Source organism: Bos taurus, chromosome 22 (genome assembly GCF_002263795.3).
Source record: "Bos taurus isolate L1 Dominette 01449 registration number 42190680 breed Hereford chromosome 22, ARS-UCD2.0, whole genome shotgun sequence".
Taxonomy (NCBI): Eukaryota; Metazoa; Chordata; class Mammalia; order Artiodactyla; family Bovidae; genus Bos; species Bos taurus.
Genome location: NC_037349.1, coordinates 6,031,611 through 6,592,886, shown reverse-complemented (window position 1 = coordinate 6,592,886; position 561,276 = coordinate 6,031,611). Strand labels below are relative to the sequence as shown.

The window sequence follows — 561,276 nt, the reverse complement described above, 5'->3', positions numbered from 1 at the left end:
GTAATTATGTCTACATTATATAAAAATTTTACTTCTATTACTTATGGTACTAACTGAAGAAACTCCCTAGAGAGAGAGTGGGTGAGACAAAGCATGCTTTCCACTCCTCACTGGTGGCTTGCTCTCAATTCTTTGCCAGGAAAGATACCAAAGCAGGAATAACTCCAAAGGTGGACTATCTAAACTTTATTCATTTTTATCCCCTTGCATTTGGGTTTGCCTAACTCAATGATGAACTCGTGCTTGAGGAGGCAGCATACATTGCCAAGTTTATGCCAAGTGATCAGTTCATGTTTAACTTTTGCCTAAAAGATTTATACCTCATGTGGACACTCGGTTTCCCTGATGTTGCAACTGCATCTGCTTGAAAATGAGTGATCTGGCTGTTCTGTGAACTCATCTTGCACAGCATCATCATAGAGGGTTTATCGGCCACCCAAGATACACATTGTGCCAGGATGGACATAGTGAGTAGCCATTTATTATATAGACCGGTTGCAAAGATCAAAACCAAAACCACAGAGGTGAAACCCATGGGTAGAACGTTGAGAGAATAAAGCAAACTGCAAGAGATTGCACACGGTAGAATTCTAGTTCTGTCAGTTCAGAAACAAGCAAAAGTACATGTATCACTGTAGATATACACATACATAGCATAACTGTAAAGGAAAAGAAGGGAAACAAACACAAAATGCAGGGTTGTGGTTATAGTGCAGAGGAGGGTTGGCTATTCTTTATATTAGTGTGTATATGTTAGAAACACTTTTGTATATCGACCTAACGAAGAGCATGGGGAAGAGGAGAAGGTTTAGCGCTGAGATCTCTGGTTCTCTGCCAGTCCCCTCCTGGTCTGCTAAGATGGCAGTGCTGCCAGTTGGCCTTCTGTGGGTCTGCTTCCCCAGGAGGATTGAACAACCCAGACGACAACACGCTAGCCAGTCTCATTGGACAGGCCGAGTCTTGAGGGACCTGGAGAAGTCCCAGGGTGTCTACGACTCAGTGCATGGTGCATGGAGACAGCGTGACTGGGTTATGCATGTATCTTGATGAAAACTCATCAGGCAGCTAGGAGAAGCCAGGAAGCCCTTTAGAAACAGCCCAGTGGTCTCCTTCACCAGGTCACTGAGTTCCTGAAGCACAGTTCTGACTTTCTACCTACAGGAGACAATGGCAACAGTATTGCCAAACTCTCCTCTGTAACTGGAGACTCCATTCCTTTCTTACACCCCCACCTTCAGCCTTCTACCCTGTCTCTGACATGCTCCCTGGGGCTTTGGACACCTGCCTGCTGCCGGGTCCCAAAGCCAATGGTGCATGTCAGGCAGAAACACTCCACTTCCAGGGCTCAACAACCCCCTGGTTATTTCTTGTTGCTTAACAGAGCATCCCGAGGTTAGGTCTCCAGGCAACCACATTCATTTAGCTCTAGAATCAGAGGCAATGGCACCCCACTCCAGTACTCTTGCCTGGAAAATCCCATGGACGGAGGAGCCTGGAAGACTGCAGTCCATGGGGTGGCTGAGGGTCAGACACGACTTCACTTTCACTTTTCATTTTCATGCATTGGAGAAGGAAATGGCAACCCACTCCAGTGTTTTTGCCTGGAGAATCCCAGGGATGGGGGAGCCTGGTGGGCTGCCATCTATGGGGTCACACAGAGTCGGACACGACTGAAGTGACTTAGCAGCAGAATCAGAGGGGACAGCTCTCTCCATATGGGGTACATGATCAAAGAGAGTTGGAGGCTTCACTTCCAAGATGCTTCAATGGCTGCTAAGACCAGGTGTAGCCAAATAATTTTTTTTTTTTTTTTTAAGAAAAAAGGTGCAGTCAGCAAGGTGATGGGCTGGGAGGGGACCCAAAGGAGCTCTTCCAGGCAGGGGGACTAGCATTGGCTAAGATTCAGAGATTACAAACAGATGACATGTTCAGGAACTAAACGGAGCTCTGTAAGGATGGAAGGGAGAACAAATAAGGGGAAGAGTATTGAAAGAGTCAGTTCCTAGGCAGGTTGATAGGGAGTCTAGGGGTCTCCAAGGAGAGAGGGGTCTAGAATTCTCAAGGAGGAAGAAAGGACAAACTTTTTTCTTTCTCCACATTTCTTAGGATTATATAACAATAATGTATCCTGCCTAAGGACAGTCTTTGGATTCAACCTTCTGTTATCTTAAAATGTAAATTATGGGAGTAGACCTGGTCTTTACAATAATGTATCTTGCCTAAGGACAGTCTTTGGATTAAACCTTCTGGCTAATTCTGTTATCTTAAAATGTAAATTATGGGAGGAGGTCTGATGAAGTCTTTACAACCTCCAGATATTCTTTGGATTCATTGGAGAGTATATAACCTCATTATTAACACTAGCAAGCGGGTACTCTTTTTGCCCCCTTCTGATGCCTATGTCAGAAGCTTTCTCTATCTCCTTTATACTTTAATAAAACTTTATTACACAAAAGCTCTGAGCAATCAAGCCTCGTCTCTGGCCCCGGATTGAATTCTCCTCCGGGGGCCAAGAATCCCGGTGTCTTGGAAAGGTTCAACAACAACCTTTCAGTGTGAAGGGCAGGGGAAATGAAGAGAAATGAAAGTTGGGAGGTGGAGGAGGTGTCTGGTCATGATTGGCCTTGTAAACCATATCAGAGAATTAAAACTGAAATCCTAAGGGCAGAAGAAGCCATTGTAGACTTTCTGGAAGGAGCTTGACATCCTCAGGGCCAGGAGACAGAGGCCAGGTGGGAGCCTGTTTGTTTTTAATTAATGTTTATTGGAGTATAGTTGATTTACATTGTTGTGTTAGTTTCAGGTGTATAGCAAAGTGATTCAGTTGTACATGTGCATATTTTCATTCTTTTTTAGATTCCATTCCCATATAGATCATTACAGAGTACTGAGTAGAGTTCTCTGTACGATAATATTTTCATTCTTTTTTAGATCCCATTCCCATATAGATCATCACAGAGTATTGAGTAGAGTTCTTTGTACTATACAGTAGGTTCTTATTAGTTATTTTTTATTTTATTTATTTTATTTTTTTGCCATATCACGTGGCATGTGGCAACCTTAGTTTCCCAACTGGGGATTGAACCTGGGCCCTAGGCAGTGAAAGCACAGAATCTTGTGAAGTACAAATTGGCACTTGCCATCTGCCTCTACAAGGATTAAATCTCTTGCTGCTATAGCTGCTGACTTTCAACATCCACTGAAAGGAATTCAGGGTGGAAAGCAGAAATGCACTCTGTGCTTTGGGAAAAACTGGCAGAACAGGGCTTCAGATAGTTAAATATTTTCAGGAGCTGATTTTATGAGCCCAATTCTTGTATCTCCTCATTATCTAGAAAAGCACTAAAATCCTTCACGATGACCACTTCTCCTCGTGACTAGTAGAAACCTGCAAAAAACACATGCTTCACTTCATGTACCCCTCTTCACCAAAATCATGTGAATACTGACCTTGCGTCCTACCTCTCTGAAGCAGGTTCTCAGAGCTGTCTCCCAGGCTACAGTATATTTTATGCATCTGTGCTAAGTTGCATCAGTCGTGTCCAACTCTTTGCGACCCTGTGGACTGTGCCCCACAGGCTCCTCTGTCCGTGGGATTCTCCAGGCAGGAATACTGGAGTGGGTTGCCAGGCCCTTCTCCAGGGGATTGTCCCAATCCAGGAATTGAACCTGCATCTCCGGTGTCTCCTGCATTGACAGGCGGGTTCTTTACCACTGGTGCCACCTGGGAAGCTCCCATAGTATTCCTCATTTTGCCCCAAATAAAACTTAACTCTCAACTTTCATGTTGTTCATTTTTCTTTTTAAGTTGGCAGTCCTCACCTCTGGACTGCCAGGGAAGACCCTAGTTATCTATTCTTTATATAGTAGTACGTATATATGTATATGTCAGTCCCAGTCTTCCAATTATCTTTCCCCCATCGTGTCCCTTGGTAACCATAAGTTTTTCTACATCTGTGATGCCATGTTTATTCTACATGGGAAGTGATGCTGGATACATAGGATGAAGGTCAGTGTGGTGGTGACAGCGATGGGGATATGTGGGTGAAACTGAGACATGCCTAGGAAGTAGAAAAATAAGACTTACTGCTTTTTAGGGGCAGAGAAATGAAAGAGTCTAGGATGTCTCCAGCTTTCAGGCTTGGGCAATTGAATGAGCATCATTTGCTAAAACAGGAAGAGTAATCGATATGAAGAGAGGGGTGATGAGCTCAGATCTGGAGAAGTTAAGTCTGAGGAGTCCATTTGGTTTCCACGTATAGATTTCAGGAAGGCAGTTAGGGAGACATGTTTGTAGATCATCAGTATGAACTCAAGGGCTCAGTGCTTAGAACTCTGCCAGTCATAGAGTGGACACTCTGTAAGTGTTGAGTGAAAGGGATTGGGATCACTCACACAGATGAGTCAGGTAACAAAGGAAGACAAAGCAGGACAGGACTCTGAAATGGATTTAACATTTAAGAGCCCAGGAGAACGAGGAAGGAGCAGAAGGAATACAGAGTGTCGTGTTGTGGTCATCAAGGAAGACCACATTTCCAGCAGGAGGGATGGTCACGGGGGAATTTGAGGGTGGTCAGATAGGATGAGGCCAGAGTACACCTTTCAGGCTAGCAGAAGGCTGCTGGCAAAGTACGGTTGTGCAGGTAACACACTGCACAAGGCCAGTGGGCACCATGCCTATTGTGTACATTGTAGATATGTGTCTTTGAGAGTACCTTTTTCTGACAGATGGAAGCAAGTGCCCTGACGGAGGGATACTTTTTTGGTACAGGTAGCCACCTCCCTGGTTGTTGGTGGGCCTGGTCAGAAGATTTCAGTTTTGGTTCTGGGCAGAGCTTGAAGTAGGTGGAGGCTTAAATGGAAAACAAAGAAATGGCACTTGAGAGAGTGTAGAAACTGTTTTCCAAAAGTTTGGCTGTCAGCAGAAGATGAGGGCTGGGGCCATGTGGGGAGGGACAACAAAACCCAGGGGAAAGGGAAGAATTTGAAGGGGTTTTTCCCCCTCTTTAAATCATGTGGAAAAGGCTAGAACATGCTGGATTATTCCTAGGAAGGAACCAGTGGAGAAGGAGAGGGAGAAAACACAGGAGAATGAGAGGGAGAGGAGGAGAGGGAGAGAGAGGCTAGCCTTAAATTAGATGAGACAGAGAAGTACTCTGAGGAGAGACACCTCAGAGAATCAAAGGAGCCAACCCTCCAGGAAGGGGAAGTAGCCAGTGCAAAGGCCCTGTGGCAGAAAATAAATAGCCTCTGTGTTTAAGGAACAGAAAGAGCTATAGAATGGTGAACAAATGTGAGAGAGGGGAGAATTGTGGTCAGAGAGGCAGAATTTAGGCAGACTAAATTGTAGGGCCTTGTGCTCTATGGTTTAAAAGGAAAAAAGAAAAAAAGGATTTCCCAGTAGCCAAATCTGGGTCAACACAATTATTAAAGTAAATAATGATAAACAATGAGGATTTTACTCTATAGCACTGGGAACTACATTCAATATCTTATAATATCCTAAAAAGGGAAAAGAATCTGAAGAAGAATAAACATTTACGTGTGTAACTGGGCTTTCCAGTTGGCACAACTGGTAAAGAACCTGCCTGCCAGTGCAGGAGACACAGGAGATGAGGGTTCGATCCCTGGGTCGGGAAGATCCCCTGGAGAAGGAAATGGCAACCCACTGCCATATTCTTGCCTGGAGAATCCCACGGGCAGAGGAGACTGACAGGCTACAGTCCATTGAGTTGCAAAGAGTTGAACATGGCTGAGCACGCAGACATGTGTAACTGAATCCGTTTGCTGTATAACTGAAACTAACAAAATGTTGTAAATCAGCATACTGTAACTAAAAAAAAGTAAGTAAATAATAAATAGCTTAAAAATAAAGTAAATAATGATAGTAACAGGCTTTGAATGAACTGAAAAGTCATGGGTCCATGGTGATTTAGAGAAACAAGTAAGCAAAGCAACAGAAGGGACAGTCTTGCTTACAATAGCATGCCAGCAAATAAACATTAAGTTCCACAGTCAACAGTGGTTGCCAAAATAGTGGGGGAAGTTTGATGAGGGACAGGATACTTGGCCTCAGAATCTCCACGTAAAGTTCTTACAAGAGATAAAAGAGTAACCTCACAGTAGAGAAAACTGGCTGTCACCAACTTCCTGTTGGGCACCACAGACATTACCCGAGATGGGACACACATACCTTCTTTGGCTGGCGTGAGAAGGCATTTAGTTTATATAGGCTTGTCAGAAAAATATTTTGAAATAGTTCCTAGGTCTTGGGATTTTATAGATTAAACACATTTTTCTTGTCTGGTCATCTGATGTAGAATTAACTATTTTTTTTCCAAATAAGGACAGAAACCATTTGCCGTGTGTGCTCAGCTGCTCAGTCATGTCTGACTCTTTGCAACCCCGTGGACTGCAGCCTGCCAGGATCCTCTGTCCGTGGGATTCTCCAGGCAAGAATACTGGAGTGGGTCGCCATTTCCTTCTCCAGGGGATCTTCCCCACTCAGGGAACCAACCCTCATCTCCTGTACTGCAGGCAGATTCTTTACTGTTGAGTTATGGGGGAAGCCATGGAAAGGCTGTAGAATGAAATTCTCTCTCCCTCCCTTTTCTTTTTCTTTTTTTGATAGTTGACTATTTTTTCAGTCTTTATTGAATTTGTTAAACCATATTCCTTCTGTTTCATATTTTTGTTTTTTGGGGTCATGAGGCATGTAGGATCTTAGCTGCCCAACCAGGGATGGAACCCGCACCCCTTGCATTGGAAGCCGGAGTCTTAACCACTGATCCACCAGGGAAGTTCCTCTCCCTCCTTTTTCCAGCCCCCATCTCCCTCTCTTGATGAAACCTTGTTACCAGTTTCTTGTGTGGACACCTTGTCCTGTTATTTGTGTCCCCACTTAACATTATTTCATATCTCAAACATCAGTCATTCTCAAAAAAATGAATTCACATAATGAAAACTTAAAATGAAGAGTGAAAAGAATAAAGGACACTCCTTAGAAAACTTTCTCTCACAAAATCTTTCTTTTTCTCATTTTTCTGTGGCACTGAAAATATTTTCACAGGCTGATATTGGTTAAATTCATTCCTCTAATTCTAGGGAAGACATAAACTTGGGCCACGCTCAAGAAACATTTATCTACTCCGTCCCCCAGTACACGTGTCACCTCTCTGCTTCCTAATTACACGCCGTACAGCCCCCGGTGGTAACATTTATTCCTGGTACGACAAGCTTCAGATGAAATTGCCCATCTTCAATATTGCTACTGACAGTCTAATGAGAAAGTACAGATTTTTGGCTAAAGAAAACAATGCCTCATTCTGGAAACTTATATGGGCTTTTATCTCACTTCCTTGGGGAAAAGAAACAAGAGTAGATAAAAGGCAGATTTCACTGCTTGAAAGAACCAAATAGAGTTCCAGACACTTAACAGTAGCCACTGTCAATTGTAATCTGTTCATATTAAAGTTTATTAAATTATCAAGCCAGGTTTGTACATCAGGTTGTATCCACCAGCTGTACTTCAGCACCAGCCCCTTAGATTGGGGATCTGTTGGTTCTTCTAAAGATCACACTACTGAAAAAAAAAAAAAATTAAAAAGTCACACTACTAAAACCTAGCTTTATTTAGAAACCAGCTCTTAGCCAAGCACTGGGTATTATTATTGATTACATCTGGGTTGCAGCCACCTTGGATGACTTGGAGAACTTGGGAGTTTTAAAGATGAAATGATCAGATTCAGCATTGTACCCAACCTGAGAGAGGCAGAGAGATTTATTCAGTTTCTACTTGATTGAAAATCAAATGTTAACCTAGTCTTGGCTCTAGATGAGTCTTGTTCATCTCCTTATTCAACACTGGACTCCTGCCTTGTGCCAGGAACTGAGGATACAATGTTGAAAAATAGAGACAAAGTTTACAGTCTGGAAAGGAGGTCAAATAAAAACAAGTATCTTTCACAGAGGGGCTTCCCTGATGGCCCAGTGGGTAAAGAATCTACCTGCAATGCAGGAGACCTGGGTTTGATCCCGAGGTCAGGAAGTTTCCCTGGAGGAGAAATTGGCAAAACACTCCAATATTAGCAACACATGTGAGTATTCTTGCCTGCAAAATCCAATGGACAGAGGAGCCTGGCGGGCCTGGCAGGTTACAGTCCATGGGATCGTAAGAGTCGCACCGTCTTCCATAGAGTCCAGCCTGATGTTGCTCTGATAGGAAACAGGTCAATCTGGGGACAGATGGGAGCAGTACCCAGGGGGCCAGGTAAGCCTTTCTGGTAGGAGGATGTCTGAACTGGAGGATGTCTGAACTGGAGGATGTGTAGGAATTAAATGGAAGAAGAGTGTTTGTGACAGAGAGAACAACCTGTCTGAAGGCTTGAAGGCAAAAGAGAAGTAGTCCTTGGTTCCTTTGAGATCTGGATCTCAAAGTTGAGCAAGTTGGAGGATTGATCAAGAGGTAAAGACGGATGAGGCAGACAGGTGGATGGGGACCAGACAACAGAGGGTTCTCTTGTAGGGGTTTGGTTTTATTTTGAAGGTAGAGGGGGAGTATTGAAGTATTTAGGCTGCTAAGTGATGTGCTCATATTTATCTTTTAGATGATCTCTCTGGCTGCATTTGAACGGATGGGAGGAGGGGAAAAGTTAAGGATGACTTGCAGATTTTTGACTTGGGCCACCAGCTGGGTGACTGGTGGACGGGAGAGTTGCTCCTAATAATTGCCTTGGCTTTTTTGGCTCACGTGTTTTTTTTTTTTCCTGCTGTTCCTTAAGGTTTTATCATTTGCTCTGTTGGATCAAGTGTATTCCTATCAGTAATTTTCCCCAAATGACCAAATGTGTTGACTCTTTTGCTGATTCCATTTTTTTCCCTGGAGATTTCTTTCCCGCTGTCATTGGTCTCTTTCACCATCCTGACCTACTTGTTCTCCAAGCCTGCTTCTTGGATCCCATGTCTTTCTTCTTGGACTACTCCTTAGTTAAGTACAGCACATCAATCAAGAAATTTGTTAACATTCTGTTTCTAGGTCTTTAATGGCTTTGTTCTGACCTCACCTTGATACTGGACTAATATGACATCCTAGAGTAAAGATCATTTTCTCTCAAATTATGGAGACATTATTCACTGGCCACTAGTATCCAGTGATGTGTGAAGTAATACAGTCCAGAGCTGATTCTTTTTGTCCTCCAGAATCCATTCTTCCTTTTTCTAGGAGATCACATTTGCTAGCCTTTCTTGCAGTGCACTCTGGACAGATGACTAAGCTCTGGCCAGAAGTTCCAGGTTGTAACCTGGAAGGAATCAGTGTCCAAAGTCCTTGCACTTTGCCCTTTTCCCTGAGGAGGGATGCAGACGTGATGGAGGGACCTAGGCTCATGCCCTAAACTAAGAACTAGCAGCTGGACTGTGAGGATTCCTGACATGCCCTTCCAGCTCTGGGCTCCTCCGCTGAGCTAAGGCAGGAGCTGGGAATAAATTTCTATTTTGATTACCATGCTCCATTTTCTGTATCTCTGTTTTAAAGCCGCCTAGTCTATTCCCTCGGAGAAGGCAATGGCACCCCACTCTAGTGTTCTTGCCTGGAGAATCCCAGGGACGGTGGAGCCTGATCGGCTGCCGTCTATGGGGTTGCACAGAGTCGGACACGACTGAAGCGACTTAGCAGCAGCAGCAGCAGCAGCAGCAGTCTATTCCCTACTACACTGTTCCTTTCTATATGACCTGTTTTTCTTTCTTTGAAAGTTTTAGGATCCTCTTTTTATCCTCAGGGTCCGGAAATTTCATGATGATAGTCCTGTCCTGGGTCTGTCTAAATTCAGTGATGAACTTTCCATTGGTATTACTATGTTTTTCCATGCTGTGAAGATTTCTTGTCTCATTTCTTCAGGAACTAGCTCTTACCATTTTCTCTGGGGCTTCTGTCTGAAACTTTTATCATTTAGCACTTGTCGTCTTCTCCAAAGTCTTTTCTTTCCTCATTTCTGTTTGCCTGCGCCCATTCTACGCCCCACCCCCCAATTTTCTGGATCCTATATTTCAACTCTTTCTGTGCGTCTTTTATAAAAGGCTTTGTTAGTGGTTTCAGTTTCCAAGAGTTCTTTCTCATTAGTATTTTTTTTATCTCTTTGAATTTATTAAGTCTAGGTTTTCCCTGTTCGTTTTCTTTTGTTTTTGCATTATCCTGTGAGTGTTATCTGTCAGGGCAGAGGCTTTTTCAGATGTTTGGTCTTGTGAGCTGTTCATAGTTAAGAGTGAGGCACCACCAGGCACGTTGGGCAGGCTTGTCAACAGAGAGGGGCTGTGTGAGTAGCAGTAGGTCCCAAATGTCGTTATCCTAACCACTGTTCTCCAGAGCAGGTTAATTTCTCAAAGGGAGAGTTCTGTGGTTTCCTGGAGGGGTGAAGGCTGAATGCCTTACTGTCAAAGGTGAAGGGAGAAGAGATCACACGTATACTCCAAACTCACTTTCATATATAAAGATATTATTGATTTTTTAAATTAATTTTTTTATTTGGCTGCATTGGGTCTTAGTTGCAGCACGCAGGCTCCACAATTCTTGGGCTCAGTAGTTGTGGGGGCCACGGAATCTTAGTTCCCTGACCAGGGATGTAATACACGTCCCCTGCATTGGAAGGTGGATTCTCAAACCGCGGGACTGCCGGGGAAGTTCCTGCTTTTTTTTTTGAATGATTTTTTTTTTTTTTAATTGGGGGTGGGCTGGGCAGGGAACAGTTTTTTGTTTTTATTTCTGGGCTGTGTTGGGTCTTTACTGCTGTGTGTCTGTGTGTGGACTTCTCTTGTGGCACAGGCTCTAGAGGATGTGGGCTCAGTACTGAGGTGTGTGGGCCTCTCTAGTTGCCACATGTGGGATCTTTGTTCCCTGACCAGGGATCAAACCCACGTCCCCTGCATTGGAAGGCAGAACCTTAACCGGTGGACCACCAAGGAAGTCCCAAAGATATTATTGTTTCACTTTAGCGAGCCGGGGATGATTACACAGGCATATTAGAGCACATGTGTTTATTCACTTAACAGATATTTGTAATGACTCCCTCCTCGGTGTGTGTGTTTATGGAACTGGGAAGGCAAAACTGAGAGAAACGCTGTCTCTGCTTTGGTTGGTAGCAGCTGTGATCAAAGTACATGTTCAGACAGTGACTGCTGTTTGAGGGTGGTGTATTTCGGCATATTTTTCACCTGTATTTTGTGGGGAAGCGTGGAGAGTGGGTGTAGGAGGGACTGGATTCCTTTCTGCGCATTTGATAGATATGGAGTTTCCCTTCCTGCTTGTCCTCTCTCCTGCCCCCTCCCCCACAAAAACCCAGGTCTACAAATTATGTCAGTCGCTCAGTCGTGTCCCTGCCGGGAAACCACAGAACTCTCCCTTTGAGAAATGAACCTGCTCTGGAAAACAGTCGTTAGGATAATGACATTTGGGAGTGCTTCATGTAAAGGAGAGCTGTGCCATCCAGTCCAAGTTCCCCTCTTGATGGATGTTGAGCCAAAAAACACAACTGAGCTAAAGATCCAAAGAAAGAAGGATTTACTGTTTGTAGCAAGTAAGGAGAATACTCAGAGAAGGCCATGGCACCCCACTCCAGTACTCTTGCCTGGAAAATCCCATGGGCAGAGGAGCCTGGTAGGCTGCAGTCCATGGGGTTGTGAAGAGTCGGACATGACTGAAGTGACTTAGCAGCAGCAGCAGCAAGGAGAATACTGGGAATCTTCCCCAAAGCAGTCTTCCGGAAAAGCAAAATGGGGAAGTTTTAAGCTAAGAGAACAGACATACTCATAAAGGGGCTTGAGCAGAGGAGTCAGCATAGAATGGGGGCAAAGGTTGACAGAGTCCGAGTTTCAGTTGATTGAAGCCACAGTGTCTGTCAGAAAAGGTCAACGTCATCATCCTTTTGGTTCCAGTTGACCAGTGGTTGAGTTCCCAGCGGAAGTTTAAATTCTGAGAAACAGTGCAAGAAATTTCTTCAGGCAAATCTTTACCCTGGGCTAGAACTGGGAGTTTATAACTAATTTGTTATCTTTGCTACTGTTACTTTTCTTTCTTTGACCATGCTGGGAGACAGGTGGGATTAGTTCCCCAACCAGGAATCAAACCTGCGCCCCCTGCACTGGAAGCACAGAGTCTTAACCCCTGAACCACCAAGGAAGTCCCTACTGTTACTTTTCTTGCCTGATGACAGTTGTTGGTTCTTTTGTTCCCTTAAGATACTGTTGAGACCCATTTAAGGGCAAGGATTGTGACCAGGCTTAGATAACAAAATTGTTGTCTTGTGGCTAAGTTGTTTCTGACTCTTTTGCAACCCCATGGACTTTAGCCCACCAGGCTCCTCTCTCCATGGGTTTTCCCAGGCAAGGATACTGAAGTGGGTTGCCATTTCCTTCTCCAGGGGATCTTCCTGACCTAGGGATCTAATCCAACAAGTCTCCTGCATTGGTAGGCAAATTCTTTACCACTGAGCCACCAGGGAAGCCCACTAGATGACAAATAGCTTAGGCCAAAAATGGCTTCTCTTCTCTCAAGAAAGACATCAGGGGACCCCCTCACCTTACCTGGTTACAAGAGCAGAAATTGAAATGGCTAGATGGGACTTCCCTGGTGGTCCACTGGTTCCTTCCTCCATGCCTCCATTGCAGAAGGCACAGTTTCAATCCCAGGTCAGGGAACTAAGATCTCCCATGCTACGCTGCACCCCCCTCCCCACCCCCCACCCCCCCAAAAGAAAGAAAGAAAGGGCTGGATACAGAGCAAGAAGGGAAAAGGGAGCAAGTCAAAACCAGGCAGCCTTCAGAGCTCAGGTCTCACTGTTAGGCATAGGGAAGATTGTAAACTCTTCTTTGTAAACCGTCACTTTCCTTCCAAGTGTCCCATCAGTGAATCCGAGAAGCTTAAATTCAAACAGATTCAGGACAGAATTCAATAGACAGGATTGTCTGAAGATAATTGAAACTCAGCAAGGTGTTTTTGTGGTTTTGTTTTTTAAAAAAGAGACTAAGTGGTTCCATCACAGAGGGTGGAATGAGCTTACAGGAAGCTTGGAGGCCTTCCAGGTGGGACACTCCTGGGGTAGCTTTAAGGGGTCTGAAAAGAAGAAGGAAGCCTTTGACAGTGTGGGAGGGATGTAGAGAGCATGCTTGTGTCTGTTTGGAAGGGGAACTTCTGCTGCTTTAGCTGAGATCTTTGGGATTTCCCCCTTTCCTACTGCAAACCATCCCGGGTGGTCTTGGCTCCCCTCCATGCAGTACTGAGCAAGTTGAAAAGTTAATTACATGTAGCTGAATCGAAAGGAACTCCACCCAGTCCTTTGGGACGCGTTTATCCATTTAGAAACCCTCTTGCACTGTCCATGATCTCTTTATTTTGCCTTCTGTGACTTGAGTCTTTGTTCTCAGCTTTTCCTTTTTGATGTCTTTTCTCCCTACTTGCCCCTAGGTTTTAAAGGTTTTAATTCCCCCATGCTCCCAAGATCCACCTTTGTGGACATTTCCTGAGCTGTATACCTTCCTTTATTTCAATAGGATCCAGACCCTTCACCTCTCTTGCCGATTAAACTTCAGGAAATTGTATAAAATATGGAACAGATTAATGATATATAAAGAGCTCTTATAACTTACTAGAGAGAAAACTGAATATCCTAGTAGAAAAAATGAGCACAAGGCACGCAAAGAGAACGTGTAGCAGCAGAAACACAGATGACCAGTAAAAATATAAAAAGATTCAGGATCAGAGGTAATATTCAGATGATGAAGACAGCAGGTAACCTTTCTAAAATTTATCTATCTCTTCTAAATTGTCTATAACAGATATGCATTACCTCTATATGAAAGGACAACAATAAAATATTTTCAAAGCAACTGGGATTCAAGTCCTGCTTTGTTCGTCTTGGCTGAGAAGTTTGTAAAGGATAGAACAGGTTTTATGTATTCCCCATTCAAAAAACATTTACTGGGCTTCCCTGGTGGCTCAGCTGGTAAAGAACCCGTCTACAGTGCAGGAGACCTGGGTTCAATCCCTGGGTTGGGAAGCTCCATTAGGAGAAGGGAATGGCTACCTGCTCCAGTATTCTGGCCTGGAGAATTCCATGGACTGTATAGTCCATAGGGTTGCAAAGAGTCCGACATGACTGAGCAGCTCTCACTTTCACTTCCTGATGGTCCAGTGGTTAGCACTCTGTGCTCTCACTGCTGAGGGTGTGGGCTCGATACCTGGTCAGAGATCGAAGATCCCACTTGCCATGTGACCCAAAAATAAATTTAAAAAAAATTTAAGGAATCTGCCTGCAATGCAGGAGACCCAGGTTTAGTCTCTGGGTGGGGAAGATCCCCTGGAGAAGGGAATCCTCTGAAGGATGGCATGGCAACCCCACTCCAGTATTCTTGCCTGGAGAATCCTATGGACAGAGGAGTCTGGTGAGCTACAGTCCATGAGGGTTGCAAAGAGTCGGACATGACTGAGTAACTAAACACTTTCACTTTTTATCTTTGAAGAAAGTGCTGTGTCACTCAGTCGTGTCCGACTCCTTGAGACCCTGTGGACTGTAGCCCACCAGGCTCCTTGTCCATGGGGATTCTCCAGGCAAGAATACTGGAGTGGGTGGGTTGCCATGCCATCCTTCAGAGGATCTTCCCAACTCAGGAATTGAACCAGGGTCTCCTGCATTGCAGGCCCAGCTAAGCTACCAAGGAAGCCCCCTTCTCTGCATCCTGTACAGCTATTTCCATTCCCGGACAGACAAAACGGAGGGAATAATTATATTATCTTTTTTTCTGGTTTTGTCAGATACAGAATCTCTATTCCCAAATGGGAATGGTAGGAATTTCTGATCCTGCTTGAGAGAGGAGATAAGAGATTTTTGAGCAGGCTTCTAATATTTTAGATCCTGCTTTGAGGGGCAGCTGCCTTCAGAGGGAGCTGATAAGGACTCAGCACTGATGGTTTCCTTGTCAGTTGGTTCTTTGAAGAGAAGCCAGTCTTGGGGTGAATATGATTTGTGGGAGACATGGGGAGAGGACCAGGAAGAGACAGAATAGGCCCCGTGGGAAGGGGGGGATCTTAGCACAGGGGTCTCAGAGCAGAGCTCTGATGACTCTTCGGAGGAGAAGAAAATCTGCTAGCGGGGCCCATCCTTGGTGGACCAGGCTCCTTAAGGCTGTTTTGTACTCTTGACTTTCTGTGACTCTATTTATCAATGCAACTGTGCCTAAAGACCCACTGAAAAGACCAAGCTGAGTTTATTGTGCCCACTTTTAAAAAAAAATGCACAATGTGAGAGTCCCAAGTTAAGCTTTATCAGGCACACATTGAGGATTGTAGCCCGGGAGAAAGCACCTGAGATAGGTCTGCGAGACTGCTCCAAAGAGGCGGGGGAGGTGGGGGGAGGTCAGTATAGATGTAATTTTGGTGAAGGGGGAGTACACGCAGTCAAGCATACTTTTTACAGAAGGTTTCTGCTAGTCACAAGGAGCGGTCGTCATCATAAAGGATTTTAGTGCTTTTCTAGGTATGAGGACAGACAAGAATTGGGCTCATAAAGTTGGCTACTGAAAGTATCTAACTACCCTAAGACCTGTTTTCCCCAGAGCACAGAGTGCCTCATTTCTTTCAGGGAGGGTGGGGGGGTTGGAAATCAGCAGCTACAGCAGCACGTGATCTAGTCCTTGTCGAGGCAGATGCCAGTGCCCATCTGTAGTTGACAGCCACTTGCTGCACACTGCCTGCACGGAGCCTGGGCAAGGCCCCAAGGAGAAGGCAAGGTGGAAAGGGATTAGAATGGGGAGTTCAGTTTATGCCTTTCCTCGGAACTGGATAAGGATCAGGAGGCAACTATCCAGGACTAGCCAGGAATTTGAGGGATTTGAAGAATCTTAAGGGACAAAGTATCTATTGATGGGTTCCACTGAAGGGCATGAATCTTTCAGGAAGTTCTTGTTCTGAACAATCTAGCCTTTTGCCTGGGCAGAGTCTTTTGGAATGGCAAAGTCATGCTAATGAGGGCCGTGGAATTATAAAGTGAAACCAACACAGCCTCTAAAGGAGATGTGGGGGTCAGGTGGCTTCAGTCCTCAGGGCCCCAGCTGGGTGTTGGGGGAAATGGTTTCTGTTCTCCTGTAATTCCCAGATGGTGCTAGTGGTAAGAACCCACCTGCCAATGTAGGAGACATAGAGACGGTGGGTTCGATCCCTGGGTCGGGGAGATCCCCTGGAGGAGGGCATGGCAACCCACTCCAGTATTCTTGCCTGGAGGATCCCATGGACAGAGGAGCCTGGCAGACTATAGTTCATGGAGTTGCAAAGAATCAGACATGACTGAAGTGACTTAGCACACACACACACACACACACACACACACACACACACACACACCCCCAATGTTGAATCTAACAGAAGAGTGCCCTTTTTGTACATTTTTACTCACCTAGCTTTCCCAGGCTGGCTCCTTTACTGAGAAGAGGACACAGTAACTGTCAGTCAGTTCACTTGCATTTAGATTTCTTCTTCTGGGTGAGGCCTTGTACAAATCAGCCCCATTTTGTTCTGTGGCCCAAACTCTTTGTGTAAACCTTTCAGTTCACGTGTCTTCTTTCAGTATTTACCATGAGGCAGGCTCTTTGTTAAGCATTTCACATTCATCCTTCGTGTATTTATTCATTCAACAGTTTTGCAGTGAGCACTTATTTGGAGTCAACTAGAGAACTAGGTGCCAAATACACAATTGTGACCAGCTTCTGTCTATCCTCTAGGAATCTCATCTCCAAAGCAGTTCTAAGGGAAACTGTGTTTATGTCCTTTATGGAGGAGGGTTCGGGGGTGCAGAGTGCTCACATGAGTTGTCCGTGTCTTCCGGGTAGCACATGGTGAGTGTGCTGGTTAATCTAACTCTGACCACCCCGCCCTTAACCTCTGGCATTGGTGTGCTTACCTGGGGCCTGGTCGCTGTGATGGTAAGGCCCAAAGATCCCAGGCTGTGGAGCTGTTAGGGAAACCCCACTGACTGGAAGTGGCCAGGCACCACCGTAACCATTTTCATGAGTTACTTTAGGACAGGAGGTGCTGGTAAGGAACACAGAACTAACACGCCATCACCAACCGGAAGAGTTCGGGAAAGGTCAAAAGGAGATGCCACATGTCCTTCCACTTGCAAGAATCCTTCTTGCTGGCATCCATCCTGGCTGGGTGTCACCAGGAAGGACCCAGAGTCAGAATGGTTAGCCAAAGACAACCTGGAAACTAATCCCATCACCATAAAACCTGAGACTGTGAGCCACGTGGCAGAGCAGTTCCCCTGGTTCCCTTACTCTCCTGCCCTCCGCCAGGGCTCCCTTTTCCAATGAAGTCTCTTGCTTTGTCAGCTTGTGTGTCTCCTTGCATAGTTCATTTCTGAGTGTTAGACAAGAGTCCCTTCTCGGGCCCTGGAAGGCGTCCCCCTTCCTGCAACAGAGCTGAGACCCTAAACTTCTCCTTGGGTCCTTGTCTTCACATGGCTCTAAACCCTTTGCTGCCTCGGCAGCCTCCAGCCCACTACAAGATTAAATGGGGAACTAACTGGTCACTCTGGTGCTAAAAATAGTCAGCAGCCACCTCATGAGAGATATTTCAGATCAATATCACGCCTCACTTCCTCCAGAGGGAATGCAGTCCTCTGCTGTTCTACCCTTGAAACCTACCCAAGTTGACTCAGCAACCAAGAAACAGAATTGAACTAGAAATGGGGACTTCCCTGGCAGTCCAGTGTGCTAGGCCCTTTCACTGCTGAGGGTCAGGCTCCCTCCCTGGTTGGGAAACTAAGATTCCCACAAGCCACATGACATGGCCAAAAAATAAAAAAAGAAAGAAACCTAGAAATGATTTAGGGCTACAGTCCAAGTTTTATGACATCCCACTGCATGGTTTTTTGAAAGACTGCTATTGTGCCCATTAAGACTAGGGAATACATAAATATTTTTAGTACATAAACTGCTGTGAATCGAGGTTATCCAAGATCTGTGACTAACTTTAGGATCTGTGTTCTGGCAGGATATTCAAGGTAAGATATACTGGAAAAAGACAGACTTTATTTGAAATGCTGAAGAATCGATGCTTTTGAACTGTGGTGTTGGAGAAGACTCTTGAGAATCCCTTGGACTGCAAGATCAAACCAATCATTCCTAAAGGAAGTCAACCCTGAATATTCATTGGAAGGACTGATACTGAAGCTGAAGCTCCAATACTTTGGCCACCTGATACAAAGAGCCGACTCATTGGAAAAGACCCTGATGCTGGGAAAGATTGAGGGCAGGAGGAGAAGGGGACGACAGAGGATGAGATGGTTGGATGGCATCACTGACTCAATTAACATGAGTCTGAGCAAACTCTGGGCGATGGTGAAGAACAGGGAACCCTGGCATGCTGCCATCTATGGGGTCGCAAAGAGTCGGACATGACTAAGTATGCAAGATGAAGCTCATCATAGCAAGTCTTGGGACTTCCCTGGTGGTCCAGTGGTTAAGACTTCCACTGCAGGAGACATGGGTTCGATCCCTGGTCGGAGAACTAAGATCCCACATGCTATGTGGCAAAAAACAAAATATAAGTAATAGCAAGTCTTTTGCTGTGTCAACTGGAAAAAACAAAAAAAAACGCACAACCTAAAAGTTGAGAATTCTGTTTTATTTGGTGGATAAACCTGAGGACTAAGCTGAGGATACAGTTTCTCGGATGCTCTGAGGGACTGTTCTAAAGGGCCAAGGGAGCCAGGATATAGCGGGGTTTTCTTTTTTTCTTTGAAACAGAAACCAGGTAGGCAGAACATCAAAAGATTGCTGTTAACTAAAGAAAACCAGGCATCTCAAGTTAATAAATGTAGCAGTTTTCTCTGTGTGGAAAGATGCACAAATCTGAGATAACTGAAATCACCCCTTTGATATGCACCTTAGCTGTCTAGGACCAGGTTCCTGTTTTGGTCCGTCCTGAATCCCATCAGGGCCCACAGCAAGTGGTGACTTCAGTGGCAGCCCTCTGGTTCCACCGAGTTCCCTCAGGGCCCTTGTGGGAGGATGGAGGTGGCTGTCCAAGATGGTGGCTGCGGCATCTTCTGTTTACTGATGCTGCGGGTGACATTGTTCATTCACAGCTGGGAGTTAAGTGCAGGTCCTTCAGGCAGCCCCTACCCCAGCCTTTCTTTCCCGTTTGCAGTCCTGCATCCTGGGACGAGTTTCCCTATCTGTACTCAAGAATGTTTGTCTGGGCCAACCTGAAAGAACTTTCTAGATCCTTCAGTCAGTTCAGTTCAGTTGCTCAGTCGTGTCCGACTCTTTGCGACCCCATGAATCATAGCGCACCAGGCCTCCCTGTCCATCACCAACTCCCAGAGTTCACTCAGACTCACGTCCATCGAGTCGGTGATGCCATCCAGCCATCTCATCCTCTTTTGTCCCCTTTTCCTCCTTCCCCCAATCCCTCCCAGCATCGGAGTCTTTTCCAATGAGTCAACTCTTGGTGTGAGGTGGCCAAAGTACTGGAGTTTCAGCTTTAGCATCATTCCTTCCAAAGAAAACCAGGGCTGATCTTCAGAATGGACTGGTTGGATCTCCTTGTAGTCCAAGGGACTCTCAAGAGTCTTCTCCAACACCACAGTTCAAAAGCATCACTTCTTCGGCGCTCAGCCTTCTTCACAGTCCAACTCTCACATCCATACGTGACCACAGGAAAAACCATAGCCTTGACTAGACGGACCTTTGTTGGCAAAGTAATGTCTCTGCTTTTGAATATGCTATCTAGGTTGGTCATAACTTTCCTTCCAAGGAGTGTCTTTTAATTTCATGGCTGCAGTCACCATGTGCAGTGATTTTGGAGCCCAAAAAAATAACGTCTGACACTGTTTCCACTGTTTCCCCATCTATTTCCCATGAAGTGATGGGACCGGATGCCATGATCTTCATTTTCTGAATGTTGAGCTTTAAGCCAACTTTTTCACTCTCCACTTTCACTTTCATCAAGAGGCTTTTGAGTTCCTCTTCACTTTCTGCCATAAGGGTGGTGTCATCTGCATATCTGAGGTTATTGCTATTTCTCCCTGGCAATCTTGATTCCAGCTTGTGTTTCTTCCAGTCCAGCGTTTCTCATGATGTACTCTGCATAGAAGTTAAATAAGCAGGGTGACAATATACAGCCTTGATGTACTCTTTTTCCTATTTGGAACCAGTCTGTTGTTCCATGTCCAGTTCTAACCGTTGCTTCCTGACCTGCATATAGGTTTCTCAAGAGGCAGATCAGGTGGTCTGGTATGCCCATCTCTTTCAGAATTTTCCACAGTTTATTGTGATCCACACAGTCAAAGGCTTTGGCATAGTCAATAACGCAGAAATAGATGTTTTTCTGGGACTTTCTTGCTTTTTCCATGATCCAGCGGATGTTGGGAATATGATCTCTGGTCCCTCTGCCTTTTCTAAAACCAGCTTGAACATCAGGAAGTTCACGGTTCACATATTGCTGAAGCCTGGCTTGGAGAATTTTGAGCATTACTTTACTAGCATGTGAGATGAGTGCAATTGTGCGGTAGTTAAAGACAATGTATATCCTACAAACATCAGCTATTGTGATTGAAAACAGCTGAAGTCTTACAGAACAATTAGAACCAGATTAAACCATAGATTAGGTTAGAGAGCCTAGTAAAATAAGTGCTTAGCCAAAGTGAGCACAGTTACATGGATCTAGCCGAGATCCTTAAGGTTGTTGTTGTCCTTCAGTTGCTCAGTCGTGTCCGACTCTGTGATCCCATGGACATTATTAGCACATCAGGCTTCCCTGGCCTTCACCATCTCCCAGAGTCTGCTCAAATTCATGTTCATTGAATCGGTGATGTCATCCAACCATCTCATCCTCTATCCTCCCCTTCTCTTCCTGCCTTCAATCTTTCCCAGCATCAGGGTCTTTTCCAATGAGTCGGCTCTTCACATCAGGTGACCAAAGTATTGGAGCTTCAGCTTCAGCATCAGTCCTTCCAATGAATGTTCAGGGTTGATTTCCTTTAGTGTTGACTGGTTTGTTCTCCTTGCAGTCCAAGGGACTCTCCAGAGTCTTCTCTAACACCACAGTTCAAAAGCATCAATTCTTTGGCACTCAGCCTTCTTTACGGTCCAGCTCTCACATCCATACATGATTACTGGAAAAATCATAGGTTTGACTATACAGATCTTTGTAGGTAAAGTAATTAATGTCTCTGTTTTTTTAATATACTGTTTAGGTTTATCATAGCTTTTCTTCCAAGGAGCAAGCATCTTTTGATTTCATGGCTGCAGTCATGGTCCACAGTGATTTTGGAGCACAAGAAAATAAAGTCTATCACTGTTTCCATTGTTTCCCCATCTATTTGCCATGGAGTGATGGGCCTGGATGCCATAAATTTAGTTTTTTGACTGTTGAGTTTTAAGCCAGCTTTTTCATTCTCCTTTCACCTTCATCAGGAGGCTCTTAAGTTCATTTTCACTCTCTGCCATAAGGGTGTTGTCATCTGCATATCTGAGGTTATTGATATTTCTCCCAGCAATCTTGATTCCAGCTTGTGCTTCATGCAGCCTGGCATTTCGCATGATGTACTCTGCATATAAGTTAAATAAGCGGGTGACAATATGCAGTCTTGATGTACTCCTTTCCCAATTTGGAACTAGTCCTTAAGGTGAAAAGGGTTTAATTTGTCCAAGTTCTTCTTTCGTTTTGTCTTTTGAGGAGAGTGTTGTCATTGAACATCGGCATTTACAAAAGTTATGAACTATTAGTAAATGTTGTCTTTGTGAAACCATTCATTTGGTACGCAGGCAACCTGTGGCCCAGGGAGACTGGGTGGTCTGATGAAGGCTACACAGCAGGTTAGGGTCAAGCTGGTCAAAAATCAATGCCCCCAGCACAGCCAGTGATCCTTGTGTAGCTCCTTTGTCTGCATTGTCTCCCTCCTCATTTTTTAAAAAATATTTTGTTATAATTAATTAGTTGTTTGCTGCATCCAGGTCTTCGTTTCCTCACATAGGTCTTGTGTTGAGGCACACAGACTCTCTAGCTGTGGCGTGAGGGCTCAGTATTGCAGCAGTCAGGCATAGTTGTTCCCTGACATGTGGGATCTTAGTTTCCTGACCAGGAATCGAACCCGAGCACCCTGTATTATAAGGCCGATTCTTAACACTGGATCACCAGGGAAGTCCCCCCTCCTTGCTTCTGGTTCGGGGTGTCAGGAGCACCCCAGATTTCTGCTCTGGTTTCCTTTGGTGATGCATTTCCTCCAGGGTCACTCCTGCTCACGCCCCCTGTTCCTTCCCAAGCTCTGTTCTCTGGCGCCCAGCCAGACTGAATCTCACTTATTGAATCTGAAGCCTCAGACCAGCTGCCTCCTTTCTCCCTAAGTAGGCTTAGTTGCTCTCCAGCTGTACAAGTCCAGCAACTCGTACAAGACCTGCCCCCTCTATTGGCCTGGGACGAGATCTGAGACTGGGTGAAGGGAGAATGGATTCCTGAAAGGGTTTTAGTCTGTAAGGACCTCAGGTTTTCCCCCCACAAGTGACTTTGCCTCAGATAGTGATAGCTAAGTCCGTTTAATTTTTCTGCGGTTATTTAAAGAGCATTTCTTCAGTACTCATTTATGATTTCAGTTACCTAACAAATATTTACAGACTCCTACTCTGTGCCAGGCCTGGGGCTAAGTCCTGGAAATAGAGTGGTTCAGGGGCAGACACCATCGTTGTGCCCACAGTACGTATAGTTTGTCTGGAAAAGAGATACTAAACACACACTCGGGACTTCCCTGACGATTCAGTGGTTAGGACCCAGCACCCACTACTGTGGCTGCGTGCGTGCTCAGCTGTGTCTCGCTGTTTTCGACCCCGTGGACTGTAGCCCATGGGATTCTCCAGGCGAGAATACCGGAGTGGGTTGCCATGCCCTCCTCCAGGGGATCTTCCCGACCCAGGGATGGAACCAGCATCTCCTGCACTGGAGGCAGGTTCTTTACCACTAGTGCCGCCTCATGGGCCTTCTCCCACTATGCTCGCTTCTAGAACCTTAGATTAATTTTACCTGTTTTTAAAATTTGTGTAAATGGAATCATACAGCATATCATCTTTTGTGTTGCCTTATCTTTTTAAATGACTGTTTTATTCCATGTATCATGGAGTGGATGTGTGTATCCATGTATTTGGATATATCATAATTTATTTAACCAGTTGCCTTCAAATGGTACTTCAGTCAGTTCAGTTCAGTTCAGTTGATCAGTCGTGTCCAACTCTTTGCGACCCCATGAATTGCAGCACGCCAGGCCTCCCTGTCCATCATCAACTCCCGGAGTTCACTCAGACTCACGTCCATCGAGTCAGTGATGCCATCCAGCCATCTCATCCTCTTTTGTCCCCTTTTCCTCCTTCCCCCAATCCCTCCCAGCATCGGAGTCTTTTCCAATGAGTCAACTCTTGGCATGAGGTGGCCAAAGTACTGGAGTTTCAGCTTTAGCATCATTCCTTCCAAAGAAAACCAGGGCTGATCTGCTTCAGAATGGACTGGTTGGATCTCCTTGTCGTCCAAGGGACTCTCAAGGGTCTTCTCCAACACCACAGTTCAAAAGCATCAATTCTTCGGTGCTCAGCTTTCTTCACAGTCCAACTCTCACATCCATACATGACCACTGGAAAAACCATAGCCTTGACTGGACGGACCTTTGTTGGCAAAGTAATGTCTCTGCTTTTGAATATGCTATCTAGGTTGGTCATAACTTTTCTTCCAAGGAGTAAGCATCTTTTAATTTCACGGCTACAGTCACCATCTGCGGTGATTTTGGAGCCCCCAAAAAGATAAAGTCTGAAACTGTTTCCACTGTTTCCCCATCTATTTCCCATGAAGTGATGGGACCGGATGCCATGATCTTCATTTTCTGAATGTTGAGCTTTAAGCCAACTTTTTCACTCTCCTCTTTCACTCTCATCAAGAGGCTTTTTAGTTCCACTTCACTTTCTGCCGTAAGGGTGGTGTCGTCTGCATATCTGAGGTTATTGCTATTTCTCCCAGCAATCTTGATTCCAGCTTGTGCTTCTTCCAGTCCAGCGTTTCGCATTATGTACTCTGCATATAAGTTAATAAGCAGGGTGACAATATACAGCCTTGACGTACTCCTTTTCCTATTTGGGACCAGTCTGTTGTTCCATGTCCAGTTCTAACTGTTGCTTCCCGACCTGCATATAGGTTTCTCAAGAGGCAGGTCAGGTGGTCTGGTATTCCCATCTCTTTCAGAATTTTCCACAGTTTATTGTGATCCACACAGTCAAAGGCTTTGGCATAGTCAATAAAGCAGAAATAGATGTTTTTCTGGAACTCTCTTGCTTTTTCCATGATCCAGCGGATGTTGGCAATTTGATCTCTGGTTCCTCTGCCTTTTCTAAAACCAGCTTGAACATCAGGAAGTTCACGGTTCACGTATTGCTGAAGCCTGGCTTGGAGAATTTTGAGCATTAGTACATACTTATCCAGTTAACCATCATCAATTTATTTGATTTTTAATGCATTTCAAAGTTGTAAACAGTGGGACAATTCCATGCATATCATTAATTAGAGTTCAAGGTTTGTTTACAGATTTTTTTGAGGTAAAATTTATGTGCAGTGAAATGCACAGATCTTGAGAGTACTATTAGATAACTTTTGAATGTCAGTGGTTTCCTGAAAACACCGTGGATTATCAATCCTTTGAATGATTCCTATCATCATACCCACAGAAGTGAAAGTGAAAGTCGCTCAGTCGTATCCGACTCTTTGCAATCCCATGGACTATAGTCCTTGGAATTCTCTAGGCCAGAATACTGGAGTGGGTACCCTTTCGTTTCTCCAGGGGGATTCTTCCCAAACCAGGGATCGACCCAAGGTCTCCAGCATTGCAGGTGGATTCTTTACCAGCTAAGCCACAAGGGAAGCCCAAAACCTGGAGTAATGGCATTTATTCTTAGACTTTATCTGCTCACTCCTAGCTGATACTCTTACAAGTCCTGTCTGAGATTTTGTTTCATGCTGCTGAGTCAGCCCCATGGGGGAGGGACAGAGGAGGATGCTGAATCACCGCCACCCCCACCCACCCCCCCAGTTTCACTGTGGGAAGACGGTGTGGGAAATCTGAGAGACTGATGGAGTTTTCAATGTGCAGAGCCAATACCACCTTAAAAATACTTGTCAGGACTTCCCTGGTGGTTCAGATGCTAAGACTGTGCTCCCCAAGCAGAGGGCCAGGGTTTGATCCCCAGTCAGCAAACTAGATCCCACATACAGCAATTAAGACCCAGCTCAGCAGGGGAAAAAAAAAAGCTTGTCTCCTCTGACTGCAAGCTAAATGCTGTCAGTTTTCGACATCTGCCCCACCCCGCCTCCTCTAGGTGGAAAGCCAAGCTGGCAGCCCTTCCCTTGTTGACCTTGCCTCCATTGCCCAAGGACTCTGCTGTGTACACAGAGCTTCACCTTCTGCACCCTCACTCAGGCTCTTTCACAGCTGTCTCTGCCGGCTCTTTGCAGATGGATCTGTTAGCATTAACTCAATTATCAGTTCACTCTTATCGCAGTCACCACAACAGCTCTTACTGAAATTTACTTTTATGATAGACATAAATGGAATCTGGCTCCTAAGTGACTCACAAGTGTTTCCCTGCCTCCTGGAAAAAGCCCAGCTGAGGCTGTGCGCAGGGGGAGTTGGAATGTTCACTGGCAGAAACCACACTCTGAAATGCCTTTAGGAAACCACTCAGGACTCCACCTAGACTTTCTTACTCACGTGAGCTCCAGGCTCCTACCCTGTGTCATCTCAAAAGGCAAGGCCTCTTTTATTTTGTAAACTTGTAACGATGATCAAAAAAAAAAAAAGCAGATTAAGGGAAATTAAATACTGTAGGTTATCTCAGACTGCAAATTAATTAATTAATTATTTTTTAGATTGGAGATTAATTGCTTTACAATGTTGTGTTGGTCTCCTACAACAATGTGAATCAGTCATAATTATATATATATCCCATCTCTCAAGAGCCTCTCTCCCCTCCCCTACCCCTCTAGGTCATCACAGAGCAACCGAGCTGAGCTCCCTCCTGCTATACAGCAGCTTCCCACTAGCTGTCTATTTTACACATGGTACTGCTTACATATGGGCTTCCCTGGTCATTCAGCTGGTAAACAATCTGCCTGCAAGGCAGGAGACCCCGGTTCAATTCCTGGATTGCTAAGATCTCCTGAAGAAGGGATAGGCTACCCACTCCAGTATTCTTGGACTTCCCTCGTGGCTCAGTCAGTAAAGAATCCGCCTACGGGGCAAGAGACCTGGGTTCGATCCCTGGGTTGGGAAGATCCCCTGGAGGAAGGCGTGGCAACCCACTTCACTGTGCTTGCCTGGAGAATCCCATGGACAGAGGAGCCTGGCAGGCTACAGCCCATGAAGTTGAAAAGAGTCAGACATGACTGAGTGACTAACAACGACAACCATGTTCCAGTTACGACTGCTGTACAATCAGCTGCCCTAAAAGTTAGTAGCCAAAAACGATCATTTTGCTACGCTCATGGACACTCTGTATCAGGAATTCAATAAGAGTGCAACGGATTCCCTAGGTAGAAACGCTTTAAGGCTGCCGGGGACCCCACTGCTGGGGCTGGAAGTATCTGGAAGCGTCTTCACTCCCATGTCCAGCGGTTGGTGTTGGCTACTGGATGTGACCTTTGTGGGGGTTGTCAGCAGGATACCTGATCTAGGCTTCTGTGTGCTGGGGTCTTCCTCACAGCATGGCGGCTGGACTCAGGATGTGAAGCTGATAGGTGTGTCTCCAGGGCTCCAAAGAACTCTGGTGCTGTGATCCTTTATGTCTCAGAGCAGAAAGGAGTTCAGTGAGAGGCCCTGAGACAGATCAGAAGTGATTTACTAGAATAGGATGCTTGTGCCCTCAAGTGCTCAGTGGGTTACACTTTTATGCTCAAAGAAAGAAGGGGAGGGTAAGAGGATCTTTTTAGTCTTTCTTGAGTAGACATCACGTTTCCAGCATCAGTTCCTCTCCCAGGTTGGGCAGGGAGGTTTTCTTGTCCCTGTGTGGTCAGGCCAGGACTGCCGTAGCACTTTGGGAAAGTGTTTTCAGGTCTCAGTACAGTGAAGGTCTTTCATTTTGAAAAATCGCCTTTCCATAAATGATTGTTTTTTTGTGTGTGCACATAGCATGTTTTGGGGGTCATTAACTTGATGACACTGCTGGGCAGGTTGTAGGCCTTATTCTCTACTGTTGTTTTATCGTTTGGGGGCACTGTGCAAAGAACATGTCTTAAGGGCCAAAGAGCGTGATTTGAGAGTTATTAACTCACTGAGCTCACTGGGCAGGATGTAGGTCTTATGACACCATTATTTTATTGTTTGGGGGCATGTCTTGTAGTTCTGTTGCGTGGTTTTGTTGCTAAGCAGGCTAGCTTGATTTCATTGTTAAGCCAGCCAATTCGGCTTTGATGCTTAATGACTTGTTTTTGCTTTGTGAGTCAAGCAAGCCCACATTGTTTCAGAATTTTTCCATTACTTTCTTGAGGGATCATTAGTCTTATTGTGGTCTCCCAAAGCCCCCATGAAGTTTCTTGTCTATCTATAATTTCCTAATAGGGTTTCTAAGCTAATAATTTGATTATCCTGCTCTATCCCTGTCAGATGTTCCTAACTTGGTGGCTCAGGGCTTCAAAATGAGTGCTTCTGGAGAACCAGGCAGAAGCCGCATGGAGTTTTCCAACCTAGCTTTGCAAGTCACAGGGTATCGCTTCCATTTCATCCTGTGGGTTACAGAAGAGCCACGAAGGTGTAAAAGCCATAGACCCTCGCCCCTTTGTGGGAGGCATATGGCCGTTTAAATACTTGTTACCAGTGAGCTGAGGAAGTAGGAGGGCTTGTAGAATGATCTATGTGCTAGAGTTTCTGGTGTGGAGCAGAAACAGGCAGGAAATGGGGCTGTGGATGTGGACGGGGGCCCTGGTGTGAATACCCTTTACAGCCTCTGTGACAGGCACCATCTCTGAAGCTGTGTATTGCAGGAGAAAGAGAACTTCGTTTTTCTGTGAGTCAGTCTGCTGCTTCTTTTGAGAAATTCCATCAGGGCGTGGACACTTAATCTTGGTTCTGGAAGATCTCCGCTGCTCTGGATCACTGCAGCTCAGTCCCCCTCCTCCCTTCTCTGGGGCATATGCAGTGTGGAGGGAGCCGGGTCAGCGTGAACTTTGGTCCCACTTGGCATCTGCCCAGATGTGAATGCCCCACTTTGTCCAGGAAAGTGATTCACCGTGTTGTCCCTTCCTGCTGCTCTTCGGCTTTTGGATATTTATTTCTTTATTACTTTTGCCTGCACTGAGCCTTACTTGCTGCGTGTGGCTTTTCTCTAGTTGTGGCAAGTAGGGGCTACTCTCTAGTTTCAGTGCATGGACTTCTCATTGGGGTGGCTTCTCTTGTTGCAGAGCCTGGGCTCTAGAATGCACAGACTGAGTTACCCCTCAGCATGTGGAATCTTCTGGGACCAGGGCTTGAGTCTTCTGTATTGGCACGTGGATTCTTAACCACTGGACCACCAGAGAGGCCCTGCTGTGCTTCTTGAGATCGATTCTAGTTCACCTAGAACCGCTTGTTCACTGGACATGGGGGTGGGGGTGGTAGAAAGGGGATTTGGCTGCTCTCCTGCACCACCCTGGGGCTGCAGGGAACTCTGGAGGTGCTTTGCTATCTTCTTCTCTGTCTCTGACTGCCATTCACTCCTGTGCCAGGCCAGTTGCACAGAGACACAGAGGTGACAATCAGGCTCCTTCCTTGCTGTTGTTCAGTTGCTCAGTTGTGTCTGATTCTGCTACCTCATGAACTGTAGTGTGCCAGGCTTCCCTGTCCTTCACCGTCTCCCAGAGTTTGCTCAGACTCATGTCATTGAATCGGTGATGCCATCCAACCATCTCATCCTCTGTCATCCCTTTCTCCTCCTGCCCTCAATCTTTCCCAGCATCAGGGTCTTTTCCAATGAGTTGGCTCTTCACATCAGGTGACCGAAGTATTGGAGCTTCAGCTTCGGCATCAGTCTTTCCAGTGAATGTTCAGGATTGATTTCCTTTAGGATTGACTGGTTTGGTATCCTTGCTGTCCAAGGGACTCTCAAGAGTCTTCTCCAGCACCACAGTTCGAAAGCATCAATTCTTCAGCACTCAGCCTTCTTTATGGCCAGCCCTCACATCCTTACATGACTACTGGAAAAACCATAGCTTTGACTAGACGATCTTTGTTGGCAAAGTGATGTCTCTGCTTTTTAATATGCTGTCTAGGTTTGTCATAGCTTTTCTTCCAAGGAGCAGGCGTCTTTTAATTTCATGGCTGCAGTCACCATCCACAGTGATTTTGGAGCCCAAGAAAATAAAGTCTGTCACTGTTTTTATTGTTTCCCCATCTATTTGCCATGAGGTGATGAAACCAGATGCCATGATCTTCATTTTTTGGATGTTGAGTTTTAAGCCAGCTATAGAAGCCAGACTTCCCCTCTAGACCCTCCAAATCTATCTGGCATCTCTCCCTCACTCCCTTGCCTCTCAAAAATCCAAGTTCCCTCCCCTGCCAGTTTCAAGTAGAAGCTGCATTGAATTGCTATTTCAAATAAAATTGAGAGATATCATTCTTTGAGTAAATAATTTTACCATTTTCCCTTATCTTTTTTCCACCCCAAGCAAGGATTCCTTAAATTCTAACCCAACGTTAAACCCCTGAGGCTGGAAATTTGACCACATCCTTCCAAAATCTTTTCTATTTATGCCCAGAGGATCTCACTTTTCCAAACTCAAATGTAAAGATAGGACTCAGGTCCTGGAGTCACCCCGTCCCTGAGGCAGGGCAGAGGGAAGGACAGCTTCTCCCGAAAGAGAAGGTCCAGGGAGTGGGAGTGAAGAGAGAGAGCGGTGATCATCTCATAAAAAAACTCCCATGACTAACCTGGCGAGGAAGACACAGAGGCCCCACTCAGAGCCCTTCAAGGAAGGACTGGCCACCCAGCTCTGCAAAGTATATTTGTCTGGCAGCTTCCAGCTTCTACAGGATCTGCCTCAGCTTTTTTTTAAATTGTGGTAAAATATACATAACATAAAATTTATCATCAGTATATTTAGTACATTCACAATATTAGGCAGCCATCACCCCTAACTGGGCCCAGAACATCTCTGCCCCCAAGGAAACCCCAAATGCATTGAGGCAATCAGTCTTTTGCTCCCTCCCCCCAGCTCCTGTCAACTTCTGATCTCCTTTCTGTCTCTGTGGATTTGTCTTTTCTGGACATTTCATATACATGGAAGATAAGGCCTTTGTAGCTGGTTTCCTTCACCTAACACTTTTATAGGGTTCCTCCATTGGCCATTGTGAGCAATACTGCTGTGAGTATTTGTGGGTAAGTTTTCATTTGAACACCTGTTTGAGTTATTTTGGGTATGTTAACTTAGGAATGGCACTTCAGGGTCATATGGTAGTTTTATGTTTAACTAACTGAGGAACCACCAAACTGTCTTCCACACTGGCTACACCGTTTTATATTTCCATGAGCAATGTTTAAGGCTTCCAATATTTTCACATCCTCATCCGCACTTGTTCTGTTGTTTTGATCATAGCCATCTTAGTGGATGGGCAGTGGTATCTCATTGTGTGTGTTCTTAAAGAAAAAAAAAGTATGTATTTGGCTGAGTCATGGCACATGGGATCTTTCGTTGTGGCACATGGATTCTCTCGTTGTGGTGCTCAGGCTCAGAAGTTCCGGTGCGAGGACTTCCTTACTCCATCGTGTATGGGATCCCAGTTCTCCTACCAGGGATCTAACCTACGTACCTTGCATTGCAAGGTGGATTCTTAACCACTGGACCACTAGGGAAGTCCCGCATTGTGGTTTTGATTTGCATTTCTCCAATGATTAATAACAGTGAAGACCTTGTCATTTGTCCTTTAGCCATTTGTATATCTTTGGGAAAATGTCTATTCAAATTCTTTGCCCTTTTTTTTTTTTATGTTTTTTTGGGGGGATGGTGGTGAGAGGGGCCACACCTGGTGGCTGGTGGGATCTTAGTTCTTCCACCAGGGATTGAACCCTGGGCCCTGGCAGTGAAAGTGCTGAGTCCTAACCACTGGACCACCAGGAAATTCCCGTTATTTTCTTTAAATTGAAGTATAGTTGATTTGCAGTGTGGTGTTAGTTTCAAGTGTACAGCAAAGTGATTAAGTTTTGTATATTATATATTCTTTTTCAGATTTTTTTCCTTTATAGGTTATTACAAAATAGTGAATGTCATTCACTCCCTGTCCTGTACGCTAGATCCTTGCTGGTTATTAAGAGACCTTGTTTCTTCTTAAAGCAATCTGGGTAATTTTTCTAGGAGGAGCCACACACCACAGTTTGAGAAATTTCCCCAACCAGGGATCTAACCCAATCCCCCTTCAGTGGAAGCTTGGAGTCTTAACCACTGGACCACCTGTAAAGTCCTGGGTAATTTATATTTTCTGCAAGTTCACCAATTTCACTTAAATTTTCAAATTCATTACTTATAAACATGCTCACAGATAATCGAATTTTATAATCAAAATTGTGTCGTATAGGAAATTTAGAAAAGAAAAGAGAAAATAAAAACCACTTATAATTAATTTAAAGAGAGAATATCACTCTTAACATTTAGGGGTATTTCCTCTGTTTTCTTTTAAGTTAAAAACAAATCCTACATCTTCATTTTTATACCTCTGTTAAAATACAATGTAACAGGGCCAAAATGGAATCAGTTATGCTACACCTCATAAATACCAAAGAGTCTTAATTACAATTTCATCCTCTCCCAGAAATGGAATCAACATTTTTTGTTTTTTTAAGCTGCACTGTGTGGCTTGTGGGATCTTTGTTCTCTGACCAGGGATTGAACCCCAGGCCCTCCACAGTGCAAGGGCAGAGTCCTGACCATTGGACCACCAGGGAACTCCAGGAATCTTAAACCAGTCAATCTGAAAGGACCTGAAACACTGTCAGGCAATCTGCCTGATAGACCACTGTAGTCCCCTAAAGGAAAGAGACTTTACAATCACCAACCCACTTTTTTGCCTAGTACAGCTTCCTTATTCCTGCTTCCCTCTGGCTACAAAAATCTTTCATTTTATCGCTCTGCCGTAATAAAGAATGGAATCTTGCTATTTGAAACAACATGGATGGCATTGTTGCAAAGTGAAATAAGTCAGATAAAGACAAATACTGTATGATTTCACTTATAGGTAGAATCTAAAAATCAAAGCAAATGAACAAAGATAATAAAACAGAAGAATATTCATAGATACAGAAAACAAACTGGTGATTGCCAAGGGAAGGCTTGAGGGATGCGTGAAGAAAGTGAGGGAGATTAAGAAATACAAGCTTCCAGTTATAAAATAAGCAAGTCACAGGTATGTAATGTATAGAATGGGGAATATGGTCAATAATATGGTAATTATATTGCAAATGTATGGGTAACAGATGGTAGCTGGACTTATCTTGGTGATCATTTTATAGGGTATAAAAATATTGAATGACTGTGTTGTACATCTAAAACTAATATTGTAATTCAATTGTTCTTCATTAAAAAAAAAAGTCTTCCATTCTGTGTAGCACCTCAGAGCTCCTTTCCATCTGCTAGGTTAGATGCTGCCTGGTTTGAATACATTTTTGCTCAAGCTCAAAAATTTCAATAAGCCTCAGTTTATTTTTATACATCTCCTTTGGAATTTCTATTTTCTTTTCCTTTTTTAAATAAATTTTTAATGAAAGCTCTTTTTATTAATTCTTTAATAGCTCCTAAAATTTTTATATTAATCTTATTCTTTTCTAGTTAATTAATAATCATTTTATTTTAATTTACCTTTGTAGTTTACTTGGAGTAGTCTTTCAGTTTATCTTCACTTCTAGATAAGACTTTTTGTCCATTTATTTTATTCTTCTGGTCTAGGGTGCGGTTTTGTTTTGCTTTTAACAGCTTTGTGTGTGTGTGTGTGAGTATGCATAGTTGCTCAGTTGTGGTTAACTCTTTGTGACTCCGTGGACTGTAGCGTGCCAGGCTCCTCTGTCCATGAGAGTTCCCAGGCAAGAATCCTGAAGTGGATTGTCATTTTTTTCTTCCAGGGAATCTTCACAACCCGTATCTCCTGCATTGACAGGTGAATTCTTTACCACTGTGCCATCTGGGAATCTTGAACAGCTTTATTGAATTATGAATTTAAGTATCATAAAATTCACCCATGGTTAGGTGGACAATTCAGTGATTTTTAGTAAAGGTACTGAGTTGTGCAGCCATCACCACAATCTACTTTAACACATTTCTATCATGCCGTCTCATACCTCATGGCTGCTTTTTGTTTCTAATATTTATTTGGCTGCATGGGGTCTTAGTTGCGGCACATGGGATCTTCACTGCGTCATGTGGGATCTTTTCGTCGGGGTGCATGGGCTCTCTCATTGTGGCACGAGGACTCCAGGCTACCCAGGCTTAGTAGTTGTGGCATATGGGGTCTTTGACCAGGGATCAAACTTGTGTTCCCTGCATTGGTGGGTGGATTCTCAACCACTGGACCACCAGGGATGTCCCAGTAACTCATAGCTGTTTGCAGTCAGCCCTCCTCCCCACCTCCAGCCCCAGGCAACCCTCCATCTGCTTTCTGTGTCTGTAGCTTTGCTCTTTCTGGACACTTCATGGAATGGAATCATATAATATCCAGTCTTTCCTGCCTGGCTTCTTTCACTAACCATAATGTTTTTGAGGCCCACCCATGGATCAGTTGTGGCACTTGATCCCAGGTGGCACTTGAGGTAAAAACCTGCCTGCTAATACAGGAGACATAAGAGATGTGGGTTTGATCCCTGGGCCTGGAAGATCATCCTCTGGAGAAGGAAATGGCAACCCACTCCAGTATTCTTGCCTAGAAAATCCCATGGACAAAGGAGCCTGGAAGTCTACAGTCCATGGGGTTTCAAAGAGTCAGACACGACTGAAGGGACTTAGCACATTACATGTATCAGTACTTCTGATATTTTAGGTTTGTTCACCTGCTCTTTTCTGGTGGTTTTCCCCTAGATTCAGGCAGAAATCAGCACTTTGCCAAGGTCTCCAGAGGACCTTTGGCAACTCCCTGACTCCTGGTTCATTACTCCAGATTTTTTTGGGAATAATTTTATTTATTCATTTATTTGTGACCGTGCTGGGTCTTCATTGCTGTGTGGGCTTTTCTCTAGTTGCTGCAAGGAGGAACTATTCTCTAGTTTCGGTGAGCAGGCTTCTCACGGCAGTGGCTTCTCTTGTGGAGCACTGCTTCTCCACAACAAGAGCTGCAGTTCCCCGGCTCTCCCTCCACAGTAGTTGTGGTACATGGGCTTATTTGCTCTGCTGCTCCCCTCCATGTGGATCTTCCTGGGCCAGGGATTGAGCCTTTGTCTCCTGCATTGGCAGGCAGCTTCCTAACCACTGAACCACCAGGGAAGCCCCAGATCCTTCAGCTATTTTATAAACTGTTTTGCTCTTAAATTTTGGCAACAGTGTGTTTTTTTTCCCCCCAGAGTCCTCAGAACGATCCTCTTTTTCCTTTAAAAGCTGCAAAATCTCTTCTAGGATGTACAGATTCTGCCCTCTGTGAAGGAGGAGATGGTCAGCAGGCAGGTGACTGGACTCTCCTTACCCCCTTCACTGAGGCAGGTGTCAGATTTCTGATGGAGAACCGAACTGCACTGTCTTCCGAAACAGTTTCTGGGGCCTATGCAGCTTTCTTCTGGCAGAAGGAAAACTTTTCCGGCTGCTGAACCAGTCCAGGAAGCTGCCCACAGTGCAGGGAGAAGGCTGTCTGCCTCCTGCTTGCTGGGCCCAGCCCTCCTAGTGAGCCGGGAGGCACAGTCCCTGTTGGCTGGGGTGCTCGGGGAGCCCTTTCCTCCAGCACTTACTGTTGGGGGTGCTGCCTGAGACGATGCTCACTGCCCGAGATGCAGTGGGTGCATCAGTAATGGTAGTTGTTGTCATCGAATGGGGGCGGCCCCCAAAGTGAGGCCCAACTGTGGTTTAGACTAGCTTAGATCAAACTAGCTTGCCAAAACTAGTCAGACTTCCACATAACTTTGGTCAGAATGGGGATACAGTCGCTTACTTTTTGGCTTTCCACGGTGCCGAGAGCCGAGCGGATACTGCTACCGGTATGTTTTACAATCAAAGGCTGCATTTAGCAGAAAGGTCTCTTTAGGCTTTGCTGTGTGACCTCTGTGTTTTTCTTGTCTCTCTGTGTCTTTCTGAGGAGCAGCATCTTAGCAAGTTGGGAAGCTGGTGGTTCACCCTCTGTTAGCCTTGAGGCAGTCTAAGGATTTTGTATTTGATTGTATGCGTGCACCCACTCAGTCGTGTCCAACTCTTTGTGACCCCAGGAGACCCCATGGACTGCAACCCTCCAGGTTTCTTTATCCATGGAATTTTCCAGGCGAGAATACTGGAGTGGGTTGCCATTTCCTCCTACTAGGGATCTTCCTGGCCCAAGAATTGAACCTGTATCTCCTCGTCCCCTGCATTGGCAGGCAGATTCTTTACTACTGAGCCACCTGCCCATTTGATTGTGTGGAAATTAATTTGAAAATCCTTGACAGTTTCAGAATGGAAATGGAGAGGTGAGTGGGTCCCAGGTCAGATTCATGACAGGGATGCAGACTAGTCATGGAGTTCCTGCTATTATCTACATAAGACAAGACTTTGGCCTGGCCAGGACAGGGCAATTGATATGGAAAGGAGGGGAAAGCTTCTTATATTTTCCTTAAAACTTTTTTTTTATTGTGGTAAAATATGTGTAACATAATGAGGTACGTGGAGTAGTCGGATATGTAGACAGAAAGTAGAATGATGGTTAGTTAGCAGAGGTGTGGGGAGGGAGAATGAGAAAGTGTTTAATGGGCGCAGAGTTTCAGTTTTACAAGATGAGGAACCTCCCTGGCAGTCCAGTGCTAACACTCCAAGCTTCCAATGCAGGGAGCCCCAGATCCATCCCTGGTCAGGGAACTAGATCCCACACGCTGCAGCTAAAAGTTCACATGCCACCATGAAGATCGAAGACCCCCAAACTAATTATCCCAGCACAGCCAAAGAAATAAGTAATAAATTAAAAAATCTTTGCAACTTCAGGGAACTGGAGCCCACCAGGCTCCTCTGTCCATGGAATTCTTCAGGCAAAAATACTGGAGTGGGTAACTGTTCCCTTCTCCAGCGTAACTTCTCAACCCAGGGATTGAACCCAGGTCTCCTGCATTATGGGCAGATTCTTTACCATCTGAGCCACCAGGGGAGCCTAATAAATAAAATGAATATTAAATGAAAAAGTTACAAGGTGAAGAGTTCTGGAGACGGATGGTGGCGAGGGCTACACAGCACTGTGAATGTACTTGACGCCACTGGACTGTACGCTTAGAAAGGCTCGAGGTGGTACATTTTATAACACAGGCTTTCATCCTCTGTTTTCTGTCTATGGATTTGCCTCTTTTTTTGTTGTTGTTGTTGTTAAATCTGAGAACATAGCTTTAGTTCTTTTCCTGCTAGAAGGTTGAGGGATGAATGGATATTCTCTTACGGGCTCTTACAAGCATTCTTTCTCTCAATATTTTTATTCATTAAAAAAGAACATCAGTATCTGTTCCTTTTATATAGATGATGCATCTGTTGTGAGTTTTTGTTGTACCATATTTTTTCCTTTTCTTAAATTGATCTATAATTAATTTACATGGGCTTCCCAGGTGGTGCCGTGGTAAAGAGTCCGCCTGCCAATGCAGGAGATGCAAGAGATGCAGGTTTGATCCCTGGGTCAGGAAGATCCCCTGGAGGAGGGCATGAAAACCCACACCAGTGTTCTTGCCTAGAGAATCCCATGGACAGAGGAGCCTGGAGGGCTGTGGTCCATGGGGTCGCAAAGAGTCAGTCACGGACTGAGCCACTCAACACATATACATACAAACTTGATTTACGATACTGTGTTAATTTCAGGTATTCAGCTGAAAGTGATTCAGATACACACACACACACACATATAAATATAACATCTTTTTCAGATTCTTTACCATTATAAGTTATTACAAGATACTGAATGGAAGTTCCCTGTGCTGTATACTAGGTTCTTGTTGTTAATCTAGTTCATGTATAATGGTTTGTATCTGTTAGTCCCACATTCCTAATTTATCTCTCCCCTTCTCGCCCCTTTGGTAACCATATGTTTGTTTTCTATGACTGTGGGTCTATTCCTGTTTTGTTTATAGACTTATTTATATTATTTTTTATATCCCACATATAAGTGATATCATATAATACTTGTTTTTAACTTACTTCACTTAGTATGATACTTAACATATTTTTTCTATAAAATAGCCTCCATGGTATATCCTGCCTCCTCATTTTCCATCTCAAGGTTCTCTCTGGGTGGGGGGATGGGGTGGGGGGCCGTGATTGTGTACTTGGTGCAACTGAGTGTAGACACTGCTGTTTCTGTAAAACAACCTCAGTGATAGGAGGGGACCTGTCGGTCACGTATTAAAATACTTCACAGGACTTCCCTGATGGTCCAGTGGCCAAGACTCTGTGTTCCCAAAGCAGGGGCCCCAGGTTTGATCCCCGGCCAGGGAGCTAGATATCACTCGCCACGACTAAGACCTGGTGCAGCCAAATAAATAAATATTAAAAAAAATACTTCATATTTACCAGCATCATCACTCTGTAAGTTTATATATATATGTATATGTCGGCTTCTTTTTCTTAGACTGTGGAATAGTTGTATGCACTATACTTATTTTGATGTGTTTTATGGATTTTTGTAGTTTGAAATTGACTTACCATGCATTGATGAATACTGATTCTCATAACACCTGTCTGATGTAGTATGAATAGATGTGAGCTCGAGGACACTGAAGCCGTGGACTGAGCCTGGAATTGTTGCCTCTTGGCAAGCAGTGTCTTGACCAAGGTTGAATGCATGCAGCATAGTAGGTGTTGCCCTGAAGACCAATGCAAGTCTCCCACTCTGTGGACTAGGAGCAGTACAGGTATTTGTTTTCCCTGAAATAACTACAATAAGCTCCATAGTTGTGTGTTTTTTTTTTTTTAATTATTTATTTGGCTGTGCCAGGTCTTAGTTGCGGCACTCAGGATCTTCCATCTTCATTGCGGCATGTGGGATCTTTAGTTGAGGGATGTGGGATCTTTAGTTGAGGCATGTGGGATCTTTAGTTGAGGCATGTGAGATCTTTAGTTGAGGCATGTGGGATCTTTAGTTGAGGCATGTGGGATCTTTAGTTGAGGCATGTGGGATCTTTAGTTGAGGCATGTGGGATCTTCAGTTGAGGCATGTGGGATCTTCAGTTGAGGCATGTGGGATCTTCAGTTGAGGCATGTGGGATCTTCAGTTGAGGCATGTGGGATCTTCAGTTGAGGCATGTGGGATCTTCAGTTGAGGCATGTGGGATCTTCAGTTGAGGCATGTGGGATCTTCAGTTGAGGCATGTGGGATCTTCAGTTGAGGCATGTGGGATCTTCAGTTGAGGCATGTGGGATCTTCAGTTGAGGCATGTGGGATCTTCAGTTGAGGCATGTGGGATCTTCAGTTGAGGCATGTGGGATCTTCAGTTGAGGCATGTGGGATCTTCAGTTGAGGCATGTGGGATCTTCAGTTGAGGCATGTGGGATCTTTAGTTGAGGCATGTGGGATCTAGTTCCCTGACCAAGGATCGAACTTGGGACCCCTTGATTGGGAGTGCAGAGTCTTAGCCTCTGGACCACCAGGGAAGTCCCAAGCTTTGTTTTCTTTACTGAGGGGAATCTTGGTGTTGAGTTTTCATCAGTCTCAGAGCTTGTGATTGACTGGACTCTTAACTTGATTAGTTTTCTTTGAGGAAGCCTCAGAGCTTTTGGAGAGGAGGACATTTGTGTTTGATATGAAGCCTTATTTCTCACCTTGCTGCTCCTCTTTCTTGGCGCTAGACACAGAGTAAGAAAGTCTTATAATAACAAGGGCTCTTATTGCCTTCCCATCTTGAGGGCAGCTCATCTCACTCTGGGCTAAATGCCCTGTAACCCCCATCATAAAGGGTATGAATAACTTTACTGGAATCTTGTCTGTTTTTTTTTTTTTTTGGCCTTCTGTGGAAGTTGCTGTCACTTGTAGCTGACAATGAAATGTGAATCTGAAGATTCTTAGGTATTTTCTTCTACAGCATTCTTCGGCTGCAGTTCAGACCTTGTCACGCTTTGACCAGCAGGGAGGTATTCCTTGGCCTCATTCACTGCATCTACAGACATGCCTTGAGTGCCTTTCAGATGCTAGGCATTTTATAATCAGGCTTCCCTGCTGGCTCAGTGGTAAAGAACCCTCCTGCGAAGCAGGAGACGTGGGTTGGATCCCTGTGTTGGGAAGATCCCCTGGAGAAGGAAATGGCAACCCACTCCAGTACTCTTGCCTGGGAAATCCCATGGACTGAAGAACCTGGAGAGCCACAGACCATGGGATTGAAAAGATTTGGATATGACTTAGCAACCGAGCACATTTTATCATTAAATTTCTAGCCTGAGGACAGGTGTTCATGGTTTGCCAGATTTTAAATTCTACTGGATAACTAGGTTTCAAGTTAATTAACTCTAGCTAAAAAATAAGAATTCCTATTAAGATGAAAATTAATCGTATAAGATTAATACAGATAATTGAAAGCCTTCCTATATCTGAAACAGCTCTTAAGATCCTCAAATTTTGACAAGTTGAGCCAAAATTATTCTACCAAAAGAAACAAACAAAACCCCAACCAACTCCTATGAGCTTTAATACACATTGCAAATTGTTTTATGGTATTGGAAATTACAGATGTGTTCACACAACTTGTAAAATCTAAGTGCACTTTTTAGGAAATCCATCAAATTGTAGTTTGACAAGCCCTTAAATATTACTACTGACTACAGGCATTAATAATTCAGAAGACTGTTTTTTTTTTTTCATGTTATCACTAGAAGTAAATGGGATATTCTTGAGTAAAGACATGAATTTTTATTCAATGAAACTCCACAAACAACAAATCTTATTTTTTGCAATTCTGTGCTAATGGTGAGTTCATTTGGGACTGTGCCAGAGGTTAACTTTGCCTATTGTTTTTCCTGGGCTTCCCTGATAGCTCAGTTGGTAAAGAATCCGCCTGCAATGCAGGAGACTCCGGTTCGATTCCTGGGTTGGGAAGATCCCCTGGAGAAGGGATAGGCTACCCACTCCAGTATTCTTGGGCTTCCTTGTGGCTCAGCTTGTAAAGAATCTGCCTGCAATGTGGGAGAACTGGGTTTGATCCCTGGGTTGGGAAGATTCCCTGGAGAAGGGAAAGGCTACCCACTGCAGTATTCTGGCCTGGAGAATTCCATGGATTGTTTCTCCTGTTCTAATTAACAGGAATCTGAAACATAGTTCCATTGGGTTGAAGGTTAGCATGCAATTCTATGTTGCACTGGATTCTGAAATACGCTAAGATTTCCAGCTCACTTTCCCATTGTATTCCTATTTCCTATTTTTCATTGTTTGCTTTTACATATATGCTTTTCCTATATCAGTTTTTTTCTCTCTTGAGTCCATCTCCAAATAGTCATTTAAGAGGCATTTAAATATCATTAAATCAGCTATACTTCAATTAAAAAATTTTTTTTAAATAATTAAATTAATAAACAATTTGTAAAAGCTACTAACATTAGAATTTTATGGATTCTTTCAGTGTATTCAAAGCTCTTCGGATTAAATAATGGAAGACAATCTAAAAAACTTGTTTATTTCAAGAAGTTAGCTTCTGGTCCAAATCACATCTTTTAAAAAAGTTATGTTCATTATATGAAAAATTAAAAGTTCTAAATACCAATGACCTTGGCTTCATCTGTGAGCTTATGGTATATTCAGACAGGACAAACCCTGCTGCTCTCCCTGAAATTCTATAATTGTGAAGTGTTTGTTATTTTTTGGTAGGTGAAGTTCACTTTAGTTCTCCTCGATTATTTTCAATCTTTCCCTTGTTAAAATATTTCATATTATCTTATCACCCCCTTGAGATAAAGAAGTACTTTTGGACAAAATGTGATTCCAGCCAGAGAATATTTTATGTAACTTAAGGGTTAGTAAAATTTTATTACTTGCTTCCTCAAGAAAATCTAGATACTATCAATTTAGCCTCTAACCTTCTTTGACATAATCCTCACTCTCACTTTATGACAGTCTGTTCTGTTTTATTTAATGGTTTAATAGAATCATGTTTGGAACTGGCTGGAAAGCAATTGCAAGAAATGGTTTACAGGCTACTTTTAATGGGCAGTGCTAGAGGATTTATGGCTCTCAGCTCTAACGTCATTATTGTTATTAAAAATTATTTGTTGATTGCTGGTGGTTGTGCTTGGAGTCACATGAGACATAAAGAAGCTGTAATCATCGCCCTATGCTCCATTATCCAGCAAATAAAAGCGATGTGTCTCCATATGGTCTCTCTGACTCTATCTGAGCTATATCCCCGGTAGGGAATGGATATTGCTTAGTGTGAGATGATGCCTTTTCACCTTATTTTCACTGACCTTCTTCCCACAAGTATTAGATTCCATGGCAGTCCAGTTGAACTCCCTAAGAGAAAGCACTGCAGTGTCAAGGTGTACCAGTGACCTCTGCCTGCAGATCACGTTGCTTCCTGATGCCAAGATGAGCCTTATGCTGCCTTGCCCATGTCAGCGAGTGAGTGTTGGAGATAACCATAGAGGTCAGAGTCACTAAAAACTGACTGGAAGAGACATTTCCCCACAGGGATGAGATAAAGGGATTTCTTCCCTCACATTGGCAAGGACACTTGACAAACTCTGCTTGTGCCCAGGTTGATAAGAGTTGTCTCTCTTATTTTATTTTTTAAATTTTTTGGCCATGTCACACAGCATGTGGGATCTTAGTTCCTGGACCAGGGACTGAACCTTCTCCTGTTACGCTGGAAGAGTGGAGTCTTGACCACGGCATCACCTGGGAGGTCCCACTGTCTCTCTTAGGCTTGTTTGTGCTTGCCGTACACTTTATTTTCTGCAGGCCCGTTTACTGGACAGACAAGGGCAGGTGCCATGGAGGGGGTGCTCTTGGCACCAAGGGCCCTGCCCCTTCTGATTCCAGCTGAAAACGGAGTTTCTAAAGCACAGTTTTCCAGCTCGCTAAGGAAGAAAGGAAGAAGGAAAGGAGAAAGGGACAGAAGCACAGAAAGAAGGAAGGACCAGAGGAAGGAAGGAAGGCAGTTAGAATTAGGCAGTCACTCATGGAGAAGGCGATGGCACCCCACTCCAGTACTCTTGCCTGGAAAATCCCATGGACGGAGGAGCCTGCTAGGCTGCGGTCCATGGGGTGGCTGAGAGTCGGACACGACTGAGCAACTTCACTTTCACTTTTCACTTTCATGCATTGGAGAAAGAAATGGCAACCCACTCCAGTGTTCCTGCCTGGAGAATCCCAGGGACAGAAAACCTGGTGGGCTTCCGTCTATGGGGTCGCACAGAGTCAGATACGACTGACGCGACTTAGCAGCAGCAGTAGCAGCAAAAAGATTTATTGTTTATTTAGCAAAGAAGAAAAGGAAAGATATAAGCATCTGAATGCAAAGTTCCAAAGAATAGCAAGAAGAGATAAGAAAGCCTTCTTCAGCGATCAATGCAAAGAAATAGAGGAAAACAACAGAATGGGAAAGACTAGAGATCTCTTCAAGAAAATTAGAGATACCAAGGGAACATTTCATGCAAAGACGGGCTCGATAAAGGACAGAAATGGCATGGACCTAACAGAAGCAGAAGATATTATGAAGAGATGGCAAGAATACACAGAAGAACTGTACAAAAAAGATCTTCACGACCCAGATAATCATGATGGTGTGCTCACTGAACTAGAGCCAGACATCCTGGAATGTGAAGTCAAGTGGGCCTTAGAAAGCATCACTACGAACAAAGCTAGTGGAGGTGATGGAATTCCAGTTGAGTTCTTTCAAATCCTGAAAGATGATGCTGTGAAAGTGCTACACTCAATATGCCAGCAAATTTGGAAAACTCAGCAGTGGCCACAGGACTGGAAAAGGTCAGTTTTCATTCCAATTCCAAAGAAAGGCAATGCCAAAGAATGCTCAAACTACCGCACAATTGCACTCATCTCTCATGATAGTAAAGTAATGCTCAAAATTCTCCAAGCCAGGCTTCAGCAATATGTGAACTGTGAACTTGCTGATGTTCAAGCTGGTTTTAGAAAAGGCAGAGGAACCAGAGATCAAATTGCCAACATCCGCTGGATCATGGAAAAAGCAAGAGAGTTCCAGAAAAACATCTATTTCTGCTTTATTGACTATGCCAAAGCCTTTGACTGCATGGATCACAATAAACTGTGGAAAATTCTGAAAGAGATGGGAATACCAGACCACCTGATCTGCCTCTTGAGAAATTTGTATACAGGTCAGGAAGCAACAGTTAGAACTGGACATGGAACAACAGACTGGTTCCAAATAGGAAAAGGAGTTCGTCAAGGCTGTATATTGTCACCCTGCTTATTTAACTTCTATGCAGAGTACATCATGAGAAACGCTGGACTGGAAGAAACACAAGCTGGAATCAAGATTGCCGGGAGAAATATCAATAACCTCGGATATGCAGATGACACCACCCTTATGACAGAAAGTGAAGAGGAACTCAAAGCCTCTTGATGAAAGTGAAAGTGGAGAGTGAAAAAGTTGGCTTAAAGCTCAACTTAATTCAGAAAACGAAGATCATGGCATCCGGTCCCATCACTTCATGGGAAATAGATGGGGAAACAGTAGAAACAGTGTCAGATTTTATTTTTGGGGGCTCCAAAATCACTGCAGATGGTGACTGCAGCCATGAAATTAAAAGATGCCTACTCCTTGGAAGGAAAGTTATGACCAACCTAGATAGCATATTCAAAAGCAGAGACCTTACTTTGCCAACAAAGGTTCGTCTAGTCAAGGCTATGGTTTTTCCAGTGGTCATGTATGGATGTGAGAGTTGGACTGTGAAGAAAGCTGAGTGCCGAAGAATTGAGGCTTTTGAACTGTGGTGTTGGAGAAGACTCTTGAGAGTCCCTTGTACTGCAAGGAGATCCAACCAGTCCATTCTGAAGGAGATCAGCCCTGGAATTTCTTTGGAAGGAATGATGCTAAAGCTGAAACTCCAGTACTTTGGCCACCTCATGCGAAGAGTTGACTCATTGGAAAAGACTCTGATGCTGGGAGGGATTGGGGGCAGGAGGAGAAGGGGACGACAGAGGATGAGATGTGGCTGGATGGCATCACTGACTCGATGGACGTGAGTCTGAGTGAACTCTGGGAGTTGGTGATGGACAGGGAAGCCTGGCGTGCTGCGATTCATGGGGTCACAAAGAGTTGGACACTACTGAGCAACTGAACTGAACTGACTGATAGTTGATTTACAATGCTGTGTTAATTTCTACTGTATAGCAAATGATTCAGTTATACGTACATACATATACATTTTAAAATATTTTTTTCCATTATGATTTATCATAGGACATTGACTATATGGCTCCCTGTGCTATACAGTAGGACCTTGTTGGTTATCCATTCTGTATATAGGCGCTTACATCGGCTAACCCTAAATTCCCACTCCATCTCTCCCCCAACCTGCTCCCCCTTGGCAACCACTAGTCAGTTCTCTATGTCCATGATTCTATTTCTGTTTCATAGACAGGTTTATTTTTCATTTTGTGTCATATTTTAGATTCCATATATAAGTGAAAGCATATGGTATTTGTCTTTCTCTTTCTGACTTACTTCACTTAATATGGTAATCTCTAATTGCATCCATGTTTCTGTCAGTGACTTTATTTCACTTTTTATGGCTGAGTAATATTCCGTTATCTGTATGTACCACATCTTCTTTATCCATTCATCTGTCCATGGGCATTGAAGTTGCTTCCACGTCTTGGCTAATGTAAGTAGTGATGCCATGAACATAGGGGTGCGTGTATCTTTTTGACTTACAGTTTCATCAGGGTATATTGCAGGACCACATGGCAACTTTATTTTTAGTTTTCTAAGGAACTCCATATCTCCACAGCAGCTGCACCAACTTACATTTCCACCAAATGGTGTAGGAGAGTTCCCTAGGCTCTCTGGTGGCGAGGCAGGGTTGGGGGGAAAACAGGTAAAATATAGAAGGAACCTTCCCCAACCAGAGTATAGATAATTAGAGAGGATAAAACATGTGTTCCATACGCACAGCACAAGGTCAAAAGTGGGAAGTGGCACAGAGGGTCTAGATGGAGTGCTGGGGAATCCAGAGGACGGAGGAGACTTCTAGCTGGTCTTCACACTATCAACAGGGACACAGCAGACTACAGATGCATCGTTGCTGTTGTTTGGTCGCTAAGTCATGTCCAATTCTTTGCCACCCTATGGACTGTAGCCTGCCAGACTCTTCTGTCCATGGAATTCTCCAGGCAAGAATACTGGAGTGGGTTGCCATTCCCTTCTCCAGGGGATCTTCCCGACCCAGGATTGAACCTGAGTCTCCTGCACTGGCGGGCGGATTCTTTGCCACTGAGCCACCGGGGAAGCCCACAAACGCACCCTATTCTCCGCAGTCTCTCTTTGCTCCTACTTTCCATCAGTTCTTTCTTACAAAAAGAGCATATTTCTTAGCAGTGGAAAAGGAAAGGCAACAGATGAAGAGGATACCAAACATTTAGCAATACAAAAGAGGAGAGGAGGCATCTTGGAGCGCTGAATGTTTGCTTCCAACCACCTTAAAGAGGATTAAAATATAAAAACTGCATCTTTGTAACAGTCCTTCCTTTTCAAGAGAAAGGAAGAAACACATTTTATATTGCAGTGCAGTGTGCATATTATGTGTGTGGACGTGCATGTCTGTGTCCAAAACACAAGTTTTACAAACCAGTACTTGGAGTGCAAATATTACGTATCATCTATTCTGTAGCCGGTGGCTGGCATGTAGAAGGGTCTTTGGATGAAGCACTTGGATTGGATGCTGGTATCATTTACCGAGATGGAGACAGTCGGGGAGGGAGTTTTTCAGACATTTAGAGAGAAGAAAATGAATGAGAGGAAGATTTCTGACTTGGTCATGTGATGTTTGCGTTGCTTAGGATAGCAGCACTCACACGTTTTGGCCGTGACCCACAGTTAGACAGATATTTGAAGTCAAGACCAAGCTGACCCCCCACATCTACCTGTGTGAGCATGTGTGCATGTGAGAGGCCGTCTGTATTTCTCCCTTCCTGAGCAGGACCATGTGAGCTCTAGGCTGAGAGGTGGGTTGAAAGATACTAGCTAAAGAGATGACTGGGTGAAGCAGTGGGGCCGTCATGAACAGGGAGGAAGATTCTCAAGTGTTTTCCCTCATCCCAGGCTGAGCCTGCATCCACATTCAGGACCCACTTCCAGAACCCAGTGACTAGGTATTTTCTGACGGCCAAGGTGGCTGAAGGATGGAAGATGGCTCTCCATTCTTCCCTTTGCTACACCGGGAGCAGAATAGGAAGGACGAAACTCTAGGTCTTGTCTTGCTGTGTTATTGCTGTTGTTCAGGCGCTCAGTCGTGTCTAACTCTTTGTGACCCCATAGACTGCAGCATGCCAGGCTTCCCTGTCCTTCACCATCTCCCAGAGCTTGCTCAAATGCATGTCTGTTGAGTCGGTGATGCCATCCAACCATCTCGTCCTCTGTTGTCCCCTTCTCCTCCTGCCTTCTATCTTTCCCAGCATCAGGTGGCCAAAGCTTCAGCTTCAGCTTCAGCATTAGTCCTTCCAGTGAATATTCAGGGTTGATTTCCATTTGGATTGACTGGTTTGACCTCCTTGCAGTCCAAGGGACTCTCAAGAGTCTTCTCCAGCACCATAGTTTGAAAGCATCAATTCTTCAGCGCTCAGCCTTCTTAATTGTTCAGCTCTTACATCCATACATGACTACTGGAGTCTTGCTGTGAAAAGAAGCTAAATTATGATGCCTGAAGGAGCGTTTCCATTTTTTGCAGGATTCTGCACAACATCCTCTTGGTTAAAATCTGAACACATTCCAAAAAGAGCTTAAAAAAAGGAGGGAGGGGTGGGAATCCCCTGGAGGTCCAGTGGTTAGGACTTCAGGGTTTCACTGCCTTGGGCCCAGGTTTGATCCCTGATGGTTCAGCCAAAAAAAAAAAACCCAAAAACCAAAAACCAAAATCTGAACACATTCAATTTTCTATTAGTTTTTTGAGCTAAGCGTATTGAAAAATATAGAGAAAAATTTAGCAAATATTCCCATTTACAACACCAAGTTGTTGGTTGGTTGGTTGCTTGCTTTTTTGACCTTGAAGCCCGGCTTGCAGGATTTTAGTTCACTAATTCAGGCTCTCATCAGTGAGAGAGCTGAGTCCCAACCACTGGACCACCAGGGAAGTTCCCCAGCATCAGGAATTAATAACTTACCTGTTTTGTCTGATATGCATATCATCTTCTTATTAACAAATATGAAGCATTATAGATGAAGCTGGAGTCCCACCCCTATTCCTCTCCTCTCTTTGCCCTGACTTCAGTCAGCCCTGATGAGTTTTATCTGTGTTTTCCAATCCATATTTTATAATTTTCATACATAATAGCCAATGTAGGGTATTAATTCACATACTGTTTTATTAACAAAGTATGGCTCCGCAAGCCATGGCTATTCTCACTCAAGTTTGTATCCCAGAACTCCAGAGCTTGTCCTCTCTGGGCATGACAGTAGCCTGTCTGGGGTCTGAGGCAGATCTGTGGATGCAGTTGCAGTGTCTCTGGCCCAGGAGTGAGGGTGTCACTGAGGAAGTGAGGGGGACCTCTGGGGAATTTCAGTCCTGCCTGCTTCCTCCGCTTAGCACGCTTGGCTAAATATAGCAGAAGCTGAGCGCCACCTGCAAAGTTCAGCTGTGAGGGCTCCTATTTGGAAAGGAGAGAACGTTAGCAGCATCGCTGGCCGTTTTCCAAGAACAATCTTTTGTTCAAGATGCCAAACGTGCTGCAGATACCAGTTGATGCAGGGTTTTCTTTAATGACCAGTGCCGTGTGTGGTAGGAAGCCCCCGGGGGTAATAGTCATTAAGGGACCTTTGAGACACACACACTTCCCTCAGCTGTCCCTTTAGGCATTCCTATAATCACATTGTTCACTTAAAAAGAATGCAAAACGTGAGAGTTGTGAGTTAAGCTTTACTGGGGGCAAAATGAGGACTGCAGCCCGGGAGACAGCACCTCAGGTCGCTCTGAGAGGCTGCTCCAAAGAGGTGGGGGGTGAGAAGAAAGTCGATGTATGTATGATTTGGTGAAGGGGGAGTTCATGCAACAAATATTTATCTTTGCAAAAGTCTTCTGCTAGTCAGGAGGAGCTGATGTCATCATGCAGGGATTAACTGCTTTTCTAGATATGAGGAGATACAAGAACTGGGCTGATAAAATCAGCTCCTGAAAATATCTAACTGTCTAAAGACCTGTTCTCTCAGTTTTTCCCAGAGCACAGAGTGCCTCGTTCCTTCTCTCCAGCCTCACCTACTATGGGGCGGGGGGAGGGAAGGGGCTGAAAATCAGCAACTGCTGCATTACCTGATTTAATCTTTGTAGAGGTACATGGTGAGTGCCCGTGACAAGTACCAATTTGTAGCTGACAACATCAATCTGGGTTCTACGTTGAAGTTATATTAAGCAGAATAGAAACCCCTTACGGACTTCACTGGTGATCCAGTGGCTATGACTCCAGCCTATCAGTGCGGGAGGCATGCGTTCTATTCCTGGTCGGGAAACTAGATCTTGCATGCCGCAACAAAGACTTGGTGCATCCAAGTAAATAAATAAAAATAAATATTAAAAAAGAAAAAGAATTCCTTAAAGAATATTAAAGTTCTTACAGAATCTTAGTGAGGACCAACTCCTTGAGCTTAAAGGCCATGGAGCCAGGAACAATGCCCGACTCCCAGCATTTCTTCCAACACAAAGCTTGTTTCTGTGACTCTCAGCTTGTTTGTGACTATGTTTCCTTATGATACAAGCATTTTTATAAAATAAAAGTATGTGCATGTGCGTGTGTATAGGAATACTTACTTGTACATGGTACAAAATTCAAAAGGTATGAAAGGATAAACAGGAAAAAGAAGTCTCCTTTTTCTTGATGAAAGTGAAAAAGGAGAGTGAAAAAGTTGACTTAAAGCTCAACATTCAGAAAATGAAGATCATGGCATCCGGTCCCATCATTTCATGGCAAATAGATGGGGAAACAGTGGACACAGTGGCTGACTTTGTTTTTCTGGGCTCCAAAATCACTGCAGATGGTGACTGCAGCCATGAAATTAAAAGACACTTGCTCCTTGGAAGGAAAGTTATGACCAACCTAGACAGTGTATTAAAAAGCAGCAACATTATTTTGCCAACAAAGGTCTGTCTAGTCAAGGCTATGGTTTTTCCTGTGGTCATGTATGGATGTGAGAGTTGGACTGTGAAGAAGGCTGAGCACTGAAGAATTGATGCTTTTGAACTGTGGTGTTGGAGAAGACTCTTGAGAGTCCCTTGAACTGCAAGGAGACCCAACCAGTCCATCCTGGAGGAGATCAGTCCTGGGTGTTCATTGGAGGGACTGATGTTGAAGCTGAAACTCCAATACTTTGGCCACCTGATGAGAAGAGCTGACTCATTTGAAAAGACCCTGATGCTGGGAAAGATTGAGGGCAGGAAGAGAAGGAGATGACAGAGGATGAGATGGCTGGATGGCATCACTGACTCGATGGACATGGGTTTGGGTGGACTTTGGGAGTTGGTGATGGACAGGGAGGCCTGGTGTGCTGTGGTTCATGGGATCGCAAAGAGTCGGACACGACTGATCGACTGAACTGAACTGAACTGACTGCCAGATATATACACTGAGAACAACAAAATATTGCTGAGGGAAATGAAAGAAGATTTAAATAAATACACATCAAAGTTCATGGGCTGGAAGACTTGTTATTGTTAAGATGGCAATTTCCCCAAAACTGACTTAATTCAATACAATTCTTATCAAAATCTCAACAGACTGTTTTTTGTAGAAATTGATAAGCTGATCGGAAAATGTATATGGAAATACAAATAACCTTGCAGAACCAAACAGTTTTGAAAAGGAAAATCAAAATTGGAGGATTTATGTTGTTCAATCTCAAAACTTATTAAAGCTCCAATATGCAAAAGGTATTATTATGCCAGTTAGGATACCAGTATCCTGAGATGTGCTACAGAATTGATGAATCTTGACAACATTATGCTAGGTGAAAAAAGCCAAATGCAAGAAACTATACATAGCATGATTCCATTTATATAAAGTGTTGAGAAAAGGCAAACTTGGGACATATGGTACCTATGGCTGATTCATGTGGATGTATGTCAGAAACCAACATGATATTGTAAAGCAATTATCCTTTGATTAAAAATAAATAAAAAAAAAAGTAGATCAGTGGCTGCCTGGGGCCAGATATGGATAATGGGATTGTCTGCAAAAGGGCTCTAGGGAATTGGCTGAAGGGGTGTTCTAAAAATCAAATGTTAAGACTCTACACTTTCAATGCAGGAAGTGTGGTTTGGGGAAATAAGGTTCCATATGCCACTCATAAGTAAATAAAGTGAGTAAGAAACACTCTTAAAAAAAAAAATTTGAATGTGATGATCATTCAACTTTGTAAGTCTACTGGAAATCATTGGGTGAATGAATTTACAATGGGTGAATTTTGTGATATATAAATTGTACATCAATAACGGAGAAGGCAATGGCAACCCACTCCAGCACTCTTGCCTGGAAAATCCCATGGACGGAGGAGCCTGGTAGGCTGAAGTCCATTGGGTCGCAAAGAGTCGGGAACGACTGAGTGACTTCACTTTCACTTTTCACTTTCATGCATTGGAGAAGGAAATGGCAACCCATTCCAGTGTTCTTGCCTGGAGAATCCCAGGGACGGGGGAGCCTGGTGGGTTGCTGTCTATGGGGTCACACAGAGTCGGACACGACGGAAGCGACTTAGCAGCAGCAGCAGCATATATTTATCTGGGTGCTCCAGCTTTTTGTTCCAGCACATGGAGTCTCCCATCTTTGAATCTTTTATCTTCGTTGCGGCATGTGGGATCTTTATTTTATTTTTACTGGAATATAATTGCTTTACAATGTTGTGGTAGTTTCTTCTGTACAACATCATGAATTAACCATATGTATGCATGTATCCCCTCCTCTTCAGCCCCCTTCACACCCTCCTACTCCACCCGTCTAGGTTATCACAGAGCACCGAGCTGAGCTCCCTGAGCTATAGTTGTGGCATGTGGGATCTAGTTCCCTGACCAGGAATCGACCCCAGGCCCCCTGCATTGATAGCGCAGAGTCTTAGCCACCGGACCACCAGAGAAGTCCCTGAATAATTTTGTATAACTCACTTCTCTTCAGTTATTAACATATAGGGCTGATCCCCATTAAGTGGTCTGCAGATATTCAATGTACGAAAACATCAAGGTAAGAAAATGCTTTCTATTCCTACTATATAATCGAAGCTTGCATGATCTTTGTCATCAGTGTTTCTTTGCAAGTGTTTTCCTTTCTTACAACTTTTCCTCCTACCACACATATCTGCTTATTTTGAATTTTCGCCTCTTCTTAAAGACCTAACTCAAATACTACTCCATAGCTTATTTCATCCTAGAGCTATGATTATTTGTGTAAATAGATGATCAAGCATGCTTGTGCACAAAGAAGGGTGCCTTACTGGTCCTGCCTCTGACGCTGCTGCTGCTGCTAAGTCGCTTCAGTCGTGTCCGACTCTGTGCGACTCCATAGACGGCAGCCCACCAGGCTCCCCGGTCCCTGGGCTTCTCCAGGCAAGAACACTGGAGTGGGTTGCCATTTCCTAGGGCACCTCTAAGTGCTTGTTGCATTGAATGGAATGTACCACCCCCTAGTGGCCAAATAGAAAAACAACCTCAACTTTTCAGAAGGCTGGCCCATTTCTTCCAACTCCTGTGGACTTTGGAAGGCTCAAAATTTGTGGGAATCAATTCAAGAGTTTTGAGGGCGATGTTCTAAAATTGGAATGTGGTGATGTTTGCATGACCCCCTCAAATCAAGAGCGGCTTGGACTCTTTCTTGGTGGAAATGACCTTTTTTGCATTTCTCCCCCGCTCGCTACTCCTTCTGTCACTTTTCCCTTTTCTCCCTTATGGACGTTCCCCCACCCTTGTCACCAATTTTGATGTCTTGAACCCTGCTCTTCTTGTTATCAACATTTCACTACTCAGTTATTTGAAATTGTGATTTCCTTTTGATTTCTGCTTGTTTATTATATTCAGCTGTTCCCAGTGTGAACACACAGGAAGCATTATTTTCTTTTTGTTTTGTTTACAGGACTTCCCAGGTGGCACTAGTGGTAAAGAAGTCGCCCGCCAATGCAGGAGACATAAGAGATATTGGTTTGATCCCTGGGTCGGGATGATCCCCTGGAGGAGGGCGTGGCAACCCACTCCAGTATTCTTGCCTGCAGAATCTCATGGACAGAGGAGCCTGGCGGGCTGTGGCCCACAGGGTCGTGCACTGAAGTGACTTAGCACGCAGAGGACACCGTGGGGACTTCCCTCGTGGTACAGTGGATGAGAACCCACCCGCTAGTGCAGGGCACACGAGCTTGATCCCTGGTCCTGGAGGATAATTGCTTTACAATATTGTGTTGGTTTCTGCCGTATATCAACGTGAATTGGCCATAGGTATGCATATGGCCCTCTCTCTTGAACTCCCCCGCTCGACCTCCCTCCCCATCCCACCGCTTCTAGGTTGTCACAGAGCACCAGATCTGAGCTCCCTGCGTCATACAGAAACTCTCCACTGACTATTTAATTTAACATATAAACATATGTTTCCATGCTACTCAGGCTTTGTGATGATAGCTGTTCTGACTGGTGTGAGAATAGTCACACTGAGAACTGCCTTATTGTCGTTCTGATTCGGCATTTCTCTAATAATTAGCGATGTTGAGCATCTTTTCATATGCGCATTGTCCATCTGTATGTTATCTATGGAGAAATGTCTGTTCAGGTCTTCTGCCCATTTTTTTTTGATTGGGTTTTTTTTTTCTTTAATATTGAGCCTCAGTCTGATCTTTGTTCCCACTGCCCATCTACTGGTGCACAAACCCATGTAAAAAGCTGATTTCCAAAGTGCCGGGATCAAACTTCTTTATCATAAAGTTTTAACAACTCTTTTAAGAGTCTGTAATCACTTATTTCTTTAAGTTTAGAGATACAGTTAATGTAATTGCTCAGAATTCCCCTGACATAATAGAATGTTAAAGACAAGAGCATTAGAGGTGGTCAGATGATTTAAAATCTTTATTAACAGGTACTTCGCTGGTGGTCCGGTCGATGAGAATAGTGGCACCTACAGGGGTCGGGGATGACAGTGAGGGATGGGATGAAGGGGCTGCTTTTTCTTGATCTGGTTGTGCATGAAAGTGAAAGTTGCTCAGTCGTGTCTGATTCTTTGTGACCCCATGGGCTATACAGTCCATGGAATTCTCCAGGCCAGAATACTGGAGTGGGTAGCCTTCCCCTTCTCCGGGGGATCTTCCCAACCCAGGGATCGAACCCAGGTCTCCCGCATCGCAGGCAGGTTCTTTACCGTCTGAGCCACCAGGGAAGTGCGATTTCATTCTTTTGCCTGTGGATTCCGTTTTCTCAACACCGTCTGTTGGAGAGACTGTCCTTTTCCCATTGTGTATTTGGCACCCTTACTCTTGGACTCTTTATTCAATAGGAATTGGTAAGAGACCAGAAGGGAATTTAGGCAAGGCTTTATGGGACTCATGCTGTAGCAGGAGGCAGCAAAAAGAAGTAAGTGGTGCCCTTGCTTGCTCCCCTAGGTGGGGTGAGCTGGTTCCTTACATGGGTGAGGGTGGGAGCAGCTTGGTAGATCAAGCGGGAGGGGTGGCTGAGGAGGTCTGCCCACCCCCCTGGTGGTACTGCGTGTCAGGATCATGCACAAGACCCTGCTTTTCCTTCTGGCTCTTCAGAAGCGGCAGCTGGGTTTTTGGTCTTCTTGTATCTTGTTCATAATTTACCCTAAAGGTGCATGCACGCAGTTATTTTTAATCCCTTATGGTTTCCCAGAGAAACCATATTCTGTTGCTCGAGGAGACATTTGTCCAGGTGTAAGCACTGCAGTGAAGCGTCCCAGGTCCCAGCCCATCTGGGCCTTCTATTCTGTCCCTTGGTCAATATGTTTGTTTTTCTGTCAGTACCATACTTTTAACTTCTGTAGATTTGTATTATATTTTGAAATCAGAAAATGTGATACCTCCAGCTTCGTTCTTCTTTCTTGCTATTGCTTTGGCTATTTAGGATCTTTTGTGGTTCCACATGAATTTTAGGATTATGTTTAATATTTCCCTTAAAAATGTCATTGGGGATAATATTGAATCTATAGATAGTTTTGGATAGTATGGACATTTTAACAGAATTAAAATTTTATTTTATTTATTTATTTTATTTTAATTGGAGGCTAATTACTTTACAATATTGTATTGGTTTTGCCACACATCAACATGAATCCACCACGGGTGTACACGTGTTCCCCATCCTGAACCCCCCTCCCACTACCCTCCCCATACCATCCCTCTGGGTCATCCCAGTGCACCAGCTCCAAGCATCCTGTATCCTGCATCGAACCTGGACTGGCGATTTATTTCTTATATGATATTATACATGTTTCAATGCCATTCTCCCAAATCATCCCACCCTCTCCCTCTCCCTCTCCCACAGAGTCCAAAAGACTGTTCTATACATCTGTGTCTCTTTTGCTGTCTCGCATACAGGGTTATCGTTACCATCTTTCTAAATTCCATATATATGCGTTAGTATACTGTATTGGTGTTTTTCCTTCTGGCTTACTTCACTCTGTATAATCAGCTCCAGTTTTGTCCACCTCATTAGAACTGATTCAAATGTATTCTTTTTAATGGCTGAGTAATACTCCATTGTGTATATGTACCACAGCTTACAAGCCATGAGCATGGGCTGTCTTTCCATTTATTTGTGTCTTCTTTAATTTCTTTCATCAATGTTTTGTAGTTTTCAGTAGGCCAGTCTTTCATCTCCTTCATTAAATTTATCTCTAAGCATTATAATTGGGAGTGTTTTCTTAATTTCTCTTTTGGATACAGTAATGAAATGAAATGAAAACACAAGTAATTTTTGTATACTGATTTGGTGTTTTGTCACTTTATTAAATTCCTTTATTAGTTCTAAGAGTATTTGGTGGAATTTTTGGGATTTTCTATATATAAGATTATGTCATGTGTGAACAGAGGTCATTTTACTTCTTCCTTTCTGATTTGAATGACTCACATTTCCTTTTCTTGCTTAATTGCTCTGATGAGCACTTCCAATACTATGTTGAATAGAAGTGATGAGACTGGGCATCTTTGCCTTGGTCTTGATCTTAGAGGACAAGCTTTCAGTCTTTCAGTGTTGAGTATGATGTTAGCTATGGGCTTTTCATATCTGGCCTTTGTTAGGTTAAGGTAAATTCTTTCTATAATTAGTTTTTGAGTTTTCAGTCATGAAAGATTTATGTGTGTGGCAGGGGGTGGGGAGAATGAGGGCTGGGACTCCGGTTCCATCATCTTACTGATGCCACTCCTCTTCATCTTCTTATAAGAACACCAATCCTATTGCATTCAGGCCCCACCCTTTTGGCCTCATTTAACTTTAATTACCTCTTCATAGGCCATATCACCAAATATAATCACTTTACGGGGGTCAGGACTTCAACGTATGAAAATTTGGGGAGAGGGGGACAATTCAGCTTATTTAAAAAATCCCAATTTTTATCCTTAAAGTAATAAGAGTGTTTTCTATAAATACTTGCAGAAACACTTTGACAAGCACAGTCATGAATTTTGTGTCCAAGTCCGCAAAATCATAGAATGTGAGTGCCAGAGGGGACCTTACAGATCATACTTTGGTGCCTTCAGTTTTTAGTTGATGAAACTTGGAGCCCGGGTGGGGATGAGTCTTGTGTGTAGGTCACACAGCTGGGACTCACTGGCGCCCATACTGGAACCCCGAATTCCCATGTGGAATTGGGCTCACTCGATTGCAGTGCACCAGGCTATTTCAAATCTGATTTTGTATGTGGTATCGTTCTTGCTGTTTACCATGTTGAATTTCACCAACGCTTTCTTTATGCCTAGGCAGATAGCAACTTGCTCCTGCCAAGCATTTTACTTGGAAATATAGTGTCTCATTTAGTCTTCTCCGTAGAGAGACCGTAACATTTCCTCATTTTATAGATAAGGATGTCCGAAAGATTAAGTCCCTTGCTCAAGGTTCTCCAGCGAATATGAGACATAGCCTGAGGTGGATGTGGAGTTCAGGGTTTATGTGCTGGTGAACTGAATAGCTCATGTGTTTGCCAGCTCTGAAAGCTGAGTCATCAGCTTCTTTCTCCGATCCTATTTGACTTATCTCTTCAGGTTCAACAACAGGCAGCGAAAGAGGGCAACTGCAGACCTTCACAGGGCACTGGAAAATGATTATTTGTTTTGCTTCTCATGTAGAAAAGGATTGAGGGGGGAAAACAAATAATTTCTGCATGACAGGGCCAGGGCCCAATAAGCTGATGGGCTAGAGAATACTTTGTAACCAAAACTACAGTGATGGTAAAAATAACCTGTCCATGATTTTTAAAAATCCAAACAATGTAGAAAAGTATAAAGGAAGAATGCATTTTCTCATCTTCCTGTTCCATCCTCAGCTGCATTCTCCAGAGGTGATTATTACTACTTTCATGCATGTAGTCAGAAATATATTTTAAGCACACATAAGCAGATATTTAATATATGTAAATTATAGTGTAGGAGAAGACTACAATTGTTCAGTAATATACATTTTTAATCCTTAACAGTACATCTTTGACATCATTTCATATTAATATATGTAGTTTCATTTCATTCTTCTTAGTAATGGCAAAATATTTCACTGTAGGTATATACCATGATTTATTTAATTATTCCTGTAATAGACTGAGGGCTTTCCAGGTGGCGCAGTGGTAAAGAATCTGCCTGCTATTGCAGGAGATGGGGATTTGATCCCTGGCTCAGGAAGATCCCCTGGAGAAGGAAATGACAACCTACTCCAGTATTACTGCCTGGGAAATCCCATGGACAGAGGAGCCTGGTGGGCTACAGGCCATGGGGTCACAAAAGGGTCAGACATGACTGAGCAACTAAACAACAATAATAGACTGAACAGTGTCTCCCCTCAGTGTCCATATCCTAATCCGTGGAACCTGTAAACATTACCTTATTTGGGAAAAAAAAAAAAAAAGTCTTTGCAGATGTGATTCAGTTAAGCATCTTGAGATGGGGAGATTATCCTGAAAGATATGAGTGGGCCCTACGTGAATCACAAGTGTCCTTTTAAAAGAGAGGCAAACAGGGACTCGCTGGTGGTCCAGGAGTTAAGACTCTGCACTTCCATGGCAGGGGTCGCAGGTTCGATCCCTAGTCAGGGAACTGAGATCCTGTATGCCATGTGGTGCAGCCAAAGGAAGGAGTGAAAGGCAGACAGAGATTTGACTCACAGAGAAGAGGGTGATGTGAAGACAGAGGCAGAAATTAGAGTGTTGCGGCCACAACCAAGGAATGCCAGCAGCGAGCCCACCAGTCCTGCCAAACCTAGAAAACAAAATGCAACCCTTTCCCGCTCCCTTGCTGCTGGAGTTCCGGGTGTGGCAGCCGCACTTGAATCAAAGGTGGATGTGCCGACCATGGAGCATGCTTCCCAACGCTCTTACTGCCACCTTCCTCATTGGAGCAGCGTTGTGGAGCCCAGCCACAGGCTGGGAGTGCTCTTTTTTTAATATTTATTTACTTGTGTCAGGTCTTGGTTTCCGCACTCGGGATGGTTGCCTCACGCTCTCTAGTTGAAGTGAGCAGGCTTAGTTGCTCGGCGGCATGTGGGATCTTACTGTAGTTCCCCAACCAGGGACTGAACCCCCATGCCCTTCATTGCAGACAGATTCTTAACCGCTGGACCATCAGGGAAGTCCCTGGCTGTGAGTGCTGAGAAACCACTTGGGAAGCATGAGGGCCTGGCGTTTGCATTTTTGGGTCCCATCACTAGCTCTGGGGTGTAAGAGGCAGTTCTGGTGACAGTGCGGTAGCCCCCTGCTCTGTGGGTCATGGCTCCAGGTGGGTGCTGCCAGCTGCTTCTCCGTGGCAGCTCTCAGTTCTTCCTCTGCAACTGAGACCGTGAAAACAGTGCCCCAGGTCTGCTCTGAGAGGCATCCCTGCAGACCCACCCTAGCGCCTGCTTCTCCATCCCTTTTATGATTTTGTTGTTGCTGTTCAGTCACCTCGTCAAGTCCGACTCTTTGAGACCCCATGGACTGTAGCACACCAGGCCTCCCTGTCCGTCACTGTCTCCCAGAGTTTGCCCAAGTTCATGTCCATTGCATCAGTGAAACCATCCAGCCATCTTATCCTCTGTCGCCCTTTTCTCCTTCTGCCATCAATCTTTCCCAGCATCAGGGTCTTTTCCAATGAGTCAGCTGTTTATGACTTTATAAGCACCCAATTCCCTATATTTATTTAGTTATTTTATTTTTTAAATGTTTTAAAAAATGTATTTATTTATTTGGCTGCACTGGGTCTTAGTCGCAGCATGCGGGATCTAGTTCCCCGATCCAGGGATTGAACCTGGGCCCCCTGCATTAGGGGCATGGAGTCTTAGCCACTGCACAACCAGGGAAGTCTTCCCAATTGCCTGTATTTAAATACTTCCTGCTTGTGTGACCTCGTTGTTGTTGTTGTTGTTTAGTCACTAAGTCGTGTCTGACTCTTTGTGACCCCGTGGACTGCAGCCCACCAGGCTCCTCTGTCCATGGGATTTCCCAGGCAAGAATACTGGAGCAGGCTGCCATTTCCTTCTCCAGGGGATCTTCCCGACCCAGGGACTGAACCCACGTCTCTTGCACTGGCAGGCAGGTTCTTTACCACTGGGCCACCAGGGAAGCCCTCTGTGACCTGTCGTAAGCAATTAAACCCTGACTAGTTTCAAGTCTACCTCACAACTACAGATACAAAAATTCTGAATTAAATATTAGTTAAACCTACTGGTAATTATGCATAGATATGGATGTGTGTATTATACACACACTTACACAGACGTATACATACATAATGCAAGGACCTTAGAAAATCTCTATGCAACTGACCCTGCTAATAGATTAAAGGAGTAAAATCACAAAATTATCATAATATAGAAAAAGCATTTAATCAAATTAAACAATTCATGATAAAAACTCAGAAACTTAGGAATAGACTGTGGTCATTTTGTTTTCTTGATAAAGGCTATTACATTAGGGTACAGTGACCTGCTAAAACAAAAAGGTGTGAACAGTGGCTCAAACAACACGTTATTTCTTTCTCACTTAACCCTCTCACTGTGAGCAGTCCTGGTCTAGGGGATGGATGGCCCTCTTCATGTCATCGTTCAAGATTCCAAGTTTCTCCTGTGTCGTAGTTCCAGCATCCCCTGGGCGTGTCATTGTCTCTAGTGAAAGCTAGGTGGCTGCCATGACCAGGTTCCAGCTGTGAAAAGACATCACGAAGGAGGCATGCCCAGTGTCTTAAGTTCCAGACGCAGAATGACTCATATCATTTTACATTCCAATAATGACAGTTTAGACACGTGGCCTCGTCCGGCTGCAGACACGTCTAGGAAGCGTGCCAGGGTCTAGCTCTGCCGCCTTGTGTACACAGCTCCAGCTTTGTGTGGCTGTGCCTACCTTTAGTCGTTTGCGAGGGTGCCCCTGGTGGCAGCTCATGCCATTCCTGGGACCTTAGAGACCTAGAGGTCGGGGGAGAAGACCTGAGTGGGTCATGATGAGTCACCGTCTGGTGTTTCTAGGATGCATACATGGTGGCAGCACTGCTTCCACGGTCCAGGGAGTCCCTCCCTGCACCACCCAGAATGGACCTGCGGAGGCTCTAATCATCTCGAAGCTATCAACGGGGATGAGGGATGAATCCAAACGTGAAGGAGGTTAAAGCTGTGAGGGGCTGACATCCAGCCCTGGGAGACAGGGCAGGCAGGATCCAGCAGAAACCATTCTCCCTTTACCACCTCCTCAGACGGTTCTATGACTCAGTCATCTCACGCAGCCTCGCTGGAGCCATACTGCAAGGTCCTGGCATCACTGTGTGATGCTCTTGCCAGCCTGGGAACATACTCCCTGTTTGCTTCCCCCCGATTTCCTGCTTTACTTCCGTGACTTTGCTTCCTTGGGTTTGCTCTTTTCCCCAGTAGAGTGTCATCACATAAACTTTTACCTTAGAGTCCATTTTCTAGGGAAGCTGGGCTGATACGTCAATGAAGAAAGGAAGGATGGATTACGGTAAACAGCCAGAGTCTTTACATCTAAGATCCATAGAAAACATCTTACTCTAAGGAAGAATTTTAGATGCATTCCATTAATATTAGAAATAAGGGAGAGATAGGACTTCCCTGGTGGTCCAGGGGTTAAGACTCCATGCTCCCAATGCAGGGGGCCTGGGTCTGATCCCTGGTTGGGGAACTAAACCAAGAAGGGAATGGCAAACCCCTTCAGTATTCTTGCCTTGAGAACCCCATGAACAGTATGAAAAGGCAAAAAGATAAGACACTGAAAGATGAACTCCCCAGGTCGGTAGGTGCCCAATATGCTACTGGAGATCAGTGGAGGAAAAACTCCAGAAAGAATGAAAACATGGAGCCAAAACAAAAACAACACTCATTTGTGGATGTGACTGGTGATGGAAGCAAAGTCTGATGCTGTGAAGAGAAACATTGCATAGGAACCTAGAATGCTAGGTCCGTGAATCAAGGCAAATTGTAAGTGGTCAAACAGGAGATGGCAAGATTGAACGTCAACATTTTAGGAATCAATGAACTAAAATGGACTGGAATGGGTGGATTTAACTCAGATGACCATTATATCTACTACTGTGGGCAAGAATCCCTTAGAAGAAATGGAGTAGCCATTATAGTCAACAAAAGAGTCCAAAATGCAGTGCTGCTGCTGCTGCTAAGTCGCTTCAGTCATGTCCGACTCTGTCTGACCCCATGGACTGCAGCCCACCAGGCCTGTCTGTCCATGGGATTCTCCAGGCAAGAACACTGGAGTGGGTTGCCATTTCCTTCTCCAAAATGCAGTACTTGGATGCAATCTCAAAAACCACAGAATGATCTCTGTTCATTTCCAAGGCAAACCATTCAGTATCACAGTAATCCAAATCTATGCCCTGACCAGTAATGCTGAAGAAGCTGAAGTTCAATGGTTCTATGAAGACCTACAAGACCTTCTAAAACTAACACCCACAAAAGATGTCCTTTTCATTATAGGGGACTGGAATGCAAAAGTAGGAATTCAAGAAATACCTAGAGTAACAGGCGAATTTGGCCTTGGAGTACAGAATGAAGCAGGACAGAGGCTAATAGAGTTTTGCCTAGAGAACAGACTGGTCATAGCAAATACCCTCTTCCAACAACACAAGAGAAGACTCTACACATGGACATCACCAGATGGTCGACACTGAAATCAGATTGATTATATTCTTTGCGGCCAAAGATGGAGAAGCTCTATATAGTCAGCAAAAACAAGACCGGGAGCTGACTGTGGCTCAGATCATGAATTTCTTATTGCCAAATTCAGACTTAAATTGAAGAAAGTGGAGAAAACCACTAGACCATTCAGGTATGAGCTAAATCAAATCCCTTATGATTATATAGTAGAAGTGAGAAATAGATTTAAGTGACTAGATCTGATAGAAAGAGTTCATCCTGATGAACTATGGATGGAGGTTTGTGACATTGTACAGGAGACAGGGATCAAGACCATCCCCATGAAAAAGAAATGCAAAAAGCAAAATGGCTGTCTGAGGAGGCCTTACAAATAGCTGTGAAAAGAAGAGAAGCCAAAAGCAAAGGAAAAAAGGAAAGATATACCCATTTGAATGCAGAGTTCCAAAGAATAGCAAGGAGAGATAGGAAAGCCTTCCTCAGTGATCATTGTGAGGAAATAAAGGAAAACCATAGAATGGGAAAGACTAGAGATCTCTTCAAGAAAATTAGAGATACCAAGGGAACATTTCATGCAAAGATGGTCTCAATAGAGGACAGAAATGGTATGGACCTAACAGAAGCAGAAGATATTAAGAAGAGGTGGCAAGAATACACAGAAGAACTGTACAAAAAAGATCTTCATGACTCAGGTAATCATGATGGTGTGCTCACTGACCTAGAGCCAGACATCCTGGAATGTGAAGTCAAGTGGGCCTTAGAAAGCATCACTACGAATAAAGCTAGTGGAGGTGATGGAATTCCAGTTGAGCTATTTCAAATCCTAAAAGATGATGCTGTGAAAGTGCTGCACTCAATATGCCAGCAAATTTGGAAAACTCAGCAGAGGCCATATGACTGGAAAAGGTCAGTTTTCATTCCAATCCCAAAGAAAGGCAATGCCAAAGAATGCTCAGACTACCACACAATTGCACTCATCTCACACGCTAGTAAAGTAATGTTTAAAATCCTCCAAGCCAGGCTTCAACAGTACATGAACCGTGAACTTCCAGATGTTCAAGCTGGATTTAGAAAAGGCAGAGGAACCAGAGATCAAATTGCCAACATCCGCTGGATCATGGAAAAAGGAAGAGAGTTCCAGAAAAACGTATATTTCTGCTTTATCGACTATGCCAAAGCCTAGTTTGTTTGTGGATCACAACAAACTGTGGAAAATTCTGAAAGAGATGGGAATACCAGATCACCTGACCTGCCTCTTGAGAAATCTGTATGCAGGTCAAGAAGGAACAGTTAGAACTGGACATGGAACAACAGACTGGTCCCAAATAGGAAAAGGAGTACGTCAATGCTGTATATTGTCACCCTGCTTATTTAACTTCTATGCAGGGTACATCATGAGAAACACTGGGCTGGATGAAGCACAAGCTGGAATCAAGATTGCTGGGAGAAATATCAATAACCTCAGATATGCAGATGACACCACCCTTATGGCAGAAAGTGAAGAGGAACTAAAGAGACCCTTGATGAAAGCAAAACAAGAGAGTGAAAAAGTTGGCTTAAAGCTCAACATTCAGAAAACGAAGATCATGGCATCTGGTCCCATCACTTCATGGGAAATAGATGGGGAAACAGTGGAAACAGTGTCAGACTTTATTTTTTTGGGCTCTAAAATCACTGCAAATGGTGACTACAGCCATGAAATTAAAAGACACTTGCTCCTTGGAAGGCTCCCCTGGTGGCTCAGAGGATAAAGCGTCTGCCTGCAGTGCAGAAGACCCGGGTTCAATCCCTGGGTTGGGAAGATCCCCTGGAGAAGGAAATGGCAACCCACTCCAGTATTCTTACCTGGAGAATCCCATGGCAGAGGAGCCTGGTGGGCTACAGTCCCTGGGGTCGCAAAGAGTTGGATATGACTGAGCAACTTCAAATACATACATACATACACCTTGAAAGGAAAACTATGACCAATCTAGACAGCATATTAAAAAGCAGAGACATTACTTTGGCAACAAAGGTGCATCTAGTCAAGGCTATGGTTTTTCCAGTAGTCGTGTATGGATGTGAGAGTTGGACTATAAAGAAAGCTGAGCACCAAAGAATTGGTGCTTTTTAACTGTGGTGTTGGAGAAGACTCTTGAAAATCTTTTGGACTGCAAGGAGATCCAACCAGTCCATCCTAAAAGAGATCAGTTTTGAGTGTTCATTTGAAGGACTGATGTTGAGGCTGAAACTCCAATACTTCGGCCACCTGATGGGAAGAGCTGATTCATTGGAGAAGACCCTGATGCTGGAAAAGATTGAAAGTGGGAGGAGAAGGGGACGACAGAGGATGAGATGGTTGGATGGCATCACCGACTCAATGGATATGAGTTTGGGTAAACTCTGGGAGTTGGTGATGGACAGGGAGGCCTGGTGCGCTGCAGTCCATGGGGTCACAAAGAGTCGGACATGACTGAGCTACTGAGTTCACGTATTGAAATGAACTGAACTGGGGAACTAAGATCCAGCATGTCACATGGCTTCACCAAAATCAATCAATCAATCAATAAAAATTTTTTAAAAAGAAAAAAGAAATAAGGTAGAGATACTTGATATCACCTCTACTGTTCAACACAGTACTGCTAGCTCTAGTCAATGCAAAAAGACATAAAAAAGAACTAAAGGTAAAAGATAACAAGGGAAGAGGTAAAATTGTCATTACTTGCTCAACTTTAGAAAACCTAACCATCAATAACAAAAACCATAAAAATATAAGGGTTTAACAAGGTCTCTGCAAAAGTGACTACCTTACAAGACTCAATTGCATTCATTTCTTATACCAGCAATAAACATGTATAAGATATAACAGAAAACATATTTTTCATAAGAAAAAGAAAGTATCTGGGAAGTAAGATATCAAGAAGGTATTCAAAACCTCTTTGGAGAAAATTTGAAAAACTTAAGAAAAAAAGAAATAGAAAATGATCTGAATCAATGAAGAGACAGTCCACAAATAATGGACTAGATGATTTAATATTATAGAGATAAAATTCCCTTCTGATTAGTAGTCTATATATTCAATGCAGTCCACACAATATTTCAGTTGGATTGTTTTTTAAAAAGAAATCATATCATCTTCCTTTAAAGGGTCTAAGGAAAGATACACGTCAATAAGTTGCTAAGTTTATTTTGAAATAGAAAAATCAAGAATGAAGAGGTATCTTCCCAGATATTAAGACACACTACAAAGCCACTGTAACAAAAACAGTATGGTAATTGTGGATGAACAGGCTAGCCCAATAGAACAGAACCGAGAGCTCAGAAACAAACCTTTGAGTATAGGAGAACTTGAAAGATGATGAAGTTGGCACAAATCAATAGAGAAAGGAAATAGTGCCTTCTGCTGCTAAGTCGCTTCAGTTGTGTCCGACTCTGTGAGACCCTATAGATGGCAGGCCACCAGGCTCCCCCGTCCCTGGGATTCTCCAGGCAAGAACACTGGGGTGGGTTGCCATTTCCTTCTCCAATGCGTGAAAGTGAAAAGTGAAAGTGAAGTTGCTCAGTCGTGTTTGACCCTTAGCGACTCTGTGGACTGCAGCCTACCAGGCTCCTCCATCCATGGGAGTTTCCAGGCAAGAGTACCGGAGTGGGGTGCCATTGCCTTAGCACTGGAGAAAAATTAAATTGGGTCCTTACCTCACTTCATTTATAAAGTTGGACTACAGATGAACTAAGGTGCCCTGGAAAGATGAAAGTATAAAGTTACAGGAAAAAAATGTAGGAGACTGACTTTGTCATGTGAGTAGGGTTGAAGGATTTCATAAGCAAGACACAGAATGCAGACTCCAAAAGGTGAAAAAGTTAAAAGTGGGTAACAGAGGTGTTAACAGGTACATAACAATTACAAATTTATTTTAGGGACTTCCCTCGAGGTCCAGTGGCTAAGACTATATGCTCCCAATGCACGGGTCCTTGGTTCCATCCCTGGTCAGGGAACTAGATCCCATATGCCATAAGTACGACCCTGTACAGCCAAATAAATAAATAGAATTTATTTAAAATATGATACAAGTGACAAAGTTGACAGGTGGCTCACAGGGAGATTTTTACACCCTCAAAAAGTCACACACAAACACTATCTAGATTATAAAGCAAATCTAATGAAAAATGTGCACAGGGACTATCCAAATGGCCCGCAGTGCTCAACGTGGTTAGGTAACCGAGAAATGCAAAACAGGATGGGGTATCACTTTATAGCTTCTGGGGTAGCACACATTAGAGTCAGACAATTCCAAGTGTGGGCCTCTGGAGAGCAGTGTGCCCACACTTAAGGATGCCACGTATATGCCAGGATCTAGCCATCATGCTTGTGGCTAAGCATTCAAGAGAAAACTTGCTCATAGCCCACGAATGGGTGGGTTCATGGGTGTTCATCTCAGCATTCTTGAGGTATTGAGTAGGTGGAAGCAACCAGAATTTAACAAGAGGGTGATGGAGTAGGGCTATGGGATAGATCTGCCTATGGGGTGCTTTTCAGCAGTTAGGTGATATAAACTCGATATGCAAGTGCATCCTGGGCAGATCTTATTTATTTACTTATTTAAACCAAAGTGTGAAGCTGAAACGCCAATACTTTGGCCACCTCATGCGAAGAGTTGACTCATTGGAAAAGACTCTGATGCTGGGAGGGATTGTGGGCAGGAGGAGAAGGGGACGACAGAGGATGAGATGGCTGGATGGCATCACTGACTCGATAGACATGAGTTTGGGTGAACTCTGGGAGTTGATGATGGACAGGGAGGCCTGGCATGCTGCGATTCATGGGGTCGCAAAGAGTCGGACAGGACTGAGCGACTGAACTGAACTGATAGTTATTTACAATGTTATTTAGTTTTAGGTGTGTGGCAAAGTGATTCAGTTATATACACATATGTATCTATTTTTTTCCAGATTTTTTTCTCTTACAGGTTGTTAAAAAATCGAGTAGAGTTCCCTGTGCTGTACAGTAGGTCCTTGTTGATTATCTATTTTATATATATTAGTGTGCATATGTTAAGCCCAACCCTCTAATTCGTCTCTCCCCACTTTGCCTTTCCCCTTTGGTAACCATAAGTTTGTTTTCTAAGTCTGTGAGTCCATCTCTGTTTTGTGTATAAGTTCATTTGTATCACTTTTTAAAGTGATACAAATGAACTTATTACTTTTTCCACCTATAAGTGATATCATATGATATTTGTCTTTCTCTGTCTTACTTCACTTAGTATAATAATTTTTAGGTCTATCCATGTTGCTGAAAATAATATTATTTCATTCTTTTTTAAGGCTTAGTAGCATTTCTTTGTATATTGTTTAGTGGCTCAGTCATGTCCGACTCTTTGCAGCCCCATGGACCGCAGCACTTCAGGCTGCTTCCCTGTCCTCCCTTGTATATACATACCGTATTTTCTTTATCCGTGTGTCTGTTGATGGACATTTAGATTGCTTCCATGTCTCAGCTATTGTTCTGGGCAGATCTTAAAATCAGAGTGTTGACTGAAAGAACCAGATTCAGATATCTGGCATGATATGACTCTTGTATATTTTAACATATTTTAACCAACATATGCAAGAATACTTACCAAGTCCATTAAATCCCAGGAGGAGGGGAGGGAATAGGAGAAAATAAGGGAGAAAATAAAATAGGAGACTGATGTAGATGCTATGAGCTGAGGAGTATGATTAACTCAATTTCTGCATCTGTTTTAAAAAACCAATTAAAAATTGTAGCTCTCCTTTTTTTTTTTTTGATGTTGTTTTGTCTACAACATGCCCTGCATTGCTCTCAGGCCTTGGCACAGTTTGAAGCAGTGGTTCCTGCATCTGTCGCTGCTCGAAGCTGGGAGGGTCTGGGGAGCACCCGTGTCAGACACCCTCTGCCATTCTCTGGGTACCCGGCACAAGCTGGTGATAAATAGTTTTGTTGACTGAAAACTCAGAACACTCTGGAAACCAACTTATAGATCCCTCAAAAGTTTAGAAACATAGTCAAACCAAAGAATGTGGCACTTTGAACTAAGCTTTTCTAAATCTCCTCCCGCATATTTTCAAGGCTCAGGGCTGGGAAGCAGGTCCTCGCCTCCATCCCTGTGTGTTGTCTCCCTGACTGGCTTCCCCCTGCTCCTCTGGGTCCCCACCTCTCTCCAGCCGTGCTCTTTCTCTAGGAGGGAAAGTCAGCTGATGGTGGCATTGTTGTCCGTCCTTCCTGGTGATGGAAGCTAGGAGGCAGAAGTTTGTCTATCTCGGCGATCATCCAGCCAAGGTGGGCCAGGGAACTGTGCTCTCCTGCTTCCCACCCCGACCCCTTCGTTGGCCTTCCAGGGACCCACTCTGTCCTGGGGGTAAAGTCTCTACCTGTCATTCAAGTCCTTCCAGATCTGCTCAGCCATCCCGGCCTCAGCTTTTGCTACTTGAATTGGCATGATTTGCTTCTTTAACCAAGGGTACAGCCATAGTTACTCTTATTTATTTATTGGGCTGTACTGGGTGTTTGTTGCTGCTCTGGCTGCTGTGAGTGGGCTTCTTACTGCCACGGCTTCTCTTGTTGTAGGCTCTAGAGCATTCAGGCTTCAGTAATTGCGGCAGGTGGGCTCCGTGGTTGCAGCCCCCAGACTCTAGGGTGAAGGCTCAGGAGCTGTGGCGCACGGGCTTAATTGCGATTGTGACTTGTGGGATCTTCCCTGATCGGTGGTCGAGTCCATACCTCCTGCATTGGCAGGCATATTGTTTACCAGTGAGCCACCAGGGAAGACCATGGTCACTCTTTTTTAGATTTTAAAATTCAATAATAAGTGACTTTAAATAAAACAGTTACAATTCAAACTAAATAAACTTTTCTTGGGCCTGGTGCTTGAGGAGGCAGTTGATTACTCCACCGACCTTGGGTCTGCCCCTTTCTGCTCTGCAGTAAGTAACAACTCACTTATCTCACTTTCTCAAACTCAGCTGTTTGGCAGGGTCAGCAGGTTAGAAAAGCCCTTTCAGCATTAACCCCTGCACTAGGAGTTCCCACCACGTCTCTCCAGACCCACGATTCTCCCTTCTCCACCCTCTCTGGGCCCTGGGAGGCCCACCTCTGCAGACAGCCTCCACAGGCCCTTCACATCCGCAGTGAAGAGACCAGCAGGAGGACTGGCCTGTTTCAGGGGGCAGTCTGTGCCCTCTAGGAATGATGCCACCCACAGCGAAACCCAGGACTCTCCTGCAGGCCGCCCTACTCCCTGTATCACTTCGTCTGCAGTCTCATTGTGCTCCCCTACAACTCAGCACTGGTTGAAGGCCAGCCCGGCTCCCCCGTTACTGAATCCAGGCCGGCTGTGCTTACCATGCCGATAATCGGGAGACGAGGTGTTGAGGCAAGGAATAGCGGCTTTATTCGGAAAGCCATATAGGGGACTAAAGTCCTACAGTGCCATCTTGTTGGGTCTGGATGCCCGTTTCTTTTACAGATCAGAGATGGGGAGGAGGGGAGGAAGTAAAGTAAAATGGCCGTAAGTCTTGCAAAACATCTGGTTTGGCCAGCCTCGGTTAGAGGATGTGGGGATGTGTTCATTTCTTCCTTCCCGCGGCCATTCACAGGTGGGCAGGGTCAGGAGGTCTCCCTGTGAGCTGAACAAAGACACTTTAGTTTAACCTTCAGGCAGAGGGGCAGGGTTCCCTGAGGCAGAGGGGCAGGGTTCCCTGAGGCAGGCCACTATGCATGCTTACAGCTACAGACAGCAACCTTTTAGAGAGTGTGGTAGGAAAAGCAACAGCGAGCAAAGGTCAGAGTGAAAGAAACAGACCCGACACAGAGTCAGGTTTTGCTCTTCCCTCTTATACCTTGAATGTTCTCAGGAAGTAGGATAGGATGCTTCAAGGCCAAGTCAACAAAAAGGCTTTACTTGCTCTGCAAGGATGAGCTGTGCCCCTAACCAGGGGCCTCAGGAAAGGGCAGCCTGAGGGGTCCCCTCAGCAGCCCCATGAGGGCCCCCTGCCCTTCACTTGTGCATACATAGGAAGACCATGTGAAGAACTCCTCTCTGAACCAAGAACACACAACTCCAAGGTGACTGCGCCTTCCACCTCTCAAAGGCACGAGTCGGGTGTAAATTTTAATGAACTGTGTTATATGCCACCTGCCTCCTTCCTCCCCCCATACTAGGTGTACTCTGTGTGTGTGTGTTTTGGCTGCACCATGTGGCCTGTGGAACTTCCCCGACCAGGGATCAAACCCACATCACCCGCAGTGGAAGCATGAAGTCCTAACCCCTGGATCGCCAAGGAACTCCCTTGGTGTATTGTTGATTCACCTCCTCCAGCTGGCCACCCTCTCTCTCTTACACCTTTGGCCAAGTCCTGACCCTCCTTCCCACCTTCATTTGGCCAACTCCCACTTTCCCCGGATGGAAGTCTACCTCCTGCAGGCATTCTTCCTTAACCTACATATACATGAAACCCCTTACTAGAACACCTTTCTGCACTGTGCTGTGATGACCCGATTGTCTGTGGCCCTCAGCAAGACATGAGAAAGTAAAAGTTAGCACAGACTTTTAAAATCTTCCCGGCCACTCATCAGGCCAGGGTAAAAGACACAGATAAAACCCATTCCAGAGTTAACAAAAATTAATATTTCTCTCAAGGACACTGTAGCTATCAGTTTGCCATACATAAATGTATCAGAGCAACACACCGTGTACCTTAAACTTACACAATGTTACATATTAGTTATAAAGAAAGATGTTTAAAAAAGTGAAACATCCCACTGGGGTGTGTGTCTAAGTCATGACAGAGAGGAGAGTCTCAATACAAACCAGGTATACAGTTTACAACCCAGGTGCTGAGCTTCAGATAAGAGGTTTTTGGACATGACATTCCAAGGCTATCATAACTTTGTTTTTTTATTTTTAATTTAATTTATTTATTTGGCCACACCAGATCTTTGTGGCGGCATGGGGGTATTTGGTCATTATTGCTACATATAGGGGAGTGAAAAAGTTGGCTTAAAGCTCAACATTCAGAAAATGAAGATCATGGCATCCGGTCCCACCACTTCATGGGAAATAGATGGGGAAACAGTGGAAACAGTGTCAGACTTTATTTTTCTGGGCTCCAAAATCACTACAGATGGGGACTGCAGCCATGAAATTAAAAGACGCTTACTCCTTGGAAGGAAAGTTATGACCAACCTAGATAGCATATTAAAAAGCAGAGACATTACTTTGCCAACAAAGGTGCGTCTAGTCAAGGCTATGGTTTTTCCTGTGGTCATGTATGGATGTGAGAGTTGGACTGTGAAGAAGGCTGAGTGCCGAAGAATTGATGCTTTTGAACTGTGGTGTTGGAAAAGACTCTTGAGAGTCCCTTGGACTGCAAGGAGATCCAACCAGTCCATTCTAAAGGAGATCAGCCCTGGGATTTCTTTGGAAGGAATGATGCTAAAGCTGAAACTCCAGTACTTTGGCCACCTCATGCGAAGAGTTGACTCATTGGAAAAGACTCTGATGCTGGGAGGGATTGGGGGCAGGAGGAGAAGGGGATGACAGAGGATGAGATGGCTGGATGGCATCACTGACTCAATGGACGTGAGTCTGAGTGAACTCCTGGAGTTGGTGGTGGACAGGGAGGCCTGGCATGCTGCAATTCATGGGGTCGCAAAGCATCGGACACGACTGAGCGACTGATCTGATCTGATCTGATAGGATCTTTAGTTATGGCATGTAGGATCTAGTTCCCTGACCAAGGATTGCACCTGGGCCCCCTACATTGGGAGCATGGAGTCCTAGCCACTGGCCCACCAGCAAAGTTTTTATGTATTTTATGTATAGTAATGTATATATGTTGATCCCAACCTCCTAATTGGAAGGGATAATTCTCTTGGGACACATCCTGGCCGGATGGTTAGACTTGCCCCTTATCTTGGGTGCTCCTTGGTTTCAAGCACAGAATCCCACCTGGAACGACCTGGGTAGCTCATGCCTGGAAGCATGAGAAGGAGAGCCAGGCTTCAGGAAGAACAGACACCTACTTGGATCTGAAGGTGTCTGTACTCAAGGGCCCCAGTGCTACAAGATGCCTTCTCCCTGCCCTTCAACTCTTCCTGTTTGTTGCCTTGGTTCTCTGTTCCTGCCACTGGCCTTGTCCACACCGTCAGCACCATAGTTGCCAAGACTCCCCTCCCCAAGGCCACCCCCCAGGAAAGAAGGATGGTCTGTCCGAAATCTCAGTTCCAAGGATTTCCAGGGATGACTTTGAGTGGTCTGCTTTAGGAAGTTGTCCACCTCAGAGTATTCATGTGTGACCGTGTAAGAAAAGTGTCTTTGTCATGTAAACCCCTTGGCTGGAGTCGGGAAGGGAGCAGTTCCAGGAAGAAGGGAGAGATGCTGAGCAGAGAAGCAGAATGTTGGAAACTGAAGTGTAACCTACCTGGCAGTGATCAGACTGCATGACCCATTGAGTAGAGTTCCCTGAGCTATATAATTGGTTCTCATTAGTTATCTCTTTTATACATAGGATCAATAGTGCCAACAAAGGTCCGTCTAGTCACAGCTATGGGTTTTCCAGTGGTCATGTTTGGATGTGAGAGTTGGACTATGAAGAAAGCTGAGCGCTGAAGAATTGATGCTTTTGAACTGTGGTGTTGGAGAAGACTCTTGAGAGTCCCTTGCACAGCAAGGAGATCCAACCAGTCCATTCTGAAGGAAATCAGTCCTGAATATTCACTGGAAGGACTGATGCTGAACCTGAAACTCCAATCCTTTGGCCACCTGGTGCAAAGAACTGACTCATTTGAAAAAACCTTGATGCTGGGAAAGATTGAAGGCAGGAGTAGGGGATGACTGAGGATGAGATGGTTGGATGGCATCACTAACTCCATGGACATGGGTTTGAATAAGCTCCAGGAGTTGGTGATGGACAGGGAGGCCTGGCATGTTGCAGTCCATGAGGTCACAAAGGGTCGGACACGACTGAGTGACTGAACTGAACTGAACAGATCAGTAGTGTATATATGTCAATCCCAGTCTCTCAATGCATCCCAACCCCGCCTGCCCCCTTGTGGCCATATGTTTGTTCTTTACGTCTGCATCTCTCTTTCTGCTTTGCAAATAGGTTCATCTGTACCATTTTTCTAGATTCCACATAATGCGTTAATATACAATATTTGTTTAATTTACTTCACTCTATATGACAGTGTCTAGGTCCATCCATGCCTCTGAAAATGGCACAATTTCATTCCTTTTTATGACGAGTAACATTCCGTTGTATATATGTACCACATTTTCTTTATCCGTTCCTCCGTTGATGGGCATTTAGGTTGCTTCCATGTCCTGGCTATCGTAAATAGTTCTGCAATGAGCATTGGGGTGCATATGTCTTTTCGAATTATGGTTTTCTCTGGTTATATGCTCAGGAATAGTACTGCTGGATCATATGGAGTTCTATTTAGTCTTTTAAGGAACCGCCATACTGTTCTCCATAGTGGCTGTATTAATTTACATTCCCACCAACAGTGTAAGAGGATTTTCTTTTCTCACACCCTCTCTAGCATTTATTGTGTGCAGATTTCTTCATGATGGCCATTCTGACCAGTGTGAGGTGATACCTCATTGTAGTTTTGATTTGCATTTCTCGAATAATTAGTGATGTTGAGCATCTTTTCTTGTGCTTCTAGGCCATCTGTATGTCTTCTTTGGAGAAATGTCTGTTTAGGTCTTCTGCCCATTTTTTGATGGGGTTGTTTGTTTTGATGATTTTAAGCCTCATGTGAAAGTGAAAGTGCTCAGTCGTGGCCGACTCTTTGTGACCCCATGGACTATACAGTCCATGGAATTCACCAGGCCAGAATACTGGAGTAGGTAGCCTTTCCCTTCTTCAGGGGATCTTCCCAACCCAAGAATTGAACCCAGGTCTCCCGCATTGCAGGTGGATTCTTTACCAGCTGAGCCACAAGGGAAGCCCAAGAATACTGGAGTGGGTAGTCTACCCCTTCTCCAGCAGATCTTCCTGACCCAAGAATTGAACTGGGATCTTCTGCATTGCAGGCAGATTCTCTATCAACTGAGCTATCAGGGAAACCCTGAGCCTTGTGAGCTATTTGCAAATTTGGGGGCTTAATCCCTTGTCGGTCACATCATTTGCAAATATTTCTCTCAATACGTGGGTTATCTTTTTGTTTTTGTTTATTGTTTTTCCTTTGTTATGCAAAAGCTTTTGAGTTTAAGTAGTCCTATTTGTTTATTTTTGTTATTTTCATTACTCCAGGAGATGGGTCAAAAAAGATCTTGGTGTGATTTATGTCAAGGAGTGTTCTGTGTTTTCCTCTGAGAATTTTATAGTGTCTGGCCTTACATTTATATTAAAGAATCCATTTTGAGTTTATTTTTGTGTATGCTGTTAGGATGTGTTCTGATTTCATTCTTTTACATGTAGTTTCCCATCACCACTTATTGAAGAGACTGTCTTTTCTCCATTGTGTATCATTTCCTCCTTTGTCATAGATCAGGTGACCGCAGGCGCCCTGGGTTTTCTCTGGGTTTTCTATCCTGCTCTGTTGATCTATAGTTCTGTTTTTGTGCCATACTGTCTTGATGACTATAGCTTTGTAGTATAGCTTGAAGTCCATAGCCTGATTCTTCCAGCTGTTTTTCTTTCTCAAGATTGCTTTGGCTATTTGGGGTCTTTTGTGTTTCCACATAAATTATAAAATTTCTTGTTCTAATTCTGTGAAAAATGCCATTGGTAATTTGATAAGGATTGCATTGAATCTGTGGATCGCTTTGGGTAGTATAATTATTTTCACAATATTGATTCTTCTGATCCAAGAACATGGTATATCTCTCCATCTGTTTGTGTCATCTTTGATTTCTTTCATCAGTATCTTATAGTTTTCCAAGTACAGGTCTTTTGCCTCTTTAGGTACATTCATTCCTAGTTACTTTATTCTTTTTGTTGCGATGGTAAATGGGGTTGTTTCCTTAATTTCTCTTTCTAATCTTTCATTGTTAGTATATAGGAATGCAACAGATTTCTCTGTGTTACTTTTGTATCCTGCAACTTTGCCAAAATCATTGATTAGTTCTAGTAGTTTTCTCGGTCATCTTTAGGATTATCTATGTATTGTATCACGACCTTTGGTTTTGTAAGCACACTTTATAATGGAAGTTTGTAAATAACTCTGATCTTAATTTTCCTCCTGTATCTTGAGTGATAAGTCATCTGACCAGAACGACCATGGCACAGTGAAAAGGGAGAGGGTGGAGAGGGAGGCCGATGCTTGAATAAGACCCAGGAAAATGAACACCACTCACCAGGAACAGGAAGAAAGCCTCAAGTAGAATAACGTGGTACAATTAGGGAAGGCAGAATGAAGGCTGAAATTTCTGATAGGGACATAATCTCTCCCACAAAGATAATCATTAGACCATGTGACTCAGACCTTGAGAAACAGCTGAGGCCACAGCTTATCTGTTTAAAGGGAAAGAGAATTAGTCTTGAAGAGGCCTCTCAAGAGTATTTCAGCACTGATCTCCAGTGAGGGAATCGAACGATCCCTTTGATGCCCTGTCTTTAGGGCCAGCCTTTGTGACAGCAGTAAAATTAAAGAGTCAAATTGGCGAGTTCCCTTATAAAATAGCCTGCTGTGTGGGTCTTATTTCCCTGGCAAGTGGGTGTGCCCTGGGAAGTGCAAAGCTGTCAGGGTAGTGAACCTATTCCTGACACTGGGACATAGTTGAGAGAGCCGGGTTTTCTGAAATCCACAGCAAGATAGATGAACGGCTTATGATTTTTAAAAAGGATTTTGTACCCTTTTTTGGGGGAAAAAAACCCAAAAACCGCTTAGAGCATACTTAGATAATCACATTTATTGAAAAGAAAGAAAACAGTGGGGGTCACGTCATCACCACTGATGTGGAACGCAGTGAGGGGGAGGCCAGCAAGGCAGAGAAAAGGAGACTTTTGCAGGTGCCACACCCAGGTAGCTACTGAAGCCTAGACACAGACCGTTGCTGGAGTTAAAATAATATCATCCAGAGAACAGAGGAGAGAGAGCTGATCAAGGCTGTAAGACCCAGAGCAACGCTGAGAGCAGAGCAGAGACTAAGTGAAAAGTAAAAATTAGATCTTCTCCAGGAGATTATCATCCACATCTGACTGATTTGAATTTTGCAAATTATGCCCTATTTTCTCTTTCATGCACCTTCCTCGACCTTGTGTTTTCTTATGAATGCAAATAAGCTACATAGATATTAAAAGTTCATTTATACTAAAGTGCGAATGACTATCCAAAGCTGATAGGTACCCTCATTTGGAAAAATAAATTTTATTTATCCAAAACAGTAGAAAAAGAACTGAGATAGTTGGAAACTCTCCAATAATGGTGCATATCTAACCAAAGGGGGAAGAACTCTAAGAGCAGAAAAAGTGAGAGAGTTGGGTCATTAAAGAACAATCAGAGAAAGGAGACTAGAGCCAGAGAGGGAACAGGCAGAGTTCCCAATATGGACTGAATTAATGGGTAGCCAATTAGAAATAACAGCTGTAAAATAGGAAATCCAAATTGCCACATTTGTCATTTCTGTATCAAAATTCTTGGAAAATACCCAGTGAATCAGATAAGGTGACTGAAAATCGCCATGGGCTCTTTAAAAAAAAACCTATTTATCTATTTGGCTGTGCAAGGTTTGTTGTGCACACGGGGTCTTGGATCTTTGTTGTGGCATGTGGGTCTTTTGTTGCAGCATGTGAGATCTAGTTCCCTGACCAGGATCAAACCCTGGCCCTGTGCATGGTGAGCACAGAGTCTTAGCCCCTGGACCACCAGGGAAGTCCCAGACTCCTTATGGGTTCTGCTGGTGAGAATGAAGTATCTCAATGCATGCAATCCCAAATTCATATACTTGTGGAGTTCTCTTTCTGAGTTGTAAACAGACAACTCTGCTCCGGTTCTGACTGTTAACCGTTCTCTCTTGGCAGCAAGACATCAACTGCCTCAGCATTAATGTGGAATATTTTGTGAGTAGTTTTCATTTGCTGGGCTGAACCACCAGTGGAGAGGTGTGCTGATGGGGGTGTCACTTGATTCCATCTTCCTTTTCATTGCGGGGGAGATGCTGAAAGGAAAACAAAAACCCAAACATGTCCTCTTATTTTTTTCAATACTCTACAGTTCACAAAGCATAACATAAAATACCTTATTTGAACCTTAAAACAGCATCCATATTTTTCCAATGAAAACACTGGGGCTCCGAGAGAGAGGGTTGGTTCCTTCCGTGGCAAGGAAGAGGTAAAGCTGCACGCACACGCAAGTCCTCTGGACCCCAGGTGCCACTAAGCCACAGCCCTTTGAGCTCCCATCCCAAGATGTTTGTCCAATGAATCTGTTATAAGCAGACTATTTGATATGGGAAGCAAAATACAGAATTCTCCTTCTGTCTGACATCTGCCAATTCACTAACTCCTGTCTCTAAAAATGAGTGATGTTCATAAGTGATTATGAAGAGACTATTAGGACTTAAACACTGTCTATTGCCACTGTAATAGTCATACTTACGGGGCTGTGCTAGGCACATAAATCAGGCTTGCTTTTATGGCCGGAAATAATTTACTGCATAATGTCTGCCAGTAAATTCAAGCATATGATGATCCTAAATGTGTCTCATCAGGAAGTAAACCATTCAGCTGTAGAAAGGGCATGATATCTATAAATAAAAGCACCTACCTTTGCATCAAGATGACTCTCCATGATCACTTCTTTGCTTTGGGCTCCTGTCCCATTGTAAATGGTGAGTCTTGTGGGGAGAGGGGAAGAAGCCCTTGGTTTTGCTTCAGTTCTCCCAGATTCACACGTTCTTGGTTATCTGGAATGAAGTTTTCACAGTGAGCTTTCTACCTGTCCAGAGATACTTATCAAGTTTCTGTTTGTTGTTGTTTTAGCATGTTGAATGTAACTCCCTGTGCTGTACAGTTGGAACCTGCTGTTTATCCATCCTGTATGTATTTGTTTACATCTGCTAATCGCCGACTCCCTCTGCCACCCCCACCCCAGAACCACAGTTCTGTTCTCTATGTCTGTGGGTCTGTTTCTGTTTTCCAGGTAGGTTCACTGGTGTCATATTTTAGATTCCACACGTAACTGGTATCTTACAGTGTTTGTCTTTCTCCTGATTGACTTTGCTTAGTGTGGTAATCTCTAGGTTCATGTTTGTTGGTTTTTATTTTCAGAGTTCTGCACCCTCTGGAGTGGCGTGCAGGGGTTTCGGTTTATTGCTTTTTGGTCTTCTGCTTCAGGCACATTTGTGTTCTTTCTTCGGTAGTTTCAACCTACTGAGATCCACTCGAAGTCCAAAAAGAAACATGAATACATGGCAGTACTCCTGTCTAGAATGCCTCTCTTTCCCATGACTGGGGAGTACAAAGATACGTTACAGATTTCCTGGACAGTGGTCTTCTCTCTCTTTGAAACTTTGTGGAAACCAATCCTTAGATTTGTGTATAAAAGCTTTAATGTCCACCGACCCCCTTTCTTCCTCAGAAATTTGTATCTTGAAAAAATTCTTCAGATCAGAACATAGGTTGGCTTATATTTAGAGGCAGAGAAGGGCTCAAGTTAGGAGGTTGAGAAACTCTCCAAGGATTAATAAAATAGCCCACAATCGTGTCATTGTTCTCTTACATGGGAGCGCAGAGAGAAACCACATCCTCCCGGACAGATTGTAGCAAAAAGAAAGTCACAATTTTCAGTTAGAAGGTTTCCTGGGATAGATGTTTTCTTTATACGAATGCTACATTGTTTGATCTTATTTTACATCTCTGGCATATTTTGCCTGTTTCAGTGATCTGCCAGTCTGGTTATAAAGGCTCAGCCCCTGGGAAGTTGGATTTTGCATACCACTTATTAATAAAACTGAATTGAAATGACTCCAGTGAAGAACATTCAGCAGGAGACTGGGGCTCCGATTCTATCACCATCTCACAGTGTGAGCCTGGGAAAGTCTCCTCCTCTTTCTGGGTTTCATTTTCCTTTTCAAGAAAATGCTAAGATGGGCTTCATCCTCTGTTTCCAAGGCTCCATAGAGCATTTTGTCAGGTGGCAGGTTGAAGGGGATGTCGTGGATTGTCGTTAATGGTGGCTTTCTACTGCAGGTGCCTTCAGCATTCATCGCACCCCTTTCATATCACTGCATCTTTCTATGGATTTTTTAAAATTTTATTTTATTTTTAAACTTTACAATATTGTATTGGTTTTGCCAAATATCAAAATGAATCCACCACAGGTATACATGTGTTCCCCATCCTGAACCATCCTCCCTCCTCCCTCCCCATACCATCCCTCTGGGTCGTCCCAGTGCACCAGCCCCAAGCATCCAGTATTGTACATCGAACCTGGACTGGCGACTCATTCCATATATGATATTATACGTATTTCAATGCCATTCTCCCAAATCATCCCACCCTCTCCCTCTCCCACAGAGTCCAAAAGACTGTTCTATACATCAGTGTCTCTTTTGCTGTCTCGTATACAGGGTTATTGTTACCGTCTTTCTAAATTCGATATATATGCGTTAGTATACTGTATTGGTGTTTTTCTTTCTGGCTTACTTCACTCTGTATAATCGGCTCCAGTTTCATCCACTTCATTAGAACTGATTCAAATGTATTCTTTTTAATGGCTGAGTAATACTCCATTGTGTATATGTACCACAGCTTTCTTATCCATTCATCTGCTGATGGACATCTAGGTTGCTTCCATGTCCTGGCTATTATAAACAGTGCTGCGATGAACATTGGGGTACACGTGTCTCTTTCAATTCTGGTTTCCTCAGTATGTATGCCCAGTAGTGGGATTGCTGGGTCATAAGGCAGTTCTATTTCCAGTTTTTTGAGGAATCTCCACACTGTTCTCCATAGTGGCTGTACTAGTTTGCATTCCCACCAACAGTGTAAGAGGGTTCCCTTTTCTGCACACCCTCTCCAGCATTTATTGCTTGTAGACTTTTGGATCGCAGCCATTCTGACTGGCGTGAAATGGTACCTCATAGTGGTTTTGATTTGCATTTCTCTGATAATGAGTGATGTTGAGCATCTTTTCATGTGTTTGTTAGCCATCTGTATGTCTTCTTTGGAGAAATGTCTGTTTAGTTCTTTGGCCCATTTTTTGATTGGGTCATTTATTTTTCTGGAATTGAGCTGTAGGAGTTGCTTGTATATTTTTGAGATTAGTTGTTTGTCAGTTGCTTCATTTGCTATTATTCTCTCCCATTCTGAAGGCTGTCTTTTCACCTTGCTTAGAGTTTCCTTTGTTGTGCAGAAGCTTTTAAGTTTAATTAGGTCCCATTTGTTTATTTTTGCTTTTATTTCCAATATTCTGGGAGGTGGGTCATAGAGGATCCTGCTGTGATGTATGTCAGAGAGTGTTTTGCCTATGTTCTCCTCTAGGAGTTTTATAGTTTCTGGTCTTACGTTTAGATCTTTAATCCATTTTGAGTTTATTTTTGTGTATGGTCTATGGATTTTTTTAACCTGGGGTATTTGTTTCGTGGCCCTACAGGAGCCTCAATATTGTTGCAGAAAAAATGAATATCTAGATTGTTTCTTTCTCTAGCAGTAACACAGTAGGCATTTGTATTGAAATTCAATTTATAAAGGATTTTCACATTTGGTATCTCATTTATCCTCAGACACTCACTGTACTGTAAACTGAGGATAGTGTGTAGAAAAGACACTGGCCCTCCTTCCTAAAAGGCCTGGGAAACCTAACAATTTGAGCAGTGAATAAATATGCCCGTAGATAGACATCCATCCATCCATCCACCCATCCTTCCTTCCTTCATTTCATCCATCCATCATCTGTCCTTCCTTCCATCCATTTGTCCTTCTATTCTCTGACATAGGGAACATATTCCCTGACATGAGGGTGACCCTTGACCTCATATATCTTTTTTCCTTCTTTTAAAAAATTTGCTTAAAACTTTTACATTGAATAAAATTCACTCTTTTTTGGTGGACAGTCTATGAGCTTTGACAAGTGCATAGAGTTCTTGTGTCCACCACCAATCCTCATAAAGAGCAGTCCCATCACCCCACTTCCCTCAAGAAAATTTCTCTCCAGCTACCTCTTTGTAGCCAGGCCCTGGCTCCACCCCTACCTCTTGGCAACCACTGATCTGTTTCTTGTCCCTATAATTTAGACTTTTCCAGAATGTCCTACAAATGGGATCACAGTATGTGAGTCTGGTTTCTTTCTCTTAGCAGAATGCATTTGAGATTCACTTGTGCGGTTGCAGGGATCAATAATTGCTCTCCCTTATTGCTGAGTAGTTAGTTGTTCCTTGTATGAAAGTATCAGTTTTGGTTTGTTTTGAGTTCATTCCCCAGTTGAGGGACAGTTGGGTTGTTTCCATGTTTTGATGTTTATGAATCAAGCAGCAGTAAACATTCATCTAGAGGTTTTATTGTGAACATAGAGTTTTGTTACACCGAGATAAATATCCGAAGTGGGATAACTAGGTTGTATGTTGTTTTTGTTGTTCTTTTACTTGCTTATTTATGTATGTGTTTATTTTTTAAATAACATCAATTTATAATATTATATGTTTCATGTGGGCAACGTTGTATTTCTACTTCTGAATGCCCCACAATGTGCTCCCCACCAAAAATTTGGTTTCCATCCTGTTTACCCATTTCACTCTCCCTTCCAGCCCCCGCTTCCCACCATGGTAGCCATCACTCTGTTCTCTGTATGCATTTGTTTGTTTTTGTTTGGTTTGATTTATTCATGTATTTTGTTTTGTTAGTTTTTTAAACCAATTCTTTTATTGAAGTGTAGTTGATTTAAAGGGTTGTGTTAATTTCTGCTGTACAGCAAAGTGATTCAGTTATACATAGATATGCATTCTTTTTAAAAAGATTCTTTTCTATTATGGTTTATCATAGGATATTGAATACAGTTTTCTGTGCTGTATAGTAGAACCCTGCTGTTTGTTAGGTTTTTTTTTTTTTTTAATATTACACATGTTGTTGACAGTAACCAATAAACAATCTGTAATAGGAATAGAAAAGAGTTTTATTTAGCCAAACTGAGGACTATAGCCCAGAAAACAGACTCTGAGGTAACTCTGAGAAACTTCTCTGGAGAAGCTGGGTTTTCAGCACAGTTTTATATCTTGTCAGAACGAAGAACATCAAACAAGTCAGGGATACATTCCTTCAAGGTTCCAGAACAACAGGTCAGCATGCGCACAGGGAGTCAGCATGGCCTTGGTGCCTGGGAAACGAGTCTTATCACCAAAGGAGAACCAGCATTTGCGTCCAAGCAAAGCAGGCATTTAATCTTTATTTTTAACATGGACATTCTTTACTTCTAGTCTATGTGCCCTTTCCTTTAGTAATTAAAGAAAATGTACAATGTATGTTTAGTATTCCAAAACAGGTTATTTCAGTCAGCATGACATTTAAGTGAACTCATGTTTTATTTTTATGTTCGCATGACATCCCTATAACTCAATATGTGAAAATTTCTTTTATTATACACACGAGTGAAACCATACAGTCTTTGTCTTTCTCTGTCTTATTTCACTTGATAAGTGTAACTTTAGAAAAAACTGCCAAAATATTTTCCAAAGTGGCGGTCCTATTCTTACCAGCAATGTACAAGCATTCCAATTACTCTAATTCTTCACTAGCACTTGGAATCATTAGTTTTTTTGTGGTGTGAGTGTGTATGCGTGTGTGTGCCATGCTAATAGGCATGTAGTATATCATTGTAGTTTTAATTTGCATTCTCTAATGACTAATGGGCTTCCCTGGTGGTTCAGACAGTAAAGAATCTGCCTGCAGTGGGGGAGACTGGGATTTGATCCTTGGGTCGGGAAGATCCTCTGGAGAAGGAAATGGCTACCCACTCCAGTATTCTTGCCTGAAGAATTCCATGGACAGGGAAGAGTTGGGCGTTACTGAGCAACTAATGATGACTAATGATGTTGAGCATCTCTTAATGTGCTTATTTGCTATCTGTGTGCCTTATTTGATGATTATTAAAATCTTCACCATTTAAAAAATAAGGCTGTTTATTTTCTTAGTTCTATATTTTGAGAATTCTTTACATATTCTGGAGACAAGTCCTTTCGTGGATATGTGACTTGCAAATATTTTTCCCAGCCTGTGGCTTGTCCTTTGATTCTCTTAGTAGTGCCTTTTTAAAAATGTATTTATTTATTTGGCTGTGCCAGGTCTTAGTTGCCGCATGTGGGATCTTTTAGTTGCAGCACGCAAACTCCTAGTTGCGGCATCTGGGATCTAGTTCCCTGACCAGGGATCGAACCTGTGTCCCCTGCATTGGGAGTGAGGAGTCTTAGCCACTGGGCCACCAGGGAAGTTCCCTTATCAGTGTCTTTGCAGAGCAGACTTTTTTCTGATAAAGTCAAGTTTTCCATTTTTAACTACAGATCGTGCTTTCAATGTGGTGTCTAAGAACTATTTTCCTAATCCAGGTTCACAAAGATTTCTCCTATATTTTCTTTCTAAAGTTTAAAAGTTTAACCTTCCACACTTTGGTTTATGATCCATGTTGAGTTAACTTTTGTATAAGATGTAGGTAAGTTTCATATGTATTGTTTTGCGTATGAATGTTCAGTTGTTCCAACAAATGTTTCAATCATTTGTTGAAAAGATCACCCAGGTAGGCTCAGTTTAATCACAAGGATCCTTCTAAGAGGGACGCAGGAGAGTCAGAATCAGAAGGAAGTGAGATGCTGGAGGCAGAGGTTGGTGTGAGGCCATTGCTGGAAGGGGCCACGAGCCAAGGAATACAGGGACCCCTAGAAGCTGGAGAAGGCAGGGAACTGATTCTCTCCTGGAGCCTTCATAAAAAAACATGCTCCTGTCTGCCAACACCTTAATTATAGCCAGTGAGACCCATTTTTTGATTTCTGATTGCCATAATAATTTTGTGTTGTTTTAAAGCCACTAAGTTTGTGGTGATATTTTATGGCAGAAACAGGAGACTAATACAGAAGGCACCACTGAATTGTGCTTGCACTTCTATCAAAAGTCAATTGGCTATTCTGTAGTATTATTTCTAGATTTTCTATTTGGTTGCATTTTTCTATGTGTCTATGCCTTTGCCACGGATATATCTTTTTATTTTCTTTTAGTCTGCCCTGAATTCTGTTATTTTCCCTGCTTCATAGCTTCAGAATATGGAAAATTTGGTCAACAGTAGCAAGAAGGAAACCGAGATAAACATCAGAAAATGACAAGTTTCAAGGTATCCATCTGTCTTAGTTATCTACTGCTGGGTAACAAATTATTCCAAATTTAGTGGCTTAAAGTAAAAAGTCTTATTGTCTTTCAGTGTCTGAAGGTCAGGAATCTGGAAGTGGCTTAGCTGGGTAGTTCTGGCTCAGGGTCTCTCATGAGGTTGCCGCCAAGCTGCCTGTCAGGGCTATACTCGTCCTGAGGCTTGGCCAGGGAGGACCTACTTCCAAGGTCACTCATGTGGCGGTCAGCTGGCCTCCAAAGACTTGCTTCCAAGATGACTCACATAGTGGCTGGCATGCTTTAATTCCTCTCTGTAGGCTTCCTGGGTGTCCTTATGACATGGCAGCTGGCTTCTCTAGTGTGAGTGATGAGAGAGACAGAGAGAACATTCACCTAAGACAAGAACCACTGCCTTTTTATAACATAACCTTGGGTTTGATGGCTCATCACTTCTGCCAATGTTTTCTGCACTAGAAGTGGGTCACTAAGTCCATTCCACACCCAAGGGGAGAGGAATTAAGCTCCACCTCTTGAGAGAATTTAAAAAAAAATGTTATTTAGCTGTGCTGGGTCTTAGTTGTGGCATGTGGGATCTAGTTCCATGACCAGGGATTGAACCTGGGCCCCATGTATTGGGAGTGGCAGAGTCTTAGCCACTGGACCACCAGGAAGTCCTATTGTTACAGAATTTGTAGACGTATCTTTGAAACCACTATAGTCTGGCCACAAGTTATTTATATTCCTCCCACATGCAGAATACACTCATCCACTCAAGGACCTCCAAGACTCTCCTCCCATTGCTGCACCGGCTTGAAGTCCAGAATCGTGTCCTCTGAGTTGGGTCTAGGAAAGGAGAGGGTGATTAGGGTAGCTCCCTAATAAGATGAGCTCCTTGAGTTCATTGCTGCAACCTGTGCACCTGGAGAAAGGTTGTCTGCCCTCTCCCTCCTCCACAGCGGTCAAAAGACACCAGACACAGGATAACTCCCCTGATACTCCTGTTCAAAAACGGCGAATGGGAGGCAGGAAGGAACCAGTGGTCCACGGCGATTCTAGAATCCAGTCAGCAAGTTGTAAGCCCATTTCAAGTTCCTTGATTGCTTCTCTAGACCTGGGAATAATCTTCTTTGGTCCCCGACTCCTCCTCCAAACCCTTGGTTCTGCCTCCCCATAGACCTTCACTCTTCATAAAAGGTAACGCGACTTTCTTTGTTCTGTTTTCCTAACCCCAGTTCATAAAGATTTCTTCCATACTTTTCCTTTTTAAAAATTCTATTTATTTGCTTTTGGCTGCACTGGGTCTTCATGGTGTTGCGTGGGCTTTCTCTAGTTGCCCCGAGCTACTCTTCATTGCGATGTGCTGGCTTCTCGCTGCAGTGGCTTCTCTTGGGGAGCACCAGCTTCTCTTGGGGAGCACCAGCTCTAGGTGCCTGGGCTTCCGCAGTTGTGGTGTGTGGGCTCAGTGGTTGCGCTGCATGTAGCTGCTCTCCAGCATGTGGAATCATCTCAGACGAGGGATTGAACCCAAGTCTCCTGCATTAACAGCTGGATTGTTACCCACTGGACTGCCAGGGAAGTCCATCCTATGATTTCTTTTAAAAGTTAACATTTTTATGTTTCACCTTTTAGTTTTTGATTACTTTTGAGGTCATTTTTGAATAAAGTGTGAAGTATGGGTTTCTTGATTTTTTTGGCATCAGATCAGATCAGTCGCTCAGTCGTGTCCGACTCTTTGCGACCCCATGAATGGCAGCACGCCAGGCATCCCTGTCCATCACCAACTCCCGGAGTTTCACTCAGACTCACGTCCATCGAGTCACTGATGCCATCCAGCCATCTCATCCTCTGTCATCCCCTTCTCCTCCTGCCCCCAATCCCTCCCAGCATCAGAGTCTTTTCCAATGAGTCAACTCTTCGCATGAGGTGGCCAAAGTACTGGAGTTTCAGCTTTAGCATCATTCCTTCCAAAGAACACCCAGGGCTGATCTCTTTTAGAATGGACTGGTTGGATCTCCTTGCAGTCCAAGGGACTCTCAAGAGTCTTCTCCAACACCACAGTTCAAAAGCATCAATTCTTCGACGCTCAGCCTTCTTCACAGTCCAACTCTCACATCCATACATGACCACAGGAAAAACCATAGCCTTGACTAGACGGACCTTTGTTGGCAAAGTAATGTCTCTGCTTTTGAATATGCTATCTAGGTTGGTCATAACTTTCCTTCCAAGGAGTAAGCGTCTTTTAATTTCATGGCTGCAGTCACCATCTGTAGTGATTTTGGAGCCCAGAAAAATAAAGTCTGACACTGTTTCCACTGTTTCCCCATCTATTTCCCATGAAGTGGTGGGACCGGATGCCATGATCTTCGTTTTCTGAATGCTGAGCTTTAAGCCAACTTTTTCACTCTCCACTTTCACTTTCATCAAGAGGCTTTTGAGTTCCTCTTCACTTTCTGCCATAAGGGTGGTGTCATCTGTATATCTGAGATTATTGATATTTCTCCCAGCAATCTTGTTTCCAGCTTGTGTTTCTTCCAGTCCAGCGTTTCTCATGATACTCTGTATATAAGTTAAATAAGCAGGGTGACAATATACAGCCTTGATGTACTCCTTTTCCTATTTGGAACCAGTCTGTTGTTCCATGTCCAGTTCTGACTTTTTGGCATACAAATGTCCAATTGTTCAGCACTGTTTTTTGTTTTTAAAGAAACTGTTTATTTTCCATGGACCTTTTTTTATTTTCTAAGAGTCTGAGGAAGAACAGCTTTCTTTGGGTTCCTGCTACAAGGAATATGAAGATATCTTCCTCTTTTACTTGTAGGACCTGAAGGGATGTGGACAAGGTGGAAGTTTTCCTTTAAGTTACCATGGGAACCTGGAACATTGCCATGTGGACCCCTCCCTGGATGTCTCGGAAAGTCAGCTCCTTTGTGGAAATTCGACAGAAGTGACCCTGTGCCAGTCCCCAGACCAGGCTTCCAGAGGCTCTGCACGCTTCCTGTCTCTGGAACCCTCTCCGTACCCCGAGAACAAGCCCAGGTGAGGTTCCCAGGGAATGAAAGACCCTGGTGAAGACAGAGAAGCCAGCTGTCCCAGCCACGGCCAACCTAGACCATTCAGCCATTGCTCAAACACTCGAGGAGATCCAGACATGAGCAGCAGAATGAAAACTGATTCAGACTTTCTGGGAGAATTTTGTCATACATGAGCCATGTTTATAATAGGCAGTTTGACCCAGTCATTACAATTCCAGTATCTTACTCTAAGGAAATAATTTAACTAATGTACAAGGTTATTTTAGGAACTTTTTTTTTTATAATAGCAAAAGTTTGAAACACTACAGAGTGCCTCACTAATGGGATGATTAAATGAGGGTGCACATATACAGAATAATACTCTGAAACTTTTACAAATATACAGCTGATATGTAGATGATAATATAGATGATAGAGCTCTAACAGGACCTCTTTATATCATATACTTTAGTCAACGAAGCACGTTAGAAAGCATGTATTTTACAGCATGAGTCTTTATTTATTTATTTGGCCACACTGTGTGGCTTGCAAGATCTTAGTTCCCCAACCAGGGATTGAACCCAGTTCCCCTGCAGTGGAAGCTCAGAGTCCTAACCATCAGACCGCCGGGGAATTCCCAGTATGACCGTGTTTTTGAGTAAGACAGTCTGTAGCTATATTTCTGCATAGAAAAGTGTCTGGAAGAATATACATATAAATTATTAACAGTGGTTTCCTCTGGGAAGGTGTTACAGGTATATTTCACTTTCCACAATGTCTCTTTGTGTATATGAATCTTTACAAATGAACGTCCATTTTAATAAATCAATCATCAAAACGACATAATTTCCATTTTGGAAGAATGTCCATAAAATGACATGCTAAGCTGCATGTGACCCTTGTAGTGATCTGATTTTCCTGGATGTAACCCTCAGGGTGGTCCTCAGGGAGCTGCTGATTTACAGGGTGGCGGGCTGTCCCTGCTCTCACTGGGGTGTTTTCATCTTCCCACCAGATGGTAATGTTGTGTGGACACGCCAGAGCTGAAGCCCAGGCAGCAGGCTGTATTTGCAAGAACAGTGGACTTGGCGTCAGAAGACCTGGGTTCAGGGTTAGTACTGGCTCCTCCTTTTCTGTTTTGGTTGTGCCCTGCAGCTCGTGCCATCTTAGCTCCCCACAGGATCGAACCTGTGCCCCTGCAGCACGCCAGGCCTGTCTCCACCCCTGCACTGCCAGGCAAGTCCCTTGGCTCCTCCTTTTTGTTTCTTCCGCAGTAAAATCAGGCTGCATTCATCAAACAATATGCATTTATTGAGGATTACTGCATGCAGGCCTTGTGGCTAGGTGCTAGGGGCCCAAGCTCCTGCCCTGCTTTTCTTCCCAGTGGTGACAGGAGAGGCAATTCCTACATGAACAAAAGTACATAACAGGAAATGGAATTCCAGGCACTGAGCTGTGCTTTCAGTGGCTTCATTAAGCAGAAGAAGGGAGACTGGATCCATTATGAAGCAAGCGGAACAGTTCAGTGGTAAAGAACTCAGGCTCACTAGCCAAACAGTCTGGGCTCAAATTCTGGCTCCAGCAAAGTGGAGGGAAGCTTTTTATTTTTTTAAAGTGGTTTAATCCAGATATTGTAAACATATTTTAGTAACATTTTAAGTTTGTTCCTATGTATCTTTCTTATTTTTTAATAGCCTTATTTATTCATTTTTGGCCGCACTGGGTCTTAGTTGCAGCAATCAGGACCTGCGTTGTGGTGAGAAGCCTTAGTTGTGGTGCAGGGCTTAGTTGCTCCTGGGCAAGTGGGAGCTTAGTTTCTGGGCCAGGGATTGAATCCATGTCCCCTACATTGGAAGGTGAATTCTTAACCACCGGACCACCAGGTAAGTCCCTAAGTTTTTTGTTAAAATTTTTAATTGAAATATATTAATAGTTGACTTACACTGTTGTGTTACTTTCAGGCGTACAGCAAAACGACCAAGTTTTACTATGTATGCATTATATATATTATTAGATTCTTTTCCATTATAGGGGGGTGTTGCTTAACATTTCTTTGATTCAGTTTTTCTCCACCTGTAACACAGGAGCAGTAACTGTATGCAACTCTTGTGGTTGTTGTAAAGATTAAACAAGTTACTGTGTACTACACATTTGGCACAGTGCCTGACACATAGTAACTGCTCAATAAATAGTAGCTGTTACTGTTATTACTCGGTACAGAGAACACATTAGATCAGTTGCTGCTAACACAAATGTGAGCAAGTTGAAACAGAGGGTTACCTGGTTACGACAAATTTCTCTCCATTTGTGGCTTCATTTATGTCATCTGACCGACTACGTCAGTGACCACCTACTCTTTATTTTTTCAAATTTATTTTATTGAAGTATAGTTGATTTCCAGTGTTGTGTTAACTTCTAGTGACTACCTACTCTTGCTGGTCCACGAACATTCTCCCAAGACTTTATGTGCCACTGGCAAGAATGGTAGTCCCAGCTAGAGGAGGGGCTCTGAAAACAACTACTGGAAACTCCAGACCAGCTCGCTGGGTCCATGTGGAGAAGCTAGAGTAGTCGGTTCCCTCCTGGTGGTGACTGTTTCTGCTTGTTATTTGAAGAGGTGTGGTGTTTGTCTTTTTGTTCCCATCATGTATGGCTTTCATTCCCAAATTCTTCACATGGCCCAAGATGGCTGTTAGATTTCCAGATGTTCTATTTACATTTGTATTTTTCTTAATGATTTATGCAGTCTGGGTAAGTTAAGGAAATAAATTCCTTGTTTTGGGTGTGTAAGCTTTACAGATATGTTTGCCAATTTATTGTCTTTTGTTCTCAAGCTGTTTTTCTCATGTGAAAAGAATTCTGCAGGTATCTTTTTTCAATTTGTTACACTATAGTGGGTCAAGAAAACTTTCTGGAAGAAGTGACTTTTTGTTTAAAACTCCAATGATCCAAGAATCCTACTCCTGGGCACATATCTGGAGAAAACTCTAATTTGAAAAGTTACATGTACTCGAATGTTAATAGCAGCACTATTCACAATAGCCAAGACATGGAAGCAACTTAAATGTCCATCAACAGGTGAATGGAGAAAAAGGCATGGTATATATATATACATACATACATACACACACATACACAATAGAATATTACTCAGCCATAAGTGTACTCTTGCCTGGAAAATCCCATGGATGGAGGAGCCTGGTGGGCTACAGTCCATGGGGTCGCAAAGAATCGGACAGGACTGAGCGACTTCACTTTCACTTTTCACTTTCATGCACTGGAGAAGGAAATGGAAACCCACGCCAGTGTTCTTGCCTGGAGAATCCCAGGGACGGGGTAGCCTGGTGGGCTGCCATCTATGGGGTCTCATGGAATTGGACACGACTGAAGCGACTTAGCGGCAGCAGCAGCAGCCATAAATGAAACAATGCCATTTGCAGCAACATCGATTGACCTAGAGGTGATCATACTCAGTGAAATAAGTCAGACAAAGACAAATATCATATGATATCACTTATATGTGGAATCTAAATATGATACAAATGAACCTATCTATGAAATAGAAACAGATTCAAAGACATAAAACATTTATGGTAACCAAAGGGAAAACGGGGTGGGAAAGGAATAAATTAGGAGTTCAGGGTTAGTGGATACAAACTACTATATATAAAATAGACAAACATCCTATACAGAGGAAACTAACACAACATTATAAAGCAACCACATGCCAATAAAAATTAATACAATAATAAATTAATAAATTTATTAATAAATAACAAAAATCAATAAAATAGATAAACAGCTAGGCCCTACTGTGTAGCACAGGGAACAATATTCAATATACTGTAATAAACCATAATGGAAAGGATGCAAAAAAGAATATGTTTATATATGTAAAACTGAATCACCTGAAACTAACCCAGCATTGTACATCGACTATGGTGGTTTAGTCGCTAAGTTGTGTCCGACTCTTGCGATCCCATGGACTGTAGCCCGCCAGGCCTCTCTGTCCATGGGGTTTTCCAGGCAAGAATACTGGAGTGGTTTGCCATTTCCTTCACCAATGGATCTTCCCAACCCAGGGATCGAACCCGGGTCTCCTGCACTGCAGGCAGATTCTTTACTGACTGAGCTACCAGGGAAGCCCTCCAAATAGACTATACTTCAGTTAAAAAAAAACAATAATAACAAAACCCCCAATTCCATGGGCGAGAAGCTCAAGCCTGGTGAAGAGGCAGAGAGGAGTGGGGACATGTGTGCTCCCATCTTGGTCACGGTCTTGCTTCTTCTTGCAGCACATCTGTTCCATTCACCTCTTGCCACTAACTTACCTCCTTGGCCATGTCTGATCCCACACAGCTGGCCTGCTCTCGGTGCATCCTGGTTGCTATGGTTTGATATCTGTGTCCCCTCAAATGCCTAGGCTGAAATCCCAATGCCCAATGTGATGATATGAGGAGGTGGGGCCTTTGGGGGGGTGGTGCTTAGTTCATGAGGGTGGGGTCAGCGCTCTTATAAAAGAGAGCACAGACCTCCCCAGCCCCGTCTGCCACTTGAGGACACAATGAGAAATCTGAAGCCTGCAAGAGGGTTCTCAGCAGAACCTGACTGTGCTAGCTCTTTGATCTTGGACTTCCAGACTCCACAACTGTTAGAGATACATTTCCGTCATTTCTAAGCTCCCAGTCTGTAGTATTCTGTTCTAGCAGCCTGCACAGACTAGGACACAGGCCTGGACTACTTCTTTCAGCAGTAGCTCCTCTCTCCTGCAACTGGGCTGTCTCAAGGGTCTTCATTTTTTAGTCTAAAGTGAAACTTGGCTGCAGTGGCTCATCCAGTCACAGGTGGACTGGGTAGGATGAAGTGGTAGTGGCTGAGGTTCAGTGATATGAAATAAGATGATGGCACCTCCCTGCTTGTAGCCTGCATGTGGCAGGCCCCCATGAGGGGTGCTGTTTAGGGGTGTAATGACTGACATGTGGCTCAGTATGTGCCCACTTCCCTGTCCTCATATCAATGAAGGGCTTCACACACACTCATACACAGACCAGCTGGCTCAGGCAATGTTATGCTGTGGTAACAAAATGGTTCCTGAAATCTCAGCAGCTGATAGCAAAGATTTTGTGCATGTGGCCAGCTCTGTCACACATTTCCTTAATCCAGGACCCAATTTGAAGGACAGCCTTGAACTGAGACACACTGCTCCCCTAGTAGGAGGGGGAGAAAGATGGTGGAACCACACGATGGCTCTTAGACTTATGTTTGGATGTAGCATCTATTACATCTGTTCTGTCCACTGGCCAAAAGAATTCCGTGGCCAAGCCTGAGGTTCATATGGAGGGAACATATTCCTCCCATGGGAAGAGATGATATTTTGAACCAAATAAACATTCTCATCCCAGCCACTAGTAACATTAGTTCCATTTTTGCAGGTGAGAAGACTAAGGCTTAAAGAGGTCACTTGATCAAGGTCATAGATTTGAATTCAGCCCAGTCTGGCTTCAAAGTTTGGTCCTTTCTACCATGCAGTCTCATGGCGGGTGGGGCGCGGCTATCTCTTTTTATACTGTGTGGACACTTGGGATTGTAATTTATTTGGGGGCACAACCATGTCTCACCAGTTCCAGAAGCTTCTCCATGAAAATTTCTAGAACTGAACCACCTTTGAAAGCTTCCTGGAAGGATATGGGGCTAGAAAAGGGTCAGGCTTGGAGAACTGGCCCCATGAGAGCTGACTCTATTCCATTTAGTAATTTTTTAACTGTTGAATTATTTACCTGTGTTATGAGTTCCTACATAGGGACCACCTATCAATCTTTTTGTTTTCGTGTGTGTGTGTTTATGTGTGTGTGTGTGTGTGTGTGTGTGTTGGGGGAGGGTAAGATCCTCAAAGCTCTTTTCTAGGTAATTTTTAGAAACTTCCAGATTGCACTGGATATTTATATGCACAAAAATGATGAGTGCAGTGGAGAGTGTAACCCATCTAATTTTGCAGAAGAGCATCAACTCAACTTTAGATTTAGAAACCCAGCTGCAGCTCCGTGTGCCTCCATTGGGGGTGGGGGCAGAAGTTACAGTCAATACACAGAATACTTTGCTCTGTTTGTAGGTATCTGTGATCTCTCCTGCTTTCCGTGCAGTCTTACCCATTTCGGAGCCTCTGATTCCCAAGTGCATCGTGCTGTCTTGATAACACCAGATATGGTTGGATTGGCTAGGTTGACGTGTGTCCATCAGTGTAGGGATTAGGGTGAGACCAGAGCTGCGTCCAGGACACTCAACTGAAGGAGGCGCTTGCAGGAATCCGAGTACTCTTGCCCCACTCAAATCCTGGCCCGGGTGTCCACTGTGCATTTGTCATAACTCCAATGGGTGAAAACGCCCCGGGCGAGTTTACCTGGCTTCTTCTCCCCTCCCCTCCCAGACGCGCAGGAGAGCCCGGAGGACCTCCTAGCCCTGTTCCTCCTCTCGGCCAGCGAGGTCGATGTCCAGGTGACCGTGTACGTGTGTCCGGCCCAGGCTCGGTGCGGAAGACGGAGAGGAGTTGCGTGTGACCGGTGTTAGGCCGGGCGGGTCCATATCCGGGTGGACCCAGTGGGTGGGGCCGCTCCTCCCGCCAGGTCCCGAGGTGGGTGCGGGGGTGGGGAGTAACGCGCGGAGATTCCCTTTCGCACCTTCCCATCGAGAGGGGGCGGCAGGGTGTGGATTCCGGGCGTGCCCACCCTGCGGATCGGCTTCAAGAGCGCCCCGAGCCCCGGGCCTGAGCGGCCCCGGGGACTGGAAAGCAGAGAAGGAAGACCTGGAGGAGGGCTGGCCGAACCGGCCACCCGCTCCGAACTTGCCAGGCAAACTAGTGCGGAGGGAGGGGCCGGGGCCGCGACGGGGGAGGGGCGGCCGCAGCTGCATCCAGCCCCTTTGGCTTCCTTCCCAGCGCTCCTCGCCTCCTCCTCCTCTTCCTCCTGTATGAGTCAGGCGTTTCCCGGGGATTTGGAGCAGCCACGCGCGGCCCGGGCTCCCGGAGCTGTAGCCGCCGCCGCCGCGCCAGGAGCCCCAGCGCCGGGGCCGCCACCGCGGCGGGCCCCCGCGTCCCGGGCGCGCACGGACCATGGAGAGGGCAGCCCAGGGCGCGGAAAGCGGCGGGGGCAGCAACAGCAGCAGCCGCAGCAGCAGCCGCGCCACCTCGGCGGGCTCCTCACCCTCCTGCTCTCTGGCTGGCCGGGGGGTCTCTGGCAGGTCGGCGGCCGCCGGGCTCGGAGGCGGGGGCAGCCGCAGCAGCCCGGGCTCGGTAGCCGCTAGCCCGTGCGGGGGCAGCGGCCGGCGGAGGGAGCCGGCGCTCGAGGGCGTGCTCAGCAAATACACCAACCTCCTCCAGGGCTGGCAGAACAGGTAACGCGCCCGCCGTCCGCCCCTCCCTGCGCGCTGCTCTGTGTGAGTGTGTGCGCGCGCGATCGCGCCGCCGGCAAGCTGGGGCGGCCTCGGCACCCGGGCCCACCACGCGTCCCCGCTACCCTAGGTGCGCCGCGACCCCACCCCGGGCCCACATCGCAGTAGTGGGGAAGGAAGGAGAGCCTTGGCACCTGCAGGGACTGGAGCGACAGGCGAGCGCGCTGGTCCCCGGGCCCTGCAGGCTAGCGGCTTCCGGCACCCTTGGAGAAGGACTGAGAGTAGGGGGCAGAGGGGCGTGCGCGATGCCTGTACGTAAGAGCTGGCCCCATCACAGCAATTCTGTCTACATCCTAGTTCATTTAAAACTTTGTTGTTTAAAGACGCCACCACCCCCATAAATCAGCCAGTTATCCTCGGCAGTTTCCGGGGCGCGCGCTAGCCCCCCGCCCAGTTGGTGGCCGAGAGACACTGCGACGGAAGTTTAGTGTGGTTTTTTCTTTGACACTCTCTCCCCTTTCGAAATGGGCAGTTCGCTGTTTAAGTTATTTTCTCCCTTAAGGTGTTTCCTGAAGTTGCCTGCTCACTCTACTCTCCCAGTTGGGACATGTGGAAGGAGGGGTGCCAGGGCAAGGGGTCGCGGTGCGTGTGGACCGAGGTAGTAAGGAACACTTGAAAGGAGCAGACGGGGCACAGCATTTATGTGTAGGTGTGTGTGTGTGTGTGTGTATAGTTTTTCAAAAACAAGTCAAAAATACCAATATTCATGCAAGGAGAATGGGACTTTTTGGAGAGTTTGTTGATGAGATCTGTGTCAGGTCCTTAATAGCCCTTGAATACGAGGTCTTGTGGTTCTTAAGGATGCTTGCGAGATTTTCATCACATCCCGGGAGCTATTGCTTATCTCTGCTAGTTACTAGAGTACTTGGCGGTCTCTCCCTGTGTAAGTTTCAGATTGTTTCCAGCTGAAACTGCAGGCAGTTATTTACGTGAAGCTCTACTAGGAGAAAGTGTTAGTGGATCAGTTTTGTCTGGACTCTTTGCTACCCCACGGACTGTAGCCCGCCACGCTTCTTTTTCCATGAACTTCTTCAGACAAGAATACTGGAGTGGGTAGCCATTTCCTTCTCCAGAGGATCTTCCCGACCCAGGGGTTGTACCAGGGTCTCCTGCGTTGCAGGTGGAGAAGGGTGACTTCCTAAGTAAGGAAACTGAGTTGATATTTTAGGCAGAGAACTTTCCCCAGAGTTTCCTTGGGGATCTACTACTGTGTTAGTGGAAGCTGCACCTTAACTTTTGAATCCTTTTATTTCCCAAAATAGCCCCAGTGTCAATTCTTGAAAGCTGAAAAGGGAATAGGTAGAGTGCCAAAGAGAAGACAGATGAGAGGACTGAATCTGATTTCAGGTCCTGGTAATTGCCTTGTTAATGGTACCTGGCTGTGCCTTGCTTGTGTAGCATTTGATTTGTGTGTTGGACAATCACCTTTAATTCCTTTTTTTTCCCCCCTGAAGTGATTTATGAGGCCAACAGAGCTTTTACCCTGGATTAGTTACTTCACTTGGGGATGGCATTTTACCTGCAATGTATATTAAAGGATTTGTTCTTTGGAGTGGATTTAGGGGAAATTGGAGTAACTCATGCTTTTGTGTAATTAAATCCTCTGGAGTATTTAGGTTGAAGGCCAGATTGCGAAGAGGCAAAATTTATAACAATAATAATACTAATAACAGCACCAACAACACATACTTGATTGCAGGCTACACAGGTGAAATGTACTGTGTATACTGCTGAAGTCTCATCTTTATCGAATTTGTTTACTGTGGGTTATAGCTGGCTGCCACTGTTTGTTCTTACCACAGTAGACGCATTGGTCTCAAAGCCTACCATTGCCTTCAAAAGCATCGTCTCTTCCTAGTGGTCAGGGTCTCAGCGTTGGGGTTTGTTTCCAGCTGTGGCTGAGGGTGCATCAGTGATCCGGAGAACGTCTGTGATGGCTGTGCCTGCATGCTTCTCCCTCCTCAAGGGGTCTTAGAAAGGAGGATCTGGACCAGTGAAAAGGAACAGGGAAGAGAACAAAGATGGAAACTTTGAAAAGTATTCACTTATCAGTCATTTATTCAGGAACTATTTTATGGAGGCCCTACTATGTGCCAGGCATTGGGTCAGCTACTTTGGAGCTCCTGCTGTGTGCAAAACACATAGGCATCTTTTCATCACATAGTGGAGGGGGACACAGGATTCAAAAGTGGAAGGAAACCTTACCACCCACCCCCCAGGGGAAACACCTTGGTGTGAGTAGTTGGGCTGAGTCAAGCTCCCTGCATTTGGGGGCCTCATGGCATGTTCCTTTGCGTTTTTTTTTTTTTTTTTTCCAAATTGTCTGCAGCTAGTGATGGATCTCCAGCCATGAAGTCCTTGGTGAGGCTGCTGTCTGTTGATAACACACCAGCCACCCACCAACAGTTTTTACTCTGGTGTCTGCTTGCACATCCCCAAGTAAAGCTTATATTTTAATATTCAGTATCATATTCTGCCTTAATTTATTTGTAGTGCTCTTACCCTCATCTGCACGTCCCGAGGAAGGCATTGTGGCCAGAACACAAGACCGGTGACATAAAGAGGGATGGCAGGAGGGAAAGCTACATGTGTGGGACTCGCCTAGGAGCACACGTCCAGGACACTTGGTGCTCTCATTGGCTGAGAGGGTGCCACGTAATCGGAGTGGGGTGGGGAAATCCTCAGGAAGGAGTTTCTTTTTTTTTTAATTTAAATTTATTTACTTTATTTATTTTAATTAATTTATTTTAATTGGAGGCTAATTACTTTACAATATTGTATTGATTCTACCACACATCAACATGGATCCGCCACGGGCATACACGTGTTCCCCATTCTGAACCCCCCCCCCCCACCTCCCTCCCCGGACCATCCTTCTGAGTCATCCCAGTGCACCAGCCCCAAGCATCCTGGCGATTCATTTCTTATATGATGTTATACATGTTTCAATGCCATTCCTCCAAATCATCCCACCCTCTCCCTCTCCCACAGAGTCCAAAAGACTGTTCTATACATCTGTGTCTCTTTTGCTGTCTCACATACAGGGTTATCGTTACCACCTTTCTAAATTCCATATATGTTAGTATACTGTATTGGTGTTTTTCTTTCTGGCTTACTTCATTCTGTATAATTGGCTCCAGTTTTGTCCACTTCATTAGAACTCATTCAAATGTATTCTTTTTAATGGCTGAGTAATACTCCATTGTGTATATGTACCACAGCTTTCTTATCCATTCATCTGCTGATGGACATCTAGGTTGTTTCCATGTCCTGGCTATTATAAACAGTGCTGCGATGAACATTGGGGTACACGTGTCTCTTTCCCTTCTGGTTTCCTCAGTGTGTATGCCCAGCAGTGGGATTGCTGGGTCATATGGCAGTTCTATTTCCAGTTTTTTTGAGGAATCTCCACACTGTTCTCCATAGTGGCTGTACTACTTTGCATTCCCACCAACAGTATAAGAAGGTTCCCTTTTCTGCACACCCTTTTCAGCATTTATTGTTTGTAGGCTTTTTGATAGCAGCCATTCTGACTGGCATGAAATGGTACCTCTTTGTGGTTTTGATTTGCATTTCTCTGATAATGAGTGATGTTGAGCGTCTTTTCATGTGTTTGTTAGCCATCTGTATGTCTTCTTTGGAGAAATGTCTGTTTAGTATTGAAAGCATTTCCCCTAAAGTCAGGAACAAGACAAGGGTGCCCACTTTCACCACTACTATTCAACATAGTTTTGGAAGTTTTGGCCACAGCAATCAGAGCAGAAAAAGAAATAAAAGGAATCCGCATTGGAAAAGAAGAAGTAAAACTCTCACTGTTTGCAGATGACATGATCCTCTACATAGAAAACCCTAAAGACTCCACCAGAAAATTACTAGAGCTAATCAAGGAACGTAGTAAAGTTGAAGGATATAAAATCAACACACAGAAATCCCTTGCATTCCTATACACTAATAATGAAAAAATAGAGAAATTAAGGAAACAATTCCATTCACCATTGCAACGAGAAGAATAAAATACTTAGGAATATATCTACCTAAAGAAACTAAAGACCTATATATAGAAAACTATAAAACACTGGTGAAAGAAATCAAAGAGGACATTAATAGATGGAGAAATATACCATGTTCATGGATTGGAAGAATAAATATAGTGAAAATTAGTATATTACCCAAAGCAATCTATAGATTCAATGCAATCCCTATCAAGCTACCAACAGTATTTTTCACAGAGCTAGAACAGATAATTTCACAATTTGTATGGAAATACAAAAAACCTCGAATAGCCAAAGCAATCTTGAGAAAGAAGAATGGAACTGGAGGAATCAACCTGCCTGACTTTAGGCTCTACTACAAAGCCACAGTCATTAAGACAGTATGGTACTGGCACAAAGACAGAAATATAGATCAATGGAACAAAATAGAAAGCCCAGAGATAAATCCATGCACGTATGGACACCTTATCTTTGACAAAGGAGGAAAGAATATACAATGGAGAAAAGACAATCTCTTTAACAAGTGCTGCTTGGAAAACTGGTCAACCACTTGTAAAAGAATGAAACTAGAACACTTTCTAACACCATACACAAAAATAAACTCAAAATGGATTAAGGATCTAAATGTAAGACCAGAAACTGTAAAACTCTTAGAGGAGAACATAGGCAAAACACTCTCCGACATAAATCACAGCAGGATTCTCTACGACTCACCTCCCAGAATATTGGAAATAAAAACAAAAATAAACAAATGGGACGTAATTAAAATTAAAAGCTTTTGCACAACAAAGGAAACTCTAAGCAAGATGAAAAGACAGCCTTCAGAATGGGAGAAAATAATAACAAATGAAGCAACTGACAAAGAACTAACCTCAAAAATACACAAGCAACTCCTGCAGCTCAGTTCCAGAAAAATAAACGACCCAATCAAAAAATGGGCCAAAGGAAGGAGTTTCTATAATGCATTAGTATAGTTCTTTGAAGAAAATATTTCAGACATTATAGCATGGTAGAGATTTGTAGGATGGCATTAAAAAGTGCATGTATTCTAACTTGCTTCAGTCATGTCCGACTCTGTGCAACCCCATGGACTGTAGCCCCACTAGGCTCCTCTGTCCATGGGATTCTCCAGGCAAGAATACTGGAGTGGGTTGCCATGCCCTGCTCCAGGGGATCTTCCTGACTCAGAGATCAAATCCTTGTCTCACACTGCCTGCATTGGCAGGTGGGTTCCTTACCATGAGCACCACCTGGGAAGCCCCATTAAAGTGTAAATACCTCTAACAAATGAACACAGTTTCAGAAGGAGGTAGGTGCTCATAGATTAAAAATATATTTAGGGAATTTGCTGGTGGTCCAGTGGTTTGGATTCCATGCTTCCACTGCTGTGGGCCTGGGTTCGATTCCGGTTTGGGAAATTAGGATCCCACGAGCAACAGGGCATGGCACATATACATTTATGAAAGTGTGAAAGTGTTCGTCATATCCAACTCTTTGTGATCCCACGCGCTCCTTTGCCCGCCAGGCTTCTCTGTCCATGGGATTTCCCAGGCAAGAATACTACGGTGGGTTGCCATTTCCTTCTCACATATATATGATGCATATATCATATATATATATATACATATATACATATATATGTATATATAAAAGATGGTGAAATAAAGGCATGTATTTGTGGAAATTTGTGTGGATCTAATGTCTTTGCTGATATTCACATTTTAATCTAGTGCACAATCTTTTCACCCACTTTTTGAGTTTCATATGGAATGAGTGTACCACGGGGAGAGTAAACCCCAGAGACTGGGGAGAGTCAGGCAGATGCCATATCATACGTGGCCTTGTAGGCAGGGGAAAGATTGAAGACTGTTGCAGTTTGACAGAAGGATTTTAGGCAGGGAGGTGACCCGGTCTGCAACTTTCAAGAGCTCACTCTGGCTCCTGTGTGGAGATGAGATTTTCAGGAGCAGGTCAGGAAGCAGACAGGAGCGCAGCATGGCGGTCCAGGCAAGAGATGCTGGGGGCCTGGACGGTGGGGACAAGGGAAATGCAGAAAGGGACACATTTGGAGTGGGGAGGAGGGACATTGCTGAGGGGTTGGATGCTGAGGTGAGAAAGCAAGAGGGGCCAAGGATAGCTTAAACTTTTTAAAAATTGAAATATAGTTGATTTACAGTGTTGTGTTAGTTTCAGGTGTACAGCAAAGTGATTCAGTTTTACTTTTTTTTTTTTTAATGTTCTCTTCTTGAGTATGTAGGCTGGGAGGCTGAGGCATCCTTCATGGATCCCAGGGTCACAGGGGACGCACCTGCCTGTGCGTAGGATAGGGGACACTCAGGAGTTCTGTTTGCTTGTGTTCAGTTTGAGAAGGGTAGATCTAGCAAGGATACAGTATGGACTCTCATTTGCCCTAAGGCTGAGTTTAGTCTTTGGCCAGAACGGAACTGCTCTGGGGTTGGTTTTAGCTTCTAGTGTTTTAGGGGAAATAATTTCTCATTAGATCTGGGAAGTGATGTTTAAATATTTGAGGGCTTTCATCGCCATTCAGTTTTTGATATTTGGAGGAAAAAAGACTGCAAATGTGGCGTCAGCCTCTAATTCTTTCTTGGGTGATTGGTGAGGTTGTAAGAACTCAGGAAAACACTGAAAGGCAAATCTTGAATAGGATGAAGTGGACGAGTGCGGGCATATGAAAACCTCAGGCCAGTGGACATGCATTTGGACAGTTAGAGCAGTGCGGACTCTGGGTCAAGTCCTGACCTCAGTACTGAGCACACCTGTTGCCTTGGGCCAGTTCCGTAATTGCCCTGGGCTTCCGCTTTCCTGCTTGCTTAAATGTTGAAGATGGTGTAACCTCTGCTCTTTTCCTTAGTTCAGTGTGGGGATTAAATGAAGACCTGATGTGTAAGGGGCTGAGAATAGTTCAGGATCTCAAGAAGGAGCTGTTTTTGGATCTTCAGTTTGCCCCTACTTTAGCGGACCCTTTCCGGTCCATAAAACTCTTGGTCTCTTTTTTGAATGCTGTGATGGCTCTGGGGTCCCATTCGCATAATTATCACAGAGTTCTTTGCAGAGAAGATGATGGGTTCTTTGAGGGGCAAGAGGTCATTTAAAACTTGGAACCAGGCATTTACGTTTCTGTCGGAAGTGACTTCCTTCCTCCTCCAGCCTCTAAACCCCATCTCCCTTTCACGCTTTTTCTCCTCCTCAACCCTTACCACCAGCTGACATGCTCTGTATTTTACTCTTTTGTCTTTCTGCACTTGGTATTAACTCCCTGAGGACAGAGAGTAATTTTGCCTGTCTTGTTCACTGCTGTATCCCTAGAGTCTAGAATAGGACGTGGCATATAATAAGGGTTCAGTAAGTATTACCAAATGAGTTAGCAAGTAAATGAATGACAGAAAAGACAAGCCAGGATTTAGTTCTATTTTGGCCAGCGTTTACCACTGTTCTTGCAATTCTTAATGCTCTACCAGCTTAAAGCCTCGTCCTTGAGTTAGTATGTTTATCGTTTGCCCTCTTCTCTGCAACATGTCATCAGCAGACATGCCCATCCTGACCTCAGACCCATGACCACCCACCCAAGGTGGACCTTTAGGAACCAGATATCCAGGGCTTGCTTTTCACTCGATCTGTATTAACAGACTTTGAGAAGACAGTGTGTAGCCTCTGGCATGATTTCCCAGGGTTTTGGGGTCACTTGGTCCATTTAGCAAAGTCAGTAGGGGCATATATTGACCTCAAAAGTAATACTGCATTAAAATGAATGCTTTTCGAGAATTCCAGTAGTTTTAGAGACAGTTGGTGGTGATACCAGGGTTGAAAATCACTGTTCTGGTTTAATGGTCTCGTCTCCTTGTGCTCCGAAGGATTTGCACGTCTTGCTGTCTGGGTTGTCAGATTGTTCTGAGGCCCCACTCACATTGTTTAGGGACCTTAGATGGCTTCATTGACAATAATTATAAAAGATGATTGCTCAGATCACAAAGCTGCTGATTATATCTATGTATTATATTGTAATATATACAACTATATATGTATAAAATATATAATAATATATGCATAGCATATTATCCTATATAATGTATACAAGGGGAAGAGGGCATGAGAGGATGAGATGGCTGGATGGCATCACTAATGTAGTGGACATGAACTTGGGCAAACTCCACGAGATGGTGAGGGACAGGGAGGCCTGGCATGCTGCAGTCCATGGGGCTGCAAAGAGTCTGACACAACTGGTGATGACAACATTATATTGTATATGATTTGTACTATACACATACATGTATATAATACATTATATATGATATATGTAATGTATGCCATATGTTAATCACCCTCTGTGGGATTGGCTGTCCTCTCACCCCTGCCTTATTTAAAGTGAACATGTATTTGATATTTATACCCAGTGGGCTTCCCTGGTGGCTCAGATGGTAAATAATTTGCCTGCAGTGCAGGAGACCCAGGTTCGATCTCTGGCTCAGAAAGAGCCCCTGGAGGAAGATGTGGCAGCCCACTCCAGTATTCTTGCCTGAAAAATTCCATGGCAAGAGGAGCCTGGCATAGCTACAGTCTATGGGGTCGCAGAGTCGAACGCAACTGAGTGACTAACACACACACACATGCACATGCGTGTGCATGCTTGCACACACACCCTGAATGGTGAGCATGATTTTCCTTCTCTTTTTTCCCATTATTTTTTCCCCCTAAGGTGAACGTGCATCCATTTTGCAGTTTGAAAGTATTATCGAGAAAAGGAAAGCTGCGCATACCTTTCCACATAATCTCTGAATAACTGAATTTTTGAGGGTAAATTTGAAGTCTTATATATTCGTTCAGAAAAATACACAACTCATAAAAATACGTAGTTCAGTGAATTTTCACACACAACCAGATCAAGAAAAAGCAGCCCCTTCATCCCATCCCTTACTGTCATCCCCGGCCCCTGTAGGTGCCACTATTCTGACTCCCAATACCATATATTATTAGGCCTATTTTTTAATTTCATATTGTAATGTGATCTTTTATGTCTGGCTTCTTAGCCCCATTCATGTTGTGGTCTCTTTATTTCCACTGCTGTTTGGTATTCCGTTGTATGAATGTACAAAATATATTTGTACCTATTATAGATTGACATTTGAGTTCCTCCCAGTTTTGGGGCTCATATGAATAGTTTTGGGAAATACACGCATACCTGTCTGTGGGTGAGTACCTAGGTGTGGAGGTGTTACAGATGTCCCACTCACGAGAGGCATCCAGAGAGTTTTCCAGAGTGGTTGTGTCTGTTAGTATGCCACCAGAAATGTGAGCGAGTTCTAGGTGCTCCACAGACTCATCCATACTTGACATTGTCTGTTCTCGTCGTAGCCAATCTGGTGGGTGTGTGTCGGTATCTCCTTGTGGTTTTAATTTGCCCTTTCTGATGGCTAATGAAGTTATTAGCTTTCTAAGATCTGCTTTTTTTCTTATTAAATTGTGGAATTTCCTGTGTATTCTGGGTCTGAGTTCACTGATAGGTTTCTGCACACGTGGGCACAGGTGTTCTATATACAGAGAAAGCAGCTTCTTTCATGCCATGGTTTGCGAGTTCCTCTCTTACTAGTGTCTTGATAAACACAAATTCTAAATTTTAACATAGTCACATTGTCAATGTTTTCCCTTTTTGTTGGGTTCTTTTTGAGCCCTGTTAAGGAAATCTTTACCTGTCCCATGGTCATGAGATGGTCTGTGATGTTTTCCTTTTTTAAAATATTTATTTTTATCTGTGTATTTGGCAGTGCTGGGTCTCAGTTGCAGCACGTGGGGTCTTCTGTCTTCACTGTGGCGTGCAGACTCTCTAGTTGCTGCGTGTAAACTCTTCAGTGGCAGCTTGCAGGGTCTAGTTCCTTGGCCAGGGATTGAACCCTGGCCCCCCTGTGTTGGGAGCATGGAGTCTTATCCACTGGACCACTAGGGAAGTCTCTATGACATTTTGTCTTAAGAAACAAGCTTTCATTAATTTTAAAATAATAAATTAATTTCTCAGACATTGGAGTTGATACTGGGGGAATGTGGACTGCTGGCAGAAGCAATATGACTTTAAGGCTTCCAGTCTGTGTTAGTTTTCTTATGGCTCTTATAAAAAATGACCACAAACTTGGTGACTTGAAACAATAGAAATGTATTTTTTTCATGGTTCTGGAGGCCAGAAGTCTGAGATTAGTTTCACTGGATGTAAGTCAGGGTGTTGGCAAGGCCGTGCTCCCGCCGGATACTCTCAGGGAAAGTTCTTCTTGCTTCTTCCAGCTTCTGGTGACTGCCAGCATTCCTTGGCTCGTAACTGCATCACTCCCATTTCTGCCTCTGTCTTCGTGTTTCCTTCTCCTCTCTGTGTGTCACATCTCCCTCTGCCTCCCTGTTAGAAGGACTCCTATGAATGTGTTTGGGGTCTGCTTAAAGAATCCCTTCATCTCAAGATCCTTAAGTTAATCAGTCTGCCATTAGGATTTCCCAGGTGGCTCTAGTGGGAAAGAACCTGCCTGCCAGTGCAGGAGACATAAGAGACAAGGGTTTGATCCCTGGGTCAGAAAGATCCCCTGGAGGAGTGCATGGCAACCTACTCCAGTATTCTTGCCTGGAGAATCCCATGGACAGAGGAGCCTTCCAGGCTAGGGTCGTTAGGGTTGCAAAGAGTCAGACACGACTGAAGCGAGTTAGCCTGTGCCAAAAACTTTGCCATATAAATTAACAGTCACAGGTTCCAGGAATTAGGATGTGAACATCTTGGGGGTAGGGAATGGCATTCCCGCAGTCATGAGTCCAAAGTGGTTCTTAAGCTCTTTGGCTCCCTTCTCTGTCCACCGTGCCTACCTTCCACTGGTTGCCATAGAGACAGCCATCTCTTTCAGGGAAGGACACAGGCTGCTGTCATGAGTGTAAGTGGGCTTGTTAGGCCAGATTGGTGGGCTCATTCATCTCTGTCTGCCTGGACAGAGCTCTCGGGCAAGTATTAAGTAGGTAATATTGTGTGGAAAATTGTTTCTAATACCCATGAGTAAACCTAATTTCCTTTGACAGGCCAATCAGAGTTTCTTTGGGGTTTCTTTAAGTACTAATTGAGCAGTTAGTTTTGGAAGAATACAGGTAATAATCTGTGCTTTCCATTTTATCATCAGAATGACTCATTAGTCCAAAGGCTTCTTTTTCAAGTCCTAATAAACATACAATACGATTATCTTAGATGTTCTATTTGAATTTTGATACTTGTTTATAGCATATAACCACTGCTTCAAAAGGTACAGAACATTTCCATCCCCTCAGGAAGGTTCCTTGTGCTTCTTTCCAGTCCATTCCCCTTCCCTTGCAATCTATTTCTGATTTTTATCACCATGAATTCGTTTTGTCTCTTTGGGCTTTATGTATCAGTGGGTGGAACCATTAGAGCTTATCCTTTTCAGAGTCTGGTCTGTTTAACTCAGAAAGATCTGAGTTTGGTCCTCTTTGCCGCCGCATCAGTCATTTATACTGGATTTCTTTCTGTTGTTGAGTCGTAGTGTACTTGTGAATATACCACAGTTTGCTTATCTGTATACTCATAGGTGGATGTTTGGGTGGTTTCCAGTTTTTGGCTGTTACAAACCAAGCTGCTGTTCGTGTACAAGTCTGTGTGTGGACGTGAGCTTCATTTCTCTTGGGTCAGTACTGGGATTGGAATCGCAGGATCCTAGGAGAGGTACGTGTAGAAACTTAGAATGGCTGGACCGTTCTCCACCCCCACTATCAGTGTATAAGTGAGTGGGTCACTCCCCGTCCCGGACACCTTCTGTGATGCCTCTTGGGAACTTTTGGAACCTGAGACTGCCTCCTTCTCCTGGAGTCACCTTGCTTCTGAGGGCACAGCCTGCAGGACCACAGGCTGGTGACATGCTTAGACCCCCTTGCCAGTCCAGCTTTTCCTCGTTTTTGCTGCATGACCTTGGCAATTCGCTTACCTCTGTGGAGCCTGGTTTCCTCCTCTGTGCGTGATGCCAGCCTTGTAGCGTTGCTGTGAGCTCCTGCAGGCATCGGGCCCAGCATCAGGCCTGGCATACAATAGTTTATTTTCTAGGAGTCCAGTATTGTAGGGGGCTTCCCTGGTGGCTCAGAGAGTAAAGAATCTGCCTGCAACATGGGAGAGCCAGGTTCAATCTCTGGGTTGGGAAGATTCCCTGAAGAAGGGAATGGTTACCCACTCCAGTATCCTTGTCTGGGAAATTCCATGGACAGAGGAGCCTGATGGGCTACAGTCCATGGGATCGCAAAGAGTCAGACATGACTGAATGACTAACACACACACATACATACACATACACACACATACACACGCACACACACACAGGAGCCTGGTGGGCTATAATCCATGGGATTGCAAAGAGTTGGACACAACTGAACGACTTAACAGACACACGTGCTTTAGACCAGTGGGTGACTTGGTGGAACCTGGGGCTGAGTTGGTGGCCACTTTAGACCCAGTATACAGGTATTTCTCAGACCTTCCTCCCCCTGCGCTGGGGCAGGTGACAAGCGGTTTTATCTGTGTAGTGGATGCTGGTCTCCACTGGCTGTCCATCACATGGCCTGGCAGGGTGTGTCCCATCAGACAGCAGTTTGAGAACCCTGGGAGGAGAGGAGAGACGGCCTTTGTGTCCTGAAAGCAGGATTGAGATGGTTGTGCTGGAAACATGGGAGGCTCTCTGCATGTTTCCTCTGGGTGGCTCCTGATGAGTTTCGGGGCTGGCCAAGACAGAATTAGAAAGAAAGCCGTCCAGAATTTGCTGGTTGATAACCCAGACTTGATGGGATTTGGTCACAACCCAATGCTGTATTTGTGCCTTGTACAATGATACCAAGAACAGCACTGCAATCAGGAAATGTGCACGATTCTGTTCTTTGAAGGCATTTGAGTCATGAATAACTTGTTCACGTTGGGCGGTAGTTTTCAGAGGAATGTGTTTGTATGTGGTTTGGTCCCTTTCTAGAAATCTTTTGATGAAAATATAACAAGTTGAAAGGCCCCGACATCAGTTTTTTGTTTTTTGTTTTTTTCGGCTGCACTGGGTCTTCGTTGCTGTGCACAGGTCTCCTCTAGATTCAGTAAGTGGGGGCTACTCTCTAGCTGTGGTACGTGAGCTTCTCTTTGTGGTGGCTTCTCTTGATGGCGGAGCACAGGCTCTAGGGCGTGTGGGCTTCAATAGTCAGGGCACCTGGGCTCAGTAGTTGTGGCTTGCAGGCTCTAGAGCGCAGGGGCACAGGCTTAGTTGCCCTGAGGCAGGTGGAGTCTTTTTAGAGCAGGAGTCAATCCTATGTCCCCTGCGTTGGCAGGCAGCTTCTTGACTGCTGAACCGCCAGGGAAGTCCCCAGCATCGGTTTTTAGTACCTCTTTCCCAGGATGTGTTAAGTGTTTAGGCAGTGCTGGTCACGTGGCCGGTGAACCACGAGCAGGGACTGGGAACCGCCCAGGACGCCATGGGATTCAGGTTCTCCCAAGTGCAGGTGGGACTCGGTGCTCTGTGTGAGTCCCTTGTTCCAGAGGAGTTAGGTGGATTAGGTGATAGGTGCATCCCGGTGATGGTCACGTCATCAGAACCGTGGTGGGCTGTGAACCGTGCAGGGAATGCCACCACGAAGGTTTTCCTGGGCCCTTTGTTGCTAACTAGAGTCTACACAGAAGTGGGAGACTTTCCAAGTCCTGCGTGAGCTGGGGGCTGCAGCCCCCAGACATGCACACACCTCTCTGTGTGTAGTTAGGCCTGACGGAAGGTTCACACCCACGTACTTACTGAGGGCCTTGAGTGTATATGCCAAATGCCGTGCAGTATAGCCAGAGAAAACTCTAATTCAAAAAGATGCGTGCACCCCACTGCTCATGGCAGCACTGTTCAGAAGAGCCAAGACATGGAAACAACCTAAATGTCTGTCAGCAGTTGAATGGATAAAGATTTGGTACATATACATGATGGAATCTTTGCCATCAAACAGAATGAAATAATGCCATTCGCAACAACAGGGATGGACCTCAAGATGAAGTAAGTCAGACAGGGAAAGACAAATACCGTATGATACCCTTATATGTGGCATCTAAAATATGACACAAATGAACAAATTTACAAAACCGAAACAGGTTCACAGACATGGACTTGTGGTTGCCAGCGGGAGACGAGGGGAGCGACTGGGAGCCTGGGATCAGCAGATGCAAACTCTTACATGCAGGATGGATGCACAACAAGGTCCTACTGGATAGCACAGGGAACTAGATTCAGTATCCTGCAATAAACCATAATGCAAAAGACCATGCAAAAGAATATATGTATGTTTAACTGAATCACTTTACTGTACACAGAAATTAACACGCATTGTACATTAACCATGCTTCAGTTAAAAATAAATAAATAAATGCCATGTGAGATGTGAGAGACGAAAGAAAACAGCACAGGTCCTGCCTTACAGGGCTGGCAGCCTGTATCAGGGGTGGCAGACTTTTCCCGTAAAGGGTCAGACAGTTAATATCTGGCTTTGTGGGCTCCACAGTCTCCATGGCAACTCCTCTACTCTTCCATTGTAAACAAGCGGGTGTGTCTATGTTCCAATAAAACTTTGTTTACAAAAACAGGTGGTGGGCTGGATTTAGCCTATAGGCTGTGGTTTGACCATCCTTGGTCTGAGATGACGTGCGGACCCCTTACTCAGGTAGTCGGGGCAGCTGAGTGTTGTGGCTAAGGGTAAGGATTCTGCGGTCCAGCAGCCTGGGCTTGCGTCCCAACCTTGCTGTTGACGATTAATACCTGTGTGGCCTTGACCAGCTATTTAACCTCTCTGTGCCTTGATTTCTTCATCTGTAAAATGGGGATGTTACAGTGAGTGTGTCATAGGGTTGTTGGGATCAGCGGCCAAACTTCATGTAAAGGGCTTAGAATAGGGCATGGCACATGGAAAAGGAATGGCTACCCACTCCAGTACTCTTGCCTGGAGAATCTCATGGACAGAGGAGCCTGGTGGGCTACAGTTCATGGGCTTGCTAAGAGTTGGACACGACTGAGCAACTAACACTTTTTTATGATATGGGGTGGTGGGTGGTGGTGATGCTACCCGAGAAGAAGCTCCAGGGGAGAGCCCCATCTCCACCTGGGGATAGCAGACAAGCAGGTGAGGGGAGACCTAGGGTATTGAACAGAGGGGTTCATTGTGCAGCCTGGGGCTTGGGGAGGGCTTCCCTGGTAGAAGCTCTGTGGGTACAAAGGTTGGGAAGTGTGGAGTGAGGGAGATGGTTTGGTACGGCTGGAACTCAGGTGGTATGTAGGCTGTGGCCAAAGACCAAATGGTAAAAGTAGATTGTGTTGGAAAAACCTGCTTCCTGAAGGACTCTCAAGCCACCGACACCACAGGTCATAAAATGTCAGTGCTACCAGAATCAGAAGGGATACCTTTGTGGGCCCAGGGGCCCTTGGATGCTTTAGATTTACAATTTAATCCTTAACATGAGATAAGAGGTGCTACAGATCTATCCGGCCTTCCCTTCTATAGTCATAGATCCCTAGTTTTTAGCTGTATACGTGCTTTATCCTTGAGAAAACTATCTTTGCACCGCACAGTCCCCCTTACCGGGGAACAGAGTTGTCACATAATAGTTTCCTGGAACTTCCTTTGTACCTTTCCCCCTTTTTCCCCTTTCTTCTTAAAATAAAGACATGTGGCCAAAACTGGAATATAGACGTGATGTCTGGAATTGTAGCAGTCATCTTGAGTCTTTAGGCAACTTGAATGAAGGCCATAAAGACAGAAGACACCTCTGAGGACTTTGTTGATCAGAAAAGTGAAAGTGTTGGTTGATCAGTTGTGTCTGACTCTGTGTGACCCTATGGACTGTAGCCTGCCAGGCTTCTCTGTCCATGGAATTCTCTAGGCAAGAATACCGGAGTGGGTTGCCATTCCCTTCTCCAGGGGATCTTCCTGACCCGGGGATTGAACCAAGGTCTCCTGCGTTGCAGGCAGATTCTTTACCATCTGAGTCACCTGGGAAGCCTCAGTTGATCACCTCACAAATCCTGGGCTACTATCTTCTGGAATTTTTTATAATGGGCATAATAAGCCTCATTTTTAAGCCACTGTTCACAGCCAAATCTATCCCTGACTGTTGCAGGTGGGATCTCTATTTTGCAGGTGTAGAAACTGAGGCACAGAGTGACCTACATGGCCTTGCTGGTAAGTTGGGGAGTCAGGATTGGTCTGACTCTGGGGCTTGCTTTCTTTTCACCGCCCTGGAAGGAACTTGGAGACCTTCTCCCCCCTCATTTTATAGATGAGATCACTGAGGGCTTTGCCTCAGGGTAAAGCAGCCACGCATTCCACTGCAAGGCAGTCATTGCTCAGCATTATTCCTGTTCGCTCTCTCTAGCCCTGGCCTTCCCTGGGAAGGGCCCCTGTGCTGTCGTTAGCGATTTTCTCGCCCAGTGTTGGGTGGCATCTCTTTCTGTGAGTAGATGATGTTTGGTGGGTTTTTCCCGGTCAGAAGCAGGCACTTTTTCGGGCTGTGTGTTCAGAGCTCTCACAGCCTCGTCTCTTGCCTCCTGCAGTCCTTCGGAAGATCTTTCCATGTCTGTCCTGTCCTGTCTTCATTCAGGCTTCCAGGACAGGCTGAGGGGGCTCTTGGACCCTGTGAGTCTTAGGAAGCTCTGGCCGGAGTCTTAATTGCCAGGGAGGCCTCCCAAATCCACACTCCCAAATCAGAGTGTGGACTTTGGGTGAAGTGGGATCGCATGTTTTGAATGCATTTTGCTTCTGGGATTCTTATGTAGCTGAGTTCCACCCTATTACTAATACCTTAAAAATGGGCCTCCCGACCCCTTTGGTGAACTTGGGCGAACTTTACAGAGCTTTACTGTGTACATGTTCCAGCTGACTCATTTCTTGAGCCCTAAAAAATGGAGCAGAACGAAAGCCAGTGTGTGCTGAGAATGCTGTTGGGAGAGTATTGTTGCACACTTATTTATCTGTATCTGTATCATATTGCGTTTTGTCACTTTTTACACTAGCAGTTTTGTCACTTTTGTACTAGCAATATTCTTGTGGTCATTTTTATTCTCCCAGCTAATCTGCGCCTTTTTCCTTTTTGTGAGAAGTCTGCCCTTGAAACCTTGGCCCAAAGTGCATTGTAACACTGTTTTAGTCATTTAATTAATTTGGAGTTTCCTGTAACTGAACTTTTTGTTAAACATCAGTTTCTGTGATACCCTTGCAGTGAGCTGAAATTCAGGAAAAGAGTGTTGAAAGCCAAAACTCTACATTTTTTTTTTCTCACATTTTTCTCACAAGATAGGATTGACATAAAAGTGCTTTAGAAAATCTCTGTGTCAGAGAAACAGGACTAAACTTATGGAGTCAAGCTTAAGCCTGGGGGGCGTCATCTTTTGGAACATAAGCAAAGCATAACCTATCTAGAAAGAGACTAAATCGCAGTTGCTTATGTCATGAAATTGAATTTCTGCTTATCTAGAACTGGCTTCCTTTTCCTTTCCAGCAATGTAGCAGTTATTGGTATTCTTAGTGTTTTTTGTTTTGTTTCCATCTTTAGTTTTGCTTTTTTAGTTTGAAGCTGTAAATTGCTTTTGAAAACTACAAAGTGTACATTTTGTACTAACTAAATATAACTTGTGATCTGATTCTTTGTGTGTGTGTAAATGACATTATTATGACAGAAAATTTGTGTGCAGTCTATAGCTAACAGTACAGTATCCATGTTAATTGTTTGATTTTAATATTTGTACCCTGAAGGATTTAGGGGTCAAAGGGCATTATTTTGGCAACTTACTCTCATGTGGTTCTGGAAAAATATATTTTTAGAGAGAAAAGATAACCTTGTGTCATTGTTGGAACTGTGTTAAAAAGTTAGCAAGCCTTTGTTTTGCCCGTTTCCACTTCTTTGGGCTGCACTGGGTCTTCCCTGCTGTGGTCAGGCTTTCTCCGCTTGCAGCATGTGGAGGCGGCTCCAGTTGCAGAGCGTGGGTTCTAGACTGCGTGCGCTCAGCGGTTGCCCTGCGTGGACTGTGTTTCTGTGGCATGTGGGATGTTAGTTCCCTGAATCAGGCATCAGTCTGCATCCCAGGCAGTACAAGGCAGATTCTTAACCACTGGACCACCAGGGAGGTTCCTGGCCTATGTTTAAAAAAAGACTATGGGGCATGCAGCATATACTTCTTGGGTGAATGTAGCATGTAGCTAATAAAAATTACCCAGTTTGCCTTAACTTTAATCTTCTCAAGTGGCCACTCAGGCAGCCATTCTGTGGTCTTCATCCACTACTTTTGGAAGCTGCTTCAGGTGTGGTAAGATACACAATTCCAGATATTAACCGGTGGAAATTGTTCCTGCCTGTGAGCAGCTGTCCATGAAACTAGGTAAAGCTGCAGTATTTGCGGCTTATGGAAAGAACGTTCAACCAAAGGCTTGGACAATTTGTGTTTTTATCCCTTTCCTGTTTAGTTGTTAATTTTCTTGGAATGTCAACCAATTTGTTTTCCATCCGTAAACAAGACAAAGTGGGAGATATATTGCTTGTTCCCTCTGTGACATAGAAAGAATGAACGATCATTTATAACCACTTTAAACCTACAACTTTATTTAAGAAATACATTCTATTACCTAGAGTTATGGTGATCTTTGTTGTAAAATTACCTGTAAGCATTGACTAAAGAGGACAAAGGCACTGTGTCCCGGGAGTTTTGTGTGATGATGGACTTGCTTCTGGGAGCAGCAGCTCTGGGCTCGTTGATGGCCGTGACTCCGGGGCTGTAGATGAAGGCTTTGGGACTGGGCGTGGGCTCAGCGCGTTTCTCCTCTCCCGCTGGTTACCTTTCCACGCTGTTGATTGTGTCCTTTGAGGCCCGAGGGTTTTAAAGTTGGCTGTCGTCCCGTTTGTCAGTTTTTGCTTTTGCTGCCTTTGCTCTTGGTGTCATAGTCAAGAAATCATTGCCAAGTCCAATGTCATGAAGCTTTTCTACTGTGTTTTCTTTTGGTGTTTTATAGTTTTAGGTCTTATATTTAGATATTTAATCTGTTTTGAGTTAATTTTTGCATACAGTGTAAAATAAGGGCCCAGCTTCATTCTTTTGCATGTGGATATCCAGTTTTCCCAGTACCACTTGTTGAAGAGACTCTCTTTTTCCTGCTGAGTATTTTTCAGAGATCTTATGACCACATAGAGAACCACATGCTGTATGGGCTCTCTATTCTATTTCACTGGTCCACTTGTCTGTCTTTATGTCAGCACCACAGTAAGGTGATCACTGTAGCTTTGTAATGTGTTTTGATATTAGAACTGTGACTCCTTCAGCCTTCTTCTTTTTTAAAATTATTTTGGTTCTTCAGGGTCCCTTGAGATTCTGTATGAATTTTAGAATTAATTTTCTATTTCTGCAAAAAAAAAAGTGTCACTGGGATTTTGCTAGGGTTTGCACTGAATCTGTAGATCACTTTGGCTGGTATGAGCCTCTTTAAGATGTTGTCTTAAAAAAATATTAAGTCTTTCAATCCAAGACATGTGGGTTAGCTTTCCATATATTTATATCTTCTCTAATTTCTTTCAGAAATGTATTGTAGTTTTTAGTGCATAAGGTTCTCACCTTTTTGGTTAGGTTTATTCTTCTAAAAATTTTTTTTTGAAGTTTAGTGGATTTACAATATTGTGTTAGTTTCAGGTGTACAGCAAAGTAATTCAGTTATATATATATGTGTGTGTGTGTATATATATGTGTGTGTGTGTGTATGTGTATATGTATGTTTGTATTTTCAGCTTTTCCATTATAGGTTGTTGAGTGAAAGGTACTGAATATAATAGTTTAGATTTATTATTAAGTATTCGTTTTGATGCTATTGTAAACAAAAACTGGTTTTTTTCTGTTGATTTTTTAAAAAATTATTTATATATTTTTCCTCCCTTCCCCCTAAAATTTATTTTTAATTAGAGTATATTGTTTTGCAGTGCTTTGTTGATTTTTGCCATACATCAGCATGAATCAGCCGTAAGTATATACACGTACGTCCCCTTCTTCCTGAGCCTCCCTCCTGCCTCCCTTGCTCTGTTGATTTTTTTATCTTGCAACTTTGCTGAATTCTTTTATTACTTCTGACAGGTTTTTAAAATTGTTGTGGAGTCTTTAGTAGTTTTTATACATGACATTTGCAAAGCTAGTTTTACTTCTTCCTTTCCGGTTTGGATTTCTTTTTCCTGTCTAGTTACTCTGGCCAGAACTTCCTATATTCTGTTGAATAGAGATGGTGAGAGTGGGTGTCCTTGCCTTGTTCCTGATATTAGAGGAAAGAGTTTCAGTCTTTTGCCATCGATTATGATGTTAGCTGTGGAGTTTTCATAAATGGCCTTTATTATGCTGAGGTAGCTTCCTTCTATTCCTAGTTTGTTGAGTGTCTTTATTATGGAAGGGTCTGCCCCCTGCTTTTGTAAAGTGCTGCTGAAACACACTCATGCCCACTTGTTTGCACATTGCCCATGTCTGTTTTCACTCTACAATGACAAAGTTAAGTAGTTGCAGCAGAGACTTTGAGGCCAGCAAAGACTGAAATGGTTACTGTCCGGCCCTTTTCTAATCGCTGCTTTCAGCTATTAATGTGGTAAATTACATCGGCTGCTTTTTGAATTTTGAACCAGCCTTGCTATTCTGGGATAAACCTCACTTGGTTATGGTGTGTTATACTTTTTTATGTTGCTGGATGCAATCTGCTAATATTTTGTTAAGGACTTCTGCATCTTTGTTTATGAAAAGTATTTGTTTGCAGTTTTCTTATACTGTCTTTGGTTTTGGTATCAGGGTAATGTTGGCCTTAAAATGAGTTGGGAAGTATCCTTCTTGTTATATTTTCTGGAAGAAATTGTGTAGAGTTGGTGTTATTTCTTCCTTAAATATTTGGTAGAAATCACCAGGGAAACCATCTGGCCTGAAGATTTCTTATTTTGGAAGGGTTTTAACTACAGATTCGTTTTAAAAATAGTCATAAAGCTATTCAGATTATCTGTTTCATCTTGGGTGTGTTTTGGTAGTAAATGCTTTTTGAGGAATTGGTGCATTTCTTATAAATTGTTGAATTTATAGGATGTATAAAGTTACTTCTATTATTCCCAGTTATCCTTTCAATATCTTTGAAGCCTATAGTGATATTCCCTTTTTCCTTTTCCTGATATTGATAATTTTATGTCTTTGACAGTCTTGCTAGAGATTTATTTATTGATCTTACTAAGAACCAGCTTTTTGTTTCATTGGTAGTTTTTATTATTTTATTTTTTAAAAAATATTTATTTATTTGTCTGAGCTTGTCTTAGTTGCAGCACACAGGATCTCAATGTTTTTTGTGGCATGGGACGGGGGAGCCTGGTGGGCTGCCATCTATGGGGTCACACAGAGTCGGACACGACTGAAGTGACTTAGCAGCAGTGGAATCTTCAGTTGCAGCCTGTGGGATCTAATTCCCTGACCAAGAATCGAAGCCAGGCTCCCTGCATGGGGAGAATGGAGTCTTAGCCACTGGACCCCCTAGGAAATTCCTATTGTTTTCTATTTTTAAGTTTTTTACTCCTGTGCTAATCTTTTAAATTCCTTCCTTCTGCGATTTATGTTTAGTTTCTTCTTTTCCTAGTTTCTTAAAGCAGAAGCTTACAGTATTGAATTCTTTCATCTTTTCTAGTGTAAATATTTAATGCTCTAAGTTTCCCTCAAACACGGCTTTAGTTGCCTTCACATGTTCTAATATGTCGAATCTTCATTTTAGTTTGGTTCAAAGTATTTTCTCGTTTCCCTTGAGTCTTTCTCTTTGACTCATGAGTTATTTAGAAATGTGTTAATTTCCAAGTGTTTGAAGATTTTTCTGTTATCTTTCTGTTACTCATTAATTTCATTATGGTCAGAGAACATACTTTGAATTAATTCAGTTGTTTAATGTTTATATGGGTTGTTTTATGACCTTGGTTATGTTCTATCTTGGTGAATATTCCATGTATACTTGAAAGTAATAGGCATTCTTTCGTCATTGGGAGAATTGTTCTGTAAATGTCAATTAGATCCAGTTCATTGTTATTTTTTCAGTTCTTCTATGTCCTGATTGACTTTAAAAAAAGTCTTTATTTTATGATTTTAGAGCTGTGGTCTAGAAAGAAAGCATAACTCCTGCTTGAATATTGACATTGAATATTGACATTGAAATATGACAATATTGAATATTGACATTGAATACAATGTCATATGTATTCAAAATTTCCCCTTAATTTATGTTCCTTCACAGACTGCCTTATTTGTATATTTAATTTTCTTGAATATAAGCTGCATAAAGTCATAGGAGCTTGATATTTGTCCATTTTTGGGGAAAGCACATAAAACATTATGGGGCAGGGTGTTCTTCACTTTATTTTATGAGGTCTTCTCCCTGACTGTCTGGCACCTGCCGTTATTTTAGGTAAATTCCTGAAAAAACAGTTTTAGAGCTACTTGGAAATGTTTTTGGACAGTTTAGCTCAGTCCAATTGGGAATTAATGTAAATATATTGGTTACCAATCGCAGATTGATATACAGAATTATGCATTGGTTCTGGGAATTCCCTGGCAGTCGTGGTTAGCGTTTGGTGCTCTCACTGCCATGGGCTCGGCTTCCATTCTGTAAGCTGTGTGGCACAGCCAGAAGACAAAATATGTGCGTTGATTCTACTGAGTGGGTGAATGGCCACTGAAGATATTCTCAGGCCAGAACTCCCCCGTTAAGAGTGCCAAGTAGACTGAGTCCTGGGGAGACATCTGTGCAAGGAGCCTTTAGATAAGCCAGGCTCATCCATCCCGCCTTAACAAGGGGGCATTTACCTGTATCCGCTAAGGCTTCGACTCCAGCTTTGAATATGCAAAATCTTCAAAATATTTTGAGCCTCTTTTGGGGCCGAGGTGAACCTCAGACCACATCTGTAGAAAAGGGGTCATTAGATCTCTGAGCCTTCCGTTAGACCCCCCATCTGAGGACCCTAGGCTGGACTGGGGTCTGGTCTCACACGGGCAACACCTTGATCTCTCTCCTTTTCTCCCCATCCCAGCTTGTGAATGATGTCAGACCATGCATTCTAAATGGGGGTGATAGAAAATGGTTCCTGGGGTGATGGTCATAAAAATGTGTTAGTTTTTAATGTATAAAATGCAGATATAGATAAGAGTTCATAAATAGATGTACAGTCTGTCTTTTGTATTAATTTCATTGCAGGGGGAGAATACTGAAGGAAATTTGTCTGAAAAGGTGCCCTAGGAAACTGACGATGATAACAGAGGTTGAGAAATATTGCTTTAAATTGAAGATGCTGAGAGAGGCACTGAGCAGAAGGGCTACTGGGATTTGAACAATTTCTAATTGAGCGGGGTGGAGAGTGATGCTTCAGAATTTTATGACAAGAAATATTTTTATCCAGAGACTTTCAGCGACTGAAACAAAAGGAAAATAGGCCTAAGTTACATCATGAATTCAGGTTAAATGTGAGGTGATTGTTAAGAGCTTTATTAAATAACACAAGGAGAATTTCCTTCTGCCTGGAGTCCTTTAGGAAAGGTCCTATGGGAAGTAAACCAGGTCTCCTGGGAGGCTGTTAGTCCACTGGGTGGCTGAGGAAGGAGCCTTCAAATCAGTATTTTAAGACCTGGTATCCGTATTTTACCACCCATTCTCCCAGCGGTTCAGACGATTGGCAACATTAGAGTATGGAGTGTGTATTAGGTAGTTCTATTGAATCACTGTTAACTGTCAGAAATTAATAATTGCACTGTGGTTATATAAGAGAATGTTCTTAGGAAATACATAATAAAGTATTTCAGAATAAAAGGCGATGTCTGTGCTTCACAGTGGTTCCAGAAAACCAGTCTGTAAGGAGAGAGGGAGAGGGAAGGGGAGGAGGAAGGAGCTGGTTAGCTGTGGATGGAGGGGCAGAAAGGCAGGGGCAAGGGAGGAGAGGAGAGGGAGAGAGCCAGAATTAGGCAAAAGCAGGTGCCAGAGCATCAGTGACTGTTGAATATGGGTGAAGATGTTGGGCTATGCAGATGGCGCTCATGGTAAAGAACCCACCTGCCAGTGCTGGAGACGTGGACCAGATCCCTGGGTCACGAAGATCCCCTGGAGGAGTGCTTGGCAACCCACTCCAGCATTCTCGCCTGGAGAATCCCTTGGACAGAGGAGCTTGGCGGCCTACAGTCCTTGGGGTTGCAAAGAGTTGACACAAATGAGCGACTTGGCACACACCCAGTACACAGTAGTTCTCTGTAAAGTTTTTCAACTCTCTGTAAGTTTGAATCGTTTCAGAGTACAAAGAAAAGAAGTTGAAAAGTAAACAAGAATGCACTTGCCTTCTTTGAGAAACATGAGTCACATGTGTCCTGTGATGTTATTTAATTTGATGGTTTACTGATTAATATTTTTTAATTGAATATAGTTGATTTACAATGTAGTGTTAATTTCTGGTGTGCAGCAAAATTATTGTTATATGTGTATATTCTTTCTCGTATGTTTTTTCATTATGGTTTACCATAAAATATGGAGTATAGTTTCCTGTGCTATATCGTAGGACCTCGTTGTTTATCCATTCATATGTAATAGTTGACATCTGCTCATCCCAAACTCCCAGTCCATTCCCCCCGCCCCATAATATTATTTGAAATTGTCAAGTCAACGAGTAGTTTGAGTAAAGTGTCACTATATCGCATGATCCTGGGGAGCAGATGTTGCTCCAAGTCCTGGCACAACGCAGGGCTGTAGTGGGCTCTCAGTAAGTATTTGTTAGGATGAATGGAGTCACAGCAGCAATGGCATGATTTTGGAGTTCGCCTTGCCCTGGTTTGCATGTGTTTCCCTGGACACACATCTCCGTGCCTCTGTGAATTCTGTGAAAATCACCAAATGGACAGGCTTTGTCTCAGGAACGTTGCATTACAGCGAGTGATACGGAAGAGACTGAAACCCTGATTTTAGGCTTCTTGCTGGGAGAGGCACCCAAGGCACCTGGCAGAGCGCTTGTGACATTCCTGCCGTATTGGTTCCCATTACAGGGTGACGTCTCCAAAAAACTGTTTAGGGAGACGCTGAAGTTACTTTTTTATGGTAAAATATATATGACATAAACTGTACCATTAAAAAAAGTATTTGTTTTGTTGTTCATTTTTGACTGTCCCGGGTCTTGGCTGCTGCGTGCAGGCTCTCTCGAGGTGCGGGGCATGGGCTTCTCGTTGCGGGGGCTTCTCTTGTTGCAGAGCACGGGCCTACAGCGTGGGCTCAGTGGTGTGGCACACGGGCTTAGTTGCCCTGCAGCATGTGTAACCTTCCCAGACAGGGGACTGAAACTGTGTCCCCTGCATTGGCAGGCAGATTCTTAACCACTGGACCACCAGGGAAGTCCCCATTTTAACCTTTTTTAAATGGACAGTTCAGTGGCATCACACTCAAACTGTTGTGAAACTATGGCCATTCTTTATCTCTAGAAGGTTTCCATCCCCCTAAACTGAAACTCTGTGTTCATTACACAATAACTTATTATTTGCTTAACAAGCCATTTATTCTCCAGAATTATAATTGTTAGTGATGGTAGGCTCCAGGACCCCAAGTCTCAAATTGATGGCACCGAGAATAGAGAATTTACTTTAATTAATTATCTTGCAGGAGGACACTAACAAGTTTAACAGGAACATCTACTGCTGGTTTACAGAAATTAACTTTCCCTGAAGATTATAACATACATGGGAGGAGGGGCAAGAGAGGGTAGGGAATTAAGAAGTACAAACTATTATGTAGAAAATATGCCACAAACTAACACAACACTATAAAGCAACTATATTCCACTAAAATTATTTTTAAAATAGCTACAAGAATATATTTAAATTAAAAGATGCTTATTCCTTAGAAGGAAAGTTATGACCAACCTAGACAGCATATTAAAAATCAGAGACATTACTTTGCCAACAAAGGTTCATCTAGTTAAGGCTATGGTTTTTCTAGTAGTCGTGTATGGATGTGAGAGTTGGACTATGAAGAAAGCTGAGTGCAGAAGACTTGATGCTTTTGAACTGTGATGCTTTTGGAGAAGACTCTTGAGAGTCCCTTGGATTGCAAGGAGATCCAACCAGTCCATCCTAAAGGAAATCAGTCCTGAGTGTTCATTGGAAGGACTGATGGTGAAGCTGAAACTCCAATCCTTTGGCCACTGGATGCAAAGAACTGACTCATTTGAAAAGACCCTGATGCTGGGAAAGATTGAAGGCTGGAGGAGAAGGGGGTAACAGAGGATTAGATGGTTGGGTGGCATCACCGACTCAATGGACATGAGTTTGAGTAAACTCTGCGAGTTGGTGATGGACTGGGAGGCCTGGTGTACTGCGGTCCATGGGATCTCAAAAAGTCGGACACGACTGAGCGACTGAACTGAACTGAACAAGAATATATTTTCAGCACAGAGAATGCAGCCAATATTTTATAATAACTAAATGGAATATAACCATTACAAATCATGAATCACTATACTGTACACCTGTAACTTATGTAATATTATACATCAACTATATGTCAATAAAATTTTTAAAAAGATTATAACATACACTATAATATATACTGTTTAAAGTGAAACATAAGAGCTCTAAGGCTTTTTAAAATACTTCTTAAAATTAACCTAATGGAGGCATAATTAGCAGACAGATGTACCTGTTTTCATTGTATAGTTTGATGACTTTTGTGTCTTTTTTTGTTTTCTTAATACAGATACTATTGCATCCTTGTTTTTTGGCAGTGCTGAGGTCTTAGTTCCCTTACCAGGGATTGAACCTAGGCTCTTGGCAAAGAAAATGCTGAGTCCTGACCACTGGACTACCAGGGAATTCCCTCATTTTCTACTTTAATGACTTTTCTGTCCAGTTATAAAAGTATTATTTTATGTTCTTTATACAAAACTTAGAAAATTCAGAAAAGAGTGAAGAGGAAATTCAAGACCATCAAGAATGATCTCCTCTCTTTCTTTAAAAATAAGCTCTTTTTTAAAAGCAGCTTTAGGTTATCATGCAAAATTGAGTGGAACTGCAGAGTTCCCGTATACTCTCTGCACGTCCCCCCAGCCTCTCTTATTACATTTTAAATTATAAAGAGACATCTGCCTGCTAAGATACAGTTCAGAGCTACCAGCCTCCCAAGCTTCCTGCGGGTGGGGGGGTCCACTTTTCTCCCAGAGCCTTGCTGGCACTTGGGTTCTTCCTTACCTTTTGGTGGTTCGTGACAATGTCCTGCCAGGAAGGCAGCCACGGGGTTTGTGTTTGCCTGGTTTGTATTTGATGGTTGAGCCAACAGGTGATTGGAACAGCTTGAGAATTCTGTTTGTTATAGACTTGCTTAGAAGTATTCTTTTTGCACTGAGTTCTACATGGAGACTTTTAAGACAGCTCTGGACAATAAAAAAATAAAGCTCTGGTTTCCTGATGAAAGATTAACCGAGAGAGGCACCTGGGTATTTTTGAGCTATGAGGTGGTTTATGCTAATTTTCAAACAGCTTTTGTGTACAAGCAGGTTGTGTTCCAACTCTTTGTGGGTGAGTTTTTTTGGGACTTTGGAGTGTATTTTCCTTTCAAAATGAGGAAGAAGGATTAAAGAGGATGGTTTGTGGTTAATTTCTCCCAAGTGGTGAGCAACATGTGTGTGTGTGTATGTGTGTGTGTGTGTGTGAGTGAATGTGGGTTATACCCTTGAGAGGGAGAGAGGTGGTCACACAGTCTCTTGTAGCCGTTTCCAGAAGTCAGGAAGGTTCAGAGACACTTGGTTTCTGAGCCAATGAAGGGGAAACAGAGCGGCAAAACTCCCAGTCTTACTGGGAACTGAGTAGTTACAAGCTGCGGGGTAGGGGATGCAGTGCTGTATTTTGTAAACTAACTTGCAACCTTCTGGTGTCCATTGTAGCCTTGCTTTCTCATTTAGGTCAATTGGATCTGAGTTAGAAATTTGGCCAGACAACAGAATATTTAAACTGTTTTCCCCTATTGCATCTCATTTCCATAGTCTGTTTAGGATCCTAATTGATGCAAATGCTCTTGTTATCCTGAATGTGAATTGAATGCAGGGTTCTAATTTAATTTTATATCATGTTAATAGACCCACAGACATAGAAAACAAACTTATGGCTACCAAAGAGGATAGGGTAGGGAGGGACAAATTAGGAGTTTGGGATTAACAGATACACACTAGTATATATAAAAGAGATAACCAACAAGGACCTACTATATAGCACAGGGAACTATATTCAGTATCTTGTAATAACCTATAATGGAAAAGAATCTGAAAAAGAATATATATACGTATATAGTTGCACACCTGAAACTAACACTACATTATAAATTTTACTGTATTAAAAGTGGAAAAAAATTTTACATCATGTTGTTAAACTTGATTAGGGTATTTGAGGGTCTGAATGACCAGTAGGGTGTGGCTGGTGCCAGCCTTACTTTATGTGGTACCTCTGACATCCTGAGCGACATGAGGAGGGTGTTTTATTTATTTATTTAAAATATTTGCTTATTTATTTGACTGTGCCAGATCTTGGTTGTGGCACATGGGATCTTTAGTTGTGGCATGTGAGATCTAATTCCCTGACCAGGGATTGAACCTGGATCCCCTGCATGAAGAGCACAGAGTCTTAGCCACTGGATCACCAGGGAAGTTCCAGGGAGAGAGCGCTTGGTTAGGTTGATGAAACCCAAAAGCAAGCTCAGGAAGGAATCTCCAAGGCTCCCGATTTGCAGGATCACTGGATCTTGATCTCTTTGTTGCTCATGGAAGCTTTTTGTGTAATTTAAAAAATTTTCAGCTGGACACTAAGATGGTCCCCTCTGTGCCAGGGAGTTTGGAAGAACTGTTTTTACAGTGGAATACATCTGATCCCCAGGAGGGGAGAGTTTTGGTCTTTTTAACTGATATGCAACTTTTTCATTCTCTGCATTTAAGAGAACCTGATTGTAAGTAACTCTGTGACCACATATTACAACTCAGAAACAATCCTGACGTTTTACCACTGTCTTTTTCTGGAAGCATTTTCCAAAATAAATAAACAATAAAAGGCAGGCGGAGGCTGACATTTTCCTTCTCAGGGCATCATTCCAGGACCCTGAAGATCCTCAAATGAACTTGCCCTCATCTCACAGGTAAGGAAGCAGCCCCAAAGAGATGACATTTAGTTCAAAGTTATACTCTGGCTTTGTGACGGATAGAATAAGAAACTGGCTCTCTGCTCCTCAGACAATTTTGGAAAAACTCCAGAAAAGTGTTGCTAAAAAGGATCTTTCTGCCCTGTGGTTTTTGTTATACAGCAAAGAATACCCACTGGTTTCTCATTATCTGGCTGATGCCCTGAAATTCATTCAGTGTTCTGGTTTATTTATTAGCTGTTTTGAGTGATGGAGAACAATTTCAAAATGTGAAGACAGCTATTCTTGAACCCTGTGTTCCCGGGGTATTAAAAGATTGTGTTGGGATATCTTATCTCTGAACCTGATGTTAATTTCCTCTAATATATTGCAAAGAATAAGTCACTTTTTTTTTTCTTTTGGGCTTGCAACTTACAGGATTTTAGTTCCCTGATCAGGGATGAACCTGGGCCCTCAGCAGTGAAAGTGCTAAGTGCTAACCACTGAACTTCCAGGGAGTTCCTTATATTGCAAAGAGAACTGGGCTTAATAGTTGCTTTTGTTTTTCCAAATTATGAATAAACCAGATTTTAAAGCTGCTTCAAATCTATCTGTAGATAGATGCACTCTTTCTGGTGATGTTAAAATAGAAGATGAACTTCTGAATTCTGAAAGGTGCCTAGCTAAATCTGATTATGTTGCATTACACATTTGAGACTTTTCCCTGGGGACTGGTGTTTCCTCCCAGGTCTTTAGGACAGAATATTCTTTGGTCATTTGGCAGTGGTTCTACCCTGACCTTGATGTGCTGGCGAATGTGACATGTTTGTTTCTATTGTACACCCCTCCACTCTTTTTTAAACAAACTTTATTTATATTTTGGCTGCATTGAGCCTTTGTTGCGATGCATGGCTATCTTTAGTTGTGGCTTGCAGGCTTAGCTGTTCTGAGGCATGTTGCTCTCAGTTCCTAGGCCAGGAATTGAACAAGTGCCCCCTACAGTAGAAGGCAGATAGTTAACCTCTGCACCACCAGGAAAGTCCCACACTCCTCCACTCTTGAAGAATGGTGTCTTGGCTCCCCATGATGGTATTTGACCTTTGGGGAACATTTCTCGTGGTACACTAATGAGCTCTCATGTAGGACAGTGGCTCTTACTCTGGTTTATTGTGGGGGTTGGCAGACTCTTTCTGTTAAGGGCCAGATAGTAAGTAATTTCAACTGTGCTATTGTAGCATGAAAGCAACCATGGACAGTACGTTAACAAACAGGCGTGGCTGTGTTCCAATAAAACTTTATTTACAAAAAACAAATGGTGGGCCAGATTTGGCCTATGGGTCATTTTTTTTTGCTGATCTCTGGCTTAGTGGTGTTCTAGAAAACAAGATTTGAAGTCCCATTGGCTTCTATGGGTGATGGAGAAGAGAGAGAATCCAGTCCTCAGGACATAAACATCTCAGTTGAGATTTAGCATCCATGGTTGGAAAGATGCTTTTGTATCATTTTTCAATAACTTCTCAGTTATTATAACCATGTGGCTTTTTTTGGAAAAAAGATCTCCCCGAATCTCACTGCTCTTGGGATCATACCACTGGATTTTCATTTTTGTACATTTCTTTTGAGTCCTGTCATTTTGTGCTTTTACTTTTGCAAAGCCTCGATGTATATGCAGATCAGTTGGTTTTATTCAAGAGCAAGATGCACCCACATATCTGACAGGTACAAGTACATTGAGATCTAGTAAACCAACCCTAAAAGGTATAAGTGAGGTTTGGCAGAGAAGATTTTTTTTTAATTTATTTATTTTAATTGGAGGCTAATTACTTTACAGTATTGTATTGGTTTTGCCATACATCAACATGAATCCGCCACGGGTGTACACGTGTTCCCAACTCTGAACCCCACTCCCACCTCCCTCCCCATACCATCCGTCTGGGTCATCCCAGTGCACCAGCCTCAAGCATCCTGTATCCTGTGTTGAACCTGGACTGGTGATTCATTTCTTATATGATATTATACATGTTTCAATGCCATTCCCCCAAATCATCCCACCCTCTCCCTCTCCCACAGAGTCCAAAAGACTGTTCTATACATCTGTGTCTCTTTTGCTGTCTCGCATACAGGGTTACCGTTACCATCTTTCTAAATTCCATATATATGCGTTAGTATACTATATTGGTGTTTTTCTTTCTGGCTTACTTCACTCTGTATAATCGGCTCCAGTTTTGTCCACTTCATTAGAACTGATTCAAATGTATTCTTTTTAATGGCTGAGTGATACTCCATTGTGTATATGTACCACAGCTTTCTTATCCATTCATCTGCTGATGGACATCTAGGTTGCTTCCATGTCCTGGCTATTATAAACAGTGCTACGATGAACATTGGGGTACACGTGTCCCTTTCAATTCTGGTTTCCTTGGTGTGTATGCCCAGCAGTGGGATTGCTGGGTCATAAGGCAGTTCTATTTCCAGTTTTTTAAGGAATCTCCACATTGTTCTCCATAGTGGCTGTACTACTTTGCATTCCCACCAACAGTGTAAGAGGGTTCCCTTTTCTCCACACCCTCTCCAGCATTTATTGCTTGTAAATAATGGCTGCTTTTGGATCGCAGCCATTCTGACTGGTGTGAAATGGTACCTCATTGTGGTTTTGATTTGCATTTCTCTGATAATGAGTGATGTTGAGCATCTTTTCATATGTTTGTTAGCCATCTGTATGTCTTCTTTGGAGAAATGTCTGTTTAGTTCTTTGGCCCATTTTTTGAATGGATCATTTATTTTTCTGGAATTGAGCTGCCGGAGTTGCTTGTATATTTTTGAGATTAGTTCTTTGTCAGTGGCTTCATTTGCTATTATTTTCTTCCATTCTGGAGGCTGTCTTTTCACCTTGCTTATAGTTTCTTTTGGTGTGCAGAAGCTTTTAAGTTTAATTAGGTCCCATTTGTTTATTTTTGCTTTTATTTCCAGTATTCTGGGAGGTGGGTCATAGAGGATCCTGCTGTGATTTATGTCAGAGAGTGTTTTGCCTATGTTCTCCTCTAGGAGTTTTATAGTTTCTGGTCTTACATTTAGATCTTTAATCCATTTTGAGTTTATTTTTGTGTATGGTGTTAGAAAGTGTTCTGGTTTCATTCTTTTACAAGTGGTTGACCAGTTTTCCCAGCACCACTTGTTAAAGAGATTGTCTTTTCTCCATTGTATATTCTTTCCTCCTTTGTCAAAGATAAGGTGTCCATAGGTGTGTGGATTTATCTCTGGCTTTCTATTTTGTTCCATTGATCTTTATTTCTGTCTTTGTGCCAGTACCATTCTGCCTTGATAACTGTGGCTTTGTAGTAGAGCCTGAAATCAGGCAGGTTGATTCCTCCAGTTCCATTCTTCTTTCTCAAGATTGCTTTGGCTATTCATGATTTTTTTGTATTTCCATACAAATTGTGAAATTATTTGTGCTAGCTCTGTGAAAAATACCGTTGGTAGCTTGATAGGGATTGCATTGAATCTACAGATTACTTTGGGTAGTATACTCATTTTCACTATATTGATTCTTCTGATCCATGAACCATGTATATTTCTCCATCTATTAGTGTCCTCTTTGATTTCTTTCACCAGTGTTTTATAGTTTTCTATATATAGGTCTTTAGTTTCTTTAGGTAGATATATTCCTAAGTATTTTATTCTTTTCGTTGTGATGGTGAATGGAATTGTTTCCTTAATTTCTCTTTCTATTTTCTCATTATTAGTGTATAGGAATATTACACTATACACTATATAGGAATATATTGTATTGTATATATTGTATATATATTGTATATATCTTACAATTTCTATATTCCTACAATATAGGAATTCTGTGTGTTGATTTTGTATCCTGCAACTTTACTATATTCCTTGATTAGCTCTAGTAATTTTCTGGTGGTGTCTTTAGGGTTTTCTATGTAGAGGATCATGTCATCTGCAAACAGTGAGAGTTTTACTTCTTTTCCAATTTGGATTCCTTTTATTTCTTTTTCTGCTCTGATTGCTGTGGCCAAAACTTCCAGAACTATGTTGAATAGTAGTGGTGAAAGTGGGCACCCTTGTCTTGTTCCTGACTTTAGGGGAAATGCTTTCAATTTTTCACAATTGAGGATAATGTTTGCTGTGGGTTTTTCATATATAGCTTTTATTTTGTTGAGGTATGTTCCTTCTATTCCTACTTTCTGGAGAGTTTTTATCATAAATGGATGTTGAATTTTGTCAAAGGCTTTCTCTGCATCTATTGAGATAATCATATGGCTTTTATTTTTCAATTTGTTAATGTGGTGTATTGATTGATTTGCAGATACTGAAGAATCCTTGCATCCCTGGAATAAAGCCCACTTGGTCATGGTGTATGATCTTTTTAATGTGTTGTTGGATTCTGGTTGCTAGAATTTTGTTAAGGATTTTTGCATCTATGTTCATCAGTGATATTGGCCTGTAGTTTTCTTTTTTTGTGGCATCTTTGTCAGGTTTTGGTAGTAGGGTGATGGTGACCTCATAGAACGAGTTTGGAAGTTTACCTTCCTCTGCAGTTTTCTGGAAGAGTTTGAGTAGGATGGGTGTTAGCTCTTGTCTAAATTTTTGGTAGAATTCAGCTGTGAAGCCGTCTGGACCTGGGTTTTTGTTTTCTGGAAGATTTCTGACTACAGTTTCAATTTCCGTGCTTGTGATGGGTCTGTTAAGATTTTCTATTTCTTCCTGGTTCAGTTTCAGAAAGTTGTACTTTTCTAAGAATTTGTCCATTTCTTCCACGTTATCCATTTTATTGGCATATAATTGCTGATAGTAGTCTCTTATGATCCTTTGTATTTCTGTGTTGTCTGTTGTGATCTCTCCATTTTCATTTCTAATTTTATTGATTTGATTTTTCTCCCTTTGTTTCTTGATGAGTCTGGCTAATGGTTTGTCAATTTTATTTACCCTTTCAAAGAACCAGCTTTTGGCTTTGTTGATTTTTGCTGTGGTCTCTTTTGTTTCTTTTGCATTTATTTCTGCCCTAATTTTTAAGATTTCTTTCCTTCTACTAACCCTGGGGGTCTTCATTTCTTCCTTTTCTAGTTGCTTTAGGTGTAGAGTTAGGTTATGTATTTGACTTTTTTCTTGTTTCTTGAGGTATGCCTGTATTGCTATGAACTTCCCTCTTAGCACTGCTTTTACAGTGTCCCACAGGTTTGGGGTTGTTGTGTTTTCATTTTCATTCATTTCTATGCATATTTTGATTTCTTTTTTGATTTCTTCTGTGATTTGTTGGTTATTCAGCAGCATGTTGTTCAGCCTCCATATATTGGAATTTTTAATAGTTTTTCTCCTATAATTGAGATCTAATCTTACTGCATTATGGTCAGAAAAGATGCTTGGAATGATTTCAATTTTTTTGAATTTACCAAGGCTAGATTTATGGCCCAGGATGTGATCTATCCTGGAGAACGTTCCATGTGCACTTGAGAAAAAGGTGAAATTCATTGTTTTGGGGTGAAATATCCTATAGATTGGAGAAGGCGATGGCACCCCACTCCAGTACTCATGCCTAGAAAATCCCATGGATGGAGGAGCCTGATAGGCTGCAGTCCATGGGATCGGTAAGAGTCAGACAAGACTGAGCGAGTTTACTTTCACTTCTCACTTTCATGCACTGGAGAAGGAAATGGCAACCCACTCCAGTGTTCTTGCCTGGAGAATCCCAGGGATGGGGGAGCCTGGTGGGCTGCCGTCTATGGGGTCTATGGAGTCAGACACGACTGAAGCGACTTAGCAGCAGCAGCAGCAGTCCTATAGATATCAATTAGGCCTAACTGGTCTATTGTATCATTTAAAGTTTGTGTTTCTTTGTTAATTTTCTGTTTAGTTGATCTATCCATAGGTGTGAGTGGGGTATTAAAGTCTCCCACTATTATTGTGTTATTGTTAATTTCCCCTTTCATACTTGTTAGCATTTGTCTTACATATTGCGGTGCTCCCATGTTGGGTGCATATGTATTTATAATTGTTATATCTTCTTCTTGGATTGATCCTTTGATCATTATGTAGTGTCCTTCTTTGTCTCTTTTCACAGCCTTTGTTTTAAAGTCTATTTTATCTGATATGAATATTGCTACTCCTGCTTTCTTTTGGTCTCTATTTGCATGGAATATCTCTTTCCAGTCCTTCACTTTCAGTCTGTATGTGTCCCTTGTTTTGAGGTGGGTCTCTTGTAGACAACATATATAGGGGTCTTGTTTTTGTATCCATTCAGCCAGTTTTTGTCTTTTGGTTGGGGCATTAAATCCATTTATGTTTAAGGTAATTATTGATAAGTTTGATCCCGTTGCCATTTACTTTATTGTTTTGGGTTTGAGGTTATACACCCTTTTTGTGTTTCCTGTCTGCTAAGTCACTTCAGTCGTGTCCGACTCTGTGCGACCCCATAGATGGCAGCCCACCAGGCTCCCCCATCCCTGGGATTCTCCAGGCAAGAACACTGGAGTGGGTTGCCATTTCCTTCTCCAATGTACGAAAGTGAAAAGTGAAAGGGAAGTTGCTCAGTCGTGTCCCACCCTCAGCGACCCCATGGACTGCAGCCTACCAGGCTCCTCCATCCATGGGATTTTCCAGGCAAGAGGACTGGAGTGGGGTGCCATTGCCTTCTCTGGTTTCCTGTCTAGAGAATTTCCTTTAGCATTTGTTGGAGAGCTAGTTTGGTGGTGCTGAATTCTCTCAGCTTTTGCTTGTCTGTGAAGCTTTTGATTTCTCCTTCATATTTGAATGATATCCTTGCTGGGTACAGTAATCTGGGCTGTAGGTTATTTTCTTTCATCACTTTAAGTATGTCTTGCCATTCCCTCCTGGCCTGAAGAGTTTCTATTGAAAGATCAGCTGTTATCCTTATTGGAATCCCCTTGTGTGTTATTTGTTGTTTTTTCCTTGTTGCTTTTAATATTTGTTCTTTGTGTTTGACCTTTGTTAATTTGATTAATATGTGTCTTGGGGTGTTTCGCCTTGGGTTTATCCTGTTTGGGACTCTCTGGGTTTTTTGGACTTGGGTGATTATTTCCTTCCCCATTTTAGGGAAGTTTTCAACTATTATCTCCTCAAGTATTTTCTCATGGTCTTTCTTTTTGTCTTTTGGGGCTCCTATGATTTGAATGTTGGAGCATTGGATATTGTCCTGGAGGTCTCTGAGATTGTCCTCATTTCTTTTAATTTGTTTTTCTTTTTTCCTCTCTGATTCATTTATTTCTACCATTCTATCTTCTACTTCACTAATCCTATCTTCTGCCTCCGTTACTCTACTATTTGTTGTCTCCAGAGTGTTTTTGATCTCATTTATTGCATTATTCATTATATATTGACTCTTTTTTATTTCTTCTAGGTCCTTGTTAAACCTTTCTTGCATCTTCTCAACCCTTGTCTCCAGGCTATTTATTTGTGAATCTATTTTTATTTCAAGATGTTGGATCATTTTCACTATCATTATTCGGAATTCTTTATTAGGTAGATTCCCTATCTCTTCCTCTTTTGTTTGGTTTGGTGGGCATGTATCCTGTTCCTTTACCTGCTGAGTTTTCCTCTGTCTCTTCATCTTGTTTATATTGCTGCGTTTGGGGTGACCTTTCTGTATTCTTGCAGTTTGTGGAGTTCTCTTTATTGTGGAGTTTCCTTGCTTTGGGTGGGGTTGTATCGGTGGTTTGTCAAGGTTTCTTGGTTAGGGAAGCTTGTGTCGGTGTTCTGGTGGATGGAGCTGGATTTCTTTTCTCTGGAGCACAATGAAGTGTCCAGTAATGAGTTATGAGATGTCAGTGGTTTTGGAGTAACTTTGGGCAGCCTGTATATTGAAGCTCAGGGCTGTGTTCCTCTGTTGCTGGAGAATTTGCATGGTATGTCTTGCTCTGGAACTTGCTGGCCCTTGGGTGGTGCTTGGTTTCAGTGTAGGTATGGAGGCGTTTGATGAGCTTCTATCGATTAATGTTCCTTGGAGTCAGGAGTTCTCTGATGTTCTCAGGATTTGGACTTAAGCCTCCTGCTTCTGGTTTTCAGTCTTATTTTTACAGTAGTCTCAAGACTTCTCCTTCTATACAGCACCGTTGATAAAACATCTAGGTTAAAGATGAAAAGTTTCTCCACAGTGAGGGACACCCAGAGAGGTTCACAGAGTTACTTGGAGAAGAGAAGAGGGAGGAGGGAGTTAGAGGTGACCCGCATGAGATGAGGTGGAATCAAAAGAGGAGAGAGCAAGCTAGCCAGTAATCACTTCCGTATGTGCACTGCACAGTCTGGACTGCTCAGAGATGTTCATGGAGTTATACAGAGAAGAGAAGAGGGAGAAAGGAGACAGAGGTGGCCAGGAGGATAAAAGGGGGGAATGTAAAGGAGAGAGACAGATCCAGCCAGTAATCAGTTCCCTAAGTGTTCTCCACCATCTGGAACACACAGAGATTCACAGAGTTGGGTAGAGAAGAGAAAGGGGAGGGAGGAGACAGAGGCGACCTGGTGGAGAAAAAGGAGAGTCCAAAGGAGGACAGAGCAGTCAAGCCAGTAATCTCACTCCTAAGTAAAAATGGGTACTGAAGATTGGGTTCTTAAAGGTAAAAAATTGAGAACAAATACCAAAAAGCAAAGATTTAAAAATCTAGAGTAGAGGTTGGATTTTCAAAAATACAATATTAAAGAAAAGAAGAAAAAAAAACAACAAAGTCACAAAAATTATTAAAAAAAATATATAGGAAGTTTGCTTTAAAAAATAGGGTCTTTTTTTTTTTTGGAAAAGTAATAGTAGGTTATAAAAATGAAAATTAAAGGAGTAAGAGAGGACTTAAAAATTAAAAAAAGTTAAAAAAAAGAAGAAGGAAAAAAAAGAATGATCGTAAAAATAGTAAAAATATATCTAGGACTTTCTCTGGTGGTGTTGTGGGCAGTGTGGAGTCAGTTCATTCTCGGATAGTTCCTTGATCCAGCTTATATTTCTTAAGATCTATAGGTCCCTTCCTATGTAGTCGGTACTAACTACAGGGTTTTAAACTATTGCATCTGTCACTTCCAAGGCGGTTCCCTCTGTTTTAGCTTCTTCTGTTAGCTGGTGTCTTCAGTGTCTGATTTCCACCCTGACACAAGGGGGGCGGTGGTGGACACTTTTTTAGGCTCACTTGTTCAGTCGCTCTGTGGGGAGGGAGGAATGCTGCAGACAAATAACACTGGCGTGTGCTCACACTGTCTCAGCCACACTGGGCCTGACCCCGCTCACGGCGTGTGTGCCCTCCCTGCCCACACTGCTCAGGCTCTAGGTTGCTCTGCTGGGAACCTCCAAGGCCGGCCCTGGGCTGCATGCACCTCCCAGGTCTAAGCTGCTCAGGTTCAGGCACTCAGGTAGTCCTCAGAGGTGCAGACTCCTTTGGGCCTGCGTTTTGTGCCCTTCCCAGCTCTGAGCAGCTTGGGTGATGAGGTGTTTGGCGAGCATGGTCGCTGTGACTTATCACCTCTCCCGTCCCTGCTGCTCGGTTTTCTGGGTGTACAACCCACACACCTTCTCAGGCGGATGATGACTGTCCAGAACCCCAAGAAGTCTTAGCAAAGAAGCCTGCTTGCAGTTTTGTAGATAATGTCTCTCTGGGGCTGCGATTGCCCCCTTCCGGCTCTGGCTGCCTGTCACCAGAGGGGGATGGTTCGCAGCCGGCTAGTTCTGTTCAGCCCTTTGTTCTGTGCGCGGGCCTGATGGTGTCTTAGGGCTTTTCGTGTAGTAGCTATCCCACAGTCTGGTTTGCTAGCCCAAGTCAGTGCGCTCTGATTACCCTCAGGCCATTCAGGCCCGATCCTTACTCTAAGCAGTGCAGCCCACGCCTCCCTGCCCAGCCCCTGCTTGTTAGTGGCGGATGCAGACGTCTGCGCTGCTTCTCCGCTGGAGGAGTTACCGTTGGGCTCGTAATCTGTGGGCTTTAATTATTTGTTTATTTTTCGTCCCTGTTATGTTGCTCTCTGTGCTTCCAAGGCTCACCACAGACTGGGCAGTGAGAGTGTTTCCTGGTGTTTGGAAACTTCTCTCTTTTTAAGACTCCCTTCCCGGGACGGAACTCCATCCCTACCTCTTTTGTCTCTTTTTTTGTGTTTTATATTTTTTCCTACCTCTTTTCGAAGACAATGGGCTGCTTTTCTGGGTGCCTGATGTCCTCTGCCAGCATTCAGAAGTTGTTTTGTGGAATTTACTCAGCGTTTAAATGTTCTTTTGATGAATTTGTGGGGGGGGGAAGTGGTCTCCCCGTCCTGTTCCTCCACCATCTTAGGACCGCCTCCCCAGAGAAGATTTTTCAAGGGTATGTGAGGAGCAGTATCATTTTCTTTGTTTTTGATTTTTTCAATAAAAGAGTTATAATTCACTCTTTACTTAAGCCATGCAAAAGAGCAGTAGTTACAGGGCCAACTATTGGAAGAAATTAAGCCAGGATCACAGTGACTCAGGTACAGGGCCGTTCAATGCCAAGTCACCCTGTGGCTCTAAGTCACCTTTGTGGTCCCCAGGTTTCAGAGTGGCGTGAGCCTGCCTGCACCCTTGCCAACAGTTCCAGAAGCTAGACTGTAGCAGGTTTTGTTTTTTTTTTTCCTTCTTGGTGCACACAAAAGAAACCAAGAAACAATGACCACAGTTCAGTTTCCCTCTATATGCTGTGACTCTAAAGATGTATTTTCCTAAACATGAATTCTCAAATATGTATATGCAAGAATGGCAGGAGTCCTTTTTACAACAGTGCTGCCATTGCTCAAATTATTTTGAAAGCTCCTTTTCCCTCCTAGAATTGCCTTCAGAACCAGTGACAAGCCGCCACAGAAAAGAACTCTGTCTGCTTTGTGGTCTTACCTCATTTTTGACTAAAAATGGCCCTGATTTGGTTTCAGCTATTTCCCAGTCTTGTAACCATGCTTGGAGCAGATGGATTTGTCTCAACAGAGCTAAAGGTTTTGGGTAATGGCAATAAACCAGGAGCCCCTGAGGGTATCTCTTTGGAGGGGAAAAAAAAAATTTACATCTGTGTAAACTGTGACAGTTAAAAAAAATCTCAGGCCTTTGTAGATCATTAGACTATCCTCAGATCACCATGCCAACGTGGCTTTTGAAGGAGATCATCCTTACCCATTGAAGTGGCCTCTAAGAATGACCTGCTTTATTCCAGATCCCAGTCCAGGGTCCTTGAAAGGCCTTCATTTTGTGTGTGCTCTCTTGTCCCTGGGATATTTGAAAGTCTCTTCTAGGTTTGCTTTTCTGGGAGTCTGTGCATGTATTCCTAGAAGCTGACAGACTTCTATTCATTCCTTTTGTCCTCTCCTGCTGTCCCTCCAACATGGAAAGTGGGAAGCTAACATCCTGTTCTTGGGGGTTTTCTTGCCTGGCAGGCAGTGGTGTAGGCTTGTAACTTGGGAGGTAGTCTCAGAGCTGCTCACAGGCAAGGTTAGGATCTTTGTCACAGACGGTAGCTTCCTTCTAAGTCGTATAAGCAATAGGTGATTTATTGGACAGTTTTAAAGTATCTCTGGGAGAACCAGGCTTTGATGCTTCAGGTTCAGCAATGACACAGCTTAGGTCCAGATTGCAACCGTAACATGATTCTAACTCACTTCTGCCCCAGTACCTGTGACACCAGAGGCAGAACACTAAACCCTCTGCACAGCTGCTCCAAGGCATCAGACACCCCTCCCGCTGTCTTGCAGGAAGTCCTAACCTAACCTGTAGCTGCTGTCTCCTGTCATTCCCCTCTGCCTTTTAAATCTTGTATGGCTGTCCGGTGGCTAAGACTTCACCTTCTAATGCACGGAGTTCAGGTTCGATCCCTGGTTATAGAGCTAAGACCCCATATGCTTTGTGACCAAAAAATCAAAACATGAAAAAGAACAGAAGCAATATTGTAACAAAATTCAAAAAAGACTTTTAAAATGATCCACATTCCCGCCTCCCCTCCTCCCCCCCAAAAAAATCTTGCATGAGTGTGTTTCCTTGGAAGAATCTAGCTGCAAGGGAGTCAATGAAGGGAGTGTCTAACTTTCTAACCTCTGTAGAGTAGGAAGGTGGGTGGGCTGGAAAGCTGTTGGATGGTGCTGAACGTTGCAATATTTGTGACCCAGGGTGTATGCACAGAGGTGATGGCTAAACTTCTGGTGGGTAGATAGATTCTCGCAGTACAAAGAACAGAAGGAGAATTGAGTGTGGGAGGCTCATGGGGACTGTTGGGAGGATTCAGTGACTGGAACTCAGGACAGAAGGAGAATTGAGTGTGGGAGGCTCATGGGGACTGTTGGGAGGATTCAGTGACTGGAACTCAGGGCAGCTGTCAGTGCTGTTACCCACTGTGTGGCAGGTGGCACCGCTGGGTAGGAGTGGCCGTTGGCCATGCCTGTGCCCTTGGTATGGTCCTGACCTTGGAAAGAGGGAAGAGATGCTGAGTTCATGTTGCTTTTTCCTCTGTAGCCTTGGAGTTTTGAGGCTGGCAGAGCCAGTTCCAGTTTCCAGCCTCATAACCACAGGTATGTTATTACTCCACTCTGAGTTTCAATCTGCTTCGCTATAAAATGATAATATGCTTACCTTGCAGGGAGATGGTGATGGCAAAATCAGCAGACTGTCTAACACACACTTCTAATGTATGGTGGTTGCCCAGTGAATGACTGCTCTTGTGCTCAGCATTGCCCTCTTTCTCTTTTTCATTTGCCTGAGCAGCTCACAGCTGCCTTAAACCCCAGTAAGTACAGTAGCTTCTGTGCTTTTTCTTAGTTTACCTTTTTCACCTCCTGTATGTCTAACTTTCCCCTTGCTCCCTGAACATTTTATTATGAAAAATTGCAAACATACAGGAAATTTTATAGAGTTGTACAGGGAACACACATATAGTGATCATTTGGATTCTATAATGAACATTTTTAAAATTTTAATTTTCTTCAGAGTTTTTTTTTTTTTCTTGATGTGGACCATTTTTAAAGCCTTTATTGAATTTGTTACAATATTGCTTCTGTTTTGTGTTCTAGTTTTATGGCTTCCAGACATGTGGGATCTTAGGTCTCTGACCAGGGATCAAATCCTCATCCCTTGCACTGGAAAACAAGGTCTTAACCACTGGACCATGAGGGAAATCCCTACAAGGAACGTTTGATTATACCTGCTTTTAGCACATAGCTTCCCATGTATCCATTCATCAACCCATCTTCTTTATCTTTCTTTCTTTGTCTTTTTTTCCACTGTGGTGTGCAGCTTACAAGATCTTTGTTCCCTGACCAAGGATTGAACCTGCACCCTGGCAGTGAAAGCACAGAGCCCTAAACACTGAACCACAAAGGAAATCCCCTTTTTATCTATTTATACATTTCCAAGTAAATTTCCAATGTCAGTACACTGCCCTGTAAATATTTTAACATGCCTATCATGAACAAATATCATTAATGATCTTTGTTTGCTGTTTTTTTTCCTTGATATAAAACCTCACAGTGAAATGCATGAATCTGAGTGTACGTTTGCTGAGTTTTGACAGCTGCCTACACCTATTACTCGAAGGCCTCTAGGTACAGAACATCACCACCTGCCCAGAAAGTTCTGGTGCCCCAGCCCCTCTCATCACGGGCAGCCACCAGTCTGTTTTCTCCCACTGGAGATGAGTTTTGCCTAGTTTAATATTTCGTATAAATGGAACCAGACAGTGAGTACAGTCGCTACTGCCTGGCTTCCTCTAGTCAGCGTAACATGTTGGGGCTCGTCTGTGTAGTTGTGTCTTATTGGGCGCTGATTGCTTCTCATCGTTGAGTCAGCAGCTTTAAAATCATTGCTGCAAAGCAATGATGAGCCTTCCTCGTGGAATTTGGAGGTCTTTCTTATTTCTCATTTCCAGCCAGGTGGCATCAATGCACAAAGGCTCTTTGTAGCCAGTTAGATTTAAAGGGGCTCAGAGGCCTTTGGGCCCACTCTGTTTAAGAGTCTCAGCATCTTGGCCAGGGCATCCTCTCTCTGGATCCATTTCCCTCCCATCTTGAGACTACTGGCAGTGGGGGTTTATGTGCAGGAGGAATGAGAGGGCTGGTGGATGGGCACCTTTGACATTTGACTGTCTTAGGCTTAAAAGAAGGATGAGACTTCCTTGGTGGTTTAGCAGTTAAGATGCCATGCTTCCAAAGCAGGAGGCGTGGGTTTGATCCCTGGTCAGGAAACTTAAAGATCCCACATGCCACACTGCCCCCCAAAAAAATCTGAATGATTTTTGTTGTTGAGGATTTCGTTATGCTAAGTACGTGCTAGAAATAGAAGACCAGTTGGGTGCAACAGCTGGGGTTGAAAACAAATTCCTGTTTAGCTTTTCTGTTAATGAATTAACCATAACCTGAAGTTGCTAAATTCTCTGATAGAAAAAAGAGTCACTTTCTTGCTTCCTGTCCCTAAGTTTTTGCTCTGTCTCTCCCTTCCATCCTTCCTTCCTCCTTTCTCTTCCTCCATCTCTCTGTCTCTGTCACATGCACACACGCACACACACACACACACACACACACACACACTCACGTTTGTATATTTACATATACTGACTTATCTGAAAATTCAGGCAGATCTTTTTTCAAGGTCATTGAGATGTTTGAGGGGCAGAAGGAAGAGGGTGGGGAAAGCTTGGTGCGACTTGATGATAAGGAGCCAGTGCCCACTCTTTGGGGCCAGGTTATTAACTGATGTGGATGAGTTTTGGATACAGCAAGGGTACATGCTGGCACCTGCCTCATTCTCTCCTTTACAGGGGTTCTGGAACCTGCCTATACAGGAGACGTGTTGGGTAAGATGTTACCAAATCCTTCCTGTCCTGGACCAGTTGAAGCAGGATGTGACCCCAGCCCCACCACCACATGCTTGTGCTAAGTCGCTTCAGTCATGTCCTACTCTTTGCAACCCCATAGACTGTGGCCTGCCAGGCTCCTCTGTCCATAGAATTCTCCAGGCAAGAAGACTGGAGTGGGCTGCCATTCCCTCCAGGGGATCTTCCTGACCCAGGGATCACACCTGCATCTCCTGCATTGCAGGTGGATTCTTTACCTGCTGAGCCATCGGGGAAGCCCCCCACTCCCCACCCCCATTATTAAATGGGAAGCCGCAGCTTAAAATCACATGGGGACCCATTTTCACATACATTATCGCTGCTAATCCTAATAATCACCAAAGGCAGGCAGGTTTTAGTAAGATCTTCTTATTTGAGCTGAGCCAGCTGATCTCAAAATGGACATTGGAGCAGGGGGCAGTCTGACTGCAGTGGCCACGCTCTTCCCGTTACCACCCTCCCTTTCTGTGGATGGGTGTCATGGCAGGATGGTTGTTCGTTCCTTGTTCACCATCTGCCACATGTGACTTGGAGGTGTTTGGGGGGTCCCTCCCTTGGGGAGCAGTGGACTGGGAAAGAGACCCTGAATGTGGCGTGGAGTCCTGGGGCACAGAGGGAGCAGGGTGGAGGGGAGCTCTGGATGTGGTAGGCAAAGAATTCTTTCTGGAGGGAGCACATCTGCTTAGACTGTGGAGGTGTGAGAGAGAGCTCAAAAGCTGAGAGCCAGCCAGGAAGGAAGACCCAGGACCTGATTACTTTATCACCTTTTTCATAGAATGATTTCTCAGCCCAACCATCAGTGCACTATGGCATGGCTTCTCACCTGTACCAGGGTCCTCTCTGCATTTGAACTAAATGAAGATGCTTTATCATAGGTGTTCTTTCAATTGCAAATTTCCTTGAATTTTAAAGGATTTTTTTCTGCTATTTTTTAAGAAAGATTTTGTTCAGTATAACCACATGTTAAGAAGATGTTAAAAAAAACCCCGAAACTGTGACTGTAGAGCTGAGATTACGTCCCACCACTCCAGGAAGGCACAGGTGTTCTGTGAGAAGAGTTGAATCTTATGAATTGTCTGTAATTTTTTTTCTTCCTTGTGGAAACCTTGTAGTCTAGCATAGTGTTAGAAGTCTGGGCATTGATTAAAAGCCCAGCTTTGTTACTTTCATTTACCTGTTTGCTTGGAAGTGATCCTACCTTTCTAAACCTCAGTTTCCTCATCAGTAGAATGAGATTGGTAATACTGCATATAATCCAAAAAATCATTTATGCACTGTTTGTTTCCACTTTGCAGTTTTATACTGTCATAGAATGAATAGGCACCCCACTCCAGTACTCTTGCCTGGAAAATCCCATGGACGGAGGAGCCTGGTAGGCTGCAGTCCATGGGGTCGAGAGGAGTCGGACACGACTGAGCGTCTTCACTTTCACTTTTCACTTTCATGCATTGGAGAAGGAAATGGCAACCCACTCCAGTGTTCTTGCCTGGAGAATCCCAGGGATGGGAGAGCCTGGTGGGCTGCCGTCTATGGGGTTGCACAGAGTCAGACACGACTGAAGTGACTTAGCAGCAGCAGCAGAATGAATAGGTGATTATTTTTCTTGTCTTTTTAAAAAATTGAGGTATAACAATGCTGTTTTAGTGTCGAATGTATAGCACAGTGATTCAGTTATATATACGTATACATATATATATATATACATATATAAAGTATATGTATATACTTTTTCAGATTCTTTTTCATTATGGGTTGTTACAGAATACTGAGTATAGTTCCCTGTGCTATACAGTAGGACCTTTTTATGTATCTATATGTAGTAGTGTGTTTATGTCAATTCCAAACTCCTGATTTATGCCCCACTCCCTCTCCCTTTCCTGTTTGGTAACCATGCATTTGTTTTTTATGTCTGTGATTAGACTTCTTAATTTTGCTAAGCTACTGGGCATAAATAGTAGCTCCTTGATGTTTTAATTTGTGTATACATGGTTCTCAGAAAGAGAGTAGCTTTTCATTTGTTCAAGAATCATTTTTTTTCCTCTTTTGTGAAATTCCAGCTTGTGTCTTTTTGCTCAGTTATCTGGTAGGTTATTTATGTTTTTCATGTTGGTTTATGACTTCTGTTTTTGTTTTTTAAAATTTATTTATTTGACTGTGCCAGGTCTTAGTTGTGGTATGTGGGATCTTGTTCCCTGACCTGGGATTGAACCTGGGCCCCTGCATTGGGAGCATGAAGTCTTCGCCTCTGGACTACCAGGGAAGTCCAGTTTATGAGTTCTTTATATATTCTGAATACTTATCCTTTGTTGAATATATGTGCTACAATATCTTTTCTTAGTTGGTAGCTTGTCTTTTAACTTTATTTGTGATGCATTTGGAAAACAAATTCTTATTATTTTTGTATTATCCTTATTATGCTTCCCCATGCTGACAGCTGCTCCCTTCACTGACAGAAACAGCCATTACTTCTGGCAGGCTCATCTCAGACGCCTGGGATGCAAACACAAACAAACATAAGTAGAATTTCCTGCAGAGACCTACTTTTTAAAAACTGCTGATTCTCAGATCACTGCATCAACCCAGAGCACAACTGACAACTCAGATTTTTCCCTAAGAGTAGCTCCCAGCTCCCATCTAAACCCAGTCAATCCACAGATGGCAACCTCAGGTCAAAAGGTGCTTAATTTTACTGTGACAGGATTTCTGTATTTTCTTTCCTGGTTAGAAATACACTCTTTTAAAAGACTGGAGTATAGTTGATTTATAATGTTGTGTTAATTTCTGCTGTACAGCAGGGTGACTTAGTTATGTAAATATTCTTTTTCATATTCTTTTCTGTTACAATGTATCCCAGGATATTGAATATAATTCCCTGTGCTATACAGTAGGACTTTGTTGTTTATCCATCCTATATATAATAGTTTGCATCTGCTAATCCCAAATTCTCAATCCAACCCTCCCCTGCACCCCCTCCACAAGTCCGTTCTCTGGGTCTATGAGTCTGTTTCTGTTTCATATATACGTTCATTTTAAATATGCATCATATTTTAGGTTCCACATATAAGTGGTATCATATGGTATTTGTCTCTTGTCGCTTGCCTGACTTACTTCGCTTTGTATGATCATCTCCAGGTCCATCTGTGTAGTGGCAAATAGCATTATTTCTCGTTTTGGTGGCTGAGTGCTATTCTGTTGTGTATATGTACCATTTCTTCTTTATCCATTCATCTGTTGATGGACATTTAGGTTGCTTCCCTGTCTTGGCTGCTGTAAATAGTGCTTCTGTGAACACAAGGGTGCATGTATCTTTTTGAATTATAGTTTTGTCTGGATATATGCCCAGGAGTGGGATTGTTGGATCATACAGTAGCTCTGTGTTTAGTTTTTTGAGGAACCTCCACACTAACAGTGTAAGAGGGTTCCCCTTAGAAGGATATTCTTTATTTGAAAGTTCCAGATGTTTACCTTTCTGAATTAAGTCTGTAGTCTTTCTGGACTTTTGTGTGTGTGGTGTGAGGTAGGGACTCAATATCCTTTAGTGTTTCCTGCACTGTGTTCCCAAGCATGAGGAGGAATGTAAACACTCCAGCTCCTTTCTGGGCACATGCAAGGTGTTCTGTAAGGGTAGGTTATTGCTGTTATAACCTTCAGTCACCTGGTTTTTCTGTTGATGAGTGCATTTCTTCATGAAGTCATTAATGCGTGTATTTTAGGAAACAGATTTGTGTTGGTTAAGAAACCAACCTGTCCTCCACAAAACTCTGACCTAGTATTGTCAGAAAGTTGATCTGTGAGTTTAGTCAAAGGGTAAATCATAATTAATGAATTAGTTGATTTGAGCATCTATTTCCTTTTGGATGTGGTTGGTGATTCAGAATTTCTCTGGCATCTTACAGAGTATCTTCTACCTCTGCCCTCGGATAATCAGATAGTCTTTTTTTTATAAGGTTCATCTCATTCCTTTGGAATTTGCTTGTTCAGCTTTGTATTGCCAGAGATGTACCCTCTAAATACATGAAGACAGGGGCTGGGGCTTCAGCCAGGGTGCTGGAAGCTCTCCTGAAGTTCATTCCTGCTTGAATATCTTGGAGCAAATTGTTCAGGTTGCCCGGAAATCTTGCTTTGGGGGCCTTTTCCAATTTCTCAGCTGTGCTGTAGTGGAAAGGAGAGGCAGAGAAGTACTTCTTGGAAAATTAAAACTTCTTGGCTGTACTCCTGGGACACATTGAGTGCACACAATGAAATCTGGAGAGTAAAACATGAAACTTTATAAGGTGAGCATAAAAAGCACTGTAAAAATTGGAGGAATGTTGTCAGTTATATGGCTGAGGATGGCTGCCCGTTTATTGCTTGGGTGTGGTCAGGGAAAGCCATTCTGAGGCTGGAGGGCTCCTGGGCAGAAGGCAGGTGGAACCATGGGCTGCTGTTTGTACCAGGGAATAGACACCCCAGTGCCCAGGAGAGCAGCCTTCAGCCCGGGTTGCAAAGTTGCACTGCATGCTCGAGGCTTTTCAGAGGTGCTCAAGCACCTTGTGGAGATAAATTTGTTAACCTCCTGCCAATTTCCAGGGAGGTTGGAAAGATGGAAAGATTTATGATCAAGAAGGACCTTTCCCTCTTCTCCCTCGGCGGTGTTCTCATGGACTTCTGGAGTGGATTCTGTAGCAGATGTTGTTGGTACTCTGCCTGGATCCCCTCTCCTGGCCCTGTGTGCCCCTCGCTTGGCTGCAGCAGGGCCAGTTGCTAACACCTCATGGAAGGATCCTTCACTGCCTTGCTGGAGAGCAGCTCTGTACCCTGGAGACGACTGGAAAGAAACATCTCATTCCCTACCTTGGGGTGCCCTGTACTGAGCGGTTGACATCACTGACTGATGTCAGTGATTGGGAAATAAAACCCAGCCCTTAGCGTCCGGGCAGCACAAAATCTACAGTCCAGGTAACTCCGGAGCTCCCTGCCAGATCAGACCGCAGCTGGCCTGCTGTCAGCCCTCACCTTTCCCTGTCCATGCAACTTCCCTCACTTTGCTACAAGTTTCTCTTCAGAGCCCTTTCTCCAGCACCCACTGGTGCAAGAGTTGCCACATCAGGCTCTTCTTCTAGGGAGCACAACCCAAGACAGACTCGTCTGTCTCTCCTCTCTGGCCATCACACTCGGCTCCGTCCGTGGAATGTTTACGTTGAGTCTCTTCTGCCCCATGAGGTTGTTCGGAGGGCTGATTTCGTGTCTTGCCCATCTTTAGATTTCCACTATCCTCCTAGCTCCAAGCCCTGTTCACCCTCACTCCTTAATCATTGTACTCATATTTCTTGTCTTGGCTTCATGGCAGTGACATCCGCTGAATTGCTGAAGCCAGAAATTTTGTGACTCTGTCTCATTCTCTGTCCAATACTTAAACAGCCACCTGAGCCCTCCCTGCCTCTCTACCCTTCTTCCTGCCCTTTACCTTGGTTTAGATGCTCCTCACCCTGGCCTGGACACTCATGGTCATCTTTTTTTTAATATAAATTTATTTATTTTAATTGGAGGCTAATTACTTTACAATATTGTGTTGGTTTTGCCATACATCAACATGAATCTGCCACAGTGTACACGTGTTCCCCATCCTGAACCCCCTCCCACCTCTCTCCCCATACCATCCCTCTGGGTCATCCCAGCGCACCAGCCCCGAGCATCCTGTATCATGCATCGAACCTGGACTGGCAATTCGTTTCGCATATGGTATTACTGGCCTCCCTGAACCCAAGCTTGTATTCTTCAGCACCATCTCATGGGGACCGTCCCAAAGCCAATGGAATCCTTAAAGCTCTTAGCAACTTTCCATGGTCTCCAATCAAATACATGCTCTAGTACAGTGGTACCCAATACTCAGCCCCAGTGTCCCACCCCCATCTCGCTTCCTGTCTGACCCCCGCCCCTCCAGCCTGGCAGGTGCTGTGTGTGTGTGTGTGTGTGTGTGTGTGTGTGTGTGTGTTTTGGCTGTGCTGTGTAGCTGGTGGGATCTTAGTTCCCTTGGCAGTAGAGGCATGGAATCCCAACCATGGACCCCCAGGGACGGCCCAGGCGCTCTGTCCTTTGATAAGGGCTCATGTGCTACACACAGGCAGGAGGTGTTACCACCTTGTCCCCCTCTGTGGTGGTACTTTTCACATGGCAGGTCTGTCCATCTGCCTATGATGCTGAAGCCATGTCTTACTTATTATTGTGTCCATAATAGGAAGCCCCATATTTTGTGCACAGGAGGCAGGAAGTAAAAAAAAATAAAAATAAAAAAATTTAGTTTGAATATAAAAAAAGAATGTATGTGTATAACTGAGTCACTTTGCTGTACAGTAGAGATTGGCACCGGAGAAGGCAATGGCACCCCACTCCAGTACTCTTGCTTGGAAAGTCCCATGGATGGAGGAGCCTGGTGGGCTGCAGTCCATGGGGCCGCTAAGAGTCGGACACGACTGAGCGACTTCCCTTTCACTTTTCACTTTCATGCATTGGAGAAGGAAATGGCAACCCACTCCAGTGTTCTTGCCTGGAGAATCCCAGGGACGGGGGAGCCTGGTGGGCTGCCGTCTATGGGATCGCACACAGTCGGACACGACTGAAGCGACTTAGCAGCAGCAGCAGCAGCAGAGATTGGCACAACACTGCAAATCAGCTCTACTTCAATTAAAAATAAATTTATTCAAGTATAGTTGATTTTTAAATGATTATGATTTTTTTAAATGATTTTAAAATGACTTTTAAAAAAATCACTTACCTTTGTGCTAGGTCTTCATTAAGATGTGTGGGCTTCTCACTGTGGTGGCTTCTCTTGTTGAGGCGTATAGGCTTAGTTGCCCTGTGACATGTGGGATCTTCCTGGACCAGGGATCGAACCTGTGTCCCCTGTATTGGCAGGCGGATTCTCATCCACTCGACTACCAGGGATGTCCTACAAACTTTAATTGAGTGGCCTCTAATCTTTTTCAGTTATTAGTAAAATAAAAATTTTGAGTTCCTCCTCCCTACTTAACACTTGATAGTGTCTGCTGTTTCAGGAGATACCTCACAGCACGAGGTAGTCTGAATTCAGTTATGCATTTCAGTAATTTAGATTTTATTAGTTGCCGTGGGATCCGCAGACTTATGAAAAATAACCATGTATCAGATCAGATCAGTCGCTCAGTCGTGTCCGACTCTTTGTGACCCCATGAATCGCAGCACGCCAGGCCTCCCTGTCCATCACCAACTCCCAGAGTTCACTGAGACTCACTTCCATCGAGTCAGTGATGCCATCCAGCCATCTCATCCTCTGTCGTCCCCTTCTCCTCCTGCCCCCAATCCCTCCCAGCATCAGAGTCTTTTCCAATGAGTCAAGTCTTCGCATGAGGTGGCCAAAGTAATGGAGTTTCAGCTTCAGCATCATTCCTTCCAAAGAAATCCCACCATGTATAATAACACATTATTCCCATCAGACAAGGGTCATAAGAGCAAACGTTTTGCAGAGCCTCAGGCCCTCCAGCTCCAGGTCAAGGGGTCCTGAGTGGTCAGGAAGACAGGCTGTGGGTCCACACCCCACATCGGACAGGGGAGCCGCTGCTCAGCTCTGGCCTCTCACTGCCACGGCTTCAGTGTGGGCCTAAGGTTGACGTCCTCGGGTATTTTAAGAGGAACCAGGTGTGGATTTTTGTGAGAAGCTCTTATTTTTTAAAGATAGGTATCTGGTTCAAAATTCAAAAACAAACCAAAACAGGATGAAAAACCCAAAAAACAAAACGCTGTTTTTCTGGCCAAAACCAAGAGCAGTAGCGGACTTGAGTTCCGGATCCTGTGTCACCCGCTGCCTGTCATTGGAAGCTGTGGTCTGCATGCTCCCCAGAGCACGTCTGTGGGGGCTCTGGGCCCCCTGGGCACTGGTGCTGCCAGTGGGACCGTAGCGTAGGCCTGAGTCCCTGGTGGGGTTTCGACCCCTCGCTGGCTGATGTGGAAGGGAAGTTTAGGGAACCACCTTCTGCGTAGTGACTCCCAAGTCCGCTCTGTGGGTGTGGCTTGTCCCCTGTCCATGTGAAGCCCCCACCCTGGCCGGGATGGGCTTGTCTCTAAGTGACAAGTGGGTGTCACTCATGGGATTTATTTTAAAATCCCCATTTGGTTTCTTGATGTTTGTTGGTGAAGAGGTGAAGGGTGGACCTGCCCTTTCTACTAAAACCCAAGCTCTGGATTTTTTCTAGGTAAATATGTTGTAGGCTTTAGAGTTGCCTTTAAATCTATCCACGGTTGGGTGAAAATGACAGGGGAACTTTGGGAAGTGAGGGCCGCTATAAGGAAGAAGGTGGTTTTATACAAATCTTTCTCTCCATGTGTCTCTATGTGAATATGTTGGTGCTTTAGCAGGTCTGTTAATTCAGAATAGGGCTTTCCATTTGAAAACTTATTTTGATAGAAGCTCACCTCTCAGGTCGTCCAGTCTGATCACTTTCTTTTTTTAAATTTCTTGTAGTTGGAGGGTAATTGCTTCGCAGCGTTGTGTTGGTTTCTGCCGTACAGCAGTACGGGGCAGCCGCAAGTGTGTTATGTCCCCTCCGTCTGAGCCTCCCTCCTGTGCCGCCCCCTAGGCTGTCACAGAGCAGCGGGGTGAGCTCCCTGTGCTCTACATACACTTCCCGCCGCTGTCTGCCTTACACAGTGATGGGCGTGCTTCATGCTGCTCGCTGAACCACTGTCCCCTTCCCCCAGTGTCTGCATTCCTGCAAAAAAAGTTGTTACCCCACACAGTGTAAAAAAGGGTTCTACTCTTCTGTTCCCTTTTAATTTTGCTAATATTTTATTATAATTTTTACCATTTTTAATTTTAATAATTTGTGTTCTTTTTACATTAAAACATGACATTTAGCATTCCTGGCGGGAATGCAGATTGATATGACACTGAGGGAAGACAGATGTACAGTCTTTTTTAAAAAAACATTCATTTGTTCATTTGACCGTGCTGGGCCTCAGTTGCCGAAGACCCTTAGCATGCAGCATCTTTGATCTTCGTTGCAGCCTGTGAGATCTTTAGTTGTGGCATATGAATTCTTAGTTGCAGCATGTGGGATCTAGTTCCCCGACCAGGAATTGAACCTGGGTCCCCTGCATTGATTGGGAGTGCAGAGTCTTAGCCACTGGACCATGAGGGAAGTCCCAGACGTACAGTCTTTATCAACCTTAAGAGTGTTCCTGTAGCTTGACCCAGTGATTCTAATATATCATCTAATGGCAATCAGAGAAGTCCACCAGAATACTAATAATGCATGGAGATGTTCATTGATGTTATTTATAACCATGAAAAATGGGGAAAAGCCTAAATAGGGGAATAGTTAAGAAAATTATGCTCCACCTGATGAAATACCATTTGGATATTAAATGATGCTTCTGAAGAACTTTTAATGACAGCAGAGTTCATGCTCCTAAAATAATGTTAAGGGGGAAAAAGCTGGTGTGAGTGAAAATATCCATCTGTGTCTAACTAGACAGTAAAATTTTAATGGCATATTCCAAAACATTAGCAGTGGTTTTCTTTGGGTGGTGTAATTATTCTTCAGAGTTTCCTCAATGAATGCCTATTGCTTTTATAATCAGTAAAAAATTAATTTTTTCCTGTTAAACTATTAAAAAACTATCTGTTGTGTGACCCAGCAGTTCCACGTCAAGGTGTATACCCGTAAGAATTGGCAGCAGGCACTTAAACAGACGCTTGCGTGACAGTGTTCACTGCACACTGGTCACAAGAGCCAAAAAGTAGAAACAGCCCGTGTCCCACCGATGACTGGATGAGCACAATGTGGTCCCTCCATGCAATGGGCCGTGACTCACCATAGGCTGGTACGGTTCTGATGCACAGGACAAGGTGGATGAAGCTTGAGTACCCTGTGCTAAGTCAGGTCAGCCAGGCACACAAGGGCAAATGCGATAGGACTCCACTTATGTGAGATTCCTAGAGACAGAGGCCACCAGGGGCTTGGGAATGGGGATGGGGAGTTATTGCTAAATGGGTACAGAGTTTCCATTTGGGGTGATGAAATTTTGGAGGACTTTCCTGGTGGTCCTGTGGTTAAGACTCCGCTGACAGTGAAGGGAGCATAGGTTCTATTCCTGTTTGGGGGAACTAAGATCCTGTATGCCCTGAAGCACAGCCACAAGATTGAAAACAGAAAAGTGTTGGGAAATAGATAGTAGTGATGGTTACACAAGATTTTGAACATAACTAATGCCATATAATTATACACCTACAAACTGTTAAATAGAAAATTTTATAATATGAATTGTTGTTGTTCAGCTGCTAAGTAGTGTCTGACTCTTTGAGACCCCATGGACTGCAGCACACCAGGCTTCCCTGTCCTTTACTATCTCCTGGAGTTTGCTCAGATTCATGTCCTTTGAATAAGTGATGATATCTAACCCATCTCAATAGAAATATTCAGAAAAGACAAAACTGTGTTGGCTGATTGGACCATGTATTTGCTTTGATTGACAGTGGCTGTCAATCATGGTTCATTTATCTCCATTTTTGTGCTTCACTTTGACGCCACAAATATCCCTGTGCTGTAAATGTGTTGTTTTGAAGGTTTCGGGTGCCAGGCTCAGGTCTAGATAATGGAGCAGGGGGTTTATGTGGCATCTAGGAGGGTTTAAGAGATTTATAAAGGGAAAGGTGTTACTCTTCATCTCGGGCCATATATTGAGTTTTTACCAGGGAGGAGAAGGAAGAAAGGAAAGGTTTGGTGATAACTGGCAGCCCATAACAGTTCTGGAATATTCAAAAGTATTCTGGCAAATCAGACAGCCCTTGAAGAAATACAGCCAGTGCGATTTTGCTTCGGAAATTCATTTGGCAGCAAGAAGTGCTGAAGGAAGAGCTTTACTTATATTCTCTGCTTCCTGATATTTAAGGAATTCATTTCACTTGCAGCTTCACATGAGTGTGTTTTCTCTCCCTTGTGAAGGGGAGGCGGCGCCCTGCCGAGACACGAGAGAAGGTGGGTGGCAGAGGCTGCTTCTCCTAAAGGTGACTTCTTAGCCATCCATCTAAAAATGCTTATGGAAAGGAAGCAGTTGGGGTCAGCCGGGACCTTCAGCAGGCAAGCAGCCAGATCCCTCTCAGGGGAGTTTGACATGTCTAGACATGATGCTTTTGAACTCTGGGTACATTTCCAGATCATTGTTCAGCTCTTCGCTGCTTCTGTTGGAATTTACACAGTTCGCAGAGGTCTTTTGGACGAACGCTCGGCTCCCTTAAGTCAACTGAACAAGTGACCACTTTTCTGTTCATCAAAGCGTCTTGTATCTTCAGTATGCCTTCCCTGAGATTTATTTATTTACCTAAGATGACTCTCATTTTCTTTCTCTCCTAGCTTTGGGTAAGAGCTGGCTGGGTCTGTGTGTGTTACTGTTCTGTTTTGTTTGCAGCAGACCCTGATATAATACAGTCTTCTGTGTCCAAGTGGTTATTGACGTGTTCAATATAAAATATTTATTTTTTGGTTTTGGAGTTATTTTTCCTTCAGTATTGATATTGTGAGTTCCCATCTCTCCATGTTTAGCTTGAGGAGAAAACATGCTTTGAGTATTTCACTTTCTCATTGAACAAACATTGAAGATTTGCCCTCCTCAGTTCTCAGCCCATCCAGCAGTGACAGGCTTTCAGGCTCTGTCCTCAGGGAGTTTATGTCCTGGGGAAGCAGATGGACAGGTGCATTTCAGAGTCAAAGGGGTTGTGCTATCAATAAGCACAGGGTGTAATAGGAGCCCAAGAAAGGTGTCTAATTTAATGTTGAGTGATTGGGAGGACTTCCTGGAGGAAGTGACATCCACAGAGTCCTTTTTTAAGTATTTTTTTTTCCTTGATGTGGACTGCTTTTAAAGTCTTTGTTGAATTTGTTACAGTATTGCTTCTTCTTTTTTTTGTTTTTTTGGTTACAACACATGTGGGATCTTAGCCCTCAACCAGGGATCGAATCCGCACCTCCTGCATTAGAAGGCAAAATCTTAATCAGTAGACCATCAGGGAAGTCCCCCATATTGAGTCTTGAAAGATAATAGGAGTCAGCCACATCAAGGGTTGTGGGGTTGCGCAAAGTGGAGGAGGCCAGAGGTGAAAGGGGACATTATTCACTTGGGAAGATTTAAGAACTTCAGTGTGAGAGTAGCATAGCCCATAAGGGAGGGTCAGGGAAGAAGGGTTAAGAGTGAATATTGGAGAGGTGGGTAGGTATGACCTTCTGAAGGTCACAGGACTTTCAGAAAAAATGTAAGCAGAGAAATAATTTGATCAGATTTTAATTTTTTTTCCCCACTCTGTGCGGTCCTGTGGGATCTTAGTTTCCTGACCAGGTAGCGAACCCATGCCCCCTGCAGTTGAAGCATGGAGTCCTAACCACTGGACTGCCAGGGAGTTCCGACTTTAATTCCAGATTTTAATTTTAGCAAACTTACTCTAGCTGGAGACACACATAAATAAATAAATACATATGTGTGTGTGTGTGTGTGTTAATATAATTATGTAAGTAAAATGGCCAGATTTTAGTCATTGGCCAGTTTGGTTGATGAGTTTTGACAATCATATACACTCATGTTACCACCACCCCAAACCAGATATGGAACATCTCCATTCTTTCAGAAAGTTCCTCCATGTCCCTTTCCATTCAGTCACCCAACTTCCCCCCCACCCCCACCCTGGCCACTTTCTGACTTTCATCTCCAGTTATGTCTTTCTTAGAGTTCCCATAAATGATGTCACATGGTAGAGGCTCTGTTGTGTCTGATGTTTTTTCAGTCAACATAATTTGAAAGTCATCCACATCATTGCATTTGTAAGTAGAAGCTCCTTTTTATTGCTGAATTAGTTATTGCTGAGTTGGTTACTGCTGATTCCATTGTATGGATGAACCACAGTTAGTTCATCCAGTCTTCAGTTGGACATTTGGGTTGCTTTTAGTTACTGGTTTTGATAAATAAAGGTGCTATAAATGTTCTCATGCAAGTCCTTTTTTGGGAGAATTTTATTTTATTTGTCTCGGGTAAATAACAGTGGGATTTCTAGGTCTGCTTATCTTCTAAAGAATATATTATGAGTTGAAGGGCAACAGAGAGGCTATGGTGTATGGTCCAACTGAGAGATGGGAGTGTCCAGAAATAAATCCTGGAGGCGGAGCATGGTGAATAAAATCCCTGTACTGAGGAAGTCGAATAAACAGGAGGAGGTGATGAACAAGATGGAGACGAGAGGAGAGGCTCACTGGCTGTGGGAATGACAGTGTTTTCTCTGAGCCAGTGAAGGAATGCAGCAGGGGCAGAGTCGGGGCGGGGCAACAGGTTTCATTTGGGACAGTTAAGTTTGAGATACTTGGCAGAGGAGAGGGGGCCGAGAGGCCATGGGCTCTGTGAATCTGGAGGCCGGAAGAGCGACCTGGCAGCAGGGGAGGAGCAGACGGTGGTCACCATGGGGACGGTGGCAGAGGCCGTGGGAGTAGAGGAGATGACTGGGTATGGGAGAAAGACCCACCCAAGACGGGGAGAAGATATGGTAACATATCACCAAGGGTGCAGCACTTGGTTTCCGAGTATATGAAAGAACTGCTTAATATCAATAAGACAAAGATAACAGTCTAATAGAAAATGGATAAATGGTGTGTGTGTACTCTGTGCAGATGTGTGACAGATCCACTTGGATTTGTGCTCAGGAGCAGAATTACTGACCTTCTAGAGAGGATGTTCATTATTATAGAGAGGATGAACCATTCATTCATTCTGTAGTAGGGCCCACCAACTACAGAATGAATGAATGGTGGTGTAGAACAGGATGCACGAATCCCACAAACATAATGTTAAGGGGACAAAAGCAAGTTGCAGAAGAACATGTAAAACATTTTAAACTTGAGTGATGTATTATATATTGCTTAAGGATTCACATCCAAACACAGTAAAATTGGGGGGGAAATGTTAAATTGGAGTAGTGGTTTCCTCCAGGAGTCTGGGAGGGGTGCGTTCGCAGTTCCCCGCTCTTATCTGGTCGATGATGCTTTGTTTTCTTGATGGGTGCTGAGTACTTGAGTGGTTATTGTGTGTGTCTTTGCCTTTTTTGCATTGCTGGGTGATTTTGAAAGGGTGGGAACCCAGGACAGAACCTTGGGAGCACCCACATGTACAGCACTGGAATTGAAAGTGTTCATTTTTTTTTTTTTTGGCTGTGACGCAGAGCTTGTGGAACCTTAGTTTCCAGATCAGGGATTGAAACCTGGGCCCTCAGCAGTGGAAGTGCAGAGTCCTAACCGCAGGACCACCAGGGAATTCCCAATTTAAAGTGTTCTGACTCTGACTTACAGAAAGAAATATTTTCTGTTCCACATGTACACATGTAGACAAGTTCCAACAAGATGCAGAGACCAATGTTTAATGAAAGGTCTTTATTCTTTCTTAGGAGATATATCGTAGTAGTTTCTATTTTATTTCATTTTCTTAAAAACAAAAACAAAAACAAAAAAACCTGGGTTGCAACTCCCTATGCTAGTGGTTCTCAAATGGGAGTGATGCTGGTTTGATGATGTCTAGAGACACATTTGCTCTGTGCGACTGGCATCTGGTGCGTAGATACTTCGGATGCTGCTAAACAGCTTCTAAGGCACAGGGTGGCCCCCACAACAAAGAACCATGTGGCTAAAATGTAAGTAACACCAGTGAGAAACTCTGCTCTGAGTTGATTTTTTGAAGGTTGAAGACTTACAGTTTGAAAAGCAGTGATGGAGGCAGGGGAAAAAGATGGGTCCGCCAGATACAAGGACAAGCAGGAGTGTGTGTGGGACTAGGAAGTGGAGAGAGGAATAAGGGAGGTCGGTCTGAAATGTGCTGGTGGAGTTCGGCAGCTAAGACCAGGCTGGTGTGAGTTTTGCCGGAGGTGCGGGGAGGGAGGCCAGAGTTGCAGAGGGGAGAGAAGATGGCAGAGACATCTCTAGAAGCTTGGCTGTGAAGAAGAGAATAATAATTAGAGCAGATTGTAGGTTGGAAGCAGGATGTTTTTCCCAAGATGGTAGTCTTGGCACATTCAAGTGATGACGGAGGGGAGGATGGTAGAGCAGTTTGAGGGCATGAGGGCAAGTGCATGCCTGGGAAGTCAGGAGTGGGTGGAGTCCCAGGCAGGCTAGGAGGGAGGGAAAAGGGCACAGAAGGAGAGGAGCGTGTGGTGTGGAGCAGGAAATTGAAGCCATTCTTGCTTCATTTCTCTGCGAAGCAGGAAGTGAGGCCGTTTTCTGAAGGTGGAGGGGGAAAAGGCAGAAGTGGTGGGTTCCACGGTTTGTGTAAGGTGGAGGAGGTTTGAAAAGACCCTTTGAAGGGTCTAGGAGAAATACTGAGCAGGTGTTCTGGGCAGCTCTGAGGGTCTCTTGAGAATGAAGACCCATGAACCTGTTACACCATCAGCTTTAGCAAATTTGTGGTTTTCTCCTTGGTGTTGAATGTCCTGGCTATGGGCATAGAGGAGGTGATGGGATTTGGCTGGGTGAGTGTATATGGAGCAGAACATAATTGAGATCCTTGGCCAATCAGTGGTCAATGGAAAATGGAGGAGGAAAGAAATAGAGACAAAGGACTCAAGAGAAGTGGGAAACAGAGGGACCAGCAGATTGGAGCATCAGGTTAAATGGGGGCATTGGTGTAGTCAGTGAAGCTCTGAGAGAGAGGTCTGAAGGGAAAGGAGTTTATAGAGGATGAAAAGAGGTGGAGTGAGGTGTTTGGAGGTCTAGCCAGAGGTGGAGCAGTTCTAAGTGGTGAGGAGAAGGTCCAGGATGGATCTTTGGGAGGAAAGCAGTAATGCAGAGAAGAAGCTTACAGAATGAGGACAAGGAGTCAACTAGGCAGAGTGCTTGGGGACTTCTAAGGTCACTCAGAAAGAATGACAGCTGGACTTGGTGTCTCAAAGAAGATGAGCCAGGTGACAAGGTCTTCAACTGATGGGAGAGAAGGACTGTTAGAGGTAGAAGGAAGTGTCACCCAAGGGTGGAAGCTCTTCGTTTGGCTTTGTGGAGGAAGAAGACGGTATGGTGTGCTGCCATCAAAAGTGGCCATTTTGGCCAATATAGGAGGAGAGGTTGGGATAAGAGGTGGTTCTAAGGGGTATGGGAACAGGAATTGAGATGGGAATCAGGATGGGGATATGGGTCTAAGATTGTGGGAAAGGATGGCTGGGGGCAGGAAGGAGCTTCAGCTTGGTGTGGGGCAGAGACGCATGATGGGAGCAAGTAGCCATATGGTTCTCTAGCTCCCCTGGTGGTTGGGAGGATCATGTCTCCTCTCTGGAAGCAATTTGGGAAGTGTTCTTCTGGACCTAAAGTGATACTGTCCTAATTTCTGACCTGGAGCGAGTTGGCTATGCCTTCTCTTTTGTGAGTGCTGCTGCTGCTAAGTCGCTTCAGTCGTATCTGACTCTGTGTGACCCCATAGACGGCAGCCCACCAGGCTCCTCTGTCCCTGGGATTCTCCAGGCAAGAATACTGGAGTGGGTTGCCATTGCCTTCTGCAACGCATGCATGCATGCTAAGTCGCTTCAGTTGTGTCTGACTCTGTGCAACTCCATAGACAGCAGCCCACCAGGCTCCTCTGTCCATGGGATTCTCCAGGCAAGAATACTGGAGTGGGTTGCCATTGCCTTCTGCAATGCATGCATGCATGCTAAGTCACTTCAGTTGTGTCCGACTCTGTGCGACCCCATAGACAGCAGCCCACCAGGCTCCTCTGTCCATGGGATTCTCCAGGCAAGAATACTGGAGTGGGTGGCCATGTCCTTCTCCCTTTTGTGAGTGATGAGCCTCTAAAGAGGATGGAGAATCCATATGGCCAGGACTGGGCACTCAAAGGTCTTTGATGGCATCTGAATGTTTTATGGTCCTTTGACTTTCTAGAGGCCTGTCTACTGGAGATGTGAATATTCCCAACTGCTTTTTTTTTTTTTTCTTGGTTTCTAGAAAATAGGAGCACAGGAAGACCAGCTCAGTTCAGTTGGTTTAAGGGTTCAGTTCCATTCAGAGTCTCTGTAAAGTGGTGTTCTTGCAGGAAGGGGGCCCATTCCAGGGCCTGAGAGTGGGCTCTTATCTAACACTTGGAAATGAATTGTCCAAGGAGACATATGAGCTGACAAAGCAAAAGCTTTTATTGGAAAGGTGCCTGGGAGGAGAGTGATAGGGTAGGAGAACCCAGGAGAACCGCTCTGCCACATGGCTCGAAGTCTCGGGTTTTATTTTGATTGGATTAATTTCCAGGTTGTCTTTGGCCAATCATTCTGACAGAGTCTGTCCTGGCGGCGCATGCATTACTCAGCCAAGATGGATGGCAGTGAGAAGGATTCTGGGAGGTGGTCAGACACATGATGTCTCCTTTTGACCTTTCAGGAACTCTTCTGATTGGTGGTGGCTTACTAGTTTCGTGTTCCTTACTAGGACCTCCTGTCATGGAGAAGGCAATGGCAGCCCACTCCAGTACTCTTGTCTGGAAAATCCCATGGACAGAGGAGCCTGGTAGGCTGAAGTCCATGGGGTCGCTGGGAGTCAGACTCGACTGAGCGACTTCACTTTCCCTTTTCACTTTCATGCATTGGAGAAGGAAATGGCAACCCACTCCAGTGTTCTTGCCTGGAGAATCCCAGGGATGGGGGAGCCTGGTGGGCTGCCGTCTATGGGGTCGCACAGAGTCGGACATGACTGAAGCGACTTAGCAGCAGCAGCAGCAGCAGCCTGTCATAAAATAACTCATGCAAATGGTTACTGTGGTGTCTGGCCTGGGTGGGCAGTTTCAGACAGTGTGCTTCTCCTAACAGTGTGAGAGCCATGTCTGGTTCTCTCAGCAGTGAATAGACCTTTCCTGTTATAGAGAATGGAGTTCCACTGGGGAGTTGCAACACATTTTCCTTTAATGGCTTAAATGAAGTGTTGCCTTTTTCCATGAAAGTTTTATATATTTGACCTATTTAATTTTTTTCTTTCAGGAAGTAAAATATGGCATTTTCTTACCTCTCTTCCAGAAAAGAGAAACATTGGATTTTTTGGCAAGGAAATATGATGGGTTCTGTGGAAAATTGATGGGCTTTGAAAAATGAGAAAAATGTAGTCTTTCCCCCTTTTTTTTAAAAAAAATCAAAGTGAATTAAAAGAAATGATTATTTTAATGGAACTAGGTATGACTGAGTGGCTTTCTTTCAAAAGCTTTAGTATCAGGATGAAAGATTATGCTTTGAATGCTTCTCCTGTGTTTTTCTTAAAAATATGAACATTTCTTCTTGGAAACAGCACTGGCATCTGCAACAGCATTTAATTAACAGCAACCTCCGTCGGTTATCAAAGAATGGTGTTACTGAGTCCAAGCTCTTGTCTGCTCACTGCATGACAGGCCAGTAATCGGGAGATAGGTGTTGAGGCAAAGAATAGCAACTGTATTTGGAAAGCTGGGCATCCGAGACAATGGAGGAGTCGAGTCCTAGAGTACATCTTATCAGGGTCTGGATGCCAGTTTCTTTTATGGAACAGAGGAGGGGAGATGTAGGTGGTGAGGAAGTAAAGTTAAATGGCCGTAAGTCTTGCAAAATATCTCCTGGCGTGGCCAGCCTCGGGGAGGGGATGTGGGGATGTGTTCATTTCTTCCTTCTGGCAGCCATTCACAGGTGGGCAGGGTCAGAATGTCTCCCTGTGAGCTGAACAAAGGCAGTTTAGTTGAACATTCTGGCAGAGGGGCAGGGTTCCCCACACAGGCCACTGTGCATGCTTATAGCTACAGACAGTGTCCGTTTAGTTGGTTGTAGTAACAAAAGCAACAGAAAGCAAAGGTTGAAGGAAACAGATCCAACATGGAGTCAGGTTTTGTTCTTCCCTGTTACAATGGTGGTTGAAAAAATTGAGTAAAAATTGTATAGAAGGGCTTCAGTGGTGGCTCAGTGGCAAAGAGTCTGCCTCCCAATGCAGGAGACATGGATTCGACCCCTGATCCAGGAAGATCCCACGTGTCATGGAGCAACTAAGCCTGTGCACCACAACTCTTGAGCCTGTGCTCTGGAGGCTGGAAGCTGCAGCTACTGAAGCCTGCGTGCCCTCGAGCCTGTGCTGCACAGCAGGAGAAGCCACTGCCGTGAGAGGCCTGTGCACTACCGCTAGAGAGTAGCCTCACCTGCTGCAACCAGAGACGAGCTGATGCAGCAACAAAGCCCCAGGACAGCCAGAAATAGATAAATATACATTAAAAAAATTATACAGGAAGAGCTCACTCAGTGCGAAACCTCAAATTGATTTGTTAGTGTAAGAAAATGGCAGAAGAAAGAAAAGTAATTAAAGCATGAGAAACGGAACCAAAGGAGAAGTGAGATCTTGGAGAAACTCCAGAATGGGCTTTTAAAGGCCAGGTTGAAATGTTCAGATAGGGGAAGTTACAGAATTAAAAAAAAAAGTTTTGGAGTTGAGAAGGGATGGTAGAAAGGAGATGTCTTTGAAGGCATAAAGGGAAAAGAGATTTTTTTCTCACCAGAATTGTGACTTCACATAAAAAATGAAAACATGTCAGCTCCTGATTGTAGAATTCTGTCACTTCATTTTTTATTTCCAGAATGCTTTGTTTTAATGCAGCATATTTTCTCTACCTTAAGTATGAAAACAGACTCTTTCTTACAAGTATTTTTTCTTCTTTTTGTTTCCAAAGCAGTGTGTTCCAAGATTCGTTGCACCGAATGGTGTTTCAACAGGCTGTTTAAGGAAATAAGGAACTTTGTGCTCAAATAACTTTGAGAAGTGCTGTGTTAAAACAAGTTAAACAGGTTTATTTACAGCACAATTTCTCAGCGACTTTCATATCAAACATGCATCTTTGAATTTCTAAGATGTATGGGGTGAATCTTTTAAATTTCTAAATAACCATTCAATCTCTTCTTTCTTTCTGGTACTCTGGTTTTGCTGTAGGTAGCAATGTACCTAGTTAGAAATTTTCACCTCCCTGGACTCCTTTGCCATTGGAAGTGACCCAGTGTTGGCCAAAATAAGATGTCAGTCAAGTGTCTGCAGGGCGTGTCTTCCAAGGAAAGCCATTGCTTTCTCAGTAAACAAGGTACCAGGACACTGACACACGCCTGTGCCATGGTCTTTCCTGCTGGAATGAACTCTAGCCAACTTGTACCAGGAGAACAGCCGCCATGTGCTAGGAGTGGCCTATCAGGAAGCTGGAAGCAGTTCTTGATGGCTTCCTGAAGCTGCTCCACGGGCCTTAGACATTCCATCTTGGACGAATTGTTCTGGTCGAAAAATAAAGCCCTATTTGTTAAACCATTGTAGTTGAGTTTTTATGATGTGTTGTTGTTCGGTTGCTAAGTTGTGTCCAACTCTTTGTGACCCCACGGACTGCCGCAAGCCAGGCTTCCCTATCCTTCACTATCTCCCGAAATTCGCTCAAACTCACGTCCATTGAGTCGGTGATGCCATCCAACCATCTCATGCTCTGTCTCCCCCTTCTCCTCCTGCCCTCAGTCTTTCCCAGCATCAGGTCTTTTCCAACGAGTCAGCTCTTTGCATCAGGTGGCAAAAGTATTGAAGCTTCAGCTTCAGCATCAGGCCTTCCAGTGAATATCCAGGGTTGATTTCCTTCAGGATTGACTGATTTGATCTCTCTGCGCTCGGAGAGACTCACAAGATGTAGCTGAATGCAATCCTAATGCATATGAGGGTGACGTAGGAAGCAGTCTTTGAACTTGTTTAGAGTGTGGGGACTTATTTTGTTTTTGAAACTGTATGGAAGACCCTTTGGGAAATGCTGCCTTCAAGAAGAGAGGTGGGGAGGGTGAATTAGGAGTTTGGGATTGAGATGTACACACTGCTGTGTATAAGACAGAAAAACACAGAGATCTGCTGTATGGTGCAGGGAATTACATCCAGTATCTTATAATAACCTATAATGGAGAAGAATCTGGAGAAGAATACATTCACATGTATGTATCACTTTGTTATATGCCTGAAACTAACACAACATGGTAAATCAACTATGCGTGTTTTAATTTAAAAAATAAAGGAACAAAAGAATATGAATACAAAGGTAGTCATAGATATTTAGCCCTTTTTCTACAGGTATGAATTTTCCGATGTTCTTTGTGGAATGTATGTTTTGAATTTTGTTTTTTTTTTTCTTATGTCTGATCAGATGGTACCAGTATTCCATAAACACAGACCTGATAATGGATTGACTTTTGAACAATAGTTCTTATATTTCTGTCTTCTCCTTTCAGCATCCTTTGGTACCTTCAAGTTAAACTTCCAGTCTTGATGGAGTTATGTGGGTGTGAATGTGTATTCTGGGCTTTGTTGTGCAAGTCTGAGGTAGATGCCAGGGCGTGTGTCATCTAAGTCAAGAGCAGAGTACTGGGGTGTGGGGAGGGGTGGTTCACACAATAATTATTGGCTGGCAGCATGCAGATAAACTTTAAAAAGTCACCTTAATATATGTATGAGTCATTCCTGAAACTCTCAATTAGTGGTTTTTCCACAACCCCCTCCCCGCCCCAGGCAGGTTAAGATAGATGCCAAATGAACAGGATGCTTTGGTTATGTGTTGCCTGTTTTTTTTTTTTTTTTTAAATCAATACCTCTGAATCAAAGTTTTGTAAGGACCTGAGTGCTCATTTTTCTGTAGGGTTTTCAATAACGTCTGCAAGTCTGTTATTTTTCTTAAAGATTTTGCGCTTTAGGATAGAGGTGATGTTATAAATGTAACTAACGTGATCTCATCCCTCAGGGGTTTCATGACCTTATTTTACTGGTTGTGGCTCATATTTAATTTATTCTCTCTCTTTGTTCTTCATTTTGATTATGAAGCATAGCCCTTTGGGGCTTTTAAAACTTTTCGCCCCTCACCTGTGTGGCTTTCTCCCAGTTCTTGAACAAGGGTTAGGGGTTGTGGTGAATGAGAGGAACTCCAAGGCATGAACATACAAAGATATGAGAATTCACAGGTGCAAATCTCTGCTTCAGTACAGCAAGTGCCCTACATACAAACCTTCAAGTTGCAAACTCTCAAAGGTGCAAAGGTCAGGTGTGAGTGAAACTGCAGCGTGCCCTCAGTCTCCTGTTGCTGATGATCCTTCAGCTCTACCCTCTCCCGCCTCCTCTCCCGCCTCTGGTCAGTAACTCTTCTTGCCTGTTCACTTGGTGCCAGCCCCTGTAGGCAAGCCGCTGGACTGTCCTTCTGTACTGTAGGTATTGTACTCTAAGATTAAAAATGTTTTCTTTATTTTTTTGTATTTGTTTGTTTTTATGTATTATTTGTGTGAAAAGTATTATAAACCTATTGCAGTACAGTGCTATAAAGCTGATTGTCTTAATTGGATACTTATGCTAACTTTCGGAGAAGGCAATGGCAACCCCACTCCAGTACTCTTGCCTGGAAAATCCCATGGACGGAGGGGCCTGGTAGGCTGCAGTCCATGGGGTTGCTAGGAGTCGGACACGACTGAGCGACTTCACTTTCACTTTTCACTTTCATGCATTGGAGAAGGAAATGGCAACCCACTCCAGTGTTCTTGCCTGGAGAATCCCAGGGACGGAGAGCCTGGTGGGCTGCCGTCTCTGGGGTCACACAGAGTCAGATACGACTGAAGCGACTTAGCAGCAGCAGCAGCAGCTAACTTTGTTGGTGCGCGTGTGCTCAGTCATGTCCAACTCTTTGTGACCCCATAGACTGTGGCCCACCAGGCTCCTCTATGGAATTTTCCAGGCAAGAATACTGGAGTGGGTTGCTATTTCCTACTCCAAGGGAATCTTCCTGACCCAAGGATCGAACCCATGTCTGCTTATCTTCTGCTTTGGTAGTTGGATTCTTTACTGCTGTGCCACCTGGAAAGCCCTCAACTTTCTTGAATTTATGAATAAATTGGACTTTCAGAAGCATTCTATAAAGAAACTTGTTCGTATGTTAGGGACTTAATTAGTGGAAGAATTCCTCCATCATCCATTCACTCAGACTCTTATCCAGATAGGTGTTTCTGGTTAATTGCTTCATACAAAATTTCCAGAAGAGATGAATTAGAAAAGGCTGGAGATGAAGGGGCAGGCAGGTATACCGACTGCAGCAGGAATGATGGTTACAGCTTAGTGGGTGACCCTGGAATGATCACAGGAGAAAATCAGCCATCAGGGGCCGTTTCATGAAGTGCTGGTCTTCTGTCCCTTCTAAACAGGCTGAGGGAGTTATATTAGTACAATAATAAAGTAGTTAAGGTGACTCTGGGCAATCAGGAGAAGCAAATTTGACCTAGTTTGTTCAGTTTATGAAGGCAAAAAGGTATGTGGGGTGTTTTAGACTCAGTTATTGGGAAATTTTACCAAACAAGGATTCAGTTTTTATTTATCTGGCTGCAGCCGGTCTTAGTGGCAGCACGCAGAATCTTTGGTTGTAGCACGTGGGGTCTCGTTCCCTGACCAGGGATTGAACCCAGGCCCCCCGCACTGGGAGCACAGTCTTAGCCACTGGACCACCAGGGAAGTCCTCAAGCAAGGATTGGAGAGTGCAGATTCCTGTGAATAAGGAAGCATAAAAGATTTGTTTTAAGGGAAGCAGTTAAGTAGTTGGTGGCCAAGTTTTTCTTTAGGAATTAAAAAGATTCTGTGGTTGAAAATATCTTTTAAATATTCTGGAGTTTCTCTTACATATAAATGGCCTTGGTTCTGATGATAGTTGAAGAAGTTTTAGGTTCAACTTCTGTAAAGAATACAGTGTTAATCTACTTTATTATTATTATTTGTATTCTTTAAAAATTTTTTTTATTGAAGTTGATTTACAATGTTGTGTTAGTTTCAGGTATACCACAAAATGAATCGTTTGTGGCTCAGCTGGTAAAGAATCTGCCGCAATGTGGGAGACTTGGGTTCGATCCCTGCATTGGAAAGATCCCCTGGAGAAGGGAAAGGCTACCCACTCCAGTATTCTGGCCTGGAGAATTCCATGGAGTCCATGGGGTCTCAAAGAGTGGCCACGACTAAATGACTTTCACTTTCATACATATTTATATATCCACTTTTTTTTTTTAAGATTCTTTAGTCTCCCCCCTTACCCACCCCTGAGGCATTTTATTTTTATGTATTACATCCCTGGAAAAAGAATCCTAGGATTTTCCTCCTCTGTGTTTTTGTCTTGCTTCTTCAGGGTCCATGATGCCAGCTGAGGTTGTCAGTACAGGAAAACCAAACTGACGGAATGGGAGCAGATTGTTCTGCCATTTTTCTAGATCCTTGAATTGTACATCAAACCTGGGGCTGCTCACTCCACACTTGTTTAGCTTGCCTGTGAGGTTCACAACAATTATCCCAGTCCATGATCATCAATGATTTCAAATTCACCAGTGTAACCATGCTTCATCATCACAGTTAGAAACCTGATGATGGCTTTGGAGCACGGCCTAATAAGTACCTGGTGTCTGCCTCTCTTTTCAGCATTGTTGATATTCTTGAAATATCAACAATGGACATTCATGTGCACCATTCTGGCGTCACTGAAAGATGACAGAAAGAGATTCTTTAGTTTTAATCTACTACAGATATCCAATGTCAGTGACTCAGGAATGGTCCAGAATTTGTGGCTTTTATTTCATCTTTGGTTTTGTATACAGTTGAGATTATTCCTTATTTCTCCTGCTGTCTACTTTGGTACTGTTCATACGTTGGATTAATAACTTCTGCTTGAGAGTCACATTCAGCGTGCTCTGTGGAACACTGTATCCATACTGCTCTTCAAGCCAATTCATGAATCTTTATAGTATGCCTGTGTATTTTTCCTTGTCTTACATTATCCTGACTCCTTGGGTGTGTTGGCTTTCTGAATATGTTTATGGCAAATGGGCTGAAAATTTTCATGACCTCTTACTTCTGTCATCCAGAATTTGTAGTAACTTTATGAGGAAGTGAGCTGAAGTTTTAAATTTATTCCAGAGCTTCTCAACCTTAGCACGATTGGCATTTGGGGCTGGGTAAGTCTTTGTTGTGGGGGGTGTGATGTGTGTGTTATAGGATGTTTAGGAGCATCTCTCCACACACTGGATGCCAGTAGTCTCTGCCCTAAGTTATGACAACCAAAATGTTTCCAGACATTGCAAATATCCCCTGAGAAGCCAAAGTATCGGAGCTGAGAACCACTGGTTTATGATAGACAAAGAATGGCTTTTTGTTATTGTAAGAAAATGAACAAGCAGTTGGAGACTGCTAACTGTAGGAGAATTCCAGCATAAAGCCACGTGTACAGAGGAAACATTCTTCAAAGAAAACATACAGGTGAAAAAGTAAATATAATACTATGTGATAAAGGCTATCATAGATAAAAAAATGAGGGAGTGGTTACCTCTGCAAGAAAGAGGTCAGCAGAAGCATGAAAATGGCAGAGAGGAATGAGTTGGCAATGGTTTTCACAAGAGAAGTTCATCATGAATGAAGGTCCAATGACTCTATTACAGTCTGCCTTACTGTGCTTCTTGTCCCAGCAATGCTATTAATAGCATTCCTCTTACTCTCAGAAATGCTCTGTTTTGAACAACACATGGTCACTCTGATAAGAGCTTGGAGACTTGAACACTCATGGACAAATGATGTATTTGAGGTGTAATGCGTCCTCTGATTTGTCAGAGTATAGTTTGGGGGTGGAAGGAGATGTAAAGAATGGCTGGAGATGAAGTTGAGACCAGATGCAGAGGGCCCTGGGAGATCTTGTATGCCATATTATGGAGATTGGATTTGCTCCATACATTCTAGGAACCATGTCAAAGCTTCCACCTGAGGCTGAGTGTTAGGAAGACAGCCGCAGGGAAGATAAGCTTTCTGAGCCCTTGAGACATTTCAATGTGATCCAGATGGGCTGTGCATCTCCCAAACACTTCCTCTTAGAGAAAATAGTTACCCTGAGAAGTGATTCTTGGCCACGTTTTGCTTGGTTGCAGCCAGGTACTGTTCCTGAGTCCAAGCTTATAGTGCTCACTGCACGATAGGCCAGTAAATCGAGAGACAGGGTGTTAGGGCAAGGAATAGCGACCTTATGAAGAAATCAGCAGCCTGAGAAGGTGGTAGACTCATGTCCCAAAGAACCGTCTTAGCCGAGTTAGAATTCAGACTGAAAGGAGAGGGAGTGGCAGGTAGCTGCAACTTCCTGGTGCAGGAATCCTGCTACGCAGGTAGGTCTGGTCACAGTGTTCCTGTAAACCAGCACCAAGACAAACGTTATTCTCTATTCTGTAACTTTTCATCTCTGTATGAATGGAAGAGTGTTAATACCTTTAAAAGGTCAAGTCTGGGAGGCAGAGCCTTGAAAAAGGGTTGGCCTGTGTATTTCAGGCGGTAGGCAACATTCTTTTACAAAAGGTGCAGACTAAGCACAGAGAACGGAGTGCAAGGGTTACAGCTAAGGGAACAGGTCCCATATGGAGTCACATTTGTTACCTGTTACAGGACTGTTTACAGTTATGTGACTTTCAACCGAGTTTCTTTAAGAAATAAGGAGACTTACAGCAGATTCATGTAGATTTTTCTTCCTGACTTATGAACAAAAACGTTTCATTCTGTTACTGAAATTTGAATGGATGGCAACTATTTGAGAGAGAGAGAGAGAGAATGAGAATGAGTTGTCTAATTCAGGAGTTGGCAGAGTACACCCTGTGTGTCAAATCTAGCCTGCTGCTTGTTGTCAGTAAAGTTGTCTTGGAACAGAGCCGTGGTCATTCATTCACTATTGTCTACGGCTGTTGAGTGCTACACAGGCAGTGAGTAGTTGTCCCAGATGCCCTACAGCCTGCAGTGCCTGAAATTACCATCTGGCCCTTAAGAGAAACAGTTTGATCCAACTGAATAAGGTAACTGTTCTTGTCAAATCACCAAATCACTCAAGTATTTTTCACATCTTCACTCTGGCGAAGATAATTTCCAAATAGACTAAATTAGGCTGTTTTTGGTACTTGTGTTTGTTCCAAGTGAGGCTTGTGTTTGCAGTCTTACAGTAGAAATGGTATTATCCAGGATTTTACCTGAGAGAGCCATAATGCTCTAGAGCTTGGCGTTGCTGTCTTTAGGAAGTTTCGAATGCACTCGCCCTCCCTGCTACTGAGCCCATGCTGATGGACCGCGTGCCTGCCGGGGCTGTGCGAATACCAGGACTCACTCTATCCTGGAGGTCTCTAACACTCCTGCCCCATTGGCTTTGGCGCGTGTCTGGCAGCATTTCTTTTTAAACTCCAGAGTTAAAGCCATAAAGGACCAGTATATTTCACACTTTCAAGTTTTTTTTTTCTTAAAAGAAAAGTGTTATTTTACATGAATTTGTGTGATAGAGAATATTTTTGGCTTTTAAAAATACAAAAGAAAAATATATAGTATTTGATGGCCTCATGCCTTTCCTCCTCACAATCTTCCGGTCTCCCCTCATTTTAATGGCCATGTTTATTTGTTTACTGCCTTTCAAAGTGACACTTGCACTCTGATTCATAACAGGTTACACAGTGGTGTTGGCTAGAAAGAGGACTTCTGAAGGGACAGCCAGGGACAGCTAGCTGTTAGCCAGAGACAATGTTAATTAAGCAAAACTGGTGGCCTCCTGCTCCCTTTCCAGACTGGATAGCTTAGTTTTTTTGTGGGATTTGGCTGCTTGCCTGCAAGGATTCGCCAATAAAAGGAGAGTGATTACCCAAGGAAAGCAGTTCAGATAAACGCAAAATGCTTATTCAGTCCTTTGTGGACTTTGCCCCTTGTTCTTTCTCTGGGAAGTGTTCACATGAGGGTTTCCTTCATCTCACACTTGCTCCTTTAAAGTTCCAAATGATTTTTATACCCTGTGAACCCCTCACATTAACTGCTTGAGATTTTTCTGGAAATTCCTGGTGTCGCTAAAAATAGCTTCTGTTCTGTGCTCCTAGAAGTTCTTGCTGCTGATGCCTGGTAGCTGTATCTTCAAGGTAAGGAGTTTTGGCCAGATATGGGTGCGTTTGTGAGATGAAGAATTCCACCTCAAAGGAACTCCCTGGCAGTCCAGTAGTTAGGACTCAGTGCTGTCACTGCCGAGGACACGGGTTCGATCCTTGGTGGGGGACCTGTGATCCCTCAAACCACACGGCATAGCATGTGTGTGCTCAGGCATGTCCAACTCTTTGAGACCCCATGGACTGTAGCTCGCCAGGCTCCTCAACCGTGGGATTTTCCAGGCAAGAATTCTAGAGTGGGCTGCCATTACCTACTCCAGATGGCAAGGCCAAAAATTAAACAAAACAAAAAACACTCAGTCGCACAGAAAAAAGCATTCCACCCCAGCAAGACGGAGCTACACGTGAAGCCAGCTGGACTGGGGACTAGGTCACTGTAACACTCCGAACGCTGATAGCCCAGGTCCTCGTCTGCCTTTCTTCCCTTTCCTCCCACTTTTAAACAATTAATGGAATTTTTAAAGAGCACTTTTGGGTTGACAGAAATGCAGCTGGCACAGAGAGTTCCTGTATACTCCCCACGCCACCCCCACAATTTCTCTATAATTAGCATCTTATTTAATGTGGTACATTTGTTACAACTAGTGAACCAGTATTGATACCTTATTTATATATTTATTTTTTGGCTCTGCCATGTAGCATGTGACATCTTAGTTCCCCGACCAAGGGTTGAACCCTTGTTCCCTGCAGTAGATGCATGGAGTCCTAATCGCTGGCACCAGGAAAGTCCCGTCGACACCCCATTATTAACTGAAGTATATAGTTAGTTCAGATTTCTTTAGGTTTTTTTTTTTTTTTTACTTCCTGTCCTTTTTCTGCTCCAGAATCCCATTCTAGAGACCACGTTTCATTTACTAGTCTTGTCTTGATTGTGACAGTTTCGTCAACTTGGTTTTTGATGACTTTGACAAGTTTGAAGAGTGCTGTCAGATACATTGTACAATGTCCCATGCTGGAATTTGTTTGATGTTTTCCTCCTGGTTAGACTGGGGTGGTGGGTTTTGAGAGGAAGAGCACAGAGGTGAAGAGCCATTTTCATCCCATCATATCGAGGGGGTCCATGTATGAACGTGATTTGTGACTGTTGCTGTTAACTTTGATTGCCAGGCTAGGAAGTAGTGACTGTCAGTTTTCTCTGCTGTAAAGCTTCTCTCTTTCCACCCTCTCATCCTGTGCTCTTTAGAAGAAGTCACCGTGTGCAGCCTACACTTAAGTAGAGAGTTACGCTCTACTTCCTCAAGGGAAGTGTATCTACATAAAAAATTTAAAATTATTTTGCATGGGTGATTTATCTGATCTCCATTTAATCATGTATTCATATCAGTGTGGAATCCTGGGTTTTTACTTTTAGCTTTGGGTTATGGTCCAGTATTACTTTATTTTGCTGCTAAAATGGTTCCGATGTTGACCTCTTTCGGTTGGCTTCTTTGTCATCTTAAAGCGCCCCCCATCCTGGGGACTTTTCTGTTTGTTTTGGAGCATTTCCTTCCTTTCTGGCACTACAAGACCCTCCAGGCTCCTCTTGTGTATTTCCTGCTCCCATCCTAGAATCAGCCGTTTCTCTGAGGAGCCCGGGTTTCTTTTATTGGAGAATTTATGGCATTAGAAACCAAGATCCAGGTGCTAGGTGTGCTTGTTGCTAATGGGCTGTCATTTCTTTTAGGACTTCTCAGCTGACAGAAGAAAAAATTATTTGTGTGTGCTAAGCTGTATATGTGTGTGTGTGTATACATATATATTTCTGTAACCATCTGTATCTGTACATGAGTTTGACCCTGGTTTAACATTACTGATATCTCCAACTCTATAATCACCATATGGATCACTCTAGACTCATCCTCTTGTTTATCTGTAAATCCCTAGTTTAACAGTGAGAAACTTGGATTTTACCTTCTGACATTCGTGTACTTAATTATTCATTTCCATTGTACATGTACAGCGGTATCAGAATTGTTAACGAATAGCTCTATGGGAAACAACTTTATCAAGCAGAATACAGTGCTCAGGTGTGTTTCCTTTGTCTTTAGTCTTACAGATGTCACTCGTTTCCAAAGTTACTTAGGTAGAGCGCCTCTTCCCACTCCCTTCAGTGAGGCTGTTTGATTCATTTGTAGTATAGTTAGATTCTCTTGTCACGGTCTGGCTTCTTTCCTGAAATCCCCTGACATCCTGAATGATTTTCTTTCTTAATTTGCACACACCAAGCTACCTTGTTTGTGTTGCATGTTCCTTGGGTTTTGACAAATGCCTGTTGTATCCACTATTATGGTGCACAGAACGCCTTCGCTACCTGAAATGCCCTGTGCTCCATCCATTGCTTTCTCCCCTTTTCCTCCCAAACTGTTGGCAACCACTGATCTGTTTGCTTTCTCCATAGTTCTACCTTTTCCTCCTTCTGTTATAAAAACTCTACCTGAGCGTTCCCTGGTAGTCCCATGGTTAGAACTCTGCGCTTTCACTGCTAAGGACTGGGTTCAGTTCCTGGTCGGAGAACCAAGGCTCCACAAGCCACATGACATGACCAAAAAACCTAAACAAATGAGCAAAATAAAAAAAAGCCTGTTACATTTACATCTCTGTTGGGGGATGGAAGAATAAATTGGGAATGTGGGATCACACTACTGTATATAAAATGGATTAAAAACACAAGGACCGACTATATAACATGCTGCTGCTGCTGCTGCTAAGTCGCTTCAGTCGTGTCCGACTCTATGCGACCCCACAGATGGCAGCTCACTAGGCTCCCCCGTCCCTGGGATTCTCCAGGCAAGAAGACTGGAGTGGGTTGCCATTTCCTTCTCCAATGCATGATGCATACCAAGCCGCTTCAGTCGTGTCCGACTCTTTTCGACCCTATGGACAGCAGCCCACCAGGCTCCTCTGTCCACAGGATTCTCTAGGCAAGAATACAGGAGTGGGTTGCCATTTCCTTCTCTGACTATATAACATAGGGGGAACTGTATTCAATACCTTGTAATAACCTAAAATGGAAGAGAATCTGAAAAAGAACACATATATGTGTATATATAGATATACACACAAATATAACTGAATCACCTTGCTGTTCACCCGAAATATTGTAAATCAACTGTATTTTAATTGACAAAAAAGAAACCACCACCACCACCAACAAAAAAAGCGTGTTTGATGAGACTTTCTGTGTGGCTTCGTCTGGGGGGCAGTCCTGCCTTGCCTGTATCTCCAGCCTTGTTTTCCAGCCCAGGATAGGAATCCCCACTGGAGACACATTCTGGAAGCCATTCCTCCTGCTTTGAGGACTGTCTCCCATGCCCTTGTTTATTCCCCTCTCTTGGAAATTTTAAGTTGGAGAGACAGGCGACCAAGGTGGCTTCTTGGTGGAATTCTACAAGGTGCCACCCTGGGAGCTGTAACAGTTATGTTTATCTCTGGAGAAGCAGACATTAGAATCAGAGAGAGACCGTGTCCTTTCTGTTGGCTGGGTTTCCGGTTCTTGGCTCCTGGGGCCTTCTGAGGCCTGGCCACCTCCCTCGTCTTCTGTGAGATGTCTTGAACCCATCAGTCAGTCACCCCTGTTTCGCTCAAGGAAGTTCAGATCGGCATGTTATTTGCAGTGAAGGAGCGCTGATGGAGCCGTCTGTGTTTCAGTTTCGTCTTCTTCTCTGCCAGGCGCTGTGCTGAGTGTGTTTGATGTGTCAGACTTACATGGATAGTAAGGTGTTATTTACTAGTCTGTGGAAGAGTCAGAGGGCCAGCGGCTGAGTCAGCGCAGAACTCAGGACAGAGGTGGGTCTGTCTGGTGGGCGGGGCAGGGTGTTCCGCATGGACGGTACGGTGGGAGCCGAGGTGCAGACTCAGGGAGTGGAGTGATCTCAGCAGTGTGGGGCGTGTGGTCTCCGTTGGCGCTGGTGGGGGCTGACGGGCAGGTGGGAGCAGGGCTCTGAGAGTTTCACGCTGTGGACTTTGCCCTGGGGACCAGGAGTCATGAGCAGGCTCCTGGTGTGGAGGCGGTCTCTATGTTTTGTCTTGCTCGTGCAGATATTTTTAGACGTTCAGTTGCCACGATTTAAAAGTCAAATGCTTTCACTCAAAAATCTGGCTATATAAAGTGTAACTATTCAAAACTTTCTGAAGAATCAGGTGATCTAGCAGTAGGAGGTCTGCCTCTCCCCTGGCCTTACAGAACAGAGTGTGCGCGCCCCTGTTGCCGTTTCTTAACTGATCTGCTCCATCCGCTGACTCATCTCCATCCTTACAGGTTCGGCCACCCAGCCGGAGGCCTTGAGACCAGATTGGCTGCCTTGCTCCTTGTTGTTTTCTGTTTAGTTGGCAGGGCTGCCAATAATGACCACCTTACCATCTCATTAACCTTTTTCCTTTCTGAGGTTATTTTTAATTCCAAACATTGAAAAAATGTATTTGGCTGTGCCAGGTTAGTTGCAGTGCGTGGGATCTTCCATCTTAGTTGCAGCATGCGAGATCTAGTTCCCTGACCTGGGATTGAACCCAGGTCCCCTGCATTGGGAGCATGGAGTCTTAGCCACTGGACCACCAGGGAAGTCCTGACAAGGATTTTAGATCAAGGACATGTCCAGCATGTGCCTCTTAAGAGGGCTCATGTAATTTTCCAGGAGACTTGTCTTGGTGTCTTTTTACATTGTCATTATTACTATTTTTAAAAAAAACCCAGAAAGAAGGTTTAAAATCATAACATAATGGCTAAGTGAATTGACAGTGTGTTTTTAGTAACAGAGGATGTCTTTTATACTTGGAAAGAAACACTGACAGTCAATTGGAATTTATCTTTTTCAGTGATTATTCAGTTTATTAAAATTGTAAAATTTTACATCTAGTAAACCCAAGATCAATTTGTGGAGATCATTTTATTTATTAACTAGTAACTTTTATGTTAAAAATTGTTTCACTTCTTTATTACCGTTCACTTTACTTCTAAATGTAACATTACATTTCTTAGGACTTTTAGCACCTTACAGGCTTAATTGGAATCCTTTAATACTTTAAACTGTAATCACACATTTAAAGAATCTGCTTCTTAGTCTCACAGACAAATAGACTGGTGGGTGCCAAGGGGGAGGGAAGGTGAGAGAGGGGTGGGTTGAGAGTTTGGGATTACCAGATGCAAGCTGGTATATAGAGAATGGATGAACAGCAAGGGCCTACTGGATAGCACAGGGAACTATATTTGGTATCCTGTGATAAGTCATAATGGAAAAGAATATGAAAAAGAATTTAAAAAGTATTAAGCTGAAGAGTTAAAGATACAGAAGGAGAGATAAGTGGTCATTTTCAGGGAAGGGACAGGTCGATGAATCAACGCAGTTGGGTTCTTCAGCATGAATATGAAAACCCACTGATTTTGGTTTAGTTAATTGGAAAGAGGAAGGGAGATTAACAGGTGCCTGAGAAGTAATTAATCACAGATTTGTAGAGCTTTTATGTTGGGGGGAAAGGTGATTGTGAAAATATCCACTTCAGTCTTTTAAGAGTATTGAGTGGAACAAACATTTGCATTTTTATTGCATGGATTAACATAATCCATGGTGAGCGGTGGATTCTGGGGAATGATCATTTTGGGCCATGGTGGTAAAAAATTGACTTTGAGTCGGTTTTGAGGGAGGCTGGTGTCTGAAGAAGGTGTAGGGTCACGAGAACAAAGGCATCATAATGTCTAAGAATCCTGGCACATCTGACCCCTGATTTTAGAGGCAGGGGAATGGCCACTCTCTAAAACTTGCCAGATCCACCGAACCAGAAAGAAAAACCAGGAAGGAACATTTTATGGCTGCTCTACCATTGAGGAAATATGTGGGTAAGAAGTTGTATAAAATCTGTACACTGCTTTTTGCATTTTGACTAATTCTCTGGTGTTCTAGGATGGAGGCCCTCTGAGAAAAATTTAGTATCTATCAATGTGGGTTTTAGACTTTTTGATAGAATTTGAACCATGTCAGAGTAAATGGGCTTCCCAGTTGGTGCTAGTAGTAAAGAACCCACCTGCCAATGCAGGAGACGCAGGAGACACAGGTTTGATCCCTGGGTTGGGAAGATCCCCTGGAGAAGAACATGGCAACCCATTCCAGTATTCTTGCCTGGAAAATTCCACGGACGGGGGAGCCTTGTGGGCTATAGTCCGTGGGGCCACAAAGAATCAGACATGATTGAGCTTCTAAGTGCACTCATGCGCACACACGCACACACACACACACACACACACACACAGAGTACATAAAAACTTACTGTGCATTAATTATTGACTTACTGGAGACAGTGCTGGATCCATGTTGAAGAGATTTTCACCTAGCTTTATGAGATGTAATTGACATACCTGTATGTCAATGTATAACTTTCAGGTGTAAGAAGTGATGATTTGATACATGAATATATTGCACAATCATTGCCAGAATAAGGTTAGTCAATACATCCATCACTTCATATAATTACTATGTGTGGTAAGAGCAGTTAAGATTTACTTCCTTAGCAACTTTCAAGTATGTGATATAGTATTGTTAACTGTAGTTGCCATGTTGTACATTAGATCCTCAGAACTTACTCATCTTACAACTGGAAGTTTGTGTTTGAGGTATAAACATGTACCTGGGGGGTTTGACCAGCATTCCCATCTTCCACCCCTTCAGCCTTGGTGACCACCAGTCTACTCTCTCTTTCTGTGAGTTTGCTTTTTTTTAGGTTCCACACAGAAGTGACATCGTACAGATTTCTCTTTCCCAGACCTAGTTCACTTAGCATAACGCCCTCAAGGTCCCTCTGTGCTGAGGGGACGCTGCAAAGACAAGAGCTGGGAGGGCAGAGGGTGTGGAGACAATAACGGCAGAGCAGGGCAAGTCTCATTCGTGATAATTTTTACCCTGTTCTCATTCAACAACTATTTATTAAAAGCTATGTTCACAGAACTGTACTGGGGGCTTCCCTGGTGGCTCAGTGGTAAAGAATCCAGGAGACACGACTTCGGTCCCTTGTTGGGAAGACCCCACATGCTATGGAGCAGCTCAGCCTGTGCACCACGACTGTTGAACCTGAGCTCTAAAGGTGGGGAGCTGCGACTACCGAGCCCATGCACCCTGGAGCCCATGCTTTAGTTCTTTAAAAAAATTTTGTCCACACTCTGCGGCATGTGGAATCTTCGTTCCCCAACCAGGGATTGAACCTGAACCCCTGCTTTGGAAAGCAGAGTCTTCCTGGAATGCTGAGGAAGTTCCTGTCTAGTCAGTTTTCTAAGCTTGTGATCTAAGATAGCCTAAATTAATACGTGCATAGAAATGTTGAACAGTTTGATTTTGCTTTTCTGTTTGTGTTTATAAATTAGTACCACTCATGTGACCATTTCTGCTGTCTGCCTTGGTTTACAGAGGACTCCTGGCTTTTGTTTATGCTCCCTGATCTGCTTTGTTGTAAATTAAAAGCAGAGAGTCTAGGATATCTCAGTCCACGTGGTGGTAACAAAATTGTGGTTGGATTGTAGTATATACATCAGTTGTCACTGTTTTTTTACTTACTTTTTACTGAAGCATAGTTGATTTATAAGTGTTAGTTTCTGGTGTACAGCAAAGTGATTGAGCTGTTTATATATACACACATCTCTTTGGATCTATATTCCTTTTCATATTCCATCCTGGTTTACCACAGGATATTGAATATAGTTCCTGTGCTCTACAGTAGGACCTTGCTCTTTATCCTTCCTGGACATATTGGTTTGCATCTGCTGATCCCAAATTCCCAATCCAACCCTCCCCTGCTTCCCCTCCCTCTTGGCAACCACAAGTCTGGTTTCCATGTCTGTGAGTCTGTTTTCTGTTCCGTAAATTAGTTCATTTGTATTGGTTGTAGATTCCACCTGTAAGTGATACTATGATATTTGTATTTCTCTAATTTAATTCACTTAGTATGATCATTTCTATTCCATCCATGTTGCTGCAAATGACATTATTTCATTCTTTTTTATGGCTGAGTAATATTCCATTATATATATGTGCACCACATTTTCTTTATCCATTCCTCTGTTGATGGACATTTAGGTTGCATCCGGGTCTCGGCTGTTGTAAATAGTGCTGCAGCGAACATTTGGGTGCATGTATCTTTTCAAGGTATGGTTTTCTCCAGACATATGCCCAGGCATGGGATTGCTGGATCAGATGGTAACTCTCAGAGAAGGCAATGGCACTCCACTCCAGTACTCTTGCCTGGAAAGTCCCATGGGCGGAGGAGCCTGGTAGGCTGCAGTCCATGGGGTTGCGAAGAGTCGGACATGACTGAGCAACTTCACTTTCACTTTTCACTTTCATGCATTGAAGAAGGAAATGGCAACCCACTCCAGTGTTCTTGCCTGGAGAATCCCAGGGGCAGGGGAGCCTGGTGGGCTGCCGTCTATGGGGTCGCACAGAGTCGGACACGACTGAAGTGACTTAGCAGCAGCAGCAGCAGCAGCATGGTAACTCTATTTTTGTTTTTTTAAGGACCATCAATACTGTTCTCCTGAGTGGCTGCATCAATTTACATTCGTCTACAGGTACTCAGCGAACTAAGCAGTCAAGGCAGAGACCCTGTGGCCCACTGAGCTTAAAATACTTACTTTGGGGACCTTCCCAGAAAAAGTTTGCCACTCCTTTTCTAGGGCCTCTGCCATTGGCCCTGAGGTCAGCCGTGAGTGTCTGTATAGCTCTAAAGGCTGTAAGGGGCAGGGGCAGTGGGGTGCTGGCCAGGCTCCATGCTGCATTTAATAGGAACCTTCCTTTGGTGTCCTGAAAGGCTGTGCCATTGTGATACCAAAATCAAAGTAATAGCCCAAGTGTGGCAGACCTTGAAACCATGTTCTTTGATTAAGGAGAACATTTTATTCTGGTCTGTGTTTGAAATGAGAGCCTGCTGGCTTACAGAATGATTGGGAGAAAGGAAAGAGAGGCCCTTTAATTCATGAAGTGGATTAAATTGAAGTAGAAGGCAATTGAAGCATGCTATAAATATTGGTAAGTCTTGGGAGACTTAGGCTTGCTGTTGAAGGAAGTGACATTTTGCAGTGGAAGACCAAGCTGTATTTCAACAGTACTGCCTCTGATCTGGGCCACTCTGTGTTTGCCAAAAACAGCAGATTGGGGCGCATCTCTGGAGTCCTGGCCTCCCTCTGAATTCTGTAGTTGCCTTGTCCCTGCCGGAAGCCCATGTCCCTGTGTTGAAAGGCCAGAGGACGAGGATGCTACCGGTGGTCCTCATCTCTCCAGGGCAGCGACCACTTGCTTTGCTCAGGCTTTGCTTTTCAGTGCCTCTAACTTATCAGATTTTCTTCTTGTTTGAGTGGATGTTACGTGGTTGGTTTCAAGACTGCTGCTCGGAGTGGCGGCAGTTCAGGGAGATGGATGTGAGGTCCACGAGTAGCCTGTGTCTCACTTGGGATGTGGAGAACAGCTGGGGAACAAGAGCTGATGGGGACACTGAGGGTCTGTGGAATCGCAGTGCTTCTTGGACCGGAAATTGCCGGGCACCAGAGTCTCTGCTGAGTCAGTCAGTCACTGTAGGAATGCAATTTGTGTTTTTTTGCTAATGAAATAATTTGCTGAGAGGAGGCTATTTAGTAAGCCATTCCCCCGTCCCCGCTCCCCCCGCTTTTTTTTTTAACCTTGAGCGGCACCAGGCATAGCTTTCATCAGCCACAAGAGTCATCAAGTTAATGGAATCTTTTATTTTTCATTATGTATGTTCTTTTCCCCAGGACTAATTTCCAGGTGCCTCAAAAACAGCTTCACAAACAGAGCACAAGACCAGAAACCAAATTGAGAGGTGTTCTGGCTGAATGCCAGCGCATTTCCTTTGGTGGAGAACACTGGTTAGGAACGGGAGGTCATGGTGTTAAGAGGATGTAGGCCGTTAGTATGAAGGAGAGTGGGTGTGGAAAGGAAGCCGTGAGAGGCCGCTGGAGGCCAGGCCCTGCTGCTGGAGGAGGCCATGTGAGCCTCAGGTTACTTTCTTCACTGGCCTGGAACACGGGTTCCTTAGGTCAGCCTATAGAGAGGAAAATTAACATCACTAAGAAGTGGAAGCATTCTCACTCAGTCGTGTCCAGCTCTTTGCAACCCCATGGACTGTAGCCCTCCCGGCTCCTTGGTCCATGGGATTCTCTAGGCAAGAATACTGGAGTGGGGTGCCATGCCCTTCTCCAGGGGATCTTCCTGACCCAGGTCCAACTCATGTCTCCTGCATTGCAGGCAAGTTCTTTTCTGTCTGAACCACCAGGGAAGCCCAGTGTCACTAAGAGTCCTGATGTTATTGTTGGAGGGTGGAGGGTATGAAGAGAGCCCACTGAACTGAGGAGGTATCTGCAGGTGGAGAAACGAGGCAGGCAGCTCTGTATAATCCAGGGACCAGGTTATTACGGGGAACTTACAGAGTGGGGTGGAGACCCCACAGACAGCGATCTAGAAGCATTCCTAGAATGCTAGAAGCACTCTGTACCTCCAAGGGAATGTTAGGACGGTTTTAGATAACTTGGGGGTGGGGTAGATGCTCAGAAACAGCACATGCCTTCCTGAATCGAGTTTATGAAGGGTAACTGTTTGCATGGGCGCCAGGAATATGTCAACCAAGGTCTCTTATCATTGTTTGGGGACTAACAGAGCATGGAGGCCACCTGGTCCTAGTGATTATTAAACTATACCTCTTGACCACAAAGGCCCTAACGACAGACATGGGATTTATCGCTCAGTACAGTCCTGGGTGGGGTCAGCAGGAGGGCAGGAAGAGCTGCCTGGGCCCAAGATGGCGTCAGTTATGCTCACAGCCATACAGTTGTATGCTTAGGGTTTTTTTTAACTTATTTATTTGGCTGTGCTGGGTCTCAGTTGCAGCACACAGGATCTTTGGTGAGGCATGTGGGATCTAGTTCCTTGACCAGGGGTTGAACCCTGCATTGGGAGTGCAGAGTCTTAGCCAATGGACCACCAGGGAAGTCCCAAGGTTACATTAAGAGACCTCATTCTATGCTGAGACTTTTTTCCAGCGACCTAAAGTCAGTGTTATTGGATGGCTCTTGACGCAGTTGAAGAGGTGACCCCCGGTTTCTTGTCGGTTACAGATCGCGAGTTAGGTGAGAGCCAAGCTGTGTGCAGTGCCCGAGGGGAGCTGCTGCCCATCCTCGCTTCCGTTTCTTTGTCCCCAGTACCTCTGTCACCTACTTGAGATCAATATCTTCTGGTTCTTAAAATACATCCTGGCCTATGGGAACAGAGTATCGAATCAGAGAACTGATGGCTGCAATCCAGAGAATCACAGACTGTGGAGAGTCAAGCAAACATCTTAAAATAATAGAAACCAAAGTCAATGCCGGTCCTTTCCTTAACCTCATCCTCACTGTGGACCATGGCCAGTACAAGTAGGCCGCTGACACAGTGGAAATGCCTGGCACCCATATCCCAGGCTGGACACCCTGTCTCTGAGTCAGCTAATAGATGAACAAGTTATCAGGACGCAGGTAGAGGAGAAAGGGTTGTTTTTTAAGTTGTGCCGGAAAATTCTACGTGGCTTATGTATACATGTTACATGTGGTCCGTTGGGGTACATCTCTGCCTGGACTTTGGCAGTTAGCTCCTAATGGACCTCCCAGCTTCTCCAGTCACCCGCTTAAGCATTGTTCTGGAGTGACCCTCTAGTGTCAGTGCCCTCTGGAGGCCTCCCATCTTCCTGGGAGTAAAATCTGGGGTCCTTAGCACAGCCTGCAAGGCCCTCTGGCTTCTGGCCCCCTCGCTCACCTGCTCCTGTCACGTCTGCGTTTCTCCTGCTTTTTTCCAGTGTGCCCAGCCTGCTCCCGCCTCCGATGTCGTACTTCCTGCCTGGAACACAGTTTTCCCTTCAGCTGACACACACCTCCCGTTTCCTTCTGGTCTCCCCTCAAGTCCTCCATATAAACAGACCTTCCCTGACCTGGGGAAATTAGACTGCGCCAAATGGCAGCCTGGTTTTCACTTTCTGACACTGTATTTTTACATATTATAGGTCTGTAATTTCTCTCCTCCCACTGAAATGTCAGCTCGGTGAGGCAGGAATTATCTGTTTTGTTCACTTCTCTGTCCCCAGCATCTAGAAGAATGCCTGGCAGTGAATGTAAACATGAGTTGGGGCAACCTCATGACTGAATGAAACAAGCAGTGGACCAAAAGTTCTAATAGCTGGTCCTGGTCCTGGTCCCTCTATCAACTAGCTGGAAATCGGGGAAATTTACCAGCCTTAGGTTTCATATTGGTAAAATAGAGTGAAGAGTACCCCACCTACTTTAGGAGATGATGAAATGAGGTCACCAGACGAGTGTGTTGATGCTGAGTGCTGGTCAGGTTCGGGGCTATAAGATCCTTGAAAGGTAGATTCTCGGGGACCACTGTCTCCATGTTGCTTGCCCCCGCTCCCCGCAGGGAGAGACCCTGGAGTAGGTACCTGGCATTGCATAGGGGGTGTGACCTATGACCTAGCAGAGACCTTTCAATAAATTATGACATCAGTAATTCAGAGGCAGGCTGGGCAGTTTCCCTGCTTCTCCAGAGGGTTGGGGAAATGTTTAGCTTCCCACAGCTGTGAGCATTCTCTCAACATAAAATCTTCTACACAAGTGGGTTTGGCAGGCAAGCTGTCTTCAATGAGTGATGGGTCTTCAGAATCAAATTTGACGTGAGGGAGTTCTCCATTAGCCATAGATGATGGCCTGACACCACGATCGTCGTCATCAGGTGCAGCCACTCTTATTCCTGAAACTCGAATCCGATCTGCTCGTAGTCGGGGGACTAGGGGCTCAGGGTGGTCCCCGGATGAACTAGGTCTTCAATGGTTGGGGATTGATTATTCTGCTGACTGGTTGGTCTTTAATCAGGGATAAGTACACTGGGGAAGAGGCAGAGTCAATGATGTTAACTTTCCGATCCTCGTGTGGCATCTTAGGCATATTCATAGACCTAAAAATGTCCTTGATGATGGAGAATGGTACTGATGTTAGAGAGTTTTATATTATGGTTGTGATGGTGGTGACAATAGATAAATGAGGACAGGGAATGATAATGAAGGGACACTTTCTTGTTTACTGACCGTCACCCTGGCCCAATAGGGGACATGTATTAGAGTCCTCAATATATGAGATTCTGTGCTGAGCCCAGAGGGATTCTCCCATCAAGTGATGTGGCCCTGAAGGAGTTTCCAGGTTAGGTGTCAGAGACAGTCATGGAACCTGATGATGGTGATGATGGTAATAATAATAGTAACAGTTAATAGGAAGCCAAACGATTTCCCACTTTTTCAGGCCCATCGGTCTGCTGCGGGGTGGGGGTAGGAGGTTGATGAAAGAGATTCGTTCAGGTTGGGAGTGGTAGGAGCAGGTGGGTCATATATCTTTAATGAAAAACAGTTTAAGAGGTGGTTGAGGGAGGGTATAAAAAGCTCGAAGAATGCAGTGAACAGAGATTGGCTTTTCGTGAAGTGGACTGTTTCGTTTGCTCTTGCTGGGCACACTGAAGTGGCAGGTAATGGACGGGGTGAGAGAAGGAGCTGGCGTGCTGCTGCCTGACCTTGGTCCTTCCATCCGTCTTCTGTGTGTTTGTGAAATCTCACACAGCTTAGCAGGGCCACCCCCAAACTCATGCTGTCTCCACAGGAGAGGAGATAAATAAGGTTGAACAGTGGCCACTGGTGGTCAAAATTCAGGCTGGACCAGTAGGTGGAGAATACACGTCTTGTTTCCCCCTCTTTGGGGGATGGGAGGGGTCAGAACAGGAAATCAAGTGGCAGTTTCTTGGCAAGGAAGCCTAGGCTGTCTTGCTGAGAAGGCTTCGGTGTTTGCCGGGGTCCAGCCCCGGTGGATCCAGGGAATTCGAAGCAGGGTCGGTGTCGACGAGGATCAGGAAACAATTGCTTAATTAAATGTTAATTAAGGATATAAAGAGTGGTTAAATAAGGATAGCTCAGTGAGGAAATTCAGTGGAGAAAAGAGGCTGAATAATTCAGCCAGAAGGTGAGATAAAGAACGACATGGGGAGACCAAGTTTTGGTGAACAAGGCCCACACTTTATTTTCCAAAGTAGTTTTTATACCTTAAGTTATGCCTAGAGGATAATGGGGGAAGGGTAGAGTCATGCAGTAAGCCAGGCTTTCTTCCTGCAAACTTATCATATGCAAAAGTTTAGGTGATTTGCATCATCTTCTGGCCCTGAGGCCTGTTAACATTTTAAGACCCTTTCTTCAGAAAACTTATTTTTCTCTAAAGGTGATTAGTCAGGCGCCACCCTCCGAAAGCATTAGATAAAGTTGAATTCCTACAGGGCAAAGGTGTGGTGGGCTATAACAAGAAAAAGAATTAACTCCAGGGTCCAAGGTTACAAACATTAAAGCTACTACTTACACCAATCATATTAATCAATACACTGCCAGGGACACAGCAGGTAAGGGATATGGAGACTTAGCAGCAAACATTGGCCCAACAAGTGAAAAACCAATACAATTTCTAATCAATCTTTTAACTGCTCAAAGGAATCTGTATTTAGACCGTTTAGAACATCTCATGCCTCTCACAGTTGGGAGGCTCTGAACAATCACATGTGGCCCGAAAAACCTACTCAGGCAGGCTAGAGGACTTCCAAAGGAGTTTGTAGGTTGAAACACTATCACACCCAGGAACTTTATTAACTGGAGCTGTAAGTTAACTCTTTTTTTCAGAGAGGTAGTGGGGGACAGCCCCCCGTGAAGTCAGAGGTGTAGGTGAGCACAAAGCAGAAAGTAGGCAGACTCTGGTTTTGGGGGTAGATACTCGAGAATTTCCAGGGGGACTCCTGAGGCTCCATCCCGCCTTTGCGTATGCCAAGCCGCCTTCCTCATGACCTTTGCCATGGGCGGAGCTTCTCACGCCGGCTCCCAGCAGGTGTTTATCTTGGAGATGGTGTAGTGGTGATTTCAAAGTAGATTCAGAAAATATCATTGACGTTTGGGATTTGGTTGATGTTTACTAGTCTCCATTGGAGAAGGCAATGGCACCCCACTCCAGCACTCTTGCCTGGAAAATCCCATGGATGGAGGAGCCTGGTGGGCTGCAGTCCATGGGGTCTCGAAGAGTCAGACACGACTGAGCAACTTCACTTTCACTTTTCACTTTCATGCATTGGAGAAGGAAATGGCAACCCACTCCAGTGTTCTTGCCTGGAGAATCCCAGGGACGGGGGAGCCTGGTGGGCTGCCGTCTCTGGGGTCGCACAGAGTCGGACACGACTGAAGAGACACAACAGCAGCAGCAGCAGTCTCCATGCTCCCCTCTCATTAGGCCTTAATCTCACTATTGAGATGAGCAGCCAGGAGGCTTTGGGATGGGTGCTCTTTATGGGATGCCGTGTGCTCTGACACGGCCGGGTTTGCTGTCGTCACGTGACTTGTGTGTATCCAGTACGAGATCACAGGATTCTCCGTGTAAGAATACTGGAGTGGGTTGCCATTTCCTTCCCAGGGGATCTTCCCTTCCCAGGGATCGAACCCGCGTCTCTGATGTCTCTTGTATTGGCAAGCAGATTCTTTACCACTGTGCCACCTGGGAATGCTTCTTTTTAGGTAGAATAGAAATAATATCTACGTCACAGAGCTGTTAGCAAATAGAACAGAGTAAATTAAATTCCAAACCTGCTGTTTCTGACAACAAAAACAATAAAAGCTCTTTCCTTAATTGTAAAATGAAAAAAATAAGACCACACTTTTTTAAGGTAATTGCTAAGTATTGCCTTAATATATTATTTGAGAAATAATTGTATGTATATGTAATTTCTATATGTAATATATATGTTGCTAGCTATGTGTCAGACACTGTTCTCAGCATTTTACAGAAAATAACTTAATTCTTAGAAAAGCCCTGCGAGATAAAAACTTTTCTAACCTGGTTCCTTTGTCCATGTATGTTTGATTTTTGGCCACTGTAGACATGTTGGTAGTGGCCGCTAGAAAAATTCTTTAAAGAAAAACTTCAAACTGGGAATTCTGTCCGCTCACTCTGATGGCTCAGCGAGTTAAAAAAACTGCCTGTAATGCAGGAGACGTGGGTTTGATTCCTGGGTTGGGAAGATCCCCTGGAGAAGGAAACAGCAACCCACTCACCGTATTCTTGCCTGGAGTCGGGTGGGTTATAGTCCATGGGGTCACAAGGAGTCAGACACGACTGAGCATTCATGTTGACTGGCTGTTGGCACCGACACTGCCTCTTCCCCAGAAAATCGGGGAGGTCCCATGAACACCGGTGACTTCCCCAGGCGCAGATCTTGACAAGGTCAGACCAGATGGGAAATGATAGTGACTCAGGCTCCCTGAGAGAGCGCGTGTGGAGAGTGGGCATGTGTGGACACTTGGGCCTCTGTGTCCCCTGCTTGGGACTGTGTCCCCAGAGAGCGTACTGGGCTCACAACTCCCAGGAGGACCTGGTGACCTCGCGGCTTTAGTGTGGCCTTGATGTTGTGCTCATGGTGGCTTATGTTGCTGGGAGGCCTTGGAGCATGTGTTGGAGAAGCAGCTGAGACTTTAATCGTGTTTGGGCATGTTGGACCCTTTCACGTTAGTTCAATGACATGCCAGGTAGAGCTAGCCAGCGTGCGATTTCCCTTTGGGAATGTGTGTTTTTCCAGGGCCCTTGGCGGCAGCCGGATCTGATCTGCCCGTTGGTCACATGAGCCTCTTTTTGCATGAGTGCCTGAGACTAGTTGCCAGGCTGGTCCTGTCCTTCCCTGGCCCTGAGATCTGCAGGCGACTACGATGCTCCTGCTGAGTGTTCGGTTTCCTGCAGGGCTGGGAGCCTTGGGATCTCATGCTGGGGAAGGTAAGCTGGGTGTAAGCAGGATCACAGCAGGTGTGGAGGACCCAGGGAGAGAGTGGGCGGGGTGGCTGGAAGAAGCAGGAGGCATGATCTCTCCCGGGTGACACCCATCAGCCTGGTGAGAATTCTTTGGACCATCCCATTTAGATTTTACCACTTTCATCTTCTCTCCTTCCCATCTCCTAGGTGTTAGCTGCCTGCATAATCCTGTGAGGAGAACTTGACCCCAGGCAGCTCACTGGTTTGAGTAGACCTCCCATCTTTGACTGCACTGGTCTCTGTTGCTGCGCATGGGCTTTCTCTAGTTGCGGCAAGAGGGGGCTACGCTCCAGGTGCGGTGCTCAGGCTTTTCGTCGCAGTGGCTTCTCTGGTTGTGGAACGTGGGCTGTTGGTGCTCGGGCTCCAGTCATTGTAGCTCATGGGCTTAGTTGCTCCATGGCATGTGGGGATATTCCCAGACCAGGAATCAAACCCGTGTCCCCTGCATTACAAGGTACATTCATAACCAGTGGACCACCAGGGAAGCCGGACATCCCACCTTTGACGTGAAGTCTGAATGGTCAACACTTCCTGAGCAGCGTGTCCCTCCTAGCCCACACCTCTGCTTAGAAGGTGCTGGAAGGCTGAGGCACCCTGTCCTGAGGTGGGGGGTGTAGTGTGCTGGTAGCTTTCTGAGACAGGCAGGGTGGTGCAGCGGTTAGGGGAATACTGCCTGGGCTCACATCATCTCTGCTGATGGGCTGTGTGACTGGTTGAGAGAGAGACCCTCTCTGTTTCCTGTGGTTAGTAAGGGGTAGTAATGGTACCTACCTCAGAGGGTAGGCGGGTGTTTTTGTTTTTGTTAACCTTAAGCTCCTTCTTGTTTAGTCTTTATTTATCTATTTTACTGAAGTGTAGTTTATTTACAATGCTGTGTTAGTTTCAGGTGTACAGCAAAGTGATTAAGTTATACATCATCTGTATCTATTATTTTTCATTCTTTCCCATATGAGTTATTCCAAAATATTGAATACAGTTCCCTGTGCTATTATACAGTAGGTCCTTGTCGATTATATTTTATCTATGGTAGTGTGTATCTGTTAATCCCCAATTCCTAATTTATCCTTTCCCCTCCACCTTTTCCCTCTGGTAATCTTAAATTTGTTTTCTGTGTCTGTAGTTCTGTTTCTGTTTTGTAAATAAGTTCATTTGTATCTTTTTTGAGATCCCACAGTAGAAGTGATATCATGTGATTTGTCTTTCTCTGTCTGATTTACTGCTCTTAGTTTGATCATGTTGCTGCAAATGGCATTATTTTATTCTTTTTTTATGGCTGAATAATATTCCATTGTACATACATGATTTTTTTTGCTTAATTATTTCAGGGTTGGTGTGGGGGTTCCACAGATTTCAGAGGCTCGTGTTCCTTTTAACTTTCTCCTTCACCATCCCTAGGGTGTGGCCATGTCCTCAAAGTTCAAAAAGAGTGTTGGAATTCCAGCCACTGTGTCTACCTTCCAACAAAGCAAGTAGAAGAAGGGAAGGAGTCCAATCTGTCACTATTTCATGAGCTAGAACTTAGATGGCCACATCTAGCTTAAAGGAAGATTGGGAAATGTATTCTGGCATTGTGTATCGGCTCAGATAACAATTGGAGTTCTCTTGATTTGAGAGAGAAAATGATTATTTTATAGGTAGGATAGATAGTCAGCTGTCACTGCTACATCTGGTTTCAGACCACAAGCTAATTGAGCCAGAGCTGAGGTTGTAACCCTTGGTTTCAACCCAGAGATCTGTCTTTCCACTGATCCCAGTAAAAATGGAACATGAGTGTTGGGAAGCAGCTGGTGGACTTAGACAATACATGTTTGGAGGAAAAGAGAAGTTCTTTTCCTGTCTCCCTTGGCCTTGCATACCAACATGAACTGATTTGCTTTATGGTAAAGTCAGGGTCATGGGAATCCTTGAGTCTTGAAATATACAAATAGATCTGTGTATGGTCACAGAGAAGACATGTTTCAGTTCTTATCTTACTGACATCTTGTTAGCACTTGGCACAGCTGATCACTCCTGCCTTCATGAATGTTCTCTTTCTGGGGTTCTGGTTTTCCTCCCGTCTCTCCATCTTGTTCTCTTCATCTCTTTTTCCTGTTTAATGTTAAGAGTTCCTCATGTCTTGATGCTGGGCCTTCTCTTCCCTGTCTTCTCTTTCTGTGCAGTCTCAGTTGTGCCTTTAGCTCTCTTGGCTACTTATTGTCAGATTATTCATCTTTAATCCCCGGCTCAGATCCTATCTGGACTCCAGATCCATTCATCCAATTGCCAATCAACACCTCCTGGAAGTTGTAAAGGCTTCTGAAGTGTAACAGCCCACAAATGAAATTCCCAGTCCATTATCAGGTCTTGTCAATTGTACCCTGGCAGTAATTCTGACACCTCTACCCTGGTCTAGGATATTGCCAGGATTGCTGAAGTTTTTAAAACACTTTTATTAAAGTATAATTTGAACAGTATAAAATTTACCCATTGCAAGCATACAATTCAATAATATTTAGCTAATTTATAGTGTGCAACTATCATCAAAATCCAGTTTGAGAACATTCCTATCAACAAAATAATTCCTTCTAGCCAGTGTATAGTTAATATACAGTGTACAGTGTATAGTTAATATACAGTGTACAGTGTATAGTTAATACACTGTTCTCATCCTCAGCTCCAAACAGTCACTTGTCTGCTTGCTTGTTTCTTGGTTTATTTTTAGCATGTGGGGTCTTAGTTTTCCAACCAGGGATGAACCTGTGCCCCCTGCAGTGGAAACATGGATCCCTAAACACTGGACCACAAGAGGAGTTCTTCCTCTGCTTTTGTCTCTATAAATTTCCCTTCTCTGGACACTTCGTATACATGAAATCATACAACATGTAATCTTCTTGCATCTGGTTTCTTTCACTTAGCATGTTATTTCTGAGGTTCACCCATATAGCACATGTCAATGTTGTGTTCTTTTTATGGCTAGATAGTATTCCGTGGTGTGGCTCTATCACACAATTTGTTTATCCATTCACCAGTTCATGGACATTTTGTGTTGGGAAATCTCTAGCTAGGTCACATTCTACTTTCTTCTTAACACGAGACTCTCAGCGCAGCTAAAGCTGTGTGTTCATTTTTGTAAATACCTTATTGTTTCTTGGCACATTTTCCATACCCCCATCAAATCAGAGACCTTGTCCCCCACCTCCTATGGATTACATTAAAAAATTTTTTTTTCATTTTATTTGCTTTTATTTATTTCTGGCTGCGCTGGGTCGTCTTCCTTGCTGCCCCTGGGCCTCTTCTTGTGCTGGCTTCCCTTGTTGCAGAGCCTGGGTTCTAAGCATGTGGGCTTCAGTAGTTGGGGCACACGGGGGCTTAGTTGCCCCACAGCACGTGAGATCTTCTGGGCCCAGGGATCGAACCTGTGTCCCCCACGTTGGCAGGCAGATTCTTAACCACTGGACCACTAGGGAAGTCCCCTCCTATGTATTTTTAGCATTTAGCATATAGTGCCTAGCAAGTTTGGTACTCATTAAAAAAAAATATATATATGTATTTTTAAAGAAATGAGTGAATTCTTAGAAATAAGACTTAGTTTTGGAACCAAAGCCAAATTCTTTAAAATTTAGCTGAGTTTATGTAAATTCTCTTTTCTTTAACCATAGAATGAGTAAACGTATCCACAGTGCTTTATCCATATCACAGAATGTGGTCCAGCTGACCCCATCTGAGAACCTTGCCAAATCGTATTGCCACAGCACTTCCAAGAAAAGAGCTAACACTGGCTCTTGTTTTAAGTTCTATCTTGTTGGCTTTGTTGCCAGTTAATTAAACCGCTGATATAGTGTAATATGAGCATGGATCCGATTCACTGTCTGCATTTGGAAAAGTGATGTGGACGCTGGGAAGTTCTTGTTTTATACCCACTCGGACCTTGAGGCACAGTGATGGTGGAACAGCAGTTCAGAAGAGAACGAGCCAGCTTTCTGGCTTTGCAGATGCAGGACTCAGGGTTCTGAGTGGATGAGTGCCGTGGCCAAGGTCACAGAGTGAGGACCAGTAGCTCTCAAAGCGTGGTCCCGCCTGCGGCATCAACATCACCTGGGAACTCGCTGGAATTCTCTGGTTCCACCCAGACCTCCCGAATCTGTGGGAGGGGCCCAGGAGCTTGTGTTTTTAACAAACTTGCACGTTATGCCGATGTAGCAAATGTTTGAAAACCACAGGTCGAACCAGCCATCTTCCTGCCAGATCACACCTCTTTCCTCTCTGCCATGTAGCCTATAGGGAAAAGTCAAGGGTGCTTTGATCCAGGGACAGTGGAGTTTAGGGTGTGATTTCACTGGATTTGTGTTGTTTAGTTGCTAAGTTGTGTCTGACTCATGTGACCCCATGGACTGTAGCCCGCCAGGTTCCTCTGCCCATGGGATTTCCCAGGCAAAAATTCTGGAGTGGGGTGCCTTGCCTTCTCCAGGCGGATTCAGTTGGATATTTAGGGGCAGAAAACCTGAGCCTAGGGGCCTGCTTCTGATCCTAATTGCTTCCCTGGTCTCCACAGGCTAGCTTTCCATCTCTCTTCATCCTGGTGGGCACTAGGCTGCCCACACACTTTTGCCCCCGGGCTTTAGCCAGTATTCTCTTCAGTGTGATTTGATGTGTGTGTTCAGGGTTTTAGTGTAAATCAAAGACTTGATTCAAGACTCCGCCCATCTCAAGGATTCCCAGGTAAGTTCCTTGTGTTGTCGATGGCAAGAATGAAAATGAACCGTGAGCATTAAGATGGGTCTTGACATTTTACAGTTTAAAGTAGTAGTAGTTGAAGTTCTTAGCCAATGGCCTTGGAAACTTGAGTAAATAGGAGTTCAGAAGTGCCTGTATTAACCCTTGTTAGAAAGGTCTCAGTTCTTGCTCCCGGTATGTAATGATCTGGTCTTCAAAGGCAGATGGAATCTCATCATACATGAAATCCAAGTGCAGTGCATCCAGTCTTGTGTTAAAAGTTCGCTTTGACTTAATGCTCATGCTTTGTCAGGTGAGGTGGTTCACGAGGCAGCAGCCGTTCGGCCTGCTCTCTGGGGCCGCTGTGCCCAGGTGAACCTACATGATGCTAGCTGATGATCCAGTTATGCAGAAACAACATTCCCAGTGACATAATTTTTCATTAAATCTTTCTCAAAAATACTCCCGCAGTGACAGAGCCGAGATACCTACTGCCTGAGCTGTTGTGATTTAGGAGCAGGGCTTCAGCTCTTTCACACAATGATAAAATAAGGTCACCTCATATTTAAACAATACGTTCCACTTTGTTGGATGGGCCCATAGTGCTCAGATGTTTGCTGAATGAATGATTAGGAGGAAAAGCTTGAAAGGGTAGGGGGGACAAAAAAGGGGTGTGAATAACACGCTTAAGGTTTTTATTCTGACTCAATTTTGCACTGGTTTTTTCTGCTTATCTAGGGCTTCCTTGGTGGCTAAGACGGTAAAGAATTCACCTGCAATGCAGGAGACTTGGGTTTGATCCCCTGGGTGGGGAAGATCCCCTGGAGAAGGGAATGGCTACCCACTCCAGTATTCTTGCCTGGAGAATTCCACAGACAGAGGAGCCTGGAGGGCTGTAGTCCATGGAGTCCCAAAGAGTTGGATACAACTGAGAGATTAACACACACTAGGGAAATTTTGAAATTCATATTCCTGATTTCCTGATCTGAGCCACAAAGATTCCGATTCTCTATGGGATGGCAGTCTGGAATCCACATTTTAAACTACTTCTCTGCTGATTCAGAAGCAGGGAACAGCTGACCCAAACTGTAAGAACATTCTTTTTACAAGAAGACAGTTAAAAATACTCTTTTTTAAAACTCTGCTTTATTGGTTGTCTTTTGTTTTATTTATGGCTTATTTTTAACTGGAGATTGCTTAAAATTTATAAATATGTGTAAATTTATGGTTTTGCCTCTCCTGTTTTGGTGCCTTCCCCATGCTAACAGTTTAAAAATACCCACCCATATTTTTCCTAATATGAATATATTAAGTTATATGATATATATATATAATGTATTATTAAAACTGATACTACTAGTTTTTTTAAAGTCTCTAACATGTCAGATGTTATTGTGAGGTCTAAAGATTGGCCCTATAAAATTTTTACTTTTTGATGCTGTTTTTAGCCAACATTTTACAAAATGTTCCATGCACATTTAAAAAGTTTACATTAAAAAGTTTGTGTGTGTGTATTTTTCATTTGGGTATGTAATTATTTGTAACATTTAAAATAAAACTTGGGAATATATTGTTTTGAATCTGTATGTTCCCATTCATTTTCTACATATCTGTCCAACTCTGGGCAAAAGGATTCTAAAACTCTCCTAATCGGATTGTGTTTTATTTTTTTCTTATATTTCTGTCAGTTTTGACCCTGTGTTTTGCATTTTTGCAGTGAAAACGGTACTTTAATCAACACACACTGTCTGCATGGTTTTGAGCCTTGGGCCTTACGGCTAGATGGCCTGATTAAAGTCTACACCTTAGTTTCCTCTCTATAAGATCGGAGGTGTGCTGTTTACCTTTCCGCACTTGCCTCTTGTACAGATGAAAATTTCAAGTAGTCACTCAATCCAGAGAAGGGTGTTTAGCTGGAGACAAGGCCGCCGTTGCCATGGTCAGAACAAGGCACAGGTGGGCTCCAGGAGTCTGAGCAGGAGCTTCTCAGAAGACAGAGGGCCTGGAGTATGCAGATTTCTACAGACACTATGATTCTGTGAAAGGTTTCCAGGACACGCCTTTCAGAGTACAAAGTGATTTTGGAATATAAAGAATTTGTCTGGGTGAGGTCCATGGGAGTTTGTCACTGAGCTGTGTTCCCGAACCATGACGTGTGAATATTTGGGCTGGAGACTAGCTTTTCTTGATCAATAATTAGTGTGGGGTTGGAGGTAGAAACAAAACGGAGGGCCTGGGAAGGTGAGGCAGATCCCAGCAGGTGGGACACCATCGCTAGCTGGGTCCTGAGCCCCGGTGGGCGAGGCCTCAAGCCTGGCGTGGAAGGAAGTGGGAGCCCCACACGGAATGGGAGGGGTCCTTACTCTCTTCTAGAACTAGCTCAGGTGTCAAGAGCTGGGCAATCAACCTCCCTTCTCAAGCCCTTTCCTCTTGTTTTAATTTTCACTTTTAAGTTTAGATGAAATGTCTTAACTTTTTGTCAGTAGCAGCCTGTCTGGCGAAGTTCCTCTTCAAAAGAGCTTTTTTCACTGCAATTTTCCTCTTTGTAATTTTCTTGTAGTTTGCTTGTGATTTCTGCCTCTTGGCATTAATGAGCTGCTTCCCACCCTGTTCCCACCACCCCCACCCCAATCCTTTCCCTTTATTTTTCTGCTGCTAACTGGATGCTGATGGCAATTGGCATGTCTATCCCCTCCCAAAGTAAAAATGTCAGATTTTCAGTTTTCAGATCCTGAAGTTGAACCTTGATGAAAGTCTGTAACGCAGGTGAGGGTGGGAATTAAAGGCTACAGGTGTTGACAGATGACTCCGTTATGCCAGGATTGGAAAGCAGTTAAGCCTAAGGGCAGCTGCTTTGGATGTACGCATGCGCAAGTGAGTGTGACTGTGTGCGTACAGATGAATGTGCGTGTGTGTGCACGCAGGTGTGTATGTGCAAGCACGTGCTCACGTGTTGTTTCCGAAGCAGTGGCTTGTTCTCAGCCCTTGTGAAGTGGGCCTGCCGCTCCCCATGGGTCCCAGCTTTGGAACAGAGCGAGGTTGCCACTCGGAGGCTGGCCTGATGAGGACTGATGGCATGTCTCCTGGGTTGGTTTGACGCCTCTGTTTTTTCTCTCCTCTTTACCCCGCACCCTCCCTGGTTTGTTAACATAGCCCCTAAAGTATGTTCCCTTCATATACAGTTAGGTTCACTTGCTCCTCAGTCAAGATGCAAACTGAAGCTCGAGATGCTAATTAGAATTGAACCCACTCTAGGAATTTGGTTCGTCTTACTCATTTCTCCAGAATGAAAGGCCTTTAGGAAAGTTTCAGGAGTTTATCTGGCGTTTGCACTTAATTTGGTGAAGCCTTGTCCCTAAATGCGTTTAACTTTTCCATTTAGGATGAAAGCCGTAAATTTCTGATGCAGCAATGCCTGACAGAGCCCTGACCCTGCAGGAAACCAAATGTAATTTCCTTCCTCCCAGGGGATGTGACCCCCACAGCAATGCGTTTCATAATGTTGGGTGGGCAGCTCCTACCTACACGTGACAGCTGCTAACTCAACTTTCAAAGGCAGTCCTGGAAGAACACTTTATGTTTAGTCTGTTGCAATTTTTAATCGGATATTCTCCCATCATTTCCTTCCAAATAGGATCGAACTTTTAACTGTCTTTAGAAAAAAAGCAAATTATTGATAACCTTCTTTAGTGCACCTGATTCAAACCTGTATTTTCACTGAAACTATTTTAGGAAGCAGTGGAAAGGTGTGTTTTGTTTTTTGTCTGAGGCAGGGGGTTAGAATTAAGATGTCATTTTGAAATAGGTAATGTGAAAAATCATTCATGTGTTCCCATAGCCTGCATGATTTCTGCTCATTGGGTTATTCTGTCATCCTGATTAAGGGGGGAAAAAACCAGAATTCAATTCATTTTTTGGTACCAGTTTCTTAGTAATGTCCTTTGCAAATGTATGGTTGGTATGAATGAGATGAATTTGTGAAGCTGCATCTGGGAGCTGGAAAGGCTGATGGGCCTGGGTGATGAGCGGACGGAGCAGAAAGGGAAGAGGTGTTGAGTCTTTCTCCGTTCCAACAAGGGCACAGGGTGGATGGGGAGGGTCAGGGTGTGGACGGCAACTTGGCTTACGCCTTTTCCTTGAAGCCTGTTGAGATTGTATGCTACCTTTTCTGCTTTCCTCTGTGTAAAGGGGGCGTGTTTATAGATGGGGAACAGTGCACTTCTGCCAGGGTGGTTTGGCGGGGGGATGCAGGGGCTGGAGACACACAATGCTGTAGTTGGAGACGAGGCTCCTTCCCTACACTGTACAGATTATTGCTCTCAATGCTCTGACCTGCCGGGAGCTGTCTGCATACCGGCAGTCACCGTGACAGGAAATCCAGGCCACGTTGAAACCAGGACTCCTAAAGAGAAGGCAGGGTCAGCACTTGAATAACGTGACCCCTGGTGGCTCAGAAATCACCGCAACTCCTCTCTCATGGATAGAATTTGGTTTTCACATTGTAGGGTAAGGGAGTTAGAGAAGGCGAGGTTTGAAAAGACTGGCAGTTTACAGGAACAGATCACCTTTAATGAGGCGAGACGGGGCAGCAGTCAGTTTAGTGAGCTGCTGCGCTGACCCGAGAAAGGAAGTATATATAGGCATGTATGTGGAAAGCTACTGTCTTAAGGGGCCTGTTCTTCTCCAAGGTTGTTCAGAGTAGTTATCTCTTAAATGGCTGGGGCAAGGAATTCTGGAGCTCGGCCAGAGGCTGGACCTGGCTGGGAGCTGGGTGTAATCAACCTTAATGTCCGTTTTTTTTTTCCCTTCTGGTGAGAGTTCTTTGTTTTGCATAGAATGGTGGGGAGGACCCAGAGGGGAGCTTTAACTCCAGGTTATTTTGATCTGTGTAACTTTCCTTGCAACATCACAGAGAGGAGGAGTAGAAGGACATGAAAATAGACATTTTGAAAAGATTTTTGGTGAATTTGCCAGGCTGACTGCCATCACAGATCTGAAGCATAAGATAAGCAGAAGCCTCTTTCTCATCCTTGTAGAAATAAGGGTGTTTTTTAGCAGGTGGCTGTCCTCCAGGTGGTGATTCGGGGGCCCAGGCTCCTCTCTCTGGGGGTCCTTGGCACACTCGTGGATCCCCAGTGGCCCCACAGGATGTCTCCATTCCAACCTGTGTGAGTGTGTGTTGTGTGCCTGTCCTGCGTTTTACTTCTGCTCACATTCTGTTGCCACAGCTCACATGGCCACACATCCCGACAAAGAAAACTGGGAGATATATTCTGTCCTTTCATCTCATGTCTCTTGGAAGAAGTGGGCAGGGATTTGGTGATGCGCTGTTAGTTTAGACTAAGTGCTTCTCAAACTTGAGCTGCATCAGAGTCATCTGGAAGCCTCCTTGACCCCTTCCCCAGTGTTTCTGATCCAGCCGGCCTTGGATGGGGCCCAAGGATTTAAATTTCAAACAAACTCCCAGGTGAGCTTGATACTACTGCTGGGCCCGGGACCACACTTTGAAGAGTCCTGGCCCACAAAGGCATCTTTGTATCTTGATTTATCCACGGTAGTGGTGGAGACCAGAAGTATAGCCTTATTATTATGACCCAAAAGAGATCGGGTGGGGGGAGGACAGAGGTAAAAAAGATAGTCTTGTCCAGGACATTTGGAATGTTACAAATAATTAAAAGTGGAAGATTTCTTGGAGGAACTGGCATTCTGGAGGGTTGAGACCTGGGTTGTCGAGTGTGCCTGCCCTGTGGGCTGGGGATGCAGTGGCGCCTCTGTGGGCAGGCAGGAGGACTTTCAGCTGCGCTCGCTCTCTCGGAGCAGGAAGGTTTGGAGAATGAAGCACCTAAGTGGGTAAGGAGAGGTGACCTGGGGCAGGTAGTGAAGGAGGACCTGTGGGAGACTCGAAAGAGAGTTTGCGAGCTGGACTGAACCAGGTGTGGATGTGGACATAGACAAGCAGGACTTGGATTTGGAGTTTCTTTGAGTCCCAGCCCCTGAAAACTGAGGGATAATGATGGCTGTCTGTCGGATACTGTGAGAATCAGGGTGGCAGTTTGTACACTTTCTTAGTTTGTGGTGCTTAGAGGTTAAGATAATGCCCCGCGGTTTCATTGATTAAAGCAGTCATCTGCAAACAGCTTCATGTACATTTATGTTCTAACAACTCAGTAGCCATTTGAAAAAGTAATCACCATAAAAGCACAATATGCTTCTGTGTTAAGAACCGCAGGTACATGTTGATGGACTGCGTGTGCCTGCAGATTCCAAACTGGCTGGATTGTCTTCGTGCTTGGTGTCTGACTTGCAAGCATCACTGTGTAACCCTCAAATATGGGACGTATTTTCAAGTGCCTGTGCGAGTTCCCAGTGGCGACCCAGCTGCTTGGGTGCATGGATTGAAAACTGGAATCTGGTAGGAATCTGGTAGTTTTCCCCCTTCATTGATTCACTGAATAAATATACTATCAGTGAGGTGTCAGGCACTGTCTGTCTCTGGATAGGGTAGAGTCTCGGGGGAGGGGGCCGAAACCAGACATTAAATTGGATAATCCTGTAAATGTAGATTCCCATGGGGGCCAAAGCCATGAGGGGCAAGTTCCAGGTGAGAACTTGTGGGAGGATTTGACCTGGTCAGGAGAAGCTTTCTCAAGTTGGTGGCACTTGAGTTGTTCCTGAAGTTACCGTGCAGTATAAATAGGGGAAGGAACCATGTTCTAGACACAGGAATGGCAAGTATTTTCAAGCTAATGAAGGACTGACTTTTTTCCCTCCTTAATTGCACCGTGATTTGATTTGAGACTGGTTCTGTGGCTTGGGTGTGGCTGTGGGTCAGATAGCCTCTGGACTTTTCTTTAATCAGAGAAACCCACTGATGGTGCAGCGGGATGCTGTTGTGAAACCCAGCTGCACAGACAGTTTCAGTGTGGTTTTGAATAACTGCTCCAGGTGGGGAAACAGCATGAGCAAAAGCCCTGTGGTGGGAGGCAGCTGGGGGAGCCGGCGTGGGTGGAGCAGACAGTGGGAGGCGAGGAAAGCAGGCAGGGGTTATGCTGAGCCTCTGGGCTCCAGGAGGAGTGTGGGTCTCCGATGAAGACGGCTTGTGGAGAAGCGCAAGTTGTCTGGACTACTTTCTGCTGATAGATTGTGAGTGTCAATAGGCCAGGTACTCAGCTCCCAGGATTTGTTTGAGCCATTCAGACAACTAGCGGTTCCTCTGTTTTTCCCTGGTTATAGACTCCAGTGGCATTGTGGCCTCCCAGAGCAGAGGGAATTCTTGCCCTGTTGTGTGAACAGTGTTCTGTGGAAGGACCCGCTGGAGGTTAGAGAGCTTTGTGAGCACCTCTAGTTCCTGGTTGGCCCAGCCCTGGGGCTCAGATACAGTGCCCAGGCTGCCCCAGAGTCCAGCCCAGCTTGCTACTTCCGGGGTGTGAATTTCAGGTGTTCCCGTGAAGTCACGTCGAACCTGTTACCAGATTCTGTATCCCAGCGCCTTGCTCTTCTTGACCATCCTGAGGCTCACGTGTATCTGTGGGCATCACACCATATCCCGAATGGGCCTGGCCTTTGTTCAGGAGCCACGACGAGCTCCATTCTGACTTAAGAATTGGACTCTCTCTCGCTACCCAGGTCTGGCTTGTGTGGGTGTCTGGCAGGGACTTTTAGCTCCCAGCATCCTGGATTGGGACCCTTGATGTCAACATAAGGATTCGGTTCTTCTTTTCCTTTGCTTGGAGAGAAAACTGACAGACACCCTGTGATCTCTCTGCCCAGGTACTTCGTGCTGGATTTTGAGGCTGGCATCCTGCAGTATTTTGTGAACGAGCAGAGCAAGCACCAGAAGCCTCGAGGAGCCCTGTCTCTTTCTGGTGCCATCGTGTCCCTGAGCGACGAAGCACCCCACATGCTGGTCGTGTACGCTGCCAATGGGGAGATGTACAAACTGAGAGGTATGTTCACCTCCCGGGAGGCTTGCAGATGGGCCTCTTGGGTTCACAGTTAACATGGTGATGGCGCTCTGGTTTTTCAGTTTTTTAAAAATCACCTTTAACAGTTTGCCGTATTTGAGGACTCTGGTGACAGACACTGTCTCTCCTCCTTTTGAGGTGGGGAGAGGAGCTGAGATTAGGAAGTATTTGTCCTCATTAACCAAGGAATTAAGGAAAATGCAAGGTGAGTGATCGCAAAGCTGGCTGAACCTTAGGACTTCAGCGGATTTTTCATATTAGCTCAGTATATATTTGCTTGTACCTTATATAGTGACTCTTCAGTGCCCATGAGGCTGTGCTCTAAAGATAAAATAAACCTTTCCCCCCCTTCCTTTCTACTTTTTTTGTGTGGCTGCACTGCATGACATGTGGGATCTTCCAGGACCAAGGATGGAACCCGTGGAAGCATGGTGGCTTAACAAGGGAATAACCAGGAAAGTCCAAACAAGTCTTTTAGGGATCATGGTGGGGACCTTCCTCGTGGTCCAGTGGCTAAGACTTTGCCTTGCAATGCAGGTGGTGCGGTTTTGATCTCTGGCTGGGGAAGCTGGGATTCCTCAGGCCTTGCAGCCAAAAAGCCAAAACATGAAACACAAGCAGTATGGTAACACATTCAATAAAGACTTTAAAAATGGTCCACATCAAAAAAAAAAAAAAAAAAAATTGAAAAAAATAAAAAGCAAAATAACAAATCTTTTATTTATTTTTTTTTAGAAAAGGGTCATGGTGCCCTCCTCTCAGAGTTTCTCTAGAACCAGCTGTTAGTAAAGGCCCCCTTCACTTGTACTTTATTTTGGGGGCTGCATCAAGCAACTCGTGGGATGTTAGTTCCCCGACCAGGGATTGAACCCAGGCCCTCAGCAGTGGTAACGCTGGGTCATAACCACTGGACCGCCAGAGAATTTCCCCTACTTGTACTTTATTTAACCCTCTGTGGCCCTAGAGCCTGGTGAAAAGACAACTGGTGTTATTTCCTGTTGTCTACTGTCTCCCCTTCTCTTTGCTTCTTGAAAGCTAGGAGCCCAGCATTTGGCCACAACTGGAGCTTGTGGGCCAAGCTTCCCCAGTGGCTCAGCAGTAAAGAATTTGCCTGCAGTGCAAGAGATGCAGGAGGCATGGGTTTGATTCCTGGGTTGGAAAGATTCCCTGGAGGAGGGTTTGGCAACCCACTCCAGTACTCTTGCCTGGAGAATCCCATGGACAGAGGAGCCTGGTGGGCTACAGTCCATAGGGTCACAAAGAGTCAGACACAACTGAAGCGACTGAGTGCACACACACACACACACGGAAGAACTAGCCACCACCTGCACCAAGGCATATGCGCTGCACAGGTTTTCAGATGGGGCACACTTGTCTGCAGTGACGTGATTTGATTGCTAGACCATTCTACCAGCATTCTGTCATAGGTGCATTGCTGGAAAAATAGTCGTCTTCTCATAGAATAACAAAACTGACCCCCAGATGCACATTTGGTCACATGTGCGCGCACACATACAGTCAGTGTTGTAAAGGTCTGAGGAAAGAAGTGTGTATTAAGTGCTGGGAGGTCGTTGGTAATCACACCTCTTGTGTGCGCTCAGCCATTCAGTCATGTCTGACTTTTTTGCAACCTCATGGACTATATAGCCCAGTAGGATCCTCTGCCTATAGAATTTCCTAGGCAAGAAAACTGGAGTGGGTTGGCATTTCTTCCTCCAGGGGATCTTCCTGACCCAGGGATCAAACCCACATCTCCTGCATTGCAGGTAGATGCTTAACCGCAGAGCCATTGGGGAAACCCATGCCTTTTAACGTATTTATTTAAGGGAAGGCTGAGTACAAAGAAAGGGCCCCTCATTCTTTGTGCTTGACCTGGGCGCTGATAGTGGTGGGTTGGCCTTTGCAAGACCAGACTGAGGGCTTTGATTCCCCAGCTCAGAGGCCAGTGTTTGCTGACTTTCCTCCAGGCTTTTACCAAGGGGTAGGCTTAGCTGCGGTTCCTTTATTATATTTGTACTTTATTTACTTTTGACTGGAGAAGCCTCTTGGGTAGCAGGGAGATCACACCAGTCAATCCTAAAGGAAATCAGTCCTGAATATTCGTTGGAAGGACTGATGCTGAAGCTCCAATCCTTTGGCCACCTAATGCTAAGAGCCTGACTCATTGGAAAAGACCCTGATGCTGGGAAAGATTGAGGGCAGGAGGAGAGGTGGGTGACAGAGGATGAGATGATTAGATAGTATGACTGACTCGATGGACGTGAATTTGAGCAAACTCCGGGATATAGTGAAGGACAGAGAAGTCTGGTGTGCTGCAGTCTGTGAGTTGCTACAATGAGTCGGACATGACTTAGCAACTGAATGATAACTTTTGATCAAGCCGCAAGGCTTGTAGGGTATTAGTTCCCTGACTAGGAATTGGACCCAAGTCCTTGGGTGTGAAAGCTCAGAGTCCTAATGACTGGACCACCAGAGAATTCCCTGAGGTTCCTTTATTATCTGTATACCAGTCGTATCTCAGGATCTATAAAACAATCCCCAAAACTTGTGAAATAAAAATACCTTTAGTTGAAAGTTTTTGAGTTTGGGGGAACCATGAGAAGAGTCATGTTTTCTTTGGAGATTCATGCAGTGCATGTCCCGCATATATATGGTCCTTGGTTTAGCTTTGCTGTTTATTGCTTAATAAATTGTCAAAGCAGAAATAATAGCTGCTGAAAAACTTAATGGCATTCCCTCCCCCTACCCCAGGGCTGTCAGGGTTTATACAAATGACACAGCTCCATACAGAACAGTCTAACCAGTTTGCCAGTGGAGACATCATTTTGCCTTTTAGTTGTTATTCTCTAGATTATCAAGCCCCAAACTTTTTTTTTTAGGATAGTTTTAGTAGCAAACATAAAAGTTTTATTATCTGCATGAACTAATCATAAGGGCTAAATTTAGCTTAAAGTTATCCACTACAGCAAATGCAGGATACATTTCCACTGCTTTCTGGCTGGTCCTTCGTCCATCCCCCCAAGGATCTGGGCATTGATTTTCCCGTTTCACATCTCGCTACACGTAGAGATGAATCTTGATGTTAATAGATGCACAGCTTTGAGGAATGTTTTTGGGGCAGAGGCTTTGGGTACTGCCACAAACCAGCAATGTTTCTGAGGAAAATAACTAGTTTTTGCAAAAATCCTTTTTTCTTTGGAGTTGAGGTTCACCGGGTCTACACTTCCAGATTTCTTTACCTGAAGCTGTGTTTTACTGACAAATGACACTGAGGTTCATTTTTGTAAAAAGTACAGACTTATAGGGGAATCATTCTGTTTTCTGCATAGAAAATGTTTTCAACATTTATGCAGTGTTCTTTTAAAATATGTATGCAGTGAGTTATGCAATTAAATTAATTTGGATTTTATGAGACCCTGTTATGTATCCATAGTCTTAAGAAAATGAGTTTGTATATTTGAGAGATGGGGCTGTAGATGGAAGATTGTGACAATGCAGTTGACTTGTCCTTAGAAGTCTCTTTAGGGGACAATTGAGGGTCTCTGAGGCAGCATTTGGTACCTTGTTCTGTCCAATCATAGTAACCCTTGAGAACACATATTAAAATGATAATTCAGCTGAAAGCTTATTTTGTAAAGGCTGATAGCTCCATAGTACAACTTCAGTAGATAACAGAGGGGCCCTGAAACACTGTTCTCTGATCTTCCTATTAGCCACGTGTGGTAGCAGCATTAAAAACAACCATGTTTGGTCCTCTCTGCTGCTTTTTAAAGAAGTAGAAAATACTTTTGCACAGTAGGTTAAAAACTGGCCAAATTGTTCTTAAGCATTTCAGAATACATTATTAACATGGTTTAAGAGGGAATTGGGGGGTTACTTCTTCAGGGAAGCCTTCCTTAAGCACTTGTCGTAGGGCTATATTAGGTACCCCACTATATAATGAAGCAAGGTGTTGTGTGTGTGTGTGTGGGGGGGGAGGTTGTCTTTTCATTTTTGGGCTTCCCAAGTGGCTCAGTGGTAAATCCACCTGCCAGTGTAGGAGGCACAAGATAAGCAGGTTTGATTCCTGGGTCAGAAAGATCTCCTGGAGTAGGAAATGGCAACCCACTCCAGTATTCTTGCCTGGAAAATCCCACAGACAGAGGAGCCTGGTGGGCTACAGTCCATGGGTCGAAAAGAGACATGACTGGGTTACTGAGCACTCACACATATCCACTTTTCATTTTGTTTATTGTTTCCTTTACTGTGCAAAACCTTTTGAGTTTAAGTCCCATTTATTTTTGTTTTTATTTCCATTATTCTGGGAGGAAAAAGTTCTTGCTGCGATTTGTATCCGAGAGTGTTCTGCTTACATTTTCCTCTAGAAGTTTTCTCGTCTCCAGTCTCCCATTTAGGTCTTTAATCCATTTTGAGCTTATTTTTGTGTATGGTGTTAAAAGAATGGTCTAATTTCATTTTTTTACATGTAATTGTCCAGTTTTCCCAGCACCATTTGTTGAAGAAACTCTTTCCAACTTTAATGTAGACTTGCCTTCTTTGTCATAGATTATTTGACCATAGATGTGTGGGTTAAGGTATTTTTTTTTTTATTTGGCTGTGCCAGGTCTTAGCTGTGCCATGTGGGGTCTAGTCCCCTGACCCGGGGATTGAATTCGGGGCCCCTGCATTTCGAGCACAGAGTCTTGGCCACTGGACCACCCAGGAAGTCCTAGGTTAAGATGTCTTAACAGGGCATCTTTGCAGCCACTTAGACATGCTCCACCAAAAAGCAAATTCCACTTCTTACCCTCTGCTAATGACAAGAAATCTTACTCATTTTTTTTTCTGCTTGAAATTTCTGAGTTTGGTGTTTATTAGTTGAAAAGAGACATTTAAAAAAATGTGTTAGGGTAATAGAAATGCTACAGTGTGGATGAACCTCAAAAAATGTTAAGCTAAGTAAAATAAGGCAGTCACAAAAAACCACATATGCATGATGCCATTCGTATGGAATGTCTAGAATAGGCAGATCTCTGCGACAGAAAGCAGATTAGCAGTTTCCTAGGGATGGAGAGGGGGTGAGAGGAGAGAAATGGGAAGAGACTGATGATGGGAACAGGATTCTTTGAGGGATCCTGAAAATATTTTAAACCAAGATTATGGTCACAGTTGTACTATTCTGTGCTGCTGCTACTGCTGCTAAGTCGCTTTAGTCGTGTCTGACTCTGTGCGACCCCAGAGACGGCAGCCCACCAGGCTCCCTGGTCCCTGGGATTCTCCAGGCAAGAACACTGGAGTGGGTTGCCATTTCCTTCTCCAATACATGAAAGTGAAAAGTGAAAGTGAAGTCGCTCAGTTGTGTCCGACTCTTAGCGACCCCATGGACTGCAGCCTACCAGGCTCCTCCATCCATAGGATTTTCCAGGCAAGAGTACTGGAGTGGGGTGCCACTATATTTACTATTCTGTAAATATATTAATACTCAAAATCACTCCATACTAAAAACAGGTGAATTTTACATATGTAAATTCTATCTCAGTAAAGCTGTTTAAAAAATCTGTTAGAAATTTAAAAATATCTATTTGTTTATTTAACTGTGTTGGGTCTTAGTTGTGGCATGGGGGATCTAGTTCCCTGAGCAGCGATCGAACCCCAGCCCCCCGCATTGGGAGCCTGGAGTCTTAGCCACTGGACCACCTTAGGAATTTTTGTAAAAATGATATAGGTGTACTGATTCAACTCAGTTCAATTGCTCAGTTGTGTCTGACTGTTAGAGGCCCCATGGACTGCAGCACGCCAGGCTTCCGTGTCCATCATCAACTCCCAGAGTAATGTAGTGATTCCTTTTGGAGAAATTGACCTGTATAGATAGGCGCAGTGAATTCCATCCAGGAAAATGAAATTCTGAAAATGCCTTTAAGTTTCTCAATAGAACTATAGAAGTTTCTTTAAAAAGAGAGGGGGAGATTTTTGGTTAAGACTTGGTGTCTGCTGTTTTTTGGCGTGAGTACAATCTGTGTTTGCTTGCCTTCCTTCATCTCCAGGCCCCAAGCCCTCAGGTGTGTGTAGAAAGAGGTTGGATGTGTTTTGGCTCAATTGCTACAAGCCTTTGTTTCTCTATTTCAGCTGCTGATGCAAAAGAGAAACAGTTCTGGGTGACTCAGCTTCGAGCTTGTGCCAAATACCACATGGAGACAAATTCGAAGGTAAGTAACTGCAGAAATGGGGGGTACCGGGGGCAGGTTGCCCCAGCTAGGATGGCTCCCCTTCAGCCCAGGATCAGCTTCTTTGGGGAGCTGTTTTCCATATTATCTTTAAAATTCACCACCATTAGGAATTCATACATGTCCCATGACATTTACATTTAAAGCCGAGAGACAAGTGGGAGGATTTGCTTATACAGAGAGTGAGGGGGCAGGCATACACTTGATGGGAGCTGATTCTGGAAAGACACTTGTAGAGCTTTCTGTGTTGTCCGTTTAGGCAGCCGGTCATTGGTCTGCAGAGAACTTGAGCCAGGTGGTTTCATGGTGGCAGCAGAGGGGTCTGGTTTACTGTTCACGAAGACTCATTGTCTCAGATCCTTAAATAAGATGAGACCCCAGGTTGTTAAGGCGCTTCTGCCTCTAAGTGTGTCTGCATGTTCTCGGGTACTTTGGCATCCCAGTGGGGCTTAGTTTCTCCTCAGGATTCAGTCTGAGATCTTGGGTCAGATGTGCAGGGTATAGGAGGTAGGAGGTAGGAATTCTCACGGATTATTCAGAAGATCTCCTATCATTAAATACAGAAAATAAGTCAGAGAAAGTAAACCATCTGATACTGCTTATTCGTGCGTGCTGTCGCTTCAGTCATGTCTGACTCTTTGTGACCCCAGGGACTATAGCCCTCCAGGCTCCTCTGTCCATGGGATTCTCCAGGCAATAATACTGGAGTGGGTTGCCATGGTGCCCTCCACAGGGTCTTCCCTGACCCAGGGATCAAACCAACATTTCTTAGGTCTCCTGCATTGGCAGGCGGGTTCTTTACCGCTAGTGCCACCTGGGAAGCGGATATTGCTTATATGTAGAATGTAAGAAATAACACAAATGAATATATGTACAAAACAGAAACAAACGGACTTGGAAGACAAACTTGGGGTTACCAAAGGACAGAGGGGAAGGGATATATTAGAAGTATGGTAAGGAAAACTTATTGACTAGTAAAATAAAATGGGAAATAAAAAGTAAAAAAAACAGAAGTATGGGATTAAGAGATATCAGATCAGATCAGATCAGTCGCTCAGTCGTGTCCGACTCTTTGCGACCCCATGAATCGCAGCACGCCAGGCCTCCCTGTCCATCACCAACTCCTGGAGTTCACTCAGACTCACGTCCATCGAGTCAGTGATGCCATCCAGCCATCTCATCCTCTGGCGTCCCCTTCTCCTCTTGCCCCCAATCCCTCCCAGCATCAGAGTCTTTTCCAATGAGTCAACTCTTCGCATGAGGTGGCCAAAGTACTGGAGTTTCAGCTTTAGCATCATTCCTTCCAAAGAAATCCCAGGGCTGATCTCCTTCAGAATGGACTGGTTGGATCTCCTTGTAGTCTAAGGGACTCTCAAGAGTATAAACATACGCATAAAGCAGATGAGCAACAAGAATTTACTGTGTAGCACAGGGAATTCAGTGTCTTGTCATAACCTAAATGGAATATAATCTGAAAAAAAAGTCACTTTGCTGTACACCTGAAATGAACACAATATTGTAAATCAACTATATTTCAATTAAAATGTATAAAAAATAATTGCCCGATGAATTTATTCAGGGCAGGAAATATTTGTTAAAATTACTATTCAAAGGGCTACCCCTTTTACATCATTAGTTCAAGCTTAGTTACGATATTCAGTTGCAGTCTTTTTCTGTATTCCATGCTTCTGATAGGAAGACCCATGCTTAAAATGTCTTAGGATTCCATTGCTTGTAACCTGTCTGCTCGTGGAAATGTCTTGTATAGGTATACCTCTCTGTTCTGCCTCCAAATACAACCTGAAATGATTTCTTCATTTTTTTCTTTCTTCTTAACTTGCTTACTACAATTGCATTCACTGTAATGCCTTTAGACGTGCCCCCACTGGCGTCTGGGTAACCATAAGGAGGGCCTCTTCTCTTTTAAAAAATGTATTTTATTGAAGGATAGTTGATTTACAATGTGGTGTTAATTTCTGCTCTGCAGCAAAGTGATTCAATTATATATGCATTCTTTTTCATATTCTTTCCCATTCTGGTTTATCACAGGATATTGAATATAGTTCCCTGTGCTATACTGTAGGACAGTTTTCGTTTAGCCATCCTATATATAATAGTTCTCATCTGCTAATCTCAAACTCCCCGTCCTTCCCTCTCCCACTCCCTACCCCTTGGCAACCGCAAGGGCAGTCTCTTATGTCAGTGAGTCTGTTTCTGTTTGGTAGATAGATGCATTTATGTCATATTTTACATTCCACCTCTGTGATAACATATGGTATTTGTCTTTGTCCGCCTTACTTCACTTAGTATGATCATCTCTGGTTCCACCCATGCTGCTGCCAATGGCATCGTTCCATTCTTTTTTATGACTGAGTCATATTCCTGTGTGTGTGTGTGCGTGAATGCGCACACACACGTATTCTTCATCCATTTATCTGTTTACGGACACTTGCGTTGCTTCCGTATCTTGGCTGTTGTGAATAGTACTGCTGTGAACACTGGGGCGCATGTGTCTTTTTGAATTATGGTTTTGTCTGGATATATGGTAGGGCCCCACTTTTAAAGCTTTTCTCCCTCTGGCCTCCTTTATTCTCTGGCAATCACAGTAGGCGTTCTGGGCATGTCATCAATATTTTATAAATACCTAGGCAGGGCAGTATAAAGTTATTTTCTTTTTCTATGTATTGTTTTACTTTCTGTAAAATAGAACACAAGGGGATAAGATACAAAGGATGTGCCTTTACCTGTTGCTCATTGGGGGTGACTGTTCTTTGGTGAATCAGTCTAGTAAATTTAGGTGTGTGTTAGTATGTGTGTGTCTGGATCTGTAGCTCTCAGATGTTAAAAACCTCAGATGTTTTTTATACAAATGGATCCCGTCATGCACACTGTTCTACATTTTGTTCTTTTCATTTACTAACATATCTTGGAGACTTTCCCCTGCTGGATATCTGCATCTACCACACTCTTGTTAGGATGGCAAGATGCTGTTGTGAGGGGTGGATGTCAGAGCTTTAAGCCCATCACTGATGGATGCTTAATTTGATTGTGGGTGTTGTACATGAAGCTGTAATAAACATCTTTGGACACTCATCTTCTAGTGCCTCTAGGGTGTGTGTCTATGAATTTATATCAGTGGAAGTACTGGGTCATGGAGAATATGTCTCCTAAATGTTCATAGTCATTGCTAAATTGTCTTCTTCAAAAGTTGTCCTGATTTGCACTTCCATCCGTTCTGTGTGTAAGGACGTTTATTCCCCCTTTCACTAACTGTAGCTCTCACGAACACTGACTTTTTGGTAGTCTCACAGATAAAAAAATGGACCCTTGTGATTTTCATTTTCACTTCTAAAATCATGACTGGAGCTTGAGTGTATTTTCAGGTGTTTACTGGCCACTTGTGTTTCTTTTATGTAAATTGCCTATTTATATCCTTCCCCCATTTTTCTGTTGAATTTGTCTTTTCTTCTTGATTTGCAGTAGCTGTATGTGTGTTAAGTCTATTTGTCCTTTGCTTGTCATTTGTACTAGGTATTTTCCCCTAGTAGGTAATTTGTATTTTGACTTTGAATATATTCTTTTGCCATGTAGAACATTTTTGTAGTCAAGTTTACAAACATTTGCATTTTGGGGTTTTGGATTTGCATTGTGTTTTGAAAGAGCTTCTCTGTTCCAAAATTAAGAAAACATTCTTCAGTTTTCTCCCAGTGAATTTATAGTTTAATTATCATGTGTAAACAATGGATTCATTTGGCATTTATTCTGGGTGTAAGAATTGAGGTGGGAAAACCAGTTTTAAGTGTGTTGATGTTTTGAGAGATCACTGCAGACCCAGTGTTAGTAGAAATAGGAGAAGCTGAAGATTTTCTGAAGGAGTAGCTTTAAGAATCTGGATTGATCTGTTAACTTAAAACCCAAATAAATAATAAATTAGAAGTTAGGGCCTGTAGGATTCCTGACTTGAGAACTGGAGAGAAGATAAGCCATCACTGCTCATTTAGAGCATAGAAACTGGGATCAATTAGGGAAGAATCATTTTTAAATTGTGAACAGACCTTGTAATGCAGCAGAAGTATGATCAAGTCCAAGTCTGCTCAAGCAGAAGTAGTGAAAATTAAGTTAGGCTTGAAGTGAATATCAACTTGATAACCAGTTCACTGAAGGATGGCTATTGAATTTGTGCTGTGCTTGCTGGGAACGCAAGTTAAGCCTTCCCTTCCCTGGGTTCCTCTCATCCTCTCTGAGAACACTCTCCATACAGCTGCTTGGAATTTTACCTTTAAAAACAAACACTGTGGGACTTCCCTGGTGGTCCAGTGGGTGAGACTTTGCCTTCCAGTGTAGGGGGTGTGGGTTTGATCCCTGGTTCAGGAAGCTAAGATCCCACATGCCAGGGACATAAAACAGAACATAAAAAAGAAACCAGAGCATAAAACAGAAACAATATTGTAACAAACTCAATAAAGGCTTTAAAAATGGTCTACATGAAAAGAAAACCCACTTAAAAACACTTCACCTGGTATCATATATTGATGCATATATATGGGATCTAGAAAAATGGTTTAGATAATCTCATTTGCAAAGCAGAAACAGGGACATAACATAGAGGACAAGAGGACAAAGGTGTGGACACCAAGGGGTGGGAGGACGTGGGAGAGTGGGATTGACATATATACATTATTGATACTATGTATAAAATAGATAACTAATGAGAACCTAGTGCACAGCACAGGGAACTCTACTCAGTGCTCTGTGGTGACCTACATGGGAAGGAAATCCAATAACAGAGGGGATATATGTATATGTGAGGCTGATTCACTTTGCTATAGAGCAGAAAGTAACATAACATTGTAAAGCAACTATACTCTAATAAAAATTTTTAAAAGCTTTTTTGATTTAGAATCAACTGTTGCCTGGAACAAATGTTTAGGCAGATGAAGTGGGGTTAACATTCAGACTCAACCTGGTGAGAGTGTCGAGAGAAATCGGATTTATTTGGGACTGCACAGGGCTTTAAGGATGACCAATCCAGCCCTAGGCGCTTGGACAAGCTCCTCAGGGACAGCAGGTATGTTTCTGATGCATTTCGGGGTGTGTACCTGCTTTCCCATAGGCTGTGTTTTTTTTCAGAATGTCACACAGAGAACTTAGGGTCCTTCAAAATCAACAGAAGCAGATATTGGAGGGTGGGGTGGCGTGTTAGAGGAACTTATGAATAATACAGATTCCAGGTTACTTTGCCCTGTGTGGGAAGTGGGGTGATGAGACAATAGCCAAGCCATTGAAAAGTGTTTAAAGGAAATTCAGATTTTGAAGGTTGTAGTTTTACTAGCTTTCATTCTGGCCAGGTAAAGGAATTTTCAGAGGCTCAACTTGGTGGAAACTTAAGGTATTTTTTAATACTTCTTTGGCTTTTCTCATCCAGACATGGAAGGTGTATTTACTTGTGAGGGTGACCCATAGACTAAGTTCATGAGTCTCCTCTGATGCTAACTGGACGTTAGTACCGGGGGCGCTGGTGGTAAAGAACCTGCCAATACAGGAGACTCAAGGGATACGGGTTCGATCCCTGGGTTGAGAAGATCGTCTGAAAAAGGGAATGACAACATACTGTAGTATTCTTGTCTGGAGAATTCCCTGAGCAGAAGAGCCTGGCAGGCTACAGTCCATAGGCTTGCAAAGAATCGGACGTGACTGAACCGACTGAGCACACACACCAGCTCCCTTACCTTTCGGCTCCGAAAGGATGAACACTTGACAGGAGGTGATGGTTCTCGCTGCCTCTGGAGTCGAATCTCCAACCACCCCCACCACAGGGAGAGAGAGGGGGTGTGGGGTTCAAACTCTGGGGGTGCCCAGGGCTCCCTTTATGCTCAGCTGCCTCCTTTCTGACCAGCGCCCCCATCCCCACCAGAAACATACTCCTGTTACAAGTTCAGCGCTGACAGCTTGTGAAAGCATCTTTCCAACCCTGTACTGGAAGTAGCATTTTTTAAAAAATTTGTGAATGTTTCCTATACACAATGCCAAACATTCAGAAGATAGGAAAGTATAAGGAAGGAAAAAAATCACCCCCAATCCCAGCCGCAGACCTAATCTCTGATGATACTGTGTGGGTGAGTATCCTTCCAGACCCTTTTCTCTGCAGGGACATAGACAGGTCGTGTGGCTCCATGTGTGGGGCCGTCCTTCCAGTCTTTTCCACACATGCCTTGCACACAAAGCACACGCTTCTGCCCGTGAGGCGCCCACCTCTCCTGGGGAGGGGCTCTGAGACCAGGCTTCGTCCACGGGTCTGTCCTCTGTGTTTGGGCTGGTTTGTCTTTACAGTGACTCTGCAAGGTCGTGATCTTGACCTGGGTCTCAGAGCATTTCCAGGTTCTTCCTTTTATCGTCCTGTTGTCATCCTTTGTTTTCCTGCTGTTGTTTAGATCCAGATGGAAACGAGGAAACAAGGGAAGTCTTTTTTTTTTTAATATTTGCAGAGTATGTATCTTTTTTATTAATTTGGCTGCGTTGAGTCTTTGTTGTGACACTTGGGAGATGTTTCGCGTCCTGTGGGATCTTTCGTGGAGTTGTGTGGACTCCAGAGTTGCGTGGGCTCAGGAGTTGCGGTGCACAGGCTTAGTTGCCCGCATGGCACGTGGGATCTTAAGTTTCCCAACCAGGGATCGAGCCTGCATCCTCTGCATTAGACGGCGGATTCCTTTTATTTTGTTTAAGATTTGTTTATTTTGGGCTGTGCTGGGTCTTTGTTGCTGCATGAGCTTTTCTTAGTAGCGGCGAGCATCTGCTCTCTAGTTGGGGTGCTTGGGCTCCTCACTGCAGTGGCTTCTCTTGTTGCAGAGCACTGGTTCAATTGTTGTGGCACATGGGCTTAGCTGTTCCATGGCATGTGGAATCTTCCCGGACTAGAAATCAGGCCCATATCTCTTGCCTTGGCAAGTGGAATCTTAACCACTGAGCCACCAGTGAAGGCCCAAAAAGGGAAATCTTGCCTGAGATGGATCCATCTAAAAAATATGGAAAATGTAACTTAAAAAATCTATGGGGATATTAAGTAGGGAAAAGTAGATATTTAGGGGCATTTGAAGTAGTTCATAATATTGTATTTGAAGCCCTTTCTTTGGGTCACAAGACCCAGTTCTGGCTCCATCCTCGAATTACTATTTATGGCTCCAGTGATCTGGTTCCCAGGCTGACTTACACGAGCAGATCCCAGCCAACACATCCACTCAGGAATGCAGTAGGTCCTAGGAAATTTTATCTGGTAGCATTTGAAGACACTGTGGTTAGATCAGATAGGTATATGGTTAGGCCTCCTCATCCTTGCTAGAGAATTCTAAATTAAAACACAAATTTTGGGGTAGAGGATTATGCTGATTTAGAAATGGAGGAATGTGATTGTCTAATATAGGATTTTAAATTCATTATAAATCTTGGGAGGTCTTGAATGAGCTGGAAAGCTGCTGAGTTTCAGGGAGTGTTTATATACACATTCATGGTGGAAGCTGCCCGATTCACAAGTATCTTTCTTTTTCCTTTGTTTTTTTTTTTTTTCCTTCCCCCGGAATGATCGTTGATGTACAATTCATGTGAGACTTCTTGGTTTAAGAGCACCATCTCCTCCATGGGAGGGGGAGTGGCTGAGGTCTGGTGACCCCAGGATTGGGCAGGACTTCTCTTCTCTCCTGGAAGCTAGTGTCCAGTGAGGACCTGCCCATCTTACATAACCCCCTGGTGATAGTGGGCACTGGTGGTACAGTTCCTGACTCTCACCCTTGCTTTTGTCAGGACATCTGGTCTACCTCCCCTCTCTCAGTGATGCAGGGCTTCCATCAGGGCAAGATGGGAGGGTTACTGGACAGGAGAAAGGCTGAAGAATGATGGGATGGCAGGCTGGCTCACACTGGTCACCTCCATGTCCCCTCTGGCTCAGGAAAGCATGCTCTGTGAATACCTTCTATTCTAAAAGCACAGGAGTAGGTGGGCTGGTGACCTCGCCCCTGGCAGCCATGTTTCCAGACGCAGGGAATCCCGTTGCGGGGGGCTTTTGGAGATTTTATCTGGGGAGGTGTGGGGGATGTGTGGACTATTTCTGGGGGAGGCTTATCTGTTCTGGGGAGGTGTGGGTGGGTAATTGGATCGGACTGTGTGAATTCCACAGCCTTGGGTGAAGTATGAGGAGGAGATGTGAAGCTGCTATTTAATAGGTTCTCCCAGGAAACCTGGTTTCTGCTGATGAATGACTGCAACTCTCCCGACTGTCTGCTGCCCTGGGGTGTGAGCCAGAGGGCTTGGGGAGGTGCTTAGCTGTCTTGGCTGGGGACCCCACTACAGGAAGCACCTGCTGCCTGAACTAGACCAGCGGCATCTGTAGACTCTGAGACCACGTGCTTGTGAGGGACTTAAGATGTCATCCGGTCCTGGCCCCACCTTATCCCGCCATCTGCACAGAAACAAACACCAGAGTATTTATGGTAATCATGAAGACTTGCGAGCTGGTCCTCTCGAAACAGCCCCCGGTTCTGTTCACCTAGAGGGGCCACTGCTGCTGGCTCATTGAGAGAATGCCAAGAGGTGGGGGAGTAATATGACAAAGGACAGGACATCAAACACTTCTCTTTTATGAGTAAACAAATTTGAGATTCCTCTGAACTGTTTGAACAGCTCAAAAGTAATAGAATGATTAAAAAGTGGGAAAGGAACCCAAACTCCTTCTGTTCCCCATGTCTAAAGAGTGGCTGTAAGGAATAGGACAAGCGTGTGTGTGTGCGTTGGAGAAGGCAATGGCACCCCGCTCCAGTACTCTTGCCTGGAAAATCCCATGGGCGGAGGAGCCTGGTGGGCTGCAGTCCATGGGGTTGCTAAGAGTTGGACACGACCGAGGGACTTCACTTTCACTTTTCACTTTCATGCATTGGAGAAGGGAATGGCAACCCACTCCAGTGTTCTTGCCTGGAGAATCCCAGGGACGGGGGAGCCTGGTGGGCTGCCGTCTCTGGGGTCGCACAGAGTCGGACACAACTGAAGCGACTTAGCAGCAGCAGCGTGTGTGCGTGCTCAGACAAGACATAGGTCCTCAATCTGTGCGGTCCAGCACGGAGGCCTCAGGCCAGGTGAGGCTGTTTAAATGGAAATGACTTGAAATTAAATCTGAAATCCAGTTTCTCAGTCTCGGCCACTTTGCAGGGGCTCAGGAGCCACGCTTGGCTGATGGCTGCAGTACTATACGGCACAAGGACAGAATGTTTTCCATCATCACAGAAGGTTCTGTAGGGCAGAGCTGATGAAGCTCCAGTTACGGCTTTATGGTTTCCAAGGAGGAGCTTACCAGTGTCCAGTATAATCTGTTCTTGTGCTGTAGACAGTGTTTTGTTTTCTTTAAATCTGAAAATGTTGATTGGCACTCCCCAACCCCTCTGTCCTTCCTTTAGGGTTTCTCCTGCACCCTCCTGATCGGGAGTTCTCGTCTACCCCCCGGCCTTGGCACTGAACATCCTATTCACTCTCAGTTCTCCCATGGCCTTGTCTGTGCAACAGGGACCCTAACCTTGTGTGAAGGCAGGAACTGGTGTTCTCAAGTGCTCAGATTCCTCTCCATACTCTCCGCACTCCAGCTGCTCACCAGGAAAACTAGTTTTAGGTGTTTTTTCTAACTTTTATTTGCCTTTATCTTTTTGCAGAATTTATTCCCAGGCTGTAAGTTTTTGCTTCTTCAGTTTCTCCTGGAATATCCTTTTTCTTCTGTACAACCTCCTCTCCTCGTTTAGGGCCAGTTTGCTCTGTTTCAGTCAGGATCATCTCAGTGTGACCAGGAGAGCTCATGTATGGGTTGATTGGACTGTGAGCTCTGAAAGTCCTGCGCCCCATCTTGGGGACTTTGTTCACCTGGCTGTGCTCGTTGTTCAGGGGATCTACATCTAGACCCTAAAGTTCAGCATTACTGTCTGTGGTTTTTTTTTTTTTTTTTCCCCCAAATTTTTTTTTTTTTTGACTGAGCCCTGTGGCATGTTGCATGTTCCCTGACGAGGGATTAGACGCACACACTCTGCATTGGAAAGGTGGAGTCTTAACCACTGGACCACCAGGGAAGTCCTACTCTGCGTTTTTGAACACGTGCAGTAAAAATTCAGCACTTGTGTGGGGCCATCCACCTTGCATCCAGTCCGCTGTTGGACTTGGGCACACCTACCAGCTCTTTCACTGGATCAACAGAGTGGGATCCATCTCTTCTGTAAATTTAGGGACATCCTTCACATACTTGGTGGCTTTTTGAACATGCGTATCCTTTACCGCCTGGGTAACTTCACAAGTGTTCTTAAACCGAGCATGAAGGTCTTGATTTGCATGGTTTTGTGGGGTTTTTCTGGGTCAGGTGAATAGCAAGCCGTTTTCAGTGGTTACCTCGAGGCTGTGTACTGGGAAAGCTAGTCTGCACTTTTGCGAGGCACAGAGGAGCAAGGGCAGGGTGCCCGTGGGGCTGCCCACTGGGGCGCATGACCTTTACTGCCCCCTTGTCCTAAGATGCAGTCCAGAGCAGCCCCTCCCAGGCCAGGTCTGCTTTCTCCCCCCACCGACAGGCACATGCTCTTTCAGACTCTCACCCCTGCCCCCCACACCTGGGCACACCCCATCCTTCCCGCTTCTGTGCATCTGCTGTGCTAGGAACCGCCTCTGCCTCTCCTTCCTGGGTGAATAACCATGTGGTCGTCAGGTTCAGAGTTCTCTGATGCCCTCGTGACCTGCCTGCTCAGAGTGGATCTGCTTTCCCAGTGCTCCTGTGTGTACCAGGACACACCTGTATGACCGTGCTTCTCACGGTAAGGGTGTGTGTGTGCACGTGCGCACACCCACACACATCAGCTGTGTCCTTAACACCTAGGACTGTGGGGAAATCAGGGCTGCCGCCTCCGTATCTACCACTGTCACGACAAGTCGCGATGGAGATAAAGCACTTAGTGCTTTTGAAGCTCTTAATAATCATATCGGCTCTGCTTCCTCTTCCTCACTCCTCCTGGCATGTGTGTGAGTCACAGGAGTGTTAGTAGGGTAGTGGTGCTGGATTTGGGTTTCCTAAATTATATTCAAGTTATCATAGTCTAACTTTTCTTGAATATTACAGTATTTTATATTAAGTATTTGAGGATTCTTTTTTTTAAGAATACAGTTGTTTTACAATGTCGTGTGTGTTTCTGCTGTACAAGGAGGTGAATCAGCTATATGCATCCATATATCCCCTCCCTCCTGAGTCTCCTTCCCACCCATCCCGCCATCTCACCCCTTGAGGCCATCTGAGCATGGAGCTGAGTTCCCTGTGCTATTCAGCAGCTTCCCACTAGCTATCTATTTCACACATGGTAGTGGAAGGTTTTTATTTTTTTGGATGTAGAAAGAGCTCTGGGCTTCCTGTAGCCAAAAATCATTCAAGAGCAACAATATGTATCCTGACTTTTTTTTTTTTTTTTTAAAGAAAAGAGAATAGCAATCAAAAGGAGCACATTTTGGGGAAAAGGAAATAATAGTAAATGGACTCTATCAGCATTATTTCTATGTGGCAGATACTAAGGGAGGGGCTTTTCTTGGGTGATCTTTGGTATTTCTCCCAGTAGCCCTGCAAGGCAGGTACAACTAATTTATTACCACATTTTATAGGTCAGGACAGAAAGGATGACAATATGCCTGCCCATGCCGAATAGCTAGCAAGGACTTCCATCTTTTAAAAAAGATTTGAGATATAATTCACATACTGTAAAATTGACTCTTTAAAAGTGTAAATTTAGTATATTTGCAGAGTTGTGCAGCCACAGCACTCTATCAGCCCAGAATCTTTGATCACCCTCAAAGGAAAACCCCCTGTGCCCATCAGCAGTCAAGCGTCCTCCTCCACCCGCCTCCTCTCCCAGCCCCTGCTAATCCCAAACCACCGTCTCTATAGAGTTGCCTGTTCTGGACATTTCATGTGAACAGGGTCATTATCTGTGTGGCCTTTTGTGTCTGGCTGATTTCACTTAGCATAATGTTTCTAAGCTTCTTCCATGTTGTAGCATGAATCAGGACTTCATTCTTTTTTAAAAAAAGATTTTTATTTATTTTAAATTGGCGTTTAATTGCTTTACAGTGTTGTATTAGTATCTGCTGGACAATAATATGAATCAGCGGAAAGCATACGTAGATCCCCATTCCTTTCTATGACTGGATAATATCCCGTTGTTTGGATATGCCACATTTTTTACTCATCGGTTGATGGATATTCGGCTGACCTTCACCTTTTTGTTGTTATGAATGGTGTTGCTGTGAACGTCTGTGCACAAGTTTTTGTGTGGATGTATTTTTTCCCCAGGTATATGCCTAAAAGTGGAATTGCTGAGTTGCATGGTAACTCTGATTAATTCTTGGAGGAGCTGCCATACTGTTTTCCAAAGCTGGCTCAGTTTACATCCCCGTGAACTAGGGCTCCAATTTCACCACCTCTTGTCAACTCTTGATTTTGTCAGTTTTTGATTATAGCCATCCTAGTGGGAGTGAAGTTGTATGTCATTGTGGTTTTGATTTGCATTTCCCTAATGACTGATGTCAGTACTTTGCAAACAAAGGTCCGTCTATTCAAGGCTATGGTTTTTCCAGTGGTCATGTATGGCTGTAAGAGTTGGACTTGGAAGAAAGCTGAGCGCCAAAGAATTGATGCTTTTGAACTGTGGTGTTGGAGAAGACTCTTGAGAGTCCCTTGGACTGCAAGGAGATCCAACCAGTCCATCCTAAAGGAGATCAGTCCTGGGTGTTCTTTGGAAGGAATAATGGTAAAGCTGAAACTCCGGTACTTTGGCCACGTCTTGCGAAGAGTTGACTCATTGGAAAAGACTCTGATGCTGGGAAGGATTAGGGGCAGGAGGAGAAGGGGACGACAGAGGATAAGATGGCTGGATGGCATCACTGACTTGATGGACATGAGTTTGAGTGAACTCCGGGAGTTGGTGATGGACAGGGAGGCCTGGCGTGCTGAGATTCACAGGGTCGCAAAGAGTCAGACACGACTGAGCAACTGAACTGAGTGACTGATGATATTGGGCATCTTATCACATGCTTATCAGCCATTCATGGAAAAATGTCTACTTAAACCCTTTGTTATTACTTATTTTTAGTTGTTGAATTGTGAGGTTCTTGATATATTCTGGCTACTTAGACTCATCAGATACATAATTTGCAGATGTTTTCTCCTGTTCTGTTGCTTGTTTCTTCACTTTTCTCATCTTTTTTGACATAAGTAAAATTTTTGAAAACAAATGGGACATCGATATAGTGGAGTAGGGATTAGGGTCAAAGGACTTGGGTTTTGTCTATGCCTGGACCACTCGCAGCAACTGACCAGACTTGTTGTTTAGAGTAACTTAATCTCTCTCTCTCTCTCTTTTTTTTTTTTCAATTAAAATAATTTTTTTTTTTTGGCTGTGCCACACAGCATGTGAAATCTTAGTTCCCTGACCAGGGTTTGAACCTGGGCCCATGGCAGTGAAAGTGCTGAGTCCTAACCACTGGCTCACCAAGGAAGTCCCAGAAGAGAAATTTTTACCTATTTTAATAGCCAACATTAAAATGGATGGAAAGTTGAAGAAAAACACTTTGGTTCCACAATGGTACACCTTCCTCCAATCAACCAGTCAAATACCAAGGACTTCCGTGTGGCCTATAAACAGGAATCCACCTGTCAGTGCAGGGGACACAGGTTCTATCCCTGGCCCAGAGAGATCCCACATGCTGAGGGGCAGCTAAACCCATGCTCTGCAACTACTGGAGCCCAAGCACCCTAGAGCCTGGCTCTGCAACAGCAGAAGCTGCTGCAGTGAGCAGCCCACACACCGCAGCAGAGGAGTCCCCGCTCTCTGCACCCAGAGAAAGCCTGCGTGCAGCAGCGAAGACCCAGTACAGCCAAAGATAGATAAAATTATTAAATAAAAAAGAAACACCCGCCGAAAAAGCCAGAGCAAGCAGAAATACACAACGTACGGTCTTTGGAAGGACACGTGAGGGCCTGTAGCAGCAGTTGCCTCTGGGAGAGAAGAGGGAAAACTGGAGATTTAGAGTTGAAAGAAAGGATTTTATTACTATTTGAAATTTTCATGTTGTTAGTTGGCATATATAAGTGTAAGTTACTCAGATGGTTAAAGTTTATTTTCATGAAAGTTTCCTTGTTAAAGAGTGTTGCTGAGGCCGTGTGGTTAAGTGCTGTGGCTCTCTGGCCACGGTCACGTTGGCTCTTTATCTGCAGACAGAACTCTCCCAGGCAGCCGGTGGTTCACCTGGTTCTCTTTATAGTCTGCCCTTGAAAGTCTTAAAAACCAAATGTTCTTGAAGATATTCGATAATTCCAGATTCCTGCCAATTCACATGAGGCTTCTATTTTTGTTTCTCTGAATTGATTATACTTGCTGTGGTTTGAGGTGTTTAAAGTTTAATGCTGTTTGGGAGAAGAATTCCTTTCCCCCACCCCTGTGTTTGAATTTATCAGTGATGAGGGGTGAGCATGCCTGCCGTCTTTGGCCGAAACCTCTGGTGCTGGGGCAGTTGGCAGAGGAGTAGGGGGCCCCCAGGTGGGTTCAGAGTTCTGCAAACAGAGCTTCTCCACTGGAGGTTGAAGGGAGTTCATGCTGATTAGCTGATAACATTTTTAGAAATCCCATGTATTTAAAAAAAAAAAATTCAACCCATTCATCTTACTGTGTAAATATACTAGCTTGATTTAATATTTAAACATGTTTTCTTTCTTTCCCCAAATTGTTGGGTAAGAAGCGAGATGACTGTCATCTTCCTTTGAGACCCTCAGGTAGAAACGGCCCCAGCTTGAGAAGCAGAGCATCCTGAGGTTCTGTGTGTGTTTCTCAGTAGCAGGTCTGTATGGGGAAGCATCCAATACGGTGGGTTTGAGTTTGATAAACTTCAGGAAGTAAAGCTGGACAAGCCCACCGGAGGATTTACTCTTCTTGGCTCCATCTTCCTGTTTCCTGTTGTTGGGCAATTTTACTTTCATGTTCTGTTAAGTGCAGTGCTATTTTTCTTTTAGAATTTTTCACAGATAATTACCCTTCATGTACTTAAAACTAAGTGTAAAAGCATCACCCTCCGAAACACACCATCAAATTAAGTAAATAAAACACAGTTTAAGAACAGCTTTTATTAAAACGATAAAGTTTGGGGAGTTTTTATTGTCTTAATAAAGTGCAACAATTTTGCATACCTTCTTGAGCATAATTTTAAAATTAAGCTGCCTGCCTTGCCCAAAAGGGAAGTGTTAGTGTTACCAAGGAGGGTGATCTTAGGCCCAGGAGGGAAGAGGGTTTTGTAATTAATAGATCTTACATGTAAGGAATAGATCTTTCGTGTGTTAATGTAGGAGAGTGAAAGTATTTGGAAAATGAATGGAGCAGTTTGGCCTTGGTGTCAGTGGAGTTGGTTCTGGGCTGGAGCATCCATCTAACCCACCCACCCACTGGGCTTGGGTCCTCAGGGGGACTGTGTAACCCCTCTTTGTAGTTTTCTTGGTTCTGCCAGCCAGCTACACCCCCAGCTTCTCTTGCCCGTGGTACAGATTTGATGATCCTAGTTCTCTACCACAAATTTTACCCCAGCATCATCTATTCTTAGCTGCTTTCACAGCCCCCCACAGACTCTTTGGCACCCAGCTGGAGAGGTTATGAGACTAGCCCTTTGGAGTCAGAACACAGGGACATTTCCGGTGACCCCTGAGTTCCATTAGTAGGGTGGCATTCACCTTCAGGATCTTTCTTCCCTCGGAACCCCCTTTAGCCAGGTCGGCAATTGGAAAAGTTTGCTGATGCTGAAACCTGCATTTAAGATATATCTTTTTCATTCACCTACTTGGCAGCTTCACTCTCTCGTTCTTTAAAGAATATTTATTTATTTGGCTGTGTTGGGTCTTAGTTGCAGCACTTGGGATCTTCGTCATGTTGTGTAGGATATTTCATTGGGGCGCGTGGTCTCTCTAGGTATGGCGTGCAAAGCTTCAGTACTTATGGCGCATGGGCTTAGTTGCTCCTTGGCATGTGGGATCTCAGTTCCCTGACCCAGCATCGAACCCTCATCCCCTGCATTACAAGGTGGATCCTCAACCCCTAAACCACCAGGGAGATCCCTCGGCAGCTTCTCTTAATGGCATCATCTTTTTATCCCCCTCAGCCCTGCTACTTGGCAGACCCGCAGACCTCTTTAAATTCAAAAGCTGTTTCCTCTGTTCCCTGGATGGCAGGCATTTATTGAGCTCCTACTGTGTGCAGTACACTTTCCCTGGCACACTCTCCTTTACAGCTTATAGGGTAGCTCCAAGTTCTTAGATCCGCATCATGTATTATAGTAAAAAAAAAACAAGAACGACAACAGGAAACTATTTTTGTTCCATGGAAATGGTTTGTTTAGATGCCAAAAAAGAACATGTTCTTATGATCATAGTGATAAGTGGTGTCCCGAAATTCCTAAATTCCTTCCACACAAATCACCTGTGGCCAGGGCTCCTCAGCATCTGCGCTGCCACCATCTTTGGCTGCACCATTCTTTGTTGTGAGGAGCATCCTGAGTGCTGTTAGACACTCTGCAGTATCCCAGGCCTCCACCCACTAGATGCTAGTAACACCCCCAACACGAGCTGACACCCACAACAGTCTCCAGATTGCAGATGCTTCTTGCTGGGGAGGGGGCTTGGGGGAGGAAATCCCCCCTAGTTGAGAACAGCTGCCTCGTATAATTCTCCCAACAGTCCTAGGAGGTATGTGTCACCCGACCTCACTAGGACTTCACCGAAGAGGAAACTGAGGCTCAGGAAGGTCCAGTGGCCCCAGGGCTAGGCCACAACACAGGTGAGACCTGAAGCCACGCCCACACGGTTGCCTCTTCCCCTGAGACTCTTCTGGGCCTGAGGCTGCTGGAAAGCTGCTTCAGTGCATGGGGCGCAGCCAGGCCAGAGCCTCTGCTCTTGGGAGAGCCCGTGTTCTCTTGCTAGGCATGAGACAGCCCTTCCATCACATCTCGAGACTCCTGGGCCGCTCCCACCAGGAGGGATGCAGTGAAGAACTAAGAGAGCTTAATAGTGGAGCACAGGTGCACTGGCAGTCCCGCTCCACCAAGCCATCTTGGGTTGGGGGGGTTCCCCAGGCCCAGCCATGGAGTGAAGGGGACCCCACACTCTTCAGCCTTGTACCCTAGCCAGGATTCTGCTCAAAAAACCTGAGAAGAGCTGGTGGCACCCTGGCACGTGTTTCTGAAGTGGAGTCTCCCCGACGTGTAGTGCTGCACTGGTGGGTGGAGAAGCGGAGAGATTGTTTGCTGGAGAATGAGGCTTGGCAGCCTGTGTGTGATCCGGGCTGGGCTCTGGGCGGGGGCTCTGGGCCTCCCCGTGGGCTGCTGTCACTCGGCCACTGTCAGGACCCCCGGCAGCATGTCTTCCTGCCTCATCCCACTGTGGGTGGGGGTGGAGGGAGTTTCCTGCCCCCCCCTCACCCCTGCTCATCGAAGGTAAATGCGGTCCTGAGAACTGGGGAGGGGTTTGAAGGGCACATTTACTCATCAACGCCCCTTCATGTCTACCTTGGACAACATGGTCGAGGCTCCCAGGGCCCCCGGATTTCTGCACATTTGAACCCCTGCCCTTTGCAGTGAAACTGCAGCGTCTTAGCCACTGGACCACCAGGGAATCCTCTGCACATCTGAAGCTTAAATATTCTTTCCGCTAGTGTGGTGCACACAGTCCAGGATAACTGAACTTGAGGTGTTTCTTTAGAATCTGATTTTTGAAATGAAAGAGTCCTAGAGTTGGTTGACCTTGGAAATAAGAAAAAAAAATCCTGTCTTCTCTCTTGTGAAGACTTGCTGCTTGCTTCAGCTACTGACCTCAGGTGGCTGCTTAGATTTGCAGGCTTTCGAAGCCAGCATGAGTCGTCATGTTAGTTGCCCCTGCTCATCTCAAAATACGGGATGATGTGCACACAGCACGTGAGTTGGGACAGCTGAGCTCCGAGAGCCAGGAAATGGGGGTGTTCTGGTGGTGCCACCCTGGGCCTTGACCTTGAGCCGTTTGCTTTCTTTTATACTATAGGGTCTTACTCTGTAACAGAGGTGGAGCCCGCCTGCCTCGTGTTTTGTAGAGATACTGCAAGAATAGTAAATGAGTACTTTTAGAGAGGCTGAATGAGAGTAGCTATTCATATTGTAATTATGATGACGAATAGTTTAATTGTCAGCTTTGTGTGTTCAGGGTGCCCATTAGGGTGATTTGGGGTGGGGGTGTGCTACAGACCTCTGTGTTTCTGTCGGAAAAGAAGAAAGCATGTTTCTTTTGCACTTAATTTTCAGTTGGGAGTGGACAGAAAGTGGAGTTTGGATTTGCTTTTTTACACGTTGGAAGCTTTCTGCTTGCTTTCGGCCCTTCTGTTCAGTTCCCATCCTGAAAGTCAACTTCTTACAAGACAGGGAAATGAAGCCCTCTTTTATGAACTGTTTTGAATTTTACAGGGTTGCTTTTCTATTTGTCACATGATAGTCCTGGAAATCTTTCCATGCCAGTATATGAATCTGTCTTTAAAAAAAAATCAGCTGCATGGAATGGAATGCATGTGTCATAATTCTCTTCATAAATCTCCTGGTGAGCATTTTCTGGGTACATAATAGACCCTTGAATGTAGAGAAAGGCCTGCTTTATGTGTGTTATGAAGTGATAAGGCTTGTGAGTCCTAGAACAAGGGGATCCCCCAGTCTTTCTTGCCTCTGTGTGCCTGGAGTTTGTGGTTCAGCTTCTCTGGGCCTCAGTTTTCCTTTGTTCTTTTTAAAATTAATTTTTATTGGAGTATAGTTTTATGATATTTTTTTACTGTCTCCTTCGTTTTTCCTTTTAGAGATTTGGACTGGAAGGTGTTCTCAGATCCTATCCAGCTTTCAGTGTTACCAGTTCATCCTGAGATCTCATGTGCTAGGTACCTCCTTCTGTGTAACAAACAGCAGACGTCCTAAAACAGAGTGCCTTGAAACCACCACCGTTTTGTTCAGCTTGCAGCCATGCTGAGCCTCTCGTCTTGCCTGAGCTGAGCCCAGTGGCTCTCGTGCGGTCTGCTTGCGTGTCTAGTCAGATGGCAGGTGGGTTGGGCCTGGTGTTCGTAGATGGCCTTACTCACAATACTGGCTGCTGGCTGGCAGTTAGGATGGGAGTCGAAGAGTGTTTCTCAGCCCCTGGCAGGCCACCCTGGTTCTGGTCACAGGTGGCTGGCCAGGGTTCCCAAAGGAGCAAGAACAGAAACTGAAAGGCCTCTTGAAGCCTTGGAGTGGAACGGACATAGTGTCACTTCCAGCTAGACACCAACCCTCTCCCCCTGCCATGGGAGGAACTGCCAAGGATCGTGGACATGTTTATAGTTTTGTTTTTTTTTTTTAATTTATATATTTGGCCGCACCGGGTCTTAGTTGGGGCGTGCGAACTCTTGCCTGGAGATTCCCAGGGAGGGCGGAGCCTGGTGGGCTGCCGTCTGTGGGGTTGCACAGAGTCGGACACAACCGAAGCGCCTTAGCAGCAGCAGTGAACTCTTAGTTGCTGCAGCTTGTGGGATCTAGTTCCCTGACCAGGAATCGAACCTGGGCCCTCTGCACTGGGAGTGTGGAGTCTTAGCCCCTGAACCACCAGGGAAGTCCTCCATGTTTATAGTTTAGCATACCCTATTAACTGAGCCGTAGAATAACAATGAAAGATGGTAGAAAAAGGAAGAAGAAGCAAGCAGAAGCCGGCCACAGAGATTTTAAGGACTTCCTGTGAGGGGTAAATGCCCTTTATATTAAAAAAAAAAAAAAAGCAAACAAAAAGCCCTTCTTTGGACTTCTACTGTGTATATGCTAGGTACGTTTCCAAGCACCAGGGTATGAGAACAGATTCCATGTGGCTGCTGCATTGAGACTGTTCAGTGTGGAATTTGATGGCTAAACAATAAGTTATAATCTAGAACAAATGTTTCTGGTTGAAATAAAAACCCAGTGCTGTGCAGTCCCAAAGGAAGGGCCCCTCTGTTCTATCTGGAGGGTGAGAGAAGTTTTAGGGGGATCTGATTCAACCAGCATGAGTGAGCTGGTATTTACAGCAGAGAGAAGGGCTGGAGTGGGCTTGGGAAGAGGCTGGCAGGTAAAAGACACAGTGTGAATGGAGGTTGTGTGTCCTGGAAGGACAGAAGGATTCAGGATCAGGAGATGGTGGGGTCGGTAAGGTCTGAATTTAGGGAGCAGATGTGGCAAATGTCATAGACATGATGCAGTGACATCATGCTCATCTCATCTCTGAGAAAGATGGAGCCAGACAGGCTTGTGAGCTCTTTTTACTTTTTTTGAGATGGTGAAAATGAACTGGAAGTTTAACATTTCCACTGAATTTGTCCTTGTGTGTTTTGGAAGACAAGATAACATATTTGTTTTTCCGTGTCTTCATGTCTGAGGCACTTGTTGAGTCTATTACATGTATGTCATATACCAAATCTGTTACAATGAAGGAATAAGATTTATCTCTTATTTAGCTGCTTCATTTCAGTCATGTCTGACTCTTCATGACCCCATAGACTTGAACTTGCCAGGTTTCTCTGTCCATGAAATTTTCCAGGCAAGAATACTAGAGTGGGTTGCCATTTCCTTCTCCAGGGGATCTTTCCTACCCAGGGATCAAACACGTGTCTCTTAAGTCTCCTGCATTGGCAGGTGGGTTCTTTACTACTAGCGCCACCTGTGAAGCTTCCTAGATGACTTTGAGGTAAATAAGAATAGCTGCAAAAGCCCAATGAAGAGAATTTTGGCATCTTACTGTGTACTCAAAGTGTGTTCTTTCTTTCAAGCAGCCTAAATACATGATTCTGGGGAGAATGATCTCTGCCTGGGATCATAGATGTTTAGTGCTAGCCTGATAGCCATTCCTTCTTTTTTCTTGCCACTGGAACCCTGATTTGCTCCACAGCCAGTGGTCTCAGGCCCAGCGATGAATTGTGCTTGGTCTGAGCCCCACATGGCCAGTACTCACCCATCAGCCCCTCCTGTAGCTGGGGGTGGTCACAAGACCCATTTTGAGCAGTGGGGTATGAGGAGGAGGCTGCTGTGGGCAGAAGGGGGATTTTTTTTATTCTGGTTGGTAAAAGAAGAAAGCTACAGAAGGAGGAAGTCCCTTAGTCTCATCTCCCTTCCTTCCTACTCTGGATATTCACATGTGATGACTTGGAACCTGGAGCAATGGCAGCCAGTGTGTCACCATGAGGGATTGTGCTTTGGGCCAAAGCCACTACACATAGGGTGGCTGAGCAGACGGGTGGGAAGAATCACCAAGTGGACTCTGGGTCCACTCAACTCTGAATTTCTCGCTATTGAAAGGATCCTAAATTTCAGGCCCATATAAATTTTGTTACCTGCAGCTTTTCCTAAATGATAGGAGAATGTCATGATCAAGAATATGATTAAATAAGAAGAGTAGCAGGTTGTTTGTACTCTTTATCCAACTCCACTTTAATGTGTGGGAAGGCAGTGTTACAGACCATTTTGCCATGCTTTTAGATGGCCTGGCATCCTTAGCTTTTGGCTAGAAATGCTCCCAACTATTCTGTGTTAAACCTACAACATGGGCAGAGAGGTGACAGCAAGGAGTGGGCATGTGGGGGGCAGGCATTGCTCCCACTGATTCTGGGGTAAAAGCACCATTAAGAGAATGGGCTCTGGCAGGGGACCTAGTTGTTCTTCATAAAGTAGGCTTCTTTTTGTTTTAAACACAGCAGGTGAGTTGAGAGTGGTAGAGCATGAGTTGTTTTTGTTTTTTTTTAAAGAACTGAGGAAAAAAGTCCCTGGGTGGAGTTAAAACCAGCCTGATGGAAGCTGGGATCTTCACCTTTGGAAGGAGAGTTGTACCAAGGAGAGTTTTTAGCTATGACCTTGTGCCTGCCATATAGCCATTACTTGAACAAGGGGTTGGGGGAACGCGTATTTCTTGCAGGGAGAACAAATAGTGACAGCATAAGAGAAAACAGTGTGTCCCTGAGAAAGGGTGGGTGGTTCAGCAAGAGGTAAGGTGGAGGGTCAGAGACCTGGAGAAAAGATGACAGAGACTTAGGCCAGTCTCTATAACCACCCCCCCCTCAGGACCTAACAAGCAAACACCAGACATTTATGGCAGGTGTCCTGGCATGTAAAACGATTGTGAATAACCTCACAGGGCACAGATTTGCCTGTTTGGCTTTTTGTCAGGAAGGCCTTTAAGGGATGCCTTGCTCTGGGTTCCAGCCAATTCAGCCTGTGGAGTGGAAGCTGGGTGGGCCACGGCGCTGGGGAAAGAGGGTGGGCGTGGCTGTCCATGTCCTGCCTCCAGAGATGGGCGTGGCCCCGCTCAGTGTCTGGGCAAGGAGGATGGGCGTGGCTGTCCATGTCCTGCCTCCAGAGGTGGGCGTGGCCCCGCTCAGTGTCTGGGCAAGGAGGATGGGCGTGGCTGTCCATGTCCTGCCTCCAGAGGTGGGCGTGGCCCCGCTCAGTGCCTGCCTATGGCGTCCAGCCCTCTCTGGATGCTGCTCCCAACCTTCTCGCTAGGATCCCTCCAACCCTAAAGGCAACCTAGAGGTTGCGCGAACCTCCAGGATGCTTCACCCTTCTCTGGTGGTTCTTTCTGTTCTTCCGTTCTCTATTTAACCAGTTTTCCCAGTTAAATTCCCCATGAGAAATCTCCAGTTTCCTGATTGGGCTCAATTTTGTATCTCCCAATATGCACGCTTCTGTGTGGAGGAGGCCCAGTTCCGACCACCTGTTTGGAGGACTTCCTTGGGTCAGCACAGATGTGGACTGGGGTGGTGGCGGAGAGTGGGACAGGAATGGAGAACTCTGAACAGGGAAAACTAGACATGAATAGTGAGAACTAGAGTGGGGAGGATTTAGGATGACCTGTGAATGGCGTCCGGAGAAGGCAATGGCACCCCACTCCGTACTCTTGCCTGGAAAATCCCATGGACGGAAGAGCCTGGTAGGCTGCAGTCCATGGGTCTCTCAGAGTCAGACACAGCTGAGCGACTTCACTTTCACTTTTCACTTTCCTGCATTGGAGAAGGAAATGGCAACCCACTCCAGTGTTCTTGCCTGGAGAATCCCAGGGACAGGGGAGCCTGGTGGGCTGCCATCTCAGGGGTTGCACAGAGTCGGACACGACTGAAGTGACTTAGCAGTAGCAGTGAATGGCGTCTGGGCCAGGAGAAGCCAGCCTGTGATGGATGATGTAAGAAATGGATGGATGATGATGTAAGAAAGGGGGAAACAGGGCAGAGAGAAGGGTCCTTTAAGTGAAGGCATTTTTTTGGAATTAATTTTTATTGGAGTATAGTTGATTTTTAATGTACATTATGTAATGTACACTGTAATGTACATTTATACAATGTAATGTACATTGTATATGCATTTATACACAAAAGCGCTGTACACTTTTCTGATGCATAGGCAAAGTGGCTCCGTTATACATGTGTCCACTGTTTTTTAAATTCTTTTCCCATATAGGTCATTACAGACTATTGAGTAGAGTTTCCTGTGCTATACAGCAGGCCTTTTTTAGTTACCTATTTTATATGTAGCACTGTGTATATGTCAGTCTCAGTCTCCCACTAATCCCCCCTTTCTCCCTTGGAAACCCTGTTTGTTTTCTATCTCTGTTACTCTTATTTCTGTTTTGTAAATAAATTCAAGTGAAGGCATCTTATAGATGATTGGAAATCTGGAGTTCGTTTGAGGGCTGACATTGGGTATTTGTAATTCCTCCGAGTAAAGGCAACAGTTGAAGACACAGATAGAAAGTGTCCTTTGTAGAGAAAGGTGTCTGCATGCTAAGTCACTTCAGTCATGTCCAACTCTTTGCGACCCCACGGACGTAGCCCGTCAGGCTCCTCTGTCCGTGGGGATTCTCCAGGCAGGAATACTGGAGTGGGTTGCCATGTCTTCCTCCAGGGGATCTTCCTGACCCAGGGATTAAAACGTACATGCAAAGAATTGTGGACTGGCCCTCAGTGTTCACCCACAGCTGCTGGTCAAGGATGACTAGAAGACTTCGTGAGAAAAAGGCTGTGTGTGCAGATGCAGGAGGTATCTGGAGAGGGTGTATCATCTGGTAAACTTTGAAAGGCCGGGAATGCTGGGTGGCCTCAGAGGCTGCAGAGGAGAAGGGTGACTGGGGAAAAGCCTTCTGATTTGCCCCAGAGGAAGGTCGAGAGAGCAGGATATTTATATTTAGCCACCAGCGTCAGAGGAATTGTTTCAAGTAGGGTTTTAAAAATAGCCGTTTCTTACTGTATCACTGTTTAGCTGCCCCAGAGTTGCCCTCCGCGAGGCAACCCATCACATCTTCTCTAGGCCCTGACCCACTCAGAGGCGCGGGATCCTTCTCAGGTCATGAAGGGATGCTCACATTAGCAGGAAACTGTCAGTGGGGCAATGCTGGGACCAAGGGAACCTGCCTGGGGCGCCCACAGAGGCGTGGGGATCTCGGACGAGAGTCGGTTGGCCCACACCTCCCTCTCTCTGGGGTACCTGGACTTGTGTGAGAGTGTCTCTTCACGCTTGCTGATTGGAACCTGTGCCTGGCAGCATCACGGGCTGAAATCTGCACTGTCTCCTGAGTTTCTGTGCTATGTATAATACAGTCAGCATCAGGGGAGATTCCAGGACAATAGACTTAATTTAAGTTCTTCAATTATGAAAGTAGTATAATGGGATATAAGAAAGCTTGGGAAATAGAGGAAAGAATGACACAGTTTTGCCAACGTAGAACTCCCAATGTTAGCAATTTGTGATCGTTTGTGCAAATAGTTTTTATTCTTGTGTTGGTTTTACTACGAGAACTTGAGCTGAGGTTTGTAAATGCCTTCCAGTTTTTATTCCTGGGTTTACAGTTCTGCCTGCATGAAGGAGAAGTAAGATCAGCCTTAAAATAAGTTCCATAAAAACTTATGGCCCTACCTTTTGGCTCTTGTAAATAGCACTACTGTGAATATTTGTGGATGTGTATGTGTATTTGTGTGAGAACTTGTTTTCAGTTCTGGTTGAGGCTTTCATCTTGCTCCTCACGCCCTAGGTTGTAAAGTAAAATCATAGATTGAGGAAGACCACTTAGATCCTGGGAGCTCTCTGTGGGAACCCACACATATTGCTGCCTGCAAAGCATTTCTCTGCTTCATATTGATTTTGGTCACCATCCCAAAGTTGGAGAGTCTTTTGCCCAATTGAGAGTGATTGGTACTTTGTTCCAGGAATCCTAGTTCAGCATCTTCTATGTGTGGTGGAAAATAGAAGACAGAGTCTCATTGGTCTTGTAACAACTGCTCACTGAGTCCTTTACTGCTCTGCCTGTCAGCAGATCTTAGTCCCACAGCCCCAGGTCCCACAGTCCCTGCCATTGCTTCAGAGAGGGTCTGCCTTTTAAAGAAATATATATATATATATATATATAATTTATTTGACTGCACTGGGTCTTAGTAACAGCATGAGGGATCTAGTTCCCTGACCAGGGATCGAACCCAGGCCCCCTGCACTGGGAGTCTGGAGTCTTAGCCACTGGACTACTGGGGAAGTTCTGAGAGGCTACCTTGTTTTTTTTGACTCACACCTGAGGGTCCAGGGCTGTTGGCAACTGTGGGACCATTAAATGTGTGGCTCCCCATGTCCTGGAAGTATCCTACCATGAACTTTTTAATTAGTTATATTCTATTGACAGTCTCTAGATTGGGCCCTTGTCTGGAAATTTAACTCTGTATTCCTCAATATAGTTCTTTAAAGATGGAAGGAGGAAATGAAATGTGATGTCATGCTGATGTCAGCCTAGGAGAGTAAATCTGGGTGGGAAAGAGAAGAAGAGGGTCAGCAAATACCAGGTTTGATGACATTAAAGCCAGCATCCCCTTTTCCCATGTAACTGCTACTGCTAAGTCACTTCAGTCGTGTCCGACTCTGTGCGACCCCTGAGATGGCAGCCCACCAGGCTCCCCCGTCCCTGGGATTCTCCAGGCAAGAACACTGGAGTGGGTTGCCATTTCCTTCTCCAATGCATGAAAGTGAAAAGTGAAAGTGAAGTCGCTCAGTCGTGTCCGACTCTTTGAGACCCCATGGACTGCAGCCCACCAGACTCCTCTGTCCATGGGATTTTCCAGGCAAGAGTACTGGAGTGGGGTGCCATCGCCTTCTCTGTCCCATGTAACAGAGCATAGCTATTGTTTTTGGTTGTTGTTGTTCTGTTGCTAAGTCGTGTCCAACTCTCTGCGCCCCCATGAACTACAGCACACCAGGCTTCCCTGTCCTTCACTATCTTCTGGAGTTTGCTTAGTTAGTTTTTGGTAGGTTCTCCCACAGGGCAGAGCCTGAGAGATGAAGGCTTGCGTGCAGGATTGTGGAGTTAGGGAGACCGGCAGGAGGGAGATACGGAAATTGACAGAGGCAGCCAAAAATCAGGTTATTGTGCTGGTTACCCCTGAGGGCGATGAAACCAGAATCACCATTCACCGGTGTAGGAATGTGCTTCAGAATTCTCCACCCCAGGTTTATTTTATTTTTTTTAATTTTATTTTATTTTTAAACTTTACGTAATTGTATTAGTTTTGCCAAACATCAAAATGAATCCATCACAGGTATACATGTGCTCCCCATCCTGAACCCTCCTCCCTCCTCCCTCCCCATACCATCCCTCCAGGTCGTCCCAGTGCACCAGCCCCAAGCATCCAGTATCGTGCATTGAACCTGGACTGGCATCTCTTTTCATACGTGATATTTTACATGTTTCAATGCCATTCTCCCAAATCTTCCCACCCTCTCCCTCTCCCACAGAGTCCATAAGACTGTTCCATACATCAGCGTCACTTTTGCTGTCTCGTACACAGGGTTATTGTTATCATCTTTCTAAATTCCATATATATGCGTTAGTATACTGTATTGGTGTTTTTCCTTCTGGCTTACTTCACTCTGTATAATAGGCTCCAGTTTCATCCACCTCATTAGAACTGATTCAAATGTATTCTTTTTAATGGCTGAGTAATACTCCATTGTGTATATGTACCACAGCTTTCTTATCCATTCATCTGCTGATGGACATCTAGGTTGCTTCCATGTCCTGGCTATTATAAACAGTGCTACGATGAACATTGGGGTACACGTGTCTCTTTCCCTTCTGGTTTCCTCAGTGTGTATGCCCAGCAGTGGGATTGCTGGATCATAAGGCAGTTCTATTTCCAGTTTTTTAAGGAATCTCCACACTGTTCTCCATAGTGGCTGTACTAGTTTGCATTCCCACCAACAGTGTAAGAGGGTTCCCTTTCCTCCACACCCTCTCCAACATTTATTATTTGTAGACTTTTGGATCGCAGCCATTCTGACTGGTGTGAAATGGTACCTCATAGTGGTCTTGATTTGCATTTCTCTGATAATGAGTGATGTTGAGCATCTTTTAACACCATACACAAAAATAAACTCAAAATGGATTAAAGATCTAAACGTAAGACCAGAAACTATAAAACTCCTAGAGGAGAACATAGGCAAAACACTCTCTGACATACATAACAGCAGGATCTTCTATGACCCACCTCCCAGAATATCGGAAATAAAAGCAAAAATAAACAAATGGGACCTAATTAACCTTAAAAGCTTCTGCACATCAAAGGAAACTATCAGCAAGGTGAAAAGACAGCCTTCAGAATGGGAGAAAATAATAGCAAATGAAGCAATTGACAAACAACTAATCTCAAAAATATACAAGCAACTCCTCCAGCTCAACTCCAGAAAAATAAATGACCCAATCAAAAAATGGGCCAAAGAACTAAATAGACATTTCTCCAAAGAAGACATACAGATGGCTAACAAACACATGAAAAGATGCTCAACTCCACCCCAGGTTTAGAGGATGGGATCATTTATCCACTGGCTCCCAAAACCCAGTGATCAAGAATTTTCTCTTGCACTTTAAAAAAATTATTTATTCGTTTTTGCTGCGATGGGCTTTCTGTAGGTGTCGCGAGCAGGGCCTCCTCTGGGTGTGGTGTGTGGGCTTCTCACTGGGGGCTTCTCTTCCTGCAGAGCACAGGCTGAGGGCTTCAGCAGTTGTGGAGCATGGGCCTAGCTGCCCCCTGGCATGTGGCATCCTCCTGTACCAAGGATCGAACCTGTGTCCCCTGCATTGACATGTACATTCTTAACCACTGGACCACCAGAAAGTTTCTTCACTTTTTTTAGCTGCACTGCATGGCATGTGGTATCTTGGTTCCCTGACCAGGGATTGAACCTGCATCCCCTGCAGTGGAAGCGTGGAGTCTTAACCACTGGACCGCCAGGAAGGTCCTTCTCCTGCAGTTCTAAGTTTGCTCTTGAAACCTGCCTTGTACCTCTTGAAAGTTGATTCCTATCGACTTTTTGAATTGGCTCCCATAGAGTAGCCCCAGGTCAGAAAGTAGTTTTAAAATTTTAATTAATTAATTTGACCGCAGTGGGTCTTTGTTTTAGCATGTGAGCTCTTTATTTGTGGCATGTGAGCTCTTAGTTGCAGCACGTGGGATGTAGGTCCCTAACTAGGGATCGAACCTGGGCCCCCTGCATTGGGTGTGCTTAACCATTTTACCGCCAAGGAAGTCTTGAGTAGGAGGTTTTAAATGGCTCAGCCAAGGCTGGTACTAGCATCTGGGCACTGCTGGATGCCTCAGAAACTGTTGGAATGAAAAAGTGGGCTGGGAGGATGGAAGGAAGGCAGGACATATGTGGGTCTGGCACATGTCATTTCTACATCCCCCATCTCGAGTTTGGTGCCCACTGCTGCTTTGTCTCTCAGAGCTTGAGGAATACCAAGAAAGGCTAGTATCTGCTCACAGAGGATTTTCTCAGTCAGGTTCTGTGAAGGTCCTGTACTTGTCCCAGTGCTTTCCTGTCTTTTTTCTCCTGTTACTCATTTTGATGGAATTAAGTCGCTTGATCTCTTCAAGTTACTAAGTGTTAAAACAGCAGGAAGCCAATTAGCCAATTTTAATACAAGACAAAACCCTCTTGTTAAAAATGACTGCTTTGAACTCTTCAGCAGGTAGTGGGGTCTCTAGAGACAGTGAGGAATGAGGAGGAAAATCTCTCGTGTACCATCCTGCGGGGAGCAGTCAGAGTTGAACTCTCCCTTCGTGTGCTCTCGAGTCTGTTGTAACAGGGAGACATTAGCCCAGAAGCAGTTTGAGTCCTAGAAGGACCTGTTGTGTCTGTAACACCCAACAACTTTGCATCCACGTTGCCCACGAGGGTCAGGCTGCCCTCCGCCCTGTCCCCTGAGTGTTAACGTGTAGCCGACCTGCCCAGGTGTAGACGCACCTGGAGCCTGTTCTGCCTCCCCTGTGATGCGCCGGGAGCTCTTGGCTGAGCCAGTGTTGGCTCCAGTGGGTTCATGCTCGCTCACTGCAGAGCAGGGTTTAACCCCAGGGCTGACACTCCAGGAGAAGTTCTCTCAGCTGATGACTTGGAGGTGCTCTCTCTGAGTGAACAGCAGTTGGCTAAATATGGAGAACAGTATGGAGGCTGTAAAAGACTAAAAATAGTTACCATAAGATCCACTAAGGCCACTCCTGGGCCTGCATCTGGAGAAAGCTGTCGTTTGAAAAGATACATGCACCCCAGTGTTCATTGCAGCACTATATACAATAGCCCGGACAAGGAAGCAACCTAAATGTCCATCAGTGGAGGAATGGATAAATATGTGGTGCATGTATACAGTGAAATATTGCTCAGCCGTCAAAGGAATGAAGTAGTGCCATTTGCAGCAACATGGATGGCCCTAGAGATGACCGTACTAAATAAAATAAGCCAGACAGAGGAAGAAAACATCACATGGTATTGTTTATACGTGGAATCTAAACAAGTGGCACAAATGAACTTGTTTTGCAGACAGAAATAGGCTCACAGATTTAGAAAACAAACCTACGATTACCAGAGGGCAAAGGATGGGGGCGTAAATTAGGGGTTTGGTATTATCATGTACACGTTAATATACATAAAATAATCAACAGGTACCTAGTGTATAGCACAGGGAACTATACTCAGTATTTTATAATAATCTATAAGGAAAAGAATTTGAAAAAGAATATATACACACATATATAGTATATGTATAACTGAATCACTTTGCTGTGCACCTGAAACTTAACATTGTAAATCAGCGATACTTCAATTTAAAGAAAAGGAAACCTTCAATTTACAATATTAAAAAAGCCCCAGATGAACAAGTGGCTAAAAGCTAGGAATCTAACCTTAAACATGTATTCCATTTTAACTTAAAATCCCAATCTTCCGATGTAGTTCCAAGGCCCTTTCACCAAGCCTGTGTTTATTGGCAGAAGCCTGCTTCTTCTCTTCTGTAGAAAGCATGTCTATAATGTAGTCACCTGTAATCTGTTTTGGTTTCTTTAAAGAACAGAGCAAACTAATTACAGAATCCTTCTAGATTTTTTGAAATGGTTTCTAATATTTTACAGCTGCCACGAGCACATCTAAGTCAACAGCAGTTTCTAGCAACTTAGCTCTGTTGACATTTTTCAAGTTATCCAGCTTGGTTTCATAAGGACTTTGTGATTTCGTAAGGAGTTCATTATATGTCTGAATTATTTTTCATCTTTATATTTTGTCAGTTTACCATGTAAGTTATTCCATTAAAATAATACATATACCAACCTCAACAGAGTAGGGACTATATCCAGTTGGCTCTTTGTCGCCCTCCCAGCTCACCTGGCGGGTAGAAGCGTGCAGACATCACTGGGCTGGGGGTGGGTGATGTGAGCTGGGAGCTGTTAGCACCTGCTGGGCTGGAGGGTGGATGGGAGGAATGAAAAGGGTGAGAAATTCAATTACTTGGTTAAATTGAGAACATTGAGAACATCCACTGAAGCTTTTCTGACTCTGCTACCTGATATGCTGAGATTGGGCATTGCAAAAATCCTCACGTATAATCTTGCCTAAACCTTTCTCTGGGTTGCCTCTAATGACTCCATCCACAGACTCTCTGCATGGAAATTACTGGTGCCCACTGGGAGTCCTTCTGGCTCTTCAGCTTTGCCAGATACTTATTTGCTGGACCAGGTCCTGCAGATTTCACTGATTGGAATGATGGGGCCAAGTGCTTAAACCACTTACACTTCTAATGACACCCTGTCTCAGATTCTTTGAGAAAAATGGAGAGACCAGAGAGTGAGTCTCGTTCTTTCCTTTGTGGTACAGAAATCAGTTGCAGGGGAAAATAATCTTTTGGGCTCTGTATACTTGTCAAGTCTTGTGTCTGGCTTCTTAAAAATTCTAGACACAAAGTCGAAATTCCTTTGTGTTTTAAATCTTATTTGCAGAGCAGATATAGAGACACAGACATAGAGATCAAACATATGGGTACCAAGGGGGAAAGGGCAGGGGTGGAATGAACTAGGAGATTGGGACTGACACATATACATTATTGATACTATGTGTAAAACAGATATTAACTAATGAGAACCTACTGTATACAGGGAACTCAGTGCTCTATAGTGACCTAGACGGGAAGGAAATCCCCAAAAGAGGGGATATATGTTAACATATAACTGATTCACATTGCTTTACATCAGAAACTAACACAACATTGTAAAGCAACTCTACTCCAATAAAAATTAATAATAAAAATAATAAAAAGCCTAGCTTAGTTTTAGCATAAGCTTGTGAACTTTCCTCCCACCTTGATGGCTCAGATGGTAAAGCGTTTGCCTGTAATGAGGGAGACCCAGGTTCAATCCCTGGGTCCGGAAGATCCCCTGGAGAAGGAAATGGCAGCCACTCCAGTACTCTTGCCTTGAAAATTGCATGGACTGAGGAGCCTGGTAGGCTACAGTCCGTGGGGTCGCAGAGAGTCAGACACGACTGGGCGACTTCACTTTGTGAACTTACAGTTTGTTCCTCTTTAGTAAGAAGTGCTTTTCAGAAAATTAGGGAGGAGGAATGATGGCTCAGTGGTAAAGAGTGTTTCCGCAATGTGGGAGACACAGGTTTGATCCCTGGATTGGGAAGATCCCAGGCTTGGAAAGATCTCCTGGAGAAGGAAATGGCAACCCATTCCAGCATTCTAGACTTGGAAATCCCATGGACTCAGGAGCCTGCCAGGCAACGGTCCATGGGGTTGCAGAGTCAGACATGACTGAAGCAACTAAACACTTCACTTAGGTGCAGGATATTGACATGTGTCTGTTACATGCATATAATAAGTCCATCGGCAAGGATAGGGCCAGATACCAATAGCTTCAAAGTTTCTGATCAGATACAGCGTTTTCAGGAAAACTAGCTTCCTGTGGGTTGCATGCATGCATGCTAAATCCCTTCAGTCATGTCTGGACTCTTTGCAACCCTGTGGCCTATAGCCCACTAGTCTCCTCTGTCCATGGGATTCAGTATCCAGTATTCTCCAGGCAAGAATACTGGAGTGGGTTGCTGTGCCCTCCTCCAGGGGCTCTTCCGGACCCAGGGATTGAACCCACATCTCTTATGTCTCCTGGATTGGCAGGGAGGTTCTTTACCACTAGCGCCACCTGGGAAGCTCTGCTGTGGAGTTAGTCAGGTGCTGTTTACCCAACTTCCCTGAGCTATTAGCAAATCTTGCATTTCCATATTAACTTCAACGGTGATACTGAACTTGAAATACATAATCAGTGGGATTTGTTTCATGAATCCTGTAGAATTCTGCATGCAGCTGAGGCATGTTGACAATGGTGTGATTGAATGTTTTTCTACAGGAAGCATTTTGAAACCCAAGTAAGAGTGCCCTTTTGAGCTTCATGCTTTTGTCCCTGAGCATTTGGGGAGGAGGTCATGATCTCTAAGTAGATAGGAGTGCATCTGTCAGAGATTAGTTATTGACTGTAGGAAAAAAATCACATTTGCTTCTTGAAATGCTCTGTCTTAGAATTGCACTGGACTTTTTAATCCCCATTGCTGGCTTGACCTGCTGTAAGTGACAGAAGTTGAAACATAAAATAAGAGCTGCTTTCCCCACATGTTATGGGGTGATCATTTATAGAATCTCTTGGCATGCAGTCTCCTTTTGTTCCATGATTCATTTCTGGTATAAAACACCTTCTGGGTCGATGATATTGAGAGGTGGGAAGAAATAGGGAAGGGAATAAATCATGAAGTGCCCATCTGCAGGGCAGTAGTAATACAATTTTACTATGAAAATGATCCAATAGATGTGATCTGTGCTGTATAGACATATGCAAATTCTATGCAAATGACCACGTAATGCCTGAATGTGGCCCTGAGGAAGAGAGCTTAATGGAACCCAGTGTTCTTTTGGCTCATCACTCTGAGTGTCTGAATCAGCCCAGGCGACACCAGGTACTGTGGCTTGCCTGGCATTGTCTGCGGTGTCTTGTACAGGAGCTCATTTTCCCAGTCGTTCCCCTCTCTGGCCTCAGCTCCTGCTGCTCTGGGCCTTGCTCACTTCACCCCAGACATGCTGTCCGCCTTTCTAAAACATGCCAGGTAGACTCCTGCCCCAGGACCTTCCACCTGTTGCATTTCTGCCTAGAACGCTGTCCCCCAGTTGTCATCGTGGCTCACTCCTTTGCTTCACTCAGCTCTTTAAATCAAATGTCACCCTGTCTCTAGGCCTTCCCTGGCCACGTGTCTAAAATCGGAGAGCCCTCCTATCTTTGTCTGGGCTTCCCTGATGGCTCAGTGGTAAAGAATCTGCCTTTCAGTGAAGGAGATGCAAGTTTGATCCCTGGGTTGGGAAGATCCCCTGGAGAAGGGAATGGCAACCCACTCCAGTATTCTTGCCTGGGGAATCCCATGGACAGAGGAGCATGGAGGATACAGTCCATAGGGTCACAAAGAGTCAGACGTGACTTAGCAGCTAAACAACAACTGTGTATTGCTTTAATTGTTATTCCTGTTTTAGGTTATTCTGTAATATCTATAACACTTCCTTTTATGGCTGTCTCTTTGTCTCCCCCAAAAGGCTGCTTCCATAAGGGCAGAGATGTTCATCTATTTAGTTTATTGTTGTGTCTTTGTTGCTCAGAGCAGTGCCTGGCACATAATAAAGTGAAAGTTTTAGTCGCTCAGTCGTGTCTGACTCTTTGTGACCCCATGGACCTGCCAGGCCCCTCTGTCCATGGGATTTCCCAGGCAAGAGTGCTGGGTTGCCATTCCCTTCTCTAGGGGATCTTCCTTACCCAGGGATCAAACCCTGGTCTCTGGCATTGCAGGCAGATTCTTTACTGTCTGAGCCACCAGGGAAGCCTGCCTGGCACATAGTAGGCACTCAATACATACCTGTTGAATCTCTCAATAATGTGTGTTGGTTGCTGCTGTACGCGGTTACGTTTTGAACATTTTGGGTCTTGTGTATAGTTAAGCAGGAGTGGTATCTTTTCCAGACTCTGCTGGCTCTTGGAAAAGGAGAGGAGATATTCAGTGAGTCGTTGATATTTTTAAAATTAGGTTTTTGGGCAGGGAGCAGTGGTGTAATCCGTGGTGAAAACTGGGCTTGAGGGATTCATTGCTCTCATTTACTGCATTCGTAGTTCTCCCGAGATGAGGCCTGTATCAGATTCCACGGGGTGCACAGTGGCTGGTGAGACACCGTCCTGGGCCTGGGAGAGGTCACGGTCTTGGGAGGACAGTGGGGCCTGGACAGACTGCCTCTGGGGAAAACGCACTAAGTGCTGTGAAGAATGTGAGCTGTGTTTTATCCTTGACATCTCTAGACACACCACACTGCCTCCATTATTATGGGTAATTGATTGAACATGATTAAATCAGTGTGTTTTGGCCTTAAGGAGCTTATTATTTAAATATTTGAGTATTTAAGTATTGGAGAATGGGCACGCTGTATAGGGCTTTGATATTAAAAAGAAGTTTCCCCCCAAATGCTAACTAAGCTATTAGTTATGGTTACAGAGAGGGGTGGTGACTTTTTCAGACCTCAGTTGAAGAGAATGATGAATCACTCTAGCTAGTACAATGGGCTGCAGAAGCTGCTCCTGTGAACTTGAGTCTCAGCTCCATTGTTTCTGAGCTGTGTGACCGGAGGAAAACTGCTGCGTCTCTCTGTGCCTCATTCCTGAAATGGAAACCATAGTACCTACCTCGTGGTGTTATAAAGATGGACTGTAAACCTTTAACGATTTACATTATTTGAAGATTTATTAAGTCCTTTATTATAAATCATAAAGTGATATAAGGTGTATATTACTTAAAACAGTTTATGGTGTGTAGTGGGTATCATATGTTGTTGTTCAGTCGCTCAGTCGTGTCTGACTCTTTGCGACCCCATGGACTGCATGTAGCATGCCAGGCCTCCCTGTCCATCACCAGCTCCCAGAACTTGCTCAAACTCACGTCCATTGAGTCGGTGATGGCATCCAACCATCTCATCCTCTGCCGTCCCCTTCTCCTCTCACCTTCAATCATTCCCAGCATCAGGGTCTTTCTCAATCTTTCCTTTGCATCAGATGGCCAAAGTATTAGAGCTTCAGCATCAGTCCTTCTAATGAATATTCAGGATTGATTTCCTTTAGAATTTATTGGTTTGATCTCCTTGCTGTCCAAGGGACTCTCAAGAGTCTTCTCTAACACCACAGTTCGAAGGTATCAATTTTTCCACATTCAGCCTTTTTTATTGTCCAGCTCTCACATCCGTACATGACTACTGGAAAAACTGCAGCTTTGACTAGACAGATCTTTGTCGGCAAAGTAATATCTCTGCTTTTTAATATGCTGTCTAGGTTGGCCATAACTTTTCCTCCAAGGAGCAAGCATCTTTTAATTTCATGGCTGTAGTCACCATCTGCAGTGATTTTGAAGTTCAAGAAAATAAAGTCTCTCACTGTTTCCACTGTTTCCCCATCTATTTGCCATGAAGTGATGGGACTGGATGCCATGATCTGCGTTTTTTGAATGTTGAGTTTTAAGCCAGCTTTTTCACTCTCCTCTTTCACCTTCATCAAGAGGCTCTTTAGTTCCTCTTCGCTTTCTACCATAAGGGTGGTGTCATCTGCATATCTGGGGTTATTGATATTTCTTCTCAAAAATCTTAATTCTACATTGTGATTCTTCCAGCCTGCCATTTCACATGATGTACTCTTCGTATAAGTTAAATAAGCAGGGTGACAATATACAACCTTGACATACCCCTTTCCCAAGTTTGAACCAGTCTGTTCCATGTCCGGTTCTAACTGTTGCTTCTTGACCTGCATACAGGTTTTTTAGGAGGCAGGTAAGATGGTCTTGTATTCCCATCTCTTTAAGAATTTTTCACAGTTTGTTGTGATCTACACAGTTAAAGGCTTTAGCATAGTCAATAAAGCAGAAATAGATGTTTTTCTGGAATTGTCTTGCTTTTTCTATGATTCAACTGATGTTGGCAATTTGATCTCTGGTTCCTCTGCCTTTTCTAAATCTGGAAGTTCTCTGTTGACATACTGTTGAAGCCTAGCTTGAAGGATTTTGAGCATTATCTTGCTAGCATGTGAAGTGAGTGCAGTTGTATGGTAGTTTGAGCATTCTTTGGCGTTGCCCTTCTTTGGGATTAGAATTGAAAACTGATCTTTTCCAGTTTGTGGCCACTGCTGAGTTTTCCAAATTTGCTGGCATATAGAGTGTAGCACTTTCATAGCATCATCTTTTAGGATTTAAAATAGCTCAGCAGGAATTTCATTACCTCCATTATCTTTGTTCGTAGTAAAGCTTCCTAAGGCCCACTTGACTTCACACTCCAGCATGTCTGGGTCTAGGTGAGGGATCACACCATCATGGTTATCTGGGTCATGAAGATCTTTTTTGTATAGTTCTTCTGTGTATTCTTGCCACCTCTTCTTAATATCTTCTGCTTCTGTTAAGTCCATACTGTTTCTGGGTGTCATGTAAGTGTTAGCTATTATAAATATACTTGTAAATAAAGTTAAAACCATCATTACTGGGTCATGGAAAGCTCATCAGTCCAAACAAGTCTTCTCTTAAAAAATTTTTTTAAGGCAACTCTTATAATTATTTTCTTTTTTCCTCCACTTTCATTCCCCTCATCCCTGTCGGTACCAATTCCTAGGATATACCCAGGTCTTTGTTTGCCTTGTATCTGTGTTTTGAACTTAACGTGAGTAGTATTATCCTTACTGTTGTCTTACAGTTTTCTAACTCAAAAGTATGTTTTAAATTTTACTGATGTTGCTCTGTGTACCTCAAAGTCATGTCTTCTAACTGTTGCATGTATATTATTGTGTGAGGTCTGTTATTTATAGATTCTTACTGCTGTACACCTACATTGGCTCAAACTCTCCACCCTTTGTATGTATCCCTGTATATACCCTGTATGTATGTTTGTATCCCTGTATATACCCTGACTGGGAGCATGTTCATTGGGTGCCTGCCCAGAACGTTTGAGGATCGTAAGGAACATATATCTCTATTTTCACAAAATTCTGCTGCATTGCTACCAGAATGGCTGTACCAGTCTGTCCTCCCACTAGCATTGCAGGGGTCCAGTTTCTTCCTTTCTTTTCCATTATTTGGGAATGTTTGGGCAAATCTGGTGGATGTAGAATCTCCTGGTTATTTTAACGTGTATTTCTCTGATTATCTTGATACATTGTTAGCCACTCAGGAGTCTCCTTCTGTATAATGCCTGTTCTTATCATATGCACCTCTTCTACAGTATATTCTGACTTCTTTTTCTAGGAGTACCTTTTATATTCTAATATTAATCTGTCTTCTCCCAGTCTCTGCACACTTGTGATCTTTCCAGTTTCCTCATGGAACCAAAACTCATTCACCGTGTAGTCAAGTCCATCAAATTGTTCTGCTTGTGACTTGAGCTTTTGGTCTTGATTCAGAAATGCTTATCTACAAATTACAGAGTTGTGCTCCTACCCTGTCTTTTGTTAGCTTGTGTTTCTGCTTTTTTACATTTAGATTTTTGCCTCTGTATATACCCTGTAAGGCAGCAAACCAACCATATTTTTGCTTTTCCCAGTAACATTTGTGCTGTCCTACTGATTTATGGTAGGGGGTTCCCTGGTGGCTCGGTGGTAAAGAACCCGTCTACCAATGTAAGAGACACAGGTTCGATCCCTGAGTCAGAAAAATCCCCTGGAGAAGGAAGTGGCAACTGACTCCAGTATTCTTGCCTGGAGAATCCCATAGACAGAGAAGCCTGGTGGGCTACAGTCCGTGGGGTCACAAAAGAGTTGGACTCAACTTGGCAACTAAACCACCACCATTACTGATTTATGGTGCTGTATTGGTAATATACCAGATTCTCATGTATATGTAAACATATCTCACACCCTCTTTTCTAGTTTCTAATGCAGTTGCTAGTTCCTGCACGAATACCACATATAATCACTGTGGTTTTGCTATTTTTAGTATTTGCATCTGTTGGGAGCGTGATCCCCTCTTATTTTTCTGAAAAAATTTACTTGACCCTTCATAAACCTTTATTCTTCTACCCCACTCCAGTACTCTTGCCTGGAAAATCCCATGGACGGAGGAGCCTGGAAGGCTGCAGTCCATGGGGTCGATGAGGGTCGGACACGACTGAGCGACTTTACTTTCACTTTTCACTTTCCTGCATTGGAGAAGGAAATGGCAACCCACTCCAGTGTTCTTGCCTGGAGAATCCCAGGGACGGGGGAGCCTGGTGGGCTGCCGTCTATGAGGTCGTTCAGAGTTGGACGTGACTGAAGTGACTTAGCAGCAGCAGCATGTATTATACTGAATTTGTTGAGTTGCTCAAGAAATCCCACTGGAATTTTTATTAGAAAAATGATATAATTATTTGGGAGATGTGACATCTATAAAATGAAGTGAAGTCGCTCAGTCATGTCTGACTCTTTACGACCCTGTGGACTGTAACCCGCCAGGCTCCTCTGTCCATGGGATTCTCCAGGCAAGAATACTGGAGTGGGCTGCCATTTCCTTCTTCAGGGGATCTTCCCGACCCAGGGATCGACCTGGGTCTCCGGCATTGCAGGCAGATGCTTTATCCTCTGAGCCACCAGGTCAACTATAAACACTATAAAGGTGTTGCTCCATTCATTCACCTGGCCTGTGTGTCTTCATTTTCTTAATCCTTCATGAATTTTTTTCCACAGGATTAAAAGAACTTCTGAATGAAAGTTTCATGTACTCCTGATTGGATTAATACCTGTACATCAGAGTTTTTATTGTTATTATGAATATCTTATTTTCTACTATATTTTCTGGTTATTGTCGATACAGAGGAACGCTGTTGACTTTTCTAAGTTTATCGTATATCTGGCAACTTTGGGCTCACTAATTTTCTTTTTGTTTTCTGTAAAATGGTCACATGTACAATCAGTGACTGTTTTTGTTCCTTCTTACTCTTCTGCCTCTTTTTTTTGTTGTTTCTATTTTGTTGGCTCATGCCTCTAGTACTGTTAAACAGTAATGATGATATTGGAATCCTTATCTTGTTTGTAAGACTAAAAGCAATGAAACTAAACTTTTTATATTAAGTGTGGGGTTTACTCTGGGTTTTATGCGGTGGCTCTAACATAATTAAGTTAAAGAAACTTTTGGTTCTTGTTTTCAGAGTTATTTTTCTGTTAAAAAGAAAGTCTTTGTTAAAGACTTAATGAAGCCTTAAAAGCCTTAGAAAGTGTTTCATGTTATTTACAAACATATATTAAATAAGATGATTTTCTTGGATCTGCAGTTCTAAGAGAATATAGTACACAGTTATTTCGCTTTCAAAGGAGTGTGGCGTATGTATTTTTATAACAGGTGAATGTGCAAGAGGAAAGGTGAAAATGGATAATGGATATCAGCTTTCATCCTTTATATCAAATATTTTAATGTCAACCTTGTGTCAGACACTGTTTTTTTTTAATTTAAATTTTTATTGAAGCATAGTTGATTAGTTTTATGGGGTCGCAAGGAGTTGGACATGACTGAGCGACTGAACTGAACTGATTAGTTTCTGTTGTACAGTGAAATGTCAGTTATAGACATAGCCACTCTTTTTTAGATTCTTTTCCCATGCAGGTAGTTTTATAGAGTACTGAGTTGAGTTCCCTGTGCTATACAGTAGGTCCTTATTGTTGTTGTCCAGTTGCTCAGTCATGTCCAACTCTTTGCCACGCCATGAACTGCAGCATGCCAGGCTTCCCTGTCCTTCGCTATCTCTTAGAGTTTGCTCAGACTCTCTGTCTGTTGAGTCAGTGATGCCATCCAACCATCTCATCCTCTGCTGCCCTCTTCTACTCTTGCCTTCAGTCTTTCCCAGCATCAGGGTCTTTTCCAATGAGATGGTTCTTTGCATCAAGTGGCCAAAGTATTGGAGCTTCAGCATCAGTCCTTCCAGTGAGTATTCAGGTCCTTATTAATTATCTGTTTCATATGTAGTCGTGTATGTATGTCAATCCCAGTCTCTCGATTTATCCCACCCCTCTGCCAGACTCTGTTTTAATGATTAAGCCCTCGTTTAATTGAGAAGGACCAGCTGGATGGGCTGAGTCTCAGGCTGCTGCTGCTACTGCTGCTGCTGCTAAGTCTCTTCAGTCGTGTCCGACTCTGTGCGACCCCATAGACGGCAGCCCACCAGGCTCCCCCGTCCCTGGGATTCTCCAGGCAAGGACACTGGAGTGGGTTGCCATTTCCTTCTCCAACGCATGAAAGTGAAAAGTGAAAGTGAAGTCGCTCAGTCATGTCCGACTCTTTGCGACCCCGTGGACTGCAGCCTACCAGGCTCCTCCATCCGTGGGATTTTCTAGGCAAGAGTACTGGAGTGGGGTGCCATTGCCTTCCCCAGAGTCTCAGGCTCTTTGGGTTAAATGTTGAACGAGACTTGTAATCTGGCTCCTCCTTTGGTATGTTTCATTCTGCCTCGTTGAGGCTGTAGTTTTTAGGTCTATAAAGTGGGAGGTATAGACCTGAAGTCTCTTCTAGCTCTGAAATTCTGTGATTTCACATGAGGAGGAATGGAGAGAATGGGACTTGGACAGTAGGAGGGAATCCTCCTGCTCTTAGAACAAAGCACTGAACGGGAGTCTTGGGACCTGGAATCACAAGGTCCCAAGCACAGGGTATGTATGGGTGAAAGAAGCAAGAGCTTAGAGGGTAGATGTATGGATGGTTTTAAAATTGTGCATAGGTACTTCCCCGGTGGTCCACTGGTTAAGTGGAGACGGCAATGGCACCCTGCTCCAGTACTCTTGCCTGGAAAATTCCGTGGATGGAGGAGCCTGGTAGGCTACAGTCCATGGGGTCGCAAAGAGTCAGACACGACTGAGCGACTTCACTTTCCCTTTTCACTTTCATGCATTGGAGAAGGAAATAGCAACCCACTCCAGTGCTCTTGCCTGGAACATCCCAGGGACAGGGGAGCCTGGTGTGCTGCCGTCTGTGGGGTCACACAGAGTCGGACAGGACTGAAACAACTTAGCAGCAGCAGCCACCGGTTAAGAATTTGCCTTCCAACACAGGGGATGTGAGTTCGATCCCTGGTGTTGGAACTAAGCTTCCACATGCTGTGGGGCAACTAAGCCTGTGCTGCAACTAAAACCCATGCAGCCAAAGAAATAAATAAATATTTAAAAAGTAAGATCGCATATAATCATTTTCTAGGTGGATCTGGAGAATGGCAGAAGGTGAGGAAGTGGGGAAAAAGGATTTTGTGTGATAAGGGTGCCAAGTGCATGAGACCAATGCTTGCAGCCCATTTGGGACCCTCAACTTGATCTAGATGGAGGTTTGGGTCAAGAGTGTGGGTTAGGGATTCTGGAACAGTTGGGTTAGCTGTGAGAGAAGAGTCAGCAGAATTTATTTGGGGGCTGAAAATGTTGAGAGAGAGAAGGCAAGCTGGAAATGTCAAGTTTTCTTTCCTTTTATCTGCAAGAACTAGAAATACTGCACTTGCGTGTCCTGATTTTTCAGAGATCCAGCATTTGCATGTATAATCAGGGTGATATGTTTAGAAACAGGAGAGCGCTCTCCTCTCAGGGGAAAACCATGACTTTTCCTTTGCACACATGTTTGCATGCGTTTTTATGTGTGTATTTTTAAGAGAATCTTAGTGGAACATCTCTAAGATGTGTGAAGGATTCACAGAGGACAATGGAAGAAATTTCCAAAGCTTGGTAACTTAAAGTTGAAACTCCTATTTCTTTAAGAGGGCAGGAGTTTGAAAAAGTAGAGAGAGCTGAGTATAATTTTGAATCATTAATCTTGGGAATGAACTTGGAAAATGGCCCAGTTTAAAACATTTTATTTCTACTCTAGGTTTTAAGCTCAAGTGACAGAATATTAAAAAATAAATAAATAAATAAATAGGGCAAATGAAACTGTCTCTAAGAAGCTATTAAGCAAAATATTTAGTAGAATAGATTCATTTAAAAATATTCCACATTTATTCAGATGCTGACTGCCAGGAAATCAAAATTCTGAATAATTTTAAGGCCCTGAATGTAATATTTTGAAAACTTTAGGCTTTTTCTCTTTTGGTTGACTTTGAGGTATGTGTACTTTTGGAAGAAAAGAAATAAGCCATAGTTTTAATGCTTAGTTTTCACTTTGGGCTTCCCTAGTGGCTCAGTGAAGAATCTGCCTGCAGTGCAGGAGACCCAGGTTCGATCCCTGGATCAGGACGATCCCCTGGAGAAGGAACTGGCAACCCACTCCAGTATTCTTGCCTGGAGAATTCCAAGGACAGAGGAGCCTGGAGGGCTACAGTCCATGGGCTTGCAAAGTCAGACAGGACTGAGCAACTAACACACATATTTAGAAATGGCACATTATTCTTTTCTTTTTTTTTTTTTAAGAGGAAGAGGGAAAGAATGTGATGAAATGATTTGAGTTGGTTGAATTTACTTTTCAAAATTGTAACCAGGCCAGTTTGATTTCTCTGCCTTCCTGGGGCTATGTGACTGAAATCTAGTGTCTTTTTTTTTCCCTTTGCTGTGGAAGAATTCAAGGAAGTGAGGAAGATGGGCACCAAAATTAAATGGCATTTGAAGGCCGTTATAATTTTCTCTCTGAAGTTTTTCCCATCAGAAAAATTTTCTACAGAAGCAGTTGCCACGGATGTATATTTAAGATAACCACCTCCCTTACTCCTTTTTAGCTTTTTAATTTCATCTCTGGGAAGCCTAGTTATAAATTTTTGATACACGTTTTATGGCATTTTTAGGACCAGCTGATGATCTTTTCAATTTGGGGCTTTGTTTATTCCAAAATCCTAATGGGAAACAGCCCATTACTTATTTATACTAATTCTTTGCCATCAGTACCCGTGTAGCACTGGAGCAGTCTACAGGCACTTTGTGTTCAACAGCAGATGGATTTTCACAAACGTGCAATCGTAGTAGATGTGCTTTGTACTTTTTTGTCCGGAGCAAACTGTTTTTCAGTTATTAGGATGATTATTCTTAACTTACCCCTTTTTTTTTAAGTTAAGGCAGTTAAGGTAAGGCTATGTCTGCACAAAGTACTCAGATGAAAACCACCTTTAAATCCTTAATTTGACTCTGGGACCACTTAATCTTTCATTTTCACAATGCTTCACAGTACTTGGATGCAATCTCAAAAACGACAGAATGATCTCTGTTCGTTTCCAAGGCAAACCATTCAATATCACAGTAATCCAAGTCTATGCCGCAACCAGTAACGCTGAGGAACCTGAAGTTGAACAGTTCTATGAAGACCTACAAGACCTTTTAGAACTAACACCCAAAAAAGATGTCCTTTTCACTATAGGGGACTGGAATGCAAAAGTAGGAAGTCAAGAAACACCTGGAGTAACAGGCAAATTTGGCCTTGGAATACGGAATGAAGCAGGGCAAAGAAAATTTTGCCAAGAAAATGCACTGGTCATAACAAACACCCTCTTCCAACAACACAAGAGAAGACTCTATACATGGACATCACCAGATGGTCAACACCAAAATCAGATTGATTATATTCTTTGCAGCCAAAGATGGAGAAGCTCTATGCAGTCAGCAAAAACAAGACCAGGAGCTGACTGTGGCTCAGACCATGAACTCCTTATTGCCAAATTCAGACTTAAATTGAAGAAAGTAGGGAAAACCACTAGACCATTCAGGTATGATCTAAATCAAATCCCTTATGATTATACACTGGAAGTGAGAAATAGATTTAAGGGCCTGGATCTGATAGATAGAGTGCCTGATGAACTATGGAATGAGATTCGTGACATTGTACAGGAGACAGGGATCCAGACCATCCCCATGGAAAAGAAATGCAAAAAAGCAAAATGGCTGTCTGGGGAGGCCTTACAAATAGCTGTGAAAAGAAGAGAAGCAAAAAGCAAAGGAGAAAAGGAAAGATATAAACATCTGAATGCAGAGTTCCAAAGAATAGCAAGAAGAGATAAGAAAGCCTTCTTCAGCGATCAATGAAAAGAAATAGAGGAAAACAACAGAATGGGAAAGACTAGGGATCTCTTCAAGAAAATCAGAGATACCAAAGGAACATTTCATGCAAAGATGAGCTTGATAAAGGACAGAAATTGTATGTACCTAACACAAGCAAAAGATATTAAGAAGAGATGGCAAGAATACACAGAAGAACTGTACAAAAAAGATCTTCACGACCCAGATAATCACGATGGTGTGATCACTGACCTAGAGCCAGACATCCTGGAATGTGAAGTCAAGTGGGCCTTAGAAAGCATCACTACGAACAAAGCTAGTGGAGGTGATGGAATTCCAGTTGAGCTTTTCCAAATCCTGAAAGATGATGCTGTGAAAGTGCTGCACTCAATATGCCAGCAAATTTGGAAAACTCAGCAGTGGCCATGGGACTGGAAAAGGTCAGTTTTCATTCCAATCCCAAAGAAAGGCAATGCCAAAGAATGCTCAAACTACTGCACAATTGCACTCATCTCATACGCTAGTAAAGTAATGCTCAAAATTCTCCAAGCCAGGCTTCAGCAATATGTGAACTGTGAACTTCCAGATGTTCAAGCTGGTTTTAGAAAAGGCAGAGGAACCAGAGATCAAATTGCCAACATCCGCTGGATCATGGAAAAAGCAAGAGAGTTCCAGAAAAACACCTATTTCTGCTTTATTGACTATGCCAAAGCCTTTGACTGTGTGGATCACAGTAAACTGTGGAAAATTCTGAAAGAGATGGGAATACCAGACCACCTGATCTGGCTTTTGATAAATTTGTATGCAGGTCAGGAAGCAACAGTTAGAACTGGACATGGAACAACAGACTGGTTCCAAATAGGAAAAGGAGTTCGTCAAGGCTGTATATTGTCACCCTGCTTATTTAACTTCTATGCAGAGTACATCATGAGAAACGCTGGACTGGAAGAAACACAAGCTGGAATCAAGGTTGCCGGGAGAAATATCAGTAACCTCAGATATGCAGATGACACCACCCTTATGGCAGAAAGTGAAGAGGAACTCAAGAGCCTCTTGATGAAAGTGAAAGTGGAGAGTGAAAAAGTTGGCTTAAAGCTCAACATTCAGAAAATGAAGATCATGGCATCTGGTCCCATCACTTCATGGGAAATAGATGGGGAAACAGTGGAAACAGTGTCAGACTATTTTTCTGGGCTGCAAAATCACTGCAGATGGTGACTGCAGCCATGAAATTAAAAGACGCTTACTCCTTGGAAGGAAAGTTATGACCAAGCTAGATAGCATATTGAAAAGCAGAGACATTACTTTGCCAACAAAGCTTCGTCTAGTCAAGGCTATGGTTTTTCCTGTGGTCATGTATGGATGTGAGAGTTGAACTATGAAGAAGGCTGAGTGCCGAAGAATTGATGCTTTTGAACTGTGGTGTTGGAGAAGACTCTTGAGAGTCCCTTGGACTGCAAGGAGATCCAACCAGTCCGTTCTGAAGGAGATCAGCCCTGGGATTTCTTTGGAGGGAATGATGCTAAAGCTGAAACTCCAGTACTTTGGCCACCTCATGTGAAGAGTTGAGTCACTGGAAAAGACTCTGATGCTGGGAGGGATTGGGGGCAGGAGGAGAAGGGGACAACAGAGGTTGAGATGGCTGGATGGCATCACTGACTCGATGGACGTGAGTCTGAATGAACTCCGGGAGTTGGTGATGGACAGGGAGGCCTGGCATGCTGCGATTCATGGGGTCGCAAAGAGTCGGACACGACTGAGTGACTGATCTGATCTGATCTGATGAATGGTAATGGTGACGCTTATTGCATGCTTTCTACATGACGTGCTTCACCTGTCTCTTTCCATGTTCTTCTCCAACAGCCCTATGAGGTAGGTAATATTATAATTTTAGAAAGTAAAACGCTAGGTGAGTTTACTATGTCTCATAACTTATGAGTGGCAGGGCACAGATTCGAACCCGGGCCACTGACTTAAGAAAATGCGGTCTTGACCACCCCGCACCCTGCCCGCTGTCCTGTGGTATCCAGTTCCCCTGCTGCTCTTCTGGGTGGTGCAGCAATGGCGGGAAGCCTCAGGCGGTCCCTGATTCTCTTATGAGCTCCCCAGACTAGACTCTGTCTGGCTTATTGCTTGGTTTCCCTGGCTGGAAGCACTCTTTCCAGGGCTGCTTCTCCGTTTGCAATCACATTTCTCCTTCATGCCCGTGTGGGCCAGTAAATACACAGAAAATGTCTGTGTGTCCCTTCCACCAATGCTTGGGAGCCCAGGGATCCAAGGAAGAAAGCTGGGAAAACCAGGAGGTTGGTAGATTTCAGAAAACCTGAGTACGTGTGCAGTCTTGGCCACGGTCTGAGTATCTTTGTGTTCGCGGTCTGAATGCACATTCTCTGCTACCTGTTCCCTCTTTGGCCTCACCCCCATTTTTCATGCAGGCACCCCAGTGACCTGGTGCTACTGGCTAAGAGAGGGGACACGTGGGGTGACTCTTCCTAGGTTAGGGTGAATCGTATTCCCAGGTAGAAGTGGTGACTCTTGCCTCAGAATTTTCTGCAGATGGCACACTCAGCATTTCTCATCAGCCCCGCTGAAGTCAGTATTCGGAGCAAAACCCTGACATGTGGTACCTCAGGCTTTGAAAATATTTTATTTTAAATTAGTAGCAGGGAGGGGTGTGTATGCCACCTAAATGTGATTCTTTTTTAAAAAAATTTGGCCGTGCCACACGCTTTACAGGATCTTAGTTCCCGAGCTCGGGATCCAGCCCGCATCCTCAGCGGGAAAGCATGGAGTCCTCACTGCTGGGCAGCCAGGGGGTTCCCTAAGTGTAATTTTCAAACACAACCTGAACATTTTCAAGAGGCCACTTAAAAAAAATTTTTTTTTAATTTTATATTAGAGTTTTGCCAAGTCACAATGTTGTGTGATAGTTTCAGGTGGACAGAAAAGGGCTCAACCACATATATACACGTATCCATTCTCCACCACGGAGAAGGCAATGGCACCCCACTCCAGTACCCTTGCCTGGAAAATCCCATGGACGGAGGAGCCTGTTAGGCTGCAGTCCATGGGGTCGCTAAGAGTCGGACACGACTGAGTGACTTCACTTTCACTTTTCACTTTCATGCATTGGAGAAGGAAATGGCAACCCACTCCAATGTTCTTGCCTGGAGAATCCCAGGGATGGGGGAGCCTGGTGGGCTGCCGTCTATGGGGTCGCACAGAGTCAGAAACGACTGAAGTGACTTAGCATTCTCCCCCAAACTCCCCTCCCAGCCAGGCTGCCGCTTGACATTGAGCCGAGCTGCAGTAGGCTGGCCTGTCATAAAGGGCCCGCTTGTTTGTAGGGGTGGCAGTTGTTGCTTCTTCTTCTGCCTTTTCCTCCCAGTTCCGGATGCCCTATGGGATTTACCAGGAGACTTTTTTTTTGGCTCCTGTTTGCCCTCAGGAGGAGGCATGGGTATGAATTAAACCGTGAGAAACACACAGTGAATGGGAAATTAAAGGTTTTTCGCCTCAAATTTACTGCTTGTGAATTCAGATGACAGCCATTAGATAATAAATATAGGGTTAGCCATCCACAGCAGAATTCCTTGGCTCCCGGGTGACTTTCCTGATTTATTGCTGTCTATGGGACAGTCTTTCAGGCAGCGAGAGGCCTTCCTTTCTGATTTCTGATGGATTCTCATTCTACTCAGAATCTACAAGTATGGTTCTCCTTACAGTCTTGCTGACCATATAGATTCTCCAGTAAGTATTTAATTACATCTTGGACTTCATCACGACTTTGATCCTAAAGAAAATAAGGAGCAGGTCAATGACTGCTTACAATTTTGTGCTAAGCGGCTTCTTAACATTTTAAAAATCGATAATGCTACCATCGATCAACTCTTAAGGGCTGTAAGGAAAGAAATGAACTGTGGCCACACGGCTCCTGCACGGCAACCCCTGTGCTAAGCGTTTTTTGTACCTGAGCTAATTCAACTTTCATGATGGCTCTTAAGGGTAAATATTATGATGCCTTTTTTAAAGATTAGGAAATTGTTGCTTAATAAGAAAACTCGAATAACTCACCTGAGGTCACACAGCTTGAAGCTGGTAGTGCTAGGATTGGAGGTGGGGGTGAAACCTGGCTGTCTGGCTTCAAAGCCTGTTGAAAAATCTGCCTTTTCTTGGGTTGGAATAAGGCTCCCAAACAATCAAAATGTATTTCAGTGGATTAGGCAAATTTGCTGTTGTTGAAGGATTGAAGAGGGTGTTCCCTGGCGGTCCAGTGGTTAAAACTCTGTGCTTCCATTGCAGGGGCACAGGTTCTATCCCTGGTCAGGGAACTAAAATCCCACATACTGTGCAGGACACACACACACACACACACACATGCATACAAACATATATTATATACAAACAAAAAAAGTGTTAAAGACATAGCTTCTTTCTTCCTCTTCACTCCAAGGGAAAAGATTGAAGTTGAAAGTAGATGACTATTGAATTTCAGTATAATCAAAGTGTATTTAATTCTCAGACCAGAGATTTCTCCAGTTACCTGTTTATAAGGTAACTTGAAAGCAATACAGTGCTTCCCAAGTTTATCTGTCTTACTAATTCTGTCCAAGCTCAAATCCAGAGAAATGCGTGTGCTACCATGGTACTGCATGCTGACATAGAATTCTAGTTTCTACCCTGGCTCCTACGCAGCTCCCCACCCTCTTGGAGATTTGTAAAATGATGAATCATCAACTTTGGGGGAGGGGTAGCTGCCTTACAGTGTTAGTTTCTGGTGTACAGTGAAGTGAATCCGCTGTATGTATACATGTATCCCCTCCTTGAGCATCCCTCCCACCCCATCCCCTCTGGGTCATCACAGAGCTGAGCTGAGCTGCCCATGCTATATAGCAGCTTCCCTCTAGCTGCCTATTTTACACATGGTAGTGTGTGTATGTCAATCCCAGTTCATCCCACAGCCTACCAGTCTGTTCTCTACATCTGCATTTCTATTCCTGCCCTGCACATAGGTTCATTTGTACCATTTTTCTAGATATATATATATATGTGTGTGTTACTATGCAACGTTTGTTTTTCTATTTCTCACGTCATTCTGTATGACAGACTCTAGGTCCATCCATGTCTCTGCAAATGACTCAAGTTTGTTCCTTTTTATGGCTGAGAAATATTCCATTGTGTATGTATGTATCGCATCTTCTCAAGTCATCTCTTGATGGACATCTAGGTTGCTGTCATGTTCTAGCTACTGTGAATAGTGCTGCAGTGGCCGTTGGAGTACCTGTGTTTGTTTGTTTGTTTTTTAAGCCCTTGGGACTACCCAAGGCTGCAGACTTTGAACTTCTTGTCTGGATTGCTTTGTACACCACACGTGTCTCTCTGTCTCTCCCAATTCTACTCAAGCTTCAAGTCCTTTGCCCTCAGAACAGCCTCCTGTGATGAAGTCAGTTCACCTTGATCATGCTTTTCCTCACTCTGGCATTTTCTGGTTGTATTGCCAAATGAGCACTTTGTCATGTCTTCCTTTCTGTGTGTGTGTGTCTGTCTGTCTTGCTGTCTCTGGGTCTTTGCTCCTCTATCCCCCGTAACAGTATAAGCATCTGTGCTGAAAAACGGCCTCGTCCATCTTATGTTTTCCTCCACATCACATTTCAGATATTTTCCTTGGTGCACAGTAGGTATTCAGTAAATATTTGATAATTGAAATAGAGAAAATGGCACAAATCTGCCAGTTTTTCTCGAGCTGCCTTTTTTCCTCGAGCTGAAATGAAGTACAGAAACATCTAGAATACAGATTTTTTAATGTAGAATTTAGAAAATCCATTCACTATAATCCATTCACATGGCTCAGAATGAAAGAATCTCTCTCCCTCTCTGTTCACACTCTTATTCACATCTCCTCTGTGGAATAAGCAGCCACTTGGAGTTCAGCGTGTATCCTTCTAGATGATTTTTGTGTTTTAAACAATGATAAAAATACTCATTTTCCACATTTTAACACAGAACTTTGCATACTATAGCACAGTTAGGCACCTTGCCTTTTTCACTTAACTACATAGCTTAGAGGGTTCTTTTCCCAAACCAGTTCACGAAGGCCTTTCTTCTAATCCTCTTAGCCTCCTGGTAGTGTTCCGTCATGGAGGTGTGCCGTGTCTCGTTAACCTATCGCATATGGAGGGACCTTTAGGTGGCTTCCGATCCTTTCCATTAAACACTCGGCTTTGGTGCCATTATGCCTGGGTGCAGGTGTGTGGAAGAGACGTTCTCCAATAGGATGTTGCTGGGTCACGGGGAAGTGCCCTTGTAACTGGGGCAGGGCCTGTCGGATTGCTCCCCTCAGGGTGTCTGTCACTTGACAGTCCTGCATCACTGTCTCTCCATGGTCTGTCAGCAGACTGCATACTGATTCTTTCGGGTTTTTACAATCTGATGGGTAAAAGATGGTATATCTAAATGTGGTTTGAATTTACATTTATCATATGAATACAGTTGAACACCTTTTCTTATGGCTTAAGGGCCATTTATGGGTTTTTTTGTGTGAACTATCTATTCATATCTTGCCCTATTAGAATACTGTGCTCAGTCACATCAATTCCTAGAAATTCTTCTCCTACTTACAAATTAGAATGATGAACCATTTGTGAAGCTAGTTGAAAATATTTTTTCTGGTTTATCGGTTGACTCTGTTGGTGGCAGGAGTGGGTTTTTGAAATTTGTTTCCTGTGCAGAGGGCTTCCCTGGTAGCTCAGCTGGTAAAGAATCCACCTGCAATGCAGGAGACCCTGGTTCGATTCCTGGGTTGGGAAGATCTGCTGGAGAAGGGATAGGCTATGCACTCTAGTATTCTTGAACTTGCCTGGTGGCTCAGCTGGTAAAGAATCTGCCTGCAATGTGGGAGATCCAGGTTCAATCCCTGGATTGGGAAGATCCCCTGGAGAAGGGGAAGGCTACCCACTCCAGTACTGTGGCCTGGAGATTCCTTAGACTGTATAGTCAATGGGGTTCACAGAGATCAGACACAACTGAGTGACTTTTACTTTTCCCCGTGTATAAGTTTTCAATTTTTAGGTCATTAAATTTATTGAGTTTTTCTGTTATGACCTTTGGATTTGTTTTCTTTCTTTCTTTTTTCTTAGTCTTTGATCTGTTTGGGGTCTGTGATCTGAGAGATAAATCTGTTTTTCAGTTGGCTGCCCAGTTAGCCCAACACATTATTGAAAAATGTATTGCCACTGAGTTGAGATGCTGTCCTTATACCCAGTTACTGTTTGTATGATATGTCACAATAGGATGAAATACCAGCAGTGCATGGACAAATGGGGATTAATTGGTGGATAACTTAGTTCATTCTTAGTACTCATGCAGCAAACATGTGTTAAGTACTTAATGAATTAAACAATCATGATGTGCCGGGTCTTGGGGGTACAAAGATGAGTTTGAAAGAATCTCATATAGTTTAGCTGGATAATAAACATAGCCTCAGTGTAGTAGAATAGGAGGGTGGAGAGGCTAAGACAGACAGGGAATGCTTCACAGAACACTGAGCACTCAGCTGGCTTTACCACAGGAGGGGAGGGTATTAGGAAGAGGAACACAGACCCCTGAGAGCCGGTGGTGTCTGAAGGCCTTGGAGTAGCTCTCCATAGCCATAGTTTGGGGCAGGAGACCCTGCTAGAAGGGAGACCAGAAGCACAGTTAATGGGGATGGCCTCTCCGGCCTGAGAGAGTGTAAGATGAAAGCATGCACCCCCAGGCCCTCATCTCCTTTGAAGATGAAGGGGAAAGCCCGAGAGGCCCAGCATAGATGGAAGGCAATGCCTGGCTGTGTTCTGCAGGCCGGTTGTTGAGTTTTGACACGTGTTGCTTCTTCTAGACGACTCCAAGCTCCCGAAGCCGAAGTCTCACTTTGCTCCCCCATGGAACGTCCAATTCTGCATCTCCCTCTAGCCAGAGACACCTCAGCGCGGGAGCCCCTGGCGTCGTCACAATCACGCATCACAAGTCGCCTGCCGCTGCCCGAAGAGCCAAGAGTCAGTATTCCGGCCAACTTCACGAAGTCAGAGAGGTAGGCCTCATTCTCCCTGTAGGTGGAGTTGTCTGTGGAAGGTGAGGGCTGCGATGTCGCTCCCCAGCCCCTTTTCTTTAGCGCCGTCTTGATGGATGGAGAGAGAGGACCAGAAGCAAACCTCCCAGAGATAGCCATCATGATTCCTCCTGGTTTAAAAAAAAAAAAATTATTTCTGTTTCATGGGTTAAGTGAGTTGTCAGGAGACCTCTGCTACCCAAGCTCAGAAAGCAGGGGACACAAGCCCATAGAAACTTGAGGGAGGTGGAAGGGCTGTCCAGGGAAGTCTCCAGGCTCATAACAAAGGGAAAGAACATAAAGTGGATCATCAGGAAATAATTGAGGGCGTTTTGAAATTCAGAAAACGTGGGACCTAAAGCTGATTTCCCCTTTTCTCCTTCACTTTATGAGGTGCTTATCCTCCCACACACTTCGAGGGGGTGTGAGCCAGTGAAAAGAATTCTGTCCTTGGAGGCAGACGACTGTTGCCTTAAAGCTTGGAACCCACATTTCTGCATCTGCAAAATGGAAATGGCACAGGCCCTCCCAGCCTCTCAAGGGATCACATGTGATAATGTACATGAAAGCCCTTCTGCTGAGAGTCCCTTAGGGGTTATGTTTTGTTTTTACTTTTGATTGGCTGGAAGTCATCAGTTTGGGGCTCCCAGGGTCTTTAGTGTTCATATCATCCTCTGCAACTATTACCGAGAACCGACAGTATAAAATAAATGATCATGGTCTTGGTTTTCTTTTTCTTTATTTTTAAATTTTTCATTTATTTATTTGGCTGCCCCGGATCCCAGTTGTGGTGTGTGGAATCTTCTTTAGTTTCGGCATGCAGCATCTAGTTCTCTCACTAGGGATTGGACCCTGGGCCCCTGCATCGGGAGCACAAAGTCTTAGCTACTGGGCCAGCAGGGAAGCCCTGTGGTCTCGCCTGTCTAACTTGTGTTGAGTACTGAGGCTTTTTGCTCTGCAGCTATCTCATGTGGAGACCAGCTGGTCCTTTTTGAGAAGCAGCCGAGTCCTCACTGTGTCAAGCAAGAGAATGGGGCTCCCAGAATAGGTCTGGGTGCTGTCTGAATTAGCATGCCTCTTGCTTTATTTTTTAAGTGTCATAAGCCAAGGAGTGCTATGTCAGCTGGCTGTCTTGTTCTAATTCTGACCCAGAACAGAAAATCTGAAATCTTCTGACTCAAGTCTATAGGTGCATATGAAAGACATTTTTGGATAGATTTACACATGCATATACTTTTTATCAGAGAAGGCAATGGCAACCCACTCCAGTACTCTTGCCTGGAAAATCCCATGGACGGAGGAGCCTGGTAGGCTGCAGTCCATGGGGTCGCTAAGAGTCAGACACCACTGAGCAACTTCACTTTCACTTTTCACTTTCATGCATTGGACAAGGAAATGGCAACCCACTCCAGTGTTCTTGCCAGGAGAATCCCAGGGACAGGGGAGCCTGGTGGGCTGCCATCTCTGGGGTTGCATAGAGTTGGACACAACTGAAGCGACTTAGCAGCAGCAGCAGTAGCATACTTTTTATTGCCTAATAAGGAGAAGGTACAGAGTCAGATTCACCCTTTGAAACAGTCACCATGATGTGGGGGAAAAGAAGTATCTATGAGCTTAACTTTGCTACCTTGGATGAAATAAGGAATCATTTGCTGCACTTGTGTATATGGCTCTTCATTTACAGCACATTTTCAAAAAGCTCTATTAGGGAAAACCTTGTATGTACACGAAGCAGAATAGAATAATGGTCCCCACCACCCAACTCAAATAATTGCAATCCTCTTTTGTTCTTGTTTGATCTCTTTCCCTCAACACTATTTTTGGCTTGAGTATTTTAAGGGAATTTTAAATATTTTATTACTGCCAATAAATGTTTCAATATTTATCCAGTGGGTAAGGACTTAAAAAGAAAGTATAACCACAATACCATCAGGTTGCTTTTATGTAAACCTCATTGAAGCTGTTTTTTGCAAGTAATTTAGAGACTTGAACCCTAAGAAGAAAAGAAAAAGCAAGTTTGTAGTATCTTGAGAATTCTTTTAAATGTGCAGTAATGAATATTGGATAGACTTATTGATAGGAGTCCTGGTACATATGAAAAAAGGGAGGTGCTTGTGTTTAGTGGCCACAGGACTGGAAAAGGTCAGTTTTCATTCCAATCCCAAAGAAAGGCAATGCCAAAGAATGCTCAAAGTATCGCACAATTGCACTCATCTCACACGCTAGTGAAGTAATGCTCAAATTTCTCCAAGCCAGGCTTCAGCAATACATGAACCGTGAACTTCCTGATAGTCAAGCTGGTTTTAGGAAAGGCAGAGGAACCAGAGATCAAATTGCCAACATCCGCTGGATCATGGAAAAGGCAAGAGAGTTCCAGAAAAACATCTATTTCTGCCTTATTGACTATGCCAAAGCCTTTGACTGTGTGGATCACAATAAACTGTGGAAAATTCTTCAAGAGATGGGAATACCAGACCACCTGATCTGCCTCTTGAGAAATTTGTATGCAGGTCAGGAAGCAACAGTTAGAACTGGACATGGAACAACAGACTGGTTCCAAATAGGAAAAGGAGTACATCAAGGCTGTATATTGTCACCCTGCTTATTTTAACTTCTATGCAGAGTACATGATAAGAAACGCTGGACTGGAAGAAACACAAAGTGGAATCAAGATTGCCGGGAGAAATATCAATAACCTCAGATATTCAGATGACACCACTCTTATGGCAGAAAGTGAAGAGGAACTAAAAAGCCTCTTGATGAAAGTGAAAGTGGAGAGTGAAAAAGCTCAACATTCAGAAAATGAAGATCATGGCATCCGGTCCCATCACTTCATAGATTGGGAAATAGATGGGGAAACAGTGGAAACAGTGTCAGACTTTATTTTTTTGGACTCCAAAATCACTGCAGATGGTGATTGCAGCCATGAAATTAAAAGACTCTTACTCCTTGGAAGGAAAGTTATGACCAACCTAGATAGCATATTGAAAAGCAGAGACATTACTTTGCCAACAAAGGTCCATCTAGTCAAGGCTATGGTTTTTCCAGTGGTCATGTATGGATGTGAGAGTTGGACTGTGAAGAAGGCTGAGTGCCGAAGAATTGATGCTTTTGAAGTGTGGTGTTGGAGAAGACTCTTGAGAGTCCCTTGGACTGCAAGGAGATCCAACCAGTCCATTCTGAAGGAGATCAGCCCTGGAATTTCTTTGGAAGGAATGATGCTAAAGCTGAAACTCCAGTACTTTGGCCACCTCATGTGAAGAGTTGACTCATTGGAAAAGACTCTGATGCTGGGAGGGATTGGGGGCAGGAGGAGAAGGGGACGACAGAGGATGAGATGGCTGGATGGCATCACTGACTCAATGGATGTGAGTCTGAATGAACTCCGGGAGTTGGTGATGGACAGGGAGGCCTGGCGTGCTGTGATTCATGGGGTCGCAAAGAGTCGAACACGACTGAGCGACTGAACTGAACTGAACTGAGCCAAAATAAAAGTTAGGGTATTTGGCTTAATTACTAGTAGCATTTGCTTCAGTATAATGCCAAAATCTTCTCTACATCCATTTTTAGAAATTCAAGCTTTTAAAAGGGTAAAAGTATGTGCTTTGGCTATGTGTATATAGAAATATTTAATCATATGAAGTATATAATGCAAACGAAATCTAAAGATCAGAATAACTCATAATCCTACCTCCCTTCACATAAGCACTGTTAATCTTTCAGTGAGTTTATTCCTTTTTTTTAAACACTTTATTTTGTGAGATTCCAAAGTCGGCCATACCCATTTTCTTTTCGTAGCTTTTATTTTACTTTATTTTTTAAATTGAAGTAGTTTCAGGTGAGTTTGCTTCTTTTTTAATATATAAGCTAAATATGTGTTGGTCACTCAGTTGTGTCCAAGATACAAATTCTAAGGTATAAAATTCTAAGTAAAAATTCTGAAGCATAACCTCAACTTTGTAAATGACTATATATATATGCTGCTTTTTCAATGGAGGGAAATTATTGAAATTTACTCGGGAGTTTCATTATACGGAAGATAGTTAGGTGACATGCCTCCATAGCTGTTTTGATTTGGTGGTTGTACTTCTGGGCGACAACCAGGTATCTTCTCCAGGTGATTGCTTTTACATCTGTGATGACCTTTCTTGCTGAATATTCATTCTGAGCCAGCTTGTTGAGACTGGCAATAAAACACTGGCAATTGAGGGTTAGAGGGTGGCAGACACCTAAGAAGGAGATGGAAGTTTTGATTCTCAGATTTCATGCCCAGCTTTCCTCCTGATTGGAGATGGGTAACTGTCGTGTGACATCTGTCCTTTCATGATATGGGCCAGTCCACCTTGGGAACTGAGAACATTTCACTCTGACCAGAAAGTTCTGCAGTTTTAAAAGTCTGTTAATCTCAAAGTATAAAGGTGCCTCGGCTTTTGGATTCCACTGTATTTATTCATAAAATAACTAGAAGAAAATGGAATAGCATTTTTAACCCAGCTGTACCAGGAAGATAAACTTATAGCCACTGAGGCAAGCCAGAAAATCATCGTCCACAAGACAGATGGGCCCGAATAGCTAAAGAACAAAAGAAAAATAGCCCAGCCAGAAGCAACAGAATAAGTATTAAATGGAATGCCACAACATGGGTAAAAATAAAGGGACAGTGTAAAAGATTAAATGGTTTTCATCCAAAATACTGAGATCCCAAAGGTCAGTACACAAAGTTCTCTCTGGAAGTGGTGAGGAGAGATGAAGATAGAAAATCCGAGACATGACATCATTGTGGAGAACAGGGATATCCTCCTCAGCAGTTCAGCAAATGGAAATCCAGTTTATTTTGTCTGCGAGATTACTCGAAATAATTATAGGTTACGGTGGTAAGAAATATTGGTAGTATTGCATATTTTCTTTTTTGCTACAGTTTGGTGATAAATAAGAACAACTAAGCACAAAGAAGCTGTTTGTTGCCACTGACCCATAAATTCCCTGCTGGGAACTGTATTCTGAGGAAATAACTCATAGAACTGGGGGTAGAAGAGGAAAGTTAATTTGGGTTAAGCTGTTGATACTAGTAAAGTGACAGATTCAACACACAGCATTCCAGGAATGACTGAAGAAACAATAATACACTTAACACTCTGAATTGCTATATAGCAATTTAAGATAAAAGTCACATTAGTATCATTTCCACTTGGACATGTGTATATAAAATGAGACAATCAGGATAGAGAATAATGTACAGACATGGCTCCTAGGTTCATCTTTTTATGGGGGGGCGCTGCTCCCCGTGGCATGTGGGATCTTAGTTCCCTGACCACGGATCTAACCCATGCCACTGCATTGGAAGCATCAAACCTTAACCACTGAACCGCCAGGAACTGTGAACTTGCTTATTCAGTTCATGCCTCCACTCATTCTTCAGGGATTAACTGGGCATCTCTTATGTTGGAGAAGAAAATGGCAGCCCACTCTGGTACTCATGCTTGGAAAATCCTGTGGATGGAGGAGCCTGGCAGGCTACAGTCCATGGGGTCGCAAAGAGTTGGACACAGCTGAGCGACTTCATTTCATTTTCATTTCATTTATGTGCCGGGCATTGGATTTTTAAGCTGAAAGCCATGTCTTATTCATCTTTGCATCTTCTAGCCCTAGCAGAAATAGGTGGGTGTGTCAGTTGGACACATTGATTTAAGGACCCATTTTCTAACAGAAGGCTTTAGAAATGGTATTGCGTAGGCATCGGGGGTTGCTTGGGTCACCGTACGAGGTGGCTGGTGATTGGTGGAGGGTTGAGTCAGGTGTTGACATGGTCTTCTCTGACTCTGAGGGCACTGCGGGGGGTACCTGGGGAACCATGCGACCGAGGGAAGAGCAGTGAGAGGGTGAGCCTCTGGATGTGCCGCTGGAGTCTATTAAATAGACTCTAATATGTTCTTAAAAATCCATTTGTGCCTCCCGCTGTGTAAGCATTTTATGATTGACCTGTGTGGTATTCATTTGTATTCTACCTTTTATACTTTTAGTGCCTTTATAACAGGTTTTAAGGTGGTTCACATTTGTTTAAATGGGCACAAGTTCAGTTGGTACAAGTGCAGGGTGACTTTTATAAAATGCCTGTGTGCTAGACGCTGTCTGAGAGAACACATCTCTCATGCCTGTTTTAGTTACTTTTTTGGCTGCATTGGGTCTTTGTTGCTGCAGGGGCTATTCTCTAGTTGTGGATCGTGGGTTTCTCATTACGGTGGCTTCTCTTGTGGAGCACGGGCTCCAGGTGTGAGGGCTTCAGTGGTTGCAGCCCGTGGACTTAGTTGCTCCGTGGCGTGTAGGATCTTCCTGGACCAGGGATTGAACCCTTGTCCCCTGCATTGGCAGGTGGATTCTTAACTACTGGACCACCAGGAAAGCCCCTCATACCTGTTTATACGTGTGTGTGTGTGTGTGTGTGTGTGTGTGTGTGTACACCTGCATATGTGAATTGAAGAACAAGAAGTAGGAAAATCAGAGGTTTCTCCCTTTCCTAATTCTTCATTGCTGTTTCCCAGGAGTGGCTACTGAGGAAATGATCTGAATATCTGCACACATGAGAGCATGTGTGTGTTTGTGTCTCTGCTCAGAACTGTGTGTGTGTGTGGGCTGTTTGTGATCTCCAGCAGGTTTTATTTTCTTCCTTGACTTAGAGTTAAGAACATTCTCTAAAGAGAGTCCTTACTAAAATTTTTCTTTTAAGTCCAAATGTGGTAATCGGCCCAGACATAACAAATATTTGAGCAACAGAATAAGCTTTGTAGAGCCTGGTTTTTGTGGTTTTGACCAAATAATTTTTTTTTGTTGTGACATTTGAGACTTAAATACACCTAATTCAATAGATAGACTTTGGATTCTGTAGCTTGGTGAGAGAAAAACTCATGCTATGAAATTGTAGTGGATGTATGTGAGGCGTAAATTTAGATTTAATTAAGCCTTCAGTGATAATTTATTGACCAATAGAAATTATCTTTGTCTTACACTTTTTTTTATTGTTAAATAGCTTGCTTCCAGCCACATACCCTTTTTATGAGAAGGCTTTGTGCTGCCCTGGTGTTTAATGGGTAGATAAACTGTATTGAAGTTGTGTCCTTTAATGTGGCCTTAAATATTAGTAAACCTTTCACAGAATATAATATGTGGAGCAGAGTGTGTTTATGTGGTTCCAGTGGTGTGTATTCATATATATATAGACACACATATTTCTTCATGTAATTGCACTATGTTTACTTAAAACATAAAAGGAAAAATGCTTTAATGAAGTGCCATCTTTACAAATGGTACTTTTGCAGCAAAAACAAAAATGAATAAACAGCCTTTGGCACATACCAGCCAAACAGGTCTGCAAGAGTTAAACAATCTTGGTTATTCTTTAGCTGTTACTGCTGACAAACACTTGTAGCTAGACTTGTTCTTCATAAAGCTAAACAAAGTTAATTACTTCTGACTTCATCTGAGTTATCCTCTGCATCTGGCGTTCCTCTCCTCCTGTACTCTTTTGTAGCAGTCTATGTTTTAAATGAACATCAGGGGCACATAACTTTGGGGACACCTGACCCAGTTACTGAGTTGCCTGAGGCCAGGTATGGCCGTTTTGAAACTTTGCAAAAGAAAAAAATGGAAGACCTTTATGAGGACATAAACCCTCTCCCTATTCCTGAGAGAAGGCTTCCCTGGCGGCTGAGTGGCAAAGAATCCACCTGCAATGCAGGAGTCATGGGTTCGATCGCTGGATTGGGAAGATCCCCTGGAGGAGAACATGGCAACCCACTCGAGTACTCTTGCCTGGAGAATCCCAGGGACGGAGGAGCCCGGTGGGCTACAGTCCATGGGGTCGCAAAGAGTCGGACACGACTGAGCGACTGAACACCTACAAAAATTCCTGAGAGGAGTGAGCACAGTTGTTGAGGAACTAGCCTGCTGTGTTTCGTCTTTGTCTAGTAAAAGGGATAAAGCTATTCTTCTCCGTTTCCTCCAGACTCTATTTCTGTTTGGGATCAATGGACAAGGAGCCAAGATTTTGGCAACAGTGCTGACTCAGTATTCTCTCTTCAGGATGGTTCGGTTTGATTCAGGTGTACACGGTTATAGTGAATGCCTGCTTAGAAACCTTGATTGATTTGGAGGAATCTGGAAGCAGGAGCTGTCAGCACCCTGAAGTATGTTATTAGTCCGTCTGTGTTAAGGTAGCACTCAGTGCTGGCAGCTTTGAACACAGCCTGTCGCATCACCAGGGAAACCACATTTAGAGTTGTAAGTGCATTTTTCCTTTGTATGAATAGGATGATGATTTTTTTTAAATCCCAAATTAATTCTCCTGTGTACTTTTTGAATCAGTGACAGCCAGTAACTCTTGCATGCATTGGAGTGGTGATTTGCAACCTCTCAAAGTAAGTCAGCCCCAGACTTCAGTTTTCAAAAAATGGTAACATGGACTTCCTTAATAGCAGTGATCCTCAAATATTTTTAAAGTAGCAGAATATTATTTTCAAGAAAAATAGTATAGATCCCCACTACATAAAAATAGTGCTTTATTAGTGCAGATTTACTAGAGAAGGTGGCACCGACATTTATTACAAAGCCTTGGAATCGTGAGTATTTATGACCACCACTGCAGTCTCTTTTTATCAGCTTCTGTATCTGTGCAGTTTGAAACAAACATTGGTGTGGTCTGTGGAACCCCTCGGACATCCTCTAAGAAACCAGTTTGAGAGATTTGGGCACTAGCAGCGTTTCAGGTGAATAATGACAAAAGCAAAGTAGTAGAGGGCCCATCCCCTGTCAACCCTTGACTTGCTGTCTCCCAAGCTGCTCCCCTGAGGGCAGGAATCTCTGCCCACTCAGGGCACCACTGGGGACAGCTGGAAGGAGGGTGGCGGGGATTGGGGGAGGAATTGGAGGAGGGGGCTGAGGGCAGAACTAACCACAGAAGGACTAACCACCTGGACTCCCAGCAAGCTCAGGGTGTGCACAGTTTTGCTCTTCACCTTAGGAATCCTGCACCCAACTGAAGGATAGGTTCTGGTCTTGCTGGTTATAGTTCTAATCCCTCTTTTCCCGCTTCTATCCCAGCTTCTCCCAGAGTTCCTTCTTTGCCTTCAGTTGATTCTCTTGCTATGCTTTATCTTTCTTTCACTATTCTATTCTGTTCAGTTGCTTAGTTGTGTCCAACTCTTTTGTGACCCCATGGACTGCAGCATGCCAGGCTTCCCTGTCCATCACCAACTCCCGGAGCTTGCTCAAACTCATGTCCGTCAGGTTGGTGATACCACCCAACTATCTCATCCTCCATCATCCCCTTCTCCTCCTGCCTTCAATCTTTCCCAGCATCAGGCTTTTTTTCCAATGGGTTAGTTCTCCGCATCAGGTGGTCAAAGGATTAGAGTTTCAGCTTCAGCATCGGTCCTTCCAATGAACACCCAGGACTGATTTCATTTAGGATGGACTGGTTGGATCTCCTTGCAGTCCAAGGGACTCTCAAGAGTCTTCTCCAACACCACAGTTCAAAAGCATCAATTCTTCGGACTGTAACTTTCCTTATAGTCCAACTCTCACATCCATACACGACTACTGGAAAAACTATAGTTTTGACTAGACGGACTTTTGTCAGCAAAGTAATGTCTCTGCTTTTTAGCATGCTGTCTAGCTTGGTCATAGCTTCTCTTCCAAGGAGCCAGTGTCTTTGAATTTCATGGCTGCAGTCACCACCTGCAGTGATTTTGGAGCCCAAGAAAATAAAGTCTGTCACTGTTTCCGTTGTTTCCCATCTATTTGCCATGAAGTGGTGGGACTGGTTGCCATGATCTTCATTTTCTGAATGTTGAGTTTTAAGCCAGCTTTCTCACTCTTCTCTTTCACTTTCATCAAGAGGCTCTTTAGTTCCTCTTCACTTCTGCCATAAGGGTGGTGTCATCTGCATATCTGAGGTTATTGATATTTCTTTGGCAATCTTGATTCCAGCTTGTGTTTCATCCAATCTGGCATTTCTCATGATGTACTCTGCGTATAAGTTAAATAAGCAGGGTGACAATATACAGCCTTGACATACTGCTTTCCTGATTTGGAACCAGTCTGTTGTTCCATGTCTGGTTCTAACTGTTGCTTCTTGACCTGCCTAGAGATTTCTCAGGAGGCAGGTAAGGTGGTCTGGTATTCCCATCTTTTGAAGAATTTTCCAGTTTGTTGTAATCTACTCAGTCAATGGCTTTGGTGTAATCAATAAAGCAGAAGTAGATGTTTTTCTGGAATTGTCTTGCTTTTTTATATGATCCAACAGATGTTGACAATTTGATCTCTGATTCCTCTTCCTTTTCTAAATCCAGCTTGAACATTTGGAAGTTCTTGGTTCATGTACTGTTGAAGTCTGGCTTGGAGAATTTTGAGCATTACTTTGCTAGTGTGTGCTGCTGGTGCTAAGTCGCTTCAGTCATATCCAACTCTGTGCGTCTCCACAGACAGCAGCCCACCAGGCTCCACCATCCCTGGGATTCTCCAGGCAAGAATACTGGAGTGGGTTGCCATTTCCTTCTCCAATGCATGAAAGTGAAAAGGGAAAGTGAACTCACTCAGTCGTGTCCGACTCTTAGCGACCCCATGGACTGCAGCCTACCAGGCTCCTCTGTCCATGGGATTTTCCAGGCAAGAGTACTGGAGTGGGGTGCCATTGTCTTCTCTGTGCTAGCATGTAAGATGAGTGCAATTGTGTCGTAGTTTGAGCATTCATTGGTGTTGCCCTTCTTTGGGATTGGAATGAAAACTGATGTTTTCCAGTCCTGTGGCCATTGCCAAGTTCTCCAAATTTGCTGGCATATTGAGTGCAGCACTTGAGCAGTGTCATCTTTTAGGATTTGAAATAGTTCAACTGGAATTCCATCACCTCCACTAGCTGTATTTTTAGTGATGCTTCCTAAGGCCCACTTGACTTCGCATTCCAGGATGTCTGGCTCTAGGTAGTGATCATGCCATCCTGGTTATCTGGGTCATGAAGATCTTTTTGTATGGTTCTTCTGTGTATTCTTGCCACCTCTTCTTAATATCTTCTGCTTCTGTTAGGTCCATACCATTTCTGTCCTTTATTGTGCCCATATTTACATGAAATCTTTCCTTGGTATCTCTAATTTTCTTGAGAAATTAGCCACTGACTTAATTATTTATTTATTGTCTGACTCCTTTTATGCATCTAGAGGGTTTTTTTCTTTTAAAGTGTGTTTTCCCCAGTTAAAGTTATTAACATGATGAGTTTTTAACGGTTGTGTTCTTTCTTTTTTATAACTTATTTTGACTTTGTTGGGTTTTCCCATTATGGCACGTGAGCTTAGTTTTCCATGCAGGATCTAGTTCCTCAGTCAGAGATTGAACCCTGAGCCCTGTGGTGGGAGCATGGAGCCTTATTCACTGGACCACCAGGGAAGTACCTGGAGGTTTACTTTTTTTTAAACCTCTTTATTCCTCAACCCTGAGCACAATACCTGGCACATAGTAGGTGGTCAGTAAAAATTGGAGTGACTGATTTTTCATAAAGGGGATCATAGCTGTTGGGTAACACTCCTCTGCAGACTTGGTTAAAAGCTTTTGGTGAGAAAGGAGTTTCTGGCCCTGTTGTTGCATATTTTGAGGAGAGTTATGGTTCCAAACAGAAGCAGTGGAGCTGTATTTACCATGGGCTGCTTCCTACTATGCCCCAGACATGCATAGGTCTTTCTTTCCTTAGTTCCCGGTGCAGTTTATATCTGGCTATATTTTTAGCAAATTGTCTTTATGTTGTAATGGTCTTTAAAAGTCTCCCCACTTGTGTGTAAACTTCTTCCCCAAAGGCATGGGCTCATTAATAACATAGTGACTGTTGCATGAACAACACTATTTCATACTCATTGTAGTCTTACTCTGGGCCACATACTGTGCTCAGCTTCACCTGTGTGATCCTCAGGTCAGCCCTGCGAAGTAGATATTGTTGTCTGTCTTATAGATGAAAAACGGAGGCATTGAGAGGTTAAGGCAAAGACAAGGGGTATTCGTTAGCCAGGGTTCCACCAGGGAAACAGATCCAGTAGAAAATACACGTGAAGGGATCTTTGCAAAGAATTGGCTTCTGTGCAGTTGTGGGCCTGGTTCTCAGGCATTGGCTCAAGTAGCTCTCTACTCACAACACTGTTTTTTCAGAGAAGCCTCAGCTCTGCCCTTAAGGCCTCTTAGTGGAAGCAGGCCCACCCAGATTATCTAGGTAATCTCTCTCTCACTTCAAGTCAGCTGATTGTGAAGTGTCATCACCCTTACAGAAGACCTCACAGAGACATTTAGATGAGCAGTTGACTCACTGCCAAGTTGAGACACCACAAAGGCCACCACAAGAGGTCACACAGGTAATGAGTGGTTGATTCTGACCCAGGTGTCACTTCCTAAGTCGATAGTTGTGCAAAATGTGGGATTCCTGATTCATCAGTCTGTCCACACGGGAGACACTCACATTCTATACCTGTATGAATAGTATATTGATTTCTCTGAGCAACCTCCACCCTTGTCACTAGTGATTTTGAAATAAAAACAGGAGGTGGTTTGAGTGATGAATGATGACTAGCCTATTGAGTTTCATGCCATGTGACTACCATTCTGAACAAAGCTGTTAGACCAGCTGTCACTGGCTTGTCCTCTAGCCTGGCCATGGGACTTGCAGGCGGTCTTCAGTGGGAACAGAGATCAGATGCCCCTTTAGAGAGCGAATGGGAAGCCCAGAGATGCCGAGTGGTGGAGAAGTAGTAGTTAGTGGAGAAACAAACTGCCGTCAGCAGAGTGGACGCAGCTAAAGCAGAAGCTGGTGGACTCCCAGAGGTTGCCATTGTTTTAGAGTTCTCCAGGGAAACACAGCCAGTGGGGTGTGGGTGATGATGGGGGTGCAGGAGAAGGAAGGAGGTTTATTTTAAAGAAGTGGTTCTTGTGAGTGTGGACACTGGCATGTCCAAAATCTTCAAGGTGGGCTGGCAGATCAGAGACCCAGGGTAGAGCCAGGGCCATGGCTCAAGTCTGAAGGCTGTGTACCGGCAGAATCTCCTCTTGATCGGGAAGGATCAGTCTTTAGCGCTATTCAGGCCATTGACTGACTGGATGAGACCTACCCACATTGTGGAGGGCAGTCTGCTCTGCTCAGAGTCAACCAACTTAAATGTTTATCTCATCCAAGTCCCTCACAGAAAAATCCAGAGTGTGTTTGCCCAAATATCTGGGCACTGTGGCTCAGCTGAGTTGACACATAAAATGAACTGTCGCAAGGGCCCTAGACTGTCATACTCCCGCTGAAGTTTTCCTATGCTTGTCTGTGCTAAGGTCCCGGAGCCCATTTCTGGGAAGCTCACAGAACTTGACTGTCACCAGTCAGATCAGGCTCAGTTATTGCACTGACCGTGGGTCCAGCCGCTGGCCTCTGATGTGAGTGTGGAATGATGTATCAGCCCTGGTTCTTGTCCAGGGCCAAGATAGTCTAGGTGGTTGGCTAAACTAGTATGAAAATTATTAATTTAATCGTATTAAAAAGCAGAGACATTACTTTGTCAACAAAGGTCTGTCTAGTCAAGGCTATGGCTTTTCCAGTGGTCATGTATGGATGTGAGAGTTGGACTATAAAGAAAGCTGAGCGCCGAAGAATTGATGCTTTTGAACTGTGGTGTTGGAAAAGACTCTTGAGAGTCCATTGAACTGCAAGGAGATCCAACCAGTTCTTCCTAAAGGAGATCAGTCCTGGGTGTTCATTGGAAGGACTGATGTTGAGGCTGAAACTCCAATACTTTGGCCACCTGATGTGAAGAGCTGACTCATTTGAAAAGACCCTGATGCTGGGAAAGATTGAGGGCATGAGGAGAAGGGGACGACAGAGGATGAGATGGTTGGATGGCATCACTGACTCAATGAACATGAGTTTGGATGGACTCCTGGAGTTGGTGATGGACAAGGGAGGCCTGGTGTGCTGCGGTTCATGGGGTCCCAAAGAGTCGGGCATGACTGAGCGACTGAACTGAACTGAATGGCAGTAAGAATTCACCATAAGGTGAAGCCAGTGGAGGCTGGCCCCCCTCCACATGGACCTTCAACCTATGGGCTCTGCACATCACCGGTACCCCTGGAAAAGTTACCCTAGATCATTAGATTGTTGCTGAGAAAAATTATATGGGTGGTGAGGGACCCTCTGTCTGTCTCTGATTCTCTGGCACACAGAAAATGTGTGGATCAGACATCTTTGAAGTGTTGCCCTCAGAAGGAAGCAGAATGGCTGATTATTTTATGTCGAAGCTCTGTGACAGAAAAGACTTGTGCCTGTTTTTACCCCAGGTGGCAATTTAATACAAGGAGCCTTCCTATGAGTGCCTCCAGCCCGCAAGATAATAACGTATTTTGGATATTGACAAAGAGGGAAGTTAGCCAAGTTCGCCCTTTGACTCTCAGACCATCCTTGAAACTTGTGCTTTACAGTCTGGTTCTTTTGTGAAGGATGTTATTTTTCCCCTAGTGGCTCATAGTAGCGTTTCGGTATAAGACAGGGCTCCTTCGTCATTTAAAAGCCGGTCATCTCATTCTGTGAGCAGAGGAGCTGTGGTCACGCCTGTCTCCCACCCTCACTGGGTGCTTGGTCACTACAGACCTGCATGTAAATGACAAGATTCCCTTAAGTACTCACCTTCCTTAGCTGCCTCCCTGCAAGAACCATGATCATTTTCCATGCTTTGATCCAAGTTCTGTCTGGTTCATTTTGTTTTTATTTGAATGTTTTTAACTTCGGCTGCACTGGGTGCTTTTGGTGCAGGGGCTTCTCTTGTTGCCTGGCAAGGCCTTGCTAGTTGTGGCACTCGGGCTCTGGAGCGCATTGCGCCATGGCATGTGGGATCTCAGTTCCTGGACCAGGGATCAAGCCCGCATCCCATGTTGGAAGGCGGATTCTTAACTTCTGGATCATCAGGGAAGTCCCTCTAGTTCATTTTAAAGGTGTAATATCTTTTGCTTCCACTTTCACAGTAGAGATTGAGCAATCTCTCTTTCGTATTAGGGATTGAAAAATCAAAGCTCCAAAGGACTTCGATTCCTTTTTCTACCGGGGCAAGCAGTTTGCAAATGGCTGTGAACAGGCACAGTCAGGAGAGTAGAAAAAAAATTTTTTAAAACTTTCCTAAAAGGGTTAGAAGACAGTTCACAAGTTTCCTAAGAGGCTACAAAGGAAACCAGTAGAGAAGCAGTTTTTTTTTTTTTCCCAGTTAAAAATCAAAGGATACTACATGGTACCACAGAGCTCCTGTTTCCTTTTAACCGCAATCTGTTGCTTACTTTCTTTTCTATTTTGGCTGTGCTGGGTCTTTGTGACGGTGTGCGGACATTCTCCCTGTAATAGTCTGGCTTTTGGGCTTAGTTGCCCTGTGGCGTGTGAAATCTTTTCCCCTGACCAGGGATTGACTCTGTGTCGCCTGCATTGGAAACATGGAGACTTGACCCCTGGAGCACCACAGAAGTCCCTGAACTTAACATTTTGAGCAGCACTGTTGAACCCAGTACAGATCCCCGTGAACTTAGGTTCTGTTTGGTCCCAGCACTTGAATGCTCTTCTTCTGTTTTTCACTGTGTGATGGTGATTTAGTACAAAGCCCATTTAGTCCACATGGGCTCCAAGCTCTTGGGTTTGTTTTTCAATATGGCAGGCCTGGCGTTGCAAACCCAGCTCTCCTGACCTCAAGGGCGGGCTCCCTGGGATAGCTCTGGGCCAGGTGGAGTTTGTCAGGCATGGGGGGAAAGTTGTCTTGCCCCTGGGGTTGCCTGTGCCGAGAGGTGAGCGAGGCTTTGAGGGTAGCGTGGCTGATGGTACCAGCTCTGTTGGAGATACTGAGTGTGGTTTATTGAAGCCTTGGGCGGTGGCAAGGCCCAGCCTGTGGTGCTTAGGGTGTTCTTCCTCTGTCTTGATTCCTCATGTGGGCCCTGGATTTCAGTACGTACACCCATCCCTTCTTGGAGGGAGTTCCCACCTATCAGAAGCTGACATGTATGTCCTGGGTCCTTGCCCTGTCAAGTGGGTTTCATCCCCGCAGTACTGGTGAGGACACGAGGCCTCGGGGACTGAGCCGTGTGCTCAGCTCCTGCAGAGAAGCAGCTGGGCCCAAATTTGAGCCCACGGAAGCCCCACCCTGGAGCCATCTCTCAGCCAGGCTCAGAGTCATCCATACAGGCTCCTTGTGACCACTCCAGCCTCAGAATCGTACCTGCGTTTCCACATAGTGAATAGGGCAGGAATAGTGCTCCTTGCCAGTGGTAAAGAACCCGCCTGCCAGCACAGGAGACATAGGAGACATGGGTTCAATCCCTGGGTCAGGAAGATCCCCTGGAGGAAGGCATGGTAACCCACTTCAGTATTCTTGCCTGGAGAATCCCATGCAGAGGAGCCTGGCGGACTACTGTCCGTACGGTTGCACAGAATCTGATATGACTGGAGTGACTTAGCATGCACGCACAGTGCTCTTGGCTCCTAGCTTTGCTTAGGCTCAGATACTCTCTTTTTTTCCCCTTTTAAAATATTTTTACTTGTTTATTTAGCTGTACCCAGTCTTAGTTGCAGCATGTGGGCTCTTAGTTCTCTGACCAAGAATTGAACCCAGGACCCCTGCATCAGGAGTCTTAGCTGCTGGATCACCAGAGAAGTCCCTCAGGTACCTTCTTATGCATGTTATTCCCAGCTTACAGTTGGCACTAAAGGCAATGATAGGAAGTGTGGGTTTTTATAGCTTTGCTGTATTGATATATTAACACTTTGTCTCATATGTCATTTCACAGAGGAAAAATCCTGCCTGTGTAGATAATGAGTTCATGGCAGAGGCTGTGGGGCTGGGGGATACCTATGTGAAGTTGTGGGTCTGCGTTCTGAGTCTGTGACCTGCTCTGTGACCCTTGGGGGAGTCATCTGAGTTTGGCCGCCACCTGTGAAAATGAGGGCATCAAACTGGGTCACCAGCTCAAAGATACTCCGGTCGTTTGTAAACCAGAACTCAGTGTCACAGTGAAAAGGACACGATAGGGTTTCTTTCTGAAGGTTCTTCATCCCTCTGTTTACTTTCGTTCTTTGAGGATTACTCTCTCTTGTGCAAGAATATAGTGTCTTCAGAAAATGTGTATTTCAGCCACATGGTACTTTATTTATTTTTGGCTTCTCTGGGTCTTCACTGCTTTTGCTTGAGCTGTAGCAAGTGGGGGGCTAATCTCTAGTTGTGGGGTGTAGCCTCTCGTTGCGGTGGCTTCTCTTGTTGCAGAGCATGGGCTCTAGGCACGCAGGCTTCAGCAGTTGTGGCTCGTGGGCTTTGTTGCTGCACAGCATGTGGGATCGTCCCAGACCAGGGGTTGAACCTGGGTCTCCTGCATTAGCAGACGGATTCTTAACCACTGCAACACCAGGAATATAGTCTTAAAATAGATCTGTGAAGAAACATTTCTGTATTTTTATTTACAGAGAGATTCTTCACAGAATGTATGTTTCCTTCCTCATATTGGAGAGGTTCCAATGGAAAACATGATATTTACACTGGTTGTCCAGTGTTGAAATAAGAATTCTAAGGGCCTTCCCTGGTGGTCCAGTGGTTAGGACTCCACACGCCCAAGGCAGGCAATATCCCTGGTCAGGGATCTAAATCCCACATACTGCACGGTGTAGGGAAAAAAAAGAAAACTAAGTACCCTAAAAGTAAACAAAAACTTCTGCCCTATATTGGGGGAGAAAAATAGAATTTATGTCATTTTACTACAAATTTTTATCTCCAACATAAAAATAATTGTCCTTCTGACATGCTGTTGAGTAAATCTTGGTTTGTTTGGTTTTTTTTTTTGCCTGTTGTCAAGCTGTTCTAAGCATACCTCCAGAATAAACATCTATCAGCTTAGCACTCGGGAGATGAGAAGGTAAGGTGAAGATTTCTCACCGGCAGAGAAATTATCACAGGACGGTGTGTTACTTAGAATTTACTAACATCGGGGCATAGAAATCACAGCCGTAATACTTCATAATCACACAGCACCTTTCACTTGAGATTCTGAAGAGTGTTATAGACCAGGCTGGGAGCTGTGACAGTCGTATTAAACCCTGTGCTTGGAAGGCACTGACAGATGAGGTTCGAGAACGAGAGTCTGGACACCGGGGAAGGTGTCCATTCCTAATATTTTTCCTGGTCTATTCTTAATGTTTTTCCCCTTATGGTTGATCACAGGATATTGAGTATAGTTCCCTGTGCTAACAGTAGGCTCTTGCTGTTTATCCATCCAGTACATCCGAGTCTGCATCTGCCAACCCTAAATTCCCAGTCTGTCCCTCCCAACCTCCCCTCCGCCTTGGCACCTGCCAGCGTGTCCCTGGCGGTTGTGTCCCTGATTGTGTTTCATAGGTAAGTTCATCTGTGTCCTATTTTAGACTCCACATGTAAGTGATATCACATGGTATTTTTTTCCTCTTTCTGACTGCACTTAATATAAACTCTAGTTTCATTCATGTTGCTGCAAATGGCATGATTCCACTCTTTTTATGGGTGCATAGTATTCCACTATATATATGTAGCACATCTTCTTTATCATTCATTTGTTTGATAGACATTGAGGTTGTTTCCATCATTTGGCTGTTGTGAATAGCGGTGTGTGTATCTTTTTGAATTAGAGTTTTATCTGGATATACGCCCAGGAGTGGGATTTCTGGATCATATGGCGACTCTATTTTTAGTTTTTTGAGGAACCTCCACACTATTCTGCATGCTGGCTGCACCGACTTACCTCCTACCAACAGCATAGGAGGGTTTCATTTTCCCCTTTCTGTCTCCTTTCTCTCTCAACCTTCTACCTTGGCCAAAGGCAACAACTGTTACTAGCTTCATGTGTGTTCTATATATATGTTGGCACATACATTTGTATATACCCATATCTTTATGTATATTCTTTTAAAAAATAGTCTTGTTTTAAAAAACACCAACTATATTGTACGTATTGGTATGGACTTATTACATCTTGTTATGAACTTTGCTTCTTTCATTTGGAAATGGCTCCTTATTGATCATGTAAGAACTCTTTCTTTATGACATCGAGAGAGTGTTCTGGATAAGCCCTGGCACTTGAAGACGCCTCCTTTTCAGGAGTCTGCTTTTCAGACTTTGCAGGAGTCTGGAATCCCACGTGTGATGTCTTGGCTCTAGCACTGCAATTACACGGGCTTTACCTGGTGGGCCTCGTCGGGGGAGCTGCCCTCCCAGAACCAGCCTGGATGTGGAGCCTGGAGGGAGTTAGAGTCCGTGCTCTTCCACGCGTCTGCATTGCTAGTCCCCGTGCCTTCATCCCAGGCCTCCTTATCCACGGGCCCTGGCCATGACCCTCCCCAGGCACCTCTGCAGATACCTCCTTGTGAAAGGAGGGGCTTGAAGACACTCTACTCTGACTCATCCTTGGGACTTCTCCATTGGTAACCATTTTCCCCGCCCCCTTGGCAGTGAGAGGACCATCTCTTCCTGCTACCTACACAGATGTGACCTTCCCTCGCCTTGTGCTATTCCATAGGGAAAAGTGTCCCTGTTTCCCCTGTTCTGCCTCTGGCTTATACAGTATTCCCCTCTGTATCAGTGGGGGATTGGGTCCAGGACCTGCTGTGGATACCAAAACCCGTGGGTGCTCAAGGCCCACAGTGGATCCTGCTATTCGCAGGTTGCACATCCGTGGCTTTAGCCAGCCATGCACTGAGTACTATTTGTTGTTGTTGTTCAGTCGCTAAGTCAGGTCTGACTCTTTGTGACCCCAGGCTCCTCTGTCCATGAAATTTCCCAGGTAAGAATACTGGAGTGGGTTGCCGTTTCCTTCTCCAGGGGATCTTCTTGACCCAGAGATCGAATCTGAATCTCCTGCATTGGCAGGTGGATTCTTTACCACTGAGCCACCAGGAAGCGCTGAGTGCTATTTATCATCTGCCATTGGTTGAACTCGTGGATCCTGAAGGCAGAATGTACTGTCCCAGTAAGTCAATAAACTCTCAATTGTTATTTTCAGTTTGGCTTCTTCTCCTAATTGACCTCCTTGTCACCGGATAGCTCAGCTCTTTATACTCTTAATGAGCAATTTTGTTGCTGTTCAGTTGCTCAGTCTGGTCTGACTCTTTGTGACCCCATGGACTATAGCATACTAGGCTTCCCTGTCCTTCACTATCTCCCAGAGCTTACTCAAACTCATGTCCATTGAATCGGTGTTGCCATCCAACTTTCTTATCCTCTGTTGTCCTCTTCTCCTGCCTTCAGTCTCCCAGCATCAGGATCTTTTCTAATGAGTTGGATCTTCATCAGTTCAGTAGCTCAGTCATGTCCAACTCCTTGAGACCCCATGGACTGCAGCACACCAGGCCTCCCTGTCCATCACCAACTCCAAGAGTTGACACAAACTCATGTCCATTGATTTGGTGATGCCATCTAACCATCTCATCTCTGTCATCTCCTCCTCCTCCTGCCCTCTATCTTTCTCAGCATCAGGGTCTTCTCAAATGAGTCAGTTCTTCACATCAGGTGGCCAAAGTATTGGAGTTTCAACTTCAACATCAGTCCTTCCAGTGAATATTCAGGACTGATTTCCTTTAGGATGGACTGGTTGGATCTCCTTGCAGTCCAAGGGACTCTCAAGAGTCTTCTCCAACACTACAGTTCAAAAGCATCAATTCTTTGGTGCTCAGTTTTCTTTACAGTCCAACTGTCACATCCATACATGAGTACTGGAAAAACCATAGCTTTGATTAGATGGACCATTGTTGGCAAAGTAATGTCTTTCCTTTTTAGTATGCTGTCCAGGTTGGTCATAGCTTCTCTTGAAGGAGCAAGTGTCTTAATTTTATGGCTGCAGTCACCAATGGCAGTGATTTTGGAGCCCAAGAAAATAAAGTCTGTCACTGCTTCCACTATTTCCCCATCTATTTGCCGTAAAGTGATGTATTTGGATGCCATGATCTTCGGTTTTTTAAATGTTGAGTTTTAAGCCAGCTTCTTCACTCTCCTCTTTCATCTTCATCAAGAGACTCTTTAGTTCTTCTTCACTTTCTGCCATAAGGGTGGTGTCATCTGCGTATCTGAGGTTATTGATATTTCTTCGGCAATCTTGATTCCAGCTTGTGCTTCATCCAGTCCCACATTTTGCATCATGTACTCTGCACAGAAGTTAAATAAGTAGGGTGACAATATACAGCCTTGATGTACTCCTTTCCCAATTTGGAACCAGTCTGTTCTTCCATCTCCAGTTCTAACTGTTGCCTCTTGACCTATATTTCTCAGGTTTCTCAGGAGGCAGGTAAAGTGTTCTGGTATTCCCATCTCTTGAAGAATTTTCCACAATTTGTTGTGATCTATACAGTCAAAGGCTTTAGTGTAGTCAATGAAACAGATGTTTTTCTGGAATTCTCGTGCTTTTTCTTTGATCCAGTTGATGTTGTCAATTTGATCTCTGGTTCCTCTGCCTTTTTTAAATCCAGCTTGAACATCTGGAAGTTCATGGTTCACGTACTGTTGAAGCCTGGCTTGGAGAATTTTGAGCATTACATTACTGGCCAGCAAATATGGAAAACTCAGCAGTGGCCACAGGACTGGAAAAGGTCAGTTTTCATTCCAATCCCAAAGAAAGGCAATGCCAAAGAATGCTCAAACTACCGCACAATTGCACTCATCTCACATGCTAGTAAAGTAATGCTCAAAATTCTCCAAGCCAGGCTTCAGCAATATGTGCACCATGAACTTCCAGATGTTCAAGCTGGTTTCAGAAAAGGCAGAGGAACCAGAGATCAAATTGCCAACATCCGCTGGATCATCGAAAAAGCAAGAGAGTCCAGAAAAACATCTATTTCTGCTTTATTGACTATGCCAAAGCGTTTGACTGTGTAGATCACAGTAAACTGTGGAAAATTCTGAAAGAGATGGGAATACCAGACCACCTGACCTGCCTTTTGAGAAACCTGTATGCAGGTCAGGAAGCAACAGTTAGAACTGGACATGGAGCAACAGCCTGGTTCCAAATAGGAAAAGGCGTATGTCAAGTCTGTATATTGTCACCCTGCTTATTTAACTTCTATGCAGAGTACATCATGAGAAACGCTGGGCTGGAGGAAGCACAAGCTGGAATCAAGATTGCCGGGAGAAATATCAATAACCTCAGATATGCAGATGACAGCATCCTCATGGCAGAAAGTGAAGAGGAACTAAAAAGCCTTTTGATGAAAGTGTAAGAGGAGAGTGAAAAGGTTGGCTTAAAGTTCAACATTCAGAAAACGAAGATCCTGGCATCTGGTCCCATCACTTCATGGGAAATGGATGGGGAAACAGTGAAAACAGTGTCAGACTTTAGTTTTCGGGGGCTCCAAAATCACTGCAGATGGTGACTGTGGCAATGAAGTTAAGATGCTTACTCCTTGGAACGAAAGTTATGACCAACCTAGATAGCATATTGAAAAGCAGAGACATTACTTTGCCAACAAAGGTACATCTAGTCAAGGCTATGGTTTTTCCAGTGGTCATGTATGGATGTGAGAGTTGGACTATAAAGAAAGCTGAGTGCCGAAGAATTGATGCTTTTGAACTGTGGTGTTGGAGAAGACTCTTGAGAGTCCCTTGGACTGCAAGGAGATGCATCCAGTCCATCCTAAAGATCAGTCCTGGGTGTTCATTGGAAGGAACTCATGTTGAAGCTGAAACTCCAATACTTTGGCCACCTGATGTGAAGAGCTGCCTCATTTAAAAAGACCCTGCTGCTGGGAAGGATTGGGGGCAGGAGGAGAAGGGGACGACAGAGGATGAGATGGTTGGATGGCATCACCGACTCAATGGACATGGGTTTGGGTGGACTCCCGGAGTTGGTAGATGGACAGGGAGGCCTGGCGTGCTGTGGTTCATGGGGTTGCAAAGAGTTGGGCACGACTGAGCGACTGAACTGACTGAGTTACTAGCGTGTGAGATGAGGGCAATTGTTCAGTAGTTTGAGCATTTTTTGGCAATGCCTTTCTTTGGGATTGAAATGAAAACTGACCTTTTCCAGTCCTGTGGCCACTGCTCGGTTTTCAAAATTTTTGGCATATGGAGTGCAATATGAGAAATTTAGGGTATTTCTAATGTCTTGCACTTATGAACAACACTATAGGAACTGTCTGTGCACTGTGCTGTTTAATGAAGATAAAGATCATGAGTGGAGAGTACTTGATAGAACCATTTATACCACTCACACGATGTTTGTGAGAGGAGGTTTCTTTATGCTTTTATGGACTCCTTGCTTTTTTCAAGCTTTTGCATTTGCCAGATACTTAAAGAAAACAGTATCTCAGAATTTTAATGTTATTTTAAGTGAGGCTAAGCATCATTTCATATTTATAAAAATAGTTCATTTTTTTGGTCTGTTTTGTTTAGTAGGTATTATTGATTTCTAGGAGTTGTTTATATATTAAGGAGATTTGCCTTTCATAATTAGTCAGTTCTTTATTTAGGATGTTTTATTCTGGTTGAAATTTTTCATTTTTATGTGAAAATTTTTTATTTTTATTCACGGATGTGTGTAACCATTGCCATAGTCAGCTCTAGAACATTTTTATCAAAAGAAACTCCATACCTTTTAATTGTCACCCTTTCAATTTCCCGTTCTTTTCTCCCAGGTCTGGGTAACACCAATCTATTTTCTGTCTCTATAGATTTCTCCTAGTCTCAACATTTCACATGGATGGAATAATATAATAGATATTTTGTGACTGGTTTCTTTCAATTCAGTTCAGTTCAGTCGCGTCCCACTCTTTGAGACCCCATGAACCGCATCACACCAGGCCTCCCTGTCCATCACCAACTCACGGAGTTACCCAACCCCATGTCCATTGAGTCGGTGATGCCATCCAACCATCTCATCCTCTGTCGTCCCCTTCTCCTCCTGCCCTCAATCTTTCCCAGCATCAGGATCTTTTCCATTGAGGCAGCTCTCCACATCAGGTGGCCAAAGTATTGGAGTTTCAGCTTCAGCATCAGTCCTTCCAATGAACACCCAGGACTGATCTCCTTTAGGATGGACTGGCTGGATCTCCTTGCAGTCCAAGGGACTCTCAAGAGTCTTCTCCAACACCACAGTTCAAAAGCATCAATTCTTCTGCGCTCAGCTTTCTTCATAGTCCAACTCTCACATCCATACATGAGCACTGAAAAAACCACAGCCTTGACTAGATGGACCTTTGTTGGCAAAGTAATGTCTCTGCTTTTGAATATGCTATCTAGGTTGGTCATAACTTTCCTTCCAAGGAGTAAGCGTCTTTTAATTTCTTTGCTGCAGTCACCATTGGCAGTGATTTTGGAGCCCAGAAAAATAAAATCATAGCATAATGTTTTAAGGATTCATCCATGTTATATCATGTATTAGTACTTCCTTTTTATGGTTGTGTTATAATATTACATCGAACATTGAACATTTTGTTGTTATATTCATCAGCTTATGGACATTTGTGTTGTTTCCATGTTTTGGTTATTATTAATAATGCCACTCTAAACACTGGTGTACAGGTTTTTCTGTGGACATGTTGTTTCTCTTGAGTATATATCTAGGAGTGGAATTGTTGGGTCATAAACTTATGAGTCATTTAAGTTTACAGTTCAGTGACGTTTAACGAATTTTTATGCATGGCCACCATCCTGCTTCAGAGCACTTCCATCACTGTTTTGTTTTTATGTTTTAAATGTTTCAAAAATTTATTCTATTTGAATTTTGGAATTTTTGTTTGATCTGGAATTTGGTGCAAACAGTGAGAACAGCATCCATCCACATTTTAGAATTTGTACTTATTCATTTTCCAACACCGTTTCTGGAATAGTCTTTTTCCTACTGATAAGGCAGTGCCACTTAAACTGCGCCCTAAATTCGGCATGTGGGTCCATCTGTGGTCTTCCTTTCTTTCTCATTGATTTGTCAGCCTGTTAATATGCCAGAATTATATTTTATGTACTGCCACTTTAGAGTGTGCTTCAGTGTCTTATGAGGCAAGTGCACCTTAGCTATGCTTCATTTCAGCTACTCCTGGGTGATTGTTTCCATAAGAACTTCAGAATCAGCTTGTTTAATTCTTAAAAACTCCATGGCCATGATCACCTCTTGGGTTTTTTTTTTTTTTGAACTAGGCTTGCAGTAAATTTATACATTCCTTGAGAACTGATGTCTAAATGATGTCCTTTTTAAGAATCAAAGCATAGCTATTTATCTTTCAGCTCACTTCAGCATTCTTTTGTGTCCCTCAGGAGAATTAAAGTAACATGTTCCTACATCTTCTCTCTTTGGGGGAGCTGCTGTATAACTTATGAGATCTTCGTTCCCTGACCAGGGATTGAACCTGGGCCCTCCACAGTGAATGCTCTGAGTCCTAGCCTACATGGTACTTTTAATTGCTGAGTATTTTATCCCTTTTATTGCTGTTGCAAATGACAGTTTCCCCCTTTATATTTTTTTGCTTTACAGGGCATCTTGACTGGGTGGCTTGTAAATATCAAGACTGTTGTTTTCTGTGGGTGGAATTTATTCCCAGAAATCTAAATACCTTGTATTATTTTGTTTGTCGTAGCTTCTCTGTTGATCTCAGGTTTTGCAGGTATACAATCTTATCTGTTATAGATAGTGATCATTCACCTTCTTCTTGATTTTTATCAGGTTTCTTTTAATAATTATGCTGGCTAGTGTATCTGTTTTGTTTTTTTTTCCCCCTAAATTGAAGTATAGTTGATTTACAATAGCATGTTAGTTTCAGGTATACAGCACAGTGATTCATATATATTCTTTTTCAGATTTTTCCCTTTATAAAGAAAGAAAGTGAAGTCACTCAGTCATGTCCGACTCTTTGCGACCCCATGGACGATAGCCTGCACCAGGCTCCTTTGTCCATGAGATTTTCTAGGCAAGAGTACTCAAGTGGGTTGCCATTTCCTTCTCCAGGAAATCTTCCTGACCCAGGGATCGAACCCAGGTCTCCCGCATTGTAGACAGACGCTTTACCATCTGAGCCACCAGGGATTTCCCTTTATAGGTTATTACAAAATAATGGACTGTAGTTCCCTTTGCTATATGGTAGGTCCTTACTGGTTATCTGTTTAATGTATAGTGTATAAATCTTAATCTTAGCCTCCTAACTTATCCCCAAACAAACTTAAATCATAGTGGTTATGGTGATCATTTGTGCCTTAGTCCTAATTTTGTTAAAAATGCTTCTAGTTTCCCCAATAAACATAAAATACATATATATGTATTATAGAAAATATACATATTATATAATGTATATGTAAGATGTATAAAATATATGTGCATCACTTTATTAAGAGCTTTTTAAAAATCTAGGAGAGATACTAATTTGCTCATTTGATAAACGTTATTACAGGTCTATGGTGTTTTAGGCAGGATTCTAGTTCTGAGGACACAGTGGGAAATGAAACAAAGCCTTTGCTGTCAAGAAGCTGAAAGTCTAGTGGAACGGACAGGAGAGAAATCAAATAATTAATAAATGTCAGGTTCTATAAGTCAAGTGAGGAGAGAGATAGGGAATAATGTGGTGAATGTAGTTAAGACGGTCAGAAAGAGATTTAGAATTTTTCAGGTGTCTTTTCATTAGCTTTATCCTTTTCTTTTTATTTAATTTGAAACCCTGGGTACACGTGCCCCCATCCCAGAGTCCGGCATTTTCACCAGGGCTGTAGGGACCTCAGGGCAAACCTGACGCATGATATGCTGTCTTAGTCCACTGGCTTGTATTTGCTTGCTCTCATCTTATTTCCAGGATGCCGATTGTTTAAGAAGTGAACTGAATGTGTAAGCGAGCAGGGTAATTTATCACTGTGGATGGAGAGAGTGTTGCTAAGGCAACCGGCTACATCCTGAGATCGCCGGCTGCAGACTCCCCACCTGACAGGACCTTGGGGGTCCTGAAGCTTCCCTGGCCACCAGCTCTCCTGCATCGCTCTGGCTGCTCCCAGGTGGCTTCTGTGTTTTGTCTTCACTTCCTGGTGGTTGCTCTTCTCAGGGACCCCCCAGGCTGCCGGTGGCCAATCCTGGGTGACATGAGGGTTATCATAGCTAGTTGCTCATTTGACAAAATCAGGATAGACCTGTGCACCTTGGAATCGTCTTCATGCTACATAATTCCCCCCTCCCCCTTTTTAATTGAGATACAATGGACTTATTATATTAGTTCCAAGTGTATAATTCCATATTTGTGTAAACTGTGAAATCACCACAGATCTAGCTAACATCTGTTATCATACATAGTTATTTTCTTATGATGAGAACTTGTAGGATTCAGTCTTTCAGCAGCTTTCTAATATGCAGACATTATGAGCTATAGTCACCTGCTGTACCTTACATCTCCATGACTCATTTATATAATTGGAAGTTTCTTCCATTTGACCCCCTTCCTCCATCTCCCCCACTGTCTTTGCTGCTGCTGCTGCTGAGTCACTTCAGTCACATCCGACTCTGTGCGACCCCATAGACGGCAGCCCACCAGGCTCCCCCGTCCCTGGGATTCTCCAGGTAAGAGTAGGTGCCATTGCCTTCTCCGCCCACTGTCTTTAGCAATCACCAATTGCTGTTCTCTGTATTTATGAGTGCTGGAGGATGGAGGGAACCACAAGTGCCCACTGAACTGAGAAGGCATCTTGAGAGAGAAAAGCAAGGCAGGCCGGTCTGTATAATCAATGGACCAGGTTATTACAGGGTAACTTGCAGGGTAGGGTCTGGATCAGGTGGATGGTGACCCAGAAGCATTCACAGCTATACTCCACACCTCCAAAGGGATATTGGGACGGTTTTGTAGTTAATCTAGGGTGTGGGGTGGGTGCTTGAAACAGGATGTGCCTTCCTAAGTTAAGTTTGTGAATGGGTAACTGGTCTCACCTGGCGTGCTCCAGTCCTTAGGGTCGCAGAGTCAGACATGACTTAGCAACTGAACTGAGCTGGTCTCATGGATGCCAGTATTCATCATTGTTGGTGGCCTAATAGCACTTGCAGGCTACCTGCTCCTAATGATTATTAAACAGTATCTCTTAATTACAAAGGCCCTAATGACAGAGAGGGCTTCCCTGATAGCTCAGTTGGTAAAGAATCCACCTGTAGTGCAGAAGACCCTGGTTTGATTCCTGGGTTGGGAATATCCGCTGAAGAAGGGATAGGCTACCCATTCCAGTATTTTTGGGCTTCCCTAATGACTCAGCTGGTAAAGAATCTGCCTGCAGTGTGGGTGACCTGGGTTTGATCCCTGGGTTGGGAAGATCCCCTGGAGAAGGAAAAAGCAACCCACTCCAGTGTTCTGGTCTAGAGAATTCCATGGACTGTATAGTCATGGGGGTCACAAAAAGTCGGACATGACTGAGCGACTTATTGACTGCCCTGTACAGTCCTGGGTGGGGTCAACAGGAGAACAGGAGGAGCTGCATGGGCCCAGGATGGCTCAGTTATGCTCACAGCCATACAGTGAACTTGGTGTGTGAGTTCTTTTTTCCCTTTTTAGAGTCGACCTAAAAATGAGGTCATGGTATTTGTTTTTCTTTGTCTAGTCTGTTTCACTTAACATAATACCCTGTGTAGTGGTCTTCATACAAAAAGACAAGGTTATTAATGCATCATCATATCATGGCCAAGCATCTGTATTCTCATTGTTAAGTATTTTCTAATTCTTAGAGCATCTCTTGTGTCCTTAGTGCCTCTGTCCTCAAGGAGTTTGGTTCTAAATTTGGCCAAACCACGTCTCATCACCTCTGCCATCATTGCCCTGGTCCAGGCCACTGTCGTCCTTAACTCCCCCCTCTCCTGCTGTTGGTGCCCACCCTGTATTTTCCACAGTGGCTGGACTGAATCTTTCTCATGGCCACATCAGATGAGGAAACTGTTAGGAAGCTGTGGTGGATTTCCGCTACACCTACAATCATTCCCCCCCAATCTGATCTGTGGCCCCAGGCTCTGTGGGCCCAGGTCCCTGGCTGTGTCTCTGACCTCATTTCTCAGACCATTTGCACCTTCCCTTTTCTTGGGTGTGAGATACCTGGCCACTTGCTGCTTCCACACTCACCCAGGCACCCCATTTCAGGGCTGAAAGCACATAGGACTGAGAACGAGGCATGTGAGGCAAGTTACAGTTAGGTTGATTAATTGTCTTTCAGCTTAGAAGAAAAGTCAGTTCTGTGTTTAGTTAGCATTGTGGTCTTCAGGAAGGGTACCCAAGACGAGGGACCGGTGGATGTAGCCAGGTTTAGTGGGTTCCCTGGTACCCATAGACTGCAGTCATTTCCTTGTGTGTGGAGACATTGAATGAGTTCCCAGAAAGGGTTAACATCTGTAGTACCTTGGCTGACTGGGGATTTTGTTTGAAAGTTCACCTGAAAGGAAGAGCCTAAAATACCTTGCCGAAATCACATGCATAATTCATTTTTAAAGAAAATAGAAGCCCATGCTGATTCATTTAAAGCATCAGTGAAAGATAAGTCTTGAAACTGAGAATGAGTTGGCAGACCCTGCACACATTTTCGGAGAAGGCAATGGCAAGCCACTCCAATACTCTTGCCTAGAAAATCCCATGGATGGAGCAGCCTGGTGGGCTACAGTCCATGGGGTCGCTACGAGTCGGTCGCGACTGAGCGACTTCACTTTCACACAATAGAGAAGGAAGTGGCAACCTACTCCAGTGTTCTTGCCTGGAGATTCCCAGGGACGGGGGAGCCTGGCGGGCTGCCGTCTATGGGGTTGCACAGAGTCGGACACGACTGAAGCAACTTAGCAGCAGCAGCAGCACACATTTTAGATTAAACAATAATAATTATTATGAATTTTATTGGTGATGTAGAAAACCAGAAGGAAAGTTGGGCATGATGCTGAAGATGTAAGCGTCATCAAGCAGTAAGATGCATCCCCAGGGGTAGTTCTCTTGTTGAATTTAAAATCTGAAACATTCCCACTGAGCAGACATGCACAGTGAGAACCTTGATCAATTAAACAGTCCCAGTAAATTGCAGACCACAGCAGATCAGGTGGCTGGGAAAGTGAAGGCTTATTGAAGTTGAATAACCTCTGAAACAGCTTCATTTTTAAGCTTCATTTAGATCACTAATGTGGCTGTTCATTGCTTTGGCAATCAGCACTTAAGTGTGTGGGTGGAATTGCCCTGAGTCCTCACAAAGCGCCTTCGATGGCTTCTGTCCACTGTGGGGGTAGGGTGCTGGCTGGGAAGATGGCAACTAATTTGGGGAAAGTAATTCTACTTGTTAAGATGAACTTCCCTGGTGGTCCAGTGGCTAAGACTCCGACTCCCAATTCAGAGGGCACAAGTTTGATCCCTGGTTGGGGAGCTAAGGTCTGGCTTGCTGCTCGGCACAGCCAAAAAAAAAAAAAAAAAACCAAATGCAAGGCTTAAGGTGTTTTTTTCTTTTTTCCGGCTCTTCTGTCCTAAAGTGTGCTTTATAGTTCTACTGGCTTTGTATCTAGTCCCCTGACTAGCTGAGCGACCTTAGGCAAGGACTTTAACCACATCCTGCCTCATTTTCCTAATCTGTACAATGGAGATAATACCAGAATTATCAAGATCAAAGATTTATTATGTTGAGAGTATTGGGTTACAACCCTTAGAATAAAAGTGTCCACAATCTGGGCTGTGTTAACAAATAATTGAACAAAAAAGCCAACGGGAAAGAAGGAACAACTCTTCATTACAGTAGAAGTCCCATTAGTAAGTGTAGAAAGGATGAGAAATAGAAGATCACTACCAGGCCAGATACATAATAATCATTGTTGCAGGCAAGAACTGTCAGAGGATACCAAAATTAGTGAGTGAAAGTATGATGAGAAACAGGATATTTGCATAATTTCAAAGTATCTCCTCATAAGAGATATATAATTACAAAGAGAAGATAGTATTTGATAGCAGACTTATGCAGAAGACACCCTGGTGACTGAGCAATCAAGGTTAATATCACCAGTAATCAGATGTTGTGTTACCATGTACTCCCAAATATGACGCATCAGTCAGAAACACAATGGCACATAACACCAAATATATGTATCATAACCTCATTGTCATTGTTAGAAATGAGAGGGCCATTTTGAAGCTAACTGGCCTGGACTTTTCAAAAGTATCACAGGTTAGAGGAGGTGAAGAGACCTGATGGCTAAATGTGAAATGGGATCCTGGATGCTGAAAAAAGAGCTGAGTGGGACAGCTGGTGAGATGCACACAGGTGTGACGGGTCAGGAGCTCGCTGTGTATCGGTGCATTTCCTGGTGTTGCTAAAGGTGCTGCTTTTTTTTTTTTAATATAAATTTATTTCTTTTAATTGGAGGCTAATTACTTTACAATACTGTATTGGTTTTGCCACACATCAACATGAATCCACCACAGGTATACACGTGTTCCCCATCCTGAACCCCCCCTCCCACATCCTTCCCCATACCATACCTCTGGGTCATCCCAGTGCACCAGCCCAGAGCATCCTGTATCCTGCATTGAACCTGGACTGGTGATTTGTTTCATATATGATATTATACATGTTTTAATGCCATTCTCCCAGATCATCCCCCCACTTCCCTCTCCCACAGAGTCCATAAGACTGTTCTTTACATCTGTGTCTCTTTTGCTGTCTCGTATACAGGGTTATCATTACCATCTTTCTAAATTCCATATATATGCGTTAGTATACTGTATTGGTGTTTTTCTTTCTGGCTTACTTCACTCTATATAATAGGTTCCAGTTTCATCCACCTCATTAGAACTGATTCAAATGTATTCTTTTTAATGGCTGAGTAATACTCCATTGTGTATATGTACCACAGCTTTCTTATCCATTCATCTGCTGATGGACATATAGGTTGCTTCCATGTCGTGTCTATTATAAACAGTGCTGCGATGAACATTGGGGTACACGTGTCTCTTTCAGTTCTGGTTTCCTCAGTGTGTATGCCCAGCAGTGGGATTGCTGGGTCATAAGGCAGTTCTATTTCCAGTTTTTTAAGGAATCTCCACACTGTTCTCCATAGTGGCTGTACTAGTTTGCATTCCCACCAACTCTCACTGTTTGCAGATGACATGATCCTCTACACAGAAAACCCTAAAGACTCCACCAGAAAATTACTAGAGTGAATCAATGAATATAGTAAAGTTGCAGGATATAAAATCAACACACAGAAATCCCTTGCATTCCTATACACTAATAATAAGAAAATAGAAAGAAAAAATTAAGGAAAAAATTCCATTCACCATTGCAACGAGAAGAATAAAATACTTAGGAATATATCTACCTAAAGAAACTAAAGACCTATATATAGAAAACTATAAAACACTGGTGAAAGAAATCAAAGAGGGCACTAATAGATGGAGAAATACACCATGTTCATGGATCGGAAGAATCAATATAGTGAAAATGAGTATTCTACCCAAAGCAATCTATAGATTCAATGCAATCCCTATCAAGCTACCAATGGTATTTTTCACAGGGCTAGAACAAATAATTTCACAATTTGTATGGAAATACAAAAAACCTCGAATAGCCAAAGCCATCTTGAGAAAGAAGAATGGAACTGGAGGAATCAACCTGCCTGACTTCAGGCTCTACTACAAAGCCACAATCATCAAGACAGTACAGTACTGGCACAGAGACAGAAATATAGATCAGTGGAACAAAATAGAAAGCCCAGAGATAAATCCACACACCTGTGGACACCTTATCTTTGACAAAGGAGGCAAGAATATACAATGGATTAAAGACAATCCCTTTAACAAGTGGTTCTGGGAAAACTGGTCAACCACTTGTAAAAGAATGAAACTAGAACACTTTCTAACACCATACACAAAAATAAAGGTGCTGCTTTTATGTAAACCAGAAGGGAAGCTTGGTAAAAGGGGTTCCGGAAGCACTATGTACAATTGTGGCAGATTTTCTGCAAGCCTAGAATTATTTGAAAGTAGCGTGTTTTCCAAAACCCGTGACGCACTGGACAGAGTGCCTGCACACAGTCTGTGCTCAGAAACATGACGGAGGCATCTGCCGCTGCTTTTGGTTTGAAAGAAGGTGGTTACAGATGTTGCCAGTTCTGCTGGGAGCTCAGCATGGCTCTGTGACATGGAGACGGTGCCCTTCTGTTTGTCATCGGGTTATAGCCGTGATCCCCAACCTTTTTGGCACCAGGGACTGGTTTCCTGGAAGGCAGTATTTTTTCACAGACCAGGTGTGGGGGATGGTTTCAGGATGATTCAAACACATTACATTTTAAAAAAATTATTTTTTTATGGCTGTGCTGGGGTCTTTGTTGCTACTTGAGGGCTTTCTCTAGTTGCAGCAAGTGGGAGCTCTTCTCTAGTTGCAGTGCATGGGCTTCTCATTGCTGTGGCTTCTCGTTGCAGAGCAGGGGCTCTGGGGCGTGGGCTTCAGTAGCTGTGGTGTACGGGCTCAGTTGCCCCATGGCATGTGGCATCTTCCCAGACCAGGGATCCAGCCTGTGTCCCTGGCATTGGCAGGCAGACTCTTAACCCCTGGGCTACTAGGGAAGTCCCAAGCACGTTATATTTATTGTGCACTTTATGTCTATTATTGTTACATCAGCTCCACCTCGGCTCAGCAGGTATCAAATCCTGGAGGCTGGGGACCTCTGGGTTACAGGTGTGGCAGTGGGATCCCTTGATGGTTGGCTGTCACTGACTCTCCCTGGGAAAGCTCAGGCCCCCAGGTTGACCTTAGGCCAGAGCTCCTCTGGGAGCAGCAGAGCTGTAGCTGGTCACGGGCCCAGTGGAGCTTTGCTTGGAAGCTGGCACTGGGAGCACCACAACCTGCTTGCTTGTTGCCATCTTCTGACAGCATCATGTCCAAGTGGCAGCTCATGTTTATAGATGATGCTCATTGGTTCAGGAAAAATCATTTGAGGGGGTGCTCACGGAGTCATGTGAGATTTTTAGGAAATCCATTTTGTAGATTGAAAGAGTGTATTAGTCGAGCTCAGAGGCTGTAACGAAGAGACCCCAAATACCATTGTCTAAATAAGGTCCAAGTTGGTTCTTTTATTATTGAAGTATAGTTGCTTTACAATGTTGTGTTGGTTTCTGCTGTACAACAACGTGAATCAGCCGTATGTGTACATACATCACTCCCTCTTGAGCCTCCCTCCCACCTACCCCATCCCACCCCTCTGGGTCATCACAGAGCACTGAGCTGGACTCCCTGTACAGCAGCTTCCCACTAGCTGTCTATTTTGCATATGATAGCATATACATGTCAGTGGTACTCTCCCAAGCCACCCCACCCTCTCCTCCTTGTTCTCCCTTAGAGGGTCCAAGAGATTCCCACCTGGAGCTGGCCAGGTGGCTCTTTGGTCATTAACTGGCTTCCATCCTGGTCACACCAGGCTCTGTGGTTGGCACCTTCCCCAGCTGTTGGGAAGAAGGGAAAGAGAGGCCCGGGCTCTGAGCTGACTTTGTGGTGAGATGGAGAATGTAGACCTCTGGCCTCTGCTCAGGAACCACATGCATGAACCTGACCTCATGGTCACGCCTTTTGTGCAAGTGAGGCTGGCAACACAGTCCCCAGCTGGGCGGCCAAATGCCCTGCTGATGCCCGGGGAGGGTGATGGATGAAGCGGGATGGATACTGGGGGGTGGTAGCATCGCCGCCTGAGAGCCCCTTCTGCATTCGTGGTCTAGTTCAGAGAGGTCTGTGCAGAGCAGCTGGATTAGTGTTCCCCATGCCCGCAGCCCTGCCTGGTTTTACCTGTGAGCAGGTAAGGTCTAGGCTCTTACAAGCAGAGAGCGTGGTAGTCTGTACGATCATAACCCCGTGATGTCAGAAAATGATGCAGATTTCCTCGCGTAACACACTGTTGAGGACATTCGTGGCTCTTGGGTGTCTAATGGCACCTAAGGTGTTTGGTGGTAGGAGGTTAGAATTCACTCTCTCAGATGAGGCCAAGGTTGCCATTCCGCATCTGGTCAGTCTTTCCATGTGCCTGGTGCCAAGAGCACGACATTTCACTGTAGGAAATGTCGGAGACTCGGGGACCACTGCAGTTCCATCACTGCACTGCGGAGATGCCATGCTGTCCCAAGTGGACTGATTTAGTTCTACTAGAGAGAGAGTCCTCATCCCATGCCCTGTGAGGTCACTCATCCTCACGCCTGACCCCCAACACCCAGGGACCTGTAATAAGGTTGGGGTGGCAGGACCCTAATCCCCTAACTCCTGCCCCCTTGGAGGCAGCCAGGCTCTGCAAATATCAGCAGCCTTATCTTTATCTTGGAAGACAAGAACATTTGAAAGGTTCACTTTTTCTTTTGACAGAGGAACAGTAAAGCATTATTTTGTTGCTGAATGAAGACGTAAGAAAATATGAAGTGCAGTTCCTGTGTTAGGCATATTTCAGAAAAACTTCAGAGAGAAAGCCAAAGGACATTATAAACTGAGTAATCCTGGTAACGCTTTTTTTTTCTTGGGGACGCATATAATTTCCCTGTCTCATTCACTGTTATCAGCACAGTTTTCATTTTAAAATTAAAATGTGTACTGTAAGTTTTTATAGCGTCTTGAATTTCATGGTATAGCTATGAATTTTAACTTGCCCCCAAATATGGCCCATTAAACGCCTTTTTTTGCTGTAGCCCTGAATGGTTTTATGCTGATTATTTATCCCCATAAGCAGTGGTGGTCTTTTTTGGCTGTGCTGGGACTTGGTTGTGGCCTGTGGGCTTCTCTGGTTGAAGTGGCCTGGCTTCAGTAGTCGCAGCACATGGGCTCAGTTGCTCTGCAGCATGTGGGATATTAGTTCCCTGAGGAGGGATCGAACCTTTGATTTCTGTATTGGAAGGCGGACCCTTAACCACTGGACCATGAAGGAATTGTCAAATAGTGGTTGTTTTGCCTGCTCATTGGCTTTCAGTGCAGGAAGGTGGTTGGAAGAAGGGAGAAGGAAAGTATCTTTTAGGGAGAGGGATTAGCAGGGCTATCAGTCTGTGGGCTGAAGCTCTCTTTGTTGGGGCATCCAGAAGGGCCTGGAAGACACACACTTCGATGACTGCATCAGCCCCTGCAAGTAGGCTGGTATCGGCAGTGTGCTCAGTGGTTTACTGAGACTTGTCATGAAAACTTCTCTCCTCGAGAACTCCATGGGCAGACCATGGGGTTGCAAAGAGCTGGACACACCAGAACGACTGACACTTTCACTGTCTCCTCCCCAAGAGGAGTCCCCCCTGTTACCCGAGCGTGATGGGCACAGCAAGATGCGAACGTCCTGAAATCTTGCTGCTTGCCTGTGGTGGGCCAGAACAAATTCATTGACCTGGACGGTTATTGAGGATTTTTAATTTTTTAAAAATTTTATTGGGGTATAGTTATATTACACTGTTGTTTTAGCTTCTGCTGTGTAGCAGAGTCCTTCAGATATACATATATCCATCCCTTTTCAGATTTTTTTCTCATAATATTGAGTAGAGTTCCCTGTGCTATACAATAGGTCCTTGTTGGTTATCTATGTTACATAGAGTAGCATGTAATAGTATGCCAATCCCAAGCCCCTAATTTATCCCTCCCTGCACCATGTTTTTCCTTTGGTAACCATAAGTTTGTTTTCTGAGTCTGTGGATCTGTTTCTGTTTTGTGAACAAATTCATCTATATAATTTTTAAAAAAAAATTAGATTCCACGTATGGGTGATATCACATGATATTTGTCTTTGTCTCATTTACTTCACTTACCATGATAATCTCTGGCTCCATCCATGTTGTTGCAAATGGCATTATTTTGTGTTTTTATGGCTGAGTAGTATTCATGTCCACCGACTTGATGGACATGAGTAAGCTCTTGGAGTTGATGATGGACAGAGAAGCCTGGTGTGCTGCAGTCCATGGGGTCACAAAGAGTTGGACATGACTGAGCGACTGAACTGAGTATTCCATTGTATGTATGTAATATGTCTTTTTTATCCTCTCCTCTGTTAATGGACATTTAAAATGTACAGCAGAGAATGTGGGGAGATGTTCCATTTTAGAAACATTCATAGTTTCTACACAAGAGTGTGCAGCCCCTAGAGCCAGGTCATCAGTGTGATTCAAGTTCACGTGAGAAGTTGGACAATTCCTAAGATCATTTTCTGCTCAGAACTTCTTGCCCTTTTACCCTTTGGCCGAATTGAACCCAGACAGTGAGTATTAAAGGGCTTCCCAGGTGGCACTAGTGGTAAAGAAACTGCAGGAGACACAAGAGACACGGATTCAATCCCTGGGTCAGGAAGATCCCCTGGAGAAGGGAATGGCAACCCACTCCAGTATTCTTGCCTGGAGAATCCCATGGACTGAGAAGCCTGGCAGGCTACAGTCCATGGGGTCACAGAGAGTCAGAGACGACTGAGCACGCACGCACAGTAAGTATTAAATATGCATCTTTCGCTTGTTTAATAAGTTTCTGGAGGTGTTGCCTCAGATTCATGGGATTCAGAGCAGGCAGCTTCTGTTCTGGACCCCTCATCTTCTTATCTGTTAATGGAGTTTGATTGTTGGTTTCATCCACCATTTCTGAAATGTCAGCCAGGCACCAGGTGCTGTGCTGAATACTCATTCATCTTCACCAACGGCTCTGCGAGCTCTGCCCCATTACGGGCCATCATCTTACAGATGAGGTGCTGTAGGCACAGCGGTCAGATAGATAAAAAACGTGGGATTGAAATCCACACTGGCCTCTGGACTCCCCATTCTCTGTATCGTGCATACGCTTTCATCCTCCGCTTGCTCTCGGCACATCTGAAAATCAGATCCAGAGAGTGACAGTGCCTGTCAGACAGACGCCCCCGTGAAGCACCAGAAAGGGCATCGGGTGTAAAAGACCAGCTGACATCCGCCTTAGAGTGACAGTTTTCTACACTCCAGACTCAAACTGTACAGAGGACTAGAAGAAACCCATTTTCCACCAATAAGTAAAAACTGACTTAGTTGCCTTTGAGTATGGCCTTCGGAGTGGGGTCGGTTAGCTTAGCATGAAAAGTGAAAATGATAGTCGCTCAGTGGTGTCCGACTCTTTGCAGCCCCATGAACTGTAGCCCACCAGCCTCTGTCCATTTGCCACAGTCCGATAGAAATCTAATGGAAGACACATGATGTAATTCAGGTATTTCTCTAGCCATGTTAAAGGTAATAAGAAACAGGTCAAATTAATTTTGATGATATATTTTATTTAATCAATACATTTAAAGTAGTATGATCGCAACATATGATCAATATTCAAACATAGTAAGATGCCGCACGTCTTTTCTCCATATCAGGTTTTTGCAGCTCTGTGTGTGTTCTGCACACACTGCACACACGTCCCAACCAGGACTGGCCGTGTTTCATGTGCTTATAGCCACATGTGGCTAGGGGCTGTCACCTGCATTGGTAGATAAATGTATTACGTTAAGACTCCCTTGCATGCAGCTTCTTGGGCCTGGACCCAGAATCTGAAACAAGTTGTGCAAAAGCGATCTTTATTGTTCTGTTTTATACCGTAGCCTGTGTATGTATATGGAGTCTGGTTGAGAGCATCGGGTAAAACCATTGCTGTCTCTTTGTTATGGGTCCAAGCTTGTACTGCTCACCGCATGACAGGTCAGTAAGTTGAGAGACCAGGTGTTAGGGCAAGGAAGAGAGACTTTATTTGGAAAGCCAGCAGACTGAGAAGATGGTGGACGACGACTGTCCCAGAGAACCGTCTTCCCAGAGTTAGAATGAAATCTTCTTTTATGAAAGAGGGAGGGGTGTGATTGGTTGTTGCAAACTTCTTGGAGGCCTTTGTTAGCACAGTGTCCGTGTAGGGCAAGTCACGTGGTCAAACCTTCATCCAGACAGATGTTATTCTCTGTTGTGCAACTTTTTATCTGGACATGAATGGGCAAATGTTATACCTTTAAAGGCCAGAGCTTTGAGAATGACTACCTGTATATTTCAGGCTATAGGCAACATTCTTACTGCCAAAGCAATAGGATAAAAAGGTTAAAGTAAAAGAAACAGATCCAACATGGAGTCAGGACTCTATTGCAGTTTTGTCCTTTTTGTCTAACATAGACTTACCTCTCTCTCCATTTTACAGACGAAGGTATAAGCGAGGAAAAACTTCCCTCCACCCTTCTGAGTTCTTGGGTGGAGATCCCTGTTAAAAAAGGATTAATGGGAGAAAAACAAACAGAAGTCTATCAACAAGTACACCCCATGTAAACATGAGAGCTACCCAGAGTTTAAGAAGTGGCTTAGAATTCTGGTTTATTTAGCATCTTCAAAAAAGGTCAGTAAATCTGTGGAGAAATGCCAGGACAAAAGAAGTCACTTTTGGGGTTTCCTGGGCGGAGATGAAGGCTGGGGAGTAAAGTTGGTTTTGTAGGTTCCTCCGGGGTCACCAGGTAGATAGGGTCTGAAGCTGCCTCGGGGGGTTAACCTTTGTTCTTGGTGGAGGGGGAGGAGGAACACTTGTCAACTTAAGGCTTTCTTGGAAAATGGGAGAGCAGACAGTTTTTCTTATATCTGCTTCTTCCCAGTTACCTTCAGCTCATAATAATTCTTACACCAAAGTGGCATCTTTTGGAGTGACATGATCTGCTATCCTTCAGAGAGACACAGCTGCTGAGGAAGCTGTCTGGGGTCACACAGACTTGCTGGCTTTGCTGGGACCCGAACCCAGTTGATCTTTCTGGTGTATTGTGGAAAAGGCGAAAGGGACCCTGGCTCCCTTCCCTGTGTGTATGTGTTTGGATATTATTTGCTTACTTTGAGTTTTATTCATTTAGCTGTGGCTGCTCTGGGTCTCCGTTTCTGTACAGGCTTTCCCTGGTTGCGGTGGGCGTGGTCTCCTCTGCATCGCAGCGTGCGGGCTCCTCGCTGCTGTGGCTTCTCTTTTGCTGCGGAGCGCGGGCTCTAGGCTCATGGGCTTCAGTACTTGTGGTACACAGACTTGGTTCCCTCGCGGCATGTGAAATCTTCCCCAACTGGTGATGGAACCTGTGTCCCCTGCATTGCTAGGCAGATTCTTAATCACTGGACAACCAAGGAAGCTCTATATGTGTGTGTGATGTGCCCTCTTATGTGAGAAAATAGCTGAGACCCTTTGCAGGATTCATACTGTAAAGAATCTGCCTGCAGTGCAGGAGACCTGAGTTCAATCCCTGGATGGGGAAGACCGCCTGGAGAAGGGAATGGCACCCCACTCCAGTATCCTTGCCTGGGAAATCTCATGGACGGAGGAGCCTGGAGGGCTACAGTCCATGGGGTCGCAAAGTGTCAGGCACGCCTGAGGGACACAAAAGAGAAACGATAGATGGAGAACTCGCAACGTTCCCTGAGATCACCTGGTCCAACTCCATTTTCTTTCCTGGGCCCAAGGGTCAGGGAGGCTAAGTTGTGTGTGTGGGGTCAGCGAGGTGGGCCTCTTGTCTTGTAGCTGTCGTTTTGCTTTCACCCTTGGGAGACCTTAGGTGTTACAGGCACCCGTAACTTTAACACGGAGCAGAGTGAGGAAAGTCCATTTCAGTGCTAAGGATCTTATGAGCATTCAGTTCGCGTTTCCCTGTTGCCCTGATGTTGCTGGTGAGATTTGTCTCTCTGGAAGGAGCTGGTATGAGGATGGGAGGAAGTGCTTCCGTCCTGGAGAAAGGGGGTCAGTGACTGCTGGCAGAGATCAGGAATGAGGCGGACACCTCCTAAGTTGGGACCCTGGGCAGCCTTCCTTGGCCAGGAAAGGATCAGCTATGAGCCGTCATTTGCAGCAGGGGTTGTCGGCCCCAGGGCGCTTGACGCTGTCTGGACACATTTGCTGACTGGCGTCTCAGGGGCAGAGGCCGGGGTTACGCCACTAAACATCCTGTAATACACAGGTCAGTCCTGTACAGTCAGCTGGGCTCAAATGTCAAGAGTTTTGAGGCTGCGAAGCCCTGACTTAAAAGAGACTGGGGCAAAACCTGGAGATGCCCGAACTCTGTATTCTCTTTAAAACATCTGAACACTGTTGTTTTGTAAGAGTTTGAATTTAATTACAGTGACTTTTTCGCTTGGAAAGCTTATTAGGAAGTCTTCATGATTCTGTGGTATTTTTCATAAACCAGAGGAGCTTTTTAAGAAGGAGAAAGAGACAACCAACAAGGACTTGCTGTGTAGTATAGGGAACTCTGCTCAGTATTCTGCAATAACCTAAATGGGAAAAGAATTTGAAAGAGATGAGATACATGTATATAAGTGACTGAATCACTTTGCTATACATCTGAAATGAACATAACATTGTTAATCAACTGTTACTCAAGAACAAAAACAACGAAATACTATCAATAAAAGAACATTAAAAACTATGCTCCAGTATGAAGTAAAATTTTTTAAAAAAGAGATACAGTCATGTTTGTGAGATTATCTGATTTCAAGAAGGGGAACATGTATTTGGGACTGGATTTGGAGATTTCTTAGCATAATTCCGACATGCTACCCCCTTCCTTAAACCCACATAATGCTGCAGAGTAACAGCACTATAAAGATGCTGATATCATCTATATTATCAGGCATTTATTGCTAATTAGATTACGTCTAAATTTAGAAATGAAAGAAAAAACATCTCTCTCTATGTTTTAATTTTCTGCATAATTTCTGCATAAATTATGTGTGTTGCGGGGATCCTACAAACGGGTCCTTGATCTTGGTGCTGAAAACTTCAGTGAAGCGGAGGAAGTGCAGTGTCTGGCTGCTTCTGCTGGCGTAGCTATTTTAGGCAGACAGACAGTGACAGGCGTGCTCCCAGTCTGGCTGGGAGTTCACGGGAGGTACAGATGCCGTTGGCAGGAGGAGGAGGCAGGGCCAGAAAGTGATGCAGGGATTAGGAAGGTGTTTCCGCCACCTTTGGTTCTGGGGGGAAATTGGGGAGCTGGTGAAATGGGCTCAATCGAAATACATTTTCTCTTTGCCCTTCACGGCTACAACAAAGGGAATCTAAAACTTGTTTCATGCTTAGCTTCCAGGAGATCCAAATTGTGTGAGTTCCTGGGGACAGAGCCAGTCTCTGATACTTTGTGGAACAGCCAGTGTGTCTAGATAGCTGAGAGTTTGAATCACATGGACACAATATACTGTAAGCCCACTACATACAAATGAGTTCTGTTCTGAGAGTGCATTCATCAGTCCAGTTTGTTCTTAAGTCCAACAAGGTTAGCCTTGGCACCCGATTAACATAACTGGCTATGTAGCACTGCTTTTACACTTGCTCCAGACATCCTTGGCTTGAAATAGACTGTTCTGCTGCACAGTCTGTAGAGTACACAAAAGCACAGCCGCTTGGAGGATGCACACATCTGACAGTGTACAGCAGACGTGAGCTAACACGTGGAGAGGTGAATACATGTTTGCCTCTTTGCAAGTTTGCAACTTAAATGTTTGTATGTAGGGAACTTACTGTCTACATACATGCACACATACAAAAACAAAACAAAGAAGCTGCTGCGGTGGTCTCTCATTTTTAGGTAACTATAAGCCTTTCAACGGAGAAGGCAATGGCACCCCACTCCAGTACTCTTACCTGGAAAATCCCAAGGGCGGAGGAGCCTGGTAGGCTGCAGTCCATGGGGTCACTAGAGTCGGACACGACTGAGCGACTTCACTTTCACTTTTCACTTTCATGCATTGGAGAAGGAAATGGCAACTCACTCCAGTGTTCTTGCCTGGAGAATCCCAGGGACGGGGGAGCCTGGTGGGCTACCGTCTATGGGGTCGCACAGGGTCGGACACGACTGAAGTGACTTAGCAGCAGCAGCAAGCCTTTCTAACATCTCATATGCTGACTAAGGGGGAGAGGAACTTCTTTGTACTTTGCTCAAACTGGGATGTTTGAAAGCTACCCCCTTGGCTTTCTCAAACACTTGCAAAAACTTCATTGAAATGATCAATCCTACAACTTGATAATGATTCTTTCCCCTTCCTGAATGTTTACTGAAAGTAATGCATAAGGTTTGATTGCTTGGAAGCTCCTGTAATGTTTCCAGGTGATAATACATATTGCTTGTATTTGTTAAAATGTATTTATCTGGGGCTGTGCTGGGTCGCTGTGCTTGGGCTTTCTCTGGTTGTGGAGAGTGGGAGTTACCCTAGTTGCTGTGCCTGGGCTTCTCTCTGTGGTGGCTGCTTTTATTGCGGACCACAGGCTCTGGAGTGTGGGCTTCAGTAGCTGTGGCACACAGCTTAGTTGCCCCAAGGGGTGTGGGATCTTCCTGAACCAGGGATTGAACTGGTGTCCCCTGCATTGGCAGGGGGATTCTTAAAACCACTGGAACCAGGAAAGTTCCTAGCTCGTGTTTTAATCCCTCACAACACCTATACCCGCCATGTACATGTTGGATGCTCAGTCAGTGTTGAATTGGACTGGAGTGTGCTGGCTTCTCCTTTTTCCTTCTCATAAATGCTAGCCTTTGAAATGCAACTTTTCATTTAAGCACTGGGTGCTTTTAAGATCATAATTAATCACAGAATGATCTGTTTTTCTCAGTTGGTGGTAACTAGCTCTGTTACTTAAGCTTCATACAGCTGAGCTCAGCAAAGCTTTATGAAGTCAAAGGAACTAGTCTCCTTGCTTCTATGAGCCAGTACGGACTCACATTTTCCCTGGGCTAAAGCTCTAAGATCAATGCACATTAGAACATAACTAAACCCATTCCGGGGTGTAAGATTGAGTTTTTCCTGCCGTTCAGCTAGTACAAACAATGCAAGGCCATCAGAAAAATGTCAGAACCTCAGGGCAAGTGCATCTGTATTTTTATTTGCTGTTAATCCTGCTTTTATAACTCTGTCCTCAAGACTCCCACCAGCTTCAGAAATGTACTAAATACCACTGCTGACTGGCCTTTACTGAAAGGGAGTTTTTAGCCCAAGAACGTGTCCTGTGCATCGTTTCTTCCTCTCAAAGCCACTGTGCGTGTAATCCCAGTCTCCGAGGTTTGCAAAGATGCATTATGATTTTCAAACAACAAGATTTTTCAGCTTGCTTGAAGAGCCAGATCTTTAGAAGAGCAGGCTGTTCCAGTGTGAAAAATGAAACTTCTATTTTAAAACAAAAAATGCTTCGTTTCACACAAAGGTCACACAGGTGTTTTGTTCCAGGACATTCATTTTCATGAGCCAAGTGGACCAGACCCGAGCCTCTCCATCCCTCCCTCCCTCTGCACTTCGGTAACTTGTTTATGAGTCTTAAATGCCTGATTCCATATGCCAGCCAGCCAGGGGACCCTCAACCATCTGGGGATAACACGCAGATGAATTCCAACAAGCAGATCTGTGTTTTCTGCACCATCTGGCCTTCAGACACATATGTGGTAGATCTTCCCTGTCTGGGCTGGGGATCTGCTCTGGATGATGTAAGCCTATTACCGGGAAGGACGGTTGTGTAGGGCACATCACGTGGGTCAGTGTGTCTTGTTTACTGCAAGGTTCACCCAGGGGGCAAAGCACCCAAAGCTTTTGACTGTGTGGATCACAGTAAACTGTGGAAAATTCTGAAAGAGATGGGAATACCAGACCACCTGACCTGCCTCTTGAGTGGGTGCTTGGGGCTTTCAGATCTTCAAATTCAAGCTTTGGGGTCAGACCCCAGGGACTAATCCCTGTTCTGAGGACCCTCTCAGCTCTGCAAGCATCTCATGGCATCTCTGCCTGCAGGTGGCTGGGAGAATGCCGTCACATGGCCCCTTAATCTTTATCCCACATCAGTATTTAGTGCTCGGCAGATGGCTGCTGCTAACATCTGGGATTCAGAGACGTAAGAATTTGATACATGTGATGTGTAGACCAGCCCCTGACTGTTTGAGGGTAATTCAGGACACGTTCCTCATTGAGCACACACTCAATGGTTTGCCAGTGCTGCCGCACACAAATGGTCTTTGAAAGGCTCCGGGAACGTATTGCCAGATGGCCCAGAGAAAAGTCATACTAATTTACAGCCTTGGCCAGCCGTCGATGTGAGTGCCCGCTTTCCTGAAGGCTTGCCAACACTGGCTTTTATTATATTTAAAATTTCTTGCAACTTGTTCAGCTGATAGTAAAAGCATCTGATTGTCTTCTCATTTGAGTTTCTTTAATTACTTAGAGATGGAAAATGAGATTGAAAAATGTCATTTTATCAATCATGTTGTAATTTTGGTAATCATGTAACAGTTTTTTTTTTTTAAATTTATTTTATTGAAGCAGAGTTAATTTATAATTTTTTGGGATAATCGTTGCTTACAGTTTTAGCACACTCATTTCCATTCAACTAAAGTAGGAATACCCATGTGGTGGGATACCAGATAGCCCTTTAGATTATGTTTTTAAAAGTATTTAATACTACAGTGAAGTTTTCATAATTTATTAAGTGAAAAAAAAATCAGTAGTAAAAATGTCTCATACTTCTAGCTTAATAAAACATTAATGAAATATATGACTATAGCACACATATTTAGGAGTCACAAATTTATATGCCCTACAACTCAGATTACAAGGAAAAAGTGTTGTGTTTATTTTTGGTGACTGGTCCAGTCATTTCAGGAGCCTCCATCCTGGGAGGGAGGAGAGCATTTTCCAGAGTGTCCTCATCACTTGTAGTTTGTACTCTTGATTCAGCCAGGGCCCATGGTCCTCCTGCAACACGACCCGGCCTCAATTTCCTATGATACAGTCAGCCTCTGACCCCCAGTCACATCCGCCTCTATCAGAGTGGGCCCTGGTCCTGGGAGCATCCTTCCTGAAGCAGGATCCCTCCTGGAGGTGCCTCTGGCTCTCAACTTGGCCCCATGCCACCTTTCTCGGCAGGTGCTAGGCTCTCAGTCCTCTTGCCCTGCAGAGCAGCAGCATCCCTGACCGCCCCCCTGCTCCCCAGCTCTGGTCCTCTCTGCCCTGTAGCCTGTGGGAAGGTCTGCAGTTCAGACTTCCAAGGTGTGTTAAGAAGTTTCAGAATCGATCTCTCTTCAGCAATGCTTGACTTCACCACTGTCTTTTGTGAATGAGATAAGACCTGAAGAATGACCCCTTGATGGTGTCTATCCTTCACCCCCATCACTCCCCCATTCCATTGAATCCATGGATGGGGCCTTTCAGGCCACACAATTTATGGGAAATGAAAGAACATCTGACAATATTTCATTTAAAAATATATTAAACAAATACTGGAAGGAAGTACACCAACATGATTTTTCTTTGGATTAATGGGTTTAAATGTTAATTTTATTTTCTTCTTCATGCTTTTCTGTATTTTCCAAATTTTCTACAATGTCTATATTATGTTCTTATAATTCTCTAAAGCCACTTAAAAATGAGGTGTTTTTTTCTTTTTTACTTCCTTAAATGTTAGAGAAAAGGGGCTGAGGAGTGATGAGCTGTAGAATGCTATTTGGATTATGGGGTTTTTAGTATCTCAGGTTCCTTTTTCTTTCAACTCCCTTCCTCCCCCCTCACCCCAAGTTTGCAAAATTAGATCAAGAGTTATGTATGCACACTGGTCACCAGCAGATGGAACCAGGCAAAGGCTAAGTGGAAATAAGAATCGAGGAAAACCACTCTTCTGTCATTTTTTAAAATTTTTAAAATAATTAAAAAAATTAAAGTTGGTTTACAATGTTGTGTTAGTTTCTGGTGTGCAGCAAAGTGATTCAGTTATATATGTATATTCTTTATATTCTTTTCCATTATGGCTTATCACAGCATATTAAATATAATTCCCTGTGCTCTACGGTTAGGACCTTGTTGTTTATCTATTCTGTATATAATAGCTTACATCTGCTAACCCTAACTTCTGTTCCATCTCCCACCCCGCCACCTTGGTAACCACAAGCCTGTTCTCAGTCCCTGAGTCCGTTTTTGTTTTGAAATAGGTTTGTTTCCTATTTTAGATTCCACATATAAGTGATACCACGTGATATTTGTTTTTCCTTGTCTGAAATGCTTCACTTAGTGTGATAGTCTCTAGTTGTGTCCATGTTGCTGCACATGGCATTCTCTTGTTCTTTTTAACGGCTGAGTAATGCTCCATTCCATATGTACACCACGTCTTTATCCATTCACCTGTCAGTGGATGTTGAGGTTGTTTCTGTGTCTTGGCTGTTGTGACTAGTGCTGCTATGAACACTGGGGTGCAAGTATTCTTTCAGATTAGAGTTTTATGCAGATCCATGCCCAGTAGTGGGGTTGGTGGATCTTATGGTAATTCTGCTTTTAGTTTTCTGAGGACCCTCCGTACGGTTTTCCACAGTGGCTGTACCAACTTACATTCCTACTAACTGTGTGTGTGTGGGGGGTGTCCTTTTCTCCATACCCTCTCCAGCATGTATTGTTTGTAGACTTTTTGACTGGTGTGAGGTGATACCTCGTTGTTTTGATTTACATTTACATTCTAATAATCAGTGATGCTGAGCATCTTTTCATGTGCCTGTCGGCCATTTGTATGTCTTCTTTGAAGAAGTATCTGTTTAGGTTTTCTGCCCATTTTTCAGTAGGGTTGCTTGTTTTGTGCTATTGAGCTGTATGAGTTATTTGTATATTTTAGAAATTAAGCCCTTGGCAGGTGCATCATTTGCAAATATTTTCTCCCAGTCTGTAGGTGGTCTTTTCATGTTTTGAATGGTTTCCTTTGCTGTGCAAAAGCTTGTAAGTTTGATTAGGCCCCATTTGTTTATTTTTGTTTTATTTCTGTTGCCTTGGGAGATTCACCTAAGAAAACGTTGGTACTATTTGTCAGAGAATGTCTTGCCCGTGCTGTCTTCTAGGAGTTTTATAGTGTTGTGTCTTATGTTTAAGTCTTTAAACCGTTTTGAGTGTCTTCTATCATTTCTTTGATGCCTCTTTTGACATTTATTTCCCATGGATAAAAGTTATCTTCTATTAAGTAACATTGTGGCGAGTGACCCTTTTATAGGATAAAACTTGGTGCAATGTTCTTTCATTTTTTTTTGGTGCACATTGATGATCTAAAAAAATAATTTCTGTAACTTTGCCAGAGTTAGATTACTGAGAACTCTGAAATCTAGACATAGGCTGATCCCTAGAAAACCTTGAAATTTATTCCAGAATCATCTTTTTCTTGGGGAGAAAAACTTATAATAGTGAGAAAGAAAATTAAAAGAAAAGAACCCCATTTTAATGGTTTTATAACATTTTCTCATCTTTGCATAGATAGTGTTCATACATTTATTATGCTTGTGTTTGGCAGAAAAATGTATAGTCTTTTCCACTTAATACGTATCTTTCCATTTGTGTTTTAAAATAAACTATGTATATTTATTTAAAAATACCAAAATTCCCTTATAACATTTCAATGAATCATTCTATTGTTGGGTATGTATTCTGCTTGCCATTTTTACATCTTTGTTTTGAAGATTATTCTAAAACTGTGTATACACAGCATGTAGATCTCAAATTATTTCCAAATGCACTGTGCAAGGTACATAGTCTGTGAGTGCATTTGGAGTGAGTGGTCTGGCTCTGATCTGTCATCTTCTTGATCCACAGGATTGATGAGCTGACCTCCTTGGCTTCCAAATGGTCCTGCAATATTAATATATTACTATCTTTCAAATCTACTATATACACAGTTAAAGAGACTGCACTTACTGTTGTTAAATCAATCCGCAACTAGCCCTGAGGCCTAATTTTAACCGTGATCAAATCCCTCCTCTTCTTTTCACAGTTAAAAACAAAGAAAATTGACAAATTTCATTCTCTGTGATATTTCCATGTCCTTTGATAAGCTGTAAATTACTAAAAAAAAAAAAAAAAGGGCAAACAGATTAAGGAAAATGAAGAACTAAAAAGGAGGCAACCAGTCATGTCTTGACCACCTTTTTGTGGTGGGCATTGTGCAGAGTGCTTCTCCACAGTTGTCTCATTTAATCTCAGGAAAACCTGGTAGACAGCTAGAGTCATCTCTACTTGATTGAGGAGGAAATTGAGAACTGGATAGGTTTAAATAGTTTGCCTCCGATCTCTGTTAGTAAGGAAGTGAACTGGCTCAGATCTGAATCTGCTTCAGTCTCACAAACTTCTGTTGGTTTGGCCCAAGTTCATACCTGGGATACTACGGTTTGAAGTAACAGGTGGTAACCTGAGAGGTATGCCAGGATGCATTTTTCCTTTCTTTTATTATTTTATTTTACTGTTTAGAATGTATTTTATTGAAGTATAGTTGATTAATTTTGTGTTAACTTCTGCTGTATAGCTGAGTGACTTAGTTATACATATATGCATTCTTTTTCATTTTCTTTTCCGTTATGGTTTATCCCAGGATATTCTGTGTAGTTCTCTGTGCTCCACAGGAAGACTTTATTGTTTATCCATCCTGTATATAATAGCTTGCTGCTGCTGCTGCTAAGTCGCTTCAGTTGTGTCCGACTCTGTTCGACCCCATAGACGACAGCCCATCAGGCTCCCCCGTCCCTGGGAGTCTCCAGGCAAGAACACTGGAGTGGGTTGCCATTTCCCTCTCCAATGCGTGAAAGTGAAGTCACTCAGTCGTGTCTGACTCCTAGTGACCCCATGGACTGCAGCCTACCAGCCTCCTCCGTCCATGGGATTTTCCAAGCAAGAGTACTAGAGTGGGGTGCCTTTGCCTTCTCCAATATAATAGCTTACATCTGCTAATACCAGGCTTCCAATCTGTCCCTTCCCCACCTGCTCCCCGCTTGGCAGTCGCAAGCCTGTTTTCTGTATCTGTGAGTCTGTTTCTGTTTCATAGTAAATTCATCTGTGTCACGTTTCAGATTCCATGTATAAGTGCATGGTTGCATCCGACTCTTTGTGACCCTATGGACTATAGCCCACCAGCCTCCTCTGTCCAAGGGATTCTCCAAGAAAGAGTGCTGGAGTGGGTTGCCTTGTCCTCCTTCAGGGGATCTTCCTGATCCAAGGATTGAACCTGAGTCCCTTATGTATCCTGCATTGGCAGGTGTTTTTTTTTTTTTTTTAAATACCACTAGCACCACCTAGGAGAAGGCAATGGCACCCCACTCCAGCACTCTTGCCTGGCAAATCCTATGGACGGAGGAGCCTGGTAGGCTGCAGTCCATGGGGTCGTGGAGAGTCGGACATGACTGAGTGACTTCACTTTCACTTTTCACTTTCATGCATTGGAGAAAGAAATGGCAACCCACTCCAGTGTTCTTGCCTGGAGACTCCCAGGGACGGGGGAGCCTGATGGGCTGCCGTCTATGGGGTTGCACAGAGTTGGACACGACTGAAGTGACTTAACAGTAGCAGTAGCAGCAGCACCTAGGAAGCCCAATATAAGTGATACCATATGGTAACTGTCTTTCTCTTTTTGACTAACTTCGCTTAATATGATCATTTCTGGGTCTGTCCTTGTTGCTGCAAATGGCATTATTTCATTATTTTTTTTGTGGCTGAGTAGTATTTGATTATGTGTGTGTGTGTGTGTACACATACCACATCTTCTTTACAGGATGAATTTAAGTGGAGCCAAGACTTAGGTATTAAAAAAGAAAAAAGAAACTAAAGTACTTAAACCACACAAGAATTGCTTTTGGCCTCTGAATGGGGAAGGCCTTTTAACATGACTTAAAAAATCTTAAGCCAAATCCAAAAAGAGATTCAAGAATTTGACTTCTTAAGAATAAAAAGACTTTCTTGTCTTTTTAAAATATATTAAAATATATTATAGGCAAAGTCAATTTGGGGAAGGAATACAACTCTTAACCTAGATAAAGGCCAATTCCTCAGTTGCGTAAGGAGCTCCTAGAAATGATGAAGAAAATCCAATGACCCAGTGGGGAAGTAGGGAAAGATTACGAGGATACTGTTCACTGAAAAGGAGAGAAGAATGACTTCCCGGGTCTTTGCCTGCATCCACATCTGGTTCTCATCAGGCTTTTGCACTAACGAGCATTATGGGAGTGATTCAGAAGTCAGGTTAAGACCCTTCAAGGAAACACAAACTTTAAACGATACAATAGACCAGTTAGACCTAATTGATATCTATAGGACATTTCATCCCAAAACAATGAATTTCACCTTTTTCTCAAGCGCACACGGAACCTTTTGCAGGATAGATCACATCCTGGGCCATAAATCTAGCCTTGGTAAATTCAGAAAAATTGAAATCTTTCCAAGCATCTTTTCTGACCACAATGCAGTAAGATTAGATCTCAATTACAGGAGAAAAACTTAAAAATTCCAACATATGGAGGCTGAACAACATGCTGCTGAACAACCAACAAATCACAGAAGAAATCAAAAAAGAAATCAAAATTTGCATAGAAACGAATGAAAATGAAAACACAACAACCCAAAACCTGTGGGACACGGTAAAAGCAGTCCTAAGGGGAAAGTTCATAGCAATACAGGCATACCTCAAGAAACAAGTCAAATAAATAATCTAACTCTACACCTAAAGCAACTAGAAAAGGAAGAAATGAAGAACCCCAGGGTTAGTAGAAGGAAAGAAATCTTAAAAATTAGGGCAGAAATAAATGCAAAAGAAACAAAAGAGACCACAGCAAAAATCAACAAAGCCAAAAGCTGGTTCTTTGAAAGGGTAAATAAAATTGACAAACCATTAGCCAGACTCATCAAGAAACAAAGGGAGAAAAATCAAATCAATAAAATTAGAAATGAAAATGGAGAGATCACAACAGACAACATAGAAATACAAAGGATCATAAGAGACTACTATCAGCAATTATATGGCAATAAAATGGACAACATGGAAGAAATGGACAAATTCTTAGAAAAGTACAACTTTCTAAAACTGGACCAGGAAGAAATAGAAAATCTTAACAGACCCATCACAAGCACGGAAATTGAAACTGTAATCAGAAATCTTCCAGCAAACAAAAGCCCAGGTCCAGACGGCTTCACAGCTGAATTCTACCAAAAATTTAGAGAAGAGCTAACACCTATCCTACTCAAACTCTTGCAGAAAATTGCAGAGGAAGGTAAACTTCCAAACTCATTCTATGAGGCCACCATCACCCTAATCCCAAAACCTGACAAAGATGCCACAAAAAAAGAAAACTACAGGCCAATATCACTGATGAACATAGATGCAAAAATCCTTAACACAATTCTAGCAACCAGAATCCAACAACACATTAAAAAGATCATACACCATGACCAAGTGGGTTTTATCCCAGGGATTCAAGGATTCTTCAATATCCGCAAATCAATCAATGTAATATACCACATTAACAAATTGAAAAATAAAAACCATATGATTATCTCAATAGATGCAGAGAAAGCCTTTGACAAAATTCAACATCCATTTATGATAAAAACTCTCCAGAAAGCAGGAATAGAAGGAACATAGCTCAACATAATAAAAGCTGTATATGACAAACCCACAGCAAACATTATCCTCAATGGTGAAAAACTGAAAGCATTTCCTCTAAAGTCAGGAACAAGACAAGGGTACCCACTTTCACTATTACTATTCAACATAGTTTTGGAAGTTTTGGCCACAGCACTCAGAGCAGAAAAAGAAATAAAAGGAATCCAAATTGGAAAAGAAAAAGTAAAACTCTCACTGTTTGCAGATGACATGATCCTCTACATAGAAAACCCTAAAGACTCCAACAGAAAATTACTAGAGCTAATCAAGGAATATAGTAAAGTTGCAGGATACAATATCAACACACAGAAATCCCTTGCATTCCTATACACTAATAATGAGAAAATAGAAAGAGAAATTAAGGAAACAATTCCATTCACCATTGCAACAAAAAGAATAAAATACTTAGGAATATATCTACCTAAAGAAACTAAAGACCTATAGATAGAAAACTATAAAACACTGGTGAAAGAAATTAAAGAGGACACTAATGGATGGAGAAATATACCATGTTCATGGATTGGAAGAATCAATATAGTGAAAATGAGTATACTACCCAAAGCAATTTATAGATTCACTGCAATCCCTATCAAGCTACAATGGTATTCTTCACAGAGCTAGAACAAATAATTTCACAATTTGTATGGAAATACAAAAAGCCTCGAATAGCCAAAACCATCTTGAGAAAGAATGGAACTGGAGGAATCAGCCTGCCTGACTTCAGGCTCTACTACAAAGCCACAGTCATCAAGACAGTATAGTACTGGCACAGAGACAGAAATATAGATCAATGGAACAAAATAGAAAACCCAGAGATAAATCCATGCACGTGTGGACACCTTATCTTTGACAAAGGAGGCAAGAATATACAATGGATTAAAGACAATCTCTTTAACAAGTGGTGCTGGGAAAACTGGCCAACCACTTGTAAAAGAATGAAACTAGAACGCTTTCTAACACCATACACAAAAATAAACTCAAAATGGATTAAAGATCTCAACGTAAGACCAGAAACTATAAAACTCCTAGAGGAGAACATAGGCAAAACACTCTCCGACATACATCACAGCAGGATCCTCTATGACCCACCTCCCAGAATATTGGAAATAAAAGCAAAAATAAACAAATGGGACCTAATTAACCTTAAAAGCTTCTACACAACAAAGGAAACTATAAGCAAGGTGAAAAGGCAGCCTTCAGAATGGGAGAAAATAATAACAAATGAAGCAACTGACAAACAACTAATCTCAAAAATATACAAGCAACTCCTACAGCTCAACTCCAGAAAAATAAGTGACCCAATCAAAAAATGGGCCAAAGCACTAAATAGACATTTCTCCAGAGAAGACATACAGATGGCTAACAAACACATGAAAAGATGCTCAACATCACTCATTATCAGAGAAATGCAAATCAAACCACTATGAGGTACCATTTCACGCCAGTCAGAATGGCTGCGATCCAAAAGTCTACAAGCAATAAATGCTGGAGAGGGTGTGCAGAAAAGGAAACCCTCTTACACTGTTGGTGGGAATGCAAACTAGTACAGCCACTATGGAGAACAGTGTGGAGATTCCTTTAAAAACTGGAAATAGAACTGCCTTATGACCCAGCAATCCCACTGCTGGGCATACACACCGGGGAAACCAGAATTAAAAGAAACATGTGTACCCCAATGTTCATCGCAGCACTGTTTATAATAGCCAGGACATGGAAGCAACCTAGATGTCCATCAGCAGATGAATGGATAAGAAAGCTGTGGTACATATACACTATGGAGTATTACTCAGCCATTAAAAAGAATACATTTAAATCCGTTCTAATGAGTTGGATGAAACTGGAGCCGATTATACAGAGTGAAGTAAGCCAGAAAGAAAAACATCAATACAGTATACTAACGCATATATATGGAATTTAGAAAGATGGTAACAATAACCATGTATACGAGACAGCAAAAGAGACACAGATGTAAAGAACAGTCTTTTGGACTCTGTGGGAGAGGGAGAGGGTGGGATGATTCGGGAGAATGGCATTGAAACATGTATGATATCATATATGAAACAAGTCGCCAGTCCAGGTTCGATGCACGATACTGGATGCTTGGGGCTGGTGCACTGGGACGACCCAGAGGGATGGTATGGGGAGGGAGGAGGGATCAGGATGGGGAACACATGTATACCTGTGGCAGATTCATTTTGATATATGGCAAAACCAATACAATATTGTAAAGTTAAATAAAATAAAATTTAAAAAAAAATACCCTTCAACAGAGCACACTGCCGGCACCTACAGTGATGAGCGGTGTGGATGGGACCCTTCAGAGTCACGGGGAATCATAACTGTATTTTGTCCAGAAATTTCAGTCATTAGTGTCTCAAAGCCACGCTAGGAGCAGAATGTAGTTCTCTGAAGCTCAGAAGACAGTTTATTGAGGGAAGGACAGGACTTTTGCCTGTGATGGTTGTCTGTCATTGAACAGGAATGGTCCAGCTTCTTCCAGTTCTTAGAGAACATGCCTTGCAGAAAAAATCCCAGAATGGATCCTTGTTAGAACTGAGAGCCATGTTGGAGTCTGTCTGGTTCAATGAGAAAGCCCAGCTCAGAGAGGTTGGTGATGTGTTTGAAGTCACATACAATTATTCATAGTTGAGTTGAATCTCTTTACTATGAGTCTAGGGCTCCGTCCTCTGCTGTGGGCTTATAAGTGGGACTTGGGGGCCAGAGAAACAGCTTTAAGACAGATGCAGGCAAGTCTGGGAATTCTTCACTGAGAACTATTTCTTCTGCAATTACCTGACCAGACCTGAGGTTTTTTCCCTTTCTCTGTTTTTGCTTGGAGTAGGAAATGGCAACCCACTCCTGTATTCTTACCTGGAGAATCCCATGGAACAGAGGCCTGGTAGGCTACAGTCCATGGGGTTGCAAAGAATTGGGTATGACTGAAGTGACTTAGCGTGCATAGCATGTTTTGGCTATGCTGTGTGGCATGTGGGAACTTAGTTCCCTGGTCAAGAATTGAACCCGTGCCCCTACAGTGGAAGCCTTGAAGTCTTAAGCACTGGACGCAGGGAAGTCCCCAAACCTGAGTTTCATCTTGACTCCTTCCCTGTCTCCCTTTCTCCCTCCCACAAAGACCAATCACACACCTACAACGTGCCCTTCTCTGTGACAGAGAAAAGACCATAACTCCTCTTGTGTTACCAACTGACTTGAGTCACATTCTCATTAGTGAACCACCAGGCTACTGGGACAGTTGTAGGGCACTCACTTGTCTCACAGAGGGGAACATGTACTAATTTAAATTAGCTACTATGTTCTAATAACTAATTGGAAAGTGTCACTATTATTCAACATTCCTTGGATCCAGAAGCAATGAGTAGATGAGCCACAAGTGTGGACGGATGTGTTGGGAGAGTCCTCACACAGTTTGCTTTTTAGCTGTGGGTTTTAGAAGGCTTTGGGTGTGGAGAGAGCCTAGTGCCCAGTCTAGTGGCACCCTGCTCCTAAATCTTGGTATTCCTTGTTCTTCATGAATTTAAACATTAAATACCTTTTTTAACATTTGTTTTTAGTGCAGGATTACTGATACTCTGATCTTGAGATGGGTGAATTAATGCTTAAATTTTTTCTCTAAAGTATTTTTTTTATTAAGTGAATTACCATAACATTAAATTGACCATTTTAAAAAGAACAATTCAATGACTTTTAGTATATTTATAATGTTGTGCAACTACCAGCTCTGTCTAGTTCCAGAACTTTCTCATCACCCCAAGAAGAAATCCCACACCCATCAAGCATCCAGTCCCCATTCCCCCATCCTCCTAGCCCCTGGCAATCTCTAATCTCAGTTCCCTGGATTTGCCTATTCTGAATATTTCATGTACATGGAATCATACAATATGTGACCTTAGGTGACCTTTGCATCTGGCTTCTTTCACGTAGATAATGTTATTAAGGTTAATCCACATTGTAGCACGTTTTAGCACTTCATTCCTTTTCATGGCTAAATAATATTCCATTGTATGGATATACCACCTTTTGTGAACCCATTCATCTGCTGGTGCGCATTTGAGTTGTTTCTGCTTCTGGCCATTGCGAGTAGTGCTGCTATGAACATGCGTGTACATGTACTTTTTAAAAAATCAGTTTCAGTAACTTGGGGTCTCTGTCTGGCAGTGGGATTTCTGGGTCCTACGGTAATTCTATGTTAAACTTTTTGAGGAGCTGCCAAACTGTTTTCTGCCATGACTATATGATTTTACTGTCTCACAAGCAATGGATGAGGGTTCTAATTTCCATATATCCTCACCAAAACTTGTTCTTTTCCGCTTTTGTGACTGTAGCCAGCCCAGTGGCTTTGAAGTGGTGTCTCACTCTGGTTTTGATTTGCCCTTTCCTCATGACTAATGATAACGAGCATCTTACGGTGTGCTTCTTATTCTTAGATAATTACTTAACTTTTATGTATATTAATAATTCATCTCGACTTTAGGTCCTGGCACTTGCTTAAGACTGTAGACTCTAGTATTACACCCATGAGCCCAGAAGGTGACAGTCATCATAGGACTCTGGGACTCCAGACCATCCCGGCCTGGCACCTCCTGTGACTCTGCATCTCCCCCTCACTCTGCTCCCCAGCTCCTGGAACCCTTCCATTGTGCTTCTTGGGGTTCGTGGTCCATCATCAAACTTAAGCCCCTGCATCCTCAGCCTGCTCTCTAAACAATCTCTTAACCTTCTCTGCCTTAACCTTGTTCTCCCCGGTAACCCTCCCATGTGGCCATGGCTGTCTCTTTCCCTCCTACCAGGACATGGAGATGGAAAAGCGGCCTGTTTGTTTCTCTTTGCCACTGCAGATCATTTTGCTCCCTCTTTCTTAAAGAACCTACTTTTGAATCTCATGCCATCATTATATTAATACCACATCTCCACTGTCCTTCCTTCGTCCCTTGATGGTTTGAGCTCCTGAATTACTGTTACTCCCTCCAGCCATTTCCTCATTAACCTGTTTAAATTTTCTGACCTCTCTCTGTGTCAAGCCCTTTCACCCTCCCTTAGGTCTCTTTACCTTTCTCCCTTGGCTCTACTCGCCTGGCAGAAATCCTCAAACCTGCAGCACTGGAGTATGGAAAAATGGTACAGATGAACCTATTTCCAGGGCAAGAACAGAGACGTAGATGTCGAGAATGGATATGTGGGCGTGGGGGTGGGTAGAAGGGGAGGGTGGGGTGAGTGGGGAGAGAGGGATTGACTTATATGCACTACCACGTGTAAGATAGCTAGCTAGTGGGCAGCCGCTGTGTAGCACAGGGAGCTCAGCTTGGTGCCCTGTGATGACCTAGAGAGGTGGAATGGGGCAGTGGGAGGGAGGTTCGGAAGGGAGGGGACATCTGTACACATGTAGCTGATTCACTTTGTTGTACAGCAGAAACTAATGATGGCGTTGTAAAGTAATGATACTCCAATTTTAAAAAAAAAAAACCAGAAACCCCCCCACAAACCTGCAGCACTTTCTTTCCCATCTTTGCTCTTAGGTGATGACCTTACTTCTGTTTCCCTAGAAGATAAAAGCCCCCAGCAGAGAACTTACACCAGTCTCCTTCCTCCACTGCTGCCCCGAAACCTGCCTCTGTTGCAGACACTCTGCCTTCCCCAGTTTTGGCTGGTCCCAGCACTCACGTGCTCACTGTTGCCCTCTCTCTCTGCTGTAGACCTAGTTCTAGAAATTTCCCCTCCTATAATATCAGTCTATAGGATTATTCCAGTAAGAGAGGAGAAGTTTAACTTTTTTATTCCCCCTCCTAAATTTGTCAGGACAAAAGACAGACTAACAAGAGAAAAACAAAAGTTTGGATCTTAAAGCCCGTACTTTGCATACACAGAGGAGTGCTCACGACTGGGAACTCTTAAGGATTGATTAGAACTCAGCTTTGCAAAGTAACTTAGGAAAAATAATGTTTTTTGTGAAGTGACAGGCAAAGGAAAAGAACTGCTTCTAAGGGCTTCACGTTGTCAAGAGGTCAAAGTATATGAAGGAAACTGATGGATAAGTAGGGATGGTTGTTGCGGTTTGCTGTGTAAATTCCTCTATGCCTTCTAAGGCTGGTGAGAGTCTAGAGTGTCTAGAATTAAGAATCCTCTCGCCCTTCCTGGAGGAAAGGAAGAGGGCATAGAATATCTTGTTTGAGCCTAACTGCTTTCTTATGCCAGAGGGGCATGATTTACGGTGGCATATTCTGCTGTGTCTCATCAGCGTACAAATCAGCTGTAACTTTTTCCATCTTAAAACCCTTCTCTTGATTGCACACTCTCTCCAACTGTGGTTCACTTTTCTGCTCCCTTTAACCTCGTTTCCAGTCTTTCTTAAGCCCTTTGCTACTAAGGCCTTTTTCCTCCACAATTTCCACTGAAACAGCTCTCTTTGAACTCACCAGGGATCTCCAGCTTGGTAGACTTCGGGGTCGCTCCCAGGCCTCATCCCGCTGACCAGTCAGTGGTTCTGGATCCAGCGGGTCCCTTCCTCCTTGAAACACTGTCCCTCCCCACCGCCACGCCCTCCCGCCGCCGGAGCATTCACAATACCACGCTATCCTGCTTTTCATCCTGTTGCACACGTCGCTCACTCTTCTTTGTTTCTCTTGCTGGTTTCATTTTACATACTTGTCTCTAAAATGCTGTAGTTTCTCCTCTGTCTTCGATTGCCCTTTGGTGATCTTTTCTAGAACCATCCATGTGCTGACAGCCCCTGTGCTTGTCACATGTCCAGATGCCTCGTTACATCCCCACTTGGATGTCTGATCTCTGTGTCACAGTCACTGTGTTCATGTAGCTAAAACTGAGTTTTTGAACATCTTCCATGTCTTTTCCCCATGCTCCACAAACAGCAATAACAGTAACTTGCTCCTCTCTGTTCCTCTGTTTTTTTAAACATGCATATTCTATTTTGTATTTTTTCCATTATAGTTTATTATAAGATACTGCATATAGTTCTCTATGTTATACAGCACGTCCTTGTTGTTTATCTGTTTTATATATAGCAGTATGTATATGTCAATCCCAAACTCCTAATTAATTTCCCACTTTCTCCTTTGGTGTCCGTAAGATTGTTTTCTAAATCTGTTTTGTAAATAAGTTCATTTGTATCATATTTTAAATTGCACATATAAGTGATACCATATTTGTCTTTGTGTGACTTAATTCACTTAGTATGGTAATCTCTAGGTCTGTCCATGTTGCTGCAAATGGCACTGTTTCATTCTTTTTTATGGCTAATACTCCACTGTATATATGTACCACATCTTCTTTATCCACTTATGTATTGATGAGCATTTGGGCTGCTTCAGGGTCTTGGCTGCTGTAAATTGTGCTTCTGTAAACATTTGGGTGCATGTGTCTTTTCAGACTAGAATTGTTTCTTTTCTGGATATATGCCCAAGAGTGGCACCTCTGGATCATATGGTAGCTCTGTTTTTAGTGTCTTAAGGGCCCTCCACAACATTCTCCATAGTGCGTGCATGCTGAGTCACTTCAGTTGTTTCCAACTGTTTGTGACCCTATGCACCATGGCCCACCAGGCTCCTCTGTCCATGGGATTCTCCAGGCCAGAATACTGGAGTGGGTTGCCATTCTCTTCTCCAGGGCATCTTCCCAACTCAGAGATTGAACCCATATCTCTTACATCTTCAGCATTGGCATGCAGATTCTTTACCTGTAGCATCACCTGAGAAGCCCATAGTTCTCCAGTGGCTATTACCAATTTACATTCCCACCAACAGTGTAGGAGGGTTTCCTTTTCTCCATACCCTCTCCCACATTTATTGTTCATAGATTTTTTAAGTATGGCCATTCTGACCAGTGTGAGGTGATACCTTATTGTAGTTTTGATTTGTGTTTCTCTAATAATTAACTAGATCGTGAACTCCTTATTGCCAAATTCAGACTTAAATTGAAGAAAGTAGGGAAAACCACTAGATCATTCAGGTAGGATATACATCAAATCCCTTATGATTATACAGTGGAAGTGAGAAATAGATTTAAGGGACTAGATCTGATGGAGTGCCTGATGAACTATGGAATGAGGTTCGTGACATTGTACAGGAGACAGGGATTAAGACCATCCCCATGGAAAAGAAAGGCAAAAAAGCAAAATGGCTGTCTGGGGAGGCCTTACAGATAGCTGTGAAAAGAAGAGATGTGAAAAGCAAAGGAGAAAAGGAAAGATATAAGCATCTGAATGCAGAGTTTCAAAGAATAGCAAGGAGAGATAAGAAAGCCTTCCTCAGCGATCAATGCAAAGAAATAGAGGAAAACAATAGAATGGGAAAGACTAGAGATCTCTTCAAGAAAATTAGAGATACCAAGGGAACATTTCATGCAAAGATGGGCTCGATAAAGGACAGAAATGGTATGGACCTAACAAAAGCAGAAGATATTAAGAAGAGGTGGCAAGAATACATAGAAGAACTGTACAAAAAAGATCTTCTCGACCCAGATAATCACGATGGTGTGATCACTGACCTAGAGCCAGACATCCTGGAATGTGAAGTCAAGTGGGCCTTAGGAAGCATCCCTACGAACAAAGCTAGTGGAGGTGATGGAATTCCAGTGGAGCTCTTTCAAATCCTGAAAGATGATGCTGTGAAAGTGCTGCACTCAATATGCCAGCAATGGCAACCCACTCCAGAGTTCTTGCCTGGAGAATCCCAGGGACGGGGGAGCCTGGTGGGCTGCCATCTATGGGGTCGCACAGAGTCGGACACGACTGAAGCGACGCAGCAGCAGCAGCAGCATGGAAAACTCAGCAGTGGCCACAGGACTGGAAAAGGTCAGTTTTCATTCCGATCCCAAAGAAAGGCAATGCCAAAGAATGCTCAAACTACCGCACATTTGCACTCATCTCACATGCTAGTAAAGTAATGCTCAAAATTCTCCAAGCCAGGCTTCAGCAATATGTGAACCGTGGACTTCCTGATGTTCAAGCTGGTTTTAAAAAAGGCAGAGGAACTAGAGATCAAATTGCCAACATCTGCTGGATCATGGAAAAAGCAAGAGAGTTCCAGAAAAACATCTATTTCTGCTTTATTGACTATGCCAAAGCCTTTGACTGTGTGGATCACAATAAACTGGAAAATTCTGAAAGAGATGGGAATACCAGACCACCTGACCTGCCTCTTGAGAAATTTGTATGCAGGTCAGGAAGCAACAGTTAGAACTGGACATGGAACAACAGACTGGTTCCAAATAGGAAAAGGAGCTCGTCAAGGCTGTATATTGTCACCCTGCTTATTTAACTTATATGCAGAGTACATCATGAGAAACGCTGGGCTGGAGGAAGCACAAGCTGGAATCAAGATTGCCGGGAGAAATATCAATCACCTCAGATATGCAGATGGCACCACCCTTATGGCAGAAAGTGAAGAGGAACCAAAAAGCCTCTTGATGAGAGTGAAAGTGGAGAGTGAAAAAGTTGGCTTAAAGCTCAACATTCAGAAAATGAAGATCATGGCATCCGGTCCCATCACTTAATGGGAAATAGATGGTAAACAGTGGAAACAGTGTCAGACTTTATTTTTTTGGGCTCCAAAATCACTGCAGATGGTGATTGCAGCCATGAAATTAAAAGACACTTACTCCTTGGAAGGAAAGTTATGACCAACCTAGATAGCATATTCAAAAGCAGAGACATTACTTTGCCAACAAAAGTCTGTCTAGTCAAGGCTGTGGTTTTTCCTGTGGTCATATATGGATGTGAGAGTTGGACTGTGAAGAAGGCTGAGCGCCGAAGAATTGATGCTTTTGAACTGTGGTGTTGGAGAAGACTCTTGAGAGTCCCTTGGACTGCAAGAAGATCCAACCAGTCCATTCTGAAGGAGATCAGCCCTGGGATTTCTTTGGAAGGAATGATGCTAAAGCTGAAACTCCAGTACTTTGGCCACCTCATGAGAAGAGTTGACTCATTGGAAAAGACTCTGATGCTGGGAGGGATTGGGGGCAGGAGGAGAAGGGGACGACAGAGGATGAGATGGCTGGACAGCATCACTGACTCAATGGACGTGAGTCTGGGTGAACTCCGGGAGTTGGTAATGGACAGGGAGGCCTGGCGTGCTGCGATTCATGGGGTCACAGATTCGGACATGACTGAGCGACTGAACTGAACTGAATAATTAGTAGTGTTGAGCAGTTTTTCGTGTGCCTGTTGGCTGTCTGTATATCTCTTTTTCTGTTCCCACGTTTATAATTGGAAACTCCATCCTTTCAGTGGCTCAGACTCCAAACCTGGAGGTCATACTCCAAACCTTGTCACTTATTCTGTTTTTTTTTTTTTTTAATTATTATTCCTCATCAGAATTGTAAGAATACTCCATTGCCTCATCCATCAAAGTATCACCTATGACCCTCTTATGAGCTTCTCACCTGGACACCAGTGAGAGGAACCTGGTTACTAGTCTCCTTGCTTCATTTGACTTTCCTCATAGCACCATTCTCAATCCAGCAGCTGGAGAGATCCTTGAAAAAGTCTGATAATGTCTCTATCTTTTTTTTATTCAAAATCTGCCAACTCTGAAATGACTGATTCAGTCTGGAATAGGGAAAGTATAAAATAAGCCTGGGACATCATATGGTACCTGAACGGAAGTGCTCAGGGCCCATGGGTAAGTGTCAAAAAGATGCTTTTTGGTGGTGATTTGAAACATTCAAATAGAAAAGGCAACCCACAAGTCAGTAGTGGGAGCAAAATGAAAAGTGGCAGGTGGCGGGGAGAGAGGATGTCAACCAATATACGTAGAAAGCAAAGAGACTTAGAAAATCATCACTTTGGCATTCCAGAGAAATAATAGACGTAGGCAAAGACCGTTAGAGGCTGCCTAAACCGTTAGGTGAAGGGTGTCGGGGAACGAGGTATTCATAAGGCATCCTTGTGGGATTTTTGTGTTGCTTATAAGATGCCAAAGAGCGCTTGCTAATTACAAAAGCGAAAGTTTAACATCCAGGGAGGTAGCGGGCAGTCCCCGCCTTGTTTGTTCACCCCTGGCATCACTTAGTGTCCATCAGTGGACAGATAGACCCAGTGTGTCCGCTGATGGGCTGTCGTGTGACATTTCTCAATGACAGATACAAGATATTCCCCAGGCCGAACCTAATCGAGCCTTTAGACCCGCTTACCAGCTTGCAGAAAGTTCAAGGGTTAAAGAAGTGCTTAAACAGCACGAGGAAGGCACAGGTGGACAAAGTCAGGAGGTGGGACTTCCTAGGAGACCCACAGGTCCTGAATCTTAAGAAATAGAAAAATAAAAGGAGCCCTTGTAGTTTTAAGGAGACTCCGGAGACATAGCAACCAAATTCTCCACATGGACCTTGATGTTTTGGACAGTCCGGGCTTGGATTATTGGCTTTTAGAAAATATGTATTTCATTTATTTATTTGACTGCACTAGGCCTAGTGGCAGCACGTGGGATTTTTAGTTGTGGCATTCGGGCTGTAGTTCCCTGACCAGGGATTGAACCTGGGCCCCCGGCACTGAAAGTGTGGTCTTAGCCACTGGACCATCAGTGAAGGCCTAGGACTATGTATTAGTTAATTTACTGGGGATGATTTTTAGTTTTATGGATTGAGATGGCGGAAATGTGGGCAAGTAGGTGAATGTCCTGGCTTCTAGGAGACACATGCTGAAATATTTAGGAGTGAAGTGTAACTTGCCTGTAACTTAACTGCAAACATTTCAGGAAGAACAGGTATGTGAGAGAGGTGTGCATACCTTCTTACACACAGACAAACCAAATATGGCAACGTGAGCAGTTGCTGGATCTTGCTTCTGGGTATGTGGGTTTCCATTCTTCCTTTTTTTTTTAAAAAAAAAAAATATCCTTATTTATTTATTATTTTGCCACATCATATGGCTTTTGGGCTCTTACTCCCCTGACCAGGCACTGAACCTGGGCTCTCTATAGTGAGAGTGCAGAGTCTCAACCACCAGACCGCTGGGGAATTCCCTGGGTTTCCATTTTTTAAAAAATTTATGAATATTTAAATTTTAAGAGAGAATTTAAAAAACTCACTTAGGGACTTCCCTGGTAGTCCAGTGGCTGAAACTCCACACTCCCAATGCAGGGGGTCCAGGTTCCATCTCTGGTCAGGGAACTAGAGCCCACATGCTGTAACAAAGAGTTCACATGCCCCAGCTTAAGATGCTGTGTGCTACAGTGAAGACCCAGCTCAGCCAAACAAGTTAAAAACAGTTTAAAATCCACTTAAAATGTGCCCCTTCTCACACGAAGTGGTATCTGAACCTCACAGCCAGTCCAAACAGCCCCACATGTGCCAGCCCCTCCTGGCCTCTTGGAGACCCTCTCCACCCCTCTCCCTCCCGGACTCGAGTCCCGTCGGCCTTCGTGTTTGTTGGCTGCCCCCACCTCGGGGCCCTCGCACTTCCACCTCTCCTTCCTTCCTGGGACAGCCTGCCTTTGGATCTGTGCGTGGCTTCCTCTTGTTGCCTTGAGGTGTTTACTCAAAGATTGTTTAGTGAGGCCTTCCTAGGTTACCCACCTGTTTAACTCACTACTGATCAGGGTTTTTTGCAGAAACTAACACCCATGGCCCGTGATTTTTCTTTTGGCTGGCCAAAAATTAACTCTGTTTTTTCACTAGCTCTTTGTGGATTATTGCCTTCAGTAGTTACACCTCCCACACCTGTGAAGTCTTGTGATTTTTGTGAAATGTTGTCTTCAGTCCACCCTTCTGTAGAAGCAAAGGAGTGTTCTCCAACACCACGAGTTTCGTGTTCGCTTTCCACATCAGAATCAATCACTGAGGCTTTTGTCTTTTTGTTGGTCTGATATTCACATCGTCTGAATCAGAACTATATATTCTAGAACTATAATTTTCTGAAACACTAGTGTATATGTCGCTCAGACAGAGAAGGTATCTGCATAAAATTCACCGAGAAATTCCAATTTACTCAAAGTTTCACGACACATCATTTTTGAAAATTTTCTGTTTAAAATATACATAAGGTTGGAACAAAAACCTAACGGGGCAAAATGTGAATGATAACAGCAGTCATAAGCTGGGTGATGAGCCTTTAATCAGCTTTAAGCTCTAACAACTTCACACGTTGTTGTTAATTGTATCACTCTCTGAAAATGTATTGGTGCATCAGTAGTGTTTGGGTAACAAAAGACGTATTGATGCGTCTGTGGTCAGTAAAGTGTTCTTAATATTGCCGCCCTGAGCCCCCATCTCCTGCTCTTTTCCCTGCCTCAGTTTTCTTATCCACAGCGCTCATCACACCTGGCACGCCGCACATTTGTGTGTTTACTTACTGGCCGTCTTCCTCCCCTGGAGCGGATCATGTGGGCATAGATTTCAGTGCTTCATTCCTGGCTGTACCCCCTTGTCTCGGAGAGTGCCAAGTTAAGCCTGCCAATGTCAAAGAGGATGTTTCCCCAGGTTTTCTACCCAGAAACTTTAAATAGCCTTAAAAACACCTCGCCTTTGTGAACTGTGAAGAAAATGACAGCCCTGAGAGGTAACAGAGAGGGATCCATAGGTAAACATCATTTAGGAGCTAAAATGATGATCTGGACTATGAAATCCAATAAAATCTGTTGTGTAAGAGCTGCCCGAGAATGATTTACCAAAAAAAAAATAGTATTTGAGAAGCTTTATTCTACATCAGATCAATACCTTTAAAGCTGAAGGGGCATGTCTGGGAGCATAATTTTCTGAACTTGGATAACTGCAACAGTCAAGATTGTTCCAATTTATTATTCATCACAGAACTTTAAAATAATTGAGTCAACTTGAGCCACCTGTTTTGAAGTGGAGATAGCACTGAATAATAAGCATCTTTTCTCCATAATCAGCCACCTACATTTGCCTGAAAAGTGAATGGCTCACAGTGGTTTGTGAAATCACACACGCACACATGTGGTCACACACAGCACAATATGTCCTTTTTTCTCTTTTTTAAAAGCTAAGTTTTATTAGAGCTTAGTTGATTTACAGTGTTTTTAGTTTCTACTGTACAGCCAAGTAAATATATATTCCTTTTTTATTTTATTTCTGTTGATTTGATACCTCCAGGATTTCAGAATGTACTAATACTTTAAAAACATATAATTTGTTGGTGGGAATGTACACCCACTATGGAGAACAGTGTGGAGACTCCTTAAAAAACTGGAAATAGAACTGCCATATGACCCAGCATTCCTACTGCTGGACATGCACACCAAGGAAACCAGAATTGAAAGAGACACATACCCCAAAGTTCATTTTAGTATTGTTTACAATAGCTAGGACATGGAAGCAACCTAAATGTCCAAAGACAGATGAATGGATAAGGAAGTTGTGGTACATATACACAATGGAATATTACTCAGCTATAAAAAAGAATGCATTTGAGTCAGTTCTAATGAGGTGGATGAAACTGGAGCCTATTATACAGAGTGAAGTAAGTCAGAAAGAGAAACACCAATACAGTATAGTAACGCATACATTTGGAAGTTAGAAAGATGGTAACAATGACCCTATATGCGAGACAGGAAAAGAGACAGATGTAAAGAACCGACTTTTGGACTTTGTGGGAGAAGGCGAGGGTGGGATGATTTGAGAGAATAGCATTGAAACATGTATATTACCATATGTGAAATAGATGGCCAGTGCAAGTTTGATGCATGAAGCAGGGCACTCAGTGCTGGTGCTCTGGGACAACCCAGGGGGATGGGGTAGAGAGGGAAGTGGGAGTGGGGTTCAGGACGGGGGGACACATGTATACCCATGGCTGATTCATGTCGATGTATAACAAAAACCACAATATTGTAATTAGCCTTCAATTAAAAAAGTTAATTTTTAAAAAACATATAATTGAGGGACTTCCCTGGCAGTCCAGTGGCTACGACCCTGCCATTCTATTGCGGGGGGGCGTGGGTTTGATCCCTGGTCAGGGAGCTAGGATCATGCATGCCATGTGGCATGGCCAAAACATCAAGACCAAAGGAACATGTAGTTGAGCTCCATTGTTTATAGGTTCTGGATCTGCAAATTTGTCTGCTTGCTGAAATGCATCTATAACCCAAGAATCAACTTGGGGTGCTTTCCTGGTCATTCACAGAGACAGTGCAAAAGATTCTGAGTCCTGAACTTGCCTGGAGTTCTAGTGGTTAAGACTGTGCTTCCCCTTCATGGGGCACAGGTTCAATCCCTGGTCAGGGAACTAAGATCCCGCATGCTGCACTGCAGAGCCCCCGCCCCCCTAAAAAATATCTGAGTTCCTTGACCAACAGGTCCCAGCTGAGGTTGAATGAGGCGACCTTCAGCCTTCTCATCTGGGCTCCCCCTTATAAGCAAGTGTGCCTCTCACAGTCTGTTTAGTGCCACAGTTTGGGCATGTTTGTGCTTTTGTTGGTGATTTTTCTGTATTAACTGGCCCCCAGGTGTTAGTGCTGAAGTCCTGTCAAGTGTTGGGTGCCATGTGCGAGAAGGCCGTGGTGTGCCCGACGGAGAAAATCCATATTTGGTGAGCTTCATTCAGGTGTGAGTTATAGCGCTGTTGGCTGGGAGTTCAGTGTTCATGGAGCAAAATATGGTATATCCAAAAAAAAAAAGGAAGAAGAAACCTGATGATCTGTATGTGAGGCCACTCTGGAAAATGCAAAAGTAACATCTAGAGTGTGTGATAAAACTATGGAAAAAATGGAAAAGCACCTAAATTGGTGACTTTGTGAGATGGCAGCTGATTGTTAAAAAGCGTAGTGGGCAGCTTCGACATGGGACCGAAAGCCAAAGATTGTTGGTCTTGTTCCCCAGGGTCGGAAAAGTGGTAACCCTTCCTTGTCTACTGCTGGCTGACTCACGAATCTCAAACGGTGATACAGCGTGAAAATGTTAAATGTTTATTGGTTGAACAAATTCTAACGATCAAGAGACTGAGGAAGAATTTGAAAAATAGTCTATCTTATAGGCTTTCAAAAAAAAACGTATTTGATCCTCGTTACTGATGTATTCTGTATTTATGAATTCTCCCACTGGCTAAAATGGAGACGAAACACCAAAGTGGATGCTCGTGGTGCTTTTGCAGTCACTGGCAGGCACGCAGGGAGAGTGTCCCGCAGCGCACACATTCCCGGCTCAGGCCACTGAGCCCTCTGCGAGCTCAGTGTATAGGCGACCTGGGGATGGAGACAGAGGGGCGATTCCTGCTGGAGCCTCCACATTTGGGGTCAGTTGCATGGGAGTTGATCCCAGCTCTGGCTTGGGTTAGTGGGGCAGCCCTAGGTGACTTAACACCTCTGAACCTCGTTTTCTTTTTTGTAAAACAGAGAAAATAGAATCTACCAGACTAAGATATGTTCAGCATTTGAGATTATAACCTATGTGATACACACACACACACACACATATATATGTGCATATACACACGTATCCTAAAAATAACAGCTCAGCATTTGGTAATTGACTGTTCATGGTGACTATAGAACATAATTACTGTGAATAATGAGAATCGACTATACCTGCTCAAGAACAGGATGCTACAAGAAAAGGATTATATGGAAAAGCTGGATTTCGATGCTAATGAAACTAGCATGTTTTACAAGGACCTTGGCAGACAAGCCTAGAAGTGGACCAGAATGTCACAGCGGGCTCACAGGACTCTCACAATGTACTTCCCTTAGCAGCGATGGTCCATCCAGTATTCTCTAATTAAGCATTTGCAGCAGCTTTGTAGATGTAACTACTGCAAATAATGAGACTCGACTGAAACCAGTTTGGTGAATTAATTTTAAAAATACAGAAGGCAGCACTGATAGGAAAGGAAATGGGTCTGTGGAGATGTGCGATGTGTCTGATGTCGACGCCATTGCTTCTGAAATAAGTCTCATGGTGTCTGGCGAAAGCCATAGGGTGGAAATTCTGTATCTGCGTTTATTCTCCACTGGTGCTCACCATCGCGTGGCTGCTGACCTATGTTCAGTGTTTCCTGTTTTCCCATTCAGCTCGTTGTATGTGAGCTCCTTTAACCTGTGGAGTAACAGTCATGGGGGTCGTGGAAGGTGTGGGCGCAGCAGCTGCTGCAGACGCTTTGTGGGACGCTTGCTGTGTCTTAGGACCATCTGTCAGCGGTTCACAGTTATAGACTGATTCACCCCTCAAAGGTGCCTCTGCCGGGAGAACTAGGAGCCCCATTTTACAGATGAGGAAACTGAGGCCCCCAAACGAGTATACTGCATGGCCAAGGTCACACTTAATAAGTGGTTCTGAGTCTGTTCTGTTCAGATCCTAATTAATTCTGCTGCTTCCCAGAGTAGGGGTTTAGGGGATGTGCTTCCTCCACCAATAAACCAATTCCCTGGGTAGGAACCGGAATGTGCTCTCCACACAGAATCTTCAGTCTTCATTGTGGTATACAAATTCTTAGTTGTGGCTTGTGGGATCTAGTTCCCTGATCAGGGATTGGACCTGGGCCCTCTGTTTTGGGAGCATGCCGTCTTAGCCACTAGACCACCAGAGAAGTCCCTCACTTTTTATTTATATATTATTAACTTGGCATGCCTTGAACTCAGATTAGCGCTGGTGGGCTCTTCAGCTGATTGGTTTCTATAGGTTGTAACTTAAATGTCAGGTGATAAACTCCTGTTTCTCAAACCAGACTTGTAAACAGAGGCTGACCTGTTTGCCAAGGAGAACTTCACTACATGAGATCAATGATTGAGAGTTATGGTCTGCTGTGGTCTTTTAAACTTTGTTGGTTGAAAAAAGTGCACGGGGTGAGAATTGTGAGCTAAGTTTTGTTTGGGGCACGTGAGGACTGTAGCCTGGGAGACAGCATTTCAGATAACTCATAGAAGCTACTCCAAAAAGGTGTGTGGTGGGAGTGGCAGGGGGTGGTGGAGAAGGTTAGTGTTATATATGATTTTAGGGAAGGTGGGTATGTGCAGTCAACCAGTCAACCGGAAGGCAGAAGGTTACTACTAGTCATGAGGAGCAGGTGTCAATGTTAATGATTTTAGTGCTTTTTTAGACGTGAGGATATGCAAGAATTGGGCTTATAAAATCTTTTGAAAATGTTTATCTGAAGACCTGTTCTCAGTTTTCCCCAGTACACAGAGTGCCTCATTCCTGATCTCCACCCTAAACTCCTTTCAGGAGATGCTGGAGGTCAGAGGCTGCAGTGACTAAGGACCCAATCCTTATAGAGGGAAATGGCAAGTGTCAGTTTTTAGTTGGCAGATTGGTATGGGGAGGGAGGAGGGTTCGGGATGGGGAACACATGTATACCTGTGGCGGATTCATTTTGATATTTGGCAAAACTAATACAATTATGTAAAGTTTAAAAATAAAATAAAATTAGAAAAAAAAAAGATGTTTTTGCTTTTAAAAATTGGAGTATAGTTGCTATATGCCACTGTGTCAGTTTCTGCTGGGCAGCAAAGTGAATCAGCCATAGCTATACATGTATCTCCTCTTTTTGGATTTCCTTCCCATTTGCTGTCATTGTTCAGTTGCTAAGTTGTGTCCAACTCTTTTTGTGACCGCATGAACTGCAGCACGCCAGGCTTCCCTTCCTCACTGTCTCCCTGAGTTTGCTCAAACTCTGTAGGTCACCACAGAGCATTGAGGAGAGCTCCCTCTGCTATGCAGTAACTTCTCATGAGTTAACTGTTTTATACAGAGAAGTGTGTATGCACTCTCCCTTTTCTCCCTTGGTACCCATACATTTGTTCTCTGTGTCTCTTTTTGCTTTGCATATAAGATCATCTATACCATTTTTCTAAATTCCACATATATGCATTAACATGAAATTTTAATTTTTCTGATTTACTTTGTATGATAGTCTCCATCCACATCTCTGCAAATAACCCAGTTCCATTCCTTTTCATGGCTGAGTAATATTCCATTGTATATATGTACCACATCTTCATCTGTTCCTGTTGTTGGACACCTAGGTTGCTCCCATATCCTGGCTATTGTAAATAGTGCTGCAATGAGCATTGGGGTTCATGTGTCTTTTTGAATTATGGTTTTCTCTGGGTATATGCCCAAGAGTGGGATTGCTGGGTCATATGGTAGCTCTGTTTTAGTTTTTTTAAGGACCCTCCATACTGTTCTCCATAGTGGCTATACTAATTTACATTCCCACCAACAGTGTAAGAGGGTTCCCTCTCCTCCACACCCTCTCCGACATTTATTGTTTGTAGACTTTTTGGTGGTGGCCATTCTGACTGGTTTGAGATGATACTTCATTGTGGTTTTGATTTGCATTTCTCTAGTAATTAGTGATGCTGAGCATCTTTTCATGTGTTTGTTGGCTATCTGTATGTCATCGTTAGAGAAATGTTGATTTTGGTTTGTGTCCATTTTTTGCCTGGGTTGGTGGTTTTTTTCTTTTTTTTATTGAACTGCATGAGCTGTTTATGTATTTTGGAGATTATTCCTTTGTCCATTGCTTTGTTTGCAAATATTTTCTCCCAGTCTGAGGGTTGTCTTTTCATCTTGTTTATGGTTTTCTTTGCTATATAAAGGCTTTTAAGTTTAAGGTCCCATTTGTTTATATTTGTTTTTATTTCCATTACTCTAGGAGGTGGGTCATAGATGGATCTTGCTGTGATTTAGGTCAGAGTGTTCTGCCTGTACTTTCCTCTAAGAGCTTTATAGTGTCTGTCCTTACATTTAGGTCTTTAATCCATTTTGAGTTTATTTTTGTGTATGGTATTAGGGAGTCTTCTAATTTCATTCTTTTACATGTAGCTGTCCAGTTTTCCCAGCACCACTTATTGAAGAGACTGTCTTTTCTCCTTTGTAAGTTCTTGCCTCCTTTGTTATAAATCCGGTGACCACAGGTGCCCAGATTTATCTCTGAACTTTCTATCCAGTTGCATGGATCTATATTTCTGTGTTTGTGCCAGTACCATGCTGTCGTAATGACTGTAGCTTTGTAGTATAGCCTGACGTCACAGGGCCTGATTCCTCCAGCTCCACTTTTCTTTCTCATGATTGTGTTGGCTATTTGGGCTCTTCTGTGTTTCCATAAAATGGTAAAATTTTATGTCACTGGTAATTTGATGAGGATTGTGTTGAATCTGTAGATTGCTTTGGGTAGTATAATCATTTTCACAATATTGATTCTTCCAATCCAAGAACATGGTATATCTCTCCATCTGTTTGTGCCATCTTTGATTTCTTTCATCAGTACCTTGTAGTTTTCTGCATACAGGTCTTTTGCTTCCTTAGGTAGGTACATTCCTAGGTATTTTATTCTTTTTGTTACAGTGGTAAATGGGATAGTGTCCTTAATTTCTCTTTCTGATCTTTCCTTGTTAGTGTATAGGAATGTGAGATTTTTCTGTGTATTAGTTTTGTGTCTCACAGCTTCACTAAATTCACTGATTAGCTCTAGTGGTTTTCTGGTAGATCGTAAGGATTTCCTATGTATAGTATCGTGTCATCTGCAAATAGTGACAGTTTTACTTCTTTTCCAGTTTGGATCCTTTTTAATTCTTTTTCCTCTTTGATTGCTGTTACTAGGACTTCCAAAACTATGTTGAATAATAGTGGTGAGAGTGGATGCCCTTATCTTGTTCCTGATATTAGAGGAAATGCTTTTAGTTTTTCACCACTGAGAATGTTTACTGTGGGTTTATCATATATGACTTTTATTATGTTGAGGTAGGTTTCCTTATTGCCCACTTCCTGGAGAGAATTTTGTCAAAAGCTTTTTCTGCATCTATTGAGATGACCATATGCTTTTTATTCTTCAATTTGTTAATATGGTGTATCACTGATTGATTTGCATATATTGAATCCTTGCATCTCTGGATAAATCCCACTTGATCATCATGTATGATTCCTTTAATGTATTGCTGGATTCATTTTATGACCTAAATCAAATCCCTTATGACTATACAGTGGAAGTGACAAATAGATTCAAGGGATTAGATCCGATAGACAAGAGAGCCTGAAGAACTATGGATGGAGGTTCGTAACATTGTACAGGAGGCAGTGATCAATACCATCCCTAAGAAAAATAAAGGCAAAAAGGCAAAATGGTTGTCTGAGGAGGCCTTACAAACAGCTATGAAAAGAAGAGAAGTGAAAGACAAAGGAGAAAAGGAAAGATACACCCAACTGAATGCAGAGTTCCAAAGAATGGCAAGGAGAGATAGGAAAGCCTTCCTCTGTGATCAATGCAAAGAAATAGAGGAAAATAATAGAATGGGAAAGACTAGAGATCTCTTCAAGAAAATTAGAGATACCAAGGGAACTTTTCATGCAAAGATGGACTCAATAAAGGACAGAAATGGTATGGACCTAACAGAAGCAGAAGATATTAAGAAGACGTGGCAAGAATACACAGAGGAACTGTACAAAAAAGATCTTCATGACCCAGATAATCATGATGCTGTGATCACTCACCTAGAACCAGATATCCTGGAATGCGAAATCAAGTGGGCCTTAGGAAGCATCACTATGAACAAAGCTAGGGGAGTTGATGAAATTCCAGTTGAGCTATTTCAAATCCTGAAAGATGATGCTGTGAAAGTGCTGCACTCAATATGCCAGCCAATTTGGAAAACTCAGCAGTGGCCAGAGGACTGGAAAAGGTCAGTTTTCATTCCAATCCCAAAGAAAGGCAATGCCAAAGAATGCTCAAACTACTACACAATTGCACTCTGCTCACATGCTAGCAAAGTAATGCTCAAAATTCTCCAAGCCAGGCTTCAACAGTACATGAACCATGAACTTCAGATGTTCAAGCTGGATTTAGAAAAGGCAGAGGAACCAGAGATCAAATTGCCTACATTAGTTGGCTCATCAAAAAAGCAAGAGAGTTCCAGAAAAACATCTACTTCTGTTTTATTGACTATACCAAAGCCTTTGAGTCTGTGGATCACAACAAACTGTGGAAAATTCTTCAAGAGATGGAATACCAGACCACCTGCCTCCTAAGAAATCTGTATGCAGGTCAGGAAGCAACAGTTAGAACTGGACATGGAACAACAGACTAGTTCCAAATTGGGAAAACAGTGTGTCAAGGCTGTATGTTGTCACCCTGCTTATTTAACTTATATGCAGAGTATATCATGAGAAACACGGATGGATGAAGCACAAGCTGGAATCAAGATTGCAGGAGAAATATCAATAACCTCAGATATGCAGATGACACCACCCATGTGGCAGAAAGTGAAGAAGAACTAAAGAGCCTCTTGATGAAAGTGAAAGAAGATAGTGAAAAAGTTGACTTAAATAACTCAACATTCAGGAAACAAAGATCATGGCATCTGGTCCCATCACTTCATGACAAATGGATGGGAAACAATGGGAACAGTGATAGACTTTATTTTTTTGGGATCCAGAATCACTGCAATGGTGACTGCAGCCATAACATTAAAAGACACTTGCTCCTTGGAAGAAAAGTTATGACGAACCTAGACAGCTTATTAAAAAGCAGAGACATTACCTTCCCAACAAAGGTCCGTCTAGTCAAAGCTATGGTTTTTCCAGTGGTCATGTATGGATGTGAGAGTTGGACTATAAAGAAAGCTGAGCGCCGAAGAATTGATGCCCTTGGACTGTGGTGTTAGAGAAGACTCTTGAGAGTCCTTTAGAAAGCAAGGAGATCCAACCTGTCCATCCTAAAGGAAATCAGTCCTGAATATTCATTGGAAGGACTGATGCTGAAGCTGAAACTCCAATATTTTGGCCACCTGATGTGAAGAACTGACTCTTCTGAAAAGACCCTGATGCTGGGAAAGATTGAAGGCAGGAGGAGAAGGGGATGACAGCAGATGAGATGGCTGGATGGCATCACTGACTTAATGGACAGGAGTTTGAATAAGCTCTGGGAGTTGGTAATGGACAGGGAAGCCTGGCATGCTGCAGTCCGTGGGGTCACAAAGAGTCGGACACGACTGAGCAACTGAACTGAACTGATTGTTGGGTTCAGTTTCTTGTATTTTGTTGAGGATTTTTGTGTCTGTGTTCATCAGTGATATTGACCTGTGATTTTCTTAGTTGGCAAATTGTTGAAGGGAAGTGATATATGGGATATTAAGGTTCGGTGGAGTTAGTATGGAAAGGAAAAATAGATTTTTTTTTTTGAGGAAAATGAAGCCAAATATACATTTCCTTTTTATTTCTATTTAAAATAAATATATATATATATTTTTTTCTTTAATTGAATCTGAATGGAAACCTCTCAGGATAGAAACAGGAGGGCATGGCATCTCCCTAGCAAGTGCGCTCTGCACCCTTCAGCTCATCTGTCCTGGGGATTCCTAGCCTGACATTGTCAGCCTGCAGAGTTCAGTTTTGCTTGCTTGCCAATTGATTTACAGTGGCCACAAGCGCCTTTGAGAATCTCATGGAAGCAAAGGACTCTTTTCTCGGGAGTAAAATGCTTGCAGGCATAAATAACTCTGTCACTGAATCCATTTTGTGGGCACCAGGCCTCCTCAGGAGCCCAGTGAGAAGGCCTCTTAGAGTTCATGGATTCCAGAACCTTCTGTCTTGCAGGATTCTGTGAGCTATTTTTACCATTCAGTTTCATAAAAAAAAAAAAAAAAAAAGTTTATTGATTTGGCTGCACTCCCTCTTCATTGCCACACGTGGAATTCTCCGTATGCTGTGGCATGTGAGCTCTTACTTGTGGCAGGTAGGATTTAGTTCCCCAAGCATGGATCCAACCCAGGGCCCCTGCATCTGGAGTGTGGAGTCTTAGCCACTGGACCACCAGGGGAGTCCCTCTTTTTACCACTTTAAAACCCCTAACTGAAGCCGAGCAATTGTCTATGTTTCTTTGCTCTTGGCTGGGCTTAGATGAGCATTTGCTGGGTGCTCTGGCTTTCTTACATGGACACGCCGGTGACAGCAAGGAATCCATGCTGAGCAAGGTGGGGTTCCTTAGCGTGAAAGCTTGAGAACCACTAGCCTGAGTGCCTCCTTTGTCTTCACTGGCCTCATCTCACCCTTTTCAGAATCTTGTTTGTCTGGACAGCCCTGACTCCATTACTCAACAGTATGGTTTTATCTATTATGATGGTTCTGTATGAACATGTTGTATCTTCTCTGTTCATTCTTAGAATCCTTAGGGAGCTGTGTCTCTTGCCCCTTTAGTCTCCTCCATGGGACTTGGCACCCTCTAGGCCAGTGGGCTTATTATTAATATTTTTTTGGTTATCAGTATTTTTTCTTTAATTGAAGTACAGTTGGTTTACAGTGTTAATCTCTGCTGTACAGCAAAGTGGCTCAGTTATATATTAACATGTTCTTCCACGCTCTTTTCCGTTATGGTTTATCACAGGATATTGAATATAGTTCCCTTGTTGTTTATCCATCCTGTCCATAATAGCACGTATCTGTGAATCCCAAACTCCCCCTGCATCCCTCCTCCCACCCCCGCCCACCCGGGCAACCACCGCTCTGTTCTCTGAGTCTGTGAGCCCGTTTCCTAGGTATGTTCGCTTGTGCCCTGTTCTAGATTCCACATGAAAGGGTTAGTGGGCTTACTCTGTCGCAGCCACCGTTTTCTCCAGGGTAGGGGCAGGAGGGGTGTGTCTGGCCAAAGTGTCCATGCTTTGTCAGCAGGGGGCAGCATTGGAGAGGGTAAAAATGGTCAGAGCTCTTCAGATTCACCAGTGTCAAAGCTGGGGAAGTTGTTAATAAATGGCAGCTCTGTTAGAATCTAGCCTGTACTGAAGTTTGAAGCAATACTTTAACTTTTCTTTTACTACAGGAAATGGCGTCTTTTAGATAAATAGTTTTATTTGTTCTTTTGTTGGTCCATGCCACGTGGTGTGAGATCTCAGTTCCCTGACCCGGGATGGAACCTGCGTCCCCTGCAGCGTGAAGTCTTAACCACTGGACCACCAGGGAAGTCTCACTTTTTTGTTTCTTGTTGCTTTGGAGTAGGGTGGAGGGTAACATATACAGTCAGAAGCATGAGTATCTCTTCATGCCAAGGGCTACCTTTGCTCCTTCTATTGCTACTACATGTACACGAAAAGTGAAAATCGCTCGGTCATGTCTGACTCTTTGTGATCCCATGGACTATACAGTCCATGGAATTCTCCAGGCCAGAATACTGGAGTGGGTAGCCATTCCCTTCTCCAGGGGATCTTCCCAACCCAGGGATCGAATCCAGGTCTCCCACATCACAGGCGGATTCTTTACCAGCTGAGCTACCAGGGAAGCCCATGAAAGTAAAGTCAGTTGATCCCTAGGATGAAATATGTGTTTACATTGAAGCTGTGGAAAGAATTACAGCCTGTTTATTTTACAGTTGGGAAACTGGAGGTAAAATATGAAGAGTTGCTAATACTGTACAATTTCTAAAAGATTAGGTTAAAGCCGGTAAATTAACAGTACACAGGTTGGCCTAGAGGGAGATAGTTATCTCAAACTATCTGAACTGAAGAAAAAAAATGCATTTTTCCTTCTGTAAATGCCCAGTTTTGCCTAAATTAGGCAGCCCCAGCTACTGACACAAACACAGCGGAGGCAGAGCATTTTTACTGTGAAAGCACAAGTCTGGAAACTGAAGCAGTGGCGCAAACCTGGGGATGCATTTAGCCAGAGCACCATCGAAAACTAGCCAGGTGCTGAGGACACACGGCCGTGGGGCTGCCCCCTTGACCTCAAGAACTTAAAGGAACTTCCCTGGTGGTCCAGTGGCTAAAACTCTGAGCTCCCAGTGCAGGGGATCTGGGTTCGATCCCTGGTCAGGAAACTAGATCCCACATGCTGCAGTGAAGATCAAAGATCCTGTGTGCTGCAGCTGAAACCTGACACAGCTAAATAAATAAATATTTTAAAATAAAGAAATAGATAAACCCCCTTTAACCTGGGGGGTCCTATTGACCTTGCATTATGAGATGGTGTCACAGATAAGAGAGAGCTTGGGGGTGAGGTCTGCGCTCAGTTGGAGATGGGTTTTTATCATACGCCTTTGAAGGAGTTAGTAAACGTCTAGAACCCTCCAGGAATCTGTGCAGGTGAGACAGTAATGTCACGCATGCATTAAGTGTAGGGCAGCACCTCAGCATTGAATTAAGTGTTTTGGATGAAAGCGTTGACTGCTGTTCCAGTTGAGATGTACATTTTCCTGTGAAGTGAGTTTTTAGGGGATTTGTAAATAGTGTACATCCTTGTATCATGCATATCACAATCTTATACCACAATCAGGGAGAAGTGAGTCCAGGGGAGAGCCCGTTCTGAAGGGGAGGTCCATGCGTGCAGGGCTGTGGCGTCACATGGCATCATTCTTTACATCCCCCGCATCTGCTGATTGGACGAGGATGGTCATCTGGTCCACGGCCAGATTCACTTTCTCTTGAATCTGAATGAGGAGAGACGAGAAGCCAGCCATGTGAGATGGGGTCAGTGTGACTCCAGGGGCTCTCCTGGGATGAGTCCAAGTGCGGGAAGTTTTCAGCTGAGCAGGAGGAGTGAGAGAAGGTGCAGACCTCAGAGCCCAGGGCGACCGGAGGGATACAGAAGGGAAACTGTGATGTTGCCGCAGAGGATGGTCCTTTCTGGTAGATACTGGGCACCTCTACCCTGTATCCAACCAGTGGGTTCCCTTCTCCTTGAACTAATATGGGTGCATTTCTGCTCCTGGCTACTAAAGGCTCTCTATGACCATGCTCGCCAGACCTGAGAGGCACGTGAGCAGAGGGTGAAACCTTGTCCCTTGACCACTGCAGTTCTCTGACATGATGTTGTCGGTAAACAGTTCACCCGCTCCTGTTTGTCCCCAGAACTGGCATGGTGCCTCCTTCCTGTGTCCATTCTGAAGGCTCATGGCTGTCACTCAGAAGGTGTTTAGACCTTTTCTTCATGTAGATGCGTCTCAAATCCTCACCTTCTGTTGTGCCTGTGGGGGGAGAACGCTACTCTCAGGAGATGCTTGGGTGCTCCCCTTCATCTCTTCATTCACTCATTCTTTCCACTAGTATTTTTTTTGCCTGAGGTTTGCTAGAACTTTCCTAGATGTTAGAGAAACAGCAGTGAACAAAAGAGCCAAGGTCCTCATCCTCGTGGAGATCAGAGCTCCCTAAGAGCCAGAGAGGAGTCAACTAATAACATAGCACCTTACTTAGATACAACCATGATGTGTTCTATGGCGATGAGCACTGTGAGCTTTCTGGAGATGGTGGAAGGCTACCTGGTGAAACCAACCTCTAAGATGAGGTCATAAGAAAGAGAATCTCCCACCAGGAGACACACTGTTCGTGGGAAGATAAATTGGTGCAGCCACTATGGAGAACACGATGGAGTTTCCTTAGAAAAAAAAAAAAAAAGTAAAAATAAAGCTACCATATGATCCTGAAATCCTCCTCTTGGACATATATCTGGAGAAAGCCATAATTTGAAAATACACACGCACCCAATATTCATAACAGCACTATTTACAACAGCCAGGACATGGAAGCAACCTAGATGTCCATCACCAAATAAATGGATAAGATATGGTACAATGAAATACTACTTAGCCATAAAAAAGAATGAAATAATGCCTTTTGCAGCAACACAGATGAATCTTGAGGTAATCATTCTGAGTGAAGTAAGTCAGGCAGAGAAAGACAAATACTATATGATATTACTTATATGTGCAATCTTAAAGAAAATGATACGAGTGAACTAATTCACAAAACAAATAGACTCACAGACATAGAAAACAAACTATGGTTACCAAAGGGGAAATGTGAGGGGGAGGGATAAATTATGAATTTGGAATGAACAGATACACACTATTATATAAAATAAAGAACACTGTAGCACAGGGAACTACATTCAGTGTCTTGCAATGACCTTATAATGGAAAAGAATCTGAAAAAGTATATAAATACATATAACCAAATCATTTTTCTGTACACCTGAAGCATTGTAAATCAACTATACCTCAAAAAAAAAAAAAAAAAAAAAGACAATCGGGAAACCAACATTTCGTGGTGGAGGCTAGAGCCCCCTCAGGTAGGGCTTTGTTTTTCCCAGGGACGTGCAGATTAATTTAGAGGCTGTAAGAAACGTGGGGCAGTCGTGTGCCTGGAGATAGACGCCTCATGTGCAGTTAAAGCGTCCTGCTTCCCCTGTCCTCCAGGCGGTAGCTCCAACATTGCAGGATGCAGAGGGCAATGACCGTTATCCTTCAGGCAGAAGGAGCAGCTCCAGATGAGGGTCGCTTGAGGGGAGTTCTCAGATTTGCTGGAGGGCCTTGCCAGTGGGTCCGCACTTTCTGAACCCGTGTCACTGTGTCCTTCCTTCCCGCCCTGTTCTCTCAATTCCCCTTCTCCCCTCTCCTCCTGCCTTTTCTCCTCCCTCCCTCCTTCCTCCTGTCACTGCCCTCTTCCTTCCTTCTCTTCCTTTCCCCCATCCATCCTTCCACCATCCCGCCCTTCCTTTCCTCCCTCCCTCCCTCCTTCCCATCCATTCATCCATCTGTCCGTCCATCGGCATTCGTCAGGTATCTCCTGTGAATGGAGTCCTCTGATGAATGAGATGCCGTATGGTCACGGATTAAGTGATCAATCTCATTGGTACGCTCGGAATCTCAAGATGGGCAGGTATGGAAATGATTGCAAGTTTGCCTTTGTGTGTTTATTCCTGTTAAGAGTGGCCACGGACTACACACTCTTCCACTTCCTTAAAAAGTGGGTGCCAGAGTCGTGAGGAAGAGCGGGGAAGGAGTAAAAATGGGTCCAGGCCCGTTCATCTCCATGACATGAAAGCCATTTCCAGGCAGGCACCTGTGAGGGGTGTCGGCTCTTTAGTAAAGCATAGTGTATGTTGTCATATTCTGGCTCTTAGCACTTTGGGGATTACATTGTAAGCTGTTGTGTGCAGGAATTGTATCCTCTCTTTAGAATGGTGGCTGCAATGTCACTTACCCAGTGGGGATACAATTAATACTAATTACTGGTGGCTCATCCCTTACCATAATTTCTCTTCCAGAAAATGAAAGCAGACTCCTGATAAATGCATTTCTCTCTCCAGAGTTTCATATGTCAGGGCTCAGATGCTATAAAGGATTTGCCTGGAGGCGTGAAGTTCTTGTCCAATTTTTCCCCCTCTTTCAAGTGCCCTTTGGAGAAACATTTCTTTCCTGAAAGTTGTTGGCAATAGTGAAATTAATTTTAGCTAGAAAAGAGCTGTGTTGTCATGTTCTTGTCTGCTGGTTTGGGTAGATGATTGAACTAAAAACAACTATTAAGTTTTAAAAAAAGAAGCAGGCTTTTTAGTAGGTAGAGCGGTGGCCCAGTCTGAGATAAGTATATGCTACCATCCTGAAGTCTGATATAGATATCTGTTGGCTTCCCCCCCACCCCCAGGAATTCTTAGAACAACCTTCTCTCCCCCACATAAAAGGATTTCCCCAAATGAAGACTGAATACTTCAGAAACTTAGAGGTTCTTTGAGATAGGTTGAGCATGGATATGGAATATGAGTGTAAACAAAGGTAGAGCAGACTCCATTAATTTCATACTCATTGATGTTTGGTTGTAAGGTTTCATTCTGCAAGAGATAGAAACCTGATTCACCAGCCAGCAACGGCTGAGAAATGGTGGGTCAACTGGAAGGCTGACGGTGTGGATCTGTAAAGTGGCATTTTAGTTTTGGTTTTTACATGGGTGTGGGTGTGGGTGTGTGTATGTGTATCTTTAAACATGATGTATATTTAAGTTTCTGATGAGAGGACTTCTGCGTGCAACTTCACACCACTTGCAGGATACATGCTTACGCTTTGTTGTTGAGGCTTTGTTTATGAATCACGATTTCTTTTCTGGGGGTTTTACCCAGGAAGAGTATGTGGTCTAACTTGTTCTACTTCAATTCAGTGGAGTTGCATCTAATTTCTTTCAGGCAGAAGGCCACGCCATGAGAGTGTGTGTGTGTCTGTACACGTGCGTGCATGTGCTGTGATCATGAGATGTCTAGAGCATTGCCATTCTGTGCGCCTCCTGGGAGTGAGGCAGACAGGCAGAGAATTTTGGCTTCGGGACAGGGGACTTCAGTGCTCACATCTCCAGCGGCGTGGGTCATGACTTGGGTCCCAGGGTGGCGTACCACAACGACCAGCCTGCCTGGTGAGCAAGGCAGAGGCGGAGGTGAGAGGCGATGAGTGTAGGAGCACTTTGTACACTGTTCACCTTCCCCTTGACCTGGAGGTGAAATGACCCTGGGCCTATTTCATGTTACTGCCTGTGACCAGCATGGCTTCTGTACTGCAAGTAGGTGGAGAGGTTGAGAAAGAACAGTGTGGGAAAGCCAGGAGCTGCTTTCTGCTTTCCTCTTCAGCTCAGAGGCTGGATCCACATCAGATGCAGGGCCTCGGCGAGCTTGGCAAAGGTGCACAGTCCTTCCCTTATCTGGTGGGTCCTGGGAGCAGAGCAGGCAGCTGGACAGGGTTTAGGGTCAGGCATTATTTCCTATTGTTTCCTTATCCTTGACTTTTTAGAAGAGAACTATAGCTGCTTCATGAGCTTTCTTTACGAGTTTTTTTAAAAATTTATTTTTGGCTGTGCTGGGTCTTCATCGCTGTGAGAGGGCTTTCTCTAGTTGCGGTGAGTGGGGGCTGCTCTCTTGCGGAGGGGCTCGGGCTTCTCATCGTGATGCCTGTCTTGTGTGGGCTGTAGTCACACGGCCCTAGTTGCCCTGGGTCATGTGGAATCTTCCCGGACAAGGATCGAACCTGTGTCGCCTGCACTGTCAGGCAGACTCTCAACCACTGGACCACCAGGAGGTCCCTCTTCTGAGTTTTCTGAATCCCTGGATTCTCCTGGTCATCCTTCCCCTCCCTTCCCAGGGCTGTGTGTAACTTTCCATCCATTGCTGGGACCATCTTGTCTTCCGCCCTACTGGAGTGCCCACCCAGCATCCACATGGCTGATTCCACTCTCACCAAGGAAACGTGCTCCCTGGACTCCCTTTCATCTTATTTTGCTTGAATTTTCTTGACTGGATGTGGAAACTGCTTTTCTGTTCAAAATATTTGACATATGTGTATATGTCATGGTGTAAATTTAAAGTGCATCTCCTGTTAATTTGATACATGTGTATGGGGTAATAGCATTGCCATTGTAGCAATATTTAGCACCTCTGTCATGTTACATAATTACCCTTTCTTTTTAGTGCTTGGAATAATTAAGTTCTAGTCACTTAGCAAGGTTGATTATGGTACAATATTATTGTCTATATTCATTATACTGTACATTAGGTCTCTTGGGCTTATTTACTATTCATTGCTGGATGTGGAAATTCCTTAACGTTTTTTGAAACCCTAGATTATTCAGGAACATGGGCAGTGGATTAAAGCAAAAAAAGAAAACGCAAAACACTGGTTTTAGCTTCGGGGGGTTCTTTTTTTTTTGGTCTACGGAAGGCAATGGCACCCCACTCCAGTACTCTTCCCTGGAAAATCCCATGGACGGAGGAGCCTGGTAGGCTGCAGTCCATGGGGTTGCTAGGAGTTGGACACGACTGAGCGACTTCACTTTCACTTTTCACTTTCACGTATTGGAGAAGGAAATGGCAACCCACTCCAGTGTTCTTGCCTGGAGAATCCCAGGGACGGGGGAGCCTGGTGGGCTGCAGTCTCTGGGGTTGCACAGAGTCAGACACAACTGAAGCGACTTAGCAGCAGCAGCAATTGGTTATGAGAAAAAGGAGATTTTTAGAGACTGTCGAGGAAGAAGACAGCTCATACACTGCTGAGAATACACAGGGTTTTTGGCTGCACTGGATCTTCACTGGTGTGTGGGCTTCATAACTCCACAGCATGTAGGATCTTAGTTCCCTGACCAGGGACTGAACTTCATCCCCTGCACTGCTAGGAGGATTCTAGCTAGGTGGGAGCCTGATGGGCTGCCGTCTATGGGGTCGCACAGAGTTGGACACGACTGAAGCGACTTGGCAGAGCACCAGAGCAGATGGAATTTAAAAAGCAGTATTATTATTATTTTTAATATAAATGTATTTATTTTAATTGGAGGCTGATTACTTTACAGTACGGTAGTGGTTCTGCCCTACACTGACATGAATCCGCCACGGGTGCACATGTGCTCCCCGTCCTGAGGCCCCGCCCCCTCCCCCTGGGTCCGCCCAGTGCACCGGCACTGCTCTGTGTGTCAGCTTACTGATCTGTCCTCTGAATCATCCAATCTCTTGACTCATCTGCTGTATTTTTCATGTCAGTTATTGTATTCCTCCATTATAATCAGTTCTTTTTTATACTTATTGCCTGTTTGTGGAGTTCTCACTCTGTTCTTTGTTGTTGTTGTTGTTGTTTAATTTTATTTTATTTTTAAACTTTACATAATTGTATTAGTTTTGCCAAATATCAAAATGAATCCACCACAGGTATACACGTGTTCCCCATCCTGAACCCTCCTCCCTCCTCCCTCCCCATACCATCCCTCTGGGTCGTCCCAGTGCACTAGCCCCAAGCATCCAGTATCGTGCATCGAACCTGGACTGGCATCTCAAAAAAAAAAAAAAAAAAAAAGCAGTATTATGGTATGCAACCCCTTTTGTAAAAAGTCAAAGAACACATTTGTACATCAAAATGTTGTAAGTATATTTGCCTAAATTTTAAAGTTTATTTCTCTATGTGTTATGGGTAAATGTTTTTCCTGGATAAGTATGGCTTTTGTTAAAAAAAAAAAAAGATATTTATAAGAAAAGCAGTGGGTGGATCTCCCACCAGAGCCCCGTCTTGGCCTTTGTGCCGGGGAGGCCAGCCTTGTACGCCTTCACTGCACCTAGCACCCTGTCGGGGCCGTGTCTGTGCGAGGGAGGCAGGAGCTGTCAAGCAATGAGGGATGAATGAGACAATTATTTCCTGACCCCTTACCTTCTACTCACAGTCCTGTTGGCCTGTTTCTTTGACAGCAAGAGATGATTCCTTTTATACCTGGCACCCCTCATTGTCAACTTGGTAACATTCAGTGCAAACACATAGAATTCAAAAAAGTAATGCTTTTAACCTGTGTATCACCATCTTCCGTTACCTTTTTTAAAAAGTTGGAGTATAATTGCTTCACATAATGTGTTAGTTTCTGCTGTACAGTGAAATGTATCAGCTGTATGTATGCATATATTCCCTCCCTCTTGAACATCCTCCACTCCACCCCCACCCACGCCATCCCTCTAGGTCATCACAGCACCAGGCTGAGCTCCCGGTGCTAGACAGCAGCTTCCCACTAGCTCTCCTTTCTATACACGGTAGCGTATGTGTCAGTGATGCTCCCCCAGTTCAGCCCACCCTCTCCTACCTCTGCACGTCTGTTCTCAGCTTCTGCCTTCCTGCCCTGCAAATAGGTCCATTCGTACCATTTTTCTAGATTCCTCATTCTGAAAATGCATTCTCGATCTCACGTTTCCTTTAGTAAAAATCCCTTGAGAAAACACGAGGGTAACATTGCATGCAAGGAGCCTCTGCTCCAGAGCCAGGGTTGACGTTGCCTTTGGAATGAAAAGCTCTTCCACGGGGTAGCCACTAAATTAAGACATCTGTGATGTATCAGCTTCCTGGGGCTGCAGTAACAAAGTACCACAAACTGGCTGCTTTGTCTCCTGCTGCTGGTCCAGGCATTGGCAGGTTGGTGCCTTGGAGGGTCTGATCCAGGTCTCCCACGGCTTCTCTCATTCACCCTCTGTGTGTGTCTTGGTCATAATTTCCCTGTTTTATAAGGACACTATATGGAACTAGGACCCACTGTAATGACTGGATTTTAACCTGATGACCTCTGTAAAAAAAAAAAGAGAGAGACTTTTTCACTGCTATGAATGATTGCAGCAAGGATTGAAACTCCTGGGTAACATCCAATCATATTAATAATTTCCTTCCTGAGAAAAATGTGATCGGAATCATGCACATGTGGAAGCAAGCTGGAGCCCTTCCTGGCAGGCCCTGGACGGGGCTCCTCAGGCTTTTGCTGCTGCTGCCGCTGCGGTTCAGTCACTAAGTCACGTCCGACTCTTTGCGACCCCATGAACTGCCACAGAACTGCCGCTGAGTGTCCCCTAATCTCAGCCTTGCTCTTGGCCTTTCTGAGAGTTGGTTGTTCAACACCTTTAATCTTCAAGAAACTCCTGTATTTTTCTAATACATGTTTTATTGAGGTATAGTTAATTTACAATGTTATATTAGTTTCAGGTGTACAGCACAGCAATTCAGTCTTTTTATAGATTATAATTCAAAGTTTTTACAAAATAAAGGCTATACTTCCCCTTGCAGAAATGTTACATTTATGCTATGAGAGTTATGATGGCAACATACTAAGTTGGGAGAGACACAGTTCAACCCATAACAATGTATTTTCCTCCTATTGAAAAAAATCTCATTAGTTTGAAATTTTTCAAACATAAAAACATTAGGGACGGCAATATTAAACCTCCATGTCACTATCAACAGCTTTAGCATCTCCCAACCCAGTATCATTTCATACTGTCTCTGCCTTCAACCCCCAGTGGCGTATTTTGAAGTAACTGTCAGCCATAAGAAATGATGCATTCCACGTGGTAAAATTAGATCTAAAGATCCTGATAGATAAATTAACATTGCATGTGTGTGTGTGTGTAAATTGGGAGAGTCAGAGCAATACCAGAATGTTAGGGCCTATGTCTGGGAAGTAGGATTTCAGGTAATGTTTACTTCCCTTTTTAGAACTATATTTACTGTGTAATTTTGTTGGGACAGTGGTTGAGGGAGTAAGTCAGCCTTTTTTTAATGAGAAAAACAGATACTAGGTGTCTCCAGGTGGTGAGAAGGCTGGGCTGAGTCACTGTAGTTGTTTTCTGAGGCAAAAGGGCTATTTTGCTTTCAGAATATGAGAAGGAAAGAGGAGGAAGTACATCAGCTTGTGCCTCGTAGTGAAGAGGCCCCTGAGGAGGAGAGTGAGGGCTGCCACTCCAGATGAAGCTGTGTGACCTCAGCACAGATCCCCAGCCTCTCTGAACCCAGGTTTCCTGCCTGAAAAATGGTTTTGATTTTGAATCTACAGTCATAGATTCCTTTGGCCATGAATACTATGATCTCGTAGTTCTTTTTTTAAAATTGAAGTATAGTTGATTTACAATGCTGTGTTAATTTCCTCTGTACAGCATGGTGACTCAGTTATGCATGTGTATGCACATTCTTTTTTATACTCTTTTGCATTATGGTTTATCTGAGGGTATTAGGTGCAGTTTTCTGTACAGTAGGACCTTGTTTATCCACCCTATATATAACAGTTTGCACCTGCTAACCCCAGACTCACAGTCCCTCCTGTGCCCTTTGGCAAGCACAGGTCTGTTCTCTATGCCCGTGATTCTGTGTCTGTTTCATTTGTAGGTTCATTCGTGTCATATTTTAGATTCTACATACAAATGATAGCATGCGGTGTTTGTCTTTCTGACTTATTTCACTTAGTTACGATCGTCTCTGGTTGCATCCATGTGGCTACAGATGGCATGATTTGGTTCTTGTATGTGGCTGAGAAGTAGTCCATTGTATATATGTGCCACATCGCTTTTATTTATCTGTCGTGGATATTGAGGTGGTTTCTATGTTTTGGCCATTGTGAATAGTGCTGTTGTGAGGCCAGGGGTGCAGGTATTTTTTTGAATTAGAGTTTTGTCCAAATACGTGCCCCAGGGTGGGATTGCTGTATCCTTTGGTGATTCTGTTTTCACTTTTCTGAAGAGCTTCCACACTGTCCTCCACAGTGGCTGCACCAACTCACATTCCCGCCGATGCTGTAGCAGGGCTCCCTTTTCTCCACACGTTCTCCACCATTGATTCTTTGTAGACTTTTAAATGACGGGCATTCTGACTGCTGTAGGTGGTACCTCACTGAAGTTTTGATTTGCATTTCTCTAATAACTAGTGATGTGGGGGCATCTTCCCATGTGCCTATTGGCCATCTGTATGTCTTCTTTGGAGAAATGTCTATAAGGTTTTCTGCCCATTTTTTGATTGCATTGTTTTCTGTTTATGATGTTATAGTTCTGGAACATTATGGGTTTGTCTTATTTATTTTTGACAGTGCTGGTTCTTCGTTGTTGTGCGGGCTTTTCTCTGGTTGTGGTGGGTGGGGGAGACTCTGTAGTTGCGTTGCACGGGCTTCTCACTGGGGGGCTTCTCTTGTTGTGGAGCACGGGCTCTAGGTTCCTGGGGGCTTCAGCAGTCACGGTGCGCGGGCTCAGTAGTTGAGTACGTGGACTCTGTTGCGTAGGCTCAGTAGTTCTGGTACATGGGCTTTGTTGTTCCGTGGATGTGGGATCCTCTTGGATTAGGGATCGAACCCACGTCTCCTTATGCCCAAAGGCATAAAAGTGATTTCAGGCCTGAGGCTCCCCTCCCTGACCCAGAGCCCAGGGCAAGGGGGATCCTGCCAAAACAGGCACCTGTCCTCTGTCTGGAAGGCCTGGGCTCTCAGGCCAACCAGCAGGGACCAGTGGAGGCCTTGGACAGGAGGCAAACCAAGCAGATCAAAGTAGCAGCATTAAGGCTTTGAAATTAGATCGCCATTGAAACCACAGGCCATTAAAGTAGGCAAGGGCTTGTGTGCTCAATCCAGGCATATGACTGCCTCCTAAAAAATTCACACTGGACCTGGAGTCTCCTACCATGATAGCCAAGATGTCCTAGATTGGCTCGAAAATCACCTCTCGCTCCAAGAGCCAACAAAAGTACACCTTGAATGAAAAGAGAATTATCTGACATCTAAACCGAGATGTTAAATGCTGAGCACAGCCTCAGCCATCTGTTTACACTTGGACCCTGCCTGCCTTCAAGCTGCAGGGGCCGAGCTAAGCACAGAGACCCCGTGGTCTACAAAACCTTTAATATTTATTCTCTGACCTTTTATAGAAGTTTGCCGACATGTGCAGTCGGGCATGAGACACCTAATGGTCCATTTGGGGGAGATCTTTCCTTCTTTTTCCCATTTTTAAATTTCCCTTGGTTTGTAATATAGAATAATATGGTCTTTACCTTGGTTTCTCCTTTCTCTACCTACGTTTTGTCGTTTTGCTCTTCCTCATCATCGTCACCTCATCTGTGTAGCCGGCAGCCTCGCCCCATTGGAGAGGGACCTGATTTCCTCCTGCTCATCTTTGTTCCTTACTGTCACCATCACCCTCCTGCCCCTACCGAGCAGTGAGGGTCTGAAGATCTGCCTCCGTGGAGTTTTCTTTGTCTGCTCACCTGATGAGCCTTGAGGGAGAGCTGGGAGTCCATAAGATGTTTAGGACTAGCCTACGTGGGGTCATGCCTGGGACCATGGAGAGCCGTGCAAGGGGACCCGGAACCCTGCCTCAAGGAGGCTCTCGGCTGGTTAGCATTCCAGTAGATGTGTCAAGAGCCAGAAGGACAGACGAGTACAGGAGGCCGGTTGAGAGGGAAGTGAGTCAGCAAGAAGGAGAAAATTGTTCAGGTGAGCCCAGGAGTGACTGTGTTCCCAACTCTGCACCTGGGAGAAAGGCTGGAGAGGGGGGAATGTCACTGTCCAGGCGTCACTACTGCCCTCTGGTGGCAAAGCAAAGGGGCTTTATGGTTCACACTGTGGGGGAAACAAACCTCCAGGGGGCGGTGTCTCCCGGCCGCGGGGAGAGGGCGGAGGGTGGGGGGGGGACGGTGCCTCCCGGCCGCGGGGGCGGTGTCAGAGCTAAGGGGGATGGGATGAACTGGGACATGCGGACTGATTCGCATACTCTACTGACACTTGTGTAGAATAGATAACTAATGAGAACGTACTGTACACCACGGGGAGCTCTGCTCAGTGCTCCGTGGTGACCTACATGGGAAGGAAATCTAAAAAAAAAAAAAGAGAGAGGGCTATATGTATACATACAGCTGATTCATTTTGCTGTACAGCAGAAACTAACACAGCATTATAAAGCAACTATACTCCAATGAAATTTTTTTTTAAAAATCTGGGAATTAGAAATTTGGTTGACAAAACAGAGACTTGACAGGGATCAAGGAACAGTGGCTTAGGACTGGCAGAAACAGCAAGGTGAGGATGTTGAGGCAAGGCAGGCAGTGAGTTTTAGGGGCATGCTGTATGTTGCTGGATATTTTAGAGACTTCTGTAATGAGCTGTGGAGTCATGTCTGGGTGGGGAGTCTGAAATACTAAAGTAATGCTACTGAAGGTAGTTGAATAGTAAATCCATGTTAATGGAGATGGCTAGTTAGTAGGTTAGTTAGTTTGGGTTCTAAGGTCTTTGGAGCCTGGCTTGTAAGCCTGGGTGATGACTTTGGCCAAGTGAAAAAAATTGCCCTAAGGTGGTCAAGGACTGATCCATGACCCAGACATAAGACTTAGCAGGGGCTCTGGGGTTCCATCAGGCTGAGGAGAAATGCCAAAGCAAGGCCACCTCGAGGTTGACATCGAATTGTTTGGTCTCCTCCCAAGCAGGACAGATTGAATTGCTGAAGGCCCCGGGTTGTCTGGGAGCCCAGGAGGTTCTGCCAACAAGGCTGGCAGCTCTGGTGACAATAAGTTAAGAAAGCCATGCGTGAGGCTGATGCTTTGGTTACCGATGGATGGATGAGTGACGAGCTGGTGTTTGTTGATGTCTGACCTGTCAGGACGGGACCATTCTGGCTCCCCTCCAAACCTACACCAAGCTTTGCAGGTCAGAACAGTCTAAGGTGATCGAGGCTAGTGTAGCCACTGCTTCTTCGGTCCTCCTTTAGCTAGATCTCATCTTGTTGAGCTGATGTCATTGGGGTTTGGTCTTTGCCTTTAGCTTTGGTTTCAGCTTCACTGAAAGAGAACAATACAATCTGCGGCCACTGACTTTCTTTGCATTAACCTACACTTTGATTTTGCAGAGCATATGCCATTGTTTGCACCATGAGGAATGGATCATAGCGTTTCCGCTTCCCTATGAAATTGGACTTGACCTACAGTTAATCTATTTTAGAACCTCGGAGTTGATGTGTTCAGGGAGTAGATCTCTGAAATTTGACGAGGGTCCTGTTTGCACCCATGTTACGAGGTGTGATGCCCCTGACTGTAGAAATGAAATGCCAGCAAGAAATGAAACGTGTGCCTTTTGTTCGCCCTGGTTTTTAAACACCACGCATGGTTCATATTGCGCTTCAGAAGAAGTGTTTAGGGACCTCCTGGTTGATCCAGTGACTTAAGGCTGCACTTCCAATGCAGGGGCGCTGGCTTGATACCTGGGGAACTAAGATCCTGCATGCCTCATGGAGCAGCCAAAGAATAAAATAAAGAAGCGTTCAGAAACCTGATTTGAAATACATGTAATTCGTGGTTCAGGCTGTTCCAAGGCTGGTGGCCGTCACTGACCACGCTTCGTTCTTATGTTGAGGTTGTGGGAACCTGCGGGTCAGAGTGAGCCGCTTAGAGACTTGGTGTTGCATATACAGCTTTGTGACATCTTCTCAAATGTGCCCTTCATTAAAATCAGATATGAGAAGGGTTAAAACTTGTTCTTCCCAAGTCTGATGGGAGGTTCTCCTCAGGACCTCCCAATCTGAGGAATGTTTGGGCAGCAATAACCATGATACATCAGCGTGAGGCTGGCAGTCCTGCATTGCTTGCAGAGTTCATTCAGTTCCTTTTGGAGCCTGATGACACTAATAGAAAGTGAAGGTTGGCATCAGTTGTGTCTGTAAAGACTAAAGTTCTGTTTCACATCACATGGAAAAGGGAGAGAAAATGAATCACTAGGCATCTACTTAACATGTCAAGCACTGTGCTGGGATCATTTTACTTTCAGTGCTCCGTTTACCAGAAGGATGCTGAAGTCCATCCAGTGCCTGGTCACTGGCATGTCTTTAGTGCAGGATGACTCAGGGGGGCGCTACTGGCATTTTTGAGCAGGAAAGTTCTTGAGTGGGCTGTGGCCTGACTTGTGGGGCATGTGGCACCCCCGCCCTCTCCCACTCAGCACCAGCTGTTCTGCAGTCACTGTAACTGACAAATCCACCCACCGCCAGTCCTGGTGTCCCCTCCAGGTGGCCATCCTGTCTCTAGCGCTGGCAATAGGCTCTCAATAAACACTGTCAGATATTTTCCAGAGAGTAGGTATGTGCCGCCCATCTCTGGGTGCGTGCCTCTCTTGTAAAAGCGTAGGAGATGCGGGGAGTCAGCTTTGTGTTTATTGACTTTTAGCTGTACTGGGTTTTCGTTGCTGCACATGGGCTTTCTCTAGTTGCAGCGAGAGGGATACTCTCTAGCTGTGGTATGCAGGCTTCTCATTGCAGTGGTTTCTCTTGTTGCAGAGCACGAGCTTGAGATGCTCAGGCTCAGTAGCTGTGGCTCAAAGGGTCTAGAGTGAGCGCTCAGTAGCTGTGGTGCTTGAGCTTAGCAGCTCCACAGCCTGTAGGATCTTAGTCCTGTCTGACAAGGGATTGAACCAGTGTCCCCTGAACTTGCAATTGGATTCTTAACCACTGAACCACCAGGGGGTGGGGTCCACAATTTTGTGTCTTTTTTACCTGAGATTTGCATCATATTTTATGCTTGTGAAATAATTATTTATCCTATGCTATATAATTGGAATATAGTTCTTTTTGTTGATTAAAAATGAGTATATTCCAACTACTATATAGAAAATAGATAATCCCCAAGGACCTACTGTATAGCACAGGGAACCCTGTTCAGTGTTCTGTGGTGACCTATATGGGAAAAGAATCTGAAAAAGAATGGATATATGTGTAGATTCATAAGTGAATCATTCTGCAGTACACCTAAAACTACCACAATACTGTGAGTCAGTTATAGTCCAAGACAAAATAAAAGTTAAAAAATGAGTGGATTCCATAGTTAATAGCTTCATTTTACTTACCTTTTCTCTTAAGCATTATGACATCCTCTGTAATAGTCAAGAACATATGATTTACATTCTGGTGTTATATTTTCTTCTTCTCTTTCAACACATCACTTTTTGAGACAAGTTTTTATGGTAGGAATTTACAGAAATGCTGACTACGACAAGTAGCTCGAAGTCAACTTCTCCCTAAATGTTAGCAGTTCTCCATAGAGTTGACTGTCAATGAGTATGTAAACATTTTATCTTTTTGAGGTTAAATTTAACCATTTTCTTGGCAAACTTAAACTGATAGCAGAGTTATTATTTTTCCTGAATCTTCAGCTGTGTTGTCCTAATTGACTGAGATGATTCCTGCAGACTCTGTGTCATAAATGGATTCTTTTGCACCTCAGTGAAACGAAAGGGACCCTGGGGGTTCATTCATTCATTCAACAGATAGTTGCTTGGGATCCATCAGTGAATCACACAGATAGAATGATTCCTGCTTTCATGCTAGTACCGATGATTTTAAATTATGTGGTGCAGGAAGCTTTCCCAAGAAGGCAGCTCTTCAGCAAAGACCTGAAGAAGGAACGAATTCTTACTGAGCCCCTGTTATGCCTCAGGTACTGTTTGAGGCGCCAGAATGGCTAGCTATAACCTCTGTAATCAGCAGAAAATAACTTACATGGCCAGAGGATGAGCATGTAATATGTTTAATGTCACTATTTAAAAAAAATCTTTTTGAAGTAACAGCACCAATTTTGGTTAAGTAGGATTGCAATGGGCAAACTATGTGTTTTTAAGGCAATGACTACACTGATAGGAAATAGGAGATATTGTCTTCAAAAGAAAATAGAAAGAGAAGCCCAAGTATGGGATGGGTTTTGTGTCCAGGTTCAGCGGTCCTTGCAGAGGTATGGCTTCTCCCCGGGTGGTGGCATCATGATGGTCACAAGGATCCTCCTGGGGATGATGGTGACGAAGCAGGAGCAACTGCTTTAGAGTAAGGATGGCTTTTGTGGGAGCTGCTTGAAGAACAGTGAGAGTCCAGGGAGCAGGAGTTGGTCCCTGCCTCGAATGCTGACCTGTGACCTCGGGCGGGCTGCCTTTGCTCCTCCACACATCAGCTCGACTGCTTATTTGCTGGCCATGCAATTTATGCTCATCATCTTGTTTAGCAAGATAAGGTATAAAAACAGGAGGAGGATGCACTTCACAAGATCACCAGTCAAGTCCTTTTCTAGTTCTCAGATTCCTTTCTCCTTGATTTGTCCAAGGAAACACTGCTTGTCTGTAGCTTTTGAATTGAAGCCAGGCCACTATGGGGTTAACTGGTTTGTCACAGCGTTAGCTGTGGAGCAGGGCTGGCTCTTGAACTCCTGGTTTTTCTCCTCCTCTTGGCTCCCTACACACCTGGTGTTAAGGAAGTTGATGGCTCTCCTAGCATTTTAGGGGCAGAGTGGGTTGGCACTGGTTTTGCTGTGTGTGTGGTCTCACCCCCACAAATGCTAGCCCCAGATTTCACTTTTATTTCCTGAACTTCAAGGAGGACCACCAAGGAGTTAGGGATGGACAGGAGATGGAAGCAAAGCAAGGAATTAACCTTGCTCTGAGACAAAGCCAGGGGTGCCCATTGTCTCGGATAACCTTCCTGTGGTCCAAGGACCTTAAAGTTGATCACAAGACTTCTACTTTTAGTGTATTTATTTTTACCTTCCAAAGATCTGTAAAAGATACACCTGGATGGCCTGGTGGTCCCCTTCAGGTCTAAAGTTCTAAAATTCTCTTGTGTGCAGAGCTGCAGAGGCCAAGTACCTCTGGGTAGATGGACCCGAATGGATTTTATCCCAGGCCTGCGGCATCCCAGGACGAATGTGTGCCAAGCATCCTCAGACTGCATCTTCATGCCACCGTAGTCTGGGTGGTGATGTTGTCTTGCACCACACTTTTTTTTCTTTTAATTAATTAATTTATTTTAATTGGAGGCTAATTACTTTACAGTATTGTAGTGGTTTTTGCCATACATTGACACGAATCAGCCATGGGTGTACATGTGTTCCCCATCCCATCCCATGCCATCCCTTAGGGTCATCCCAGTGCTCCTGAGCGCCCTGTCTCATGCATCAAACCTGGACTGGTGGTCTATTTCACATATGGTAATATACATGTTTCAATGCTGTTCTTTCAAATCATCCCACCCTTGCCTCCTCCCACAGAGTCCAAAAGACTGTTCTTGACATCTGTGTCTCTTTTGCTGTCTCACATATAGGGTCATCATTACCATCTTTCTAAATCCCATATATATGCATTAGTATACTGTATTGGTGTTTTTCTTTCTGACTGACTTCACTCTGTATAATAGGCTCCGGTTTCATCCACCTCATTAGAACTGATTCAAATGTATTCTTTTTAATAGCTGAGTAATACTCCATTGTGTATATGTACCACAGCTTTCTTCTCCATTCATCTGCTGATGGCATCTAGGTCGCTTCCATGTCCTGGCTATTGTAAACAGCTGCACCACACTTTGATCCACTCCCATGGCTTAAGCGCTGGCTTCCGGACGGTGGAAGTGAGGCCTTCCGACTCTCACCTCTGGCTGTCTCCCTTTTCCGCAGATGATGACCCAGGTGGAGGGGCAGCAGAAGAACCTGGTGCACGCCATCGAGTCTCTCCCGGGGTCTGGTCCCCTCACTGCCTTGGACCAGGACCTACTGCTCCTGAAAGCTACCTCCGCTGCCACCCTCAGCTGCCTCGGGGAGTGCCTGAGCCTGCTCCAGCAGAGCCTGCACCACGCCGGCCAGTCCAGCCACAGGCCGGGGGCCTCGGGTAAGACGTCCCCAGCGGCAGCGCGCCCGGGTCTGCGAGTGCGCGTGGTATGGTGTGCGTATGTGCCTGTCTGTCCGCCGTGACCTTCTTCCTTTAAATCGCTCCATCTCGCCTTTTATCCAAGTGCTTCTCCGTTTACCCCTTCTCCACCTCGCTTGGGCTGTCTATATTTTTTTCATTTTGCCTATTAGCAGTGTGCCATCCTGTCAACAATTTAACGTTTTCATGAATGCTGTAGAACTCCTTTGAAACTTGCTAGCACTCAATTCTCCGTTGCCTTCTGTTTGTGAATTTTGCACTCAGTGCTGTGTTTGCAAGGTCCGTTGCTCTGCAGCGTCTGGTCTGCTCTTTCTAACTGTGCCTGTGGGGCGTGTCCTCCACACCCTCCCATGATGAGCAGCCGCCTTGCCTCCTGCTCTCTGCCCCGGACCACCATGCCCTCCTCTTTGCTGTCTCCTCAGGGCCTGGTGTGAGATTTTCTCTGGGATACATAACAGAAGCATTTCTAGTTGTTTATCAAGAAGTTCAAGATAATAATAAACTCCCTGAAGAGGCGCCAGTCCTTTTGAGGGGAGGTTTCATCGATAAGCAGATAAAAAGATATTCGGGAAGATTAAATTAAATGATAAAGGTGAAAATGGCTTGAGATGGGTCATGTCATAGAGAATTATAAAGTATTAGAAGAGATGCACTGAAGCCTCACTGAGCTTTGTTGCCCAGGATTCAGTTAATTAACGAAGAATGAGGCAATTCAGGTGATGGGAAGCCAAGCCAGGTTATGATGAATGGTCTATATTTCACATTTCCTCCAGGTCCCCACTGCTCTCCTCTGTCACCAAGGTTAAGGGGTGATGTTGGTTTCCCAGAGGCAGCTGTGGTGGGGGGGGTGAGTTTCTTCTGTAGTACCCACCGTCATTTACTAAGCTCTGATTCTATCAGTGTCTACCTTTTGCTACACATTTTATGCAATCTTCACAAAGTGTGTATCATTATGCCCATCATGTGGGTGAGCTGAGGCTCAGAGCAGTTAAATGACCTGCCCGAAGCCACCCTGGTACCACAAAGTCCAGGGGTGGGCTCTGCCCACTGTGGCAGGTGCCTGGGGTCCTTTGTTCAAACCAGAACAGACCACCCCGTAGACTCTGGATTCCCCAAACTGGAACTGGGGACACTGTCCTGCTCACATCTTCATTTTCTCAGGGCAGGTATTTGTAGTTTTTCTTTATTTGGGAAATAGTTTGAGACTTCTAAAAAAGTTATAAGAATAGTATGAAAAATTCTCATCAATCTCCAAATTCTCCAAATGCTATTACAATGTTTGCCCCATATTCTCTGTATGTATAAGCCTATTATAATATTCTAGCCACTAAAGAGTAAGTTGCTGACAATATGTATCTTTACTTTCCTATACCTCAGTGTGAATTTCCTTAAAAAAAGGGGTACTCTTCTCTGTAATAACAGTACAATGGTCCAAATCGAGAAATTAACATAACTACAGTCCTCTTCCTAATTTGCAGACCTTACTAAATTTTTTTAAAATTGTATTTGTTTATATTTTTGCCTGCACTCAGTCTTCGTTGCTACATGTGGGTTTTTTCTAGTTGTGATGAGCAGGGGTTACTCTCCAGTTGTGGTGCCTGCGCTTCTCATTGCGGGGGCTTCTCTTGTTGTGGAGAACAGGCTCTATGGCACACGGGCTTCGGTAGTTGTAGCTCTTGAACTCTGTAGAGTGTGGGCTCAGTAGATGTGTTGCATGGACTTAGTTGCCCCGTGGCATTGTCACCTTCCCTGACCAAGGACTGAACCCATGTCCCCTGTATTGGCAGGCAGATTCTTAATCACTGAGCACCAGGGAAGTCCCGACTTTACAGAAGTTTCCCTTTGACTCTACCCGTGTCTTCTGTAACGAAAGAAAAAACATTCAGGTGCCAGATCTGGGCTTGGGAGAGGCGTGTGTGTCCAGGTGCAGAGTGAAGGCACTCCCTGTGCTTCTTCTCCTTGCTTTTTTCTTCTCTACTTGAAAATTGCGACTTTCCCTGGTCTGGTTTGAGCCTCAGTGACTGCTTTAGGCATTGGGCACACCTCAGCATTAGACTGGGTGCTTCTCAAAGTTCCTAGAACTCTTCTTGCACCAGAACCTGCATCTAGGCTCTGCGAACAAATGGGCTCATTCCAAGAAGGGGTGGCTAAGAAACTTGAACCATTTTCTTGTGCCTGAAATTCATGCCTTACTTTTTTCTTCAGGGTGACTTTCTAGTAAATTTCGAATTTTCGTTCCAGATTTTCATTCTTTCTCTGGGGTTTTTAAGGGCTGGAAGGACAAAGCTTGAGGTCGAATTTCAGATGTGGTGAGAGGTTGAAATGGGGACTGTCTGTGGGGGACGCGGGAGACCACGCAGTGTCCTGGACACTGCCCCACCCACCCTGCTGCCTCCTGGGGGGAGTGGTCGTCCTGTCCCTTCGGGGACCTGACTCCGTTGTCCATCCACCCTTCCTTTTAGCCATTTTTACCGGGGAACTTGGCTGAAGGTTGGAGAGTAGAGCATGAAGCATCATAAAGGTTATTCTGTTTCTTTGTCTTCCTAACCCCTTCCAAAGTTACATTCCATACAACACAGCCCTTTGCATTTTAAAACATTCTGCGCATGTCTTTTAAATCTGTGCCAGCACATTTAGGGGAAAAAAGGTGGAATTACATCCTCATCCAAAGCATCATAGTTGCCTGCAGTTAAAACAGAATTCCAGGATCTCAAGCTAATGGAATGGAAGAACCTGGCGACCCCAGGAGTGTCATCTCAAAATGCATTTTTTAAGAACCTCAGGGTTCTTTGGGTTGATAGGGACTGAAGCAGCCTGACTCCTGCTGATAAAAACTTAATGGTTATATCCAAGGAGTGCCAGACTGGGTTGATGGAAATAAAAATCTCATTAAAGCGAACCTCTATCAGGCTTTCCTCCAGAGCAGTGGTCCCCAGCCTTTTGGGCACCAGGAACCAGCTTTGTGAAAGACACTTTTTCCATGGACCGGAAGTTGGGGGATGGTTTCCGGATGATTCAAGCAAATTCATTTATTGCTCACTTTATTTCTAATCTAATGCCACGACTGATCTGACAGGAGGTACCAGTCTGTGGCCCAGAGGTTGGGGACCCCTGCTCTAGAGTTTCAAGGGGCAGGGGGTGAGGGGTGGGGCACAGATTGTGCGGCACAGCCGATATCTGTAGGCACTGTTCATGAAATCTCTTTGCTTTCTGATCCCTTCTGCACTGATTTTTTTTTTTTTTTCTTTCTGCCCCTCTTTGGAATCAAAACCAATCTGTGATCTCTCAGCATCTTCTGTAGCTTCTCGTTGCATCTTCTGGGGAACCTGGTGGCTCTAGAGCCTTTGTCTGCAGATGTTGCTCCCTGACCTCAATTTCATTTCAAACAGAGTGACTGGACCAAGGTGGAGAATTACTTGAGCTCTCCTCTGTGCCCACCTACACATTTCAGGCTCGGGTCCTGTCTCCGATGTTACCTCTGAGATAATTCAGGGCTGAAATGCTTCATCTAACTTCTGTTTATGGAGAGGTTTGTAGCTAAAATTTATAAAGGAACGTGGCTTCTTGGTCCAGGCTTATGTTCCCCAGTTCTCCTCTGTCCTGGTGACTGAATCTTCTCCAGCATTTTGATAGAGGCAGATGTGTGATGGGATGGGGCAGGTGGGCATCTGGTTTCCCGAGTCCAGATATGTGCCTCTGATTTTCCGTGATGTGACAAGTCAGGGCTGCACCAGAGCTGGAGATGGCTGGGCTGCTTGGGAGTCTGTGCTGGAGTGGGATTCCAGACCTTAAAGTGGTCTAGGGGGGCAGAGCAGTCTGCTGCCTGTGCTTCTGGGGAGTTCCTTATCTGATAAGGGAACATGATTCAAAGGTAGCACAGACACCTGTGATCAGACCAGCATGTTCCTGTGCACTGTGAGAGCTGGCTACCACCCTATGGTGGGTGCAGGACATGCTGGGAGAGAACGCTGGGGTTAGAGCTGCTGGAGTGGGGTGGCAGAGGAATCCGCATGGATAATGCTCATGCCCTTGGGCATGAATCAGGGCTAGAGACCAAGACACATGTAATTGAAGAGAGGGGAACCGGAGCAGAATGTAACATGCACTTCTTAACTTGCCCTTCCAGTAACTGTTTCATTCTCTTTTAAGATTTACAAGGATTGTCGGTTAATAAGCCAGTTGTATTGGTTCCTGCTATTTGGGGGTTTTGGCCAAAAGGGTCAAAAAATGAGACTTTTTCCTTTTGGCCACGCCACACAGCATGTGGGGTCCAGTTCCCTCATCAGGGCTTGAACTCAGGCCTCCTGTGTGGGAAGTGTGGAGTCTTAACCACTGTGCCGGGGTCCAGCCCCGGCTGATCCAGGATATTCGAAGGAGAGACGGCATAGGCGACCTATTTATTTAAATATTTATCAAAAATATAAACAGTAATTGAATGAGGATAGCTCAGTGAGGAAATTCAGTGGAGAAAAGAGGCTGAGTAGCTTGGTTTACGCGGGAGACCAATAAAACTTCAAGACAAGAAGTTTGCACCACTTACGTAGGCCGCAGGCGTCCTTCCGTTCTCCCGAAGGAGGGGAGACACTGAGGCCTCTCCGGTCGGATCTTAGAAGCCCAGGCATAATTAGTAAGCATGGTGGGTTCCACGCTCCAGATGGAGACTCAGCCAGAGTGAGAGAGAAAGCGACATGGGGAGACCAAGTTTCAGTGAACAAGGCCCGCACTTTATTTTCCAAAGTAGTTTTTATACCTTAAGTTATGCATAGAGGGTAATGGGGGAAGGGGTGGAGTCATGCAAGGACAGCAGTTCCTGGTCCTAATCGAAGCCAGGCTTTCAAACTTATCATATGCAAAAGTTCAGGTGATTTACATCATCTTCTGGCCAGGAGGCCTGTTAACATTTTAAGAAACTTATTTTTCTCTAAAGGTGATTATTCTAAAGTCAGGCGCCAGCCTCCAAAAAGCATTGGACAAAGCTGCATTCCTATAGGGCAAAGGTGAGGTGGGCTCAGTCAAGAAAAGACTTAACTCAAGGGTCCAAGGTTACAAACATTGAGGCTACTACTTACATTTCTATACACCCATTATATCAATCAATACACTGCCAAGGACACAGTAGGTAAGGAGTATGGAGACTTAGCAGCAAACATTGGCTCAATAAGCGGAAAACCCTTCACCAATACAATTTCTAACCAATCTTTTAACTACTCAAAGGAATCTGTGTTTAGACAGTTTAGAACATCTCCTGCCTCTCACAGTTGGGAGGCTCTGAGCCAACATGTGGCCGGAAAAACCTATTCAGGCAGGCTAGAGGACTTCCAAAGGAGTTTGTAGGTTGAAACACTGTCACACCCAGGAATTATTAACTGGAGCTGTAAGCTAACTTTTTTCAGAGAGAAGTAGTCAGGGACAGCCCCCCTGTGAAGTCAGAGGTGTAGGTGAGAGCACAAAGCAGAAAGTAGGCAGACTCTGGTTTGGGGGTAGATGCTCGAGAATTTCCAGGGGGACTCCTGAGGCTCGATCCTGCCTTTGCGTATGCCGAGCCTCCTTCCTCATGACCTTTGTCATGGGCGGAGTTCCTCACGCTGGCTCCTGGCAGTGATAGAATTCCAGTTGAGCTATTCCAGATCCTGAAAGATGATGCTGTGGAAAGTGCTGCACTCAATATGCAATATGCACTCAATATGCAATATGCTGGCCCCCGGGCACCACTGGACCATCAGGAAAGTCCTGGTGAGACTATTGTAGGGGCCTTTCTGGGCTTTTCCCGCTTGTTGACTTCTTCCTTCTGTTCTGCTTCACTTTTTCCCAGAAACAACTTCAGATTCTCAACTTTCATCCCTTTTCCCCACTCAGACCCCTTTTTTCCCTCTGCCCCTACAATGTCTATCTTTTCTCTTTCTCTATCCATCTTTCTCTCCTGACACCCAATGCTTCTGGTGGCAGTGCGTCCCATTTAAGTCACCTTCCCTTATTTTGTGATTAAAAGTCAAGATAAAAATGTGATGATCCCTTCAGTAAGCAACATATTTGGAAATACTACCATTGCAGAATATTTCAGATGGGTAGTTTTATTTATTTTTTTACAGCGGTCAAAACAGATTGATTGGCACTTCCTCCATAAAGAAAGCCGTCAGATCCTACCATACCAGCTCTTCATCGTAAATACACCCTATGTTTTCCCCCACGCTTGTAAATGTCAGTCTTACTTGGGGAAAGCCCTCTCAGATTGACTGCACCCCAGAGGCGGGAGTTCACTGTGTTACAGGAACAGTGGGGGGCCTTCCAGTGCCTCCCCTGTCACTGGCCTCTGTCTGGGCAGAGGCATCACAGCGCTGGTGTGGGTACTGCAGCCTCCAGCGCTCCAACAAGGGTAAGCTGAGGCCAAGCGCAGAGTCAGACAGTCCCACAGTCAAAGCTTTAAGCCCGTGGTTAAATCTTCTGTAGCTTTCTTTCTGCTTCTGGTTGGTTAAGAGAACCAGAAAGTCCCCCCTCCCTCTTTTTTCTTGGGTTTCTTGTGTCTACTAAGGCGTGTTGTGTGAGGAGCTGCAGGCATGCATCAAAACCTGGGGTAAGCACTGGTTTGCACATTGGTGAACACCTGACCCATTGCCTTCCTCCTCTCTCCCACTGGATCATCTCCCACTGGATCATCTCTGATGGTCTGCCACTCAGGAGCTTTAAGGTGGACTGGAAAGTGAAAGGTAATTGACATACACCCAGTAGGCTACGGTCAGCAGCCACGTGGTAATGTTAGATCCTGGTTTTCTTTGCATTTGTACTTGCTGGTATGTCTGTGATCATCTTTCTGTCATAGACCTTCTGAGTCACTTTCTGTAGGTTTTCTCACTTGTCCAACACATCTGTAGTAAAACACACCTTGAGCCTCTGTGCCACTAAGAAAAAGGTGCCAGTTAATCTATGACACATCATTGAGCATAAGATGGACTCTGATTTCAGAGATGTTAAAATGTGAAAATTGGTGTGTCTTTGGATTAATGAAATCTGGTTTAGACTTGTGTTTTGTTTTATGACACAACCTTGAGAATTTATCTTTCAAACACATCGTGCAGCCAGTTATTTTTTTTCCTTACACTGATGCTTGTTTTTCTGTTAGTCTCCATTACGCCTTTTGTTTCTGTGTTCCTATGCTGCTTTTCTTGTTTCCTCTCATTTTGCTACAGAGGTTGTGTTTCCTTTTCTTTAGCGTTTTGGGGGGAAATATGTATATAAATTATAGTAGTGGTTACAGTGCAGTGTTCGTAAAGATTCATTGACTTGTATTATTGTAATTGTCAAAATCAAGAATGACACATTGTGTAGAGTGATGAAGACTCAGAATACTTTAATTTCCTTTTTTTCTCGGTAGACTTCCCGATATTTGATTAAAATATAATGTGGGAGATATTATCAATATTTTAATATTAATTTAATACTTAATAATGTGTAATAATGATTCAGATCAGATCAGTCGCTCAGTCATGTCTGATTCTTTGCGACCCCATGAATCGCAGCACGCCAGGCCTCCCTGTCCATTACCAACTCCCGGAGTTCACTCAGACTCATGTCCATCGAGTCAGTGATGCCATCCAGCCACCTCATCCTCTGTCGTTACCTTCTCCTCTTGCCCCCAATCCCTCCCAGCATCAGAGTCTTTTCCAATGAGTCAACTCTTCGCATGAGGTGGCCAAAGTACTGGAGTTTCAGTTTTAGCATCATTCCTTCCAAAGAAATCCCAGGGCTGATCTCCTTCAGAATGGACTGGTTAGATCTCCGTGCAGTCCAGGGGACTCTCAAGAATCTTCTCCAACACCACAGTTCAAAAGCATCAATTCTTTGGCGCTCAGCCTTCTTCACAGTCCAACTCTCACATCCATACATGACCACAGGAAAAACCATAGCCTTGACTAGACGGACCTTTGTTGGCAAAGTAATGTCTCTGCTTTTGAACATGCTATCTAGGTTGGTCATAACTTTCCTTCCAAGGAGTAAGCGTCTTTTAATTTCATGGCTGCAGTCACCATCTGCAGTGATTTTGGAGCCCCAAAAAATAAAGTCTGACACTGTTTCCACTGTTTCCCCATCTATTTCCCACGAAGTGATGGGACCGGATGCCATGATCTTCGTTTTCTGAATGTTGAGCTTTAATCCAACTTTTTCACTCTCTTCCTTCACTTTCATCAAGAGGCTTTTTAGTTCCTCTTCACTTCTGCCATAAGGGTGGTGTCATCTGCATATCTGAGGTTATTGATATTTCTCCCGGCAATCTTGATTCCAGCTTGTGTTTCTTCCAGTCCAGCGTTTCTCATCATGTACCCTGCATATAAGTTAAATAAGCAGGGTGACGATATACAGCCTTGACGTACTCCTTTTCCTATTTGGAACCAGTCTGTTGTTCCATGTCCAGTTTTAACTGTTGCTTCCTGACAAATCTCTTTAAAAGAATTTTGACTTAATAGTCAGTGGTGTTTCATGTTTTCAAGAAGTATTTAAATTCAGTTCCAGGGCTAGGACGGGGTGTGGTGAGTGGAACAACTACTGTGAGCACAAATTTAACAGTACCAAAGTCATTGAGATAAATGATGTTTTAATGCAATATCTTTAAACCAAAATTAATGCAAAAAAATCCAGGATGAACAAAATATCAAAATCTTAAAGACAGGACTTGACTGGGAGAGGCAACTGAGTCCTTTAAGACATTTTTTTGTTTTGACACTAATTTTGATTTAAACAATATTGCATGAAGGTGACATTTATCTTGATGACTGAGTGTTTTGATGCCTGTTTAAATTTTAGCCAGAGGCAAGTGCCTTTTCCCTCCCGAGCCCCAGCCCTGCTTAGCCTTGCGTTCAGCTGGGTTCATCGCTCACTGCCGCTCCTTTCACACAGCTTCTCCGGTCTTGAGTTTTTTATCCTGGTGCTTTTCTTCATGTCTTGGGATATGTCCTCAAGTCATTTTTTCCCCGGAAAGTGGGATATTTTCTGAGTCCCCGCAGTGGTACTCAGAAGGCATAGAGGGTAGAGTTTGAGAGTCTGGGCTCTGGGCACAGGTGGCCAGGGTGTTCATCTGCCATTTACCCCTGACACTTACTGGCTCTGTGTGCCTGTTTGTTTATCTGTCAAGAGGTAGGTCCTAGGACTTACCTTATGGGTCGTCATTAGAATTAGATGAGTTAACACACAAAAATTCCACATGATAGGGACTTGCCTGGTGGTCCAGTGGTTAAGGCTCTGCTCCCAGTGTGGAGGCCCAGGTTTGATCCCTGATTGGGGAACTAGATTCAGTATGCTGCAACTGGGAGTTTGCAAGCCACAACTAAAGATGCTGCAAATAAAAAAGGACGAAGATCCTGCATGCCACAAATAAGACCTGGCCCAGCCAAATAAATAAATGTTAAATAATAATTTTAAAAAGAAATTTTTTTGCATAGTAGTCCTTGGCACCTAGCAAGAGCTCATCAAGTGCTGACTGTTTTCAGTGGAGGAAAGATAATTTGTCCGAAGACAAGCATTATCTTTCCAGCCTCGCACCCACCCAGAAATATGTAGATATTCATTTACATTCTTCTCTTCACCTGTCATCTTTTGGCATTTAGCGTTGTGGCAAAAGCCAAGACTAGCTTGATTTTTTTTCCCCCTTTAAGGCAAGTCTAACTGTTCTGCCTAAATGAATGGAAAATTTTTCCTCTTGATTTTTTAATTAAAAAGTGTTGCCAAACTTCATGAGCCAGGCATTCATTAAACTCTTCTATTTTTGTGTGTGTTTGACATTTCAGTAAGAAAAAAACCTAAGAAAATATTGGAAGCTGTGTCTAGATATGAATGTTTTCCGATTGGTTTTGCTGGACTGTGGTGGGCTGTTTTCACAGGACCCATAACCCACTCTTCAGCTCCGGCTGTGTGTTTCTTCTGTTATTGTTTATTGTGTTTTTCCATTTGTCCCAGTGATCTCTTTCAACTTAAAGGTCTCTGCTGTGTATCTTCTGTCCTTAAACAATTTTTATCATTTATTTTTGTCTGCACTGGTCTTCGTCGCTGTGCACGGGCTTTCTCTAGTTGCGGTGAGTGGGGCCGGTCTCTAGCTGTGGTTTGTGGGCTTCTCACGGTGGCGGCGTCTCCTGTTGCAGAGCGTGGGCTCTAGAGCACTGGCTCAGTAGTTGTGGTGCGTGGTCTTAGTTGCTCCGTGGCATGCGGAATCTTCCTGGACTAGGGGTCGAACACATGACCCCTACATTGGTAGATGGCTTCTTAATCTCTGGACCACCAGGGAAGCCCTGAATCTTCTGTCTTATTGCTCACCCTTGTGCCCTTGGCAGCTGCTCACTAGTAGAACTTCATCTTGACACACTACTTACTTGCCTTTCTACAGAGTTGATTCAGTTTTAACCTTGTTTCAATACTGAAACTTAATTCTGCTAATTAAGCCAACATTATGGCTTCATTTCCTCATAATAATTCCTTCCTGCCTCCATCTCTTTCTTCACCTCAGCCTGTTTTCTTCTCCTGGCTCTGTGTTCTTGTTTCATAGTGGTTACTTTATTTTGTATTGTTTCAAGGAGACACCTCTCCTGATGTTTTCTCTGACACCTTACCATTAGAGTGAATTTCAGAGATATATTGTTCCTCTCAGCCTTCTGAGTATCCTTCTCAGGATACTGTTTCTTTTCTCAAGCACTGTAGAGTCCTTTAAAAACAAACAAACAAAAAAACAGTGGAAACTTTAGAATTAGCCAGCTGCACTCAGTTTAGATGATCCCAATTTTATTGGCAGCATCCGAAGCATCATAGTCAGGAGCCAATTGGACATATGCCTTCTTCCCTCCCTCAGGCCTGATGAGGGTGTTGACCTTGGCCATGTTGATGTCATAGAACGTCTTCACAGCCTGTTTACTCTGGTCCTGGTTGACCTTGACATCCACAGTGAACACCAGTTGTGTTGTGTCTTCTGTTATCTTCGTGGCTGACGTGCTGGTTAAGGGGGAACTTGATGGCATAGTGGTCTATGTTTCCCCCAGGGGCACTCTTCTGGGGATATGTGGGCTCCCTCCTGAGCCACAGTGTTTCGGGCCACTGGAAGATGAGTAATGTATGGATCTTCTTTTTTCATTTTATGGCCGTGGATGCCTTTCAACGCTGCTTCCTTGGCCTTCAAGGCCTTTGCTTTGGCTTCGGCTTTGGGAAGGGCTGGGGCTGAGAGGAAGGAAAATGAGGGTGCAGCAGCCCCCACTACCCATCTTCAGTGCAGAATTGATCAATTTATACAGCCTTTATCATTCACTCTGTTAGAATTTCCCCCCTGTATCCTCACACAATGTAGGCCTATCCAGACTCCCAAACCAGTGACTGGGGATCAGAGCAGCTGGACTGGTTGGTCTGAGGTGGGCTTCTCTCCTGTCCTCACTCACTGGGCTTTAATGCTCGGAATCTGTAGAATGTACAAAAAACTACATTTCCCAGCATGCATTGCCACCTCCCTTCCTGTCCTGGTCTTTGCTGAGTTTTTAGGGAGAAGAGGAAGGCAGACAGTAAACGAATGAACAGAGTGAGTTCAGTTCAGTCTCTCGGTCGTGTCCAACTCTTTGTGACCCCATGGACTGCAGCATGCCCGGCCACTGCCTGGAGCTTGCTCAAACTCATGTCCATTGAGTTGGTGATGCCATCCAACCATCTCATCCTCTGTTGTCTCCTCCTCCTGCCTTCAATCTTTCCCAGCATCAGGGTCTGTTCCAGAGCCGGAAGACAGTAAAACAACTATCGGGATGGAGGGGAGCCTGCGGCGTGCTGCCTTGGCCGCCATGGTCCTGGGCAGGGGGCCTCTCTGAGTGAGTGATGGTTGAGTCGATCCCTGGATTTATGTGGGAGACCTCCTCCACCAGGTAGATGAATGGAGGATGTCAGTCTTAGCAGGGAAATAGTGCCCACCAAGACTCTCATTACTTTGAAGAGCTTGAAAAAACATAGCCTTGCTTGGGCATTGTGAACAGCAGAGGGAGAAGAGCAGATGGCGGGCAGCGTCTGAGCACTGAAGGGCGACTGAGTTCTCGTTCATGTGAGGCAGTTGAGCCAACCTTCCCTTACTCACTCACTCCTGCTCTCAGGCTGAGGACGGAATCCCCAGGTTCAGCTGAGTGTGAGGCCAGTTCTTTTTCTAACGGCAGGACTGCGGTGGGGTATAGAAATCTGCCTCCGGTTACTTCCTGTCCCCTTAGGAAGCATATACAACTATTCTACAGTAACCCATGACTCTTAGAAAGGTCGGCGATGCCTCAGTGGCTCAGTGCTTAAGGAACCCGCCTGCTAGTGCAGGAGCCACAGGAAACCCGAGTTCCATCCCTGGGTCAGGAAAACCCCCTGGAAGAGGGCATGGCAACCCACTCCAGTATTCTTGCCTGGAGAATCCCAGGGACAGAGGAGCCTGGCAGTCTACAGTCCGTGGGGTCGCAAAGAGGCCCAACTGAGCATACATGCTTACAAAGGTTAGTATTAGAGTTAGAAAGGTTTTCTTGTTGTTCTCAAGGATCTAGGGAAGATGAGAAAAATGCTTTATAGGGAGTTCCCTGGCAGTCCAGTGATTAGGACTCTTGATTCTGCTGCTGGAGGCCTGGGTTCAATCCCTGATAATGGCACTAAGATCCTGCAGGCCACGTGGCATGGCCAAATAAAGAGAGAAAGAAAATAAACGTTTTATAAACACCAATCTGGTAACCCCAAAAGTGTTTTTTGCTATAATGGCATGACCACATCTGTCTTCAGTGATGTGGCTTCTTGACTTCTGCCACGCTGGCTGCATCTAATGGCTTTGGGCTTGTGACGTCATCACACTGCAGATGTCTTTTCTCAGCTCTGGTCATCAGATTGCACTCAAACTGCATTGTGAGCAGCCTGTGTCTGATAAAATTCTACGTTGTTTTTATTTTTTGCCCACATCATGCGGGATCTTTCCTGACCAGGGATTGAACTTATGCCCCCTGCTTTGGGAACTACGGGACCGCCAGGGGAGTCCTCGACTTTTGGTTTTTTATTGTAAATATTTTAAAGTATTTTTAAACAGATTTAAAAAAATTTTTATATTTAATAAAAACACCCTTAAGGAGATGTGGCAGACTTGTTTTTGTCCAAGAATAGAGAGAGACACAGCCTATGGTGATTCTGATATGGCCATTATGCAGAGACCCGTTTATGAATAGATGATCTGAATCTACACTTCAGTCTACTGAATCAACTGAAATCCACCACCGTCCACTTAAAGCTGGGCCCACTTCATGTTGGACTTCTTATCTAGTGTGATTCCTCTTGACCTCTAAATGTTGGATTTGGAAAATGCTTGGCATCATCCTCGGTCTTTATTTCAGAAAGCATCCTGGGATGGCATGGGCCCAAGTCGCACTCCACAGAGCAGCTGAAAAATGGGACACTTGGCTCCTTGCCATCAGCCAGTGCCAGCATCACCTGGGCCATTTTACCCAACTCCACGGAGGACGAGCAAGCCTTCCCGCCAGAGCCAGAGCCAGAGCCAGAGGTGAGCCGCCTGTCCTCTCTAGCACCGCATATGGCTTGTGTTAGTGCTTGCTGGGAAAGAGAGTAATTATATTTGTAACTTGCTCATCTCAGGATTTTAAGAGGAGACCAATGATAAAATGGAAGCATCCCTCGGGGAGACAAAATCACCCCTGAGCACGCCTGGCAGCTGCCGTGGGCGAATTATGATGCAACCTATGGGGAATCTCCTATTTTCATTGAAATGGAAGTTATTTTCATATTGAGCAGGAGAGATTCTAACGCACCCACTGACGTGACACCTGTTGACACGATGGGAGCAGTTACAATATATTATATCACTCCCCTAAAATAGCGGCTTCTTTGTATTGGTTGTGCTAATACCGTGAGCACCTGCCTCCCACTCTCACTCCCTGCATGCTACAGAACCGGGCGAGCCCACGGGCAGTGGCTGGGGCTCTTCCAGGTGCTGCACTGCAGCTCAGGTCCAGGGACGAGCAGCTCTGTCGACCTTAGCGGCCAGCCAGACCCCCACAGGCTCCCCGGGGCCTGTGATCTGCCTGCACGATGCTCCTTGACTGACGGCGCCTCTGAGTGGCAGCTGGAGAGAAGCCAATGCAGCCTGCCTTTGGTTCATTTCTCCCGTGTCACGAGTGAATTTCTGTTTCCCTGTTTCTTTGCATGCACGTTTCCTGTTGACGTGATCTCGTGAACTGGGCTGGGACCTACTGTAACCACATGTTAGAGGTGGTTCTTCGTTTTAGTTGAAATCACTTTGGCTACAGAATTATAGAACAAGATCTATTTTGTAAGGATGCAAGCCCCAAAGCAGCGTCTTGGATCAGATGGTGTTGGTTCTCCATTGGCATTTTCCTCCCAGCTTCACGTGGTTCTTTTCTCCGAGGGTGACCTACCGGGCCTAGGTCTTCCAGAGGCAGGGTTAGCCTGCCCACAGAGCATTTCATCAGCATCTGTAAGGTGACTTCACAGAGTATGAAATGATAGGGGGTGTGAGGTTTTGAAAGGCCTCTGCCTCTAGCCATGCACCAAGTTTCAGGTGGGGAACACTTGCAGCTGACATGTAGTTGCCTTGCAAGGTAAGTTGGCAACCGAGAAGTTGATTGGAGCTTGGTGTTGGGTAGCTCTTTTGAGAGCCTTGGGTGGGGTCACGTTTGAGGAGGGGTACTTCGCTGCTAAGGGGCTGAGAACTCCAGTCCCTTCCATTCCATTGGGAAAGAAGCTTTGGGACTTCACACCATAATACACATACTTAAAACTTGCTCTAGAAAGAAGTGAAAAGAGAAATTCTTAGATCTTCAGAAATAATTGTTTAAATCCTGTGCACAGCAGCATCACGGAAATCCTAGCAGAGACTGTCATCTAATAGGCTTTAAAAGAAAATTTATTTATTGAAGTCTAGTTGATTTATACTGTGTTAATTTGTGCTGTACAGCAAAGTGATTCAGTTATACATAATTCTTTTTTAAAATATTCTTTTCCATTATGGTTTATCACAGGCTGTTGAATATATCAGTAGACCCTTGTGCCATACAGTAGGATCTTGCTGGCTATCCATTCCATAAAAGAGTTTGCATCTGCTAACCTCAACCTCCCAATCTCTCAGTCCCCAGTCCCCCCCGCCTTGCCACCTACAAGTCTGTTCTCTGTGTCCATGAGTCTGTTTGTGATAGGTTCATTTGTATCGTATTTTAGATTCCACAGGTAGGTGATATCGTATGGTATTTATCTTTCTCCTTCTGACTTACTTCACTAAATGTAATAATCTCTAGTTATGTGTATATATGTATAATTATAATTATATATATAATGGAATACTAGTCAGCCTTAATGAATGAGCAACCTGGATGCAGCTAGAGATTATTACACACACACACACACACACACACACACACACACACACGTGTGTGTGTGTGTCTGTGGTGTGTGTATTGTTTCTGCATTCATCTGTCAATGGGTATTTAGGCTGTTTCCATGAACACTGGGGTGCAGGTATTTGAATTAGAGCCGTGTCTGGATATACGCCCAGGAGTGAGATGGCTGGATCGTGTGGTGATTCTGTTTAGTTTTTTCTGAGGCACCTCTGTAGTGTTTTTCACTGTTACTGCAGCAGCGTACATTCCAAACAACAGTGTAGGAGGGTTCCCTTTTCTCTACATCTTCTCTAACATTTGTTACTTGTAGACTTTTTAAAGGTAGCCATTCTGACCAGTGTGAGGTAGTACTTTGTGGCAGTTTTGATTTGCATTTCTTTAATCATTAGCTTACTCCTTGGAAGGAAAATTATGACCAACCTAGACAGCATATTAAAAAGCAGAGACATTACTTTGTCAATAAAGGTCCGTCTCGTCAGGGCTATGGTTTTTCCAGTGGTCATGTATGGATGTGAGAGTTGGACTGTGAAGAAAGCTGAGCACTGAAGAATTGATGCTTTTGAACTGTGGTGGTGGAGAAGACTCTTGAGAGTCCCTTGGACTGCAAGGAGATCCAACCACTCCATCCTAAAGGAGATCAGTCCTGGGTGTTCATTGGAAGGACTGATGCTGAAGCTGAAGCTCCATTACTTTGGCCACCTCATGCGAAGAGTTGACTCATCTGAAAAGAGCCTGATGCTGGGAAAGATTGAGGGCAGGAGGAGAAGGGGCTGACAGAGGATGAGATGGTTGGGTGGCATCACCGACTCAGTGGACATGAGTTTGGGTGAACTCCATGAGTTGATGATTTACAGGGAGGCCTGGCGTCCATGGGGTCGACAAGAGTCAGACATGACTGAGTGACTGAACTGAATAATTCGTGGCCTTGAGCATCTTTTCTTGTTCCTGTTGGCCATCTCTGTGTTCTAGGAGAAATGTCTGTTTAGTAACCTAATAAGCTGACTATCAGGGCTGCTGGTATTCCGCATTCTGAGTTCTTCCCTGTATCTGTGCTGCTTTCCCATGGGTGCTTCCTGTAACCCCAAAGTTTGAGAGATCTGGGTTTTTTTTTTAAAGTTATTGCCCACTTTGCTTTCTGGTCAGTAGCACAGGCAGACGATAGTATATCATTATCCATATGAAATAACTAGCTCCGAAGTTCAACTTAAATAGACCCTGAAGGAGAAACACTAAGGAGAGCTTTTCCCCCTGAAGTTAGGGACAGTCATTAATTTCTTGTCATTTTTGCCGTTATTCCTTTTGTGGGCCCAGTAGGAGATCCTGTCTGGTAATCCCTTACGGCAGGCAAGACTTAGGGCTTGTGATGTGGGTGTGATGGTTTTCTGAGAAGGAAGGATTAAGAGTTCTTTTGCAAAGCCTTCCCTCATTTTTTCCAGTGACACCGCTAGCAGATGATTTTTGCAACCCAAACAGCTAGTGTTGGTTGGACGCTATTTTTATTTTAGGCCATTGTGCTTTGTCTTTTTTGTTGTTCTTGTTGTAAGAATTGAAGAAGCTAGCATCAGCCACCCAATAGTTTTCTTGTCAGAAAAAAGAGAGTGTTTTCATTGTCTCCCTTTTGTATAATTTTGGAGAAACAACCCCAGAAGAAGTGAAGTGAAATTCCTGAAGGCTAAAAAGTTCCTTATGAGAATGTTCCTTATCCCTTATGATATTGAGAATATAGTTACTAAGTGGGTGGTCATTGGGAGACTAGGAATTGTAGCTATTGTGATGCTTTAGACAAGTATGTTCTTCTGGCTTATTGTTGTGATCATGTTAGGTCTTTAGGAGCGTAAATTAGGATATAAACACTCTGATGTATATTTATGGTGTTTGTTTTATTATTTTTTGGCCATGCTGTATGGCACTCGGGATCTTTATTCCCCCACTAGGGATTGAACCCATGCCCTCTGCAGTGGAAGTGCGGGGTCTCTGGACCTCCACGAAAGTCCCTGTTTGTGTCTTTTTATGGCATCAAGCAATTAACTCAATCCAATTCCCATCAGACACAGACTGGGCATCCTCCAAGTCAACTCAGTTCTGACGCTGTCCACCTGGAGGGGGCGCCAGATCGCACAGGGGAAGGGCTCAGACTGCAGGACGAGCCCCGCCTTCCGCCAGATGCCAGTCACAAGCCCAGGCTGTCATCTGTGCTTCTGACCAACTGGCTATGGGTTGCAGAGTCCCGCCCTTCTCTCAGGTGTGATTGATTTGCTAGAGGGGCTCACAGAACTCAGAAACATTTACCAGTTTCCTACAGAAGGATGTCATTCAGAAATGGAAGGAAGAAAAGCTCAGGGCAAGGTCTGTAGGGAGGAGCTTGGAGCTTTGCTGCCCTCTCTGAGTGTACCTCCGCCTCCCTGCACCCCACCTGTTCACCAACCAGGATGTTCTCTGAACCCTGTTCTTTAGGGGTTTTATGGAGGTCTCATTGCGTAGGCAAGAGTAAAGACATTCTTGGCCACTGATGATTCTCCAGTGATTAAAGCACCTCCAGCTCCTCTCCCCTCCCCGGAGACAAGGGAGTGGGACTGAAAACTCCAAGCCTCTCATCACAGGGCGTCAGCCCCACGGACAACCATCTCCCATCCTTAGGCGACCAGGGGCTTACAAAAGTCACTCACTAACATAACAAATGACACATTTAAAGCTCTCATTTCTTAGGAAATTCTGAGGGTTTGAGGAACTCTGTGCCAGAAATAGAGACAAAAAGCAAATGTACATTTCTTACCCTAAATCACAATTTCACACTCCCCTCCCCTGGTTCTGGCTTACCATAAAACAGCTTACACGTATCTGGGAAATGAATGCATTTTCAAGCTCAGTCTGTTTCATTCTCAACAGAACAGAACTCAGAAAGCAGTGTGTATTTAATAATGTGAGTTACAAGAAAGTCGTGGTTGGCCTTGTTATCAAATCTCAAAATTTTATTCTGCTGGGGCTGGAACTAACTAAATGTGAAAATGAAATACTCTCACATAATGAAGCGAGTTAGGATCTTGGTTTCCCCTGTTAGTAGAACGATAATTCAACTCTCCTAACATGTTTGAAATGTTAAGTTTAGACAGAAAAAGGTTTTGGTTGTGCTTTCTTTGTTGAAGCACAGCTTGTTTTAGGACAGGAGAAGGGGAGATGTTGGGCCTGGTGCTCTTGACTTTTATCCACCCTCTGGACTGAAAACCCACCAGCTCAAATCCAGGTCCCCAGGTCCTTTGCTTTTGCACAGCAAGGTCTCTAAACGCATGACGGTTTCCTCAGAGCGTTTATGTGGGAGCTAGAAGCTGAGATGGGGCCCATATTCCTTCTGCTGCTGTAACTGGTGGACAGGGTCATGAAGGGATGTGTTCAGAGGCAGGTGCAGTGGCAGAGCTCTGTTCAGTCCCCCTGCTGCACTGGCGGGAGAGGCTGCTGAAGCCGCAGCAGCAGCAGCCAGATGCTGGGGTCAGGGCTGCCTGCAGTGCTGGCTCTTGAGTTAAAAAGCCTAAGGGGGATTTATGTTCCTCCAGACCCGTGACACTGTACATGCCCAGTTCCCGTATCACATCCCTTCCTGGTCAAAACACCTGAAGTGGTTTCCATTCCCAGCACTGGATCTGGACTGGTCGGGCTGTTGTTGAAATAAGGAAGCAGAGGATGGCATGGGGGCAATCCTGGATGTTGACCCATCTTTCTAGAGCAGGGGTCCCCAGCCTCTAGGATCTAGTGCCTGATGATCTGAGGTGGAGCTCATGTAATAACAATAAATGTAGTGCTCTGGAATCATCCTGAAACCATCTCCCACCTCCACCCCAGCCCCCGGTCCATGGAAAAATTGTCTTCATGGATCTGGCCCCTGGTGCCAAAAAGATTGGGGACCACTGTTCTAGACAATATATCTGAGGGGTAAAACCCCTCATTTGTCCTAAAAGTCAGGTTTATAGAGGTATAATTCATAAATAATAAAACTCAGCCCTTTAAAAATGCAGTTTTATCACTTCTGTCCTTTGATTTGTTACAGCAGTTCCATCACTTGCCAGGATTCCCTTGGGTTCCTGTATGTTTAACTTCTCCTCTGGTCCCTGGTGAGCACTCACCTGTCTTCTTTCCACGTAGTTTTTCCTTTTTCAGAACACCCATCTAAATGGAGTCATGCAGTCTGTATTCATGAGTCTGGCTTCCTTTGTTGGGCATAACGTGTGTTGTGTTAATCACTGGAGGTGTTTATTTGGTGCCCAGACACCTACCCCTGGCCTGGAGAGAAACTGGGGAGTCTTCTCGTTAATCCCTCCCCTTTGGATTCCCAGGTACTGCTGGTGGTAAAGAACCCACCTGCCAATGCAGGAGACATAAAAGACTTGGGTCCAGTCTCTGGGTCAGGAAGATCCCCTGGAGGAGGGCATGGGAACCCATGCCAGTATTCTTCCCTAGGGAATCCCACGGACAGAGGAGCCTGGCGGGCTACAGTCCACAGGGTCACAGAGTCGGACACGACTGAAGCGACTTAGCACGCATGCATGGGTACCTTCAGCAGAAAGTCCTGATGCCATGTCTTAGGAACATGCTGTCAGCTCCTGTCAACCCTGGGTTGACTGTTTCATTAGAACACTTTGCTTGGTGAATCATCTGCATCGAAGTGTCAGCACTGCCGTCAAGAGACCATATGCCCTGCATCCTCCAAGTCTAACAGGTTCAGAAAGACTTCTCCTAATGTCCCTACTACGGACTGGATCAGCATATAAATTAGCTAAGTGGGCTTTGGTTAGAAAATGGCAGAATTGAATTTTCAAGTGCTTATGTCATAATCCCTCCTTCTCCAGTGGAGGGGATTGTCTTACCAATGAGGGGAGGAGACAGATATAAAAGATGTAGCTGAATGTTGCCTCAAGAAGAATTTTCATGCCCTTGGTTGAATTGTCATTTTTAGCCCAGAACTTTTGAACCACTCACTCAACATAGAAGGCTGTCAGTTTTGAAATACTCTGAAATTCAAGTTGAAGCCTGGCCAGTCTAATCTCAAGCCATTTTGGTGGTGTTTCATGCCTCACCTCCACAACGCATCAGTGTATAGGTGTGTGTAGATTTGAGCATAAGGATAAGGCATGGGACGGCGATAGATTTTTCAAGGTAAGGTGGTATGCTATTTTGATCATTTGGATGATTTTTTGTAACTAAGCTATTATTGGTGGCTGTGCTGGCTCTTTGTTGCTGTCCCGGGCTTTCTCTAGTTGCGGTAACTGGGGACTGCTCTCCGATGCAGGGGGGTGTGTGGGCTTCTCGTTGCAGAGCGTGGGCTCTAGAGTGCAGGCTTCAGTGGTTTCAGCTCATGGGCTCAGTTGCCTCGTGGCGTGTGGGATGTTCCCAGACCAAGATCAAATCTGTGTCCCCTGCACTAGTACACAGATTCTTAACCACCGGACCATCAGGGAAGTCCTGGTTAATTCTTTTAGCATACGTTTTCAACCTTGAAGATTTGTTCAAAATATTTGACACACATTTGTTGTTAGCAACTGTTTGACCAGGGAGTGAGACAGCTAACCCATCATTATAATGGTGGAAAATTGCTTTTGTGATTTCTGTGATAGGTCCACAAAGTTTAATGGTTGCTCTGTAGGAAATGTTGTCAATCATGTCCAGACTTTGTAACAAGAAAGTTCACGGGTGACATGATTACCTGTTTTCTACCCCACTCTCCTTCCTTAGTCAGAGAGTTTAATTACATCAAACTTTCCAGATCCTGTAGAACACTTTTTTCCTCTGTGAACCATGCCTTTGAATCCCTAAATCTTAAAATAGTCTTTAGGGGTCCAGTGGCTACTCCCCAGACTGGAGGGAGTGACTGGCTTGTGAAGAGTCACAGGACTGGTGAGCAGTGAAGGCAAGGTAGAAGTCTGGACTTCTTTATCCCCAGCCAATGCCCTTTCCTATAGACCACACCATTTCCTGTGTCCAGAAGGAATCTTCAACCGCAAATAACAGAGAACCCAATTAGAAGCTCAAGCAGTAACACCGTTTAATTTTCTCACACAATTGGACTTCTGCCGATAGCGGTCATGGGTTTGTTGCAGTCAGTCCTGATGCCCTTGAAGATACGGGCTGTTAGAAAATGGTATGCAGGTTCCTCAGAAACAAAAAACTAAAACCGAACTACTGCCTGATCCAGCAGTCCTGCTGTGTATCTTTATCCAGAGGCATTGCCATCCGGATCTTGAGATGTTTACACTCCAGTGTTCGTTTATTTCAGCTTTGTTCCTGAATAGCCACACAAGGTGGGAACAGCCTAAGTGGATGAATGAACAAAGACTGTGGTGTATGATACGATGGGTTGTTAGTCATTCTCAAAAAAGGGGCGAGCCTTCAGGACGTTACGCTAAGTGAAATACGCCAGTCACAGAAGCACAAATACATGATGCCACTCATAGGAAGCATCTGAAGTTATCAGATGCGTAGAAACAGGAAGTAGGATGATGGTGCCGGGGTAGAGGGGGATGAAGAGTGTTCTCCAGTGAGTGGAGAGTTCCCGTTGTACGAGATGAAGGGTTTGGAGGGCTGCTGTGCAGCCGTGTGCGTGTAACTAACACCGGCCGTACTGTACACTTCAGCATTTGTTATGAGAGTAGATCTTGTGAGTCCTTTATGATGCAAAACATCAGTTACCTCTATTTAAAAAAAAAAAAAATAAAAACAGGTTTCTTCCATTATTCTTGAGTTGGTTTTTTGTCCCCACGCTTGTCATGGTGGCGGTGTGCCAGCTGCAGTCCCAAGCATCAGAAACCCATGGCATTCCTTTAGAATGTGGGACGAGATGAAGGCTTTCCCAGGATGCTCCATGTGGGAAGGGAAGGCCCCAGCACACTTCTCCTGTATGTCCCAACCAGAACTAGATCTCCCCGGGGCCCCACCCAGGACCTATAACTCGAGCCTGGCAACTGGGTTTCCATGACTGCTTTAGAGTGATCAGTCACCCTCCCTGGCTGTGGAGGAGGGTGCTGAATCACAGTGAATCTTGAGTCCTAGGTGGCCCCACACTGGGTCCCCATTAGCAGGGGAGAAGTGGGGATAGCCTTGGGGTATGGAGATGGTGTGACTGGACCCCCCAAACCTGCCCCAAGCGGGTTTTCTTCCTACAGCACTCATCTGCAGCTTCCACAAGACTTTTCCAGCCCTACCATTTCATCTCATAGGCCCAATGCTTTGATGAGTGAATGTGAGTGAAAGGTCCGTCTGCACTGTTCATGTGCTGAGGGCGTCTCTCCCTGTCCTCATCTCTGTCCCTTGCTCTCTTTAGGAGTCTGGATGCCCCAATAGAAGTAAGTCTAGGGACTTCCCTGGCGGTCCAGCGGTTGAGACTTTGTGCTCCCAATGCAGGAGGCATGGGTTCCATCCCTGGCCATGAAACTGAGATCTCACAGGCCATGCAGCATGGCCAAAAACCTAAAAAAAAAGTAAGTCTAACCTGCAGAGTGGCACGTGAGTTATGAATGCTGCTGTAATAAGAAATTCATTAATGACCAGTGTCCTGGCCTCCCTAAACAGAAGGCTCGCCTACTCATTAGTCCATTTCTCGTGATGGGCCTTGACCTGTCCAACACATACTAGATGATGGTGGTGATATGTGGAACTCTTATTATGACCTTTTCCGAAGATCCATGCAGGGCATTCCAATTTAGGTCCTGACATTATAGGAATGAGCAGTGGGTTTTAATCATCTGGATTTTTTCTTCTCCTCTTCTGGCTGTAGGTCTGCAGAGACAGCAGTCCATCCACTCTGCAAATGTAGAAGATACGCCTCCTAGTTACCAGACCCTCAGGACTTAGAAATCAGAAGGATCCAGATTGTTGATTGTGTTGAAAACAGATCCTTCCCTCATAAGTTTGCTCTGTGTCCCAATAGAGTAAGATAGTAATTATTCATCTTCTTGGTTATTTGTTTGTTCATCAAACACTAATTGAGCTACTATGTGGTGGACGTTGAATGGAAGACTCCTTACTTTAGCAGATTTCATAGCTCAGTACTGTGAGCTAAGTCATACCCAGGTGGCCAATGCAAGAGACTTAAGAGGTGCAGGTTTGATCCCTGGGTTGGGAAGATCCCCTGGAGGAAGGCATGGCAACCCACTCCAGTATTCTTGCCTGGACAATCCCACGGACAGAGGAGCCTGGTGTGCTACGATCCATAGGGTTGCAAAGAGTTGGACATGACTGAAGTAACTTAGTACGCATGAGCTAAATCATATACCAACCCTCCCTACAAGTTCATATGTTGAAGACCTAACCCCTAGTAGGACTGTATCTGAGAGTTACAGACTGTATCTGAGAGTCCTTAGGAAGCAGTTAAGGTTAAGTGAGGTCATGTGGGTGGAGCCCTAACCCAAGAGGACTCTCTCTGACTCCACCCTGGGAGGACGCAGCGGAAGGCAGCCGTCTGCAAACCAAGAAGAGAGCCTTCTTCAGAACCCAGCCGTGCTGGCCCCCTCATCTTGGACTTCCAGCCTCTAGAACTGTGAGAAAATAAACTCCTATTGTTTAACCCAACCCAGTCTATGGACTTTTGTTTGCCCAAGCTAAGACACTCAGCTTATTAACTCCATGCTTTTCTCACAATAGTCACAATTATTTTTCTCTCTTTATACCTTGAGATTAGAAGCAGGAGAGATGGTTTTTAGCTCAGTGATGTTTCCAGGTTAGTTTGCCAACACTGTGAAGGTTCTGGGGTCTGGGGCTGTGGTCTGCCTGTGGCCCGTGGCAGTTAAAATGACCATGTGTGAGCCGCATGGCATTTGGTGGTGCCCTCATAGGATCCGATTGCTGTTCCTCCCGTGGCTGTTCCTCCCGAGAGCTCCTGTCTGTAAAAAAAAAAAAAAAAGAAAAAGTTTTTCTGTCCTCTTAACAATCAACAGCAAATATAACCATCACACACAACCTAAGCTCTGTGTGCGTATTCCAAGGGCTGCTTGAGCCTGGACTCTGGCTGCACTGATGAGCTCTCAGAGGCTACCAGATGCAGCAGTGTCATTTCCTGAGCAGCTTTGGGGGAATTTTTTGTTACTTTTTCAAGGATTTGTTCCTCCCTTCATTCCTTTTCCTTTTTTCTCCTCTCCCTTCTAGTGGGTGATAATAAAGTTTTATTTTCTTGGCTGGTGTTGCTTTCATAAGAGCAGGTGGAATACACTAGGAGGTCCCCAGCCACACCTCCTTAGGGGCTGCTAGGGTGTGTCTGGGGCTTGAACCAGCGGGTGCAGCCCTGGAACGAGCTGGTCTGTGGCCGGCCTCCCCCCTCCCCTCCCCCCAGTCCACTGTGGCTTTGTGACATAAACACCCACTGGAGTGCTGGGGATGCAGCCGCCGTGCATTTGCCAGTTGTGAGCTGGAGCTGTATGAAAAAAATCAGCACCAAGTGGTATAATCTCTTCCGTCCTGCAGCAGCCCCCAAAGGATTAAGCGCTTTGAAACTGGTGAATGAAAAGGGCTTAGAATTATGCAGTGTTTCGTGTGGGTTTCCCTCCTTCTCCCCTCCCGCTTCTCCCTCTCTCCACCCCTCCTCTCCTCCTCTCCACTGCCCCCTCCTCATCCCCCGCATCTCCCCTCCCTCCTCCTCCTCTTTGCCTTCCTGCCAGTCCTGTGGCCACAAAGAGGGAAAGCCTGACCTGAACCAGACGTGAAGAGTGGAAGCGAGTGTATGCAGGTGGTATGCTTATTTTTAGTGTCCTGTTGTTTCGGGTTTATTTATTCTCTTCCTAGCCAGGTGGCCCCAAATTTCACAACTCCCTCCGCTTTCCCCCTGGCCCGCCTTGCCCTGTGAAGTGCTCCCAGCAGAAAGAAGCTCTCCACCATCTGCCCGGCTTACATTTTTATTTGCCCACGATGAATAACTCTTCCCAGGGTGATTTATGTGCCCCCTCTGATGCTGTTCACTTTCCGGAGATGGGAAGTCGATGCTCAGAGATTTATGATCTTGGGAAAACAATGTTATGGAAAAAACGAGGAAAGTCTTTTCTCACATCCACTTTGGGCTCTGCCTGAATTAATCAATGAGTTCTTGGATCCCTTTTGTGATGTGAAATTGAGTTTTGTAGATGGATTATGGGGCCATGTGGCACAGGGAGTGCCTCTGTGCTGTATTGTAATTCTAAATTCTAAATTTTTTGGTAATGATGAAAGATGAGCAGCTCACCAGAGCAGAGATGATGTGTATGTATGTGAATGAAATTGTCTAAGTCCTGGTAGATTTCTCTCCCTGCGGATATAGGACTCAAACGACCGCCACTCTGACACTTGATCCTACTTTACCCTCAGCTGTTTGGCTGTCTGTCCTGTTCCCAAAGCTCTCCTTGTCCCTGCAGATATTAGAGCAGCAGGGGTCAAGCAGGTGGGCTTTGTGAGGTGACAGGTGCAGTCAGGTGTCAAGTGACACCTGGCCACCACCATCTTCTTTCTCCTCTGGGAACAATTTGTAGTCATCGCTTACCCAAAACCCTGACCCCACTTCTCTGCCATTCTCCATCTGCAGCTGGCTCATTAGACACTGGACTGTCCTCCATCACATGTGGCTCTCTCTGTTGGCTACAGTAATCCCAGCCCGTGACCTCATCACTAATAAGTATAAGAGGGGCAGACACACAGCCATTTGCAGGAAAAAGAAACCATAACTTTTTTGGAAATGAAGTTAAATCTGAGTGAGAATGCTGTATCAGTTGTTAAAGCCTTAGAACTGTCCTTCAGATTGCCCCCAAATCTGTTTTCCTCGATCTTATCAGAATTGCTTTCCTTGAAAGAGAATTAGCCATGTATGGAACTTGATTGCCTTTAAGTAATGCTGCAAGGCATCAGATCTTACAGCAGATGTATAGTATTTAATCCACACTCTGAGTTTGAAAGAGTTTTGTGGGTCATTCTGGAAATGGACCCCACCATGAATGACATTCTTTTTTGGAAAATGTGTTTCAGACACCAAATATCTTCTTTTCACTGGCTTGTGGACTAAAATGCAGGGCCAGCTTGTAGTTTTGTTTTAAAAAATTATATGACTGGGGGGAAAAAATAACCCCTTTGGGGAACATAAGGTTTTCTTATAGTGACTGAAACCAGTTTCCTGTACTGAAGTGAGAAAAGAAATGCAAGCAAGAGAAAGGGACTGCTCTTAGGGTTACCTGCCTTTTTGTTTCATTATGGTGCATTTTTAGAGCTAAAACCTTTATTTAGAAGGAAATCTTATGTAGAAATTCCCAGAATGAGAAAATACCCACCCATGTTAGATGCTGTTTTGCGAAATAAGTGGGTCTTCACCAGAAGAGGGGAGAAGTGAGGTTAGATGTCATAATGGCTTCTTCCTGAGCCTTAACAGAAGCCCTTTATAAAGCAGCAGCGTGCCCATCTCACAGAAGCAGGATCTTTGTTTATAAATTTTTTAGAATGCAGATTCCTGGAACAAACAATCAGTAGAATGTAAGAGCCAGAACATTAACTTGAGAAGGGGAGATCCTCTTTTTGACAGTCTGGCTGTGGAGATGAATAAAAAGTGTCTCAGAGCTGTGGGAGTGTTTTGGAGAGGTGAGGTTAGATGTTTGCCTGCCTAGATCATAGGACCGAAGCTGGCACTCTGTCTTCTCTTAGGCATTCTGGTCTAGGGTTGATGTCAGGTTGAGCCATCCCTTGATGCGGAGGGGCGGGTGTTAGCACGATGTGTCTTTAGGGTCCCCTCTGTGGAGGCTGGCAGAGTTGATTGGACCCCAGTCCGTTTATTAACTGTTGTTGAGAACGTGGGCGTGTCAGTGATCAATGGTAATGATCATAGTAATTTCCTGGTGGAAACGTCATGAGAACCAGTTGAGACCGTGCCTTGTCAGTGTTCAGCTCTGTCCCTCACACTTAGTAGGTACTCATTAGTCTAAGTCAGTCCCTGTTCAGATCGTCTTTGACCTGCCTCTCTTATCCCTGGCTGTAGATACAAGTTGAGAAACCCCTCTGAGCATTTGTTGTTAAGCGAGTTTGAGTTCTTCACACGAGATTCATTTCTCTTATGTCATTTTCCTAAAGAATAGTCTGGGTGTAAGTGATGACAGATGTATCTATTTATCTGGTGGCCCCGATTTACAAAGGTCCTCCACTTATTCAAATATGGCTTCTCCAGCTGATTGAAGAAATTATGAAGGCACTTCTGTTGCAAGGCAGGCATCTTGCCAGGCTCCTCACTGAGGAAGTCCTGAAACCATCCATCCCGCTGCAGAGTGGGCCCAGCTCCCTGGGCATCTGGAAGATGTGCTGACTTTCACACCCCAGCCTTGCTCAGCAGAGGAAGTCGGGAGTGTAGAGAAATAAAGGAAATATTACGTGGACTGTATTAGTTTTGTATTGCTGCTGTAACACATGGCCACAAACTTAACAGCTTGTAAAGCACAAATATATCATCTTCGAGTTCTGTAGGTTAGAAGTCTTATACAGGTCTCGGTGGAGTAAAATCCAGGTGTCAGCAGGATGGCATTCCTTTCTGGAGAGAGGCTCGGGGGGTGAATCTGTTCCCTTGGCTTTTACAGTTGCTAGAGGCCACCTGCCTGCCTTGGCTTGTGGCCTCTTTCTCCCATCTTTTTTAAAAATGATTTTTTTCTTTGGCTGCACAGATTTTTCTCTCGTGGTGGCAAGCGGGGACCACTGTCTAGTCGTGCTGTGTGGTCTCAGCAGTTGTGGCACTCGGGTTTTGTTGCCCAGTGGCGTGTGGAATCTCCCAGACCAGAGATGGAACTCGTTTTCCCTGTATTGGCAGGTGGATTCTTATCCACTGTACCGCCAGGGAAGTCCCCCTTCCTCTGTCTTCAGGGCCAGGGACCTTACATCTCTTTGACTCTGCTTCCATACTCCTCTCTCTCTCCCGCTTTTAAGGATCCTTGTGGTTACACTGGACCCACCCAGATAACGTAGGAAAATCTCCCTACTTTAAGATCAGCTGATGAGCACTCTTTAATTCCCCACTGCCTAACAATAATGACCTAGCATAGTTAATAACCTAACACAGTCGAGTCCTGATTATTAGAACAGAACATCTTTGGGCCATTATTCAGTCTACACAGCAGGCAAGTTGGTTGGAAGTCACCAAATACATTAGACAAACCAAGGAAATGAAATTGGGATCGACCTCTGGCTTGAGGTAGAGACAGTGGTTAAATTGCTCCCTTTAAGGAAAGCAGTCAGCTCAGCTGGATGTATTATCAGGAGAAAAGTGACTGGCTTTGCTTTTTGTACACAGTGAAACTTTTCCAAAGTGGCTTTTTCCCAGCCTGTCCCTGCTCCCCTCCCCCCACTCCCACTGCTCCCAGGAGCCTCAGACTTAAGTCAGATGTGACCCATGAGGTCATCTTTGACAGTTCACACAGTTCAGAGCTTGTCAGTGGGAGGAGGAGGAGGAGGACTTGAAAAATTACTGTGAAACAACATAATTGTTCCATAAATACAGCATAGGATTTGTAGGAAGTTGGAAATGCCCACTGTTCTTCCAACGCGACCACCTATAAGGAGCTGCTGTCTCTCTCCTGGGGATTCTGTTTGCAGAGCAAACATACATGCTTTAAACAGTTTTTACAGCAGTGGAATCACACTATAGATAACATGGCTCTTTCATTTTTAACAATAGACCATAGGTATATTGTTTGCATTCCTTTTAACAGCCGCAAAGCATTCAAGTCTGTGTCTCATAAGTCATGGAATCACATACTGTAATTTATCAATATTGAACCACTAATTTCTTTAACCGGACTCCACGAGAGACTTTCAGATTGTCCAGTTTCTTTTACAAATAGTGCTTGACACATATTTGGCACATAATGCACAGATGTCTTATATAGGGAAACTGTCGAGTAGTGAAATTTAAGCAGAATTCATATGTGGGAATTCCCAGCATATGTGGGAATTGAAAATGTTGCAAAGTGTTACCAAATTGCTCTCCAAGACTCTCCACCAAATTTACCCTCTCGGCATTGTGTGAGGGCCGCTACTGTCCTTTTCTTTTGCCATTAGGGATGAGTAGCAAGGTCTTGTTTTCTTACCGGTGCTTTTTAAGAAGAAAAATGGTTTCTTGTTTAATTTCTGTTTTTATAATTACGAATGAAGTTAAGGATATGCATCGCGTATTTATTAGCCCTTTGTATTTCTCTTGCTTTTAATGTTTTAGTCATAGCCTTTGTATTTTCTTTCAGTTCAGTCGGACTTCTATAAGAATCCTTTTTGTATTAAGCCAATCAATCCTTCATTGTGTGGGAAAAATGTTTTGCGCTCCTCTTGGGTGTACTTTGAGCGCTAAGACATGACGATCACAGTCATCGTTACAGTAGCCAGCGTAAAACTTCACCCCGTGGAGGAGCCCTTCCTTGAGTCAGTTTGAGAGTCAGATTCCTTTTACATCCTTTCATAAGTCAGCGCTCGTTTCAGAAGACTGTTGCGTATTGGTGTCTAGGGTCGCCCACTGGGATGAGCTGCTGTGTTGCAGTGTGTGTGGTGGCAGTATTATAGGGAGTTCGACATTGTGGGAATGTACTTGAGCTGCTGTGTATACCCCTCCTTCTGGGAAACACCATCTGCAAGAATCAAGCATCCTGCCATGGAGAGCATTGGTCCTCCTGCCTGCGACCTTCTCCCCGGGCCCCCTGCTTACTCAGAGGCAGAAGTCAAAATGCGTAGCCGTCATTCTGCAAGTGGTCCTGGCTTTGACCCTTCATCTCCAGCCACAGTTGATTGTTGCTGGCTTTAAGGCAGTTTCTTTAAGGGTCTTTTTTCAGAAATGTATTTATTTGACTGTACCAGATCTTCGTTGTGGCGCTCAGGATCTTTAGCTGCTGCATTTTGAACTCTTAGCTGCGGTATGTGGGATCTAGTTCCCTGACCCCTTGCATAGGAAGCACAGGGTCTTAGTCACTTGAACCACCAAAGAAGCCCCTTAAGACAGTTTTATGCAGGATACTTATCAAGTTGAAAAAAAAAAAAAACAAAACCAATAGTTTTATTTCTCAGAAAATGAAGCACATAATGTCAGAAGTTAAACATTTTTTTCTTTTTTTTTTTAGTTCTAAAGACATTGGATGGTAGCATGGTAAAATATTCAGTTAAATATCAATTTCAAATAAGGTATCATCTACCACAGGGTATTTTTAAACTCACATGAAGGATGTGTTTCATGATCATGCTTTATGAATGGGATGAAGATTTATCGTTCAGGAATAGAGCATTTATCAAACGTCTACCCAAGTGACAGGAAGCCTAGCTTTGAGAGTCATCGCAGGGCTCTGTTATGCTGGAGAAATGGAAATTCTGTGCCTCAGAATGGTCTTAAAAAGAATTAGTGTTTAAAAGAGTGTAGGTCCTACCTGAGACATTCATACCTTAAAATTCATTGTGGTCTTTTTGTGCTAAATATCATCCAGTTTTTTAAAAATGGTATTTTAGTGAAGTATAGTTGATTTACAATGTGTTAACTTCTGCTCTACAGCAAAGGGATTCAGTTACACTTACGTGTGTTATTTCTCATATTCTTCCCATTGTGGTTTATCGCAGGATATTAAATATAGTTCCCTGTGCTGTGCAGAAAGACCTTGTTTACACTTCCTGTATAGACTAGTTTGCATCTGCTAACCCCATACTCCCGACCCTTCCTACTCTCCCTCCCCTTTGGCAGCCACGAGTCTGGTTTTGTGTCTTGGGGGTCTGTTTCCATTTCACAGGTACATTCATTTGTGTGCCATATTTTAAGTTCCACATGTAAGTGATATCATATGGTATTTTGTCTTCCACTGTCTGATTTACTTGATCATCTCCAGGTCCTTCTGTGTTGCTGTGAATGGCATTATTTCATTCTTTTCTGTGGCTGAGTAATATTCCATTATATATAATACGCAGCATCTTCTGTATCCATCTTCTGGACGGAGGTTGTTTCCATGTCTTGGCTGTTGTAAATAGTGCTTCTGTGAACTCTGGGATGCATGTATCTTTTTGAAATCTGGTTTTAAACCCACAGTTCTGATCATGAATAGCTGTAACCACGCAGTTTTCTCATTCCTCTGGGATGGTTACAACTGTCTCACACGTTTCCCCTTGAAGTTTCCACTGAATGAAGCATTTGAAAGTGGGACAAGGCAGAGTATGATACTGTGATGGTTTTTAAAGTAGAAGATGTAGTAAGCCTCATTGGGATTTTATGGCAGTGGAATAATCTGAAAAAATGCACTGTTGCAATTACCCTCTTGGATCCCGAGTATCGGTTCCCATTCAGATAAAAATACAGGGAAACCTTCTTTAATAATATCTGCTATCACTGTGACTAGAAAAATAGTCTTACAAAATGCAAATTAAAAAGCAGAGAAAATGCCAGCTGTTTGAGCCAAAGTGTATTGAGTGGGATTTAGAGATTGGAGCATCACTGGAGGCTTATTGGTGCTTCCTCACTGTGGAGTTAAGAGCTGTGGTGGTTTTGTTTCTGGTTTATTCTTTTTCTCCCCCACCCCCCACCGAAACCCTAGATAGAGCCTATTTTCTCCCGGATGCTTTTCCCTAAGTTTATTAGTTTTTATAGAGATCAGGACATGATAGATATACACCGGGGACTTCTTTAAAAATGGATGGCTTTTATTTATTTGGCCTCGCTGTGCAGCATGTGGGCTCCTAGTTCCCCAACCAGGGATCGAAGCTGTGCCCCCTGCACTGGATGCACGGAGTCTCAACCCCTGGACCTCCAGGGAAGCCCCCTAGAGACTTTTTAAGAGAAGTAGAGTCTAAAATTGCCCAAGCTTCAGATCGTTTCTAAAATTTCTAGCTCGCCCACGAATGGTGTCATCCCTGATGGCCTGGACAGAGTGTTATCTTCAGAACAGTTTAATGGGCTTTGACTTTGCCATTCATGATGCGATCCCATTTTACCTGCAAAGGACAATAAATACCTCTTGCTTCGAATGACTCAGAAGCAAGTCAAAGCTATTCTGTAGTTTGTGGGACCCCCAGTTATCTCCTTTGGCTTATCATCCCCTCCCCAAATTTTCACTGTGTGTGCTGTGTGCTCAGTCACTTAATCATGTCTGACTCTTTGTGACCCCATGGACTGTAGCCCACCAGGCTCCTCTGTCCACTGGCTTTCCCAGGCAAGACTACTGGAGTGGGTTGCCATTTCCTCCTCCAGGGGATCTTCCCGACCCAGGGATCGAACCTAGTCTACTCCATTGCAGGCAGATTCTTTACCCACTGAGCCACCTGGGAAATTTTCCCTGGAGAGAACCAATTGGGAATTTTCAAGTGAGAGACAGAAATGATGAAATTGGACAGATACAGTCCTGAGTCAGAATTAAATGAACACGTGCTGTAGCCGCTGATGCTCTTCCAGTCCAAGCTTATAACTTTCTCATCCAGCTTTTGGGTCCTTGAGAAAAATTTCCAGGACCTGGTCTAATGTTGAGAAATATAATTTCCTTCTTTAACTTGTGCCTACCTGAGATTTGGGGCAAAGTTGTCCGTGTGTCCATGACTGGATCCTGTGTCCACACTGAGCTCTCAGGATTAAGTTTGGAAAGGCGTTAGAGACTGTGACACACTTCCTGCTACCGGCTTTCCTGGGGCCCAGCCCTCCAACACGCCTGCTGCTTTTCTGGGCTGGTCCTTGGAGTCCCTCTGGCCTTTCTTCATAGGAGCAGTGCTTTCCTCAAGTGCTAACGTGTGTCCAAATCACTTGGGGCCTCGGTAACCCTCAGGCTCTGCAGGGGGAAGGGTGGAAGCAAGGAGTGTTCAGGGGGTATAGAGCTTCAGTTTCACAAGACTAAAAAGTTCCAGAAATTTATTGCCCAGTAACATGAATAGAATTGATACAGCTGAACTGTACACTTAATAACAGTTAAGATGTTAAACCAGTAGTCGGATGTGTAAAGTGATTTGTCATAACTATGCAGTAAGGCCTGTACATTGCATCGTATGTAAATTCTGCTTCGATTCAAAAATAGCATCAGAACGCAAACAGAACACAAGCTCTGGGCGCCTGTCCCCAGAGTTCTGGGTTCTGAAAGTCTGGGATAGGACCCAGACTTTGCATTTCTTTCTTTCTTTCTTTTATTAAGCATTTTTGGGGGAAGGGGGCTGCGCTGGATCTCCTTTGCTACATGTGGGCTTTCTCTAGTTGCAGCAAGCAGGGGCTGCTCCCTGGTTGCCGTGTGTGGCGTCTCATCGCCAAGCACAGACCCTAGGAGCTCAGGCCTCAGCAGTTGTGGCACGCAGCTTACGTAGTTGCCCCGAGGCACGCGGGATCTCCCCGAACCAGGAACTGAACCTGCGTCCCCTGCACTGGCAGGTGGGTTCTTAACGATTGGACCACCAGGGAAGTCCCAGGCCTGGCATTTCCATCAAGTTCTGGTGATGCTGGGGCTGCAGGTTGGAGACAGTGGGTTAGGCAGGCCAGATCCCGAGCTCCCCCCCAGTCCGTCCTGCAGCCTCTCCTAGCTTTGTGTCTTTTTTCCCCATCCCTGCCTTAGAGGCTGAGCCCATGGCTGTGCATAATTTGCAGGAAAAGCTAGGTGATCCATCAGTTAGCAGCATTAAGGGTAGAGTCTGAAACAGCCACTCTGGGGGCGCCATCGAGTCTAGTCTCCTGTGTTCACTTCTGAATAGAAGTGCTTAACCTTGGCCGAATCAGAAGTCCATCATACAGCACAGAGCTCAAATCAGTAACTGTGGATACAGAAAGTCAGAATTCTGTCCTCGATGTGCGTCTGTGGTTGTGACAGAGGCAAATCAGAGAGAGTAGAACTCCTTGAAATCTGTAGTTACAGAATCATTTTCTATCGCCGCCCCCCCGCCCAAAACGCCATACATCATTCCATCACCTTTTCGTTTTGGCGGTGAAGGCCCTTGTAAAATTGTTCTTCTGTGCTTCAGTCAGCATTTCAGATTTTTTAAACGATCTGTTCTCACTGAGTTTTTTGTTGTGAAAATGTTAAGAAAAGACAGGCACGGCGGCGGTAACCTGTGAATGACCCTGGGGAGGCTTCCATGCGGGAGAGGGAAGGAGAGGAGAGAGGGACTCCTTCGGCCCCGGGATCATCAGCACCTTCGCCAGGATGCGCGTGGTCTTGCCGCAGAGAAATAACAAATGCTGGAGCCCTGGAAATGAGTTGGGAGGACGGTCACTGTAAAGCCTGCTGCAGTGACGAACATGTTTTCTTTGCACACTGACCAGTAGGGAAGCCCAAGTACTCCCAGTGAGGCTGGGCAAAGTGTGTTTCATTCGAATTAATTCCCGTATCTGCTTAGTGCTGGTGGCTGCCACGTCAAGCAGGGCAAGTCTAGGCTGGAGGAGGGTCAGGTGAGCAGCAGGAGGGGATATGAGTAAGGGGGTCTGGGGGAGGAAGGCCCCAGATGCTGGGCTTAGGGAGTAGATCATTGTCTCTGGGCAGTGGGAGACTTTAAATGGAGAAGCAGGTGTTCAGGGAAGAACCTTCTGGTGGTGCCAGACGAGTGTGAGAGGAGGGGTCTGGAGCAGGTGAGAGTCTGGGAAGAGCTGGGATTCTGTGAGATGTGCCCAAATAGGCCCTGAGTGTGATGGCAGAGGTGGGGGAGGCAGGGGGGTGTATAAGCAGGTGGTTGTTGGGGTGCTGGGGAGGTGTCCGTGAGCCTGCAGGCTCAGCCTGGGTGACGGGGAGGATGGTGAGTGAAGCAGGAAAGGTGGGGGGCCCTTGAGTTGCGTGTGGGCCTGAGAGGGGAGAAGAAATGCTAACGGCTCTTTCCCAATTGAGTGATGCCATGTCTGAGTTCTTAAGTTCTCCTCTGCCGTCCCTGGTTGACTAAAATAATGCCACCTGCAGGCATTGGGACCAGAGTGGCCGCTGGTTCCATCTGCTGCCTCCAGGGCCCGCTGCTTCCTTCCTTCCGAACTGCCTGCCGCCGCCTTACTGCTCCCCACGGCTCCGGCAAGAGCTCCTGTTGACCCCACAGCTGGGAACGCAGCCCAGCCCCAGTCCACGCAGGTCCAGGGGAGCCCAGGCCATGTCCTGGACCGTCTGCCTCTCTCCTGTGCCTCCCACGGAGCCTGACGGGTCTGTCTGGATAAGGGAAGGGGCGGGGCATCCTCCGGCACCCCCACTGCTCTCCACGCTCCCTCACGCTGGGCCGCGGCTGCAGGAAGCTTCTAGAGTGGTTCTCAGTGCCCATCGGCCCTGTGACAGTCACACTGCTGCTTAAACAGGCCATCTCCCCGGGGCCTGGGGTGTGTTCATCAGCCTCTTAGAGATCTTCAGTAGTTGCTCACCTCCAAAGGGGCCAAGCCAAGTGTATCTATTCCTTCAAGGAGTATGTCAGCGTCAGTGTGTGTGTCCTGACTTTGTTGATAGTGTGAATAAAACACAGCCTGGTTCCCGAGAGCAGGCCTTCTCTGTGGGGAGGTGTGATCTGTCGGTATGGGATGTGATCTGTGCTGGAAGTTGGAGCAGAGCTTGGGGGAGGGGGAGGCGGAGAGGACCACGAGGCTGTCACTCAGGTCAGGTGATGCTCGAGTGAGTCCTGAGGGAAGGGAGGGGGGGAGTCAGGCAGGATTTGGGGCGGGGCTGGAGGTTGGTAACAGCAGGTGCAAAGGCCCTGGGGTAGGTGTGCACTGCACGTGCCCAAGGAGCAGGAGGTGGATGGTGGGGCCCGAGGAGGGTGCAGGAGGGGTGTGCTGGGAAGGAAGGGGAGAGAAGCAGGGGGGCCTTGTGGGCTTCAGGGAGGATTTTAATGTAGAAGGAAGCGGGGAGGGTTTTGAGCACTGGAGTCAGAGGATCTGCCTTATGACAGAAGATGCCTTCTGGCTGCCGAGAGGAGACAGAGCCATGAGGGTGGGGGCCCCAGAGACTGGCCGGAACGGGGGTGCAGTAAGTAAGTGAGGGTTCACGGTGGCCGGTGGCAGGGCGTGGAGGCTGTAAGAGCAGTCAGCACTGAGATGCAGCTTGTAGGGTTTGCTGGGGCGAGCGGTGTGGGGGGAACATGAGTAAGCGTGGGCTCAGGGGTGCTGCTGAGGCTTTCGGCTGAGAGCCTGGGAAAGCAAAGTTGCCACGTTCTGAGCCAAAGAGGGGCACAGTTTGGAGGTGGGAGCTGAAAGGTGTGTTTTGGACGTGATATGTTGAGATCCTGTTAGTATGCTCGTTCTCTATTGCTGCTGTAACAAACTGGCACAGACTCATTGGTTTAAAACAATGTAAACGGGTCACCTTGTAGTTCCATAGGTCAGAAGTCCCAGACAGGTCTCATGGAGCTAAAACCAAGCATTTTTTCTGATAGTTGTAGGGGAAACTCAGTTTCTTTCTTTGGCCATATCGCTTTCAGGATCTTAGTTCCCCCGTCAAGGACTGGACATAGGCTGTGCAGTAAGAGCACCGAGTCCTGACCACTGGAAAGGCAAAGTGTTAGTCGCTCAGTGTCCAACTCTTTGCGACCCCATGGACTGCAGCCCACCAGGCTCCTCTGTCCGTGGGATTCTCCAGGCAAGAATACTGGAGTGGGTTGCTGTGTCCTCCTCCAGGGGGTCTTTCCGACCCAGGGATTGAACCCGGGTCTCCTGCATAGCGGGAAGACTCTACCATCTGAGCCACCAGGGGAGCCACACCCTAAGTACTGGGCCACGGGGGAGTTCCAGAGACTCAGTCCCCTCGGCTCTTCCAGCTGTGAGAGGCTGCCTGTTGCCCTTGGCTCGTGGCCCCATTCCCCCATCCACAGAGCCACCAGTGCTATTTCTCTCTGACCCGTTCTCCTGGGGACACCTCCTTCTGACCACAGCCAGTTGAAAGAGTCTTGCATTTTAGGGATAATACGATTCTGTTGGATCCATCTGGATATCCCAGGACCAGCACCCTGATTCCAGGCTTTCATCGCATTTGTAAAGCCTCTTTCTCATGTGAAGTACCATATTCACAGGTTCCAGGGTGAGGGCTTGGACGAGTCTAAAAGTCCATGGTTTTGCCTAATTGCTCAGGCGGGTATGGACAGGCCTTTGGACACACGAGGCTGGAGGTCAGGGGAGAAGGCTGATCTGAGATGTATGTTTAGAAGCCATCAGTGTACAAATGGTTTTAAAGCCAGTCAGTCACATGGGCTCTCCCAGTCGAGGTGTAAGGTCAAAGCCATGGATCATCTGGGTTCAGCCAGACCTCCCTAACCGCTGTGTCTCTCCTGTTGGAAGGGCCCCTTCTTTCTCTGCTGCCCTAAAGCATTGCTTCTTGGCGAGACTCGGCCCAGAGTCTGGCAGCGCACAAGTCACCTTCCTCCTGGCCTTGTCTGACTTGGCATCACGTGTCTTTTATTTTTTTAATTGTCATTTTAAAATGACACCTTTATTGAGATCATTCACAGGCCAGGTCAGCCCACCCATTTCAAGTGTGTTTCAGGATGCTCCCAGCACCACAGTCAGCATTAGGATATTGTCATCACCTCATAAAGGACCTTAGCTCCTAGCTGTCACCCCCAGATCCCCCCAGCCCCCACCAACCACTAATCTACTTCCTGTCCCTATAGACTGACCTGTTCTGGGCATCTCACATGAGCGAGATTATAGCATTGGTAATCTTCTGTGATTGGCTGGCCTTTTCAATTTAAATCTGGATTTTGTCCGTGCAGGCTCTACTTTTTCCGATTTTTCTTTAGTTTTCTTCATTCAGTGCTTACAGGTTGTTTTTTTGTGTGTTTTTTTTTAACTGAGCACTTGTTACAAAACCAGCCTCTGTGCTGCGATTCTAGAATTGGAAACCCAAGGTACACAGTCTCCTGTCCTCAGGGAGCTCTGAGCTGGGTGTGCTGACAGCCTCAGTCTCCCCTCCTGAACTCCCAGCTGACTTTGCTGATGGATCAGGGCCTTCATCCTCCTGCAACCTGGAAGAGGCTTCGAATTCACATTGACCCAGAGCCCTAAGCAGCCAGCCCGAATCATCAGTATTCCTTGTACCAAAAGAGTCCTGGCAGTCCTGCTCTGACGGGAAAGCAGATAGATGTGCTGTTGCATAAACACGGTAGGCAAAGGGACTTCCCGGGCGGTCCAGTGGTTAAGACTCCACACTCCCAATGCAGGACGTGAGTTCGAGCCCTGGTGAGGGAACTAATGTCCCACATGCCCCGAGGCATGGCCAAGAGATAAGTAAACTTTCTGATAACAAACTATTAATATATATCATCCTTTTTAAAAAAAAAAGCACACTTAGCAATCAAGCCTCCCATGGTACTTAGAAATTATGGTGCTCATAAGTATTGAAAAAAAAATGCAATTGGGTAAGTGCCAAATTGGGCACAGACATGGTGCTCATGGAGTCCTGATTAGGATAGAGGCACTGCCTCCACCCCCATGAAGCGCAGCTGAACTAAGGTCTCGAATGATGCGTTGAAACTTGCCACTCCCACCCAGGGCTGGAGGAGAAGGGTCTCCTGCAGACCCCACTTGTAGGATGCAGGGCCTGTACCTGAATATCCTTCTGTCTTCAGTATCTCAGGTGATGATCATGCGCATTTGAGGAGACGGGTGTGGTGGTAACTCATTCAAGTCTGGTACCTGCTTATCCCTCAGCACTCCCTAAGGGTGGGAGGTCTTTTTTGTCTTAAACCACCACTTTTCTCTTTTACCAGAGTCCAGAAAGGCTAGGATGGAACTCAGGGAGTTTCTTCCCCACCTTTTCTGAGTAGCGTTGGACAGCAGCCGCCCACTCCCATCACTCCCCACAGACCACAGCCGGACCCTGGGGCCTGGGATGGCCTTCGCGTTGAGTCTCTGTCCTGGCTGCCGTGCTGTTTGTCCCATGCGATGCCCGGATCTTCCCGGGATCCTCGGCTGAGATTTGCGAGGGGGATTCCTATGCATCCCTTCCTGCTGCAGCCCTAGGTCTGGGAACTGATGCTGCCTCTGGTGCTTCAGGGGCCTGGATCTTTGTGGCCCCCAAGTCCTCAGCTGGGGAGGGCCTGGGACAGAATGTGGGCGGCATCCTGCAGCTTCCAGAAGGGTGCTGCTAGGATGGGAATGAGCCCAAGTGGGGGTGGCGGGCGCTTCAGCTGTGGCTTCCAGGTCCCTGCACCAAGGGCCCCCACGTCCCCGGCGAGGGTGCCTCGACCTCAGGAGAGCAGCGGGCTTTTGCTCAGCGTTCCCTCTGCACCGATGCCCCATCTTCCCTGAGCCTCTCCGCGGCGTCCCCCTCCCCAGGGATGGGTGGTACCATCTCCGTCTCACAGGTGAGGAGACGGCCTGCCAGGTGGAGGGCGGCAGGTTCAGGATTTACATCCAGGGCGTGTCTGCAGCCACCGCTCAGAGTTCTCCCCGGATGCCTGGCTGCCCCACAGAGCTGCGATGATGTGTCCTCTTTCTTGCCTTCTCGTGACCTTCATCCCATCTTCAGGGGCTTCCTGTGAGTTGGGAAGCGTGACCTGTGCTTCCAGCACCGTCCGAGGACCAGGGTGTGGTAGGCACGCCCTCACCCCGCAGAACTTCGTGGAGCCCTCGCCCAGCTGTGAATTCAGGCTGGAAAGGGCCGGACTTTTGCAGAAAAGGTCACAAAGCCCCGGACACAGCCCTGGCCCTTAGCCTGACACACTGCGTTTGCGCCCTCATCTCGCTTCCGGGTGCCTGCATGCCTGGGCCGGGCCGCTGACCTGCTTCCCAAGCCTCAACTGCAGCATAGTCATTCCCGCTTCATTCGCTGCTGCCGCTTCCCCTGCTGCCCTTTCTCCAAGTTTCCTTTGCTCCTTCGCAATTCCTTTCTTTTAAGATGGTTTCCAAGCAGACACGCAGACATGGAAAAGGGCTTGGCCATGCTCCCCCCTCGAATGCCTCCCCCGTGTGTCTTGAAAGGAATGCCTTTACAATCCTCCCGGTGTGCTGTTCCTGATGAGGAATGCCTGCCCCGCCTCTCCAGCTCCCTCTCCCCAGCAGCAATCTCCTCTTATCTTCCGGGGTGTGTTTGATGTACAATTAACCTTTCTGCAGGTCGGCCCCTTTGCTCACGACGAGCATCTGTCCTTCCAGTCTATGAGAGCCAAGTGTGGGAAGTGTGTGTGTATGTGTGGGTAGCGCCAGAGAGCCATCGCGGCCGCTGGGAGGCAGCAGAGAAGGATTGTGACATCAGCGGCACCCAGCTCAGCCTCCCCCAGGCGTGGACATGCTTGTACTTGCACCTGTCCAAGCTAGGAGCCGACTCCTCCATCAGGTCTTCCCTGATTGTGGCCTCGTACAGACCTCCAAATGGCCAGATAAGGTCCTCCAGCTGCAGGGGCGGCCTCTGAGGCACAGTTGGTCGCCTGAGGCCACCGCGGCTCCGAACAGAGGACGGTACGTGTGAGGAGCCTCTGGCAGCCACCCTGCGTCTGGGCCGAGGGGCATCAGCCGGACCTGACACCACCCAAAGACCTGCGCCTGTCAGCAGCCCTCTGTCATGACTTCTGACCGGAGACGAGCATCCATCCTTCGAGCGAGAACCCTCCCACCCAGCCAGGATGGCCTCCTTTTGGGGAATTAGAGACAGGCGCAAGAGAGAGTCTTCTGGAGGAGAAACCCCGCATGCACTGAGCGTGGGGAGAACAGTAGGTCCCCGCGGTTGCCACCGCGTGTTCAGAGGACAAGCATCACATCCATGTCTGTCCTCGGGGAGTAATTGTTCCGGGCGTGTGGTAGCGAGGGCTGTGCCCTCGATTGTCCCACGGTACATGGTTACCACTGGGGAGTGAGGGCGGACGTGGCCAGTGGAATTCGCTGCACAGCCGGCCGGCCGTGGGGGCCCTGGGCTCTGCCAGTGCTGCTGATTGGATCCCCAAGTTGGACTGGGACTTTGGATCCCTCTGTGCCAATCCTTGTGACCTCGGGCTGTTAGATGGGGCTTCTTAGGGTGCCAGATGACACTGATGTGTTGATGCGCTCTGAGGATAGAGTACTGGTTGTGACCACTTGGTTACATACACTGTAAATACCAAGATGGAGAAAAAATGACCAGAGACTGAAGAGGCGGTAACACCATCATCAGTAGAACCAAAACAGAGTTGGTTTGGTGGTTGTTCCCTGGGCACTTGTACCTCTTAGACACCCGGATCCTCTTGCTCTTCTGGAATTCGCCGTGCTCCCTGTTTTGTTCCCTTCGTCTGTCTCCATTCACCCGCCCTCCCAGTCTGGGAGGCCCTCAGCGCTGGCCCCCCTCAGCGCTCTCCATGTTTCAGCTTCACATTCCTGTTTTTTCTAAAACCTCTCATTTTGGGAAGACCACCTTCTCTTGACTTGTATCCCTTAGTGAGCAAAAGCTGGCTCGCCCTGGTGGCTGTGATCGCATGCCGTTGCATGTTCTGTGTAGCTGTGACCTTGAGAAGCACGTGGCATATGAGGCCACATCATTTCCCAGTTACTCCTCTGCCCGCTACCGTGCTCATGACATGGAGGGCATCTGAGGGTGGTGACGCTTGGGGTCCTCTTCCCTGCCACCCACCTCTTGGTGGCCCTCAGAATACCAGACAGTGTTCTTGGCACGGCTAGGTCCCCCCTTTTCCTGTAAAGACAATATCTGGGCTACGTCTAGCTCTCGCATTCAGTGTCAAGGTTTTTGGGTTGACTCAGCCCACCCATACCTCCATGCCGAGATACCAGCACGCAGGGAGAGATGCCAGACTTTTGAAAAACGATTGAGCTGCAGCATGTTCGCTGCTGGAAGAGAAGTTGACGTTCATTTTCTTGCTGGCTTTCTGTCTTGATCTGGTAGACTTTTGGGGAAAGTTGCAGCTCAGTAGAGCTCAGTGGGTTCTGTCGTTCTGTTGAAGATGTAGTCCAGTTAAAAATACCTCTTGTCAGGATGCTTGTTTTTCTGGCAAAAGTTGGCTGCCGGCATCCATCTGATCCTTACTGGAGGAAACCCTTCAGACCTGCATGGCTGTATTTCCAGGCTCCATGGGGAGCTGCTCCCTGCCCAGCAGTGAAACGACTTCTTGGAAGGCTGGGTAGGGCACAGGCCTCTCTCTAAGGCCTTGAGGTGAAGGTTCAGCCCTTTGATTTAAGTCACTGGGTTAAAGCGGACATTAGTAGTAGATCCAGCTGCTTGTATTGGCCCCAGGCCTCAGTCCAGACAGCAGGGGAGATCACCGTGAAGAAAGAGGAGGGGAAGATAGAAATGAGGCTGGGAAGAGGGTGGGTTTGGGGAGCGTGGCGCGGAGTGAGGCCTCCGATAGGGAACTGCATGGACTCTGAAGATAAATGTCTGTTTCCTGGTTGGTTTTTTCCCTGGAACTGACTCCAACTGTAATTACATCACACGTGTGTATTGAATAAAAGAGATTGGAATTTCAGTCTTGCTTGGAATTTGCATTTGTATGAAGGAGTGGAGATTTTTGTGAAAAGGATGAGACACCAGCCAAGTTCAATGTGTCTGAGACACCAGTGCTCCCCTTGACAGGGCAGCGGGACCCACATGGATCTAACACGAGTTGCGATGTTGCTTCTGGCTTTGGACTCCAAAGTGGGGATGAGCTTCTCCCTCTCTGATGAGGCGTAGAGATCGGTAATGAGGCAGGGGCGTGTCTGGTGCTCGGACCGTCTCCTGTTCAACCACTTCTCAGCCTGAGAGCCCAGCTCACTTCCATGACCCTTCAGACCTTGAGAGGCCTGAGGTCATTCTAGGCAGACCCACTCTATAAAATGCCGTCCCTCCCCGATTTGAGTGTGAAATGTCAAAGGTGACAGATTTTTTTTTTTAAGATTTTTGTTTTGGACCATTTTTAAAGTCTTTATTCAATTTGTTATAACGCTGCTTCTGTTTTATGTTTTGTTTTGTTTTTTGGCTGCAAGATCTTAGCTCCCCAACCAGGGATCGAACCCTCGCCCCCTGCATTGGAAGAGGGAGTCTAAACCACTGGACGGCCAGGAAAGTCCCATAGCAGTAGATACCTCATTGAATGTCCTTAAGAGCCCTTGCCCTGGGGGCCACGTCACTGCTGAGCCACCAGGGGGCGCCAGCTGCCTGTCGGCCTTTTCCTGGCCCTCCGCTTGTCCGTCCTCCCTTTTGCTAGCAACGCAGGAGTCACTGGCTTGTTGTAGCACCACACTCTGCGGTGCTCATGTGGTAGAAATCCTGAGTCATAATTTTTGTTTTTACTAAAAGCTTCATTTTCCCAAAGTCTGCTTTTCTTTACAGCATATCCTAATTCCATTATATCTTCAAGTTTGCAGACCTTTTTACTGCCCAGCTGGCTCATTTGCAGAGCTCTCCAGGGGATGGGGGAGGGGGATTTGAAGATGCTTCTTGATCAGGTCTTAGGAATTTTCTCAGTGTTATAAAGCCGTTTTTTTTCCTTTCAGTTTTCTTCTGAGGTGGAGAAACACTGTTCAGCCACCTCTGATCCCCTGGGGAGAGGAGCAGACCTCGATGAGCGGGCGGGGGAGGATGCGACCAGCACGTGGGCCTGACTGTGGAAACGAGATTGGATCTGCTGACCGTTACCGCTGTTGTGGATTTCATGTTAGAGCAGGAGAATCTGCAAGCCCTTGACCTTGAAAAGGGAGGTTTTCTGCCTTTAAAACTCCATCAAAGCTGGTTCTTCGAATTCTCCATTTTTCAGAGACCCTGCTAACTGTGGGTGCTTTGCAGGTGCCCACAAATTGGTGTTCACACGGCCAGTTGACCTTCAGGCTGATGTGCCCTGTTGGAGACGTCTACTCTCCATCTACGCATGCCTGTATTGTTTTATTTTTCTAATAATTGCTACTTTTTAATTTACTTTTATTTATTTTTGGCTGTTCTGGGTCTTTGTGGCTGTGAGTGGGCTTTCTCTAGTTGCAGCAAACCGAGGCAGTGCACAGGCCTCTCATTGCTGGGGCTTCCCTTGTGGTAGAGCGCAGGCTCTAGGCATTCAGGCTTCAGTAGTTGCAACATGTGGGCTTAGCTGCCCTGATGCATGTGGGATCTTCCTGGACCAGGGATTGAACCCATGTCCCCTGTATTGGCAGGCAGATTCTTATCTGCCGGGCCACAGGGGAAGTCCCACACATCCCCATTTTGAGACCCACACAAAAAGTGGTCTCACTTTCTGCATACGAATTGAGTTCCAGTTTGGGTGGAATTGGAGGAGGGATGGTTCTCTAATATGTTCACAGACAAAGTGATGAATGAAACCAGCTTTAAAAAATAAAAAAAACTTGATTATTTATTCAAGGTCTGGTAGGAGACTCTTTTGCAGTTTCTCAGAAGCTGGAAGAAACAGGAATATTACTGGATCCTTGTTTAAGCTTAGGGCACAGTTTGCTAAGGATCTGTGCCAGTGAGGGGATGTGTGTCAGACTCCCCGCGGCCTTTCTTCCCTTGACGGGACTTCAGGGCCCCCAGGAGTTCTGGCCACCAGTCACCCTGGAGTGAGTCAGCTTCTGGGCCTGTGCACCGGCCTGCTTTCTCTTTGCTGGAGCCAGTGTCCCTGGTGGTATCATGAGACACGGGAAATGTGACGTTGATTGGAGTGGGACGAGCTGGAGAGGCTTGCGTGCACAGTAATGTCTGTTTGCTGTGGCAGGATCTCACAGAAGGCTTCTTGGCTCCTTGGAAATCAGGGACCGGCTGGGTTTAGTTTTCAAGGGAGGCAGACAGCAGGAGACGTGTGGTCTGGGTGGTCTGTAAGCACCTCCCTGAGAGTGGCTACGGATGGGAGGGGTGGAGAGTTCCCCATGCACTGGCCTATAGGCAGATGGAAAAAATCACAGTTTCAGAAAAAAGAAGCCTTCTTCACTTCGCAAAGCTGACTTGAGCTATTGATTTGTTTACCTCGCACTCAGTACTTTGCGAGAGCAACTCATTTCAGGAGGAACAGTTAGTTGCACTCCAAATGGAGCTCCCTTTCTTTTTGAATTTCTGTTTTGGAGAACAGTTGATGAGCGATGCTGTGTTCCTTTCGGGTGCCCAGCAGTGATGCAGTTGTACACCTACAGGTATCTGTTCTTCTTCAGGGTCTTTTCCCATGGCGCTCCCTTTCTTGCTGAGATGTGCAGGGACCTTGAAAGCCACGCCTGCCTTCTCCAGTGCAGGCTGGTAACCTGATTTGCTTTCTGTTTTAACAAGTTATTTAAATGTTCTTGGTCGTGCCAGGTCTTCGTTGTGTGAGGTCTTTACTTGTGGCACCTGGGCTCTCAGTTGCAGGGTGTGGGCTGAACCTGGGCCCCCTGCATGGGGATTGCAGAGAATAGCCACTGGACCACCAGGAAAGTCCCACAGTTGCTTTCGATTGTGCTTTCTCCTCCTGACACAGATGCCAGGTGTTGCCCTCTCCTGCCCCCCCTGCCCCGGGTGGAGGGCAGTCTGCTAATCCTTCCTGCCTGTCAGATCGCTGCAGAGGAGGCAGCAGCTGCGTCACCGAGGCACGGGCTTTGCTGGTGGCTCAGAGGTAAAAGAATCTGCCTGCCAGGGCAGGAGATGCGGATTCAATCCCGGGGTTGGGAAGATCCCCTGGAGAAGGGAATGGCTACCCACTCCAGTCTTCTTGCCTGGAGAACCGCATGGACAGAGGAGTCTGGCAGGCTCTACAGTCTGTGGGGTTGCAAAGAGTCAGACACGACTGAGAGACTAACACTTTTCGCCTTCGCATTGAAGGGTGGGTGTCTGAGCTTTCTGGCTTCAGTGGCACCTGATTGGAGATGCAAACTCACAGAGCACAGAGGCAGCCACCCTTTAAAATTCCCCTAAAATGCTGAGGAGAGGAACGAGGAGAGTGAGGAGGACAGGTGCGTGGGAGGGTGGCCCTGACTTAGCCCATCGGGTGCAGAAGCGCAGCGGCCTTGATCTCCACGGGCGCTGCGGCGGAGGAGCTGAAGCTGGAGGAGAGACACGGCCACCGGGCGCTGGGCTCCTGTCCGCCTGCCCCTGGCTTCCCAGCACGGCCCCAGACTCCGCTCAGGTCCGTCCACTGGATCACGATGGGGGGACAGAGGCCCTCGGTTGTTTCAGTATATCCAGCAAAGCACCTTTCCGGTGATGTCACGTAAGACACGTGGCGTGAGTCTGGGGAACCAGGCAGACGATGGAAACGCGAGTCTTGGCTGGAGGACAGCCCCGTGGACTTGGGAATAATTTGAGAAATATGTCTAAGGAAGACGTCTATTTCAATTGAAGTCTTCCTCTTACTTTTTTTTTTTTTAATTTTATTTTATTTTTAAACTTTACATAATTGTATTAGTTTTGCCAAATATCAAAATGAATCCATCACAGGTATACATGTGCTCTGTGTGTATTTGGCTGCATCATCGAGATCTTTGTGGCCCACGCCCTCTCCAGCTGTGGCCTGGGCTTCAGCAGTTGTGGCACACGGGCTTAGTTGCTCCACGGCACGTGGGATCTTAGTTCCCCCACCAGGGATCGAACCCGAGACTCACTCTGTTGCAAGGTGGGTTCATAACCACTGGACCATCAGGGAAGTCCCTCAATTGAAATTTTAAAAACTGCTACCCCAGTGGGAAAAATACCTTATTTCCTCTGGCGCGTTGGGGAGGAACAGCCAGCATGTGTGTGTGAAGCCCGATGATTATCAACACCGTGATAGTCAAGTAACTTGTGTGTATCGGAAATAGATGCCATGGTTCTGTCTCCTGAGGTTGAAAATTGTTAGTTTTTGTGTGGATATTTGGACAAGTCTGTATCCTTTTATATGAAAACGTTCAAGCTCCTGTGTTTCTGTATTTTAAGTTCATTGTGTCTGACCTGTCAACAGAAATTAGAAACAATTACAACATGTTTTGTGTGGAGTGCTTTTGCTGATAGAGAAACAAGTACTTTGAGAACATAAATGAGGAATGGTGAATAAAATGGTGGTTTCTTTCAAGAGAAGAGTTCTTTGGCACTTAGGTATCAGAAAATTTTGCTCTTAGCTACTTCCCTGGCACATTGTATTAACTTGCCTGCTTTCTGTGTAATTTGGAAAATGGGAATCAAGCAACTGAATGAATAAAACTTGCATCAAGGAAAGCATAGGGTCTGTTGGTGGATTGAAGCTTAGCATTGTTGTTCCATTTCAGGCTTTTTCTTTACGTTTTCATTTTTGTTTCCCTGCCTAAATGAATGCCAACAACTGAGCCTTTTTCGGTCACACTTGCCATCTTGATATTAACTAATGGGAGTAGAAATAATTTCAGAGTAAATTTTCACATAAATAAGGGTAATGTCAATTTCAGAAGCGTCTGATGTTTGCTGATAAACAGAAATTTGCATTACTTATAGTGTAAATTTACATTAGCTGTGGTGGGTTGTACAAGTTAACAGGAGAACATCATTTGGGAATAGTGCAGATGAATGGATGCATGCTGGTATGTTACAGTTATTAATAGTTTCTTGGGGGGCAGGAAGCTTTTTGTCAGGGGAAGTGCTTAGGTCAGAATGTTCACTTACTGATGAGGGGGGGAAGATGAGCGAGTTCCTGCAGCGCTTGCAGGCGGGACCTGCACCCCAAAGATCGTCTTCACCCCACAGCCAGGAGCACCAGCTGGTGAGGTTCTTTCTGGGCGAGCCTGGGCTCTCTGCCCTTTTGCCAAAGAACATGGGTGCGGTGCTGTGCCTCCCTTCTCGGGACCAGCTGGTGATTTTTATTGATGATCTTGTTTTAGCCAAATTCAGGCCCTGAATTGGTTTTGTCCGAAGATGAGAAAAGCGACACTGAAGATCAGGAAGAGACAGAACTGGGCGTCATGGAGGACCAGCGCAGTGTGATCCTGCACCTCATTTCTCAGCTCAAACTTGGGATGGATCTGACCAAGGTAGGAGGGCGTGTCCCCAGGGACTTGTGGCTGGTCGTCTGGGCGCTGTGTTTCCCTCCCAGGCTTCCCTGTCAAGCATGGATGCCCCAGGGATGATTGGAAAGGCTTTTTTTGTTTGTTTGTTTGACTGTGTCACACAGCATGTGGGATCTTAGTTCCCTCATCAGGGATTGAACCTAAGCCCCTGCAGTGGAAGCATGGAGCTTAACCACTGGGTCACCCGGAAAGTCCCTGGAAAGGATATTTCATGCGGACACCCATCCCAAGGGTGAGAGCCTGGCCTTTGCATCTCTGGAGGAGCTGAGATGCTCCAAGGGTGGGGAGAGCACACGAGATGATGAGGAAAGTTCCAGATGGGATTTGTCTCCCACTGTGTCCTTGAGAGGATGAAAGGTGACCTAGAGAGATGCACGTGGCACATTAGCCACAGAAAACAGGAGGAAGGAGACGGTGGGGGTGGGAGTGAGCCTGGCCCCTGGCACCTCCTCCCGGGCACCTGGCCACCTGCTGCTGCCGCCTGTTGCTGGCCTTCACCCTGCTGGTGACCAGACCTCAGTGCCCACGTGGAGAGCTGTGTGCTGCTGGTTGGTGGACATACAGAAACTCCCGCTGGTGTGCACTCATCCTGGGAAACTGTTGACAGGACTCAGCATCCTCACGGTGATGCCCAGGAGAGGGCCCATGTGGAGGCTCCCCCCACTCTGGGCAGTGTCTTTGTTCTGGAGGCGAGAGGAAAGGCCGCCGTGCTTGCCGCTGAGAGGTGAGGGTGGGCATCAGTGGCCTTGTGGGTTGTGCGAGGTGCCTGGACTTGACTGCCTAACCTGCCTTGGGTTCCCTTGCCTTGTCCTGATTCTGATGCTGGAAGCTCAGCCTCTGTGCACCAGGGCCAAAAGGAATCTCAGAGACAGAGTTTTGGGTGACGTAGAGAAGAACAGCTTTATTCCTTTGTCAGGCAAAGGGGGACACAGCAGTCTAATGCCCTCAAGTCTGTGTGCCCCAACCCAGGAGGATTTGGTGAGGAGCTGTAGAGCAGCGGCTCAAGGGTGGAGCTGCTGCTGAGGCTCAGGGTGCGTGCAGGGCCTGTACTCCTTTAGTCTGGCCCAGGTGATCTCCTCTCGAATGGGTTTGATCCATCTTACATTTGTCTATCCATCTTGTATATAACATTGTTTATCCACCTTATGTATAATAGTTTGCATCTGCTAATCCCAAACTGCAACGACGACCCAGATTAGGGCTTGAACCCAAGGTCTTTTAATTGAGATCGCACACCTGGTCTCAGGGTTTAATGAAACTCAGGTTCTTGATATCTTATCACAGAAAGAATTCAGTGAGAGACAAAGTGATAGGTAAGAAGTGGATTAATTTAGAGAGAAGTACACCCTACTGACAGAGTGTGGGCCCTCTCAGAAGGCGAGAGAGGCCCCAAATATGGCATCTTTAGTTTTTATAGGCTAGGTAATCTTATAGGCTAATGAGCAGGAGAATCACTACAGCTGTTTTGAGGGAGGGGCGGGAATTCCCAGGCCTTGGGCCACTGCCCGCTGTTTGGTGTTTGACGGGCAGCCTCGGAACTGCCCTGGCGCGGGTGGCGGTGCCGTTTCTTTCGCTGCGTTGCGCCGAGCCCGTGCTGAGGCGCGCGGGCTGGCGGAAGTCCACTCGCCCGCCATCTTGAACTAGCTTGTTCTAGCCAGTTGTTGTCGCGTCCTGTGGCGGTGTCCTTCTTTCAAAGGTTCTGCCTCCCCCTTCCCTTTTGTTTCAGACCTCACCCTCTGTCCCTTCCCCATCCTCCCCTTCCCTTGGCAACCACACTTCTGTTCTCTGTGTCTCTGATTCTGGTTTTGTTTCGTTGATGTGCTCACTTGTGCCGTAATTTAGATTCCGCCTGTGTGTGATATCGCATGGTACTTGTCTGTCTCTGACTGCCTCACTTCGCTGAGTGTGGTCATCTCTGTGTCCACCCATGTTCCTGCAGATGGCATTGTTCTTTATTAGTGGCTGAGTAATATTCCATTTTATGTATGCACCTCATTTCTTTATCCACTCATCTGTTGATGGGCATTTAGGTTGCTTCCATGTCCTGGCTGCTGTCACTAGCACTGCAGTGAACACTGGGGTGCGTGTATCTTTTCACATTATGGTTTTATCTGGGTATATGCCCAGTACTGGGATTCCTGGATCATATGGTAGTTCTGTTGTTAGTTTTTTTTTTTTTTTTTTTGAGGAATCTCCATTTTGGTTTTCACAGTAGCTACAAATTGGCATCACTGACTCCATGGACGTGAGTCTGGGTGAACTCCAGGAGTTGATGGACAGGGAGGCCTGGCGTGCTGTGATTCATGGGGTCGCAAAGAGTCGGACACGATGGAGCGACTGAACTGAACTGACATCAAATTATATTCCCACCATCAGTGTATGAGGGTTCCCTTTTCTCCACACCCTGTCCAGCATCTATTGTTTGTAGATCAAATCGTTCCTGTTGTCTCTTCGCCTCTTCTCAGCTCTTGACTGTGTTATTCAGTGACGCTTGTGCTAAACTGGCTGTGGATGAACTTGGCCTGAATGGCACTTGGTCCAGGGAGCGGGCACCCTGGAGAGGGAAGATTCCTCCATTCAAGAATGAAGCTCTGGTCTCTCCATAAAATAAGTGCATGGCTCTGTCTTTGCAGAGATGGCCAGTGCTGCCACATTCACAGGTCAGCTGCCTCACCAGGCCTTTAGGGCTGCATTTTGCAGTTTCCTGGACATGTGACTGGTGGGGACGTACAGCACCCCATGCTCAGAAGCACCCCAGGCTTGGTTACTACTCTGCTGTTGCTGACTTGACTTGCATTTTCATTTTTCACCGGGCCCTTTCACTGGTCCTGCTTCGAAAAGCACCTTTGCCTGCCCTCCTTTCTCGGTTGTGGTTCCAGAAGCCTAAGTTTCTGGTAAATTCCTCCGCTGAATAATCTGCTGTACTTCCACAAACTGTGGGTAGCCCAGGAAGGAAAATACAGGAAAAGAAGGGGCCGTAGAAGATGGAGGTCACAGAAGGGCACTTTGACAAAGGGACATGTAGGTGGAGCCAGAAGAACAAGTGGACAGGAGTGGGAGGAACGAGAGGAAGGGTGTTCTGGCGGAGGGAAGAGCATGGGCAAAGCCAGAGAGTTCTGTACGGTGGTGGGGTGTGCGAGGAGTGCGTACTAGTGGGCCCGGAGGAGCCTCGAGTCTGGAGGGGTCAGATCTGCAGAGCCCTGTGGGCCGCTGAAGGAGGGTAGATTTGATCCTGAGGGACGTAGGAAACCTCTGGAGCGCTTGGAGCAGCTGGGAAACGTGTTCAGAGCCACTGTCCTGCCAAATCATGGGCTCCAGGGAGGCGGGCCCCAGGGTGCAAGGTTGAGCTTGGTTTATGATTATTTTTCCCTTGTTTCCAGGGCTGTGAAAGGCAGCCTTTACTGACGCATGTGCTCTCTCATCTGGTATGTGTATGTTGGGCTCCACACCCAAAGGGATTTCCACCTTTCAGAATCCACGCCCTCGTGGAGCCTGTGCGGTGGTGGAAGGAGACAGACAAGAAACAAGAGTGAAAAGGATGCAGGGACTAGAAACGCGATGCAGAGACACAGAGCACGGTGGGCCCGGGTTAAGGTGACGGCAGGAGGGCGGGCCTCCTCCATCAGCTGCTCCGAGCAGGGTTCCCCGGGTGTCGCTGGAGTGCAGACCCCAGATGGAGATACAGAAGTCAGGCAGGGGACCTCGCAGTGGAAGGGCATTCGTGCCAGAGGGGACGGTGGGTGGACAAGGCCCAGGGTGGATCTTGCTTGGCGTTTGAGGATGACCACTGTGCCAGGATGAGAGTGACTTGTATGGGTTGGCAGGAAATTAAGTTGGCAGGAAGGCAGGGGCTGGATCAGAGACCCTAGTCGGACATTGTGAGGACTTGGGTATTATTCTGGGTGATGTGGGTGCCACTGGAGAGCTTTGAGCGGAGTCATGCAGGGCCTTCCTCGTATTGTTTTAATATTTATTTTTGTGTTTGGTGACTCGGGTCTTAGTGGCGGCACACGGGATCTTCTGTCACAGTGCATGGACTCTGGTTGAGGCACCAGGCTCCAGAGCGCACAGGCTCCAGGAGTTTCGAAATGTGGCTTAGTTGCTCTGTGACATGTGGGATCTTAGTTCCCCAACCGGGGATCAGCCCACATCCCTTGCATTGCAAGGCGGATTCTTAACTCCTGGACCACCAGGGCAATTCCCTTCCTTGTAAAGGGTTTTTTTTTTTATTATTATTATTCCTTATAAAAAGTAAAGGTTTATCTTGACTCTTGTGTGGAAAGTGGACTGAGGAAAGGCAAGGGGGGTGCAGGCAGCAAGGTCATGGTGGAAACGGAAGTGACAGTCAGTGGTAAGGGTGGTGGCAGATTCTAGGTGTACACAGAAGGGGTGCCAGTGGGCTGTGACTGTCCTGTTTGCATGTAGATTGGATGTAGGATATGAGCTAAAGAGGAATAAAGAACGACTGTAACCCAGGCTACTGGGATAATAAAAATTAGAACTGCTGTTTGTTTCAGAGATCTCTTACTGAGGAATTGACGACCCTAAACAAACTGACCGAAAGTGACCCTTTTACCTCTGCACAGTCAGGCAGTCTAGGCTGGGCTCAGCCGAGCAGTCCCCCTGCTAGTCTTGCCTGTGGCCACTGCCTGTGTGCCTGTCTTCAGCTGTTGGGCTGACTGTGGGCTGGACTTGGTTGGAACAGCTGGGCCTTTCTCTCACCATGAAGTTCCAGGACCTTCTCTCTCCGTGAATCCTTCCTTCGCAGTCTGTCCAGTGGGGTAGCCAGCTCAAAACTCCCAGGAGGGCAAAAGTGAACACTGATAAACCTTAGGCCCCAAACTGACACCATGTCAGTTCTACTCTGTTGATGAATGTATGACAAGGGGACTGTGTAGGACTGTGATCTCCAGGGGCTCAGGTTCGCTGAGGGCCACAGTGGAGCTGACCACCACCCCTGCTTAGCAAGGTAAAGAAGGTATAGAATGGGGCGGTCAGGGGGATACCCCAGGTTCAACCTTGAGTCTCTTGGGTCTGAGAGATCCATTCACACCTAAAAGGGAGTGAATAGAGGCATAGGAGGAAATGCCAGAGAATCTCCAATATGTCGAGTCTGGAGAGATGCTGCTGCTGCTGCTGCTAAGATGCTTCAGTCCTGTCCAACTCTGTGCGACCCCATAGACAGCAGCCCACCAGGCTCCCCCGTCCCTGGGATTCTCCAGGCAAGAACACTGGAGTGGGTCGCCATTTCCTTCTCCAATGCATGAAAAAGAAAAGTGAAAGTGAAGTCGCTCAGTTGTGTCTGACTCTTCTCGACCCCATGGACTGCAGCCCACCAGGCTCCTCCGTCCATGGGATTTTCCAGGGGAGAGTACTGGAGTGGGGTGCCATTGCCTTCTCTGGGAGAGATGGAGAGTCAGTGGAGAGAGAGGACAGGAAGCAGAGGAGCATGGTAGCATGAGGTCACACAGTGTTTCAAAGAGAAGGGAGTCTCCACTGCATGGCATTCCAGCTGAGGGCGGAGAAAAAGCATGCTTGCAGAGGGACCATTGCCTTTGTTTTGGTCAAGGTATGATTGGGTGGCTTCAAGGGAGGATGGGGAGAAAAAGTGGAGACAGGCAGTAAAGTTTCAAGGAGTTTTGATGCCACGGGGACCAGAAAATTGGAAGGAAGGTCTGCAATTGACAAGTGTAGTTTCTGCAGATGTTTGAATGCTGCTGGGAACAGTCGGGAGAGAGGGTGCAGGTGCCTGCGGGAACTTGAGAGGGGAGGGGCTGGGATCCCGTGAAGGGGCAGAGGGCTTGCCCATATCCAGAACCATTCATCGTTGGAGCAGGAGGCAGGCAGCAGAGAAGTGTGCAGACGCCAGGGACTCACAGGAGAGCCCTCTGTTCATGCCTGTGGCTCTGAGCCTGGATGCCTCCCAACTGAGTCACCTTGCCTCTGAGTGTTTGTTTCCTTCTCTGTAAATTCGGGATAGTTGTGCTCAGAACTAGTGCAAGGCAAAGAGTGGGTTGAGCTCTCCTTGGGCGTCCCATGCATATCCTGTCCATCAAGGATGCTAGCCAAGATTCTGTACATTGAGAGGGAAACTCGCTGAGATCATTATGAAGTTTCTCTAATTCTTTTTTTTTTTAATTTCTTAAATTTTTTTTTTATTCTCATTTCTTTGTCTTAATTTTTTCTGATTCTTAAAGAATTGTTTAAATTGTTTCAGTATTGCTGTTTGTAAAACCAAGAGGAGATTTAGTTTGTGGCTGTGGTTTGTGGACCCCCTGGATAGAGAATCGCATTAGGACAGATACCTGCATGTCTGCACGAAAACTTTCTCGTGGCCTGCATTCCTGTTCACGGATGGATAACTTCCCAGCATACCGTTGTGTTGTCTTGCATGACCTCCTCAAGTGGCTACTTGGTATTATACAGTGGACATCCTAAATGCACAGCTTTTTCCTTTGATCACATAATTTATTAGGCCACATTCCAGGCGCAGTCACAACACGCACAGATTAACAACACTGCTGTGCTTACGCTCCTTCTTCTCAGGGGAGAGTTTGCCCAGGTCCTCATGGCTGCCGCAGCCAAGAGGTAAACCTCGACCCACAGCCTCTGACTCTCCTATGAGCCGAGGTCTTGAACCCTGAGGCTACGTGGGACCTGATTCCAACAAATGCACCTCTCTATATGTAGTAAATATCTTCTCAGAAAAAGTAAAATTTTATTTGAAACTCATTTCATCCAATAACAGTTTTAATGAATGCCTTTTGTGATGTCCCAAGCACCATGAAATAGGCATGAAGGGAGCTGGCCCTTTAAGGGAACTCAGGGGAGAATCCTGTTGGCTGAGTAGAGAAACCCCTGGGCTGTGCGGCTCCTCTCCTGCTTGCTTTGTAAGGCTGGGCTTGTGTGTATGTCCTCTGGCTGCCTTAAAGGATTGCATAGATCCATCTCGGGGGCTGATCTTGGTCTCCTTTCCTTGCTGTTTGCTCCAGGTGGATTTGCCAGTCTTAATGGCAGAGCATCAGGTACGTGGCTCTCCCGGTTACCAAATGAACTGATGTTTCTTTGGAGAGGTGGCTCCCGCCCAGCCCTTCCTTATAGGAGGCCCACTGTGCCCTTAGAGGAGGCCCACTCTTTCCGGGGATCCTTTGACTTTCTCAATGGGCAGTCAATTGTTTCCAGGTTCTAGGAGCCCAACCCAAAGGGTAGTTCGTTACTTCTAGACTGCTGCGACTTTAGCTGTAATTAAGTTTTCTCTGATTCCCAAGTGCAGATCTTTTTTCCTTTTCCCCAAAGTAGTTCAAGGTCTTAATTATGTTGGTGGCGGCAAAGGCAGCCCTGGCGGATGGCTTGATGAACCTGAAGCAGTGCTTTCGGGGCTTTGGCTGCCGTCATCCTGAGCAGCTGGGCCGTCGCTCACCTCTCTGCTGGAGACAGACGGCCCAATTAGTCCTCCCCACTTCTTGGCTCTCGTGTCTACAGTGTCCACTGCCCAAGACACAGATGATTAAGTGACTGACTTGCAAAGGGACCAAAAAAAGGAATGTCAGGGAGGGACCATAGACGAGAGAGAATCTACTTTAGAGGGAAGGGTGACGTCTTTGCCCAGTATGGTCACGGTGCTGGGTGGAAAGACGTGGGTTGGATATGCTGCACAAACACCAGCAAGAGATAAACGGGGAGACAGTCACCCCATAGCTGCTCCATTCTCCTCTGTCTCTCCAGGAGTTCTACTTTTCCCAGAGCTGACAGAGCCACAGCATCACATGCCTAGCAGGTGCCTAGTGGGTGGGACCTGCGGTTGGCTATGAGGCCACATTCCCTGCGTCTTTCATTTCAGGAGCATTGTCTGGGACAACTAGTAAATTCCCAGGCGTTGGATCCCTAGCAGAGCCTTTTTTTCTTTCCTTTCAGCTCTTTATTTTGCCCATGTTCCCGTCTACGGTAGAGCTGCAGGAAGAGAACAGTGAATTCGCACATTCTTCACCTGTATCGGCCAGTTGTTCACATGTTGCCATTTTGCACTTTTCTCTCTTCTTCCTCCTCTCCCGCTTCTCTCTGTCCCTCACAAGAACACATGGACGTGTATGTGTGTGTTAGTTTCCTGATGAGCCGTTTCGGAGTAGGTCGCAGACACAGCACTCCTCCCTGATGTCCCTCAGTGAGTGGAGCTGGGCAGATCATCAGTTACCTGACGGGGACATTCTCCTGCACGACTCATTCGTCACCCTGGTCAAGTTTAACCTCAATGCCGTTCTGTTTCTCACACACCTGTTGCAGGAAGGGGAGCCCCTTCCAGGGCCCGAGCGTGGGCTCTTGTCTACCACTCGGAAATGAATCTTCCGAGGAGACACATGTGCTGACAAAGCGAGAGACTTCACTGGGAAGGGGCGCCAGGCGGAGAGCAGCAGGGTGTGGGGCCCTAGGAGAACTGCCCTGCCACGTGGCTCCGCAGCCTCGGGTTTCACGGTGATGGGATCAGTTTCCACGCTGTCTCCCGTGGGGCATGCATTGCTCAGCCAAGATGGATGCCAGCGAGAAGGAGGTGGGAGGTGGAAGGACACGTGGTGTCTCCTTTTGACCTTTCCCGAACTCCTCCGGTTGGTGGCGGCTTAGTTCCTTACCAGGACTTCCTGTCGTAAAATAACTCACACAGATGGTTACTCTGGTGCCTAGCCAGAGTCGCGGTTTCAGTGTGCGTCCCCTAACACACCCATAGTAAAATTTCCCCCAGTTGTTCCAATAAGGCTCTGTTTAGCATTGATCAAAGCAAGAGAGCCCTGGAGATGCTACAAAGGGGGTGTCTGATGGTTACAGTCAAGGAGCCGGTGGGTGGGTTCGCCTGGAAGCGGGGGCTGTGAGGAACGATCTCCTAGAGGAGGTTACCCTTGAGCTGTTTCTCATTTAGACAAGGCAGGAGGGAGGGCAGGCAAAAGAGAGGACTGAACGTGTGTGTGTGTGTGTGTGTGCGTGTGTGCACGCACATTTGTGAGGGGAAGGCTGGAGGCAGAAAATGAGGGATAATGTGAGACTGGAGAAGGTGAGGGACACCCTGGCCTTTGTCTCTTGCAGAGAGTTTAGAAAGACGAGTCCAGCTGTGGCGTGGATAAGAAGTGGGCGTGACAGCTGGAAAGGAGGGTGGGTTAGGGAGGGTCAGCTGTGCTTTTCCAGAAACGGGGCACCGGAAGCGTCCGTTCTTAGTCAACAACGGCTCCCTCCCCTCTGCATGTTAATGCCAGGTTTGGTTTTGTTCTTCCAGCTGTGCTGGGTCTCTGTTGAGGTGTGTGGGCTCCTCTAGTTATGGCTCATGGGTTCAGTTGCTCCGCAGAAGATGGGATCTTTGTTCCTAGACCAGGGGTTGAACCCAAGTCCCCTGTGTTGGAAAGCAGATGCCCTTCTGCATATTAATGACAGTTTGGGGCTGGTGGATTGCCTTGTCATCCTGGAAAGAGTAAAATGGACTGGAAGGTGGGGCTCTCATCCCACCCTTTCCCCTGGGCCGCTTCCTGACCCCCTCGGCCGTAATCAGGGACAGGAGAAGGGGTGGCCCAGCCATCCATTCTGACGTCCAGTGAACGCTCACCTCGTTTGTCACTGAGGGAAAGAAGATGCTCTCATTGGGCAGAAGCAGAGAATCGTGGTGTCGGGGTGATGGACCCAACTTGGGGAGCAGTCGGGGGCCCTGCGGTTCCCTCCACACACCTTCCCTGCCTCCTCCCCTGTCTGTCCCTCATCTGTGAGAGCAGAGGGCTGACCACAGCATCCCGAAGAGGCTTTTGGGCTTTAATGATCTGCAGCTGGGGATTCTGAGTGGCGTTCTTTTTTCCATTTATTTCATTTTTTAAAAAAACATTTGTTTACGTATGTGTTTATTTGGCTGTACCCGGTCTCAGTTGTGGCACAGTGGGTCTTTAGTTGTGCATGTGGGATCTAGTTCCCCCTGCATTGGGAGTGTAGAGTCTTGGCCACTGGACCACCAGGAAATTCCCGATTGAATTTGTCTTAATCCTTCAGCTTCTGAGTTCAGAAATGCTAGCTTGGAGGAAATGTCTTAAACTCTAGCCCTTTTCCCAGGAGAGCAGAAACATCTGCATGATTCTTTGCCTTCATGTTCAGTCTTGGGTCCCAGAGGTGGAATGGTTGATGGAGACACCTCGTCCCATGGGGGGCGGGGAGGAGGAGCCAGGCCGGGGGACCCCCTTCATGTGCAGCTCCGTCCATTGGGCTGGAGGCCTCAGTGTGGCTCAGCGCCCAACAGCCGTCCCCAGCAGAGAACCCCTTGCCTGGGTGGGAGAACAGGAGTGGAGAGGTGTGGGAGGGTCTGGAGATGGGGACCCTGGAAGCTTCTTTTCTTTTTGAAAATGTTTATGTATTTAGCTGTGCCGGCTCTTAGTTGCAGCACTCAGAATCTTTAGTTATGCATGTGGGATCTAGTTCCCTGACCAGGGATCACCCAACCCCCCTGCATTGGGAGTGCAGAGTCTTAACCACTGGACCACCAGGGAAGTCCCTTTCTTTACTTTTTAAATTAATTTAACTTTATTGGCTGGAAGGAGGGGGAGTTCAAAGGCTGTTTAAATCCACAGCTCCCAACCTGCACAGCCTGTGTGGGAGGCGTTCCTGCGGGGACCTCGAGTGGCTCTGTTGGAGGAGGACATAAGAGACATAGTTGGGCCCCCACAGAGTGTGGGGAAGGGGGCTGAACTTGACCTCCTCCCACCCAGAGCCGTAGGAGGTGAGATCAGTGGGGTCTGAAGGCCACTCTGAGCTGGAATGTGTTTTTCCTGGTCAGCTCGAGTCCTCGGGGACCGAGCTGCTCAAATCTGTCAGGCTGTGGCTCAGAAGAAAATGAGATCTCCGTTAGTTTGTAGGGTTGTGGTTTAGATGTTTCTTCTTGCAGTTTATTAGAAAAAGGAAGCAGAAAGATACTCATAAGAAATGTAAAGACACTTCTGTTGCCAAGAGAGACGTGTTGAACATGGGGTCTTTCTGTGGCCTGTGGGCTGAGTCATGTGTTCATTCTGCGTCTGGCTCCTTTGACTTGTCACAGCTGCGCTGTCCTCTCGTTTTCAAGAGAAAGATAGAAAAACATTAAGAAGGATACCGGCCTCTCCTTCCCGGTGGGCTGGCCTTTCCCTAGCTTATTCTGAGGTATCTGTGCTTTGCTGTTCTCGAGGCTGGCTGGCTCGTGTCCGCCTGGCTGTCTCGTGTCCGCCTGTCTCTCTCGTGTCCACCTGTCTCTCTCGTGTCTGCCTGTCTCTCTCATGTCCACCTGTCTCTCTCGTGTCCGCCTGTCTCTCGGTCCCCTGTCTTGTGCCCACCTGTCTTGTGTCCGCCTGTCTCTCTTGTGTCCGCCTGTCTGTCTCGTGCCTGCCTGGCTGTCTTGTACCTCCTGGCTGTCTCGTGTCTGCCTGGCTGTCTCATGTCCACCTGTCTGTCTCATGTCTGCCTGTCTCTCTTGTGTCTGCCTCGCCTGTCTCTCTTGTGTCCGCCTGGCTGTCTCATGTCTGCCTGTCTCTCTCGTGTCCGCCTGTCTCTCAGGATACCTCGCTTCCACTGTGTCTCCCTCTTTCTAGAGGAACAGTCCCAGTGAGGGCCGAGCTGGGGACCCAGTCACAGGGCTGTGTGTGATATTCCCAGTTGGTGACGCTTTCGAATGGCCTGGCGCCACGGATGTGGCAGAAGGACAGACTCAGCCACACAGGGAGGAGCAGAAGCCAGCGTGCGACCTTGGCCAGCCCCTCCCCTCACCCGGGCAGTTCAGGGGTCAGGACTGGTCTTCTGGCTTCGAAACCCGGTGACCCTAGGAGAGGAGGAGCCGAGTGAGATGGCGTTCCACGTCAGCACAGGCTTGTCTTGCAGCCGAGCGGGTGTGGTTACTGGCCCACAGCCGCCTTGTAGTGAGCTCACTGAGGGGTGCTAGCAGGTCGGCGTGGTGAGGGGCTACCTGTGTCCCAGAAAGTCCCTCAGCTGCTGTAGGTGGCCTAATCCCTGGGTTCTGGGCGTTCGGGTGATGGCACACGAGGGAGCACTCAGATCCACGCTGGACCAACGAGGAGTGCCGTAGCCCCTGGTGGACGCTCCAGGCTCCTCCCTGTCCTCAGTCATGGGCCAGTGACACAGCTAGGGGACGGCCCCTCTGCCAGGCAGTTTACCAGAAGCTTTTGCTGTCAGCCCAGTCTGTTTCTTCATAGCTCATTTCTCCTGACCCAGCCCACGGAGCAGCCTCCACCCACGGCCCCTCCTGTGCGTGGTAGCCCTGTGAACACTGCTGCTAGCTGGCCTTGCCTCCAGAGACATGGGCCAAGGCCCTTTCTATACTCATTTTCTGTCCCAATCCTGGTAGGGTTTCTATACTGCTCTTACTATAGCCATTTCCAAACAGATTCTCTCTGTGGGTGGTAGTCTATCTGGACCCCCTCTGACATGGCAGCCCTGAGCCCCGGGATCCAGGTTTGTGGGGACACACTGAGCATTGCCCTTGGCAGTGCCCGATGGCAGGAAGAATACAAAAGAGCCCTTTGGAGCTGTTTTCTTCACGTCTCTAAATGTGGAGAGCTGGGTGTGGACCAAGGGCTGCGTGTTAGCAAGGCTCTGGCCGTGGAGGGAGACACAGAGGCTATGGTTTCAGCCCAGGTGAGCAGAGTGGAAGACAGCTCAGGACGGTCTCGCCCACGAAGCTGGGTGGGCATCACGGGCGCCACTGCAGCCGTTTCCAGTTCCTCAGACATTCTGCCGTCTGATGTGTCACGCGTGCGCACATCCAAGGAACTGGCCTTGGCGCCGGCCCTGGGGACTGTGCCTAGGGGGTGGCAGCCCCAGCTTTCGCCGGTAACCGCAGGGCTCGCTGTCTGACCTTGCCTCCTCCGGGCGCAGGTGGTGCTCCCCACGTTCATTCTGGAGAAGCGGTCCTTGCTGGAGATGTACGCGGACTTCCTGGCGCACCCCGACCTGCTGCTGGCCGTTGCAGCGGGGGCCACGCCCCAGGACCGGGTCATCGGCTTCGTGGAGTATTACCTCACCGCCTTCCACGAGGGCCGCAAGGGCGCCCTGGCCAAGAAGCCCTACAACCCCATCATTGGCGAGACGTTCCACTGCTCCTGGGAGGTTCCTAAGGATAAGGTCAAGGCCCGGAGGACTGCCCCCCCCGCCCCCGCGGGCCATGAACACCCGATGGCCGACGACTCTTCCAAGAACTACAAGCTGCGGTTTGTGGCCGAGCAGGTGTCTCACCATCCGCCCATCTCCTGCTTCTACTGTGAGTGCAAGGAGAAGAGACTGTGTGTCAACACTCACGTGTGGACCAAAAGCAAGTTCATGGGCATGTCCGTGGGGGTCTCGATGATCGGGGAAGGTAAGCCGTGCTGAGGGGTGGAGCTGGGCTCTGATGGAGGGACATTTGTGTACATGATGGGTGCTTGAGGGTGTGCGTGTGGACTCCTTTCTTTTCACTTCATCACAGAGCTGGGGTAAGTGGATGGGCGGGAACTAGGGATGGGGCTTGACCTTGGGGACCAGGTCCTGGCCCTTTGCCCGTGGGGCCGAGGTGATGCAGGAAGCAGGATGCCGGCTCTTTGCCTGTTAGGCTGGCTTCTTCACCTTCTCCTCATGTGCGGGCCACCAAACAGATCCTTTTATTTCCAGCTCCGTATGAATATTAGAGTTGGCTTCAAATCTATGAAAACACATCTTTACTCATGCTCATCGGTGTTCTGGCTCACAAACAACGTAGTTGCTCAGTCGTGTCCGACTCTTTGTGACCCCCATGGACTGTAGCCCACCAGGCTCCTCTATCCATTCAATTCTTCAGGCAAGAATACTGGAATGGGTTGCCATTCCTTTCTCCGGAGGATCTTCCCGACCCAGGGATCGAAACCAGGTCTCCTGCATGGCAGGCAGATTGTTTACCTTCTGAGCCACCAGCGATGCCCTGAGCATCATAGAGCTGCCTGTTCATTATCTGCTCATAAATGATTCTCAAGACAAATCTCTGGATGCTGGGCTTGCAATTCTGAATCAAGAACCCAGTGTAATCAGACCATGCGTGGATCACACATTCCCCTCTTAGTGGATAGCTATGAATGCAGTTTATTGTTGGAGAAAAACTTTAATAATCCTTGTTAAATTCAGGTGCCTATGTAAGTGTTTCTTCAACTCCCTTTTAGTCATCAGTCCCTTTGAGAATCTGGCCACAGACTCTCAGAAAAGAGAAAAAAAATCCAACACAAAATTTGGCTTTCGGGTTCAGGGTATACATGGCTCCTCAGAAGCCCTTCCAGAATTCTAGAAGATTAGAGTACCTCCCATTGACTTAACAGGCTTTTATTGAGCACCTAATATATGCCAGCCATTGTCTTGGGAGCCATGAATACTTGAGTGAACAAAACACTCGGAAGAAAACGTGTCCTCATGAAGCTCTCTTCTGCTGGGGAAATACAGTGGTGGGTGCTTTAGAAGGTGTTAAGTGCTAGAGAGAAAAATAAAGCAGGGAAGGTGGACCTGGGAATGGGGGGGACCGGGTGGTGGAGCTAGAGGACGGGCTGGAGTGGCAGCTGGATAGACCTCACTAAGAAGGAGGCAACTGGGCGAAGACCCCAGGGGGTGATGAAGGACCCCAGGGGGTGATGAAGGACCCCAGGGGGGGTGGTGAAGGACCCCAGGGGGCGGTGAAGGACCTCAGGGGTGATGAAGGACCCCAGGGGGTGGTGAAGGACCTCAGGGGTGATGAAGGACCCCAGGGGGTGGTGAAGGACCTCAGGGGGTGATGAAGGACCCCAGGGGTGATGAAGGACCCCAGGGGATGATGAAGAACAGGCCTTGTAAATGGCCTGCTAAGTGTGTCTGACAAAGAAAGAGGCCCTGGGGACCAGGGGCAGGGGGTCCCTGCATGCTGGACTGAGATGGGAAGTTGTGTGCCTGGAGAAGGGAGGGAGAGAGGGGGAGAAGATAAGGTCAGAGAGGTAACTGTGGCCAGGAAATGTGGGAGCCTGGGGGCCATCCCCTGGGGTATTCGCTGTCACTGATGCTAAGTGAGCTGCGAAGATGTGGGCTTTGAGTAGAAGATTCCGTGAACTGACTTGCATTTTAGCAAGATTGTTCCAGTTGCTTGTTGCCGCTAGGCCATAAGAGGAGAAAGGGGCACAAGGAGACCAGTCAGGAGACTATGATGAGAATCCAGGCAGGAGATGGTGGTGGCTTGGGCCAGGGCAGAGATGGTGGGGTGGTGACATGGGGCGGGAACCTGGGTGAATAAGTGGAGCGATCAGACGTGGGGTGTGAGCAGAAGGCGATGCCGAGCCTTTTTGCTTTGTTTCTGTGCGTGCTCAGTCATGCAGTCGTGTCCGACTCTTTGTGACCCCATGGACTGTAGCCCACCAGGCTCCTCTGTCCATGGCGTTTTCCAGGCGAGAATACTGGAGGGGGTTGCCACGCCCTCCTCCAGGGGATCTTCCCGCCCCAGGGATCGAACCCGTGTCTCTCGTGTCTCCTGGGATTCCTCAACCCTAGTGCCACCTAAAATGCTGCATAATTGTCGATGCTCTTCCCAGCACTCTACACTTCATACCCGTGACTCATTCATTTATTTTTCAGCTGCAAGTCAGTCCCTCCCGATCTCCCCCATCTATTTCTTTCCTCCCCTCTGGCAGCAGCCTGTTTGTTCTCTGAATCTGTGTTTCTGCTGTGTTATGTTTGTTCATTCGCTTTGTTCATTTTTTTTTTTAGATTCCACCTATAAGTATATCATACAGTGTTTATCTTTCTCTGTCTGACTTATTTCATGTAGTATAATACCGTCTAGGTCTATCCCTTTCGTCACAAACGGCAAAATTTCATTGGTTTTCATCATTACTGTTTCATTGTGTATTTATACTACAGTTTCTTGATCCGTTTGTCTGTTGGTGGGCACTTACGTTGCTTCCACACCTTGGTTATTGTAGATGCTGCTGCTTATGAGCACAGGGGTGTGTATCTCTTCCAATCGGTGTTTTCGTTTTCTTTGGGTAAATGCCTGGAAGTGTGATTGCCGGATTGTGCGGTGGTGCTCTCCTTAGCTTTGGGGGAGCCTCTATACTGTTCTCCATGGTGGCTGCACCAGGTGATGTTCCCAGCACCAGTGAACAAGGGTTCCCTTTTCTCCACACCCCCACCGGCATTTCTTATCTCTCATCTTTTTCACGATGGCCGTCCTGACAGGTGTGAGGTGACGTCTCACTGTGGTTTTGATCTGCCTCTCCCTGTTGATTTGAGACACGGAGCATCTGCTCATGCGCCTCTTGGCCGTTAAGCGGCCATGCGGACTGCTGTGTGTCTCTTCAGATCCTCTACCTCGTTGTCAGTTGTTTGGCTTTTTAATGTCGAGATGTGTGAGTTCTTTGTCTGTTTGGAACATTAACCCCTCATCAGATGCATCTGGGGCTCAGATGTGAGCTGTGAGAGGCAGATGACACCAGGCTTTTGGCCTGAGCAGCTTAGAAGGATGGAAGAGCCCTTCGCTGAGGTGAGGAAGACTGGAAGGGGTGCTGGTTTGGAAGGAGGGGGTCCAGGTGGGTTCTGTTAGGGTTTACTTGAGCAGACGGTGACTCTGCATGCTGGCGTTCTGTGGGGAGGTCCAAGATGAGGTTAAAACGCGTCACTTAGGACCTGGAGACTCACGTCTGCTGAGTGTAGGGTCGGCCTCTGACGTTCAGGGTCTGGGCTCCCCCGTTCCTTAACGGGCAGCTGGTAGGGGCAGCGGCCTTCATTCACCTTGCACACCCGGGACAAAGCTCTTAATGATGTGTGTTGGAAATCGCGTCATGCCCTTGCTGTAGCATCTCGAGCAGAGCTGGGATTTTCTGCTCTCGGTTTTCCTCTGTGCATGAAAATTCTCCTTCAGACATCTCAGTGGAGTTCTAAAAGCGAAGGAAGAGTCTGGAGAGACTCTGCGAGGCCCCCTGGGGACCCCACCCCGTGCACTCCTGCCTGGACAGGCCCCGGGAGGCTTGCCTCTCATTCTTGTGGGGCTTTCAGTCTGTCTCAGTCCTTTCAGTAGCTCCATCTCCCTTTCTTTCATATTAATTAAGGGTGGGCTCTGTAACCCACCGTTTTTCTTGACTTTTCACAGAAAATGCTTCTCAGTTCAGTTCAGTCGCTCAGTTGTGTCCGACTCTTTGAGACCCCATGAATCGCAGCACGCCAGGCCTCCCTGTCCATCACCAACTCCCGGAGTTTACTCAAACTCATGTCCATCCAGTCGGTGATGCCATCCAGCCATCTCATCCTCTGTCGTCCCCTTCTCCTTCCACCTTCAATCTTTCCCAGCAGCATGGTCTTTTCCAATGAGTCAGTTCTTTGCATCAGGTGGCCAAAGTATTGGAGTTTCAGCTTCAGCATCAGTCCTTCCAATGAACATTCAGGACTGATTTCCTTTAGGATGGACTTGTTGGATCTCCTTGCAGTCCAAGGGACTCTCAAGAGTCTTCTCCAACACCACAGTTCAAAAGTATCAATTCTTTGGCGTTCTGCTTTCTTTATAGTCCAACTCTCACATCCATACATGACTACTGGAAAAACCATAGCTTTGACTAGATGGACCTTTGTTGGCAAGGTAATGTCTCTGCTTTTTAATAAGCTGTTTAAGTTGCTTATAAATTTTCTTCCAAGGAGCAAATGTCTTTTAATTTCATGGCTGCAGTCACCATCTGCAGTGATTTTGGAGCCCAAAAAGACCAATGTCTGTCACTGTTTCCACTGTTTCCCCATCTATTTGCCATGAAATGATGGGACTGGATGCCATGATCTTAGTTTTCTGAATGTTGATTTTTAAGCCAACTTTTTCACTCTCATGTTTGCCTTTCATCAAGAGGCTCTTTAGTTTTTCACTTTCTGCCATAAGCGTAGTATCATCTGCATATCTAAGGTTTTTGATATTTCTCCCGGCAATCTTGATTCCATCTTGTGGTTCCTCAAGTCCAGCATTTCTCATGATGTACTTGCATGTAAGTTAATAATCAGGGTGACAATATACACCCTTGACATACTCCTTTCCCAATTCGTAACCAGTCTGTTGTTCCATGTCCAGTTTTAACTGTTGTTTCTTGATCTGCATACAGATTTCTCAGGAGGCAGGTCAGGTGGTCTGGTATTCCCTTCTCTTGAAGAATTTTCCACAGTTTGTTGTGATCCACACAGTCAAAGGCTTTGGCATAGTCAACAAAGCAGAAGTAGATGTTTTTCTGGAACTCTCTTGCTTTTTCGATGATCCAATGGATGTTGACAATTTGTTCTCGGTTCCTTTGCCTTTTCTAAATCCAGCTTGAACATCTGGAAGTTCATGGTTCACGTACTGTTGAAGCGTGACTTGGAGAATTTTAAGCATTACTTTGCTAGTGTGTGAGATGAGTGCAATTGTGCAGTAGTTTGAGCATTCTTTGGCATTGCCTTTCTTTGGGATTAGAATGAAAACTGACCTTTTCCAGTCCTGTGGCCACTGCTGAGTTTTCCAAATTTGCTGGCATATTGAGTGCAACACTTTTCTTTTAGTGCAATAGCATCATCTTTTAGGATTTGAAATAGCTCAACTGGAATTCCATCACCTCCACTACCTTTGTTTGTAGTGATGCTTCCTAAGGCCCACCTGACTTCACATTCCAGGATGTCTGGCTCTAGGTGAGTGATCACACCATCGTGATTATCTGGGTCATGAAGATATTTGTTATACAGTTCTTCTATGTATTCTTGCCACCTCTTCTTAATATCTTCTGCTTCTGTTAGGTCCATACCATTTCTGTCCTTTATCAAGCCCATCTTTGCATGAAATGTTCCCTTGGTATCTCTAATTTTCTTGAAGAGATCTCTAGTCTTTCCCATTCTGTTGTTTTCCTCTATTTATTTGCATTGATCACTGAGAAGTCTTTCTTATCTCTCCTTGCTGTTCTTTGGAACCCTGCATTCAGTTGGGTATATCTTTCCTTTTCTCCTTTGCTTTTTGTTTCTCTTCTTTTCACAGCTATTTGTAAGGCCTCCTCAGACAGCCATTTTACTTTTTTGCATTTCTTTTTCATGGGGATGGTCTTGATCACTGCCTCCTGTACAGTGTCATGAACCTCTGTCCATAGTTCTTCAGGCACTCTGTCTATCAGATCTAATCCCTTGAATTTTTTTGTCATTTCCACTGTATAATCATAAGGTATTTAATTTAGGTCATACCTCAATGGTCTAGTGGTTTTCCCTACTTTCTTCAGTTTAAGTCTGAATTTGGCAATAAGGAGTTCATGATCTGAGCCACAGCCAGCTCCCGGTCTTGTTTTTGCTGACTGTATAGAGCTTCTCCATCTTTGGCTGCAAAGAATACAATCAGTCTGATTTTGGTATTGACCATCTGGTGATGTCATGTGTAGAGTCTTCTCTTGTGTTGTTGGAAGAGGGTGTTTGCTATGACCAGTGTGTTCTCTTGCCAAAACTCTGTTAGCCTTTGCCCTGCTTCATTCTGTTCTCCAAGGCCAAATTTGCCTGTTGCTCCAGGTGTTTCTTGACTTCCTACTTTTGCATTCCAGTCCCCTATAATGAAAAGGACCTCTTTTTTGGGTATTAGTTCTAGAAGGTCTTGTAGGTCTTCATAGAACCATTCAACTTCAGCTTCTTCAGCGTTACTGGTTGGGGCATAGACTTGGATTACTCTGGTATTGAATGGTTTGCCTTGGAAACAAACAGAGATCATTCTGTCGTTTTTGAGATTGCATCCAAGTACTGCATTTCAGACTCGTTATTGACCATGATGGCCACTCCATTTCCTCTAAAGGATTCCTGCCCACAGTAGTATATATAGTTGTCATCTGAGTTAAATTCACCCATTCCAGTCCATCTTCATTCGCTGATTCCTAGAATATCGATGTTCACTCTTGCCATCTCCTGTTTCACCACTTCCAATTTGCCTTGATTCATGGATGCAACATTCCAGGTTCCTATGCAATATTGCTCTTTACAGCATCGGACTTTACTTCCATCACCAGTCACATCCACAACTGGGTGTTGTTTTTGCTTTGGCTCCATCCCTTCATTCTTTCTGGAATTATTTCTCCACTGATCTCCAGTAGCATGTTGGGCACCTACCAACCTGGGGAGTTCCTCTTTCAGTATCCTATCATTTTGCCTTTTCGTACTGTTCTTGGGGTTCTCAAGGCAAGAATACTGAAGTGGTTTGCCATTCCCTTCTCCAGTGGACCACGTTTTGTCAGACCTCTCCACCATGACCTGTACCCAGGACTGGGGAAACAGACTCTTGGAGGGCACAAACAGAAAGACTCCTGTGCCCACCAGGACCCAGGAGAAAGGAGCAGCGACCCCACAGGAGACTGACCCAGACTTGCCTGTGAGTGTCCAGGAGTCTCTGGCGGAGGCATGGGTCAGCAGTGGCCTGCTGCAGGATCAGGGTCACTGAGTGTGGCAGTGCACACTGGACCTTTTGAAGGAGGTCACCATTATCTTCATTACCTCCACCATAGTGGCCTCAGGGCAAATAACAGGGAGGGAACGCAGCCCCTTCCTTCAACAGAAAATTGGATTAAAGATTAACTGAGCTTGGCCCTGCCCATCAGAACAAAACCCAGTTTCCCCCTTAGTCAGTCTCACCCATCAGGAAAATGCTTCTAAGAATACCAAACTTCCAAGATTCTGGTTATTGTGCTCAAGGCTCCTTTGGGGGGTGGGTTGTGGGTGGGTGGTGCTGGGGGAGGTGGGTTGTTTCTCTTGCCTCACTGCCTTCTTTGCACTGATCTGGAACATTCTGTGAATGTGTTGGTTGGGCTTGAAGTGACATTTTTCAGCCCTTCGTTCTAAAAATTAGATGGGTCCACTTGAAATTTTGTACTTAACTATCTGCCCTAATCTTATTTTTTAAATTTATTTTGCTGTGTTGGATCTTTGTTGCAGCATGTGGGATCTAGTTCCCTGACCAGGGATCGAACCCGGGCCCCCTGCACTGGCAGCATGGAGTCCTAGCCACTGGCCCAGTAGGGAAGCCCCAGGGAAGCATTAAATGGTTGCCTTAGGCGGTGGCGTGTTTGGCTGTGATAAAATGCCATTTTCAAGGGCTTCATCGTGCCTTGCCTTTCCTAGTTGCTCCTCAGAGACCTCCCTGAATGGTCCCTCAGCGCTGACACTGTTCAGCTCCCCGAGGTGACATCGCTTTGTGAAGAGGGGCACAGGTCCCTCTGCTTGGCACCCAGCGGATTGCTGGGGACACAGCTCATCCAGCCAGTCTGGAAACCCCTGCCCCCCAGAACTCCAGACCAGTGCCCAGTACACAGGTCCATGGGGACAGGCCGGGACAGGTTTGCCCATGAAGGCTGGCAGCACAGAGCCTGCAGACTAGTCCCCTGGAGTCACTGTCCATGCTTCTGTGCTTTCTTTCCAGCGTCAGTGTCCTGTTGGAATATTTTGGTTCCTCAAAATTATTTTAGATATGTCAGTTTCAAAGTCTTCATTATTGGCCTTATATTTATTGGTAAATCAATTGGTGGGATTTAAAGCAGAAACCTCCTAGCTTGAGGACCAGCCATGGCCCGGAAGGCTGGATTATTCGCTGTTTTTCAGCTTCTGTCAGCTCTTAGGCCAATTAAAGAGGAGCTTTCATTTGTGAGCCCGTTTGCAAGTCTAGTTTTAATATAGTCTTTTATTCATTATTAAGGACAGATTTTTGTACGCAGTCTTGAAAACAGAGTGTTGAGAAGGCATAATTGCTGGTGATTTAATGAATGAGAACACATTTATGGGTTTTCAGAAAAGAGCCCAGGAAGGTGGTCTCAGCAGTGCAGTAAGTCAGCCTTGCTCTGGGGCTCGCTCCTCTGATTTCAGTGGACTTGAGGGAAATTTCACCTTGGTTTGGGCGGGTGGAGGCTGCCTCCCACCTGGCTCCCTTCCCCCACGAGCATCACCCATCACCCATCACCTGACTTTTTGAGTTCCTCTTCATTCCCGAGTGGAAGAATCACTGCTAAGAATTCACCTGTCCAGAGAGTGGGGAGTGATCAGGATCCTGGCAGCGTAGCTGTGTGCTCTTAGCTGAATTTCAGGGGTCACCTTTTCACATCCCGGTGGGGCGTGGGTGCCGTTACCCCTGCATCACTGAGGGGCAGAGGAGTTAAGGTCACCAGGCTGGTGAAGGACGGAGGACTTGGAATGATGTAGGGGTCCCCAGCCTCCAGGATCTAACGCCTGATAACCTGCGATGGAGATGATGTGACAATAGAAATGAGGTGCTCGGTAAATGCAGTGTGCTTGAAGCATCCCCAGACCACCACCCCAGCCCCCCGTCCGTGGAAGAGTTTCTTCCACGAAACTGGTCCCTGGTGCGGCCAAAAATGTTGGGGATTGCTGACCTCAGGTCTCATCTGTGCTCGGTCATGCTCGATTCTTTGCGACCCCATGGCCTCCGACCGCAGGCTCATCGTCCGTGGGATTCTCCAGGCAAGAATACTGCGGCAGGTTGCCATTTCCTACTCTAGAGGATCTTTCTGACCCAGGGATTGAACCTGTGTCTCCTGCATTGCAGGCAGATTCTTTACCCCCTGAGCCACCTGGGAAGGTCTCATCTAAGACTTTTTTTAAAAAATGGTGACATATGTTGTTGTTGTTTAGTTGCTTCTGACTGTTTGTGACCCCACGGACTGCACCCCAGGGAAGCACGCCAGGCTTCCCTGTCCTTCCCTATCTCTCCAAGTTTGCCCAAGTTCATGTCCATTGAATTGGTGATGCTATCTAACCATCTCCAGGCATATGTTCCAGGTAAATGCATTCTAAAGAAACAGTCACTTGTCTGACCTTAGCTCACCAAGTTTACACTCGTGAAGACCAGGAAGACCCAGCACGTGGCGCTCACGGCTGCCGCACGCTCCTGCTCTGCAGAGGCCACCGCGGGATGTGCTAGTGGGCTGGGAGGGCTGACCACAGAGGAGGCCAGTGTGGACGGCAGGGGTGGGGTGGTGCTCTCGGGAACACCTGAGCCTCTGGGAGGATTGGACTGCCACGTAGTCCGTCAGTGAGGAGGGCAGGGATGGGGGATAGAGAGCCGCCTTCTCTGGGCCCTTGAAGGCAGGTGACAGAGGCACCTACAGCTTCCTCCTCCTGGTCTCGGGGCCCCTCCTCACTGCCGTAGGCCCTGAGACCTCGAGGCTTCTGAGCAGAACTTGGGCACGGGGGAGTCAGCGGGGGCCTCATTCTCCCCAGCTTCCACTTCCGGTCCCTCTTGATGTTGGTGTCAGGTCTGTTCAGCATGAGCTGAAACTTGCTGCCTGCCTCTCTATCTTTAGCAGCTTAATTTTAGGAAGGACTCAAGTAGCCTTGAAAATGAAAGCAACTCAGGCGTGCCCGTACTTCCACAGGGTCCTGAGCAGGAGCCGTGAGAAGAGACAAGGGTCAGGTCCACCCTCGCCTGCATCTCAGGACAGGGCCCCAGGGGTCACCTGGGGCATCTCGGCTGTGGGAGGAGGGACAGTGAGGAGAGAGAGGCCTGAGGCTTGGCTTTGGGGAAGATGCTGTACTTAAGATGGTGCAGAGATCAGTGTGCTCTGGCTTTCGGTGTGTCTGGTGGAGTGGAGCCGTGTTGCATGGGCATTTATGTTACAGGGATTCAAGTAACATAAGAGAGCGAGAGGGAGAGATTTCCATGTTGCTGCAACCTCTGCCCCTCAGTCCTGCCCCTGTGATCCTGAGTGACCCATGAGCCTGCTTTTCTCAGGGATCTTCACTTCTCCAGGTGCCTGCACGTGAGCATCCTGCCCCACTGGGAGAGACTGTGACCCCCTCCACCCATACACGCAGCTATTCCCTGGGCTACACAGCCTGCTGACTGCCTGTGTCAGCAGGTCTGACTTGGCAGGACTTCACCCGGGGTGAGGGTGAGGGTTCTGGACAAGCCTGGTTTGTTCCATCAACTGTGGCTCATGGGCAATTCAGGGAGTTTTCAAGAGTAAATTGAATGACTCCTCCAGGACATCTTTATGTGGGCTTTGGAAACTCAGCACTTGTGACCCCTCTGTATCTTCAGACTCTCCTGGCGAGCTCCCCGGGGCTGAAAGGGACACAGACACACCCACAGTGTCTCTCTGCTGGGCAGACTCTAGCGTGATTGGTTGATGTTTTTTATTTTAATTTGTTGGCTGTACGGCAAAGTGACTCAGTTACATATATGCATACACACACATTCTTTTTCATATTCTCTTCCATTACGGTTCATCACAGGATGCTGGATATAGTTGCCTGTGCTCTACAGTAGGACCTGCTGTTTATCCATCCTGTATATAATAGTTTGCATCCACTAACCCCAGCCTCCCAATCCACCCCTCCCTTAGCTTCCTCTCCCTTGGCGACTACAATTCTGTTCTCCACATCTGTGAGTCTTCTTATGTCTTGCTGCTGTTGCTGTTGTTCAGTCACTAAGTTCTGTCCAATTCTTTGGGATCCCATGGACTGCAGCACACCAGGCTTCCCTATCCTTCACCATCTCCTGGAGTTTGCTCAAATTCACGTCCAATGAGTCGGTGATGCCATCCAACCATCTCATCCTCTGTCGTCCCCTTCTCCTCTTGCCTTCAATCTTTCCCAGCATCAGGGTCTTTTCCAATGAGTCAGCTCTTCTCATCAGGTGGCCAAAGTATTGGATCTTCAACTTCAGCATCAGTCCTTCCAATGAATATTCAGGGTTGATTTCCTTTAGGATGGACTGGTTTGATCTCCTTGAAGTCCAAGGGGCTCTTGAGAGTCTTCTCCAGCACCACAATTCAAAAGCATCAGTTTTTCAGCACTCAAACTTCTTTATTGTCCAACTCTCACATCTGTACATGACTACTGGAAAAATCATCAGATCAGATCAGATCAGTCGCTCAGTCGTGTCTGACTCTTTGCGACCCCATGAATCGCAGCACGCCAGGCCTCCCTGTCCATCACCAACTCCCGAAGTTCACTCAGACTCACGTCCATCGAGTCAGTGATGCCATCCAGCCATCTCATCCTCTGTCGTCCCCTTCTCCTCCTGCCCCCAATCCCTCCCAGCATCACAGTCTTTTCCAATGAGTCAACTCTTAGAATGAGGTGGCCAAAGTACTGGAGTTTCAGTTTTAGCATCATTCCTTCCAAAGAAATCCCAGGGCTGATCTCCTTCAGAATGGACTGGTTGGATCTCCTTGCAGTCCAAGGGACTCTCAAGAGTCTTCTCCAACACCACAGTTCAAAAGCATCAATTCTTCGGCACTCAGCCTTCTTCACAGTCCAACTCTCACATCCATACATGACCACAGGAAAAACCATAGCCTTGACTAGACGAACCTTTGTTGGCAAAGTAATGTCTCTGCTTTTGAATATGCTATCTAGGTTGGTCATAACTTTCCTTCCAAGGAGTAAGCGTCTTTTAATTTCATGGCTGCAGTCACCATCTGTAGTGATTTTGGAGCCCAGAAAAATAAAGTCTGACACTGTTTCCACTCTTTCCCCATCTATTTCCCATGAAGTGATGGGACCGGATGCCATGATGTTCGTTTTCTGAATGTTGAGCTTTAAGCCAACTTTTTCACTCTCCTCTTTCACCCTCATCAAGAGGCTCTTTAGTTCCTCTTTGCTTTCTGCCTTTAGAGTGGTGTCATCTGAGATTGTTGATATTTCTCCCGGAAATCTTGATTCCAGCTTGTGGTCCATCCAGTCTGGCGTTTTGCACGATGTGTTCTGCATGTAAGGTAAATAGCAGAGTGTTTCGTAGATAAGCTCATCTGTGTCGTGTTTTAGACCCACATGTAAGCGGTACATTGTGGCCTTTGTCTCTGCTTGACCTACTTCACATAGTGTACTCATCTCTAGTTTTATCCATGTTGCTGAAAATGTGACTTTATTCTTTTCATGGCTGAGTGGCACCTAGGCCTGTTGATTTAGATGCTTATCTAGCCTCAGAGGGAAGTGCCAGCTGAGTTTTCATTTCTTCACTCTCACTGAGGAATGCTCAGTGAGTAGTTGTGAAGGCCCTGGAGCCAGGCAGGGTCCCCAGGGCACATTGAGCCTCCTTATTCTTCCTGGTAGAGGAACCAGAGGCCCAGGGAGGGGACATCACTGATGCTTCTGGTCGCATGGATCTGGCTGAAGCACACACTGGCTTTCCTGAGGCTCTTGGTGCCCTTGCCCACTGCCAGGCCAGCATGGACAGGAGTGGAGCCAGGAGGGCATTTCTACAGAAAGCAGAGCCCCAGGGTGGGGTGGAAGGCCGGGAAGGCTCTCACACAGAGCGAACCTCAGGGAGCCCATCTTGCTGGTTCCCAGGCCTCTGCCGGGCAGGGAGGTGCTGGCCCTCGGTGGGGGCGCCCAGCAGGCGGGAGCTGGACGCTGATGCACCTGCCGTCTAGCAGCCCCGGGGAGATGGTGCGTGCAGCGGTGCTCACAGTGGCCTTTGAGAACTTGGTCCAAACTATCATTCTTTTCCCCAGAAAAAGAGAGAACCCTGTATCGTTTGCACTGTCCCAAGAGGATCAGCGCTCTCCAAGTCTGGTGCTCAGCTTCCAGGGCAGACTCCCCTGGGCCGTGACAGTGGCAGCGGCTCTGATTTCTAACTTCCTGAGAACCTTTGAGCTTGTCTCTGTTGCCCTCAGGACAAAGGCAGAACTCGTCAACAGGCTTTTAGAAGTTTAAAGGTGCAGTCTGGCTCCTGTAGACCGAGCAGCCTCCACACCTCTGCCCACCGCCTCCCTTTCTCCCCCAGGGGCCTTTTCTCAGCCCCCTTCTCCCCCCGACCCCGTGCTCACCTGGCTGCTTCCCACCACGGGGCCTTTGCACATGCCTTCCTCAACCTGATACTCTCCCCCAGCCTCCTCCCCAGCTCAGCCCTTAGCCCAGCTCCTGCGTCCCTTCCCCAGGGGAGTCTCTCCTGCCAGGTCAGCTCCTCCCCGTCCCTCCTCATCACAGTTGTGGCTTTGCTGGCACCTCAGTCTCACCCACCTTTCTCTTCACCTTCTTGAGGGCAGAGAGTGAGTCTGTCTTGTTCACGTGTGTTCCTGGTGCCTGGCGTGCAGTAGAGGCAGGGCACACACAGGGCTGGCAGGTAGGCAGCTGACCTCGGCAGAGGCGGAGGCGTGACGTCCTTGGCGGGAGCAGGCTTGGTTTCTCATCTTTGCACCTTCTGGTCCTGGTGATGCTGCAAGCTCAGCTTCTATGCCCTGGTGCCAAATCAAATCAGAGGCCAAGTTTTGGGTGAAGTAGAAGAGAACAGCTTTGTTGCTTTTCGAGGACACGGTGGGCTCCTGGCCTCCAAACTGTGTGTCCCAACCCGGCAGGATGGGGTGAGGAGTTCAGTAGTTCAGGGGTGGGGCTGCTGACAAGGAGGCTGTGTGCAGCTCCACACGTCTACTCTGTACGTCAGTGTCTCTGTTCCTGCCCTGGAGCTAGGTCCGTCTGCGCTGTTTCCAGATTTCGTGTATACGTGTTAATATGTGGTATTTGTTTTTCTCTTTCTGACTGACTTCACTGTATACGACAGACTAGGTCTGTCCACATCTCTATGAATGGCTCGGTTTCACTCTTTTTCTGGCTGATATTCCCCTGGGTGCCTGGGCCGCATCTCCGCAGTCCATTCCTCCGTCGGTGGGCGCGCAGGTTCCCAGGTCCCGGCTGCAGTCAGCAGCAGCGCTGCCCCTGTCTTGGTTAGCAGCTGTGCGGGTTTGCCCTTCGGACCTCCGGGGAGGTCGGGGAGGCTGGAGTCTTGCCGATGAGCAACTGGGGGGCGGGGGGGGGGCACAAAATCCCGCAGGGTCGCACTGGGTTTCGCCAGCCGCCCTTCCGTGGCGGGCGAGCCCGACACGCCGTCTTCCCCCAGGCGTGCTGCGGCTCCTGGAGCACGGGGAGGAGTACGTGTTCACCCTGCCCAGCGCCTACGCCCGGTCCATCCTTACCCTCCCGTGGGTGGAGCTCGGAGGGAAAGTCAGCATCACCTGTGCCAAGACCGGCTACTCAGCCACCGTCATCTTCCACACGAAGCCTTTCTACGGGGGCAAGGTCCACAGGTAGGCGGCCGCCGGGGCCGGGCCCGTGTCCGTCTGATCACGAGGCCCCAGGCCTCTTCTCTCCATCAGAAGCCTGGGTTCCAGCCGGAAGATGCATTGATAATCAAAATCCAGTTAAGGGATCTTTTTCAGATGACAGGTCTCCTGGGGCAGTTCTGAACCCTTCCCAGTCTGGTGAGGTGCTGGCGGAACACAGAGCAGAGATCAGAGGGCTTCTGGGGTCACTGTCACCTCTCGCTCCCCAGGCCTCCGCCTGACCTGTTCCGATACAGTTGGTCCATGGGCTCCATGCAACATCCTGAATCCTGTGTCTTTGAGAGCAGCACTGTTTCTCTCCTTTGGGAAGCTAGGAAGCATGCCTTAAGAAGAGGAAGGAGAGGGCTTGGAGCGGAGCTTCACCTCGTTTCCATGGTTCTGGTTATAAGGTTCTCCCCCTTTGGAGCAGATCACTGGATAAGCAAAGGAGACTTTCTTATACCTTTCTTTTGGAAAGTTGTCCTGGGTGGTGTTCACCTAGGGGTGTTGGACTGTCCCCCAGGAAGTGGATGCCCTCCTGGCCATTTTGGAGCTGGACACACTGGCTCCTAAGAGCCAATTGTGTGCGTTTCTCCCCAGCTCTGCGGTCCCTCATCCTGCCTGATGGCTTGAGAATCCACCAAGGTTGGGGCAGGGAAGAAACTCACAGAAGGGCTGCAAACTGGGTGTTTCCCTCGTGGCGAGCCCGCTGTTAAAGCGTTACCAGCACAGCACAGACACCCTTCCCACAGGATCCACCAGAGGATTCTGGGTGCGCCCTGGGCCCCCAGCTGTGTCCAGGTTCAGGGGGAACGCTTCCAGGCCTGTGTTCAGAAACTCCACATTCATCCGGAGTGTGGATGAAAAGAGGAAAAGAGGGTCCTCCACCTCCCATTCCTGCTGTGTTATTCTGCCTGCAGCAGGCTCCTAGGGAGAGGGAGTGGGCTCTGCCTTGGCCGAGAGCTGAGCCCGAGTCCCCGGGCTGGGTGGGTGAGGCGAGAGGCCACACACCTCCACCTAGACCCTCATAAACCAGGCCGCAGGGAGTCGCCCTCGTTTAGTGATTGAAAAGTTCTCCTGAGGCTCTTATGAACATAAGAGTAGTTATAGTGTACTCAATAGTACACTATTATTACTAAAAAAATTTTATGGCCGCACCCCACAGCATGCAGGATCTAGTTCCCTGACTGGCGACCCTGGTTCCACCAAGGTCGAACCCACCACCCTGCAGTGGGAGTGTGGAATTTTAACCACTGGACCGCCAGAGAGGTCCCCAAATGTACACCGTTAGACGCTATTTGAGGAAGAGGGGTGATTTCCACCCCAATAATAACATCTTGTAAAACCTTTGCGTGTTTATCAAAACTAAGAAATCGATGGGATTCAACTAAATTCACAATAAAGAGCAATAAAGCACATATAATTTTAAGCTGCCTAATTTATTTTCAAAAATCAGTAAAACGATATTAATTGAAAACAAACTGGGAAAACTGAGGAGGGGATAAATTAGGACTTTGGGATTAACAGATACATACCTTATATAAAACAGGTAAATCACAAGGACCTCCTGTATAGCACAGGGAGCTCTACTCAGTACCTTATTATAAACCTGTAAGTGAAAAGAATCTGAAAAAATACCGTGTTCATATATGTGTGTGTAACTATATGAATCACTGTTTCCTTGAAACTAATACACATTGTAAATTAAGTAGACTTCAATTAAAAAAAAAACCTAAGCAGTTAACATTGCTGCATCCTTAGACTTTATTCAGATCTACCTGTTTGCCCATTGATGTTTTCCTTATCTGCTCAAGGATGTTAGATCACACTTTAAGAGCTAGTCTTTGAGCAAAAGAGCAGCCCCATAAAAAAAAAAAAAGTGTCTCCATGCGAGCACACCTTTTGAAGTCAGTCTGTGTTCTGATAATCTCACAGAAGTGTGTGCACTGCCCTCTTCATTCATTCAGGGTCACAGCAGAAGTGAAGCACAACCCCACCAACACCATCGTGTGCAAAGCCCATGGGGAGTGGAACGGGACCCTGGAGTTCACCTACAACAACGGGGAGACCAAGGTCATCGACACAACCACACTGCCCGTGTACCCCAAGAAGATCCGCCCCCTGGAGAAGCAGGGCCCCATGGAGTCCAGGTGGGGCCCAAGCTTAGCTGTCCTCAGCACATGACCCAAGGGGCAGAGAGGACGTCTCAGGGGACGGGGCCAGAATCATGTTCTGATTCCTTTAGAAACTTGAGTTATCCTCTGGCTGTCACTTAGGAATAGACCGGTTGTCACTTTCAGTTTATTGTTCTGCAGTCCTGGGGTAGAACGTGAAGACAGCCCGCCCGGACTTTACTGCCTGTCTTACGAGAATTTGTCAGCTCTGCTGGTCTGTTACTTAATCACTAAGTTAAGTACGGAGAGATGCTAGTAATCAAAAAACCATGCAATTAAGCAATGAGATACTTTTTTTTTTCTTAACAGATTAGCAACATAATTTAAAAAAATTCTGTGCTGGCGAAACTGTGATAAAGTTGACACTGTGACTTGTGCAGGAAGGTGCCAGGTTCGCTGCAGGGACCAGTAGTTTTACATTCGTGACTTCTCCTTTATCTTGTAGTCTGCTTCTGGGAATCTCATCTAAGGGAGACTCCTTCAATTCACAAAAGGTTTTAAAAATGAAATTTGGGCATTTTTTTTTTTAATTAAACAACAAACAAACTGTCTAACAGTTCAGTGATTTGGAGAATGGTTAAGTGAGTAAAGGAGAATCCACTCTGTCATGTGAATATTCTGCAGCCACTTAACGTGATGCTTATGCAAGTATAGAAGCAGAATCTTCTGGAAATATGCCATTAAAATTTTTAAATCCAGGAGTTCAGCCAAGTTTGTCCCGCAAGCCAGATCGCACCTTGTAAATGATTTTTGTACAATTTTGTGGGAACACCGCCGTGTTCATCTGTTTGCGGCCACCGTCTTGCGACAATTCTAGTGAAACAGTGGTGACCAAGACCACACGGCCTGCAAAGCCTGAAATGTTGGCTCGCTGGCCGTCACAGGAGAACGTTTGCTGGCCCCTGCTCTTATTGAAAAGCATGTTGCTCTGTAGAAAGATGACGTGGGATTAAAATGAAATCACAGATGATCCTGTGAAAGGGTTTGCCATGACCAGAAAAGTTTGCCGCCAAATTGGAAAAGTGCTTATTTTGTGGAAATGAGCCAGGGGTCCCAGTGTGTGTAAATCATACGTTGTCACCGAGCTTACTAGAAAGAGGGCTGCAGTGTCCTGGAAATCTGGCTTTGAGCTGGGAGTCGTCCCCTGGTGCTCGTTGATGAGAGTGTGGCCTCTGTGTCGGAAGGGAGGGCGTGAACCCAGCCCAGTGAGCTGTGATGGGACGCGTACCCTGTCCACATGGCCTCCGACGACGCCGCCCCCCGTCAGGAGCCCTGCGGTTCCTATCACAGCCCCCCTTGTTTCTGGCGTGGCTGTTGAGCACTAAACTCTGATTCCCTGAGCTGAGCTCCCAAGGACGTCCGTGGCTTAGCTGGTCCTTAGGAAGCCTCTTCAAGCGGGGAGCTCAGGCCCCTGCCTGGAGCAGAGCAGATGGGGGATGGAGTGTGGAACGGGAGGGGGCGGGGGTTGACGCTTCTTGTCTCACACACGTGGACTCCCTGGCACCTGGAGCTGGGCCGTCGGCAAACCCAGCCACCCACCTTGTTTCTCGTGGTGGGAATGGCCCAGAGGTGTGGCACCTGCTGTTCGGAGCACCTGAGCCCGCTTACATGCCTGCCAGCCAGGCCCCACCTGCCGGAGGCCAAGTGAAGGACTGCCCGGTTGCCTTGGCTCCATAGGGGCCCGGCACCCACCTTCCCCATGGAAGGGAACCCCTACCCCATTGTGGGAAGAGAAGCTGCTTTTCATCAGCCACCCCCGTCAGCGTGCTCACAATGCCCCGAGCCTGGCCTGCATGCTGCTGCTGACCACCCCCGGCCTCCAGGACCTCCCTGCTCTCCGTGAGGGCTCCATGGGCTTCCTTTTTGCTTTTCACGCTCACCTTCTCCTACCCTCCCAGCCCTGGAGGCTTTCCTGCCCTGTGTTTTGGCCTGAAGTTCAGCGCCTTCCCCAGCGAGCCCTGGCCTTGCGCCTCCAAGGGGCTCTGGGTGGAGCCTGTGAATGGATGGGCAGAGCCCTTGACGTGGGGCTGCTCCTTGCTCACCACCCCGTCTCCAGCCACGGGGGCTCTCTGCCCTCTAGTTTTGAGGCCAGTATCCTATGATGGGACTTGTCAGGGGGAGTCCTGCCCTGGGAGCACTCCCACCGTAGATGTCCAGGCACCTGGTCATTGCCTCTGCACGAGATGTGCGTTGAAGGTGGGGGCAATGGAAAAGCGAGTTTGAGGCAGCAACCAGTCCGACCTGTCTGCTTCCCCACCCTCCTTTCCTCTTTGAGCCCACCTCTTCTTCCCCTCTAAGCTCTCAGGGTGCGGTAGAAAGAGCAAGGGCTGGGAGCCTGGTTGGACCTGGCTTCCTGCCCCGCTCCAGAGCTTTCTCCTGTGTACGCTGGGAGCCGGGACGCCACTGTCCCTGGTGCTTTGTGGGGTGGGCACTGATCGGGGCAGAAGCAGGCAGTCTGGCCTCTGCAGCCTGAGCCCAGCTCCCGTCCTGGACTTGGATTCCCCAGGAGGCTGCTGTCTCAGACGGCTTGGCCGCTCCACTGCTGACTCCCTGGCCTAGGAGCTAACAGGGCACCTGTGCTCAGCCTGCTGCAGAGGCATCCGTGTCCCCCAAGCCAGGGAGGGGTGCTCGCTGTGGAGAAGTCTGCTGTTTGCTTTGTGCGGAATCTGGGCGGGTCCTGATATGAGAAAGTGAGGAAGTGACCCTTCACCTAAATGCGGGTCCCACCCCGCCAACTCAGCTCCAGCACAGAGTGGGACTAGCAGGGAGGTGTTTCCTGAGGAGGGAAGCTGATGGCTTCTCCAGTAAAGGAATGAATGAATGAGTCTGACTTTGCATGTAGACACGGGCAGGTGGTGGATCCTGGTGTCTGAACTCCTAGTATGGGCTTCCCCTGCGGGAGCAGCCGCTGTTTGCATCCATCAACTTGCTGACCTCGGGCAGGTGGCTGCCCTGGGTGTGAGTCGTCTTTTCTCTGCTTTAGGGTGGGGCCCTAACGTCGCGTCTGTGTCACTGGGGTGCTGTGGTGAGGAGTTAATGTAAACTCTTATAAACAAGGTACCCGCGCGTGGAAGGGTCTGCGTGGATTCTGTCTGTAGGAGCAGCAGGATTCCTCCCGTCATCCCTAGACTGGCCCCCGGCACTCAGAGCCCGCCTGGGAGGGGAGAGGGGATTCAGGGTAGGGTGCAGATGGGGCCCGGGGACCGCAGCCTCGGGCCGCTGGCCCTGCCTGACTGCTAACTGTGCCCCGCGTGTTCCCCCAGGAACCTCTGGCGGGAGGTGACCCGGTGCCTGCGCCTAGGGGACATGGAGGCGGCCACCGAGCAGAAGCGGCGGCTGGAGGAGAAGCAGCGGGCGGAGGAGCGGAAGCGAGAGAACCTCCGCGCGCCCTGGCGGCCCAAGTACTTCATCCAGGAGGTGACCCGGCGGCGGGGTGGGCGGGCTGGCCCGTCTCCGCCGTGGGACTGGCAGGGAGGGCGGCGGAGGGCTGGGCTTGGCGGCCGCGGCGGGGGCCCTGAGTGCCGGCCGCTCTCAGGTTTCCGTTAGAGGAGCGCCCTTGCGGGTGGGGAGGCGCGCACGGGCCGCGGCCCTGGGCACGTAGCGCTTCACAGAGGTCGCAGACTGCTGCTCTGTCTTCCATAGCGAGTTAAGGGCAAAGGCCTGCCCAGCCCATCTCCTCCCCTGGGGAGGCTGGAACCTTCCTATGACAAGCACCTTTTTAGAGCTTTGCCTCTCGTGGGGCCGATGGACTGGACTTGGAGGGAGGCCGGTGGGGGGTGGGGAGGGTTGTCCCAGGTCACCAGGAATCCTGGGGAAACCACCCCAGCCTGCTGGCCCACCTGCTGGTCAGAGCGCCATGTGCCCAGCTGTTTGTGGCGCAGCTGGGCAGCGTCCTGAGAACAGAACTGGAAACAACAGAAGCGCAGGAGCCGCAGTTTTTCAGGCAGGTGGTCAGGAGTCTGAGACAGTCGATGAGAGAAACAGGCCGGTGGGGACCAGACAGACCCCAGTCTGTACCCGAAGGGGTGGATGCTACTCACCTCCAGGCCATCACAGGCCGATTCCCCAGTTCTCACGAGAAGCCAGAAATCAGAATTTCTATTAGAGATCAGATACTCAGCTGGTGTTGAGGAATCTGTAAGTTTAGACATTGAGAGCCAGTGGCAGTCTGTCTGGACTTTCCGTGTCTGGGCGCTGGCGGCGTCTGCCTTGCACTCCGTGGAAGGATGGCCCCAAGTAGCCGGAAGGCTGCAGGGAGCGAGGGTGACCATGAGGTGGGCTGGGCCCAGCTCCCAGAGGCTGGAGCCAGGGCTGTGGGCTGAGGGTCGACGTCACGGTTGGCCGCTCCTTTAGACAGGAAGCCTGCTGGGGGACACTGGGAGCGGGTCCCGGTCTGGAGGGCTTGCCCAGGGCAGGCGACTCTCTATTAGTCAGGGTTCCCCAGAGAAACAGCACAGAACCAACAGGGGAAAGGAGCTCATGTAGATCTATGATGAGATGGTGGGGGCTGCAAAGCCATGAGATCTGTGGGTTGCAAGCTGGAACTGCAGGGGAGCCAGTGGTTTATTCAGTCCTAAGCCTGAGACCCGGGGAGCTGATGGTGTGAACCTCAGCTCAAGAGCAGAAGTCCAGATGAGTGAGGCAAGACAGAGAAGGCCGGATCCTCACCTCCTCCCGCTCCGGTTCTACTCCGGCGGGGGGAGATGGGGCTATCCCCTCCCCCGCACGGGGGCAGGGTGTCCACCGCACCCCACCCACCAACCCACATGCCACCCTCCTCCAAAAACACCCTTACTCTCAGGCTCAGAAACAAACAACTCGGGGCCGGTCACGTCGACACGTCAAAGTAGCCATCACGGGATCCCGCAGGATCTAGCGTGAGCTAGATCTAGTCTCCCAGAGACAACTCCTCGGCTTGGCTCCTGTGGCTGCTGCACGTGAAGAAGTAAAATGACAGCCAGCCCCATTCTTTCTCCCGCTAGAGGGTGTATAAAAACCAGTCCGTCTCTAACAGGCTTGAGGACACCTAAAGGGTACAGACCAGCCCAGCCTGGTTACCGTGCGGCGCGCTCCTCTAGGCTGGCGCCGGGCCCACGCCGCCGGGAGTCTCGGCTTTTCCTCACTGGTACCGCGTATGACTGGTGTCGTCTCCTGGGGCTGCTGGCGTGTATGGGGCTGCCGCCTGCTGTGTGCCTTTAGCTGGCTGTAAAGTCATTGCTTTGGGCAGGTTCCTCCTACTCAGGCCCTTGTTTTCTCTCTTCCCTGTCCTTTCATCCGAATACCTTCCTTTTTGCCTCCTGTCCTGCCGTTTCAAGGTGCTTTTTCTTTTGGGGCCAATTAATCTTTCTTGACGGAAACCACACAGGCCGTCCGCCTCCTCTTTGTTGTTTTGGTCATTTCATGGGGTTTCCTCCTGAAGCGGCAGATGTGCAGGCCCCGTGGGCTCTGGGAGGGGTGGTGAGACCAGCAGCGTGGCTGGGCTGTGCGCCTTGAGGAGCGAGGCAGGGGCACAGGCTGGTGGGAGCCAGCACTGCCCCGCAGGGTCCTAGGGGCTGGGCGGGGAGGACCCCTTCGCTTCTACCCTCGCCTCGCCGACAGGTCTCCACGTATTGATGAGTCCTCCTGTCTCTTGCAGGGTGACGGCTGGGTGTACTTCAACCCCCTGTGGAAGGCACACTGATGGGTGGAGATGCAGAGCTTTCAGAAATAGCCCTGATTTTGTAGGAATTAAAGTGGTACGGTATCAAGGTTCTGCTGGTCTTCCCTGAGGCCGCCTGAGAGCACTCAAGACACGGCACCCAAGAGAGATTCTGTTGTGAACAGTGCGCCCCCAGACTCTGCTGGGATTGAGCTTATTCAAGAGCCTTTGGGCTTGTGTGTGCACGTGTCTGTGTGCAGAGCTCCCCGCACACCGTCTGTTCACACGCACGCGCTCCGTCTGCTGGGTATCACTACACATGGAAATACTGCACTTAGCAGCGACGTGGGTGATTATGAGCTCCTTTTTATCAATAAGGTTTCAAGTTTTCTAGTTTTCACTTTTGCCAAAAAATGTTTTGCACTCACAAAGTATTCTCCAGTTGACAAGTCCCGTCCAGACGAAGGTGAACGGGCGTGGCCGTCTGGTGGAAGGCGGCCGCCACTTCCCATTATGGCTGGGATTCCCACTCTGCCCCCAACTCTGTTGTCCGTTTGTCCATGCTCAAGACAGATCATCTGCATCTCCTGCGGGACGGGGAGCAGGCAGGAAGCTGTTCCAGGCGCAGGCTGGCGCCTTCCTGGATGGAGCGCCCCTCGGGGGGAGCCCACAGCCAGGCCTGCCTTGGGATGGTCCTCCCACATCCTTGCCCCAGAAGCTCTCTGATGATTTCTTATGCTCAAAGCGCTAGTCATACAGTTTTCAGAAGCTGCTGCTTTCATGGTAGAAAACAAGTCCTACGGAGACTTCACTCCTTTTATCTTTGGAAAAAGGGCTTTAGAAGTGAGGTATACGCATGCACATACAGACGCGCACTACCACAGCCTTGTATTTCGTTTGGGGAAAGAGAAAAGAATACCCAGTGAATTTTTTTTTTTTAAGCGCATCTCCCTCTCTTGTTTGACCCAAACTCTGCAAGGAAACCACTGTGATTAAAACATCCATACAGCCTGCCTAAGTGTTCCATGGTTTCAGTTCAGTTTCAGTCTTCAGCCTTTACAAATGAGGTCGAGACATGACCAGAATATAAAGCAAGGAGAAAATGAAGTATTTGATCTTTGCTCAATGCTTAATTTATTTTTTACTGTGCCACTCTGAGAATATTTATACAACCCAGTAGCATGAATGCTTCTCTGTAGTAATACTAATTCTGTGCCTTTCGTCTGCTTTCTTAAGACCAATTGTTCACACTTTGTAGACATTAGACAAATATATTTCGATTAAATACTATACTTATCTGAGTGTCTGTGCTTGATTTTCAGGGATTCCAGAGTTCTGTTGGAATTGGTGGCTCTGCATGAACTCATATTTTATTGATTAGTGTTCATTTGATGTGAACAGCCATTATATTTCCATCAAAACAGGGTTTTAAACACATTAAACATCATATATGGATATTTTCTGATAAGGTCATAAGAAAATTTAACTTATATCCAGGGAATGGTCTTGTTTTGAGAAGCGACTTACCAGGCAAAATGCTAAGGTAAGCCTGTTCTGGTTCACTGTCTTAAGACATCTGGGAGAAGAAAGTGGAATCATTTTATTTCTGAGAGGGAAAGCAGGTTAGATGTATTTTGAGAGGGAAATCTTTAATGAGGAGACTGCAAAGGAATCACTGTGGTGTTTTTCGATGTTCCAGTCTTATACCAGAGCATAAACCACCTGGGGGGTAAAATGGAGATCCATCACTTTTTTTTTTTTTGGTTGTGGCGGGGAGTTCATTTGGCCTTTTAAAATACTGTGAAACATCATATAAAGAACTACATAAAACGCATTACAGTTTCAGGAATGATTATAAACACCCGTGTACCCACTGCCTCGGGAAAGAAACCTGTTTGTCCACACCTTGAAAGCCACCTTTGTGCCTCTGCAGAATTGTGTTGTTTTTACAATCATCCTAATGGGTGTGAACAGTTATCTCATTGTGGGTTTGACTTGCATTTCCCTAATGATTTTTAGTGATGTTGACATCTTTCCCATGTATTTATTGACCATCTGTGTATCTTCTGGAGAAATGTCTGTTAAAGTGCTTTGCACAGTTTCTAATTGCGTTCTTTTATACATTGTTAATATACATGATTTGCAAATATCCCCTCCCATTCTGCCGGTTGCCTTTTCATTCTGTTGATACCTGTCCTTTGATGTACAGAAGTATTTACCTTTAATGAAGCCCAGTTTTTCCCTGGGCCTCCCAGGTGGCTCATCTCGTGCTTTGGATATCATATCCGAGAAATTATTGCCAAATCTCATTTCATGGAGCTTTCCCCTTATGTTGTCTTCTAAGAGTTTCATAGTTTTAGCTCTTATGTTTTACATTTTTGATCCAGTTCAAGTGAACTTTTGTATTCGGTGTTAGGTAAGTGTCCAGTTTTATGACTCTGCATATCGATATCCTGTTTTCCTGGAACCATTTGTTGGAAACACTCTTTTCCCCATTGAATGGTTGTCTTATCGAAAATCATTTGATCATCTGTGAAGGGTTTATTCCTGGACTCCCTAGTCTGTTCCATTGGTATATGTCTGTGATTTTATGCCAGTACCAGTTTTGAAATCTGGAAGTGAGACTTTATTTTCTTTCATTTCAGTTGCTCAGTCATGTCCGACTCTTTCTGACTCCATGGACTGCAGCAAGTCAGGCTTCCCTGTCCATCATCAACTCCTGGAGCTTGCTCAAACTCATGTCCATCGAGTCGGTGATGCCATCCAGCCATCTCACCCTCTGTCATCCCCTTCTGCCCCTGCCTTCAGTCTTTCCCAGCATCAGGGTCTTTTCCAATGAGTCAGCTCTTCGCATCAGGTGGTCAAAGAATCGGAGTTTCAGCTTCAACATCAGTCCTTCCAGTGAACATTCAGGACTGATTCCTTTTAGGATGGACTGGTTTGATCTCCTTGCAATCCAGGGGACTCTCAAGAGTCTTCTCTAGCACCACAGTTCAAAAGCATCATCAGTTCTTCGGCGCTCAGCTTTCTTTATAATCCAGCTCTCACATCCATACATGACTACTGGAAAAACCATAGCTTTGACTAGACAGACCTTTGTTGGCAAAATAGTGTCTCTGCTTTTCAATATGCTATCTAGGTTGGCCATAGCTTTTCTTCCAAGGAGTAAGCATCTTTAAATGTCATGGCTGCAGTCACCATCTGCAGTGATTTTGAAGCCCAAGAAAACAAAGTCTGTCACTGTTTCCATTGTTTCCCCATCTATTTGCCATGAAGTGATGGGACCAGATGCCATGATCTTAGTTTTCTGCATGTTGAGTTTTAAGCCAACTTTTTCACCCTCCTCTTTCACTTTCATCAAGAGGCTCTTCAGTTCTTCTCTTTCTGCCACAAGGGTGGTGTCATCTGCATATCTGAGGTTATTGATATTTCTCCTGGAAATCTTGATTCCAGCTTGTGCTTCCTCCAGCCCAGGGTTTCTCATGGTGTACTCTGCATATAATTAAATAGGCAGGATGACAATATACAGCCTTGATGTACTCCTTTCCCAATTTGGAACCAGTCTGTTGTTCCATGTCCAGTTCTAACTGTTGCTTCCTGACCTGCATATAGGTTTCTCAAGAGGCAGGTCAGGTGGTCTAGTATTCCCATCTCTTTCAGAATTTTCCACAGTTTATTGTGATCCACACAGTCAAAGGCTTTGGTATAGTCAATAAAACAGAAATAGATGTTTTTCTGGAACTCTCTTGCTTTTTCAATGCTCCAATCAATGTTGACAATTTGATCTCTGGTTCCTCTGGCTTTTCTAAATCCAGCTTGAACATCTGGAAGTTCATGGTTCAAGTACTGTTGAAGCCTGGCTTGGAGAACTTTGAGCATTACTTTACTAGTATGTGAGATGTCAATAACCTGAGATATGCAGATGACACCACCCTTATGGCAGAAAGTGAAGAGGAACTAAAGAGCCTCTTGATGAGGGTGAAAGAGGAGAGTGAAGAAGTTGGCCTAAAGCTCAACATTCAGAAAACGAAGATCATGGCATCTGGTCCCATCACGTCATGGCAAATAGATGGGGAAACAGTGGAAATAATGTCAGACTTTATTTTGGGGGGCTCCAAAATCACTGCAGATGGTGATTGCAGCCATGAAATTAAAAGATGCTTACTCCTTGGAAGGAAAGTTATGACCAACCTAGACAGCACATTAAAAAACAGAGATATTACTTCGCCAGCAAAGGTCCATCTAGTCAAGGCTATGGTTTTCCAGTGGTCATGTATAGATGTGAGAGTTGGATTATAAAGAAAGCTGAGTGCCAAAGAATTGATGCTTTTGAACTGTGGTGTTGGAGAAGACTCTTGAGAGTCCTTTGGACTGCAAGGAGATCCAACCAGTCCATCCTAAAGGAGACCGGTCCTGGGTGTTCATTGGAAGGACTGATGCTGAGGCTGAAGCTCCAATACTTTGGCCACCTCATGCAAAGAGGTGACTCATTGGAAAAGACCCTCATGCTGGGAGGGATTGGGGGCAGGAAGAGAAGGGGACGACAGAGGATGAGATGGCTGGATGGCGTCACTGACTCGATGCACATGAGTTTGAGTGAACTCCAGGAGTTGGTGATGGACAGGGAGGCCTGGTGTGCTGTGGTTCATGGGGTCGCAAAGAGTCGGACACGACTGAGTGACTGAACTGAACTGAGATGAGTGCAATTGTGCAACAGTTTGAGCATTCTTTGGCAATGCCTTTCTTTGGGATTGGAATGAAAACTGACCTTTTCCAGTCCTGTGGTCACTGCTGAGTTTTCCAAATTTGCTGGCATATTGAGTGCAGCACTTTCACAGCATCATCTCTCAGGATTTGAAAGAGCTCAACTGGAATTCCATCACCTCCACTAGCTTTGTTCGTAGTGATGCTTCCTAAGGCCCACTTGACTTTGGACTCCAGGATGTCTGACTCTAGGTGAGTGATCACACCATCATGGTTATCTGGGTCATGAAGGTCTTTTTTGTACAGTTGTGTGTATTCTTGCCTCCTGTTCTTAGTATCTTCAGCTTCTGTTAGGTCCACACCATTTCTGTCCTTTATTGTGCTCACCTTTGCATGAAATATATTGTTTACTTTTGTGCTAGTCTTTTATTATTTCCTTCTGTTAGCTATGGGTTTAGTTTTATTTAGCTTGTTTCTTAGGGTTCAAAGTTACTGATCTCAGAGCTTTACAAACTCAAGTATTTATAGCTATATATTTTCCCATTAACACCATTTTTCCAGCATCCCATACATTTTGGTATGTGTTTTTATTTTCATTAGTCTTGAGATAAAGTTCTGATTTCTCTTGTGATTTCTTCTTTGAGCCATTGGTTAAGAGTATGTTGTTGAGTTTCCACATACGTGTGGATTTCTCAGTTTTCCTTCTACTATTGATTTCTAGTTTAATTGCACTGTGATTGGAAAAGATACTTTGATTTCAGTCTTAAAATTTATTGACTTGTTTTGTGGGCTGACATTCAGTCTATCCAGGGGGATGTCCCACACACACTTGAGAAAAATGTGTATTCTGCTATTTGATGGGGCCATCAGTACGTGTATAAGTCCAGTTGGACTGCGGTGATGTTTGTCTTTTCTTACTGATCCTGTCTCGGTGGTTTTTAATCCATTATCAATGGTGGGGTGTTGAAATCTCCTGTTATTTCACAGCTGTGTATTTCCTCCTCAAGTCTATAAATGTTTTTAATCCATTAAATGTTTTTAATCCATTATCAATGGTGGGGTGTTGAAATCTCCTATTATTTTCCAGCTGTGTATTTCCTCCTCAAGTCTATAAATGTTTTTAATCCATTATCAATGGTGGGGTGTTGAGATCTCCTATTATTTCACAGCTGTGTATTTCCTCCTCAAATCTATAAATGTTTGCCCTGTACATTTTGGAGCTTTGATGTTTGGTGGATGTGTGGCTCTAACAGTTATACCTTCTTAGTGAACTGATTCTTTTATCAGTATATAATGTCCCTGTGTCTGGTAAGTTTTTGACCTGAGAGTTTAATTTGCCTGCTACCAGTATAACCATCCTTGCCTTGGCTACTGTTTGCATGAAATTTTCCTTCATCCTTTTACTTCGAATGTACACGTTTTCTTAGCTCTAAAGTGATTCTCTTACAGACACCATATAGTTGAACGTTGTTTTAAAGTCCATTCTGGGACTTCCCCCTGGTAATCCAGTGCTTAAGAACCTACCTGCCAGTGCAGGGGACATGGGTTTGATCCCTGGTCCAGGAAGATCCCACCTGCCATACAACTATCAAACACACACCACAGCTGCTGAAGCCTGCATGCCTAGGGCCTGTGCTCCGCCAAGAAGCCCCCAAAACGAGAAGCCCTGGCACTGCAATGAAGAATACAGCCCATGTGCACCACCGGTAGAGAAAGCCCTCACGCAGCAGTGGAGTCCGAGCACAGCCAAAAATAAAGTAAAAAAAAAGAAAATCCATTCTGCCTGTTTACGTCTTCTGATTGAGGAATTTCATCTCTTTACATTTAAAGTAATTACTGATAATGACGCACTCCTGCCATTTTGTTTGTTTTCTGGGTGTCTTACAGCATCACTGTCCTGCATTTTCTCCATTATTGTCTTCCTTGGGGTTTAGCTGATTTTTCTTTTTTTTTTTTTTGAAGTGATAAATTGATTCCTCTGTCATTTTTGTCTGTATTCTATAATTATTTCACTTGTGGTTATTAGAGAGATTACATATACCATCCTAAAGTTATAACAGTCTATTTTAAATTAATACCAATTTTAGTCATGTAAAGCTCTTAATCCTTTACAGCTTCATCCTTTTTTATTGATGTCACAAATCATATTTTTACATATTGTGTACCAATTAACAGGTTTATGCTTATTTCTGTGTGCCTGCCTTTTAAAGCATGAATAATGTTATATTCAAAATTATAGTAATTGGTTTTCATATTTCTCCGTGTGTTTACATTTTTTTTTTTTGTTAGCTTTTGTTCATCTGGAAAGATCTTGAAAGGTATAGAATTCTTGGTTTAGAGTTTTTTTCTTTCAGCATTTTAAATGTACATTCCTACTGCATCATGGCCTTCAAAGTTTCTGAGAAACCTGCTGATAATCTTATTGAGGATGGCTTTTAAGTGACAACTTAACTTTCCCCCTACTGCTTTCAAGATTTTCTTAGCTTTGGGCTTTCAGTAGTTTAACTATAATGTGTCTCAGTTTGTGGTCCTTTGGGTTCAGTTTGTGGTCAGTATGGGTTCCTTTGGGTGTAACGTACTTGACATTCATTGTTTCTTAAATTTATAGATTCATGTCTTTTCTCAAATTTGGGAAGTTTTCTGCCATTATTTCTTCAAATCTCATGGCCCCTTCCTCTCTCCCTTCTTGGACTCCTGTAATGTAATATTGGTCCATTTAACGGTGCCCTTTGCGCTCTTTCCACTGTTTTTTTAAGACAAGAAAAGACTCTACACATGGACATCACAAGATGGTCAACACTGAAATCAGACTGATTATATTCTTTGCAGCCAAAGATGGAGAAACTCTATATAGTCAGCAAAAACAAGACCAGGAGCTGACTGTGGCTCAGATCATGAACTCCTTACTGCCAGATTCAGACTTAAATTGAAGAAAGTGGGGAAAACCACTGGACCATTCAGGTGACCTAAATCAAATCCCTTACGATTATACAGTGGAGGTGAGAAATAGATTTAAGGGACTAGATCTGATAGACAGAGTGCTTGATGAACTATGGACGGAGGTTCGTAACATTGTACAGGAGGCAGGAATAAAGACCATCCCCATGGAAAGGAAATACAAAAAAGCAAAATGGCTGTCTGAGGAGGCCTTACAAATATCTGTGAAAAGAAGGGAAGCGAAAAGCAAAGGAGAAAAGGAAAGATATAAGCATCTGAATGCAGAGTTCCAAAGAATAGCGAGAAGAGATAAGAAAGACTTCCTCAGTGATCAATGCAAAGACATAGAGGAAAACAATAGAATGGGAAAGACTAGAGATCTCTTCAAGAAAATTAGAGATACCAAGGGAACATTTCATGCAATGATGTGCTCAATAAAGGACAGAAATGGTATGGACCTAACAGAAGCAGAAGATATTATGAAGAGGTGGCAAGAATACACAGAAGAACTGTACAAAAAAGATCTTCATGACCCAGATAATCACGATGGTGTGCTCACTCACCTAGAGCCAGACATCCTGGAATGTGAAGTCAGGTGGGCCTTAGGAAGCATCACTACGAACAAAGGTAGTGGAGGTGATGGAATTCCAGTTGAGCTATTTCAAATCCTAAAAGATGCTGCTGTGAAAGTGCTGGACTCAATATGCCAGCAAATTTGGAAACCTCAGCAGTGGCCACGGGACTGGAAAAGGTCAGTTTTCATTCCAATCTCAAAGAAAGGCAATGCCAAAGAATGCTCAAACTACCGCACAATTGCACTCATCTCACACGCTAGCAAAGTAATGCTCAAATATCTCCAAGCCAGGCGTCAGCAATACGTGAACTGTGAACTTCCAGATGTTCAAGCTGGTTTTAGAAAAGGCAGAGGAACCAGAGATCAAATTGCCAACATCTGCTGGATCATCAAAAAAGCAAGAGAGTCCAGAAAAACATCTATTTCTGTTTTATTGACTATGTCAAAGCTTTTGACTGTGTGGATCACAATAAACTGTGGAAAATTCTGAAGGAGATAGGAATACCAGACCACTTGACCTGCCTCTTGAGAAACCTGTATGCAGGTCAGGAAGCAACAGTTAGAACTGGATATGGAACAACAGACTGGTTCCAAATAGGAAAAGGAGTTCATCAAGACTGTATATTGTCACCCTGCTTATTTAACTCATATGCAGAGTACATCATAAGAAACACTGGGCTGGAAGAAGCACAAGCTGGAATTAAGATTGGCGGGAGAAATATCAACCTCAGATATGCAGATGACACCACCCTTATGGCAGAAAAGGAAGAACTAAAGAGCATCTTGATGAAAGTGAAAGAGGAGAGTGAAAAAGTTGGCTTAAAACTCAACATGCAGAAAACTAAGATCATGGCATCTGGTCCCATCACTTCATGGCAAATAGATGGGGAAACAGTGTCAGACTTTATTTTTTTGGGCTCCAAAATCACTGCAGATGGTGACTGCAGCCATGAAATTAAAAGACGCTTACTCCTTGGAAGGAAAAGTTATGACTAACCTAGACAGCCTATTGAGAAGCAGACATTACTTTGTCAACAAAAGTCCGTCTAGTCAAGGCTATGGTTTTCCCAGTGGTCATGTATGGATGTGAGAGTTGGACTGTGAAGAAAGCTGAGCGCCGAAGAATTGATGCTTTTTAACTGTGGTGTTGGAGAAGACTGTTGAGAGCCCCCTGGATTGCAAGGAGATCCAACCGGTCCTTCCTAAAGGAGATCAGTCCTGGGTGTTCATTGGAAGGACTGATGTTGAAGCTGAAACTCTAATAGTTTGGCCACCTGATGCAAAGAGCTGACTCATTGAAAAAGTCACTGATGCTGGGAAAGATTGGGGGCAGGAGGAGAAGGGACGACAGAGGATAAGATGGTTGGATGGCATCACCGACTCAATGGACGTGGGTTTGGGTAGACTCCGGGAGTTGGTGAAGGACAGGGAGGCCTGTTGTGCTGTGGTTCATGGGTTCACAGAGTCCAACAGGACTGAGCAGCTGAACTGACGTAATAACTTCAATTGACCTCTCCAAGATTGATTCTTTTTTCCTGTTAAAACACTCTACTCAACTTTTTCTTTTCAGCTCCAGAATTTGATTTTTTCCTAAGAGGATAATTTCTTAGTTGATACTATTTTCTTGAATTACTTTAGTTCGTTGTTTTATTTCTATGAGCTTATTTCAGACAGTTGGCTTTAAGTCTTTGTCTAATAGATGATTGCTGTTATTTTCTTCCTCTATTATATAGGCCATGTTTTTTTCTGTTTCTTTGTATCTCTTGCGGTATTTTGTTGAACGTTGGGCATTTGAAAAAAAAAACCATCTCTCCGTGTTTTCACTGCTGCACACCAGGGAAGACCTTCGCTGATGTGTAAGGCATCTGAGCCTTGGGATCAGCTTGAGGTGGAAATTTGTCTCAGGTGTTTTTCTGAGCATATGTCCTGTCTAGGGCTGTGTACCATTGAGTCCACCTTATATGTGACTGTTTTTACATCTTGATTTTTCAGACTTTCCCTTTAGCTTCTTCTCAGGACCTTAGATACTCGTTCTACCCATTAATTTCTTGCCCAGGCATCTCCATGTCTGTAGTCTCACTATAGCCATTCTGTTGTTTTTAAAATACTGGAGTAGAGCTGGAGTAACGTGTTTCAGGTGTACAGAAAAGTGATTTGATTTTATATATACACACACACATCTATTCCTTTTCAAATTCTTTTCCTGTCTAGATTGCTACAGAACATCTAGCGGAGTTTCCTGTGCTATACAGTACGTCTTTGTTGATTATCTTATATATATTAGTGTGTATATTCCAATCCCCAAAACCCCTCTCCACCTTTATCCCACCCCACCTTCCCCCTTTCATAACCATAAACTAATATTTAAGTATGTGAGTCTGTTTTGTAAGTTTATGTCAGTTTTTAGATTCCACTTAAGTACTATCATATGGTGTTTCTCTTGTTTAACTTACTAGTATGATAATCTCCAGGCACATCCATGTTTCTGCAAATGGCATTATTTGATTCTAATGGTTGAGTAATATTCCATTGTGTATATATACCCATCTTTATCCACTCATTTGTTGGACATCTAGATTGCTTCCATGTCTTGGCTATTGTAATCAGCACTGCAGTGAACATTGGGGTGCATGTGTCCTGTTGAATTATGGTTTCCTCTGGATATATGCCCAGGAGTAGGACTTCTGGATCATATGGTAACTGTTTTCAGTTTTCTAAGGAACTTCATACTGTTCTCCATAGTGGTTGTACCAATTTACATTCCCTCCAACAGTGTAGAAGAGTTCCCTTTTCTCCACGCCCTCTCCAGCATTTATTGTTGTAGACTTTTCGATGGTCTCTCACTGTAATTTTGAGTATGTTTCCATGGACATCCTGGAAAAATGTCTAGTTCTTCTGCCCATTTTTTTGACAGGGTTTTGTTTGTTTTTTATATTGAGCTGCATGGGCTGTTTGTAGATTTTGTAGATTAATCCCTTGTTGGTCGTATCATTTGCAAATATTTTTTCCCCATTCTGTGGACTGTCTTTTCACTTTGTTTATGGCTTCCTTCACTGTGCAAAAGCTTTTGAGTTTACCTAAGTCCTATTTATTTCCATTACTCTAGGGGACAGCTTGAAAAAGATACTGTTATAATTTATGTGAGTGTTCTTCCCCATGTTTTCCTGTTTTATAGTATTACGTTCTTACATTTAGATCTTTATTTTTGTGTATCATGTTAAAGAATGTCCTAATTTGTTTTACATGTAAGCTGTCTAGTTTTCTCAGCACCATTTAATGAAGAGACTGCCTTTCTTCCATGGTGTAGTCTTCCCTCCTTTATCATATAGCTCAACCGTAGTTGTGTGGGTCATTTCTGGGCTTTCTACCCTGATGATCTACATTTGTTTTTGTGCCAGTACCACACTGTAAGACTGTAGCTATGTAATACAGTTTAAGTCAGGGCACCTGATTCCTCCAGGTCTGTTTTTCTTTCTCAAGCTTTCTTTGGGTGTTCAGGGTATTTTGTGTTTCTATAAAAACAAACAGCATTTTTGTTCTAGTTTTATGAGCAGTGTCTGCCTTTTTGCAGCTTTCCCAGCCTGCGATCTGAGCCATACCACTTTTCTCTGACAGGTTATAGAGTGAAAAGATTTTTTTCTTCAGGTAGCCCTAGATACATCAGACTGGTGCAGGTTAAGTTCTTTTATTTTCCCTCCTATTTGAGAGGGGACGCTGAAGTATATGCCCAGTAGTGGGATTGCTGGGTCATGGGGTAGTTCTATTTTTAGTATTTTACAAAACCTCCAGACTGTTCCCCATAGTGGCTGTATCAATTTACATTCCCACTAACAGTGCAAGGGTTCCCTTTTCCCCACAGCCTTTATTTTTTGATAATGGCCATTTCTGATGTGTCTGCATTTTTGTAATAGTTGATGTTGAGCATCTTTTTCATGTGCCTCTTGGAGAAATGTCTATTTAGATCTGTCCATTTTTGATTATATATTCTGGAGGTGAACCCTTTGTTCATTGCTTCATTTGCAGCTATTTTCCCCCATTCGGAGGGCTGTCTTTTTGTCTTATGGTTTCCTTTGCTGTGCAAAGCTTTTAATTAGGTCCCTTTTTTTTTTTTTTTCCTTTAAAAAATTTTCATTACTCTTAAAGGTGGGTAAAAAACTACAAAGCTACAGTAATTAAGACAGTATGGTTTTGATATAAAAACAGAAATATGAATCAGTGGTATAGGACAGGAAGTCCAGAGCTAAACTCATGCACTTACGGTCACCTAATGAGTGACATAGGTGGCAAAAATACATAGTGAAGAAAAGACAGCCTCTTCAATAAATGGTGCTGGGAAAACGGGACAGTTCCATGTAAAAGGATGAAATCAGAACACTTCCAAACATAGCACTATTTTTAGTGTGACTTTTCCATGATTGGGCATATGTTCAGTGCTGTAGACCAATGACCATTTTCCAGAACCCCTATAAAGTTATTTTAGCCAGGTTCTCGTTTGTTGTTATTTTAGATGTCTTCATGGAGCATCAAGGGCCTGGAGCTTCCAGTCTGCAACCCTGGTCTTGTGTGTGCTAAAATCAAGTGCACAGTGTAAAGGAGAAGCAGACACATGTAATCACAATCCAACTCAACTGGAACATGCTATCACTCCAGAGCCTTTTTCTATAATCAAAGTCCCCATTATTGTCCCCCAACTCTCATCCTCCAGAGTTGACCTATAATCCAACTTTGTGAGTAAACCACATCCTGGTTTGCTTTATAGCTTTAATACTATGCACACATTCCTAAATGATACATAGTTTGTCTGCTTTTGATATATAAATGGAATCATATAATCTCTTGGCTTGTAAACTCAAACTTTTTATGATCATCAATGTTATTCCTTATCAATGTAGTGCACTTTTTCCTTCTATGCTGTTCCTTTATATGAATATATTACTATCAGTTTATCTTAGCCACTTCTGACAGACTTTAGAATTGCAGGGATATATATCTTCAGCGTGCGTCAGCTAACTCCTGAGTCATCTTAAAGTTCCCATCAGCAATGCATATGTTTGTATTTTGGCCAACCTGATGGGTATGTTTATCTCCCATTTGGATTTCTTCTGTTAAGGACTAATCAAAAATCAGCATCTGTTTTTTCCCTAAGCATTCTTTACAGAGTCTGGACATTGATCTTACATCTGCTGCAGGTTGGGTGACAACACGTCCTCGTTTAGCCCTGCGGTCTCGGCAAATATTTAAAGGTCACTGAACAAAGGTATAGAACTCATATTACCCAAGTTCAAGATTTACTGAAAAGATGTAGTTATCGGTGTATCAAGAGGATACACAAAGATTGATGAAACAGATTAAGAATGTTGGTCAGTTTTCAAGTCTTTTCAACAAACGATGTTGGCTCAACTGAAAAAACTCACACAAGTCATATACAAAAACTAATTCAACAGATTACAGATCTAAAAGTTAATTCTATGTTGGCCAAAAAGGTACGAAATGGGAGGTTTGTTTTTCTATTCCTGTACAAAGTGGGCTAAGAGAAACTTATCCACCTTCTACACTATCTGTTGCCTCAAATAGCTAGAGCCATAAAAACATTAAAAAAAATAGATCATATTTATCAAAAGACAGAGAGGATTATATATTATTTCCTTCAGCAGGATACAGGCCTGAGCTCTGATTCATGTTAATCTAAGTTTGTCAAAGAACAGATCTTGCTTTATCTATCTGGCCTGTTTGTTTGAATAATTACGACAGTGTGCTGAGGTTAAGAGAATGCACTGTTGTCACAGTCAGTCTGGCTGCCATTGACCTTGAGTTTTCATTCATTCAATCTTGTATCTCCAGCTTTTATTGAAACCCCATTCAACAAAAGCAGACAGTTGGTACTCTAATCAAAATGCCTCCAAGATCTTAGAAATAAGACCACTCACCAAGAATATTCCATATTCTCCAAGTAAAATATTAAGAGCTAGACAATCTGAATTTTGTGGCTCCCAGAGATGGTCACAATGTCTAGCTATTATACACCAAGATGGAGGTGAACATGTTCAGAAACATATGCTGTTTTGGGATTGAAAGGACCATCAGTCGTTTTGTTCCTAATATTCTGCTTCTGACAGTAGTGAACTGGGGGAGTTTGGACTAACTCTTTAGCTAAAGCCAAGTAGTAAAGCCGGACAAGGGAAAGTCGCTTAGTCGTGTCCTACTCTTTGCGACCCCATGGACTATATATACAGTCCATGGAATTCTCCAGGTCAGAATACTGGAGTGGGTAGCCTTTCTCTTCTCCAGGTGACTCATCCCAACCCAGGGATCGAACCCAGATCTCCCGTATTGCAGGTGGATTCTTTACCAGCTGAGCCACCAGGGAAGTGGACAAGAAATACCACCTGTTTTAAGACTTCAGAGAACCAAGAGTGCATCACCACACAGAATCCAGAAAATGGAAATTCTGAGAGAGAAGGCCTGGCATTTGAGGCCATTTCCCCCTGGAAACTGGCAGAGACTGAACTGTAATTTCAGTGACTTTGTAGAACTAAAAGGACAAAGGCTGGTATTAAAACCTGCGTGGATGAGGTCCTTGCAGGATTTCAGTCTGGGAATCATAAACTAGCCCTCAAAGAGATGGCAGCCTAGCTCTGTGATCACACAACATCCCTTGAACTGGATGAATCTGATTACGGCTTGCTATGAATCATGAGGTACCTGGCAGAAACAAAATCTTCTATAAAGGAAACTCTCTTAGACCTAAAGTTACTTGTACAATTTCCTATGTATGTTCGGGGCACACCATCTGCTCCCTCTCCTCCACACATTAAGAGGAAACACACCAGAAACAAGACCCACAAGAACTCGAGCGAATTAATGGGCGAATCAGACACACTTTATGTTCACTAGATCAGAGACTGTCAGTAGTAGGCTATAAACCATAAAAAGAAACAGTAGATGTGGCATGGGGAAAAATTCTAAAATTGAAAATAATAACTCAATGGACGGCTAGCCTTAACATCAGATTAGTTATAACTGACGAGAGAAGTGAATCAAGAGAAAATACACAGAATGGAGAGGGGAAAGGAGACAGCCAACAGAGAAGGCTTAATTATAGCCTTCTGATAGAAGGAGTCTTGGAAAGCAAAGAGAATGGGGCAGAAGCAATATTCCAAGTGATGACTGGGAACTTAAAAAACCCAACAAGCTACAAAGCTACATGCTGAACAAATCCAGAGTAGGATACATTCAAGGATGAAAAACATACATCATGCGGTCATCTGAAGAAAGCTGATAAAACAATCAGACAAAATAGACTTTAACAAAAGGCATTACTGAAAATAAATCCTGGTAGTCCCTAAAAACTGAAGGTTCAATTTACCAATAAAAGTTGTAAATGTATATACACCTAATAATCTGGGTCCAAACATATAAAAAAGGTTCAGAGAGGAACAAGCAAACCTGGAACAGTATACAGTGTCAATACATCCTTCTCAGCAAACAGAACAAGCTTCAGGGAGATTTTATACACACAACTGGACCACAGAGCAAATTTCAAACATCTTCAAAGGAGTAAAATTTAGAGTATCTGATTACAGTGCAGTTAAGGTAGAAACTGATAATAAAAGGATAACTAGAAAACCACTACATCTAAAAAATCAAGAAATGTACATCTAAATAAATAAACAACCCAAGGTTCAAAGAAGAAAGTACACAAGTATGCATTAAACTCAATGACAGTTCACATCATAACTCTGAGAATGAAAGACTATGCTTGGAATAAATTTAGAACTTTAAAATCATGTATCACACTAAGATGAAAAGAATACCTCTCCTTTAAGCAAACAATTAACACAAATTAATGAAATAAAAACATACTGTAGAAAATGTCAACAAAGCCATAAATAAGTTGGTCTTTGATAAAAACTGAAGGGTAACGAGGGAGAGATGAGACAAACAGGGAGAAGAAAGAAAACCAACCTCAGAAATGACAAGGACATCACTATAGAATCTGTGGACAGTAACATAACTGTTAAAGTGATATTAGCAACAATTTTACATTCACCTATTTGAAAATTTAGACAAAAATGGACAAATTCCTTGAAAAATTTACCAAATCTGACAAAAAAATTTAAAAATCCAACTGTGTAATAAAATTATTACATCTATTCAATTCAGAATACCAGAGTGGGTAGCCATTCCCTCCCATATTTAATTTTATATTCAAAGAGAAATATATGCCCAAATGATTGCACCAGCAAATTCGATGAAACACTGATCATTATCCCAGGAAGGCAAATTTAACAATGTAAACAAAAAATCTCTATAATTCACTGTGTTAACAGAATAAAGGAGAAAAACCAAAATCATCTCAATAAACCAAAAAACAATTCCTTCACATGTAATAAACTCAGCAAACTGGGAAAAATATGTACTCAATCCAATCAAAGATACCAATACAAAGTCTACAGTAAACATACTTAAGGGCTTCCCTGATGGCTTAGATGGTAAAGAATCCGCCTGCAATGTGAGAGACCAGAGTTCGATCCCTGCATTGGGAAGATCCCTTGGAGAAGGGAATGGCAACCCACTCTGGCATTCTGGCCAGGAGAATCCCCATGAACAGAGGAGCCTGGTGGGCTACAGTGCACCGGGGCACGGAGTTGGACATGACTGAGCAACTAACACTTTCAAACATATTTAAAGAAGAAACACTGATGACTTCCTGAGACAGGAACAAGATAAAGGTGTTACCTGTTCTATGCAGTACTAGACTCGCTGTCCTGACCAGTGCAGCGAAAACAAAGTCAAATGTATAACCACTACAAGAGGAGAGAGAAAACTGCCACTGTTTCCTAATTACAATGGCATATGTTTATAGTAACAATCTAAACTTATTACAATGGTTTTAACAGGTTGTTTAGTATGATTTTAACACATAAAACCACACATTTTATATCCTGACAGTTGGAAAATAAATTTTTAGGACAGTATTGCAATACAACTTATGAAAATGAGTAACACCTATTTAAAAACAATACAGAAATTAAAGATGACCCAGACTTCTATAAAAGGATATGCCATATTCACATACAGAAGACTCAAAGGTGCTAATTTTTCCTATAGTTTCAATGCTCAATACCCAGTCAAAAGCTCAACAAGTTTTTTCTTTCTTTTCTGGTATCACTTTATAAACTGGTTTTAAAATCTACATGGAGAAACAAAGGCCCGGAAATAGCCAAGCTAGGTCTAAGAAGATGCAGTAGGACTTATATCACCATCAGAAATATGTTAAAGCACATTAAGTCAATACAGAAAACTAAGAACCCTATGGAATATAACACAGTTCAGACAGATTCATGTACGGATTTCCTGCAAAAGGAGAACTGCAGAGCTGCAGGAAAAGGATAGTTCTTTCAATAAATGCAAAAATTAGACTCACATATGGAGAAAAAACAAAAACATAACCAACTCAAAACAAAACCCAAACTATTCACACTGCACTCAACTGAATTCTAGGCAGACTGTGAAGCTAAATATAAAAGATAAAACAATAAACTTCCCAGAAAAGACCACAAGAAACTATCTTCACACCACAGGTAAGGAAAAGATTACTAAATGGCACAGAAAGCTACAGGCAGATAGAAGACTGAAAATACAACATCAGAATACTAACTAGGTGGTTTGTAACACAATGATGAAGAGCTTATACACAGGATATATTAAGAACCCCTACTAATACAATGAAAAAATATAAATCAACAGAACACCCAAAACCTTGTAAAAAGGGGATTTCCAAATGACCAACCTCACTAGTAACCTAGAAATGGCAACTAAACAACAAAAAGCCATCATTCACCTACTAGAAAGAAAATTATAAAGGTTGACAAGGGCTGATTAGAATGTGGGAGTAAATAAGAACCTTTATACCTTTCCCAGTAATTCTACTTTATTAGGTAAATACAAAAATGTGTGCATATAGTCTCCGAGAGAGAGAGAATAGAAACTGCTATAGCCTTAACTATAATACCCTCAAGCTGGAAATGCAAATATCCATCAATGATAGAATGGTATGTGAGACAAAGAATACTATGCATCAATGAAAATAAACCTATAGCTGCATGCAACATTCTGAATTTCATGAAAATTAAGCTGAAGTAGCTAGATACAAAAAAATATCTATTTTGATCGCATTTTGTGTTCAAAGAATAGGTACAATTAAATATGTTTACAAAGAGTAATTACTGTAAAAGCTAGGAGACCGATTACCTTCTGGATGGGCAAGGGGACAGGCCAGTGACTGGGTGGGGGCAGGAGGAAACTTCCCAGGCCCCAGCAGTGCTGTGGTCTTGATCTGAACTGTGGTTACAGAGTTGCTCGTCTGGTGGTAACTTGCTAAGGCGGACATTTGTCTTCTCTATGTTACACTTCACACTAAAAAAGACTTACCTTTTCATTTCAGACACCTCCCATTTCTTACAGGTTGCTGTTTCTACGTTCACTCACGACTCCACCTACCTGGGTAACAAAGCAGAGGTCTGACAGTCCCCACTTCAACAGCGGCTGTTCCAGCAAGAGGAAGAGCTTCTGGAGAGGGTCGCACAAGAACGTGAACGCACTCAGCACGACTCGACTAATTGTACAGTGGTTAGGATGTTAAATATTCTCTTTTATATTTTACCACCATTAAAAAACATGTGTAGTAGCTCCAGATTTCATAATCATATGACCCCTGAGCTATAGAAACAGTAATACTCTAAAGGATGCTTTTATACTCTTCAGTCCTCTGGCCTTTTGGTCATGGCCTGGGGACTAAAAGTACAATTCTACACATGCACTCTCCAGTAGGTAACAATGTGAGTTTGCAAAATGAATTTTATCTTTGGACTTGCAGCCTAATGTTTTTTTTACTACAAAGCACTCAGTTTGCTCAATTCTAAGATGTGGAATAAAACAAAAGCTATTTAATATGTTGATAATTTCACTTTTCTGTTATAATAAAACCTCAAGTGTCATTACAATATAGTTTTTACTGAGATAATCCCCTGAACCAGAACTGGAGGTGAGAGGTCATTCCTACTCTTAATGAGAAAATTAAATAAGACTTCAGTGATGTTTAACTAGAACTTTACAGAGAAGCGCTTTTGTTAAGAGTTTTGCCCTCATTTACATGGAGATAAAAATTCCTTTTTGGTTAGGTGTCTTCCCCTCACTTACCTATAAAAAGTCAAAATGAAATTTTCACTCTGGGCGGGGTGGGCGGGGAGGAAGGCATAACAAAATAGTAGGTCTCAGTTGAATTAGTTTGGGGGAACCTCATTTTGGTTCCATGAACTGCGTCAGTAAAAGCTATATTGTAATGACACTTGAGGTCTTAATGTAGCAGAAAAGTGAAATTAGAGATATATAAAAGTGAAATTATAGTAACTGCCTTTGTTTTTATTGTTTTTGATTCTCCACATGGGTTCTCTCAAACCTTTGTCAATGCGAACAAGAAGGAAGCGTGTGCTCAAGACTCTGTAAAGAAAAGACTTGTAAAAAGACAACACTTAACACAAAATTTGAATTAACTTTATTTTCCCTACAGTCAACAACTTCTCTGCATTGAATTTTAAAGCAACAAAGTAAGATAAAATCCCCCAAATGACAAGGTATCAGAAATCCAGATTCAGTTACACTTCATTTGTGAAAATGTTGGACCATTTTATTTGTCTGTAAAAGAACCATCATCTGGGTCAAAAATGAATTCTATAAATCAAAGAATATTCTACACTTTGGAAAAAGAAAATTGGCAGTAACATTCTCACTGTATATTGTAAATTACACTTTTCTTCATAAAAGGTACATACTATTCTGCACTTTTCCACCAAAAACAGTGGTGTAAGTTATGCTTGTTTATATCAAAAAAAAAAAAAAAAAAAAGGAAAGATATCCTGTGGCAGGAAAAACCCTTTCTCTTTTACTTTCACTAAACAGGAGAAAAATTTCAAGTTTATATAAAGTTGCCTATGAGCTGGAAAGTGAACATGTTCAATCTCCATTGACATTTTAGTGCATTTTTTGACAACTGTCACATTTTTAATAAAAGAAAATGCACATAGCATTAAAGAGTGTTTCATCAAATGCTTAAGGGATTAACAAATATGGAGCAAAGGACAAAAGTCATTGTGATGGATGAAACTTGTAAAAATGAGAGAAAAGCCAGAATTTTACAAATCCTTTGTCATTTTGAAGAGTCACACAAAACGAACTCTGGATACCTGTCCACTTTAAGGGTTTCTTCCTTAACCTTTTGTATGTAAACACAGTGCTCACCTCAGGAGTAGGACACCGAACCCCAGCCTGCTAACAAGCAACATTGTGTGTGTTGCCATGATTGCCAAAGGATATAAATTTAGCCCTTGAATGAACCATGTATGGTATCTGCTCTGTAAGTACCTGGTGAAAACAACTGCTTAACAGCAGCAATAATGTTTCAACATTAAAAAACAAAACAAAACGACAACTACTTGAATCAATGAGTTAGAGGTCCATCTTCAAAACAGCAGCTTCTTCTCAGAGCAAACAGTAAGCAATAGAAAATGCACATTTGATGAAACATTCTTTGCACTGGAGAAACATGAAAATAAATATAGTTCAAGGAAGTACTCTTCTCATACCTCTTTCTCAGACCTGTACTAGTTTTACTGGTTCAAGAAGCTTGCATCACATTTTGTCATTTGTATTTTACATATTGCTATCTGGGTCATTCAAATAAAATGCAGGTCTTGTAAAAGAATAAAAAAACCTTGACAAGTATGCATGTGCCAGGGACCAAATTAGAGGGTTCTTTGGTGCGAATTGTCCAAATTTTCAGATTTGAAGGATAATATGTACCAATAAAAAAAAAAATCTGCTGTTAAGACATTTACAGCAGTGCTCTGTCTTGCTTCACATTACAAATCGAAAACAGCTGTTCTCAATAAGCCAATTTTATTTTTTAAATCAGGTGTTGCCAGAGTTTTGGATGTTAACCTGGACCAGTGATGGTTCTGTACCCTCCGCTGCTGTGAAACACGACATGAGCTAAAGGCAAAGACCGGTTCTCACAAAGACATCTGCTTCAAGTTAGGAACCAGAACAGTGTTTTTAAAGAGTCTTCTTAGATATTTTCTTGCCTTTCTTAAAAACTAGCTTATTTTTAATGTAGCCACGCTTCCTTTTCGCAGTCTAAAAAGAAAACAGAATACCTGGTGTTAGTGCAGGTTTCTTATGGATTAAAAATACGGATACACACACGGTCTACTGCAGAGTGGTGAAGACTGTCTTAATAAGCACTCAGCTCTTCCTGGGTCCGGTCTCCCTGAACTGTCAACAAGCACTCCCCATTGCTCTACACCGAGGATGTGGAGGTCCAGGATGAGCTGGACAAGGTCCTCAGCTTTATGAGGAAAGACCACCACAGTGCTCCTCCAAAGCCTGTCATATGTCTTTGTCATCAAGTGAATGGACCCCGACCTGCCTTCTCAACCACGAAATGCTTAGCTATAATGACTCACATTTCTAAGCATGCTAGAGTATGCCTAGACTAAGGATTCAGCAATTGTTTCTGGTGCTCCTGATTTAGGCTCCAAGAATTAGCTATGTCAGAAATCCTAATTAACTTGGTAACTTCTGGAGCCCAATTCTCTTATCTGTAAAAGGATGACCTATACCTATCCACAAAAATAAAAGAGAATAAAGTCACCTGGCACATTCTCCAGCACTTAAATATTCAAAATGAAACAAAAGGCAAACACCAAGGGGAAAAAAAACAAAACTGTAACATCCTTTGAGTTTCATACATCTTTAAAAAAAATACTGTCAAACTGATGTCTGTGGTGAAAGAAACAAATTACTGCAAAAATGTTTGCTATCTTAGAGTCTCACAAGATAAATCATATAAGACATGTGTCTGACAAATCTGACATTTTCATAGACACTGAAAAAAGGCAACACTTTTTATCGTAATTCAATTCAACAAGTAATTCAATGCATCATCAAAGTACTGGGTTAGCAGTAGGTGAAGACTCAAGAGACTGATCCCTCAATTCAATTCTCATATTTAAATATAACTATGGAGGTAGTTTCAGAAACTTTGGTAGCTCAGATGGTAAAGAATCCGCCTGCAATGTGGGAGACCTGGGTTCAATCCCTGGCTCAGGAAGATCCCCTGGAAAAGGGAATGACAACCTACTCCAGTTTCTTGCCTGGAAAATCCCCTGGACAGGAAAGCCTGGCAAACTTTAGTCCATGGGGTCACAAAAGAGTCGGACACAAGTGAGCGACTAACACTTTAATAGTCATTTAAAGTTTCCATTTACATATCATTCAGTTAATAGTTAGCACTTTTATAGGGTAAACTGAATTGGTATTCTGAGCATATTTGAAGTATATTTTAAGTAATACAAAGTGAAAGTGTTAGTTGTTCAGTCATGTCCGACTCTTAGCGACTGCCATTTCCTTCTCCAGGGGATCTTCCTGGCCCAGGGATCGGACCCTGGTCTCCTGCATTGGAGGCAGATCCTTTACCGACTAAGACACCAGGGAAGCCCCTTCAATGATTTAAAATAAATGATCTGGACAATGTAAACACAAGCATCTTTCAAGATTTAAGACTGAAATCAGTCTAACAACAACTGGTATTATTAAGGGTTGTACTTTAAAATACAATCTTCGTATTTCATCTGACTGTTCATTATTTTCCATCTCCCACAGAGGGCAAACCATATAAATACTCATTTTCAATAGTTTTTATAGCAAAGATTAGACCTATTTGGTTTAAGTGAGCTATAATGACTTCTAATAAAAGGCTTCATGTCTTATTAAGTATTACAAAAAGACTGCAATGGTCTCATCATCATAATTCTGCCTACAAGCTTTTTCGTGCCAATTATACTTAATAATTATCTAAAGATAAATTTTTTGAGGATTCAGGACTCAATTCAACTTGAGCTTTTTTTTAATTCAATGAATAATATAGTAACATTGTACTGAGACTGGAACGTGAAAATGCTATATAAATTTGCTTTGACCAAATGATCATGAATGAATCACAACTGCTACTGAGTGTTTGGCATTTTTACTTTCACAAAGGTTCAGAAACTGATGGCCACAGACACATCTTACTTTACAAACTAGTCTTTGTAATGGGAGTGGCACAAATTAAAGCCAGAATGTCTCTGAAAAATCTTGGCTCAGTTCACTGATAACCACTCTTCGCATGAAGAACTCTCCAGAAACAGCTGCTTCCTGCGGTAAGCTTAAGTGCTTAGTTTGTAAGGACTGCCCTCAGCAGGTTGGCACTTGATATCTACTTTGTATTTAAGCCTTGGTCTTTACAAATCTGGCAAATGAAAACCTATTAGCAATTTTCAGTAATTTTTCAGACAAACCGACCGATCTTGAGTTACTCTTCTATAGACCTGACTTCATTTGGTACCCACCTTCTTTGACAAATACTTCTGTTTGGGGAAAATGTTGGTTACTCGAGGTTTGTGGTCTAGTGTCTCCCTGTTATCAGGGGCTTTCACTTTATATATCCTTACAAGCCAGTGCTCTGATGTGAAGGCCTCCTCCAAATGCTTGAATTTAATGTCCTTGTTTCCAATCTCAGCATTACGTGTCCGATCAAAACCTGGAGGTGTACGGAAATCCAGCTGCAAAAGTGACATGAGTAGTGGATGTTAAACATACTGGGAAACATTCAGTATTAGAAGGGAATGTTATCACCAGAGCACAACTCTCTCTTTTTAAACTAGGGAAACAGAATCAGAGTGATATACTGTTAACCAGTCCTCGTATGCTGCTAACCAGACAAGAAGAAATCAGCAAGAGAGAAACTCAATGCATAAGAATTAGAATGGACGAGGGGCCTGCAGGCACAAAAAACCCAAAACAGCAAAATGAAATCCATGAAAACCCTTCTTATAGGTTTTCAGAGCAAACACAGAAGGGCCTCCCTACCTGGACCTTGCACTACCAGGTTACTTTACCAGCCTCAAAGTTCTTCATCTGGCAATTCTGCATGACTGGCTCCTTTCTATTCTCTGGTCTCAGCCCAAACACCATCACTTCAGGGAAATCTTTTCTTTAGATTGATGACTGAGAAGTCTCCTCCACTGATTCTTTTATTCTATAGTGTTTGTTGCTAAAATTTTTATTTTCAAAATTATCTGCATCCTCCACTAGGAGGTAAGGTGCACGACGACTTTACCTTATTCAGTGTGGCTCTCTCTCACCAGTGCTACTTGTGAAATCAGAGCACAAGTAAGCCTGATGCTAAACATCCTGAAAGTGGCAACTACAAAGGACGTTAAACCAAACCAAGGGAAGATTAACCAGGACGAGGAGAGACAAAAATGGAGGCAAGGGAGAGGATTTTAAGAAATTCTCGGAGTAGGTTTATGCTATCACATAGAACCTAAGTGAATTCAATTTAAAAATAAGACCAGAAAACAAATCTCGTCCAATGAGGGAATAACTTATTACATATCTTACAACAGGAAAGTTATTATACTTCATGTCTTGAACATATTCTTGAGTAGGGAAAGGCATCAAAATGAATGCATGCTAGATGCATGGCTTAGAACTCTCAATCAGACAGGAAAAACAAAGGTCCTTTAATGCTATTATTAGTGAATAGAGAAACTAATCTTTCACCAATTTTCTGGGGCAGCTAATTATTGTGCCCTTAGTGCTTATCTCTTAGCATAACATGAGTTTAGAGACCAGGCAGTTTGCCTTCAAAAGAAATCAAAACACTAACAAAAACTTAAACCTAGTAGTAAAATTATTATTTTTTAAAGCTACTTGTTTTAAAAAATTCCAAATGAATAATGCAGAAGTGTTATCTTGATCCGTGGTTTTTTCCTCTGCCTTCTAGTATCAACCAGAAAGCAGCACGGAACCAGAAAGTTTTCAATATAACCTTAGTATGAAGGTGTAACTTGGTATGACAGTCATGGAATATAAAAGTTAGGAAGAACAGTAGAGGCTACCAGGAGCCCCATTATATACAGATAAGGAAAAAACCAAGCCCAGGGAGAATGTGACTCATCCAAGGATTACATGATATGATAGAGCCCGATCTGGACCCCAGCTTGTGACAGTTGCTGTTCGTTCCTTTTGCCACAATGCTTCCCTGTCCATTCATTCCTTTCATTGACTAAATCTTTTGTAGCACATCATTCTAATTTTCTGGGAAACGCTGACCTAGAGAGTCCCAGCTATTTGAGGTAATGGAGAACAGGGAGAGAATAAATGTGTGAAGTGACTAAATAATCCAACCCTTTAATTTCCAGCTTTCCCTCACCAGGCAGTAGAGTAAGCTACTTAAGATCACACTGCTGCCCAACTGGAAGACCCCTCGCTGGGAGAGCAACGTTTTCCAAAAACATGAAGTCAAAAAAAAAAAGCAGAATGGCAGGCAAGGGTTGGGTTTAAGCCTCTATTAATTAACACTTTGGAAAGAAACCTCTGCTCTAAAAAATATTTCCTCATTTTTCACACAGAAGTTTCAGAAAGTAAACAGAGTAGAAAAAATTTTAGATGAGCACATTTTTCTTTAGAGCACAACCAAAATATTATCCTGCTTTTTAGAGTCAAACAAGACTATTTTTAAAATATTCCTGTGAATAAATCTAGAATAAAGCTTATAAAATAAAGATTATAGAAAAAAACAAAGATTATAACTAACCTGCATTTCTCCAAATCTGTAGTATGACATTTTATACATAAGGCAATTCAACAAAGTAGGGGATCCTGCTTTGTCTACACGGAATTCTCCTTGTGAGGTGAAATAGTCACTTTCCTACAGGAAAGAATCCAGAAGTTTCTGTGTCAGTTTAATATAACATATTCACAACTACAGGTTCCCCTTTTCATTTCCCCGTAAGAGCTAGCTTTTGAGGTTATCTTCATAAAGCCGTATTTAGTTAAATCTCAAAAAAACACAGTATCAGAAGACAAATTTATAAATTTAATATGATCTCTTAAAAACCCACAAAACTATCATGGGTGTTTAATACTCAGTCCAGAAATTATTTATTAAAAGAAAAAAGTATCCAAGAAAACATAAAGAGAACAATAGTTTGCTGGATGAAGGAGAGCAACTAATTCTACCAGATTTTAAACCATGTTATAATAAAACCTCAATAATTATTTAAAAAAAAAAAAAAAAAGGTACCAACACCATGAATTAATACTAGGTATGCTGACTCTCTCCAACTGTGTCCCCTTCCCCAGCCATTCATTATTCCTTTTCAGAGTTTTCCTAAATTTGTTTTATTTTTCCATATGAATGCCAAAACAATTTTTTTAGTTGGGAGGGGAACATTTAGAAAACTCTTACAGCAATTTTTATTGTAAGTGCATCAAGTTTATAAATTAACCTCTGAGAGGGCCAATCTGATACTATTGACAGAAATTTCTTTTCTAGGAATTTATCCTACAGAGATACTAAAATGTGGGCAAAATGATGAGTGTAGAAAGTTACTTATTGCACCACCGTTTCAGATTAAAAAACTTGAAAAATCTTAATATCCATTAACAGGGACAGGTTAAATAAATCATAGTGCACACATGCAATGGAACACACTATACAGATGTAAAAAAACAGAAATGAAGAAGGATCCCCATATTTTAATATGTGAAGATCTCCATAGAATATTGTGAAGTAAAAAAATACAAGAACAATGTATATATTCTTTATTTTATTTTAAAACTTTACATAATTGTATTAGTTTTGATATATTTTCCTACTAGTTATCTGCTTCAATTAGAATAAGAAAATAACAAGAGATTACCATGGACTTTTTTCTTTTTCTTGGGGGGGGGGGGGATACACTTTTACTCTATGTCCCTATATATATTCATTTTGTGAACCATGTGAATGTGTAAATTACTTCCTCACAAAGCACAGAAAATTAGGATTTTTCTCTACACAAATGTTCAAAACATATCTCAATCTATCATGTCAAAATTTTAACACTGCTAAAAGCAAATCCACAAGTGAAAACTCACATACTTGGAAGATTAAGACCAATATAAATACAAGGAAATACTATTAATGGTAGTTAAGAGATAATGTCGGGTAGTTAAGCATTTATGTTTAAACAGGAAATCTGGGGTTTTACTCAACTTTACCCCTGTCACACATAACACATTCCCATGTTTTCCCAAAAGGTCCTTTTATTCCGGATCAGCAGTGAATCCTACTCTCCTCTTTTATGCCTTCATCATGTAACCTCACTGCTGGGTGCCCATCCTCTCTGAGTGGGAGGATACAACACAGTCTACCTAAAAAACAGGCTGGACAGGACCTGATGAATAGAGACATGGATGTACCTACCACAGAAGGACCTCTGCCAAGAGGACAGAACTATTGTAGGGAAGGTACCCCAAGAAGAAAAGATTATAACATGAATGTCAGATGAGCCAAGGAAAGAAAACACAAACCAAGTTTCATGGGCTAGGGCAGAGTGACAGAGTGGAAAACATTGCTAGCAGGACAAGAAGCCAGCAAAGGGAAGTATTAAGGGGTTGCATTCTGAGCTAAGTGGTTTTTTATACCAATGCTTTCCTATTTCAATCATCATTCTGATTATTCTAAACCAGTCATGAGGCTGAGGGTTCATCTATGTTACCAGAAAATCTCGTAACAGTACTACAAGTGAATTATTCCTGGCATCTCTATTAGTTATCAACTGAAATGGCCCTAATCACCACTGTTAACACTAGAACCTAGAACAAGACCTACCACTCGAACCATATAATGCTGACTGGTCGAAAAACAACTTGCCCAAAGCACCAAGCTGACAGCGGCAGGGTTTAGTTGCAACTCTTATCTGTCTGCTTTTTTTTTCCGAGGCTCCTTTCCTTAAACTAATGGAGGCTTAAAAAAAAAAAAAAAAAAGCTGTAAAGTAACATGATCAATGTCATGTTAAAATTGGGAGAGGAAACAGACAAAGGCAAAGACAGCAATTTGAAGGCTACTGTCCTATTTCAGGTTTATGAGCACTGGGGTCAATACCAGAGTGGAAGCAACAAAAATGGAAGGAAAGGGCAAATGTGAGAGGCTGTAGGAGTAAAAGCAAGAATCTTGAGAAGAAACTGTTTCCTAGAGGAGAATGGGAGTACCAGATTTCAAAAGTTTTAAACCTGGGAAAATGCTTATGCTGGCTTTAGTAAACAGTACAGTGAGGGACTGCTCTGGAGACAGGATGATGATAACAAATACAACGCAGTCAGAAAGGGAAGAGGGTTACCTGCACTCTGGGAATGGTCCTTCACACACCAACAAGAACCTAGTTTCTTACCCGAATATCTTTTGGATGTTCCCCTTCAGCTATCCTAACCATCCAGAGAAACTTGTTGATGTCATCACCAGAATAGCCAATAACCCCTCCAAAAATAATCAAAACATAATCTACGTCCAGACTCCTCATGATTTTATAGGCTGCTGTTTCATTTGAAGACATAGCTTTTCCCACCTAAAGAATAAAAAAGTGAGAATATGTGTTCTTAGTCCCAAAATAACACTAAAAATAAACATGAATGCACATTTTTAGCTTAAAATAGAATGCATCTCAAAAGTTTGATTTACATGGAATTCTTTTCATAGAAACAATCTGCTATAAATTCAACAAATTCATGAGATTTATAAGCACCTCCCTTACTATAACCAACTACAGCATGTCAAAATCAGGATATGTGCTCATATTTTCCTAGTAATTTGGTCGCATTAAATTAACATTTTAATATGAAAGCAAACAAAAAAAGCTTAAAAGAAGTAGAATTTCTCAAAATCCCATGCTGGGGATGACCATCCATCTAGCTACAACAAATATATCCTTTTCTTCAGTCTACCAAACACCTAATGATTAGCCGCAACACTAAATACAAACAAAATTCATTTGGCTAACACCTAGCTATCTATTTAAAATCTTTAGAGAACAGAAAGGTGATTAATTAATGTAAATTAGTTATGTAATAGCTAGAGTAAACATAATGTGCATGTTCATAAAACACACTGCACTTGCTTTACACATCTGCAAATAATTTTCTTAACTTACGAAAAGGAAAATATAAGACAAATACAGTAAATTTCAGATTTTGCCTCATTCTCCAGCATATAGCCTCTGATTCTGAATGATATATAAACAAATTCTAGTCTTAAAAACCAAATAAGCAAGCATACATCGAATCACTTTACTGAACAAATATGTAGAGAAGTATGTTGAAAATTCAGCAAACAAAAAGCACTTTCCCCCACAGTTTTCCTACTTAATCACAAGTGAAGTCTGATGTCTAAGTAGTGAATAACGGTTTGTAACTTTTGACCTTCTGTTGGTCAAGTTCTTACCAGTGCTATGTGGCTGTTATTCCAGGTGTTGTTATCCACCAGAGTGGTTCTATTAGCCATCCCAGCAATCTGATAGCCGTAATCCCACCAAGACATCACTCGGGCATGTTCATCTGTATTCTGCCTTAGCCAAAAGTAAGCTTCTCTGAAATCATCTAAAATATTCCTGGTTCTGAAAAGAATCACAATATTAACTTAAATAAGACCTTATAAATGTGAAGATGGTTTCTTAAAATCTTGGGGTGCCAGGCCACTAAATAATTTCATATTTTAAGGATAGTAGTTAAAAAGCCTCAAGGGTAGGGAAGAAGAAAGAAAAAAAAAAGAGCTAGACTAGTGCTTCTTTGACTTTAATAGGCATACAAACCACCAGGCTATCATGTAAAAAAGCAAATTCTGATATAGTAGTTCTGAAATGGAGCCTGCACAAGTCTGAAGAGTATCCACATGAAGCAGAAGCTGGGGTGGGAATGTAGGGGCAGAACAGAGACCACCTGTTGTTAAATTTCAGCTGCATCAGAATCCCTGGGGCACTCCTTAAAACACAGATTCCTGAGTCTCACCCCCCCGTTCTAACTCTACATGCTTAGGTGGGGTCAAGAACGCGCATGTCTAATGGGCTTCCTGGTAATGATGATGCTGTGTCCAAGCATGACACTTTGAGAAAGACTAATGTGTATGTTATATATGCAAAGATATTCAGATAGACCTCTGAATTCTATTTTTTGAGGCAAGAGAAAGAGCAGGTGTGGAACCCTTTCGTAGTCAAGCCATCTTCTTACCCATCATGGTTGTAAGAGGCCAGGACCACGCTTGGGCTGGAGTACGCATTGCTTGTGACCCAGGTGCAGTGGACTGCAAACATCATCAACAGCATCAGCATCAGCATGGTGACAATGCTTTTTATATTAGGACCTAATCCCTCTTCCGTTTTTTCCTGCTCAGTTACATGCTTCCTCACTTTGCCTGCCTGAAAATACAGAAAACTGATGAGACAAATTCATCATCTCACTTGCTTTCATTAAGACATTAAATGGAGAAGCTGGGAGAATGTCATTTATCAATTTAATTCTTTCAAGAGGAGAATGTATAACCATCAGGAATTCTTGCGTGGGTCATACAATGTTTTCTAAAAATTATCAAGGTAGATTCTCAAGTCAACTGTCAAAAAGAAGACTTCCTGGAACTAAACCCAATCCAGGAACTGGTTGCAGAGCAAAATATCTCCAGTAAGAAGTTGCTTTGGAACTCAATTGACCTTATGTTTACATAAATACGAAGGGGAGAACCAAATGGTCTCATCCTGGCAACCTTTCTTTATAAAAAAATTGAATTCCTCATCCTGAAAAAAGCAATGTTCAGTTATAATCCAGGACTTTGTAGGACTTTAGTACAGGAAAAAGAACACATTATCAGAGTGAGTTTTCCAATTTCCAAACCCTAAATCAATAACCTTGTTAAAATCAAGAGGGTGTGGGGGGGGGGGGAGGTAGGAGGGTTCAGGATGGGGAGCACAGGTATGCCTGTGGCAGATTCATTTTGATGCTTGGCGGAACTAATACAATGTTGTGAAGTTTAAAGGTGAAATAAAATTAAAAAAGAAAATAAATAAATAAATAAAATAAAAAAAAAACAATAAACCTCATCAAAAACCAGGAGAGAACAGGACAGAGTCAGAGGTTCTAAACTGCAAGGTTAATTATTAAGAAACCACAAAACAAAAATAAACAAAAAAGCAGGCATGTGCTTTAATAGCACTAATCTGTATGAATGATATTGGACCTATCATAGTAAGGAAAGAAAAGTTTTAAACTGCTACTTAAAAACCTAGTTAATATAGTAAAGTTTAATTTGTTGTTCAAGATAAGTGCTCTAAGTCTTTCCACACTTCCACCAAATCTAATTCTGCTGTGTTTCCTGAGATCTTAAAAGTAAATTACATTATATGGGCCCAGCACCTAGTATTAACGAACTGGAGACCTTTTTTTTTTTTTTTTTTAAAGGCATTTAATACCCTTCATATGGGATTTCCTAGGTGGTGCAGTGGGTAAAGAATCCACCTGCCAATACAGGAGACGTGGGAAGATCCCCTGAAGAAGGAAATGGTGACCCACTCCAGTATTCTTGCCTGAAAAATCCCACGGACAGAGGACCTACAGTCGATGGGGTCGCAAAGTGTCAGACAAAACAGCATACACAATATCCCTCATTTACTGTTCAGTCTACCAGATATTTAAAAAGTTTACACTGAATATGGACTTCAAGGATAAACCCTTGTGCACATGGTTTCAGAAAGATTTATAGTGTTAAATTTTATGTAATTTAGTAAGAACATCAGCTTTTTGCTCTCAAAATTGGGTTTTAGTTTATAAAACCTGACCCAAAAGGTGATTATATACTCTGGTGACATTCTGTTTTCTTATTCTGAGTGAAAAGACGAACTTTCTCTAGATTCTTGTTTAACCACACTTCTTAATATGTATGGTTCTTACTATGATGGAAAAACAAAACAAAGGAACACATAAAACTTTTAAAGGCCTTACTTTAGATTTCCCACCTTATCATACAAATTTCCTGGGTTTCTCTTGTCATCCTCATCACTGCTGTCCTCCACAGGCGGGTTTTCCCTTTTCATGTCGTCCCCCAAATAGTGCTCAAAAACGTTTGAGAAGGCAATTGCAGACAGCATGCAGACGACTGGAGTCAAGGTCAACATCAGCCGGACCATCACACCCGCAAAGTAGACGGCACTGATGGCGTACAGTGCAACTGCAAAGACAGGTTCTCTTACAATACTTCAGGAAAGAAAGGGTCCCAGGAAGACCCATTGAAAATTCAAAACTACTTCAAAGGACAATCGAAACACAGACAAACATCTCATAAAAGGGCTGTTTCTAAACTGATAATCTGAACCAATTTCAAAGTCATATTTAGAGATTATAACTAGTATTGACCAAATAAACACTACATATCAATAGTTTAGAGAAATGTATCAGGATTCAAATTAATTATAGCTATTATGGGGAATGAGACAATTTGTTATTTGTCAACAGCATCACATATTAGGAAAATCCATAACAGAGGAAAATGTGTTTGGTGAATTATAGGCACAGTAAGTTTATAGAATCAAATAGTCTATGAAAAGATCATGCCAATATTTGGCATAAAGCCTGCTTTAAAGTAAGAATAGGATAAGAAGAAAACAATTTATTAACCAAAGGAGGAACTTATGAAGCTATTGCTGAGAAACTTAAAAAGTCTGCAAGTACTTTCCAACAATCAAACCGTTCCAGATAATGTGCTCACCACGGGGAAAGGCTCTATTCATTTCTGGCTAGAGGCTGTGACTTCACAAAGTTACTGCGTCATCTGAGTGCCCATCTCACTGGAAACAAATTCATATTTTTTTCCTGACTAAAAAATACATTTACTATACAATATTGTTTATCTCAGTGAATTTTTATATGCACACACCTATGTAATTGCCACCCATATCAAAATACAGAACATCTGTATCCCTCCTCAGGAGAAGCCCTCATGCCTCTTCCTAATCAATAACCACTACGCTCTCCCATAAAACAGGTAATCACTATTTGAACTTTTAAAGCAATAATTTAACTTTCCTTATTCTCAGTTCAGTTCAGTCGCTCAGTTGTGTCTGAATCTTTGTGACCTCATGGACTGCAGAAAGCCAGGCTTCCCTATCCATCACCAACTCCCACAGCTTGCTGAAACTGCTATCCATCAAGTCAGTGACGCCATCCAACCATCTCGTCCTCTGTCATCTCCTTCTCCTCCTGCCTTCAATCTTTCCCAGTATCAGGGTCTTTTCCAATGAGTCAGTCCTTCACATCATATGCCCAAACTACTGGAGCTTCAGCTTCAGCATCAGTCCTTCCAGTGAATATTCAAGATTGATTTCCTTTAAGGATTAACTGGTTTGATCTCCTTGCAGTCCAGAGGACTTTCAGGAGTCTTCTCCAACACCACAGCTTGAAAGCATCAATTCTTCAATGTTCAGCTTTCTTTATGGCCCAACTCTCACATCCATACATGACTATTGGAAGAACCGTAGCTTTGACTAGATGAGCCTTTGCCAGCAAAGGAATGTCTCTGCTTTTTAATATGCTGTCTAGGTTTGAAATGGCTTTCCTTCCAAGGAGCAAGTGCCTTTTACTTTCATGGCTGAAGTCACCATCTGCAGAGATTTTGAAGCCCACTCTTTCCCCATCTATTTGACATGAAGTGATGGGACCGGATGCCATGATCTTTGTTTTTGAACGTTGAGTTTTAAACCAGATTTTTCGGTCTCCTCTTTCACCAAGAGGCTCTTTAGTTCTTCGCTTTCTGCCATAAGGGTGGTGTCATCTGCCTCTCTGAGGTTATTGATATTTCACCCAGCAATCTTGATTCCAGCTTGTGCTTTATCCAGTCTGGCATTTCTCATTATGTACTCTGTATGTAAGTTAAATAAGCAAGGTGACAATATACGTCCTGGACGTATTCCTTTCCTAATTTGGAACCAGTCCATTGTTCCACATCTGGTTCTAACTGTTGCTTCTTGACCTTCATACAGATTTCTCAGGAGGCAGGTCAGGTGGTCTGGTATTCCCATCTCTTGAAAAATTTTCCACAGTTTGTTATAATCCACACAGTCAAAGGCTTGAGTGAAGTCAATGAAGAAGATATTTTTCTGGGATTCTCTTGCTTTTTCTATGATCCAACAGATGTTGGCAATTTGATCTCTGGTTGTGCCTTTTCTAAATTCAGCTTGAACATCTGTAAATTCTCAGTTCATGTACTGCTGAAGCCTATCTTGGAGAATTTTGTGCATGACTTTGCCAGCATGTGAGATGAGTGCAACTGTGTGGTAGTCTGAGTATTCTTCGGCATTGCCTTTCTTTGGGATTGGAATGAAAACTGACCTTTTCCAGTCCTGTGGCCATTGCTGGGTTTTCCAAATTTGCTGGCATACTGAGTGTGGCACTTTAACAGCATCATCTTTTAGGGCTTGAAATAGCTCAGCTAGAATTCCATCACCTCTACAAGCTTTGCTCGTAGTGATGCTTCCTTATTCTTAAACTTCATAGAAATAAAATTATATAAAATGTTCTCTTTTGTACTGACTTCTTTTGTTTACCCACGTTATTCTTATATTAATTGTTGTGCTGTATTCCACTCTAAAATGCATAAGAATTTCTTTTTTCTACTGCTAACCTTTGAAATGTTTCTAACTAGGGACTATTATGGATAAAGTTGCTATGTACATTCTTAGACATGTCCTTTGTTAGACACACACACTCCCTTCTCTTGGTATCTAGGATTGGGACTGCTAAATCATGAATGGGCAATTTGTTAAACTAATTCTTCTTGAGTGATGTAGTATTAACATGGCTTTCTCCAAAGTCCACTGACCTATATAAAGCAGAAAAGAATGAGTGCTATTCTTTGGTTAGCACCTACGCAGATGCTATTTTCTCTCTCCTGACTTCACTCTGAAACTCTAACTTGTGAGTGTCATGCATGGTCCAGGCCACGTACTTGTACAAGATATATGCTTGTGTGACCCTGTGCATATTACAAAGCATTTTCAGTTTCAGGTCTTATCTTAAACAATGGCTTTAAAATAGTTTGTAATTCTAAGTCTTGTTGGTTGAAAATTACACAAATCTATCAGCCAAGAGGATATTTACTTACAGGTGATTCTTATTCTATTACAAAATGTACTTTCCCACTGAAATTTTTTGGATCATGGATGCCCCTGCGAAAGTCTTCCTACTTAGAATTAACTGAGAAAACATAGTCAAGTCTATTCTGTCAACAAAGTTATAATTTCCAATTCTCAGCCACAGACTATCATTACATTAACCTCTCAGAAAACAATAAATTGAAGGAAAAGCTCACATACTAGTCCAAAATTTAAAGAGTTAATAATTAAGAGTATATATAATGCAAATTCACTTAATTTTTCTTGGTTAAGCACTTATGCAAAGTAAGAGAGGAAAGTTTATGCAAAGTTGAGCAAAGACAAAACTTCATGGTGGAATGATAATCTCAATAACAAAAATAAACCGAAGTATTTATTAAAAACCTCTTACCAAATACTCTTTCATCGTTGATATTTTTAATGCAGAACCACAGGCCTGCTGGGAAGGTACACACAAGAATATGTAGATCAAAGAAGAAAGATACCCAAGTCGTAGGTTGATGCTCAGACACTGATGCAATAATTGGAATGTGTATTTTTGCATACCTGGTATTAAAGAAGTTTACGTTATTTAAAATTAAATGATAAAACAGAAGTTCCTTTTAGGTGAATAAACTTTCTTTGATTGTACTAATAGATATGGTTCCCATCTCTCCCTCTTCTGGCTTAAAAGTACATTCCAATGTTACCTGCTATAGTGGATATAAATCTGACACATATTGGTAAAACCAAAATCAACATACTTCCCCCTAAAATTAGAATTATCTAAGGCCAGTTATAAAAGGCCACACACATATTCTTCTGTGTGATTTCTAACACAAAAATGCTTGCTCAAATAGGAATTTCTTTTGCACTTGTTCTGATGCTGTAAAGAGCAATATTGCATAGGAACCTGGAATGTTAGGTCCATGAATCAAAACAAATTGCAAGTGGTCAAACAGGTGATGGCAAGAGTGAACATCAACATTTTTGGAATCAGTGAACTAAAATGGAATGGAATGGAATGGGTGAATTTAACTCAGATGACCATTATATATACTACTGTCGGCAAGAATCCCTAAGAAGAAATGGTGTAGCCATCATAGTCAACAAAAGAGTCCAAAAATGCCGTACTTGGATGCAATCTCAAAAACGACAGAATGTTTGTTTGTTTCCAAGGCAACATTCAACATCACATTCAACATTACCATTCAACATCACAGTAATCCAAGTCTATGCCCTGACCAGTAATGCTGAAAAAGCTGAAGTTGAATAGTTCTATGAAGACCTACAAAACCTTCTAGAACTAACAGCAAACAATGACGTCCTTTTCATTATAGGGGACTGGAATGCAAAAGTAGGAAGTCAGGAAATACCTGGAGTAACAGGCAAATTTGGCCTCGGAGTATAGAATGAAGCAGGGCAAAGGCTAATAGAGCTTTTCCAAGAGAATGCACTGGTCATCGCAAACACCCTCTTCCAACAACACAAGAGAAGACTACACATGGACATCAGCAGATGGTCAACACTGAAATCAGACTGATTATACTCTTTGCAGCCAAAGATGGAGAAGCTCTACACAGCCAGCAAAAACAAGACCAAGATGACCTGTGGCTCAGATCATGAACTCCTTATTGCCAAATTCAAACTTAAATTGAAGAAAATAGGGAAAATCACTAGACCATTCGGGTATGATCTAAATCAAATCCCTTCATGATTATACACTGGAAGTGACAAATAGATTCAAGGGATTAGATCTGATAGACAAGTGTGCCTGAAGAACTATGGACGGAGGTTCATGACATTGCAAAGGAGGCAGTGATCAAGATCATCCCCAAGAAAAAGAAATGCAAAATGGTTATCTGAGGAGGACTTACAAAGAGCTATGAAAAGAAGAGAAGTGAAAGGCAAAGGAGAAAATAAAAGATACACCCTTTTGAATTCAGAGTTCCAAAAAATAGCAGGGAGAGATAAGAAAGCCTTCCTCAGTATCAATGCAAAGAAATAGAGGAAAACAATACAATGGGAAGGACTAGAAATCTGTTCAAGAAAATCAGAGACACTAAGGGAACTTTTCATGCAAAGATGGGCGCAATAAAGGACAGAAACGGTATGGACCTAACAGAAGCAGAAGATATTATGAAGAGGTGGCAAGAATACACAGAAGAACTGTACAAAAGAGATCTTCATGACCCAGGTAATCATGATGGTGTGATCACTCACCTAGAGCCAGACATCCTGGAATGCAAAGTCAAGTGGGCCTTAGGAAGCATCACTACGAACAAAGCTAGTGGAGGTGATGGAATTCCAGTTGAGCTATTTCAAATCCTAGAAGAAGATGCTGTGAAAGTGCTGGACTCAATATGCCAGCAAATTTGGAAAACTCAGCAGTGGCCACAGGACTGGAAAATTCCAATCCCAAAGAAAGGCAATGCCAAAGAATGCTCAAACTATCACAAAACTGTACTCATCTCACACGCTAGCTAAGTAATGCTCAAATTTCTCCAAGCCAGGCCTCAACAGTATGTGAACCATGAACTTCCAGATGTTCAAGCTAGATTTAGAAAAGGCAGAGGAACCAGAGATCAGATTGCCAACATCCACTGGATCATCGAAAAAGCAAGAGTTCCAAATCGGGAAAGGAGTACGTCAAGGCTCTATATTGTCACCCTGCTTATTTAACTTATACGCAGAGTACATCATGAGAAATGCTGGGCTGGAGGAAGCACAAGCTGGAATCAAGATTGCCAGGAGAAATATCATTAACCTCAGATATGCAGATGACACCACCCTAATGACAAAAAGTAAAGAACTACAGAGCCTCTTGATAAAAGTGAAAGAGGAGTGTGAAAAAGTTGACTTAAAACTCAACATCCATAAAACTAAGATCATGGCATCTGGTCTCATCATTTCATGGCAAACAGATGGGGAAACAGTAGAAACAGAGACTTTATCTTTAGGGGCTCCAAGATCACTGCAGATGGTGACTGCAGCCATGAAATTAAAAGACACTTGCTCCTTGGATGAAAAGTTATGACCAACTTAGCACATTAAAAAAGCAGAGACATTATTTTGCCAACTAAGGTCCATCTAGTCAAAGCTATGGTTTTTCCAGTAGTCTTGTATAGATGTGAGAATTGGATTATAAAGAAAGCTGAGCAACAAAGAACTGATGCTTTTGAACTGTGGTGTTAGAGAAGAGTATTGAGTGTTCCCTGGAGTGCAAGGAGATCCAACCAGTCCATCCAAAAGGAAATCAGTCCTGAATATTCATTGGAAGGACTGATGCTAAAGCTGAAACTGCAATACTTTAGCCACCTGATGTGAAGAGCTGACTCATCTGAAAAGACCCTGATGCTGGGTAAGATTGAATGCAGGTGGAGAAGGGGACGACAGACGATGAGATGGTTGCATGGCATCACCGACTCAATGGACTTGAGTTTGAGTAAACTCTGGGGGTTGGTGATGGATAGGGAATCCTGACATGCTGAAGTCCATGGAGTCATAAAGATTTGGACACAACTGAGGGACTGAACTGAACAAGCACTTCCTAAGTTTGCACCAATGAGTTCGACTACCTTTTGGATATGTGACTAGCAGAATAACTCATCGAATAAGATATCCTATTGTGACAATACCTTTCTTAACACGGAGATGGCACAGAGGTGGTTGGTCAGAGACATGGAAAGGACAAGACAGATTTTCTCTGAAATGTCCTAAGATTCCAAAGTGGGCAAGTAAAGTTTGAAAACAAGAATAAGTATGACTAGTAAAATTTTAACCTAGTCAGAATTAATTAACTTCTACAACTGGGGTTTTTCCCTCAAACTCTCTGGTGATGCAAAGGCTGATCTCTGGAAGTATGTGTCTGTTAGCTTCAGCCACCCATACATCATTTGCTTATGCCCTTTAATTAGGCCTGGCTAGGGGCCTTTTTGGTATTATATCAAAGGGCAGGCCTGTTTAATAAAATGTGGTCGGTTTTTTATCGGGCCACATGGGGTAACAGAATAGCAGAATCAAGGGAGAGAGGTCAATTATCACCAAGAGATATTTTCTTATCCTTAGGAAAACATTTTTAGAGTTAAAAAAAGTATTGAGCTAATGTAAAAAAATTTTTTTTATTAACTCATCTCGTAAAAGCACTCTTAAAAAATGCAACAAATATCCTCTAGCATATTTGATGGTTAAAAAACACCAGGAAACTTAAATAAAATTAAATTTTTTCTCATATCTATAGCATATGGATTTATAACATAGTATCTATCCTTAAGGGTTAAAAATTAAATATTACTAACAGATGGAAACTTTGAATACATTGGTAAAAACAAACAAACAAAAAAATCAATCATTAAAATGGCACGTGTTACCTGAAATGTTTTAACAAACAAAAATAAGGAGTTGCCCATGAAGAACAGAAATATGACTTACATATCAAACTACAGGTGAATTCCAAACGGGTATTATAACAAAGACAAAATACAACATTTACTAAACCGGTATATGCTAAATATTTTAGAATGTTGCCAGGTATTGACAGAGATATTAACAATAAAGAAGACAAAAGAATATTTAAATAACATGAGGGCAAATAACTTATCTGCACTTACCCAGTGTCCCACAATGAGTAAAACCTGCCACTCCACGGTGCAATGTAACCTTGGAAGGAAAAATGCAAAGGAAATTCATTGGCCATTTCATTGTTTTTATTGGTTTTATGTTTACGGATTATTTGGACTAATTTTAAGCTAATGTTAAAAGAACTGCCCTAAAAAAAAAAGGTTATACTGTATTTCACACAGCTGGTCATCAGATAAAATACAGTAGTAGTAGTGTTAAGTCACTCAGTCATGTCCAACTCTTTGTGATCCTACGGATCCTTTGTGATCCTCTGTCCATGGAATTCTCAGGCAAGAATACTGGAGTGGGTTGCCATTTCCTTCTCCAGGGGGTCTTTCTGACCCAGGGATCGAACCCAGGTCTTCTGCATTGCTGGCAGATTCTTTACTGTCTGAGCCTTAGGGACCAAATTAAAAAAATACCCATGGACATTACATTTCCAAAGAAATACAACAAGCTAATGACAACAACACTGTAGAAAGCTTTCTGATTCTTTTAAACCTCTAATTGACTAGTAGAGATATTAAGATAGCACTGGATAATTTTAAAAAGGGAGAGGTGTCCAGTACGCCAAATTTAGATCAATTATAAAGGTGATTTTAAACATTTGTGCCTTTTACTCCTGTCAACGAATTCTTCATGATTTTATGAGCTAAGCTGGTACATTAATTTGACATATCTTCAGAAAGAATTTGATTTGTTTCCAGTGACTGGTAAAGTCAGGACAAGAAAGTAACTTAGAATCCAGAAGCTGACTGAAAGCTGATCTGGTTGGCTGTTTAGAAGCAGGAGACAGAGTATATAACACACTAGGGAGGGTAAACCTATGCCATTAACACCAGAAACTTTGGATTTTATACATTTTGGGCCTAATCATCTATCAAGAGAAGGATGCTTGAATGTGGATTTAGCAAAACCTGAAGCAACAAATATATTGTTTAAAAAAAGAAAGAAATTTTTTCTTTTTGTAGTGCTGTTCAGATTTTAGAACCTTTGACTTATTTTCATACCGTTTCTAAGGAAACAGTAGCTGACCTACTAGGATAAATGGAACATGTACAGAATTTACAAAAGAATTTACCTTTTGCAATGACTTAGAGACAATATTCACATCCGACAGGTGATGACACCTACCTGTGTAAGTCAAATAGATGACACTAAGGAACACAGCACCTGCAGCTAGCGACACACCCAAAAAGAACAGGGTCTGGAACTCTTGTTTTGTTAACCGGTCTCGCAGATACTGCAAGAAAGCGTAAGCTTGCAGCAATGCAAAGACACCTAATTAAAGAGAAGGTGCATATAAGTAATCAACAAAGCATTTTTCTAAGAACATTGAGAAACATTAATTTGGAAGACTTAGAATACCTTGTACAATTCAGTGATCTGACATTTCCTTTGTCAAATGACAGGTAACCAATTAATACATCCAAAAAATTCTGTTACATTTTTTTTTCTAATACATGAACAGAGAAGCCTGGTGTGCTGCAGTCCATGGGGACATGACTTAACGACTGAACAACAATATATGGTTACTGTTCATAGCTGGGGTGGGTGTGTGTGGTTTGAGATTCTCACTGAAAAATCTGATGATAAAAGCTATGGACCATCATCATCTCAAAGTTAAATATACCAATATTTATAAAATGCTACAAACAAAATGACTACCCACGGATTTTCTATGGGTCATGGACCTTGTGTGGAATCTCTGATAAAAAGTTTTATTCACAGATCTTTCATTGTATCTTGTTATCTGTGACCCAAATTAATGATGGCAAAATGCTCTGCTTTAGGGAGAATTATGTGACTTTATAATCAATATAAAAGCTCTTTTAATTCTAGTTAGTAGGGATGGATAAAATATTTTAGTGAGATGTAAAGAATATAAAAATGAAATGTTTCATTCCATCTAAATTTGGTAAAATGACAACTCAGTATAATAACTCACTATACAGATATATTACTATTTAATGTTTGTTTATACAAAGCAAATGTTTAATATTTGTTTATACAAAGCAAATTAGTGTTGGCAAAAAAGGATGTTTTACCTTCTCAAAACAGCCATACCTGGGAAGACAGGCACTTTCAGAAGCCCAATATCAGAAAGTCTCAATAAATTCTGTCATATTTTACAGTGGTGATGTTTCAGAACTAATACAATGAAAATTATAAACAACAACAAAACCCCAAAAGAACCCTTCATTCCACTGAAGACCAGTCACACATTCATGGATTCTTTAGAAGAAAGAACATAGATATTTTTCCTACCTGCAGCTGCCATGTGTTCACTTGTTCTGATTGGCTGGAATCCCACAAAAGGTATCTGCATGGATAATATTAGGCCCACAATATAGAAAGTGCTATATGCTATAAAGACAAAATAGGAAACAAGGACAATTCACTATTACCATTAAGTACTTCAAACATAAATATATACATGATTCATATATTTTTTAAGCAAAGTTTTAACAACTTATTTTAATAGAATTTTGAAGTGACTATTCTATTTGATACATATTTGATGATTAATCAACCATACATTATAAAACATACAATTCTTTTCTGCCATTTAAGAAAAGTATTATTTTAAGGAGACTGGTGCTGTTTTCTTCTTCTGAAAATGGAATCAAATTTTTTCAACCTATCATTAACAATTGTTGACATGACCCAATAAGCATGTAAACACCATTCCTATTAGCATTAACACAAAGTATGCATTACCAAATGAAAGCTTATCATTATCCTATATGAGCAGCTTGCAGTCTGAAAAGCTTGTATTTCACAACCTTTTTATAATCTCCTAATATTTTTGTACAGTAATGTAACCAGTTTAAAGAAACTTTATGTCCATCTACTAGGTTTTCTATTACTAAAGAACAAAAGAACTAAGTGCACAGAGGTCAAGTCATAAAACAGACTAGTTACAAATTTATTAGGATCTAATAAAGGAAACTTATTTGCTTTCTGCACTGAATATACTATGTAGTATTCTTGGCTTATATGAACCTAAGTGTATAGGCAAATTGGAAAGTGGTTACGGCTTGTATGAAGGACTTGTTTTTGCATTAAGGTGTTCACAGATCATTACAGCGAAAATATCTGGAATAGTCATAATTAAAACTTACTTTGAAAAAAAGTTAAAACTTCTGAAATAAGTAAATGTGAAAAATATTCCATTTAAAAAGCTTATTATACACATCACTTTATGAAGGATAGTCAATATTTAGTGCTTGGCAAATAAAGTACTCTACTAGGGAAAAAAAGACTGCAAGAGAACGGCTCAGCAGACGCATCTGTATGCTACACACTGTACAGCACAGCATACACTTCTCTTTATCCCAGCTGAGAAAGCATGCTTATTGAGGTAAATTATGGGTTAATATTTCAAATGTTAAGTTGCCTTCCAAGCTGTCTGATCAGAGATGACTACAGTATTAGGAAAAGGCTAAGAAGCTTAAGTAAATGTAATAGGAAGGACCAATGTATAAAGTTTCTGATGACCTCAAGCTAACAGAGAACTGGTTGTCAAGAGGATCCTGCAGAACCAACTCATCCAACAATGTACTTTCCAGACACATTCAGTTCAGTTCAGCCGCTCAGTTGTGTCCAACTCTTTGCGACCCCATGAATCGCAGCACGCCAGGCCTCCCTGTCCATCACCAACTCCCAGAGTTCACTCAGACTCACGTCCATCGAGTCAGTGATGCCATCCAGCCATCTCATCCTCTGTCATCCCTTTTTCCTCCTGCCCCCAGTCCCTCCCAGCATCAGAGTTTTTTCCAATGAGTCAATTCTTCGCATGAGGTGGCCAGAGTACTGGAGTTTCAGCTTTAGCATCATTCCTTCCAAAGAAAACCCAGGACTGATCTCCTTCAGAATGGACTGGTTGGATCTCCTTGCAGTCCAAGGGACTCTCAAGAGTCTTCTCCAACATCACAGTTCAAAAGTATCAATTCTTCGGTGCTCAGCTTTCTTCACAGACACATTAGTGTTGGACTAGAACTACTCTCAATGAGATATGTGAACGCAAATGCAATAAAGTAAATATGAACAAGAAATTCTATGTCACATATATTTGAACTGCCAACCCTTTTGGTTGATGGTGTTCAAATACCAGTATGTTTCTCTTACAAATCAGTCTGTGTAGATGCACAAAGAGTAAGCAGGCCGAATTAGGAAAAAAAAATGGGAACATGGTCATTTTGTGACCTTGAAGAACTGCTGTTATTCAGTCACTAAGTCCTGTCCAACTCTTTGTGACTCCATGGACTACAATGTGCCAGGCTTCCCTGTTCTTCACTATCTCCTGAAGTTTGCTCAAATTCATGTCCATTGAGTTGGTGAAGCTATTCAACTATCTCACCCTCTGCTGCCCTCTTCTCCTTTTGCCTTCAATCTTCCCAGCATCAGGGTCTTTTCAAATGAGTTGGCTCTTCACATCAGGTGGCAAAATTATTGAAGCTTCAGCTTCAATATCAGTCCCTCCAATGAATATTCAGGATTGATTTTCTTTTAGGATTGACTGTTTGCTCTCCTTGCAGTCCAAGGGACTCTCAAGAGTCTTCTCCAACACCACAACTCAAAAGCATCAATTCTTCGGTGCTCAGCTTTCTTTATGGTCCAACTCTCACATCCACACATGACTACTGGAAAAACCATAGCTTTGACCAGACAGACTTTTGTCAGCAAAGTGATATCTCTGCTTTTTAATATACTGTCTAGGTTTATCACAGCTTTCCTTCCAAACAAGTGTCTTTCATTTCATGGCTGCAGTCACTATCCACAGTGATTTTGAAGCCCAAGAAAATCTGTTAACTGTTTCTACTTTTCCAGGTATATTCAAAAAGAGACTAAATCTGCTAATATTCTCATTTCAGTGGTTTCATGCAGCTACACAGGCATTCACTGCCATTAGGTAAAGAAAACTCTTTAAAAGAAGTGGTACACTAGAGTTCAAGCTAATAAAAAAAGTGATGGAGATGGGTTCAAGAAAAAGAAACTCAATCTCAAGAAACATAAAAAAAGGCCAGGTGGGACTTTAACTTGCAAACACATTACTTTGTAAATATGAGTTAGTGTCAAACAAATCTCAGCTAATAGAAACAGACATGTTCTCAACAATATTTTACCTATAAATATTCCTCTACCCAAACTAACCTCATTTATACCTACTTACATACACTGATGATTCAAAGCTAATAAACGTGATACATGCGATAATCCGAAGATAACCATCTTCTTTTAAAAGAACTTGATTCATGTCTTCCCTATTTTTATCTTTTTTGGATCAGTGATACTGAGATGTTTACATAGAGGGATGTATGTTCTACTTCATAGTACTCTTTAACACGCAAATATTTCCATTGTTAAAGGCCCCAGATGGGAGTCAGTAGTGCTGAAATTCAAGACTCAATACCCAATCCTAACTGTAGTCACAACCTTCCCCAGGAATACTATTCTACTAGGTCAGCATGGAATGTTCTGTCAGCACAAATGAGGTAATTCTTTCTAACCCCCACTGCCCAAAGAAAGAGGAGGGAATCTGCCACAAAGACCCTTTCCCTCCCCCACAAGTAGGTTACCTAAGCCTGAAAGGCTTTTTTGGTTATGAATTCCTTGTCTTGCCTATAAAAAATCTTTCCCTTACAGTGGTTCTTTGGAGCTCCTTTCTAGTTGGCTAGAATAGTGATGCTGCCCAACTTATGAATCATTAATAAAGCCAATTAGATACTTAAAATGCACTCAGCTGAATTTTGTTTAAAAAAAAAAATTTCAAGTTTATCTTGCTTAATACTGCCCTTCTTCTTGAACCTGTAAAATTAGACATACATCACCATACCTCAATTTAAATCTCATTTACAAACCCATGTTTTAAAACACAAAAAATACATATTAAGAAACAGTGAAACTAGAAGAAACAGTGAAGTAAACCCTCAATTCTTAAACCATTCTCCAATGCAAAATGAAAATGTGTTTTTCTCGAGTCTTTGTACCATATGTTTTAAAATTATCTCTTTAATTCATTCAAATATTAAGTTATATTCTATTATGGTCAAGACATTCTAAAAATACAATCCGACCTTCTAAGAATCAGATATCCAATTTGGAAAATCAAAGATGTACACAAATTACCTCAATACAATGGAGCAAGTACATGCAACGTTGGTGGAAAAAACCCTGGCTCTGTAAGAACTTAAAGGAGGGCGAGAGCTCTGCTTCTTGACCTGGACACTGAAGACGCACATAACACCACCTGCACCATTCTCTGACATTCTCAGAACCCTCAACAGCACACGCACAGAGCAACTGTTCTCCACCAGACTCTGAAACTTGACCAAACTATGGTCTACATCTTCACAACCTTCTATCCATCTATCTTAACCTACTTTTCTTTACCCTTTAAACCAGAAGAATAAAGCTTTCTTTCCATCAAAGTAGTGAGTTCTAAGGAAACAAACAAGACCAATAGTGTGGTAAATCATTCATTACATCATGACAATGTTACCACACTGCCATCCTGTGGAAGTATAGTTACCAGCAATTTTCTCCTGCAGATCAAACTTCCAATGTGTTAGAATTCCCCTCAAATTATCATTAGGAAGATATATACAAAGTCTGTTAGCTTATTTGTAAGCAAAGAAAATCTCTTTGATTTGGGACAAATAGTAATCTTCTAAAACAGAACCTAAACATCTTTTCACTTTTACAGTACTTTTTTTCCCAAGGGTATTGGGTGGGACTAGATTGATATAGAAAAGAAACAAACCACTGTTCTTAGCTTAAGGTGCACATATGAGTTGGTCTGTAAAATAAAAGGCACCAAAAGGCCTGATTCAAGTACCAAAGAAATGCCCAGTTTTCAAGAAGCTCTTGCTGTTCCCCAAAGTAATCTTTAAGTATTTTCTTTCTCCCTGACAAAGTATCGCAACTTAAGTTGACAGCACCCTTCATGCTTTTAAAATACTACTGTACGTCCCTTTATGTAAATAAAGTTAGAAAAGGTTTTGTGAATATTATATTCTAGTTAACTCTAATCTACCATGAAATCACCTTAGCATTCGCTCTATCTCCTGGGTGATATTTAATAGAAAGAGCTGGCAAAATACTTCTCTCTCAACCACAACAGCACTAACCAAAAGAAACAGAAAATACTTCCAAACTCAACCAGTTTTGCTTTATTATTAATAAATATGATTAAAGGCTTACAAGACTGTTGAAATCTTTGATTAATAAAGATATTTTACTGTTTGATTACTGTGAATGCTGATAAATAAAGGGAGTGAAAGATGGGAAGAAACGTACATGAAATTATAGCTTACAAGATCCCCCCCACCAAAAAACAAACAAACAAACAAACAAAAACCCTCCATGGATTCTTCTTGACCAGCAGAAAGAAATATAATGACTAACAGAACACAAGAGAAAAAATAATTTTTCTTTCTCAAGGATGTGGTTCATTATAAACTGTATTGAATGAATCTTTTAAACTACTATTTTATAAGCTCTATTTGTAAAAGCAGGAAGAAGTGACTTGTGCAAAACATCTGAATGGAGACACAATGACAATTTTTTAAAATAGCAAATATACCTACTATTGATGCTTAAAATGAAATCAAGCATAGGATAGCAGAAAGAACGAAGAAATATAATTTAAAAGTGTAAGATGATGCTCTTTGGTAACTTCTAGAGCTAAATAGAAATGAGGAGGGTAGGGAAGTTAGACTTTGCTAATCTAACTTCACTTTCTTTAGCTCTTCTTCCTCTTCCTGATTCAGGGGCATTTCACAAAGGTCTATCCCTCAATCTTCTCCCTAACTCTGTTCTCCTGACCATTACATTTTTAGGGCCCTACATTTTTAAAAATTAAACAAAGAAACTCTTAGTTCTTCCCCATAACCATTTAATTTAAAAACATTTTTTCCTCATACCGTTTCAAAACAAAAAGTTCGGAGTTACTGTTTAATCCATGGTCGTCTTTTCTGGATTCCAATGCTGGCTAACAGTGTTTTCAGGGTAACGAAATATATAATCACATGTTGATATATTTCTACAGTAAGGTATTTATTCATATGGTAGGCAATACAGTCAGTGATTTTTTTGCATCACGGGTATCGAGCCAAAATATCTACATTTAGGCTTCAGCTCCATTACTAGCTACATGATCCTGAGCAAATTGTCTTCTCTTGTTTAACAGGACCTATCCTCAAGGTGAGGTTATCAAGAGTAAATGAGTTCAATACATGCAAAGAACTTAGGACAATTCACTGTGTATAAGAACTACCTGATATATATATATGTACTATTTCAGTGGTGATTGTTATAAAGTATACTGAAGTGGGTATAAACCTAATCAGCAGATTATAACTTTTTTAAAAAACTGATATAACACATACTAAAAAAACCCCGCCCTTTTAAAATGTACCACTGAGTGGTTATTATAGTGGTTATTATAGTGGTTATGTGTGTGACTAAAGTTGTGTGACTATCACCACTATTTAATTCTAGAACAATTCCACCACCCCCTCCCCCCACCCCCCGCCAGAAGAAACCCGTATCTATAAGCTGTCACTCTAGTCCCCAAACCCTTGGCAACCTCTAAACCAACTTTCTGTCTCTAACCTGCTTGCTGTCTTTATGGATTTGCCACCTCTGGACATTTTATACAGAAAGAATCCCACAGTTATATGGCCTTTTGTACCCGGTTTATTTTACTCAGCACAATGTTTTCAAGGTTCACGATGTAGCATGTATCACCTTTATTCCTTTTCACTGCCGAACAACACTCCACTGTATGGATACACCACACTTTATCCATTCCTTAGTTAATGGACATTGGGTTGTCTTCAGTTTTTGGCTATTATGAATAACGAATGCTGCTATGAACATTACAAGTTTCTGTGTAAGTATATAATTTTCAATTCTCTTGGGTATATACCAAGGAGTGGATTTGTGGGTCACAGTAACTTTATCATTAAGTTTTTGATAAACTGCCAAACTGTTATGTTTTTTAATCAAGCAAACAGCTTTATTATTTTTGTTAATGTTTTCCAACATTATTATAATAGAATTGTATTACTTTATTATAAAGACACTGGTTTCAGATGACAACTTCTCTGTGATTAATACAACCTGTAAAAGTTCTGTCTCTATCATAGAAAGTGAGTTCTAAGATTCAAGACACCATCTATTACTAAGCATCTTATTCTAAAGATGTGTTCTAAAACCTGTAGAGCAAATTAAAATCTTGCAAAGAAAATACTCAGTCTACTCTCTGGTCTGAATGTTTATAAACTGAATACCCAAGGAAAGGGTGTTAGGAGGCAGCCTTTGGAAGTGATTAAATAATGAGGTCACCGGGGAACAAGTACCCTTTTAAATTGAGGCCCCAGAGAGCTGGCTTGTTCCTTCTACTATGTGGGGACAGAGATGGTATCAAGCTAACAGGAAAATAGCCCTCAGAAGAATGTGAGCATTCTGGTGCCTTGATTTTAGACTTTCTAGCTTCCAAATTGAGAAATAAATTTCTCTTGTTTATAAACTACCCAGTCTGTGGCATTTTTGTTACAGCAGCTTGAATGGATTAAGACACTGTGCTGTATATTATTCAGAAAGGGCTTTCAAAAGCTTATTAAACTGTTAAGGATGCTCAGTCTCTTACAGTGAGTAAGGTGAATTAGAATAGTGTGTATATATAGTGTAATAGTATGCTTATAGTGTGTATATATCATTTCCCCAAATTAAAAAAAAAAAGGCTGATAAATATTAAATCAAGACTTATTTCTGCAAAAACAAAACAAACTCATTAAGGAAAAGTTGATATACACTTCGGTAAAAATGCCTAACCCTCCTTATGAATACAAAAAAGCAAAACACTGTAAAGTTAGGTTTATTACTCATGGGTAATACCAAAACAGAAATGTCTGACAATGAAAGAATGTATACAAAACACCTCTTAGAAGTTGACAGATATCAGAAGTCAAATCACTTACCTATGTAGACTCTTTTGCTGTATCTCTGCATCAGTAACAACACAAATACATGCAGTGGAATAAGGTTGATAATAAACACATAACCACCCCAAGCAGAGACCTATGAGTAAAGAAATGCTAAGTTAAATAATTTACATATTTGCTTCTTAAAGTAGATAAATTCTGCCACAAAAGTCTAAGCATAAACACTAGGATTTTCAGCAATTTTGAGACGCTTCAAAATAACCTATTTTTTCTATAACATACAAATAACCTACTTTTATTGATAATTAAAACAACACAATCCCATAAATCCAATACACTTTTTTATATCCACTAGAGGAATGGTCAAATTAAACTTATTAAGAACACTGAGAACAGTTTGTGAATTGGCAATAAAAAGACTGTCACAGAGATACAGACTTTAGGATACATATCATAAACTTTTAAAGGCAAAAAACCCTTTGCTCTCCCCCATTTTTTATGGTAAATACATTGCAAGAGACTTCACAGAAAGTAAGAACAATGGATGTTAACATCAGTCAACACCTCAACTAAAAGGAATACTCTGATGATCTGGATATGCTTTGTGATCCTCAAGATAAAAGGTGCTACCTTGGGTATAAATTTCTTCCTACTAATGGATACAAACCAGGATCCCAGTTTAATGTTTAGCCTGTATCACAAAGCTAGAAAAATTCTATTTATCAGACAGTTGAGTATGTTCTGGTCTAAATTAATAAAGATCCTAATGATTATGCTTTAGGATTAAAGTATTTATTATTTATTATTTTTTAAGAACATTCAATTCAGTAACAATAATAAGGTCTGTCAAGATCAAGTTCTTACATATGCTCTAATAATGAAAAGCTTGATAGAACCATTTGAATCAACAGTCACCTTAGGAGACTATATATTAACATACATTCTAACAATGCTATCTATCCCTGTCTAAAATATTTCAGAACCACTTATATAAGAAATTGCTTTTTGTTTACAATTCATATAACAACATCAGTTTACTGCTTCAGTCATGTGCTATTTTTTCACCAAAAACAACATTCCTCTGGTTGAGCTCCAGTTCTACCTGAAGGACTCCTGGTTATTTCTAAAATTTAAGTCTAAACTCAAAAGAGAGTAAGTTTGCTATTACTGAGCACAACGTGCCTAGGACACATTAATTAGGCACATAATATGTCCTAACCTTTAACCACTTAAAAAGGGGCATAGATAACTTGGAAACAAATTCCATGACATTTGTTTAACAACCAAAAAAAAGTTACCTAAGATTATCATTAATTTTCAGCATAAGAAAACCATATAGGCTGTGGTGTGAAAAGAAAGGCAGGAGATTAAAGAGGTGATACTGAACTCCAATCTTAAGTAACCTGTTGAAAAAATTAGACAAGTAGTTCACAGGTTAACCCAGAGAATGTGATCATTATTTACAAAAAGTTGTACATCTGAAAGAAAATTTTTGTGTTCACTTGCTGCAAATATTGTTTGAGAGGTTAAGTATTAGTTCTCCATCACCCGTAAAGTAGAAGTCCATACAAGACCCTGAAGACAGGAGTAGGGAAGAAAGTGGTAGTAAGGAAAGAAAATGCATGAAAAAGATCTTAAAGACTTCAGGAGAAAGGAAGTGGAGAACTACCCTGACTGAGAAGAGAAGGCACTGGTCTAGTTGCCAAAGACTCAGACCTCATGTATTCAGTTTCAAGTATGAAATCTTACCATATAGAAATACGACAAGCAGCAGCACATCGTCCAAAAAACTGACCCAGTTTTTACAGATTTTACCTAAAAAACAAACAAGCAACTGATATAAAAATGTTTATAAATGTTCCTGTTGATTGAAAAAAGGTTAAGTGTTTAGTAAACTTGTATTATAAAAAGTGAAAATTATTCTTTAAAATGGGTAATGAGATTACACAGATACTTAGATCCACTTACTAACACTGGACAGTAGTCAGACATTTTAGGAGTAGCTTCGATTTTTTTTTTTTTAGTTATGTAGTTTTTAGTAAAAAGAGTATCAAAAGGAACAATGTATATTTCTCCATTTGTTCTATTTTCTATCTTAAAATGATTAATATCAACAAATTAAGATTTTTAACTAAAAAATAAATTTGTTTAGTAACTCTACATTTTTATATGGCAGGTTTGCTTAGACCTAACACCTTAATCTGTGGTTTTTCTTCATCTGAATGTGATCATCTATATATCAATATTAATTATGAACATTCATTTTTGAAAACAAATTAAACTAGAAATTTTAAGACACCACAATCAACATCTTCATTAAGTTTATATTCTTAAATTTCTAGAAGACCTAATGTCAGTAAGATTCTCAATTACTCTCAACTGGAAAGACAATGGTCTGTAAACAAAGGTTTAAAAAGTTGACAAATGTCTATGATCTACAAAGAAACTAATCAAAGAGTTTATATGTTCATCTGAAAGAGCAAAATACATCAGCACCTTCAGAAACAGAATTTAAAAATTTTAAAGCATAAGCTCTGAATACTTATGCCAAGAGCAATGGGTCATCTTTAAGATGAATCAAGTGAGGGTCCTAAAGAAATGATAGCCATAAGGCCCATTATAAGCAATCCTGTATTAAGAGCTATCTTTATGTCCTGATATGATAGGAAGTTCAACTTAACAGTATTATACAGAGCTTATTTCAAGGAATTCTTTATTTTCAAAATGGTCTTCTATTAGTACATTAAACAAACCACAGGTGACATCAACCTTTGGGGAAATTGTAACAAAAAAGGGAAAGAGGAAGAAAAGAGAAAACATTCCCAATTCACAGCACTTCGAGCTGCCTGAGACTTCTAACAGACTACGAAACACTGCTCAGAATTCAGAATTCAGTGTTCCGAAACACTGCTCGGAATACAGTGCACATGTATGCCAAAATATTCTCTGATCTCCTCCCCCAAACCATGCCAACTTTGAAAACGTTTCCCTTTGGGCAGGGTAAGATAACATGGGTCCTATTCTGAAATATGAATGGGGAGGGGATATATTAAAATATTAAAAATTTTTAAAGCAAGAAAATTATAATCTGGAAGTTTGATTTATAACTCTATTCATATACTGAAAGCCACTGAACTGTATACTTTGAAAGACTGAATTTTATAGTATGTAAATTATTTCTCAAAGAAAGTTTGTGCAGTGAAGTTAAAATAGTGCATAAAGGGAAACTGCTTATATTAGAAGTGTATGAGTGCTCAACTGTGTCTGACTCTTTGCAGCCCTATGGACTGTGTTGCCATTTCCACTTCCTAACCCAGGGATCAAACCCGCATCTCCTGAGTCTCCCGCACTGGCAGACAGATTCTTTACCACTGAGCCACCACCTGGGAAGATTCCTTACATTAGAAGAGATGATCTCAAATGACTAATATAATGATCTAGAAAAGTTAAAGCAAAAACTGAGAAATAAAATAATAAAAAGAGATACCATGTTCTTAGATGACTCTCAGAAGTATTATGCTGTATGAAGTCAGACATAAAGGGCCACCCCAAACTGTCTGTTTCTATAACATGGCATTCCAGAAAAGAAATAATTCCAAGAGATAATACCGACAGAAATCAGATCTGTGATTGCAAGTAATACAGTTTCAGGACAAGGCTGATTACCAAGGCACAGGACTATAGGCTGCAATATGGTGAGAAGTACTGTTCTAAGTGCTATTCTATCCACATTAGCTCTATTTTTGGTGATAGTAACAATGGAAACAAACATTTACTCATCCCTTTCTGTGTTCCTACAATGTTCTGTACCTTTACATGAATTAGCTTATTTAAACCATATGAGGTAATTTTTTTTTTTTTACTTTGTAACAGGATTTTATTTTTGCTTCTTATCCATTACAGTGTTTGAAACCTAAATAAATAATTTTTTTTCCTCAAATTTGGATGTGTAGTTAAGTATCACTTGTCTTTCATTTTATAACTGATGAAATAGACATGGAGGAGGTTTAAACAACTCCAATGATACAACTGGAATTCAAACAAAGAGGAAGAAGATCCAAGAAAAACAAACAGTGAAACAAACTATATTTGAAACTATAATCAAAGACAGCTTTCCAGAAATAAACATTAACAATAAATATACTGTGTTGCAACGGTTTACCATTACCAAGAGTTATCAACTCTGGTACATATCTTAGAAAATCTATTAGATTTCAATGCTATATAGGTAAAAAAAAACCCAAAAATAAAAAACTCATTATTTATTTCTTCAGAAAAAAAAAAAGACATTTCTTATGAAACACATAAAATTAGGTTAACAGTAAGAAGCAAAATGATGATAGTACAATTTCAAAAATTTCAAGTAAAGAACAAATGACCTAGACCTTTCTATCTAGCCGAACTCTCACATATGAGACTAGCGATACCATGTATAAAAATATGTGTAAAGACATTAAAATACAAAATACTATATATTAGTATATAAAATATATTACATACTTAATAATATGTAATACATAACAAAAGCCATATATGAAAACTACAGTGAATATATTCAAAGGTGAAAGACTGAAATTTTTCCTCTATGACCAGGAAGACAAGGATGCCTACTTTCACCACCTCTATTCAACACAGTACTTAAGTCCTACCCAGAGCAATTAGACAAGAAAAATAAATAAAAGGAATCCAAATTGGTTGGAAAGAAGTAAAATCACCCTTGTTCACAGATATGATCTCATATGGAAAAAGCCCTCCCCCCCAAACAAAACCTGCTAGAGCTAATAAATGAACTCAGCAAAACAGCCAGATACAAGTCAACACAGGAAAAATAAATAAATAAACCCCACTGCATTTCTATACACTAACCAATAGCAATGCAAGAAGGATATTACAAAAAATTTCCAATAGCATCAAAAAGAATACAATTAAACTAATGAATTAAAAGACTTGCATGATGAAAACTGTAAAACACTGTTTAAACAGAAATGGAAACACTCCATGATTATTCATGGACTGGAAGATGACAATACTACCCAAAGTAATCTAGAGTCAATGCAATCCATATCAAAATCCAATGATTTTTTCTTTGCAGAAGTAAAAACCCACCCTAAATTCAAATGGAATCTCAAGGGACCCCTAGTAGCCAAAGGAATCCCGAAAAAGAACAAAGAGGACAAACACCTCCTGATTTTAAAACTTACTCCACAGCTAAAGTAATCAGTGTGGTGTTGGCATGAAGACACACACATACTGAGAGGTCAATGGAACAAAATAAAAAACTCACAGACTTTTGTATATATGGTCAAATGATTTTCAATAAGGGCGCCAAGTCTTTTCAATGGGGAACCACAGTCCCTTCAGTACACAGTGCTGAGCAAACTGGACATCAATGTGCAAAATAATGAAGTTAGATCCTTACCAGCATATACAAAACTAACTCAAATAGACCTACTGCTAGTAGGAATGTATAATAGTACAGTTGCTACAGAAAACAATATGGTGGCTTCTCAAAAAATCACAATAGAACTAACACATGACCCAGCAGTTTCACTTCTGGGTATATACCCAAAAGAACTGAAAGCAAGGTAGAGAGAGATTTGTATACCCATGTTAGCTAAAACATGGAAGCAACCAAAGTGTCCACCGACAAATGAATCGATAAACAAAAGGTGGTATATAGATACAATAGAATATTATTTTCAGCCATAAAAAAGGAAATTCTGACATATGCCACAGCATGGATGAATCTTGAGGACATAACACTAAGTGAAATAAGCCAGTCACAAAGAGACAAAAATGTATGATTCCACTTATATGAAACACTTAAGAGCTGTCAAAATCACAGAGACAGAAAGTAGAATAGTGGTGGGTCAGGGGCTGGAGAAGGTTAAAATGGGCAGTTATGGAAAAGGATGGCGATGGATGGTGGTGACGACTGTATAACATTATAAATCTACTGAATGTTAAACACTACTGAACTCTAATAGTTAAGATAGCATATTTTATGTTACATATATTTTACCACAATTTTAAAAAACACACAAAAAACCCAAAGCAACAACCATGAGATACCATTTCATACCAATAGTCAAGTAAAACAAATGAAAAAAACTGGGTGAGTGGGGGGAAGTTTTGGTGAGGATCAGGAGAAATTAAAATTCTCATACACTACCAGTGGAAATGTAAAAGGGGGAAACCACTGCAGGAAATAGTCTGGCAAATCCCCCAATTTCACTCTTACATATATATGGAAGAGAAATGAAAATATATATATGTTCACACAAAAACGAGTACCCAAATGTGTACCGGCAGTATTACCCCTAATAGTTAATACTTGAAAACTACTCAATGTCCATCCACTAATGGATTTTAAACATGTGGTATATATACAATGGGTTGCAAGGGAAAGTGTTACTCGCTCAATCGTGTCCAACTCTTTTGAGACCCCATGGACTGTAGCCCACCAGGCTCCTCTGTCCATGGAATTCTCCAGGCAAGAATTGTGGTGTGGGTTGCCATTCCCTTCTCCAAAGGATCTTCCCAACCTGGGGATCAAACCCAGGTCTCCTGTGTTGGAGGCAGATTCTTTACCATCTGAGCCATCAGGGAAGCCATATAATATAATACAATGCAATTCAATGGGTTATTCAGCCACAAAAAAGAAATACTGATACATGTCAAAAATACCAAAGATTATGCTAAGTGAATGCATTTTTTAATGTGGATTTTACCTACATGAAATGTCCAGAATAATAAGTCTTAAAACAGAAACTAAAAAATAAGGAAGGGGGAGGTTCAAGATTTCCTTAGGGGGTATAAAATGTTCTGCAAGTAAACAGAAGATACTAAAAGCCACTGAACTGTACACTTTAGAATGGCTGAAAGTAAATTTATGTCATGAATTTTGTCTCAATTTCTTAAATTTTTAAATGATGAAAGGTAATTAACATGCCAGTTAAGGCACTACTGCAATGGTTGACTCATGCTATTTTTAAAAGAATAAAAAAACTATTTAAACAGTAACACTTTTGCATTTCATAAAAGCATGAAAAAATTTTAAACTATGACAAAATGCAAATGACAGTAATACCCAGGTGATGGTTTCTTTATATTAATTTTCTATGTTTTTAAATTCCCAACAGATAGAATATATTATTTTAAAAATTTATCACAAAAGGTTTCAAACATATAGAAGAGCAGAGAAAAATAGCCATCCAGACTTCCAAACGCAAATAAAACATATTTGCTCTGGATGATTTTATTAAAAAAAAGTTTTTAACATAGTTGAACCTCCCCCTTCACACTTCCTTCCTCAGTATCACTCACCCATACTCAAGAGTAACCACTATCATAAAGTTGGTATATATGATGGATAAATGCCGTATTTTTATACTTTCATTATAAATAAGTATAAACTGACAATATACTCTGTACTACTTAAAATTACTGTATGTATTCTACCTCAATTTATTTTTCCACTTGGCATTATACTATCAAGATTCAGTCATACATATTGTCAAAATATATACTTATATATGTTAAACACTACGTATTAGTTAAAAGACCTCAAAAGATATAGCATACATGTAATGAGAGTACCAGAAGAGGAGAGAAAGAATAGAATATTTGACACAATAACTGATCATTTCCCCTAAATAAAGTCAGAAACCAAACTACAGATTCAGAAAGCTCAAATGTTAAGCAATAAATGCCAAAAGAACCAACCACACCTAGGCATATCTTTTTCAAACTACAGAAAATCAACAATAATGAAAAAACCCTAAAAGAAGCCAGAGGTAAAGACACCTTACTTCTAGAAGGACAAGGATAACGATCACATGACCTCTATTCAAAAATCATGCAAGCAAGATGAGATTAGAGTGAAATATGTAAGAACTGAGAAAGGAAAGAAAGAAAAAAACAATCTAGAAATTTGGGCCTGGTGAAATTATGCTTCAAGACTTTCTCAGATAAATGAAAAGTGAGGAAATCTGTTGACAGCAGACTTGTCCTGCAATAAAAGCTAGAAGTTTTTTAAGAAGAAGGAAAATAACCTAGATCTGCATCTAAAGAAAGGAATAGCATCAAAGTCAGAATAAGTGAAGGGAAATTAAAAACTTTTAGTTTTCTTATTCTTAATTGATTCAACAGATAAGTTTATTGAAAATAATAATACCAACAATGTAATCTATTATGTATGTATTACATATGAATGTCATGACAGTAATGATACAGGGATTATTTTGTAACTATAAAGTACTCACACTGCCTATAAAGTGGCACACGCAGAGTTCAGATATATTGCAGGTTTAGTTCCAGACCACTACAATAAACTGAATATTGTAGTAAAGCCACTCACACAAATTTGCTTCCCAAGGCATATAAAAGATATGTTTACACTAAGCTGGAGTCGATTGTGAGTTGTTTAGTTGCTAAGTCACGTTTCTTTTGCTATCCCCATGGACTGTAGCCCACCAGGCTCCTCTGTCCATGGGATTTCCCACACAAGAATACTGGAGTGGGTTGCCATTTCCTTCTCCAGGGGATCTTCCTGACCCAAGGGTCGAACCTGCAACTCCTGCACTGGCAGGTCGATTCTTTAGCACTGAGCCACCTGGAAAGTCCTCAATATTAAGAGTACATTATGTTTAATAAAATAACACATAATACTTTATAAAGAATACTTTATTGCGAAAAAATGCTAACAATCACCTGAACCTTTAGGGAGTTATAATCGTTTTGCCAGGGTAACATCAAAAATCTGATTACAGATCACTGTAACGAATATAATAATGAAAAAGTGTGAAGTATTGTGAGAAAAGCCAAAATATGACAGGCATGAAGAGAGCAAATGTCTAGTGCTGACAGACTCACTTGATGCAGGGTTGTCACAAGCCTTCAATTTGTAAAAACGCAGTATTTGTGAAGTGTATTAAAACGAGGTATGCCTGTATAGTATTCTTTGAAAGTGAACTTGAATCAGCTGTGTATGTCTGCTGCAAACTCTATGGCAACCACTATAAACAGTTTAAAAAAGCATAACTGATGTGCCAGAAAGAGAGAAAGCAGAACACAAGAAATGCACAGTTCAAACCACAAAAGGCAGAAAAAGAATAGAGAACAGAGTACCAAACAGAAAACAGTAACATGTGGGGTAAATATTAAACCAACTACAGTTAAGAATCACTTTGAATGTCAATGGTCTAAATGCACAAATTAAAAAACAAATTGTCAGGGTGCATCAAAAACCAAGACCCAACTATATGTTGTCTACAAGAAACCCACTTTGAATATAAAGATACAGGGCCTCACCTGGTTGTCCAGTGGTTAAAAATTCACCTGTCAATGCAGGGGACATAGGTTCGACCCCTGGTTTGGGAACTAAGATCCCACTGAACCCAAGTGCCACAACTACTGAAGCCTGCCCATCCTAGATCTCGTGCTCTGCAAGAAGGCCACATACCACAACTAAAGAAAACTCACATGCAGCAATGAAGAGTACCGTGTGCCATAATGGAGATCCAGTGCAGCCAGAAATAAATAATTTCTTTAAAGATTTAAAAAATTTTGAAGTATATATAAAGATACTTATAGACAGAGCACGTCATTAAAAATGTTGGGGTGAATGAAGCACAAGTTGGAATCAAGATTGCCAGGAGAAATATCACTAACCTCAGATATGCAGATGACACCACCCTTATGGCAGAAAGCAAAGAACTAAAGAGCCTCTTGATGAAAGGGAAAAAGGAGAGTGAAAAAGCTGGCTTAAAACTCAACATTCAAAAAACGAAGATCATGGCATCCAGTCCGATCACCTCATGGCAAATAGGTGGGAAAACAATGGAAATAGTGACAGACTTTATTTTCTTGGGTTCCAAAATCACTGCAGACAGTGACTGTAGCCATGAAATTAAGATACTTGCTCCATCAGACAGCATATCAAAAAGCAGAGACATTACTTTGCTGACAAAGGTCCATCTAGTCAAAGCTATGGTTTTTCCAGTAGTCATTATGGATGTGAGAGTTGGACTACAAAGAAAGCTGAGCACCAAAGAATTGATGCTTTTGAACTGTGGTGTTGGAGAAGATTCTTGAGGGTCCATTGGACTGCAAGGAGATCAAACCAGTCCATCCTAAAGGAAATCAGTCCTAAATATTCATTGGAAAAAATGATGCTGAAGCTCCAATCCTTTGGCCACTTGATGCAAAGAACTGACTCATTAGAAAAAACCCTGATGCTAGGAAAGACTGAAGGCAGGAGGAGATGGGGACGGCAGAGGACGAGATGGTTGGATGGCATCACCAACTCGATGGACATGAATTTGAGCAAGCTCTGGGAGTTGGTGATGGACAGGGAAGCCTGGTGTACTACAGTCCATGGGGTTGCAAAGAGTTGGTCATGACTGAGTGAAATGAACTGATAAAGATACATATAATAAAGCCTACCTCAAAGCAAGGAAAGCTATCAGAGATCAAGAAGTACATTATATAATGATAAAGGGGTTAATTCTCAAAGACAGCAAAACAATTCTTCAAGTGTGCATGTCAAACAACAGGGTTATCAAACTACATGAGGAAAAACTGATAGAGCCACAAGTATAATTGGATAAATCCACTATCATAATTGGAGACTTAAAACCCTTCTCTCAGACAGACGGATAGAGCTAAAACTCAACACCACCACCAATGAACTGGATACTGGCTATGGTGGGCATCTAAAGATAAATTCATCCAGTAATGGAAGAATACATATTCTTCTCAAGTCAGCATGGAATATTCACCAAGATAAACAACATCTGGGCCATAAAACACATCCTAACAAATTTAATAGAATAAAAGTCATATAAATTCTCAGCCCACAATGAAATCAAACAAAAAATCACTAATAGAAAAATAACTAGAAAGTCTCAAAATACATGGAAGTTAAACAACATACCTTTAAATAAGCACATTCAAAAGTCAAAAACCTCAAGAGAAATTTCAAAATAGTGCTAAATAAAAATGAAAACACAACTGATCAAAATTTATGGGATGCAGCAAAAAGCAATGCTAGTATGGAAATTTATAGCACTGAATGTAAACAGTAGAAAAGATAGATCTAAGACGATTATCTAAGTTTCCACCTTAGGAACCTAGAAAAAGAAGGGTAATTTAAATCCAAAGAAAGCAGAATTAAGAACCAGGGCAGAAATCAATGAAATTGAAAACAGGAAATTTATAAAGAAAATCAATAAAACCAAAAACTGGTTCTTTGAAAGCTGAACAAAAATCAATAAACCTCTAGGCCAGGTTAATAACAAAAAAAGAAGACACAAATACTAATAATGGAAATAGAAGAAGGAACATCACTACAGATCCCCTGGACATTCATTGAAAGGATAATAAAGAAATACAATGAACAACTCTATGTCCAACAACTTGATAACCTAAACGAAATGAACCAATTTCTTGAAAGGCAAAATCTGCTAATACTCAAACAAAAAGAAATAGAAAATCTGGTTAGATCTCTATTAAAGAAATGGAATAAATAAATAATAACATTCCAAAACAGAAAGCACCAGGCCAAGGGGGAGGTCACTCGTAAATTCTACCAAATGATTAAAAAAGAATAAATAAAAATAATAATTTTCTACAATCTCTTTCTGGAAATAGAAGCAGAGGAAATACTTCCTAACTCGTTCTACAAGGCCAGAACCAATACTAAAACCAAAGACACTATAAGAAAAAAAAAAACTACAGACCATTATCTCTCTCATTAGAAACAAAATCCTCAACAAGATATTAGGAAATCAAGTCTAACAAGATATTTTAAGAATTATATAGCATGACCAAGTGAGATTTATCCCAGGTATGAAACACTGGTTCAACATTTGAAAATAATGTATTCATGACATCAAAAGGTCAAAGAATTTACATATAGTTACAACTATATGTAACTATAATTGACCCTTGAACAAGGCAGAGGTTGTAGCAGTGACTACCTCCTTGGCATAAGAAAATCCACATATAACTTTATAGTAGGGACCTTACATAATCCTTGGGTCCAGATCTATGGATTCAACCAAATTGTGAAGTACTGTAGTATGTATTTAATAGAAAACAATATATATGTATAAATGGATCTACACAGTTCAAACCTGTGTTGTTCATGAATCAATCATGTACCAGTAGAGAAAAAGCATTTGACAAAATCCAACATCCACTCATGATAAACTCAACAAACTAAAGTGGATCTTCAACTTGATAAATAAGACCAAAAAAACGTATAACCAACATGTTTAATAGTGAGAAACTCAAAGATTTCCCACTAAGAAAAGGAACCAGGCGAGGATCATCTTACTACACCTCTTCAACATCATACTGGAAGTACTAGTTAATACAGCAAGACAAGAAAAAGAAACAGAAGGTATACAGATAGGGAAAGAAGAAATAACTTGGCAACAGTAAAATAATGCAAATTTCACACACAGAATTCAACATCCTAAGCCACTGAACCCCACTTCAGCTTTCTTAAGTATTTTTGACCTCTCTCTCTCCACTAGTAAAGAAACAACAACAAAAAAATCAACAGCTTATTTTCCAACAGCCTCTTTTATTGGAGCTGTGACTTATTTGTCATGAACAGTAACAGTTTTCTGCATGCAACTATAATAACAACTTTCAGTAGAAAGTTCATGGGTATTAATGATAACAAAACATCAAGTGTTACTTACCCACAAGTAATATGTGAACTGAAGTGCAAAAATAGCGATGCCTTCATTATCAAAGGACCCAGCTACTGAGCGAGAAATGTAGCCTGGCACAATGGCAATGAAGCAAGCGGCTAACAGCCCTGCTCCTTGGTTCCACAGTTCTCTGGTAAGCAGGAAAGTAGATATAGACGTAAGGCCGCTGAAAGTTGGTGCAAGGAACACACATACATCTCTGATGTGAACTGTTATGTTCAACGTATTTAAAATCCAATGGATAAGGCCAGCTGTTATCATCAACCCTGGGTAAACCTATGGAAAAAAAAAAGGAAAATGTAATTACAAATATAAGGAGGTAGCTAAAAACACTAAGCTCTTTATTATTACATAATTAGGTTGAGAATAAGCTCTCACAACAGTTTGCCTTCTTTACATACTACAAAATTAAATGTTCTTTTTCAACTGGACACAAAAAATTCTCATATGCAGAGAGATATATTTAAGCAAAAGAAGAAAGATCAGACTGAATGAAGTATTAAAAGTGAAGATGTTTAATGATGGAACACTGAGTAACTTTATAATTGTCCCCACTAACTCTTTCACTATAAACAGGGTTCTATCTAACACATCCTTAAGTATGGGGTTTTAACAATTTTGCCCATACTTGTGTTTAAGGGATTGAGAAACAAACAGAAGATGAAAAAAATTTATGTGCAGTTATTATTTAAGTGATATTTATAAATAATTTCTTCCTCCCTTCAAAGTCAAGATCTGGAAAGTGAACAATTCTAGCTAGGAAAAGGAGGACTAGTTAGTGAATTCAAATATAATATTTTGGAACTCCTCGAAGGTTGACATTTTTACACTTCTTAAAATACTTAACAATGGAAAGCAAATCAACTAGAATAGGCCTAGTTAACAGCTGTACTCTTCAACCTCTCCCCAAAGGAGGAACATGAAACATTTAAGATTCAATGAACAATAAACAGGACATTAATTCTGAGCTATTTGTGATTAAAATGTGTATTTACACTTTCATCCTTAGCTACATCCTAAAAGATTTTTTCTTTCTCCATCACTGAAACTACAAAGAATGTTATAAATTTACTTTCTGAGCCATACTATTTGCAAACTGCCCATGGTCTTTAAACCAACTCCTTTGCTTTTTCTCCAGAACACTTATCACCATTTCACATAGTATTTATTTTACTTATTTACTTAGAATCTATTAAGTAAATACCCTTGGGGACTTTCCTGGTGATCCAGTGGTTAAGAGTTCGCACTTCTAATGCAGGGAGCATGGGTTCAATCCCTGGTTGGGCAACTAAGATCCCACATGCTGCACAGCATGTCCAAAAATAAATAAATAAATGAACACTCTCACAGAATACAAGCTCCAGAATAACATGAACAATTTCCCCAGCATCCAAATAACAATGATAGGCATAAAATAGATGCACAATATCTACTGAAAGCATGGAAGGAGAGTGGGATAAGGAAAGGGGAAAAAGTATGGCAATCATCACCATTCTTAAAAATTAAAATTTTGTTCCATTACATATACAATACCAGGTCCCAAATGAATAGTTTTCCTGGCAATATTTTTTTTTAAATGGAAATAAATCTGAAAATATCTAAATACGGTAGACTGAACTGACATACAAAATAACACATAGAAGTATTAGATGAAAAGATCAAGGTATTCCAGACAAACAAAACCACTCAACAACAAAAAAGGCATGTTTAACCTTAAAAGAAAGAGAACCTGGAAGGGAATCCTTCAGGTTCCAAACATAAAGAAGCATTTCAAACTAGGCACTGGTATTTCAGAAGTCTTTAAAAAAAAAAACAAAAAACGAAAACACTCGAGGCCCTAATATATACTTTAGGTACTTGAGGTGGTTGGGGGATAGTTATTGCTCACCACTGAGATTAAAGAAAAGGCCTAATTCCCAGCACAAACCCAGGGCCCGTTTATGAAACTAGATGAATTCTACCCACCCATCAAATGAAACAGTAAGCAACTCCTGCCTTACGTCCAAATCTTTAAGTAGAAACAAAACAAGAAATAACTCATTCACCACATGGGTGAGTTTGGGTCCCACATTTATACATGCAAGCTCAGTCACTAAGTCATGTCCGACTCTTTGCAACCCCATGGACTGTAGCCCACCAGGCTCCTCTGTCCATGGGATTCTCCAGGCAAGAATACTGGAGTGGGTTCCCATTTGCTTCTCCAGGGGACCTTCCCAACCCAGGGATCCAACCTATTATCTCCTACACTGGCAGGAGGGTTCTTTACCACTGAGTCACCAGGGAAGCCCTCTCCACATTTATAACAACTTCACATATAAGAAACTTAGACTGAGAAACAACCTGTAAAAACAGTCCTAAACTTCTGAGGGCTCCAGAAAAAGGAAGTGAAAAAGATTATTGTAAGGATGGTCCCAAATACCAGGACACCAGGAATCTCAGAAAACCAGCCTTCACTGAGGGTGAATTCAAGATAAAAAGTTATAAACATAGCAGGAAACAAACTACAGTAATCAAAGATTAGTACAATAAAATATATGACAGCATTCACACCACAAGCAGTACAGATAATAGTCATCTACCACATCTTTCACCATTCAATACGTTTCTAATAAGCCTCAGAGGCTATCATGACTATTCTTCTGTATCATTATCCCTATTTACAAAGATAAAAAGATGTGCCAGATTTTATAACATCTCACTATCATGGAGAACATATTCCTTCCAAACAAAGAGGGAACATTTATAAAATTTGGCTATATCCTGGGGCCACAAATCATGTCTCAATAAATTTCAAAGGATTAAAACTATAGAATTTGTTTTCTAACATTAATATATTTGAAGTAAAAAGCAAAATAAGATGATGAGGAAATTCTCTAATGTTTAAAAGTTAAATACAGTCCTAAGTAACTCATGAATAAGAGAAAATTATAACAGAAGTTAAAATACATTTTGACTTGAATGACAATGAAAACACTGCATATCAAAACTTAAGCAATGTAGCTAAAACAGTGATCATGAGGCAATTTGGAGCTTCAAAACAAATACATTAGTAACAAAGAAGTTGAAAATTATTGAGCAAACTACATCAGGAAACTAGATAAAAACATCAAACTCAAGAAAGTAGGAGGAAGGAAACAAACGGAAGGTAACACACAAATATTCAATAATCAACAAAGTTTAATGGGTTAAAGAATCTACTAAAATTGATAAACCTGACAAAAGTGATCAAGAAAAAAATATTAAATGTATATGTTTCTCCAGTAGGTGCCTTGTCTTTCATTTTCTCTCAAACCATTCTCCTTACATCCCAAATACTAAAAACATTTTCCTTTCTATCATCTTCTGGACATTCTGATTTCCCATAAATTATGAACAATACCTGGAGTAATCTGAGACAGATTTAGGACCAGGAAAATTAGAATTATCTGATTGTTCTACATTTTTATTTCCTTCCAAAATGTTTTTTTCAATAAAGCTTCTATAGAACAAAACAAAAACACAAGTAACCTGAACTTAAGAGTGTGACAAGAGCTTCTCCTCCTAACCTCCACCACTTGTCAGAAATAATGGCTAGTATGAGATAACCCCAAAACAGCCTAGGGGGTGGGGGTATGTGAAGAAGAGTATTAAGAAAAGAGATTTAACAAATTAAATAACAGATAATTAGCCAGAGAAAACGTATCATTTAACTATATAAAACTTTTAAGAATTGCCATCACCTTAGTGGTGAATGATTTACTCAAATCACTGAAAAAACTTAAGATTAACATGAGTAACTGCATATATACTTACAGTACCACCTACTATTCTTCCTAGTGGATACCATGCTCTTTCATCAAACCAATTTAAAAATTCATAAAACCCATGAGACGCAAGATGATGTGTTGATCTATAGTTAAACCTAGAGAAAATAGGAAAAAAAGAAATGTTATAAAACTTGGTTTACTAGAAAGAAATAGCTCTAGCTTTCTAATACTATACTTTATATTTAACTCTTTATACATAAATCTATGGCTATATAAATATATCTTTCATAACAATTTCCCTCAAACCTGAACAATAGATTATTTTCTAAGAAATTGGCTTATACCTCTAAAAATAACTAAAAAAAAAAAAAAAAAAAAGCCCATTCTCCCCCGAAAAACAAGTCTACAAAACTAGTAATGATCAAATTAACATTTGGCCATTGCTTGGGGTACAGATGGTACACAGCTATGCATCTGAACAAAAAATGTGATGGTACATAAAATTTACCAAATCTTCAAAGATGTCAATGACTCTCAAAAGACTAAAAACCACTAACAGAATACAGCACCAAAATGAAGCTTGTACATTCAATATAATTGCTTTCAATTCCTGCTTATTTAACTTATATGCAGAATACAGCATGCAAAATGCTTCGCTGGATGAATCGTAAGCTGGAATCAAGATTGCCAGGAGAAGTATCAACAACTTCAGATATGCAGATAACACCACTCTAATGGAAGAAAGAGGAACTAAAAAGTCTCTTGATGAGGGTGAAAGAGGAGAGGGGAAAAAGCCGGCTTAAAACTCTACATTCAAAAAACTAACATCATGGCACATGGCCCCATGGCAAACAAAAGGGGGAAAAAGTGATTACAGTGACGGATTTTATTTTCTTGGGCTCCAAAATAACTGTAGATGGTGACTGCAGTCACAAAATTAAGAGATGCAAGCCTGTTCCTTGGAAGGAAAGCTATGACAAATCCAGACAGGTATTAAAAAAAGCAGAGACAGTACTTTATCAACAAAGGTCTGTATGGTCAAAGATATGGTTTTTCCAGGTAGTCAGGTAACGAATGTATATGAGAACTGAATCATAAAGAAGGCTGAGCACCAAGGAATTGGTGCTTTTAATTTGTGGTGCTGGAGAAGACTCTTGAGAGTCCCTTGGGATCAAATCAGTCAATACTAAAGGAAATTAACCCTGAATATGTATTGGAAGAACAGACGTTGAAGCTCCAATTCCTTGGCCACCTGATGTGAAGAACTGACTCATTGGAAGAGACCTTGCTGCTGGGAAAGATTGAAAGCAAAAGGAGAAAGGTGGCAGAGGATGAGATGGTTACACAGCATCACCAACTCAATGCACATGTATGTGAGTAAATTCCAGGAGATAGTGAAGGACAGGGAAGCCTGGCGTGCTGCAGTTCATAGGGTTGCAAAGAGCTGGACATAAGTTAGCGACTGAACAACTATAACTCTAAAAATCACAGAAATAAAGAGTTAAGTTATAAATAACCAGAGATGAACTGTAACTGTACTGTAAAATAAGAACATGACCTTAACGAATGAGAATTTTGATCAATGAAAGACAAAATAACAATAACAAGAAATGAGATGGAAGAAACCACAGTCCAAACTGCAACCTGAAGTAACTGCAAACTATGGTGTGTGTGTTGTGTACATGTGTGCACGCTTGGGTGTTGGAAGGGGGAAGAGTTGAAGAGGCAATATTCAGGATGGTTCATGTTTAATATAAAGTTGTTGAGGGCGGGAGAGAAGCAAGAGAAAATCCTGCATTAACCTCAGGGTAATGAGCAATAGGAACTGCTAGGCAGGTGGATCCCCTTAGACGACCACTGCCAAGCAAGGAAGTGGGCCTCAGGGGTATTTCCAACACACACAGCCAAGTAATTCAAAGAGTGGAACAATGCTTCCCAGATGAATAGGAAAACCTCATATCCAAAGTCAGCTTGATATATCCTTCCCAACAGCAAGTCATGACTTTCCAACACACGATCACTAGAAACAAAATACTGTAATATTTTAAGACAGACTTGATCTAATATAAAATAAGCACACATCCAAAAATCAAACATGAGAAAAATAAGCAATATGAAAACTAAGCATCGAAATCAACCAATGGAAGAACTAATACCAACAGACATAAGAATAACTTCAGAAGTAAGATAAGCCACACAGCCTGAAAGGGAGGTTTATAGTACAAATGTTAGAATCATACTGCCTAAGTTTGGATATCCTGTTTCCACACTTACTAGCTATGTGACCTTGGCTAGACCATTCTCTGTAGTCCAGTTTCTTCCTCTGTAAAAAAGGAATAACAACTGTACCCATGTCAATAAGGTGGCTTTGATAAATAAACAATATAATGTCCCTAAAGCACCCAGAGGCTACTGTTACTATTACTGTGAAATAAAGTATGGTAAAAGCACTATCTGAGTTTTTGAATGTCAAATTAAAAATAAGCTAAATATTAAAAAAGTTAAAGATGCAAAGGAAATTAGTAACAAGACAAAAAGTGTCTTGAGAGGTGGCTTTGAAAAGATGGCACAGTAGGTGACAGCAGCCTTCATACCCCCAATAAAAAATAACAGACAGCTATCCACAAAGGAAAATATTTACGGGAAGCTCAAGTAGAACTGAGATCCTACAGCAGCACAGTGAAGCAAAGGATGGAGAGCAACCACACAGACGGAAGAAGGATCACTGGGGTGACAGGCTTAGCTGAGGCATCTGGAGACAACAGGATCAGCCACGTGGCAGGTACCCCTGCAGTCCCCATGGTCTGCTCTGTGGTGGACCGAGGCAGGCTTTTTGACTGAGGACAACAACATCCATGAGAGGTTTCACAAAGGAGGACCCTGTAAGTATTCATCAGAGCAGACTCCAGTGGCCTGCTCTACAGAGGACAACAGCTTTCAGCAAAAGTCATCACTGCCACAGGGCCCCTGGAGGAGACGCTGTTATGCCCTCAACAAGAAAGACTTGCTGCTGCACTGCCCCAGGACTAGGGCTACCACGGTCCCACAAATATTCTTGAACCCCAGAACCACTGTTAAGTGCTTACACTTCAGATTCCAGCTCTGCAGCCTCCTGAGCTCCAGATCCCAGCTCCATGGTTGGCTTGACAAGTGCCTCTGGGCCCCAGATCTGCAGCTGAGCCACCATTGCCTGCGCTCTAGCTCACAGCTCCGTAGTGACTCCATGGGCATTAGCCAGTAACACCACAATGAGGAGGACACCGGTGAGCTGGGCCGGGTGCCAAGAAAGATTTCCTTGGCCACAACTCCTCGCCATGGGAGAAAAAAAGATCAGAAGGTTCCCCGTAGCCCTTACAAGCCCCATGGACACTTGCAGCCTCGGCCATTGAGAACCTCTGCAGTGTGCAGTCTCCACTTAAACTCAGCTGTTAGAAATGCACGAAGACTACACCCCCGGATCTTACCCGGGGTAAGAACTGCCAGTCTATCCAGCTGTCACTCTTGAACTTACCCACAGGTAAAGGTCTTTCCCCACCAAAATTATTCCATAAAATGGGCAGACATAAAGGTAGCTCAGATGGTAAAGAATATGCCTGCAATACAGGAGATGCAGGTTCAATCCCTGGGTTGGGAAGATCCCCTGGAGAAGTGAATGGCAATCCACTCTAGTATTCTTGCCTGGAGAATCCTGTGGACAGAGGAGCCTGGTAGGCTACAGTCCATGGGGTCAAAAAGAGTTGGACACGACTGAGTGACTAACACACTATACAAAATAAGGCTACAAGAAATGTTAAAAAAAAAAAAATCAAGAAAACTTGACAATGCCAAAGGAACACAATTGTTTTTCAGTAACTGACCACAGAGAAATAAATCTATTTCTCAATGAAGACTTCAAAGTAATTGTTTTAAGGAAGCTCAGCAAGCTACAAGAGAAGCCAGACAGACAACTCAACAAATCAGGAAATACCACATGAACAGAATAAGAAGTTCAACAGAGACAGAAAGTATACTAAAAGAAAAAAAAACACCAAAGAGAAATACTGGAGCTAATTAAATTAATAAAATGAAAAAGAAAATGCAGTGGAGAACATTAGTAGTAGACTTGAACTAGCAGAAGAATCTGAAAACCAGAAGAAAGGTTACTTGAAATTATCAAAGCAAAGGAAAAGAAAAGTGAAAAATAGCCTACACCAACTATAGGCCATCATCAAGGGTAATGATTGCATTATAGGAGTTCTAGTAGGAGAGACGGGGGTAGAAGGTTATTTAAAGAAATAATGGCTTAAACCTTCCCAAATCTGGGGAGAGAAATTGAGTCATCCTGGCATGTGGTGTTCACATGCCCCAATACATATTCAATTCGCACAGGATTTCACTGAGAGATAATCTAATAAAACTATCAAAAATCAAAGACAAAGAGAGAACTCAGTAAGAGGAAAGAAACTCATACATGAGACCCCACATAAGGTTATCAGATTTCTCAGTGGAAACCCTGCACCAGAATAAGGTATATAGATTCAAAGTGCTAGAAGAAAAAAACTGCCAACTAAGAATACTCAGCAAAGCTAACCATCAGAAAAAAACATTCCCAAACTAAAAAAAGAGAGCGAGAAAGAAAATTTGTAGGAGTTCATCACTACCAGACCTGCTTTATAAGAAATGTTAAAGGGAGTTCTACAAGCTGAAATGAAAGGACAGTGATTAGCAACTTAAAAACATATACAGTATAAACTCACTGGTAAGATATGGACATAAGCAAATTCAGAATATTCTAGTAGTGTAATGGTGTGTAAATCACTTAACTAGTATAAAGGTTGAAAGACAAAAATTAAAATATCTGCATTCAATAATTTGTTAAATACAAAACAAAAAAACTGACATAATGGCTTAAAGTTGACTGTTATAAAATGTTTTATTTCAACCTCAGGGTAGTCACAAAGCAAAAGCTTATAGTAGATACAGAAAGAAAGACTACCACGAAGGAAAACTATCAAATCACAGAGGAAGATAGCAAGAGAAGAGAGGAACAAAAGAACTACAAAACAATCATAAACAATTAACAAGATGGCAGTAGTTAAATCTTTCAGTCAGTCAGTTCAGTTGCGTCTGACTCTTTGCAACCCCACGGACAGCAGCACGCCAGGTTTCCCTGTTTATCACCAACTCCCAGAGCCTACTCAAACTTATGTCAACTGCATCGGTAACACCATCCAACCATCTCTACCTATCAATAATTACTTTTGATGTAAACATATTAAATTCACTAATCATCAGTTCAGTTCAGTTCAGTCGCTGAGTTGTGTCCGACTCTTTGCGACCCCATGAATCGCAGCACGCCAGGCCTCCCTGTCCATCACCAACTCCTGCAGTTCACTCAGACTCATGTCCATCGAGTCAGTGATGCCAACCAACCATCTCATCCTCTGTCGTCCCCTTCTCCTCCTGCCCCAATCCCTCCCAGCATCAGAGTCTTTTCCAATGAGTCAACTCTTCGCATGAGGTGGCCAAAGTACTGGAGTTTCAGCTTTAGCATCATTCCTTCCAAAGAACACCCAGGACTGATCTTTAGAATGGACTGGTTGGATCTCCTTGCAGTCCAAGGGACTCTCAAGAGTCTTCTCCAACACCACAGTTCAAAAGCATCAATTCCTCAGCACTCAACTTTGTTCACAGTCCAACGCTCACATCCATACATGACCACTGGAAAAACCATAGCCTTGACTAGACGGACCTTTGTTGGCAAAGTAATGTCTCTGCTTTTGAATATGCTATCTAGGTTGGTCATAACTTTCCTTCCAAGGAGTAAGCATCTTTTAATTTCATGGCTGCAGTCACCATCTGCAGTGATTTTGGAGCACAGAAAAATAAAGTCTGACACTGTTTCCACTCTTTCCCCATCTATTTCTCATGAAGTGATGGGACCAGATGCCATGATCTTCGTTTTCTGAATGCTGAGCTTTAAGCCAACTTTTTCACTCTCCTCTTTCACTTTCATCAAGAGGCTTTTTAGTTCCTCTTCACTTTCTGCCATAAGGGTGGTGTCATCTGCATATCTGAGGTTGATATTTCTCCCGCCAATCTTAATTCCATCTTGTGCTTCTTCCAGCCCAGCATTTCTCATGATGTACTCTTCATATAAGTTAAATAAGCAGGGTGACAATATACATCTTTGACGTACTCCTTTTCCTATTTGGAACCAGTCTGTTGTTCTGTGTCCAGTTCTAACTGTTGCTTCCTGACCTGCATACAAATTTCTCAAGAGGCAGATCAGGTGGTCTGGTATTCCCATCTCTTTCAGAATTTTCCACAGTTTATTGTGACCCACACAGTCAAAGGCTTTGGCATAGTCAATAAAGCAGAAATAGATGTTTTCTGGAACTCTCTTGCTTTTTCGATGATCCAGTGGATGTTGGCAATTTGGTCTCTGGTTCCTCTGCCTTTTCTAAAACCAGCTTCAACATCAGGAAGTTCACGGTTCACATATTGCCGAAGCCTGGCTTGGAGAATTTTGAGCATTACTTTACTAGCGTGTGAGATGATCATAGAGATAATCATAAAGTAAGTAAATATATTAAAAATGCAATACCCAAATATATGCTAACAGAAACTCACTTCAGCTTTAAGGACACACACAGCCTGAAAGTGAAGAGATGGAAAAAGATATTCTATACAAACGGAAAGCAAAAGAGACCAAGATTGGCTACACTTTTATCAGACCAAAAAAGAAAGAACCCCAAAATTGTAACAGAGATAAAAGGTCATTCATTATATAAAGATAAAGGAATCAATTCATCAAGATACAACAAATGAAACAGATAGCAATGCAATAATAGTAGTGGGCTTTAATACCCTACTTTCAAAGAACAGATGAGAAGGAGAATATAAAGAAGGAAATAGTGGACTTGAACTACACTTTAGACCAAATGAATCTAACAGAAAACACTCCATTTAACGGTAGAACATACAGTCCTCTCAAGTGCACAGAGAACATTCTCCAGGATACTTCATATCAGTTCACTTCAGTTGCTCAGTTGTGTCTGACTCTTTGCAACCCCATGGACTGCAGCATACCAGGCCTCCCTGCCCATCGCCAACTCCTAGAGTTTACTCAAACTCATGTCCATTGAGTCGATGATGCCATCCAACCATCTCATCCTCTGTCATCCCCTTCTCCTCCTGCCTTCAATCTTTCCAAGCATCAGGGTCTTTACAAATGAGTCAGCTCTTTACATCACGTGGCCAAAGGATTGGAGTTTCAGCTTCTGCATCAGTCCTTCCAATGAATATTCAGGACTGATTTCCTTTAGGATGGACTGGTTGGATCTCCTTGCAGTCCAATGGACTCTCAAGAGTCTTTTCCAACACAATTCAAAAGCATCAATTCTTCGGCGCTCAGCTTTATACTCCAACTCTCACATCCATACTTTATACGTTAGGTTACAAAACAGGTCTTGACAAATTTAAGACTGAAATTATATTGAGTGTCTTTTCTGAGCACAACGGTATGAAATTAGTGATAATAAGAAGGCTAGGAAATACACTAATATGTGGAAACTGAACAATATTTTCCTTAATCAGTGTGTCCAAAAAAAAAGAGACACCCCCAAATGGAAACACAGCAAAATGTAGCAAAAGCAATCTGAGAAGTTTATAGCAATAAATATCAACATTAGTAGAAAACAGATCTCAAATAAACAGTCTAACTTTATACCTCAAGGAACCAGAAAAAGAATAAATTATGCCCAAAGAGCAGATATAAAGAAATAAAGATCACAGCATAAATGAATGCAATAGACTTAAAAAAAAAAAAAAAAGAGGAAAAAAGTTTTATTCTACTTTTTAAGATAAGCAAAATTGACAAACTTTTGGCTAGACTAAGAAAAAAGAAGACAAAATCAGAAAAGAAAGAGGAGAGGACCTACCCAGTGGTCCAGTTCTTAAGACTCTGAGCTTCCAATACAGGGGGCACAAGATTGATCCTTGGCTGGGGAACTAAGATCCCACATGCCACATGTTAAGGCAAAAAAAATTATATTAAAAAAAAAACTAACAGGAGAGATTACAACTACTACCATAAATACACAAAGGATCATAAAAGATTATTATTAACAATTATATACCAACAAATTCGATAACCCAGAAGAAATGGACAGATTCTTAGAAACAACGTATATCAAAGACTGAACGAGGAAGAAATTTAAAAAATCTGAACAGACTAATAACAAGAAAGGTGACTGTTGGGGGCTTTTGATTACTAATTCGAAGAAACGTCTAGGACCAGATGGCTTCACTGGCAAATTCTACCAAACATTTAAAGAATTAATGCCAATCCACCTCAAACTCTTTCAAAAAAATTAAAGAAAAAGCACTTCCCAAATAATTTTACAAGGCCATTATTACCCTGACAACCAAGTCAGACAACACAACAAGAAAACTACAGGCCAGTGCCCCTGATGAACAAAGATACAAAAATCCTTAAGAAAATACTAGCAAATTGAAATCAACAGCACATTAAGAGGATCATGCACCATTATTAGGGACTGCCATTTAAAATGGATTTAAAATGGTGCTAGTGGTAAAGAACCTGCCTGCCAATGCAGGAGACCTAAGAGATGCAGGTTCAATCCCTGAGTTAGGAGGGCATGTCAACCCACTCAAGTATTCCTGCCTGGAGAATTGCATGGACAGAGGAGCCTGGCAGGCTACAGGCCACAGGGTTACAAAGAGTCAGACACAACTGAAGCGACTTAGCACTCAGCACACCACAATTAACTGGAATTTATCCCTGGGAGTCAGGAATGTTTCAACATACGAGAATTAATAAATGTGATCCCATATTAACAGAATGAAGGATTAAAATCATATAATCATCTCAACAGATGCAAAAAAGGCATTTGATAAAATTCAACATTCTTTCACAACTAAAAAAGTAGGTATAGAAGAAATTTACCTCAACATAATAAATGCCATGTATGACAAGTCCATAGCTAGCATCATACTCAATGGTGAAATGGTGAAAGCCTTTTAAGATCAAGAACAAAACAAGAATGCTCACTCTCACCTGCACAGTACTAAAGTCCTAGCTTTAGCAATTAGATAAGAAAAAGGAATAAAGGGCTTCCAAATTGGGAAGGAAGAATTTAAATTGTTTGCAAATGACATGATCTTATATACAGAAAACTCTAAAAACTTTACCAAGGATTCAAGAAAAACATTAAAAAAGCAGTTGCATTTCTATAAACTAAATATGAATTATCTGAAAATAATTAAGAAAGCAATACCATTTACAGTAGTATGTTTAAAAAAAAAGTCAGTAAAATACTTAGGAATACATTTAACCCAGGAGGTGAAAGACCTGTACACTGAAAAGTATAGGACACTGATAAATGAAGACAAAAGCAAATGGAAAGATACTCCATGCCCGTGGATTAGAAAAATCAGTATTGTTAACATGTCCATATATACAACATTGTAAATCAGCCATACGCCAAGAAAAAAAAAATTTTGAAGTCCATATTGCCCAGAGCAATCTACACATTCAATGCAATACCTATAAAAATTCCAATACTATTTTTCACACAATCAGAAAAATAACCCAAAATTTTCATGGAATCCCCAGACCCTGAATAGCTAAAGCAAACTTGAGAAAGAACAAAACTGGAAGCATCAAAGTCCCTGATTCCAAACCATGTTACAGAACTACAGTAACCAAAACAGTATGTTACCAGCAAAAAAAAAAAGAGAGAGAGAGAACACTGGAACAGAATACAGAGCCCAGAAAAAAACTATTTTTACAGTCAACTAACCTTTGGCAAGGGCATCAAGGACAAACAATGATGGAAGACTAGTCTCTTCAACAAATGGTGTTAGAAAACTGGATATTACATGAATGAAACTGGACCCTTATCTTACACCATACAAAAAACTAACTCAAAATAGATGACTGACGTCAATGTATAATGTGAAACCATAAAATTTCTAGAGGAAAGCATAGAGGAAAAAAAAAAGCTCCCTGACATTGGCATTGGCAATGGTCTTCTCAGATATGATGCCAAAAACACAGGCAAAAAAAGTAAAGAGTAAATAAGCAGGACTATATATGAGAAGGCTTGTGTACAACAAAGGAAAGAATACACAATGTGAAAAGGTAACCTATGGAATTAAAGAAAATGTTCGCAAACCATATATCTAACAAGGGGTTATTATCTATAATATATAAGGAACTCATACCACTCAAAAGCAAACAAAAAATCCAAAAACTCATACAAAATATGACTTAAAAAAGGTTCAAAGAACCTGAAAAGGTATTTTCCCAGAGACACACAAATGGCCAATAGGAAAAAGAAAAGGTGTTCAACATCACTATTTGGAGAAACGCAACTCAAAACCACAATGAGATATACCCTTCACATCTATGAGGATGGCTATTATCAAAAGGACGAGGTAAAAAATGCTGTCACCCTTGGTATACTATTGGTGGGAATGTAAATTCATAAGCCATTATGGAAAATAGTGTGGAGATTCCTTTTGAAATATTCAAATAGAACTAGTAGGTGATCCAGAGATCCTATTTCTGGGTACACTGTAGACCTGTGAACAATATGCGGGTTAGGGGCATCAAGGTTCTGCAGCTGAAAAATAAGTCAGCCCTCCAAGATACTTGGTTCCTCCACATCTGCAGTTCCTCTGCATCTGTTCCAGCTGCACCTGATTCAACCAGCTGCAGACTGTATTTATCAATGAAAAAAAATTTGTGTATGAGTACACTTGGGCAATTCAAACCTGCATTGTTCAAGGGTCTACTGTATATCCACAGGAGACAAAATTAGTATACAGAAGATGTATCAGCACTTCCTTCCATGTTCACTGCAACATTATTTCTAATATCCAAGATATGTAAACAACCTAAGGGTCTGTTGATATATGAATGGATAATGAAAATGTAGTTATATTATAATGTAAATAACATGTATATACACACACATTTTATAATTATGCATTTATATAATGAAACATTTGGCCACAAACAGAAGGAAACCTTGCCATTGGTGATTTGTGACCCATGTACAAACTTGAAAGGCATTTATGCTATGTGAAATAAGCCAGACAGAAAAAGAAAAATCTGAATAGTATCACTTACATATGAACTAAAAAAAAAAGTTTAACTCAGAAAGAGAGTAGAATGGTGAATGTCAGAGGATGGGGGATGAACAAATGGGAAGACACAGGTCAAAGGTTACAAACTTCAATTAAAACATGAATAAGTTCTAAGGCTCTATTGTACAGCAAGATGACTATATTTAGTAATACTGTATTATGTACTTGAAATTTGCTAAGAGAAGATGGAATCTTAAAAGTTCTCACACACACACACAAAAAAAACCAACTATGTGAGGTGACAGATGTGCTATGATTGTGATAATCATTTCACAATGTGTATGTATATCTCAGGAGAAGGCAATGGCACCCCACGCCAGTACTCTTGCCTGGAAAATCCCATGGACGGAGGAGCCTGGTGGGCTGCAGTCCATGGGGTCGCGAGGAGTCGGACACGACTGAGTGACTTCACTTTCACTTTTCACTTTCATGCATTGGAGAAGGAAATGGCAACCCACTCCAGTGTTCTTGCCTATATCTCAAATCATTCTCAAATCATTATGTACATTAAATACATACAACTTTGTCAACTGTAACTCAATAAAGCTGGAAAAAAATATTAAGGAAAAATTTAAGAAATCACAAAAAGTAAATCCAGTTTTTACATTTAATCATAAAAAAAAGAATCACTATGTTTCACAGATGATTATGAAAAAACACAAATTTCAAAACACTAATGATAAGGAGATCAAACCAGTCAATCCTAAAGGAAATCAGTCCTGAATATTCACTGGAAGGACTGATGCTGAAGCTGAAGCTACAATACACTTTGGCCACCTGATGTGAAGAGTTGAAACGACCCTGATGCTGGAAAGACTGAAGGCAGGAGGAAAAGGGGCGAGATGGTTGGATGACATCACCAACTGGAAGGACCTAAGTTCGAGCAAGCTCCAGGAGATGGTGAAGGACAGGGAAGCCTGGCAATGCTGTAGTCCATGGGGTCACAGAGTAGGACATGACTGAGAGACTGAACAACAAGCATAAAGTCTAAATCATCCACAGAAAATCATCCACAGAAAATAAACATTTTCTCTGAAGGAGTATCAACTAATTGCCATTATTGAATGCTACAAAGGCAATGACATTTCTGACTATAGGAAAAGAATTTTAAAATCAGAACTTAAAGTAAAACAACATTTATTTTCCAGCAACAATTCTGGAAATCTAAGCTAGTGCTAGAAATGCTACACATGCTCCAAAGAAAGTATGGGAGGTAATTTTAAAAGAGAAATCCCCCAATACTAGAAACAAAATATTTATTGTACTTAAAGGTGGGACCCTGGAGAGACTACCACTTTAGAGATGAAAAAAAAGGTAGCCACCAGAATAGAAATGGCTAAATCTTTCTCTTTTCAAGGGAAGAAAGACTCCCATAAAAAAGGTAAACTCTTAACCTTCCTACCATGCATGACAGTCTATATTTACCAGGAATCTCCAAATCAAGAAATTAACACTGAAACCAAGGTCCAAAAACTTAGATTAACAGTTTAAGCAAAAACCAAAAATAACTTTAGAAAAAATGAGCTCATAAACAACAGTAACAAACTACAGGCGGTAGAGAACCACCATTAGAAACTACACAAGTAACAGCCCCCAAACTGGTCAAAGTATTTCAGTGACAGAAGGCCTAGTATTTTAGCAAGAATCAGGGCTTTAAATTTTAAATACAATTTTTCAGATTAAAAAAAAAAAAGGACTCCAAGGGATAATAAACATGTTTTGAAAACTGAGAAACATGGGGCTCCAGCTCTATAAAGTTGTTCTGCGTGATATTTTAAACTTTTCATTTTACATAATTCTTGACCTCTCCTCCCTCTTTGCTGAATCATTCTCTCTCTTTGGCTTTTAAAACTACAACAGTCTCCTAATTTTTACCCTATATTTCCAGTCCTCTTCTCTGCTTTCTGTACAGGCAGACTCCTCTACCCAAGATCCTCTTACCAACTCTTAACTCTTCCCCAAGGGATGTCAGTCATACCTGGGTATGACTGTATGCCAGTATGCTCACAATCTGCCAATGTTATCTCCCTATCTACATGTTTTTCCCCCCTTGAATGTCACAAAGGCATCTCAAAGTCAACATTCAACTAGACTTATGACTGGACACCACCCCTCTAACTTCAAAACCAGCACATACACTGTCTGCTTTTAGTGTTTCCTATCTACCACCTAAATTGAAAAATCCAAAAATCTAGGTGTCATCCCGGAGTGATCCTTCTATTTAAATACCATTGAAATTTGTCTAATCTTTTCCTACTCTGATACTAGTACTGAAATCTAAGCTATCATTTTTAAACTACACTACTTACTGCAATAGCCCCTAACTCAACCCCCTACATCCATTTTGCCCATCTCATTCCCAATTCGTAAATACTGTTTCTCAACAAAGAATGTTTCAAAATACAAATGTAATTACATTGCAATCTTCTGCTGAACTATTCAAGGGCTTCATCTCTTAAAATTAAATGGAAGGAACCTTAATATGAAGCCACACGTACTTTAGCTCTTACGTAACTCTAGTCTTGTCTCACGTTTTACCATCTCCCTACTTTCCATATACCTATCTTTCAGTCCTCCAGACTCACCCTGTCCCCTCCTCAGCATCTTCAGACTGCCAGTTCCCTACCTCTGTATCACTGCTATCTCCCCTCTTAGCCTAAATAATTCATCCTTCAAACTTCAGCACATTTCTAGGGGATGCTGTTCTGAGGGGGGAAAAGAAAAAGGTTCAGTGTACTTTTTTCTCCCTAGCACTTGCCACAGATGCAATTTCACATCAGTTTACTTGATTAATATTTACCGCACTAGATAAATACTTCCACAAGGAAACCACATATCTCCAACACCTAGCATAGCACCTGGTACATAGTAGCCCTAAAATATTCGTTGAATAAATAACTGATTTCATAAATGTGTTTTAAATAGATGAAATACAATCTAGATAGCTTCCCAGAGAGCTACCTAGTGTCAGCTTTAAGTGGTATCCCCAAAGTTAAAGACCAGTTTAACTATACCTCTTGAGATCCAAACCTGAAGGCAGAATTACAGAGTTCAAACAAACAAGCAAGTTAAGATTCTACTGAAAACCTACTCAAAGAATAAAAAAACTAAACATGAATGAAGAATGCTTTTTGCCCTGTTTTATCCCCAGGGTCAAGTCAATCCTGATACGCAAGGCTCCCAAAACTCCCTTAACTCTCTAGTATATACCCATTTTTATTTGACTTTCAGTTCACTTCCTCCATCTGATTTGCCATTCATTTTTCTATCCTATTTTCTGGCCCAGTTTCTAACCCACCACTATGAATAGTTTACTGAATGTGCTTATGGGTTTCCCCTCTTATCTACTGTAAAGCACAGCACTCTCTTATTTCACTGAGCACTTTCAAGTAATAGCAGTCACTTTTCTTTTTTCGGGCACATAATACATTACTGCCCGTGTGTGTTAGTCGTTCAGTCGTGTCCAACTCTTTGCACCCCATGGACTGTAGCCCGCCAGGCTCCTCTGTCCATGGAATTCTCCAGGCAAGAATATTGGAGTGGGTTGCCATTTTCTCCTCCAGAGGATCTTCCTGATCCAAGGATCGAACCTAGGTCTCCTGCACTGTAGATAGATTCTTTGCCACCTGAACCACCATGGAAGCCCTATCTTCCCCCATACAACACACCACTACCACTAATCAGTCCTGTCAGCTAAATAAACTTAACTACAGAGATATATAAATGGTGGACACATTACCTAAGAGTTCTTGCTGCTTAGTAACATTACCAACATTTAGGACTCCCAAAGGCTTTTTGCCAACAAAAGTAACTGAATTTCCATGATGCCTTCTGATGTTGAACACTTTTCATATATTTATTGGTCTTTAACCTTCCTCTTAAGTGTGTGCTGAAGTACTTTGAACATTTTCTCTAATTAATTTGATAAAGTTCTTTATACTGTTCTTCTGTCAGTTATATGACTTTATAAACTACTGTCATTCCATAGCTTCTTTTCACTCATAATGGTACTTTTTAAATAGAAATTCTTGACATAAACCTAATTCATCAATTCTTTGCTATGGGTTAGTGCAGTTTTTCTAGTTAAAAAACGTCTTTCAGTGCCCCAAGGTCATAAAGGTATTATATTCTTCTTCATGACAATTAACAGCTTAAACTTTTAATTATTTAGGTACGTCATACACCTGGAATCAATTATTTTATATAATGAGAAATAAGGGTTCAACTTGATTGCCTCTGTATTAATATAAATAATTGTTTCCCTGCCATTTACTGAAACAACTAGTTTTCAACTAGCTTTCCTTTCTCCACTGCTGTACAGCTCCACCTCTACCATAAACTAAGGATTCATTAGTGCAGATCTGTTTCTGGACTCTATTCTGCTTGAGGAATCTTTATGTCCTCCCATAATATGCAAACTTTATAAGTAGAGCTTCAAATAAAATCTTGAGTTCAAAGAACATTCTAAAACTGTGCGTTTTATAATTTGCCCTTCTGCATATTCACATAAATTTTAAAATAAGCTTGCCAATTCCACCAAGAAAATCATGTTGGGTTTTGACTGAAAGTCCATTAATTCCACACATTAATTCGGGATAATTAATATCTTTAGAATACTGACCCATCCAATCCATAAATACACTTTAACTCTTTCATTTAGGTCTTCTTTAATGTCTCTCCAGAAAATGTATAATTTCACCTGAGAGGTCTTACACTGTTTGCTTAGATCTATTCCCATTTTTAATAGAATGATTTATTTTTAAAAAATTCTGCTTGACATAGTGACAGGCACCTCGTGATATTTTACATTGATTTTATAACTAGAAACGTGTCACTAGATTCCTTCAGGCTTTAAATCTGAAAATCAATAAACACCCCGATGACTATGTTAAAAAGAGAGAGATGTCTCAGACTACTACTTGACAAGTTTCAAGTTTTTAAAACCCTGTTATAAGAGGTAATATTGTCTTCCCAAATCACTTCATTCTTTCTTATAACTACCAATCTTTTCAATTAGCAGAAAATACAGATAAACATTAATTTCATTCAAGTAAAGATATTTAATTGAAATAGTTAAGATATGTAATATGAAATTTCAAAATGGAATAAGCTACTACATTCTCAAACTATAAAGGTCTTGAACCTTTATTCAAATAAAATCTTTAAAGTAAAGGAAAAATAAAAGTAGTCTTTAAAATAGAAATTTAAGCCTAAATTTAAAATGTTTATTAATAAGTCAATCATTAAAAACAATTAGGTTCTTTCAGAAACAGAATCTTAAACTTGAGGTTATATATCATAGTTGCAAAGATGCTAACCATCTCATCAAATTTGTTATTTTCTTTTGGTCACAAAACTAAAAAAATTTGACTTAGATGTACCTGTCAAACAGTAATCATTTTTTAAAAAGTATTCCTTGCTGTTAAAGATACCGTTCAATTAAATGATATGAAAGTTTAGAGCCTAATAGAAAACTTCAGTTCAAGATTAAGTAACTATTATGTAACAATGCTTGTATTTCTCATTATATGTATACACACACACATACAAATTATAGAGAGTAAAGCAGAAGTACCCAAATTTTAATTTGTAACACTGTGTTACAGATTCAGTTGTTACTACAAGTAGAGTCTGGTTATTTCCTTCTATGTGAATTCCCAGGGAACCCAATCCAAACTGATTAGACATTCTTCCAAAGAAAACATACAAATACTAACAGTTAGATGAAAAGGTGTTAAATATCCTAATCACCAGGGAAATGCAAATCAAAACCACAAGAGATACCACTACACACCTGTCAGAAAGCCTATTACCAAAAAGACAAGAAATGTATGTTGGTGAGAGTATGAAAAAAAGGGAACCCATGCACACTGAGCAGGGACGTAAATCGATGCAGCCGCTATGGAAAACAGTATGGAGATGCTTCAAAAAATAAAAATAGTACAATCACATGACCCAGCAATTACACTCCTGGGCATTAATCCAAATTACTATCCTTAATAGGTATCCGTACTCCCATGTTTGCTGTAGCAAAGGCAAAGTATGGAAACAGGCCAAGTATTCACTAACAAATAAACAGATAAAAGAAAATGCGGTGTACACACGTACGAGTACACACCCACAAAGGAATATAATTCAATCATAAAAGGATAAGGAATCGGACATGACAGAGCACATACACACACATGCATAAAAAAGAAGGAATCCTGTCATTTGAAACAATAAGGAGAGACCTTGAGGGTATTATGCTAAGTGAAATAAGTAAGTCAGAGAGAAAGACATAAACGAGATCTCATTTATGTGGAATATAACCTTCTCTCCCAAACAAAACAAACAAAAAACTCCAAAGCACTCAGATACAGAGAACAGACTGCTAGCTGTCAGAGGTGGAATGGGGGAAATGGATGAAGGTAGTCCAAAGGTTCAAATTTACGGTTTTAACAATACCGTATTATATATTTGAAAGTTACTTAGATCTTAAAAGTTCTCATCCAAAGGAAAAAACTCTGTAACTAGCTGTGATAATTAATATTCAGTAAACTTATTGTGGTACTCATTTCACAACATATACATATATGAACTCATTATGATGTATACTACATTGTTATATAGTAGTCATACCTCAATTGGGAAAAAAAGAATCTGGGTGGGAGGGTTAATAACGGGGGAAAAAAATTCAAAACAGATATAAAAGGCATTTGGATTAATCGTACAACTACTGTTTTCCATTACAGTAAATAACCAAAAAAAGAATATACCTATCACTCATTTGTTTTGCCTTCTTATGGAGCAATTTTAGCGTGATCTTTTTTAGCTTTTTTCCATCCACAGCCATGCATTTTATTCCCCTTTCTTCATGCAAGTCTCCTCAAATCTGAAATTCATGCTTGAAGAAGCATTTTCTAATACTGTATCCTCCCTTTCCCAATCCACTTGAATTTGTGCTTTGAAAGCATCAAGTTGGAACCTTTACTCTAGTTCACCTGGCAATGGAATATTTTTTTCTTAGTGACTTTTGTATCCTTGGAGGCATCATATAGTTCCTGGCACTTCGCTTACAAGGGTCAGTTAATTCTCCTTTCTAGCATACTAGGCGTGAGTGTTAACACTGACTTCAATCTTAGCTATTTTCTTCTTCATTAAATGCAAGCTATCACGTGCACAAAAGTAGTCTTCAATTTTAGTATGTCCAATTTACATATTAAAAAAACATTTGAATAGCTGGGGAGGGTGTTATAAGGTGAAAAAAGATGGACCATAAATTGGAAACTGTTGAAGCTGGGTGATATATGGAGGTTCATTACAGTTTTAGCTCTTTTGTTTATGTCTGAAATTTTCCACGATATTGTGCATGTGTATATGTGTTTGTGTATATATAAAACACACATTATATATGCAATTATAATACAACTTATATATACATAGATACATGGTCTACATAATCATATATGTGAGTAATGTAACACATATTGTTAAAAATTAATAAACTCCGATTAAATAGAGTAGGAAGATCAGAAAAGGGAGCTCTCATGCCCTGCAAGGAGAGCAGAGCCCAAGAGGAAAAAGGTTCCTCTTCTTCCCTGGTGAGGGCTCAGTAGCCAGTGAAAAGCCATGGATCCTGTTTACTTCAGCCGCTCTAACTCCCTTTTCCTCTCTATAAAATGGCCTGCTGGGACTTGCACAGGGCCTGCTATGTGTTGCAGACCCTGAAGGAAATGGCAACCCACTCCTGTGTTCTTGCCTGGAGAATCCCAGGGATGGCGGAGCCTGATGGGCTGCCATCTATGGGGTCGCACAGAGTCAGACACAATTGAAGCAACTTAGCAGCAGCAGCAGCTAATCCCGAATAATTCACTTTTGCTGAAGGAATATCTGGCAGTCTACTTGTTTCAAGTCAATTGTCAGAAAACTTCACACACAAATACACACATATGCCATACATATAACTTAGTTTCCCACAAGTAAAACTAGGTGAATTGACTGAGAAATGATGTATTAAAAGTTAGGAGACATCAAAATAAAACTGAAATAAAAGAGAAAGATAAGTGGTAAAATAATATCTACCTTAAAATAGTCTGAGTAAACCACCACATTTTACATACATTTTTATCAATATTGTAAGAGCAATGTTCAGTATTTTAAGTTCAATAAAATAATGTGTTTTGAAACAACTGTGACAAAAAGATAATTACTGAATACAGATAGTAGATGTATGTGGTTCATTACAGTCTCTACTTACGTACATTTGACACTCTCATAAAAGTTCTTTTAAAAAATAAATGAATGCCTTCCCCCAAATTCTCTTAATCCAATCTCTAGAGTCACCCTGAAATTCCAATAAAGTGTGGGATAATGACTTATTAAGACAGACAAAATTATTCTCACATTAACTTTTTCATTCTGAAAGGGGCATATAAATAATTTGTCTACTTCTGAGTAACAAACTATAAGAAGAAACTGGGTATGAAAATGAAATATGAGTTTTAAATTTGATAAAAGAGAAATGGCCACATGACAAATTAAAAGAGGTCTTAGAGACCCATCTTCACAAAGCTAAGATATATAAATTTTATTTCCTTCTTCAACATATTCCTAAAAGACCTAAGGTGTCCTTTGGCTATTCAAAGACACCACATTTTATAATGGCCTTTCCCTCTATCTACAGGGAATAAATGCCAAGAAAGAAGATAGGAATAAAAAACTTGCTTCTGAAAGCCACATACTCATTTTAAATCTTTGTGAATGCCATACTATTAATTCTTCATCCCAAGAAATTCTTCAAAAGCTAAGAAAAGTTTGTGCTTAAAAACTACAGTAGTTAAGATGAAATTAAATTATGGAAGCCCATTTATGGAAAAATGGGTTATACTTCTTGGATTCTAGTAGAGATTAGTCTAGTACTTATATTCAAAACATAGCTTAAATAGAATTTCAGAAACCGATTTAAGGCTTATCAACATATACCATATTGTTTCCTGAGGAGAACACTCAGTACCAATCCATTCAGAAACTGGGGCTGCCCTTAGGAACAACCACATTTTCCTCTATAGATCTAGTTGATGACCTAACCACTTGATACATTTCATCTTAGGTTTGTTATTCATTTTATGCTATTTTGAACCACTAACATACATTCAGAACCAAACACAGAATCTCATGATTATGTACTAAAACAAAATACCACAATATACCCTTAATCCTGAAGGTTAAAAATATTTATACCTTAGTCCTAATATTAATCAAAGGTTTCTCTATCTTCAAGAGGAAACTTCGGAGGTGGCAAAGGGTTTTGTATGTTTAACATTTCCAGTCCTCTATAAAAACATGACACTGTATCATACATATATACACAAAACTAATATAATCGGAAAATGTCTAAGAATAAGCAGAACAGTGTATTCTTAGCCTTAAAGTTGTGACCAACCTGCAGTTGTCTATGACTCCCGTGACTAGCTTTTATAACAGAATATACAGTATATGTAGAACTTGAGCTAGGCAAGCTGAGAAATAAAGGCCTCAATTTATAGCTATGGACGTAAAAGACAGAAAAGGTTCTAGGCCAAAGAAATGGGCTATAGGCAGTGCTATGAAAGGAAAACACAAGCCAAGTTTCCCAAGGGCCAGTTCTGTCCTCCTTTTCCCTAAACCATTACTTCTCTAAAACTATCTACCAAATGCATATAAATATAATTAAACCCTTAACTACAGTTTGCTACTTGACATTTTCCAGGGGCTATGTCACCGCTTTTTTGCAAGACTGGCATCGAAATGATTGTCTCAAAATAAGTGCCTCCTGTAATAACCCCTACTCTTTTCACGTCTGTATTAGATTCTTGTATAGATCCAAGATTAACACAATTTTAGAGGAACAAAGTAAAAACCTCAAAAGTGCAAAAACCAGGCCTTACAGAAACAGATGCAAATTAGGAAGTAACTAAGAAACAACAGAAAAAGAATGGTTTTGGCAATGAAACAAGATAAACTCAGAGAGGATGAAGACAAACACGTCCCACACCCCACAAATGGTCAGCGCGTGAATCTGACTTCCATAAAACAACGCAAGTCTAGTTTAGCTTAGCCTCTGCAAGTAAAACCTAAAAAACAGAAGAACCAACCGGAAACAGTGGAGGAAACAAAGGCAAGGCAAGCAGCTCTGCTCCATGATGATGAAGAACACCAAGTGAAAGCAGCGAAGGGAATGGGAGGAAGGAGATGTGACAGAAGGGAAGGGGGCGCAGAGCTCGCACCAGGCACCGGCACCAACGGTCCCCTCTCCAAGGCCACAGTCTGCACTTGCGCCGCTATTTTCATCTGCTTTGCACTGAAAGCCCAGGTCAACCACACTTTAGTTTCTACCAAAAATAAGGATACATGGACTCCAACTGAGGGCTCAAGAGCTGTCTATGGCTCCTATGTCATCTTGACAGCACGTTTTTCTAAGTCTTCCTCAAAGTTTCTTTTAAAATTAATTTTACTCTGGCTGACAGAGATCCCAATAATATTATTAAGAAAATAAATTAAAAGTAACACTCCTTTTAGAGAGTACATAAAGCAACACAAATTCAGTCACTTTGGTGAAACTAATCCAATTATGGCATTTAGAAGATTTACTTGCATAATTCCACTGCTGCTGCTGCTAAGTCACTTCAGTCGTGTCCGACTCTGTGTGACCCCACAGACGGCAGCCCACCAGGCTCCCCCGTCCCTGGGATTCTCCAGGCAAGAACACTGGAGTGGGTTGCCATTTCCTTCTCCAGTGCATGAAAGTGAAAAGTGAAAGTGAAGTCACTTAGTCATGTCTGACTGCTAGCGACCCCATGGACTGCAGCCTTCCAGGCTCCTCCGTCCGTGGGATTTTCCAAGCAAGAGTACTGGAGTGGGGTGCCATTGCCTTCTCTACATAATTCCACTAGTTTTATATTTATAAATTTTATAATTTATCATGTACTCCCTTTTTTCTTTACTTATGCACTTAAGTGTGATTATCTTTTTTATTTTTTAATATTTATTTTTAATTAAGGATTGGCTTACAATATTGGTTTGATTTCTGTCATACATCAACATGAATAACTCCCCCCAATTTTTGTCTGTCAAGATATTATAATATGTGCCTCTAAGGACTGCCATTCTACATTGAACATTAGTGTGGTTTTCATTTTTTAAAAGTAATAATCATTTATTATTATTATTTTTTAAAATTCTAAGCAACGAATGTGTCACAGATGTCTGTTCAGCACTGGAACAGAGCAGTGAAAAAGAGGCAGTATCTCTCTCCTGGAGCTTTAGTACAATAAACACAAACCAGATAATTATAGGTTGAAACAAGAGCTTTGGAAGATACTAAAGGGACAGGATAAAAGAGTGAAATGGGAAGAAGGGTAAAGGTGCCTTTAAGTGGGTATAAATGCAGTCTTCTAATATCTGTGAGACCTTAATGATGGGAGAGTAGGGGAGAACAATCTCCAATGCATAGACCTTGAGATGGGAGAGGTTAGTGTATTTAAGGACAGAAAAGAATCCAAGAGGAGTGGTGGTAAAGAAATGCATTTTCAGCACTGTTTATTTACAATCAGCGCTTCCCTGGTGGCTCAGACAGTAAAGAATATTCTGCAATGCGGAAAACCTGGGTTTGATCCCTGGGTTGGGAAGATCCCTGGAGAAGGGCATGGAAACCCACTCCAGTATTCTTGCCTGGAGAGTCCCCATGGACAAAGGAGCCTGGCAGGCTACAGCCTAAAGGGTTGCAAAGAGTGGGACATGACTGAGAGACTAAGCACATTTTTTAAAAACCATCAACAACTGTCAGGTACTGTGGTTAGAACAGCTTTCTTCACAAAAAACACAAACCACTGAGGTTAAGGATACTATGCCCAATCTATCAGAGACACTAAATTACTTACCCAAAGTCATATAGCCATTAACTGGTCAAGATGGAATGTGAACTAAGCAGCTCGGATTCCAGAGCCCACATTCTTGAGCATGAAAAGTGAAAGTGAAGTCACTCAGTCGTGTCTCTTAGCAACCCCATGGACTGCAGCCTACCAGGCTCCTCCACCCATGGGATTTTCCAGGCAAGAGTACTGGAGTGGGGTGCCATTGCCTTCTCCAATGATTCCAAAAAGTAAGAGTAATAAATCCAAATAATAATTTGTATCACCTTCCAGGCACTGTGAATCTTAAAAGTGAATCTTAAATAGTTCCCCATACATCAGATTCCAAAGAACCCCTACCACTCTAATAGGAGTGGGGTACACATTTTGAAGCAAATGGAATATAGTTTTCAGGGGAATAGGGAACCATCACATTTTAATCATACTTATCTGGTTATATATTAATTAGGCTCTTGTATAAACTCTCATTTAAAGTAAGGGTTCAAGAGCTAAAAACAAGTGTCTGAAAAACACTGGCATATATTTAAAATTATATAGGCAAAATCATTAGCAAAGTTCTCTTAAGATTAAGATGCAACTTTGAACCATGAAGCTTTTGCTCTTAAGTAACTTTGGAAACAAACAGATGGAGAAGCCCACTACATCTTTTTTTTAATTTTTTTTTTTTACAACTGTATTCTTTTTTTTTTTTTTAAATTTTATTTAACGGTATCATTTCAGGTTTTACCTCTCTGGTACAGATACTACCTTTTAAACTATCATGGCCTGAACAGCCACTACCTTGAACGTTGCAATCATTCTGCCTGACAGACAGAACTTTGGAGGCTCAGGCACAACAAATTTTCAGGTTGGAAGGAAACACACATCATTTACAATCTTGATTCACCACTAGTACTAATCACATGGCCCAACTCATGTGCTGAGAAAAGAGGGAAACCAGATACTGGTGAAAAGCACAAGAGATACTGTATGTGTGCGCACGCTCAGTCATGTCTGATTCTTTGCAACTCCATGGACTGTAGCCCACCAGGCTCCTCTGTTCATGGGATTTTTCAGGCAAGAATACTGGAGTCGGTTGCCATTTCCATATGTCATGCTATTTTCTTCCCTGGTGACTCAGATGGTAAAGAATCTGCCTGCAATGCAGGAGATTCGGGTTCAATCCCTGGGTCAGGAATATTTCTTAGAAAAGGAAATAGCAACCCACTACAGTATTCTTGCCTGGGAAATCCTACAGACAGAGGAGCCTGGCAGACTGCAGTACATGGGGTCTCAAGAGCCGGACATGACTTAGCTACTACTAAGCTGCCACCACCACCACCATTAACAAGTCTGTCCTGCATGAGAACTGACAGTTTTCTATCAGATAAGTTTTTCACCTATGTATAATAGAAATATTACAAAAGTAAACTGGCCTTTTTAGAGGAAATAGGAATCCTCCAATAAGTAAAGTTGTTTCTCCTCTTTTAATGAATTTAAAAATCACAGTTTACTCATCCCATTTTACCCATATATCTGTAAATAGTCTTGTTACTGACAAGTGAGAAAATTATTCATATAACCCATTTCAGAAATGAAGTCTGAGACTTATTTAGTCTGTCTTTAAAAGTCATTCTCCCTCTCTTTCCAAGGAAAAATGTCAAAAATGTGCAAGAGTGGGCAATTTTAGCTCCCTTTGACTTGCACTCTTTTCAAGTAAAATATTACACTACCAAAAAGGAGAGTCTCTACCCTAAACGAAACAAGGGAAAATCACCTTCTCCATTGTTGTTGCCATTGTTTAGTCTCAGTCATTTCTGACTCATTTGCAACCCCACGGACTATAGTCTGCCAGGTTCCTCCGTATATGTGATTTCCCAAGCAAGAATACTGGAGTGGGTAGCCATTTCCTTCTCTAGGGGATCTTCCCAACCAAGGGACTGAACCAGGTCTCCTGAATTGGCAGGCAGATTCATTACCACTAAGCCATCAGGGAAGCCCCACCTTTTCCTTTATATACTTCTAATATTTAACTATTTCAATTAGTGTCTTTTCTTGCTTGCATTACTCTAGTTATTTTGTAAAAGAAAAGGAACTTTCCTATTTCTTCAACTATAGCAGTAAAAACTATCATGAAAACACAAGAAGAAAAAGTACTGTCTTCTAAAAAAGACTGGTTTTATGGAAAAGAACTAGTTTTCTAATTTCAGAGTTCTAAATTGCTTCCTAAAGAACCCTGTTTAATCATCATCAGCTTTGTTAGAGTAAGAAAATCTATGCTAAGCTCTATCAAAGCTAGATCTGTCCTGAGAGAGACCATCTGTATATTGAAATTCCAAATGAGACATCCCTCACCAAATGCAAGCATCTCAAGGTTTATACTGTGATTTTTGTCTGTAAAACTGACCTCTGTCCCTTATTTTTCTCATTTAATACTGATTTTTCTGCTCTATTTCATGCTCTAAAATTAGTAGGATAGTCAATGTTTTTTAGACTTACTCTCACAAATATCTCAGGATATATATTAGCTTTTTCAAATTAAATTTGATACATTCAATCTGTTTCAATTACGATCTGGCAAACAAATTTCCAAAAACTCAACAGGCATTTAAAAAAATGTATTATTTATTTATTTTCGTGGCAAGTGGGATCTAGCTCCCTGAACAGGGATCAAACCCAGCCCCCCTGCATTGGGAGTGTGGAGTCTTGGCCCATGTACCACAGGGAAGTCCCTGTAACAGAGATCTTACTAGCTTTCTTTGAGAGAACGGAGAGTTCTCCACACCAACAGACAACTGTATTGTGCCTTCATCTGGAACCCTCAGAGATTTTTATAGCTCAGGGCAACATACAGGGACACATGAGTGGGATGCTTTCCTTTTGGAAAATGAGAGATGAGTAACTGTGCAATGGGAGATGGGGAATGAGAATTCCCATGTGGCCTGGACCTCAGTTTTAAGAAAAAGTACATAAAGAAGCAGGGCTTCCCTGGTGGCTTAGCAGTGAAGAATCCACCTGCCAATGCAAGAAACATGAGTTCAATACTTGGGTCAGGAAGATTCCCCTGGAGGAAGAAATGCCAATCCACCCCAGTATTCTTGCCTGGGAAATCCCATGGATGGACTGGGGGGCTATAGTCCACCGGGGCACAAAGGAGTCAGACATGACTCAGAGACAAACAACAACATAAAGAAGAACCTGAAAAGTCTCTTCCAAGTGCTCCTTCCCCTGAGTCCCTTAGATGAAAAACAATTTTGTGCATCATGTACACAAATTTTCTTAGTCACTATGCTTCAAAGATTGATGTAAAGAGTCTGACTGATGCCAGACTCTTCACTGCTACCTCTCCTCTTTCCTTGTCCATTTGACTACCATGGATGATTCCTAAGAATTCCTCTGCCTAAATTCTCAATCCTCATATAGAGCAGCCCACCAGAACAGCTGCTGAGACAGTTTCACATTGGAAATGATGGCACATTATACTCAACGTACTTAAAACTGAACTCATACTTACTCTGCTCTCCACTAGTTAAAAAGGCTCTCTTCTTCGTTAAAAAGGCTACCATTATTACAGAGGTATCGGGATCATCTTATACTCATTTCCTAAATCCAGCTCTTAAAATCCCCCAATAAAAAGTCCTCTTCAGGGACTTCCCTGGCTATCTAGTGGTTAAGATTCTGTGCTCCCAATGCAGCTGGCACAGGTTCAACCCCTGGTCAGGGAAAGAAGACCCACCATGCCTCAAGGAGAGGACAAAAAAAAAAAAACAAAAACAAAAACTCTTCGTATTCTATTTCACGCACCTCTTTATTAACTTCCTGCCTCCCAATTCATCCTGCACAAATTCTCTCTTAAATGAAATACACTAGTCCTTCACTATTTCCCCAAATCTACAGGACAAAGTCCTAATGTTTTTAGACTCCCTTCCCTATCCCCACCCTGAAATGGCTCCCTACTACCTCTTTCTTACCTCATGGATCCAAACTTGTTCTTCCCTAAACATATACTGTTCATGCTTTCTCATACGTCTATACCTTTGCACAAGCTGTTCTTGTTTCCTGAAGAGCAAATCCTCCTCCAAATTCTCCCCCACTTATCTTTCAAGACCTAACTCAAAAGACACCTGCTACTAAGTCATAACTCTCCTTTTCAGCTAAGGAGTGGAAACCCTCCTTTATGCCTCTTGTGGATCTTGTACTCTGCATTTTACTCTTTCCAACCAACATACTAAACTGCATAGATTTACCTATTAGCTTGCATCGTAAGTTAATTGGTTGGTTGGTCAGTCACCAAGTCGTGTCCGACTCTCTGTGACCCCATGGACTGCAGCCTGCCAGGCTCCTCTGTCCATGTAATTTTCCAGGCAAGAATACTGGAGTGGGCTGCCATTTCCTTCTCCTGGAGATCCCTGACCAAGGATCAAACCTGTGTCTCCTGCATTAGCAGGCGGATTCTTTACCACTGAGCCACTTGGAAAGCCCCTGTAAGTGAACAGTAATAAAATTAACAAATAGTGAACATTAATGAGTGCCTTTTATGAATTATATACTATTTTAAGTACTTTTATTCGTATGAGTACATTCCATCTTTATGGTAATTCACTGAGATGGGTACTATTGTCAATCCCAATTTTTAAAATTAATTAATTTATTTTAATTGGAGGCTAATTACTTTACAACATTGTACTGGTTTTTGCCAAACATTGACATGAATCAGCCATGTCAATCCCAATTTACAGATGAGAAATGAAATGCAAATAGTTAGCTTGGCTCAAGGTCACTTAAAAAACAGCAAAGCCAGGAGTCACACGATTTGGTGTACAAAGATGAATGACTTGATCTTACTATCCCCCTTATCACCAAGCACCCTGAATATAGTAATTTCAATAAATGTTAAAGCGCCTCTGAACACTTTATATATGATCCAATTTTTAAATATTTCCCACAGATGTCCCCTGAGTAAGGTTATTTAATGCTAATGTGAGTTATGAGTTGTGTAACGTTTTAACTCCCACTCTAAAGTAAACTACTCTTCTATAGAAATAGAATGCAGGTAGGAGGCAATAAAAATACTGTAACTGGTTTAATCAAATTTCCACTGTGTAAGAGACTCACAAACTTAGAGAATGAACTTATGGTTATCAGGGGAGAAGAATGGGGAGAAGGGATAGTTAGGGACTTCGGGATGGACATGTACACACTGCTATATTTAAAACAGATAACCAAGGAACTACTGTATAGCACATAACTCTGCTCAATGTTATGTGGCAACTTGGATGGGAGGGGGAGTTTGGGGGAGAATGGATCCATGTATATGTATGGCTGAGTCCCTTTGCTGTACACCTGAAACCATCACAACATTGTTAGTCAGCTATACCCCAATACAAAATAAAAAGTTTTAAAAGGTCTTTAAAAAATTTCCATTGTGCTGAAGATGAAACGCCAATACTTTGGCCACCTGATGCAAAGAACTGATTCATTGGAAAAGACCCTGATGCTGGGAAAGACTAAAGGCAGGAGAAGAAGGCATGACAGAGGATGAGATGTTTGGATGGCATCACCAACTTGATGGACATGAGTGTGAGCAAGCTCTGGGAGTTGGTGATGGACAGGGAAGCCTGGCGTGCTACAGTCCATGGGGTCACAAAGAGTCGGGCACGACTGAGCGACTGAAGTGAACACTCCATACGGTCAGTGCTATTTGGTTACCTCTTCAGGTTCTGGCCTCTGAAGTCTTTCATCCATCCTGTGTGTCACCCACAACCACTCAGTATTATACCCAGAAATGAAAAACATCTGTTACAGTCAAATTAATTTCTGTTCCACTTATGTTTTCAAACTAGTCTGCATTCAGAGTTTAACCTCCACAATCCTCTATCTCTTATCCTATCCCCATTCACAGTATATCCTTTCTCACTATATCCTGGCCACAGGGGCCTTATCTTCCTTCAGCATGCTAAATTTGTTCCTGCTTGCAGAGATAGCCTTTAACCCAGATCTTCATAGAGCTAGCTAACTCCTTGTCATCTTCACAGGCTAGCTAACATCTTAGGTCAAACACTGCCTCAAAAGGGCTGCATTCGCTTCCTTCTCTATAGTGGTAGCCCCACAGCAACATCCCAGACACTAGCTAGCGTATTATTTTTTCACAGCTTTTATCATTAACTAAAATGATCTAGGTCTTTTGTTTATATTTTCCTTGCCAGAAAATAAGGTCCATTACAACAGAGACCCCATATATATTCCAAACACTCAGCACAGCACCTGGCACATGATTATTGTTGTTTAGTCACTAAGTCATGCTGACTCTTCGCGCCCCCATGGGCTGCAGTCTACCAGGTTTCTCTGTCCATGGGATCCTCCAGGCAAGAATACTGAAGTGGAAATGGAGTCCATTTCCTCCTCCAGGGGATCTTCCTGACCCAGGGACTGAACCTGCATCTTCTGCACTGGCAGGCAGATGCTGAGCCACTAGGCAAGCCACACAGTAAATATGTGTTATGTGACCTGAATGTTAAAGGTAAATTAGTACGAAAAGCATTTGCTCTACAATAGTTCAGATATGCAATCAAGGCCTGTGGGAGGAGGAGAGAAATCAATGCTTTTCCAAATTCTAAATTCTATCAGCTGTCTTATTATTACCTTCTGGTTCCACAATAATATCTAATAAAAGATAAACAATAAGAGAAATATACATATACAAAAATTCAAGACTAGGTAAAAGCACACCAAATAAGTCAAAAGAGCCTATGATTTTAACTTTAAATCTGACTTCATTTCCCAGCAATCAAGGCAAAACAGGAGAGGCATGAGTAACATAACTCTCAACAGAAAGGACAAAAAATGTCATTTCCCACAATTAAATTTTGATTGAACGTATCTCAATATGACAATGTCTTTTAAACTCAAATAGAATACGGATATCAAAATGCAGCAACTCTAATATGAATTTTCTTAAAATATGAAGCTTATCCTAATTAGTTTTTTGCTAAGAATCATGCTATTTTACCTTTTTATAGGTTATTACAGCTAGGTACCACGTACCACCTCAAGGAAAAGAGTGGCAAGATTAGAAATAGGACAGAACAAACCAACAAATGACAGAATACACATGTAGCCACAGTCTCAGACTTTGACATTTCTCAACATCTTGCCAGACAGTGGTATTTTCCTGCAAAAAAACTGGTATCATAATTGAGAACAAGCATTTCTGACCAGAGATTCCCTAACAAAAATCAGGTTTACTTACGGAAGTATTTTCCCACCATTCTTACACCTATGTCTGTAATGGTTTGGAATGCAGGAGCAAAGGGAACAGCCTGTGGAACTCAGTAATTAGGATTTAGCTGTGCAACCCAAAAGGTCAGAAAAACAGTGAAAAAAACAATGAAGAAATATACAGAACCAACTGAAACAAACACTACACTTTCAAACTGTTCAGTACAGGTGAACACAGTACAGAGTAATTTCCTGCCTACTGAGAGCTGGTTATGTTTCTGAAAAGTTGGCAACCCATCAGCTGGCAATAAAAAAATCCTATGAGAAAAAAGGAGGGACAGGCGGGATTTTTAATCTTTCTAGATGATGGCCTCTGGGAGTCTGATGAAAATATGAATTCTCTTATCAGAAGAATATGCAAAAAAAAATCTGCAGAATTTCGAATTTATTTTTAAAGACCCCCAACATATAAGTCACAATAGAAAGGCATTTTTTTCTGGCACTGAAAAACCTATTCTGAGTTATCTTTTTCAACAGTTCAGAAACACTACACCTGTGATCTACCACTTCCAGAGTATACTTAATTTTTCAAGTTTGTGGCCCAGCCATTAAATCATTTAAATTTTACTGTCAAGGGATAGCACCAGTTAGGCAAAGTACTATGGAGCCATCTTGTTCTTTTTCAAATCACTGTGGTACTTAAGGGCTTTTTGTATCAAAACTGTAAAACAAGAGTGTCTCCATTCTTTGCTCCCCATCAAAAAATTAGAGATGACAGAAAGAGGAGCAATATCTAGTTTTCATTTAAGAGGAATATAATAAACTTCACATTTAAAAGAAAATCTGATTTTTAAGTTTTGGTATATAAATATAGCACGATGTTATCTCAAACTGGCTGGCAAAGATGAAACTGGAGCAAGATTACCAACACTTAAACAGAAGCGACATAAAGAAACACTGATTACAAAATTCTGAAATAATACAAATATTTTTCTTGAAACACACAACCATGAAATATGGCTATCAACTTACGAGTAAATTATAGTTGACAAATAACTTTTCCCTTAGAGGAAATAAGCCTGGGCATTATACATACAAGCATACAAGTCTAACTAACAACCAGAGGCAAACTCAGTCCCTGACCTCATGAAGCTCACAATCTTGGACAATCTTACAGGAGGGATAGTCAACAAGAAAATACAATCAGAGAAAAGAATCCACTGCTGCTGCTAAGTCGCTTCAGTCGTGTCCGACTCTGTGTAACCCCATAGACGGCAGCCCACCAGGCTCCCCCATCCCTGGAATTCTCCAGGCAAGAACACTGGAGTGGGTTGCCATTTCCTCCTCCAATGCGTGAAAGTGAAAATTGAAAGTGAAGTCGCCCAGTCATGTCTGACTCTTAGCGACCCCATGGACTGCAGCCTACCAGGCTCCTCCATCCATGGGATTTTCCAGGCAAGAGTACTGGAGTGGGTTGCCATTGCCTTCTCCGAAAGAATCCACTAAAGGATACTAAATCCACTAAAAGATACTAAAGGATATCTAACTTTATTTTTTAAATTTGAAGTATAATTTACATGCATTAAAACACACTGATGTTTTATGTTTGATTCCATGAATTTTGACAATTTTATACATATCATCAATCATAACTATCACCCAAAACCATCACTAAAGAAAGTTCCCACATCACCTTTTCAGTCATTTCCCCCTTCCATTTTCTGAGTTCTTTCATCATAGATTGATTTTGTTTGTTCTCAGATGTCCTATAAATGGATCATAGATTTTACTTTCTGTTGGTGTCTGGCTTTTTTCACTCAACATACTGTTTCTGAGATTGATTCATGTAGCAGCAGTTTGTTCCTTTTTTCTTGCTGAGTAGTATTCCATTTACAAACACTATAGTTCATTCTCTTATTGAGGAATAATTAATTTGAGGCAATAATAAGGCTGTAATATGGTTTTCATAATACTAATAGAAAATAAAGCTAGATCAAGTTTTATGATGTTAGAATATACTGCCAGCAGTAAAGAGAGAGAGAGACAGTGGTGGGGTGGGGGTCAGGGGAGGAGACCTAGGAACAGTATTTTTAAAAGTAGAGTAAGTCCTAAAGAGACAGTCATGTTTCAGTAAGTCTATTACATGCTCTTGTGGTATGACCTTCACACCATTTGTCATTCTTAATTGTTTCAAGTCTATCTCCCCGACTAGACTAGAATTAAATCTGTCTGGGTTCACACCACTGGATCCAAATACCTGGTAAATACATAATATTCAGAGATGGGAAAGGTTTATCAAGGGTATTTGTATTCGTTTTCTATGGCTGTGTAACAAATTACAACAAGCTCAACTAGCTTAGAACAACATATATTCATTATCTCATGGTTTCAGGGATCAGGAATCCAGGCCCAGCTTAATTGCACCCCTGTACGGTCTCACAAGGCTGCAATCAAGGTGTGACCAGGGCTGGGCTGTCACTGGGACTCAATTAGGGAAAGAATTTACTTCCAAGCTCATTTAGATTACTGGGAGAATTCATTTCCTTGAGGACCATGGTTTCTTGCTGGCAGTTCTTTGGAGCCTGACAAGAGGCCACTGCAGTTCCTTGCCACATGGACTTCTCCAATATGGCCACTTAGTACTTCATAATGTCAGCAAGGGGAGTTGCTGGTGTGAGTCCAATAGTAAGACAGAATCTCACATAATGTTAAGATGGAAGCTACGTGCCACCACCCTAGCCTCTATCCACCACTCCATTCTCTAAAGACTATCAACAGACAAGCTCTGTCAAAAATAATTCATTCTGTGAAAAGATTCACAGTCAATTATAACTCAGAGGTTTTTTTTTTTTTTTTTTTTTTTAACAAAGTACAGAGCAAGATCTTACAAAATTGGGCTGGGTTAATCCCAAAGAAAGGCAATGCCAAAAAATGCTCAAACTACCGCACGATTGCACTCATCTCACACGCTAGTAAAGTAATGCTCAAAATTCTCCAAGCCAGGCTTCAGCAATATGTGAACCGTGAATTTCCTGATGTTCAAGCTGGTTTTAGAAAAGGCAGAGGAACCAGAGATCAAATTGCCAACATCCGCTGGATCATGGAAAAAGCAAGAGAGTTCCAGAAAAACATCTATTTCTGCTTTATTGACTATGCCAAAACCTTTGACTGTGTGGGTCACAATAAACTGTGGAAACTTCTGAAAGAGATGGGAATACCAGACCACCTGATCTGCCTCTTGAGAAATTTGTATGCAGGTCAGGAAGCAACAGTTAGAATTGGACATGGAACAACAGACTGGTTCCAAATAGGAAAAGGAGTGCGTCAAGGCTGTATATTGTCACCCTGTTTATTTAACTTATATGCAGAGTACATCATGAGAAACACTGGGCTGGAAGAAACACAAGCTGGAATCAAGATTGCCAGGAGAAATATCAATAACCTCAGATATGCAGATGACACCACCCTTATGGCAGAAAGTGAAGAGGAACTCAAAAGCCTCTTGATGAAAGTGAAAGAGGAGAGTGAAAAAGTTGGCTTAAAGCTCAACATTCAGAAAATGAAGATCATGGCATCCGGTCCCATCACTTCATGGGAAATAGATGGGGAAAGAGTGGAAACAGTGTCAGACTTTATTTTTCTGGGCTCCAAAATCACTACAGATGGTGACTGCAGCCATGAAATTAAAAGACGCTTACTCCTTGGAAGGAAAGTTATGACCAACCTAGATAGCATATTCAAAAGCAGAGACATTACTTTGCCAACAAAGGTTCGTCTAGTCAAGGCTATGGTTTTTCCTGTGGTCATGTATGGATGTGAGAGTTGGACCGTGAAGAAGGCTGAGCGCCGAAGAATTGATGCTTTTGAACTGTGGTGTTGGAAAAGACTCTTGAGAGTCCCTTGGACTGCAAGGAGACCCAACCAGTCCATTCTGAAGGAGATCAGCCCTGGGATTTCTTTGGAAGGAATGATGCTAAAACTGAAACTCCAGTACTTTGGCCACCTCATGCGAAGAGTTGATTCATTGGAAAAGACTCTGATGCTGGGAGGGATTGGGGGCAGGAGGAGAAGGGGACAACAGAGGATGAGATGGCTGGATGGCATCACTGACTCGATGGACGTGCGTTTGAGTGAACTCCGGGAGTTGATGATGGACAGGGAGGCCTGGCGTGCTGCGATTCATGGGTTCGCAAAGAGTCAGACACGACTGAGCAACTGATCTGATCTGAATATGTATTCATCTGCTAGATGAGAAGGCAACTAGTTATCACCAACAAAAATGACCAACTACAGATACCAATGTAAACGTAAGAGAATCAATAAAATAAAGGAACGGAACGGAATTTCACAGAGATAATCAAAGTGAAACCCAAAGTGTTAGAACACCAGTGATTACATCCAGGATTGAATGTTTTTTGTTTCCCACTGTTCTCTTTTACCTTGTCTCGGAATGAAGAGACTACGCAAGGTACCAGATCTATATATGTAAGTATTTACAAGACTATATATATATATACACCCCAAATTCAGCACTCATGGGAATAGAAAACAACCAGGCCAGGGCAAAGTATTAATACAAAGCAGCTAAGGCTACCAGTTTGTATCAGCATTTCAATATACCTTTTTTATTCTTGCAATCTAGTGGCAGTATCAAAAACAAAAGTATGCCACACTGAAACGCTAAGAGAGGAAAAAAAATCCTCAATTTACTAAAACTACTAAAAGGGACAATCTAATCCTAACATGTTATACATATGAACACTTTAGCTAACTGGAAACTATGGAAATTTGTATGTAGAGATATATTAAAGCCTAACACGATTATAGAGAGTCATACCAATATTAAAGTGACAACAGCAAAAAAATAAAATTTCAAAGGATTACTAATGGTACAGAATAAAGAAGTCTTTTTTTTTTTTAACCTGTTTTATTAGGTCAATCTTGAAGTTTGAAAAGACCCATAAATGCAGACTGACCGCTAGCATACCATCAATGACAACTCTTTTAAGGAAAAGTAACTGCTACTGGGTCTAAGACTACTCTTAATAACCTCCCTGGTTCTTACCCATGATGTGTGTGGGTCATTCTGCCTCAAGATCTTCTGTAAGCAGAAAGCATGCTGTATGTTTCACATGGACAAATAGTCTGCTTCTCTACTCCTGAGCAACCCATAGGGGAAAAACAAGCACCGTTCAAAAGCTGGGGATGCCCTACAGAGCTTCTCTGTGCCATCGCACAAAGGCAGAACGCATTAAATACAAAAAATATTAGATCTCACAAGAACACAGGGCAAAAATATTATTACTGCTCTCTCAACTTTTGCCTTAACTTAACAATGACAGCTATCAATTTTCCTAAGTAACCATTTGAAAAAGGAGTATGTTCTGCTTTATAAAGGACACTTTAAAAACTGAAAAAAGGAAATGACGATAGACAGGCACCAAAAACTTCTACCAAAATAAGTGTCTTAATGCCATTTTAAAAAATCTAAAAAAATTCTAGGGTCATACATAAAATAGTGTATTTGATACATTAAAAGTATACATAATGATACTTTTTGCTCAGTTAAATGCAATACAGACTGAAGTCTTAAAAAACCTACATAAGAGACAGTTACACACACTTGCATGTATTCTTTCTTCCTACAAAGCACACACATGTACGTGTCATACACATTTTAGTCAGGCACACATCCATACATAAAAGCAACAAGGTCTCCAATAAATGTTACACACAAAAACATGCTGTGCATTCTAAGTCACTTCAGTCATGTCCAACTCTATGCAACCTCATGGACTGTACAGCCCACCAGGCTCCTCTGTCCATGGGATTTTTCCAGGCAAGAATATGGGAGTGGGTTGCCATTTCCGTCTCCAGGGAATCTTCCCAACCCAGGGATTGAATCCAGGTCTCTTGCATCTGCTGCATTGGGAGGCAGATTCTTTACCACTAGCACCTGGGAAGCCCATTTATCTAACACTGCCATTACATAATTATATGCACTATACTGTAATATACAATATAATTAATTTCCAACTAACAAGCATTTGATATATAAATATGTATTATAATACATATATTTAACCCAAGACATGTTATATACTACAGAAATAAGATTTCCAACTAAGAAGGTGGTTAGATGGTAAAGAATCTGCCTGCAATGCAGGAGACTCAGGTTTAATCCCTGGGTTGGGAAGATCCTCTGGAGAAGGGAATGGCAACCCCTTTCAATAATATTCCTGCCTGGAGAATCCCATGAACAAAGGAGCCTGATGGACTACAGTCCATGGGGTTGCAAAGAGCTGGACAAGACTGAGTGACTAAGCATGCACACACATGTACAGTATTAATATCCCCTGATCCACAATTTGCTGAGATTAAAGAACCAAAGTGGGTAATTCAAAAGCGAAGTGAACAACATTCAGGGGGAAAGCAATATCGAGAAAGAAACTGAAACAGCCACTTAAATAAGCAATGTATATAGGCCCTCATATTCATAAGCCAGAGCGCAATGTTAAAATCTGACAAATTACCAAGTACTGCTGCTGCTGCTGCTGCTAAGTCACTTCAGTCGTGTCCGACTCTGTGCGACCCCATAGACAGCAGCCCACCAGGCTCCCCCGTCCCTGGGATTCTCCAGGCAAGAACACTGGAGTGGGTTGCCATGCAAGTACTGAAGAGTGTCAAAACACCCAACTTAGTCACCAAGACGAATGGGGTGATGGTATAAGCGAGTAGACACCTGTTTCATTATGAAATAACATACATGCTCCCATTATAAGGTAGATACACTTGATGTTCACAATGTAGTAATTCAAACTAAAAAATAAAGATGGAAAGATTTCAAACCTGCAAGGCTGTCAGTCCTAGCTGTAGCTCTATGAAGTCACTTAGTATCATCAAGCCTCAGATTCCTCATCTATCAAATAAAGCATCCAGATCAGTCTTTCCCAAACTGCATTGCACAGAAAATGGAAAAAAAAAAAAAAAAAAAGCTACAGAGATTCTCTAATATGTAGACACTAATACTAAATAAAATCAATACTATGGTCAAAAATGCCTCAGCCTTTAACATGCTAATATGTACTGTAATAAAGAGCACAGGGTATTCAGTTTTTTCCAAATTTAAATTGTAATAGTTTTTTTTTTTTTAATTGGAGAAGGAAATGGCAACCCACTCCAGTGTTCTTGCTGGAGAATCCCAGGGACGGGGGAGCCTGGTGGGCTGCTGTCTATGGGGTTGCACAGAGTCGGACACGACTGAAGTGACTTAGCAGTAAGCAGGTTATTTTTTAGTTTTGAACTACAATTCCTGTGATATGTGTTCTGCACAACATTTTGCTAAGCACTCTAACAAATAATGACCTTCCCAGGTGGCTGAGTGTTAAAGAACCCGACTGCCAATGCAGGAGACCTGGGTTCGATCCCTGGGAAGGGAAGATCCCCTGGAGGAGGAAATGGCAACCCCCGCCAGTATTCTTGCCTGGAGAATCCCATGTACACAGGAGCCTGGTATGCTACAGTCCACAGGGTCGCAAAGAGTCAGACAAGACTGAGCACATATGAATGCTAACAAATAATTGCTATGTTCTCTTCCAGGTATGAAGTTCATTCTACATTCCAGGGGTCGGGGGAAAGTGATCCAGTTTACCTAGTTTTAATCACCCCATTTTCAGAGTATCAGCAAATATACTCAAAGAGTAATGAAAGAGTAAAAGGAGAATGATTCCATTTTCTCCTCCCTTTTGACCCACATTTCAGGCTGGAGGAAAAGCTGACAGGCAACAGTGAATTATAAGAAAGCTTTGGTGTCCTTCACATAGCAAAGGTAATTTTGTTAATTTCTAGAAACTAATAACATGTATTAAATGCCTCAGAGATTCAGAGAATAGCATATTTTTGGTATACTCTATTTTAAAATGTGTTTATTCTAAGAATTACAAATGTTAAGTGCATTTATTGAATTTTTAAATGAATGAAGTAAAAAAATCATTAATTTTCCCCTTAAAAAAAAAAAAAACAAATAGTATTGTTCTATACTCACTTGGGGTATCTAGTGTTAAGCTTTTTGCCAAGTGACCTGACAGCTATACTTTATCATGGAAACAGTATAGCAAATGTGTTCTATCTCAATTTACTTCCTGAGGAAGGGTAACTAATCTTCATATGCAGGACACTGGAATGGAAGAATATGGGGCTGGAAAAATAAAAATGAATGAGAGGCTCAGTCCTGCAATGGCTGTTATTGCTGGGAAAAACACTCCTAAGTCAAAGCCCAAAGATATTCTGAATTTCACTATCCGTCAAAAATTCCTCCAGTAAGTACAATTACTATTATCACCTTTGTTTCTGCCTTTGAATCTTGGACCCAAGAAATCTGAAGTGACATGAAAGTAAGTCATGCTGCCTGAAGCAGCGCTTTTACACTGGAGAATTGTACTGAGGTGTCTGAATTCAACATATATTAATAGAATTGTAATGATCAGAAACTATACTTACACAAAGAACGATTTTCCTAAATTTGAGGGTTGGGAAGTGTCTACACACTCATTTCTATATACTCTGAATTTGCTCAGGCATGAGAGAAAGCTGCTTCATTTTAAAGTCTTGCTCCGTGGCATTTTCAGTTTTAAAGCAACTCAGCTGAGCTTGATGCAAGCCTACAGTGTTCTTTTTAAAGTACATACATATGGCGGATACTTGAATATCAGTTGTGAATCTCTAGGCTTACTAGAATTCTTATAAAACATTCTGACCACAACACTTATGCATCTTAATTTCCAATATACAGTCTGTAAGCAGGGTTAGTCAAGGAAATCTCCAGTATCAGCCAATTCCTTTACACTGTGTTCTGAGAACTACAGCAAATCCTCAAAGTGGGAGGCTGAGAGCAGAACTAGTTTGGCTATCAAAATCACAAGTGTCTTGAAATGTACTAGCAGATCCTGCTGATGATCCAACTGAAGAATTTAGAGGAAAAAAAGTGAGGATGGGGGGAAGGCAAGAAGACTATAGAGAACTTGGACCTGAGTGTACTGGTTCCAGCTCTGTCACTCTGGCATCACCAAGCCTCAGTTTACTAACGAAAGCCACACTTCACCTAAAACATTGAAACTGACCATAAATGAATAAAGAGAAACTTGTAAACTTTTTCAAGCTTTAATCTTTTGGTGCGGGATAGTGGCAGTGGTGTAGCAGGCAGATTGATGGAAGCATGCCATTTGGTAATTGTTCATGTTTACATATGCTATTCTTTATACCAAAAATATCCTGAGGCTGGCTGACTTTTAAGACCTACTTTAACATACTAAGCAGCACTGATTTTACCTGTAAAATGAATGTAATAAAATATCTGTCTCACAGGACTGCTTTTAAGGACCAATATGCCAAAATATGCAGTAAAATTTGCAACAAATTTAACCTAGACTTAGTATCAGCGCCACCATCCCCCCTCCACATACACACACACACACCAAAACACAAAACAACCCAACTAAAAAAAACTGACCAAAAACTTAACAGTTATTTCACAGAGGAGATAAAAGTGACACACTGTGGCAGTCAAGTCTCCAAAGATGCCCAAAACAATTCTGTCCCTATCGGTATATGCATCTTCTCCCTTAACTCCAAGACTAGCCTGGCAACTTCCTCTCTCTTGGGAGGCTCTTTCTCAGAACCCAGCCACCATGCTGTGAGGCAGTCCTTGCAGCCCACGTGAAGGAGCCAAAAAAAAAAAAAAAAGACCCTGGCTGAGCTCCCAATTAAGAATCCAGATGACTCTGAGCTGTCCACATCGCAGCCATTCTAGCCCCTGCAGACTGCAGCCTGTTGACTATAATCATCCCAGCACCACAGCTGATACCATGAAGCAAAAGAACCTCCCACTCAAGACACAGATTGCAAAATAATGAAATGCTGTTTTGTCACTTAGAGTGGTGATTTGTTTTTACAAACAATCAAAACACATGACAAAATTCCCAGGTATACACTCTAGCAAACATGTACACATATGCATCAGAAAATATAGCTTTTAATGTTCATAGTAGCATTACTCATAAAAAACGAGGAAACCCAAATGTTCAACTGATTATATATATATATATATATATATAAAAATCCAAGTCAGAGACCCTTTATATAATAGGGTATTTTTTAAAGCTCCAAACTAAGCAAAATTAGCAATATACTGTCTAGAAATACATACATGAGCTTTTTTTTCTCAGTATTTCAAAGGAAATGTTAAACAGAATTCAGGACAGTGGTTTCCTAGTGTGAAAAGGCAAACAAGGAGGATAGGCTAGGGAAGGAACACAGATAATGTGCAGTTGGTAATGTTCCAGTTCTCTAGTTGTGTAGGAGTTTCACAGGTGTTTATCATGTTCCTAACTATATATAAGGGTTTATACATTCTTTTATATGCAAGTTGCATTCTCAATATAGTTTGACTTACAAAAATTTTATGTAGAACATTATGAGGCAATTCACAACCAACAATTATGACCTCCAACACTAATTACACAAATGCTTATTAAAAGTCCAAAACGATTCTTATTTCAGAAGGAAAATCTTTTTTGTTGCTTTAAACTGTTTATATCAGACACTTCATTTAAATGCAGCAAATTATTTTAACAATCAAAATAAGTACCTTAAACAGGAGAAAAGATCTCCCTTTCTAAGTGACTAACTCATTTTTAACCATCTTCCAAAAAAAAAAAACACCTCATATTTAAAAAGATTTTAGTCATTCCTCAAACTCATTCTTCTACTTTGAACAAATGACTGGACTTAACAGTTTTAAGATTACAGTCCATCTGCTGCACATTGTTTCATTATCCTGTTCCTTCAAATGCCAGGAAGCTGCTTAGTATATTAAAACAAAACTCTTTTTTAGCTAACTAGAATAAAAATATTATTAGGACTAAAATTAAACTTCCATGAAGCAAGTTCATTAAGTTTTTAAATTTAAGAACATATTCAATGTCTTAATTGTCAATATATTCATCAAACCTTACTCACTATAACAATTTTTTTAAAGGCACCCTCATGTATGAAGGTTACAAAAAAAATCAGTTTTAAGCAAAAATGTCACTATAGCACATCAGGTTTAGGACTCATAGGAATGTTGTTATTATTACATGAATAATAGTATAATTAAAGAGCAGATCAATCATTTTGTTAGAGTCCAACACACAGTAAAAGAAGATAAAGAGTTTATATCTTGGTTTACTTTACTCTTAAGATCTACAATATTCAACGATTCTCCCAGTGATTAGACATAGACAAACTATTTCCACTGTGGACACTTTAAAGGAGACAAACAACTTTTTTCATTCCTAACGAGTATTTTTATTTAGTATCCTTTAACCTTTTATGGTAAAACTTAAAAATTTCGATCAGACAGAGCTGGAATGCTTCCTAAAGTGTTGCTTAATTTCCATATTAATTACCTGTTACCATAAAGCTAAGTCAAGAACAGAGAAACCAAAGGGATCATTAATCTAACCACATCCAAACTTATTTTTATGAATTTAGCATATTCTAACTAGTACCTGTGTATATAATGATTATTCCTATTTTCCCACACCAAGATATTATTTCTCAAGTTCAAATAAAATGCCAGCTTGTGAATTTACTCTTCTATAGCTGATATCTTTTTTCATTTATCATCTCAAAAGAACACAGCACTGAAACTGTATCATTCATGATTTTTAGATATTAACTTACCTGTCTTTTCTTATTCAATGTTCCTTAACTAGTGAGACAAAACTTTTACTTAAGAGTTGCTGGTATTTCGAAGAAATATTTACTCATGTAACTAAAATCTCCCTCCCTTAAAATTATTCCTAAGGCATCCATCCATCCAACTAGCCATCTCTCAATTGCTGATGGCAATTCCTGATGCTCAGGTAGATTACATCTACAAACATTATCACCTACTTTCTTCAACTCTTTCTTTCTTAACATTAAAATGACATCTTTATTGAGAGTAAGATCTTGATGTTCACTATAAGCAGTTCACCACAGCATTCCAGTGTGTGTGATGGGGGCAGGGAATGGGGGTGTTTCCCCACACCACCAAGAAATTTTCCAACACCAGCTGCGTGTCCTACAACTCAACTGACATTATCTACCTGGAGACAGCATCAGATCCCACAGGTGAAGGGCTCACACCTCCAAGACTAAGCACCTCATCAACTTCAGATGCCAATCACATGTCCAGGTCACCCGTGCTTCTAACCAACCATGTCCCCTTGAGCTGGATTAATAAACTAGCTCACAGAACTCAAATAACTCATTAAGTAGATCACTGGTTTAATATAAAAGGAGAGAACTCAGGAACAGCCAGGTGAAGAGCTGGTGTGCCGGATGGGGCACGGAGCTTCCACGCTCTCTCTGAACCCATCGCTCAGTCTCTACAAGGTCCTAGAAGTTCTCCAAACTCTGACTGTTTTGGTTTTTATGGAGACTGTTACACAGGAACAACTGATTAAATTATTGGCCACTGGTGATTCTCCAGTGATTAGATCACTCCAGCTCCTCTCCCTTCCCTGGAGGTCAGGGGGTGGAACTGAAAGTCAGACCACTGGCAACCATCTCCCATCCTCAGGTGAGCCAGGGGCTTCCAAACTTCCTCATTAACATACAAACGACACATTCAAAGCTCTCAACATTTAGGAAACTGCAAGGGGATTTAAGGTTTGCGAGGTGGCACTGGAAAGAATCCGGTTGCCAATGCAGGAGACACAGGAGACACGGGTTCAATCCCTGGGTTGGGAAGATCACTTGGAGGAGGAAATGGCAACCCACTTCAGTGGCTGGAAAATTTCATGGGCAGAGGAGCATGGCAGGTCGCAAAGAATCAGACATGACTAAGTACACAAAGAAGACAATTTAGACCAAATATGACTTATTACCACTTTATCCCAACTACACATGATTTTCCTGACAGCACAGTCAAAGCCAAAGTTTATCAAAGTTTATTACACAATAAACACTTCTTGTTCCATCACTGTCATGACCAAAACATAAAATGTGGTTATCATTGTTGAACATTCACTATGCTCCCAATATAATGTAGATATTCTAGGAAGATGATGTTCTTAAGGATCTTCCTTTGTCTTTGTATAGTAATAACAATAAATTATAAATTATAATTATTCATTAGAGGGGGAAATGAGCACCATAACACCACAACAATATCTCAATAATAATTTAGGCAAAGAAGGAATAACAACTTAAGTCTCCTTAAGTGTTTTTACATTACAGGTGTTAAAATCTTGTTCAAAATGGCTCTGGCCTATTTAGTTAAATGAACAATCATAAACAAAATTTAACTGAAGTCTGCTTTATACTGGGATTAATAAAACTTGTACCTAAATCTCTCACATAAAACAGATAAACTATATTGGATTGTTATTTCTGAAAGAAGTATGCTGGGCATTTCCTACTTCCCTGAAGAATTCACATGAGAAACCCTGAAAGTGTTAAAATAGCTTAAGTCTTTAAGTTGGACCATTATACAAATAGAGCCTAATTCAAAGTTTCTCTCTGGCATGCATTACATGGGATTTGGAGAAGAAAGGATAATAAATACATCTTCCTTATGAATACTGGTTAGCTCAATTTGAAGTTTGAAGAAAGACAGTCAGAGATTTATATTCTCCTTCAACTATTAATGAATTAACTATACAGTCTTTTTTGTTCACAGAAGAAACCAACTGTTATCCACTCAAGTAGCATGGGTACCATACTAAAGCACAGCAGAAAAATACCACTAAATTTCATCAAAATCATTCTGGCCAATAAATAGAAATGCATTAGAAGCATTCATATGTTTGTTTCACTTAAGAACTGCTAATTAGAAGCTCATAATCTGGAATAACGTTTCCAATAGTATCTTTAAATCACTTCCTAATACATGACAAATTCTCACACCCGAATAAATACTAAGTTCCTACATAAAAATCAACAACCTCTTCTTTACCTCTCTGAAAAAAATTTTTTATCCCAAGAAGCTTTTGAAAGGATTCTACCATCACCCCTCTCACATTCTTCTTGAAGACCAAGATAACTACTAAATCAATAAAAGAAAAAAGATATTGAAACTGGCTGGGACCTGGGACCGTTTCCTACAGCACTTGTACATGGACAAACATCTCCCTGAGCAACAGAATACAAAGAAACTATAAGGGACTAAAAATAACTGTGCATGTGCAGGTTGGGGCAAATTATGAAAAACACCATACAAAAAGGCCAAAAAACCACTACTTCTGAGGTGCCAGGACCAAAAGCAAGTTGCACATTATCCCTGCACACAGCATCAACAGGGTAGAAAGACTAGCTTAAGCCACCCACCTGACCCAACCCTCCAATCCTACCATCACCCCTAAGGGACCAGCTCACCCCTCTGCAAGATGCAAGCAAGGGATCCCGTTACTTATTTCTGTTACCTCCTGCTGCAGGAGTCCTTTTATCGATATCTATTGATTAAAGAGGCCTCTTATCAATTTCTATTGACTGAAGAACCCAGAGTCAAAGTCGATCAGTCGTGTCTGACTCTTTGCAACCCCATGGACTATACAGTCCATGGAATTATCCAGGCCAGAATACTGGAGTGGGTAGCCTTTCCCTTCTCTAGGCGATCTTCCCAACCCAGGGATTGAACCTGGGTCTCCCTCGTTGCAGATTCTTTACCAGCTGGGCCACAAGGGAAGCCCGAAGAACCCAGGTGGGTAACAATATGGGAAAACAATAAAAATGGTGGCCATGGAAGACTGGAAGAAAGCAACATGAAAACAACACTCAGACAAAAGAAAGCTGTTCAAGAGCCCATAATATCTACACAAAATCACAAACAACCTGGAGTCAACGATCCTCTACAAAAATATTAATACATTAAACAGTTCAGTCTTAGGGTTTTCCTAAATTCCTATATTTCAGCTCCCCTTTCAACATTCTCTTTCAAGAACTACAGCAACTTTTCCTTATGTAAATTTTAGTGTATATACTTTAAAAAGAACAGTTGGCAAAAGCTACAGTTTAAAAAGCCAATAATTTTGCATTTATCTGATTATCATTTGTCTCCTCAAAGTGATGTCTCCTCCTCCAACCTCTTTGTAGTCTTACTGTCTGAAAAGATTAAATCGCTCCATACCTTAAAAAAAACTTGTCTTACAGATACTTCTGATGCAAAAGAGCAGGCAACCTCCTCAGGTGGTTGAAAAGTATGGTGAATCAAATTATTGTCAAACCTTATTTCCGACATACTCTCAACACCCTTCGAGCACTGAAGATTAATCTTACAGTGATGAACAACAAAAAAGCAAGACACAAAAGCCACAAGTTCATTTTTCTAAAGTTCTAAGATAGGCAAAACTATATTATTTAGGAATGCACTCAGAATTATACCACCTAGGAGAAAAAGCAGAATGTAACTACTATCACGTGTGTGGTGGGGAGGGGGATGGATTGAGAAAGCACACAACAAGAATTCTGAGGCGGCAGAAATTTTTTTTTTCCTAAAAAAATATTTATTTCTTTGGCTGCACTGGGCCTTAGTCGCAGCACACGGGATCTAGTTTCCTGATCAGGGATCAAACCCATGCCCCCTGCATTACAAGTTCTGAGTCTTAGGCAGTGGACCACCAGGGGATATCCCGGTGGTGGCAATTCTTTTGATGATGGAGGTGATGGTCACGTTGGTATTTATTTTATAATCAGTCACTACACTGCACATTAGGTTTATATACTTTTCAGTATGTGTTTCACTGTAAGGGAAATATTTTTAACAGACTGAAGCTGAATATCTTCTCACTGACAGAATATGATTCTTTTATGTAAATATTTAAGACATTTTCAGAATATCTCAAAAACTAAAAGAATGCCACCTTCCAGAAATTCTGTACTCCATTATTTTTTCTATGAATTACACAGGTAAGATGGTCTCAGATCAGATCAGATCAGTCGCTCAGTCATGTCTGACTCTCTGCGACCCCATGAATCGCAGCACGCCAGGCCTCCCTGTCCATCACCAACTCCCGGAGTTCACTCAAACGCACGTCCATCGAGTCAGTGATGCCATCCAGCCATCTCATCCTCTGTCGTCCCCTTCTCCTCCTGCCCCCAATCCCTCCCAGCATCACGGTCTTTTCCAATGAGTCAACTCTTCGCATGAGGTGGCCAAAGTACTGGAGTTTCAGCTTTAGCATCATTCCTTCCAAAGAAATCCCAGGGCTGATCTCCTTCAGAATGGACTGGTTGGATCTCCTTGCAGTCCAAGGGACTCTCAAGAGTCTTCTCCAACACCACACTTCAAAAGCATCAATTCTTCGGTGCTCAGCCTTCTTTACAGCCCAACTCTCACATCCATACATGACCACTGGAAAAACCATAGCCTTGACTAGACGGACCTTTGTTGGCAAAGTAATGTCTCTGCTTTTCAATATGCTATCTAGGTTGGTCATAACTTTCCTTCCAAGGAGTAAGCGTCTTTTAATTTCATGGCTGCAGTCACCATCTGCAGTGATTTTGGAGCCCAGAAAAATAAAGTCTGACACTGTTTCCACTCTTTCCCCATCTATTTCCCATGAAGTGATGGGACCGGATGCCATGATCTTCGTTTTCTGAATGTTGAGCTTTAAGCCAACTTTTTCACTCTCCACTTTCACTTTCATCAAGAGGCTTTTGAGTTCCTCTTCACATTCTGCCATAAGGGTGGTGTCATCTGCATATCTGAGGTTATTGATGTTTCTCCTGGCAATCTTGATTCCAGCATGTGTTTCTTCCAGTCCAGCGTTTCTCGTGATGTACTCTGCATATAAGTTAAATAAACAGGGTGACAATATACAGCCTTGACGCACTCCTTTTCCTATTTGGAACCAGTCTGTTGTTTCATGTCCTAATAACTAGTTTAATAATAAAAACTACTTTAAAAGGTTACATTCTACTTAACAGGAGTTACTGGTGTTTTAAGAATAAGCATGAATTGCTAAGAGAGTAGATCTAAAAAGTTCTCATCCCAGTAAAAAAGGGGGGAAGGTAACTATATAAGGTGATTGATAGATGTTAACTAGAGTTCCCCTGGTCATCATTTCAAAATGTATACAAATATTAAATCATATGTTGTATTTCTGAAACTAATGTTATATGTCCATTTTACTTCAATTAAAAAAATTAAAAAGGCATGATAGTAACAAGTGAGTTTCCAGGTTTTGGCCAGGAGCACATTTAAGGTATGCATATACTAGCATTTTAGAAATTAATTACGAATTACTACATTTTAATTTTTAAAACAGTATGAAAAACAGTATATGCTGTAATATTATCTATCCATCTATCTAAAAAAACAGAATCCAATAATTTAAATTTAAAAACCAAATTCAGTCCAAGTCATCTGTAGGATGGAGAGACTGCGAGGTATCACTAAAGAAAAGAACATCCACAGTATGAAGAAAAATCCTTACTTGAGAATAGCTAGTAAACCTGTAAGGCATGAGAAAGAAATTAAAAGGAAATTCCAAAAGAAACCTTACCAACTTGGTTATCAGCAAATTGCTAGTACTTTACTAACAGAAACATAGAATTTCTTTGTTTTTCTGTGGTAATATTTCCCTTGAGATAAGAATAAAAAAAAAAATTCAAAAACAGAAGTTTGAAAGTTGAACTACGGAAACTAGTAACTTACAGAAATTACAGAAAACTGATGGAGTTTTGAAAATCCCTAGTTCTAAAACAGTCAAACTTCACACAAAAGCCATTTCCACAGCTAAACTTGAACTGCGAAGATCTCCCAGACAGATTTAAGTGAGGGTAGACACTAACTTCCCCTCATCTTTTGAAGTAACAATCTCCAAACAACTTCTCAAAAAACTTCTAATGCAAACACAGATGCAATGAAAATACAAAAGAATTTGGCCAACCCACAACTATACTACCTTAGAAAGAGTACTCCAGTCCTCTGGCAGTCAGCATCTTTGTCCTGAAAACAAGACAAGCTGACCAACATTAACTCTCTAAATAGTCCTTTAGACTATAGAATTCCAAGAGCAAAGAGTCAGACACTACTTAGCCACTGAACAGTAACAACCATAATTCCCTTAACTGGAATGGCGTAATACTTCCAAATTCATTTCCCTCAACTTTTTATAGGCAAATCTAAATGAAAACATTCAATTGGATTCAATCATTTTTCCCTCTCATTCAGCTATTCCCTTAAAAGCCCCTCTCTGAAAATTGCCTAGTCATTCGGGTATAACAACTTTAAGCCACCATCAACTCTTCTCTCTTCCTTACATCAAAACAAACGAAGTAATTAGCCATCATCCAACTAGTGAGTGTGTAGTTTGCTAGAACAGGAACTGTGTGTGCCCAGGCATTTTGATAGGCCAACGTGTTAAGATTTAAATCAGGGCGACTGATTAAAAAACATAAATTAAATGGAGGATGCTGTCATTTAATCCTGCCTTGGAGGCAAAAGATGTAATAAAAAGGACAGATTCTGGAGAACAGGCAGACCTGTATTATACAATCTTTGAGAGTAATATTGCATTGAAATATTTTTTATCTACTGAAATAAAAGATGTTACCTGACCTCTTCAATTCTAAGATCTAAAATCAAGTTATAAGACCATGTAAAAACTAAGCATTTACCACTTTTTAGAACACACATTCAAGTTACCCTGCAATATTAAGTTCCAAAGAAAGAAAAGTCACTGATGACACGGTCAGCTTAGTATGCCAGTCACAATTTCCTAGAAATTTGCTTTTCTAAAAATAGTACAAACCTGAACAACATAAAGATATTTACCAACTTAAATACAGGTTATATTCCAAAATATTTAAATGTCTTTCATTTAAAACTATGAAAGTCCTTTTCCGAAGAAATAAGGCTCCAAACAGTAGTTCAGTTTCCTGGCAAGTCTATAAATGCCAGTTAACCTACATTTACCTAAGATACGAGAGCCTTGAGTAGTTGCTCCTGTTTCTTCCAGCCCCGCTGCTGCCGCCGCTAAGTTACATCAGTCATGTCCGACTCTGTGCGACCCCACAGATGGCAGCCCACCAGGCTCCTCTGTCCCTGGGATTCTCCAGGCAAGAATACTGGAGTGGGTTGCCATTTCCTTCTCCACTTCCAGTCCTGACCCTCCCCTAACAGATTTTTCTTTTAATCTTATAGTACTGCCTGGTAGCTCAACTGGTGAAAAATCCACCTGCAATTAAGGAGACCCTGGTTCAATCGCTGGGTCTCCCTGGGTCAGGAAGATCCCCTGGAGAAAGGATAGGTTACCCCCTCCAGTATTCTTGGGCTTCCCTGGTGGCTCAGACTGTAATGCAATGCTGGAGGACCTAGGTTTGATCCCTAGGTTGTGAAGATCCCCTGGAGGAAGGCATGGCAGTCCACTCCAGTATCCCTGACTGAAGAATCCCCATAGACAGAGGAGCCTGGTGGGGTCCATGGGGTTGCAAAGAGTCAGACACAACTGAGTGACTAAGCACACATTTTCTATCAATTTCTAAATTCCTGGAAATTATTTGTTTATATAAGAAGATAAAGTAAGGTCATAGAAACCCTCTCAGAAAAAGAGCCAGAGGTTTAAAAACAAAAAAGCCACCAGAATCAAGTTAAGCAAATGAAGGAGTAAAAATGGAATAGCAGGTTAACCATTTGTATATTTTCCCCTTTCAAAAGTATTAATTTTGCCCATGTGTTAACAACTGTGGGTCCTACATTGTTTGAACATGTTTTCCTTTCTTCCCGTTTATTGCAGGGACTGAGAGAAGCCACTTTTGGAATCATACATAATACTCAATTACACATTCCATGTGGATAAAACATGGCAAAAAAAAAAAAAAAGCACGAATAAGATTCATCAGAAGGCTCCTTGGTGTTCCAGTGGTTAAGAAGCCACCGATCAATGCAGGAGCTGCTGCTACTGCTAAGTCACTTCAGTCGTGTCTGACTCTGTGTGACCCCATGGATGGCAGCCCACCAGGCTCCCCCGTCCCTGGGATTCTCCAGGCAAGAACACTGGGGTGGGTTGCCATTTCCTTCTCCAATGCATGAAAGTGAAAAGTGAAAGTGAAGTCGCTCAGTCATGTCTGACTCTTAGCGACCCTATGGACTGCAGCCTACCAGGCTCCTCTGTCCATGGGATTTTCCAGGCAAGAGTACTAGAGTGCTTTAATCCAAAGCAGTAGTGGTGATGTCTCAAAAAAGTCATGGATGAGTGACTAGACCTTTACACTAGCAGTAGAATTAAAATCCAGTTTATGTGTGTAGTATTGCCATTATTTAAGTTTTGCCATTATTTAAGTCTCTAAAACAATGCAGGAGACAGGGGTTCAATCTCTGGTTCAGGAAGATTCCATGGGCCAAGGAGCAACTAAGCCCATGTACAACTACTGAGCCCTTGCGCCCTAGAGGCTGTGCTCTACAAGTCACCACAATGAGAATCCCATGCAGCGCAACTAGACAAAGTCTGCGCACAGCAATGGAGAACAGCCAAAACGCTAAAAAAAAAAAAAAAAAAAAGAGAAGAAAAAAAGAACTCATAATAAGCACAGGCTCACCAATAAAAGGCTTCTAATAATTCAAACGAGTTTAGGAGTTCCACAAAAACTAAATCTAATAAAACCTTCAGAATTTCTCCTGAGACATAGGATTCAACTTTGGAGAAGGGAATGGCAACCCACTCCAGGACTCTTGTCTGGAAAAAACGGACGGAGAAGCCTGGTAGGCTACAGTCCGTGGGGTCACAAAGAGTCAGACACAACTGAGCGACTTCACTTTCTTTTCACTTTCAAGTCGTTTAACAGACTTGGCCTAAAAGCACTGACTTATAATGTACTCAGGTGAGTTACTAACCAAAACCCAGAATGACTGAATCTGATTCTAACCTGCAGTTCAATTTGAAGATGATATATAAACTGTACTTATGCTCATTATATTCAAGTATTATAGAAAATAAATGCTACCCAGAGATAAGAGCTCCTCTTTATCACAGAGTTGAGGAACAAAGATAACATTCTTCACATTACAGTGTACTATTAGTATCCTACAAGCAGGATTTAAAAGCAGTAATGGACAGATAGAAAGACATGATAAAGCAAATTAAGTAAATACTAACTGGCGAAGGAAATGGCAACCCACTCCACTATTCTTGCCTGGAAAATCCCACAGAGAGAAGCCTGGTGGGCTACAGGCCATGGGGTCACAAGAGAGTCGGACACGACCTAGCAACTAAACAACAAAGTGCAGAACCTACATGTTCAGTATGAGCGCTCACTGTAAAACTCTTTCAACTTTTCTGTATGCTTGAAAATTTTCATAATATGACAATCAAGCAATATACTGAGCTGCTGAACTGTACAGTGCTTTATAATACAGGTTAACTGCAGTATTGTCTTTCCCTAACAGCATTAAGTTTTCAAAGTAAACAAAATGAGGGAAAAAAATGTTTCAGTCACTGGAGAATATCAATCATTCCATTATTTCTGAGAGCATGTATGCACTGATTCATAATAAGATACTACAATGAAGACAACTTTTAACACTTTCTCATACCACACAAAGCACCCAAAACTTACTGATAGCATAAAAATCAGAGAAGACAAAGCATGGGCAGGCTAGTAAGTCTGCCCATATTCATAATAACTGGGTCAGAACCTAGAATGCAATTCCTTAATCAAAGTTTCTCAGACCAACATTGTGCAAACTGCTTATGGCAGTAAGGGGTGTGTGCAGTCTTATTCAAGTTGGCCCTCAATACATGAATAAGGACAGAAAAAAGTTCCAGAGTGGTTGCTGACAGAGCCTAACTTCCCCAGCACCTATGAGACGCCTCAGGAAACCCGTGATTACTACCTAGAGGAGCCACCATACTCAGCCAGTGGGAGCAGGTCCAATCCCCTCATCCAACCCAGGAGCTCACACACTTCCTGCGCCTCCTCCCTAAGTGTTCTTACAAGTGGAAAGATCTCCAGAGCTCAAGGCTTAAGGAGTTTTCAATTACAATGAAATCAGTGACAGTACACCTGTTCTGAAGGGCCTCTGGGTTGCTGCTACTAACGATTCCGTAAAGACACTTAAGATTTTGTGACACTTCTGTTCTAAAATTGGTTTTGTTACCCATTTTGTCATCTTCAGAACTGAGGTCGACAGCCTCTGTCATCTGTCAAGTGAAGAAAAACATGGAGACCTCTAAGTACAGGAAGTAGTCCCCAACTTACAGCTTATGTTCCAAAGGTTTATCACTCCTCTGAAAACATGTTGGTACTAATTAACCTATTTATACCAAAGTTTCTATGGAAAATTGCCTCCCAAGTTTCAACTCCATAAACTGCAGCTTTCTGCCCTGCTACCCTTTTACAGTTAACTGCAGTCAAAACTCAAGGCTGAGAGAATTCTCCTTCCAGGCTCCAGGGAGAACCCCTTTCCAACCTTGCAGGCAGGGGAAAAGAGCAACTCCTCTTTTATAGGGAGCTTTTCCACTGCATCTGTGGGAAAAGCTACCACAATTTAACAAGATAATGGTTATGGGAAAAGCATTTGGTTAATATAAAAGTATTAACAGCTACAACAAAAATAAGTAGAAACTACATTCTGCACCAGATAAAAAGATAAAATTAGGTGCTGTTAAACAAGTTGGTCAACCTAATGTTTGCCAAGTACAAACAACAAATTCTCAAACTGTGTCCTCATGTATGATCAACTCAACTGATAAGGGGGAAAATTACTAAAGTGGGGAACAGATCATTACCCAAAATGCAGTGAAGTTCTAAAAAAGTGCAGTGTACTTTAAAATTCAATAAATATTAATGAACATCACATACCACACCTTCTAACAACTGGTAAGCTTTATAAAATAACTTGAATGACAAACTTTTTAAAAAACAAGTATAACTTTGTGACAATGAGTCACCTTTGGCAGCTAACTAGAGTCTTACACAATATAAGTACTACTGTTAAAATTTATAGAAATAACTTACAATCAAACAGAGGAAGTAAACTTTTCACTAAAAAGACCTCAGAAGTGAAGCCAGTGTACAGAGACATGAAAAAAAAAAAAAAGGATCAGGGAAGGTCAGAGAAAAATTGGTTTGCGGGTACAGAACTTGAGAGGAACATTCAAATATTATTAAACGTTCATGTCACTACTACATATTAAAACAGTAATCTGAGAGACTCCCAAGACAGTATAATACTTGAGTGTCTGAGAATCAAAGTGCTGGTACTATTAGTAGCTTTGAAGAAAAACTACTTTTAAAATTTTAATTTTTCAATAAGAATGGATTTTAAGAATAAGATACCTGAATTCTTTGAAAGACATGACAGGAAAAACGTAAGTGAGCAAACAAGGAATTTTTTTTTTTTGGACTGAAAATTCTAAGTCATCTGAATTATATTTAAGATTTATACTGGCAAATCTCCATTCACAATAAAAGATAGGAAAAATTCCTTTATTATAAAAGGCTATTTACTACTAGTCAGAATTATCTAACAGTATGAACATAAATGTTTAACCAAGAATATAACAAAACATAAATATTAAAACTATCAGTAAGCTCAACAGCTACATCAAATAGATTTTTAAGACTTCTGAGGTTTATATACTTTTAGAGTATATGAATCAAAGTCAAACGTTATATATTCTACTAAAGGATGCTTCTAAAATGTGTCTTATACATAGAAAAAGGGACACAAAACAAATTTTTATGTGAGTGAAAAAGGATTTTGTTCTCCAAAAACCCTTGGAGTATGTTTTCGAAACTAGAGAAGAAATCAACTTTTAATTTTTTGCCATATTAAAAAAAAAACTTATCTGTGAAGCAATCCAGTAAGACTTTTCATGAATAATATTCAATTTTAGTAAAAACTCTTTGGCTGGCTTGATGCACAGGTCTAACCTTCCTTCAAAATAAGGAAAAATACCAATCGTCTCATTATGTAGCTGTTAATTTCTCTGCAATCTTTAAGCCTCAATGTTACTAATAAAAATTCTGCTTTTAAAAATTATACTCTCCAGAAACAGAATTCACAATTTTTGTTACCCGAAACGTTTGGTCAACCATGCACTTCTGCTCCCGTAATTTGAAAAAACAGAACTTTCTCTTTTCACATTGTTCAGCAACATATTAGCAGTTTTCATTTTCTGGTTCCAATTTCATTTTTAATCTCACTTGCTTATGTGTTTAAAAGCTAGGACTAAGAATACTCTGGTTCATAAGGCTTCACAGGAATTTATTTTCTTCTGTGATTCCAAGTAACACAAAAGTTATTTTAAAAAAGAAAAAAAAAAAACACCTCTAAAATGCTTTTGAAAACGTTTCAGGGAAGCATGTCACAGCTGTTAATTGTCTATGTAAATTGAATTCTCCAGGAGTGGACCCCTCTGCTGTTCAACAGACGATGCACTACCAATTTTTCTATCTGTGACAGAACTTCAGTTGGTATTTTAACATCACTCCCCCAAATATTTATTAATCATATATTTAGTAACTCTCAAGAAGATTTTCTCTCTAATCCCAGCGATAAATACCAGTTTAGTCGGGTCTGATTATAAGGAAGTAAGATTAACTCAACGGTGATGGGTCAAGATGAATTAAGTTAGTTAAAAGGCATAGACTCAGACTAAAATAAAACCCACAGGAAACTTAGGCTGGGCAAGTTGCAAAAAATATTAAAGCACTCTTCCTATCACAGACCAATGAATAAAATTAGATAAATTAGCCAGTGCTCTTAATGGGGTAATTTCCTAAAACCTGAGGTCAGTCCCTGATGCCATGTGCAACTTCTGTATTAAAATCCAGGGCTCCCATCCACTATGCTACTGTTTGTTCTCTAATCCACAAACCTTCTTACAGAGACCAATAAAGGAACTAATGTAACGCTTTCGGATATTGTGCATAACATACTGAGGGTGACAGTTTGTCTAAGTGTCATGAGCCAAGGTAACTGTGGAACCGGTGAGGTGCGGAATGCACTTAAGGGCCGTGAAAAAAAAAAGCCACTCTTGACAATATCTCACGTTAAATAAATTAGCGTCCCTAGCTTTCAGATCACTTTCAGGGATATTATTTCCTTTGCTCCAACACCTCGCTTTTTCCCTTCCCGTCTGAGAGCCCAGAGAGACAACGTAAAAGCGTGCAACTGCGAGTCTGAGCAGACGAGGCTCCGGCACACCGGGACTCACCTCCAACTGCAACGGGGCACCCCCCTGGGCGATCCCACCCCAGCCAGCCGAAAAGGCGCCTGAAAAGCTGAGAGCCCCGGACAGTGGGGAGGCGGGGAGTCCGCCGCCCGGCACCCCACGAGGCGGGTCGGGCTCCGGGGGCCGAGCCGGCCTCGAAGAGCCACGTTCGCCCTCCAGGGAGTCGACAGGCTCGCCCGGCCCGGGGTCAAGGTCCCGCTTGGGCCCCGACGCCCCGCCTCGAGCCGCGCGGGGAAACTTCGCCCGCGGACGGGGGCGCGCCCGAGCTCGGGACCCACGGCCGGTCCGGGCAGAGCGGGCGGTGGGGGGGGGGGGGGGGTAGCGGCGGCGGGGGAGGGGCGGCGGGCACTCACCACGGGTCGAACTCGTGGATGATGCTTTCGAAGCGGATGACCGCGAAGAGGCGCGAGCTGAAGCCGGCGAGCCAGGCCAGGAAGAGAATGGTGAAGGAAAGCAGAGACTGCCAGCCGGCCGGCTGCGACAGCCCCCCGGACAGCCCCGCGGGGGCCGGCTTAGGCGCCGCGCCGCCCGCCGCCTTGTGCGCACACTGGGCCCCGGGCCCGTGCCGGCTGTTCCCCAGGGCCATGAGGCCGCTCCACGGGGACGAGTTGAGGGACGACTTGTGCTTGCTCTCCGGGGCCGAGGGCTCCGCCATGTTGTGCCCCGGCGGCGGGTCTCGCTCCGCGCCGCCGCCGCCGCCTGGTGCGAGGGGTGCTGGGCGGGGACCCAGAGGAGGAGGAGGAGGAGGAAGAATGAGGAGAGGGAGGAGGGAAGAGCGCGGCGCGCGCCCGCCCTCAGCGCCGCGAGGCCAGAAAACTGGGGGTGGAGGCGGCGGCGGGGAGTCTCCGCCTCAGCAGTGGCCGCGACCGCCGCTCTCTCAACTCGGATGGCCCTTGCGCCCCTCTAGCCATCCGTCTCCTCAGTGCAGCTGCGGCAACGGCGGAAACTGACGGGACGAGGGCGCCAGAGAAAGAGCAGGAGCAGTCGGAGGCGGCACCACCGCTCGGAGCAGCAGTGACATTCCCCTCACAACCGCCGCCCGCCGCGCCGTGAGGAACAGGAGGAGGAGCCCCCGGGCGTCCGGGCGGAGCTCAGGCTACCTTTGGCTCCGCCCCCGACCCAACAGGAACTGGCCCCTCCGCCTGTCACAATGCGACAGGTCCGTAAGGGGGCGGGCCCAGAGCCCTGGTGCCGGCCAATAAGAGTGCGAGCTGGGGCGGGGCTCGGCCCAACCGTTCTCCTCTCCCCTCCCCCTCCCCCTCCCGGCCTCGCGCCCGTTGGCCCGCAGCGGCCGTGCTGCGCGGCTACGGCTTCATTGTCAGTTGAAAGAGGCGGTTTCACGCGCTTATGTAGGCGGCGAGGAAGTGTGCTGGCGTTGCGTGGAGCTGAGCCGGGCCGAGAGGGCGGGAAGTGATAAAGGAGAGCCGGACGACCTCCTTTAGAACCGGGTTAGGGGACTCGAGGAGCGCCGCGCGGACCGGCGAGGCTCTCACGGGCTCTCCGCGGTCGTCACTTTTAACCCGCTTTGCGCGGAGCGCCCAGCACGTGACTGGGCGCGCAGGCGCTCTGCCCTAGTGCCCGGCGCGTATGTCGGGCGCGCAGAGCTCTGCCGCCCCTAGGCGCCCGCTCTTGGCGCGTCAAGTGAACCGCCGCGGCCGCGCTCAGATTCCGTTCTGCGAGCTGCGACCCGCAGCCTGCCTCAGAGGTCGCGCGCGAGGACGCGTTTGCCGGAGCTGAAAATTCGTTGGAGCTGGCGGAGAAGCCCCTAGCTCGGGAAGGACCACGTGGGGCAAGTGAAGTGCGACTTTCTCCGGCGTTTTTCACTTCTTGTATTTTCCTGAATGCAGAGATAACGTTATTCTCTGGAAATGAGGGCAAATGTAGGAAATCGTTGTTAACAGTTGCGTATACTCCATCAGTCGAGTGAAACTTTCTGTGGACTTTCAGCTATTACCCAGTCCTGTTTTTAGCAGGTGATAGCGAATTCCTGTATACGAATTTTTGCACGTCTAGGTTGTATTTTTACATCTTTCTCCCCGTTTACCCACGCCCCTGCCCCCCAAAAGAAAGTGGTACCGGGTAGACTAAACTCAAAGCAAAATAAGTTTAAATATAAGTGGGGTAACCAAGTTTTATTGAAACTATATTTCAATAAAAATTAACGTGTATAAAGACTAGAAGTGCTCTGATGTGAGCTAAATGAACAAGTATCGTTAGAGGCTGCTCTTTATTTTTTTTTAGAGGCTGCTCTTTAAAACAACTGGATCCAGCTACGTAATCTTAGCCCACTAAGTGATTAACTTTTCTCTCCTTTCCTTACAATAATAAATAAATAAAGTCTCATTAAAGAAAGAACGAAAAGGTTTCCAGAAATAAACTTTCCCACTAACGACTTAATAGCCGACATTTATTAAACATCCAAATTTTAACGAAAATTATGATAGAATATTAACTGAGTCCTGTTGTACCAGAATTCTAGGTGACATGCTCTTTATCAGAGCTCTAACCTTGTATGTGAACATGCCAGCAGTTAGAGAACTTGCACCTACAATGAACCAAGGTTCTATCAGCCTAAAATAAATTGTTTTTATTTTAATTGACTTGGATAATCTCTATTTATTGCCTTTTGTGTAGATGCTGCCTGTTCAATTGTGCATTTTCTTCTTTTGCTTCCTTTTTGTTGTTTACTGCCCAGAGCCCTGGTCTGAAAAGTAACAAGTCTTGGTTCTGGTCCCACTTTGTTGCTTACTAGCCATGTAATACTGGACAAGTCATCTGCAACTGGTTGCCCTTTCTACTCTTCAAGTCAATTGTTAATATCAAATTAGACCACCTATCTGGAAATATTTTGAAAATTTACTAAGGTACATACACAAATACAGAGTATCCGTGAGGGTGAAAGCAGCAGGGAAAACTGTTATTCTTGATCTTCACTCACTCACAGACTCCCTTATTCATTGAATGAGTCTGTGACACTCTTTGTCAAAGCCCAAACCTTCTATGCTAACTGGTTGTTCAGTCTCTTAAGTGGTGTTCAAACCTTTGCAACCCCATGAACTGAAGCACACCAGGCTTCCCTGTCCTTCACTATCTCCCTGAGTTTTCTCAAACTCATATCCATTGAGTCAGTGATGCCATCCTACCATCTCATCCTCTGTCGCTCCCTTCTCCTCTTGCCCTTCCAGCATTAGGGTCTTTTCCAATGGCTCAGCTCTTCGCGTCAGGTGGCCAAAGTATTGGAGCTTCAGCGCCAGTCCTTCCAATGAATATTCAGGGTTGATTTCTTTCAGGTTGATTGACTTGTTGATATCCTTGCTTTCTGAGGGATTCTCAAGAGTCTTCTCCAGCACCATTGTTCAAAAGCATCAATTCTTTGGTGTTCAGCCTTCTTTATGATCCGATTTTAACATCTGTATGTGACTACTGAAAAAACCATAGCTTTGATTATATGGACCTTTTGTCAACAGTGATGTCTCTGCTTTTTAATACACTGTTTAGGTTTGTCATAGCTGTTCTTCCAAGGAGGAAGCATCTTTTAATTTCTTCGCTGCACTCACCATCCACATTGACTTTGGAGCCCAAGAAACCAATTTTACATAAATCTTAATTTATGTGAAAAATTAATCAAGTGTTTACTTACTGACTGTTGATTATACTGAAAGCTCCGTGCCCTTCCTGGGGCTTATATCAGAACACCTTTATGCCAAGCTTTATGTGGACCATGGGATGCAGGAGGGAACATGAGGGATGTGGTTCTAGCCCTAGGGACGTGGACATTGACTAAACCATCACATTACTAAGTACCAAAAATGGAGTGTGACAAACACAGTGGAAGGGAGATACAGGGGGGATTTGATCCACACAAGATGAAAACCTTACCCTGAGGAGCCAGCACTAGAGCTGAGGTCTGGAGGTAAGAGTGAATGAACCAGGGGAAGAAGGATGGAAAGAATTATCCAGAGAAGCACAGGCAGAGAAGCCCTCAGTGGGGCTAGGGAGACAAGTACAAGGAACCCAGAAAAGGACCAGAATGGCCACAACACAGATGGTGTGGATCATGGTAAGAGGTGTTTTTTTTTTTTTTTCTTTTGTTGTAGCCAAAGAGTAATAGGAAGCCATGAAGAGCTTTAAGTAGGATGTGGTATGTATGAGATGGGGTGAGAAAGATGATCAGGTGTGTGTTTGAAATGATTACTGGTATGCAATGTGGAAAGAACTTTGGAAGGGGGAACCAGTGAGAAATCTCATCAAGCTACATGTGCCAACATCTGATATTTCAGAGGTTACTTCTGAGAGGAATGCATTACTGAAGAACCACAAAGGAACCCATAGAAATAAATTGCAATAAGGTTAATTCTCAGTTTCCAGCTCACCAACATAGAAGAACAGTTTCCAGTTTGTGCGTGAAGCTTGGGTGTATTGTTTTATCTCTCTGCACTTCTTGATCTCACTAGGTGCTTATGATGTCCTCACTGAGTTCAAATCTCTGAGGAATTAAGACAGTCAATTGTAAGTCACGCAGTGTAAGTAGTGGGGTGGTGATACATCAGGAGAAGAGAGTACCCAGTTCCACCTCAGGGCTTCTGAGGAGAGCAAATGTTTGAGATGAAACTTGAGTAAAACTTCACTAGACACACCAGGAAGAGGGATGGGGGAGGGCAGGATTTCAAACAGGAACAAGGAAGTCCTTGGAATACTCGAAGCTCAGTGTTAACGAACATGTGTTGGAAGATGAGGCTGCAAAGGAAGTAAGAGCCATATTATCAAGGATTTGTCTGCCTTGTTGAGTTGAGGTGTTAACTTTTAAGCAGCTGGGAGTCATCAAAGCATTTAGGACAACAGTAAAACCATCAGACTTGGTTAATGCAAAAAAAAAAAAAAGGTTTGATGTGAAGAATATACTGGAAAGGGTGAGAGTTGAGGGTGGGATCCAAAGAGGAAGAACTAGATTGGAGAGGTGTCAAGAGAGCGGAATCCAGAAACTGATGGTGGAGGTCAGAGTTAAGGTGAGTCTGAGGTGGAGGCAGTGTCACA

At 43.5% G+C, this 561,276-nt stretch overlaps 3 protein-coding genes and 1 long non-coding RNA gene across 12 annotated transcripts; 2 read left to right on the top strand and 2 right to left on the bottom strand.

The window, feature by feature from the left end:
- The first annotated feature begins 92,796 nt into the window (after positions 1-92,796).
- On the top strand, positions 92,797-455,586 carry OSBPL10 (oxysterol binding protein like 10). 8 transcript variants are annotated; one of them, XM_059879973.1, is made up of 12 exons: positions 92,797-93,541; positions 195,643-195,818; positions 201,942-202,021; positions 254,309-254,500; positions 350,234-350,444; positions 363,836-364,002; positions 398,451-398,600; positions 411,513-411,990; positions 426,463-426,649; positions 428,632-428,814; positions 432,102-432,255; positions 453,159-455,586. In XM_059879973.1, the coding sequence occupies exons 2-12, from the start codon at positions 195,773-195,775 to the stop codon at positions 453,216-453,218; spliced, it is 1,908 nt and encodes a 635-aa protein (XP_059735956.1). In that variant the 5' UTR covers positions 92,797-93,541; positions 195,643-195,772; the 3' UTR covers positions 453,219-455,586. The 8 variants fall into 8 exon arrangements, with proteins under 8 accessions (XP_059735956.1, XP_059735950.1, XP_002696931.1 ...); XM_059879967.1 differs by lacking the exon at positions 92,797-93,541 and adding an exon at positions 93,884-94,299; XM_002696885.7 differs by lacking the exons at positions 92,797-93,541; positions 453,159-455,586 and adding exons at positions 93,884-94,299; positions 434,474-435,777.
- Positions 325,114-344,418, top strand: LOC132343475 (uncharacterized). Its single transcript, XM_059879974.1, has one exon. The coding sequence runs from the start codon at positions 327,814-327,816 to the stop codon at positions 328,789-328,791; it is 978 nt and encodes a 325-aa protein (XP_059735957.1). The 5' UTR covers positions 325,114-327,813; the 3' UTR covers positions 328,792-344,418.
- Positions 370,239-376,705, bottom strand: LOC132343476 (uncharacterized). 2 transcript variants are annotated; one of them, XR_009492323.1, is made up of 4 exons: positions 375,738-376,705; positions 375,214-375,342; positions 374,524-374,736; positions 370,239-373,658 (listed from the first exon to the last, which is right to left on the bottom strand). It is a non-coding gene; the product is annotated as an uncharacterized lncRNA (long non-coding RNA). The 2 variants fall into 2 exon arrangements; XR_009492324.1 differs by lacking the exon at positions 375,214-375,342 and having other exon boundaries at positions 375,738-376,693.
- On the bottom strand, positions 454,226-557,270 carry STT3B (STT3 oligosaccharyltransferase complex catalytic subunit B). Its single transcript, NM_001097570.1, is given in 16 exon segments — positions 454,226-455,885; positions 458,141-458,353; positions 460,393-460,506; positions 463,014-463,187; positions 464,060-464,231; positions 464,842-465,029; positions 466,617-466,828; positions 470,158-470,312; positions 474,356-474,404; positions 475,500-475,646; positions 476,634-476,732; positions 484,355-484,454; positions 486,068-486,133; positions 497,032-497,319; positions 500,836-500,944; positions 556,596-557,270. Coding segments are annotated over 16 exon segments (2,469 nt in total). The 5' UTR covers positions 556,898-557,270; the 3' UTR covers positions 454,226-455,804.
- Positions 557,271-561,276: the final 4,006 nt, after the last annotated feature.

Excerpts from the sequence above, each read along its gene's own strand:
- OSBPL10 (XM_059879967.1), top strand. The coding sequence starts at position 94,019 with ATGGAGAGGGCAGCCCAGGGCGCGGAAAGCGGCGGGGGCAGCAACAGC. Across the intron at positions 411,991-426,462 it reads GGTCTCGATGATCGGGGAAG|GCGTGCTGCGGCTCCTGGAG; the intron begins GTAAGCCGTGCT and ends GTCTTCCCCCAG. Across the intron at positions 426,650-428,631 it reads TACGGGGGCAAGGTCCACAG|GGTCACAGCAGAAGTGAAGC; the intron begins GTAGGCGGCCGC and ends TCATTCATTCAG.
- LOC132343475 (XM_059879974.1), top strand. The coding sequence starts at position 327,814 with ATGGAGGTTCGTAACATTGTACAGGAGGCAGTGATCAATACCATCCCT.